General features: G+C 39.5%; 1 protein-coding gene across 1 annotated transcript; it reads left to right on the top strand.

Annotated features, from left to right (window-relative positions):
- The first annotated feature begins 45,361 nt into the window (after nt 1-45,361).
- Nucleotides 45,362-296,499, top strand: LOC136870482 (uncharacterized). The gene is made up of 15 exons (XM_068227133.1): nt 45,362-45,698; nt 45,789-46,010; nt 64,115-65,135; nt 107,530-107,663; nt 125,395-125,577; nt 143,471-143,610; nt 156,106-156,292; nt 172,429-172,515; nt 198,505-198,693; nt 202,485-202,659; nt 217,639-217,805; nt 225,626-225,848; nt 240,187-240,340; nt 270,342-271,114; nt 295,213-296,499. The coding sequence occupies exons 1-15, from the start codon at nt 45,615-45,617 to the stop codon at nt 295,941-295,943; spliced, it is 4,470 nt and encodes a 1,489-aa protein (XP_068083234.1). The 5' UTR covers nt 45,362-45,614; the 3' UTR covers nt 295,944-296,499.
- The last annotated feature ends 280,217 nt before the right edge of the window (nt 296,500-576,716 follow it).

The raw sequence follows: 576,716 nt of genomic DNA on the forward strand, positions 1-576,716 counted from the left end.
CTGGTAACCACAACCCGGACATGACGCATCCATAACCTGGAGATGATGTCGCAAAGAACGAGATGATTCCCATCCCAGTCCAGTAACGCGGGCAAAATAAGCTAAGTTCCATGAAATTAATTTGTAGATTATTCATATTTAACCTAATATGTAGTTAGTTGATATTTGTGATATTATGAAAGGTGGGTCGATATATGTATCTTCGAGATAATTTCAATGTGCAGTGTCTTCGTGAAAGAATTCATAATATTGTTTTAATGTTGGATTTAGGTAGTCCTCAACTACATAAGATAACAGTCATATATAGGGAAGGTGATATTCACTGGTAAAGAGCTTTGATAAAAATTCTTCGACTTATTTCCAAAGAAGTATACCATGATCAATGTGATCCAATATAGTTGAAACGCGAAATGGAAAATAGATTGACTTGCAGGATATTGAGACTAGATTCAACACCAACCTAACACCAAATGTAAGTAAATATAAGCCTGATATGTTCATTCTTTGACAAGGAAAGTATATCTTTTATATGAATAGTAATTAGAGACCAATAAAGCGTCATTATGTTAAGATATCGGATTTTTAATTATACGTTGACAAGAAAGGATTAATTGGTATTTATGTGTGTGGCAAAAAACAAATACGACGGAATTATGAGGTTAGAGTTGTGAGTATTATGATTGATATATATTCATTGATACATTTGTGTGGAATTATGGTATTTACGACAAAATATGATGATATTTATATATTTTAGGTTAATTGATGAAAAATTATTCTAGGTTATATATGTCGTGATAGCAATGTGAATTATGGAGTGACGTATAATGTGGGTTGATGTGATATACATATGGTGATATTTGTTTATTGAACTTACAGGGTAATAACGGTGTACGATTATCAAAAGATCATTTCCAAATAACTGATATTATAGTATAGTCAGTGGTTTAGTTGGACCGGAACGGGCAGGAACGCCGTTCCGGAAAATATTTTCCCGCTTTACAATGACGTAAAATTTTTACATTCAGTAAGAAAATATTATAATCTATACATAGCACTGAAACGTCATGGGTGTACTCTAGCGAACTAATATAGAAACTTACTGTTTTATGTTCATAAGATAGGTCGATTTTACACTCCTGGGTGGTTTTCTGGTTCTCTAATGGTCGCTACGCTGCTATTGGATTCGGAAAGCGGGCAGTGAACACAACAACCTTCTTCCACTTGTTATGTTTGTGTGAATCCAAGTGAATCCAAAATATTTACAATAAGATGGGTAGCATCGAGCCAGAGAACTGTAAAAGCTGTCTGGGAAAACTATAGTGCGCTAGTAAAACACTTTAGTGAGCCCAAAAATGACCACCGGAGAGACTCCAAAGAAAGGGCAAAATTCCAAGGCCTAGAAAATATGTTAACATGTGTAGAATTCTTAGAAAATATTGCAATTATGTATGATGCTTTTGTTGAGTTAGCTGATTTGACATTAGAGTTGCAGAAAAGAGAAACAAGTTTGACAGAGGCTCAAAATGCAATCAAGCACACTATAAAAGTGTTTCAATCTATGTGTAACTCAGCTCCTGGAGAATACTACAGAACAGTTCTTAAAGCAGCAGGAAACAAAATGTTTAGAAACATAGGATTACATGATTCTAAAAAAAAGTTGTAAAAATTGACAGAAAGCAGTTTTTCAGAAGTCTTATGAACAATTTAAATAACAGGCTTATGGAAAATGTGTCCACATCATCTCATCTTGGTTCCAGCTCTAGTCAGCAGAGACATTAGAGAATGACAAAAGTTATCAGTGATTCAAAGGTCCTATACAAAAATAACTGGCCCTCCATTTCTACTTTGGATATCTACTATGGCGATGAGAGTGTTGAGAATTTTTCCACGTGTAAGACAAGACGAGGTACATTAATGCTTTTAGAAAGTATGTCGAGACCAAGGAAATTCCAGTGGAGCTGATGCCTTTAATCAAGACTGTAGAGACCATTCCCATCTCTTCAACAGAAGCTGAAGGAGCTTTCAGTACCATGAATGAGATCCTCACCGAAAAGAGAAATAGGCTGCTGGATGCAAGATCAAGCGGACTTATTTTCATAAGCAGCGTTGGACCTCCTGTGCATATATTTAACCCACATCCATATGTCAAGTCATTGTTAAGAAAGGGGAGACGTTTAGCTGATGAAACAACTTGTCGGAAACATGAGGCCGCTGATTTTGACACCCAATACGAGTCCATTCGTAAATTGCTAAGGTGAGTTCCTGCAAATATTTCGTTCCAACTAAATCACTGAGTATAGTCACGGTATTTTCAAGGAGAATTTTGCATGTTGCGTAGTATTTTAACTGATTTAAGTCGAAACAATGGATCATTGATGAAAGTGTCTTCATAAATTTTATGTTACTGCCATTAACAAATTAAGAAATGTCATCTACCGTATCCCTTGAATTTTCGCGACCAGGTGATAGAATTTAAGTTAAGATTTGACCTTGGTAGATGTATAACCTGTTTATAAAAATGAAAAGGCTATTTTAGAGAACTCCTAAATATTTTTCAGGAAATATTTCGGATATTTATCCAGTTACAGATAATATATAATTTTTGTTTACTTGGTGATATATTATAAAATGTAGCTATTGGAAGCTATGCTGATGGAACTTACTTATTCTGCCTACGTCATAAATGAAGTTAGAAGTGGATAGCATGAGAGTAGTGATCTGAGGTTAAAAAAGTGAAGAGGCATTTTTGACATTCAGTATTTTGACATTCGTCCTTATTGACATAAGACATTCTTATAATTCATTATTTTTGACAATCGTATTGTATGACATTCACTATTTTGACATTTCTCTTTAATAATTTCAACATCTGTCTTTTATTATGTTAATAATTACACTTTAAACAAGAATTTTCTTTATTTTTCCGAATGAGATTGTGATGTATGCAAATGAATGTTTAAATAATATATTAATTCATCCTGAGTTACTAGATGGTTATAAATAAAGCTATTATTTAAGAATTTATATTATTATTATTATTATTATTATTATTATTATTATTATTATTATTATTATTATTATTATTACTAATTTTAGTATAGAAGGTTAATTTTAAGATGATTTCTTGGAAGATGATGGTTGGCTGAACTTGAAAGTTGATTACAATTGCATTTAAGGAACAGATGGGTATGTAGACGTACTAGAAAATAAGAGGCATGGTTTCCCAGTCGAGTCCACGTAAACATTTATTTTATATTTATATAATCTTAATCCCTGAGATGTATAGTGCAGTTAGCTAGAGACTTCGTTGAACGCTGACGTGTAATTATCAAAAATCAAATCAAAAGCTCTCTATTTGCAAATGAGGTGTCTACCTCGGTGGCAAATGGTACACTAAAATACAATATTGTCAAGCACTAAATATTAAATTAACAAGAGAAGAAAATTTCCCTATAATACAATATTATACAATTTACGCTAACAATTTTTTCTATTAAACAGCTCATCCTTAATAAATTTATATTGTTTACAAAATTCTACTTATAATATCTCCTATACTACTTACAAATATAGTCAACTGATATAAAGTATGTGGAATTACTTCAAATGGCACTGTACAACTGGTATAAGATTAAAATTTACATTGCATTTATTTACTTTCTTTTTCCTTTACCTCACACCAGGCAAATGCTGGGGCTGTACCTTAATTAAGGCCACGGCCGCTTCCTTCCAACTCCTTGTCCTTTCCTATCCCATCATCGCCATAAGACCTATCTGTGTCGGTGCGACGTAAAGCCCCTAGCAAAAAAAATTTCCTTTACCCATTCTGGAACCTAAGTAGCATAACGACCTGCTGCGTCTTAACCAGAGCCCCTTTTGCCACCACATTTCAGAGTTCCTGAAGGGCCTTCACAGCTACCGTAGCGGTCTCAGGGCCCTCGAAGTCCCCACTGTACTTTACCCCTACAGGCAGTCCCCTACTTTGGCTGTCCAAATTCCTTAGACCAGGGAATGGAATTAATTTATTCACACACATTTTTTATTTACATTAACCTGCACTGGTCGAATGCCCTCTAACATTTCATTTATTTTCTCTGTTGCTGTTTATTCTCTTCTTGAATATCTGTACAGATTTTGGAAAAGGATCAAACACTACCCCTGGTAAACTGTTCCACTCCTTCACACCCTTCCCAATGAATGAAAATTTACCCCAATCGCTTCTGCTAAAATTCCTTCTAATTTTATATTTGTGGTCAGTCCTGCCGATATAATTATTTTCCAACTGAAGCCTCTCACGGATATCTCCCCATGCTGCTTCTCCTGTATAGGCTCTATATAATACAATAAGTCTAGCTTTCTCCCTTCTCTTACTTAAAGTTTCCCACCCTAGTTCCTTTAACATTTCTGATACACTACTCTTTCTCCTGAAATCCCCTAGTACAAATCTTGCTGCTTTCCCCTGCACACTATCTATTTCTTTTATTAGGTATTCTTGGTGAGGATCCCAAACACTGTTTGCATATTCCAATAATGGACGAACCATACTTAGGTAACTTTTCTCTTTTAATTCTTTGTTGCATCCTTTAAGTAGCCTCATTATGACATGTAACGATCTGTATGCTTTCCCAACAATGTCATCCACATGACCCTTCCAGTGCAAATTACTTTCAAATCTTACACCTAAGTATTTGCACTTGCCACCTTTTGGGATAACTACCCCATCCAAAGTATATTCAAATTCAGTTTTAAAACTCCTGTTTGTAAATGTTGTAACAGTTGATTTGCCTCCATTAACCGTCATATTGTTCTCTTCAACCCATTGTTGGATACTCTCGAGGTCCCTTTGTAATTCTGAACAGTCCTCAATGGTATTTATTTCTCTATACACAATTATATCATCTGCATACAATCTTATTTTTGATGTTATATTATTCCCTAGATCATTTACGTACGGTACCGGTACGGTATATTAAGAAAAGTAACGGACCGATTATACTACCCTGTGCAATTCCCTTCAAACTTTCTCTTCCTGCGATATGTTATTTCCTACTTTGACTTTCTGAACCCTTGAATTTAGAAATGTTTTTACCCAACGTGTAACCCTTACGTCCAATCCCATTCCCTCCAATTTCTTTAATAATATTCCATGTTCCATTCTATCAAAGGCTTTGGAATGATCTATGGCTATGCAATCTAACTGGCCTCCTGAATCCAACTGATCTGATATGTCCTGCTGAAATCCCACCAGTTGTGCTTCACAAGAAAATTTATTTTCTAAATCCATACTGGCTCCTCATGAACCAATTTTTATCATGACATATCCCTCTGATGTACTTTTATATTAAAATCTCCATGATTTTACAAATTATACTGGTCAGGCTGATTGGTCTGTAGTTCACCGGTTTCCTTTTATCACCCTTTCCTTTATAAATTGGTATTATTATAGATTCCTTCCATTCCTTTGGTATTACACTATTATTTATGACATAGTCAAAGAGAAATTTTAAATAATACACTATGTACCACCCCATTGTCTTTAATACCTCCCCAGTAATTTGATCAATTCCTGTTGCTTTTCCTTGCTGAAGCAATTGGATTTCTCTGAAAATATCTTCATTTGTGAATGAGAAGTTTCTTGTTTCCCTCTGAATATTCTGATTCGGTTTCCAACTCCTGACAATCATCTACTGAATCTCTGAATTCCCTACTAAAGAGATTTGCTTTCTCAGTATCTGTTAAATAGTGTTCACCCCCTTCTCCCACCATTGTAGGAATTTGGATTATTTTCCTTTTTGATTCCTGATATATGAATAGAGCTTTTTCCATTTCCCTTTGTGGTCATTACGCTCTTGAAGTATGGCATTCATATAATTCTCTTTTGCTTCCTTTTTCACTCTATTCAGTTCCCTCATTAGCTGCTTTCTACTTTATCTACTCTCCCTACTTTCTTTGATTCTCCTGTTCACTATTCTACATTTTCTTTTTAATTTTCTTATTTCCCTTGTATAATAAACAGGATCTGAGGTCATTTTACCCCTCTTAACAGGTACAAATCTCTTCTCTCCTTCCCGAACGATTCCTTTGAAATTAGCCCAAAGTGTATCCACATTACTCCCTTCACTTATCCAACAACTGAATTGTGATTTAAGATGAGTCCCAAATTCATCACTTTAGTTTTTCTGTACAATTTCTTGTCTTGTGTGACCCTCTTATTAAGCCTTTTTGGTACCAGTCCTACATCCATTATAACAGCCTTATGGTCACCTATTCCTTCAATTACCTCAGTTTTATCAACACTGTCCCATGGTTTAACCAAAAATGCATCTGGTAAGTTATTGAGACGAGTTGGTTCTTGTACTGCTTGTGTAAATACTCCCTCCCAAATTAACTTATTTGCCAGTTTCTGTTCATGGGCTTCACTTGCAGCTCCATTCCATTCAACTTCGGGCAAGTTTAGATCTCCTCCAATTATTACCATATCATTATTTATATTTTTTGGGGTATAATCTATTATTTTCTCAAATATTCCCATGTCTCTTTCCTCTCTTCCAGGCCTGTATGTTCCTATAATTCCCACCTCCTTCGTATTATCACAAATTAATTTTATCCCTAATATTTCATCCCTTTCATCGCTAAACCATTCATGTGAACAATAAGTTTCCTTCACCAGAATAAATACCCCCCTTCCCTTTTTATCTCCTCGATCTCTACGATAAACTGTGTACCCTTCTGGAAATACTTCTCTATTACCCACCCCTTCTCTCAATCATGATTCCACTCCTATCACCACATCAGTCTCATAAAATTCCATCAATGTACCGAATTTTAATTGTTTATTTACTACACTCTGACAGTTTACCAAGAGCAATCTCAGACCCCCTTCCTCCCTAAAACTTGACTGTTGCAATTGGGTAACTTGAAATTCCTTACTTTCCTGAGTTTCATTTTCTAGTTGGCTGAGCCAGCTTGAAGTACAGCTGGCTCTTGCTACTAGTTTTCCTGGTCAGTATTATAACTCAAGGGAGTTGCCTTTTTTGCAGTACATAACTTAAGATTAATAAAATCTAAAACAATATTTGCTGTCTTTCGTTTACCTGAATTGTTTAGATGAAGGCCATGCTTTGTGTAACTGTCTCTCGAAACTGCTGGTATCGATTACCTGTGTATTACGAAAATAATTACTAATTTTAAACATATCTGCATTAACTTTGTCCACTTCAATGTTCACACACGAGTCTCTAATCAAATCATGCCTGTGGGGCACGTTCACTACAAAGATGTTAGTGTGAGTCAGCTTACGGTACCTAGTGAAAATTTAAGTGCAGAAATGACATTCTTAGCGTCATTGTGAGCTACGTCGTTCGTCCCGCCGATGATCACTACTGCATCACGACTTCCGAGATTTCTTGCCGCCTGCTCCGTGTTTTCCAATACCTTCTTCATTGGGGCCCCAGGATAGATGACAGCCGATGCTGCAATATCTTCACTGTTCATTTTCTCCGCAATTCCCCTCGCCTGGCTATCACCAAATATAAGAATGTTCGACTCTTTCGCCGATGGACTGTGTGGGATTTTAGGCCTAACTTTGCCGCTTCTCGAAACGGATTTTGCGCTATACGTTTGACTGCTTCCCTTACGGATACCTTGCGTATCGCTTACTTCCCTCAGGGCTGAAAATCTATTTTTGGTGTCAATTACAAAGTTGTCCTTATTTAACTGTACACTTTTCCTCCTAGAATCTGAGGCAACTTGACACCACGCGCTAGAATTCACGGAGCCACCTATGTTCTGAGTGTTTACTGGTACCGGTACTTTCGATTCCAGTAAACGTACCCTTCTCCTTTCAAATCTCATTCTCCGCTTTTAATGCTTGTAAATCCTGTTGCAATAAAGAGAGAATTACAAGTACATTATCATTACCTCCATCCTCCAAGGAATGAGACACCAGCGATTCGTTGACCGTTGTAGGCTTAGGTTTATTACCGCTATTCAAGTTGCTCTCGCCACAGCTAACACAGGTCCAAGTATCTTCATTTTTAGCAAAACGAGCACTACATATACACTCAAAATGGTACCAAATTAAACACTGTTCACAATGGATACCATTCTTCACTCGCTTCTTGTTTACACCACACTTATTCCCGATTACTTCGCAAGAGAACCGGGAGCTATCTTCACTTATATCCTTCGCTGACGCCATCTTGAAAAAAGAAGAGGAAAGAGTAGAAAACCATTCGCCATAAATAAATTAGTCTTTCACCCGAATGCTAGAGCGCTTGAAGAAAATTTATCACCAACTGTAGAGCAAGGAAAGAGAAAGATGCCGCGGGATTAAGCGGATCGGTTCATAAAAATTTGTCACCAACAGTGGGATTTGAAAAGGAGATCGACACCCCATTCAAAAGCATGTCGGCGCAAGAATAATTTTCGCTGGGTTAGACGAGAAAGATATTCCCTCAGGACTGCACATAAAAATTTGGTCGCCCATCGTGGCGCAAGAAAAAAATTCCCTCAACGAGAGGTACAGTATATACAAGTAAAAGTTGACTAAAATATATGCTTATTATGTAGCCTAATTGAAATAATGGTTTGTTGCACTGGCGCAAAAAAAAATATTATAAAAAATGAGACAGATATTAAAAAGGATAGCCTAAGTCTCTGAAAAATATACGTTTAGAAAATATTTTTAAGGTGTTTATTAGAACATAATATAATAAAAAATATCGCAACGTACTCATCATCATAATCATTTCTAAAACACTAATAATATCAATTTTAATACTGGCCCCTTAGCAAAATTCTGCGTACGTCACTGCTCTATACAGCGTAACATCATCTGTAAAAACCCTTATCTGTGATTCCATTTCTTTACACATATCATTTATACGTTTTAAGAAACATAAAGGTCCAATAATATTGCCGGCTTCCGGAATCTCCCTCTTAACCATTACAAGATTAATCAATGCTTCGCCTATTCTAATTCTGCGAGTTCTTTCTTTTCTAAAAATATAGCCACATATTTTATCACTCTTTTGTTTAGTTCAATAGCCCTCATTTTCAACAGCAGTCTCCTATGATTTACCCTATAAAAAGCCTTGAGTAGGTCAATAGCAACACAGTCCATTTGACCTCCTGTATATTAAATACGAGGGTTGGAATTTTAACAGAGGTAACTATTTAATTACGTGTTACCAAGTTTTACTGTCCTTCAAAGTAGTCACCAGCATTGTGCACAAATCCGTTGCCAGCGATGTGGAAGTCGTAGGATACTTTTAACAGTGCCTTTTGTGTTGATAGTTCGAATTGAGCGATCTACTGCATGACGAATTTCTGGAACAGTTCGGAAGCGAATGCCACGAAGTGGCTCCTTCATTTTAGTAATCAAGTCAAAGTCACTAGGGCTTAGGTCCGGCAAGTATGGTGGATGGTACCGCCCCATCGACACAACAAATCAGTCACTGTTGTAACTACCCCTACCACTACTATTACTATTCATTTCCTTCACACAATATACTATAAATGGGTTGAGCGCCAGTTGATATATTAAGCAACAAAATTTGGAGAGCATGCCTCTTATCTCAATGATTCTCAAGGCGTGAGGTGAAAAACTCTCACATCTGGCAATATACAGGAATATGAATTAGGTCAATCGTAGACTATCGTTGCATTTCCACAATTGAAGATTGTACTTGGAAATGGAATCACTTGTTATTATTAAAAGAAAACTGAATTTATGGCTGTACTTTACGTCACAATGAACTAGCATTGCCCTACTTTAATTTAATACTATAAAAAGAACCTTGTGAGATTTGTTGTTACATATATACAGAAAATTTGATCTAAATAAAGAAAGTTATTGGCATGAACTTGAATCGTACTATGAGATCACCGCTGATGAAACTTTCTTCATGTTATTTATGCATAACATGTCTGATAATGTAATTACCTGTTGTCTGCACATACCACTGTTGAACTTGAAATTCCTGAAAAAACCATTGGGTTGAAGTCGGAAGCCATCTGCTGTTATCTTATCTTCTTATGTGACCTATAGTTGACCTACATTCCCTGTCCGAGTGTAGTAAGCTCCAATGCGGTTACGTCCACTCAATATTTATGGTTAGAAATTGGAAAACGCTACAGAAAAACCTGTAATATCTAGGCATACTATCTAGTTTCACACGTCCTGATAGCTAATATAGAGACTGTTGAAATAAATACAACAGTTCTATGCGATGTTAGATTACCTACGTTAGATTCAGTTCTCGAACAAAGTTCACGAATTACATAGGAGAAGTCAATAAAGAATTCGAAGTACCATGACGACTGTTAACCGCATATATCGGTTAAATTCGATATATATTTCCTATACATCTGCAGACCACGGCACTAAATCTCTGGTGAATCTACTGAAATTAACTTACATTGCAAAGTTCTACCTCGCAATTCGATGCTGCTGCTTCACTATCAGCCCAGTACAAGTCTCTACTCAGATCAGACCACCGCTCTTAGACCCCTTCGACGATTCGTAGACCACCTATTAGCTCACTTAGACCACCTCTTAGACGGGGAAACTATCTTTACATCAACTTTTATAAACTCGTGATGACCACTTATCTCCCTAAAATCTAGTCATCCCTTCCACATCGACACACGGTAGCTGACGAATTCGGACACACTATCGAAACTACGTGGCCACGCACTTTACTAAATCAGTCATGTGTCTAAATATCTTCCCCATGCTCACGAACGATGACTACATAGATGTGTCAGCGGAAATGTTACTTGCCTAATAGAGCCTCGGATAAACATAGCCTCGATTGCAAAATATCATGCCAGCTCATCTGACCACAGTTACGCATTAAAGCATGACCATTTCAAATCAACAAATCTCACTTATTAATATACAGAATTACAAAGAAATTCCCTTATCCAGTGATTAAATGACATAATATGCGTGATACCTAATTATATTAGTGTCTAAATAATGAAAATTAGAATATAAAATTTAATGAATCGGGTCAGTTAATGATAATAATAATAATAAATGCTGATTGAAATCTGTAACCTTGTTGTAATGTTACACTGTATGCGTTCGAGAGGTGTCGTGTAAAATGATGGATGGGTTCTGCAGAAAGTTTCGCCGCTTCTTTCTCAAATCTGGTCGTAGGTTGTTTCAAAAATGACCAGTAATACTGCGCATTGTCGATCTGCAGTGGAGGAACGTAATGCGTTAGGATAACACCATCATGGTCGTCCACAAGAATAATCATAATTTTCACATTGCTGTGGTTCTGACGAAATTTCGATCTTCGTGTTGACCCGTAGTGACGCCATTCGTTCGATTGGCGTTTCAGTTGTTGCTCGTACGATTGGGCCTATGTTTCATCCAGCGTAACTATACGGCGTAAGAAAGCCTCTCCTGCGCGTTCACATCACTCCAGGTGGTTATTAGCAGCGACGTATCGTAACTATTTCTGCATATTCGTCAAATCACGCTGAACCCATTGCGATGCATTTTGTTTTCATGCCCAGGCGTTCCTTCAGAATATGAAGCACAGTCGTATGTAATCCGGTGTCTCGGGCCAGCTCGCAAATTATACGGCGTCGATCAATGTCCAGTAACGCGGCAAGAGCTTGCATTCCTTCTTCACTGACCCTAGGAAGACCTCGCCGACGCATGTCTGCCACATTCTGGCGTTCAACCGTTGAAGGCCTTTGCCCACCGTGCCACTGTTCTGTAAGGCAATGCAGATTACCCGAAAGCCTCTTGAAGGCCTTGATGACACTGTCGTGCTGTACAACTTGTGGCGCATGCAATCTTTATCCATTTCCGTTGTTCCTGTTTCGAAAACATCGTGACAAAACTACCTTGGATTACCAGCTAACACGAGGCTCTGTTCCTCCTGCCAGTTCACATGCGCGTGATATGGGAAGGGAGAGTTAATTTGCTCTGAGATAAGGTAGGTATGTATAATTATAATATTGAAAGATGCGTTCTGACAGTTCTTAGAAGGAGGTCGGTTTACTGCCTGCCCGGGTGAGGAGAAGAAAGTAAGGGGCATGGTTGCCGTAGAAACGTGGGCGGACCCACTACGGTTGCCAAGGAGCTGAGCCTGCTGGCCGGTTCGTACTCCTTGGAGTTGCTAAGCATCTCAATTCTGAGTTGTGTACAACAGAACACAGCGGTCTGAACGAACGAACAAATGATACGGAAGCGAGGGAAAGGAGAAAGGAATGCAGGAAAGTGGCAACACTGTGCAATGGCACGTGCAATGCCCCTCTCTCCAGCCCTATCTGTAAAAAAGCTTCTTTTAATATAACGGGCATAACTAACGTGTACTATCAGCGACATTATTAGATTCCGTTACATGGTGTCTCTACAGCAGTGTTGTCACTATTTAAGTTCCAGCCTTCGTGTGAGCAATGTCTTGCTGGAATCTTGCAAGTTGAGCCTCATTGGAATGACCTTCCCTAAACCCGATTTGTCTTCAATCGAATCAGTTGGTAACAATGACCTTATACTAGAACAAGTCAGGAAAATACTATGTTAAATTACAGTAATAAAAATTGCAGTCTGATGGTGCTGCCATCTAACGGATGTGGAGCAATGTAAATTTCTTCTTAAGGCTTTCTGTAATGGTAATTTACGGATATTGATTACCAAATGTTGCATTGTACATAGCCGGTATTATCAGATTTTTGCGAAATTTGCAATGATGTCTTGGCTATGCTGGATCCTAGTGGTCGGCTGTATACACAGTCAGACGAATATACACTGGAAGAAAAAATATCCAAACACCATGAAATAAGGAATGTAGCATACGGAAATTTTTGCGATATATTTATCGAGATAGCATATTTAACTGATTAAAGGTACAAGACTACAGGTTAATATCCACAAGAGTAAAGCCATCGCAAATGTGCCATGCTGGTCCATTAATAACAGGTCTAATCGCTTGACTGTTGAATGCAGGCATGCAAACATGCATGCATTGTGTCGTACAGGCACCGGATGTAAGCTTGTGAGATGGAGTTCCATGCCTGTTGCACTTGGTCGATCAATACAGGGACGATTAATGCCGAATGTGGATGACGCTGGAGTTGTTGTCCAATTATATCCCTTACGTGCTCGACTGGGGACAGATCGGGAGATCGTGCAGGCCAAGGCAACATGTCGACACTCGGTATAGCACGTTGGGTTACAACAGCGGCATAGGGGCGTGCATTATCCTGTTGGAACAAAACCGGGAATGCTGTTCATGAATGGCAGCAAAACAGGTCGAATCACTAGACGTCCGTACACATCTGCCGTCAGTGTGAGTGGAATAACTACGAGAGTGCTCCTGCTGTCACAGGAAATTGCTCCCCAGACCAGAACTCCCGGTGGTAGGTCCAGTGTGTCGGCGTCGCAGACAGGTGGAATGCAGGCGCTCACCTGGTCTCCTTCCAACCAACACACGGCCATCACTGGTACCAAGGCAGAACCGGCTTTCATCGGAAAACACAACGGACCTCCACTCCACCCTCTAATGAGCTATCACTTAACAGCACTGAAGTCGCAGACGGCGGTGGTTTGAGGTAAGGAGAATGCACGCCGCAGGGCGTCGGCTCGGAGTTGTCCTTCAAGTAACCTATTTCGAACAGATCGTTGCGTCACTGTGGCGCCAACGTGCCAACTGCCGCTCGAATTGCCGCTGCAGACGCAGTCCTCTGCGCCACAGCCATACGCGAATACGGCGGTCCTTCCTCTCGGTGGAGCCACATGGACGTTCGGAGACCGATCTTCTTGCGAGCGTACCTTCTCGTGACCACTGAGACCAACACGCATGCACAGTGGGGACATTCCTACCAAGTCGTTCGGCAATAGCGCGGAAGTTAAATCCACCTTCACGTAGCCCTATTATACGGCTTCGTTCAACCTCAATGAGCTGCTGATACTGGCCTCTTCGTCGTCGTAAAGGCAATCTTGACCCACTCACGGTCTCCGTCCAGTCTCACATGTAACTAACGCTCTCGCACAGTACAGCCCGTATGTAAAGCAAACCTGATGTGCAACGTCATGGGACCGCTACTAGCGCCAAATAATGCGATTTGCGGGAAATTAGTATCAACGTCATCTTTCAGATGTATAAACATGCCTACCAACGTTTGTTAATTTGGCACATTCCCTTCTTGGTGTTTGGATATCTTTTTCCGCCAGTGTAATTATTTTACCTCTCTGTTTCATTGCAAGGGATTCAGGGATACGACGGAAGCGGATCGATGTTATTGCAAATATATTTTATTCATTGTAATGTCAGATTATAATTATAAAATAACGGAATGGGAGTAAATATTCATTTCTAGAGTGCAATATCAACAGATTTCTTCCCTGTACCTGTGCTCATTGAATGGAAACATCTAAATCTGAGTGGTCAGCTTAGTGGACTTCGATTCAGAGGGTCCTGGATTCGATTCCCGAACGGGTTGGGATTTTCACTTTGATTGGATAAATCCTCTAGCTCGGGGTTAGGTGTCTGTGTTCGTCTTAACACACGCGTTTATTAACATACAACACATCATAGTCGAAATCACCGCAGGGACATGCAATAGAGAATGTGTATGCCTACCAGAAACATAAATGTACCCACTATGACATAAATGGGTCTTGTGTTTGGGGATCATCTAAAAATGTGCGTCATGAAATTGCTTCTTTTCAAACAATACATATCACATCTATGAATTTGCACATCCCATGGACTAAATCTGCCCCTTTTACATGTATGCTTCTAAGCTAAGGACTTTTTAAATAAAGATAAATTAATGTAAGGTACCGGTAAGATATTTTCTATAGGGAATAAACTCGTATTCGTTTACGGTATGTATTAAATACATTATCGGAATGGAAGAAAACCTACCTTAACACACATCAGTTTACCTTTTGTATAATAGCCATTGTCCTTGGTTTTCGCTTAGTGGGCAATTTCGAAATTTGAAAGTCTCTTAATTATATAAACAATCTACATTTAGCCATGTAAATGCCCTCCCGAATTATAATAGTATGGAGATGAGACCCAATAATGAATTTCTGTCCCAAGTCAGGTGGCACTTGTAGATTGTCCGCAATTAGAGATAGCGCTACAATGTGCATTGTGTGTATATCTCGTAGGCAACGATTGTGTACAATACCTTACTATTATTATCAACAGATGACGCAGAGAAGTAACTTCCGGCGTAGTGACGCGCATCCGATTATGCTCATCACAGCTTGTCCAAGACCGACTCCAATCCTCAGACCGTAATATAAAAAATATGGCGCCGAAATAGCCGGATTGCTGGTATTGGCTAACAAGAAAATATCACATACACATTAATCAAACGGCGGTAATTTAAACATGATAAATGTAACATCATAGGCGTAATCATTTTTACGTATGAAAACGCGTCATCAACAAGTACACACCACATATAATCAACTAGAATCACATATATTCTACTAGAAAAGAGAACAAAGGCTGATTATTTAGAAATTTCAATTAGTCAAATAACGTTTTCTCTAAGATTTCACTTCGCTGGGTGGATGAAAATACATGTTAAAACTGTTGCAAATTATATTTAGAACAACATTTTGAATGTTTCAAAATAATTTAAGGTGCTAAATTCCGCAATTTATTCGCTGTCATGAGAACTATGAAACATAATTTGTTGTCTTAGTTTTTGAAGTGGTGAGCAACTTCTTATATTCAGCATTCATTGAAAGATAAGGACGCCAGAAATGATAATGTTATTGGCTTTACATCCCACTAACTACATTTTCACGGTTTCCGGAGACGACAAAGTGCCGGAATTTAGTTCTTCACTAGTTCTTTTACGTGCTATTGAATCTACTGACTCGATGTTGATGTGTTAGAGCACCTTCAAAAACCACCGGACCAAGCCAGGATCGAATTAGCCAACTTGAGGTCAGAAGGCCAGCACCATAACTGTCTGAGCCACTCAGCCCAAGTACACCCGATATGATTATGCTAACCCAATGAACGGCCACGGTAATGCTAAAATAATGTTGACGTATGGCATAGCAACACTTCACACATTCATGATAACCTTATTAATGAAAAGTTCAGACATTAAAGATACCTATAATAGGATTTTACCAATTAAACATCGATATTTAACCACATGGACGAGCTTCAGTTCGGTGTAGTCTGCTTGATAACAGAAAATCACAGCATGAATGAGAAGGTGTTGGTAGTGTAAATCCCTGCTTTACAAACCCAGCTAATCCCTCCAAGCCACTATTTCCTTCTGTAACAGTATACAGATTGCTCAATTTGTCACACTTATAAGTTTTGTTATACTCCAAGATCCAGCCAAACATTTCCGCAGGCAAGCACCGATTATTGTAAAATACACTTGCATCTAAATCACTCGACACTTTGAAGTACTTAGACACTGACGGAATATCACAATATCAATAATATCAATTATATTATATCTAAATATTTTTCGAGGAACACGAATAGGTTCACAGTTTGGAATTCGAGAAACGTTTCCCTAACCTCAGACTTGTTCTCAAATATGATGTATGCACACTACAGTTTTGTCATCGACTTCAAAATAATCACTATGTATATTCCTAATCCGTTCCTCTCCTAATGTTTTATTCCATAGAAAACTTAAGAATAATTGTATGAGAGGCATTGCCATAGCTAGACTTAAACCTGGTTCACAACACGATCAAAACAGACACATTCTCACATTACTGCGTATAATTACAGATTCTAAATGTCCACTGACTCATATAAATACACTCGAAACCTTATATTCTACAAAGAAACTAACATTTATCTCAACTTTCATGAAATTACACCGACTACATACGATAACAGCAAATCAAAACAAACCCATATTTCCAACATGTCCAGCTACTCGATTCGCCATCTTTGAACAATCAAGAGCAGCATTAATGTCTGAGGACTGGATTCGGTCTTAGCTTGTCCAAGACCAACTACATTACATCAGACCGTAACCCAGGAAAACATGGCGGACATCGGTGGGCGACATGAGAGGCCAAGGAGAAGGTTAAAAGTGTTTATTTCGAGTCACCTAAAATATTCCAAGTCGAACGTCATGAAATGCAACTCAAAATATATGAATGATTATGCACCTGAAGCCACGTTATCAAGTAATTCTGTTGTAAATATAATTTTAAATTCAGTGGGAAAATAACGAAGGGAGAATTATTTTGTCGACCTCAAGTTCAAACATACACACACAGACACACACACTATAAAAATGTTCACGTAGGAAACTTCGAACAGCAAAGAATATAAATAGATATCAACGAATAACATCATTAACCTTGCATGAAATATCCTGCAACATCAGTGTTAACCACAGTCCATTATGTAAAACATGCAAACAAAAATTTCAACTCTCCAAAATCCACCTGATTTTGTTGAGTAGGTACAATGATATTTGAAATGATACTCTTGAACATCTAAAGCACCAATCACTTCGAAACTCACCGGAATTAATGGCATACCATCCTATCGTAATTTATAAAAGAAAGGAGGTAATCTCATTTGAACTCACGATGAACAGGGTTAGGTTTCGCTACGTACCTCCGTTGTAAAACACTGAAAATTATGCAATTTCATCATTCGTGTAACCGTTTAAAATGATCTTCATATCTTAGTCGTAACTCTGGGTCACGACTTTTCGGATTTTTCCGGGAATGATTTAATTTTGTAATTAGGTACGTTGGCTAATTTGGGAAAATTCTAGGATAGGCATAATTAGGAACTTTGGAAGTTTGCGTGGCACCTGAACTGGATGAACACCTTTTACAGGTTTAATATCTTCCTCAACAATAAATTTGATATCAAAATGATTAATCACACAACACTAGCATCACTTGATTGGATATTTTCTCTATGAATGCTCCTAACCAATTTACTTTAATATTAGGTCTTTTGGAAATCTGAACACTGAAGATTTTACTCTGACCCTGTAATTCGACTTTCATCCAGGCACGCAGAACATACCACCTATCTATTAAACTACTAACATACTGCGCAGGTAACTGAAAATATCAAGAAAACAGGTTATGAGAAGAACACGAGGACAATAACCTCATCATTATCATCACCGGAATTGTTCGAATAAATAAGCTTTTCAAGAACAAACTGATTTTTGCGGTACTGAAAGAGGCTATACAGCATTTTTAAGGTTATAAATAAGTATAATTTTTTATTAATAATCATTCAAATTTCCGTACATATTTGGTAACAACACGAATTCACTAATCAAAACAAAGACAAGTTTGTTTTTCAATTACCACCATTATGGGCAGCTTCGATAGGTTGGTTAAGGTCTGAGGTATTGTAGTTGGTCTTGGATCGTCCCTCCCCCTCCCATGCCATTCCCACCCCATCCAAACCCCTTCCTACTCACACCAAGATCAGCGACTCTGACGATTATAATGCAGTTCAAATATTTCCATTCCCAATACATTATCCATACATTTTATTTTCAATTAGACCCTACATATTATGTTGTTTATAATGATTTATACCCTGGTTCGTATGGCATACAATATTACTGAGAGCATAACCTCAACCTTGGAATGAATGACACATTAAAACAAAGCTGATATTATGAAAAATAATAAATCCCTTCAAAAGCAAGACAGCGGAGCACGGCATACGCAAGACAGTCGGTATCACATCAGTATCCACTTACAACATGAACATAAAAATAACAGAATTAATGTACCGAGACAGGAAATATATAGAAATGCATTAATAGAACCATTCGGCTTCCCGCTTCTCAGGTGTGCTTAGACAGGAAATACATGATTTCACGAGGACTGGCAAAGATATATTTGTAATTAACAAACACAATGAACAAATATTGACAGTCTTTACAATTTCAAATAGCCCAGGCACATAGGCACATGGAATTCAAACATCACAAATAGTAGCATGAGAACTATCCATCATGACTGTAATAACTTCATCCCAATCATTCAAAAGTTTAGACTTCTCTATTAGGAAACATTTTTGAGAAGATCCAATACCACAGCCTTTCGGACATATTCTCCCTAATAAATGACGAAGATATACATGATGAGGTAGAGTCATAAGGGTAGTTTTCGAATGGACTTGCAAAACAAAGGAAATTAGGCAGACCATCGGATGGTGTCTCCTGCTATCACAAGCCACGTTTCGGAAAAATTCAAAAGGTTTTCAATGATGAAAATATTATAATACGTTTGGATCTGATTACATTAGCAGGCCTATACCTGCCACCCGATACTCCCATAGATGACGTTATAGAAACTATCATGGAAATAACAACAAAAATTGTTTCATCAAGAAATATAAAAAAGCTGGTGATTTCAACTGCAGAATAGATATTCAGAATCAGAGACAAGAGATTCTTTTGCAGACAATGGAAGAAGAAGGTTTCAAGCTAATCAATAAGCCAGAAGATAAAACCTATTTCGCATTAAACGGATGTAGTACAATAGACCTTATATTTTACAGAGGTCAAGGGATGAAAAATCTTAGATTACAACTTAAGCACTCTCAAATCAATTATCCCGTTCAGAAAACATTGTCCAGTATCAATAAAAATGGAAATCTTATCTTCTGCGAAAGAAACTACCCGGCCACATCACTGTGGCATAAGAAAACTATATGAAATGAAGCTCGCTGCAGCCTTGGATCAAGTGAGTACTATCCAACATCACTTATGAAATAATGAACTAGACGCAGCGGCTAAGACCCTGAAAAATATCATTCTAGAAGCAGATATTCCATATAAAGAGAAGAAATCCCAAATATGGTTTGCTTCACAATGCTTTCAAGAAAGACAACGAACTTTACACTTCTTAAGGATCGCAAGACAAACTAATCGACAAGAAGATCTCTTAAAATACTCTTTAGTTAGAAGGAAATATAAAGACCTCATACAAAAGAAAAAGTTAAACCGTATAGAAACTAAAGCTAGAGAACTTGCAGAGGAAGCAAACGTTGATCCATTTAAAGCATTAAGGAAAAGAAAATCACAACATGTTAATAACATAGACATACAGACTTGGGGATCCCATTTCTCCAAAATTTTAAACATTTCTGGTGTGCATTTGACCTTTAATTTTGACTCTAATGATATTGGAAACATTAATTCACAAGTTTTACCAACGCTGAGGTGGAACAAGTTATTAAATCAGTAAAAAGCAAAAAATCTGCAGGTCCCGACCACATATTTAACAAAACAAACGGTAGATCTATTCTTGGACATTTGGACAAAATTATTAAGTAAATGCGTTGAACTTGGAAACATCCCCAGTAGTCGGAGGAAGTCGACAATCAAAGTATTATATAAAGACAAAGGTGATTCAGAAGTTCCGAATTCATACAGAGGTGTCGCACTGGAAAATAATATATTAAACATAATTAAAAAGTTACTAACAAATAAATTAACTGAAGAACTAAACAACAATTTGCCAGAGGAGCAACTTGTTTTCCCTATAGGCAGAAGCGCTCTCCACGCAATAAAAACCTGATTGATGATATAGAAGAATCTTTGAGACATCCAAAAGGGAAGCTCTACTGTGTGTTTCTTGATTATACAAAAGCTTCTGATCTACTAGACCAGGGGTTCCCAACATGGGGCGCGCCCCCTAGGGGGGAGTGGGGCTTTATCAGGGGGGCGTGAAGCAATTTCCGAATTAACTTTTTAAACTCGAATATTACAATTTTGTGTAATAAACATTTTTAGAATCTCTCCAAGTGATTGTCGCGCCAAGCCAATCGTTCAAAAGCACTGGTAATCACCAACTGTCGGCATAACCTGGGCGGAGCCGCGAGGTTGGAGGTGAAATAAGGAATTTGTTGTGTTGTGTGGAGCAAAATGAAGCCTGAGAGCAGGTGCGGGAACAAGACCATTCAACGCACGTTTAATTGCACACTTTGTGGACCTAATTTCGTGAAAGTAAACTATGACCATACACGACATGTTTCAACTCATCAACGATGTAGTAGTTGCTTTCATTTTCCGGTATTATTGTTACATACTGTACAATGTTTTCCTGATAAACAAAATATATTACATGAAGGAGGTACTGGTATAAATGTCCGTATTATATCAGATTGATCTAGTAGAGAGGACAACAGGAGATAAATTAATAATAGTAGGCTAAATTATGATACATTTATTTAATATAACATGTTAGGCCTTCATGGCTAGCGTGAAATTCTATGTAGGGCTTCTGGTATTTTGGGCTACAACTAAGTAATGTTTAACCACAGCAATTAATGAAACAGTGACATTTTCTCACCCAAGATCTTAACTGGCTATAGTCAGGAGTCGACATTAACTATGAAGAACAAAGAATATCGGAGTTTCAGAAGCAACAAATGAAGTGGAAGTTTCTTCCTTCCCTCTCACTCTGCTGCATATAGACTCGTTTTGTGGGTAGCTCGTCCCTGAATGCTCTGTTCACACCCCTACAGATTTATCCCTTGCAGTAAAATTGGCGAGAGCTATATTGTACAACTGTCCCACCAGAGATGGCGCAGTAATGGCAATGACAACACATCGCCGATAGACCATCAGTGGCCAGGCCCTTCGACTGTTGATTCTGTGCCTCGTAGACTTTCGTAGTGGACGTGTCTGTTAAGTTGTTTATTGTGAGTGTTGTGTATGCTTCGCTGTGACAGTGCGACTGTGTGTATTGTGTTATTTAATACTGTGACTTAAAAAAAAATTGATAACGATGTCCAAGAAGAGACTGTACAATGATGGCTACATTAAATACGGCTTCACAGTCGTTGAATGGAACGGAATACAACAGCCTGAATGCGTAATCTGCCACTATGTTTTTTAACTCAAAGACAAAATTAGAAATTCAGAAACCATTATTACCAAAGCAGACAAAGGGAGCGCTACTGTCGTAATGGACCAAGCAGACTATATCGAAAAGACAAAAACCTTTTTCACAGACAAATCCTTCACAGTTATAGACAAAGATCCTACCCAGTCCATTCAGAGACAATTAAAACAGATACCGGTACTTAAAAACACAATTTTTTTTACTAACGGACAGTGAAAAGAACAAATTGATTAATATGAACCCTGGCTTGCCAACTGTTAAAGCTCAACCTAAAATTCATAAAGATGGAATGCCTATACGCCCCATAGTAAATTTCAGACCGAGTTCACTTTACAAAAGAGCTCAATTTATTCAACAGTTTCTGAGCAGGCATTACACTTTACAGGCAAACAAATTAATTAAAAACACCCTTGAAATAATCCAACGCTTCAACAACTTTAAATTACAACCATACCATACCATGCATTCCATTGACATTACCAACATGTATTTAATATTAAACCGGAAAAGCTATACCAATTATTTAAAAAACCTACGATCTCATAGCCAGCTCAGCCAACTTGAAATAGCGGATTTCATGCCCATAATGAAACTAAATAACAATTATTATTTCATGTTCAACAAGGTAATATACAAACAGGACGGACTAGCCATAGGTTCGCCGGCATCCGGCATTCTAGCCAATATATATCTTGATTTCTTAGAGTACACTAAAATAGAAAAAGATAAGACTTTTAACAACATTGTCTTATGGTTTAGGTATGTAGATGATACGTTTGTCATCATGGATCAACGCGACACCGATGCATTTACCACCCTAGCACACCTCATGACATCGATACGACTATTAAGTTCACTATAGAATCCGAAATCAATAAAGCCCTCAACTTTCTAGTCTTAACTATTACCAGACTCCCATTTGCCTTCAAATATAAAATCTACAGGAAACCGACGCATACAGCTATAACTATCCAGTAAGACTCCTTACATTCCCCTTGCCATAAGCGTGACACCTATAACAGTTTAGTACACCGTGCCTACAATATTCCAATGTCAAAAGCAGATCTCAACAAAGAACTTAATACTATACGTAGTATTGCACTTCACAATGGTTTTAATCATGGTTTTATAGAACGTATAATACGTAAATTTAAACACCGACCCAAAACCAGTTTACAGAAAGAAAAAATCGAAATCAGTAACATATGCAACTTTTACATTTAACCCGGATATTTACCGAGTAACTAACATATTCAAAAAGAAGAACATTGAAATCGCCTTTAAAACCAACAACGCCGGGCTGAGTGGCTCAGACGGTTAAGGCGCTGGCCTTCTAACCCCAACTTGGCAGGTTCGATCCTGGCTCAGTCCGGTGGTATTTGAAGGTGCTCAAATACGACAGCCCCATGCCGGTAGATTTACTGGCACGTAAAAAGAACTCCTGCGGGACTAAATTCCGGCACCTCGGCGTCTCCGAAGACCGTAAAAGTAGAGAGCGGGACGTAAACCAATAACATTATTATTATTATTAAAACCAACAACAGAAATCTTGATACATTCCATAATTCTAGCCGTGTCAACCTTCTCAAGCCTTTCGATAAGTCAGGTGTGTACAGATTTCACTGTAATGACTGTTCCAGCGTTTATATTGGGCAAACAGGGAGATCCTTCAAAATCAGATACAACGAACACATTAATGCCATTAAATACAAAAGATTCTCAGCAATAGGACAGCATACGCATGATTATAAACACAGCTTTTACGGCATCAACAATAATTTAGATATCATCGAAATAATGTATAAAGGGCTTCTTTTAGACCTAACAGAGCAGTGCTTCATTCTTTTGGACCAGTGCTACAATCCTAATTTTAATCTTAATGAACTGTCCGAAAAACCTACTATCCTATTTGATTTACTCATTTAAGTTATTAGCAAGCTTAAAATTCCGAAAGATCAGCCAATATATTAAACAGTTTGCAACACACTGGCGTATTACCCCTACCGGAAACCACGCCCCCACCCCCGAACCTTACTCGCCTGTTCCTGCGACCTCCCCCCCTCCACCTACCGGGCACGCCAAGATTCCCCGCAGATGCGTGCGGCTTGTTGCCTGACACACCGCTGGGCAGTTTCGCTCGCCAGATCCTCTTTAACTTCTCGCCTGTAACGTTGTGCTTGAGGTGAGTTTCTTTTTTAAAATTGCCTAATTCCTTTCTCGATCCGTTTACGCCACACTTATACAGTTTTCAATTTCTTTTAGGTCCGTTTTGAATCAAGATCCTTATAGAATTACATTTGACCACCTGAAAACATCGTTTCTCATGAACTCGCACCCGTCAACCTATGGCCTCAGTCCATTCACATGTTTGAATATACTACTGAAATACAGGTTTAAAAACTATTTTATACCCTGCTAGTCAAGCTATTTAAGTAAGATTTAAGCAAGATACAAGCCATGAAAGCCTTTTACTTGATTCTAAAAAATCCGACCAATTTATGATGGCTTTCGGATTATAATCCATTGAGGAACTATCCTTTACAAACATCGGACAATAAATGCTCTTCTCTCTAATACTATATAGTAATACTCTGAAAAATTCAGCTAATAATGTATATATGCTGAAATCTCTCATGATAGAACGCTCAAAATGATTTTATATATTGCTCCAAGGTCAATAGTCTAATTTTAATCAGCTGTATAGATAGTCAAGACAGGAGATTTGACAAAAACTTGTTGGCTACTGTAACTCTATACATATTCGTAGCATTTAACATCACCAGGTGATAGAAATGCACAGAGCTGTACATAGATCAATTTTACCTTTTGTTTAGAACTTTATTATGATGTATATATGAGAGTTTTATGCAGTCAAACGTTTTATGTTGTGACGCAATTATAAGTTGCTAGACTTTTAGGAGGTTTATTTGTGTATATACATATGTAATTTACTCAATATCCTTGTTTGTTTAACCTTAGGTAACTAAAATTTATAATAATATGTGACATTTTAATTTATATCACATTTTAAGTTGTACTGACCAGGTGGAGAGTTGGCCGTGTGCGTAGAGGCGGCTGTGAGCTTGCATCCGGGAGATAGTAGGTTTGAATCCCACTATCGGCAGCCCTGAAAATGGTTTTCCGTGGTTTCACATTTTCACACCAGGCAAATGCTGGGGCTGTACCTTAATTAAGGCCACGGCCGCTTCCTTCCAACTCCTAAGCCTTTCCTATCCTATCGTCGCCATAAGACCTATCTGTGTCGGTGCGACGTAAAGCCCCTAGAAAAAAAAATCCTACCCTTTATCTTTGAATGTAAATCTTTTAGCAATGCGGAGCAGTTATGAAGTTTTTGTCGTTAAATAACTGTGTTCTGAGTAACGATGCGGTGAGGCCTGTGCGTTTGGAGAAATATTTAAACACGAATCATTCATACTTAAAAGACAAACCCACAGATTTTTTTGCAACTAAACTCAACTCACTAAAATGTATGAAATTAGATTCTTCGGCTACTTTTAACTAAGAAAATAAGAAAGCAGTGGAAGCATCATATGAAGTAGCTCTTCTGATTGCCAAAGACAAGAAAGCACACACAATTGGGGAAATATTAGTAAGGCCATGTATGTTATTAGCCGTAAATATAGTTCTGAAAGAAGGGAGTCGGCAGAAATTGTCTAAAATGTATCTTTCTGATAACACAGTGAAGTGCGGACTTCAAGAACTGTCAGAATACATTAAAATACAAATTTTGGAGACGGTGAAAGCATCTCCAGTGTTTTCAATTCAGTGTGATGAAACAACCCGTGTGGCCGCATTGTTGTCAACTGATTGTATATTTTCGATTTGTCGACAGCGGAATTTTAAGAGAAGGAATATTCTCCCAATATTTGAGAACAACTTCGAAAGCTTGTGATGTGTTTTCTGCCATTGATAATTTTTTCCAAGAACATGGACTTTCCTGCGAAAATGTAGTGGGTATATGTACGGATGGTACACCCGCTATGATTGGGTCACGTTCTGTGTTTATGAAATTGGCCAAAGATAAAAATACAAACATCATCGGAACCCACTATATAATTTACAGGCAGACTTTGGCGCCCAAACCCTTGCCCCAAGATTTTAATAACACTCCAAAAGTCGCTATAGGAATTGAGAACTCTGTGAAGACAAGTTCTTTACAGACAAGATTGTTTGAAGCCCTTTGTGTTGACCTTCAAGTCGATCACAAAAATCTCCTTATCCACACAGAGGTTAGCTGGCTATCAAAAGGGAACATGTTGGATCGGCTGTTTGAATTAAAGTCTAAAATTGAAATTTTTCTTCTCGGTGAAGGTAAGAACGATCTGTATGAAGTGTATACTGATGCCAATTTTATCGTCTCATTGGCATATCTTTGTGATTTTTTGAAGCTTTGAACAGTTTGAACTTAAAACTCAAAGGCAAAAAAATACTATGCTTGCGTATGATGCCATCAGAGCTTTCCTGGAAAAAATACAGTTATGGAAACGCCGGCTTCAGTTTAACAACTTCTCATCTTTTCACCGCCTTAATGAACTTTGCTAAAAATTAATGTGATCGTAATAAACTTAAGGTACAAATTCAGTCACATTTGGATTCCCTGGTACAAGAATTCTACTTTCCTGGTATCTCGTCAGATGAATGGTCCTGGATGTTAACAAGAAATGCGTTTGCCATTGACATTGAAGCAGTGCCAGCACAACTTCAAGAAGCCATAGGTTTGAAGTGTGATTCAAAGCTAAGGGTGATTAAAAAATATGAGGACTTGGCGACTCTTGGGTAAACTGTCTTGCAGTGTATCCTGAAATAGCCAAAGTAGCATTGCGTATCATTGTCCCATTTAAAACGACATATTTATGCAAGTCAGGATTTTCAACGTTGAATATCATAAAAACAAGGCAGCGCTGTCGGCTTGATGATGCAAGTGATCTCCGCTGTGCTCTGTCAAATATCAAACCAAACCGAATCTTACCGGGAGGAAACAGTGTCAACCCTCTCACCGACGTTTGTTGACTAATTTAAGGATTTATTGTAAAAGTGTGTTCTTTGTATTATGCTAAAATGAAGTTAGAATGTCATAGATATAAAGCGCGTACTTCATATTATTTTTTCATAAATAATTGAATAATGGAATAATTAATTATGTAATGTCATTAGGTTAGGTATATATATCCCCCACGTCAGTTTATCGTAGAGGTTATAGAAGCGACCGGGGGAGGGGGCGATGAACACACGTATCTGAAAAGGGGGGCGTCAGCTGGCAAAGGTTGGGAACCACTGTACTAGACAACTTCAAGAAGCCATAGGTTTGAAGTGTGATTCAAAGCTAAAGGATGATTTAAAAATATGAGGACTGGGCGACTCTTGGGTAAACTGTCTTGCAGTGTATCCTGAAATTGCCAATGTAGCATTGCGTGTCATTGTCCCATTTAACCCGAAAGAATTCTTGGGGAAGTACACCCACTAGTTAAATTATTAAGAAATATTCTAGTATTCAACTATATAATTATTAATGACTCCATATCAAGCTCGTCTGAGATTATTCAAACAAATGGAGTCTTACAGGGAGATCCCATCAGCCCACTAATGTTTAAGACTGCAACCTCTGACATTGTCAAATCAATTAAGGACGTATCATACTTATCAATGTATTGCACCCGTCCACCCTCTGAGTCCCAGACTAGCATTAATCTCAGGGGTGTCGGTTATTTTTTTAAGTCATCAAAATCTCAGCATAAATATAGAGGCACCAGTCAACACAGGGATGAACGGGGCATACAAAAATTAAACTGGGGGATGCTCAATGTAAACATGAATTTAAGGACTCCATGATAGGATTAGGAAGTGACACTCAGAATTTTCAAGAGCATCATAGCTACTACAAGAAAAAGATAATGAAAATTGTTTCCTTTGGAAATAAATGCCATGAGGAGCAGTTTATTGCGCCCTGAATTTAGATACAACTAATGAAAACATTGGTTTAACAACACATCAAATTATAAGATATCTTTCTTCAGCGCAAGTGGCGACAATACGCTTATAATGTCCATCCTGAAAAAGAAACACAAATTCGGGGTATGATTCACCACTCGGGAGCCCGAGAATAAATCAACTTTAGTGTCGGCTTCCCGATCCAATTTAGATAGAGTACCTCCGACAACTATATACATTTCCCGTTGTCGGCGTATCGGGTTGAGTAACGTTACGATGATTAGGGAAGGTGTATTCCACGGACGGACCCTATAATTGATCCAGCTGATGCCATGCCAACTTGAACTCATCACTGAAAATATTGACTCATGATCTAATTATTGCCAGGATCGACCGCCTAGGGAGTAGGTTAATGTCACACTAACATAACAGGAGGTGTATCGGGAAATACCGGACGATACCCTCCTCTCACCTCTCAAGCAAAATAAACAAACCGGGCCTTACAGTAACTTGACGCACGGCAAGTTGTCTTGTTACGGGTTGCAATATGATTATTATCTTTGCTCAAAGTCTCAAGCTGAGGGATATCGTCGTCAATAATTTAATTTATTATTATTAGAATTATTATTGATCCATGATATTACCATTTGCGTCAATTTAGCGTAATCATACGAATGACTTCCGCAAAACTTTACCTTGCCCTGGTCGCATATTATTATTATTATTATTATTATTATTATTATTATTATTATTATTATTATTGTTGTTGTTGTTGTTACCGTGTTTTAGTGGTAGGTAGAGGTGAAAGAAGGTGCGGGCGTGAACGGGTCTCAAACTACGAAAGTAAAATTAATTTAAAATTTAACAAGGTTATATTTTCTTTTCAAAAAATAAAGAAATAACAAGCATGGCAGGTACAAAGTAGCAAGTCAAAAGGGTAGTTACAATATTTACAGGATTTGGGCTTCGCGCCCTGACTTCACAATGCTTGGGCAATCAGCCCAACCTTACTTCAAAATAAGTATTACCAGAGGGGCAGAAAACCCCATTCATGTTCAGGAGCACTTGCTCCAAATTACACTGAAAAGCCTCCACGAGGCACACAACTCTCAATTTTCGAAAAAGAGCCACTCGCTCTCAACTTTAAGCCTCTCAAAGGCCACACCAAACTCCACCTTCGAGTTGTCCTCACTGGACATAGACACAGGGGTAAAATACCCAACCTACTGAGGTCTATTAAATGAAAAGGGGCAATTACATGACCTCTAAAATAACAATTTGAGAGGAGGCGATCTGCACTCCTAATACACTTGTTTTTAAAACCTAATCTGGCTCTAGGCCACTAATACAAGGGCTAATCCCATACTACAGAGGTGACTTTAGGAAAGAATAATTTGTTTTACGCTAACGAAGAATAGGTTGAGAAAAATAAGTTCACCTCAAAACAATATGATTGGGAGCTCGAGAGGGTTAAGCACTCTCTATCCCGATATGCAGTTTAAAAGATGTGATAGATACAAGTTCCTTTACATTTAACGGAAGGTTACATAATGGAAAAACTTCGGACCCGCCCCGAGAGTTAAACTGCTGAGCTAGCAAAGAAAGAAGTTATTAAGTGGCCATTACCTTGTTGTTGACCGCCGCCGAAGGAAGAGGCGCTTCCCGCCCCCTGCTATGTACTTTACACACAGAAAGATGGAACAGAAGTGGCCCGGAGACCCTAAAATCATCAGTTTATATCCTCTCGCGGAAGGTTCGAGGCGTTAGGGGAATGAAAACACCCTCCCACAAACTCTTTATCGGGTAGGATACAGAAACATATTCAAGTTGGGGAAGATAGATCCGATTGGTCAGAAATTAATAAAAGAAATACGGGATTGGCTAAATACCAAACAAGGGGAAAGAGAGGGGTATACAGCCAACTTAAACAATAACAGAAAGAAATTTAACAAGAAACAAACTTTTGAAATAAAAATTTCTCCAAAAAAACAGTTCTTTCACTCCGCACTAGGGTGCACTATTGTTGATCTTCAGTAGTGTCCTCTGGAAGAGAAAGTTCACACTTCTTACTACAAGCAAAACAAAAATACGTCGAAAATGACACAGTTCAAAAACTCCAAAATTTCCAGATAGTGACATCTCCTGAGAAACTTGAAATTTAATACCGTCAATAAAGTTCAGACTTCCTCCAGCAGAGGAGTTTTAACTGGCGCACATTTTAAATTAGCGGCGTGGAGGTGTACCGCCCGGTAGAGACCTCCCCCCCCCCCCAAAGTTCCTCCAGGGGTGACACATGAAATCTGTTTGAAACAAGGTCCAAGTTATGATGTTGATATGAAGATTGATTGCAGAAGCATTTATAAGATTTTCTTAATTTGGTTTGATTCAGTTTCAAAAAATCTTGTAGTAACAGCGGAAGTACTGTCTTAATGTTTGTAGAAGGTTGAATTGAGAAGGAAAACTTTAGTGTTAAAGTTGAGGAAAAATTTTCTAAGTCCACCAGATTTTGTTGTAGAATTCCCAAGAAAGGGTATTAAAGTTGAACTGGAATGTCCATATAGCTGGATATGTACTTCACACGTTGATGATTTTAACGGCCAGACCAGCCGCCACTGCTTGCGTTCAAAGGAGGCCGCCCGGGCCCCTCAAGTACCCTGAGATACAGCTCGCCCGCACTAAGAGGGGAGCAGTGGTGTTGAAGTACGCCGCGCCCGCGGTGAACATATACAGGCTGCGGGCAAGTAGCAGGTCGTGCGCCGCACATCAGCCTTGGCCGGGAGGAGAGCTCCGGCTCGCCGTGCACCTGTCGTCCTCGCTGGGGTCGAGGGGGCCCTTCCTCTAGCCCAGTCGCTGCACGGCGCCGCGCGGCTGCGGGGGCACTGAAACATTAAAGCTAGGCGGCAGAATTGTTGGACTATCATCATTTTTGAGGGCACAGGCTTGTGGAGAGGTTGAGGGGCCAGCGGCGTGCAAATATCCATGGAATAAGTTAAGCCACTGTGTAGAGTGGAGCAGGAGACGGGAGCGTGGTAATGGCCGTGGCAAGGATAGGATGGCAGTTTAACAAATCGGGGGAGGTTTACAAAAAAATGCTTAAATATAGAAAAATATTATAGAAGGGGCAGAATGCCTTAAAAGTGAAAAAAAAATATAACCTTCCTATTCCTTTCCAAATAATATGAAGCAAGTTAACACAGACATTACACCGGTTTCACCTGGGACAGGTGAACCCTAAATATCCTCTCGGTGGCTGGATTGCTTACTAACAACGTAACCGGCGTAAGAAAATCGAGAATGATACAAGGCCCATGAAATCTGGGGGCAAGCTTGCCCGCGGGAACAAAGTTCTTGACCATAACTTGGTCACCTACCTTCAAAGGGGTGGGTCTCCGTCCACGATCATACCTTTCCCTAACCTTTTCATGAGACACTTTAAGATTGGCTTTAGCCTTCTTCCAAAGATCTTTAATGTTGTCCGGATCTATTGTCTCGGGTAGAATGTCACTCAGAGACCAGAGGTTAGAGAGCGGCGTGTTGGGAACAAACTTGAACATCAACGAGGCTGGAGTAAATTTATGTGATTTATGAACCGCCGAATTCAAAGCAAAAGCTAACCAATGCAGGGACGTGTCCCACCTGGAATGATCTTCATGATGATAGGCAATAAGCGCGGACCTGAGATTACGGTTAACCCGTTCAGCCAGAGATGGTTGAGGGTAATAAGCAGAAGTAGTTACATGAGAGATGGACAAGTCAAAACAGAATTTACGAAAAAGATTTGATGTGAACGCCTTAGCATTATCAGATACAATATATTGGCACGGACCAAAAGAGGCAAAAATAGAATTTAAGCAAGTAATGGTAGACTGAGCGGTAGCCAGCTTAGTCGGAAATAACCAGGAAAATCTAGTAAAGCCATCTACGCACACAAAGATGAACTTGTTGGCATTTCCCTTTGACAGGGGGAAGGGTCCTACATAATCAATATACAGGCGTTCCATGGGGCGCGACGCTTGATGCGAAGACAAAAGGCCTACCTTGGTGGACATGGTGGGTTTACTGAGCAAACAAGATTTACAAGCTTTTACAAGTTCACGGATTTCACCGTCCATACCTTTCCAGATGAACATTTCACGAATCTTTTCACGAGTTTTAAAGATTCCAAGATGCCCCCCTCAATGGGGTCTCATGATAGTATTTGAAGATCATAGGCACCAGAACAGCTGGAACGACAACCTTCAACATCTTATCATGCCTCGAAGGGCAACATAGAACACCATTCCTCAGAACATAAGGGACGACATGTTCCCCAGAAGAAAGGGTTTCCATTATCGGAGCCAGCGTGGGATCTTCACGTTGGTATTTCTCGATATCCCTAAAGAGCATGGGAGCATCTGTTAAGATGGCATTAACATCAGATAGTATGGACTCGGAAGGTGATGAACTGTCGGCCGGTTCATGGTTCTCAACGTCATTGGAAAACATACGGCTGAGTCCATCAGCAACAACATTTTCGGTACCTCTGATATGCCTGACATCGAATTGGAAGGCAGAAATACGGATGGCCCAACGGGCTATACGACCAGTACGACGCGGCCTACCTAAGACCCAGCTTAAGGCTTGATTATCTGTCTCCAGGTCGAATTTGACGTGTTCCAGATAGAGACGGAACTTTTCTAAGGCGAATAAGACTGCCAAACCTTCGAGCTCATAGATAGAATACTTGGCTTCTTGAGCCGATAGAGTCCTAGATGCATAGGCGATGGGTCGCCTCCCTAGTTCAGTCTCTTGAAGGACTGCAGCTACTGCTGACGACGACGCGTCGGTTTGGACGATGAATTTCTTCGAGAAATCAGGCATAGCAAGTACAGGGGCATTACAGAGAGCTAATTTAAGATCTTCAAAAGCGGCTTGTTGAGAAGGTCCCCACTCGAATTTGATGCCTTTCCTACGAAGAAGGTTTAAGGGCGCCGCTCTATTAGCGAAGTTAGGAATAAACTTCCTGAAGAAATTCACCATACCAATGAACCTGGCGATACCTTTAATGTCCTTGGGAGGTTTAAAATCACGGATGGCCTGTGTTCTAGAATGATCGACTGGTACACCATCAGGTGACACAATATGCCCTAGGAATGACATAGAGGGCTTAGCAAAGGCAACCTTGGACAACTTGACAGTTAACCCAGCCTTACGAAGGCGATTGAGAACTTCTTGCAGATGATCTAGATGTTCTTCAAAAGTCTCTGAAAATACGACGACATCATCCAAGTAGTGATATAAGTACTCAAATTTGATGTCGGAGAAGACCCTATCTAGTAGCCTAGTGAGTACAGCTGCTCCCGTGGGGAGCCCGAAAGGCACGCGGTTGTATTCGTATAAATTCCAGTCCGTGGCAAACGCTGTAAGATGTTTAGACTCTTCGGCAAGGGGAATTTGATTATAGGCCTGATTCAAGTCCAAGATAGTAAAGAACTTGGTCTTACGAAACCATGAAAAACAAGAATGAAGGTCAGGAAGGGGCACAGATTGCAACACCACCTTCCGATTGAGAGCCCTATAATCAATGACAGGCCTGAAGCCTCCTTGGGGTTTCGGGACTAGAAAAATAGGCGAAGAATACGCCGACTTAGAGGGCCTAATAATACCATCCTTCAACATCTGATCGATGATTTCTTTCAGAGCCTTCATTTTAGGTGGAGATAGCCTATATGGTGGAAAACGGACAGGAATCGAATCCGTGACCTCAATTTTGTATTCAATAAGGTCAGTAACACCAAGAGTATCAGAGAACACCTCTGGAAATGACTGACATAATTTACGAATACTATCAGCCTGCTCCTCAGGTAGATGTCTAAGGTCTAACAACATCTCATCCTGGGTAGGCGAAATAGATGAACATGATACAGAATTACACTTTAACAAGTGAATTTTACAATTGGACGCAAATTTGAATGTGCACGACTTACTCTGAAGATCGACCACAAGACCAGTGTGAGAAATGAAGTCCGCTCCCAGTATGATGAGGCAAGACAAGTGCTTAGCCACGAACAGTTTGGTTTTCCATGTAAATTTAAAAATACGAATTTTGACCTGTACAGAACCTAGAATTTCTAATGGAGGTGAATTAGCCGAAACATATTGAACAGGAGATGAGACATAGTCAAGTAGTTTACAAATAGATTTCAATTTAGAATACCATTCAGCCGAAATAATCGAACAAACACTGCCTGAATCTAAGAGAGCTGTTATAGGCTCGTTATTTAACTCAATCTTAAGAAAAGGAACAGGTGCGGGGGTATCCGCCGCAATCCTAAGACATTCTTTAGGGCATTCAAAAGATGAATTTGAAGACTGATCGTTCTCTGAATTCACGACCTTTTTGCCAGGGGCTGAGCCTTCGGAAGCAGAATTAGTTGACTCAGCCGAAGCCGCTAGTCACATTTTATTATTGGCATTGGTGGAATTTGCACCAGAAGTTGAGCAGGAGGGGGTGCTATTTGAGTTTGGGCAATTCTTGGCGATATGTGAGAAAGCCCCACATTTAAAACAGCCTTGTGATGAACCAGCCCCATTCCTTGTCCCACTCGACTTGATCAGTGGACACTTATTGCGAAGATGGTCAGGCGACCCACAAGCATAACATTTACGGGGATTGACTGGTCGGCGAGGTGGAGGCCGAGGATTACTAAAAGAAGGCGGGGGTTCTTTCGCGACACGCAAGGAATCGGCGTATCTCACTCCTTCCGCTGAGACGGCCAATGCTTCAAGTTCAGAGAAAGTTTGCGGGCACGCCGCGAAACACAAATATGACCTATAGGGAGGTGAAATTCCCTCTACAATGGCTTGTACAATCTGATCCTCAGGGAAGTGAAGAGCAAACACCCTAGTATAAAACTTTATGTCTTGTATGAAATCAGCCAAGTTTTCATCCAAGCGCTGTACACGGTAATAGTACTTCTGAATCAGAGATGACCTCGCGCGAGCAGGAATAAAATTTGCAAGCAAGTGTGCGTGAAAATCTTCAATAGATGACTGTTCAGCTATGGCTCTTACTATTTTGTCAGAGAGAATACCAATTGCATAAGGATAGATGATTTGCAAAATTTGACATGGAGAAAGAGAAAACACAAGGGCATGATCCTGAAATTCAACAAGAAATCTTAAAAATGAAATTACTTCACTGGTGGTATTAACGGAAAACTTCGATATACCTCTGAGCAACATTGCCAATGGATGAGGCAAGCTGCTGAACCCGGGTGACATAGTAGGTAAAGGTTTCAATGGCAAGGAAGTTAATTCCGAACGGATGTTACTCAACGATGCACGGCGTTCAGATTCGTTGTCCAATGGGGCAGAGATAGTTTGAGCAGCAACGGTTATCCTATTGACTTCTCCCTTATGAGGCTCTTCCTCGCTACCTACATTCACTGTGGTGGGTAGATCGCTTTTGGGAGGAACCTCCCCAGTTAATAATTGAGTGACCTTGCTAGATAATTCAGAAATATTTTCAAGCAGCGTACTAGCTTCTTTCTTCTGATCGTCATTCAGCTTTAGAGACAACAGATCGTTAACTCTATTTGAGAAATGAAACAGCCTAGCTTGCACACGCTTAATTTGATTAGGAGAAGGGTCATTTTCATCAAAAAACTAATTAAAGAAGCTAGCCCAGTAATATTCTCGACGATCGTGGAAAGAGAGTCGTCAACTTCTTTCTCTCCCAAGGTGGGGATGGAAATGGGCAAATCAAGGGACTCTCTAAGCTTATTTGTGTCTACTGCAACCGTGCCTCCAGATTGCACATTTCTAATAGTTAATTCGTAGATTAACTCCTCTTTGCGCAAATAGTTAAGATGGAGAACATCGCGAGGGCCGGGCATGATGACAGAACAATTTTGAAAAACTCAAAAAAAAATTCTAGCAACTGAGAAATTTGTTAGAGTTCGGAACAAAACAATGTTTAGCCGTCAAAAGGGGCTAAATTGAGACCCATTCAACCACGCTCTGCTACCACTTGTTACCGTGTTTTAGTGGTAGGTAGAGGTGAAAGAAGGTGCGGGCGTGAACGGGTCTCAAACTACGAAAGTAAAATTAATTTAAAATTTAACAAGGTTATATTTTCTTTTCAAAAAATAAAGAAATAACAAGCATGGCAGGTACAAAGTAGCAAGTCAAAAGGGTAGTTACAATATTTACAGGATTTGGGCTTCGCGCCCTGACTTCACAATGCTTGGGCAATCAGCCCAACCTTACTTCAAAATAAGTATTACCAGAGGGGCAGAAAACCCCATTCATGTTCAGGAGCACTTGCTCCAAATTGCACTGAAAAGCCTCCACGAGGCACACAACTCTCAATTTTCGAAAAAGAGCCACTCGCTCTCAACTTTAAGCCTCTCAAAGGCCACACCAAACTCCACCTTCGAGTTGTCCTCACTGGACATAGACACAGGGGTAAAATACCCAACCTACTGAGGTCTATTAAATGAAAAGGGGCAATTACATGACCTCTAAAATAACAATTTGAGAGGAGGTGATCTGCACTCCTAATACACTTGTTTTTAAAACCTAATCTGGCTCTAGGCCACTAATACAAGGGCTAATCCCATACTACAGAGGTGACTTTAGGAAAGAATAATTTGTTTTACGCTAACGAAGAATAGGTTGAGAAAAATAAGTTCACCTCAAAACAATATGATTGGGAGCTCGAGAGGGTTAAGCACTCTCTATCCCGATATGCAGTTTAAAAGATGTGATAGATACAAGTTCCTTTACATTTAACGGAAGGTTACATAATGGAAAAACTTCGGACCCGCCCCGAGAGTTAAACTGCTGAGCTAGCAAAGAAAGAAGTTATTAAGTGGCCATTACCTTGTTGTTGACCGCCGCCGAAGGAAGAGGCGCTTCCCGCCCCCTGCTATGTACTTTACACACAGAAAGATGGAACAGAAGTGGCCCGGAGACCCTAAAATCATCAGTTTATATCCTCTCGCGGAAGGTTCGAGGCGTTAGGGGAATGAAAACACCCTCCCACATACTCTTTATTGGGTAGGATACAGAAACATATTCAAGTTGGGGGAAGATAGATCCGATTGGTCAGAAATTAATAAAAGAAATTCGGGATTGGCTAAATACCAAACAAGGGGAAAGAGAGGGGTATACAGCCAACTTAAACAATAACAGAAAGAAATTTAACAAGAAACAAACTTTTGAAATAAAAATTTCTCCAAAAAAACAGTTCTTTCACTCCGCACTAGGGTGCACTATTGTTGATCTTCAGTAGTGTCCTCTGGAAGAGAAAGTTCACACTTCTTACTACAAGCAAAACAAAAATACGTCGAAAATGACACAGTTCAAAAACTCCAAAATTTCCAGATAGTGACATCTCCTGAGAAACTTGAAATTTAATACCGTCAATAAAGTTCAGACTTCCTCCAGCAGAGGAGTTTTAACTGGCGCACATTTTAAATTAGCGGCGTGGAGGTGTACCGCCCGGTACAATTATTATTATTATTATTATTATTATTATTATTATTATTATTATTATCTACGATTGCTGACACTGCCACATTATGATTATGATCATTATTATTACTGGACGCAAGATACAAATGTTATTACTATTACCATTATTGTCATAATATTACACATATGAAATAATAATAATAATAATAATAATAATAATAATAATAATAATAATAATAATATTTACAATTGTTGAAACTACCATATTATGATTATTATCATTATTACTGGACGCACTATTTAAATTTTATCATTATTATGATCTTATTATCGTATAATTATTATCATTATGGCATTATTATTATCATTATTATTATTATTATTATTATGATTATGATTATTATTATTATTATTATTATTATTATTATTATTATTATTATTATTATTATTATTATTATTATTATTATTATTATTATTATTATTATTTGGGTTATGATCTGATCACGTCCACAGACGTCTGAACATCCCGGGCATTCAATGGTAAAAAATTCCTTATGATTATTATTAATTATTATTATTTTGGTCACTACTTTTTATCACCATCCTAACGTTATTATTATTATTATTATTATTATTATTATTATTATTATTATTATTACCGGTATTATTATTATTATTATTATTATTATTATTATTATTATTATTATTATTATTATCATGCTTATCATCACTCGTCATTCTTAATCATTACACATACGATCATTTAGGTAGAATCTGAACCTCTTTAGTCTTTGGGTCACCGAGGTCGACAGCTGCAGTCGCATAAGTGCGGCCAGTATCCAGTATTCGGGAGATAGTAGGTTCGAACCCCACTGTCGGCAGCCCTGAAAATGGTTTTCCGTGGTTTCCCATTTTCACACCAGGCAAATGCTGGGGCTGTACCTTAATTAAGGCCACGGCCGCTTCCTTCCCATTCCTAGGCCTTCCTTGTCCCATCGTCGCCATAAGACCTGTCTGTGTCGGTGCTACGTAAAGCAACTAGCAAAAAAAAGTCTTTGGGTCCGTAGTCTTTCAAATGACCTCGTGCGCAGTCCCTCTATTTCGTACGCACCACTACGGGTTCGAATCCTGCCCTCTACGTAATTCAGTTTTACTCTGTTACATTGCCCGTATTCGCACACTTTTTTCTCTGTGTTTATCATTAATTTCATACATTTCCTCGTATCACAACATATTTCAACACAGCTTCATCATACAGTAAGTGTCCCCATACGGACTTCCTCTCTCTTCATATCTCAACATAATTTTATTCAATTATTAATCACAGATTTTCAACTGACTCATTTTTCATCGACGCCATAGTACGATATATTTATATCCTGACTGCATGATCTTTACAACGTCTCTCTTCTCATGTGATTTACTTCTGAGGTCATTCTTCACAAATAATCGCAAAAGCCTGAATTTATATTCGCCTAAATTCGACAATCATGATTACGTAATTATTATACCTACGTGGTCCTGATAATACTTGCATATTAAATGTCTGACATTTATTTAAAAAATATTAGAGCCCTAATTTAAACCACACGTTTACTAGCATTTTGGGGATTGTTGGCACCGGTATTATTAATCCTAATTATTATTTCACAAATTTTTATTATCAACATATTTTAAGTCCAATTAGAAAACTATTCTGTCATTAACGATTTCCGGTTATCTTAACATATTATCCATTCAAATGTTAATGTTTATCACTGTTCATCTTTGAATACGATATTTCATGAATTATTATTATTATTATTATTATTATTATTATTATTATTATTATTATTATTATTATTATTATTATTATTATTATTATTATTATTAATTCGTTACACTCCCTACAAAATTTGTCAACGTAAATTTATAAAAAACAAACACAAGACATTTTTAACACAACGGAAAACAGTGGCAGTGCACGTGGCTGTATTTTCCATATAGATTATCACACAAATTGACGTCAAATGACTGACATAAAAAAGCAAACTCTGGGTCAGTTTGAACACTAAACACAAAATTTAACATCAAGAAAACCTCGACAAGATTAATATTATAATACATGCATGACTTAAATAACTACCCCACACCTACGATAAAATATGTACAACAAAGTAAATACATTATCTGACCCGACATTTACTTTACCACAATTTAATTCCGTCCGTTTATCCTAAATTTAGAATGGACCCAGGAAGCGATCCATTTGTTACACGAAGTAACCAAGTCCAAAATAATACTGTTTCCCCCCTAATCACGATAACAACCCCAAATAAATTTACATATTAATACTCATCTTTGGTTGATATCCTTGGTCGACATTGCGGACGAGAGGCCCAATCGGCCCTCATCCGTCTTATTCTTCCATAACGGTTGGTTTCATGTCACATTCACATTTGATTACATGGCGTTCCGCCATTACAAGACTGATTGAATATTTTAATATGTTAACACTGACACGTTGATATTTTAATTTTAATATATAATAACACTGAGGTACCTAAGACCTAATTTTATTTATATGCACTAATTAATCTTTGTCCTTTCCCGCACAAAGTACTGGACACAAAACGACGGAGTGTCGATTAAATCGCCCGGCGCGTTTCACGATCTCCGATGCAGCATGTCCGAATTATTATCAAGCCGCACTCTTGATGTGCTCATATTTCAGCTACCTACAGTACAGGCTCAATTATTCACCACGACTTCCATTTACTATCCGTCACACAGTTTAACATACCTGCTTCCACTGTTACTTTAAAACAAGATAGCTTATCACTCTCTGTTATTATGACATCGTCACTTGAATTTACAATATACAAATCGTAGGCTCAGACCGTAACATGACCTGGCTTGATCTAAACTTTACTCGACACGCGGGTGACTGGGACACAACAACCTGACACAGAATACAAGTCACTTCGCCCGAGCTCCGAATACAATTGAGAGTATGCTTCCTTCCTTTCACCCGTATTTATTGATGGAGGGTCTTACTGATGGACTGACTGACGTCAAGCCTCGGAGCGGGGAAGGGTTGGTTTTCTCAAATCGGCACTGGCAGTCCGAACTGGAAGTTATAATTAATACCAAATTAATCCCCTCATCTGGAACATAGACTTGGTTTCATACGATCTCCTAACGATCGCAGATTTCTGAGATATTAGCAGATATCGCTCCTTGATATTTCGCGGGTTCAGTAGCGTCTCTCACAACGTGGTCACCTTTCGACCAATAGCATTCGAGTTGCCCCAGTTCCAAGAATTTCAGTCTTCAATTTATTAAATTTGCAGCTTATTATTTCTTATTCTTCTATGCATGACATCTAAAAAGTTCCTTAATTTGATTGATATGGTTGCAATATTTGATTACTTATTACTTCAGGAGATAATTGATATTTTCCATCTCTTTCAAGATTGTATTCCTGGCTGGCCAAATGCATTTTGTGATTGCCTAGGGCAAGCGGTTTATTCGAATTTTCCTCCGTGACAACTTGACAGACATTTGCCCTGAAGCGCTGGCCTTTTCCATTCTCCAGTTCCGAGAATGCGTGACGTCAGGGAAACTCCTGACGGACCGAAATACATCTTCGCAGCGCCTATGCTATTGTTTCTGGTTCGCCTTTCTCTTATTGTACGAAGCATATTTGGGGGACATCCTTATCTTCTGGTCGGTAAATTAATAGGCCCCCTTCCGGGAAGCAACTCTGGCCATTGTGACAGACTAATCCTCAAGGCTCCAAACAGTCGTCTTGCCAGTTCGTGTTTCCACACTCCCTTGGTCCCGAATCTTGTCAACCAATCCTCCCCATTACAATATGCGTAATATATTATCCTTCGGATATCAAATCATGATTAAATTACGAACTCTATCATCCGGGTACAGTATATGTATGCAGATGACATGGTTCTGGCCTGAAACAACAAAGAAGATTTCCAGAAAGGATTGGACAGCATTGCTGCCTGTGCAGATGATTATAAATTCAAAATCAACGATAAGAAAACAGTAGAAATGATCTTCAGAAAAGGGAGAAATTTAGCAGCAAACGATAAATTTTTCATAAAAATAATCCATTAGAAATAGTGAACACATTTAAATACTTAGGCATTACTCTTCAAACAACAATCAAATCTTTTAGAATCCATATAAAAGATAGATCAACAACAGGAATAAATGGTATTCATGATATACAAAAACAACAGCTCTCACTAGAAACTGCCATGAAGGATTTCTTATGCCAAAATTGTACCAGCCTAACATATGGCATCGAAATCATATGGCCCAAATTATCCCTCAATGCTCTTGCTACAGTGGAAAAAGTTAAAGCTCGGTTTTTGAAAGCTGTTTTATGCCTATCAAAATATACCCTTTCAAGACTCTCATACGAACTTACTGAAGAAACATTCTTCATAGAAGATTCAAGGGTAAGTCACGGTTTGCCTTCTACCGTGAACTACGAAAATATAATTAAAGACAGACAACGAAAAAGATCTGAACTATGGAGTGAATTTTATTCCACTGATGCTATGACGACCAATGATTGGAAGAAAGCTAACTTCAACCTCAGACATATTATAACAAGGTTTGCTACTCATGGGTTCCATTACAATATATGTACGAACAAGCAATTTCATGAACCCGGACAAACATGTGTGTATGAAACAAATGAAAGATGTAACCTCCAATGCGACAGGTATCATGCTATGTACTGTGTACTTAGAACAGAATCTTTGACAAAATTCTGTCATTCCATGTAAATTTTTGCACATTGTGGACATTATCTAATAATAATAATAATAATAATAATAATAATAATAATAATAATAATAATAATAATAATAATAATAAAAAATCAATATGAGTGAGTCCAAACAAGACCGACTATAATATATCAGACCTTAATACTACTATCGATTGCGAGGAAATGGCGCTTCGGTGGGCGAACGTTTGAGACATGTGGTTGGTTCGCGGCTGTGTTTACATTGCGTTAAAAGTTTTATTTTGATCAAGTAATTGAAGTATATATTTGGTGAAATAGTAATCTATAACGGTTTATTAGTATGGCGCATTGTTAGGAGTGTATATAATGGTATTTTAGTATATAATTGTGTATATATTGCTGTACTGTAACATTTCACGAAATGGGTCGTTCCTGCTGTGTTCCTGGTTGTAGATCGAACTGTACCGTTGCGGATATTTCAACTTTTAAATTCCCTAAAGACAGAGCCTAACGGGAGAAATGGATAAGGAATATTCATCGGGAAAATTTGGAAGTCAAAGACCAAACGGTTGTATGTGTGAAATATTTCGAACCGAAATTTGTGGTTAGGGAAGTTCTCTTTCAAACCGACAATTGTGAGCCTATTCGTATCCCTCGTAAAATTCCTAAATTAACTCCTGACGCAGTTCCTATAATCTTCCCAAACCAACTTTCTTACCGTACAATTAGACTCCGCAAAGGGAGGAGAAATCCAGAAGAACGATTACAAACAGTGATCGACATGAAGGAGAAGAATTTTGCTAAGTGGTTTGAGCAGGATTTAATACCATCTTTCGAAGACTTCAGAAGAATTCGCGGCAGCAAACAGGTGGTTCCGTTCACAGTAATTATGAGTGAAAATAGTGTTCGTTTTATTTAGATAGATGATAGTGGTAAATTTAACGATGTACTATCAATGAATGTGTGTTTCAAAGTATCGAGTTCCTTAAATGTAAAAGTATTTTATAAGAATCTGTGTGTGCCCACTGAGAAGTTTAAGTGGATACTGCAGTGTGAAGGAAACAGTGACCTGAAGTGTAATAGGTGGAGTAAGCAGGACAATTTGGTGAGTCATCTTTCAAATTACAGTGATAAACATGTTTCCACATCTGATAGAACTTCTGTCCTAGTGAACTTTTTAAACGAGGCCTTGGTTCTTGACAGTGATCTTGATGTAGTAAGACATATAATAATTAAATTTGCTCTAGAATAGTTGGAATTGCTGTAGCAAGTCATGTACAGTATTCGTCAGAGCTTCTTATATGGGCTGCGACAAGTTCTTACTCATATCCAGGAGCGTATCAGTCCATTCGAAAACTAACCTTATGACTCTACCTCATCATGTATATCTTCGTCAATTATTAGGGAGAATATGTCCAAAAGGCTGTGGTATAGGATTTTCTCAAAAATGTTTCCTAATAGAGAAGTCTAAACTTTTGAATAATGAGGATGAAGTTGTTTCAGTCATGATGGATGAAATTTATGTTAATGCCAAGCTGACATAAAAAACAGGAAAGATAATAGGGATTGCTGAAAATGGGTCTGAGTCTGAGGCAGCCACCACTATGCAGGTTGTTAAGTGTCCATTCTTACATTCGAAGTACAAGGATATCATAGGTCTCTTCCCAGTAAAAAACATGAATGCTGAGACACTACTGAAACTAACAGTAGATGTTCTCAAATCATGAATGAACTTAACTTTGATGAAGTGTGCTTATAGGTGGGCCGGCGTAAGTTTGCACATGACAGCTGCCCACAATGTTGGTCACACTGCAATGGCGCACGAAGCGATGTTGCCGCCAGAACAACAGCTGATTGCACGATACGTGAGTTTTTAAAAACATGGGAGAAACATTTTTAATGTCATCGCGATGATACACAATACAAATGAAATCGGCCGACAAAAATAGAACTTTCAACGCAACGATTATTCATCACACAAAATGATACGGGATAAATATACTACCAAGTTCTCATTATCGCGATGTTAGAAAATACGGAAGAAATCGGCCGACAATAATCTCACTTTAAATACGCCAATAAATGTTAGAATAATATACACCGGTGCTAACACAAAAGGTTTCAAATAAAATCTATAAGATTTACGAAAATTCAGAAACCTTATTTTCATACCTGATACCCTCCAGATCACTACCGTCGCCTTCGTTGTCATTGTCATCATCGTCTAGGCATATCATCGACTCCTGACAGTCACTGATGATTTTATGTATTGCCATTGCCGAGTTAATGAATGCAGCGACATGGCTAACTCTCTTCCTCCAGCAAGCCGCATCCATTCGAGCAATGCTCTCCCGGAACAGTCCTTCCACTTCAGTAACTGTGAAGGGCTTGTTATTAGTGCGTACGTAATATTTTACTTCACCCCATATCGTACCAACTCAATGAGGTTGAAGTGACAGTAGTACGGCAACAACCTAACAACCTGAAGTACGACCTGTTGCAGTTTTGTCGTATCTCACCTTCACTCCCGTGGTTTTTCTGTACATTATTCAGATTTCAATGAATGTTATTATATACCGGTACATCATTGGTACAACGAAAGTAACATAAGTTGTATCCCATTTATCTAATCTCCTTCTCTCAACACAAAATATGTGCACTAATTAGAAAGAAGGTTTAAACTGTATAATTTCTACAGTCAATCGTTCCAAGCACGATTTTTATAAAATTTGATTACCATATTTACATAATTTAGACCAACTTTGTTGTGTAAAGCAAGGAAATGTGTGATCACACGTCTTGATCACAGTGTGTTTTATAAGTACACGGCCAGAAAACAGCTGTTCAAAGACACATCCCTTACCGCCATTACATAGTTGAACATAACTAAGTGAACCACAAGATGTCGTGTCAATCGCAGGCTGCGATTCGCAGCCATTCTGCCACACCACCACAAAACCACTTCGTTCACGTACTATGGAGCCGATGCTGTTCCTTTTTAAGAAAGTTGTGTGAAAACTAACGCACATGATGTGAAACTCTGTATTATTATTATTTTAAGTTGTTAACTTAGTCCTCCGACGCCAGATATGTTGTGGCGAAAGACATAATTATGATCATTAGCTTTTTGCAAAGGGAAAATATTACATGTATCTTCTGCTGCTTTGATCTCTGTGATTTACATTTTCTCTGTGCGTCAAGTCGATATTAATTCCATCGACTACTTCGAGTATAATCGATTTTTGTGTTAAGTTTCATGAAGAGAGCGAATTACGATATTTGAAAACACTACTGATTGTGTCTGCCAAACGGTTGAATAGGCAAAAGCATATTTTTGTAGTTGCATGTATTTCTTACGAATCATTCGTGCATATTAGTTAGTAGAACGTTGTACTCTCCATAAAGTGAGCCAGACTTGAACTTCAGTTAAACTGAACACCAAGAGAATTGGAATGGTTTGTGGTATTTACGTATGGTTGTTCATTCTTCAGTTAAAATGTACGAATGACATTTCCGACAATTAGTCCAGTATATTTTTAGATTTTAGATTTCTAGATTTAAAAAATGGAAGACGTTGAAATGAAGGATGATAATTTTGTGCTTTTGATAACTGAAAACGATTTACCACGACTTGTGCCACTTGTGAAGGTAAGCAAGTATGTTTTATTTTGGTTGAAATAATCGATGAGTCTAGCTTTAAATATAGATAATTATCATATATTGGTAATTTGTTTTCAGAAAAATTTTGAACATGGTGACAAAAGCAAATTAGCCTTCAAGCTCTTACTGAGGCTTCAGCAAGCTGTTTCTGATACAAATACAGCGAAGATCACAAAAAGGAACATTGAGAATGTTGAAATGCTTACAGAATTGTGCAGCAGGAACATAGATTGTGAGAAAGTGAATCGGAGTGATTTTATTTGTTGCCTTCATCATATTTGTAAATTCTTCATATCTCAGGTAAAATAACCACAATATTACTAAATATTTTTTACTGCTTCTATTTTGACATGTTCACTGCATGCACTTTAGTATGTTGCTGAGCGAGAAGTTACAGTTCAGTCACCTTGTGCTTTGATGATAACAGTGCATAAGTGTTCTGTTGAACCATGAGGGGAATGTTGTAATATAGATTATGTTCATGCAATCCCAATATATAATGTAATGGTAGCTATAGATGACATGATGAAGAGAAAAAAATGGCAAAATGAGAACTGAGATTACGCATAATACTATTTTACTGAACAAGAATCTAGTTTAAATTCCCTGGATTATCCCCTGTTTGAATATGGGTTTAGTTTTCAATTTTTTTCATTCAACTATTGATAATTAAATTTATATTCACGTTTAGCATTAGTCCCTACAGGTGACACCGCTCCAGTCAAGATTCCCAATAGATGACATGATTCTTGGCCCAATAGATGGCATATTTTAAAACACAAACTCATTTAGGCCTAATCTAAATCAATGTTACAAGGAAGTACATTTCTAATAATGCTAGTCAAGGAAAACAGTTGCTAGTATTAAAAGAATGTAAAAAGTCAGTCTCAAAAGTAAAAATAAATCAATTAAATCAGACTTCAAAGTTAAAAAAGGCAATGGAATCGGTCTTCAAATTAAAAAAGAGCCAAGAGATCAGTCTTTGGAGTAAAAGTGCAATGGAATCAGTCTTCAAAGTTTTAAAAATTCAAGCCACACAAACAAGGACATCAAATGACTTAGGCCTAAAACATCAGTGTCACCCTGGGAACTCCCTTGGCTGCTGCCATCATAGAACTCTCATTTCTCATTTATTCTGTGGCATCAGCCATGGTCTCATGTAAATAGTTTAAAATCTTTTTTTAATTTTGAATGTAGGGATAAAATGAAAGAAATTGTAAAACAAATTGAGCCAATGCCTGACACCTTGAACACCAATGACTGACACCCCCTGTTTACTAGGCCTACTGGTTCTGGTAATCAAATTATAATGCAGTTAACATGGTTTACCATGTATGTTAAAGAATGACTCTTTTAACATAGCCAATTCCCTTGTAGAACAAAATCCCAATGCCTGACACTCCTGTCAACCATTGGGCCAATGGGGTTCACTAAGACTGTTGGATGACACCCATAATAACATATGCAATTTAAGATTAACCTTTCCAGCTAAAGCAAATTCCTTAATTTTCCTTAATAGTCTAGAATCCTGCAGCCCATTATACAGTAGGAAACTTCACCTTTCTACATAAAATATGAACTTCCAACTTATCCCTTAAGAAATGTGTCTAGAAAAAGGGAAATATTGAGTCATACATTCAAATGTCTTTCAAAGATCTGTTTCACATGAAAACACACACATCACTGATCATATGCATCAGTTCAGGTTTAAAGTAAGGATCTCCAATGTTGCCAGTACTTGCACTACCCCCTGGAGATGTGGAAATTCCTTAGTGTTATGACATTTAGACTGTCACCTATTGGTATTGCCAGGCAAAGGTGTCATCTAGTGGTACATTTACCTTATTTCACAACAATCCACTTATCAATGGAATTGATACTGTTTGACAACCCTGTGGTTGAGAATTATAGTGGGGAATAAATCAGGCTTAACCTTGGCAAGTAAAGGAAATAATTTCATGCATTGATTGTAGTCATTTCGGCAAAACTATAGAGTCCGCCCCACAATGTTAGTAATACGAGGCACCACTATGTGGCGCACGCAAAGTAACTATCCTCTGTTTAATACTTAGGTTTCCACTATTTGCTGAGGTGAGTAGAATAGCACTGCTGCCAACTGTTGGTTGTTGGTTTGATATGGTTCTATTTTTTTTTTTCTTGCCGTGCGGACAATATGTGCCACGGCGATAGAAAAGAGCCTCTCAAACGGAGTGTGCCCCCTATGGGGCCACTGTTCTCATGAGAGATTGTCCGGGATGTGCAAAGATAGGTTACAACTACTAAATTACCTTTTTTCCTTGCCGCGCGGACAGTATGTGCTATAGCAATAGAAAAGAGCCTCTCGAAGGGACTGTGGCCCACACTGTTCTCATGACATATTGGCCTGGACGTGCAAAAATACGTTAAAAAAGCTAATAAATGACCTTTTTTCCTTGCTGTAAGTCCCAAGATTAAAGGAGGAATTGAGAAAGTGTAAGGTTACCATCCTACTGCATGACACTTTCAAACTTCACAGGCCTCTTTAGTTTTTTTCCTTTTGCAGTGATTGGTAACATTGGCCAGTGTTCATGATCCTTGGCAGAAGCAATGGATAATGGAACCTGGACCATTACTTCAGGTTATAAAAGTAAATATACTTCTAGGGGAGGGTAGTTTGGACCCTGGCAGGCGTTATGAACACATCTCTCCTCCACAATCATTTCTAGGTAAGAATAGCAGCATTGAAACTAACATAATCCTTGCAGGGTGGTCTCTGTATTTCTACCGTCATTTCTGGTAGCCAAATTAGAAATTATTTGGTTGTGTGAATAACTTAAACAGTGCACAAAGCAGTTGGCCTATATATGAGTGGACATTTGATTTTACTATGCAGTATGACATTTTGTTAGCCTGCGTTTATTGCTTTACTTTTTTTTTTTTTTCTCTCTGGCAATTATCGTACCTGGTTGTGGGGTGCGCTACATGGATCTTCTGTTTCCACTTCCTACTACCTCTGGTTGCCCTGGATGGATATTCATGCTCTTGATTTATTTGTTGTCTGTTGATTCATTATTGCTCAGTTTGTCCCTTTGATCTTCTGTCGACAACCTCTTAGGTTGTAGCCCATCTGGACAATTGTCTGCTCGTGCCTAAACCATCAGAGATGGCTCTCGCCATTTTCTTGTGATTTGATGCAACTCCAAGCAGTTTGTTGATGCTGTCATTGGAAACGCTGATTCCCATTGTCCACCTCAGCTTCTTCATCTCCTTTATGCTAAGCCAGTGTTCATCTCTTTCATAGTCGGCCAACATTCGCAGCCATAGAGTGTGACAGGGTGGATGACAGTAAGTAGATTTTAGATGATCTTTCATCCTGCGGTTGGAAGTGACTCAGTTTGTTGTCACTTCATCCAGGCTGCATTAATTCTCATGTTGACTTCTGTGACAAGTCTGCCGTTGTCAGCTATCGTGGATCCGAGGTATTTAAAAATTTTCACTGGCAGCAGGTTGTTGCAGTTTACTTTGATGTTTCCCCATTTCCTGTGTGCCTGATGTACTGTTTTCTTGTTGAGACAGGTGTTATTTCTCTGTCTGAGCTCCATTCTTGAGTTGGCATTGTAGATCCAGCTGCAGTCAACATGACACCAACAGCATTGGGAAGAGTCGTCCGTGATAATGGCCGGTGCAGTTCGGCTCTTATGGTGTCTATCACTATGTTGAACGGGGACGGAGGTGGACTCTTTGTGTCCACCGACTATGATGGGAAAGTCTTTGGATGGTCCTGAAGTAGTTTGGACGTAGCTCCTCGGTTTTGCATAAAGCAGATGCACCCTCCTCCTCCTGCAGTGTTCAGTCTAAAGGTTGGTTTGTAGTGGCTTTCCATGAGCTCCGTTCTGAATCTGATCTCTTCATTTCCAAGTAACTAATATCAAGCTCGATAGCTGCAGCCACTTAAGTGCGGCGGGAGATAGTGGGTTCGAACCCCACTGTCGGCAACCTTGAAGAGAGTTTTCCGTGGTTTTCCATTTGCACACCAGGCAAATGCTGAGGCTGTACCTTAAGGCCATTGCTGCTTCCTTCCCTACTAGCCCTTTCTGGTCCCGTCATCAACATAAGACCTATCTGTGTCAGTGCAACCTAAAGCAACTTGTTGGAAACAAAAGTAATTAAGTCAACCTTTGTCCTGAATTGGTTGATATACGATAGTTGTGGTCTGCCACTGCTATTTCTTCCTTTCACATTGCCCCCCAGTACCATGTGTCAAAGTCTTCCATGTAACAGATCGAGTGGGTGCAAACCTGTCTGAAAAGGTACAGTCTCCTCTAATTTCTTATGAGGTCATGGCACCTTCTACCTCTTCATTCAAGAATTCCAGAAGTTTCGTTATGACTCTGCGATCTTCTCTCTCATTGAATCGTTTTTTCTGAAACAGCACATGTCAATAAATCTTAGTTTGGAGATATCCATCTAAAACGTACAGGAACAGTAAACAGTATACACGTTGTAAAAATACTGTTTTATAGGTAGAGGACATTGAAATCTGTTTTTATTGAAAAATAGAGGAATTAATATGGCAGTAGTTTAGGTTTGTCGGAAATTATATCCCCTTGACATGTGCTGTTTTACCAAAAAACATGGGCGACAAAAATTAATTTGTTACAAAATATCTTTATTTTCGCTGTTTTACAAAAGTGTTTGGTCAGTATTCATTCTAGTCATCAACGGACACATTATCTTTGGTAACTGGCCAATTAATAATCCCATTGTAGAAATCAAGATTCTCTTCTGGAATATCCTGTATTTTCTTCTCCTGAATAGGCGGTCTTTCTCCTGGATATGCTAACTTTGCAGGGAACGTTATGACACTCATTGAATTCCTGATACCTAGATTGAACGTATGTACCACTAGACCGTCAATGAAATCTCGAGCTTGAACAGTATTCGGCATTTCACTTGTGTATGTGAAGTGACTGAAGAACGTTATCTGGAACGATTGTTTTTGGTCTCGTGGAAGTCTGCGATTCATTGATTCCACAGATAGGCAATTTTTTTAAAAAGAATGAAGGCCACCAATATTTGAAGTCAATAATATCTTTGGATTCAACCATTTTAACTGTAAACTTTCTTTGACTTGTGGACAGTACAATCATCTCTGTATAATCTTTGGGAACGTAAATTCTGTCATTTTTCCTTACCACTCTTTTTACTGCAGCAAAATGCCTGTCATTGGGTAATACGATTCTTGTCTCCATATCGTGAAACTAGGATCCGTTTTGTCTCCTCGTATGCATTGCCAGTTATTGGTATTCCATCAACCAAATCCTTAGGTTCGTCCTCTAGGTACCTGTGGAGGAAGACATGTTTGTCGTTACTAGAGATTGAGGGGTAGCTGTCTACTGATGACTGGAACTGCTCCCAGAAGCGGGACCACTTCTCTAAGTCTCCAGAAAATGGCTCTAATCTGATGACAGGGAGTTTCACGGTATGCGTAAAGGGTTGTGGTGATGGTACTACTGGAGTGAGGTTCAAACTGGTGACCGATAAGGAGAGTGCATTTTGCTTTAAAATTGCTCTCTCGGCTGTGTCAATATACTCTTTGCTCTCTTTGCACTTAGCGGCATCAGTTTCCTATTCATCGGATAAAATGGTAATAGGAGAGTCCAGGGTGATGAGATAATCCAGTGTATCTTGAAATCTTATGCTATCGTATTCGTAGTCAGTCACTGTGTCCACAGTAACCTTGTTAACTGTAGTGCTAAGTTTAGTTAGCAGTGTCCTCTGTCATCCTTTTCCTTTTCAAATTCCTGAGTTGTAAATCAGGCTTGTCTTCTTCCATGGTGTGCTGGTCAGCTGGAATATTTTAAGCAGTAAATAAAAGGGCCGGCTGGCTGTAATCCCTTTCACTATGTGCTCTCTAGAAGAAGAGGGTAGTTGTCCTGAGAGGGATGAAGCAACAGTGAAGGCTAGCAGCAGTAGTACGCTTAGTAACTGTTAGATGAAGACTGTTGACTGAGATTACAGTACAGTGAATAGGTGACAGCTGGCGCTAAATCTGCAACATTCATCTTTGGCGCTAGTGTCGCGATGTAAATCGGCATGCTTGTTAGTACATCTCACTTCTACTAGATATCGCTGGCATCATGCTTTCGTTAATATAAAATAAAAGTTTTGTCTTGTGATGTATTATCTTTAAGTATTACCGATTTCTCTATTATATTTGCAATCTTGCATTATTTCCAATTAATTTGTAAAGTATATGTCCCAAATGTAAGTCTATGTGACTTAGCTTTGTAATGTGTTCGTGGAGTCTGGAGTGGCTGGTTACAAATTCGTAGTTTCAACACTTCCCTCGCTGCGAGGTCATTCAAATTCCTGGAGGTTGTCGTCCGTCTTCTCACACAACCGTATCGCGTATTGTAACAGTCACTCTCGGGTTTTGGTACCAAAATATTAGGGGGATAAAACACTACACACCAAGTACACCTTCAATACACTTTCGTTATTCACTCAACTCTCGATACATACAATCACTACAGATATGTCTGTACGTGAATAGTTCTTAAACTCCCAGTAGATGGCGAGGCACTGTCTATTCACAATCCTCAACAGGGATCACTGTAAGTACCTGTAGTAGGTGCTAATAAGGAAAGATCTTCATTGGGGTAATCATATAAATAAAGGGTACAGATCTATGCACATGGTTATGAGGATGTTTAGGGGTTGTAGTAAGGATGTACAGGAGTGGGCATACAAGTCTCTGGTAAGACCCCAAATAGAGTATGGTTCCAGTGTATGGGGCCTTCACCAGGATTACTTGATTCAAGAACTGGAAAAAATCCAAAGAAAATCAGCTCAATTTGTTCTGGGTGATTTCCGACAACAGTAGCTTTACAAAAATGTTGCAAAGTTTGGGCTGGGAGGACTTGGGAGAAAGATGAGCTGCTTGACTAAGTGGTATGTTGATTCCCATAGGGAACCTGAAATATTTGTCCCGAATGAGTAAATTTATAATACCAATATAAATGGTCCGTTATTGGACATTATAAAATTTCCAGCTAACTCATTCCTGGTTGCCAGTGTTTTGCAACAGTGTGCTAAGTTTGGCTCATCATTTGGTAAATAGCACACCCACCAAGACTCATGGCTAGTGCACACCGTGGAGGCCACTGTGTAGGTTACTTGAAGCCACCGGCAGTGCCAATGCTCTATGAGAGACTTTCTCATTACCAACATCTATATCATCTGATGGTCAGGCAGGCATCAATTTTTGTTTCTTAGTGGTATGTTCCGAGATGGCGTGGAATGACATTAGTAGACGAATAAGTTTGAATGGCATCTTCAAAAGTAGGAAATATCACAATATGAAGATACAGTTGGAATTCAAGAGGACAAATTGGGGCAAATATTTGTTTATAGGAAGGGGAGTTGGGTATTGGAATAACTTACCAAGGGAGATGTTCAATAAATTTCAGTTTCTTTGAAATCATTCAAGGAAAGTCTAGGAAAACAACAGATAGGGAATCTGCCACTTGGGCGACTGCCCTAAATGCAGATCAGTAGCAATTGATTTTTTTTCTAGATGAGTCCATGTCTTGGCTCATTTCATCTAAACCAGGGCCAGGACGAATAGAAATGAATAGTGTGACGACTCCCTCTGAATCACATGTTAACAGACACGGTGTGCATGTTCTCCGCCACCTGCAGCGCTGCTGTCGATAAAAGGGCCAAGTACGCGCGCTTTTCGTCGGCTTACTGTGGAAGTGTGCAAACAGTTTGTGGTCTTTTTCAGTAGTTTTATGCATTCTCCAGTTGTATAAGTGCAAAATAGCTGGCATTAACTTTTCATGAACTGAAAAGTGAAAAAGATTATGCATTTGAGAAGTAGGACGTATACTTTGACATATGCTTCAATTTACTACCGCATGTGAATATGCCTACAACTTGCAATGTCCCGGGTTGTAATTCGGGTTACAATAAACATTCGAATGATAAGCGTCATTTTGTTTCACCCCCAAAAGATCCCACTCTGTTCTCAAAGTGGTCGAAGGCTACCCCACGTAAACATCTGCCTTAAAGTGATAGTACCCTTAACATAATTTTTCAGTCAGATTAGAGCCATAGCAAAAGCTGGTTGTCAAAGAGAATGCCAAAATCACAAGTACAGCTCAGGAAAAATATTACAGCACGCTTACCTTTGATCAGCCACAATTTTTTTTTCCTAGTCGCTTTACGTCGCACCGACACAGATAGGTATTATAGCAACGATAGGATAGGAAAGGCCTAGGAGTTGGAAGGAAGCGGCCATGGCCTTAATTAAGGTACAGCCCCAGAATTTGCCTGGTGTGAAAATGGGAAACCACGGAAAACCATCTTCAGGGCTGCCGACAGTGGAATTCGAACCCACTATCTCCCAGATGCAAGCTCATAGCCGCGTGCCCCTAACCGCACGGCCAACTAGCTCGGTCCACCATTATCAAGTTGGGAAGATGAACAAATAGCTCGTTTCACCAGTTCAAAAATTAATGTCATTCATCAGTTCTGTAGGTATATTGTTAAACATGCAAGCGAAGTAATAGGCTGTACAGCATGTATTGGTTCTATGCAAAAAAATACAGAGGGCCTAACAAGTCTAGAAGAATATTTTAACGCATCCAACTATCTTATTTATCCAACGAGTAAATTATTATTGATGTTTTCTCATGTAGAGGAAGTTGTGAGAAATATTAGTGTACAAGAAGCATATGGGGTGAAGTATATCACAAATGCCTGGATAGTTTACCTTCAGTTACTGTTTCTTATACACTTGGGTGCTGTAGTGAACATGCTCAGGACTTGGTACCAAAATTAATTTTTCATTACATACGATGCCGATTTTATTTCCGAACAAAAGTACGGAATGAAATGCAAGCTCGTACGACCGCAAAACATACCCGGAAAATATCCAAGGTGTCCAGTTAACTGATTGATGGGGTGGAGTGCTGAGCATGTTAATATATAATTTAACTTAAGTAGTTATGTAGGAATTACATATGTATGCCATACCGCTACGTTACATCATGTGGTTGCCTGCAGAGTTTTAATGTGTTTATATTACGCAGCATGTACACGAACAGTCGAACATGTGTTTTTTAAAGGTTATAGCTGATAATTGCAACTGAGTTTGATTTTGTAGTGAATTAATGAAATAGCTCTATACACACACATACCCGTTTGACATATTCGTTAAGACACTGACGAACCAATTTCAGAAGTAATGTCATTAAATCATTACTAAATGTAAAATATTTCCTGCGAATTTGTCACATAGTACTTTCAAAATAAGGAACACTATAATCTTAATTTGCACGAAACACAGATCACACATAAACACAGTCATCGGTCAGTAAAGAGATTGCACATTCCTGAAACATAACAATAATAAACAGACGGTTTTAAATAATTTATTTAAACCATAAATTCCGAATTAAGTCACATCAGATCTCATTTAAAATCACATGTTCAGGGACAGCTGATCCCTGTTTACCTACACCAGCGCCGCGTAGTGTAGGAACATATCAAACAGCAGAAGTCGTCACACTATGTACTTCTATTCATCCTGCCAGGGCCTCTCAAACGCCCAAAATCTCACGCGTGCAAATCGAGTAACAGAGACTGCGCACTGTGCATCGGTCCAACTCGGCTTGTGCAGTGTGCTGGTAGCGACAAGCGTTCGGTGGTAGCCTGCTTGTTTATCAGTGAAATAGATAAGCGCAAGGCAACGACATAATAATCAAGCAACCTGTTTTGAGGAAAGCAAAGACTTCCAAAAGTCCATTTCAATTGAACTGGGAACTTTCATATTTTTTTCCCAGTCGTGACGATAAAGCCAAATGCTTAATCCGTAGGACAATAATTATGTGATAAGTTAATCAAAAAGATCTATTTTCCAATACAAAGGCTTTGCTCAAATTCTATGAGAATTTGCCGAAGGAGGATTTTCCTAAGTTGCATCGAAGCAGCTAAGATTATTTCTATGTTTGGTTCCACATGCATGTGTGAAAGATATTTTTTTTCCTATTTTGAGTTGTACGAAAACTAGATTGCATGCGAGTAGGCCTATTTCTGATTGTAATTTAAAGAAGGCTCTCAGAATTGCTGTCAGCCAGTCCCTTGTTCCAGGCATAACTGGTATCATTGCAAAGATAAAAGAAAAGAGCTAGAGAAGATAAATTGTCTGCACAAACCAAATTGAAAGAAGAGTGTTTTGACACCGGTAGATTGTCCCATACAACAGTGTCACCGCTCACTGCACATAAACATTTCGCAGTGAGGGGAGAATCAGTGGGGAAGGTGAAGGCGAAGACAGGCCGAACGGGTGAGACGGGTGTAGGGGAAGTGGTGTGGTGGTTTTTGCACTCTGGTCAACCTAGTGAAGTCGTCTCGTGCACCTTGCACCGTTCAGTGCATGAGTGCATGCACTCTGAGAGGCCCTGTTCTAAACTTTGACCATCTCTGGTTTCCTCGTAGCAGGATCCATAGCAGCAGAATGGTATAAGGAGAAATTAGGATTACTATTTTGTTATCCTTTGGCTTGTATGACACCAATGCTTTATCTTTATCGAAGAGAGACAGGGATGATCCAGTTCTTTGACCTTGAAACTTAAGGTCTGTTGCTTCTTTTGGCAGTTCTCTCTCATTTCCTTTCATGTTAGCTACTACAGTCAGTTGCTTTTCCTATAGTAGGTTTTGAACCAAAGGAACACCGGTGAACTAGTTGTTCGTTACGGTGTTTCTATTGTTGCGCTTTATACAATCAGCAAGTTGATCAACGAAAATATCAGCAGCACTTACATTTGGTGGGGTAGTTCATTTTCCTAGATACAGACGAGCATCCATCATGTACTTGTTCCACTATTGCGCATCATAACGATTTTAACCCGTTCGCATCCTATTTAAATACTGTAGCAGTTCACTGAGAAAACACATTTAAATCCTGCACTACGGCAGGTGCACAGTAACTTTTTCAATAAGTTATCACTAACCCCCGCTGTATTCACTAAACGTATGTACAACAGGGATATTGTCACTTTTTGTCCAGTTTCAGTCATTTAAGTTAGTCTGCGCCGAGGTACGAATTCTTTTCGAACGACTTGTCCCACCGTCGTCATTTGTATCACTATCGTGTCATCAAGCACTATTACACGCATCACTCGAACTAAGACCTTCAGTGTCTATTTCGTTGTCACAAACATCAGTCTTCATAATCACTCTCTAAAACACTGTCTATTAGCTTTCATGTTCCATCTTCATCAACACCGACACATCTTCTTGACGCCATGATTGCAACTGATGTGAGTGAAATAAGATAAACAAAGATTCTTTTATCTCTTGTTCCAGAAGTGTGTGATAACCTGAGCGTGGAGCACGTAAAATAACTGAAGCCACATGTCTAAACGTCAGCTCAGAATTCATACAAGTGGCATCTGTGAGTTAGTAACTGAACTACATGTATTGATATACATCAGTGCATCGCCGCGAGCTGAGCTTATCATTGGATTAATATGCCACGAATAACTTTTGTGAGCTAGGGTCGTCAAATGATGCGATTGGGTTAATGCCATATTTGTTGGGTTTCAAAGGAATAAACATTCTAGAACGGCATTTCCCCTGGAAGCCTACTAGCTATTCATCTATCGTGAGGTACGTGCCTGGTTTGTAATGGCTTCTAAATTTCAGTATAAACATTTCCCAAATCTTAGAAATAGCTGCAAGTTTTTCCTTTTTTTCTGTGCGTCCTTATCAAATCTTAAACAATTAATCAAGAACCAGAATCTTCTGTCGGACATCCTTGTATCCTTTACTGGAAAATGTTGACAAATATGATTTTTCAGTCGAGATGGTTATTCTTTAAGGCTGCAGTTAGTATCAATAATCCGAGTAGAGCTTCAAGTTCTTTCATTGTGACATCTTGAAGACTGGCATCAGCCGATTTCTTATAATTAACCCACTGGAGCGCAATTTCTTCATTGGTATGAATCAGAACTTCTTCAAGCAAATCAAGTGTGAAGAATTTCTTGAAAGTGTCCACTGGTTCTCTTGACACCGCTTGCATTTGGTGTGGAATCTGCCTGACGTGAAAATTTTTTTTGCATAATATTTCCATCTACAGGTACGCTAGTTTTCCACTTAAAACCGTTCTTTCTGGCAATTTCTTCTTTATCTTCTCATTTAATTATGTAAGATGTTCCTGCGTTATCTCCAGTTGGGCACTCTTCTTCCACTCCAGTTTCAGTGGTTCTTTCAGCTGATAGCTTGCCACTAATTTCACGTATAGATCTTGTGTTATCTTCCCTACTTCTGCGGATAATTTGACTGTCAGTAAAAAATCCATTTTGACTGTTTTCTTGATCATTTATTTTCATCTTGCTTTCTCCCTCTCCTCTTTGAGACTTCATTCTCACTGCTGACCAATGTCTCCTTCCCCTCTTCATTGCTGTCCATTTCTGGACTTCCCATCATACTCTTCGGAAGCTTTCTTGGCCTTCCTCTTCGTTTCCGCTTACTTTCCAATTCGCAAAGACATACTAATGTACTCTCTTCCTCGCATTCTGAATGAGAATAATTAGGCCTGTATTCTGGGTCTTTATTGCTGTCATATCTATCACTGTGACCAAAATTCGCTTCGAGTACATCATTTTTCTCTCGTACATCGTGAGATAAAAGCAAATCCAAAATATCATCCTCTGCAAGTGTCTGGTGGTTCATTGTTTTACACTTAAAAGAGCTAAAGACCAAATCCGTGTAACGCTGATGTTCAGTGAACTAGAACCCAATGTCATTAAAATAGGATTCATGCAGAGAATGTGAAATATTAAAGAAAACTTCCGACTGCATATCACGACAGATTTCTATAAGAATTCCTTGACCTCATGCAACTAGTATTTGCAAATCTTATTCTGACAGTTTGAGCACAACTAGCACTCATTAAATTTACAACGTAGTGATTCATTATTAACTATTAAAGGGTAGAGAAGGGTCCATTATTCCATACCATTAGTTTGTATAGTGTCCTATATAGCTGGGACTAGTTTTGACCCCACATATATTGGATCATCTTCAGCCACGAACAAATTGGAAAACATATGCTCACATACAACCAGTAATGAAGTAAACAGTCTGGTATGTCTCAATTTACAATCCAAATTTATAACATTGTTGAAGTCCGACAACACATCCAGAATTGAAACCAAATGACGCATCAAAACTGCTGCGGTTGGTGTCAAACTATGTCATAACTTATGTACTGTTTCATTACCAAAATATATTGTGGCGGACTTACCCCAAGGAGTCAACTTCTTGTAACGGCTGCAGAACCACAACTGACAGAGGGCAGTATATGTGGAAGGAGAGGGAGCCTAGTGGCTCACAGGATGGAGGGGAGTATCTGTTCTTGACTCATGATTTAAGAGTGCTAGGGTTATAGGGTTAAAAGTGGTAAGGACACATTATATTATAACAGAGAAATTAAGGAACAGCTGTAGATTAGAAAGTAGTTAGGAATGATTGTGGGAGTAAGGAGGGACTGAAGGAGCTTACTGGGAAATTGAATTTAGCAAAAAAAATCAGCTAAGGATATGGTAACATGATTGCAAACATAATTGGCATCCACATGAATTTCAGAGAGCAATGGAAAAATATGTATGCACACTTCAAGGCAGGAACTGGTTCCAGGAAGGACATTCCAGGGATCATTAATTAACAAGGAGAGTGTATATGTGAAGACATACAGACAGCAGAAGTATTCGGTCACCAGTATGTAAAGGCAGTTGCGTAAAAGGATATTGTCCAGATAGAGGTTACTAAACCGGCAAATTACTGGAATTTACCTTTGATAATAAAGACATTTACAAAAAGATACAAAAGTTGAAAGCTAGAAAATTAGCTGGGATTGATAAGATTTCTGGGGATATATTAAAGGCAATGGGTTGGGATATAGTGCCATATCTGAAATACATACTTGATTACTGTTTGCGTGAAGAAGCGATACCTAATGGAGTGAGAGTTGCAATAGTAGTTAAAGTGTACAAGGGAAGGAGTGACAAACATAAAGCAGATAATTACAGGCCAGTCAGCTTGGCATGTTGTTTGTAAGCTCTGGGAAGACATTATCTCTTATTATATTAGACACATTTGCAAAATTACTAACTGGTTTGATAGAAGGTAGCTCAGGTTTAGGAAAGGTTATTCCAATGAAGCTCAACTTGTGGGTAGCTAAATTTCTAGAAAATAGAACTGGAGAATTAGAGGTGAAGTTTTATGTGATCCTGTAACAATTAAGAGGGGAGGTTCCACAGGGCGGTATTATTAGACCTTTGTGTTTTCTTATAGACAGTAAAACCTGTTTCTGCAAGGAACATGGAAAAAGAACATGTTAAGTGAGAAAGCGTACTACTGAACGTATGAATGAAATCTATCCAGAATTATGGAAATTTTTGGATAAGATTTTTTTCAACATGAGGGCATTTTATATCTTGTATCCATGGATACAGTGAAAATTATATCTAGTATATCTACAATTTCTAAAGATTGGAGGAAAGTATTAAAAGGTGTGAAAAAACACAAGAGAACAATATGAAAACCCTTTCTGCTGGGGCTTGTAAAATAGCAGTGCACTGAAAGGTGTGAAAAACACCAGACAACAAATGATACATTTGCGTGGGGGGCCCATAAAAATATCAAGTATTTTTTGCAGGTCATACTTTCTAAAACAAATATTAGTAGAAGCATTTTATTTTGGACCAGTGGGTTATTAAACATTATTTTTTGGTCACACTATTAAAGAACGAATTAGAGGTTTTACTCAACTGTGTGACGATGAGGAATGGCTTTTGTCGCCATCTTGAATCCAACGAAACTTTGACCAGGACTAATTTGAGTGGTCGAGTCGTAGCTCAAATCTGCGAGTTTCAACATTCACGCAAGATAGACTCCAATCCAGTGTCAGTTTTGATTCGTACCACCTCTGTGCGCATAAAGATGTGGATGCTAGTCCACTTTCTGACAGATTAGAATTTTGTCTTCATTAGTAACAAATTTCGTGACCTTTTCTGTATCCAACTAGGCTATTACAAGACAATATGCACCACGCTAGTCAACCTCACACGATTATGTTCCTAACCCAGATATAAGCTATCACGTGATAAATATTCTCTACCCTTCTCTGTACCATTAAAAATTAAATAATTGAAGTTCAACCAATTCAATACATAAAAGAAAGAAATGTAGTAATTACATTCTTATTTAAATGGGACCGGTTTCGACCCTAGTCCAGGTCATCGTCAGCCGTAAAAACAAGTAGGCGAAATCACACAATGTTTATGAATATTGGAGAAATGGGTCAGTTTCACACTCTGTCAGGCACAAAGTCACAACACTATCAAATAATATATGAAGATTATAAATAACTTGAAGTCGCAGACGAATAGATTTGTAGAAGCAAACCAGTTCCTGGTGCTTCTCTGTACCACTCAACATAAAAAAAATATCTAACTTCTGAATGGTATGCAAGCACATACAGGCTCACTGTGTTATTCACTACCCTCACTGCCAACTGGCAAGTAAAACTAAACATTCCTGAGGCTAACTACTAGCTCCCCGAAGGTGCAACTTACCCTGTTAAGTTCAGAAATTCAAGGCCTTTTCCCATAAATACACAACTGTGGTGATGATTCTTACCGGAGTTGGAAATCACGTTTCTTTCACAGGGGATGGCAAATAACATTCTCAGGACTAGGAAAAATGTGATCGTAATAAGCGGTAATTGCGAAAATTTGTGACGCGACAAGTGAGGTATTTTTTATATAGATTTAATACTATTAGAATCGGGACTTCTAATTTATAACGTGCTCAGTGGCAAAACGTGTAAATAAGGAACACGCTAACAAGGTTTCGGTGTACGTTTTGTAAATGAGTAAAGAACTGAATCACAGATACGGCTATTTGCAGATGACATTATACTGTATAGAGTACTAAATAAGTTGCAGGACTGTGAGCAACTGCGGGGGACCTAGACAGTGTTGAGACGAACAGCTGATAATGGTATGAGTGTAAATGAGATGGAAAGTCAAGTTGTTAAACCAAGAGGAAAATTCCTCTGTTTTAATTACTATGTTACTACCTTATGCGGAACACTGGAAGTATCTAGGTGTTAAATATATGGAATTATCTGCATTGGGGTAATCATATTAAGAAGGTTATTAAAGAAGGTTACAGATCTCTTCCCATGGTTATGAGACTATTTAGGGGTTTCAGTAAGAATGTAAAGGAGAGGGCATGTAAGTCTATGGTAAGACCAAATTAGAGTATGGGACCCACACTGGGACTACTTAATACAAGAACTGTAAAAGATTCAAAGGAAAGCAACACTATTTGTTCTAGGTGATTTCGGACTAAGGAGTAGTGTTATTAAAATGTTGTGAACTTTGGGCTGGGAAGACTTGGAAGTAAGGAGAAAAGATACTAGACTATGCGATATGTTTCAAGCTGTCAGCAGAGAGATGGTATGCAATGACAATAGTGGACAAATAAGTTTGAGCGGAGCTTTTAAAAAGGGATCATATGAAGATGGATTTCAAGAGGACAAATTGGGGCAGATATTGATTTATAGGACAAGAAGTAAGGGATTGAAATACATTATCAAGGTTAATATTCAATAAAGTTCCAAGTTCTTTGAAAACGTTCAAGAAAAAGCTAGGTAAACAATTGATAGGGAATCTGCCACTTTGGCGATAGCCCTAAATGCAGATTGTTGATGATAGATGACCTGATCAAGCAGCACTTTTCATGTCACTTGCAACAATAAATGAGCTACTGCATATCAAAATAATACAGTATCTATTTTTATCATACGCTAAACTATCTTAGGAAACTCTTACATAGTCCTACTGTTTTAATTTACAGTTTGAAGCCCACATGGGTTCCACTGGTTTCCACTGTGTTCCTTATGTTGACAGCTCGTGATATGCCGATTGTTCTTTTTACCAATTACAGTGTGAATTTACCCAGGAAGTGAATTGTTTGTAACAAACTAAATGCTAAGTTCTTTTTTGATGGATTTAAAAATGACAGTAAACTTTTCTTAGCCCTGTTCAGTCTAGAATAACTGTTGACCCATTCTAAACAAGGAATTTATTTTTATACACAAATATTCCTACTACTTTACTGCTTCTACATTGTCTAATTCACAACAGCATACGTCTTCATTAGTATCCATGATGGTACACCATTCGATTTACACCAAAAGCGCATGCTGGCTTGACCTGTAGTATTTAGTATATCCATGTGAAGATCACTATTCGGACATCAGCAAATGTCGTTCATTCTTGTTCAAACAGATACAGACAAAAGGTTGTTTACATCCATAATAAGTCAGAATCGTAGTAGTATCCTAAATGAGATTAAAGTCGATATATAACAGCCAAGAAACGGAACACACTGGCATATAGATCAAATTTAAAATTACTGTACACTGTGCAATAATACAAAAAACTAGCGTTGAAGACACTGTAATGAAGAAATGATTAAACAACAAAGCACAAGGAACTCATGCCAATGCCACGCATAGTCTCAAACTGGCAGAACCTATTACTGTGACACAGCTGCATGGTAAGACATCTCGGGCAATGTGATGTCACCAAACCAGAGTAGAAATATTTGTCTTGGCTCTTTCTAGGAAACGGCTTTGTGTAGAAATATGTGAATACTAGTATTGTAATCAGAAGAGTCCAAACTAACAAATATAAAAATACACATTTTTACTTCAGTTCTCCTTTAAAGCATTGTATTCAAAAATACAGTAGGTATAACTTGCATGGCAGGTGAACATTTTGAAATTCTGAAGAAAAAAAAAATCATTGACAAGAAGAGTATAGCATCCATTAATTTATAAAGCACTATTAGTTGAATCTTCGATCCTGCACATTGAAAATGTATGGAAGATGTTTGTAACTTATTGTAATGCTGCACTAAGTGAAAAATAATTGGTTGTGTTGAGTACTAAAAAAAATTAAGATAATCTTGAATTCACTCTTAGATCATTTTTGATAGATTTTAAGTTCATAAGGTCATCTTTTTAAGGCAGGTTACTAAAATCCAGGTCCTATTTATGGGATTTAACTTGGTTGGTACTAATTTACATCACAATTTGAGATTGAAAGGTTTATATCCAACCATCTGAGCTGTGTATGGGCTGTTATCTAGAAATTTGCCATTTTCAGGAAGTATAGTTTAATTTCCTGCATAGTATGAATTTACTCTTCCTCAGTTTGCTTTGTTAACACTTTGTAATATCTGCTGTTATTGTTCATGTGCACTTCAGAATATCTTTATCTTGCCCTCTTAGTTTCCCTTCTATTAGTATTTATCTTCCTGTTTTCTTTAAATTGCAGGGAGAAATTGAACCTACATTGCGGCTGAAGGAATTTTTTCTCTCTTCTGAACTGGTGGAAGAAAACATGTTCCTGAGAGTCTGTAATGCAACCTACTTTCTGCTCTACAATTTAATAAAAGAAAAGGCCAAACAGAAACCTGTACAAAAAGATTGGTTGGTGCTAATGGACAATTTGAAAGCATCATTCGAGTTTCTTGTACATTGTGGTGATAATTTTTTGAATACCATTTTTACTCATACTGCTTCAAGTTTGGGGATGGAGAATCTGCTTGAACCATCACAGCTGTTACAATATCAAGAAGACAGTTTGGATTTCCAAATAACCATTTTGGATATGACTCATAACTTTTACAGTAATACGATTATTGGCACAAATCCTGATAAAACATTTCAGATGTATGTTCGATTAGTATCATCTATGATTATGATGTGTGTCAAGAGAAAGAATTTTACAAAGATGTTGGAAGTTTTAGAGAAAGTTTGTTGTATCAAAACTACAGAGAAGGTACATGCCTTAACTGTGTCATTGTTCAAGGATATTCTTACAAGTTTACTGAATGGAGACTCAAGTTGTAAGCTTGATCAGTGTATTTCTTTGTTGGAATACCTAAGAGAGACAAATTCTTCTAAAGACCTTTATTTTGTATGCTCCCATATAACCATTATTTTAACGTTAATGAACTCTTACTTGCTAGAGAACGTTCACTCCTGGCAAGTTGAATTGATGATTCAATATTACGGACTAATGATTGCCATTTCAGAAATTGTCTCTTCTATAGATTTTGTTCCATGCACGTTGTCATCCGGTGCAAAGTGCCCTTGTGAAGGAAATTCAAGGATACCTCTCAGTATGCTCTTAGAAACATTGCAGTGGCCAATTAATTTCACTGCCACTCATCTGAAGTCTGTGCTTTGTATCTTTTCAAAAGTATCTGTGGTTCAACTTCAGTGCATCAAGGTGTTAAAAGAAATGAAAACTAGATCTTGCCTAGCATGGGAAGAGTGTTGGGATGTTCTTGGTAAGTTGTTTCTGCTTTTAATGTTATACTATTAGCTTGAAATTTAGCTCAGTAATTGGTATTATAACAACATTGACATCACCTACTGCCTAAACTCTTCCACCCAGGCCTCCTACACCATGGAATGCTGTCAGGGTGCTACCAACAAGTGGCAATACTCCCTGTGCGAGTCACGGATTGTCTGGGCAAGGAGTGGGGAGAGCACCAGCTCCATTCTTGCATTCACCTCTCTGCTTGCTCACGGCTTAACCAATGTTCGTGTCTGGTCCCTCGCTAGCCACAACACAGCATGTCTCATCGGCGTTCAGATTCTAGTTCTCGGATTATATCCCTACATTCTTATGTGTTTGCAACTTCATGAAGGAATATCAGCGTGATATCCCCTGCCATTTTGAATCCGGAGTTGCACTGACTCTTGATATATAGGAACTCAAAAAAAAAAAAATTAAAATATATATATGTTGACAGAGTTCCTCTCTTGGCATTGGTTTACAGTGATTTCCACAACTTTTCAACATTTTGGGGTGTGGATTATCAAGATTTTCATGTCACATGAATAGTCTGGTGAATGAATCCCACCCCACGGAAATGGCTGTACATATTCCACGTATCAGTCCATGCTTTTGTATAAGGAAATACAGAAAACATCAACAAAAATATAGAGATTATTAATAATAATAATAATAATAATAATAATAATAATAATAATAATGGCATGTTGTCTCCACAAAAGCCTGGTGCAGGTTACGATTTGACGCTATATAGGCGACCTGTGAGGATGGGGTCCTACCTAAGATTAAATCTAATGATGAAAACATCACAAACACCTAGCCCCTGAACCATAGGAATTAACCAATGAAAGTTAAAATCTCTCGCCTGACCGGGAATCAAACCCAAAACCCCTTGAACCAAGGGCCAGCCTGCTAACCATTTTGCCATGGAGCTGTATATACAGATTAATAGGGATTTTTTTTTTGTACTACATGAAGTACAGGCAATACATCTTCAAAAAACTCACAAAAACACCAGTGAAAATCACTTCGAAAACTTCCACACTCTACTACTCGGGCCAGTTAGGTAAAAACTGTTGGAAAACCAGTCATTGTAATTAACAAACAATGTTACAATATCTAGCCAATCAGGAGAGAGATTCAATGATTTTCTTCCCTGCTAATGCATGTCCCTGCCTGGGTTATTTTAGATATTTTGATACTGGCTGAAATAGGCCAACATTTATTTTATATTTATGGTGTTATTTACTAAGTTTTAGGGTAAACATGAAAACTAAAACATTTTCTCTTTGCATTTTCATCAAAATTTCACTACTGTGTGAAAAATTTCTATGGAGGGATGTACAACAAAGCGATGCACTACACTTAAGACATTTACTCTAGGCCTATATCTGGTTTCCTTCCTCTTGTGGTTTGTCCTTTCAGTCCTGGAACACACTACACATTCTCCAATAGGTCCTTTCTTGCTTGCTGTAGCTGAGATGGGAGATAGAAAGTGTCTTTCCACAAGTCTCATTGGTGGTGGACAGGATTGTGGCCGGCCTTCTTTGTTGACTGTTGCTCCTGCGTTTGGCTAATGAGGTTCAATCTAAACTCCTTCAGAGACGCATTTGATCGTAATAATATCTTCATTATTATGTAGGAATCCTTAACAACAATGTCCAGATTTAAAAAAACCATTTAACACTTTCTTCCAGACTGTATGCCGAGTTGCATGTCAGTAGAATCCACTGGTCCGATGTTATCATTATAGTCCATGGTTATCTGGTTCAAGTCTCATTGGTCAAAAAAGAAAATTCACCATCAGACTGTTGGCTGGCAGGGTAGGAGAGGTAGTGGTATAGCCTACAATTTCTAATCACTAGATTGCGTGCCAAAGGCCTGGATTCAATTCCAGATCTCTCTGCGTTGTTCATAAGGAGTGAGGGCATATGACACTGTTGATGGTAATAAATCTGTCAGATGGAGAGATTAAGTCTGGAGCAGACCCCTTGGTGCTATTCAAGAGGAGTAGATGTGCCGGCATCAGGTTTCATCCTCTCCCTTCTTGCTATCATATATATCGTTCATTTCATCTCATTAACTCCTCTGATGAGGATGGCATCGGAAAGTTATTCATCAGTCATAAAAATTTGCTTCAATATTCATCTTGCTTCATATCAGACTCCGTGAGAGAAACAGGATGAGGGCGAGACTTATGTGTGCTTATCACACTTTGCTACAGTCACCATTTCATTGTTGTGCATTGTTGAAGGTGTATACATCTCTCTCTTGTCATACCAGCAAGTAAATAATTTATCAGTATCATGAACTTACATCCCTCCTTTCTTGGGTTTCTTATCAACTGGTCCTGGTCTCTTGGAGTTTCTCACAAACAGAGATATATACCTGTTGCCAATAAAAAACTTATGCCCTTTGTCAAAATATGACCTTGTAAGTGTTAACACAAACCCTTCGTGACATTCCAGCCCGCCGTGCTGAGTGACACACAGTTGAGGCTCTAGCCTTTAAACCCCAACTAGGCAGGTTTGATCCAGGCTCAGTCTGGTGTTATTTGAAGGTGCTCAAATACATGAGCCTCGTGTTGGTAGATTAGCTGACACGTAAAAACTCCTGCACGACTAAATTCCGGCACCTCGGCATCTCTAAAACCGTTAAAAGTAGTAGTAGTTGTTGTTGTTATTATTATTATTACATTCCAGCCTCTCTCAGTTCCTCAAAGTCAGTTTCTGTATTTTTACTAGCGTACAGTGTATGATAAAATTCAGATTGTAACCAGTTTCACAGTCTGTTAACACTAAGAATTTCACACCCAACATAAACCTTTTTTGATGTGTACTGGAGAAATGACACACGATATGTTTGGTTCCATCAGAACTTTTACTGGCCTGATTTTTTGAAGTCTATTTCCAGGTACTGTTATCATTGAAATGTAACCTCAGAATCATCAGATGTCTGTTGCGACACATGACATTTCCAAATATTGTGTTTATGAGAGTATCTAGGCTCTACTACTGTGCAATATTGTGCTTCCTTGCTGGATCCATCACCATTGTTACAGAAAAACAATTATGCCTCATCTACATCATGATGTGTGTTCAGTTGCTGCTGTGAGGCATCTGGGGTTGCCTACACCTCCATCATGAATAGGGTAATGATTATTTCATAGGCTATTTGTTAGAATGTTCATTAAGTTTTTCATCCCTAATGCCAGACTGGATTGGGTCGAGAAATCATGTTTTTAGTAGTACAAAATTAGCGTAATTTACCTTGATTGTATGAGAAACTGTTTGGTGGCACTAACCTTCATTGTATTCTCACCGTGTGAGCAGGCTGCTTTTCTTCTCCCTCCTCCTCCCTTCCTCCAGATAAATTACTCATACTATCATTCTCCAGATAGTCATTCACAAAGATATCGTCTTTACTATCGTAATAGATTTATTACCTAAAGCAAGGTCAATCTAGTGTGGTCAAGACACTAATGTTACTTATGGAGCTGCCATGTTGAGTCTTAATGTGAGCCTAACCAAAGGCAAGTGTATTTGAATTTGGAGGATTTAGGTACCAGACATTGAAATAAAAACAGCTATTTTTCATGTATAATTTAATTGGGCATCTCTTGTTCATGTATATATAACTGTATAATATTTAAATGAATACATCCACAGCTATTTGAATGGGAGGATAACAGAACCTGAATTTCATTTATTGAGAAACAAGAATCAGCAGAAGTGCTTATGTATATTCTTTTACTTCCATACAGCTTGGTCTTATAGTGATTCTTTTTGCTGGCGAGATGTAGTGTTTACAGTGCACTATGTCTTCTGGTATGGGCTATATCAAATTTGTTACTTTCATTGACCTGTCACAGTCTCATCCTTGGCTTTGACAATATGAAAGTGACTGAGGTATGAGTGATGCTAGTAATACCATTCCTTATGCAGCCAGTCCCTGTTATGAATGGTGTGAAAATATCGCTCATAGGGTCAGTTGGTGCATACATTTCAGTGGGCTTGGCAGACTGATATGTAAGAGCAACTGCTGGCTCGGTGAGGAAAGCAACGGGAAACTACCTCACTCCTCGTTTCCCTAGTACGCCTCTTCAGTGACGCCTAGGCTATTTATGACAGCTGTTGGCGAAGCTGCAGAGGATCAAACCAGCCTTCGGGCTGATTACCCAACATACTGTCAAATTACGCAATCTCACTGACATAGATATCTGCACGGTCCCTCTGTTCAATAGTGAACTTAAAGTACATTACTTAGACAGTTCTAGTAAATTACCTTCAGGCTGATTCCAGAGAATAGTCCACCCAAGTAGGAAAAAGTAAAGTTTAAAATAAAACTCAACAATTTGTTTTTATGATAGATAAAACATATTATTTTATTAATTTCATGAAATGTATTAATTTGATTACTTTCAGTTTTTAAATGTGTGCTTAATTGAACCTTTATGTAGAAGCTAAATTCATTTGATATTTCTCAATAGTTTTAGGAATTCCTGTTCATTATGATGAAAAGTTATCACAATAATTATAGTAAATGTTAATTCTAATGCTCTTTCTCTTTACAGTAAAGTACTTACTTACGTTATTAACAGTTCATATAAGGTGTAATAAAGCGATTAATTTATTGCTGCAGGCCGTGTAAACACGCGACAAAAAAGTTTTAAAAGTTTCTGTAGATGAAAAGTGCGTGGCTCAATTTGAATAAAACTTAGTATGCAAAGCCAATACTGCACACCCTTTCAATCTGCTAGGGCCTATATCATTCGTTTAAAATTTCAAATGGATCCATACGAAGCTGATAGTAAAATGTGTCGTGTGTTTACGGCGCTCTTGCGAGCAGGTGACCGGGAAGTTCCCCACTGCCGCAACACGCTGCCCACAGGATTCAGTTTCTGCGTCACACTCACTTGTAAAGGATGTATTTTAGAATAGCAATCAGTGTTCATACTGAGGTGATATTTATTAATGCCGCTTACTCACAAGGAACGTTGTAAACGGTATCACGAGAAGAAAGATAACACCTGCCCAGTTAAGCGTACGCTGCCAACAGGTACGAGAATCGGTGAAGAAACGCAGAGCTCAGAAAAAAATTCAGTGCTTATCAACAGTTACTTCCTGTTCTACAAGTCCAACAACACAACCATCAACATTGATTGCAGAGCAGAGTATGCCAACGTCTGATTATATATGCAAACAAACATTGGGGAAAGCTGTAAAGCGTTCGGAGCAGACCAGAGAGTCCACGGAAGAAATGGGAACTTGTGTAAAATTTTGTTTTAAGTTCATCTATCTCCGGCAAATGCAGTAAGTCTTCACTTCCAAATCAAGACGTCCTTAAATTCTCAATCCGGATGATATCAGTTGGCCATCCCATCGAGCAAGAGATTCTATCTCAGTAAAGGACTGTTCTGGACAAAAATTTAAAAAAAAGAAACTGTTCATGCGCGTCACAATGCAAGACGCATACAAAGTTTTTAAACAAGAATACCCACATCTCGCAATCGGTCAGTCTTCTTTTTGTGGACTTCGACCAAAGTACATTTCTGTGCACTACCAGGAACACATGATATTCATTATGTGGAGCCATTCAAAAAATATTTAGTTCAGGCAAGAAAATATTATTTTGAAACTACTACCACGCACTCTCTACATCCAGACTACAAGATTAAAGCAGATGACAAAAATCCACCCAGTGTTACGGCTTTTGAAGTGTGTGACTTCGTACTTGGAAAATACAGCGGAAAGAAACAGAAAAAATATGTTTGTACCATAACTGAAAGTAATGGTGATATTTATTTTGTAACCAATTTTCGCAAGTGAAACGATGAAGCTGAACTGTTTTGTAAACCACCGACGAAAGACGAGTTTTTTTAAAAATGTAAGTGAAGTCGAAAGAAAATTATGGGCGACTCGTTTTATTCGTGAGAAATGGTATTTTGATGAGTCTATACAACAAGCAGAATGAACACAATTGTTTTTTCATTTTATTATATATTTTTTTGACCAAGCTTTCATTCAAACTGTAGGCTACTTTTAAGCGTTGAATGTTCAGTTATTGTTAAATATTTTAGTTCATTTTGCATTCACTGTTATTAGTATTAAATGTGTGACAGTTCATAAAAACACTTTATTAAATAGGCCACATGTCAGTGCCATTATCTGTAGTTATATATATACTGTATATATAATTTGCTGGGGCCATCAAGGACCACGTTAAGTCTTGTTGCATTTGACACTGAACTTGGCCTTCTTTAGAGCCCAAATTTCCCTCATTCTTTGTGAGTTGGCCTGCTTACGCTCCTCTGTCCAAGGGGCACCATGTCTTCTCTTCGGTTGCTCGTCTCGGTTTAGCCCGTTCGTCAATATTTTCTTGAAGAGATCTCTGTTAAGGGCGTCTTCAGCTGAGATATGTAGCATTTGCAGGTCTTCTTTGGTATTTCTAAACCAGGGAATTGTGGTTTTCGGGTTTGAATCAAAAAAGTGAAAGATTTCTTTAGTTAACTTTCTTCCGTCCATTCTTTTCAGATGACCGTAAAATCGTGCCCGTCTTTTTCGTCGGACAAACTGGCCGCAACTTCAATATCAGGTACTCTGAACATGTCAACGCCATTAAATACAACAGATTCTCTGCCATAGGACAGCACATACAAGACTACAAACATAGCTTCACCAGTATTGACAATGACATAAACATACTTAAAATCATTAACAAAGGCCCCCTCTTAAACATTACTGAAAATTGCTTTATCCACCTTGACCAGTACTTCAACCCTAATTTCAATTTAAACGACATTTCTAAAATACCCAATATCCTTTTTGACTTCCTAATTCTTCTTCTCAAAAATTCCAAATTCCAAAACCCCAATTCTATTTTCCATGTCTTACATAGTTCCCACCCACATTTTCTACCTCCAATAACCCACCCTCCAAACCCACCTTAAACTACCCCTCCTTCATTTCCCTATCTTATCTTTCCTCATTACCATCTAACTTCAATTTCTTTTATTCTTTCTCTTATTTCACTATCACTCTTCCTCGTTTAATTTATTCTCCTCTTTCAAAAATTTTTGTCTTGCGCCAACTTCGACTACTTCAATCATAACCTAAATTTTTTTTTTTTAAAATAGCGCACTGTGCATATAATTTTTCATTTGTTTTCCAATATTGCGCTTTTTACTACATTTTTTTCTTCTCTCTACAATTGTTTTTTCAAGTCAACTCTTTACCAAGATCTTAGCTGGAGTACGGGTGCTCATTCGGTTATACTAATTGGCATCGTATATTTTTTATATACGTACTTGGCTTCCCGCAGCCGTGACAGGTTCTGGACCTTCGAAACGTTCTCCACTCTACTTTGGTGTTTGGCCGCAGCACGTGACCTTGAGTGTGCCGCGCTGGTCACCGGGAGCTGGCGGCTTTCTTCTACAGATCTGTTCGTCTGCGAATTCAAGCCTTTTTGATCTTCGCATGTTGATTGGTAGTGTTGTGACTTTGTGCAGGATAGAATGTGGTGTCGTGTCTTTGTGCCTAACAGAGTGAAAAACTGACCTCCAACATTCATAAACATTTTACATGTTTTTTATGGCTGATGATGACCTAGACTAAGGTCGAAACCGGTCCCATTTAAATAGAAATGTGATTGCTACGTTTCTTTCTTTTGAGTATTGAATAGGTTGAACCTCCTTTCCAGTTATTTAATTTTTTCTGATTGTGTCGGTAATTTTCTCTATATTGCTGTAGACTTCCTTGTTGGATCTCTTTTGATGGATTCCATTTCTGTACTTTGATCCCAAGATTCCTCTCACAATTTTGCGTTTTTTTCTCCAGTTCTTCAAGGAGTCCTTTGTTGGCATTTAGAGACAGGGTTTCGGCAGCATATAGAACTACTGGCTTCAGAACTGTTTCATAGTGACGTATCTTGGTGTTTTGGGAAAGGCATTTTTTGTTGTAGATTGTGCGGGATGTTTGGTAGGCTATTTCCAGTTTGCATACTCGCTCCTGAAGTGCTTCTTTGTCCAGTCCATTTTTCATGATCTCACCCAGGTATTTGAATTTGTCTACTCGGGCGATGTCCCCGTATTTTGTATGGAGTTTTGGTGGAGCCTCTTTGATGTTAGTCATTACTTCTGTTTTCTCAAACGATATCTGCAAACCAGTTTGTTCGGCAATTTCCTTTAAAATTTCAACTTGAGCTCTAGCGGTTTCTATGTCGTTTGAGAGAACAGCAATATCATCGGCAAATGCTGTCTGTTGCGATCCCCTTGGATTTGGTTCCTATTCTCAACGGACTGTAGTTGGTTTCCTGTAATCTCACCCGCCAGGTTCTGATGATCTTTTCAAGAACACAGTTGAAGAGTATTGGGGATAGCCCATCCACCTTGTCGGACTCCTGTTTTGATGTCAAAGGAATGCGAGAGACATCCGTGGAACTTCACCTTGGATTTTGTATCGGTCAGGGTGGCTTTAATTAATGCCAGCAGTTTCAAATCTACTCCAAATTCATTTAAGATGTTTAGCAGGACTTCCCGGTCAGTGGAGTCGTACGCTTTCTTAAAGTCCACAAAGACAGACACATACTGCTTGGACCTTAGTGTACAATATCTGATGATCGTTTTGAGATTTTGGATCTGTTCAGCTGTTGAGCAACCTTTTCTGAACCCTCCTTGGTATTCACCTATTTGATGTTCGACTTGTGCTTCCAAACGCTCCAGGATGGCAAGTGATAGAATTTTGTAAGTCACGGGTAGCAAAGATATTCCTCTGTAGTTGTTGATGTTCTTCATGCTGCCTTTTTTGTGTAATGGATGGATCAAAGCTATTTTCCAATCTTCGGGTAGGGTCTCCTTGTTCCAAATTTCTTCTATTTGCTTTTGCAAGATATCAAGTGATTCCTCTGGGGCATATTTCCATAGTTCTGCTACTACTGAGTCTTCCCCTGGCGCTTTGTTATTTTTGAGACGGGCAATGTGGCGCTTTATTTCATCTGTCGGGTGGTCTGGAATCTGGGTACCTGAGTAAGGGTTCCTTGGTCTCAATGGCGCTTTGCGGTTTAGAGCAATTAAGTAAATTCTTGAAGTAATCTGCCAGAATGCTGCAGTTTTCTTCATTTGACGTCACCAGTGTGCCGTCCTTTCGCTTAAAGCATAGAGATGGTGGTTTATAGCCAGTGAGTTTGCGTTTGAAGGCTCTGTAGTACTCCCTGCTTTCATTCTTCCTAAAGTTTTGTTCTATCTTTTCAATGAGAGATTTTTCGAATTTACGTTTCTCAGTTCTGAACACCCTAGCTGCTTGGGCACGTTGGGTTTTGTAGGTTTCCCAATCATTTTCTGATTTCGTAGAGTAGTACTGTTTCCACGCATTGAGTCTTTCTTGGAGAACTGATTCGCAGGTACTATTCCACCAGGCATGCTTTTTACTTCTCTTGATTTCTGCAACGTCTTTGGCGGCCTCAACAAGGCGACTTTTGGCGTTGTTAAAGTCACAGTCATTTGCTTTAGCCTTCTCCTGGAACTCCTCGACCCTTTGCCGAAGTTTATCATTGTTGAAGCGTGTGATCTGTTTGGTTGTCTTCCTTGTGTTTCCGGGAATTGGTTTGAATTTGATAAGAGACATATAATGATCTGAGGCCACATTGATGCCTTTCTTTACCTTGACATTCATAATCTCAGGGCTGTTTCTCCTGGAGATTGCAACATGATCAATTTGGAACTCTCCGAGAGCTTGGACGGGAGAACGCCAAGTCATTTGCTTTCTGTGTAGATGGCGAAAGTGGATCGACATGACCTGCAGGTTGTGATTTTCGCAAATGGACACCAGTCTTTTGCCGTTGGGATTGGTTCTTTTGTGAGCAGGGTAATTTCCTATAACTTTCTTGTACTTCTGTTCACGACCTAGTTGGGCATTGAAGTTGCCCAAAAGAAGCTTGACATGGTGTTTGGGGATTTTGTTTAATTTTTCATCCAGTAGGTCCCAGAAATTATCAACTTCGTCTGGATCTGACTTGTTCTTATCGTTTGTAGGAGCATGTGCGTTAACTAGGGCGTAGGTTTTGTTCGCGCATTTAATTGTGAGTATAGACAATCTGTCATTCACAGGTTCGAAATTTGCAACCGATTTAAGGATCTTGGTTCTAACAGCAAACGCGGTTCCAAGCATCACAGCTCCATTGAGGATTCCTCTTTGCGCTTTGCTCTTGAAAAATCGGTAGCCTTCGGATTCAAAAATCTCTTCATCTGGATACCTTGTTTCCTGTAGGGCCATTATGGATATCTGATTTTCGTGAAGAGCTTTGGTGAGGGTTTTCAGCTTGCCAGTTTGTGTAAGTGAATTTATGTTGAAAGTTGCTAGAAAGGTTTTAGATTTTGGCCTGAGTTTTTGACTCTTCGGGGTACACCGAGACGCTCCAACTCGTCTCTTGCATGATGTCGAGTCTCCCCCAGAATCCGAACGAGACTCGTGCGCCGTGGCGTTCACGTCGAGGGATTTATCCGAAGATTTACCCCCTGGGGTATGTTTCTTGAAATGTTGTGCCATCATGCTTTTTGACTTGACTTTGCTTTGGACGGGTACCCATCCTTTTACAACTAGGGTTGTTAGCCCTAGAGGTTGCCTCAAGAGGTTTTCTGGCTTCTGGTCATTTACCAGTCTTCGCCGTAACCCTGGCAAGGGATCAGTTTTTTTTTTTTTTTTTTTTTTTTTCACGGTGGTATTTTATTTCCCTACTACCCTCTGACTCTGCTGGCGGCAGAGCCAGCGAGCTTCCCCAATTCCAATGGGACGCGCCCGATGGAGGTAACCGGTAAATCCCCACACGGGGTTGTATATTATTATTATTATTATTATTATTAGGAGGAGGAATGAAGCTTGTAGTTTTATGTGACCAATCTCAGTATCATAAGCCACGGGACCTCATTTTTTACGCGGAATCCGAACCACTGGACGTGACTTTCATCTCGAAAATCACACATGCATTAATTGGGAGCTCAACCGCTGCGTAGTCACACCCCTTCTTTATTTTTACTGCAATAATTAAATACCGGTATACATTTTATCATTCAGTGATCGTATTTGATGCAGAGTTTAAGATTTATTAGCCCCTCATGTCATGTCGCCATAGCACTGATTCGCGTGTGTAATCCTGCAACACTGTCAAGTAAACACGCGACGATTGCCTTTAACTATATTACGCAACTTACACCTTTTGGTTTTGTTTTTTTGCAAAACTTACCCTTGTCCTTCTTGTAAACAATATCTTTACATTACCAATGAAAGTCGTTACACCCCCCCCCCCCCTTTTTACAGATGAGAGCATATATGGTACGTATAAAACAAGTAATGATATAATAATCCAGTAATAACAAACCTGAAGGAACAATGTCAGCTGATGATACACCAAGAAAAACATCTTAAATTTCAACAACAAACACACGGCTACGCAGAGTTACCAACATGACAACTAGAGAAAGGATATATGGGAAGCAGGTCAGGAAACCCTACGGAGGACGAGATCTTACGTGACGTAGGGAAAGAAACGTGAGAGCATTAACCCTTCAGTCTGGTTTACTCAACATATAGAATTTTAACAAGGTATGAAACACCAATTAAAGGATAAGATTATCAATTAAGAAAAAGTTTAAATCGAACCACGAGGTTCCTGTCGGTTCTTCAGAAAATCAAATGTCCACACAATATTATAATTACATTTAAATAGGTAAGCATAACTTCGACGATGAAATTTACAAGGAAAATTTAACATGGAATATAAACATAATTAAAACCATCTTACAAGGCAAATAGAAAAGAGTTTACAAGGAAAGTAACGACGGAAATTTAAATTTAGCGCAGAGGCCTTTAGAGGTGCAGTCCTCTCCTAATACACATCAGCGAGGGATGCATAGCTCAACAGGTGTACACTAAATTGACGCATTTCTTGAGGCAACCCGAATGGAAAAATTAAAATTTACATTTACACAAAAGGTTGATAAAAGGAATTGCCTCCAAAACAAAGGATATGCCTAGCTGATGAACTAAGGCATTACAAAACCAAAACGGTGAAAACCAGGGTCTAAGGTAAACTCCGAACAAATGTATTTAGATATTAATTTAACATTTGAGAAGAGAAAACATGCTTACCCCGGGATGACTGGAGGCGTGGAGCGGACCACCTTACAAGGTGCATCCGATCGTTAAGACGTACGAAAACCGAAGACGCTGATAGAGCCTTGCTCCTGTTAAGGAGCCAAAGGCCGGAAATTGAGAAACAGCCAATCAGAGAAGCCACCTATGATTCGACCCAAAATTTTCACCAACCAAAATGGCTGTTATTCCAGCCAATGAAAATACCTTACCTAATATCATCATGTGGGAAACATATTTTAGAGGTTTCGATTGCGAAGCCTCCACGTGGCAACTACAGGGTGATACAAAAAATGGGTTACAACATGTACACTTCTGGAGATCTCAATACCTAACACTCCATTATTAAATAAATATAATTCTCTTTTCTGTGAGTCCTGAAAATTCTTTAAATCCACAAAATTTCACAACAAATAACACATCAAAGTTTACATAAATTTACAGAAAAAAAAAACTTTATTGAATTCTTCAAAAATGTTTTGAGTTCCTTAATTTCCATCCACGTTATCGATTTCTCACCACCGGCGAAGAAAGTTAATACGCAGAATTTAGAAAAAACGTAAAGGTATGTAAAGTTAAGTCTGTACCATGTAAACACCGATCGCTACATTTAAAATGTTACAAAATCACATACATCAGGTTTACTACAATGAAATTTGTGGGGGTTATTAAGTGTCATCTAGATATTATGCATAAATCTCAATTTGTTTGGATGGTAAGTTTCATATATATGTTAAAAAGAAATGTACAAATTTAAACACGCGACGCCTGGAATTGGCTTTCAGCATCTGCTGTATTAAGAAAGTAGTTTACCACCACTGCATTTCTGAAAGGTTGACAAACATTGTATGCCTCTTCAGTTGAGTGCATTAAATGTTGTTTGCCAACTGTTATCCATTCATGTGGTAATTTTTTTTGATTGAGAATGTGCCCCTTCGCTGCTATAATATCCTACGATGAATACATTATGCGGTTGTGTTAGACCAGCCCTGTGTTATTCTTCTCGCATGCCCACGGGAGGTTTTGGCACGATGAGCACGAAGGAGTAAATAACCAGAAATAAAATACATACTCGGGCAGAAAGATAATGAAAAACAAAAAAATAAAAATCAGTGGAAGCTCAAATCAATCAAAGGTAACGGGGCAATAAATAAATATACTTGCCTATCATGTTCGCGCGGTTCGGGTCAAAAATAACCAGAGACAGTCATGAACTGAACTTGAGCTTATTAAATCAAAAGGGTAAAATTTAGAAGGCTGAGTAAAAACATACAGTTGATTAAATATAGATCAAAATAATAAGTGGCCACACTAAAATCAGGAGGAAATAAAAAATGAAAGAAATTTGGCCCTGGAAACAACACATAAGCCTAATACACTGACTGACAGAGCAAATGCAACACCAAGAAGGAGTGGTTCGAAAGGGATGAAAGTTGGGGAAAAAACAGAGACGGCACGGACGAATAATTGATGTTTATTTCAAACCGATATGCAGGTTACACAATGCGCACGGCATCGACTCAGTGGGATGTAGGACCACCGCGAGCGGCGATGCACGCAGAAACACGTCGAGGTACAGAGTCAATAAGAGTGTGGATGGTGTCCTGAGGGATGGTTCTCCATTCTCTGTCAACCATTTGCCACAGTTGGTCGTCCGTACGAGGCTGGGGCAGAGTTTGCAAACGGCGTCCAATGAGATCCCACACGTGTTCGATTGGTGAGAGATCCGGAGAGTACGCTGGCCACGGAAGCATCTGTACACCTCGTAGAGCCTGTTGGGAGATGCGAGCAGTGTGTGGGCGGGCATTATCCTGCTGAAACAGAGCATTGGGCAGCCCCTGAAGGTACGGGAGTGCCACCGGCCGCAGCACATGCTGCACGTAGCGGTGGGCATTTAACGTGCCTTGAATACGCACTAGAGGTGACGTGGAATCATACGCAATAGCGCCCCAAACCATGATGCCGCGTTGTCTAGCGGTAGGGCGCTCCACAGTTACTTCCGGATTTGACCTTTCTCCACGCCGACGCCACAATCGTCTGCGGTGACTATCACTGACAGAACCGAAGCGTGACTCATCGGAGAACACGACGTTCCGCCATTCCCTCATCCAAGTCGCTCTAGCCCGGCACCATGCCAGGCGTGCACGTCTATGCTGTGGAGTCAATGGTAGTCTTCTGAGCGGACGCCGGGAGTGCAGGCCTCCTTCAACCAATCGACGGGAAATTGTTCTGGTCGATATTGGAACAGCCAGGGTGTCTTGCACATGCTGAAGAATGGCGGTTGACGTGGCGTGCAGGGCTGCTACCGCTTGGTGGCGGATGCGCCGATCCTCGCGTGCTGACGTCACTCGGGCTGCGCCTGGACCCCTCGCACGTGCCACATGTCCCTGCGCCAACCATCTTCGCCACAGGCGCTGCACCGTGGACACATCCCTATGGGTATCGGCTGCGATTTGACGAAGCGACCAACCTGCCCTTCTCAGCCCGATCACCATACTCCTCGTAAAGTCGTCTGTCTGCTGGAAATGCCTCCGTTGACGGCGGCCTGGCATTCTTAGATATACACGTGTCCTGTGACACACAACATGTTCTACAATGACTGTCGGCTGAGAAATCACGGTACAAAGTGGGCCATTCGCCAACGCCGTGTCCCATTTATCGTTCGCTACGTGCGCAGCACAGCGGCGCATTTCACATCATGAGCATACCTCAGTGACGTCAGTCTACCCTGCAATTGGCATAAAGTTCTGACCACTCCTTCTTGGTGTTGCATTTGCTCTGTCAGTCAGTGTATATTCATAATCATAGCATCGTGTCTACCCAATAATACGATCCGGCCAACAGGTTCAACCATTCATAAGAAAGGAATTGCTACCTTAATTCCATAACGCAAACCTCGGCCTAGAGCAATAAATCATTTGGTATCCATATCAACAGGATGAGTGTTTACAGATCGCAACACACAGCCATTAAATGAAAAACCGCACACAATTGTTTCCAACAAACTCAGAAAGACAGAAAGAGAAAATAGGGCCGAACCAAAGATCAGAGAAAGGGAGACATGAATGCATGGTGCCTGGGATCAGGGATAAACTAGGTGATACTAAGGGAACATAAAACATACACACACACAAAAAATGCAAGTGCCCAAGAAAATGCGAAGATAAGAACAAATTACACAATCTGATGTGCGTCCTACATATCTTGCATTCAAACACTCCCGCAGTGGGTTTAAAGGGTCCAAGGAACAGGGAACGTATAACAAATAACAGAGGTCAAAAGGACCGCAAAAATGTGGAAACACGGTTCATAAATAACTTCTCTCGTGGATATGTGAAGCCAAGCCCACAAGATTGGAGGCCCAATTTAAATTTTCAAATGCCAAAGCAGCATAAACCTATGCACTGGCCCTTCGATACACAACTGCATAGCGGGGACATTGGAGAGTAGAGTGGCCCGAAAAAAATTTGAATTATTTTTTCAAAGTTTTCCTGAGGTATTACAACTTGGAAATAATTCAAGTTGTTTCGGCCCAACTTATTGGAGAGCAAATTGGTACATGAGGAATGAGACCTCCCCAACATGAACCATAGAATAAAGTCGTCGTAACACACATCCAAGGTGCAACAGAGCTCATTCACGCAATTCAGACACTCGATAGTAAGGCACAAATCAATGTACCGAATTGTGCCAGAAAGAAAAACATAGCTGATATAGATAACGTTACGTAGGCAACAACAGAAATAACAAAGACGGCCACAAAATAAAAAATACCTGCAGAGATCAAAGAAATAGTGGCCAATCATAATGCCACATGGTGATAAAAACAAACACAAGATTATAGAAGTTACATTACCTTAATCAGGCCATTCATATATGTGCAAATAAGGCACGTTGGAAACCTCAGATCAATAGCATTCGGTCTTAAAACAATGAAATTGTGGTTGTAATAACAAGTGTCGAGAAACATTGTGTCGCTCGCCATAACCCTTCACCAAGATAAAGGCTTAGAAGAAGAGCTGGGGCTGATGAGCTTGATGTTAGGCCCCTTTAAACAACAAGCATCATCATCAGAAGAGCCATGGAGAACCCAATAGACAAGATCGGGATAAACTTCATAAAATCACAGGACAAAGGCGACATCGGTGATCTCCTTGGGCTACGTTTACGTGTAAATTGAAGTCGAAGTCGGCCATAATAACTATGTCAATGAGTACACATAAATAATAGGGCAAGCAGTTCATCCAGAAAACGAACCAGATAAAAATAGAGATGGTCAGGATATGGCACGAGGCAAAAATACTCTTCACATATACAAGAGGGATGTTCTTAGCTACTCGAATAACTGTATGGATAACCCATGCAGCTAAATAGTACAGAGTGGTTGTGGTGATGATTATTGTTTAAGAGGAAGTACAACTGGGCAACCATCCGTTATTAACGCTAATCAGAGGGGAAAAATGGAATGGATCTGACACATCCAAAAATGAAGGAATCGGCCAAAGAAAAAGCCCTTAAGTTCGTGTAAATGAGACTCCCTATGCCTTGAATACTCTAATACTCTCAGGGTTGGAAAAGAACAAGAGTTGACCAAGGTAGGTTGGATGTGATAGAAGAGGTGAGGATCCTGGCGCAAGCAAGTGAAAGCAATGCCAGGACTCAGCTAAGGGCCTCATAGCCGACCACTCACGCTCCCAAGTACCTGGGGCCCCTTTTAGTTGCCTCTTACAACAGGCAGGAGATACAGTGGATGAATTCTAATGCCCTCACGAAATGGTATAAAGCCAGCATCTATATTATGGTTTCCAACATCATTTGAAAACTGGTGATCATAATTTGTGGGGCTAGTCTTCAGTTGGCTTTTGGCAAGAACAAATGCAAGGTAATCATAATCATCAGAAGACGACGATGACTGAGCAAGTGCATGTGCGGTTTGGGTCACAAAGTTATCAACTTGCATTTGGGAAGTGGGTTCTAACCCCACTGTCGGCAGCCCTGAAAGATGGTTTTCCATGGTTCCCCTTTTTCATACTGATGCTGTTCCTTGAGGTTGTGATTGCATTCCTCCCACTCCTAGCCCTTTCCTATCCCATCATCTCCATAAGACCTGTGTGTGTGTAGGTGTGACGTAAAGCAGATTGTAAAAAAATTTAAAAAAAGGCATTATGTGAATATTGGGCTACACTAATCATTTGAATCACTTCTCACTTTTATAGGAGTGGTATAATGCTTGTGGTATATAACTGCGAACCAGTTTGTAATAGGCTTTACCCCCGTGTGGGTGGGGATGGTAGAATAACATCCACGGTATCCCCTGTCTGTTGAAAGAGCTGCTTAAAACGGGCCCCAGGGTCTCTTAACTTGGAAACGCGGGTTGGCGACCACGGGGCCCTTAGCTGACTACTGGCTTTTATTTCCACTTAATTGTGCTAGGCTCCTTATTTTAATTTTTCGTAAATGATCTCCCTTGGTTAATTAAAATAAAAAGAAAATACGGTTGATATTATTAGGCATTACCTTTGTTGCCTTTTTTTTTTAATTTGGGAAGTTTCCTAGAACATTTTAAAGACTTGGGTGGATTAGGAACCTTTTTTTGTGGTGGAATCCCACTTGTATATTTCTGTTCATCTACCCTCTTCTGTTCAAACTGCGATTCATCAACATTTTCATAAGAAAACTCATATTGGAACCCATAAATTAAATGATTCATATAAATATGATTCTTCAGGAATACTAACCTCGAGCAAGACTCGATTATAAAATGTAGGTTGCCATTTATCACGCCTGGAATTTTGTGTCTTATCCACTGAGCTCACCATTGCTTATCACTGGAAAGCAAAATACACTAATCCCACCAGTTGTTATTCTGACAATTTGGTGTAGTGCCGTATCCCATTTTCCTTAAAAATGCTAATAATATATTTCACATTATCACATCCAGCTCTCCACATAACGATTCTTAAGACTCAATATGGCAGTCACCGCAAAAGATTGTGGTACTGTGTCCAGACCTTCCTAGGCTGACCTTGACCTAAAGCATTGACAGGTGCTGCCATATCATGTTGATCAACAGAACTGGATCATCCAACTGAATGCAGGATTGGGAGAAAGTGCCATATTTGAAATGTTTGTACTTTCCACATCCTGATCTCTATGTATAAGAGTTGATGTAAAAATAATTGGGACAGCGGAAGAGACAAAAAAAAAGTGACGAGTGACAGACGAGCGTAATTCTAGGTGGTACTTTCGCAACGATTAAATAGTGTCTTGAGGTTTCACATAATCCATACAGTGAATGATATATATCTAAAAAGTGTTCCTTCTCAACAGATTATGTTGTCCACAGTGTATAGTAAGAAAGGAGTGAATTGTGAAGGAAAATTTAATCATTGCTTGCTCCGCTGGGAGATGTAATTTTCGTCAGGGAAATTTTTTACTAGCGAATAACAGCTCAATTGTCTTCCAATGAACACTTATCTCATTGGTTCCTACTGACGTATAGAAATGAAACAATACAAAAGAACAGCTTAACTAGAATATACTCATCGACTGATTCGTGTAGTTATTTAAAGTTTTGTTTTTTCACGTCATCTGTTCTAAGAATTTTATAGGAGCACAATTACTTACTCAATTATATTGAATTCTGTATTTATCTATACACTTACTTTCCCACAACCAAGGAAAATAACTGGATCGTCAAGCTATTCTCCATTTTACTTTGGCATTTGAAACCACAGTGCCTGATATTGAATGTGTTGCGCTGATCACCAGGAGCTGGCAAGTTGCTTCAATGAATCTGCTCGTCTTCAACTCCTACACGAATATGGACCTTCGTGTGTGTTCGATTGTGATGTGACTTTATGCCTGACAGTGTTTAAATAACTGGCTTTGAACAGTTCTCCGCTATTCGTAATCGTGGGACTTTGCCTAGCGCTGCGTGTGCCTTGCTGCCGCTAAGAGAATTGCGCACAGTTTTTCTTTTGAATGACTTATATTTTACTTCTAAGTTTTACAGTGTCTACCCCTATTCAATTTCCTTTTCATATTGCTTCTACTGATCCTATGCATTGCTTTCCATTTCTTAATTGGCTGATGATGACCTGGACTAGGGTCGAAACCGGTACCATTTCTAATTATTATTAAATGAGAATGGAATTCTCTACATTTTTTATTCTTTGGTATTGAATAGGTGGAATCTCCTTATCAATTATTTCAATTTTAATTGTGATTCGTGTAGGGTTGGGCATTTCAATTTCCGACAACCTAAGAAAAAAATAATTCATTCATCTTATCTTTAAATTCCAAGCGTCATGCCGGCCAATTCGGACAATGAACCAATTTCAACACACAAAAACGAATCAAATTGTTTGCATGCAATAAAATATTTGAATCTCAATGTAATGGTATTCAGTGTGAAGACCCTTGTAACAAATGGTATCACAAAGATTGTGCAAAACTCACAAACGGAGAATTTGAAATTATGGAAAGAGCAAAGTGTAAACTTACTTGGCTTCGTGACATCTGCAAACTTGAACTTTTGGATTTTAAAGGCAAATTTAATCTGCTCAATCAAATGAATGAAAAAATAGAGAACATATTGTCCTTTCTACAGACATGGCTAAAATAATTGAAAAGATTGTTGAAAACCTAAATCAAAAACAAAAATGAATGGTTATAAACAAAGGCCCTAAAAGGCCAGACCTACAATTCCCATCCAACAAATAACTAACATCGCACAAAATTATGTTCTTCAGAACTCTAAACAAGATATTACTACATCTGCTCATCAAGATTTAAACAGAAAAACGGAAGAAGAAACTATACAGAAGTAACTATACAGAAGTATTGAGAAGAAATGAGATCCTGCAATACCCCAAGGCAACAATAGGCACAATGCAATCAACTGAAGGAGAACTTCAGGCTGGAGCTAAACATTCTTGGCTCTATGTCGGCAAGGTACATCATGATCCCACTAAAGAGAAAATAGAACGACATTTGCACAAACAAGGAATTACCACTGTAATTGAATGTGAAGAATTACAAATAAAAGGTTACCATAAGGCATTCTGCATAGGAATATTATTTACTGACGTTGCAAAAGTGGAAAAGGCAGAATTCTGGCCCAGAGATGTCCTTGTAAGACGGTATCGATTTAGACACTCAACCGAGGCATGTTTTGATTTTTAAATCTACTTTTGTGGAATGTTGAAGGTCTAAAAACTCTCCTCAAATTGAGACCTGACGACTCATTAACAAGCCAAGATATAATAATTTTTACGGAAACCTTAACAGACGATATGGGACTTTTCTATGAAACTCGTGCACTTGCAAAACAAATAGAATTAGGCAGACAGTCGGGTGGTGTCTCCTGCTATTGCAAACCATGTTTCGGAAAAATTCAATGATGAAAATATTATTTTACGTTTGGATCTGATTACAATAGCAGGCCTATACCTACCACCCGATACTCCCATAGAAGACGTTATAGAAACTATAATGGAAATAACAACAAAAATTGATACATCAAGAAGGATAATAATAGCTGGTGATTTCAACTGCAGAATAGATACTCAGAATCAGAGACAAGATTCTTTTGCAGGCAATGGATGAAGGAGGTTTCAAGCTAATCAATAAGCCAGAGATAAAACCTATTTCGCATCAAACGGATGCAGTACAATAGACCTTATACTTTAGAAGTCAACGGATGAAAATCTTAAATAAGAACTTAAGCACTCTCAGATCATTTATCCCTTTCAGAAAACATTGTCCAGTATCAATAAAAGTTGGAAATCTCATCTTCTGCAAAAGAAACTACCCAGCCACATCACTCTGGCACGAGAAAACTAGATGAAACGAAGCTCGCTGCAGCCTTGGATCAAGTGAGTACTATCCAACATCACTTGAGAAATAATGAACTAGATGCAGCGGCTAAGACACTGGAAAATATCATTCTAGACGCAGTTATTCCATATAGAGAGGAGAAATCCCAAATGTGGTTTGATTCACAATGCTTTCAAGAAAGACAACGAAATTTACACTTCTTAAGGATCGCAAGACAAATTAATCGACAAGATGATCTCTTAAAATACTCTTTGGATAGAAGGAAATATAAAGACCTCATACAAAAGAAAATGTTAAACCATATAGAAACTAAAGCTAGAGAACTTACAGAGGAAGCAAAAAGAGATCCATTTATAGCATTAAGAAAAAGGAAATCACAACACGTTAGTAACATAGACATGCAGGCTCCAAAATTCTAAACATTTCTGGTGTCCAATTGGCCTTCAGTTTTGACTCTAATGGTAGTGAAAACATTAATTCACAAGTTTTTACCAATGCTGAAGTCGAACAAGTTATTCAATCTGTCAAAAGCAAAATAATCTGCAGGTCCTGACCACATATTTAAAGAACATATAAAACAAACGGTAGATCTATTCTTGGACATTTGGACAAAATTATTAAATGTGTTGAACTTGGAAACATCCCCAATAGTTGGAGGAAATCGACAAAGTATTATGTAAAAGCAATATTCAAATTCATACAGATGTGTCACACTGGAAAATAATATATTAAAAATACTTACCAAGTTACTAACAAATGTACTGAAGAACTAGACAATTTGCCAGAGGAGCAATTTGGTTTCTGTAAAGGCAATAAAAAACCTGATAGATGATGTAGAAGAATCTTTGAGACATCCAAAAGGGAAGCTCCACTGTGTATTTATTGATTAGGCCTATACAAAAGCTTTTGATCTACTAGACAGACAACTACTATTTCAAAAACTCGAAAAAATTATTGGGAAAGTACACCCACTAGTTAAATTAAGAAATATTCTAGCATTCAACTGTGCAATTATTAATGACTCCACAACAAGCTCGTCTGAGATTATTCAAACAAATGGAGTCATACAGGGAGATCCCATCAGCCCACTGATGTTTAACATTGCAACCTCTGGCATTGTCAAATCAATTAAGGACATATCAAACTTATCACTGTATATGTACGCAGATGACATGGTTCTGGCCTCAAACAACAAAGAAGATCTTTTAAAGAGGATTGGACAGCATAGCTGCCGGGGCAGATAATAAATTCAAAATCAACGATAAGAAAACGGTACAAATGATATTCAGAAAAAAAATAAAAAATTAAGCAGCAAACAATAAAATTTTTCATAAGAATAATCCATTAGAAATGGTGAACACATTCAAAATACTTAGGCATTACTCTTCAAACAATTAAATCCTCCAGAATCCAAATAAAAGATAGATCAACAACAGGAATAAAAGGTGTTCATGATATACAAAACTTACAACAGCTGTCACTCCATGAAGGTTTTTTATCCCAAAATTTTACCCAACCTAATATATGGCATCAAAATCATATGGCCCAAATTATCCCTCCATGATCTTGATACAGTGGAAAAAGTGACAGCTCGGTTTTTGAAAGCTGTTTTAGGGCTATCAAAATATACCCTTTCAGGACTGTCATATGAACTTACTTGAGAAACATTCTTCATAGAAGATTGAAGAATAAGTCACGGTTTACCTTCTACTGTAAACTATGAAGAATTAAAGACGGACAACGAAAAAAATCTGAAATATGGAGTGAATTTTATTCCATTGATGCTATGATGACGAATGATTGGAAGCAAGCGAACTTCAACCTCAGACGTATTATAACAAGGTTTGCTACTCGTGGGTTCCATTACAAACGTGTGTGTGAAAGATGTAACCACTATTGCAACAGGTATCATGCTATGTACTGTATACTGTACTTGGAACAGAATCTTTGACAAAATTCTGTTCTTGCATGTGAATTTTTGCACAATGTGCACATTTTCTAATAATAATAATAATAATAATAATAATGAAAACCTACAACCTGTTTTCCAGTCATTGACCGGGTTAGGGGTGTAATGAATGAAACATATATAGGCTGTTATTACAATGGGGTCGCCACTCCCAAGGTGATTTATTAATGAGTGATAAATGCTATGAAATGATAATGGAGAGTGTTGCTGGAATGAAAGATGACAGGGAAAACCGGAGTACCCGGAGAAAAACCTGTCCCGCCTTCGCTTTGTCCAGCACAAATCTCACATGGAGTCACCGGGACTTGAACCACGGTATCCAGCGGTGAGAGGCCGATGCGCTGCTGTCTGAGCCACGGAGGCTCCAATAATAATAATAATAATAAATAGTAACTTAATTCTAATTTTGACACTGAACAGTAAGCATTAAGGTTGCTGTGTGACCTAACTGATCTCTAACCTAACCTTTTCTCTAGCTGTGCTTACTGGTAAAACAGAACCTAACCTTCCCTGTCAGGAAATTTGACACTGAAATATTATTTATTAAGGTTGCTGTATGACCATGTCACTAACCGTGTTTACCGTTAAACCAGAATCTAAAATTTGGTAACAGTAGACATTGGGTGTCATCACTAGGGCCCCGGATTCATATGCACTAAAAACTCCATAAATATGCATGCACATATGCACTAAAAATGTTGAAAATATGCACTAAAAAGAAAACAAAATACACTTACAAACTCATTATTTATTTTTAACTCGGTGTTAAATTGATAAACACTGTAATTACTTGCAAAATGATGTATGCCAGTTGATTACCAATTGTTTTACTACGTTTTCAGGGTCAGTGACTTTCTGTTGTCGGAAATTATTAATTTATACGTTGAAAATGATGGTTCTACGTAGACGGATGTAACTGGGCAATACTTGTCCACTGGCACTGACTGCTCGGAAAATTATTCTGGCAAAGACTGTCCGATTCCACTTACGTAGTTGCTTAACTTCTTCAGTCCTGGGTTTGATTCCAACACCGCACTGAGTTTCCTTTTATTTTTTTCTCCAGTTTCACCAGGGACACAATTTAAAGAACTAATTGTGTTCTGAATTAGCTGAAGGGATTCGTGTAGGGGCGCACGGAGAGTTTCTAGGTCCTTAATCGCCATCTAAAGTGATGAATAATGCACATGGATGAAACTCGTATATTTATATGCAGTGTCAGATTCAAATACGCACTTTGCTTCACGAACACATGCAGCATGACTATCATCAATACCTTTCACTATATATATTTTACTTGATTAAAGTTCTCCTGGTAGAATGATACTGCGGATAACCAAGTTCCCCATCTTGTGAAAACAGGTTCCGGTGGAAATAGCTGTTGTGAAAAGGGTCATTATCCATCTACCTGCTTGTATTGCGAAACTGAAAGCACTTTCCTTGATGATCGGGAAATGCTTCTCGTGCTGCCAGTGGATGTACAACATAGAGTTCATTAAATTTTTCATTTCGTTCAGAAATCTTGGGTAATTGATCACAATGTAAGATAAAAATATATCTGTATATGCACTTACGTTCAGAATATGCACTAACCTTCAAAATATGCATTTACATATGCGCATGTGCACTTTTTTAATATCCGGACCCTAGTCATCACTAACAGTAATGCCAATCTGCAGCATGGTTAGTTCACTATGTATTCATTATATTGGCAGCGATGTAAAAAGTTCCAGAATATTTTGTTTCATTTGCAGAGCTGCTCTCACATTCGCCTCTCCCTGGACTTTGTCACTTGATATCCAGACTTGGCTAGCACGCACTGATAAAAGAAATAGACAAAACCTTCCCTTGTTCAACTTCTGCATGCATCTCGCCTTGCTTTCATGTTCAAGGACAGTTTAACAGCTGATCTGCTTTATGTATTAAATGTAGATCAGAATACCTGTACTCCTTAATTAAATTACGTTCCCTTCCTTGTAATTAGGACCAGTTTGGATGGGTACAATATGATGCTACATTTTTTATTATTATTTCAGTATCTTTATATAATGCGAATGTAGGCATCGTTGAACTGTATGCTAGAATTATTAACTGATGTAAAGGAAGGAACTGGCTAGGAAAGTGTCATACCCTTTATGCCAATACCTATCCCTAAACTTTTATAACTGATGTGCTATGATAAAACCACATACAAAAAAGTAGCTGTCTGCTTAATCTACTTTGTATGTTGGGTGTTCAGCCTGAAGGCTGGTTCGATTCTCTACAGCTTTGCCAACAGCTGTCGTAAATAACATAGGTGTCGCTGAAGAGGCATACTACGGAAATGAGGAGTGAGGTAGTTCCGTTGCTTTCCTCACCGGGCCAGAAGTTGCTATTACATATTGGTCTGCCAAGCCCACTGATATTGATGCACCAACTGACCCTATGAGCAATATTTTCAAGTCATTCATAACATGGACTGGCTGCATAATGAATGGTATTACTAGCATCAGTCATACCTTGATCAATTTCATATTGTCAAAGCCAAGGATGAGACTGAGACATGTCAATGAAAGTAACAAATTTATTCTAGCCCATACCAGAAAACATAGTACTCTGTAAACACTACATCTTGCCAGCAAAGGCATTTCATCTACTTTGGAGTTTCTGAATGCCAAATGGATATGACAGCTATTAAAGTAATTAAAACGTGCTGTGCAAGACATTAAAAAAGTTGCATGTGAAATTTCCTTATTTTGATTTTCTCACCACTTCAAAATGTATTTGGGGCTTAAAAATGGCCTCATTAGAAGCAGCTTTTTGGTGTTGTATGATAAAATAATATTTACCTGTATTTCAGTATTTAATATTTATGAATATCTGACAGCGAACCATGTGACCTTGACGCGGTGGGGAGGCTTGCGTGTCCCAATGAAGCAGATAGCCGAGCCACAGGTGCAACCATATCGGATGGGTATCTGTTCAAAGACCAGACTAAGGAATGGTTCATCAAAAGGGGGGGGGGGGGGGGGGGGTAGCAGCCTTTCGGTAGTTGCAAGGGCGACAGTCTAGATGATTGACTGGTACAGCCTTGTAATAATACTCAACATGGCTTAGCTATGTTGATACTGCTACGGCTGAAAGCAACGGTAAACTACAGCCGTAACTAACTCCCAAAGACATGCAGCTCTCTCTGTATGAATGATGTACTAATGATGGCTTCCTACCGGGTAAAATATTCCGGAGGTAAACTAGTCCCCCATTCGGATCTCCAGGTGGGGACTACACGAGAGGGGGCGATCATCCGGAAGATGGATACTGACATTCTGCGAGTCAGAGCGTGGAATGTTAGAAGCTTGAATCGTTGTGGTAGGTTAGAGAATCTGAAAAAAGAGATGGATAGACTAAAGTTAGATGTTGGTATAAATGAAGTACGTTGGCAGGAAGAACAGGATTTTTGGTCAGGCGGCTACCGAATTATCAACACAAAATCAAATGGGGGGGAAATGCAGGAGTTGGTATAATAATGAATAAGAAAATAGGGCAGCAGGTAAGCTGCTACGACCAGCATAGTGAAAGAATTGTCGTCAAGATAGACACCAAACCAATGCCCACCACAATAGTGCAGGTCTATATGCCTACTAGTTCAGCGGATGAGGAAATCGAAAGAATATATGAAGAGATAGAAGATTTAATACAATATGTAGAAGGTGACGAGAATCTAATTGTGATGGGAGACTGGAATGCAGTGGTAGGCCAAGGAAGAGAAGGTAATACAGTAGGAGAATTTGGATTGGGACAAAGGAACGATAGAGGAAGTCGGCTGGTTGAATTCTGCCCTAATCATAATTTAGTCCTTGCCATTACTTGGTTCAAACACCACAAACGACTGCTGTATACGTGGACGAGACCTGGAGACACTGGAAGGTATCAAATAGACTTCATTGTGATTAGGCAGAGATTCAGAAACCAGGTGTTGGATTGCAAAACTTTCCCAGGAGCAGACGTGGACTCTGACCACAACTTGTTGGTCATGAAATGCCATCTGAAGTTGAAGAAATTGAAGAAAGGAAAGAATGCAAAAAGATGGGATCTAGAGAAGTTGAAAGAAAAGAGTGTGGGGGATTGTTTCAAGGAACATGTTGCACAAGGGCTAAATGAAAAGGCTGAAGGAAATACAATAGAGGAAGAGTGGATAGTCATGAGAAATGAAGTCAGTAGGGCTGCTGAAGAAATGTTAGGAAGGAAGAACAGCTCAACAAAGAATCAGTGGATAACTCAGGAGATACTAGACCTGATTGTTGAACTACGAAAATACAAGAATTCTAGAAATGAAGAGGGCAGAAAAGAATAGAAGTGATTAAAGATTCAAGTGGATAAAGTGCAAGGCAGCTAAGGAAGAATGGGTGAAGGAGAATTGCAAGGATGTCGAAGGTTGTATGGTCCTGGGGAAGGTAGATGCTGCATACAGAAAAATCAAGGAAACCTTTGGAGAAAGGAAATCTAGGTGTATGAATATTAAGAGTTCAGATGGAAAGCCACTTCTAGGGAAAGAAGACAAAGCAGAAAGATGGCAGGAACATATCCAACAGTTGTATCAAGGTAAAGGTGTAGATAATTCGGTTCTAGAACATGAAGAATTTGTTGATGCTGATGAAATGGGAGACCCAATTTTGAGGTCTGAGTTTGACAGAGCTGTGAGTGACCTAAATAGGAATAAGGCACCTGGAATTGATGGCATTCCCTCTGAATTACCGACTGCCTTAGGAATAACCAGCATAGCAAGGTTATTCCATTTAGTGTGCAAGATGTACGAGACAGGAGAAGTCACATCCGATTTTCGGCAGAATATTGTTATACCTACTCCCAAGAAAGCCGGTGCTGACAAGTGTGGAAACTACCGCACCAGTAGTTTAGTTTCTCATGCCTGCAAAATTTTAACACGTGTTTATTTACAGAAGAATAGGAAAACAAGTTGAAGCTGAGTTGGGAGAAGATGAATTTGGCTTCAGAAGAAATGTAGGAACACGTGAAGCAATCCTGACTTTACGTCTGTTCTTAGAGGATCAAATCAAGGACAAGCCCACGTACACAACATTGGTAGATGTAGAAAAAGCATTCGATAATGTTGATTGGACCAAGCTGTTTAAGATTCTGAAGATGATTGGGATCAGGTACCGAGAACGAAGAATTATCTACAATCTGTATAAAAATCGGTCTGCAGTGATAAGAATCAAGGGCTTTGAAAAAGCAGCAGCAATCTAGAAAGGAGTGAGGCAAGGCTGCAGTTTGTCCTCCCACCCCCTTTATTTTCATTGTTTACATAGAAAAGGCAGTAAAGGAAATCAAAGAGGAATTTGGGAAAGGAATCACAATCTTAAGACAGGAAATTAAAACCTTGAGTTTTGCTGATATTATTTTATCTGAGACTGCAGAAGATCTCGAAGCTGCTGAATGGTATGGATGGGGTCTTGGGTAAGGAGTACAAGATGAAAATAAATAAGTCAAAAACAAAAGTCATCGTCGCCATAAGACCTATCTGTGTCGGTGCGACGTAAAGCCCCTAGCAAAAAAAAAAAAAAAAAAAATAATAATAATAATAATGGAGTGCAGTCGAATGAAGGCAGGTGATGCAGGAAATATTAGATTAGGAAATGAAGTCTTAAAGGAAGTAGATGAATATTGTTACACGATTGCAGAAGTAAGGACATAAAATGCAGACCAGCACAAGCAAGGAAGAGTTTTCTTAAGAAAAGAAATTTGCTCACATCAAACATTGATATAGGAATTAGAAAGATGTTTTTGAAGACTTTCATGTGGAGCGTGGCATTGTATGGAAGTGAAACATGGACGATAACTAGTTCAGAAAGAAAGAGAATAGAAGCTTTTGAAATGTGGTGTTTCAGATGAATGTTGAAGGTGAGATGGATAAATCGAGTCACAAATGAAGAGATACTGAATCGAATTGATGAGAGGAGATTGATTTGGCTAAATTTGACAAGAAGAGATAGAATGATAGGACACATCTTAAGACACCCAGGACTTCTTCAGTTGGTTTTTGAAGGAAGTGTAGATGGTAAGAACGGTAGTGGTAGACCAAGGTATGAATATGACGAGCAGATGTAGGGTGCAATAGTTACGTAGAAATGAAAAGGTTATCACAGGATAGGGTGGCATGGAGAACTGCATCAAACCAGTCTATGGACTGATGACTCAAACACATCTGACAGCAGTGCATAGAAAGACAAGGACAGTGCTAACAGTATGACAGTTGGAAAAACAAAATGGATTCCTGTTAAACTACAGTCTAAGGTAGAAATGTGCTGTAGTCCATCTGTTTGAAGACAGCTTTGTATGAGGTATCCTTGTTCTTGTTCTTTTGTTTTCATGTTTGCTTATATCCTCTTTCCATTGCTCCATCTTCCCACACTTTGTTTTTGTTCTGTTGTGAGTTCCTTTTCGCATTCTTACACATATGCTTTGCATATATACACAAGTTGACATAGTTACTGTACATACTTTAAGCTTGGTTAGTGTTTATCACTTTTTGGCAACTATGAACACTGTTAGTTTTGGAGGTTTGAGAGAGTCATTCCCCTGCTTTTTCGTTTATCTCAATCTACAGTTATGAAATGGAGTATTTGAGCACCTCTAATTGCCACTGGCCTGAATTGGGATCAGAAGCCCCAACTAGGATCAGGAAGACAGTGCTCCACCATGTGAGCCCCTCAGCCCAGCAGATTGGTGCAGTGCCTCCCTTTGTTTAATTAGAAGCTCCCTTACCCATATTTCATATTGATCAAACTACTCTACAAAGTCATTTTATCTCCGTTGTCTCTATATTTCACCATTTCCTTGTTTGAATTTCAAGTATGGACTTTAGTGATGAGCTGCAGCTGTGTATGACTGCATATTTAGCAACTCGGAACTCTGCAAGGAAATGGGTCAGAAGAAACATTCAGAACATGTGGTTTCTTCATAAGTATCATAATTAGCAATATACAGTGTCTTGGATAATTCGAAACTGAAGGGACCACAGTAAAAATCCAATTTACCCAAAATTCAAATTAGAAAAAGTAAAAACTGGGCCTAAAGTGGGTACAGCAAGAAAAGACAGTTTATTGAACTCAGATGGCAGTAATGAGATACTGTATACTGTGTAACAATACAGGGCTTTGAATACAATAATTGTGGCGCCTAGTTCCAAAAGTCGAAATCTGCATTTTTCAAGTTTTTGAAAAAAATGAAAAACTTAAAATTCATAGTAACAGACAAATTTAAGATTTTTTCTGATTTTTGGTACAAACTCTAATATAAAAATAAAAATAGGGCCAGAGGTAAATTCAGCTATTCGTTTAGGAGATATTTAGCATTTAAAATTGCAGATGTCTACTTCTGGAAGTATAATGGGAAGTCTTATTTTGGAAAAAAACTTCTTGCATATGTCATGTTTTAGAAAAAAAACACTGGATTTTGCTAAATAATGATTTTTTTACCACATAGTGTTATGCTCTTGTAATTTAATACACACAAAATTTACAGTGAATACAATTTCTAGCAAATTGCATTTAAAATAGTATGTATGTAACATAATAGTTTGCAGCAAATTGGATGTAAAGTAGTATGTGCTAACATAATAGTTTGCAGCATATTGGATGAAAAATAGTATACTTTAACATAATAAAACACAATGAACAGTTCGGCACATGGATTAGATTTTTAAGTCGTTATCCACTTCCCTGTTTCGCAAACGAGGTCGTCTGTCTCGTCGCCTTCCGTCACGTTTTCTTGATTCATGTACTTCTTGTAATGTTGAAATTCTGCATTGTTTTTCCACCCTTCCCCATAGTGAAGCATCAGCAGTTTGTTCATGTCATTCATCTTTTCTTCTTTGATGGCTACACCAAGAGGCAACTAAATTTTATCGAAAGTTACTATTTTTCCCTTTTTAGTAATCCCTTTGGAGTCAGTTAAGTCACTCCTCTAATTTTGCTCTCCATGAAGAAGAGTAGAGGATTTTCCTTTCATTAATACAAATCTCTTGCAAGATTGAATTTTAAAATGCCATGACCCTGGTGCTTTAAGGGATGATTGCACGCTGCCTTTCCAGTCATACACCGGACAATCAACACCTAACGTTTTCACCGTGCCAAACTGCATGAAGATATTAGTGTAGGTCTCTGGTTTTGTAATATTGTCTCTTACTCTATTCTCCTTTTCATTTCTCCCAAAGACTCTGTCTGGTGGTATGAAGGAATGGCCTACAATGGCAAATACCATTTCCACTTCTTTAACTTATGCGGGGGAATCATTAAAAAGCCAATTAGAAACCATTCCAATCATGATGCTAATTTTCTTTTGACCCCTGCAGCCATCAAACCAGATGATATCTGTAATGTCAAGATGATGAGTGTCATAAACTCTGAAAGCTATTTCGTTAGATCCTCTCGGATGAGACGTATATCCCGTCTTGTCAGCATCTGGCACTGAAATGCTCCCTTCTTGTGACTGCATACTGCTACTTTTGGGGGCTGTGAAGCAGCGTATCTGAAAAGGTAACATCGCTGCAGATTCTCCTCCCCGAACACATTTTATTATAACGATTATATACGAATTATTACTAAACAACCTTTCTTGTTTTAGTTTTAGTCCTGTTTTCGGGGTCATGAGAACGTTTCCTCCCACGACCAGGTACAGCAGGTGATTCTCTTAATGAATTTTCCATTGTCTTCGAGAGCAGCACTGAATAAATCAGAAGTCAACAGGCGACTGAACTACTGAGCCAACGAATACTGCGTAAAAGCAGTGCATTGTCACATTAGAAGAAGCTTGATGGGAACACTTAGAATTAAGTTAATTAGCGCAAACGTTAAGTACTACAATCATCAGAAGTGCGCGGGAATACACTATCTATAAATAATGCAACATAGTTGAGTTTAGGACACATTTTGGAAATTCCACGCATTTCTTCATATAAAATGTCTGCTTTCTGAACAAAGTGCAAATGTTGGATTATGGAAATAACTTAACGAGGCACATTTAGAGTTTTGGAAATAGTCAAATATTAATACTGACTTTTAACCACAAATTTAGAGTTCTGGAATGTCTTGCATCATTCGATTTGTTTCTCGAAGAGAAATAGGAAATCAGCAAAATCTGAATTTAAAAAAAAAAAACGAAAAATAGATGTCTACGTTTGGAACTAGGCACCTCAATTGTACACTACTGTACAATAAAATATGAAAATAGAGTACATACTATTCATATCTAGTGTTTCCATAGCTGTTTAAAAAAGTGAGAGATCTTAGAATTTTTTGAAATTTAATACACCGAACAGTAGTGAAGTCTTCAAGTGAATTCAGGGTCTTAAAAATGTCTTCACTTACATTCTGCTGCCCCTCAACAAACTGGCTTAATTCCTTAACATAGTTTGAAGCTCGAGTAGATGTTGTGACTGTCCTTTCAGGAAGTTCTGATTCCTCCACTTCATTGTCTTCAGTTGCACCTTCTTTCTTGGTTACATAAACAATGTCTGTATCAGTCAGGTCGCCATACACTTCCAAATCTTCATCCAGTCAGAAAGTCTTCATAATGAACATTTGCTTTGTCAATTTCTTCTCAGTTCTCAACTCTAGGTGTAATTTTTTCTTCAGAGTTTTCATTTTCCTCCTCAATATGACAGAAACCAGCTTTCTGAAAACAGTTTGAAATCCTTGACTGAAACACTTGGTCTCTCGCAACAATCAAGCAGCTTGAAGAAGGTTGATCTTGTCCTGTTTGTCAAAGTGCCAGAAAGAATATTCTGCACTAACGACCTTCTGTAAAGGTGTTTGAAATTTTTAATGATGCCCTGATCCATAGGTTGCCCTATAGAAGTCATCTTTGGAGGAAAAAAATGACCTTAATGTTTTCCATGAGGCAAATAGAGTTGTGTGCAGTGCGGTTGTCAAATAGATTATTGTTCTTTGTTGTTTTTTAAATTTGTCTAGTTTCGGGAGCCATTTTTCGGAAATCTCACCCGTCATCCAGGCTTTCTTATTCGATTCGTACTCCACAGGTTTAGTTTTCACAATTTTGAAACTGCATGGATTATGTGACTTGCCTATCATGAGTAACTGTAGTTTCTCTGAACCATCCATATTAGCACCTAACAAAGGTGTACCAGGCGAGTTGGCCGTGCGGTTAGGGGAGCGCAGCTGTTAGCTCGCACCCAGGAGATAGTGGGTTCTAATCCCACTGTCGGCAGCCCTGAAGATGGTTTTCCGTGGTTTCCCATTTTCACACCAGGCAAATGCCTGGGGCTGTATCTTAAGGCCACGGCCGCTTCTTCCCATTCCTAGGCCGTTCCTGTCCCCATCGTCGCTATAAGACCTATCTGTGTCAGTGCGACGTAAAGCAAATAGCCAAAAAAAAAAAATAGGTGTAACCCGCTCTTTGAGTTTTCTTCCACTGCAATTCTTGCCATTAAATGCCAGCGTCTTGTCTGGAGTGCATTTAAGAAACAAACCCATTTCATCAACGTTAAAAATGTCTTTTGGATCTCTGTCACTAGTCATCTGTACCAAATTGTTTTTCCATGAACCTACGGTGAACACATCAACAGATCCACTTTTACACACAAACATTTTTGAACGAATTGCCTTGAAACTTGTTTTCCTCAAGGCTGTAGCAAACTCTTCTGCTTTCGCATGAAATACGGGCCCACTGATAGATATGCTTTTGCCTCTTGCTTGAACCACTCGAACATACATTCATCAATGTCTGGACTTTCTGGTCCATGCTCTTTTGCTTGTACTAATTCCTGCACTGTTTAAAACTTTATCGTTATTCTTCAGAAATGTTGACAGCATATTCGTCTGTATCCCGAATTCTTTAGCGATGTCTGATTTCCTTTTTCCACTTCTTCAATAACTAACTTTTTCGGCTCGAGTCAACAATTTGTACTGAATACGTGAGGACTTGGAAAGAGCCATCATACCATTACAGTACTTAGTAGAACACACATTTCGCACAAAACACTACACGAGTACACTGAAAAGACTTAGGAAGACGCTCAAGCTTTCACATGTGCAAGAAGTGAGTGTGAGTGCAGTGTGATCAACAGTTGAAGTAACCTTGAGAAAATTGAGCACAGACACGTGGCGCCAGCCAGGGATTCAGTGGCTGGTGCCAACGCGGTGGTTGAAAATAAGAACCGGACTATTTAAGAAATAAAAACGTTTTTAGAATTTTTGAGTTTTTGACTTTGAATTAACCAATATAAATTTGAATTAGAGAATGGGTGGTGTGAATAAAAATGAGTCTGAGCGTCTCCCTGCCGATGAGCTTCCACTCTGCATTTGTGATGAATAAAAATACAGAGCGGAATCACAGAGTAAACTCGAATGTCTAGAGCAGCCACTCAGTGTCATTGATCAAGGTCGTGCACATGCCATGTAGATAACACTTCAATGACTTCCGGATAGTTCAGTGCTCAACATGGCTGAAGACAATGTGGAATTCCAATCTGCTTTTATCTCCATTTTAAACAAACATACAATTCTGTTTTCAAAGTAACAGTTAATCAGGGTTGCCAGATTCCTGAAAATAAAGGGACAGGTGTCTTGTCGAGGAAATCAGAGCGTGACATAATCAACTAGTGAACTTCTAATTTTACAGAAGTTATAATGCCATCAAAGGGCAGTTTATCTATATATATATAAAATAAGAATTTTGTCTGTACATTGCTCAGAATTTACAAAGGATGGTATTTCTGTATCGGTTGTATTCACAGTAACAAGGAAATGCACTTTTAAATTTTCTGTAAATTCTGAAGAGAATTTAATGAAAATCGGTATGCAAAGTCGGGGAATAAGTCGCCACATTCTAGACTATAAATAATTTTATTCTCGCTGAATGAAATGGTAGTGTAGGGGAAGGCCTAACATTTAATTCTCAAATATTTATTAGTGGTCATATCGACAAATGCTACATAACTAAAGTTATAGCCTGTAGCGTTAAATTTCTGATCATTTATGTCTTGTACATTTTTACCATACTGGCTATGATCAGAGATATTTATGAATTAGAATATTTGTTACTAAGTTCATATCATCGCCGAGTCAAAGGAAAATGGGTAAACAGAATTATATGAAAACCGGTATGAAAATTCGGAGAAAAAGGAACTGCAGTCTATGCTATAAATAATTTTGTAAGTCACCCTAATATCCTACAGTCAAAAGAAAACTAAATGTGAAGGCTCATAAAAGTGATTAACATTACATCGATCATTGTTTGTTGTGATGTGTTTTGTGTCTTCTGTTGCCACTCCTCTCCGGTAGATATCATTACTGTTACATACCAAGTATTTTTTAAATTTGCTTTACATCGCACCAACACAGATAGGTCTTATGGTGACGGTGGGTTAGGAGTGTGAAGGAAGCGGTCTGGCCTTAATTAAGGTACAGCCCCACCATTTGCCTGGTGTGAAAATGGGAAACCATGGAATACCATCTTTAGGGCTGCCAAGAGTGGGGTTCGAATCACTTATCTTCCGGATGCAAACTCATGGCTGCGTGCCCGTACCCACATGGCCAACTTGCCCAGTCGTACTGAGTGTAACTGCCTGCTTAAATATTGACCGCTCTGAGGCACTGATTGGAATGAGCAGTGTGCATACTTTATTTAACGGAATAATGACAGAAGTGTTCACGGATGTTTGCGGTCTGATCACTCCAGCTCTGGAACTTTGGACTGTTAGATCGGCACCGTAGTACTGTTTGTTAAGTGAGAAAATGTGCGGTTTGTCATTTGATTGAGTATTTTATATGATAACATTGCTTTAAATCGCTACATTCCTACTGATGTTTTGTACTGATCTATGTTGACTTCAGTCAGGAAAACCACAAAGACAGTCTTTCTGAGAATCCCGTAGCGAAGCACGGGTACATCAGCTAGTAATAAGTACCTCTATGAGTAATACATATACTGAAACGAAAATTTATTTCCTTGCCGATACGTCGTCGTTCTTACCAATTTCATGAAAGTCTTCGCATGAAACTGAAGATAAATTCACAGACTTAATCAAGTTAACAGAACATCTGTTTCTCACATCCAAACATTTTACATTCATATGTGAAAATAACCCTCTCTTCGAAAGAATTTGAGGCAGGTATGCTTTAAAAAAAAAAAAAAAAAAAAAAAAAAGAAACCATTTTGACAAAGTTTGTTACTTCATATACCCCTACACTTTGGGATATTTATAACCACTTTTCACTTACAGGCTAATTAGTATCTCCTTGTATCACTGATAAACAGGGTCTTATAAATGAATACCCATCATATATTTTATCTACATCTACATCATTGTACCGGGTGAGTTAGTTGTATGGTTAGAGGTGCACAGCTGTGAGCTTGCATCCGGTAGATAGTGGGTTCGAGCCCCACTGTTAGCAGCCCTGAAGATAGTTTTCCATGGTTTCCCAATTTCACACCCAGGAAATGCTGGGGCTGTACCTTAATTAAGGCATCGGCCACTTCCTTCCCAAACCTAGGCCTTTCCTGTCCCATCGTTGCCATAAGAACAATCTATGTCGGTGCAACATTAAACCAATTGTAAAAAAAATTACAAAAAAATATCATTCTGTATGTTTAACTTACAAATAAGGGCACTAATATCATAGAAGGATCTCTTTTGCTAGAGTTAAAAATCTTGCAAATGGAAGGAGCACAGCACATGCAGCATTGATGGCAGTTGTCCATTATTACCCATTATATCTACCTGGGTGGCCAACCCAAAACTCGCCAGAATTGTAAGCAGTGAACCAGTGTGTTTCTTCGGTCTTTATGAATGAATATACCAGAGTAAGTCCTCTTTGCAATAAAAACATCAGACAGAAAGAAAAGAGAACTTTTTGAAGGAAATACAGTAAAAACTGACGCATATCTCTCGAGTTAAAAAAACTCTCAAATACGGGACAACAAGCGTCCCGCATAACCGTTCAGCACACGGGACATTTAGTATGATATGGGACTGTCCCTTAAAATCTGGGTTGTCTGGGAACCCTGCAGTTACCTGATTAGGAAGCACAAGGAAACAAGAGCAATAAATGCTAAATTTAACGTAAATATTTGTGTCCAACAACTGTTGGTATCAATTTGCAAAACATGAACACAAGACTGGAATATAAAGTAGAATTAAAGTGTACTGGAAACAAACCCATATCACTAAAATATGGGATAAGCGGCTGATGAATTTGATGCAGGGGGGATAATGATCCTACCATCGGCCGCCTGAAAGGAAGGAAATCATAGCCTGAAAATGACGACATCAATAAATTGAGGACAGCGGTATAACGTAAATAACAAAACTAATTATGATGAAAATGGTGTATTGACAATTGAATGTATTTTTTAAGGAGCCAGATCTGCAGTAGTCATCCCTTCGACTTCCAACAGAGGCGTCATTACTCTGAAAACATCGGAATTCCTCCAAATTCGGGAGTCGTGGACAGAGCCAGGCCGTGGTTGAACTCTTCTTTTCCATTGCAAGTGGCCTGTATATTAATGCTATGGACGCCTTTTCTGTAAACGCTCCGGCAGCATAAGGAAAGTTAAAACTTTAGCCTGTGCTCCCTGCATCCAAGCAACATTTCTTGGAATTTTGTCTAATAATCTGCTTTCATTTCTATTTGTGTCAAAATGTACGAAAATGTTTTTGACACAGTGCTCTGAGATGTCTCCAACTCCACTCTGAATCCCACGTGATGGTTTCACATTAATTCAGGACAAAGCATGTCCACAATATGCGAGATACGTGCAGCAGTTCTTGAATGATTTAGCTTGCCTGATGCCCTGATTTGAATCCTATTGAGCATTTATGGGACCAGCTGGAGTGAAGGGTCCGTCAGCACAATCCAAACACCGTACAGGACCTACGGGAGGCCTTCCTGCAACAATAAGGGGGTGATGCCACAAGAGGACATTGCAGCATTAATCAGGAGCATGCCTAAAGGTTGGGTGCCATGATTGATGCAAGAGGAGGTAATACATGTTTCCAAGGATGAGAAAAAAAGTTTATGAAATGAAGTGTGAGGTGCAGAAAACCAATCAAAGATAAATTAACATGAGCTTCCTCAAAATTTGCTTAAAGTGTAAATCCAGCTCAATTTGATCAATGTTTTTAAAAAATAGTTCTTTCAATGTCAGATACTGAAGGGAATCTGTACTCATGAAATAATAGATTGCAGAAGAGGCAGCCCAGTGCTGTGGGAATAGTAAGAGTACACTATTCATCAGCAGTGTTTGTTTCCCATGTTAGGAGCGGCTGCAAGGGCCTGTTTCCCATGTAAAAGGTGGCCTGAATAATTACTGGCAGTAGCTCTAAAATGTCTTTGGAGTGGTGACCCCATCGTCACAATAGCCTAAAATGTATGGTAGTAATTATCAGCCTCGGAAAACATCAGGGTGTACCCTAATAAGTGACGCGCAGTTCTTGTGCTGGGGGAGCTGTGATCAGAACTGCTGCACGTATCTCACATATTGTGGACGTGCTTTGTCCTGAATTAATGTGAAACCATCACAAATAAATGGAGCGAAATGCTAAATATGCTTCAGAAGGATTTACTCCTCATACCGATGTCCTTGTAAGACTCCTATGCTCCATAAAGAGCAAATCTATGCATGCAGTTAAATTGATTCCTGTATACGTCATAAGAGAACCACTCGGAAAAGGCATCCTGGGTGGGAATGTGCTAGGGAAACACTTTTCTTCAAGACTTTTCCGGACCCTTTCTCAAACGTCAGATGATAAAAGGCCAGATTGCTACTCGTCAGTGAACAGCACATGCTCTCACTGTTGTAATGTCCAAACGCGATACTCCCTTGTGAAAGGCAGTTTAGACGTGCAATGCTGTTTGGTGAGTTCTGACCTTTAGTGGGTCTTCTAGATTGAAGATTGGCTTCTTCTAGTCTTCTTTGAACAGTTCTTACATTAATATTGACCTCTGGAACTTGGTGGAGTCAATTTCGTGTTTCAGTGATGGTTGCAGAGAATTTGAACCCATAAGAAGTGATCATTTCTAGCTGATATCTCTTCTTGGGCCTGATCGTTGAACCGCCTCCAGTTTCTCTGTGTCTTCTTACGGATCTGGAAATCATGGAAGGTGTAGTTTTCAACACATCTGCAATGTAATACATGCTGCAACCATCTTCTAGCAAAGCAACAGCTTTTGCAGCATATTCAGGACTTACCAGCATGTTTAGTCCAGAAAACTGATCACAATAATGACAGAAACGTCTTGCAAACACATGTGATTGAAAGAGGCACAATAATACACTACAGCAATAAGTACTTGAAGAGCACATCCAGGACGTGTTTTCCAGGTTGTGCAAGAAGAAATATTAAAAGCTAGTGCAACATACAATCCACATTTCATTTGCTCACAAAACAAAGTCAGAAAACTCCCATCTAAACTTATTGTATGAAGTGCTAAACATTATTAAATAGATAACTTAATTACACATAATTTCTTCTCCCTTCATTACACGTGGCGTTTTTTGTGCCAGTGAGTATACTACTTTATGTGCACATTAATTCAGTGAACTTCATTCCAACTCTTTCCTCAGTCTTATCATGTGGTAGTAGAAATTCAGCAACTCTGTAACTGTGTGCCAGATTCACATGATGGGGACACGCATTGTGGCAGATCTTTCATATTGATAGGTGAAGTGCAGGATAATAAGAAACCTAGATAAACATAGGAAAAAAGAGATGAAGATGAATACTGTTAACAAAAGACTAGGAACTCGGGACAAACGCAGAAGGATCCCAATGGGTTAATATAATGTCAAGTAACAAAGAAATGTTATGTAGAAAAAAAATGAAAACATAGACACAGTAGGACTACCAATGACAGGTAAGTACTGAAGTGGGAGCAATATAAAAAGGAGACAAGAACAAACATGAAGGACAAAAAGGCAATGACAGTTTCCACTGCCTTATATACTTCAAAGAGATGAGCTCTGTCATCATCAATCATTTGCATTATGATCATGGTCGTGGGTCCTCCTGTTTTACACTGAATCTAAACCACAACTTTTCATTTATGTGCATTAGTCAGGGCATTCAAACTGCAACCACAATGACGTAGCTGCCATGGCCATTGTATCCTGAACCGGCATCAAAACGATAAAAAGTTTTTGAAGCATAGTTTTATCTGCCCTCCAATTTAGCAGATTCATTCTGTTGCAGCCAAATTTCCTTAAAATAAGTGTTTCTGCCAACTATCTTTACTCCTCCACAATGAATTCAGTGTATCCTAGTATCGAAAAGAGTATGTACATGCTTTAGTTTACTGCTTTTTTTTTTTAGGGTTTTACATAACTCTGTGGTTATTGCAGAAGTCTGATTTTTAAACATGTATCTATAAACAGACACCTTTCTGTGGAGGTGAGCAGTCGAGGGCCAGCTTGACAACCTGCTACTGCAAACCCAGGTTCTTTTGATTATTTATGTATTAATTTGCACATCTAAAATGATGGTAGGAAAAGCAAGTTTCAGTTTTTACAAAATGTATTGTATCTGTTGTGAAGTATGTACTAAAACGTGTATCCTACCAGGAAAATTAGTGGATTACTGGCTGTATAGAAACAATAGCAGTCGATATGGTATAACTTTTAACTATTTTAGTATCACAAAGTATCTAGACTGCAAGTTTAAAATTTTGCTGAAGAAAGTAGATATGAAGTTCACTGCTTGTGAAAGGAGCAGGCGAACGAAGAAATGAAAAAAAGGCCTGTAAGAGCATCAATTAAGATAAACAGAAACATTTTATGTTTACATTTATCATCAGTTCGGTGATTTTTCTCCTGTGGTGGTCAGTTATTTGGACGTCTTTTCCTCCGATGCTGTCCGCAAATAGGTTTAGCACAATTCAGACAGTAAATGGTTGTCATCTGCCTCTTCTTGTTGTCAGATAAGTGACAATACATCTGTTCTGCTTGAATTAGCTTCTTTTCCATCTCGTAATCATCGCAACCCACAACTGTCCTTAGGTAGTATGATGAGCCTTTCCTAAACACTCTGTTTCTGCCAAGGCTGAACAAGTTGTTTGTGAGGTTAGGATGAAGTTCATTCGAGATATCGCTTTACTGCTTCGGTTTTCCTCTTGTGTACTGATGGCTGAAAATTATGTTAATCAATGTCGTATTCAATATGTTATTAAAGTGGCAAACCTATTGGGTTCCCTCCCATGGTTCATATTCTGGCACATTTCATCAAATCTTTCAAAACCGACTTTGGTCTGGTTATACGTAAGAACGATCTCCAATTTTGCTGGGTTCTCTCTTCCCAACTTTCGTGTGTTGTTGAGAGCAGAATTACAAGTCAGATCTAGGCTCGTAAGGAACTAGTGTGACTTGTTCCCTTTTCATCATATGAAAACATAGACGTCCCAGGATTATTAGTAGGGCCTGCCAACATGCCATTGTTGTGTGGTTAATTTTTCTACAAATGCCAACAACACGTAAAATTTACCTCTACGCAGGAAGCCGATGCCTTTGCTGGCGGGACCTAGTGTTTACAGTGCACTATGTCGTCTGGTATGGGCTAGAGCAATCTTATCATTGATCTGTCTCAGTTTTACCCTTGGCTTTGACAAAATGAAAGTGACTGAGGTATGAGTGATGCTAGTAATGCCATTCCTTCTGCAGCCAGTCCCTGCTATGAATGGTGTGAAAATATTGTTCATAGGGTCGGTTGGTGCATGCATTTCAGTGGGCTTGGCAGACTGATGTGTAATAGCAACTTCTGGCTCGGTGAGGAAAGCAACGGGGAAACTACCTCGCTCCTCATTTCCCTAGTACGCCTCTTCAGTGATGCCTAGGCCATCAGTGACAGCTGATGGCGGAGCTGTTGAGGATCCAACCAGCTTTCGGGCTGAGGACTAAACATACATACGCAGGAAGCCAACATCACTACTTGGATGGTGACACACATGTTAGAGAGGTTTGCTCTGCCCTTTGGGTTAAGAGCAGTTACGTTTATAGAATGCTTACATGTGATTCTTATGCCTTGTTGACATTCGAGGGTTAAGGGACAAAATCAAGTGTTCTGCCAGCTGGAGATCGAATGGCCATGGCGACGAGAGAAAGTCAGAAACTAAATCACTTGGCTATCATGGCGATGGTGGGAGGGAGGGGTTTGGAGGAGAATCGGTGTTAGTCTAGAAGTATAGGGTACGAAGGAAGAAATATAATAGCCTGGCTGATGTGAAAAAAGAGTGGCAGACATAGCTTGATTGGCTTTCACTGTATGTGCCTCTTGGGGTTAGAATGATTTTATCAATATAATAAAGGAAATTCTGTGACAGTTTAGATATAGTATTCTAGGCATGGAGAATTCAGTTTTCTTTCCTTCAAAGATATGCTTCTGGCATAAAAATGCATTTATTATTTTTAAACATTGTTCATTTCAGGAAGGAGGACCCATAATCTAGGATGTTTCTTACAACAGAGAGGACATTTTGACTTGGCTGAGAAGCTTCTATATAAATACTGTGAGGCATTTCTTCAACAGCAAATTCTTAATGATACATCAAATCTGCAAGCTGTGAGTAGACTTACTACTTAATGATTTTTCTTCAGCTATATATATTTAACATTACTAATGTCTTAAGAAGGGATGTGAAGATAGTATAAATAGTGATAACATAATTTGGCATTAGTAATTTTACTATGTATTTGTTACGTCTATGTACAGTATGTAAATCTATGTGTAAGCATACATTTCCACTCAGAGAAAGTGGGCCTGAGATTAATCTTTCCTCCCTGTCTCAAACTTACTCTGAATTGAAATGCAAAGTTTCATTAAAATTTACCTATCCATTTTCCCATGATAATGTAACAGGCACAAACATTAAACTGAACATAGATCATTGTAATGATCATCACTGAATGATGTTGTTCTTGTCAGAATGCAGTACTAACCCATTTATGCCCAAAACTTTTCTGTGTAATATTTTCATGAAACTGAAAGAACTCACTTATGGTGATGTCAGAATAATATTAAGGTGGAAATTCAGGGATCATATTTACTATTTTCCAAATAAGGGACATTGCAAAAACACAACATTGGGCACATGATATATATTCATTATATATATTCAGTATATATGTCAGTACAAAGGGTGGCCGAATTACTAGACCTAAAGTGGAAAAAGTGAATATGTACAGTTCCTCAATAAAATACTCTAATAAAGATTATGTTTAAGTATGTTCAATAAAAACATACTTAATGCTAATATTATTCAGTTCACAATATCTTGGGTATATTTAGAAGGAATTTTTCTGTAATTTGGTTTGTTGTGGTAGCACTGCTGTCAGCTGGGGCTTCATCTTGTGGATTACGAAAATCAGCCTCCTTAGCGTGAAGTATTTTATCGTAAATATTAAGTGAATGTGTGTTTCTGGAAGTTAAATGCTTCTATTAATTTAGAGGATTATTCTCTTCTGTGTTTTATATACAGGAAACATCAAGCAGACATTGTATTTTCAGATTTTAGTGTGAAGTTTTCATGAATCAAAAGTGAGGTTATGGGAAAGGCAAGCGATTTATCTCCTTGGAATATAGCAGTTGCGCGTGTTCTTAAGCAAGAAAAGACTTGCTCGCAGAGGGCTATAGCGCAAAAACTTAATATATCCCAAAAATCTGTTAGCAGAATAAAATAGTGTGGTGAAGAGCAAGAACACCAACGGAATTGTAGTGGGAAATGTGGACGTAAGCAAAAACTTAGTGACAGAGGCATGAGAAAATTTAAAAATCTTGTCCTACAAATCAGGAAATCAACCAATAAGGAACTCTCCCTCAAGATGCAAGAGTATGGAGTGGATGTGTCGCCAAGAACACTCCTTCAATGGCTGTGAAGCGCCTAAATGGGCTAGAGGCCTCAAACACTGGACCCCATTAGATTGGTAAAAGGTAAATCCTTTTATTTTCTTATTTCTACAATAAATAGACATGAAAAATTCATTTAGAAGGATTAATTACTTGAGGAGGCCCGCTAGAGTAAAATGTTACACATTGAGAATTTTTGGAAGTTCATTTTATTGTTATATATGGAACTGTTTCCCCCTCTTTGAGTGTCGGTTATAAGCTGAATGTTACAATGGGGTCTGTTTTCCTCCCAGGTGCAGAGGTGCCAACTATTACGGATTTCACTTTGTGATTACGGCATTACGGTCGAAGGGGAAACTATTACGGAATAGCAACATTGTCACGATAAAAATTAATTTATACGGGAAAAAAGGGAAAGAAGTAAAAAATGTTCAATCCCTTAGAGCATTACTGGTCAACCCTCCTCATTTCAATGTTTGTAAGTTGGCAACTAAACATATTTGGTCGTCGCTTCCTTTTGTTTCCCGCGAGCGTTGTGAAATCACCTCCAGCTACATAGATATACGCTGCTCTCTTAGCTAGAATGACGCATCAAATCGGCCGTGACGTAGGCTCTACTCTTTGCTCTGCTGCAATTCTCTTTGGTTCTCCGGTGCACGCATTCGGCTCTCTGTCTGTTGTGTGCGTAGAACGAGTGGTATATTTAGCGCATTTCAGTTCTAATTATGCTAGTCGTTGATTTGAAAAGAAGTGATTGGTTTTGTAAAATGAAGCAGAACACTTGTCAAATTGCATCTTCTTCTAAGAAGACAGCAGTGTTACAGAAATATGGAGATGTTTAGACAAAGGAATGGCCATGCCTACTTGCTTCTCGTGTTAGTGAAAACCACATGTTCTGCAGTGTGTGTTCGTGTGATTTCTCTGTGGCTCACAGTGGACATGATGATTGCAGACGACACATAGAATCCAAGAAACATCATACATACGGTGAATCAAAATTACGAAACTAGTCAGTTTCATTGCTCTTCGTAAAAGGTAATGAAACTGCAGTGACGAATGCCGAATTGCTGTTCACATCGTTTCACTTGGAGGTCAATGTTCCCCGACTCTAAAATATCTCAGAAATATGGTTGTGCAAGAATTAAAACCCCCTATTATTATTATTATTATTATTATTATTATTATTATTATTGATTTAGCATATGGCAACACATTGAAATATATAACAATATATAAATCATATACTAAAATAACTAGGGCCTTATTATTATTAGACATGAAACAGAGTATACAGTGACAATGTATGCACTTATATAGCGAGTCAATTTGTCTATCCAGTTAACAGCATCTGGAGTCAACGATAAAAAGTCCTTCAGATCTCCCGAGTATGACGTAATACTACACTGCTGCACAATGTGTTGGATGGTCTGGGGAGTGTGTCCACAAACACAAGATGGATCAAAAATTTTTCTCCATTTGTAGAGGAAGCGAAAGCTGGGTGGACTCAGGATATCTTATTCAAAAGTTAGAAGTAACAGACATGAAAGTAGCAAGAATGATTGCTGGTACAAACAGGTGGGAACAATGGCAGGAGGGTATTCGGAATGAGGAGATGAAGGCTAATTTAGGAATGAAGTCGATGGATGAAGCTGTACGCATAAACCGGCTTCAGTTGTGGGGTCATGTGAGGCGAATGGAGGAGGATAGGTTACCTAGGAGAATAATGGACTCTGCTATGGAGGGTAAGAGAAGTAGAGGTAGACCAAGGTGACGATGGTTAGACTCAGTTTCTAACGATTTAAAGATAAGAGGTATAGAACTAAATGAGGCCATAACACTAGTTGCAAATCGAGGATTGTGGCAACGTTTAGTAAATTCAGAGTCTTGTAGACTGAATGCTGAAAGGCATAACAGTCTATAATGATTATGTATGTACGTAGAGGAAGTCATTAATTACTCCATGGTTTGTACAAATCCTGTTGGCAGTTTTCCACGTACGTCGAGGCAGATCAAAACCAGGTGGTTTAGTTTGGGTATTTAAAACAGTTGTAATGTCTGGTGGTGCATGTTGGATCCATTTTTCTTCCCAATGATCATTTATATTGAAGCCCGTATTGAAAAATTCAACAGCAGATTTAATTGCTGGATGTCTGGATTTTAACCTGCCAGATATTGCACTTGGAATGTAGTCATGAATTGGAAGGTCCAGGTGATCCAATATTTTCTTACATTAACTTAACAAAGCATCCTGTCTTCTCAGTGCAGGTGGATGAATGTGACTTAAAGTTGGAAGCCAAAATGTTGGTGTAGTTTTTAGACATCTTGTGATTGTACGCGTTGTAGTATTGAGCTGGATGTAGAGTTTACTGGTATGGTTGTTGTTTAGCCAGACTGGAGCACAATATTCTGCTGTACTATAGACTAGTCCCAGTGCAGAGCAATGAAGTGTTGCAGCTGTGGATCCCCACGTGGTACCGCACAGCTTTTGAAGGATGTTGTTCCTGGAACGGATTTTGGCTGTTGTATTATTCAGGTGTTGATAAGTTAGGGATCTGTCAAGTGTGACACCCAAATACTTTGGAGTAGGATTATATTTAACTAGATTTTCATTGAAATACATTTTCAGTTGTCGGCTTGCCTGTTTGTTATGAAGATGAAAACATGAAGATTCTGTTTTTCTTCGGCTTGGTGTGAGTTGCCACTTGTGGTAATACTGCCATAGGACTGAAATATCGTCTGTCAATATCCTTTCAGTTTCCTCTATGCATTTTCTACTGATGCCAATGGCTAGATCATCGGCACAAGCAAATTTCCTGCTTACAGTATGAGGGATGTCTGCAGTATATAGATTGAAAAGGTTTGGTGCGAGTACAGAGCCCTGTGGAAGACAGTTTTTCAAAGTTCCTTGCTTACTGATTTCCTTGCCCATGATAACTTGGAAATATGTATCTCACAGCATGTTATTAATTGGGCTAGAGTTCTGCAGGGGATCACTCTTAAGAATTTTAAAAGGAGGCCCTCTCTCCATACTGTGTCATAGGCTGCTGTCAAATCAATAAACACTACAGACATCTTGAAAACCTGCCTCGATATAAGTTGTAAGACTAAGGACTTGATCTGTACAGCTTCTCCCTGCTCGGAAACCAGCTAGTTCATGTGGGATGTGATCCATAATTTTGCTGCTGATTCGGTTAAAAATTAATCTTTCTAGTAGTTTATAGCAAGCACTGAGGATAGCTATAGGGCGATAGTTTTCTGCCTTATTCGTTTCCTTTCCTGGTTTAGGAATTGCTGTTATTTTTGTTTCCTTTAGTTCTTTAGGAATGCGACCAGTCTTCAGGATATCACTAAAGAACCTTGCTAACCATAGTTTGGCATATGGACCAGTATTCAGTAGGAATTCATTATGTATACCATCAAACCCACAGGCTTTCCCATCTTTTATGCTTTTGAGTGCTGTACTAACCTCTTCTTGCGTAAATGGTTGTGAATATTCTGTATGAGTTTGGCAATTAGCTTTGACTTTTCTAAGTTCCTGTTTTACCATTCTTGTATGTATTTTATCTCTAGGAGATCTTGATAAAGAGATGATTTGATCAGCAACTTGGTTAGATGATACCAGGGTTTCCCTCCTGAACAGGTGGGCTAGCTCCAAGCTTTTCTACTGGAATGTTTGAAGTCAAGATTTTTTTTGTAGTTTTCATCCATTTCTCCCGATAAGCTACATCAAGTGTTCAGAGCAGTTCCTCTCCAATTTCATTGTCACCTCTTCTGAGGAATTCTTTATAAAGGTCCTGACTTTCTTTATTCCAACCAGGTATATACTTCTTCCGATAACCTCTTGGGATATGTTTTTTAGCTGTTGTAGCTGTTGTTTAGCTGTTTTAGCATTTGTCAAGATCTACGGAAAAATTCTGCCAATCAGCTTCCTGGAAGTTCCATCTTGGTCTAGGAAAAGATGAGATGACAGGGACCTGGATACCAACTTCAAGGAGAACAGGTCTGTGCTGGCTTTTGGAGAAACCTGTTGGAGTGAAGGGGTAGATTTGTAGTATCCTTGGAGACAAAAATGTCAGGATTGTAATCTTTGTTCCAAGCAGCTGATCGGAAGGTGGATGGATCTTTGGCATAAAAAAATAGGTGAAGGTTGTTTTCATCTGCCCAGTTTGACAAGTGTTCTCCATTTATATCATTTGATCTGTACTTCCAGTCAGTATGATGGCTATTGAAATCACCACAGTAAACTGATGGATGTTGATAAACTTCCAAGACATATGATGACCAACGGATTGGAGGTGGTTTGTATACATTTACAATTATTAATTCACCAACTTTGATTGTAATTGAATGGATGTCATCATCTGTTGATGTTGTTAATAGACAGGTATCTGCAATATTACTTACGAACATATGTTATATTACCATGATGATAGGTTATCCCTATCACATCATATCCAGGAATTCTTGCTCTTCTTCTGGCTTGATCATCATTCTCTATGCGAGATTCTTGTATGAGAAGTACATCTATTTTATATTTTTGTAAGAGCCTTGAGATATATTGACATCTAGTCGTACTGATGCCTTCTATGTTGATCTGACAAATACGGATGTTCTGTCCTAGTTTCAATGTCTGGTGGTCCTCAAAAGGACCGATATTAACTTCTGAAGTATTATCCATGTGCATTATGGTCAGGAGATCAACAACTGTTGATAGTTTGGCTGCCAGTAAGTTATTGTTGCTTGCTTAGCACCACCCAGGGGACACATGTAGGGTATTGAGGAGGTAATTCCTACGGACGTGAGCAACGATCATCCCCCACTAAAATCCCTGCTTTAGTTCAATACATGGCATCCGAGGCAAAAAAGTAAATAAGTGAACTTTTGCAAATAACGCCTTTTTCTTTGGCTGCTGATGGTAGTACAGATTCAAATGCAGTTAAACTTTATCCTATAGTTGTCTCTTTCTTTAATGCTCAGAGAGGCCAAACATCAACTCTTCTATTGTCATTGTTAGAGAGTACCGAAAATACACGTGAGGAGGGAATTTTCTCCGTTATTAATAGTGAATTGTCTTCTTTAGCCAATCCGTGGGAAAAATGCATTTCTTTTTCATCTGACAATGCATACACAGTGATAGGGGCAAATAAAGGTGTTGCCAAATTTGTGAAGGACAGGCATTCTTCTGTTTAGGTCCCAGGTTGTTCGTCATCTCATACGCAACTGTGAACAAAAAGCAGCAGCCCGATTACCAGTCAGTGTAGAGAACTTTTTGGTTCAGTTATATTACTATCTTGATAAGAGTTTTAAAAGGCCAAACATGTTGAAAGTTTACTAGGCTGTTTGTGGCATAGAGGGTCACAAAATTTTGAAATATATTGGTACCCATTGGCTCTTAGTTCTTTAGTCTATTGATAGAGTTCTTGAGCAGTGGGAAGCTTTGACACTCATGTTTTGTAGTGAGACCCATTATAAAAATAGACCACCCAACAGTTTGAAACTGTGAAATCTTTCATACAAGACCCACACACAAAACTGTTTTGCTACTTTCTTCAGAGTACACTTCCTGTTTTTAACTTGGTGAATATATTTCTGCAACAAGATGCTCCAGCCATACCTCTTCTTAGGAGGAAACTTACTGGTCTTTTAACTGACCTATGACATATTGGTCAGATTTGTTCAGCCATGTTCTATTCAGTCTGAATCTACCTCCCTTTTGAGTGTTGAATTCAAGAGGAGGAAATACCAGAAAGCCAATGAGGACTTCCTAATTGGAGCAAAAGCTAGGGCATACTTGAAAGATAATGACTGTGATGAGATGTTTTATAATTCTGTAAGAGTTTTATATGGCAGCTTGCAGTTACATTGTCAAGAAATTTCCCCTTGATGATGAATTTCTTCGTCATGCCAAAGTTGTAGACTCAGAATGAAGGTTTCCTGTTCATCTCTTGAATACTTCGTTCAAAGATTCCCAACTTGGGTCAAAGAAAGTGAACATGACAAACTTGAAGAGGAATTTGCAGTTTACCACTGTGATACTTTCCTGGAATATATTGTACATGGACCTAACATTGCTGTGGATCGGGGCAACATTGCAGAGTTTAAAAATGAAAGTGGACAAATTACGTATAAAACCTTAAGTAATGTTGTATTTGCAGTACTAAGTGTACCTCATAGTAACTCTCCCACAGAAAGAGTTTTCAGTGTTAGAAAAAATCAGACAGAATTCAGGCCTACATTAACCCGGCAGAGGTCGCGTGGTTGGTGGCACATAAACGGTTGCGCCTGAGGGTTTCCCTCACTCAGTAATTTTTGTTTTTGTGATAAGTAGTTTACTTAAATGCATCCGTTAATGATATGGAAGTGTTCACGGACATGCCTCATCACAAAATATAAGAACGAAAATAGTCCACCAATTATTTACAGTGTTAGTTTCCAGCATAATATTCTGGTCTGAGAACTGTGATGTTATTGTGATACAAAAGTGGTCGCTTCATGAGCATTTTGCTCATTTGTTCAGTTACGTTAGTGGTCGCGTGGTGAGCATTTCGCTCTCTGCAAAACCAATACTAAAATCAGTTTTGTTTATTTATTTTACTTTTTATCCTTTTGTTTTATAATTATCTTGAAGTGGACTTTTAATGTATTTATTTTACAAATGTAAATAATACAAAAATAGAATATAAAGCAATACAATTTTTTAATAAAATAATGCACTGTACAAGTGATGAACACAAATAACCGATGACAATTATACCTAAGTTCTGATACAAACATTACAGATTTTAGTTTCTTCTCTTTCTGACCGGAACCGTTCATCATAGTCGTTCTCTTTCCGAGTGGAACAGTTCATTCATCATCGTCGTCATCTCCAGCATGTTTGATGCCACAGTTGCTGCAAACTTGTAGGGTGTGTTCCTTACAAATTGGATGGTTACAAGTCGTACATTTTGTGACTGTGTATCGATTTTTCTTTCTTGGACATGAGTAACACTTTTGCCTTCCGATAGGGCCTTCTGCTCCATGAGTAGCTGCTTCCTCTACCGGCTCATTATTTGCGCCGTAGTGAAACTGGCAAGTAGTCCATTGTTGCTCTACTGACTATGTGGGGTTTACAGAGCTCAATGCTGAGTCTTCAGGTAAGGTGATATAGGTCCAAGAAGACCTAGGTTGAACCTCAGTTTCAAATAGCTGTTCAAGGCTCCAATGTCTAACAGGGTGAAAAAAGCCTGAGCGGCCATCTATTTGTTTTTCTTGCAGTTTTATATGGGCTTTTTATCCCATCTGCAACATCAACACTCCGTTTTGTTATGTTGTAGAAGATGATGACCTCTGGCTTAAACTTTTCGTCTGTAGTCTTGTCAATGAACTCACCACTGTGCATCGTCAAAAGCATAAGAACATTCCTAGGCGGTCGCTTCTTACAAACATAAGATTCCAGTAGCATGTCCTGTCCATGGCCAAACAAGGTATCTCTGCCTTATTTTTCCTGAGAGTTCCCACTAGTCAACCCTTTCTGTTTCATGTCTTCAGCAAGAGGCACTGATGTGAATTGTCAGTTGTGATGTTCTTCCAGTATGTTCAATTGGTAGGACCAAACATTTAACGATTGCAGCAGCAGAGTTCTCCTTTTGGTAAGGGCCAACCGGTTGTTGTCCAACATGTTGTAAGTGTAGAACATCCGAGCATTGGCTAAAGATAACATTTTCAGACCATATTCAGCCGGATTATTTGGCATGAATTGTCGAAACCAACACTTTCCCCGGAATGATTCTAGGATCTCTTCAACCATTAGGTATTCATGAGGTGTTCCTGGCATCGAGCTAGAAATTCACCAAACACTTTACGAATTGGGGCCAATTTGTCCTCTTTCACTCTTTCTTCTCTTGTACATATATTATCGAAACAAAGGGCATAAATAAGAAAACTAAAATGCCTCAGGGGCATAGTTTCGTGGGAAATTTCAGGTGCAGTGCCATCTGCTGCCCAGAAATCTTCTGCATTTGTATACGAGCCAGTCAAGTAAAGAAGACCAAAAGGAGCAAAGATTTCTTCCTTATCAGTGTCCTTGGCATCTCTTTCACGTTCGTGTTCGCTCCTTATATGTGCCACTGTAATGTTTGTCATCGAGACTATGTGATGTAACGTTCCAGAGGGAAAGAATAAATTCCAGAACTCAAGTGGTGATCTGACAAATTTGGCATTTCCTTTCATGCATGGTAACTTACGAATAAGATTGATGTGTCTTGTTTTTGACGTGCTGGGTGCACAGTGGATGTCCCACACCGTGCAGTTGTCCTTCCCAATATAACGAGGTACTGGTACACGCTGCTCCTCATCCAGCTCTTCTCCCGTTACCTTTGAATCGATATTATCATTGTTTTTCATGTGGTCACTCTCGCCCTCACTTCCACTGTCTTAAGGATTACCAAATTGTGCCAAATCCTCTTCACCAACCGTATTTCTTACTTGCTTTAGTTCCTGTTCCATTTCGTCCATCCATTGCAGGATTCACTGTTCTTGTGGGATTAGCCATTGAATAACCACACATTGTTCACAACTTGGTGCACGAGTTAAAAGTGGGATTACTGATAGCCCCCTTCAAAGGTTGGCACCTCTGCATGTGATCATTACAGATGAATCCATCTTCTCTATTTGAAATGAATCCTCCCAATACATCCAGGAGGAGTTCGAACGAGGAATTCAACATTGTGCTGAACAAAGTGTCAAACACCCAACCAGTATGATGGTTTGTGGAATGTTAGTGTGGGGCCCTGGAGATATTCATATTGTAGAGAGAACTATGAATAAGTATCAGTACCTTAGGGTATTGAAAGAAGTACTTCTGCTAAAAGCAAATGGCTTGTTTCCAAATGGGGAATTTGTCATAATGCAGAATGGAGCTCCCTGTCGCTCAGCAAAGTCAGTGTTGAACTTTTTGGCTGAGGAGGAGGTCAGGGAATGCACCAGATCTTAACCCTACTGAAAATCTCTGGGCTATAATTAAGATGAAACTGAAGGAGAGTAACATCACTACCAAGCAAGCCTTAATGGAGCGACTTACTGATCTGGCATCAGAAATAAGAACAAACGGTGAAAATTTGGTAAATAGTATGTCTCAAAGAATCCAGTCTGTTATCAAACACAAAGGAATGCGTACCAAGTACTGATCATTATGTAGGATTATGTAATTTTATGTAAATAAGGACTGGTGAGTTGCAAAATTGATGAGTCTAATAATTTGGCCACCCTCTGTATTGATGAATATATATGTCAACCCCAGGATCATCCGAATGGTTGCTAGGATAAATAAAAATGATTTCTTTTAAAATATAGTAATTAAGTTATTAATACAGTAAAACTTTGTTGTTTTGAAGTCGTTGGGACACAAAAATCGGACTTCGAATTACGTGATTTCAAATTAGCCGCCAACTCGTAATTCAGAAATGCCAACACCTGCCGTGTCACTAAATATTCCAAGACCCATTAATGCACGCAATCACGTTTGATTCACAGTTTCAACCTTTCAGATGGCATGGAAAAGACTATTTCCGAAACAAATCCAACAAGGTGCATTTACATTATTCATATAATGCATTTGGATAAATCACTGGCAAACATAACCTCACGCAACGAAAGAAACACACGATTCAAAGACGAGGACAAATTATGCTTTATTTTTTTATTTACTTGTACTTGCATGGTAAGTGCCAGACATCCTTAAAACATGGTGGCTTATCGAACTTTCTTATGACGAGGGGAGGAAGTGTGTCTCTTCCGTGTGCATTGCAACTGAGTACAATGACCCCCACTCTTGTATGATTTCCTGGCTGGCACTTCTCTCCTTTAAAACCGTAAGTCCGTTTGGGCTCGGCATAAAATAAATGCAGTTTCATCGGCATTGAAAATATTGTTCAGTGCATACGAATTATGCAAGCCACACTTTTTCGCCAACTGTCGGGATCACGAGTGTTCGCACATTCTGCTTTTCTGCACACTGCCAGCTACGTGATATTGTGGTGTTCCTTAAAACGCTGAATACAAAAAAATTTTGATTTTACTCGAACTTAGCAATTGTGAAGCACATTGTAGACTCACCAAAGTGAGTGAAAGTACCGAAAGCTACCCCAGCATGTTCCAGAAAACTCGTTCTATCATTACATGGATAAATTTTAAATTTAAATAACTCTGTAAAATACAAAAAATTACATGTAAACGCTGTTTTGCATTAAACGTCTGAATTTCGGTAATGGGACCGACATTGTTCTTTGAATTACGAATTATCTGTATTTCGAATTAAACAATTTTAATGTCATGCTTAAAACCATACCACACGTTTCCAGGAATGAGAGCTATTTTGAATTAACCGATTTTGAATTATCGAGGTTCTACTGTAATTCCATATCATTTGTTGTACGCTAATTTTTAACACTAAGATTACGATAGCAGGGAGGAATAGTAGACAGTCCATACATCTCTATCTGGCTCGTACTCCCAAACAGTATCTTCACTGCAGAGTACTTATAGATGGGTTATGCAAGTGTATACTTTTGATAATGTCGCCGAGCTGATGACCTACATGTTAGGCCCCTTTAACCCTTCAAGCTGGAATTAAAAGTTAGCAAAGTTTTACCCTACTGCGGTAATAAATTTTAGAAATATATCACAATTTTACATGCTGTCACAAACATTGCTATAACTTCTAAACGACTTGTCTATGTTCAAAACATGCGGATATGCAGTTCATATCATGCAGATATTGTATCTGCATACAAAGAAGTGGCATGCAAAGTTGAAAATATTGTTCATTGCATATGAATTATGCAAGCCACGCTTTTTCGCCTAATTACCTTCTTGTTGGAATAAAATTCGAATCAACAGGTGTCCGTGTTCATTCGGGTGAGCATTCACTTACATCAAAATCATTATGTAGGCCTACATAACACGTAAATTTCTGGTGTGCATAATAATCACTCAGATTATTCTCATTACTTTAACCTAGTATGCGTTAGAGAGCTGCATCAGATAAACAGACCATGCGAGGATGCCGCCATATTGTTCACAATTATTGACGTTGATGAAACAAATTCTTTTTACGCCAACACAATGGTACTTTACGGTAGAAGATACTCCCCTGCATAGAATGATACCCTGTGCTGCGAGCCACGGTAAACGTTCATGTTGACAACCAACAGATGGCACACAGGCGTACATCTAAAACATTGCTAGCCTAGTCCATACAGGTATTCGTCAAACCGCTCCTGGCTTGTTTTGTAGGTCCGCACATGTACACATCGAACTAGCTTAAGCGGTTAAACGACAAGCAAGATGTTATTCTTATCAAGCATCGTGTTTCATTGAATTTAGGAAACGCATGAACTCTTTGAATCGATAGCACCGGATTGCGTTTGACACAGCATAGTTAGGAGTGTCGGGGCTTTCCTGCCTAAACATTGGCATCTAAGAAGTGGTAATTATGCACTAACGATAAAGATTGCAAGGAAAGTTTTTAGTTTCTGTAGTGATAGTTGAAATTGCAGTTTGTTCTTTTGCATTGTATAGGCAATAGTCGAAATCAATCATTCACAACTGATCTGCATTTAGGGCAGTTGCCCAGGTGGCAGATTCCCTATATGTTGTTTTCCTAGCTATTTCTTTAATGATTGCAAAGAAATTGGAAATTTATTGAACATTTCCCTTAGTAAGTTATTCCAGTCCCTAACTCCCCTTCCTATAAACGAATATTTGCCCAAATTTGTCCTCATGAATTCCAGCTTAATCTTCATATTGTGATTTTTCCTACTTTTAAAGACACCACTCAAATTTATACGTCTACGATGTCATTCCACACTATCTTTCCACTGACAGCTCAGAACATACCACTAACTTTTTTTTAAATTACAGATTATTTATTTGGTGAACCACCTATCGAATAAATAATTAATAAATAACTTGTAATTTTTTAAGGACATTGAATTTTAATACGGATTCATAATGATAATGATTACTTGTAACATACCACTTGGTTGAGCAGATCTTCCCCTTTCTCCCAAGTCTTCCCACCCCACACTTTGCAACATTTTTCTAATGCTGCTCTTTTGTCGGATATCACCCAGAACAAATTGAGCTGCTTTTCTTTGGATTCTTTCCAATTCTGGAATTAAGTAATATTGGTTTAGATCCCATACATTGGAACCATACTCTGGGGTCTTACCAGAGACTTATATGCCCTCTCCTTTACATTCTTACTACAACCCCTAAATACCCTCATAACCATGTGCAGAGATCTGTACCCTTTATTTACAATCATATTTATGTGATTACCCCAATTACGATCTTTCATTATATTAACACCTAGGTACTTACAATGATCCCCAAAAGGAATTTTCACCCCATCAACATGGTAATTAAAACTTGTAACCGTTACTTCAGTGGTCACACAAGTACAGTTAAAGGGAGGAAAGTAAATGAAATTACAAGGTTCCTTAAACGCTGTATACACCATAATCATGTAACAAACTGCTGCAAAAACAGGGCGAGTAAATATCAGTGAGGGCAACTTGACGATAACGAACAAGGAACGTGGAACGGTACTGGGAACCTACCAAGGGCATGGAGATGTCTAGGTTGCGGTTTTTGGAAAAATCAACGGTGATCTCTGGTTTTCAAAATATTATTTACAAAATATGACATTACAAGTAAACATGGGACAAACCAGAACCAGATACAAATTTGGAAAATACAAATAGATGTTCTTTGAGAAATAAGTTGTATGTTCTTTGACAAGAACTTTGCCGTAGATCATGAGGTTAAACAAATGTATCTTAGCACAATTTAAGTTCTACAACATAATATTACAATTTTAGAATGAAGGAAAACTTACTTTTCACAACATCAGATCAATAGAGTGGCGATTAGGGCAATCTCGTGTGTGATACCTTAATGAAAATAATATGCAAATTAAAACGGGACTGAAAACAACAGTGCTTACCCTAAGCCCGCCCATCCTGAAAGCGAGGAGTTGCCGATCACGTCAAAACTTCGGCAGACGGCAGACCAAAGACAGACAGGCTTAAGACACTCAGGACAGACGAAATGCTGCCTTACTACCTTTTAAAGGGAAATCTGGCCTTGGAGTAGCCAATCAGAATGCAGGAGCTTGCCCAGATTCAGCAATCGCAATTCTTTGAGGTCATAATCTTTACACAACACCTCAATCCCGAACCTTCCGTATTCCAGAATATAATTTCTAGAATTCCTAACAAAGGCAAACACACCCTGTTCCAAAGGTTTGCGTCGCAACCTTTCTGGATTGTTCCAGTAAATATAGCACAATAATGTAGTAGATACAAATACAAAATGTTACAACAATATTATATACTGTGCAGGTTAGGTATCTAAATGGAATACGAATAACATATTCTAGCACAACACTCCCGATCATACAGTAAGCATTACTTAAAAGATTTACAAGTAAAATCTTCTACAAACACTTTCCACCTCCAAGAGATCCTACACATGTTTCAAAACTGAGAGGACTTTTCCTATTTGTGAAACTTAAACAAGGTTAAAAGTCAGGTTGTATCATCATACCATTGCCTACTGTCCATCTCACAACAGTATTGAGGTCATTTTGCAGTTTCTCACAATCTTTTCACTTATTACCCTGTACAGAATAACATCATCTGCAAAAGCATTATCTCTGATTCCACTTCTTTACTCATATCCTTGATAGATTAGATATATATATATATATATATATATATATATATATATATATATATTAATAAAACATAAAGGTCCAATAATACTGCCTTGAGAAATTCCCCTCTTAATTATTACAGGGTCAGAAAAAGCTTCGCCTACTCTAATTCTGAGTTCTATTTTCTAGAAATATAGCCACCCATGCGGTCACTCTTTCGTCCAGTCCAAATGCACTCATTTTAGCCAGTAGTCTCTCGTGATCTACCCTATCAAATGCCTTTATATAGGTCAATAGTGATACAGTCCATGCGACCTCCTGAATACAGGATATCTGCTATATCTTGCTGGAATCTACATGTTGAGCTTCAGTGGAATAACCTTTCTTAAACCTGAACTGCCTTCTATCAAACCAGTTGTTAATTTATCAAACATGTCTAATATAATCAGAAAGAATGCTTTCCCAAAGCTTACATGCAATGCATGTCAAACTGACTGGCCTGTAATTTTCAGCTTTATGTCTATCACCCTTTGCTTTATACACACAGGCTATTATAGCAACTATCCATTCATTTGGTATTGCTCCTTCAGGCAAACAATAATCAAATAAGTACTTCAGATATAGTAGTATATCCCAACCCATTGTCTTTAGTATATCCCCAGAAAACTTATAAAGTCCAGCTGCTTTTCTAGTTTCCAACTTTTGTATCTTACTGTAAATGTGATTATCATAGATAAATTTTAATACTTCTTTAGTATTAGTCACCTCCTCTATCTGGACACTATCTTTGTAACCAACAATCTTCACATACTGCTGACTGAATACTACCGCCTTTTGAAGATCCTCGCATACACACTCCCCTTGTTCATTAATGTTTCCCAGAATGTCTTTATTGGAACCTGTTTCTGCCTTAAAGCACATATACACACCCTTCTGTTTTTCACTAAAATTTCTATGACTGCCAATTATGCTTGCCATCATGTTATCTTTAGCTGACTTCTTTGCTAGATTCAATTTCCTAGTATGTTCCCTCAATTTTTCCTTACTTCCACAGCCATTTCTAACTCTTATTTCTTTCCAACCTGCACTTCCTGCTTAGTCTCTTTACTTCTCGGTTATAATATAGTTGGTCTTTACCATTTCTTACCACCTTTAAAGGTACAAGCCTGTTTTCACATTCCTTAACAATTACTTTAAACCCATCCCAGTGTCTTTACATTTTTATTTACAGTTTTCCACCGATCATAGTTACTTTTTTTTTTTTTTAACTCCCTCATGCCTGTTTTATCAACCATATGGTACTGCCTAATAGTCCTACGTTTAAGACCTTCCTTTCTATCACCTTTATTTTTAACTACGACAAAAACAGATCCTTGATCACTAATACCATCTATTACTTTGGTTTCTCTATAGAGCTCTTCTGGTTTTACCAGCACAACATCCAGAATATTCTTCCCTCTAGTGGTTCCATCACTTTCTGAATCAGCTGTCTTTCCCATATTAACTTGCCTGCCATTTCTTTGTCATGCTTCCTGTCATTTGCAAAATCTTCCCAATTGACATATGGTAAATTGAGATTTACTCATTTGAAACAAATATTTCAGGTTCTCTGGAGCCTCCGTGGCTCAGACGGCAGCGCGTCGGCCTCTCACCACTGGATACTGTGGTTCAAATCCCGGTCACTCCATGTGAGATTTGTGCTGGACAAAACGGAGGCGGGACAGGTTTTTCTCCGGGTACTCCGGTTTTCCCTGTCATCTTTCATTCCAGCAACACTCTCCATTCGCATTTCATTTCATCTATCATTCATTAATAAATCACTTTGGGAGTGGCGACCCCATCGTACTAATAGCCTATATGTGCTTCATTCATTACATCCCTGACCCGGTCAATGACTGGAAAACAGGTTGCAGATTTTTCATTTTTCATTTCAGGTTCTCTATGTGAATCGACATCTTTATCGTAAATTGAGATCCCCCGCTACAGTCACGTTCCTTTCCATATTTTTTCCCCACATAGCTGATTATCTTATCAGATAATTCTGAATCGGCGCCAGCGCTACAGTTTCCTGGTCTGTACACTCCAAAGACATCAAGTTGCCTATTATTATCTTTAGAGATGAGCCTTACACCTAGAATTTCATGTTTGTTATCTTTAACTTTTTCGTGGCTTACAAATTCTTCTTTTGGCAGAACGAATACTCCCCCTCCTACCATTCCTATCGTATCTCTACGATACACACTCCAGTTCCGTGAGAAAATTTCTGCATCCGTTATACCATTTCTCAGCCATGATTCAATTCCTATTACAATATCTGGTAAGTATATAATCTATTAAATTACTAAATTCTATTCCTTTCTTTGTTTATGATAGTTTCTGGGAAGGTGGGGCATTGCGAATCAGATCCACTGATTGTTTTAAATTCATATCCATCCATTTATTTTCATCATATTTTTTTATTCTGGTCAGTGGACGATTTTGAACTTTTAAATTGTAAGTACATTTCATCTCATTTGGTACCATTAGGGGCCAATGACCTAGATACTAAGCCCCTTTAAACAAGCACCATCATCATCGGTATGTTCTAGTTGTTGAAAAGACAGATATTTTGAACTTTTTTGTTCAGTAATGGTGGAAATATGCCTTGCATGATTTTGAATGATCTGTTGTACTGCGTGATTGTTCACACTTAAACGTTTATCATGAAAAGGAATTATATTATTAATGAAACTGTTTTGTTTTAATTAGGAGATGCTTCGGAGAAATCTGCTAAATCTGGCTCGTTCATACATTGAGGCAAAAAATTTTCAGAAGGCATTGATATGCACTGCCCTTTCAGCTGCCTTTTTTCCATTAGAACAGAAGGAAGCTATGAAATTATGGACGGCTGCAAAAAGGACTGCACTTGCAGGTGGAGATGCTCAATTGCAGGTAGTGTGGATTTATTTCATTATTTAATACAACTTAGCATTCTTTTTGCATTTATTGCTGTAAAAAAATGGCTCTATTAAGACACCAACAGTTTAAGCAGTAATTGCTCCACAACGTAAGCATTCATGAAACTTTTCAATCTCCGAAATTTTCTCACATTGCACTTTGTTTAGTAACAAAATGATTTTCAGGTTTATCTTCAAACACTTGCACTATTGTACTGTAATGTGACCAGATCCATGTCTGGTGAGGTAGAGTACTGTATATTCTGGTATGGGCTGGATCAAGTTTACTTTCATTTTTGTCTGTCTTATCCTTTGCTTTGACAGTATGCAAGTGGCTGACGTATGAGCAATGCTACTAATGCCATTACTTATGCAGCCAATTCCTGTTATATCATATAATCCTGAATACCACCCGCCACCGAATAAGACCCGTACCCTAAATTTAAGACAGGAGAATACGGAAAAAAATAAAATAACTTACATACCTATTTAATTTTTTTCAAATATACCACAAATATAATTTCAAACAGCTTACAGTTAATAAAATCATCACAAAAATCGTAAATAAAATCGGTCCAATACTCCGATCATTCACAATTCACTGTCGTCATCTGAAGTTTCACCATAGGAACTTTTGTTGCTGGCATGTTTCCACAAATAGTTGTCCTCGATACCATCCACTGAATTTAAAATGATACGTTTCTTGAAGCTTTTGGAAACTAGATCGTTAGATGTGCACGCCCATACAGTCTTGTTCCACCTGCATATTAGTCCCACTTCAGGCCTCTTCACTCATCCAGTTGGTGTTAACGCGCGATCGCCATCAGGCATCCATTCAGTGTACAACTGTTTCATTGCAGTTTTGAAAGCCGATTCACGCACACATCCAACGGCTGTAGAATAGAAGTGAGTCCTCCGGGTATTATTGCAAGATCCGTTTTTCCTTTCCTCATATCTTTTATGGCTTCAGTTGTATGTCCTCGGTAACTGTCCAACACAACCATGTTTGGTTTTTGTAACCAAGCTCCTGGGCAACGCTGCGAAATGCACTTCACCCAGTTCTCAACTAACACACTGGTCATCCAGCCAGACTCGTGTGTTCTAACAACATAGGACGGCAAGTTTCCTTCCGGAAGCGTTTTCCTTTTCAGAACTGCACATGGAGGGAGTTTGGTTCCATCCGCTAATATGCACAACATTACCGTGCATTGTTGCTTTTTGTTATCTCTTGTTCTGATGTTTACACTTTTAGAACACTTCATATTCACTGTATTCTCCAATGGCATCTCAAAATAGACAGGTGTCTGGTCAGCATTCTCAATTTGTGATGGCAAATAAGAATTTTGCTTCCTCATATGAATAATGTGACGCCGAAAGGCCGTTCATTTTTCTTCATATGCCCCAGGGAGGTGTGAAATAGATGTACGTCTCCGAATGCACAATCCCTTTCTCCGATAAGTTTCGGATCCATCTGCTGCTTGCAGTAAAACCGTTGTTTTGAGTTCTTTTGAGATCTCTGGTGCTTTCAATTGGCACATTTCACTAGATACACCATATTCTAACTCACGTTTTTCTGTCACAAATTTGTGGAGTCGTTCTTCAATTTCCGGAAACACTGCACTCCGCCCGCGGAACGCTCTGTGATCGCAGTTACTTTTTAGAAGCTTTTCCTTCTTCCGCCAATCATGAATACACGATTCATCAATATCATACTTCCTGCCAACGGCACGATTTCCGTATATTTCAGCTTCGCTTACAACTTTAAGTTTCGCACGCACGTTAAATGACCGCAGGCACGGTTTTGAATCCATGGCTTACTATCAAGACAGCACTTTCACGACACAGATACGGAACTTGAATGTGAGCGAGGTAGACTTCTGTAACCAACGGTGTCGACTCTTGCGAAGTACAATATCCGCGAGGTCAGCTATTCGCACACACAGCATGCCGGCAACACTTGTGAAACCACTGACGATTGAGCATCCGCAGCAGCGGATTTCATATTTACCGCATATTTATCCATATTCTTTGATTTACCGTATTTCATTACCTACATTTCGCGTTTACATGACACTAACCGTATTGAGAAAAAATCAATCTCGTGTTCTAGAACGCAACTAAAACACAAGACCTGAATGCCAGTTTACATGTGGTGTATTGAGTACGGTAACCGTATTCAGATCTATTTCAATATCCATGTAAACATAGTAAATATTAACGAGAATGAACAGCTTGAATATGACCTGCTCCCAAGATTTAGAACCAATATCTTGGGGAGAGAAGTGTGGCTGGTATTCAGGATTACAGTGGAACCTCGATTCTCCGTTTTTCGAGGGACCACGGAAAAAATCGTACAACACGGGAAAACGGAAAATCCGGGAACGAATGAACCATCAACAATTTGGCTAAACATCACAAAAAATGAAATGTGTATACTAGTAATCTTACAAACACCCCTAAACCAAACCAAACTGCAGCCTCAATGGGCCTTCCACCTATCAAGCGACCGCCCGAAGGCCTGTAGATACGAGGTGACGCATGGTCAGTGTGACAAATCCTCTCGGCCGTTATTCCTGGCTCTCTAGACCGGAGCTGTCATATTGCCATTAAATAGCTCCTCAATGAAAGGTAATCGTAGAATTAATGAACTTGACACCAGCCCTAACTCATATCCAGGTAAAAATGCCTGACCTGGCCAGTAATCGAATTCGGGCCCTCCGGGTGAGAGGCAGGCAAGTTAGACCGCGTGGCTGGCTTCAAACGTTAATCACCGGTACGCGACTTTAAAATCTCGAAACTTTACATTCAGTTTTACTGGGGAATCTTCGTCAGTTTCGTCTGAAAACTTTGTCATATTCCTTTGAAAACTTCTTTCAGTTCAGCAACTTTGATCAGCCAAACTCTTCGAAAAATCTATTAGTAATACCCGTAACGCGAAGCCAAACAACTATCGACCACAAGTAGTTTTTCATTCTCCAATCTAATAAAATAAAGCACATTAGATACAAAAGCGTCCAACATGATGGCAAAATCCTTTTCTTCTTTTTTTAATCTTCCATTGTAATTTGGTCACCGGTGTACTGTTCCTAGTCAGTTTATGGAAATCTTGTACCGCGTAAATTAGGCCTAGCCTACATCGACTTTTAAAGGTTATGTTGAACGCGAGAATATGGTTTCGAAAGTAACAATCCTCAAGTTCTCGAATGCATTATATTTAGTTCTGCCCATCACTACTCACAATCAAATTGGAAAGAGGAAAAATGTCATTAACACTTCCAAAATTACGATTATTCGCAACCTTGAACTCGGCTGGAAAGCGCTCTCGCTGTACAAGTCGGCACGAGTGCGAGATACAAAGTTTTTAAATATAAGGTGCGCAAATAAAACGACTGCGGCTTTTATAACATTTTAACACAAAAATGTGAAATTCCCAGTCTTATATTAGGACCAAAATAGTAATACGCAATCCCAAAACCTCCCATGGCTTTTTGTACATATGTAAGGTGCAACATCTGTCCAGGTCTCGATAACATAATCGTATACGATAATATTAAAATACTAAATTTGTGTTACTTAAGAAGGAGAGTTTCGATTCCTGCCTGAAAGCCCAGTGACTATACAGTACCCTGAGGGAAATGCCGGAAACCTGCTCGGCGACACACTTGAAAAAAAAAAAGTAAAAAAAGTTTACATCTAACCCTGGACATAATGTAGACGTTTTGCAAGTACGAACATTTTACGAAATTCGTTCCATCTTCAAATAGAGCTGCCGAAATACGTTCTGTCTCCTTCAAATTGTCGAGGGCACTCTCTGCTGTATGATTTCAGAGGATTCTTTAAACAATACTACCCAAATGCGATGCTAAGATGATCCCTTATGCAAGTTCACCGCCGATTGCTTTTCCAGTACAGTACCGGTACTTCTTCAAATTACCCCAATGACGGGATGTCAACATCAAGATCCGTGCCGTAGCCGTCCTTTCGTAAGATACAGTTTCTTGGAAAACGCGTGATCGAGGATTTAGCGTTGATGGGACTGAAATTTATGGACGGTTGATCCGGGAAATTGTTTCTTCGAGGAACAGATAATGCGGGATTTTTACAACGTGATTTAATTAGGATGCTCGCGGGACCACGTAATTTGAACGAATAATACGGGAAAACGTAGTTTCCGGGAACGTATAATTGAGGTTCTACTGTATACGGTAAATGGTGTGGAAGTGTTGTTCATGGGCACATTCTTCTTCTTTTCTTCATGGGGCCTCTAAATATTAGTTACTAATTAGCGTCGACCTCTAAGATATTTTGTTACCATGTTTTTCCTTCATTCCCACCTAGATATACCTGCTCCCTTCACAAAGCTGCAGGTTGTTCTTATTGGGTCGTCTTGGTTTTTTTCTCTCTCTTCACCTGATAGTCCTAGAGTGGACAGTCTGATTCTACCCACCTCCTCACATTCGAAAAGTATGCGTTAAGCTGATTCCTCTGCTTAGTTGCATTTCCTACATATGTTGTCTCTTATTACTCCAGTTATTCTCTGTAGGTGTTTTTTCAGATGAGTGTTCTGTCAACAGTTCTACTATCCATCTTATATTTTCTCTGCTGAGTTACAACAGTTCTTCATTATGCTTCTTGTTTGGTCCTTTTATCAGTTCCTGTAGTATTTTCCCAGTTTTCCCTTTCTTTCTTTCTTTCTTTCTTTCTTTCTTTCTTTCTTTCTTTCGTATCCATTTTCCTATGTAGTATCCGGCTTGTCCATAGGAAATCCCGCATACAGGTTCTGGGCCTACAAAATGTTTCTCTGCCCCGTATCTGCATGCCCTGGTACCCATATTATTTTGACAATGTTGTACTTTGAGAGCTTCAGGAGAAGTCAGTGGTAATACCAGACAATTCCAGATTATTATCCGGACTGCCTCTAGTGCCTTAATGGCCGCTTGGCTGTCCGTTAAGATGAAAATGTTCTTATTCCTATAGTTCATTTTGAGATGTTCTATAGGACTTAAATGTTTTTATTTGAATCAGTAATGGAAAGTGGGTGGGTGGCTGGGAACATTATCAAGGAGGAGAAGAATTTTGAATGGAATTTTTTGTTTCTCACAGTAGGCCTTCAATTCTGTACTCAGTTCATTAACAAAATAGTCACTAAAAATAGCAGAAGTCATTCAAACTTTTTTTAAAATTCCATTTCCAGTGGACTCTCAGCCTGTTCTTGTCAAAACCTTTTAATGCCCTAGGATTTTGAGTGGTAGATCATAAGGTGTATTGAGTTGCAGTCTCCTGCAGCATTTCCTCTGACAAGAAGGGTGCATCGTTCCTTGGCAGCCTTAAATCCTGGTGCTGCTTTTTCTTCAATAAAATTGAACGTGCAGCTAGTCATTCGTTTTGAAAATAAGCTAGTTTTATCAAGGTTGAAAACCTGCTTTGCATTATAGCCTTTCCCTGTCACAATTTTTTAGACCTGTTTTTATATCTATCTGCTCCAGCTTTATCTGCCACAGCTGCCTCTCCTGTCATTTTAATATTGTGAAAGCCAAAAGATGCTTGAAGCGGTCAAATCAACCTGAGCTCGCGGAGAAAGTTATTTGATCATCCTCTTCTTTCGTTAACTCTGCATACAAGCTCTTGGCTTTAGTTTGAATAGCAGCTCCAGACAGTGGTATATGTTGTTGGTTGTGATACTCAATCCAACGGCTTAGCAGTTTTTCCATCCTTTCCATCGCTTTTGAGTGAGATTTGGTCACTCTAGTCACACTTAAGTTAGTTGAAAATTGAATATTTTTTTAAAATAATTCCTCATTGTCGCAAATAGTTCTCAGTGGATTCTCAAAGCACGCTGAATGTCAACAATACGCTCACTTTCCTCATAGCAATCCAAAACTTCTGACTTTGTTTCTAATGAATACGACTTTTATATGCTCTTCTTTCCTTTAAGAGGCACACTTTCTTTCCTTTTACCCGGCATTTTAAATACGAAACCTGTCAAGTGCAACTTCACAGCTGTACTGACCGGAACTGACCATTCAAGTTTCGACAAACGCGACAGAAGCAGCACGTAGAGATGCAGAGGGGATGTATAAAAATACTAGGCTAACATAGGCGGAATATCGAATTTGTCGTACAAGGACGGGACAAAGCTCAATTTAAGCCCCTTGACGCAAAGAACAAAACTCAGTAAGCCCTATGGGCCCGATAAACCATGTTTTAAAGCCTTAAAATCAACTGTTACGGAGATATTGGGACCACACTACCCCTGCTCTAGGGATCGGATAAAGAAATGAACTGCCGTATCCATGGCAACGTCAGCTCCAGTATTCTTACAGCAGCAAGATTATCTACAACATATCAAAAAAACCTAACATGTTAGACATGAAAATTGGTATTTGGAATCTCCTTTAAAAATAAGAGCATAAATTTTTGTTTTCAGAAAATCCTCTTAAGGGTTGGGGATGAAAAGAAGTGAGGAAGAAGTTGAATTCTTTGTGAGGATACATATATCTCAAAAACTGAAGATATTATGGACGTTAAAACTGGTACTTGGAATCTCTTATAAAAATAAGTGAACACTTTTATTGAAAATCCACTTAAGGGGGTGAAATAATAAAAATGCGCTTTTAAAAGGATTATCTTCTTCTACCGCTTTTCCCACACCTGTGCGGTTGTGGGTGCGAACTGTGTCGCACATGTGGATTTGACCCTGTTTTACGGCTGGATGCCCTTCCTAATGCCAACCCCGTGTGTAGGGATGTAATTACTATTGCGTGTTCCTGTTGTGGTTGGTAATGTGGTGTGTTAAGTGAATATGAAGAGGAGAGTGTTGGGACAAACAGAAACAAACTGTCCCCGAGCCAGATGAATTAATCACACAGAATTAAAATCCCTGACCCAGCCTGGAATCGACCCCAGAACCCTGTGAACCGAAGGCCTCAACGCTGTCCACTCAGCCAAGGAGTGGGGCAGTTTTGAAAATGAGTATATCTACAGTACTTACACTACTTTTGATTAGTACCGCAACATGACAAATACCATGGTTCTTCTTTCTTAGTGGGAAGTACTGTACCAGGAGGTACACCCCAACGCTGCGCATTTAAATCTTGTGCCAAAAAAAAAAAAAAAAAAAACTCCTCTACAGGAGAAACAGTGAACTTGAAACTAGACCTACTTAAACCTTTACTCAGAAGATGTCACTACAGTAATTTGACATAATTTTGTTATTGTGAAGTTTCCAGTACTGTATGAATTTCTACTTGTTTTGTTTGCCCTTCATCCTGAAGTTTGGACTTTCTTCAACAGATGTCACTACAAAAACTATGATCATGCACCCTGGTGCGAAGTGGATGAACTTTGATTTAAAGAAGTTTTGTATTCAGAAGTTTTTTTTAAAACTAATTAATGTTCCTTATTTTTGGGTTGGCAATATTTACCTTTTCTTTCCGCCAGTTTTGAATTTAGCCAATCACGAATTTCTGTAATTAATTTTCTGCCAATCACAGGCTTCTTCCTCGATTTTGAGTGTAACCTTTAAATTCACCAATAAAGTGAGAGGGTATGGCTGGTTTATTCATGAAAGGTCTCGAACTTTCCCTGAGGGTTTATAAACTGCGGATTTTCACGGCTCTTGGCCAATTTATCGTCATCTGAACTAGTGTGTGTGTCAAGCAGGAGGCGGGAGGCGCCTCTTTCATCAGGTAGCAGTACACCGACAAGGTAATGGCCAATTAACATCTTTATTTCTTACTAGCTCTGCAGTTTAACCTGAGGGAGAGGTCCAAAACTTTCACTATGTAACCTCCTCTACTCTGAAAATGTAACTTTTGCTGGCTTATGGAATAACTTCATAAAATCTTTAACTGTGAATCGGGGATAGAGAGTGATGTACCTTCTCCAGCTCCCCTTCATATTGGTTTGAGGCGACTACGTTTTGTAACTGGTTTTCTTCCCTTCAGTAATGTTTTAATTTATACTTATACGAGTTGCCCCCATAGTTAGGGAATAGCCCCTGTGTAATCGGCCTAGTGCCCTTTAGGTTTTACGAATTCATTTCTAGGAGTGCAAGTACTCGCCTCCATTCAATTTGTGTTTTGGGCCATTAACTTAACCTGATTCTTTCCGCAAAGGCCCAATAGGTTGGGTACAAGATACCCCTGTTTCATTTTTGTAAGTTGTGCCTAGATGGCAAGTAATTGTAATTTTTCTGATATTGCCTTGAATAGGCGTGAGAACTGAGAGCACGTTAGCTCTTTTTCAAGTGTTGTAAAAGTGCCTCTAGGAGGCCTGATATTGTAATTTCTGGAGCAAGGGCTCCATGTATTAGGGGATTTCTGCCCTTAAGTAAAGTTGTGATCTTAGTAAATTTGAGCGTGTAGCTCAGGAAATGTAAAGCGAGGGGCTTGAAGCCCTGGGCTTGTAGAATTCACTACATTGTATTTTACTTGACTTATTTCTAACTTGCCTATGGGACCTGTTATATTGTTTTTTGTTGATTTTTGAGATTCTAAAGAAATATAACCTTTGTTAAAGTTTTAAATCGATTCGTGACATTGAAGTTAGACCCATTCACCCCGGCACCTTCTTTCACCTCTGCTGGTCCACGGGTAGCTCCGTAACAAGTACCATTATGAGGGGCCGATGACTTGGATTTTGGACCCCTTTAGACTATCATCTATTCAGTATTGTGCTATAGTCGCAGTCCCTTGGTCAGTAATACTATTATTTCACATCAGTTTCTGTGAATGCGAGACATTGCCTTCGGATCCACTGATTGTTTTAAATTCATATCCATCCATTCATTCTTCGTCCTCAGTTTTGAATTCTGGTCAGTGGTGGATTTTGGAGTTTTAATTTGTCATTCCATTTAGTCTCATTTCGTACCATTAGGGGCCGATGAACTGGATGTTAGTCCCCTTTAAACAAGCAGCAGCATCATCATCATCAAGATAAGCGGAAGCAAGCCTCTAGCATCAGCCTTCTCACTGTGCTGCCAGATAAGTGCTAGTAACTATAGTTCAGTTCTTATGAGTTTCAACTTAACATTTGAGTGCCGCCTTACAGCGGAGGCTAAGTGAATTATTAGGTATATAGATGTTTATTCCCATAGGGAATCTGAAATATTTGTCCTGAATGAGCAAAATTACAACACCAATATAAAAGGTCTGTTATTGCACATTATACATCTTCCAGCCAACTCATTCCTGGCTGCCAGTGTTTCGCCCTCGTTTGCTAGGTTGGGCTCGTCAGTTGGTACCTAGCACCACCTACCAAGATGCGTGGCTAGTGCATACCGGGGAGGCCACTGCGTAGGTTGCGTGCAATAATGGACCATTTATATTTGTGTTGTAAATTTGCTCATTCGGGACAAATATTCCAGATTCCGTATAGGAATCAACATCTATATCATCTGATGGCCAAGCAGGCATTAATTTTAGGTAGTAAGACAAGGTCTCTCGTAGTGCATTGGCAGTGCCGGTGGCTTCAAGTAGCCTACGCAGTGGCCTCCACGGTATGCACTAGCCATGCGTCTTGGTAGGTGTGCTAGGTACCAAGTGACAAGCCCAAGCTAGCACATGAGGGCAAGACGCTGGCAACCAGGAATGAGGCTGGAAGATTCTTATGTGCAATAACGGACCATTTATATTGGTGTTGTAATTAATCGGCAGTCGGTCACTCCGATGGTGCACGTTAGACTTCAGTTCTGGTTACCAGTGTTGTCAATCTGTTGTTTACTGTAACCACGTGCTATCAGCTGTGTGTACTATGATCAGTTCTTACGGCAGTGTTTGTGCTAGTTTCTGTTTTGTTTATATTGAATAGTGTAGTGTTCATAAATTTATTGTTTAGTATCTTTTAATGATATAGCGCATTATATGTGGTGAAGAGTGTGTTGCAAGGTACATTAGTGCTCTCCTTCGGTAATTACACAGTAGGCAAATTTTAGCCCATGTATGAATTTTATATTCTGTGATGTCAATGCCTACATCTAAGGATGAAGCTCTTTGGGATGAGGTACTTCACTATGGAGCCAAGCCTGGGAAATTATTTTCAATGTGACTGAATATTTTGAGAGGGAGAAAGATATCTGCACACCTCTCTTACCTGTTTCGAAATAATTTCCGAGAACAGCTTATGCGACCAAGTTTAACAGGAGCACAGCATTGGGAAGGAGAAGTACTTTGTCAAGGAACAAGCAGCGGGGCTGCCCAAACTTGAAACGCCAGGGAAGAATAAGCCTAAATCGGAAATGGAATTAAATCCTTTTAGGCATTTTTACGCCTAATACCATAGAAAAAACACCCTACTCTTGAGAAATTGCTTTGTTCTCTTAACAGTGACCATTTCAGTTGAAGCAAATCTTTCCATAGAAAAATAGTTACCGATCTGGGTTTTAGGCACAGAAAACTTAATGGGCAAAGAGTGCTGATGGAGAGAAGCGATATCGTGGTCTGGCAGTGCAGATTTCTGAGGGGTATTGTTAACGAGAATTTTGATTCTATTGTACAGCTGGACGAAACATGGGTTAATGTTTGTCATTCCTGGGGCAAAGGCAGGACAGATAGAAGGATCTGTGCCAGTACCTGTTGGGAAAGGCGGCAGATTCACTCCACAAGGTTATGTGCCAGACTGCCTGTATGCATTCCAGTTTAAGAAAACTGGAGATTACTATGAGGAAATGAATCGTGGCACATTCCAGAAATGGTTTGAGGAAAGACTGCTGAGTAACTTGCTTGAAAGGAGTGTAATGATCGTGGACAATGCCCCGTACCACTCAGTCATTCTTGACAAAGCACCAGCAATGGTGGCTAGAAAGAACGAACTGATATTGGTTGAAGAAGCATAAGATTTCGGTTCGCAATGATATGAGGAAAGGGATCTAGTGCATCTTATGAACCAAAACAAGTTCCAGTGTCCAGCTTACATGGTGGATGAAGTAGCCAGGAGATATGGGCATAAAGTAGTTTGCCTTCTACCATACCATTGCCATTTTAATGCCATTGAACCAATCTGGGCCCCAAGAGAAGGATTATGTAGCTGTGAATAAACGATTCTTCACAGTTTCGGAAGTTGAAAGATTTTATTTTTTAGAAGCCATAGGCTGTGTAAGTGCAGAAGACTGTAACTAGGTTGTATGATGCAAAATGTGTGATAAGTTAGGCTTGGGAGAAGGAAATTATTGCAGATTATGTGGAAGACTTTATCTCGTTACAATGAAAACTCAACAGACAATAACGCCGACATTGAGTCTGAAATAAATGGTGTATTCCCTTTGTAGCATTTTTTCCTTCCTTAGGAGAAAATCTGCAGTAGAAATTTAATTTCAGTTTCTTGCATTTTATCCAGTTGAGCATTGATCTGTGTTTATCTTATAGCCTTATCATAAATGTGTTGCATGTTATTGTTCATATTATGTGATTTATGCATGTTGCTATACAGAAGAATACTTACATTCGAGCATATACATTTCTGCTACAGTTGACTAATTTCATTTTATTCCGATATCTGTGTTGACAAAATATCCAAATGTCAAGTGAAAATGTCCAGCACTTTTTTTATATCATACATTTAATTATGTATTGTTTTATGGAATACATATCACTACTGCTATGAATCCTAAATTGCCTATTGCTAGAGCTCAACCAAAAATTCATTAAAAAAAGATTATCCATTAGGCCAATAATCAATTTCAGAAACAGCCCAACTTATAAAACATCTCAATTTATTTGTAATTTTCTGAGAAAATATTATCCCTTTTGCAGCAGTAATTCATTTAAGTTACATAGATTTCTGCAATGTCACTGAAAATATAAAACCACCTTCCAATACAATTCATTTTATATAACTAACAAGTATGCCAATCTACCAATTTAAGAAACAATATAAATCATCAAAGATAATCTATTACAACACGAAAACTTAGTAAACATGAAATAGACAAATTTTTAATTATATTAAACTTTTTTCTTGCTAGTAATTACTTCCAGTTTAACTATAACTTATGGGAGACCCTGCTTCAGATATACTAACAGAAATATATATGTTAGATCATTTAGAAAATAATAATAAACAAAATGAGATGAATCATAGTATGGATTAGATATGTCGATGACATATTTACTATTTCAGACCAACAAAATCAACATTAACGTTGCAATATTAGAACTGAATAGCATAGATTCACGCAATAAATTTACGTAAGAAACAGAAGTAAACTATACTTCAAAACTTTCTTCACCTCACTGTAAGTGGAAAATCAAAATCCACAGCCTGTTTCCAATAATTCAACCAGGTCAGTACTGTAATGAATGAAGCCCCCATTTGGCAGTCAGGATAAGAATTGTGCCGGCTGCTGAAGCCTCTCGCACTCCTGATAGACGAAATGTTATTAGGGAGTGTTACGGGGAAACCGGAGGAAAACCTGTCTCACCTCCACTTTGTCCAACACAAACCTCATTTGGAGTGACCGGGATTTGATCCATGGAACCCAGTGGTGAGAGGCACCTGAGCCAAGGAGGCTTGACTGTAACTAGAAACAATGGTTATTTATCATATAAAATCTTTAGAAAGCCCATGCAAACCATCAATGTAATCAAACAAAATTCTCTTTTTCCTGGCACCCACAAGGCTACTTGCCGGGCTGAGTGGCTCCGACACTTACGACGCTGGCTTTCTGAGCCCAAGTTAGCAGGTTCGATCCTGCCTCAGTCCGGTGGTTTTTGAAGGTGCTCAAATACGTCAACCCCATGTCGGTACATTTGCTGGCATGTAAAAAGGACTCGTGGGACAAAATTCTGGCACCTCGGCACTCTGAAAACCATAAAAGTAATTAGTGGGATGTAAAACTAACAACATTATTTTTATTACCTTGTTGCTGACAATTGATGAGTCCAGTTGATGGCCAATGTCCACTTTGTCAAATTATATTTGAGTCGACTCCATATGGTACCAGTCAGTGAGTTGTTTCATCCTGCCATATGAACCATTCTTGAACTAATTGGGGCTTGTAAATCTAAATAACATGGTCAGGATAAAACTCCCAAATGGAAGGGTGCTGATGTTTGCCCTTCACACTGCATCCACGGATACCTTGGCCTGTATTCTCCGCAACATTACTATCCCACATTAAATTGCAACTCCTAACATGCTACAAAAATACAACCAGAACATAAGGAATCTCTACATGTAAATGATTGGGTCCATATTCTCATTGACAAATGTAAGCAGATACAGTTTATGTATGATGTATGCATGCTGATGAGTGAAATGTGCTTTTCATCAAGAAACTTCAGACTGGCAGAACTTCTAGAAAACCATAGCAGGACTGTGTTCCTAAAAGGTTTCAGTGAGATTGAAGTAAACAGTTTGACCTTTGCTCGAGTTATCATTATCTGCCCCTCAAACCTTGAAGATGTTACTACTTGTTTCTTTAAAACCATTAACTGTTCTCTCTCTTCACTCTCTAAAATACTGTAATGACTAGTTTCAAATGCAGAGATCTTGTTCCTCAATTACTGTAACCAACTTAAGCCCTATAGGCTGCGTGCGTATAGCAATGTACTGCTGTGGGTGGAAGTTGCGAGAAGTACTTAGGGGCACTTTCATCAACATCTGACCATAAGAAGCTGGAATAAGATGTGTTTATATACAGATGTTCATCACTCATTTTACTGTGGCCCTGTATTGCTGAATTCCTTTTTATGTTTTTGTCGAAAGCCATTATTAGAATCTAAGACCACATTCCCTATGTGTTGATCTAGTCATGTTTGTGACGTAGATAGCTGCCGTGATGCATCACATTGGCGTGAAGAGTAGAACCTTGTGTCCCTGTACATTCTGTATCCCAAATAGTTTTGTTTTGTTTTTGACACAGTATATGATACCTACGTATGCTTTTTCAGCTTATTTCTTATCTTCTCCCCTTTACAATTAATATATCGTTCTTCATAGTTTTGGCTTTATTCGATAAAACTACTAGTGGCTGGATACTGTGTAACGCAAAAGTGGAACACAATAAATTGAGAAGAAGAATCATTTTACAATGCTGTCTTCAGATGATAATTTTTTTTAACACGTTGAGTGCCAAGCGACCCCATATGGGTACGTGAGAGTAGTCAAGTTTTTGAACTTCACGTCCCCATATGGGGTCGTACGTTCGTTCTAAATCGAGAACTGTGCGAACCCATTTGGGTGCGCAGTAAGTATGTGTTTCGAAGCTGTATAAGTTGTCGTCCTGCCATCTGCTGGTCGTCTATTTAAGTACGTTTGTAGTTCACCTTCCATTCCTCAATTCCTGTTTTGGACCGTCTTCAACGATATAGTCAGTGGTTTCCCATGTCGCACAATCATCGCTGCTAGGTTCTCTCACTCAAATTAAAATGTTATACAAATAAAATTATATACGTATTCAATATTCCGTAACTACTAATTCTTCTTATAATAATATTCTGTTACATCCTCATTAACCAAATTTACATGATTTTCACTTTATATAACATTTTACACGAATATTTCCTAACCTAAAATCGGAAGATCGCCAATTACAAACATTTCCTGGCCTAAAATCGGGGATCGTACATTTTTATGGCTCCAATATGAACAAGCTAACACATCTCTCATAATCAACAGCATATAACGCGTCCCTGCAAAGGAAAAGGTAAGTAAGACCGAGTGTCAGGACAGTAACTACTGTATAAGTGCGACCCCATATGGGGGCGCGTGTTCGTGTACAATTCGTAATGATCAATACGACCCCATATAGGGTCGCAATATTTAACCTAATATACATAATAAGTTGACCTAATATATCATAAATACGTCATTTCAGCGATCATTTGCTTGGTTAAGCCTGTGAACGTTTTGGCACCAGGGAGTAACACGATGTTATTAGCTCGCGGCACTAGACGGCAGTCCTATGAAATTCGGTCTGGCACTCAACGTGTTAATATCATGAAGCTTGGGCAGAACTATATGCTTGTTGTTGGCTGCATTAATAGATACTGTGATCAAAGGTTTTCTTCACGACCTCATGAAATGCATTTGAAAAGACGGTGGATCATAGGAGTAAATTGCAAGAAGTAATTCAGGATTTATAAATTTTAATCAATAGACAACTCTTTATAACGTATTTTAACCATTTTACAAATAGGTTAACAATTAGAAACAAATTATTATAGCAATCGAACCTGCCTAACGGACACCCTTATTCAGCGGACACCTCCCTATATGGACAATTTTGCTCAGAACCGATTTTATTTTACATAAGACAAGTGTTAAATTGGCCTCATTTAAGCGGACACCTCGAACTGCGGACAGCGGACATCACCATTTGTCCCGTCCACTTGACTTAAGTGGACACTTTGCACGATGCAGGACAATTTATTACACCAGACCACATGCCATCCCCTTTTTTTTTTTTTTTTTTAACCTTTCTTCAGACATAAGGAAATCCCTTTTGAATGTTAGTACTATTTCGAGTGCAAGGGGAGTGAAGGTACATCAGAATGCAGTTCTACCTAGTGGTGTATAGGGCTATTCTGAGAATTGTATTGCCCAGAAATGCTGCCAGAGACAGTTGACTCACAAGTTACCTGGGGATTTTCTGCCCTTCTTGCATCATTCTATTCATAACTTGGATTGTCGGTGATAAGGTTGAGCTCAGGTAGTCAATGTGAGAAGGAAAAGACAGTACAGGCGCTAATTAGTGGGACAGAAATACCGTAGCATTTCAGTTTTCTGTTAAATATGAGTAACAAGGGATTACTTCACAAAGTTGTAATGTTTGTAAATCATGTAAAATCACTTATAATAACTCTCTGTGAAATACTGACACAGAACTGACTTCAAAGAATAATAAAAATAAAGATATGTATGCTTATATTTAAGGTGGATGTTCTTTGCCGTTAAAATGTTTGATTCATTTTACAAACTGGTTTTAGCGGCACCTCTCGTAACGGACATTTTTCCTCGGAATCCACATTGTCCACAGAAGGGAGGTTCAGCTGTATTTGCAAAGCAAGCTGCAGTAGGCCATCATAAGATACACATTGTATTGTATTACCATAGTCTTAATTATGGCCAGTAGAATAATAATAATAATAATAATAATAATAATAATAATAATATACCATACTGTACTACAGACCAAAGTGTGAAAATTTATAGTATTCTGTTACAACCTAACAGAATGGATTTGGAAAGGCAGTAGACAAATATAATTACACCAACAGGCCTCCATTACGCAACATCAATAGCTCACAGAAATACCGTATTTTATGAACGTAAATTCATGTCATCGTCCTGAGGTGGTGCATTTGTTTTTAAGCACACCCATAATGGAAATGAGCTGCAAGCACAGTTTTAACCACATACCAACCCTCATGCCAATCTTAAGTTTCTGGGAGTGTCAGGGTTCAAGCCTGGGCCCCTGAGAAAGGCAGCTAGTAGCACCAACTGTTATATTACAGAGTTGGACTTAATCATTCGCTTTAAATAACAGGAATTTCAGTAGGTCCAACATCAAGCCTAAGCCTTTTTATCAGAAAAAGTTCCTGTACTCTCTTTCCCCTGTTTTCTTTTCCTACATTTGAGATGCGAGGTCGAGACCATTCACACTGTCGATCAGTACAAGAGGTGACATGTTGTAAGCACAGTGCATAAACAGCCGAAATATGCTTACATTTCATGGAAACGATTATTTGCCTCCATGAAATAATGATTATCAAGGCTTTCCTTAGAAAACATGGTTATGTTTAAAATTAATTAAAATTTAAAATTAATCCCCCCCCCCATAGCAGCATTAACTTACGCTAACATGATATTGTATTAGAAATAGAACAAGGATATTTTTCTGAAGACAGCATTGTCAAATGTGTATATGAACACTAATCTCGTTATCACTACTGTTAATACTATGTTTGCCTCTATCGTGAAATGGTAGGATATCTAGTGAACCTATGTTTCTTTCTGATCACATTTGCAGTTATTGCTCTGTTGCTATTTCCTGCAAACTGTTTTTCTTGTAAATTTATTACATGACCACTTTCTGCAAGTTTGGAATAATGTGGCCAATTGTTGTTGCATAAAGCGCTCTGAAATCCCACTGTTATTATTTAGTCGGCCATGGCAGCACGGTGAGACAACGGCGGATATGTCCGCAGTGAAACGCATTGACGTACAATGTTCGCCACCCGCAGCGCAGCGGTGCATTTCTCCCATCAGCGCACGGAGCCTATAGTGTTACAGTCCTAATGGATGTTAGCATATCAAGCCACTGCTGCTCAGCCCATAGACCTACAGGGTGACTTGTGGTCAGAGTGATGAATTCTCGGTTGTTTATCTTTGTTTTCTAGGCAAGGGCCACTCTCTCTCAGATGGCTCAGCTTCTCACGCTGAGTGGACCTCAAACCTGCCCTTACAATCGGTTAAAAATCCTCGACTTGGTCACAAATCGAACCTGGTGCCTCCAAAGAAGTGACAGGCTCACTACCCCTTGAACATAGGTCCTGTTACAAGCTCTGTAATGCCCTCCTTAACTGAATGTGGTGCTGTACGATTTTTTGTTAATAAAATGTCTACTGATGGTTGTCGATTATATACAATGTATACAGATACCTGGAAGTCATGTGAGCTAAGACAACGTGTTATTAATGTTTACTCTGCCAGCAGACTTATAAATAAATAATTTAATTTTAAAATCCAAAGGGATTCAAATACAGAGCATTTTCATTGAAAAGCACCTGGGACCAAGAGATTTTGTAAAGTGACATAATGCAATACATAGCTTCTTAATATCAAAATTTGATGGTGATCCTATCTTTTGAATAGAAGTTTAACCTTTTCTGTTGACTACAAACCTGAAATGTAATAAAATATGTTAATGAACTTTGTTGTCTGTGTAGAATGTTACAGTAGCAGACATCTTTGCCAAAGAAGGAGCCAGAGTCAAGGAATTATTTCCAGATTTTAGTGAAAATTCTGTGAAGAATTTAAAAATACAGGACTTACTACTGTGGGAAGTGCAAGCCTATCATTCTCAGAGGTAAGAAATTTTGAAGACTTAATTTAAATTTTATTTTTATATGACTTGTAGGTTCTGTCTTCAACTTGCTTTGTTCACCAAGTCCGAAGAAAAGGCTTCGATCCCCTGCAGCCTCCTCCTGTGCTAGCAAATGGACAAGATGTGCTATAAGAGACAACATTGAGAACCATCTTGAGCCAGATTTTTGTCAGGAAATATTTGTGACCTAAAATACAGGACAAGTGGCATTCACAGTAAATACTACAGGAAGATTTACAGTCAGGGAGTGCCTTTAAATGTTGAAGGGAGTTTGATGAGGACTTCTCTCTTTTGTGTTTGGTGAGGAAGAGTGTTTCAGTATGAACTTAACCTACACACAATACTCAAGGGTAGTAACCACCATGTTAAAAGTTTCAACAGTGGGAAGGCCACTGGCTGCACTAGCTGTGGGAAATGCATGAGACCAGTGGAAGTGGTGAATGGTGCATGAATGGCCAGGCTAGCAGATGCAACAAATTTCTTTCAGATATAACTAGAGAGAAATAAAACATTCTGGAAGTCTCTCTTGTCATGTTATCCTTCAGCATTGTTTCCTAAATTACTTTACTACTTGGATCATCATATTCATCTTGCAGTTTTCAGCTGCAAGCCAGGTGTGTTTGGAACATAGGCTCTCTATCTTCTCCTGTCTTCCCACCACCTCTCTCTCATCACCCTGGTCCAGATGTCTCCTCTGTCCTTTTCAGTCACCTATCCCTTGATCTTCCGCTTGGTCCTTGTATATCCATCTCAAGGGTCTTACTGAATTTACTCTATTCTCCTGCATTTCCTTCATGTCCATAGTAGCAGTCTTCTTGTTGTACTTCCTTTCTGGTATTTTCACTTCTCATTCTATTCAATCTTGTTACTCTTATACTGCTTCTCAGAAACTTTGTTTCCCATTATTTTTTATTATTAATTCTGCTGGCATCGCGGTGTAGGGATAGCATGCCTGCCTCATACCCAGAGGTCCTGGGTGAGATTCCCAGCCAAGTCAAGGATTCTTATCTGGATCTGAGGGCTGGTTCAAGGTCCACTCAGCCTATGCCATTACAATTAGAGGAGCTATCTGACGGTGAGATGGCAGCCCCAGTCTAGAAAGCCAAGAATAATGGCAGAGATGAATCGTTGTGCTGACCTCACGACACTTCATAATCTTCGGGCTGAGCAGCAGTCGTTTGGTAGTCCAATGCCCTTCGGGGCTGTTTTGCCATGGAGTTTGGTTTTAGTATTATTCTTTCTTCATTATGCCCCATTGACACTTTGAGCACCACCAAAGGATGATTTTTCATTCCTCCGCAAACTTGCCTAAAGTGCCAGGAATGATGCATCATCCCCCGTGCAAACTTGTTTAGAAACAGTTGTAGTTCCTTTTCTGGTAGATAGTAGCACATATCATATTCTTATCAAGGAAAGTGTATAGTTTCCGAATTTATCACTAAGATGCTAATTACTAGGATCACTAAGAGCCACCTAAAATTATTTATTTAAAAAAAGTGAAGGTCGTGTCCGCATATCTCGCGCTCATCTCTACAGCGATGGCGGTCTTACGCTATGACGTGTTTACAAACGATGATGTAGCTGATTATATAAATGGTTTTGGGAATAAAGATTACTTTACAAATGAAAATATTTATAAAATCCTCCTTATCAATACTAATCCAGTCATCTGTATTTGTATTGATAAGGAGGATTTTATAAATATTTTCATTTGTAAAGTGATAACCATCAATACAGAATGAGATTTATAACTTGCAATAAAGATTATGTAGAGACAGAAGGTGAACAGGAATTTGATAGTAGTGTTGAAGGTTTTTCTGGTGAGGTTTTAGTCAGTGAGAGTGGTTCAGAAAATGATTTCGTAAGTGGAACACTGCCAATTGCTGTGACTAGTGATAGTTCGGAAAGTGACAGAAATGTCCACGATAATATTGGTATTAACACTAATACCACCACATTGCCAGTATTCAGTGAGGTTACCCCTGCTAGTGATTTACCATACCAACCATCTTACCCTTGAGTTACCTGGATCGAAACATGCCCCTCCTCATGATACTGAACCTATAGCTTATTTTCCCCTATTTTTCATTCACACTGGAATCTCATGGTAAAAGAAAGGAACAGATATGCAAACCAGTTCTTTTCAAAATTACAACCATCACCACATTCCAGAGCACTACATTGGAGACCTGTGACAGTAAGTGAAATGAAGGCTTCTATAGCTGTCTTACTTGAAATTGACATTACCTGCAAACCTAGCAGTTTTTGTTATTGGACTAAAAACTCGAGGCAAATCTCCTGGTTCTCTACAATGTGCTCCAGAAATAGACTTCAAACGATTCTAACATTTTTCTACCTGGTTGATAATAGTACATCCCTCGTGGCCACTCACAATATGATTCATGTGCAATATTTGATTGTCCAACATGCAAATTTATTATTCTAACATTATTACATTCCACACCAGCACCTAAGCATTGATGAGTCTGTAGTTGGAACCAAATGTCATTCGTCACTGTTGCAATATTTACCAAACAAGAAGCATCACAAGTGGGTATAAAAATTTTGGATGATGTGCAATTCAGTTGTACATTACCGTCTAGGTTTTGTTTGCTCTCATGGGGCTCGAAATAATTCTGGAAAGGCTGAAATAATACGACACGGACTTGCTCATGTTGTGACAAAGTTATTAATGATAGGCAGTTATCTAAGGAAATGTTGCCATGTCATCACTGATAACTTCTTCACAAGTATTCCTCTGGCTAAGTATTTATGTGAACAAGGCACCTACTTTACTGGAACCCTACAAAGAAATAGGAAGGAAATCCTTTGCCACTGAGAGGGAAGATTGTGTGGGGGACATAAAATATTTTAGAGTATATATTTTAGAATATAATATTTGTAAGTGGTTACAGGGAGAAGAAAACACAGAAAAATCCAGTTCTACTTCTGTCAGCACACACAGCAGCACAAAATAAAACTACTGCCAAAAACACAGAAACCAGCCTCATGAAGTCACTAAGCCTATTATTGTTCACAATTACAACAAATACATGGGTGGGATAGATGCATCAGACATGATGTTCTATACTTACTTAGATGAAATGAAAACATTCAAATTCTGGAAGAAGGTAGTGTTCAGTATATTTGCAAGGATGGTACTAAATTCATATATAATTTACAAAGAAAATACTAGGGAAAAACCCATGATGAGATTGAAATTTACCTCTTGTATCACAGAAGCAATAGAAATAGAAAGTTTACATGAAAAAAATAGAACAATCAGTTCCAGTTCATCTCACACCATTGGAAGGGGATCTACTGAAGAAACTTCCTGGTCGTAACCTGAAACGTTTTGCAGTTTGCAGCAGAAAGGATAAGGGGCTTGTGAAAGAAATCTCTCACTGTTTGTGTAAAATGTGACGAGGGATGTGCATTGAATTCCGTAAGTGCCAAGAGTGAAATGTAAATTTAGTATTGAAGTGAGTGGTTAATTTAGGTTTTAAGATGTGTGCAGTAATTTTATATTTTGAAATTTGACATATTATTCTACAAGAAATACAAACTGATAAAGAGTTAAACTGGTTTTTAGAACTACATATTGTGCCTTAAAATGTGGATTTTCATTAATTGAATTTTTATTTTTTAACTTAATGATTTATTTTGATTTGAACTATAAATATTTTTAGATATATTGTGACATTAATTCAAAGGGTCATTCCTCTTATATAACAGAACTAAAAATGGATTAAATTGAGAGTAATGGACATTTTGCTAGAGAGTTGCAAATTGGACAAAAAGTGAGTGGCACTCTTGACTAGTACCTTAGAAATATGCACGGCACTGAGATGGTTGAAGAGAGTGTTTGTACTACTTAACTTGGTCTTCCATCTCCTCCTCCCAAAATCTCTTCACGAATTTGCTGTGGTGTTCTTTCCTGTTTTCCAAGTGGTCTTGTTAACATTTTCTGTGAATGGGTGATTTGCAACCAGAATTCCAAAGTGTTTATTATTATTATTATTATTATTATTATTATTATTATTATTATTATTATTATTCTGTTGTATCTGTGGAACGCAGAGAGGTGAAAGGAAGGTGTGGGCTTGATTGGGTCTAACTACAATATCTAAATTGAATTAGAAGTTTAACTAAAGGTTATATTTCTTTTAGAATTTCTAACTTAACAATTTTCTTCACTGAGTGAACAATAACAAATTTGTGGATTAAAATAGAGAATCCCAGAATAGGGCATTTAACAATTTTGGGCTTCAGGCCCTGAGTTACAAGCTTAAGTTTACAAAATCTACAAAATGAGGAATAATTTAGTCAGGGGCAGAAATCCCCTAATTTAAGAGCACCTGCTCCCAAAATTACAATATCTAGCCTTCCAGAGGCACCCTTCACTATTACAAAACTTTGAAAAGAGCTAACATGCTCTAGATTTCTTGCAGCCTACTCAAGGCAACATCACATCATACTCTTGCACACTGGCCTCATAAGGCCTGAATTCCAAATGAAAATAGTTTTACACACAGGTATCTGGTACCCAACCTACTGGGCCTTTGCGGGAAAAGAACAGGTTAAATAAATGGCCCGAACACAACCAGAATGGAGCCATACACTGCGCTCCCAGATAATGAAATATCGAAACCTACAGGGCTCTTGGCCGATGAAACGGGCTAGTCCCAAACTACTGAGGTGGCTCACATGGAAATTACTTTAATATATTACAGGAAAGAAAGGTTGCGAAATCGTAGTTACCTCAACCTAAGATGAAGGGGAGCTCGAGAGGGTAACTCACTCTCTATCCCCGATTTACAGTTAGACTTTATGAAATTTTACATGTAAAGGAAGAACTTTACATTAAAACGGTTACATAGTTAGAAATTCGGACCTTCCCCTCAGATAAGTGCGGAAACAGCAAGAAAGATAAATTTACGTGGCCATTACCTGGTAGATGTTCTGCCTTAACACACACACTCAGAAAGACGATGATCAATGGGCAAGGAAACTTGAAAAGCCGCTGCTTATATACCCTCAGGGAAGGTTCAAGAGGCTTCTGAACTAATCCGTACACACCCTCTTCTTTTTATTGGTTGAACCCAAAAGTTACACTCAAAACTGAACAAGAAGCCTGTGATAAGCTGATAATTAATTGCAGAAAATTTTCATTGGCCAGATTCAAAACTGGCGGAATGAGACAGAAGTGTTGCAAACCTAGAATTACATTTTTTAATGAAATTTGAGAAAACCTATAAACACGAAATTTCTTTCAATAACACTTCCTTTACCTTGCACCAGAGTGCATGACTATAGTTTTTTGGTGGTGACATCTGTGGAAAAACATCCAAACTTTTTGATGTAAACAACCACACAGCGAATAAAACCAATCAGTTTAGGCAACTTCGGAATAACACAGTAACTTAATACTTCAGTAGTGACATCTTCTGATTAAAGTCTCAACTTTATGTAGTAGCAATTTCACATTTTGGTCGGTAGAGGAGTTCATTAAGGCGCTTATTTTGAATGTGCGGATTTGAGGTGTACCTCCCGGTATTATTATTATTATTATTATTATTATTATTATTATTATTATTATTATTATTATTATTATTATTATTATTATTATTATTTGGGGACAGCTGTGATTTGGATACCAGATCTTGGAAAAAGTCCAGTTATAGATCAACGATGTGGAGATGGGTTCGTTAGGGTTAAGATTGGTGAGGTCATCTTTGTGAGCTGTTACTTTACCCCAAATGATACCATATTTGACTTCCAGATGAAATTCGATAGACTTGAGGATGCTTTTCATGAGATAGACAATAACTTAGTTGTTGGTGGTGATTTAAATTTTTTTTTTTTTTTTTGTATTTGCTTTACGTCGCACCGACACGGATGGGTCTTATGGTGACGATGGGTCAGGAAAGGCCTAGAAATGGGAAGGAAGCAGCCGTGGCCTTAATTAAGGTGCACACCAAACTCGATAGTTGCAGTCGCTTAAGTGCGGCCAGTATTCAGGAGATAAGTTCGAACCCCACTGTCGGCAGCCCTGAAAATGGATTTCCATGGTTTCCCATTTTCACACCAGGCAAATGCTGGGGCTGTACCTTAAGGCCATGGCCGCTTCCTTTCCACTCCTAGCCCTTTCCCGTCCCATCGTTGGCATACGACCTATCTGTGTCGGTGCGACATAATGCAACTAGCAGCAAAAAATAAAAATAATTAAGGTACAGCCCCAGCATTTGCCTGGTGTGAAAATGGGAAACCACGGCAAGCCATCTTCAGGGCTGCCGACAGTGAGGTTCGAACCCACTATCTCCTGGATGCAAGCTCACAGCTGCACTACCCTAACTGCACGGCCAACTTGCCCTGTGCTGGTGATTTCAATGCCCGGGCAGTGGAATAGGGCATGCCTCGAAAAGACACCGGAGTGTGGCGTGTAATGGAGATGGCTGCCAGATTGGGTTTTTAATGGTAATGAACATTGGGAATGTGCCAACCTTTCGACGACCAGGCTGCCATGGAACAATATCTGATGTGACTTTTGCGACAGATGACATTACACCCAGAATTACTGCATAGCATGTGGTTGAAAATTATAGTGGAAGTGACAATCAATATATTGTTTTTTATGTATGTCAAGAAACTCGGCTATCAAGGATCACTTCGTGCAACCCAGTCAGGTAGAGCACAGCCAGTATGGACAAAGATAAGTTCCTTGATGTTTTGCGGAATGGAACACAGAGCATTGCGAGTAAATGTCAATGGTCACAAAGGTAAAGTAGTGGCTAACAAATGTGTTGAACTCACTATGGGGCTAATTCAGCAGGCATGTGATGCATCCATGACTAGACATAAACAGCGACACAATAAGCGTCCATCATATTGGTGGACTAAAGAAATTGCTGAGCTGAGAAGACAATGTCTGTGACTTAGACAAAGGCTGAAAAGAGCATGAGACAGAAAAGATAACTCATTTTTGGAGGAATGCAAATCTATGAAGAAAGAACTTCGAAATGCAATTGAAAAGAAAATATATTATTATTATGATTATTATTATGATTATTATTATTATGATTATTATTATTATGATTATTATTATTATGATTATTATTATTATGATTATTATTATTATGATTATTATTATGATTATTATTATGATTATTATTATTATTATTATTATTATTATTATTATTATTATTATTATTATTATTATTATTATTATTATTATTATTATTATTGGGTTCGATTCCCTGTCAGGTCCAGGATTTTTACCTGGATCTGAGGGCTGGTTCGAGGTCCACTCAGCCTACGTGATTACAGTTGAGGAGCCATCTGATGGTAAGATGGCTGCCCCGGTCTACAAAGCAAAGAATAACAGCCGGGAGGATTCGTAGTGTTGACAACACGACACCTCATAATCTACAGCCCTTTGGGCTGAGCAGCGGTCACTTGATAGGCCAAGGCCCTTTGGGGCTGTTTCGCCATAGGGTTTGGATTATTATTATTATTATTATTATTATTATTATTCACTTGACAGTTATATCAGCACACAATTTTTTGCCAGAACCTGTTTTCCGACTCTTAAGGTCCAAGGGATTTTTATCAACATTGTTAAAGGAAATCATCCTGGTGGTGTTGCGAACAGCCAAGCTCATGGTGAGGAGGAAAATGATGTTGGTGAAATTATGCTTCAGGAAGTGGAAAGGATGGTAAATAAACTCCATTGTCATAAGGCAGCAGGAATAGATGAAATTAGACCTGAGATGGTGAAGTATAGTGGGAAGGCAGGGATGAGGTGGCTTCGTAGAGTAGTAAAATTAGCATGGAGTGTTGGTAAGGTACCTTCAGATTGGACAAAAGCAGCAATTGCACCTATCTATAAGCAAGGGAACAGGAAGGATTGCAATAACTATTGAGGTATATTATACCAGGCAAAGTATTCACTGGCATCTTGGAAGGGAGGGTGCGATCAGTGGTTGAGAGGAAGTTGGATGAAAACCAGTGTGGTTTCAGAACACAGAGAGGCTGTCAGGATCAGATTTTCAGTATGCGCCAGGCAATTGAAAAATGCTCCGAGAGGAATAGGCAGTTTTTTGTTTCGTAGATCTAGAGAATGCATATGACAAGGTACCGAGGGAAAAGATGTTCGCCATACTGGGGGACTATGGAATTAAAGGTAGATTATTAAAATCAATCAAAGGCATTTATGTTGACAATTGGGCTTCAGTGAGAATCGATGGTAGAATGAGTTCTTGGTTCAGGGTATTTACAGGGGTTAGACAAGGCTGTAATCTTTCACCTTTAAAGTTGAAAGTTTCATTGTTCCGTATTGAAGAATATCACAATTAAAATTGAAATACTTGATAAGGAGATTCCATCTATTCAATATTGTGCCAAAAGCCTGCAGTCTAATATCTTGGAACTTGAAAATAGGTGCAATGAGTATGGTATGAAAATTAGCCTCTCGAAGACTAAATTGATGTCAGTAGGTAAGAAATTCAACAGAATTGAATGTCAGATTGGTGATACAAAGCTAGAACATGTCAATAATTTCAAGTATTTAGGTTGTGTGTTCTTCCAGGATGGTAATATAGTTAGTGAGATTGAATCAAGGTAACACATGAGTAACAACACAGTAAAGGTTTCCACCTATTCAATACAAAATATATTCACAATATTTTTAAATTACATTGGAACTAGTTTCGACCCATCTAGGGTCATCATCAGCCATATCAAAGCAAAGATCACTCTTGATGAAATCCTCATTTTAAATTTTTTTTTTTTAAATTACTAATTATGGTGACCCCATTGCCAAACCACCTTGTTGATATATGACATTGTTGAAAGTGAAGAAGTTATTACTCAGGATTAGTTTTAATACTGTGATAGTCTTGTATCTCTAGTTTGCTTAAGTGGCTGTTTTTGTTTAAATTGTTTATAATTATCGGAATTAATTTTGATACTTGTATGCTTGGGTACATGTTTACAATATCGAAAGAGTGGATAGAGTGATCAGGTTGCAAATTGAACTTGTTAAGTTTTTGTACTAGCTCTGATGTGTTTTTAATAGATTTTTTGGATAAAAATTGATAATTTTTTCTTAAGAAACATTGGATGAATTGTGATATTTTGTATAAGGGGCTTGGTCTATAGTTGATAATTGGGCGGATGGGAACTCCGGCTTTGTGTATTTTGGGAAGAGCTTTGGCAGTGGGGAGTCCTGGGTTCATTTGTATTAGTTTGGATTTTTTCTGTTCGGTATATAAAAATGAAGTGTTTTTAAGAGTTTGTTTAAGTAGTTTTTGAATTTTTTGGGTGAGGCCTTTTTTGATTATGGAAAGTGAGCTGTCTGTGAAAAAGTTTTGTTTTATCAATATATATTTTTTTTTATCCATGATAACTGTTGCATTTCCTTTGTCAGCTTTGGTTACGATGAGTTTGTTGTCTTCAATTTTCTTCTTGAGGGCGTATATGCGCTTTTGTTCAGCTATTTTTTTCTCAATTATTGAGGTTATTTGCGGGGTTGGTTAAATTGTGGAGGATATCAGTCAGTTTCCTTTTAACAACGGTTCTAACCTCATTTTGCGTATCTTCCGGCATTTTGCTAATGGCTAGCTCTGATTCTGTGATCATAGTAGTGGCTATGTTGAGGCTGTTCAAGTTAGGCCAGTTGTGTTTCGGTCCTTTGGATAAAGTTAAGTGTTCACTTTCACTTAAGGGTGTGTTTGATAGATTTACGACAGCTGGATGAAACTGCGTACGATCGAACGTGTTACTATTGGAGTTTCTAGTTTGTTGGTTATGTAGTTGGCAGTTTTTTAGCCTGTTGAGTTTATTCTCTAAATTTGACTGTTTTCTGGCTAGTTCATAGAATAATTTGTTCTCTACTTGTTGATAGAAATGTGTCCATTGTGCGTTTGAAAGTAGTTCAGTCGCTGCGAGGTGAGTGTCGTATAATTTCTGATTCAGAAAAGATTTCTTCCTGTACAAGAATTTAATTTCATCTCTTAACTATATTTTGTTGGTTTTGTTTTGAGTTTTGATGGTTTGAGGTGAAATCCGATGTTTCTTATTATTGCTTCTTAGAAAATTAGGTGTCAAGTTAAGTGATATACACTGTTTTAGGAAATTGACGTCTTTGCGTAATTTGGCTATTTTTAATTTTAGGCCTGGATATTGAAAGGCCTTCTGTTTTGCCTGGTAAGCTACATCATTAAGGGTTATAAATTTCATGTTGTTGGTCCGTATTGAACTGAGAATAACATGAGTAACAACACAGTAAAGGTTTCCACCTATTCGTCAAGAGTGATCTTTGCTTTGATATGGCTGATGATGACCCTAGATGGGTCGAAACTAGTTCCAATGTAATTTAAAAATATTGTGAATATATTTTGTATTGAATAGGTGGAAACCTTTACTGTGTTGTTACTCATAGGTTATTCTCAGTTCAATACGGACCAACAACATGAAATTTATAACCCTTAATTATTGAATCAAGGTGTCGTAAAGCTAATGCAGTGAGCTCGCAGTTGCGATCAACAATATTCTGTAAGAAGGAAGTCAGCCCCCAGACGAAACTATCTTTACATCGGTCTGTTTTCAGACCAACTTTGCTTTACGGGAGCGAAAGCTGGGTGGACTCAGGATGTCTTGTTCATAAATTAGAAATAAGACATGAAAGTAGCAAGAATGATTGCTGGTACAAACAGGTGGAAGCAATGGCAGGAGGGCACTCAGAATGAGGAGATAAAGGCTAATTTAGGAATGAACTCGATGGATGAAGCTGTACGCATAAACCGGCTTCGGTGGGCCCAATTGTCAAGGCCAGTAAGGAGCTAGCTAGAGCAACGCATCAAGTCGGCCGTGGTGACGGGGATGCGTATCGTGCATGGCTTGAAAGGTTGCGCTAGTGTTCGGAAATCTGATATTTTTAAACAAGTTAATTAAGAAATCAAAAAGGGTATTAGGCATCTCAGATATTACATTTAAGTTGAAGTTAGGGTTAAGGTATTGATCAAAATGGATAAAACAATTTTCAATTATATTCATGAGAGGCCTTTTATTGGCCATTTGAAGGATCTCTAAATTGTGTTCGGGTCGGTAAACTTGTGGTTGGAGTCAGAGATGCGTTGACCTATTGCTGAAAAACTACTATATCTTATAACGCTGACACGCTCTGAATATCTAGTTGTGAAACTGCGCCCTGTTTGCCCAATGTATGAGGAATTGCATTCGTTGCATTTGAATCTGTAGATTCTGGACTTTGAAAAATTGGATATATTAACTGATGGGGAAATGAGCAGAATTTCAGAATTCCTGTTATTTGTTCTGAAGGAAATTTTTACGTTAGGTTTTCTGAAGAGATTGGTGATTTTGTAGACATCTTCGTTGAAAGTAAAGGTGGTAGAAGTAGCATCTCTAGATTTTTCTTTAGTAAGTGTGGTCTTAGGTCGGTGTCTGAATTTATTGATAATCTGTTCTATAAAAGACTTATTGTAACCATTAAATCTGGGGATTGCACGAATAGTATTAAGTTCATTGTTCAAGTCTTTCTTTGACATGGGTAGCATGAAGGCACGGTGGACTTAACTATTATATGTAGCACGTTTATGTGCTTGGGGATGTGCGGAGTCTTAACGAATGATAGTTGCGGTTTGTGTGGGTTTCCTGAAAATTTTGTAAGATAAAGAGGAAGGGTGTCTATGAATAGTCAAATCTAAAAAATCGATTACTTTGTTTGTTTCAGACTCAAGTGTAAATTTAATGTGGGGATCGATGCTGTTCAGATCATGAAGGGTGGAGGCCGCGTTATTAATTTTTTTGTTCATAATTACGAATGTGTCATCCACGTACCTGGCCCATAGAAGAATGTTAGGAAAGTTGTTGATTTTTTAGTGTTCCAGATAATCTAAATAAATCTCCGCTAAGATTCCAGAGGCGGGTGATCCCATTGCTAATCCGTCTCGTTGATAAATAGTTCTGTCAAAAGTGAAAAAGTTATTACTGACGACTAATTTCAGAATGTAGATAATAAAATCATGTATTTCAAGTTTGCTAAGAGGACTATATTTCTTTAAGTTACTTTCAATAAAAGCTTGATTGTAGGCTTTATGTTTGCAGAATCACTAAACGGGCACATATTGATCATTTGTAAATGTCAAAAAAACTTTCAATTTTTATATTTGTGTGCAAAGCCTTGTCACAATATGTCAAATAATAAAGTTACTGTAGAGCTTTGGAATCGCTCAAATCATTTGTAATAACCCTGTATTTGCTTCATGTGACTAAGCACTGTGCACCATCTCTGCATAGAGGATGGAATTCTTGGCCAGCTGTATGTGTTAATACATAAGGTTCACTGTATACATTTCTTACATGGTTGTAAACTAAATAATTATTTCTTATGTGTTCTTGTTGTTGCGTTTTCTGATCTTTTGTTTCTTGTAAAGTATCGGATGTTTTTCTGTATAGGAACTTAATGAAAGATGCTCTCTATGCTGCCGTGAAACTACTTATCGCTGAAGCTCCTGCAGTGTACATAACTCAAGGTCTGGAGATCCTGTTAAAATCCATTTGGTCTTGCGATGAATCTGAAATAGATAAGGACTTCGAGACTGTGTATAAAGTAGGCTTGTCCAAATTATGTGATATCAACCAGGTAAGTTTTTGACAGTCTAACTTTTCTTCATGTTTTATTTTAATATAGTTTTTACTGTCTTAGATATCTGCTGATGTTTAATTAGAATTTTGCCTATTGTGCACAAAGAAGAATGAAAATAAAATAAGTATAGCAGTTCTTTGGATTGCACTCAGGGATATGGTCAGTTACATACAGTGCTTTTATTTCCTATACATACCTGTTTTACCTGTGGGAAAGATTGAAAAAAAAAAAACACGTTAAGAAGTGATAAAAGAATGAAATTATAGAAGTTGAAGGAGAAAAGCATACAAAAAGAATTTCAAAGGGAAATAATACCCTTGGTACCCAGGATGGAGATGGGGAATGTTGAAGATGAATGGAAAAGATTTAAGGAATCACTGGTAGGATATGCAGAAAAGGTATGTTGTAGAACATCGGGAAATATGAAAGACAGAGGCACTGTTGGAATGATAGGGTAAAGAGTAAAGTGAAGGAAAAGAAAATGGCATGGAAAACATCTAAGACTGAAGAAAGTAGAAGAAAATATGGGGAGGCAAAGAATTTGGCCAAGAAAGTAGTGGAGGAAGAAAAGAGGAAAAGCTGGGCCTTATTTGCACAGAAATTGAGAGATATGCAGGGCAGCAAGAAATTATTCTGTGGCATCTTAAGAAACAAAGAGAGATCAAGTAAACACCAGATTTGTGAAGGATGAGGGTATCATAATATTAACAAAGCCAGAAGAGATAAGAAATAGATGGAGAGAGTATTTTCAGAAGTTGCTGAACATGAGAACTGGTGAGTCATTCAATGGATGACCAGGAAAGGCAATTAGTTGAAGAAATGGATAAAGAAATTACCATGAATGAAATTGAAATGGCAGTAAGAAAGATGAAGAATGGAAAAACTGCAGCAATAGATGAAATTTCAGTGGAGGTGATAAAGGCACCTGGAACTGTAGGCCTGCAGTGGACTTGAATTCTCAGGAGTGTCTGGGAGAATAAGGAGGTCCCTGAGGATTGGCAAAAAGGAATAATCATCCCAATTTTCAAGAAAGGTGCTAAGAAAGTAATGAGCTACAGGGGCATTACTCTGATATCCCATGTTGCTAAGCTAATGGCGAGGATTACTGGAAAGTAGGATAAGGTTGAGCGTTGAAAATCAGATAAAGGAAAATGTTTGGTTTCAGAAATGGAAGGTCAACAAAAGAGCCCATTTTCATTATGAGACAACTAATGAAAAAGCAATGGGAGTGTGGGAATGATATGGTGTTGACATTCATTGACATTAAAAAGGCATATGACAGTGTCCTCAGCACTAAAGTTTGGGACAGTCTGGTGCAAAAAGGAATTGGACAGGGATTAATAAAAATGATCATGGCAATGTACAAGGAATGTTGTTGTTGCATGCAAACACAAGTTGGCAGGACAAGTTGGTCCAAAATCACTTCTGGGCTGAGACAGGGAAGTGTTCTATCACCAGTCCTGTTTACAATAGTAATGGATGACATCATGAAAATGGCAAAAGCAGCATGTGGAGGAAGAGAAATGAACATGTTATTTGCAGATGATATTGTGATTTGGGGAGAAGACTAAATGAAGGCTGAAGAACAGTTGGATATGGTGAATGGGAAGATCAAAGAATGTAGATTGTAAATAAGTGTAGAAAAAAGTAAAACTCTTGTTATGACTAGAAGGGAGAACAAAGGGAAAGGTCAGCTTAGACTTGCAGACAAGCCCTGGAAGTAGTGGAGACGTTTAAATACCTGGGGAGTAAATTAATGGAGAATACTAGACTGGATACTGAAATTAGTAAGAGGATTCAAGCTGGAAGTGGTTTCTATCATAGTGTAAGAAATATGTTATGGAACAAAGATGTGCCAATGGAAGCAAAGGAAACTATGTACAAGATGTATTACATACCCATAACGACTTACGGAGCAAAAACTTGGACAATGACAAAGAAGGATGAGTCAAATGCAGGCAGCCGAAATTAAGTTCTTGAAGAGTATGATACAGAAGAGTAGAAGAGACAAAATAAGGAATGAGAAAATCCAGAAAGAAATTGGAGTGGGAAAAGGGAATGATAGGATAGAGAAGAGCCGATTAAGATGGTTTGGGCACATAAAGCGAATGAGTTACGAAAGAATGCCAAAAAGGTGATGGAAATGCAAATGCAAGGAGGGAGAGGCTGCAGACGACCAAGATAGACATGGAAGGACACAATCCAATGCAGAATTAGAGAAAGAAACCTGGACTGAGACACAGTGTTGGAGGAGTGGTAGAAAGACCGAAGAAAGTGGAGAGGAACCATGTTTGCCCCTACCTGATTACAGCTCGATAATGGGATATGATGATGACATGTTTTACACACACTCTGCAATTGTATGACTGGGCTAGTTGGCCGTGTGGTTAGGGTCGCACAGTTGTGAGCTTGCATCCGGGAGATAGTGGATTCTAACCCCACTGTCGGCAGCCCAGAAGATGGTTTTCCGTGGTTACCCATTTTCACACTGCGCAAATGCTGGGGCCATACCTTAATTAAGGCCACAGCCGCTTTCTTCCCACTCCTAGGCCTATGCCATCGTCGCCATCAGACTTATCTGTGTCAGTGCAACGTAAAGCAAAATAGCAATTGTATGAACTTTGTGAAACTGCGCAAGTGGATGGATAGTTTGTATTATGATTCTTATGAGTAGCGACATCAATTCAAGCTCTGCGAGATCGACCGGGTCTTTGGACTGTTTTGGTTGTGCATAGTTCAGTTCAGTAGTTATCGGAATACAAGAGTTAAGTTGTTGATACCATTATCAAATACACTATCTTTCATAAAGTTTTTTTTTCTTTTTTTTTTTTTTTTTTCTTTACATCAAATTAAGAGTCAGTAATGTGACAAAACTGTTCAAAGTCTGATATCTCAATCAACTGTCTGCTGTTTAGTCTGATTTTCCTTGTACTCTCCTTTTCATTATTGCCCTTATAAATGAACTATTTAATGGACATTCTTAATAACTCTTTCTTGAATTATTTCACTACTACAGTAATTTTTATTAAACCCCTTAAGCCAGCTACTTATTGTCTTACAGCTCTTGGCATTGTGGGCATTTAAATTTACTTGCTTAAAGAAACTTTATTAGAATTCAACTGAATTATGGTGCCTCATCTCAACACTTCAGTTACTATTCCGTACAATACTGTTGATGTCCATTTTGTTTTAGTTTATCCAGTAGGTGACAAAGCTATTTTTTAAATATATGCTTTCATTCTTTTACTATAAAGAGACTTTATTTACTCCCAGTGAAATATCTGTGAAAGAAATTGAATAGGTCAGTAGAAAAAGAAGTCCAAATCAATAATTACAAATTTTTCAGGGATAACTAACATAACCTGCATAATAAGTACTGTACTTCACTAGATTATATTTTCAATGGCAATAGAGGGCGGTATATTGAAACGGTCATCATTGATCTGCATTTAGGACTGTCGCCCAGGTGGCAGATGCTTTGTTAATTGGTTAACTAATTCTTTCTTCAATGATTTGAAAGAACAAACATTTCCTTTGGCATATTATTTCCGTCTGTAATTCCTCTTCCTATAAATGAGCATTTGTCCTAATTCCTCTTGAAATCAGACTTTATCTTCGTACTATAATATTTCTCACCTTCAGAAGCACCCCCTGTGGGTGGGGACACAGACGAATACACCCATGGTATACCCTGCCTGTCATAAGTGACGACTAAAAGGGGAGACGAGGGATGATTGAATTAGAACCATGAAACTACTTGTGATTAGTACAATCACGCAGGGGAAAGCCATGGGTCGTCTTTACTTGTGAGTAGTACCACTATTAGGTACAAAATAGGTTTGTGATTAGTAGCAGCAGAGAGCGGTTCACTGTGGGTTTCCAGTACCTGTGATTAGTACCACTATATGGGGAAAATCACGGGCTTACGTTGCCTGTGATTTGTACCATTATGCGAGAAACACCATGGGTCTGAGAGTTGCCTGTGATTAGTACCACTTTATGAGCGACACTTGGTCTGCTTTGCGTGTTGTTTGTACCCACTATGTGAGGAACACCACGGGATATGAGTGTCCTTGTGATTAGTACACCTATGTGAGGTGCACCATGGGTTTGTTACCTACGAGTGGCGCCATTATGTGAGAAACACCTGTATGACGTACTTGTGAGTAGCACCATAATGTTTGGAACGCCGTGAGTTTACGCTGCCTTTGATTAGTACCGCAGCATAAGAAATACCATGGTTCTACTTTACTAGTGATAAGTGCCATTATGAGGGACCGTTGACCTGGATATTGAACCCCTTTAGACAAGCATCATCGATTCAGGATTGTGCTTTGGAAGCAGTCCTGTGGTCAGTAATATTGTTTCTGGGAAGGTGAGGTATTGCAGGTCTGAGCCACTGATTGTTTTAAATTCATATTTATCCACTCATTCTTCATCACATTTTAAATTCTGGTCAGTGGATGAATTTTGTACTTTTAAATTGTCATTGCATTTAGTCTCATTTCTTACCATTAGGGGCTGATGATCTAGATGTTAGGCCCTTTTAAACAAACATCATTATCACCTTCAAAAATTCCACTTATGCTTGTCTACTAGAATGTCACTCAACAAAATCTCTCCGCTGACAGCCTGGAATGTCCTGTTTGGTTGAGTAGCTCATATGGTTATTCCCAAGCCTTCCCACCCCAAAGTTTGCAACACTTTAGTAACACTACCCTTTTGTTGGAAGTCACCTAGAAGAAATTGTTCTGCTTTCCTTTGAATCTCTTTCTGTTCTCGTATTAAGTAATCCTGGTGTTGGTCCTATGCACTGGAACCATCCTCTAATTGAGGCCTTACTGGAGACTTCTATGCCCCCTCTTTTATATCCTTACTACAACCCCAAAATACTTGCATTACCATATGAAGAGATCTGTAACCTTTAATTACAGCCTCGTTGAAATGATTTCGCCCGTCAAGATGTTTCCTCATATTAACCCCTAAGTATGCCCTACTTACTGTGAAATTTGTGAGGTTCATTCACCCCATCAACACAGTAATTAACCCAGTTGTATAATTTGACGAGCTGTTGTTGCACACGGTGGTTTGGTGCATGAATCAAATAAAAAGCTCAGCTCGCAATGATGTAGTGTCTTTTTAGTGGGTCTTATTTTCATATACACTCAGCACAAAAATGAAGGGGAACCGGTTATGAGTGCTGTGTAGAATCTTGACATATGGATTTGTGAAAGACACGTGTTAGTAAAGGAACTGCATACTTTATTTAATTAGCAACAAGAAAACCATCGGTATTTCATTTAACCATTCACCACAATTCAAAACACAACAGATGAACTACCACAATCACAATGTAAAGTTCTTGCTGAAAAATCTGCATACCTGAGCGATAGTTGTCTAATATTGTGTTGCACCTCCCCTAGCTTCAATTACAGCTGCACACCTGCATGGCATGCTGTGTATGTATGTAACGTTGGATGACTGCCTGTGGAATGGCGTCCCACTCCTCAACCAGTGCTTCACTGAGGTCGTGTAATGTTTGTGGAGCATTTTCGCGCTGCCGAATCCGTCTCTGCAGTACATCCCATTAGTGCTCATTGGATTTAGGTCGGGACCCCTTGCAAGCCGTCCCATCACATGCAGTATGGGCTGTCGCATTGTCATGCATCAGAAAGAAATCAGCAGCAGGAGCAATATGGTCGTCCACAATGTCCCTGATGTATACCGCAGCATTCAGACAACCAGGTACCACCACAAGATCCGTACGATTATCAATCATGATCCCTCCCCACACCATAACCGATCCACCACCATGTCTGACCACTTCCTGCACGAGACCTTCAACGAATCGCTGACCTCATCGTCTCTACACACGTTGATGGCCATCTGGTCCATTTAATGTAAATCTGGACTCATCTGTAAACATTACCTGATGCCAGTGTCTCTGTTGCCAGTGACGGTGTTCTATCGCAAATGCAATACGAGCTCTACGGTGTTCCCTAGTGAGGGAGGTTACACGAGCAGGTTTTCTAGTGTATGTTATCCTCTCTTAATTGATTGCGTACGGTCTGAACACACAGCTGAATGCCAGACGCTCTTGTAAGGTCACTTCGCAGTTTCGTGGCACTGCTGGAGGGCCAGCGTAGTGCTGATAACCGTAGGAATCTGTCTTGTTGAGCTGTACTTTTCCATTTGTGACCTTGTCCATGACGTCTAACATACCCTCCTGTCTCCGCATAACGATGCCAGAGCCTGTGTGCAATGGATGGAGGCACTCTGAGGTCGTTAGCCACATCCTGTATTGTTCTCCCTTCTTGACGTAGGGCAACAGCTCGGGACCCATCTGCTTCGCTTAGATGCCTCATGCTGTCTCGTACTCAAATAATGCGTATTAAGATCACCTGTAGTGTGGCGAGAGTAGTTCATGTACTGCGGACTACTTTGTATTGAGACCCGACAGAACTGTCAGCATGTTTATGTTCAATACACGTTTAAATTGTGACTGCATTGCTGTGGTGTGTAGCAATTAGTTTAAACCTGTACAGATTTCATGCTCCACGAAAAACTTTTACAGCATGTCAAACATTTGTTACCCTCATTTTTGTGCCCAGTATATTAGATTCTGTTTGGAATCTAAGTTCTCACAATACAAACTGTAAGGAAATATAGGCTTGTACTGTTGATAAACAATCCTATCTGTATTTCTGTGTGACACTGGGATTGTTGAACAACAGTTTATTTTCTTCGGTATTGAGTATTCATTATGCAGCAAAAAATCAACATCGCAAGTTTGAAAGAACTTGTAGAGAGTGTTTTTTGATGATTATGGCAATAATTACATTTTTGAAAATGAATTTGAGTTAGAGGTTAATGATAGCAACAGTGAAAGTTACTCAAGTACGAATAATATCGAAGAAAGTGAGAGTGAAATTGCAGCGCCAGATCCTTCCATACATGCACGATCAGTGACAAAAAAGAACCGTAGTGGTTGAAAATAGGAGAATAAAGACATCTGATATATATCGATTTCGTGGGCACAACAGTGTTTCAGAAATACCAATTACGAAAAATTTAGATCCTACCAACTGCCCGAACTTGCAATGTTTTCATCCGGATATGCTCCTTTTGAAATTATTTCAAATGAAGTATTTGTTCCACAGCCAGGAGTCATTCAGAGATTGAAGTATAGGTTAGTCATAATTTTCAGTGGCATGAATGTGAAATTTAAATGAATTGTCTTCATTAGTTAGTATTTTATGCATGTTTTTGTGTGACAGTTATGCTCAAACTACTGGCAGGAAAATTAAATCTGATTCCACAGTCAACAATGGGTTAGAACTGAGAGGACTTTCTTTTGTGATACTTACAACCTGACTTTTCATCCCGTTTACCATCATATCATTGTCTGCTGTCCACTTAGCAACATTATTGAGGTCTTTTTGTAGTCGCTCACAATCCTGTAACTTGTTTACTACTCTGTAGAGTATAACATTGTCTGCAAAAGTCCTGATATGTGATTCCAGTTCGGGGACATAGTCAGTGGGCGGTTGCTGGGTGTTAAACCCCTCCCCCATTTCCCATGGAATTTTTACAAAAGAAAATACAGTAAACAGAAACTGACAATAAACAAGCGAAAACAGACTGACTCTTTTGAATGTTTAGAGATGTGTAAAACCAACAGATTTCTTGAATCTATTTTCTTAGAAGCCTCGAAAGTTGGATTTTAGATTGTAATCTGAACATACCATTAGCTGTAAAACTGTTGACCTTGAGTGTATTGTTTTTGTCTGTATTTTAAATAAAAGATTTTGTAGCGTACCGGTACTGCAATCTGAATATCAACGTAAATCACTTGTGTCAGTGTCCTTATAATGACATTCATGTATGCGTGCACCTCACGCAGAAGCACCTTCATTATGTTCAATCATTTTGTAACTATAACCCCCCTACACAACTAAGTATTTTTTATTTTCCACCTTGTCGATACATATTATACAAGGTGGAAAATAAAAAATACTTCGTTGTGAATCTGTTAAAGTGCGATACGGACCATGAAGTTGATTTTATGTAATTATAACCCCCCTGTCGGTCGATCCTGGCCACACTATTATTCCAGTTCTTAACTCCTGTCATTTACATACATAACATAAAGGTCTAATAATACTGCCCAGTCGGACCCTGGTCTTAATTGATACAGAATCAGACAATGCCTCACGTACTCTTAATTCTCAGAGTTCTTCTTTCTAGAAACGTAACTACCCATTCGACTGTTTTGTCTAAGTCCAGTAGCCCTCATTTTCATCAAGTCTTCCATGATGTACCCTATCGAAAGCCTTGCTTATGTCATTGGCAATAGTCCATTTGATCTCCTGAATCTAAAATATCTCCTGTATCTTGCTGGAGTCCTACAAGTTGAGCCTCACTGGAATAATCTTTCCAGAATCTGAACTGCCTTCTATCAAACCAGTTAATAATTTTGCAAATGTGTCTAATGTATTCAGAAAAAATGCTCTGCACAGATTACACATATCTCTTTAAACTTGGACCCTTCCACCTTCCTTTGCTGGAATTTGTTGTTTCAGTATATCCTGTACATTTTTACCTTTTAGTTTCCATACTTCTATTTTCTTCTCTCTTTTTTCCTTTATTCTGTGAATGTTTCTCACTCTCATTATTGCCTTCACTATTGGATGGTTTCCACCAAATGCTTCTCCTGGTAGAGCCATCCATCAACTGTGACTTGCACTTTCCACCATGAAGTAATAAATTGCTGTATTCATCCTTCTGTTACTACATCGTGCATTGGATTTGCTGTTTTTCTTTCTGAACCACATATTTTGAATAATATTTAATATCTTTTCAAGTGTAAGACGTATGGATACTGCAATTAACATAGTGACATCCCCAATTTAAAATGAATTACTAAATAAATATAGGTAGGTAATATTTTTATTGTGTACTCGTATCATTGGGAGGGTAATATTTTTGCATAATTACCCTGCTAAATGTTTTGCAATATAAATACCTGTAAAAAATAAATAAAAGAAAGAATGTGAGTGGGGATACCTGTTGAAAGTGCCAAAAGGTCGAGTTGTGGGCATTTTTTCTAATTCATTATTGCTTATTATGAAAGTCCTTAAATATTTTAAGAAACGGTCATGAAAGTCCTCAAAGTCATGAAAAATTGTTTACTCATATCTATTTCAGATGTGACACAATGTCCCAACCCATTGCCTTTAGTATATCCTTAGAGAGTTTATCAATCTCAGCTGCTTTTCTAGCTTTTTTATCATAGGTAAATTTCTGTACTTATCCAGGTAGAGGAAGTTACAAATACTGGTTATTCTCCTTATATCCAACTATTTTCATGTACTGCTGACTGAATACTTCTTCTGTAAGTCCTCACATATACACTACCTTTTCTCATTAATGATCCCTGGAATATCCTCTCTTTTACAATTTGCTTTATTTTGCACTGACACAGGTAGGTCTTGTGGCGATGATCAGATAGGAAAAGGCTAGGAGTGGTAGAGAACTAGGCATGGCCTTAATTAAGGTACAGCGTAGTGTGAAAATGGAAAACATCGGAATACCATCTTCTGGGCTGCCAACGCTGGGGTTCAAACCCACTATCTCCCGAATGCACGTTCACAGCTGCACGACCCTAACTGCATGGCCAACTTGCTTGGTTGGAATGCCTTTTCTGGAATCTGCTTCTCATTGAAGTACCTTTACATACCCTTCAATATTTCCTTAAAATTCACATGTCTGCTAATTGTTTGCCATCATGTTATTCTTAACTAATGTTTTTGTTAAATTCAATTTTCTAGTAAGTTCCTTCAATCTCTCCTTACTTCCATGTCCATTCGTAACTCCTGTTTTCTAAGCAGCACCTCCTCGTTAATCTCTTTATTTCTGTAGTGGGTCTTTCCCATTCCTTACTACCTTTTAATGGTACATGTTTTCACTCTCCTCAACAGTTGCTTAAAACCCATCCCATAGGTTGTGTACATTTTAATTTGCCATTTGCCACAGATCATAATACTGTTTAAAAAAATCCATGCCTCTACTATCAACCATAATTATGATATTGCCTAATAGTCCTACTTTTACAACCTTCCTTTATATCGCACTTATTTTTAACTACCGTATGACAAACACAGTTTTGTGATTACTTATACCGTCTCTCATTCAGTTTCTCTATAGAGCATATCTGGTTTTGGTTTTGTCAGCACCACGTCTAGGATATTTTCCCCTCTTCTAGTTGGCTTCATCACTTTCTGATTCAGCTGCCCTTCAGAGATTAACTTACTTACCACTTGTTGATCATGCTTTTTCATTCCCAGTTAACATTTGGTAAATTGAAATCACCTGCTGCTGTAACATTCCTTTCTGTGTTGTTCCCCACATAGCTGATTATCTTATTAAATAATTCAGTTAAAGTAAGTCTGCAGCAATCAACAGTGGTGACGCAAATCAAAGGCAAGAGAACACCGAACAGAACAAAATACGTTAGTAGAACGTCCCATTTCCTGGATTTGGGACTTTGAGTCAACATCTACTGGTATTTTGATTGCATTGTTATATTTTCTGTGGTTTTGAGCAGCTTTTCAGGTACTAAATTATTACACAAAAACGTGGAGTTGGGACCTTTTTATACTGACCTATACAGTTGCATTTTTCTTATTGTGCATACCATCAAACAGTGCAAAGATTGGTATTGTGATTGCATCGTTGATCTTGCATTAATTGATGGTTTTGTTTTCTTATTTATTTCCTTCTGTTAATTATCCATTGTGTATTATTTTGATTTTACATAATGAGCTTATTTATTATCCTCAACAATTTAAGTGCTGAGGAAATTTTATTGAATTAATGAGCTCCAAAGGAAAAGGAGTGGGAACCCACTGCATTAAAAGGCTCAATGTACACACAGTGAACTACATAGGGCTAAAACTATGTTGGCATTAGCATCCCAACTGAAGAAAGCCAGTCTTAACATATTGAGGTCTTGCTCACTTTCATACATTTTAATCCTCCTAATACAATTGATAGATCCCTCACTATGGAAATGGACTGAAGTAGGTTTTTCATTTTGTTAAGAAGTTCAATGTATAATCTTAACTGACAAAATATGGTTGATACTGAGTTTTTGGTTTTTAGGCCGTTCAGAATTATTTGTATAAGAGATTATTAGACTCAATATCAATTTTGCAACTCACCAGTCATTTACATAAAATTATATAATTAATGCTACACAGTGAACCCCTTGTGGGTGGGGGCAGTAGAATAATACCCACGGTATCCCCTGCCTGTCCTAAGGGGCGACTGAAAGGGGCCCCAGGGGCTATGAACTATGGAGCGTCAGTTGGCGACCACGGGAACCTTAGCGGAGTCCTGGCATTGCTTCCACTTACTTGCGCCAGGCTCCTCACTTTCATCTATCCTATCATACCTCCCTTGGTTAACTCTTGTTCTTTTCCGACCCTGACACTATTAGGTTTCTGAGGGCTAGGGAGATTCATTTTCACGCCCTTCATGGCCCTCGTCTTCCTTTGGCCGATACCTTCATTTTTTTGAAGTGTTGGAACCCTTCCATTTTTTTTTTTCTCTCTTATTAGTGTTATATAGAGGATGGTTGCCTAGTTGTACTTCCTCTTAAAACAGTAATCACCAGCAGTACACAATGATCAGTACTTCATATGCATTCCTTTGTGTTTGATAACAGACTGGAGTCTTTGAGGCATACTGTTTACCAAATTTACAGTTTTTTCTTATTTCTGGGTCCTGATGCCAGATCTCGGTAAGTCGCTCCATTAAAGCTTGCTTGGTAGTGATGTTACTCTTCTTCAATTTCATCTTAATTATAGCCCAGAGATTTTCAATAGGGTTAAGATCTGGTGAGTTCCCTGTCCAGAGGAGAACACTGACCTCCTCCTCAGCCAAATAATTCAACACTGACTTTGCCGTGTGACAGGGAGCTCCGTCCTGCATCATGACAAATTCCCCATTTGGAAACAAGCAATTTGCTTTTGGCAGAAGTACTTCTTTCAATACCCTAAGGCAGGGCCTCTCAGGGTGCATGCGCCGTGCAGTGCACGGGCGCAAGGTGCAGGAGACGACTTCACTAGGTTGACCAGAGTACAAACTCCCACTCCACTTCCCCTACACCTGTCTTCGCCTTCTCCACCTACCCCGCTGATCCTCCCCTTACTGCGAAATGTTTGTGCTGTGAGCGGTGACACTGTTGTATGGGACAACGTTACTGGTGTTAAAACATGCTTCTTTCAATTTGGTTTGAACAGACCATTTATCTTCTTTAGCTCTTCTTTTCCTTTATCTTTGCAATGATACCAGTTATGACTGAAACAAGGGACCGGCTGACAGCAATTCTGAGAGCCTTCTTTACATTACAATCAGAAATAGGCCAACTCACACGCAATCTAGTTTTCGTACAAGTCAAAGCAGGAAAAAATACCTTTCACATATGCTTGTGGAACGAAATATAGAAATAAGCTGCTTCTCGATGCAGCTTAGGAAAATCTTCCTTCGACAAATTCTCGTAGAATTTGAGCTAATCCTTTGTATTGGAAAATCTTTTTGATTAACTTATCACATAATTATTGTCCCACGGATTAAGCATTTGGCCTTATCGTCACGTCTGACAAGGTAATACGAAAGTTCCCAGTTCGGTTGAAATGGACTTTCGGAAGTCTTTGCTTTCTTTGGAACAGGTTGCTCCATTATTGTGTTGTTGTCTTGCGCTTATCTATTTCACTGATAAACAAGCCGTCTATCACCGAACGCTTCGTTGCTCTCAGCGCACTACACCATCCGAGTCATGCCGAGTTGAACAGAGTTTGGAACGATGCACAGTGCACGGAGTCTCTGCGCCTCGATATGCACGCGTGAAATTTTGAGCGTTTGAGAGGCCCTGTCCTAAGGTACTGATACTGATTCATAGTTTCCTCTGCAGTATATCTCTAGTGCCCCACACTGACATTCCCCAAACCATCACACTGGTTGGATGTTTAACACTTTGTTGAACACAGTATTGCATTCCTCGTTTGATCTCCTCTTGATGTATTGGGAGAATTAATTACAAATAGAGAAGATGGATTCATCTGTAAAGATCACCTGGAAGGAAAACAGACTCCTTTGTAACATTCAGCTTAAAACTGACACTCAAAAAGAGGGGGGGAAACGGTTCCACACATAACAATAAAATTAACTTCCAAAAATTCTAAATATGTGACATTTTACTCCAGTGGGCCTCTTCAGGTAATTAATCCTTCTAAATGAACTTTTGATGTCTATTTATTATAGAAATAAGTAAATAAAAGGATTTACCTTTTCCCAATGTAATGAGGTCCCGTGTTCGAGGCTTCTAGCCCAATTAAGGCGCTTCAGTCATTGGAGGAGTGATCTTTGCTTTTTTCCGAGGCTGACAAGTTTGAAATCCTTCACTACCGAGTGTTCTTCGCACTGTTGTTAGCGACACATCCACTCCATGCTCGTGCATCTTGAAGGAGAGTTCCTTATTAGTTGATTTCCTGTTTTGTAAGACAAGATTTTTAAGTTTTCTCATGCCTCTGTCATTAAGTTTTTATCTACGTCCACATGTCCCACTACGATTCCATTGGTATTCTTGCCCTTTACCGCACTGTTTTTTGATTCTGCTAACAGATGTTTGGGGTATATTCAGTTTTTGTGCTATGGCCCTCTGCGAGTAAGTCTTTTCCAAAGAACACGCGCAACTGCTATTTTCTGAGGAGATAAATCACATGCCTTACCCATTACCTCACTTTTGATTCGTGACACAACTTCACTCTAAAATCTGAAAATACAATGTCTGTTTAGTGTTTCCTGTATATAAAACACAGAAGAGAATAATTCTCTAAATTAATCAAAGCATTTAACATCCAAAACCACACAAATTCATTTAATATTTATGATAAAATACTTCATGCTGAAGAGGCTGATTTTCGTAATCCACAAGATGAAGCACCAGCTGACTGCAGTGCTACCACAACAAACCAAATAACAGAAAAATTCCTTCTAAATATACCAAAGATATTAAGTGAATAATAATAATAGCATTAAGTTTGTTTAATGAAGAGTATTTTATTGATGAACTGTATAAATTTTTTTTCACCTTGAGTCTAATAATTAGGCCGCCCTCTGTACATACATGTGCGATCTCTGAGGTCTGTTCAGTTGGTATAAATCACTTGTTCAGTCTATGTTCACGCATGGCGGCCATTACGTGCACTCTGCTGTTGAATCGGCATAGCTGTGAAACGATTTGAAAGGAGGAATATGATGTGTAGAGCTGTAGCTTTCTGCCATCTGTGTGTTTTTTTTTCTTCTGAGAGCTGTATCAACCAAATCTTGTTCTGCAGTACCGATCAATGCACAAAGCAAGTTTGTTTCGTAGTAACAATGATGAAAACCAATAAATGACAGCCAGTATGGCATTCGGCCTTCAACCTCCATGTTTTAAAAGATTTAATTAGTCAACCCAACACTTACCTCTTAGCTTTTTGTGGACTGTCTTTTACTAGAAAAATCTATAGCTTTTGGTCACTAAGCTATTATCTTGCAGTAATACTGCTTTGGGATAAAGTTATCCATTTGTTTATTCCTGTAAGTGCTTCCTGGATATTAATTGGGACTTCCATTTATGAAAGGAAAAATACACTTTTCAAAGAAGAAATTGGTAAACTTTTTAATGTTGATACCTCCATGATACACGTACATATTGAAATGAAGTCACTCAATGAAAACAAACCTTCTTTGCAACTCTATGATTTGGAATGAAAAGTGTTTCTTGGACACTCGGTAAAAGTCATTGTGCTTATGTCATAAACAAAGAGGTCCCTGATCATACATCAATATGGCTAGGTGTTAATTGTCTTAATAAGGAGTATTGCAACCCCTCACATGAACAATAGCTTCAGTGTTTCTTGCTTCTGACAATGTATTAAACATTTAGTTGAAACAGATGTCCCCACTTTTCTAAACGGGCATCTTCAAGGGCTTTAAATGTTTGGAATTGTGGATTTCTTGCTTGAATGCATTACTCCAGTTGGTCACAGATATATCAGACAGATTAAGATCAGAACTTGTGAATGGCCACTCCATTTGTTGGATGTGGTGTTCTTACAGGAATCTTAAAACGATGTTGGTATCTTGCTCTCTAGCATTATTGTACAACTACTGTATTCTCTTAAAGTTGCCTCACATGAAGAACCGCATGTGCCACTGAGATCTTGTCGATGGACTGTTGAGCAGTTTAGAATCCATTGTGAATGACGTGGAGAAGGGTTTTCATATCAAAACCTGCCCATACCATAACGGATCTATCTCCATAAGCATTGGTAGATTGTACAGCTGTTGGATGAAATTGCCCTCCATGTCTTCTCTAGACTTGCAGACATCCATCTGAACAATGTAATGCAAAGCGGGATTCATTGGAGACCAGCACAAGACGCCAGTGACCTAGATAATTTGGCAGTTTCAGAGAGCTTGTAGATACCCAAAATTATCCTGCCCTGGGGTTTTCCTTTGGTGGCCCATGTCTCACTGCCTGGCAACACTTCCAGTCCCCAGGAAATGTTTTCACAGATACCAAATCATATTCTGAGCATTCTGCTATGTCCTTCTGCAGGTAGCCTTCTTGAAGCATTGTAAGTGCACGAGTGAAGTCATTTGATGACAACTGCTTCTCCCATTGCCTACCTCGGTACGCATAAGCCATAACTTGTAAATACTACACTCCATGTAGACCAACCTTTACACATACTTTGAACTAAAGCACTGATGCCTCTCAATTAATACAGACTCTTCCCAAACATCTGGATGACAGTGGAGCCCTTTGTTATGTAAATAGCATGTGTTACAGTATTGCCATAATAGTACAATCCCCATCCTACTGTGTATTTGTACAGTGTAGTTAGGAACATCTAAAGACATGACCAAATTATTTTTTTGAGCAGTATACATGCAATAAGCAAGGTTTTTAGTTTCACATTATAAAAGTATGATATTAAAAATTGAAAGTGTTATTTTCTCCTTATGACATTAAAATAATTTTGCAGTTATGCAGTATACTCTGTATGTTTCTTTGTTAGGATGATGGAGCTGCATTGGCTCTGCTTGGTAATATACACTACTATTCCTTCCTACGCAAGCTGAAGACAACTCGCTGTAAGATGAGGGTGAGTTTTTTCTTTCCAACTTCATTATTTACTGTGTGTAACTTAATGTTTTGAAATAAGTTTTTGTTCATTTTCGTGTTACAAGTCGTCCATTTCATGACTGTATCGATGAGTATAATCAAGAAGTTAACATAAAGAACCACCTAATCAATACTTTATTTTTTGCCTCAGACAAAATTGAATAATAAAGTAACACTTACAGAACATGTTTTGACCACTTAGTGGTCATCTTCAGCTGTATACAGAAGAAACTAAGATGAAAAAACATTAGGATAATAATCACAAGTGATACTCTTAGGTTATAATGGGAAGAAAAAAAAAAAATTTGCTGTGTTGACTGTTTAGTAACAGTTCTTTGGTGACTCCTTTGTTATAAAATGGCGGTCACCTGATCAGGACATCTTGCCTCTCGTTCTTATTTGGAAAAGATGTTTATTCTGCGCTGTCCAGATGGTGCCTGTCTTTGAGCGCGACCTAGTGTAGTAGCGATGTGACACAGTCTGACAGTTCGTGCAATACTCTGGAGAGAAGGGAAGTAGAGTTCTGTCGTCATCTAATACATCATGTGAGGGAGGAGGAAGATTAGGCTGTGCTTCTGTGATGTCGTGTTTGATTATATCTCTTGTCCGTCTTGTCTGTTTCCTGTCTACCCATTCAAAGTATTTACTGATATGCTCGTATAAGATGTTTTTTAGCTTGTTTTCGTTAAGATTCTGTTCACCATTTTCTAATTTATCAAGAACGATGTGGATGTTTTCCAGGTTGTTCATTAGACTTCCTTTATTGATCATACAGATGATTTGAAGGTCGTGTCTGATATTAGGAAATTTGTGGTTAGTTTCTTTCATACGAGTTCCCATGGCAGAGAATCTTCTGTATTTTTCTGCATTGACGTGTTCTTGATATCTAATTAAGAAGTTCCTTCCCGATTGTCCCACGTAAGTTTTTTTTACACCGAGTACATGTTGGCTTATAGATGCCAGATTCCTGGAGTTCATCATCCTTAAGTTTATTAGCTTTATTGTGATTAAAGAACCTATGTTTTGTGTTGTTGTTGGTAGAGAAAGCTAGTTTGGATTTATGAGATCACCAACTTATTCAAGAAACAGAACACCGAAGTAGCTTTCTCTACCAACAACACGAAACATAGGTTCTTTAATCACAATAAAGCTAATAAACTTAAGGATGATGAATTCCAGGAATCTGGCATCTATAAGCCAACATGTACTCGGTATTAAAAAAAATTGCGTGGGACAATCGGGAAGGAACTTCTTAATTAGATATCAAGAACACGTCAATGCAGAAAAATACAGAAGATTCTCTGCCATGGGAACTCGTATGAAAGAAACTAACCACAAATTCACTAATATCAGACACGACCTTCAAATCATCTGTATGATCAATAAAGGAAGTCTAATGAACAACCTGGAAAACATCCACATCGTTCTTGATAAATTAGAAAACGGTGAACAGACACGATACGTCAAGTACTTAATATGATATAGGGGTCACATAAACCCCGATATGCAATCCTCTTCACCGAAAAGATCCATTTTAGTTTTGGACATTTTCCATATTAGATTAGGACCAAAAAACTTTACTGTATTGACTTATGTTTGTATATATTGTATATAATGTATATGTTGTATATAGTGTATATATTAGTATGTTTATATTGGTTAAAAAGGTCCCAAACCTTGACCTAAAGGTTGTTTACAGGCTGAAGATGCCCAAAATAATGGGTGAAACATGTACCTGACCAAATAAGTCTACATAAAATCATGTAGATAATAACCACATTGTGGAAAGTATTGAATAGGTGGTTTTTTATTTAATTATCCTTGATATCTATGCCGAACAGAATCTTAACGCAAACGAACTAAAAAACATCTTATAGGAGCATATCAGTAAATACTTGGAATGGGTAGACAGGAAACAGACAAGACAGACAAGAGATATAATCAAACACGACATCGCAGAAGCACAGCCTAATCTTCCTCCTCCCTCACATGATGTATTAGATGACGACAGAACTCTACTTCCCTTGTCTCCAGAGTATTGCACGAACTGTCAGACTGTGTCACATCGCTACTACACTAGGTCGCGCTCAAAGACAGACACCATCTGGACAGCACAGAATAAACATCTTTTCCAAATAAGAACGAGAGGCAAGATGTCCTGATCAGGTGACCGCCGTTTTATAACAAAGGAGTCACCAAAGAACTGTTACCAAACAGTCCACACAGCAATTTTTTTTTTTTTTTCATTATAACCTAAGAGTATCACTTGTGCTTATTATCCTAATGTTTTTTCATCTTAGTTTTTTTTTTATACAGCTGAAGATGACCACTAAGTGGTCGAAACATGTTCTGTAAGTGTTAATTTATATTCAATTTTGCCTGAGGCAAAAAATAAAGTATCGATTAGGTGGTTCTTTATATTAACTTCTTGATTGTTCATTTTCTGCAATCAATAGATGTCATACTAGACTTATGTTAAACTTTGTAAATATATGTATGTAACTAGCTTGAATCATTCCTTCATGTTCTTCTACCCATTTTAGTAGTTTTTTTAATTATCTCCCTGCTCAATAGGGGCTAATGACCTTGCAATTTTTATGCTTGTAAAATCACGACCACCATTGCCAACAGGTTCGTTACCATGACTGAACAATATTTCCACGTCAGTGGTTCATTTGGTAATAAAAACCTAAATTTATGATTATCTCCATTAAATGTCTTCATTATCATACAGATGAACTGTGTAAGACATAAAAGATTGAAAAATAATGTTCTATATTATTGTTGCTATGTACTGATAGAACTATTCTTTGCTTAAGATATTTGAAAGTTCGTGAAAATATAATAAATGCAATCATTTCCATTATTACTCCTTGTATGGTAAAAGAGCATGAAACTTAAAAGATTAGAAATTATATTTTGCACCACTTGTATAATACAGTTTTCCTATGCAGAAGCATAGACGTTTTACAGTATTTCCATAATTTGAAATTTCCTTTTTCGGTCCCCTTAATATTGTTACACCATTGTATATTATCAAATAATACGGTATGTGGCAAAATGATACTGATATATCTCCCCTCCAGTCCATGTTTCCCTACGAAAGAAGTGCAGAACATTTTTGTATAAACCTGAACTACTTCATTGTGTCATGAGTCCATAATAGAACACATGTCCTTATTGAGAGATAATACACAATTGCAAGATTACATACATACCTACATAAGATAAAGTCGGGTGATCTTAGGTGGCACAAACTTTTTGAGATGATTTTGGTCAGCAAAGAAACTGGTTACAATACTTCTGCTGTGAGATTCCGCACAGCAAATGCTGGAAGGGCCCTCCACAGCATCCGTACACAACTGTACTCGTTTCACCGTATTCTGCGACGTTCTGCGAAGTGTATTCTCACCATTGTTGCTTATTTCGTGTCTAATGGCCTCACGGAGTTCAGCAGCTGTTTGAGGGATATTCTTGTCCACTCGTGATCAGAAGAATTCCAGGTGGAAAGGAAAACTCGTAACGTTTGGGCGTATATTGTGGCCAACCCTGAGGATGTAGGAGAAGCAAGCAAGGCAACATCACATGTGTTCGTCTTCCAGGAGGTGTGACTTATGACGTTACTTAAAGGTCCTCCCAAGTCCATTTTCTCGGGAACTGATGAAGATGTTTCTATGTTTAAACATTCTGCTAATACTGGCTTCTCCTAATCAAGGAAAACGACTGTTAACATTCATGCTTTTACGGCCTGTACATGATACGGGTTTTTGGGCTTGCACCATGTCAAGAAACAAGAAATATTTAATTTTATTAGTTTCTATTTATTTTTTCTACCACATTCGTCCCTGATTCGTCTGATGTCTTCTCTGTTACTTCTAACGTACATACGGTGTGACAGAACATCTTAATTGGAGCTTAATATTATCAGCTCCCACTTAGAGCGCTGTGCCAGCATACAGTGAGCCACCTAGTGATGAACTAGCGAACTACTACAGCTCCAATAGTAAAGCATTCTTAAATTCAAACCTTGTTCTTGAAGTCTTCCTCGTGAACAGTAGAGATTTTCTTCTGAAGATGTGGAGCAAAGTTCTCTGCAAAAACGTAAAAAGGTTCGCTTTGTTTTCTTGACACGCCATAAGCCCAAAAGCCCATATCATGTCTACAATCAACTGTAATTTCATTGTGAAGAAACGTGCATGATTAAATCCCGCCTCAATACATACGGCATTCGAGTGTTTGATCAGCGCTGACAATAACTCCATAGGAACGGTTTTACAAATGCCCTTGGGTCTCTGATGATCATAATTATTTTATGCCAGGTTATTTTTACTTTGGTTGTTGAGGATAAAATAATAATAATAATAATACACTCTTTGGGAAATAAACTTAGCAGTTATTTAAAATTCAATGGCTTTATAAAGGTGGAAAAAATTGTCATAATAAAAAGGAAAGTTTTTATGCCACATGGCAGTTCATGAAAAGAAAAGAAATATGTGAAAGATGGCAGCGACATTTTGATAGACTCCTGAATTTCAGAATGATAACAAGACACTCAACTGATGCGCAAGGAGAAAATGACCCTGACGAAAATATAGGTCCACCAACTTTAGAAGAGGTGAAAACTGCCATGAAGAAATTGAAGAATAACAAGGCAACAGGAACAGATTATATTCCAGCGGAACTGCTCAAGCAAGGTGGCAATGAATTGGAATGGACTTTCCTAAAAATAGCTACTTCAGTATTGGATAAGGAGAAAATGCCTCAACAATGGGAAGAATGAATTATACGTCCTATATATAAGAAAGGGGATCAGCTTGAGTGTGATAGTTATAGAGGAATTAGGCTACTTAACTTGGGATATAAAGTATTCTCCAACATTCTATTTGACCGTTCTCCCAGTTGTTCAGAGAGAGACTGGGATTTATCAGTGTGGATTTATCCCAGGAAAGTCCACTATAGATCCGATTTTCACCTTAAGGTAAATTTGAGAGAAGACAATCGTATTTGGGATTGGCACGCATCACCTCTTCATTGATTACAAAGGAGCGTATGACAGTATAAACTGAGAGCAATTGTACCATGCTATGATTGAACTGGGAATTCCTGGAAAATTGGTAAGGCTGGTGAGAATGACAATGAGTGGGACACGAAGTAGTATAAGAACGGGAGGAATGACGTCTGAGACATTAAATATTCAAAATGGGGTACGGCAGGGAGACGCGCTGCCATGTCTCCTTTTTAATGTTGCCTTGGAGAAGGTGATGAGAGATGCAAACCTGAATAGGGGAACAATTGTCTATAGATCAGTGCAGATACTTGCTTATGACGATATATAGTGGCAAGAACTCGAAAGGCAATGGAAGAGACATTCATCGCCCTTGAACAGTCCAGTAGGAAAATGGGACTGAACATCAACCAGCAGAAAACTAAATATATGGCTGCTGGGAAAGCACGTAAGAACATGACGCCCTCAATAACCGTGGACAATTACACCTTTGAGAGAGTTGAGCAGTTTAAATATCTGGGATCGACAGTCACCTACTCAAATGATACCTCTCATGAAATTAAACAGAGATTAATAGCAGCAAACAGAGCCTATTTTGCTCTAACAAGGCTTCTCTCCTCAAGGCTCTTAACCTGTACCACTAAATTAACCATCTATAAAACACTTATAAGACCTGTGCTTACATATGCCTCGGAAACTTGGCCATTAACAGCAAAAGATACTAGAATGCTGGATGCCTTCGAAAGAAAGATACTTCGAAGAATCATCGGCCCAGTCTGTGAAAGAGGAACATGGAGGAGGTACAATCATGAATTGTACAACATTTATAATGACCCACCTATTAGAACAGGGGTTCCCAACCTGGGGGGCGCGTCCCCCTAGGGGGGGGGGGCGTGGGGCTTTATCAGGGGGGGGTGTGTGAAGTGATTTTAACTCGAATATTACAATTTTGTGTAATAAACATTTTTCGAATCTCTCCAAGTGATTGTCGCGCCAAGTCAATCGTTCAAAAGCACTCGTAATTGCCATCTGTCGGCACAAACCTCTGCGGAGCCGCGAGGTTGGAGGTGAAATAAGGAATTTGCTGTGTTGTGAGAAGCAAAATGTAGCCTGAGAGCAGGTGCGGGAACAAGACCACTCAACGCATGTTTAATTGCACACTTTGTGGACCTACTTGCGTGAATGTAAACTATGACCATACGTGACATGTTTCAACGCATCAACGATGTAGTAGTTGCTTTCATTTTCCAATATTATTGTTACATACTGTACAAGGTTTTTCTCATAAACAAAATATATTACATGAAGGAGATAATCGTATAAATGTCGGTATTATACCAAATTGATCTAGTAACGAGAACAGGAGATAAGGCAATAATAGGAGGCTTAATTATAATACATTTATTTAATGACATGTCTGGCTTTCACGGTTAGCATGAAATTCTATGTAGGCCTACTGGTATTTTGGGCTACAACTAATTAATGTTTAACCACAGCAATTACTGAAACAGTGACATTTTCTCACCAAAGATCTTAAGTGGCAATTGATGTACTACAGTCAGGAGTCGATATTAACTCTGAAGAACAAAGAAAATCGGAGTTTCAGAAGCAACAAATGTAGTGGAAGTTCCTCCTTCCCTCTCACCCTGTGGCATATAGACTCGTTTTGTGGGTAGCTCGTCCTTGAATGCTCTGTTCCCACCCCTACACATTCTTATTCTTCCCTTGCAGTCAAATTAGCAAGAGCTACATAGTACAACTGTCCCATCAGAGATGGCGCAGTAATGGCCATGACAACACATCGCCGATAGACCATCAGTGGCCAGGCCCTTCGACTGTTGATTCTGTGCCTCGCATACTTTCGCAGTGGACGTGTCTGTCAAGTTGTTTATTGTGAGTGTTGCGTACGCTTCGCTGTAAAAGTGCGGCTGTGTGAATTGTGTTATTTAATACTGTGACTTTTTAAAATTGATAACGATGTCCAAGAAGAGACTGTACAATGATGACTACATTTAATATGGCTTCACAGTCGTTGAACGGAACGGAATACAACAGCCTCAATGCGTAATCTGCCACTGTGTTCTGAGTAACGATGCGATGAGGCCCGTGCGTTTGGAGAGACATTTAAACACGAATCATTCAGGCTTAAAAGACAAATCCACAGAATTTTTTGCAACTAAACTCAACTCACTGAAACGTATGAAATTAGATTCATCGGGTACTTTTAACCAAGAAAATGAGAAAGCAGTGGAAGCATCATATGAACTAGCTCTTCTAATTGCCAAGGACAAAAAAGCACACACAATTGGGGAAACATTAGTAAAGCCGTGTATTTTATTAGCTGCAAATATAGTTTTGGGTGAAGGGAGTCGGCAGAAATTGTCTAAAATTTCTCTTTCCGATAACACAGTGAAGTGCAGACTTCAAGAACTGTCAGAAGACATTAAAATGCAAATTTTGGAGAAGGTGAAAGCATCTCCAGTGTTTTCAATTCAGTGTGATGAAACAACCATGTGGCCTATTGTTGTCAACTGATTGTATATTGTCGATTTGTCGACAGTGGAATTTTAAGAGAAGAAATGTTATTCTCCCAATGTTTGAAAACAACTTCGGAAGCTTGTGATGTGTTTTCTGCCATCGATAGTTTTTTTCCAAGAACATGGACTTTCTGGGAAAATGTAGTGGGTATATGTACGGATGGTGCACCCGCTATGATCGGGTCACGTTCTGGGTTTCTCAAATTGGCCAAAGATAAAAATCCACACATCATGGGAACCCACTGTATGATTCACAGACAGGCTTTGGCGGCCAAAACCTTGCCCCAAGATTTTAATAACACTCTAAAAGTCGCTATAAGAATTGTGAACTCTGTGAAGACAAGTTCCTTACAGACAAGATAGTTTGAAGCCCTTTGTGTTGACCTTCAAGCCGATCACAAAACTCTCCTTTTCCACACAGAAGTTCGCTGGCTATCAAAAGGGAACATGTTGGCTCGGCTGTTCGAATTAAAGTCTGAAGTTGAAATATTTCTTCTCGGTGAAGGTAAGAACGATCTGTATGAAGTGTTTACTGATGCCAATTTTATCGTCTCATTGGCATATCTTTGCGATTTTTTTGAAGCTTTGAACAGTTTGAACTTAAAGCTCCAAGGCAAAAACTCTAATATTATGCTTGCTTATGATGCCATCAGAGCTTTCCTGGAAAAAAATACAGTTATGGAAACGCCGGCTTCAGTTGAACTACTTCTCATCCTTTCACCGCCTTAATGAAATTTTGCCGGAAAATGAAAGTCATCGTAATAAACTTAAGATGCAAATTCAGTCACATTTGGATTCCCTGGCACAAGAATTCAATTCCTACTTTCCTGATATCTCGTCAGATCCTGGATGTTAACAAGAAATCCATTTGCCATTGACATTGAAGCACTGCCAGCACAGCTTCCAAGAAGCCATAGATTTGAAGTGTGATTCAAAGCTAAAAGATGATTACAAAATATTAGGACTGGGCGACTTTTGGGTAAACTGTCTTGCAGTGTATCCTGAAATAGCTAAAGTAGCATTGCGTGTCATTGTCCCATTTTCAACGACATATTTATGCGAGTCAGGATTTTCAATGCTGAGTGTCATAAAAACAAAGCAGCGCTGTCGGCTTGATGTTGCAAGTGATCTCCGCTGTTCCCTGTCAAATATCAAACCAAACATACCGAATCTTACCAAGAGAAAACAGTGTCAACCCTCTCACTGACATTTGTTGACTAATTGAAGAATTTATTGTAAAAGAAGTGTGTTCTTTGTATTGTGCTAGAATGAAGTTAGTATGTCGTAGATATAAAGCGCGTACTTCATATTATTTTTCATAAAGAATTGAATAATGGAATTATTCATTTTCTAGTGTCATTAGGTTAGGTCACTATCCTCCACGTCAGTATATCTGAGGTTATAGAAGCGACCGGGGGGGGGGGGGGAGGGGGGGGGAGCGTGATGACCACCCGTATCTGAAAAGGGGGGCGTCAGCTGGCAAAGGTTGGGAACCACTGTATTAGAAGAATAGTGAAATCAGCCAGATTGAGGTGGGCCGGGCATGTAGCACGGATGAGTGATACGAAAGTACCTAAAAAGATATTAAATGTAAATCCAGGGGGACAGAGCGGACGAGGTCGATCGAGAACCAGATGGATGGATGGGAAAAGAGCTCTAGGAATTGGAAAGTTTTAGCATTGGATCGAGATTAATGGTGGAAGATTGTTGTAGAGGCCAAGGTTCACAATGAACTGTAGAGCCGAAGAAGAAGAAGAAGAAGAAGAAGAAGAAGAAGAAGAAGAAGAAGAAGAAGACCTACTTAGCAAGTTTTACCTTTTGAATAACTTCTGGACCTGTAATATATTTACAGCAATATAGAATAGCACACAGCATCTCGACCCATTCAAATAACGATGGTGATTGGTCTCAGATGAATACAATTATCTCACTAATTCAGTGTTTCCATACTGCTATAATATTGGAGTTGCATAGAGATGTTAAAATGCTTCTGTATTTGGCAACTGTTACAGGTTTTCATTGATTTTACTCTACCACCATACTAGAAGACACAAAGTGCTTTTAGATAAGAAGATACCAAGAAGAGGGCACAGAGGGCCTTTAAACCTGCAGAAAATTGGGGCAACCTAAGAAGACAAGTAGGGGGCAAGACAGCTATTTTGAAAGCCCGAAATGAAAAATCTTTCCTGTTAACGAAGTAATAAAGAACCATTCAGTTTCTGTTTTTCTCTGATTGGTTCCCTCCACTTTGTTTTTTACTTTTTTCACAATTTGCTTTACATCACACTGACACAGATAGGTCTCGTGGCAACCATGGGATAGGAAAGGCCCAGGAGTAGGAACGAAATGACCATGGCCTTAATTAAGGTAGAGCCCCTTAGAATTTGCCTGGTATGAAAATGGGAAACCACAGAAGACCATCTTCAGGGCTGCCAACAATGGGGTTCAAACCCACTATCTCCCAGATACAAGCTCACAGCTGCACGCCACTAACCATACAGCCAGCTCGCCCAGTCTGTCAATTATTTGAATGGCTATAAAGGTTTTTTTTTTTTTGTAGAAAACTAGTGCATTGTTTAAGATTATACTCTACTTTTCATTTTATACATATACAGCTTTGGCAAATCCATCTGTCCGTTCTACCGGACCGTTCGGATTCCTTTTTTCCTTCTCTCTCTGGAATTAGCTGCCAGCAAATCATGAGACAGTGATAGGTCTTTAAGTTCAGACAACTTTGAGCAATCATAAAATCAAATTAAATGATCACTCCAATAATTGCAGGCGAAGGCTTACCCTACCCGCAATATATTCTGTACTTAACTGGTTGCTAATAATAATAATAATAATTATTAACTGGTTGCTGAGCAATTAATACTTTCATTAATGTTCTGATGTATGTGATTTTCATCCTTAGAAATGTCATTGCATACAGCCATGTTTGATTACTACCTGTCAAGCCAAAAGAGCCACTTCCTCTGATTATGAAAGAATATTATTCCCTGCAAGATACTCTTTGATTTTCTAACCTTTCCCAGCTTCTAAAATATATTCAACAGATGGCAGAGCATTCCTAATAACTTGCATGCTGCAAAGAGAAAAAATTTACATACAAACAGTCCCCACATGATATACGCCTTAGCCCGTCAATTGGGAACACCTATCGAAGGATAACCTAGCTACACTAGAAAGAGTGAATGCCATGTATCTTATAAAAGTTCTCTGCGTGGCAAAACAAGCTTCTTTGTGACTAACCTATGAGCTCACAGGACAACAATTCTGTATAGAACTACAACACAGTGCCAAGGTTTACATCAAGAACTGCAGGATAAAAAAGCGAGTATATGGATAGATTTTCTTTACCAAACAGACTGCATGATGACGTTAGAATGGATAAATTCTAACGACGAACTGCGGCATAGCGGAACTTGCTTCTTATTAAATGTTCATAAAACCACTGAAAAGGGCAGGCAAAACCATATGACGCCAGGCATATCAAGAAGAGTTATGTGACCTATTTATAACTAATGCTGCAGAGCAGCGCAAGTCCTCTAGTTTTATTTATTTACTTTTTTCTTACAAAATGCACTTCTTTGTTTCTTTAGCATTAGAACCGCCGGAGCAATCAAAATGACCGCTACACATTTTCAAAGCCTTATTTTGACCACATTTTCTGTCATTGTAAAGAGCTTCAGTGACTTTTGCTGATTACCGGTCAGAATCATCCATATTAAATTTAATTAATTTTGCATCATTGGATAGGACGTAGGCAATTAGTATACTTAGAACCGCCGGAGCAGTCATTTTGACCGCTGTATTGTTTCTCGTAATAAAATGTGTTAGAACGTGTGCTTATTCCTCTGGTTGAGATAAAATTTGTTTATAATTACTCTTCCTGCAATAATGTAAGCACAACAATGAAACGGATAGTCTATGTACAGCCATTGCTCATTCTCTTCTTTATTCATTTATCGAAAGGCAGCTACGAGAACGAATGGGTCACTCTCCTCTGAGAGTAGCGAACATTCTTCTGCTGTCACAATCCCCTTCAAGGCCTCCCTCATCACTCCTCTCTCCGTGAGCCAATCACGACCTTGGGACAACTGTCCACTAATCCCTCTCGCGGCAGTCTGGTTCTACGGCTTCGTCAGCTTGTCACAGAACATGGCTCGTAGACCACCGTCTCTTACGGATGAAGAAATGCTCACTCTACTGCACGACATTCCAGATGATTTGTCGGAAGTTGAATGTGACTCAGACGTAGAGGGCCTACGAGAAGAAGCTGCGGACGAAGGTTACTACCAACCAAGTGTCCATTATGAAGGCAGCGATTCAGATGTTGCTGAAAACCAAATTGTTCAACCAGGTAAGTTATAATGATGATATACGTTATCTTGATGTCAACATTTCAATTTTGATACCGAAATTCAGTATTTAGACTGCAATTATGCCTGGTATAGGCCAAAAACTGAAAGTTGTCAATTATTCTATTACAGCAGCAGAAAATGTAATACGAAAAGCTGGAAATAAGAGGGGGACACATCAACACAAGCCTCCCAGGACCAAGTAATATGTTACTAGGTACAAATGGCATCACGGAGTGGACTCGTCAAACACTGTACGGAAACGGAAGCAAAATGTGTTATAGGTGATGAATTGTGGGGTGTAAGTTTAGAAAAACTGGAGGCATTCATTGCCTTAGTGTATGCTTGTGATGTTCTTGGAGCCAATAACACTGAACTTAATGAACTCTGGTCTAAAAAGTGGGGGCACCATTCTTCAGTGAAACAATGGAGAGGAACTGTTTTCGAGAAATCCAAAGATTTTTGCGTTTCGACATCATAACTACAAGATCAGAATGTTTGAAGACTGATAAATTTGCGTTAGTATCAAAAGTATAGAACAAATTCATTGAAAATTGTCAATTGACTTATATTCCAGGTGAAAACTGACTGCGGATGAGCAGCTTTTTCCAACCAAAACAAGGTATCCATTCTTACAGTACATGCCCAACAAACCAAATAAATTTGGAATTAAGTTTTGGCTTCTTGTGGACGTTGACTCGAAGTTTCTGTGCAATGGGTTTCCTTACCTAGGAAAAGACGACCTCAGACCACATGACGAGACTCTTCCCGAAAGTGTAGTAGATGGAGCTGTTTCAAAAGAAGGGGTGAAACGTGACTACAGACAACTTTTTTACAACAGTGAAACTTTGTAAGAAGTTGAAAAGTAATGGTAAGAGTATTGTTGGAACCATTAGACGATCAAGGAGAGAAATTCCTAAAGCTGTGAAGGCTATGAAAGCTAGTCTTTATGACTCAATTCTCCAGAAGCATTCCAATTACGCACTTCTAGTTTATCAAGGTAAATGAAACAAGAACATTCTTCTATACAGTACTTTGCACTCAGAAGTTGAACTTCAAGCCAATCCCAAAAGGATTCCCGAAACAATAATACATAATATGGTGTTGACGTTGTGGATCAAATGGGAAGAAAATATGCTGTTTGATCCGCTACACGAAAATGGCCTGTTCATGTATTTCACAATATTCTTGACCTGGCAGCTATCAATTCCTGGATCATTTTCAAAAAAGTGGCAAGGAAGATCAGTCGCCGAAATTACATCGTGAATCTAGCAGAGGAGCTTCGTATGGGGTACATGGGATCGAAACCTAAGTCTGCATACAGAACCCGAATTTAGGGAGGCTGTGGAAGAAAATGTACAGTTAGGGCAATGCCAAATGAAGAAATGCAGGAATAAGACAAGTTTTACCTGCAGAAAGTGCAAACTGCGAGTGTGTGGTTCTTGCTCAAATGACATAACTAATGTCGTGGTATGTAGTTCCTGCTTCTAAAGATGCAGAATTGAATCAGCATGTGCAAAATACACTGAAGGAAAAGAAAGACAGTGTTCCACAAATATGTTGTATGTGGATTTGGCAAACATGTTTCAGGTCATAAATTGCACTAAATAAAAAGTTACAGTAATTTTCTTTTCTGATAATTATTAACTATTTTGCTGTTTAGGCTAAAATAATTAGAAGTAAAAACAATGTTTATTAGATCTGTTTTATAAAATATTAATTTCCAATACAATTAAATAATTTGTTTCTTTTCCATGTTAGATCCCATAATGGTTATATAAACTGGGTAATACATATTTTAAAGGATGATAAGGAGTTGCTATACGTGTTGAGAATAAAAATAATAATTCCAATACAGCAGTCAAAATGACCGCATTGGTGGTTCTAGGTATACAATACCGTATGTCCCGACGGTTCTAGTCTTAAGACATTTTACTATGATATAAGAATATTTTATTTGTTCTTAATACAACTCCTACCATTATTTTCTTTTGCATTTTGAAGAATATTCTTCATTTACATGTCTTTTCAATTTGAACATTGTCTGTCTTTTATTTTCATATGACCGGGAAAGTTGGCCGTGCGGTTAGGAGCACGCAGCTGTGAGCTCTCATCCGGGAGATAGTGGGTTCAAACCCCACTGTCGGCAGCCCTGAAGATGGTTTTCCATGGTTTCCCATTTTCACACCAGGCAAATGCTGGGGCTGTACCTTAATTAAGGCCACGGCCGCTTCCTTCCCATTCCCAGGCCTTTCCTATCCTATCGTCGCCATAAGACCTGTCTCTGTCGGTGCGATGTAAAACAAATAGCAAAAAAAAAAAAAAAAAAAAAACCCATTTGTCATTATATCCCATTTAATTTCTCGGGCATTTTCCATAATTATATTAAGAAAAAGGATGGTATCATATTTTAGTAAATAGAGCATGTCTAAACGAAACATGAATTGCCTTACTAAGTTCTTAGTGAAGGTTACCTTCCTTCATCTTAATTTCTTGTGTCCAAATTTGATATCCATACCTATTTTAATGCATAATGTATCAGTTCTTCTTTTGAGAGTACTTGCAAAGTTAATGTAGACTAATTTAATAGGGCCTATGGTATTTGACAATAAGGTCGTGGTCAAGACCGCTAACATTTCAGCCATCCTTCACACAAAGGAATTACAAAGAAATAGGAGAATTTGACTCCAATGAATTGACATACGAGCCAGTGTGATTCCTTCATTCCCCTCTCTGTAGCATATTCCAGGTCGAGCCTTTGGGCTTGTGGGCAAGTGGGGAAGCAAGTACCTTCCCCTCTGTGCGTGTTAGAGTGAATGACGGGAGATCTAATATGAACCAATCTTCACTCGCTCATCAGGTGTGTCCATGTGTTACGCTTCAGCATGTATCTGTCCAATGAGAGAGAGAGAGAGAGAGAGAGAGAGAGAGAGAGAGAGAGAGAGAGAGATAGAGAATAAGCTGGTACAGGGGCAGTTCTGAGGGCTGTACTGATTTCTTGCCTGAAATGAATATTTCTGGTCACGAGACTTTAATGAACACTTAGTGTACACTCTGCTTTTAACACATTCACGCCCGTATCGAAGTTATTGCCTATAGCATGTGTCCATGCTCTGGACCATATCAGAGTTAGCCCGGATAAGCGCAACCTTGAATTGTAGCCATTCCTACGCAACTTTGGTTTATTTCTGCCACAAATATATGTTACAGAGATGAGGATAATAAGCTAGCTGCGTAGTTGGTTTGTGATTGCACAAGCATGTGTATAGTCATATTCTGAAGTGTAATCATGGCGTTTAGGGACAATATGAATCTTAAGACCATGGCCGCTTCCTTCCCATTACTAAGACTTTCCTATCCCATCGTCACCATAAGACCTATGTGTCGGTGTGACGGAAAGCAAATAGAAAGAAGAAAAAATTCTGAACTATGTTGGAAGTGACAGTGATGACGGTGAAGATGATTCTCCTGGACACGTGACAGAAAGCACAGTACCTGAACTGCTATCCCATTTATGGCTAAGCCAGGTTGAAATATTGAAACAGGAAACTCTTAACAAGATGTCATTTGTAAATCTATTTATCACAGCTGATTTTCTCAAATACCTCTGCGAGCAAGCAAACCTGTATGCCACTCAGGTAATCACGTCCCTTCTGTAAACACTCTCCTTCGCACACCTGAAGTCCGGTGATGGTTTCAGAAATGACAGTTCCTGGGTTTGATGCTCACTACCGGCATCATCAGTAAACCATTTCTCAGAATGTACTGGACAGAAGATCCAATTTTTTTCACTCGTATTTTCTCAAAAAACATGTCAGGAAATCGTTTCAAAAGTATCCTGTCATTTCTCCACTTTAATGACAGCAGCAAATACGAGCACAGCACTGACAGATTATATAAAATTAGACCCATCCTACAGAAACTTTTTGACAGATTTACAGAGCTTTATACTTCCAAACGGAAAATTGCTCTGGATGAAGGAATGCTAGCCTGGGGAGGTCGCCTAAGATTCTGCGTTTACAACCCCGGTAAAATAATAAAATATGGGATTTCAGTGAGAATGGCTTGTGAGTCTAATATGTGGTATATCTGTAAACTCGTGATATATGATGCAGGTGGTGCGAATTTTCAAAGCACAATTTTTCAGCTGCTTGAAAATTATCTTGGTCAGGGGTATACAGTGTATATAGATAATCACTACAACAGCGTTGGATTTGCGAAACAGTTACGGGAACAGAACACTGCCGTATGTGGAACAATACGGTCAAATAAGGGTGTAACCGAAAGATATAAAGGAACACCAGGCAATCCTCGAACGGGGCGAAATTACTTTCAGAAGGGACGAGGAAGTATTGCTTGTTTCATGGAGGGACAAAAAGGTTATTACTATGGTAACTACCATCCACTCAACGGAAATGGTTGAAACAAACAAATCTGGAAAAAATCAACTGAAACCAGTCTGTGACCGACTATAATCAACACATGCATGGTGTTGATACTGCAGACCAGTACTTGGTACTCTATCTTTTCATGAGGAAAACAGTTAAGTGGTCAAAAAAGATTTTCTTTCATTTACTGTACTGCTCAATTTCTAATGCATTTTGGCTCTTTCAGAACTCAAATCCTCAAAAAAAAAAAAAAAAAACAATAACATTCCTGAATTTCGTGCAGACAGTAGTTACGAATTTGCTCCAGGAAAAATGTGAACCCGACATACAAGTACAGTCACCTCTCTGACTTCTCAGCACCCTTCTCTACATCAGATCCAAGTCCACATCCTGCAATTTTGCTGCCAAAGAGGGCACCGGCCAAGGATCCACCATTTAGGTTAGATAGGAAGAGCTCCTAAAATCCCCAGACCCTGGTTACCTCACCTACCAGCGGCAACCTCGCTAGACTTTTACTTATGGGGTATCTTAACACATTCACGCCCACCATCTGAACGGGCTATTTAAATGGCTGGCCCAGCTATTCCAGCTGTTAGCGGCACAGCAAACAACGAATTATTTTCACAATAACTTCTAAACTAAACAAGATATAGAAAACACCGCACTTTCCACTAAAATAGCGTGTTTTACTAATTTTATATTTGAAACATACTTTGGACCTTCTTGAGGGGAACTGTACTTTATTTGAAGGTGGAAACTTCAAAAGAATAACCTGTCAGTTCGACATCATCCAGCTGCTGCACATATGTATTGAAGATGCCCGTATAAACTTCAGTGTCTACATTCTTATCAAAGAAAATAGGGCTAACAATCCTGGAAGCTGATACTCCGCACCACACTCCAACCTTTTCATCATGCAGTGGTTTCGTGGATGATATGGAAGTTTACAGCAGCCCAATATCTGCTGTTTTGTGTGTTGATGTAACCTGACAGATGAAACCAAGTTAAGGAGAGAAATGTCTGGACATTGAATAATAAACCCCTGAAACCATTGACAATAACTACATTCCTTTCTCATGATCTGCTTCTTTCAATGCTTGCATCATATGCATTCTGTATGGTCGCAACCCTGATTTTTTCGCAGCTCTCGGACGTGTGCCATATGAAATGCCTGTCTCCTGGTTCAATCGATGGAACGATTTCTTGGGAGAATTCTCGAAGCATCTTCGAACATTATCTATAGTCTTTGCACTCAGTGATGGTCACTGTCACTATTTAGTACACCAGTTGTCTCCAACTTCCTTACAATTGAGAAAATTGTTGCCGTTATTGGAACATCGTGCACATTGAATTCTCTTCAGGATGCCTGTTGTGTTAACAATAATTCTGTCTTCCAGTATGTTTTCACAATAAAAACATGCTCTCGGAAGTGTGTGCTGCATGTTTCCATTAGTTACCAGATAAAGACTGCGAACAAATTATTACTTTGCCAACCATGTTAGTTATTGTACTGGGCGAGTTGGCCGTGCGGTTAGAGGAAACGGCTGTGAGCTTGCATGCGGGAGATAGTGGATTCGAATCCCACTGTCGGCAGCCCTGAAGATGGTTTTCCGTGGTTTCCCATTTTCACACCAGGCAAATGCTGGGGCTGTACCTTAATTAAGACTACGGCCAATTCCTTCCTACTCCTAAGCCTTTCCTATCCCATCGTCGCCATAAGACGTATCTGTGTCGGTGCGACGTAAAGCTACTAGCAAGAAAGAAAAAAAGCTAGTTATTGTCACTACAATCAACAAAGTTGTCAACAATGGACCACAGTACTGATTCTCCCAGAGTCACTGAGATCATTAAAACAAATTTCCAGTTTCTGCAGGCTTTCAGAGGGAAATTATGACCATAAAAGTAGTTCAGGTTTATATGGATCGCTCTGTATTATTTGTTACATAATATGAGTTTGACATATTGTGAATTCAATGTTCTGTTGATTACTGCCATTATGGTTCTCACAACAGAGGTGATGGTTTGTTATAGTGGAAACCATTTTTTTTCAGTTTCGACTTGCTTAAATTATAACGGTTAGGTTCTTCAGTCTGTCAAAACTAATTTATGAATAAATAACGTTTAGAATTCTATTTTTAATTACGTTGTTTCTTTTTCATTTATAACCTGTTGTCATCTGATTATTTTTTTAAAGGTATATTCCTAAATTTTGTTTATTCATAAATTAGTTTTGACAGACTGAAGAACACATTACTTTTTACAAAAGGTGTTTGTTGAGGAACATCATTTCTGGCCATAAGGAGTGAGACATCAACATGGTCAGAGTTTGCCCCAAATTAAACAGCACAAGGAGCAATTTCATAAGGAGGCACCAAATAACAGAACAATTCTAGCTGTCATTGGCAAATTCTATCGGGAACAGTCTTATGTCAACAAAGGGGCAAAACAGAGCATCCAAGAACAGTCACCACAAAAGAGGACCATGGACAACTTCTCCAACAAGTGCTACAGTCTACAACATACATCGCTGAAACTCAGTTTGAGTGGTAGATCGGTTCGGCAGAGGTTTAAAGAACTAGGAGGATTTGCATACCGTATTAAAGTTGCTCAGCATCTAACAGAAAGGGATTGAGCTCAACTACAGTATTATGGCCAGGTGTTGTCCATGTCGTTTGAGGATCTATGTCTTCTGCAGCCTTGTTCATCCCGATGGCTACATCAACAGACTAGCAACTAGTTTTTAAAGTTTTGAATGGCCTAATGTCATAATACAGAAACCACTACACTACAGTTTGGTGTGCCGTGTCCAGTCATGGAATATTGTACCCTTATTTTGTCGAGGATGCTGTACAGAATCCAAAATCTTTGGACAAGGTAATCTACAAAGACCTTACTATTACCCCATTTGTGTGGGATTTGCACAGTTTTTGCCTTGCCAGAAACTTGCCCCTCATACAGCAATTAATGCAGCAAGATTAAGCTACAGCCCACACCGTAGGGGAGTTACTTAACTTTCTGCAACAAGAATTTGAAGATTGCTTAATTCCTCCTGGAACCCCGTTCCCTTACCCCTTCTGCTCCCCAGATCTCTTGGTCACGTATGCTTACATACAGGACATAATGAAAGAATTTTTCCAAAGAAAATGAACCACCTTCAAATATTCTCAAATTATTCAAGAAGATAATGTGTGTGTGTGTGTGTGTGTGTGTGTGTGTGTGTGTGTGTGTGTGTGTGTGTGTGTGTGTGTGTGTGTGTGTGTGTGTGTGTGTGTCTCCAGCAACCTTGCTTCATCATGTTCAGTACTCTTCATAAGCATTATGAACAATGTATAGCACAAGATGGTGCACATTTGGAACACATTCTGTATCAGTGCAATTAAATAACTTGTCAATTTAAGTGTAGGAAAGGAACAAACACATGTCAAGAGATGGATGTAGAAGAACTGGGATTGATGAGGAGAGCCTATCTATTTGAAGATGGCAGTGTATGAAGATTGTCCTTTTGTGTTTCCATCTTTGTCTTGGTCTCCTCTTTCTGTTGCTCCCTCTTTCCACACTGACTTGCCATTGTGTTCATTCTGTTATGTATGTTCCTTTCTTACTCCTCCTCTCTCTCTGACTTAAATAACATTTCAGTTTAATTTTTGCGAGTACGGTATAATAGTCTATGTACACCAGAGCTGTTCCTGAACTTCAGTACAGAATTTTGCAGCGGTATTGCCATCTAGCAGAGATGAGTGCCAGGCAAAGAGAGAGCACACATCTCAATTAACAACAGTCAGTGTGATGTTATTTTTGTCCATTTTTACGGGCTTAGGACATTGTAGGCATGTTTGGCATTGATGAACTTGGCAGTAAAAATGTATGAGAGATAAACGATTTGTAACTGCAGTATCTATAACTTTTGTCATATAAAGATTTTAGGTGAAACTAATATTTCTGGAGATACTTTGAAGTTTGTGAAAATGTAATAATAATGATGAATATCTCCTCTTTTTTTTTTTAAATCATCATTTCATCCTCTTGAAACCATGGTTAACACTTATCAGCCTGAGTGGATTTCTAGTACTCCTCCTTCTTGATGTAGAATGCAGTTCTTCGCACATCAAGCCTCTTTTCACCAGGTCTTCTCACTCCTTCCTAAAGATTCTGTAACCAGTGTACCCAGATCCTGAACTCCCTTATTTCTTGAGCCAGTGTCTCAGAGAGACCAGCAAGATCCTCCTTTACTGCAGTTGCCCATGGAGTGGTATATTTCAAAGTCACGGGAGGTTGAGAATTCTTAAAGATATTCTGGTGTTGGGCATTCAGGATAGACTACTAAAGTTTGGCAGTTTGACCTAAAGAAGTACAAAATATGCAAGCAAATATGCCCCAAAAAGTAGCAAAATAAGACCTAAAAATGGACTAATACAGTTTAGGGTTAGGTAGCAGGTATTAAACTGTCGTAAGTACCGGAAAGTGATTAGCGATAATACAATGCACACATTTAATCGTGCAAACTGATAGAGCTACAGTATTTTAAAACTTACAATCACTAATTTGTGAATTGAAGGAAGGTCCACCTGTTCAATACAAATTAATATAGGATGTAGTTTATATTTACAGTGAAACTCTGTTAAGAAGTTTCTCAAGGGACTGAAAATGGAAAAAAAAAAACTTAAGCAGGAAACTTCTTAAAAGGGTTAATGCCCAAAAACTTATTCTGTACTTTGAAATACATGTGAAACACACAGCCAACAGATTTCCTTGTTTGTGATCAATACCGAAATAGGCCGATATATAAGAGATGCTAACAGAAAGCCACAATTTAAAAATTTGCCACAAATTGTTTTGTAAACGATGCCGGCTCGATTTTTAAATCAGTCCAGCCACCCGTTCGACGCGGTAAAAGGTACCCTTAATTTGCATGCAATTTTTCGGCTTTCTCCTTCACATTACTTCCACTGAACAGTATTGTAACGTGTTGGCGGGGTAAATAAATGAATGAGTACAGAACCTGGTAGCGTCCTTTTTCTAAGATTTATTAAGTTAGCACTACAATTACAGATTTACACACACACACAGACAATAGCCGAGATTACAACTTACGCTAGTACACTTACTCTCACTCACACGGTTCGCGCTTTCTCTCTCTCTCTCTCTCTCTCTCTCTCTCTTAGTTTCTCATGTCCCATCTACAATATCACACACACACAGTAATCAATTATTTACAGTACACTCTCTCAGCCACTCAGTCACACTCGTTAGCGCTGTCACGGTCCACAGCCTACACGTCAGTCTCGCAGGTCAGGGTAGTATCCGCTGTTCGCCCAATCCGTCGAACCCTGTTCGCAGTCCGCACACGTCGGCACCCAGTGTTCCCTTCGCGCTGCTCCAGAACACTCCAGGTTCTCCTCCAGCAGCCAGCCTCAACGGACACACACACATCAGGAAAACAGGAACGAGACCTCGGCTCCAACAGGCAGATACTCGATCAGGCTGACTGACTGCGCTGTTTGCTCACTCACTCTCTAATTAACTCCCACTGACTGTCACTCCAAGTTACTCCTCTCCTTATATATCTGCTCTGGGCCTTCCAGAACAGTCCGGATACTAGATGTGTCCAGGAACCTCGCGAGATGGAACACTCCAGATTAATAGTCAAGTAATGTCCGTCGTTCCATGCGGCGCGACCGCGGATAGAAGAGAGAAGGGCCGGCCCAGCACTTAAATGTTGCTCGCGGATTGGCGCGCTCGAGCGTAAGGGGGGTGGGGCGATGGGTGACACCCCCGGCGCGTAGCGAGTTGGCATGGCGAACTCTATAACCATTACAGTATGTTTAAACTTCACTGCTGTTTAAACCACATTAGCAGAGCTTGTTCTATTTCATCGTACTTTTCAGATTTAACTTCCTTGCAATTTGCTGAAGTATTCCCTGCAGAAGCAAAGATCTCTTCTTTCTTCGCTATAATGCCGTTCAGAGTAGATGGTGGCATCTCCAGCTCCTTTGCCAAAGCAACATGGGAAAGTGTAGATGACTCCACTTTCCTTATAATCTCCACTTTCTCTGTTATTGTTAGTACCTTTCGCTTGATCTTTCCTCTGAGTTCCACTCATTTTCACTTAAAACGTTTGTACGTTGATATTACAAGTACAACTAACTTCACCGACTCCTATTCATACTAATTACGATGCTACGATGCTTGGCAATCCGTAGCTTAGGCTTACAAGACGCAAAGACAAGATGATTTGTTAGCATGTTTTTTCTATCTTCCTCACACCCCCGACACCTGCTTCAAGGATAACGGCAGCATATGGGAAATCTGGCAACTTATTCTTAGAGATTCTTAGAACCTAGGCCTAAATCGCCCCTGCATTCCTACTGGTTGTCACGACAACAGGCGTAGTTTCTGGCTGTTTCGCAAGTACCGCATGGCCAAGCCAGTATTGAGTTTATTTTCCTGCTTCAATCCTCTTCATGCTATAGGTAATTAAGAAAAGAAACACAGGTTCGAAGTTGCAGAAATGAGTGCGTGGAAAAGTATCTGGGGTATTATGTGGCAGTGATAAAGGCGCAGTAGCAATGCTAGCACATCTAAACGTAAACAGTTTCTTTCCCCGCAAGAATTTTATTTCATGTCTCCTCATCCTTGTGCTACGTTCTAATAATGCGATGTAATAATTGAGTGACACGATAATACAATGTTTAGCTCGTATAAAGGTAAAATTAAAAATAACTTTCAATTTTATGCCAACATGTGGTATTGCAATGCCTGTGTGTGCCTCCCACCAACACCCAGTTGGCTATCAACATTCGTTCAACTTCGTAGACGATCAGGATCTTTCGGCCGGGTCTTTGGCGGCATGTGTATCAGCTGGCTGTTGGCAAGTCAGCTGTTTCCTGCATAGAGTCGGGAAGTTGTTTTTGTTCACCTCACTAATAATGGACACGGAAAATCTTATCAGTTTAGTTCAAAAATGTAATTTCCTCTACGACAAGTCCCATAAGTATTATTGCAACAACAACGTAAGAGAGAATGCCTGGAATAATAAGCAAGGGAATGAAAAATCAAACATGTTAGAATATTCAATTTTGTGGTAGATTAACAGTAACGTGGACAAATACACTTTACGGTTTTTAATTAATGCTTAGGCCACCTTGATAAATTACTTCACCCTGTCGCGACCCACAAATTACTGCATTAAAGTTTTATTAAACCATCCATTTCGTGTTTTGTTTCCCACATAGAATCACATTCGATTCTATTCTGCTAGATGGAACGGTGGAGTGGAAATTTCGACTGATGGGTTCGATTCGATTCCACAAGATGAGAGTGAGCATCTGGTGTCCGTGTTGTCATAGCATGATGTCGTATGGCCTTGGCAAGCCCGCACAGGTTCCGTGACACCAGACACCGCGAGCGCGCGAACGGTCTAACATAGGGTGCAACTTGCGCGGAGACTGGAGGGTTCTAACTATGGCCTGCTTTGAGTGGACGTGCGCGCCGTGCCAAACGGCTATAAAAGCGAGGGGGTAAGCTGGCTCTGGAGCAGTCGTCAAGCGGGGACAGGAGGCAGAACCAACTAACTTCAGAAGCCGGTGTGAACCTTGGGCTAACCCCACACCACACCCTGCCGGATCATCGGAGGATGTCAGACGGCCGCCACTCCAAGCAGACGACATTATCCTACAAAGTTGTACGTCAAATAAGCAAAAGCAAGAGACAGCAACTCGGCACAAGTAGTGCAGCCTGTGACACACCTCTCACGGTAACTCGTATAGTCATCACTCGCACCATGTCAGCCGACCAAGCACAGCAGCCAAATAACCAGCCGCCAGCAGCACAACCACAGCAACAGCCACAGCTGCCACCTCCACAACAGGACCAGCCAGTGCCACAGAACCCACCAACGCTGCAAGACCTCACATTGATAGTCAACCAGTTGGCACAGAATACGCGTACCCTGACGGATCATTTTTTAGAACCAGAACTGGGATTGGACGATACGGGAGGAGACCAGGAGCCGGACGATCAAGCCTTCCCTTTTCGCAGCCTCCGGCCGCAAACCTACAGCAAGGGTCTCGAGACGCCGCCCGACCATCGAGTTTACCAGATTGCTTCGATGCTCGAGGGTATGCTCCACTCTCTACCAGCGGGACGCGACCATCACGACGTCGCAACCACTCTATGGCTGCTCTCAGCCTGGTATTCCCTGGACCAGGCTGAAAGAAAATACGCCTTCAACAGAGCGAATTTCTTATATATCGCCCTGTCCCGAGGCTGGAACTCGGCCATCCAGCTGGACCAAGCAACCGGGGACGAGATCGCGGAACTTCCGGCCGGGTTCCAGTTTCAACCTCAACCACAACGGACGGTCAGCCGCCCCTTACCAGCCAGGGGGAGAGGGCACGGCGGTCGCGGTGGAAGAGGACGCGGGGTGGCAGCAGCTCCAGCAGCAGCAGCAGCAGCAGCAGCCACTCAACAGTAGACCTGTCTACACTTCCGACTCCAGTGATTCTGCTCCCTCGGAATCTCCGGAGCCCACTCCCAGCACCAGCAGACGAGGACCGCCAGACCCCAGTCACACGGCTGCACAGGATGATATGCACGCCCGTACGACGCAGCCCACGGCGGAAGAAACCTCCAGACAAGTACCAATAGCCTCTTGTTGTATATTTGTCATTTTTCTTGCATGTTCTCTCATGTTTTCATTATTTGTAATCTTTGTATATAATGCTGGTAGGCAGTCTACTGTAAGATAATAATTTAATAAACAGCATGGGTGGGGTCACCGCCGTGCCCTCTCCCCCTGGCTGGTAAGGGGCGGCTGACCGTCCGTTGTGGTTGAGGTTGAAACTGGAACCCGGCCGGAAGTTCCGCGATCTCGTCCCCGGTTGCTTGGTCCAGCTGGATGGCAGAGTTCCAGCCTCGGGACAGGGCGATATATAAGAAATTCGCCCTGTTGAAGGCGTATTTTCTTTCAGGGGGACCTCACGGTTCTAGCTTCTTGTGCCGGCTGGGCTGCGCCAGTGCTGGTTTCCCCTACACGCGCTGTGCCAAATGGCTATAAAAGCGAGGGGGTAAGCTGGCTCTGGAGCAGTTGTCAAGCGGGGACAGGAGGCAGTTTTCTATCTCAAGGGGTTCTAAAATGTGAACTGTTTAACCGGGAAATATATTTACAACAGATAAACGGGAAAAATATACATATATCTCAATGCAACTGATCAAGGGACCGAGAATATCACACTTCTTAGGCGGGAAACTTCTTTATGCGGGAACATCTTAACAGAGTTTCACTGTATGTTCAATACATCACAGGACCGGTTTTGACCCTATATATATATACATTCCATTTTTAAGTATAACAGCTTTCTTTTTTCTCATAGGATGAAGTGCAGTCAGTTAATAATCTTCTACCTACAGAAGTTCAGAGAAAGGTAGAACAAGGAGAAGATCGAGAGGATTTCTGTATCTCTTGCCATACAGCTAAAATTGACAATGTGTGGAAAAGGGATGTAACTTGTATGCTTAAATGAACACTTTAAAAACTATGGTTATCCTATAAATTTACAGAATGATATTATTGTTCTGTTAGTTTAAGACAGAATAATCACATCATTCTGTAAATAGAATTTGTACATGGATATTTATACATTCATTTTTCAGTATAACAGCTTTCTTTTGTTCTCATAGGACGAAGTGCAGTCAGTTAATAATCTTCTACCTACAGAAGTTCAGAGAAAGGTAGAACAAGGAGAAGAAGATCGAGAGGATGTCTGTGATGTAGTCCCAGCATATTATAATCTAACTGTGACTAAAGAACAAAAACTTCTTCACTTGTTAAAACAAGCAATTGATGCCTGGACTAAATTTGTGGATCATGTGAGTAACCAACAGTTTTACTGCTCCTGAAAATCTTATTTTGAACTCATGTGGTTAAATGTAACAAAGCTGATTACAAGATAAGTTGTCTCTCTAAGGAATGGGCAGTTCTATTTTACATTTATGGGACAATTATTCTCCACTTCAGTTCATTTATTGCAATTTCTCCTTTAAAACAGTTCTGTTATTTAGAACAATTAGAACCTTGGGAATGTAGTGTATAATCATTACTCAAACTCTGAACATGTTTAAGAACACTGCCTTACCCTTCTGCACACTCATTTCAGTGTAAATTTACTCTTCCTCTTACGTTATTTTCATTTGGCCATATCGATTCTTCACTGGTACCTATTCTGAAGGTAGATCTCCCTCAAACAATATACAGGATATGATAGGTAGGTAAGAGGGGAAGTGAAGGAAGCAGAGAAGTTGTGGAAGACTGGTGGGCTAATGTTTAAAGAGGAAGAAAATTCCTGCAAGTGTTACAAAGGAAGGGGAAATGTACAGTAGAGGACAGGAAGAGGGAGGTGGAACTGGATAGAGGGGGGGGGGGGGAGAAAAGCGAGAAGAAAGTAGGTTCTGTAGCTGTGTGGGAAGGTACGGGAGACCGGGAAGGGAGAAGGTCTAATGAAGTGGATGGGGTTGAGGCTCTGATCATGGACTCTCTTGTTAGGCATGTTGGGAAAGTGTGTGGAGGAAAGGCAACCAGGATAGTGTTAGCCACAAATTCAGTTAAGACAGATCTTGAGGAAAGTAAGAGGGTACGGAGAATGTGGTAATTTTCACATACGAAGTACAAAGGAAACCAACAACGTAAGGCAAGCAGGAATAGGTACCAACATTGTGTGGGATATGTTTATGCCAGCACAGGAGAGTTTAAGGGACCAGAGATTGTGAGGGATACTGACTGGAGGGTGATCAGAGATGCTAAGTTGGAAACAAATCCACGTTGGTTGTTATTCATTTGAGGAGCATCGTAGCACAAACAATATTATGTCCACCCATGAGCAAAATACAGTTTGATGTGATTTAGTGTAATTTTTCTTATGCCGTTTCTTACTGCAAAATCATGTTTCAAACCATGTGTTCTAGTGTAAATGAAGCATGGAGAAAAACTTGTTTCAGATTGTATTTTGTCCACTAGAATGACAGGAGCAAACCATGTTTTGTCCACGGACATATTTTGCTACTTCGGATACAATGGAGGTTCGTTGCTTGCTTGTGTTGCACATCCTGCAAATTAGTCGTCATTCGCTTACGACAAGTGGACAGACTGAGCTCAGTTTCATTATCATGGTAGAGCAATATCTCAATTTAGGGGAGCACTTAACATGAAAATATATCGTTTTACACAGGTTTTTATCTGTAATATGCAAATTCTATTGTAAAAGCATTAGTTCCCTTCAGTTACAGTAAAGTTTCCAAATTTAAGTACTTTAATACAATTGTGAAAAATCCTGTTTTCATACAGGGTGATTCAAATCATATTATGTCTTATGTGTTTTCCGATTTTCATAAAATTCGATTCTGAAATAATTTTATGTTCAATAGTTCATAGGTCCTTGCAGAACGTACTACAGCTACATTTTTGTCTGCTTCTTGATTACTTGCCTGCTTTGGCTGTAATACATTTTTTGTTTATCTTGTAAAATTTTGTTCAATGAACATAATACACTATGCAGTGATACTCTTTGTCTAGGTCCTTTATTCATGATCTAAAGCAACTTTCCAAACTGCACTTCCAATACAACTGCATGCCAGGCAGTTCACCAGCACGCTCAAGTAGTACACGTCAGTCTAACTCTTTGTGTCTCTCTCTTGCTTACCTCACATTTGCTCAGCCCTTGTGATAGGGTGCAATATGTATGCTTAATGGTACTGTTTCAATTATGGTGACTGTTGTAAAGAAACAGGGAAGCTGGGGGTCTTGGATCTTCAAACAGGAATGGGAGATGACTTATTTGGTCCTTATTGTGCAAATACTAAATATCCTATGTATTCTTGACATTTTAAATTTAAAGTAACATTCCCTGGTAAGTCACTCAGAATTAGGAATTTTGGAGCTTGTAGAAGTATATAGTGCAGTACCAGGCTGAAGGATAGGTTCAGAAAATGCATCCAAAACTCCGTAATGTGGCGGTGAAAATGCTCTCGGTGATCAGTTCTACTTACATCTATGAAAGTCTTATTTTGGCTTTAACACTCTAACAGGCGACCATCTTCCACAGACAGCAACTTTTGCCAATGTGTGCTATTGCCGGTTTCATGGCTGACTGTTCCTAATGTAGAAAGAATTGTGAATAGAAATATCAGCCAGAAATAACTGTATGCGATACCTTATACAGTAGAAGTCCGCTATAGCGAGTACGGCATATAGCGAGAACGTTATAACGATGGCTTTTTTTCTGTCCCTTGAAAATCCCTATATTAAACTGTGTATTATCCTTCGGTAATAGCGAGAAACCTATCATTGATGCATTTTTTCCATTATCAATATTCATGCACTCTAGCGTTTATATTGAATGTGATCGATAATCTTTGTTATAGATTTTTCGCTATATGCACTAGAACTTCTCTAACGTCTGATTACACACATCACACATGCTGCCGGAGGTGCCATTTTGAACAGAGAACATCGTTTATTACCCTGGAAACACGGCGTCTGCCTCATTTTCATGTAAAATAAAACTTTTCAGACCGAATCCAGCCACGTTTTTTAGGTTAGAGAAGACATGCATTTTATTACGGAAAACTGAGTTTGAAGTTCCTTCATGTTCTAGAAGTTCTAGAAGTTGTTACGTCTTACGACTGGTTAAGCTATTTTAACGACAGACTTTTTTAACCAATGGTAAAGCGTTTTCTTAATATTTGCACATTTTACTTCAGGATTCAGTGGATGTTCTGCAAGAAAACTTTTATACAAATATTCTTACAAAATAAGGAAATATGCTCTTGGACTTTTAAGAAGTGAGATATTAGTTTTTGTCCTCGACTCAATTTAATCTGCTCACATCATTCAACGGTTTTTAGATTCAGAGGACTCTTGTCAAGAGGACGTATATACAAAGTTTTAAGACCCTTGGTGCTAGATTATTAGGTTTAGGTTATAAGTTAATGTTTACAGATCATGTTTTTTAATCAAGTCATGCCTAATTTGTAAAATTTGTGTACACTTTTATGCATTGTTTTTGTAACCTTGTCATTATGTTTTTTCTAATTTTATGGGTGATGATGATGCACACCCACATCGAAACCAGTCCTAATAATAATAATAATAATAATAATAATAATAATAATAATAATAAAATGTTATAAATTATTTTATAATATTGTATGGTATTTATAGGTGGACCTTTCTTGTTCCCATTAGACTGTTTTTACTCTCATGATACAACATTTTTATCTTGTTAATTAATGAATTTGTTGCCTTCTTTTTCAGTAGGCATTCCCATACATGTTTTCTCTTAACTGTATCATAAGCTTTCTTCAAATCCAAAAATATGAAGATGATTTCCTTGTTCTTTTCTAGATGTTTTTCCATTATCGTTTGCACTGTAAATATAAAGTCTATTGTTGATCTGTTTAGTCTAAAGCCATAATAATCTTGTTTATTATTTTTTTAAAATTGTATTTGTTAAATGAGCAGTAGTGTTTTTGTTCATTGAATAACTAATGTGAAACATGTGAAGTTTTATACGAAAGTAATCTGTTGAGGTATAGTATGTACTGTATGAAATGGTATAGTATGTACTTTTTGAAATGATATTGCTCTTATTCACATATACTTTCAGATTTCGTTGCCATGTTCTGAAGATTTTAAAGAAATAATTACTGATCTACTCCCAAATGTTGAAACTGCAGGTTATATGTATTGTTTGCACGGATGTGAATTGTACAGTTTACAAGCTTGGCTGTTACTGTATAAATGTGGTTCTGCTGTACTAGACAAACGAGCAACTCTTGTAGGTAAGTTTTTCTGATGAACTTTTAACACTTAAAACAGATTTCACAAGCTATGTGTTTGTATGCTGTCAAGGATGGTGATAACATTATCATCTACAGATCATATTGAACACATCAAAAAGTCTCATGTAATTTGCTGAGAGATTTGGTTTCTTGTTTTATTTCAGCTTATAGTACAAATCCAAGAATTAGCCTCTAAAAGAAAGCTTTATACAATCTAACCTACCCTAAAAGATAACCTTTATTTACCGGACACCTCCCTCTACGGACAATTTTCCACAAAACTGATTTTATCTTACGCAAGACACGTTTTAAATAAGCTTCATTTAAGCAGTCCCAACCACCACAGCGTGATGATACCCGAGTCCAGTTAGTGGGCAGGCAGTGGATAGTATGGTCATGACTTCCACGTTCTTTCAAGAATTTCTACGATCACTGTCAGAAGCAGAACTTCACATGCTCTGATGAAGAACAATGTAATTTAGCAGAAAGCTCGGCTGAAAAAAGCTTGTAAAAATAAAAATAACAGTTGTATAAGAAATAGCTCCAATCAGGAACTGATGATTCCCTAGGATCTATTATGAGTTCACCTGATTTACCCAAAACATGATTTACTGTTCATTGGTTTTAGTCCAGATAATTATATTTATTTCATTGATCAGTTTATCAGGAAAGGTGTTAACTGGCATTTTGGTAGAGAGGGGGCAGTCAGTGGTTGAGAGTAAGTTGGATGAAAACTAGTGTGGTTTCAGACAACAGAGTAGCTGTCAGGATCAGGTTTTCAGTATGCGCCAGGTAATTGAATAATACTATGTGAGAAATAGTTACGTTTGTTTCATGGACCTACGAAGGTGGTTTGAAAAGTCCATGCAAAGTCCGAGGGATGGCATGTTTAGTTAGTAGCATCTCTTGAATGAACGCACACCAAGTTTCAGCCATATTGGTCTATTTCTTTGTGTTTGGCATTCGTGTGAATCAAGGAAGTCGAGTGATCTTCAAGAAATGGACGAAAAAGAATTTTGTGTGGCGATTAAACATTACTTAATGAAAGGCAAAACGCCTCAGGAGACTAAAGAGAAGCTTGATAAACATTATGGTGACTCTACACGTGAGACTAGAACAGTTTATAAGTGGTTTCAAAATTTTTGGACTGACCATATGGGCACGACGCTGAACGTTCTGGACGGCCTGTGGAGGTTACGAATCCAGAAATCATTGACCCAATCCATGATATGGTGGTGGATGACAGAAGAGTTAAGGTGCGTGAGATTGCTAGTGCTGTGGGTAGAGTTGGTTCATTCATGAACTAACTAGTTCATTTGAACGACTCTTGTATTTGAACTGGTACGAGGTCGTTCAAATATTTTGAATGGGTCGTTCACGTGAGCACACAGCATGTTAGAGGACGAAGACCTAAGCAGGCACCATCTATTGTAAAATGTACGTACTAGCTCATGCCTCGTTCATTTGAACGATTTCATTCATTGAATGAAGTGCCGCAAGAGCTGTTTCCATGAAGACAGCACAAATGAACTACCTCGTTCATTTGAACGACAAAATAAGCTCGCACATAAATGGCCAATGACGTGCAGTGTTAATGATCATGTGACAGCTCATCTCCTCTTTCCTCTCACACTTCTCAACCGGCGGTGGCGCTCTGCATTGAGTACTTGTTTTCTGTTCGTGCTAAGGAGCTCCGAAAGACGGGAATCATATTAAAAGTTCGCAGAATGTCGTACTTGCCTGCTAGCTGTAACTGAGCTCATGTTTGTTCGAGTCCGGTCTTTTGCAAGATACAGTCCACAATACACACAATGGGGTGATAATGTTGCTGGTTTACCTCTTAAAACGTTACAAAAAAAGAACGTGTTTACAGTCTGGCACTTACGTACTGTAAGCGTTCTATAATACACGACAGTCGTGGGAATTATACACGGGCACTGGTAAATAAATACTTTATCTACACACAAAATAATCAATGTTAACAACATGAGGCACAATGAAATCACACGCACTTGGAGCGGAGTAGCAAAATAATGTTATCACATGGTAACAGACACAAGACTATGGTATTGCATTCAGTACGCATAAGTTATCTTAAGAAGAGTGTATCAACGGAGAAGAATAATCAACTAAAATAACATATGTCAAAATTGTTTATGCCACATAGAAAACGCTCATAAATGTCAAGGTGGCCAAATAAGACAACCTCTTGTCAGAAGATTTACTGGCACGTAAAAGAACTCCTGCGGGATAGAATTTCGGCACCTCGACGTCCGTGGAAACCGTAACAATAAATGGGGGCCGAAACAGTTCAGATATTACTGTTCAGAAATTTTAGTTGCTCAACCCTTTTTCGTGTGAGACGATTCCTATTATCGGTCACTATCTGTCCTGTCCCATGTGTAATGATGTCTAAAATGAGATGTATGTAGTAGTGGTTAAAATTAGGCGGTGATCGATAGAAATGTATGGAAGTTCATACCGGTAATTTCAGTCATTACTCCCCTTATTACAATGTAATATTAAGGGAATTAGATTTTACACACCAATAGAGCATATCACAAGTTAACGGGCTTCTGATAAATTCACCTGCATACATCCTACCGTCAATGGGTAGGGCGTGACACATCACACTCTGGGTGTAGTGTCAGGCATAAGGAAAAACACTGGTTTTATAGAGTAAACACTTGAAAAGACTTATATCTAACATTGTAATATTAGTTAGTTGTTTAGGAACATTCCTTATTAACAGGACGTTTCCACAGGATTCGTCTTCCCCAGCTCTTTAACAGCTAAAAAGGACAATTATCATCTTAGAGAAATGTTTTCCCATGGATAAAACCAGTAAATAGCTTCTTCTCTCTCAAACAGCTGATTCATACGCCCCTCGAACCGCCGGGCTTTAATTAGCGTAAGAGGTGGGGTGCAGTTGAAGACTATATGGTTTGTCGTTCATATTAAGGAAGGAAAAAGACCTAAGCAAGCACCATCTGTCGTAAAATATACGTACTAACTTGGACCGCTATGCTGTTGCTAAGGTGCTTATGATAAACTACCTACGGCACAAATGAACTACCTTGTTCATTTGAACGACAAATAAGCTTCCACATGAATGGCCAATGGTGTGCCGTGTTAATGGTCACGTGACAGCACATCTCGCACTTCTCAACTGGGGGAGAAGGAAATTAGAAAGTTGATCTGCCTCTCCGTCTCTCATAGATACCATTTCTTCACTTAAGCAGACTGGCGACAGCATTGTGTAGCTGTTTTCTGTTCGTGCTCCTAATAAACTACTTTGTTCATTTGAACGAAGTGCCGCGAGGGCTGTTTCTATGACATCACCTCATGAACTACCTTGTTCATTTTAACGACTCAAGGTTATGAACGGTATCTAATGAACTAGTTCAAGCAAATGAACTAACTGAACATGCCGCGATTGCTCATGCTTGACCAAAAACTGAATCGTGTAAAGTGTTGCAAGAATGGTTTGCTGCTGTTCCAGAAGAATCCGGAGGATTTTAAGCGTTGTTTCATCACTGTGGATGAAACATCGATACAATACTATACTCCTGAGACCAAACAACAATCTAAAAAATGGGTTACCAAGGGGGAATCTGCACCAAAAAAAAAAAAAAAAAAAAAAAAGGTGAAGACTGTTCCTTCGGCCGGGAAGGTTATGGCGACTCTCTTTTGGGATTTGCAAGGGATAATCCTTATCGACTATCTGGAAAAGGGTAAAACTATTACAGGTGCATATTATTCATTGTTATTGGACCGTTTGAAAACAGAGCTGCAAGAAAAACGCCCGCGATTGGCCCACAAGGAAGTCCTTTTCCATCACGACAACGCACCAGCACACACCTCAGCAGTTGTGGTCGCAAAATAAATGGAAATAGGATTCCAACTCATTTCACATCCCCCTTATTCGCCAGACTTGGCGCTCTCGGACTACTATTTGTTCCCCAATTTGAAGAAATGGCTGGCGGGACAAAGATTTTATTCAAACGAGGAGGTGATTGCAAACACTAATGGATATTTTGCAGACTTGGACAAATCCTGTTATTCGGAAGGGATCACCAAACTAGAACATCGTTGGACGAAGTATATGAGCCTAAAAGGAGACTATTTTATCCTGTACATATATATATGTTAGTTTAAGTGAAGATATGTTTTATACACTAATTTTAGGACCTCAACATAATATTTTAGACATACAGTTTCAATATTGTACATACTGACATATATGCCAATTCACGATAAGACATGCCCCATTTGTATGTGACTAATGCACATCATCATATGACATTCCTTTGACAATGCAATTTAATCAAAGCTTCATCATATAAATATGTATTCATGGATCAGCTGAAGATGACTTTGTATATGGGGTCGAAACCGGTCCTGTACCTTAATATAAGCAATAAAAAAACAAGTATTGATTGGTGGAAATTCTTTCCTATTTTTAATTGTAAAAGGAGACTGTCGAAAAATAAAAAAAGTTTACCCCAAACACGTAAGTAGTTTTTATTTTTGCACAGACTTTTCAAACTCCCCTTGTAGAGAAGGCATATGACATAGTACTCTGGGAAATAATGTAGCTGTATTGGGGGATTATGGGTAGATTATTAAAAGCAATCAAAGGCATTTATTTTGACAGTTCGGCTTTAGTAAGAATTGATGGTAGAATGAGTTCTTGGTTCAAGGTACCTACAGGTATAAGGCTGTAATCTTTAACTTTTGTTGTTCATCTACTGAAAGGTATAAAGGGTCGGGGAAGAATTCAGATAGGTGGAAATGTAAGCAGTTTGGCTTACGCCAACGACTTGGTCTTAATGGCAGATTATCCTGCAGTCTAATATCTTGGAATTTGAAAGTAGGTGCAATGAGTATGATATGAAAATTGGGCTTTACAAAACTAAAGTGATGTCAGTAGGTTTGAAAGCTAAGGGAATTGGATGCCATATTGGGAATACAAAGCAGGAACACGTAGACCACTTCAAGTATTTAGGATGTGTATTCTCCCAGGATGGTGGTATAGCGAGAGATTGTATCAAGGTGCAGTGAGCTCACAGTTGCAATTGGCAGTATTCTATAAAAAAAGAAGTCAGCAGCTGGAACAAAATATCTTTACACCAGTGGTTTTTCAGACCAACTTTGATTTACAGGAGTGAAAACTGGGTGGCCTCAAGATACGAAGGTCGATCAAATATACACAGGATTTTTGTTCCTGAACATCAACAGTTGGTAGGACTGGCCCCGCGCTTCTGCTATACTTAGGTGGGACCATTAGGAGTGGGGAGAGTGTGCTGTTAGATATTTCCTGCCGTTTCGTCAGTAACGCTCACAAAAGTCGGAGCAACAGGTGCACCCCTCCACTGCGCAACCCATAATTATAAAATTTCTTGCTCGTGAAGGAGTTACAGCGATGGAAATTTGTCAGAGATTGACTGCACAGTTCGGTGATCAAACATTGTCAAGGACGCATATGTTTGCCTGGCATAAAAAGTTCAAGAACATGTGGAAAATCAGCGACACAATCACCGTACTCGGACCAGCATTACAGACGAAAACATTCGAGCAGTTAGACATTATTGACGACGATCGATTGGCAACAGTATCAGAAATTGTAGAATAAGTCGGAATCAGTTTTGGGAGCTGCCAAGCAATCATCACAAACGACCTACAGTTCCGTAAAGTGTGTTCCAGGTGGGTCCCTCGCCTTTTGACCGAAAATCTGAAGTTCAGATGTTTGGAGGTCTGTCAGAGGTTTACAGCAAGGTTTCATAATCCTCCGTACAGCCCTGCAATTTCCATTTGTTCGGACCACTTATAGAAGCTCTAGGAGGGCAATGATTTGGAGATGATGAGAGAGTGGAAGACTTCGTGCGCAACTGGCTGGTGACACGACCTTGTTCTTATTACGATGAGGGCATCAAAACGCTGCCCATACGCTGGGACAGATGCATTTCCAAAGCGGGAAACTATGTGGAGAAAGAAATTGTAATTGCCTACTGTTTTTCAATAAATTAATTTAATTAAAAAATAAAATCCCATTTATATTTGATCCCCCCTCGTATCTTGTAAGAATGATCACTGGTACGAACAGGTGGAAACAATGGAAGTAGGGTACTGGGAATTAGGAGATAGTGGTTGTGTTAGGAATAAACTCAAACTCAAACTCGGTGATAGGGTTATGTGAAGCTAATGGAGGATAAGTTACCTAGGAGAATAATGGGCTCAGTCATGCAGGGTAGCAGTATAGGGAGACCAAGATGACAGTGGCTAGACTCGGTTTCTAATGATTTAAAGATATAGAACTGAACAAGGCCACAGGGCTTGTTACAAATAGAGAATTGTGGCAAAGTTTAGTAAATTCAGAGGCTTACAGACAATGCTGAAAGGTATAATGGTCTATAATGAAGATGTATGCATCGTTATTTTCCCCTATAAGGTTTGCATTGTGCACAAAATAAATGTTGCACATGCTGTCACTCATGTCAACTACTGCCATTGGTGCTACTATCTGTGCCTGGCAGAGATTTGGATCATTTTCTTTCAATCTTATCTGGCGAAGCTTTGTTTCACCTCGGTGGTTACATTAAGTCTCAGAACATTTGGATTTGGGACACTGAAAATCCCCACGTAATGAGCGAATTGCCTTTTCATGACACAAAAGATGGTATTTTGTGTGCAGTTAGTGGACAAGAAATAATTCAATGCATATTTTTTAATGAAACATTGACCTTCGAACAATACATAGACATTTTGCATCCCTTCTTTAACATGTTGACCGAGAAAGAGAGAGTACGCTTACTGTCAGAAAGATGGTGCTGCAGCCTACATTGCATGCAAGTCTGTGGCTGCAATTAGAAATATGTTTTGTGACTGGATCATTAGTAGGGTCAGCTTGTTCTCCAGATCTCGATATATGTAACATTTATTTTGGAAGAAATTTGAAACAAACAGTTTGGGAAATAGTTTTCAGCAGCTGATGTGGCTGTTTTGTAGTTTTTCTTTATTGAAGAGAACAGCAGCTGTCTCCAGGGGGAATAACTGGTAGGGTTCTGGGGGAAGAGGGAATAATGCTGAAGTGGATGATGGACACCCAGATAGGTGGGAGGGCAAGAGTTAGACCCAGGATAAGGTGGTTGAAAATGATACAGTAGTATAATTAGAAGAAACGTGGATTGGAACGCAGTTAAGGGGGAACAATGGTGGTTGGATAGAGGAAGATGGCATTTAATGGTAGTGTGTGCAGATTGCAGATTTCAAACATAATTTGTAGTTGGCTTGCATCATATGTAGTCTTTAGCAAGTTTGTGTTGAAGTTGCCATATATTGGTATTATTATAGTTTCATAGGATGGAATCGGGTCAAAGGAGGACTGTTTTCAAAACCAAAAATGTGTCCTAATTTGGAAGTTTTCTAAACGATAATCGAATAGCCAGTATCGGAATGGCAAAGAATTCATACGAGAGGCGAAGTCACATTTGAGATTCAAGTTATTAATGAGAAAATATATCGTGACCAATATATTTTTTTCCATGACGGGGGATTAAATGTGCCCGTTCGCATCTCGTAGACCATTTACAAAATGGTGGCGTAGGAAGGTATGGCCCATGCGATCTATTAGATGCAATGAACTTCTCATTAATGCGGTATATAGAAGACCATGCACGTCTCGGAACGGACCAATTTGGAAGACACTACAGGACAGTAGAGGGTCAATTGGATTGTTTTACGAAAAAATATAGCAGCGGAGTAATTGTTAAAAAAACTTCACTCTAAAAAAAGAATTTTCATCGGTAGAGGAAGGACGCAACTCCAAGCCAAGTTTCACATCTGAAAATTATTCAAGATTTCTGAAGAAGATATTGACTATTTATGATCGACGTTCAAAACAGACGAAATAATTCACCGGCGCACAGTATAAGAAGAGCCGAGATATTACAAAAATAAGTAAAATACGGTGATCTACATCTGACCAGGATCCCACGAACAACCTTTTTGCAATTGGCGAAGGACTCTCTGTATCAGAGGACCGATAACTTCATACGGGAAGAAGATTATCCCTGTTGAATCTAATAAAGAACAAAAGTACATTTCGAATTCTGGAGAAAAAGGCTGTTACATAAATTAATATGTATATACGGAGAACTTATTTCAAACTGAAGAAAATTTCATCCCTAAGAATAAGAATTAGAACAGTCAATTGGGATAGATCATCAAAGAAATGGAATATATCATGACTGATTTCTCCGCCGAAAGGATTTTCTTTGCTGTCTGCAGAATTGGAATGATGACTGCTTGCTAAATCTACAAGATGGACTGAACTGGGGAAAGGTACCTTCCCAACCAGACGACCAGCCGATGAGGAAGTAGGCAACGGCCAACTAGTCGACCAGCCGATGAGGAAGTAGGCAACGGCCAACCAGATGACCAGCCGATGACCGGGAAAGCGATGTCCAACCTGAGATCCAGATCCTAACCGAGGGTCTAACCCAGGGCCTCTCAGGGTGCATGCGCGTGGTGCATGCACTGTGCACGGTGCAAAAGACGACTTGGCTTGGTTGACCAGAGTGCAAACCCCCCACTCCTCGATTTGGAGCAATAGCGCTTACTCTCTCTTTCCTCACGCCTGTCTCGCTCGCTCCGCCTGTCTCCCTCTGCCCCACTTGTGCCGTAGCGCTCCAAATCCGGGCTGACTTGAGCCGAGTATAGGCGAGTAGAGCCGAGCTGAGCAGAGTAGCCCAGAGACGAAGCGTTGATCCGAGCCATGCCGAGCGGCAGCGATGCACAGTGTACGGAGCTCTTGCGCCTCTATCTGCACGCGAGAGATTTTGGGCGTTTGAGAGGCCCTGGTCTAACCACATCCAAGCAATGGAGCGACAACCAGACCAAATATAACATCTAACGAGCTAAGTCTTTACATTTTCTTTCAATCTACACCCGCACTCTAACTTCGGCATGTGCTGATTAATTGGTGATATTTATGAACTAATTAAGAACGTGTGTGAATTATAAAGTGAAGTGTGAGATATTTAAGGCTATAACATAAGATGGCAGTGTAGAATTAGAGTTCTATTATATCATATACATGCTACCGCACTTGCTCAGAAATAGTAGAAACTAGTATGAGTAAATGAAAGAAGTGCTTCTTTTGAAGATCTGATAGCAATGAGTCTACACAAGTCGTGAAACTTCGATTGATCTCGTATTAGTTGTACAATGATTACGTCACGATTTACCTGCGCGGCAGACATGAATATATTTAAGTTACGTACTCCTTACTTTATAGAAAGAGGGCATTGAACTTCGATTGCTGTTAAGATATAAGAGGTTATTGAAATGCGTTTTACAATAAGGCAATTCTAAGATGCTTGGCATAGAGCTTTAAGAGTAATCGGCGATATGTGTACGGTAATAAGTATGCCAGTGGAGTGATAAGGTATATTGAAATGGTGTTATAATATGGTTATTTCTCGGAGTATATTAAGGAATATTTGAAATGCAGATGCTTGTTTATGTGCTGCGGTATGAAAAAGAATTACTATTGGCTGAGGAAACGTTACGTTAGATTAACATGAGGTGTGTTCTGTGTCACATAGAAAGAGTACGTTAAAAGAGAGCACATCGCGCAGATGACCCATTTTAAGGTAAGATTGACGTGTACTATGGTAGAATTGTGAATCGTGACAGTTTTATCTGACATTGGTAAATGCTGTGTAGCATATATGAGAGTTCATTAACATATGGTTTAACTATGCTCATGGCTAAGTCTACTTATGATATTCTTTGGTGCGGTGACATATTTCAATATGAATGCGTATTAATTTCATTCTGTACTGACCATATGACTTGAGTAGTTCACATACATGAGAGAGATTGTGTAATAGGAGATAGCCAAAGCACATCGAGCCGATGGTAGAGGTGTGTGTGGATCGGAAACTACCTAAACAGTTAGATAGATGATTTATTTCTTTTAACGCAGAGATGATTTGAGTTGAAGTTCTTAAAGAATATAACGAGTAGGAAAATGGTAAGCTAGGAGCCGTATGTCGTAGGCTCTAGGGAGGTATTGTCTTAGCCCGTAAGTTGTTATTTAAGCATATTCAAGAAGAAGGACCAAATAATCAGAGTTCAGATTTATGAATGCAAACTTAAGAGAGCAGTTTCATGATTTCATACTCACGCTCAAGTTTATTTCGGAGACATATAACCAAAGATATGCTCAGATTTATATTCACAATCTGACTTTAATCCATTTAATTATTATTACGCTTCATTCTAGCAAACTAAACGTTTTTATCACACAGAATTGACCTAAATGTGGTGAGAATAATTAATGTAATTATCGTGACAGTATTCACATCAACAGACAGAAGTATTTAAATGGAGACTGTGATAGCTTAGTGATCTATTGAATATAATTCGAGTAATTTAAACTCATTTCGGAACATGATTACGAATACAGACATAAATAATGAATGTGAACTTGAACATTGAATGAGAATGAGCATGAATAGGAAGAGTATGAATGAGTGTAAATAGTTTCAAAATTCTCAATTATTTTACTTTTATTTGAGCCAGCGCTGACTCTGATCCCTTATGCATACAGGTTATCAAGCTTATACTACCCAGAATCCACATCAACTTTTCATTGAACGTTATTTTATTCCAATAAATCTTGTTATATTATTTTTCTAGAAGGTGTCTGTGTTATGAATTCTTTTTGGTAACACCTAGTTTATAAGTTAGGTGTTCAGTTACTTATGTCTACTTAACTTCAGGATTTGATGAATGAAAGAGATTTTTAGGTTTTCGGCCGTTGGTACTTACTCGAGCGAATAGATTCCCCAGTGATACGTGTCTCAGCAGACCGAGTCTCTTCCGAAACCACGTTAAAAACAACCAAATGAAAAATCTCAGATTTTATGAGTGATAGATAGAATACCCTGAGAAGAAATAGAGCTACCGGGAGAATAGTGTGCTGACCGCATGACCGCGGGCACAATATCGAGCTGTGTATTTGCTTGAGGAGCTTGCAGTGCTTTTACATTTAAGATTACTATGACAAGCAACACTACAGCCCTGCTTACCAAAGCTATCCTTGGTGAACAAGGTATACCGTGGGATGTAAACTAGTGAGTTAGAAAGGCTATCCTTTTACCAACTTACAGAAATGCACACTGCTTTGCATTTATTTTGACTGAGAATGGCACTGAACTCATTGAAATGACTGAGAAGAGACTGTATATTGACATGAAAAGACGGGAATGCGCGAGGGAAATAGAAGAAAACTTATTGTAGGAGGGTAGCTTTGTCTATTGGGGACAACACTGTGGCATTCAAGGCACTCTCTCCCTAATAATGCAGGGCCAGTGGCCAGCAGGAACTGCAGCCAACTGTTTTTTTTACATTATGATTAGTCATTATCCAATTTAACTCAGAACTTTCCACATGCAATATTTATATTCCCCTGAGGTCATCCTAGAATTGTAGCAGAAATACATTCACACACACACACACACATTTACACTGCACTCTTACATGCATTAAAATTACAACTAACTTTACATAACTTAGTATCCTGTCTCAAGTTCTGTAAATCTTTCGTTGTTTTCAGGTAATACTTAAGAGATGTTATGAGATGAGGAATAATGATCGACCTGTTGTAAGTCCAGTATATACCATTCTTGAACTTCTTCTTAGCACTGTGAAGTAAATTGAGTCTGGGGCTAGTAAGGGATTCATTGATTCCTATTTCTGTTCCCTTCGGTTGGTGCTTACTTTTAAAGGTTAGTTGGTGGTCATCGTACTGCAGGAAGTTGACTACTAAGGGCTTTGTACTCTCATTTAGAACAGTTACCATTGATCATTTTGGTCGTCCAATTCTGCAAGTTTTATCAAGATCATACATATTAATTTCAATCTTCAAATATTTGTTATCAATGACAGCTGTGTATAGTCACAGGAGTCTCAGGAATGCCTGTGTATCTAGACACCTTCGACAACTGCATTGCTTGGCTTGAGTTTGCTGCTCTTTGATCTTCTGGTATTCAAGCTGCAGTGTTTCAAATTGAGCAGTTAGAAATTTCAACTGCTCTATCACAGTTATCTCGGAACGCCCAGTAGTCATTTGCCAAGGAGTTTCTATCCTGCAGGTTGGTAGTAGTAGTCAATCAGGACTTGAAATTGTCAATCTTTTCATGTAACAGGGCAAGACTTCTACAAGACTCTTCGTAACAGGACCACACAGGCCATAAGGAATGCTAAAATAAGACACTCAAAGAACATTTTGCTAACCAGGAACACGACAACAATCTCAAACTATTTAAAAAATGGGCATAAACTACCAGTGGGTGATTTAAACTAATACTTCACCACAAGACCCGTTATTATTGACGAGACAACAAAAGAACAGACTATTAACAAAATCCATCACATTGACAGTACTAACAATGGAGGAGACCAGTTATATTTTTCACTCGTAATTCCCACAGAAGTGAGATAAATTGCATGATCAATGAAGACAACTGCGACAGGACGTGACACGATTGTTCCACAGTGACTGTTAAAAACTCTTAGATGTAATCCTACCAACTCTACCCCACATCATTAATACCTCACTGATAACTGGCATATTCCCTTCCATCTGGAAATGTGCAATTGTTCGCCCACTCCCAAAGACCAACAATCCCGTGGAACTCAAAGACCTTCGATCCATTTGCATTTTACCATTTCTGTCCAAATTTTGGAGAAAATAGTTCACGGACAAATAACAATATACTTTAAATAACAATATACTTCTTGACAAATATCAATCTGGTTTTAAAAGCAATTGTAGCACAACTACTGCACTACTTAAAGTTACAAACGACATCGGAGTAGCTATGGATAAAAGAGAAGTTACTGTTCTAACTCTTCCTGACTTTAGTAAGGCCTTAGACTGTGTTGACACGGACATACGGATGGCAAAATTATGTGCTTTTAACTCCTCACGAAGAACACTATCCTGGATGTATTCCTATCTCTCTGATCGCCGGCAGTGTGTATCAGCAGGTGAGAATTTCTCTTCATGGCAATCTATGGAGACTGGAATACAACAGGGGTCAGTGCTAGCGCCACTCCTATTTTCGATCTTCATTTCAGGACTAACACAAGTAATTAAACATTGTCAGTATCATGTGTACGCATGCGACTTACAAATATATACACATGCACATCCTCGTGAATTACCGATTGCAATAAATAATGTGAATGACTACCTAGAAAGAAAATGTAAGTGGATCGATGATCATGCACTAAAAATCAATGGCCAAAAATCGCAGTGTATTCTTTTAGCTACCCAACAAACCCACGTATGCCTCAGACATTTATACTTACTCAGTTACATTTCAAAGACACAGTTAAAAACTTAGGAATGGTAATGGACAAAAACCTTAGTTAGAATGATCATGTAATAGGTATGTCAGCAAATGTTTTATTCCTTACGTTCCCTTAAGAAACTCAGAGATTTAACCCCCCAAAATGTAAGAAAACTGCTTGTCCAAAGTATGGTAATGTCAACATTAGACTACTGTGACGTAGTATACAGTAACCTGAACGCCTCACTTTCCATCAAGCTCCAAAAGGCACATAACGCATGTGTTAGATTTATTTCAGATATACCAAGGTTTAACCAAATTTCTCCCACATTTGATAGACTTTCATGGCTCCCCTTAAGAGAGCGACGAAATTTACACACTGTTTCTCTGTTACATCGTATACTGAACCTTAACACTTCTGAATACCTTGCCACACAATTCCATTACTTAGCATCACCTAGTATTCCTACCAGATCATCCACCTAATTCGCGTTCACCGCTCAACTGGCTACAGTACATCATTTGTAGTCTCTGCCGGTTGAATTTGCAATTCCCTACCTGCTGAAATTAGGAACATGTCACACCACCTCCGCTTTAAGAAACTGTCAAACCTGGTTATTAAATAATAATTATTCATAACATATGTAGGATTAGATCATAGCTAAGTTATTAGGTTAATTAAAACGTTCAGTTGGTACCTTAAGATATTAAATTCTGGATAATCTATTTAGTGTATATTTAACTCTTCATGTAGGTGTATGTATGGTTGGACAGAATAGCAGGCTTCATAGCCTGAGTCCCGTCATATAAAACAAGACAATAAATATTATTGTTGTAATGTAATTTCGGCTTGAGAAACTTGCTGACAGAAGGTTATTCACGTGGCTAACTTCAGGGTAGCAGAGAGTGGGTGGGTTTCAAGAACACATGCCTTTAAATAATTATTTCTTCATTACTTATTGGGTTGTTATTTTACTGGACTTTAAGAGTTGCAGATAACTAATGCTCCACTATTAAATGAGCCTTAAGCAATGAATCTTGGAACTTGGTGAGTGATCATTGTCCACTTTCGCATTGAAGCTTCTTCAGTAGGCTGCATGTGAAGCAATAGTGTGTGCAGATAAATTAACCTTAAAATCATCTGTTTTCAGTATTCATTGCATTGGCTTAGGTATAAGAAAAGAAAATAACTTTTATTGAGAACAAAGAGACACACAGAGGGCATAAGCTTGGGGAAAGTTTTTTTCTTCTGAGCTCTATAGCTGCAGATGCTTAAGTGCGGTTAGTATCCAGTATTCAGGAGATAGTGGGTTCGAACCCCACTGTCGGCAGCCCTGAAGATGGTTTTCCGTGGTTTCCCATTTTCACACCAGGCAAATTATGGAGCTGTACCTTAATGAAGGCCATGGCCACTTCCTTCCCATTCGTAGCCCTTCCCTGTCCCATCATCGCCATAAGACCTATCTGTGTCGATGCAATGTAAAGCAACTTGTTTTTAAAAAATTCTCTTTCATCGCACAACAGGATTTTGGGCTGAGCACCAGGTGGGCAGGAATTAGACTGAAGTATGTTTGTTATTGAAATTATGAAGTTAATTTTGATTGTTTTTCAGGATTAAGTCATTTGTTGGAATACTGTGATGATCTGGATAATGACTATTGGAAGAAGGCTGAAAAACTATCTTCTGAGATTCAGATGAAAGAAATGAGTACAAGTGAGTCTGCAGCAGTGCAGACGTACTGGCTCTGCAGGAGTCACTGCTGTTGGAAGAACAGAAAGGTAAGCTCTTTCAAGGTAGCTCGTGGTAAAAAGTATATTTTTCATGTGCACATAATTTTGTTAAACAAGAAATGTGTAAATTACATCTGATTGCACTGAAACTTTGGTAGGAAACAAACAATATTAACAATATTAAAGGTTGATTGTGTCTTTGATTTTTGGCCAATAACCCTGCTACAGTAATGAGTAGACCAAATCCCCAACATCTCAATGCTGAGTGTCAGATAGCAGTAAATAACCTGATCCTGTAAGTTGACCAATGGCTTTGGACAGATGAGTGGGGTCTCAGTCTAGTTGTGCTAGAACTCGTCAAGTAGAGTCTGACCCCAGGTTAGAGGTGCCTGCAAAAGGCATCTATAATCCATGTTTGGAACAACCTTATCTACTCACAGTAGCTCTAAAATGCCTTTGGGAGTGGGTACCCTACATGTGAAAAGGATGGAAGAGTGAAGGATGCTGAAGCAGATGATGGAGACAAAGATTGAAAGAGAGAGACCCAGACTAAGACAGTTGAAAACTATCAAGAATAGTTGAATTGACCTATGTAAGGCATTTGATAGGGTAGGTCATGGGAGACTACTGGCAAAAATGAGTGCAATTGGACTTGACATAAGAGTGACTGAATGGGTGGCTATGTTTCTAGAAAATAGAACTCAGAGAATTAGAGTAGGCGAAACTTCATCTGTCCCTGTAATAATTAAGAGGGGAATTCCTCAAGGCAGTATTATTGGACCTTTATGTTTTCTTACATATATCAATGATATGTGTAAAGAAGTGAAATCATAGATAAGGCTTTTTGCAGATGATGTTATTCTGTAGAGTAATAAATAAGTTAAAAGATTGTGAGCAACTGCAAAATGACCTCTATAATGTTGTGAGATGGACAATAGGCAATGGTATGATGATAAACGGGGTTAAAAGTCAGGTTGTGAGTTTCACAAATGGGAAAAGTCCTCTGTTTTAATTACTGCGTTGATGGGGTGGAAGTTCCCTTTGGGGATCATTGTAAATACCTAGGTGTTAATTTAAGGAAAGATCTTCATTGAGGTAATCACATAAATGTGATTGTAAATAAAGGATACAGATCTCTGCACATGGTTATGAGGGTGTTTAAGGGTTGTATTAAGGATGTAAAGGAGAGGGCATATAAGTGTCTGGTAACACCCCAACTAGAGTATGGTTCCAGTGTATGGGACCCTCACCAGGATTACTTGATTCAAGAACTGGAAAAAATCCAAAGAAAAGCAGCTCGATTTCTTCAGGGTGATTTTCGACAAGAGTAGTGTTACAAAAATGTTACAAAGTTTGGGCTGGGAAGGCTTGGGAGAAAGGAGACGAGCTGCCATGGCATGTATTGAATAGGTGGTACAATAGAATAAATTATTTTGTGATAATTTGCTTATAGTCGGCTTCAATACGGACCAACCATGAGAATTGTCTCTTGCAATAAGTTGGTATGTCCTGAGCTGTCAGTGCAGAGATGGTGTGGAATGACATCAGTAGACGAATAAGTTTGAGTGGTTTCTTTAAAAGTGAAGAAGATCCCGTGATATGAAGATAAAGTTGGAATTCAAGAGGACAAATTGGGGCAAATATTCGTTTATAGGAAGGAGAGTTAGGGATTGGAATAACTTAAGGAATCTGCCACGTGGGCGACTGCTCTAAATGCAGATCAGTAGTGATTGATTGATTGGATGGATTGATTGATTGATTGATTGATTGATTGATTGATTGATTGAAAATGAAAATGGCACTTTTAAATGAGCCTTGGGAAATTCTAAGGCATTCCCCAGAAGCAATGTGCAGTTCTTATGGTTGGAGAACTATGAGAAGTGGGCAACCAGTAGAGAATATAATGGAGGTAGCAATAATTAACCTCTTTTCACTGACGGGGAAAGTCTGAAGAAGTGATTGATTTTATAAATAAGGAGAATGTAACCATGATATGATTGAATGTGGAAAAAGAGTAAGAATTGAGGATGTAGGGAAGTGGGAAATCTTTGACAGAGTGGTAAGGGATGAACTAAGGTGGTTTGGACATGTGAAAAAGGTGGAAGAGTGAAGGATGCTGAAGCAGATGATGGAGACCAAGATTGAAAGAGGGAGATCCAGACTAAGACAGTTGAAAACTATCAAGAGTAGTTGAATTGGAAGAAACCTGGATTGGAACACTATTAAGGAGAGACGATGGTGGCTGCATAGAGGAAGATGGAAAGGTGCGGGAGCTAGATCGGGAAAATAGGATGTAGTCTCTTCAGTGGCAAAGGACCATTGTGTGGCTGTCCATTTCATTTCATGTGTTACTAGTTTGACGACATTGCAATAGATCTGTATTCTCAAATGGTCTTTCATCTGACAATTGCTGGCGACGCCTGTTATGTGCAATTTCATTCAGGCTGAATTAATTCCCACATTCACCTCCTAGAGATATTCAAAATATTTTAACTTTGCTTGTTTTTGGCAACTACCAGGATGTCATCGCTGTAGAGGAGTCCAGGGTATCATTTGGTGCAGATCTGCCATAAGTGTCCATTCCAAAAACTATCAGAAATAGTGATAGGGCCAGGTGTTGGAGAACGCTAAATCATATCAAAGTTAGGGGATGTTCATGCAGTGGCTTGGACGTAAACCTAAAGCAGCTACACCCATCTGATAATTTACTCTAAGATGCTATATTGTTAATCCATTGATGCCAACCTCCATATCTCATATAGACCTGTTCTTCACATGCTGCCAACCTCCATGTGTGGTATAGACCCCTGTAGGCCTAACTTCATTTTGCTCTACCTTGTAAATTTTTAAAGGCGTCAAGATGGAAATGGTGTATCTTTGAAGGGGAAGATGTCTGCCTTCCTTGTATGTATGAATCAACCCACATCAGTGGTTCTTTTTACCTTTCTAAAGTGTTCAAAATATTCTGACCTCTTACCACTTGCAAGCATTTAGATTTAAATTTCTGCTGCATTCTAACAGATGTATATTTCATTACGAGATGTTTCCTTTTGTAGACTGATAGTATAAATCGTAGGATTTCGTATTTGTTCTCTTGTCTTTTCCACGCCTTTTAATACTCTCATCTTTGGAAACTGTAGATAGCTTCACTGTACTCTTACACACACGATACAAAATACACGCATGATGGAGACCAAGATTGAAAGAGGGAGATCCAGACTAAGACAGTTGAAAACTATCAAGAGTAGTTGAATTGGAAGAAACCTGGATTGGAACACTGTTAAGGAGAGACGATGGTGGCTGTGTATTCAATAGTGCGTTCTATTTCTTAACATTTTCTTTTTGCTAGTCCCATGCAGAAACATTCTAACGAGGTTTTATTGATTCAACTAACCTCCAAAATCTGTCATCCACTCTGCACCATATTTTGAGGTTTATCACATTCATACTTGTTTTCAGTGCATTAGCATTAAAATTAAGTGATCTTCTACTTCAGCCTTTATTTCTAACACGTGAACTACTATCTGCCACATTATTTATGCATTTATTACGGAAACTTGTTCTTTCATTTTAAATTGTGTTTATAAAACACCAGTCAACAAGTATTACAAATCTACTCCGACATGGCCTTCAAGTATTATTACAATATTATAAGTCCACCTGTTCAATACAATACAATATGATCCACTATTTCATATGGTCAAATATTTTTTATACGTAATACATAAAAGTCAAAGGTACATGTTTCACCCTCCTTACGGGCATCATCAGCCTATATCAATCTTAAAAATAATACATATACTTATAAATTATAGGTTAAAATGTTCAAAAATGATTTCGTAAAACATTATACAATAACATCTAAAACAACGATAATGCACCAAAGTATGTTAAAAGAGAATGAATTAACAGTTTTAAAGATTAAAACATGATTAAACATGAAACTTTCAGAGTTTAAAACTAAAATGGATCCATATTTTTATAATATCATTAAGACTGTGATGGCCTTGAGTATAAACACAATCATCAAAGGGGGATTTTTCTTCAATTCCCAAGTTGAATCCAAGGTGGTAAAATCACTGTCCGTTATTTAAAACGGAAGTGTGAATGTAATAAACAAGTTAAAATGTATAAGTTTGGGATATCTGAAAGTCGAGAAGAAAATGGAACTTCGTAGAGGCGTTGCTTATGATAAAACGTATGTCAAAGCCAGCGGAGTTCGGAAATTATGTGGTAGTCGAATGGATCTAAAAGATAGTCAAGTTGATGTTATAATTCCGTTGAAACATTTGTTGGAAGAAATGTTCAGGATTTTCTGAAACAAAATGTAGAAGAAAGATGGTGAATAATACCGTACTGTACAAGAGACTTCCCGTACGTCAAAGATGGCTAATGCGGTACTTACTCGTACGGAGCGTATTAAGTACGTCAGGTTGTTACAGCAACGCTAGCTTGACTGGGTTTTCGACTTCTAGTATTATAACGGTGTGGCTGAGGCAGTGAAGGACATGGAGGGGGGGGTAATGGTGAGTGGATCCTTGCGCGCATGTGTTGTTATTGGCGGGCTGTTAGGAGCAAGATGGGCGAGCCTATCATTTGACGAGGTGGTGGAAGCTTTAGAACAAGAAGTTCTAAAAGTTGGCGGGATTGTATTATGTTTTGAATTCACCATGCCTAATAACTTTGGAGTTAGCTCATATAAAGGATTTTTTGCTTCCGTGATATCGTTAAGATTATGGTCTTTGTTATAGGCTTGGTCTAAAAAGATGTAAAGATTTTCTAATTCATTCATAAGTTTTCCTTTGCCTATGCATTTTAGAATAGTGAGATCTTTATCAATTGATGTAAACTGATGTCCTGTTTCACTCATGTGTGAGCTCATCGCTTAATATTTGTTGTGCTTTAAGGCATTATAATGCTCCATATATCTCGTATGAAAGCTGTGCCCAGTCTGTCCAACATAACTAAATCCACACTGAGCACAAGTGAGTCTGTAAATACCAGATCTTGAAAAACGGCTGTTTTTATAATTGACTTTATTATGATTAAAAAATATACTTTGATTTGTATTTACTGTTCTGAAAGCAATATTAGTGTCGTATTTCTTCAGTGTGTTGGCGATCTGGTGGATGGCTGGGTTATTGTATGTAAACGTAGTGAAACTAGTTTTTTTAGGTTTATCCGGAATGAGATTCGTGGATAGTTTATATTTAACTTTATTGATTAACTGGTTAATCATTTCAACCTTGAACGCATTAAGCTTGGCCTTCAAGTTCGAATGTCGACAAGAGAGCTCGCTAGTGGATATAGCGAGAAAACTATGATGATTGCATCCAGTACAATCACCGGAATGCATTGATAACGGAAAAAATAATGCGTGCTTAAATGCTCACAATAACAGGTGCATCAGTGATAGGGTTCTCGCTGTAACCAAAGGATAATGCTCAGTTTAATATAAGAATTTTCTAGGGACAGAAAATAGCTGCCATTATAGCGGAATTCTTGCTATAGCGGCCTTCTACCCTACATGATCTTTGTGATTTTTTAATGTTTATTTCAGCTTAAGATTTGCTGATGATACTACCCTTTTCACAGTAGATGAGGAAGAATTAGCCATTCTGCTCAAGAGTTCAGGATGAAGTTAAAATTTGGGTCTGGAGATCATCCACCAGAAAGCAAAATTAATGGAAGTGAACAGATAGATCTAACTTTCTGGAAGATGTATCAGAATGGCGAAGAGGGCAGTGTCTTAACTTAACCCTGTTTCAAAAGATTGTTCGCTTTTGAAGTTGGTGAAAGTAAGACTAGTTTGCACACTCAATTGGTCTATCCTTCACGGTTCGGAGACTTAGACTGTTAGCTCATTAGATAGGAAAAAATAGGTGGTTTTTAGGTGGGTTGGAGAAGAATGTTCTGTATTTGTATGACTTAACTTTAAACAAGTTGAGAAGTTGTCCATTTTCTGTCTTCTTCGAAGACTGCAGTTCTTTGGCGACATTGCACATAGAAAAGGAGATTCCCTGGAGAAGGTGTTGGTGTTCAGCCAGATACCTGGTAGGAGACCCTATGGGAGAGCCCCGCTACAGTGGTCTCATAAGATTGAGAGTCGTGTTGGTTCTACAGTTGTTAGTGCATACAGGAAAGGTCAGGAGAGAACAACATGGAGAACCATCACAAAAAATACTAAGGATGATCACTATCCTCAATATTCAGGGAACGATCTAGTGAAGAAGATTAGAATTTTTTTATGTAACCATTTTGGAAAAGGAAGATGTTGTGTGTAATAGTGCATTAAGTTTTTCCAATTTTCGCTCATGTGATGGGTGCCTGTGCTGGGACAATTCATTTGTGAAATAAATTGCACCATTTTCTTCTATCAAGTCCTCTCCAGCATTGTTTTCTTCCATTACCCCATTTCCATTGTGAGAAGTTACTTCAAATTCAACACCACCATTTACTCCTTTTTTTACTTTTGGAAATACATCTTTGTTTTTTAATCACCATTTCACTTCCCAATACCTTGAATATTAGACTTCCATCTGAAAATAGCAACAGAATATATGGTCCTTCCAGATCCTTCATAGTTAGGTATTTCATCTTATGAAATAACAAGACTTTGGATTATCTTCATCCTCTCCTCTGAGTCACTCTTCCGTATCTGTTAGTCAAAATAGTAACCATAGATATCATGTAAATAATAATTTCTCTTGAAACCCTGTTGTCCTGCCAGTTTTTGTCAAATCCTTTAGCTGAAGATGTTCCATAATCAGAACGAAACATGTTCTGTTTTGTATACACCTAGAGATTAAGCTGGATTATGTCACGTAAACAATAAACTAGCTATAGAAAATTTACAGGTATTGGAAGGTGGGAATCTCCTTATAACTTAACCTTAGTTGTCAGGAATATCATCAAATCTCTTTCCTTTCAAAGTGCATTTGAGTCGTGGGTATAGGAAGAAGTCTGGAGGATTGAGATCTGGTGAGTATGGGGGGTGTTCAAGTTGCACACCCCCTCTCCCCCTTTTTTTTTTGCCATGAACTGTTTGACGATATTTCCTCTTCTCTAACTTCTGGGTAACAATTTGTCGCACGGATTCACGGTTAATTTGCAGTTCATCCCCTATCATGCGCACAGTTAATCGCCGATCATTCGTGATTAATGTCCTCACCTTCGCAATGTTTTCATCACTGACGGCGGTCGCCGGTCTTCCGCTTCAAGGGTTGTCAGAAACACTTTCCTGGCCTCCTCGAAAGAGGGCCAACCACTCGTACACACTCTTAAAGGACAGTGCTTGATATTCATAAACACGTACCAGCATCGCATGCGTTTCGTTCGGCGTCTTGCCAAGCTTAAAACAAAACTGTACATTGATCTTTTGGTCGTTCATGTTTTTGTTTGCAGTTCAGAACCAACGCACTAAACACGCACTGTGTCAAAGTTTTACACGGCGCACACACACACAATGCTCAACTGAATGACGTTGGGAGCAGGTAGTCAAAACCTGCTGCTACGCAGGTGCAACATTGTTTGTCGCCTGTGTTGCTGGATCGACCGTTCTGACTTCAATCACCAAACTTTTTTGTCACAGGTTGTATTTTGTCTGACTGAAGATGAGATTTTTGAGGCAACCTTTCATTTTATAAAAAATGCGCCTACTGTCAAAATATTTGCTTTCCTGTTCTGGTACTTGATCTGCACAGGTAGTGTAGCCCTTGCCTGGCACATTACCACAATAAGAATGAGATTTGTATACAACTGCTTTATAGCTCTTTCAGGTACAGTATATGCTTTCCTCACTCTCTCCTCCATCTTGCCAAAGCTAATTTGGAGTTTATAACAGAAGTATTTAATTTTCTTTGTTTCAGTATGAAGAGGGCCTGGACCTTGTTTTGAAATTCAAGAACATTCGACGTACTGGATGCACAGTTTTTGAGCTTCTATTCATTCGTAGTCATTTGATTCTAAGTAAATACCTCTGCCCTCCGTCTGCTGAATTCATTCCTGATCATCTGAGGGAGGCAGGCTATTTGCCTGCAATTATGTTTGCATTTTCTGGTATCCAGAAACTCTTCAAGGAAGTTACTACAGGTGAGTTCTTTGTAGATAATGTGATAATAGTTACTAGTTCATTACTTATTAAAGAAGTAGTTTGAAATTCAGTACTTGTTCAGAAAACTGTTGCATACATCATTCTCAATGAAATAGAACTGGGAAAATATTGGAACTAATTGGGGTCTGTTTGGATTTGAAAATGTTACGATTTTCCGACAAAGCATATAATGCCCTTGATGCTATGTATACAGTACCATAGAACTGCATGTTGCTACGTCAACTGACTTGATGTTTTTGTAACACTGGCAGAGTGTAGTACCACAGGGTTGCCAACTATTACGGATTTCACCTCACGATTATGTAATTATGGTCAAAGGGCAAATTATTACGGAAAAGCCGACATTATCTCGAAAAAAAAAATTTACAGAAAGAAGGAAATAAAAGGAATGTTCAGTCCTAACGAGCGTCTCTCCTAAACCGTCCTAGTTTCAATACTTGTGAGAGAGCAACGATACTTATTCGATCATGACTTCTTTTTGCTACCCAGAAGTGTTGTGAAATTCATTGTGCATGAAGGAGCTGAGGCGCTGCTCTTCTCCACTATAAATCCTTCAGTAATGCAGTAATGTTGTATTTGCTATGTTAAGTGTACCTGACACTTGAGAGAATGAATTGAGGCCTACATTACGCACATCTGCACTGGAATCGTGTATGGTTCAGAAGACGAAAATGCATCACAGTGGAAAGGATGCTTCAAGAAAAACTGCACTGAAAAACAGCTGTTGCATAAGAAACAAGCTACAAGGAATGTTTTATCTCAGACATAACAGGTTGTGTGCAAATGTTATTGTGTAATATGATATACTTTCGAATAGGTTGCTATTTACCTGCTACCAGCGTGTCGGCATTCTAAGTATGACGTTAGAACGTGGGGACAGTACTCTTCCCTCCTCCGTCCATTCACCGCGCCTCCCACTGCAACTCCGCAATCAGTCGCCGAACAACCTCAGCTGCTTTTATATATCCTTAATAGTTACATGACAGCCTCACGTACTTCTTGTATCAGTATACTGCTAAGTTTTAATAATTTTACGCGTTGTATTCTAATTTTGTTCATGTTGTAGTCTTCCGATTATAGTTTCTATTTTACTTTTCCCTCTTACAGATCATTTTAAGTTCATATCACCTGGCTGCATAACACAACCATTAACGGATGGTTTCGGCATGACAAGTTTTTGCACTATTTTATTTTATTCTTAACTCCAATTGTATTTTACAACAAATCATCGGATCATCACGTACACAGTGATCTAACGCCACAACAAGAATGTACCGGGCGGTACACCTCCACGCCGCTAATTTAAAATGTGCGCCAGTTGAAACTCCTCTGCTGGAGGAAGTCTGAACTTTATTGACGGTATTAATTTTCTACTTTCTCAGATGATGTCACTACCTGTAAATTTTGGAGTTTTAGAACTGTGTCATTTTTGATGTGTTTTTGTTTTGCTTGAAGTAAGAAGTGTGAACTTTCTCTTCTAGAGGACACTACTGAAGAACTACAATAGTGCACCCTAGTGCAAAGAAAAAGAACTGTTCTTTGGAGAAAATTTTATTTCAAAAGTTTGTTCTTTGTTAAATTTATTTCAGTCATTGGTTAAGTTGGCAATATTACCCCTTTCTTTCCCCTTGTTTTAAATCTAGCCCATCCCTAATTTCTGAAATTAATTTTCCACCAATAATGTGTTTCTTCTTCATTTTGTGTAGGGGGTTCTCTGTATTCTCCAATAAAGTGATTGTGGGCGGGTGTTCTCATTCCCCTAACGCCTAGAACCTTCCGCGAGAGTATATAAACTGCTGATTTTTGGGTCTCTGAGCCACTTTTGTTCCATCTTTCGGTGTGTAAAGTACATAGCAGGGGGCGGGAAGCGCCTCTGTCTTCTCCAGCCGCTCAACAACCAGGTAATGGCCTCTTAATAACTTCTTTTCTTGCTAGGTCGGCAGTTTGACTCTCGGGGCGGGTTCGAAGCGTTTCCTCCATGTAACCTTTTCCTAAAATGTAACTACTCTTTTCATCTATTCTCCTTTAAAGCTACATATTGGGATAGAGAGTGCTAACCCTCTCGAGCTCCCACTCATATTGTTGTGAGGTGAACTTAGTTTTCACAACCTATTCTTCCTTGACGTAATATAAATTGTTTCTTTTGAGTCACCTCTTTAGTATGGGATTAGCCCTTGTATTAACGGCCTAGTGCCAAGTAGGTTTTAAACAAAGTGTATTAGGAGTGCAAGTTCGCCTCCTCTCAAATTGTTAGTTTAGAGGTCATGTAATCAACCTTTTTTTTATTTTTTATTTTTTATTTAAAAGACCTCAGTAGGTTGGGTATTTTACCCCTGTGTATATGTCCTTAGAGGACAGCTTGAAGGTGGAGTTTGGTGTGGCCTGTGATTGGCTTAAACTTTGAGAGCAGATTGTTCTTTTGGAATTTGACTTTTGTATGCCTCGGGGAGGCTTTTCTGTGTAAAGAGGAGCTAGTGCTCCTGAACATGAATGGGGTTTTCTGCCCCTCTGGTAAAACTTATTTTGAAGTAAGGTTGGGCTGATTGCCCAAACATTGTAAAGTCAGGGCGCGAAGCCCAAATCCTGTAAATATTGTAACTACCCTTTGACTTGCTACTTTGTACCTGCCATGCTTGTTATTTCTTTATTTTTGAAAAGAAAATATAACCTTGTTAAATTTTAAATCAATTTTACTTTCGTAGTTTGAGACCCGTTCACGCCCGCACCTTCTTTCACCTCTACCTACCACTAAAACACGGTAACAAAGAACATAGTGCTCAATATTTTAATTCATACTGACTTTATTCTATTGTTTTATCATATTCGACTAGATGGAATTCAATTCCATGCATCCACTCTTTTTTTAAATGTTAAATTGTATTGGCAATAGTTTTGGATTTCTTAATCCGCCGCCCCCCCCCCCCCCCTTTTTATTAGGTCTTTTTGTGTACAGGAATTTTAATTTTAATTTGACTAGCTGATGGAAGGGAATGTATATAGATTCTCGAAACATGTACTAGACTTGTGTAAATAAATATAAATAATTAATATTTAGTAATGACTAGGCAGACCATCCACCTACATAGTTGTTGTGATCAAGTCAATACGGATCAAATACTGGTCACTATGGTCAAGATTATTAATAGGCATTCTAAGTGACGTCATCTTCACTGCTATCTCTTGCCAGTCGTGTCAGCCATGCTTCATTCTCTTTGAGACATGCACTGCAATCAAGAGCATACGAGGTCCCGTCTTTTTTAACCTTTTAAGAATAATTTCGTTCCAGACTATAGATTCTTGTTTTTAAGTACATTTCATGCTTGTTCTCTACATTTATCGCATCAGGATTTGTGTAAACAGCTGTCCATGAGATAAGACAGACCACATTGTTTAGGTTAGGTATATTATCGCCCTGATAGTGCCAAAAGTTCGACGGTAAAAATAAATAACAGGAAAATATACCGCATTTATGGATATCTACAGGTGTAGTGGTAATGCGTTCTATTATCATAATGTTTAATTTCGTACGTTCGTTGTCTCTTTTTTTATTAAAGCATACCTTATTATGTTTTATATGGAGTCTCCGAAAATCGTTTAAAATACGTGGGGACATAAAATAATTATTATTATTATTATTATTATTATTATTATTATTATTATTATTATTATTATTATTATTATTATTATTTGTTAGGTACGTTGGCAAGTAAAACAGTCATTTTAATTGGATTGCTTTTGTCACGTTTTAAATTTGCTTCTCTCCAAATATATACTTATATTGGCCCGAGTTACTAGCTATTAAATGATCTTGCCTGCTGTATAAATAGCAACAACCGCGAATATTTCTCAACTGAAGTAAACCCGTTTCCTCATCCTGAGGTGGTACAACTCTTTTTAGACACACCCCCAGTGGAAAGGAGTTAAATGTACCACTCTTACCGCATATCAACCTTCCTGCCATTAGTGAATCTCTGCCAGTATGGTACCGCGAATCAGTCAGACCCACGAAAACAGCAACTAATTGTGCTAACCGTTACGCTCTCACTTAGTTTACAAAAGGAGTACATTTATTGTTCAACCTATTCAATACACGTTCGTAAAAATTGATAATTGATAAGAATGTCACCAATAGCAGCGAAGTATTAGAAAGCTTAAATAATATTAACCCTAACGTAAATTTCACTAAAGAAGATGAAGACAAAGGCTCCTTAAATTTCCTAAACATAAAGGTCACCCGCCTTTCAGTTTCAGATTTATAGAAAGCCTACACACTCGTCTGTAACCATAAATAATTCCTCACTACACCCCAGTTCTCAGAAACAGGCATCTTTTTATAGTTTGATATATAGAGCTTTAAGAATCCCATTATCCCCTACAAACTTAAAAACAGAATTAAAATACATACGGAATCTTGCCAAAATTAACGGTTATAAGATCGAAATGGTAAACCACTTGCTTCATAAAATTAAAAACAAGTTATCCACAAACCTTATACCAGACAAACCTAAAAGAACTGAATACGCCACTTTTACATATAGTAACCCAGCTGTCTGCCAAATTGCTAACACTTTCAACAAATATAATATGAACATAGCCTTCAGAACAACCAACACAACAAAAAATATATTTTTCAATTATAATAAAATCAATAATAATAACAGTAAATATTTAGGCTCAGGCGTGTACAGGTTAACATGTTCCCAGTGAGGAATTTCATATGTTGGACAGACTGGACAAAGCTTCTTTATAAGATACATGGAACACTTCAATGCAGATAACCACAATAAATATTCGGCAATGAGCACGCACATTAAGGAAACAGGTCACTGTTTTACTTCAATAGAAAAGGATCTCTCAATAATCACGAATACTAATAAGGGTAAACATCTAAATGAATTAGAGAATATATATATATATATATTTTTCTGGACAAAACACTTAATAAAGATCACAACCTTAATGATGAGTAAAACACAAATACAAATTGAAAAGGTGGACACAATCATTTTAATCTTAAAAGTGTTTTACTTATTGTATCTTCAATACGGACCAATATGAGATTAGTTACTTGTAACCTTAATGATGATACGGAAGTCAAGAGTTCCTTATGTATGTTAACGCCTAAGCTATTAAAAACAGTCAATCCAAAGTAAAACAAAGTCCCACGAATATTTAAATTCATCAAATCAAAAACTCCCCTTATCCCACCAAATACTAAGCCTGCACTTGCCCCTCCAAACAATCCCCCTCCCACATTAACACTGACATGTAATGCTCCGCCCACTTCCTCTTCCTCTCAGCATGCCCCCCTCCCTCTGTCGCATTGTTACAACACGCGAAGTAGGAACTCCGGACAGACCAATGCTGCTAATACAGTAAGATAGATATACATATGTTTTAAACACACACTATTCATCGATGTTCTACATCTTCTAGGAGGACTACATTTTCACGTGAAAACCAAACATAACCTTCAAATACTCAATATAAACTCTTCTCATACCAGCTTCAACAAGCACACTAACGTCTGTTTGCAACGGTTATATCAGATAATATTTTAGACCAATCAACTTACTGAGGATAACAACATAACATTCGCCTTTTCTCTTAACCAATCTTTTAATGTTGGAACGCAAAATATAAACAACATTCACCCTCAAGTTTACGTTGGCAACTGCCGCAGCGAATATATGCTGACTTTTATAACGAAGATGATCCACTTCAGTACCAGACATGTGCCGTTTTTAGAACTTTATGTCGATACAAATTCTCTTTTAGACAAGATTTTAAATTAGTTTACAATAATTTTAGCAGGTGTTGTATGTCCCAATATAATACTTTATAACCACTATTTTATAAAGTTAATATAACAAATCACAGTTCAATTTTTTCAAATTATAAATGTTATTGTCCTTTTAACAATGTTTGTTTCAAGATTAAATTAATATGGCTGATGATGCCCAATAAGAAGGGCGAAACATGTCCCCATAATATTCAGATTTTCTATGTCTAATTAACCACATAACGTGGTACTGATTGTATTGAATAGGTTGAACAATAATGTACTCATTTTGTAAACTAAGTGAGATCGCTGTTTTCAATACGGACCAAAAGTGAGAGTGATGACTTGTAAACCATTACGCTGGCAGACATTATTAACTACAAAACACAGACATATAGCATGACTGATGCATGCTTGCAATGCGCGGGTTGGACACGAAGCTAGGCCTATTCATCTATTTGTGCAACGTCATCAGAGTTGCAGTAGACCTACGCTACAGAGGCGGACATTTCTTAACTACGAAACACAGATGTACCGCATGGATTCGACGTGTTTTCATTGCGTAGGTCGTACGGATGAAACTATTCACAAATTTGTGTGATGTCATCTGAACTGCAATAAGACTTGTACCCGCTTCGAAGCGGAGTCGTCGTCGTTCTCTGACGAATTACGTTGAGGGGTCTTATAGTTGAAATTTATTTTTTTCAGTATTATCCTCTACAAAAACTTTTCTCAAATCTGCAGAATGGCATCGAAACATGCGATCCTTCGAATTCTTAGAAAGGCCATGGCTACTCGGTAGCAGAATTATAACGCGTCTACTGTACCTGAGGCTTAGTAAAATTAAGTTTTATAGACAGCAGGAATATTTTCCTGATGGATTGTCGTATTGTAAAGATACGTGGAGCAGGTATTGCCTGCAAATTTTCTATGGGTTCGCGTCGATGGTATGATGCCAATTTTAAGTTGATGGTTAATAAACACTCAGAAATGTATAATAATTGTGCAGCTGCAAGAAAAAACCGGCATAGGCCTAACTAAGGCCAATATTCAGTGTTACCGTGAAGACAAAGATAGCTTACAAATGCCTACTGTACAAAAAATGTATTCAGTGGCCCGCAACAAGAACACTTTAAAGAAATTGAAATTGTGAGGTATGTGCACAAAAATGCAAGGGCAGAATTGCCATACCACAGCACAACAAACTTGTTTGTTGACTTTCAAAGTTCGCAATTAGGCCTGTACATCGCTAGCCGCTGAAGTTGGCCGAATCTGGCAAGCGAGATGTACATGTAGCGGCAGCCAGTTATATCTGACGATGAGTGAAAGTAATGGTTTTATAGTAAGCAAGAATATTTTGCTGATGGATAGTCGCATTGTAGAGACGCCTGGAATATGTATTTCTGGCAAATTTTCAACGAGTTTTCTGCGATATTATGATGCCAATTTTAAGTTAATGGTTATTAAACCTGCTGAAATAAAGCATAATTGTACAGCCGTAGAAAAACACGGCATAACAGAAACCAATGTTCGGCGTCTACAAATAGTCTAAAAATGCATACCGTATAAGCACTTTTTAAGTCTGATTAAAATTTTTTGAAGGAGAAAGTGGGAGTAGTCTTGGATTCAGAGAAATACGGTAATATGTACTTTTTTCAGAATAAATTTAAACATACACTTTCACGTTGTATCGGATTTTGAAAAATAACAAACAGGTAAGTCGTAGTGTGGACATTATCCGCGAAAACGCAAGTTTTGAACAAACAGATTACCGTTTCATACTGATTTTAATGTGTATGGGGGTTTTCCCGACTTTTACAAAAAAAATTAATATAACGACAATCGGTGATAGCGAGTAAATTGTTCGCCGTTATGAATTGTCGCTATAACGGACTTCTACTGTATTCTCAAGAATGTGAATTATTGAAGTTTTCTCAGAAATTACTTCAACAATATCAGTGAAATTATCAATGATTAATATGAGATGATAATGTAAATGCTGTAAATATAATTTATAAGAATTTTCAAGATGTTAACCTGGCAACGTCGTGCGGTACCATATAGTACCAGTGCACCTTACTTCAGATTTTCTCATACTGATAATTACTTGCAACACAAATCTGGCAACTCCGCTTTACAATGCCTGAAATCAACAGAGGATTTTTTTTTTCTTTTTTAGTGTTTGTGTGCAGCAACAACCGCTTGGAATTTGAGATCGTGTTGAGAGGTATAAAAATGACTGCCTGTCTACGTTAAGTTGCTTTATTTTGTTTATAAATTTATTTATTTATTTATTTATTTTTTTTTTTTTCTAGTTTTACGTCGCACCGACACAGATAGGTCTTACGGCGACGATTTATAAATTTTGAAAATACAATTTTGTATCGCATGGTTTATAATCTTGAAATACCAATCCATGATTTGAAATAACAAGCAATTGGTCAGCATTTCTGTGTTAGCTGTTATGATACTAATAATTCTGTTGGTACCGTATGGTACCGCACGGTGCTTACCGGACCTCCTCATTCCTTTTCTCCTCCTTGCTTCTATGGACGATTATAAAGAAACAATTCATACTGTAGTTGCAAATAATTATATATGTGTCACTCAATTGTGTAATTGTAGTTTTACTTTTAAAAAAATCCACGTCATAACACAAGTGGAAAGCGCGATGTCTCCCATCCAATCATACGTGAACTTCATTTGAGTGGCTTGACGCTTGAGGAGGTTCTACATGTTACAGGAGAAGAGGATACTGATGCTGACATCATATACATTGAACCACCGAAATGTTATGTATTACGGTATCTGATGAAGATCCGGCTGAAGAAAATGAGGGGGTCTCGCAGATAACCTTACAGGAGGTAAACTCCGAGTAGCAGCTGAAGTAGTGCTGAAACAGCAAAATCTGCACAGAAACAGAGAATCCATGATCGATAATGGTACATGGCCAGCGAAAAGAGAAATTACCTCATCCACCAGCTATCTGGACAGCGAATAACCTAGTTCTCACAACAATCCACTTCCCTAGTGTGAAATTTTCCACTTCTCGAAATATGTTGACCGAAATATTTTTGAGTTTTATTTTGACGATGAAAGTAACCCCGAAGAAACAAATGTTCGTAATAATTTTACTTCTAAGTGGCTATGTGCAAATGCCACCATCAGAATTAGGAAGGTGCAAAATATTTAACACTATACACATACTTTACAAAACAAAATATTTATGAAATCCTCCTATCAATACAAGTCAAGTCATCTGTTAGATGAAGCAATGTCTATACATGTTTCAGCCTAATCTCAAGGCCATCTTCAGTAGTAAAACAATGATTACATAATATACAAACAAATTAAAAATCGTAATGGTGTGAAGTGACAATGATCATGATCATGATTTGTAAAGTGATAACCGTCAATACGGAATGAGATTCATAACTTGCAACTATGCACATATCTGGGAGGTATTTTGAAGAGAAATAAATACAGTTGTTCACTCTTTTGTTTTTAGAGTATCTGACACTTCGACATTCAAGGCCCTATATCACTACATCGCTCCAACAAACTAACGTCGGCGCTGCGCGGTCGCTGGATGCGAATCCCACAGCCGCATAGTCCAATTTCCTAAAGATATGTCACTTCTGATCTATATTTTTCGAAATTCCCAAAGGGATGTCACAAATGAACCTATAAACACAGTTTGTTCTTTTGTTTATTGCTAAGTAATTTGTAAGCGATATTCTGCAACTATGTTAGGTATTAAATTTCATGGTATCCTAATGAGGTAACAATTTTTATGTTTCACCCAAGAGGTATGCCAAGTGCCGTGTGGTACCGTACGGTACCAGGCCTTCATTTAGAAACCAATAATAATTAAAAATTTAAAAAATCAAACCTTTAAAACTCCGGCGTTCCCGGGTTAATCACATCTAACAAAATTTAATTAGGATGAAATTTCCATTTTTTTAAAAAATTTGTCAACCTGCTACAGCAATAGGCAATTTCTGTTAATTTCATTGCTCAAGTAAGTTAAGACGAGGTTCACCCTCTACATTTTGATTTTGCTCAAGCCATATGAAGGCTAGATTTATATTTCAGTGTAATTCAGGCTTCAGTATGGAAGAACCAGAATGTCACAATTTTGTAAAATAATCTTATGAGAAGAAATAAGAAACTACAGCAAGAATTTTATTTTGTCGAATATTGTGTTTAAAATGAGCTATTGGTAAGAAATGTCAAGCCATTGTTCTAGATTTTTTTTTTCAGTCCTTGTCCTATTAGCTGCCTCTAAAATAAGCGACTCCAGTTAACGAACGGTCCACCTCTGGATCTCTCTTGTACCGGCTGAGCCTGTCCGGAGAAAGGGGCCAATATGAAAGCATGACATTGAGACAAGCCTGGAACGAAACATCTGGCAATGAGGAACATAAGAATTTGGAAAACACTGCAACAAAATAACAATAGTGAAGGAACAGGGAAGGAAACTATCTATGTAAAACCTTAATGGCTGGTAACCACGTACAGTATTACTTAATAGCCAGTGTCCCTGTTGAAATTGTTAACACTATTGTATGTTCTCATTGCCAGATGTTTCATTCCAGGCTTGTGTCACTCACACTTTCATATATATGTACACTTGTTACATGACCCTCTCAGACTGATTCTGATGGTTCCGTCAGCTTCCGCTTCGAACGCTAGCGCTGTGACGCGTCCAGGGAGCCATCTGGTGACGAACGAACATACCTCTTCCATTTCTATTATGTCAAAATTCAAACCTCATTGTTTGAGAAGCCTTTCTTGTGGACAGTTGAGATTTTCTTCTGAAGATGCAGAGCAAAGTTCTCTGCAAAACGTAAAGAATTTCGCCTTATTTTCTTGACACAGCATTAGCCCAAAAGCCTATATCATGTCTATAGTAATATTGTTATGCCACAAAAATGTTTGTAATTTTAATTACAGTGCAGAATCCAGTACAAAATTGCTTGCAGTATTTGTTATTCTATTACACAAAGTGTTTGGGAGATAGGTAAAATTATCTTTTCTGTTGGTTTTTGGTAGGTTTCTGAATACTTACGACATCAAAATAATGTCCTGTTTCAAAAATGAAGGTCGTAGCTGACGTAGTATTTAATGCTGGAATGACTTAGAGCTTTGCTGACATACATTACAATGTTTTGCAGTGCAAAAATGTTAACTTCTTGTATGTAGGATGTTTTCATAGAATTTACACATGCATACTACCTGAATCTGCAGTGCAGTGATGTACTTTTTTTGCTTTACGTCGCACCAACACTGATAGGTCTTATGGCGACGATAGTGATGTACTTAGAATTGTTTCTTGCGCATTATGCATGCATACATCCTGAAACCACAGCAAAATGTTATGTAGATACTTGGAATTGCTTCTTACTCGTTACGCATGCTTAAGCATGGTAGGCAAACAAAGCTACTGCCTACCTCACAAACATCGCACTCAGCTTCAAGCTTCTCCCTCGGATAAACCATTTGTTAAATTTAAGAATCATATTTACGTACTGCAGACATTCATTCCTACCTTCCATAAGGTTATTTGTACTTATATCCCAAACAGGACAAATATTTTAGGTTCCCTATGGGAATCAACATCTGCATCATTATATCCCAAACATCCTGTATAGTTTGAATTCTATTAGATCTATAGCATACAAGAATTTAACTGGGCTCTATATGGATTCTGTTCCACTAAATGCAAGCTCAGTAATATAGAACTATCTAAATCCTTTCGTTACATTTGCAAGAAGGATTTAATTTTTCTCTCTCTGTCACAGGTTCTGTTCGTATTATATAAAATTTTTGGATTTGCAGTGTTTGGATTACCAGGGCTCTACTATATTTCTGTTTTGTATTTCGTTGTAATATACCGTATTTACGCGAATAATCTCCGCCACCGAATAATCCCGCACCCTAATTTTAGGAAGGATCAATTTGAAAAATGAAATGAACTAAAATTCCTTCCATTGAAAGAGTAACGTAGGCATAACCAAACATTTCATATCACTCCTCCACATGGTCTTTACGCAAATATAAACATGACTGATACAGCTACTTTTCCTGAACATATTAGAGATGATAAAAATGCATCATCACTGCTATAAAATATATCTGCCATGAAAATTAGCAAGTAGGCCTTCTTACGTAACAAGTATTTCATTAATTTGAACTTGCAGTAGGGTCGATTTACTGTAGATTGGAAGATTTTTTTCTTGCATCACTAGAATCCTCTCCTAAATTACTTAAAAATTCGTCACACTCCATCTTGCGCATTATGCCTGCATACATCCTGAAACCACAGCAAAATGTTTCGTACAGCTGCAGTGCAGTGATGTAGATACTTTGAATTGCTTCTTACTCGTTACGCATGCATAAGCATGGTAGGCAAACAAAGCTACATGACCCAGGAGCGTGTTTACAACCTTGACGCAAGTAAAACCCGCACCCCATTTTCGTGACTCTTTTTTTTTTTAAATACACGGGGATTACTCGCGTAAATACGGTAATATAAATTTCTGGAGCTGGAGAGGGAAATTGAGCAGCAGAAGGATGAAGATCGTCATCATGATCATCATAATTTCTTCACTCGAGCAAGCCGGGTGCGGTTGTGTACGAGCCTCCTCCAGTTTGTTCTATCCATCCACAGATGTTGCTCATATATGCGACACCAGTTCGCATCTCTAAGGTCCTTCATTATCTGTTTTTCCCAAACATCACGAGGTCTTCCTCTTGGTCTCTTCCCAGGAACATTGTGGTCAAAGTATATTCGAGGAGTCCTGTGAGGACACATTCTTTTCATGTGACCATACCATTGCAATCTCTTCACTTCTAGAGTCTCCAGGAAGCTTCTTTCCAATCCAAGCTGTTGCCAGATATCCATATTCATTATTTTATCTATTTTTGTTTTTTGTAGACAAGAACGGAAAAACTTCATTTCTGTTGCCTGAAGACAACTCTTCATTGGTCCAGTAAGTGTTGCTGCTTCCAGGCCATACGTCAGTATAGGTACTAGATATATTTTGTACAAGCTGATCTTGGAAACTAACGTAAATGTTTCATCCCAAAGTATTTGACGTACAGCGTGATAGAATTCGGAAGCTTTCTGTATTCTGTTACTAATCTCTTGATGTATAGTATTGTCTGATGACAGAACACTACCTAAATACTGGAAGTTGTCTACAATATCCATCTCCTCATCTCCAATTCTTAGATGAACAGTTGGAGAGTTTCTACTCATCACCAAGCCAACTGTCTTTGTTTTGCTGATTTTGAGACCAAAGGTTGTAAAAGCTTCATGCCAGAGATCTAGTCTAGTTTGTACTTCCGCTTCTGTCTCACCCCATACCATTACATCATCAGCAAAAACCAGGGCATTAGTTGTTGGATCCTTTCTCTTAACTGCTTTTAAAACTTCATGCATTATAATTATGAAGAGAAGTGGTGAAAGACAACTTCCTTGCTGGACTCCACTCTTTGTTTCAAACCAACCTGATCTTCCATCCTGGACCTGGACACAAAACTTGGTTTCATCATATAATCGTCGTACTCGTGCTATGATGTAATCGGGCACTTTCTTATGTCTCAAACATTTCCATATATGCCTACGTGGTACATGGTCATATGCTTTCTCGATGTCCAGAAAAACGGTTATAAGTGTTTTACCTTTCTCCCAATACCTTTCATAGAGCATTCTGGTGGCAAAAATGAGGTCTATAGTTGATGTACGGGGTCTAAATCCATGTTGTTCCTCCTCAAGTGTGGGTTCAACATATTTTCTAATCCTGCTCTCAAGGATGGTTTCATAGATTTTGAGGCCATGTGACAGCAGAGTTATACCTCTGTAGTTGGTACATTTCTTTCTATCACCTTTCTTCAACAATGGGATGATGACTCCTTGCTTCCAGTCATTGGGTATTACATTCTCTTTCCAGATTCTATATAGTACCCTGTACATCAACTGTTGTCCTACCTCTCCTAGTGCTTTGATCATCTCAACGCTTAATTCATCTGATCCAGTTGATGTGTTGTTTTTCAGCTTAGATATTGCTGTCTCTACTTCCAACCATGTCAGATTAGTGGTATTTGTGCTGCCAAAATCATAAGGTTCGTCGTCTAATGGGGTGACTTTTTCATAACAGTTCAGCAAAAGTGCCTTTGGAACTCCTGTAATATTTTGGTTTTATCCCTAGTCACCTCACCATTAGGATGTTCTACAGATTGGATAGATTCATTTTGAGTGTTCTTAACAATACTGTATAACAGTTTTTTATTTCCATCCTGCGTTATTTTGGTAGCGAGATCTTCCTTGTATTTCTGCTTTTCAGCTATAACCAACTGTTTGACTTGTAATTTTTTCTTTCTGTAAAGTTTCAGCTTCTTTCTATTTCTAGAAAATCTTAGTTCCTCTCAGAACATTTAAGAACATGCTGAAAATTAAAATGGAAATCCTATGACAGATGGTATGCTTAGTGATTTGCTCATTAAATACCTTTTTCTTGTATTTCTAGATTCTCCACTTGAGAACAGCCTACTGCATTATACAGCAATGGAGGTTTCAGAATGGATTGGTGAACTTTATTTAAGGTTGAAATTACCTCGAGATCTACGGTGCTACTTAAAATCACAAGTAGTATGTGCTCAAATGATGTTCTTACCAACTAGGTATGTATTCAGGTAGTCCATTTGTTACAAATCTTGTTTTACCATATTTACTCTCATAATTCTTGTCATATAGTTCATGCACTTGCATTTTTTTTTTAGCATGAAGATTTAAACAAATGATATCCTCAAATACTTCACAAATACTGTGTTTGATGATGCAAGTGATTACTTTCTGTTTTTCGTATACAGTAGAACCTCGATTATACATCCCCAGAAACTACGTTTTCCCGTATTATTCGTTTAAATTACGTGGTCCCGCGAGCATCCTAATTAAATCATGTTCTAAAAATCCTCCATTACCCGTTCCTCGAAGAAACGATTTCCCGGATCAGCCGCCCAGAAATTTCAGTCCCATCAATGCTACATTCTCGATCACATGTTTTTTAAGAAACTACAGTATATCTCACGAAAGGACGGCTACGGCATACTTACAGATCTTAGTGTTAACGTCCTGCATTGCGTTAGAGGAAGAACTGTATTAGGAAAACGATCGGCGGTGAACTTGCATAAGGGACCATCTTAGCATCGCATTTGGGTGGTATTGTTTAGAGAATCCTCAGAAATCATAAAGCAGAGAGTGGCCACAACAATTGGAAGGAGACAGAGCGCATTTTGACAGCTCTACTTGAAGACGGAATGAGTTTCGTCAAATGTTCATACTTGCAAAACGTCTACATTATGTCCAGGGTTAGATATTTTTTTTATTTTTTTTTTTACTTTTTTTAGGTATAATAATAATTTTGTGTGGCTATTTCTAGCCGAGTGCAGCCCCTGTAAGGCAGACCCTCCGATGAGGGTGGGCGGCATCTGCCATTTGTAGGTAACTGCGTGTTATTGTGGTGGAGGATAGTGTTATGTGTGGTGTGTGAGTTGCAGGGATGTTGGGGACAGCACAAACACCCAGCCCCCGGGCCATTGGAATTAACCAATTAAGGTTAAAATCTCCAACCTGGCCTGGAATCGAACCCGGGACCCTCTGAACCGAAGGCCAGTACGCTGACCATTCAGCCAACGAGTCAGACACTTTTTTAGATTGTATTGCCGAAGAGGTTTTTGGCATTTCCCTCAGGGCATTTTACAGTCACTGGCCTTTCAGGCAGGTATCCAAACTGCTCCTTAACATAAATTTAGTATTTTAATATCATTGTACACGATTATATTATAGAGACCAGAATGAATGTTGCACCTTACATACATACAGTAAAACCTTGTTAATTCGAAGTCATTGGGACTCAAAAATCGGACTTCGAATTACGTGATTTCGAATTAACCGCCAATTCGCAATTCAGAAGTACCAACCCTCGCTGCGTTACAAAATATTCTAAGGCCCGTTACTGCATGCAGTTAACTTTGATTCACAGTTTATACCTTTCAAATGCCACGAAAAAAGAACTTTCCAAAATGTATGCAAGAGGGTGCATTTACAGTAATCAAATAATGCCCTTGGATATCTCACTGGCAAACATAACCTCACGCAACGAAAGAAAGAAAGAAAGAAAGAAAAAAAAAGCACGATTCAAAGACAAGAAATCTATACTGGCTCACATGTGCAAGTACTTTATTCATTAAATTACTACTCTGTAAGCATTTTAGATGCCTTGTATTTACACAGAAAGTGCCCGATGTGCTTAAAATCAAACTTTCCTATGACTATCCTTGTACGATTTCCCGCCATGGCACTTATCTTTTACTTCAGAAATGTAAACACTTGCTGCGTCACAAAGTATCCTAAGACTCATTAATGCATGCAATCACCTCGATTCACGGTTTAAACCTTTCAAATGCCATGGGGAAAAACTATTTCCAGCATGTATCCAACAAGGTGCATTTACAATGTTCAAATAATGCACTTGGGTAAATAACTTACAAACATAACCTCACGCAACGAAAGAAAAATATCACACAATTCAAAGACAAGGATAAATTATGCTGGTTCCCCTGTGCAAATGCATTTATTATTTTGGATTTCTGTACTGTTTGCATTTTTAGATGCTTTGTACTGGCATGGAAAGTGCCTGACGCCCATAACATTGTGGCTTATCGATCTTTCCTATGACGTGGGGTTAAAGTTTCTCGCTTCCATGTGCACTGCAACGCACTACGATGACCCCCATCCATCCCTCACACTTGTACAATTCTCCGGCTGGCACTTTCTCCTTTAAAACCATATGATCGTTTGGGCTCGCATTAAAATAAAGTTTCATCGGCAATGACAATATTGTTCGGTGTCTACGAATGTATTATATGAGCCACGTTTTGTGGGGTTTTTTTGTTTTGTTTTTTTTCTTTTCTTTTTCGTCAACTGTCGGCATCGCCATTGTTCGCGGATTCTGTTTTCCCGCACACTGCCCGTTGCGTGATATTGCGGCATTCCTTAAAAGTTTGAATACAAAAGAATTCAGATTTCATTCAACTTAGCAATCATGAAGCGCACTGTAGACCCACCAAAGTGAGTAAGTGCGGAAAGCTACCACTTCACGTTCCGGAACACGCGTTCTATTATGACGCGAATAAATTTAGAGTTGAAATTACTCTGTAACATACTACTGTTTTAAAATGTAAAGGCAGTTTCGAATTAAGTCTAAATTTCGGTAATGGGGCCGACATTGTACTTCGAATTACGAATTATCCGTATTTCGAATTAAACAATTCAAATAACATGCAAAACTGTATCTCATGTTTCCGGGAACGAGACCTTCTTCGAATTAGGCGGGATTTTGAATTAACCGATTTCGAATTATCGAGGTTCTACTGTAGTCGTGGGAAGTTTTGGGATTGCCTATTACTGTTTTGGTCCTAATATAAGACTGGGAATTTCATGTTTTTGTGTTAAAATGTTATAAAAACCACAGTCGTTTTATTTGTGCATGTTACATTTAAAAAGTTTGCAGAATTTCGCACTTGTACCGACTTGTACAGCGAACACGGTTTCCAGCTGAGTTCAAGGTCACAAATAACCGTAATTTCTGAAGTTTTGATGGTACTTTTGCTCTTACCAATTTGATTGTGATTAGTGACTGGCAGAATTGAATATAATGCATTTGAGAACTTTCGAGAATCGATACATTCAAAACCATATTCTAGAGTTCAACATTACCTTTAAAAGTCGATGTAGGCCTAATTTACGCGGTAAGAGATTTCCATCAACTGACTACGAACTGTATACCAGTGACCAAATTAAAATGGAAGATTTAAAAGAAAGTGATTTCGCCATCATGTTGAGCGCTTTGGTATGCAATGTGCTTTTTTATATTAGATTAGAGAATCAAAAACTACTCAAACCGGTATTATATTTTTAGAAGAGTTTGGCTGATCAAAGTTACTGAACTGAAAGAAGTTTTCACGGGAAACTAAGTTAGTATCCCCGGTAAAACTGAATGTAAAGTTTCAAGATTTTTAAATCACGTAGCCTACCTGTAATTAATGTTTGAAGCCGGCCTCCGGTCTAACTTGCCTGCCTCTCACCTGGAGGGCCAGGATTCGCTTCCCGACCAGGTCACTCATTTTTACCTGCATATGAGGGCTGGTTCAAAGTTCACTCATTCTACGCTTACCTTTAAATGAGGAACTATCGAATGGTGAGATGGCGACCTTGGTCTAGAGAGCCAGGAATAATGGAAGAGAGGAATCGTCCTACTGACCATGTGTCGCCTTGTAATCTGAAGGTTTTCGGGATGAGCAGCGGTCGCTTGGTAGGCGGAAGGTCCATCGGGACTGTAGTTTGGTTTGGTATAGGGGTGTTCGTAAGATTATAATAATACAACGTACATGGTATTTCATTTTTGTGACATTTAGCCAAATTGTTGATGGTTCATTCATTCCCAGATTTTCAATTTTCCCGTGTTGTACGTTTTTTTATTCGTGGTCCCTCCAAAAACGGAGAATCGAGGTTCCACTATATCCATATTCTTTGTGGAGAGAGAGTGTGTGTGTGTGTTTTTTTTTTCCCCCTCAGTGGATAAAGGCAAATTTTCCGTACAGCAAGTTTCAAAGAGCATGGATTTGTGTCAGAAAAACTCGTATATATTCTTTCTTATACAGTAGAAGTCCGTCATAGCGAGAATTCATAACAGCGAAAAATGTACTCGCTATAACAGATTGTCGTTATATCCGATTTTTGTATAAAAGTCGGAAAACCCTTCATGCACTTCAAAATCGGTACGAAACGGTAATCAGTTTGTTCAAAACTTGCGTTTCCGCAGATGATATCCACACTACGGCTTACTTGTTTGCTTTTTTCGTAATCTGGTACTACGTGAAAGTGTGTTATTTCATTCTGAAAAAAATATAGTACTGTTTTCCTCCGAATCCAAGATGAACCCCACTTTTCCCTTCAAAAAATTTTAATCAGGCTTAAAAAGAAGTTTGTAAAATCATATGAATGCCTTGTTCTACAGTAGGCCTACGCATTTTTAGACACCGAACATTGACTTTCGTCACGCCATATTTCTTTCTTTTTCTTTTTCGGCTGCACAATTATTCTTTATTTCCGCGGGTTTAAGGACCATTAACTTAACATTGGCATCATAATACCGAAGAGAACTCGTTGAAAATTTTCCGGCAATACCTATTCCATGCGTCTCTACAATACGATCCATCAGGAAATTATTCTTGCTGTCTATAAAACTGTTACTTTTACGCAGCGTCAGATAAAACCGGCTACCACTGCACGCACGTCTCGCTTGACGGATTCAGCTAAATTCAGTGGCTAGCGATGTATAGGCCTAATCGCGAACGTAGAAAGTCAACGAAGGAGTTTATTGCGCCACGGTATGGCCATTCCGCCCTTGCGTTGTTCGTGCACATACCTCACAATTTCATCTTAGACCTCTTTAAAGCGTCCTTGTTGCGGACCACTGAATGCATTGTTTTAGCTCTTTGTCTTCACGCTAACGCCAAATATTGGCTTTAGTTAGGTCTATGCGTATTTTCTTGCAGCTTCACAATTATTCTACATTTCCGAGTGTTTAATAAACATTAACTTAAAATTGGAATAATATCGACTAGAACCCGTTGAAAATTTGCCGGCAGTACCTTTTCCACTATCTTAACACGACTATCCATCACGAAAATATTCCTGCTGTCTATAAACCTTAATTTTACTAAGCGTCAAGTACAATAGACGCGTTATGACTCTGCCACTGAGTAGCTATGGCTTTTCTAAGAATTCGAAGGGTCGCATGTTTTGATGCCATTCTGCAGATTTGAGAAACACACAGGCACTGTACAACCGGTTGTCGCGGCTAGCGATGTGTAGTAAAGAGGCGGTCGTTTGTCAACGAGTTCTGGGCGAGTGTGAACAGAAGCAACGTGGTTACCGCGGTAGTTTCCAGTGGTATCCATTAACTTACTGTTAGGCCGCGAATGCAACAACCCTTGAGTTTTCGCATGAGATTCTGAGAAAAAGGTCTTGGATTTGGGGAAATACAGTATCACTCTAGAGATTTCTGTGGCAAACACCTCAGCTTTCTTCAAACAGTCACCTAACCTAACCGTATATGTAGCCTATCATGAAAACATATTTGAAACGCATATAGAAAAATAACCTCCTCGCGGAAAATTTACATGTAAATAGCCGTAACTAGGCGCGAGAAGATATGAAACATCCTCTGAAATCAGTAATGTGAGGTGTATCACATTCTTACTTAGTTTCCGTATATAACATTAAAATTAAGATATCGTTTACTTCAGTCTTTATTTTTAACGAGTTAACTGCTATCGGCCACGTTATTTATGCATTTATTACAAAAACGTGTTATCCTCTTTTATTTCGAATTTTCTTTAGAGAACAGCAGTCGATGGGTATTACTAATCAACTCCAGCATCGCCTTTGAATGTCAACGAGAGAGCTTGCTAATGCACAAAGTGAGAAAACTATACCGTACCGAAGGTGATCGATCGCATTTTGTTGCAAACGTTTGTTTTCTTATTCAAACAGCGTCAGGTATCCTAACTTAACCGTACTATACGTATGATGAAAACACACTCCAGGCGCCAGTAGAGAAACTATACCTTTCTCGTTATAAATTTTCATAATAGCCTTTCCGTAATTTAACCAAATGCGACAAAATATAAACTAACCTCTGAAATCAATTAAGCATTCTGCAATATCTCGAGGTGTATCCCATTCTTACTTAATTGCAGTATTTAGCCTGAAAATTAATCGGTCGTTTAAGTCGGCCTTAATTTTTAACGAGTTAACAACCCTTATCGGACATGTTATTTACGCATTTATTATGAAAATATTTTCTTTCATTTCAAGTTTCCTTTACGGAACAGCTGTCGACAGATATTACTAATTGACTTCGACATCGCCTTCGAATGTTGACGAGAGAAATCACTAGTGCACATAGCGAGGAAACGATGCCGAAGGTAATCGATCGCATGCAATATCATCGCTGGGGTGCATAAATATCAATAACGGAAAAAATTGCGCGCGCTTAATCGCTCGTAATAACGGATGCGCCAGTGATAGGGTTCTCGCTGTAACCGAAGGACGATACACAATTTAATATAGGAATTTTGAAGGGACAGAAAAATGTCGTCGCTATAACGGAGTTCTCGTCATGTGCCATACTCGCTATAGCGGACTTATACTGTATATTTAAAGGTATGTGGTAATGATATTGTGATAATGAAAGTGAAGTGCGGGGTGGCCAGAGGAACGCAATGCTGGCGCAGCAGGAATAATATGGACAGGACGAGCAGCAAACAAATCAATAGTGCCAGAGAATTGTTAAGGCTTGCGGTAAAGCTCTTATAAGAAACTGGAAGCTCATTAACAATGGATGGCGTGTCCAGATTGATCTGAAAGTGGGAATTATTGGAATCTTTTATGTACAACTGGCATACACCAGTCAGACTGGAATCAGTCTCTCGAGTCTGTTGTAAGTATTTCAGTCATTGCCACCCTTGCAGTTTCCGAAAGGCTGCTACCCCCTTTTCGATGAACCATCCATTAGTCTGGTCTCTCTACAGATACTAATCCGATATGGTTACACCTATGGCTCACTTATCTCCTTCACTTGGATGCACAAGCCTCCTCACTGCAGCAAGGTCACGTGGTTCAGGGGAGGCACTCATAAATATAACATACAAAATCCTTTCAAAAATCATCCTTAATAGAATCAAGCTAAAACTCGAGAAGGAACTAGGAGAATACCAGTGAAGTTGTCCTGATTACAGTCCATCGCAGCATAATTGAGAGATGGGATAAACACACTGAAGGGAGAAAGAACATTGGAAGGAGCGAGAGGAAAGGTTGGCTACATCTAATGGTCATACCCTACAAACGAGAAATTGCACTTCCTTAGTACTTATTATTGAACAGAAATAATAAACATATTATTCTCGATATTATTAATAGAAATCGTGCTGGGTTTACTTAAACTTGTGTTAATGAAAATCCTCTTATGATATCAGAAAAAGTAAGCAGTGCAGTCTCGCAGCGGGAAGAGCACCTGGGCTAATACAACTTGTGCTACATAACATAAGGCAGTGAGCGAGACAATCCATGTTGAGATATTCTTAGTATTGTGCGTTATTTGTGTTCCCTTGCAGTTATTAAAGCTTGTGTTAAAAAATGTATATGTATAGGGGTTTTTCTTCATAGTAGTTTAGTGTAGTGCAGTGTAGTGTGAACTTGTTTCATTTACAGTATACATATTTAGCATAATTATAAATCTGATAATTCTTATGCAGTGCTGAGCCCAGGCCTTCTATAATTAAGCACCAGAAAGGAAAACCACTGACCAGTGGTAAAAAGAAATGCACTTGAAATATATTTACTAAGTTTTGCGAAGACTACCCAGAACATACTCTTGATGAAGTAACAGTTTTAGCTGCAAGTGCATTCAGGTATTACTAAGGCCAGCATCTATCGTGCAAGGAGTGAGGTAAAAACTAGTGGGAAGGTAGTGGCACTGCAAAGAAAAAACTCAGAAAGTGAAACAACTGCCTGAAAAGTACGACATTTTCAGAAAGGATGGCATTCGTAAAATAATTCACAAATTCTTTTTTTGGGAAAGAAGTTTCCACATTGAACAAAATTTTTTCTTAATTGAATAGGGACGATGATTTGCCTAATTTATTTCGCTCAATTTTGCATAGGCTTCTAAAAATAATGAATTTTAAGTTCATTGCATGAAATCTCCAGTGGGCATTAACTGAGAAGGGCGAAAGTGTTGTGGAGGCGCAAGTAGATGCGGCAAATAAAGAAGTTTTGTGATGATTCTAGGCCTATTTACTATCTTGTCGAGACGTCTGTAAATGTGGGTCACACTGCGTCAAAAGTGTGGAAGGACCTTAGTATAAAGTCTGGTAAGCAGGAGTTTATCACAATATTACAACAATATTAATTAAACCACCTGTTCAATACATTCCATGTATTATCATGAGGAGATGGACGGTAATGTGTTTGAAAAGTGGTTTAAAGATGTTCTCCCTAAACTTGAAAATAATGCCGTGATTGTTGGATAATGCCCCTTATCACTCCGTTAAGATTGAGGGATTATCCAATAAATCTTGGACTAAGACACATACAAAAATGGCTAGAAATGAAAGGCATTCACTATGAAGTAAATGGCGTAAAATTAGAGCTCTTGTCTTTAATTCCTCCACACATTCGTGCTGCTTGTAATGAGTACTGCTTAAAGCTGCTATAGAATCTGGAAGGTAAGTTCTGAGATTGCTACCCTATCATTGCTCTTTAAATTGTATAGAACTTGCGTGGAGCCAGGTTTAGGACACGTGGCACAGAATAACAAAGTTTGTTTGGTGAAGCGAGAGTGCTGGTGATGGAAGGGCTGTAAAATGTCACACCAGATCGGTAGAAGTCGTGTGTCCAATATGTCATGTATGTTGAGGAAGCCAACATATGGAAACTTGATGACCTTGCAGAGGATGTCATGGAACACTTTGCCGTCAGCCTGGGTCACAACACTATGCAAGGGATTGAAGCCATTGTAGACAGTGAGTAAACAATGAGCCAGTTTATGTTCATTTTGATTTTCTTTCCTTATCGTTATTTTATTTCTTATTAACAAAGTTTATTTATTTATTTATTTATTTTAGTATTAATAATTTGGATTTTGTATTTTTACTTGTTTGCATATGTGTTTATTTCACATAACAGAGCTTGCCTCAGCAACCAGCGTATGTTTTCACAGATGTTAATAGCGTTCCCCGCATGTATTTGCATCAGTAGAGCGAGGGAGTTGCTCCTGTTTACTTCCTCTCACAAGTATAGATCATGAATCTCAAGCTAATAATGGATTACAATAGAAGAAACAGATACAGTGGTAACATTTCTGGACTTCAAAACACCATACGATTGCATCATAGGGAAATCTCTACTAAAATTTCTAAGACACCTCACACTATACCCCAAACAAATTAACCCTCACAAACACTAAGACAAAGGTGAAGTCCAGGGGCGAATTATCGGAGCCATTCGAGATCAAAACTTGCGACTACACCAGGGTGATGGACTATCACCACTACTGTCCAGCTGTGCTCTAAGAATGGTAATGAGGAATAAGAAATGCCCCCCCAATATAAATATGGTATAGGCAGAAAAATCAAAACAAACTGCCGATGACTTGGCATTACTAGGAACTGGCTTAGGTGAAGCTAAAACACAGATATCAGAACTTCAAAACTTTGCATCTAAAATTGGCCTCAAAGAGAGAAATTATACCCCATAAACCAACGTCATTAAAAGAAATAAGTGTAAACGGTATTAGTAAAAATTGTCACCCAGTTCAATTACCTCGGGATGTAATAACAAACAACCTAAACAAAAAACCTTAATACATCTACTTTTTTTAAACACACAGATGTCGAAGGCATACGCCATATGGGCTATGTCATTTATTGTGGAGAACGAAGCCCACAAGGCATACATTCTCTGGTTTTGTGCTCTTAGGAAAAATATAGATGGCTGCGAAGTACAGTTTTACAAATCATGTTCTTCCTTTCAAATCGTGTCGCATATGAAAAGGTATTGGGAGGACTGCAAGGCCCGAATAGTATCTTCGAAGAGACTTGGAAAATGGACTGACCGAAGTGATCTTGCGCAGTAATGAAAGTGAAAGAAGACGAAGAAAAAGTGATGGTGGTAGTAGTTTGACTTATCATGAATTGAGAATTGACTTGATTTCTTCAATTATGGATCTCACGAGAGAGGATTTGTTTATCATAAAACATTATTTCCGGTCAAACGGATTGGGGCATCAGAAAGTGCTGAGTTTGCTTCACGTTATAGAACAGTACGAGGAGTGATTTAATAAGAAGGCACCAAACAGCAAAACAATGTTAGCTATTGTTCAACAGTTCCATCAAACGGGATCAGTCTTATATCAACGAAAGGGGACAACAGGTTGCCCAAGAATCGTCACCACAAACGAGAATAGTGAACAACTTCTCCAACACCTGTTACACCCTCCCGAAGCGTAGTCTACAATGAACATCAGTTTGAGCAATAGGTCTGTTCGGCGGATGTTTAGAGCTGGATGAATAGGCATACCACATTCAACTTGCTCAGCATCTAACAGAAAGGGATGAGTGAACTTAATTACAGTATTGCAGTAGAGCACAGTGGAAATGTTACAAGTTGGTGTGTCATGTCTGGTCATGGAATGTTGGCTCTTGTTTCATTAAGGATGCTGCACAGAATATATACTAAAAAAAAAAAAAAAAAAAAAAAAGTGGACCAGGTAGTCTACAGAGACCTCATTAGTACCCTGTTGTTGCAGGATTTGCTCCATTCTTTGTCAGCTTACTCCGTCAACAATGGTAACAAGAAGATAGAACTACTGCTCATACTGCAGGGAAGTCACGTACCCTTCTGCAACGACTTTTGTTGGAGGTGGCTTAATTTCTGGTGGAACTCCATTCCTGTACCCTTCCTGCTCCCTGGATCTCGTGGTCCTAGATTCCTGCACATGGGCCTTGTTAAAAGAATTGGTTTTCGAGACAGGTGATTCTCATAAAAATATTCCTGAATTATCCAAGAGGATAACTTCATTTTTTGTGTCCCTACAGCAACCATTCTTACCAACATGTTCAATAATCTTCAGAAATGTTATGAACAGTGTGTGGCACGTGATGCTACACATTTTGAATACATACTGTACCAACGCAATTACCGTATTTACTCGCATATTAGACCCCTTTTTCCCCCACTTTTACAGCCATAAAAAAAGTAAACCTCAAATTTTGTGTAGCGAACACATATGACTTCTAGGCTATAAAGGGCTATAAATTGTACATGTAAACATTCTACACTGTTCTTTAACAAACTTATGAATGTATTTGAGTTATACTGACTATTTTCATTGGAAGGCAGCATTTCTAAATGTAAAAAGTCAATAAATGGTGAACACTACATTTACTGTAGACCTGCATATAAAGTAAATATAATCCGTTTTAGTTACTCATATGACATCATTCGTTTCATCTCATTAATTCATCTGATGAGGTAGACGTCAGGAAGGGCATACGGTCATAAAAACTCACAGCGAAGATTCATTTCACTTTATACTCTGCCCTGTAGAGAAAAGGTATAAGGGTATTATCATATTATGCAATACCTATTTATACAAAATAACTCAATGGTGAATCATTTGTCTGTCAGTTGAGCAGTAGGCCTACCACACAGTAAACCTGATCACTGCTTTAATTTTAATTGTCTTGCACCGCTAACTTCCCCGCCAAAGAGAATGTTCCCTGCTATTGACATGTCATCATTCCAGGTGACGTCATCTTCACTGCAATCTCGTCAGCCATGCATGGCAATCAAGACCAAGATATTTGAGGTCCCGTCTTTCTGAAACTTCAAAAATAATTTCGTTCCCGACTATAGAGTCCAAACTGTGGTGAAGCTATTCCCAAATGGTTTATGGAGATGGTCTCTGATATTCCCAACTGGTGTATGTGTATCAGAAGCCACTCCTTCTGAACAAAGTTATGATGTTGAAAGCATGCCAGACGACCAGCTGATAACTATTGTATGTTACAAGTTCTATTTCCAGATGTAATACATAGTGACTGGAAGCATTTTTTTGATAACTGTGGCTGTTGAAATTAAGACCCTTATTAAGTATATTTCATGCTTGTCTACATTTATCGCATCAGGATTTACCTAAACAGCTGTAAATGAGATAAGAGAGAGTGCATTGTTTAGGTTAGGTATGCTATCATCCGTATAGTGCCAGAAGTTCCACGACAGGAAGATTAACAATAAATTACAGGAAGTTTGCCACATTTATGGATATCTACTGGTGTAGCGGTAATGCGTTTATTATTATAATTAATTTAATATGTTTGTTGTCTCCCATTTTTAACGCATACCGTAATATGTTCTGTTTGCCATCTCCAAAAATTGTTAAAAGCAAGTAGGGACATTAAAAAAATCAATATTTTTATTATTTGTTAGGTACATTGATGAGAAAAACAATTGTGATTGGATTGTTTTTATCACATTTTGAACCTACTTCTCTCCCAAAAAACCCTCCTGTATCGAGAACATTGTAGCAGAGTCTCTCAAACCATGCTTCCTACTGGCTTGACTGCTCGCTACAGACGGACAACTGCACAGCGAAGCGCCCCATACGAGGAAACTTACATAGCTGAAACGCTTCCAGTACTGTCGCTAGGTACCACCACAGGATAGAACAGTCATACTTTGCAAGAATACCCAATATCCTGGCAAATTCACTGAGAATGGAGAAACATTTTAAATGTTCATGGAAAATAACCATGTTGACAGTTCAGGAATAGAAGTTTTGTAAATTTCAGGGCACATATACCAAATAAATATATCTTGCTGGGCGATAACTCCACATGGTTCAAGAAACCAACAGGTATGCCATACAATTTAAACAAAATCATAATCAGAAAAACAAGTCCAGAAGTTTGAAATGGAAGGACACTAATATAGAAGAAATAAAAAGGTTTCGAGGAATAATGTGTACAGGTTTTGTTCCTCACCCCACTATCAGCTCATACTGATCCAAGAATGACTTACGCCATATGACATAAATTTTAATTGATGTGCTGTACTACATGATCTTCATCAGTGTTCTCCGTAGATTCGTGGGTGCACCGCCCTGCCATTTATACTGACTGCCCAGCTAACATAACCTAGATATATGCTAGTTACAGGTACATATTTGAGTCATTGGGAACTCCAAATTAAAGTATAAATACTGTAAAACCTGTCATTTAAATGATAAATCTTCATTATTGTCAGCATAATTGCATCCATTACATCAGTGTACAAATGTTTAGCTTGACAATCACATAGTGTCATACACAAGCGGTGTCTGGTTTGGCGTGGAATCGCATGCGAGTACTCAATTCCACGGGACGTCTCACAAACCTGTATGGCACTACACAGCAACCGAATGGTGAGCCCCAGTGTTACACGATTATGAACGAGCACTAGAATACTAGAAGTTCAAAATACTCTGTTATGTCGTGTTTATGATAACACTAAAATAGTTCAGTTTTGCTGTTAATGTTTCCCTATCTGATATTGTTAATGCTATGAGAGGAATAAATTGAAATTTTATCATTTTTATGTAGTATTCCCTGTCCAGCTAATGATCCCTGGCACCCAGCTGACAAAAATTTCTGGGGAGAACACACTGTATTATAGTCCATTATAATTTTCACTTGGTGTGGCAGGTATGGATTTACCACCAGTGATTTTTAATTCTTTTTAAGTAAATTTTAATTCATTTTTATGTTAATTTGACATTAAATTATTGGTTTTTTGGCTTTGTGCAATTTTGCTTCACCAATTTGAATATGACTGAATTTTGCCCTATTTTAATTTTCTTAAACACAAAGGTTGTAGTAACTTACATCACTTCATTGGATGTTATGGGATCCCAGGTTAACTAATTGCAATTCAGATTTCATAAAAATGATATGAACTATATTGCAGAAAGGGCTTAAGTCCACTTTTTTTATGAAAATGAGTTAAGAACATTTTCAGAACCCCTGTAGATAGACGCATAAATGAGCACAGAAAGGAACCAGATTCCGGCACGTCTAATGTATTAAATGCTAGGCTCATTTTCCTGTTGAGTGCAGAAAGGTCTGCAGTCCAGGACTGGAGTACTTTTCTGCAATCAGTTGTTGACATCAATGTAAATTATTTACTATCTTATAATAATACACTGTTTCATTTTTGGTATTTCTTACTTTGTAATTTCATTGTTAGTTTTAATTCTGTTGCAATAGTTGATCGGTATACAACAGTGCTAACATGGAATGTAGTAGTGACAGTAACGGAGAAGTGGTAGTGAAAAATCGTAAGAGGCATTTCTAATCCATCAGAATATAAAAGTCTCTAAAATAAAGGGGATAAAACATACAAACTATCCCGGTAAAACGGTGCCTGTAAAGACTGTTGGCGAGTCGTGTAATTGTCAATTGAACCGTTTCTTGAAAATAAAGGATGCTGACCAGGAACACGTATTATGCAAGTTACATGAAATTCCAAGCAAAGATGAACACTGTATTTTCCTTCAAGTGTCCTGTTTTCACACTTCGAAAATTGGTAACGCAAAGTCTAACTCGGAACCCTCACAGTTCCTTTCAGGCTTATAGTTAAACATATCCTAAATTGTTACGCCGTGTTTTAAGAAGGAATGTCTCATTTTAATCTAGTATTGTTCTGGCTCACTCTTGCATAAACTATAAGTATATAATAAACAATTTGAGACTGAAATTCGAACTTGCACTCAAGTTCCTTACGATTTCAAAAGAAAACTTTTATAATATTACTTGGTGATTCAAGACTTCGTGTTAAGTTTTTAAGAAAATTTTAACTTAGTCTTGTATAAGGTGATACTCATTTTAACTCTCAGTCCATTTAACCACTTACTACAGCCATGTTGGTCCCATGCTTTGTTTTATATGTTCTGTCTGGTGAAGACATGTACTTGATCTTTGAACAGTGACAGTAATTCTTTTCGTACATTGAATTTTGGCAACACAAAGTTGAACCCAGAACGTAAGTTCCTATCAGGCTTATAGATTAAATTTCTAATTGTCACATCTTGTTATAAGAATTTTTTTTATACTTTCCACAAGTTACAAGCATATAATCAACATTTCCAGACTAAGTAATGAGTTTGGAAAGTTCCTTATGATCTTAAAAAAAATGTTAATGCAGTAATTCAAGATATGGGGTTATACTTTTAATTAATCTGTAACTTAGTTTTGTATGAAGTGATCTTTCATCACATTAATTCATTTACAATTTAGTCATATGTCTAATTGTATTGTGCAATGATTCGTATGTTTATTTTATATGTCATAGTCTGTTTTTCTTTTTTGGCTGAAGATAATGCATAAAAAGTGTTAAAACTAGTTCCATTAATTAATATGTTGTAATTTAAATATTATAGCATTGTTTTGTGTTGATCGAGTGTACTGCTGTGCATAGACATTGTCTTAGAAAAGTAGGTGCAACAAAGAAAACCACACTTTCGCTTACCATTGCCTTGTGGGGAACATTAGAATGAAGTATTTCGTAAAACCTTTTTCTCGCTTTATGGGATTACTGAGAAGAGGGTAAGGAGGCTGAGGGCACTGTTGCTTCAACATAAAACCCCAGAAGATAAAAGGGGTAAGAGCAGAAGTGGCAACGCTATTTCTGCCGATGAAGTAACTGAGATACATAAGCATATTAGCTCCTTTCCTGTGAAAGAACCCTATTATTAAGATAGGGAGTGTAAGTATATAACTGTAGACCTTACTGTCAGAAGTATGTACAACATGTTTAAGATACTGCATCCTAACAAAAGTATAAAATATGAGTATTACAATAAAGTTTTCAAAGAAAATTTTGATCTCAAATTTGGAAGACCGCAGGCCGATATCTGCTGTGCATGTGAAAAAGCTGACTATTAAATTAAAAAATAAAGATCTTAATGATGCAGTAAAGTGTGTTGCAGCACCAGGAATAATAGTATGAGTACATAAGAGGAGGGCTAAGAAATTCTATAATGCCTTACAGTTTTCACAGGATCTTAGCCAGAAATACGAAAACATGTTATCCCTTAGTATTGACTATATGCAAAACTTGGAATTGCCTAAAATAAAAGTTCAAGACTAGTTTTTTCTCAGGCAGTTAAGTGTTTCAGTATTGTGCATCCACAACATGACAATACATCTGTTTTCTATGTGTACCATGAAGGATCAGCTAACAAAGGACCCAATGAAGTTTGCACTTTCCTTTGGCATTATATACATCGTCTCCCAAAATAAGTTAATAAGCTGCATATATTGAGCGATAACTGCCCCGGTCAGAATAAAAATCACACTGTGCTGGGGTTTCTTCTCACATTAACTGATTCTGGAAAGTTTTAAGAAGTTAAGATGTTCTTTCTCATACGAGGACATTCATATCTCCCTTGTGACTGCGGCTTCGGGGTCATTAAGAGAAAACTAAGAACTGACAGGCTTTATACCCTTTGTAGTTACATAGAAATGATAGTTCATGCCAGTTTTAAAGGAAAATTTCTAGTAACAGAGATTGAAGAGAGACATCATAGATCTCAAGTCCTGGCGGTCAAGATTGTGTAAGACCGAGCTCGATAGCTGCAGTCGCTGAAGTGCGGGCAGTATCCAGTAATCGGGAGATAGTGGGTTCGAGCCCCACTGTCGGCAGCCCTGAAGATGGTTTTCCATGGTTTTCCATTTTCACACCAGGCAAATGCCGGGGCTGTACCTTAAGGCCACGGCCGCTTCCTTCCACTTCCTAGGCCTTTCCTATCCCATCGTCGCGTGGCATCTCAGTACATCAGCAGAGATGCCAACTATTACGATTCAATCGTAATAATTACGAATTACCCATCATAATTACGCCTTTACGAATCACACACCACAAATTACGATTTTTTGTTGATTTTTAAATCTAAGTTTATGAAGTATTCTAGAGGATACACAAGGAATGCCATTAGAGCTTGAATTCTCAGAATATTATTTTCGGATTTCTCAGTAGTCATTTATACCTCTTTCCTGTCCCTCGTTTAAGAATATTTTGAGTTTTCACGCGCCGAACGCAGTGTGTGCTTCCAGTACCGGAAATATAGGCACCTGTCAAGTGGTATATCTTGCGGAGTTGTTGTCTTTGTTCGTCACATGATCAGACTGCCTTGCAAGTATGCGAGTTCTATTGTCTTTGTTTTGGCGGCAAAGTGGTGACAAACTCCGTTTAATTGTGAATACTATACTGCTAATAAGAAGAGATGGCGTCTGACAGGTAAGGTTGGAGGGAGGAGCACTGCACGTGGCATTTCACGATGTTGCCACATTCCAGCATTCCTTTCTGTACATGCTCTTACCCCTCGCTACCGGCTCACTTGTTCTCTCCGTCATTCTGACCACTGTGATCTGTTGTAGACTGCCTGGTGGTGGTGGTGGTGATTATTGTTTTAAGAGGAAGTACAACTAGGCAACCATCCTCTATATAACACTAATCAGACGGAAAAATGGAAGGGATCCGACACTTCGAAAAATGAAGATATCGGCCAAAGCAAGACAAGGGCCACGAAGGGCGTGAAAATGAAAGACTCCCTAGCCCTCGCAAACCTAATAGCGTCGGGGTCGGAAAAGAATAAGAGTTGACCAAGGGAGGTCGGATAGGATAGATGAAAGTGAGGAGCCTGACACAAGTAAGTGGAAGCAATGCCAGGACTCAGCTGAGGGCCCCGTGGTTGCCAACCCACGCTCCACAGTTCAGAGCCCCTGGGGCCTCTTTTAGTCGCCTCTTACGACAGGCAGAGGATACCGTGGGTGTTATTCTACCGCCCCCACCCACAGAGGGAAATAGACTGCCTGGCCAGGCGGTGTCATCCCATTTGCGATCACTCTTATACAATCAGGTTCTTATCAGTGACATACAAACAGTCAGGTTGCTGTGAGGGAAATCCTTACTGAAGGATTAGTACAGGAAGACATCCCTCAAGTAACTGGCGAAACTGGGAATCTTACGAATCGTATGTTGAAAGTCATTAAATTACTTATATTTACCGTTTGAGACTGATGCGTTTATATCGGGATTGACAGAGAATAAACAGGACTCAAATAAACCTTTTATTTACCGAGCTGGATAGCTGCATTCGCTTAAGTGCGGCCAGTATTCAGTATTCGGGAGATAGTGGGTTCGAACCCCACTGTCGGCAGCCCTGAAGATGGTTTTCCGTGGTTTCCTAATTAATTTACACAGCATGTTTCTACTGCCGGATGCCCTTCCTGGCACCAACCTCAGTTGAGGAGCTAATGAAGACGAAATGTGTTATGGTGAATAAAATTGGGTAAGGGGTGCCTATGGATAGGAACTGTACCGGCATTTGCCTGGAAGTGAAGATATTAAGCCACAGAAAACTATTCTGAGAAGAGCCGACGGTGGGATTCGAACCCACGCGTTTCCCGAATGCAGAGCTTGGCTCCATAACCACAGAGCGTTAAAACGCGCGGCCACTCGGTCTACTTTCATCTATATAAATAAAATTATAATTTTTGTCTGTACGCTTCGATTAGATGTACAAGATTCCAGAACTTAATGTTAAGAAAATGTTTAGATTACAATAAGTTGAAAAAATGACGATTCTATAATGATAGCGCGAAGAGAATATATTGCGTTCGGAAAATAGTGGGTTCGAATCCCATTGTCGGTAGCCCTGTAGATGGTTTTCCGTGGTTTCCTATTTTCACAACAAACACAACAAGCCAGGGTCGTTTCCTTCCCACTCCAAGGCCTTTCCTATCCCATTGTCGCCGTAAGACCTATCTGTGTCGCTGCGACGTAAATCCAGCGGTAAAACAAACCCTTGTCACCAAACATCCTCACTTTTCTGTAAATTTCTGTAAGAGTATCCATTATATAAAGCTACGCCTTAATTAGCAGTCCCCTTGCTGCGTTAAAGTTGGGAAACCCTGACAGGCTACTGAAAATTGTACAGTGATCGCAAATGAGACAAGAACTGGTCTTTCTTCACATTCTTGTTTTCCACTGTAATGGAACTGGTCGCAAATAGAACAAATTTTGCTCTGGAATGGAATTAAGGGAACATTCCTTTCCGATAAACTCGTAGCCTCGTCTTCAAAGAATTCTCTTGCAGCACATATCATTTCTCTTCCTTGGTGATGAATTGTCACACCATGGCCGGCGGTATTTTTTTCACGAGGTGGACGAGTCCTGGGCCTCCCTCTCCCTCGAGGAGTATTCATCGTACTCAAAATATAAATACAATGATTGCACGTGCGTACGTACGTAAATAGTATTTAAAATACAATTAGAAACTTACTAACGGCCACTCACACTGAACTGCTTGCAACAAGATCTAGCTCACAAGTGAAGTGAGAGGTTTGGCAACTCCCAGCAAGACGAGCCCCCCAGAAGTTTTATCTCCATGGCAACCGCAGTCGCCCCACCCTCGTTTCCATGGCAACCACACAGCCACTCCCTTTATCCCGCCTCGGCAGGCAGTAAACGGACCTCCCTCTACGAAATGTCACAAGCCATCTCTTATTATTAGCAGTATATGTGCGTGACTGTTGAAGAATTATTTATTGCGATTTTGGTTGCCAAATTTACATACATTGCTCGTCTAGGATATATGCTAATCGTGTGTTACGAAATGCGAAAGGTTTGAAATAATGAAGCGATTTCTTGCGCAGGAAAATACGTGTGAATATGTTACCGTGACTAGTGACGCTAGTAATAAACCAAAAGTAGTTCAAAAGTAGGGAGGAATGCTCGAAAGAATGACCCTGTTGACTGCATTCCTCGAAATCTCATTCACACATGTTTAGTACGGTAGTGTGCGTGTAGCCATGACATTTCAGATGCGCATGATGAGGGAGAACAACACTGAATTCCGTGCTAATATGAACTCGGAACTGTTAAGTGCTCTGTTAGTGCAGAGGATGCACATGATATCAAAAGAAAAATCATGTCACCAGTGTACGTTACCAACTACAAGCTTTCAACGGAGTATGTAAGTTAGTAAGATCTCGGAAAAAAATATTCTACGACAGCCGCTGCGCCTCTTCCCCCCCCTTAACGGCTGCATTACGAATTGCCTTTCTTGAAAGTTGGTATCTCTGCATCAGAGGATTATATTGTTGCTACGATTATCAGAGCAACCCAGCAAACTGCCAGCAAACTACTTACACACTTTGCCTATCCTGAAAACTATGTACCCATTAATAGTAAAAAGATGTCAGATATAAAGAAGTAAGTCCGGTATGTTCCAGAAGAAGAACCCCCAAGAATTTGGGCGCTCTATTCTTTGGTGGCCAACAGTGGAATAAACAATATGCGGGTGAATCATGCTTGGCTGCTGTAGATTTGTTCTTTTTGTGTACAAGTGTTTTATATTCTTCAAATTTTGTAGGAGATATTCAGCATTGGACATTCCTGTGTCAAAGTGTTCGTGTCCAAGATAATACTTGGTACTAGCATTGTATTTTGTGTCCATTTTGATTTAAAGTTTGTATCAATATCGAAAAATAAATCTTTTATTCTGTGTATTGTGGACAAAGGTGACTATTAACGTTAGAGAACAATGTGTTGATTTTGCTACATTATTTAAAAAAGGATTTATTATGGTTAAATAAATTTTCAATGGATATTTTGACACTTTTCTTATACAATTAACTGAGCAGTTTAAACTGTTGACAGCTGTTGATTTCAGAAAGGACTTAAGTCCAGCATTTAAAAAAGTTAATAGCAGATACATTACACATGAAATTACTATTATTTTTGTGTTCATTCAGTGAGTATATATGTATATTTTTAAACTAATAACTACAAAGTTACTTTAATGTGACCCCAAAATTGCTAAACAATTATATTTAGTTTTCTCAAAAGTAGGTTTTCTGGACTTAAGTCCTTTCTGCAATCAGCGATTCATCTGAATTATTCTAATTATTAGTGACATTTTGTTAATTTAAATGGTGATTTTCTTGCTAGTTTTCTTGATAGCTTATATTTTATGTAGGTCACATGTGATTATTTATTTAAACATAACGGGCAATTAGCACCCATACATGTTTACACAGCCCCATTCCATGCACAGACAAGTAACAACCAAAAGGAAAGAAACACGAGACTTCATGGGCGTGCCATGGGGCCCGTCAGATACTCCGGAAACGTGACACTCCCAAGGGAGTCATCCTCAGTTGCCCATGCAACGTCCATCGTCTCCATTTAATAATAAGAAACAAAATAAATAATAAATAAATAAAATACAATAATATCCAAAATTAAGCTAACTACCTACTACTTCTGTCCGGCCGCACCATCGCCCCTGGTGAGAAAAAGGCCACCCTCCCTGTGATAGCACGATCGGCACTATCTGTTGGGCCCGAAAGAGGGCCCTCTCTACCTCTACCAGATGGCAGAGCAGTTCTCTCACCATTCCATTTACGGCCGGCCACTTGTGGCTGAAACCGCTCTTGTCCTGTTCCTCTCCTCTCTCACTCCTCATCCCACATTTATCTTCATTTTTTTTGGGGGGGTGTGCCCGTCCCACCCCATCCTCTTACGAGCATGCCTTCCTCTCCCTTACCTATCTACTATACATAAATAGTGAGAAAACCGCAAGTCTTCATAGCTACAACTAAGTGTCCTGCTACCATACTACAGTTAATAATTAACTACCATACAAATAAAATAATTGAATACCTACAATTCCATTCCTAAATAAATCCAGTCTGGACCCTGTAGGTGACATGTTATTTGTTTACATATGCATCTTCTCCATCCATTTCCTTTTCCAGATTCTCTCTGGTTAAGGTAGGGTACCAAGGCCCTCCACCTTACTAGATCTTTCCACCATTCCTCTTCTAGTACTTCAGTGCTGTCGACTCCTGTATTTGCAATACAGTCCACAACAGAGCTCCTCCATCTCATTCTAGGCTGTCCCCTAAGCCTCTTTACAATCCCTGTATCCATGAATGTTCTCTTTGGTATTCTCTTTTCTGGCATACTCATGTGTCCAAACCATTTTAGCTTTGCTATATCAATCTCTTCTTGAAGTTTACACACTCCCACGGTTCTCCTTATTTCCTCATTTCAGCTGCTTGTATCTTACTTTGGTTCCGCTCAGTCAACGTCCAGGCCTCTGAAGCATAGGTCAGTATAGGTTTATAATAGGATGAGTATAAAAACTTTTTGCACTTCATTGGCACATCTTTGTTCCATAGAATGTGCCTTTCACACTGGTAGAAACTTGCAGGCTGCTGTATTCTTTAATCAGTTTCTCCATCCAAATTTCCATTTTGTGACATCTCGCTGTCCAAATATTAAAAAATTTTCACTACTTTGAGAGGTTCATTTCTTATTTCTATCACTCCCCTGGATTTTCTGTTACCTCTCATCATGATCGAAGTCTTGCTTTTCGCAGTACTAATCTTCAGTTCAAAATTTCTTATCTCCTCATTCCATAAATCAACTTGTCTCTATACTTCCTCTTCATTATCTCCCCAAACTACAATGTCATCAAAGTGCATAGACTTTACTTGCTCGCCCATCATCTTGTCCTTGATATTATGTAGAATTCTATCCAAGATGATGATGATGATGATGATAATGAAGAGTGAGGGAGACAATATACTTCCCTGTCTTAAGTCTGTCACAACTCTGAACCTTTCGGCTTGACCCACTTTGGTTCTAATACAGCTTTTGCAATTTTGATACAATGCTATTACCATCTGCATTGTTTCCTTTCCCATCTGTGCTTCTGTCAATGTTTTCCATACCAAGTTTTATTTATATTTTTATTTAATTAAATTTTATCCCTTTTTCAAGTAAATTTTCTATTTTATTTATGTAGACTGATAGTTTCATTCTCATGGAAATATGTTCCTTGTCCTCCCCTCTTTCATTGTGGCTACTTGCCTTTGCATTCTTGCATGAGCGATGTGGAGTATTGGTTTTTAAGGTAAATTTGATTTATTGTATTATTTTTCACTGACTTGTTTAATTTCTTGTGTTCGCTTCTCCTTTCAATTGTCCCTGCACCCTTGCCGCACCAGCATCCAAGGAATTCCATAGGCCTGATCCTGATACATTATTATGTATGGGCGGTGTTGTAACCATCATTTCCAGTAGATTGTCGTTGATTATGTATCAATGGGCTATCCCTCTTCTAGCTATACCTGAACTTTTGTTTCCCTGGAAAAAACAGTGAAGTCGAAATCATTCCTGTTATATCACCCCAACTGCAGTCTGATTTTCCTGATCGTGTCTTAGTTTGTTCAATTTCACTGTTAATATCATTAACCTCTGCTTTGGTTCTAAGATGCTGAGGATGATGATGAACTTTGTAATAAATAATTAGGATCCTCAGTATCGCCTATCTTCATAATCTAAAAGATCCTCAGTATCTTGTGGGGTCATTGTGAAGAGTCTGAACTGGAACTCTCTCCGGTTAGGTAACACAGTTCACTAATGTACAGTTCATATGAAGCAATTCACTCATTTATGCGCGTATACTTGCTAATAAGATGACAAAATCCATATGTACTATTTATTTATTTATTTATTTATTTATTTATTTATTTATTTATTTATTTATTTATTTATTTATTTATTTATTTATTGAAATATGTTCTTACCGAGATGCTTGTAAATACTGTTATTGTTGGCAAAGATAATCCTGTAATCACAACATATTTCCACCAACCTGTAATGTCTGCTACAGCACAATAATACTTGATCAACAATATGTATAGTGTTATTAATTAGACTTTCACAGCTAGTGTAACTATTCATGATGTAAAATTTTTATGATTATGCCATGTAATAAACTACACTCATGCTCATAAATTAAGGATAATTGCATATTGTGGTGCCACACAACGTGGCACTACACAAAACTGGCGCTAATAGCACAGGCACATAGAGAACACAAACGAAACATATCTGTAAGTCCACGGTATTGGTGATAAGTTAAGAAAACCGTCCCAAAACACATGCTACAAAATGCCACAGTTTCCTGCGCATGTATCCCGACATCAATATGGAATATGATCACTGTGCACACGTACACAGGCCGCACAACGGGTTCGCATACTCTGGATCAGGTGGTCGGGCGCTGCTGGGGTATAACCTCCCATTCTTGCACCAGTGTCTGTCGGAGCTCCTGAAGTGTCCTAGGGATTTGAAAACATGCAGCGATACGTCGACCGAGAACATCCCAGACATTCTTGATGGGGTTTAGGTCTGGAGAACAGGCAGGCCACTCCATTTGCCGGATATCTTCTGTTTTACGGTACTCTTCCACAATGGCAGCTCGGTGGGGCCGTGCGTTATCATCCATCAGGAGGAAGGTGGGACTCATTGCTCCCCTGAAAAGACGGACATACTGGTGCAAAATGACATCCCGATACACCTGACCTGTTACAGTACAGTACAGTACAGTTATGTTACAGTGAACATAACCTGGGACCACTGTTCCAATGACCATGTACTGTGTTCTTGACACCAGGCTTTACGGGCTCTCCTGTGGTCACTGGAATGCACCTTGCAGGTCTCCAGGCGAATAAACCATGTCTGTTCAGTCGTCTGTAGACTGTGTCTGGAGACAAGTGTTACAGTGGCTGTGGCAAGGTCCCAAGCAAGGCTACCTGCAGTACTCCATGGCCATCTGCGGGCACTGATGGTGAGATATTGGTGTTCTTGTGGTGTTGTACACTGCGGACGTCCCGTACTGTAGTGCCTGGACACGTTTCCTGTCTGCTGAAATCGTTGCCATAATCTTAGGATCACACTTCGTGGAACACGGAGGGCCCGTCGTACGACCTGCTGTGTTTGATCAGCCTCCACTCGTCCTATTATTCTACCTCTCATAACGTCATCAATATGTGTTCATTGAGCCATTTTCACCACACAGTGACCATTAGCATGTCTGAAAACATCTGCACACTTACTCGCTGCACCATACTCTGACATGCACCAACACACCTCTGCATATTTGGACTGCTGCCAGCGCCACCTTGCGACGAACGCAGGTCAAATGCACCACATGGTCATACCCAGAGGTGATTTAAAACTGCAAACCACCCGCCATAGCGTTCTTTCACCATGTATCAGCATTATCCTTAATTTCTGAGCACGAGTGTATATAAACACACCCAAGGTGTGTTTCGAAAGGTTGAGTGTTTTTATATAGTTCATTACACGGTATAATTCCAAAAATATTGCATCATCAGTAATATGTATAGTGTCTCTTGTCTGCCGTAGTTGAGCGGGACATGCAGTAAAAATGCTAGGCACCAGTGATTTGTGTAGCTAATACACTAGAAGTCCGATACAGCGAGTACGGCATATAACGAGAACTCAGTTATAGCGACGACTTTTTTCTGTCCCTTCAAAATTCCTATATTAACCCGCCAATGCACGGGTTGGGTCTGTGAGACCCATGCGCTAGTATTTCCAACATTTTCTGATAGACGGTGATAGCTGCATACTTCCGGCTTCTGCTACCTTCCTTTTATCACCGGTGTAGTATTCCTGCAGACGAACATGGAAGTAATTGCTTTAGTACATGAGCAGTGGTAAGTTAAAGTGCTCTGTGGGCCTGTGAGACCCAACCCGTGCAGTCGTGTAAGTTTTTTTTATCATAAGCATTTTAGTCTTTCCATATTAACTGTGTACATAAAGAAGATTATAGGGTGATTGTTACTTAGCGTCTTGTCCAATTCCGTGGTTTAGCTTACCTGGCTGTCTTTCACCTTAGTTCCTTGGGTTTTAAGTACAGAGGTGACACTGAAAATGGGTTGACCCAGGCTAATGAGTTCGTTTCTTCGTATGTCTAAGAAAAAGGAGTGTTATGATGTCAGCAATCCACGTGATATGGAGCGAGTTGCCGCATTATTGGAGGAACTATTATCAGATATGAAATTTACTATGGTTTTCCTCTCGTCGATGCAAAGCGACGATAAAACTGAGGAAAGTATAGAAGGAAAGAGAAAGCCTGTAATAGTCACATTCTATAATTCAGGTAAGAGTGGTGTAGCCTGTGTACACGAAGGGACGGCTCGAAACACCATAAGTTGGACAATGGTCGTCTTCTATGCGTTGCTGAATATTGCAGGCTTTAACGCATATTTAATATTCAGAGCCAACAACCCTAACTCTCCAGACGCAAGGAACAGAATATATATATATAAGAAACTCTTGTTTCTTCTAACTGAAGAACAAATAAGAGAAAGAGGTGTCTCAAGATATCTTCCTAAGAGCATTCGCGATACTGCAAGAAGGATATCTGGCTTGACGGCAGAAGCAGGGCGTGAAAATACAGAAAATAAGAGGACGTCGTGCATACTGTAGAGTCAGAAAAGACCCGCTACTCGTGCTGTTTGTGCAGAAAGTAAATGTATCTTGAACCCTCCGTATTTGTGTGCATTGAATGTAAAGCTGAAATTTGAATGTTCCAGTGAACATTCTGGATCGTGAATATTAGGTTATGACGATTTCATAAATTTTGACTTGATAAGTTCTGAATTTTTTGATCAAATAAAATATTGTGTGTAAATTTGCAGTGGTTAGAGAATTGCTTTGTAAAATGCTAAGTAAGTGTTAATCATCAAAGGTTTTGTGACAGCAATGTGTTTATGATATCGGAATAGGAGGGAATGAATACTGGAAATAAAAATATATTAGCATACTATAAAAAAGAAATATGATGATGGGTCTGTGAGACCCAACCAGTTTACTCATGTAACTTTTTATGACCCGTGCACTGGCGGGTTGAACTGTGTATCGTCCTTCGGTTACAGCGAGAACCCTATCACTGAAGCATCCGTTATTACGAGCGATTAAGCGGGCGTGATTCTTTTCCCGTTACCGATATTTATGCACCCCAGCGGTGATATTGCATGCGATCGATTACCTTCGGAATCTTTTCCTCGCTATGTGCACTAGTGAGTTCTCTCGTCGACATTCGAAGGCGATGTCGGAGTCAATTAGTAATACCCGTCGACAGCTGTTCCGTAAAGAAAATTCGAAATGAAAGAGAACATATTTTCGTAATAAATGCGTAAATGTGTCCGATAACGGTTGTTAATTCGTTAAAATTGAAGGCTGATTAATCGACCGCCTAATTTTGAGGCTAAATACTGCAATTAAGTAAGAATGGGATACACCTCGAGATATGGCAGAGTGCTTAATTGATTTCAGAGGTTACCGGTAGTTTATATTTTGTCGCGTCTGGTTAAATTATGGAAAGACTGTTATGAAAATTTATAGCGAGAAGGTTATCATTTCTCTACTGGCGCTTGAAGTATGTTTTCATCATACGTATAGTACGCTTAAGTTAGGATAGGTGACGCTGTTTGAATAAGAAAACTGAAAAGTTTGCGAGAAAATGCGATCGATCATCTTCGGTACGGTATAGTTTTCTCATTTTGTGCATTTGCGAGCTCTCTCGTTGACAGCCAGAGGCGATGTTGGAGTTGATTAATACTACCCGTCGACTGCTGTTCTCTAAAGAAAATTCGAAATGAAAGAGGATAACATGTTTTCGTAATAAATGCGTAAATAACGTGGCCGATAGCAGTTGTTAACTCGTTAAAAATAAAGACTGAAGTAAACGATATCTTAATTTTAATGTTATGTACGGAAATTAAGAAAGAATGTGATACACCTCAAGATATGGCAGAATACATCACTGATTTCAGAAGGTATTTCATATCTTCTCGCGTCTAGTTCAATTTCGGAAAGGCTATTTACGTATTTACATGTAAATTTTTAGCGAGGAGGTTACCATTTTCATGATACATATACGGTTAGGTTAGGTGACGCTGTTTGAAGAAGAAAACTGAGGTGTTTGCCACAAAGACCTCTGGAGTGATACCGTATTTCTCCGAATCCAAGACTTTATATTTCTCAGAATCTCATTCGAAAACGTAAGGGTTGATGGATTCGTGGCCTAACAGTAACTTAATGGATACCACTGGCAACTACCGCGGTAACCACGCTGCTTCTTGACAATAAACTACCGCCTCTTTACTATACTGTACATCCCTAGCCGCGACAACCGATTGTACAGTGCCTGTGTGTAACGTCACTGGATCTCAGGAAATAGTGAAGAGAGAATGGCGTTCTATTAGCCTCTACAAAAACGTTTCTCAAATCTGCAGAATGGCATCAAAACATGAGACCGTTCGACTTCTTAGAAAAGCCATGGCTTCTCAGTGGCGGAGTTATAACGCGTCTATTAATACATGACGCTTAGTAAAATTAAGTTTTAGAGACAGAAATATTTTCTTGATGGATAGTCGTATTGTACAGATACGTGGAAAAGGTATTGGCGGAAAATTTTCAACGGCTTCTAGTCGATATTATGATGCTAATTTTAAGTTAATGGTTATTAAACACTCGGAAATGTAGAATAATTGTGCAGCCGCAAGAAAATGACATAGACCTAACTAAAGCCAATATTTGGCATTAGAGTGGAGACAAAGAGCTAAAAAAATGCGTAGTGCACAAAAAATGCTTTCAGCGGTCCGCAACAAGGACGCTTTAAAGAAGTCAAAGATGAATGAAATTGTGAGGTATGTGCACGAAAAACTCAAGGGCGCAATGGGCATACCGTGGCGCAATGAACTCATTCGTTGACTTTCAACGTCCGCGATTAGGCCTATACATCGCTAGCCGCTGAATTTGGCCGAACCTGGCAAGCGAGACGTGCGTGTAGCGGTAGCCGGTTATATCTGACGCTGAGTAAAAGTAACAGTTTTATAGACAGCAAGAATAATTTCCCGATGGATCGTCGTATTGTAGAGACGCATGGAATAGGTATTGCCGGCACATTTTCAACGGGTTCTCTTCGGTATTATGATGCCAATTTAAAGTTAATGGTCTTTAAACCCGCGGAAATAAATAATCGTGCAGCCGCAAAAAAAAAAAAAAAAAAAAAAAGAAATACGCCATGACGAAAGTCAATGTTCGGCGTCTAAAAATGCGTAGGCCTACTGTACAACAAGGCATTCATATGGATTTACAAAGTACTTTTTGAGCCCGATTTAAATTTTTTGAAGAAAAAAGTGGGGTTCATCTTGGATTCGGAGAAATACGGCACTATATTTTTTTCGTAATGAAATTAAAGATACACTTTCACGTAGTATCGGATTTCGAAAAATAACAAACAAGTAAGCCGTAGTGGGATATAATCTGCGGAAATGCAAGTTTTGAACAAACTGATTGCAGTTTCATACCGATTTTTATGTGCATGGGGGGGTTTTCCGATAATCCGCTATAGCGAGTAAATTTTTCGCCGTTGTGAATTCTCGCTATAACGGACTTTTACTGTATTAAAAGCTGTATCACTTCCATGTGTTCAGTCACTAGTGCCTCATGGTATAAGGTAGCATATACCTATGTCATAGAACATCATAGATACCTTCTGTGACTTGCTTATGCAAAGTTGTCAACATAGGAATGTAGATAATAAAAATGCAATTTTTTCGTCTAGCACCACATTGTAGAGCCGTACAAGTTACGGGTGACTTGCAGGTAGTGAACATGCTGAACAAAACCAACTTAGTGTTAACACAGCCCTATTTGGGGAAAGGAAATAGAGCTGTAAGAGAAAACAACTTAGCAAGGGACATAGGTTTTCTTCTGAATTACAATGTACTGTACTATAATACTAGAATTGTTACTTTAAGTTAATCTTCCTCTTAAGTTTCCTTTTTAAAACATAGATATTTACTCTCTCAACCTCAAGGCCTCTAATAACATCAGTATTGAGATGCTAGTAAAAGCTAATCATAAGCATCAGCATCAACATATTGACTGAATAAATTATCTAGTTACTGTATTAGAAAATGGGTTACCTTTCCTTCTGAACAAGTGACTATAATGGTTGATTTAGCAGTCAGCCTATTATTATGACTACCTGTGCACACAATCTGTCTCAAATTTTTAATTCTTTATCCTCTGTTTTTTTTTCTTTTCTTTTTTCAGGACTGCCCAGCTGCTGTCCAAATTAGCTCAGATAGATGCCATTTGCTACAAAATTGATGACTGTGAAGTCAAAGTCAATGGCATGATCAGCATATTTCAACCTGATGAATGTTCATCTGCTTCTGTAGTGAAGAAAGAAACAGAAAATATAGAAAATACGCTTGCCTCAAATGATGTGATGAAAGAATTATTGGGGGATTTATTAAGAGATGAAAGTAAATATCACCATCCTCCTCAAAGATACGAGAGTACAACATTGGATCAAATGTCATCTCCTATTGCCTTGCGGAAAGAATTGTTCAAACTTCCATGTATTGCCAGTCATAATAAAGACTGCATGTGTTTCTCTTGCAACAGCATAACCATACCAACTCTTTTACTAGAGTTAAACTTAATCAGAGCCCAGAATTGTAATGCAGATGAATGTCATAATGCTCTGTCATATTTTAATGGTGCCATCAAACTTGCAGAAATTCTCCAAACCTCACATACACGAATGCTGAACAATTTTGCTTGCAAGGCTTTTCCTGACTTAAAATTATCTTTGGCACCTCTTCAAATACCCTTTTTACTTGCTGTTGCCAAAATTTTCTATTTTTACACAAAGTTCTTGTGTCAGTATAGGAATTACAGCAAGGCATTGAAATTAAATCAAGTGGCTTCCCATATCTTGAAAGAAATTTCTGAGGTTCATACTCATCTAGTATATGAGGCTTTTGCTCAACGATGCAACATACTTCAGGAAATTGCTGAAAAACAAGACAAGGAGAATGGTAAATATTCAATAGTAATAGCTTTCCTTCAGGGATATATAGTTTTAGCTCTGTAATACCTTTAACATTTTGAGCGCCACAGAAAATACCAGTGCCTATTTTGAATTTTTCTGCCACCAGTCAACGTGGGTTTCTGCTGGATCAAAACTTATTACATACACACTTGTCTGCTTGTATAAAGGATCTGGCATTATAGAGTAATAATCTTGCCGGGTGAGTTGGCCGTGCGGTTGGGGCCGCAGCTGTGAGCTTGCATCTGGGAGGTAGTGGGTTTAAACGCCACTGTTGGCAGCCCTGAAGATGGTTTTCCATAGTTTCCCATTTTCACACCAGGCAAGGCGGCCACTTCCTTCCTACTCCTAGCACTTTCCTACCCCATCGTCGCCATAAGACCCATCTGTGTCACTGCGACGTAAAGCAGATTTTAAGAAATTTTAAAATAGAGTAATCTTACCGTTCGGCTTCGATGTTATTCATATTGTACTGTTATTAGAGAGCGGATTTTTATGTAACTACATTATTACTTTTTTGCACATGTCTTAACACAATTTACCAATTGTATATTCCCAAGCATAAGAACATAATAAAATTAAACTGCCACTGGGGACTGGGAAGATGTTCCTCGAACAATTGGTAGTGGGATTGTCACTCCTAGGAGTAAATTTAGTTTGAGTCTTTGTCCCAATGCTCTTCCTACCCATTATACCTTAAGATTCGTCATGCCTCTCAGCCGCATATTTATATACAGTCCTTCAGAATAATTTTCATTCCAATGCTAATGTGTAAAAGAAAATGAGCGTTACATACATTATACTGTAGAAGTGCATAAATTCAGCATGCAAAAAACATCCCTACAATATTGAATGGTAAGGTCCATTTTCCTTTACACGTTAGCATAGGAAAATGAACACTACAAAAATAATTCTGATAGACTGCATATAAATATGTGACTGGGAGATGTGACCAGTCTTAAGGAATATAATAGGTAGGAAGAACATTGGGACATGCGAGGTTTTAAAAGAATGCCATCGAAATATTTCCTTCAGTGTCTGCTGCTATTAGTTTTTATTGAAATGTGTGTAACCTGCTAAACGATGCTGAAAGTAAAGTCGAGTACAACTTCAGCAATATGTAGAGGAATTTTAAAACATTTTTAACTATCGATGGAAAAATATTATTTTGCCAACTGTGCGGTAAAGCAGTAAGTGCAGATTAAACGTTCTCAAGTAACCCAGCATTTGTCTGGAAATAAATACGTTGTGGGTGCTTCGTGTGTCGTTCACAACAATTACTAATATTTGAACCAACTACTTTAAATTTAGAACCATCCAAATACTCCCACTACTATTTAGATTTATGGAGAGTATTTGTTTGCACTAACATTCCTCTGGGCAAAATACAGTAGAAGTCCGCTATGGGGAGTACGGCATATAACGAGAACTCCGTTATAACGACAATTTGTGTCTGTCCCTTCAAAATTCCTATATTAATTATTATCCTTCGGTTATAGCGAGAGTCCTATCACTGGCGCATCCGTTATTATGAGCGATTAAGCGTGCAGAATTTTTTCCGTTACATGTGACTAATCTATGTTTAGACCCGTATTGAAATTTCCTATAATATGCTTTAGGTGGAATAAAATATCAAGATATTGTAAGTATATTATATTTTTTCCCGTTACCGATATTTATGCACCCGAGCGATTATGTTGCATGTGATCGATCACATTCGATATCGTTTCCTCGCTATGTCCACTAGCGAGTTCTCTCGACATTCAAAGGCGATGTCGGAGTCGTTTAGTAATACCCGTAGACTGCTCTTCCGTAAAGAAAATTTGAAATGAAAGATAACTTTTTTCGTAATAAATGCGTAAATGTGTCCAATAACAGTTAACTTATTGAAAATAAAGGCTGAATAAACGATCACTTAATTTTAATGCTAAATACTGCAATTAAGTAAGAGTGGGATACACCTCAAGATATGGCAGAGTGCATAATTGATTTCAGAGGTTAGTTTGTTTTCTCGCGTCTGTTAAAATATGAAAAGGCTATTATCACATAAATTTATAGCGAGAAGGTTATAATTTCTCTACTGGCGCTTGAAGTATGGTTTCATCATATGTATAGTACAGTTAAGTTAGGATAGGTGACGCTGTTTGAATAAGAAAACTGAAAAGCCTTTGCCACAAAATGCGATCGATCATGTTCAGTACGATATATTTTTCTCACTATGTGCATTTGCGAGCTCGCTCGTCGATATTCGAAGGGAATGTTAGAGTAGATTAGTAATACCCATTGACTGCTGTTCTCTAAAGATAATTCAAAATGAAAGGGGATAACACATTTTCGTAATAAATGCATAAATAACATGGCTGAGAGCAGTTAACTCATTAAAAATAAAGGCTGAATAAACGATCTGTTAATTTTAATTTTATATACTGAAATTAAGTAAGAATATGATACACCTCAAGATATCACTGATTTCGAAGGATAGTTTATATTTTCTTGCATTTAGCAAAATTTCGGAAAGGCTATTCCCACGTAAATATTTAGCGAGGATGTTATCATTTCTCTACATGCGTTTGAAATATGTTTTCATGATGCATATACGGTTAGGTTAGGTGACACCGTTTGAAGAAAACTGAAATATTTGCCACAGAAGCCTCTGGAGCGATACTGTATTTCTCAGAGTCCAAGACATATTTTTTTCTCAGTGTATCATATGAAAAATAAAGGGTTGTCATGCATTCGCGGCCGAACAGTATTGCACACCATTGGCAACTACCACAGTAACCACACTGCTTATCTTCACCCCCGCGTTCTCTCTCTCTCTCTCTCTCTCTCTCACACACACACACACACACACACACACACACACACACACACACACACACACAACTCTTTGACAATAAACGACCGTCTCTTTAGATATACATCGCTAGCCACGGCAACAGGTTGCACAGTGCCTCTGTGTAACGTCACTGGATCTCGGGGGAAATAGTGAAGATAGAATGATGTTCTATTAGCCTGTACAAAAACGTTTCTCAATCTGCAGAATGCCATGAATACATGCGAATCTTTGAATTCTTAGAAAGGCCACGGCTACTCAGTAGCGGAGTTATAACACGTCTACTGTACCTGACGCTTGGTAAAATTAAGTTTTATAGACAGCAGAAATATTTTCGTTATGGCTCGTCGTATTGTAAAGATATGTGCAACAGGTATTGCCAGCAAATTTTCAACGGGTTCTCGTCGATAGGTTAATGGTTATTAAACCCGCGGAAATAAAAATTGTGCGTACCCGTAAAAAAGAAAATACGGTATAACTAAGGCCAATATTCGGCGTCTAAAAATAGTATTAAAATGAGTACTGTACAAGAAAGGTGTTCATATGAGTTTACAAAGCGCTTTTTAAGCCTGATTAAAATTTTTTAAGGAGAAAATGGGGGTCGTCTTGGACTCGGAGAAATACGGTACTATAATTTTTTCAGAATGAAATTAAACATGCACTTTCACGTATCGGATTTCGAAAAATAAACGAGTAATCCGTAGTGTGGATATTATTCACGAAAACACAAGTTTTGAACAAACTGATTGCCATTCAATCTGATTTTAATGTGTACGGGGATTTTTCCCTACTTTTACAAAAAATTGGATATAACGACAATCCACCATAGCGAGTATATTTTTCGCTGTTGTGAATTCTTGCTATAACGGACTTCTACTGTAAATAAACTGGGACATAACAAAACACATTAATTTTGAGCCTCCAGATGAATACTTCACATTTACAATTTACAAATTTACAAGGATTTGGGCAGTATGTCATAGCGAAAACTATGGGCGAGCATTGATGAGACTACTGATTCCAGTGGCAGAAAAGTAGGAAATTTTGTACGTGGAGTAATGAAGAATGACAAAAAACTGCTTGTGAACAATCTTATTTGCTAGCGTGTAAAGAAATGCCTGCTACTACAAACCCTGTCTCTGTAGCTACGTTGTTTAATGAAGCCATGCACTTACTTTGGCCAAATAGGTATAGAATACAGTAGTGTATTGCTTCTGCTTACTGATAGTGCAGCTTACATGAACAAAGTAGTCTAAGACCTTTCTCTAAGCTTTCCAAAAATGATGCATGTTACTTCCGTAGTTCATGATCTACACAGATTATGTGAAACTGTACGGTCTTGTATTCACCGACAATTAACATCCCACCTATTCAATACAATAATAACGTAATAAAAACTTACATATTTATTAAGTTGTTGATATGGTACATGTTTTGCTCCTTTTTCGTGAGCATCATCAGCCAATTATCATTTACTTAAGGTTTTATAAGATCATGAATCTATTCTATTGGATTAAATTATGCTTGTAAACCTGATTGACAAATCTTACAAGTCATAAAACAATAAAATTATGTCTTTAAGTTAAAACATATTTGTCTAAAATCTATCTAACATTTTATTGATGAAACTCATCTGGTGAACATCCTTTAAAATTATTTTGAAAAACCTTTTGAGATCTGGCTAATTGTATTGATTCAATGTTGCTTGACTTGTATGATTGTCGTTGAAACTTCGTTAACTATATTAACAATTTTCTTTCTGCTGCGTAATTGTCTAGTGTTACTCCTAGCCTCTTGAGAACTACTTGTTGTTCTGTTTGCACTCCTTGTATACAAGAAAAATAAACCAACAAGCCCAATTTGGAACATACGAGAACCATTCAAATTCTACCTGGCATTAGAAAGTGTTTATTCACCAACAAGTTTGTTCATAAACACTATTCTCGTATTGACAACATAAAATTAATGCCAATACATTTTGTACAAATGTTACTCCAGCAACATCGAGAACAAGTTAAATGTTCATAAAATAGGCAGTCGTCAACTGTAGAAAATTGTTAATATAGTTAATGAAGTTTCAGCGACAATCATACAAGTCAAGCAACATTGAATCAATACAGTTAGCCAGATCTCAAAAGGATTTTTTTTTTTAATTTTAAAGGATGTTCACCAGATGAGTTTTGTCAATAAAATGTTAGACTTAGATAGATTTTAGACAAATATGTTTTAACTTAGACATAATTTTATTGTTATGACTTGTAAAATATTATACGATTTGTCAATCAGGTTTACAAGCATGATTTAATCCAATAGAATAGTTTCATAATCTTATAAAACCTTAAGTAAATGGTAATTGGCTGATGATGCTCACGAAAAAGAAGCAAAACATGTACCATATCAACAACTTAATAAATATGTAAGTTTTTATTATGTTATTATTGTATTGAATAAGTGGTATTTAACAAAATTATAAGAATTTGTATCACAAGTAGATCTTCAATACATGCAAAAAAATGAAATTTATAACCTGCAACCGACAAAAAATTGTCAAAATGAAGCACAAACCATAACTACAGTACAGTGTGTAGGGTAGACATCTCCTTGTTTTATTGCTGTCACTGTGTAAATAAGATATGATGGTACAATTTATGTTAATACAGGCAGGTAGCAGGTAGGGACACTTTTCGGAGGCAGCCCTACCCAGGGAGTGGCGCCCCTGCCTGTGTGAGTCCCAGAGCACACTGACCCAGTGTGTAACGTCTGGTAAGGGTCCCAGCGCAGGGTTACGAGTGAAGACCTCAACGACTTCTACAGCGGAGAAGGTGGACTTCGGTATGGTGGAGATGGCGGAAGAGGCAGCCTTGTATTCAGGGATTAATATGAGTACAGCCTGCTGCCTTGTAGGTTGAGGTGACTGGACACCAAAGGCTAAGGGAGAAAACCCTGAAAGAAAATGTCCGTCTGTGTTAGGCTCAGCAGATCAACAGAGGGATTACTGAAGAAGTTGCTTTCAAGAATAATACGAGCCTCGGATGTAGGAATTCACGATGACATCAGTTTGGTGCGAATGACGGTTTACAGCCCAGTGTTACACCAGCTACCCAAACCAAATGAAGACAAAGTATCAGAGTGGGAACATTAAATATCCTGACATTGACAAACAAAACTGAAGAACTGGTCGACCTCATGCAAAGGAGGAAACTTCTCATCATGGGCCTGAGTGAAACAAAGTGGAAGAAAACTGGGAAAATGAATATCAGATTGGACTATAGTCTCTACTGGTCTGGAAATTAAGTAGTCTAAGAATGGAGTAGGAATTTTAATACATAAAGATATAGATGCTTGTAGTGGAGTTTGTTATTGAAAGGATAAATAAATTATCTCTGAACTTAGGAGGGAAAAAGTACAATGTGATCCAAGTCTATGCTCCACAGGTAGGATCCTCAAAAGAGGAAAGGGCCAACTTCCTTAATAACTTGGAAGAACACACTGAGTATGACAATCTAATTGTAATGGGTGATTTTAATTCACAAGTTGGCTCACAACGAACAGGATATGAATCCATACTGGGCCCTCATGGAATGGGAAGCAGAAATGAAAAGGGTGAATATATGCTAGATCTATGCATGAGAATCAACCTGATAGTAACACTTGGTTCAAGAAAAGAGACTCCCATAAAATCACAAGATATAGCTGGGATGATAAAATAGGTACAGTAATAGATTATATTCTGATAGATCAAAATGTATGGAAAAATGTCAATGATGTTACGGTCATTCCAAGTGAAGGCCTTGGTGGAGGCCATAGACTGTTGGTTGCAGTTATTGCAGAGAAAAGACCTCCCAAAGTCTGCAACAAGAGAGTCCCAAAAATAAAAACTTGGCGACTAACAGAGCCAAGTGTAAAGGAAGAATTCAGGGAAGGTGTCCGCAGGTTGTTGCCAAGAGAAGAACTGAAATTGGTAGATGAAGAATGGGATACTCTAAAGAAGGTTGTGGTTGGTACAGCAGAAAAAGTATATGGACGACAGAGTCAAATAAGAAAAACCTAAAGAAACTGCCTGGTGGAATGATATTAAAAAGGCTATCAATGACAAACTGTGCAAGAAGATCCTTATATCGAGCATGAACGCAGGGAGATCAACATGAAATAGAGGAGAAGCTGTCACTTTACAGAAAGAAAAAATTACACGTCAAACAGTTGGTTGTAGCTGAAAAGCAGAAATGCAAGGAAGATCTGGCTACCAAAATAACGCAGGATGGAAATAAAAAACTGTTATACAGTATTGTTAAGAATAGAACAACTCAAAATGAATCTATCCAATCTGTAGAACTTCTTAATGGTGAGGTGACTAGGGAAGACCAAAATATTACAGGAGTTCCAAAGGCACTTTGAAACTTTGCTGAACTGTTATGAAAATGTCACCCCATTAGACAACGAACCTTATGATTTTTATTTAATTTAATTTCGCACAATGTGCATAATTAGAGGACATACTCTTAAGCATTTTCACAGAATTTTGTCAGAGATATTTCTCTGCGCTTACATGTCATTACGTGATATGTCACATGGGTTATCACAAAGTTTGCACACGCATAGTTCATCCGGTTGGTGGTAGATGTCTCTCGTGCAGATAAGGTGGTGAAAACCATGAACAGCAAAACGCGTCATGAAGTGTCTCAATGCGTAATTGGCTTTTATCCATTCTCTGTAGACCATAGCATCTGTAGCGTAAAATTCAGGAAATATTTCTTCTCTTTTTCCTTGCAGTTCACAGAGTAGACTCTGGTATGGTTCTGTTGATGGAAGGCATAGGTTGTATCTCAAATCCTCAATTTAGAAGGATTCTCTGGCGAGAACATATGCCAGACGTGAGGGTGTATACTTTGAAATAAACAAGACCTTTTTCAGGAATCTTGCTTTTAATTTTTCGATTTCCTTCAGATTCTTCTTTCTTAATTTGTCCCAAATTAAAGTCAAACCATATGTCACTATTGGAGTGATTTTTAACTTGAAAATTTTTAACGCGGTACTTACTGATAACTTCCGTAAATTCGGTATACTGTTCATAGTTGATAAAGCAGCGATAACTCTCTCCCGAATATGGATACTGTATACGTTTCCGTGAGTCTGTAATGTGATTCCCAAATATTTGTAATGTGTTACGATCGATAGTGTGTCTCTTTTATAAATTATAACATCGTTAGCTGCCGATTTGCCTCCTTTCCTGAAAGTCAGACACAGTTTTATTTTTATTTAATTGAAGTTCGTCCTCGGTTGCCCATACTGAAAGTTTTTTGAAAGCCTCCTGGAGATTCGCTAACTCAGTGGATACAAGCACCACGTCATCCGCGTATGCGTATAATTTGACCTTTTCTGTTCTAATGCTCTGAGTTATTTCCGCAGTTACTATGTTAAATAGGAGCAGACTAGCGGATCAGCTTGCAAAAGCCCGTTTGTTTGTTCTATCAGATCTGATATATCAACATTTTCATCTATTTGTATGAAATTTTTGTTCAGAATGTTCCTTAAAATCCTCGTGATGTAATTTTTCCCAATGAGTTTTTCCAGTTTTATCGATTGCTATATTTCTATTCAAGAGGTCGAAGGCCTTAGTGTAGTCTATAAAGACAGCGTGTAGTTTACCTCTGTGGAATCGTAATGCATCTTCTATATCCCCTTGTAAACATTTTACCGCTTGGAGTGTTGATTATAATATATAATTTCGTGTGACTATTTCTAGCCGAGTGCAGCCCTTGTAAGGCAGACCCTCCGATGAGGGTGGGCGGCATCTGCCATGTGTAGGTAACTGCGTGTTATTGTGGTGGAGGATAGTGTTATGTGTGGTGTGTGAGTTGCAGGGATGTTGGGGACAGCACAAACACCCAGCCCCTGAGCCATTGGAATTAACCAATTAAGGTTAAAATCCTCAACCTGACCGGGAATCGAACCCGGGACCCTCTGGACCGAAGGCCAGTATGCTGACCATTCAGCCAACGAGTCGGACTGGAGTGTTGATTTACCCTTCATGAATCCAAATTGCTCTTCCGGTATTGATCCTTCTACCAAGCTGTATAGAAGTTTTGTTATAAGGCTTGTCAGTATTTTTAGGGCAGTACATTCGAGAGCTATTCCACGATATGCGTTTGGATCCCTAATGTTTCATTTCCCTTTGTATAAAATTTTAAGAGTAGAAAGTCTCCAGTTGTGAGGTATTTTTCCTTGCTTTATGCATCCATTGTATAGGTCTGTCCATATTTTCTTGAGATGGGTTGCTGTATCTTTAAGATTTTCGTTGTAAATTCCGTCTTTACCACAAGCCTTTTTTGTCTTTCGTTATGTTTATTACATGTTCTACTTCTTCTACCGTAAAGGGATTGAAATTAATCTCTGGATACTCATCTTTATTTAGCTCTTCTGGTCGAGTTTCTTTTGCTTGCAAGACTTTGCCGAAATGTTCTTTCCATATTTTAATCGGGATGTTGCTCAGAAAATGTGGTTGTTTGGGCAGTTCTGCTTTGTACCATTGTTGTTCTGCCTCTTCTATTTGTTTTTGCTCTTTGTCTTGAAACATTTCTTTTGCTTTCCTGATTGTTTTATAATTCTTTCTTGCATCATATTTTTGTAGGCATGTTTCTGTTGGCGTTATTCTCGCGCATCTCAGTGCCTTCAGTATGTCTTTCCTTCCTTTATAGCAGTTGTGATTAAACCAGGGTTTCGCTCTTCGATTTTGTTGATTATTATATATGACAGTATCTTTGATACATCTTTCTAAATTGGCAATGGCATTATCTATATTGCCTTCACGAATGTTTTCAGTTATTGCATCTGTATCCATTTCAGCTAATCTAATTAAGTCAACTCTTCTCCCCCTCTTGGGTTTTTCTTTTTCATTCTCGGTCTTTTGCAACTCTTCCAGTTTTATGATAGTGTCCACTGGTAGGTGCTTCCTTGCAACTATATTTGATAGTACCTTCTGTTGCGTTGACCTTACATTGCTGAAGACTAGATCAATTGCGCTGCAACCATTTACACATATATATGCTTTAGAGTCTCTTTTATTTACCATTATCAAGCCTTCGCTTTCTAAATACTAGACTTCGTTTTCCGATTTCTTTTGACTAATGTCGACTCTGCAGTTTAAATCTCCCATTAATATAGTTCTCTCGTTCCAATGTATCATATTTATTGCTGTGGCCAGTTCATCGATGATATTCTTTATATTCAGGCTGAAAGTAGATAGCGATTATTATGCATAGCTTTGTTTTTGCCATTAGAATGGTATCGGTTTCCATCATGACACTGAATGGGGACAGTCTAGCTTTTAATAGCAAGGCGATACCGCCTTTAGGTCTGCCACGTGGACCTTGTGTTGCGTGAGAATGTATGGAGTAAAAGTTTTTGGTGTTCCATTCTACGGTGAGGAATGTTTCAGTTAAGATTACTGCATCATATGGTTGGAATAGGTTTTCTGGTATCAAATCCAGGGCGTTTTTCAATCCTTCAATGTTCCAAAGTAGTGTCTTTAATGAATCTGGGGTGCAATTTTTATTAATTTTTACGGTATCAATTTTTGCATTTTTATGGATGTTCTTATTTTTGTTTGCATTGGTTTTATCTTCACATGTAAGCTTCCAGGTTGGTTCCCTGAATTGGCCTCTTTCTGTGTCGACGTTGGAAACGAAAAGGCCTCACAATCACTGCTTTAGGTCAAAATCTTGACTCTTCTGTTGCCTTTAATAGCCTATATGGGAATCCTATTTTGAACGATTTATAAGTACCCGGTGAACTTAATTCCTCACATACTATATTTTCTTCTATTCCTTTCTGTTGAAGGAAGTTTTTGACGCTTTCTGTTGTGGTGCTTTTGGATAGTTTACCCAAGTATAGCCATGCATTCCTTTCTGCTGCTTGAATCGTGTTGTCCATAGAGGTTCTTATGATGAACTGTTGGTAGCGCTTACTTCTTCTGTTATTTATTTCTTTGTAACTGTTATGTTCATCTTGTTCACCACTTTTATTGCAATGGTGTTTGAAGTTTTGTCCTACATATTCTATATTCGAGTCGTGGATGGTAGCTTTTGTTTCGCTGATGATAGGTTGCTCCACTGATTTTGGAGTTTCCTCTGTCATTTTGGCAGCACAAATACCACTAGTCTGACAAGGTTAGAAGCTGAAAAACAACACATCAACTGGATCAGATGAATTAAGTGTTGAGATGATCAAAGCACTAGGAGAGGTAGGACAGCAGTGAATGTACAGGGTACTAAATAGAATCTGGAAAGAGAATGTAATACCCAATGACTGGAAGCAAGGAGTCATCATCCCATTGTTGAAGAAAGGTGATAGAAAGAAATGTACCAACTACAGAGGTATAACTCTGCTGTCACATGGCCTCAAAATCTATGAATCCATCCTTGAGAGCAGGATTAGAAAATATGTTGAACCTACACTTGAGGAGGAACAACATGGATTTATACCTCGTAGATCAACTATAGACCTCATTTTTTCCACCAGAATGCTCTATGAAAAGTATTGGGAGAAAGGTAAAACACTTATAACCGTTTTTCTGTACATCGAGAAAGCATATGACCATGTACCACGTAGGCATATATGGGAATGTTTGAGACATAAGAAAGTGCCCGATGACATCATAGCACGAGTACAACGATTATATGATGAAACCAAGTGTTGTGTCCAGGTCCAGGATTTAAGGTCAGGTTGGTTTGAAACGAAGAGTGGAGTCCAGCAAGGAAGTTGTCTTTCACCACTTCTCTTCATAATCATAATGCATGAAGTTTTAAAAGCAGTTAAGAGAAAGGATCCAACAACTAATGCCCTGGTTTTTGCTGATGATGTAATGGTATGGGGTGAGACAGAAGCGGAAGTACAAACTAGACTAGAAGAAGCGGAAGTACAAACTAGACTAGATCTCTGGCATGAAGCTTTTACAACCTTTGGTCTCAAAATCAGCAAAAGAAAGACAGTTGGCTTGGTGATGAGTAGAAACTCTCCAACGGTTCATCTAAGAATTGGAGATGAGGAGATGGATATTGTAGACAACTTCCAGTATTTAGGTAGTGTTCTGTCATCAGACAATACCATACATCAAGAGATTAGTAACAGAATACAGAAAGCTTCCAAATTCTATCACGCTGTACGTCAAATACTTTGGGATGAAACATTTATGTTAGTTTCCAAGATCAGCTTGTACTAAATATATCTAGTACCTATATTGACGTATGGCCTGGAAGCAGCAACACTTACCGGACCAACAAAGAGTCGTCTTCAGGCAACATAAATGAAGTTTCTCAGTTCTTGTCTACAACAAACAAAAGCGAATAAAATAAGGAATGTGGATATCCGACAACAGCTTGGATTGGAAAAAAGCTTGCTGGAGACTCTAGAAGTGAAGAGATTGCAATGATATGGTCAGATGAAAAGAATGAACCCTCACAGGACTCCTCGAACATAATTTGACCACAATGTTCCTGGGAAGAGACCATGAGGAAGACCTCGTGATGTTTGGGAAAAACAGATAATGAAGGACCTTGAAATTAGAGATGCGAACTGGTGTTGCATATATGAGCAGCATCTGTGGATGGATAGAACAAACTGGAGGAGGCTCGTTCACAACCGCACCCGGCTTGCTGGAGAGAAGAAATTATGATGATGATGATGACAGGCAAAGATCTCTTTGGAAAAGGTGTGCTTTTTACTGAAAGATTTAAGGTAAACCCCCATTTAAGGATTAAAAAATCAGATCCGTGTAAGAACGTTAGAGGTTCTACTGTAGTGTCAAATGGTAAAAGAAGTCCATAAAAGCACCGTCAAGAACAGATCTGTTTAAAGACAAAAACCAGTCTTGCACTTCCTCCTCTGCTTATTGTCAACGCGGTGGGGGACCTGGCTTAGCGCTATAGTATACTATGCAGACAATTTTGAAAGCTTTGCGTCCATTGTGAATGCGCTAAATAAAGACAGGTCGTCAGTCGAGATTCTTCGAGAGTTGCTGAAAGACAGCTCTTTGAAAAATTATTTGGTGTTCATACCTACCAATCTAAGCTTCTAAAACCATAGACATAATTGAAAAATCCACTGACCTGTTGTCCAAACCAGTGAAGGGAGCGTGTGCTGTTGAAAATAAATTAAATTTACTTTCGGCTTTGCAGGTACAGGGACCGTCAAAGGTCAAATATAAAAATTTGTTCTGCAAAAACAGAGGGTTTAAAAAATGTGCGAAGGTACTCAAGTATTGGAGGGTTCTGATGTTTGTGAAATTGATTGGCGTTAGTTTTGGTGATATTCCTCTCTTTAATTATGCACATCTGGCATCCTGTGATGTGGAGCGATCATTTTCACAGTATAAGGCGTTCCTTAGAAATAATCGGCATGCATTTTTGATGGACAATTTGGAGGTGACCTTTGTTGTTCACTGCAATTTTGAGACAACTTCTACCAGTTAATATTCCAATGTGTGATTGGTGAATACAAACTGCTACAATTTTTTCAATGATAGGTTGTTTTTCAAATATTTAAGCAAAACCTTACCTTTTTTGCATATACTACAATATTTACTCAGCCACATTAAAAATTAATATACCATACCATACTTTTCCATACACAGACATCCATTTGCCAGGAGCATGTTTGGTAGCACCCTATTTTAATACAAAATTTTTATACTTATGCACCTCTTGAATGCGAGTGTTTCTGATTTTAAAGCAGAATATTTTTAACCTTTTATTAAATATTTTTAAGTTTCATCACATAAAAAGTAAATATTTTAAAACTTTTCAGGACATAAAAATTCGCTCCATAACTCACTGATATGAGAAAATTTGTTGTTTAGTTTGCCGCTTGCTTCTCATTCGCTCTTACATGTAAATGCAAAGAGAATATTTATACAAATTTAAAAGTAAACAATGTAATTAGGAAATGTACGCATATAGAAAATTGTCTCGAACTGTTAATGGCCCAAAGTGAAATACAAGTGATGGCTCCAATATTACTGTTCAGTTAAAAATAACTTGCCTAACTGCAGTGGTTGGGTGTCAACATGCATACTGGAGAAAGAGAACTTCAATTTTTTTGTGCCGCTTTTATGAACTAGTAACATCGAATTGTCATTCAAAACATGTAATCCAAATTTTTACATGATCTCGCGCATCTCTGTTCCCTTCTTCCCTCATTTCCTCATTCTGCAGGGGTCATGGACTGGGAATTGGACAATATTTGGTGCGCGTGCAATTAGTATCTGCTTGTCTGACCTCTATGACCCCAGCGGACACAAGTTTTCTGACTGCAGTGTTAATCAGTGTCTGCCTTACTTTATTGTTGTTTTTGATAATATTTTTACTTTTCAGCAAAATGCATCGTAGAATATTGCTACTGAAAAGCCAGAGATTTTTTTAATGTTATTTTTTTTTCCTTTTCAACTAAATGCGTGGTAGAATATTACTACTGAAATGCCAGAGATTTTTTTAATGTCTTGGACCATATGGGAAAATCTAAAATTATTTGCTTGGGGCTTGGCGTCTTAAGTTTCTTTCAAAAATAAGATAGAAATATTGACTTGATTTTACACTTGTTTGTTCCTTTCCAATACGTAAGTTAAATTTTGAGGTAGTTAAACACTACGAAGTCTGTGCTATGCTACATACATTGCACAAATATTCCTTCTACTCATTATTTTGAAATAGTTTTCTAATCAAAATAATACAATATTATAGCGATATATATTTCAGTGGATTGAACACATAATAAGGGAACAAAGGAAATTACTCAATGTATCTTTTTCTTTATCTGAGCTTGAGATGATAGTCATTAGCCACTGATTCTCTTTCCCCAAGGTAGGGGGTTCGACCCAATTGAGCTCAGTGGTGTTTGAGGGTTTTTAAATGTAACAACTTTTCCTTGTTTTCTTATAAGTTCAAGAGCTTCTGAAGACAAAATTCTGACACTCCATTGTCATTAATACTGTAAACAATTACAACAGACATTATTGTGCTTACATAAAAATATTGAAGCCATAACAGATATCACATATATAAATGAAAGAATGATCAAAGCCAGAGTGAAAATTTGCAGTAACAGTCTCACAATAATCCAAGTATATGCTCCGCAGACAGGATATAATGATGACGAAAAGCAAGAGTTCCTCGAGATTTTGGAGGACCATGTACAAGAGTATAATATTATGACAATAGGGGATCTAAATGCCCAAGTTGGAGTAGATAGAACAGGGTATGAAGAGATAATGGGGTCCTTTCAATATGTGGGAAGAAATACTGAAGGTGAGAATGTCCTAGATTTCAGTGCCAGATTTCAGTGCCAGAAATAACATGATAATAAGACACCTTCTTCAAGAAACAAGACAGCCATAAAATAACCAGATACAGCTGGGATGAACTAAAACAGTCATTGATTATGTAATAACAGATAGAAAAAGTGGAGAAGGCATGAGAAATGTAAAAGTTATTCCCAGTGAATGTTTAGACAGCAATCACAGGCTACTAATAGCTGACTTGAACTATGGGGTTATGAGAACACCAAGTACACAGAAAATACCAAGAATAAAAGATTGGAAATTGAAAGATGTGGCAAATAAAAAAGCTTTTCAAGAGTTAGTAATGGAAAAGGTACTGAAGAATGAAACACAAAGTGCACAGGAGGAATGGAACCGTTTAAAACAACATTAGTGAGTTGTGCAGCAGAAGTCTGTGGCAAAACAAGAGGAAGAAAGAAGAGAGACCAGTTGGTGAAGTGAAAAAGTAACAGAAGCTATTACAGACCGAAATATGGCAAAGAAACATGATGTTGAGAAGCAAAAACAAATGCAAGGTGTCTTACCACAAGATAACAAAAAAATAGCAGACCACGAACAAATATATAAAGAAATTATTAGTGAAGAGAATTGTGAAGGAAGAGAAGGATAACAATTGGGAGATGTCCACACAAAAAGTAGAGGACTCAAAAGGGAATCAAAAGATGTTGTATGGAATATTGAAGAGTAGGAGATCAGACAAAGAGGATATTAAAGCAATTGGAACACAGGATGGAGTCCTAATCTGGAATATAGAAAACATCACAGAAGAAATGGGAAACTATTTCGTCAAGTTGCTAAATGGCAATGAAGAAGAAAAGCACGAAAACAATGAACCTATCAAACATGGAGAAGAAGAAAGACCAATTACGTGGTCAGAAACAGAAAATGCCCTAAAACTTATGAAAGGAGGAAAATCACAAGGAGTAGATGGATTATCTGCAGATATATTCAAAGCGGCAGGCATACAAGGTCTTCAATGGCTACATCGAACACTAGGAGTAATCTGGAGAGAAAATAAGATACCAGATGAACGGAAAAAAGGATTGATCATATCAGTATTCAAGAAAGGAAGCATAAGAAAGTGTACAAACTACAGAGGAATTACCCTGCTACCACAATGCCTCAAGATATTGGAAAAGATCATAGCAAAGAGATTAAGAACAAGGATAGAATATCAGTTCGAAGAAGAACAACATGGCTTCAGAGGCAACAGAGGAGCAATAGACCTCATTTTGGATGTTAGACAACTAATGGAAAAGTACTGGGGGAAAAAGGGAAAGATCTAATAGTAGTGTTCCTAGATATAGAAAAAGCATATGACAGTGTACCAAGGAGCAAAATATGGGAATGTCTGCATAAGCTAGGGGCTCGAAGTACTCTAATTCATAAGATCCAATTGCTATACAAAAACTGTGAAAGTAATGTACAAATAGGGAATGGTAGATCTGAATGGTTCCATACAAAGAGGTGTACAACAGGGCAGTGCACTATTTCCACTACTTTTCCTTACACCCATGGATGTAATCATTAAAGAAATTAAAGCTGCAGAACCTGGAGATTTGAATGCATTAGTGTTTGCAGATGATGTTGCCATTTGGGAAGTAACAGAGCAAGAAGTCCAAAGGAAATTAGATTGCTGGGTCAACAAATTTAAGGAATATAAGTTAACTGTGAGTAAGAAGAAAACAGTAGCAATCAAATTGAGTAGAACACCCAGCGAATGTGACCTCAAATTTCATGGAGAGAGAATTGAATGTGTAGAAAGCTTCAGCTATCTTGGAAGTATTGTATCGAACCAGGGGAGTACTAAATTGGAAATCCAGAACAGAGTGACAAAAGATTGCACGTTCTTCTATCAGGTACGAAATCTAGTGTGGGACAAAGCTGTTCCCGTAATAGCCAAACAAATAATGTACAAATTTTACCTCCGGCCAATTGTGACATATGGGGTGGAGACCTGTGTGTTATTGAAAAGACATCAGCAAACTGCAAGCATGGGAAATGCAATTTTTACAATCTGCTATGCAAAAAAAACAAGAGACAGAATTAGAAATTACACTCAAGCGACCTGTACAATGGAAGAAATCCTACGCATTGCACCGTTGAAATGGTTTGGGCATGTGCAAAGAATGGAAGAGACTAGAAACCCCAGACAATACTTCGAAATGGCAGTACCTGGAAGGAGACCTGTTGGACGTCCCAGAAGAAGGTGGCTGGACCAACACTGCAGGAATTTAGGTTATGCTTACCTCCATAACTCGCACTTCCCTCATTATTCACAGCGTTGTATTCAAAATCACCTCCGACATTGCAATCCCTCATATCTAGGGGGGAACTTTACTAATATGTAGACAATCTTACGTATTCGCGCAAATATGAAATACGCGGGAACATGTGGTAGGCTGTAAAACTAACTCCAGTCATAATGAAATGTAAGAATTTGTTTCGAATTCATACGTCAATAATATGTTCATTTGCGCATTAACTTATAATTAACATACCTTCATTATCGTCTTCATTCTGAGTATCTTTGCTAACATCACCCTCCAAGCCACTATCGCCACATAAAATATCGAAAATATCACTTTCGTCAAGCACATACAGTAGAGTCCCGTTAATCCGAACCCCGTTAGTCCGAAAGTCCGTTTAATCCAAACTGAAATATCCAATTTAAAAAAAAATCTCCTTATTGAAATGAAAGAACATATTATAGAATGAAGATTTACTTGCATTTTGTTATTGATATTTTACTAGAGTAACTTAATGTAAACAAAATTACAAATCATAAACCATCAATCACTGGTCGTTTATCTTTACAAAGTCTGTAAGTTTATTTTGCTGTAGTGACTGGAACCTACTCGAAGATGCAGTGTTAAACCAGCGTCTCATAAACATCACATCAGTGGACGTAGCAGCGGAGTGTTTCTCGACGTAGCGTATGGCAATTTCTAAGGCGGCCGCGGCATCTGAACGTGACACTATTGTTCATTGTGGTCTTCTTCGTCGTCGTCACTCTGTTACTTATCAACTCCAGATTCTTTCTCCACCATAGCTACAATTTCTTGGTAATTGATAAGTTAGCTTCCATACACTCGCTAATGTCATTTCCATTGTCGTTTTCTCCTCTACGGATTCTTAACTACCCTACTGTAATTTTATACAGTATCTTATTAATGTAATAGCTAAAGAATGGACATTTCAAATTACAGTATGTACTGTATTGTAGAAACCATCTTCCTCAGACGGTTGAGACACTGGCCTTCTGACCCCAACTTGGCAGGTTCGATCCTGGCTCAGTCCGGTGGTATTTGAAGGTGCTCAAATACGTCAGCCTTGTGTAAGTAGACTTACTGGCACGTAAAAGAACTCCTGCAGTAGAAAATCCCGGCACCTAGGCGTCTCAGGAAACGGTAAAAGTAGTCGGCGGGACGTAAAAACAATAATATTATTATTAGAAAATATTTTCCGGTTAATCCGAAAATTTCATAATCCAAACAGACTCCGGTCCCAATTAGTTCGGATTAACGAGACTCTACTGTATTTGACGCAAGAAGCTATGTCTTAGAGCTCACTGAGTGACATCATCTATTGATGCATGCTGGTCGAAAATATTGTAAATTCTCTGACTTACATATATAATACTGCCATCTGCTTAAATACTCTCATAACTAATAACACGATGTATCCACCAGAATACGTCCATAGGTCATTCTCGATTTTTAGTGAATTGTCAAACCTTACTACGGGCTATGCCCGCAGCACGGCCTGAGCGTAATTTCGGCCGCTGCGAGCTGGGCTCGCAGTTAGACTAGAAAGAGTTAATAGCCCAGGCAAGCTCTACCAGGTTTACATCGCACATATAGGGTAGCAACCAAACAGCAGTGCAACCTGAGGCTGTACATTTGCATCATTTCCAAAACTTTTTCATTAGGTTTGACAACTCTATTACTTTCTAAGGTGCTGGTTTCCTTGTGGATTCCTCTCATTGAACTCTTTCCTTTCTCAGCAAAGTTACATAGTTTATTTGCACTAGGAGAAGGTACCATATTTTTCTGTACTGAGTGGTAAGGGGCATTGTCCAACACTGTAATGAATGAGAAAGGGAGATTAGGTTCAATTTCTTTTTGGACATGCTTCCCAAAATTCAGTTTGTATACCTCTGATAATCACTACTAGTACTTCCAGCTTTGTTTCTTAAAAATTGTTCACACTGCCAGCACTTGCTATCATTAGGCTGTTGCGAGGGTTTGCACTTGTTTGCACTCCCATTTCATCTTCACCAATACTTTCCGAAAGTCATGTTATCTATCCATGGCTCATCAAGGTAATGAATATTTCAACCACTTTGCCTAAGCTCTTCAATTTTTATCAAATGATTATGCCAACACAATCAAATATTAGGATTGTAGCCCGCCTGGCGGCCATGATCGTGAAGGTGCTGAAGTCTAAACGGTCTGACACCGAGGTTAGCCGGTTCGAGTCCCGTTGGTTGAAAACATTTTCACTATCAGAATGTTGGCCGGCAGGGTAGGGGAGGTGGTGGTATAAAATTTCTAATCACTAGATTGCATGCCAAAAGCCTGGATTAAATTCCAAACCTCTCCACAGTGCTCATATGGAGTGAGGGCATATGTCGCTGTTGATAGTGATTTGTCCGTCGGATGGGGATGTTAAGCCTTGAGCAGACCCCTTAGTGCTATTTGACAGGAGTAGACTATGTGCTGGCACCGGGTTTCACCCTCTCCCTACTATCATATATTACGTCATTCATTTCATCTCAGTAACTCCTACGATGAGGTTGATGTCAGGAAGGGCACTCGGTCATAAAAACCTGCCACAATGGATTCATCTCGCCTCATACCCGACCCTGTAGGGAAACGGGGCGAGGGTTGGACAAACAATCAAATATTAGGATTTTCAATGAGCCCTTTCCTTAAGACTTTGTCCATCTGAACCCTTAAATGTAAACTTTCTCCCCACAGAAAATCAATTTCATCTTTCACAGTGGACAATAATTTAGGAATAGTTGGTACTCATTTCTCTTCTGCGCAAAATGAGTGTATTGCCTCACTTAAGCAACTATCTTTTGTCTCTAATTTTCACCAAATTTCTCCCATACTACAGCATAATACTAGGCTCTTTTCATGGCCTGACACAACAGATATGCTGAACTTCCTTAATTATTAAGCCCCATCTTCGTCACACTTCCGTATAATATTACTTATAAATTTACATCCTTTAGAATTCACAACTATCTTGCAGGTTCTTACCAACTTGTTGGTATAGAACACTTCATTATGGTTAAAAGTACAGCTGAAATCTATCTGTTCTTGGCTGCGACTGGGTACAGTCTGCATTTTATATATTTGTGTAAGAAGAGAGGGGAGTCTTGCCAAGATGATGATATTATTGAAAAGAGGTCGGTAACATAAAACAAAGATTGTACATTAACCCTCAAATGGTCTATGTAAACGACTGGTTACGGTCACACGATTTTCAGGATTTTTGTATACTTTCATTAAAAATTATTAAAAATAGGTTTTAAAAGGAAATCACGCAGTGTAATACATTTTATTAAATCAAAATATCATAGGATATTGAAATAAATATATTTTTGTTTTGTACCTTTCATTATATCTTTACAGCCACCCTGAGTTTCCAAAAAAATGTTCCAAAATGATATTATCAAAATGTTTGCGCCCATACCAGACACTAAAATACTCGACTTACCCGAGAAAGTCAAATCACAATGTTGTTTACAATTTTATGCACTTCAAAAAAATATAAATACTTCTGATGTTATATTCACAAATAAAGACATATATACACAAGCACTAGAACACCTCCGCAAAGTCACTCAGAGGAGCTACCAGAATTAGACTGCTCTCTCCTTTTTCTTTCTCTCCTTTCAGGCCTCCTAAAGTGCTGTAAATTGTGGTAACACCCCCTGTGAACTACCTAGTTACAACCAGGGCACAAATACCGGGTCCTTCCCCTTTTTTTGTTGGTCCACAGATTACGCATAAACGTTCCAGCTTTCCAAGAAGTCTGTCATTATCACTCATATCACTCGCGCCACTCATTATTTCATCCAACATTTTCCGAATGGGACTTGAACTTAAATTACTTGGGACTTGAAACTAAATTACTCGCCATTTCCGCAAATAACTGATAAAAACAGCGCGTACAACACGACACCGTGACGCGGCAAGGCGCCATATTGTACTTCGCAGTTAGGTAGCGAGCCTAACAGCTAAATTTTAAGAACGCAGTTCATTTAAACGGCAGTCTACAGCCTAGCAACTAGAGTAAAAAGAGAGACTGGAATCTGCTGTTTAAAATGATACTACATAGAGCACATTTGTGTGTTACTACGCATAACGAGAGAGTGTCTAATGAACGGCTGCAAAACAGTCGATGTATCGTCGTTGACCACAACAACGTGTACAAAAAGGGCGATGCAACGTCGTTTAACCATTTGAGGGTTAATAGCACGGGGATCCCAAGATACAGATGTTGCTCGGAATCCAGTTATATATTCCATCTTCTTCTACAGACATACAAAGTGAGTTTCGCTCATCAGTTGGCCGTCAAGTGCGCCCAGCTTATCTGCGTCCCATTGACTCATCACTCCCCACTCCGCGGTATAGCAACAAGGATAGCACTTTACTCACTTTATCCATGCATGATGTGAGATAACGATTAGAGTTAATAAAATTTAAAAATAAGCTTGTACCTTTTGACAGGAGATGTTGTGAATGTTCTCCTCCTGCATCCGCACATTTCTGGCATAGTCTTGTGAAACTGATTCACATGCATAAGTTCGTCTTCTGTAATTGAGGCTATTTCTCCCTGGATATGTTCTTTCTGTTTCTCCAGCGTGTGAGGGTTTCTTGCGTATACTTTATTTTTTAAGCTCTACCATAAATAAGTCACAAGCAGTTAAATCTGGGAAGCATGACAGCCAGAAGTCCTTTTTTTTTTTTTTGCGTCGCACCGACACAGATATGTCTTATGGCGACGATGGGATAGGAAAGGCCTAGGAATGGGAAGGAAGCGGCCGTGGCCTTAAGGTACAGCCCCAGCATTTGCCTGGTGTGAAAATGGGAAACCACGGAAAACCATCCTCAGGGCTGCCGACAGTGGGGCTTGAACCCACGATCTTCCGATTACTGGATACTGGCCGCACTTAAGCGACTACAGCTATCGAGCTCAGTGTCTGTACTAAAAACACTGTCTTCAAAATTTCTTCAATTAAGTTTAATGTATGCGCAGTGGTAGTGTCTTGCTGAAAATATCTATTTTGACAGTCCGTGTCAGTCAGTTCATCAAAAGATAGTTTGAGTATATTATCGCTGTACCTTTGTGCATTAATTGTGCCATGAAAAGAGATAGGTCCTGTAATTCTGTATTCATTTACTGCTCACCATGCTCTGATCCATTCATTATGTAGAGGAATTTTGTATATGCGATGGAGATTTTCTGTACTGCAGTATCTGTTATACTGCATTGAAACATACCTATGTAAATGGAATAATGCTTTGTCAGAGAAAAATATTAAGCGTGGATCAGTTATTTCATCATGAACGTGAGGAGGGTGTGACAGCTAAAAATGATCAAAAACAACCAATATTGGTGAAAAATCCATGGTTTTCAGGGTCACCGAGATGAATTGTAACACTATGGATGCCATTTAAGTCCAAGTTCAGCATCTGTCAACTTGGGGGTTGAGAAGAGGTGAAAAAGGAAATGTCTAAAATGGCAGAGATTAGAGCTGAATCCATAGTTTTCAGGGTCACTAGTCTGATTGGTGTCAGTCCTGTCTGTTGGAACAGTGTAAATCACATCTATAGCATGAGATGTAAATACATAATTATGACTTACTTTTATTATTTATTTCAAAGGATCAACTACTTCCCAGACAAGTTGCCACAAAGGCAAAGTTTAATACAAAACGAAATAATCTCAAACTAAAACTTGACATTGAACACTCAACAATAACACTAAATCTGGGAAATATTTTGTAAAATATCGGTATTACAATAAAGAAACCTACAAAATTTCACTTCAAGCAGGTAATACAAAATCCTAAAAGTAAATATTAAAAAAATACCTGATCAGAGCCAGGTATTGCAAGGTATTGCAGCTAGTAAATGTATAAAACACTGTAGATCAACACACAAACTGAACAGAAAGAGGTCAATATGTTTGTGCCACTTTTATAAACTTGTAATACAGAATTGTCACCACATGCTTACATTGTGCATCTCTCTTCCCCTCTTCCCTCACTTCATCATCCTACAGGGGGTCACGATATGAGAATCTAACAGTATTATGTTTGTGATCTGTGTGATACCTAAAGCAGGATTTTTCTGTAGCATATAATTCACTGCTGTTGGATTAAAAATTAGGTTTCCAGTAGGGAACTGTAATTCGTTTCAGATAGGTTAATCAAAATTGATAGTCTCAAGACTTTCCGGTCTTCAAAATTCAAGCATTTCACCCAAATGTGCTAACAGGCTTGTAGGTTGAATTTCTGTATCTTTCCAAGATGCTGGCTAGTACACTCTTTAGACACCTGTGCAAGCCTCATTTGTGACACATGGATTGGCAGTGCACTAGGGGAAATAAGATTGTCCACTTACTAGAAATGCCTGCCTAACCCGCTCCCAGCATCTTGGAAAATTGTAACATCCAACTGTTGAGCTCGTTTTCACACTAGGGTGAAACGTAGTTTTTTGAAATTTTTTTTAACTCTATTAGTTTGGTGTTGAAATTTCCATTGGTGGCTAATGATTTCCAAGATGTAAATGTGCCTAAGTTTTATCCTAAATTGATTTACATGCCGGTAAATTTCTTTGTTTAATATTTATAATAGAATGTGTTCATCTCTGAAAATTATATACTCTTGTGTTTCTTTCAGAAAGAGAAGGAGCTGAAGAAATTCAACTGCCCGTTACTACTTTGCATGTGGAATCCAGTACCCCTACTACTGCAGGTCATAAAATGCCACCGAAGGCTCTGCTTACTGACAGAAAGCAGCCTAATGAGGATGAAAGTCCTCCTCCTAGAAGATTTCCATTATCCGTTGTGGCCAACTTATTTCCTGAAAGCAGCTCAGACTCGGATAAGAAGACACGGAAAGTTAAGAATCATCGGGAGCAAACTAAATTGAAAGTTACAAAATCATCTGCAGTAACCCATAGAAGTGATAGCTCTAGTTCTGCAGATCTTCCTGATATAGTGTCAAAATCTCCTACTGTGTTAGGGAACCAGGAAGTTACTAGCACAATACATAATGAAGTATTTTCCTCCAGTGAGAATGAAAATAAAGATGAAAGTCCTGTATTTTTAGTTGCAGACAAAATGACCAAGATATTAACTGTATCACAGACTTCTAACACCAGACAGATGTCAACAAAAATGTCAAAGCCTGCACCTAAAAGCAAATCTCAGACTACTAAGAAATTGCCTGCAAAGTCTGTTTTATCTTCTGAGAAAGCAGAGAAAGATTTGCCCAGAACTACCAGTCAAAAGAAGATAGCTGTAAAAATTCATGTAGATAAAGAAGATAAGGTACCTGTAACAAAAAGGAAGAAGAATGATCCAGCAAGTGTCTCTGCTCTTCCTCTTAGGAGGAGATTAGCAAAATAATGATAATTTGTTTAGCTGCTTATTATTTAATGTTAGAGTAGAAACTGACAGAATTTAGTGGATTAGTAGCCATTCTGCTAGAGTTCTGTTTTCTGAAATGTACCTCTTTGATAACCATTAAAAATTGTCTCCCGCTGTTTCTGACGTCATGAAAATAAAAATCAGAATGCGTAATAATTGATATAGTCCCTCTTCTTAACTTGTATTTGTTTGTTTAATTAAGGTTTCATAAAAGTGCATTATTTGTTAGTTTTCCTTGTACAGAAAAATTCTCATTGAATGTCTTACTAAGGAGTTTGGTTTGTTTTGTTTTACGCATTACTGGACACATTCTCTTAATGATGGTAAAACACATTCAAGATACACCAAACAAGAATTTAGTGTTATGTGGTATTGTGGATGGTATCAACATTAAAGAATATCAGTACTCATGAATTGACAGAGTTATAAAGAGAGTTGAAGTAAAACAGTGGATTATTACCAGTTGTCCCTTGCATGAAACACTTTGTTGGCTAAAACATGAGCAATATGGTATTAAACTTTCATTTTGTGTGTTTCCATTGCCGTTTGATTTACTGCCTGAGAGATAAAAGTATAACATTCAGCTCATAACATAGTATTTGTATGTGCTGGGTTATTGCAACATTTCCTCTTTCCTTTCCATTTTACATGTAGTTGATATTAATGCATAGTTAAACTGTAGTATTTTTAATGTTGAACTTGGTTATTTCTCCACTTTTGGTGGGGGGATTTGGGCACATTCAGTTTCTTAGGGTTGAAGGAATGGTATGGTTTTTTTTTTTTTTCATGTAGTGTGCCTACCATTGTTATTTTTAACTACTGTTTATGAGCTTTTTACCTTTCATTCTTGTAGGAATTATTTATAGAATCCATTCTAGAATTCATGTTAGTGTTCAACTGTAGAAGTATTATAAAGAAAGGAATAGAATTAAGTAATTTAATAGATATAAACTTACCATATATTATTATTATTATTATTAAGCATATGGAATTTACAACATGGACAAATATATACAATATTATACAAAAGAAAACCCTGCAAAGAATACATGGTAAGTAGGGAACAATTGTACATGAATATCTAAATTGTTTATCCACTGCACTAGGGATACTGAGACATCAGCAAAGTCTTTTTGGTCTCCACCATAAGCACGCAGAGGGCATTCGTCCATTATATGATGCATGGTCTGGACTAGAGCACCACAATCACATGCTGGAGAGTCCCTGAAGCCCCACTGGTGAAGGGAGAATGCAGATCTTCCACAATTAGTGCGAAACCTGTTTAGTGATACCCACGTTCTTTTTGGCAAACTGAAACCAGCTGGAGCGTGATTTGGAATAAATAGGCTTGGTCACTCCGGAGCTGTACGAAACCATTGCTCTTTCCATTCCTCTTTTAAATTGAAACCAGCATCCATATATTGTAATAGGAGTTGAATCATGGCTGAAAAATGATATAATGGATGCAGAAATATTCTCACAGAACAAGAGTCTCTCTCACTTAGTTTACAAAAGGAGTATATTTATTACCCCACCTATTCAATACAATTAATACCACATTATGTGGTTAAATAAACATAGAAATTCTAAATTTTAAGGGTACATGTTTTGCCCTTCTTTTATTGGGCATCATCAGCCTTATTTAATCTTAAAAGAAGCATTGTTTAGAGGACGTTGACATTTTCAATTTATAAAAATTGACCTCTGATTTCTTAAGGTAATAATACTAAGGAATAGTACTTATAAAATATGATGTTGAGACATCATATGCATCACATGTAAAAATCATTGTAAACAAATTTAAAATCTTTGTCCAAAAGAAAATTTGTGACGTATAAAATTCTAAAAACAGCACGTCTGACACTGAAGTGGATCCTCTTCATAAGAAAATTCAAGCATATTCTTGCTTGGGGCGGTTGTCAACACATCTTCAATAGACTAGAATGGTTGAAACATTGAGATTGAATTTTGTTTATTTTTTGCAAACATGTGCTAAATAATACTGGCCAAGACAAAAGGTAAATGTTTCAAATTATCTTATTAAGTTGATTGATCCAAAAATTATCATAATATAACCAATGCAAAAGGACAATATGCTGGTGGAAGCTGCTTTTGAGAAGAGTATATCAGAGTACTTGACAGGTATGTTTGACTGTCTCGTGAAAGTGTAGTCCCTCTAGAAGATGTAGAACACCGAGGAAAAGAATGTAGTTATATTATTCGATGTAACTATGTCTATCTTAATGTATTAACAACGTTGGTCTATCTGGAGTTCCTACTCCTCGTGTTGTAACGATGTCTTAGTGTTATTACCTTAAGAAATCACAGTTCAATTTTTATAAATTATAAATATCAGTGTCCTCTAAACAATGCTTGTTTTAAGATTAAATTAGGCTGATGATACCCAATAAAAGAAGGGCGAAACATGTCCCCCTTAAAATTTAGAATTTCTATGTTTATTTAACCACATAACGTGGTATTAATTGTATTGAATAGGTGGGGTAATAAATATAGACTACTCCTTTTGCAAACTAAGTGAGATTGCCGTTTTCAATACGGAACAAAAATAATAGTGATAGTTTGTAACAAGAGTGTGTATCGTAGAGATAGGATAGGAATGGCAGGATGGGGAGTATTCAATCTCGTGAAAGAAGAATTTGTAAGGTACAAAAAGTTAAAGATGACAGAACATGGAATTCTAGGTGTAAGGCTTATCTCTAAAGATAATGGGAAACTTGATGTGTGTGAAGGGTACAGACCGGGAAAGTAGTGATGGGCAACGCTCGCGAGAATCCCGAGACCGATCCTCCTGTAACGCAAGCTATGCGACGTACCAGTAACTACGACTGTAAACTTGATAGTATATCATTGCCAGTTATTGCGTGAAATAACGTTCTCTTATGAAAACGTGTGAGCAATACATTTTGTCAAAAGCCTGGAAAAGTACTGCATGTTCAACTACGAACCCCTTAATACCATTAACTAAAGTGGAAACAGAATGTCAGTATCTTAAACTGTTGACGAGTTATTTGGAGTGGACATCTGAGGTGAATAACAATGCATAATTTGTGAATAACTGTAGATAGGATGTACACCTACTTGGATACTAGAGGCGTGCATTATTCGAACCTGAGACGGGGAAGATGTGCTTCGCTACATAAGCAATCCCCATTACACATGAGTGGAACGTGTAACAGGGGTGATGGGCAACGCTCTCGAGACCGATTCTCGTGTGCTGCGAACTGTGCGACGTCCCAGTAACTAGGAGTGTAAGCTTGATAGTTATCATCAGTAGTGATGGGCAACGCTCTCGCTCGAGAATTTCGAGACCGATCCTCCTGTAGTGCAAGGTGCGACTACGACTGTAAACTTATCGTTCTCATATGAAGACGTGTGAGCCAATACACTTTGTCAAAAGCCTGGAAAAGTACTGCATGTTTAACTATGCACCCCTTAATACCATTAACGAAAGTGATAACGGAATGTCGGTATTTTAAACTGTTCGCGACTTATTTGGGGTCGACATCTTAGCTGGATACTAGAGGCGTGCATTATTCGAACTTGAGACAGGGAAGATGTGCTTTGCTACATATGCATCCCCCATTACACATGAGTGGAACGTGTAATCTAAAATGCCCGACTTTGCTCCAATTCTTTCAGCAGGGATGATGGGCAACGCTCTCGAGACCGATTCTCGTGTGCTGCGAGCTTTGCGACGCGACGTCCCAATAACTACGAGTGTAAGCTTGATAGTTATCAGCAGTTCTCATATGGAAACGTGTGTGACGATAAATTTTGTCAAAAGCCTAGGAAAGCTCTGCATGTTGAACTATGAGCTCCTTAATAGCATTAACGCCGGACTGAGTGGCTCAGACGGCTAAGGCGCTGGCCTTCTAACCCCAACTTGGCAGGTTCGATCCTGGCTCAGTCCGGTGGTATTTGAAGGTGCTTAAATACGATAGCCCCGTGTCGGTAGATTTACTGGCACGTAAAAGAACTGCAGGACTATATTCCGGCACCTTGGCGTCTCTGAAGACCTTAAAAAGTAGTTAGTGGGACGTAAAACAACATTATTTATTATTAGCATTAACGAAAGTGAAGACAATGCCAACTGTTATTAGGATGTAAACCTGCCTGGATGCCTCACAATCGTTGGCAGGGAAGCTTCTTGTGATTCAGACCGGGCCGGAGGTGTTCTGTGACTATTCCTCTTCATTTATATTATGTATTTCTAAGTGTCGGATCATCCCAGAAGTATTTCTGTCGATGTACCGGTATTTTACTTCTTTTGAATAAACAACACTTCGGGCTGTTCTATGTGGCATCTCTTCAAAATAACCTACATCCACGACTTACGTTGCGTTTCGGACATCGTCTTCAAGTTGTCGCGTACAACTATAGACAATTTCACATGGCACCGTCATATATCGAAGTACCTAATTATGACGCGAATACTCTATAACTTTGTAAGGAATTATTTTCTTCGTCACCAAAATATCGGTAAACACAAGCAGTGGTCATATGTTATTGAATGTGGTGTCTGATATCGATGTACACCTATCTGTCAAGAGAATTGGAACAAACTAAAGCACTTTAGATTGCACATTCCACTCATGCGTATTGGTGGTTGCATATGGAGCAAGGCGCATCTTGCCTCGTCTCGAGTTCGAATAATGCACGCTTCTAGTATCCAGGTAGGTGTACCTACAGTAGCCGTCAGTTTCTGTATTTGGCTTATTCATTCGTGTACTTACCACTGCGTACAATACCAGAATACGTATCCTTTATAATTATGTTACACTGCGTCAAAATAGAACTCGGTAGAAATGAACGCCATAGTCTCTTGTTGACACGTATTTACGAAATGGAGAAGGCATACTCGGCACAAACAACATTCAGCTCCGACTACCTGTACAGTAGGCCTACGACACTCTGCTCGCCGCACAATGCGGCGACAACGCTCTCGAGATATCTCGAAATTTCTCGCGAGAAATAGTGCCTGCGCTAGTCTCGAGAAATCTCGAGACCTAATCTCAGACTGCCCATCACTAATCATCAGCAGTTCTCACATGGAAACGTGTGTGACGATAATTTGGTCAAAATCCTATGAAAGCACTGCATGTTGAACTGAGCTCCTTACCATTAACGAAAGTGAATAAAGAATGCCAGTGTCTTAAACTGTTCACGAGTTATGTCAGGTGGACTTCTTAGCTGAATAACCCGTATAATTTGTTAATAATTGTTATTAGGATGTAATCCTACCCGGATGCCTCAAAATCGTCGGCAGGGTACCTAGTTTCTTGCGATTCAGACCGGGCCGGAGTTGTTCTGTGACGATTCCTCTTCATTGATATGCGTTTGTAAGTGCCGGATCATCCACGAAGTATTTCTGCCGATGTATTTTACTTTTGAATAAGCAACACAGTGGGCTGTGCTATGTGACATCTCTCAAAAATGAGACATCCACGACTTACGTTGCGTTTCGGACATCGTCTTCAAGTTGTCGCGTACAATTAGACACAGTTCACATTGCACCGTCATATATCGAAGTACCGGTACCTACCTAATTATGACGCGAATATTTTATAGCAATTTTTAGATTGCTCATTCCAATCATGCGTAATGGGGGTTGCATATGCAGCAAGGCGCATCTTACCTCGTCTCGAGTTCGAATAATGCACTCCTCTAGTATCCAGTTACGTGTACCTACAGTAGCCGTCAGGTTCTGTACTTACCACTCATTCGTGTACCTACCAGTGCATACAATGCCCGAATGCGTATCCTTTATAATTGTTATACTTCGTCAAAATAGACCTCGGTGTAAATGAACGCCCTAGTCGCTTGTTAACACGTATTTACGAAAATGAGAAGGCCCGTGGTTGGCTATTCGCATATTCGGAGCAAACAATATTCAGCTCCGACTACCTGCAGGCCTACGACACGCTGCTCGGCGCACGTTGTGAGGACAACGCTCTCGAGATTTCTCGAGAAATCTTGAGACCTCGTCTCAGGCTCCCTTCACTACGGGAAAGAGTAGCACTAACGCTGATTTAGAATCATTTGATAAGATAATCAGCTATGTGGAAAACCATATGGAAAGGAGCGTAATTTTAGCGGATGATATCAATTTACCAAATGTCATTTGAGAAGGTAATGTGAACGACAGGAAGCATGGCCAACAAATGGCAAATAAGTTAATATGGGAAGGGGAGCTGATACAGAAAGTGATGGAACCAACTAGAGGGAAGAATATTCTGGATGTGCTGGTAAAACCATATTAGTTCTGTAGGGAACCCGAAGTAATAAATGGCATTAGTGATCAGAAGCTGTTTCTGTGGTAGTTAAAAATTAATGTGAAAGTAAGGAAGGTATTAAAATTAGAACTATTAGGCAGTACCATATGGCTGATGAAACAGGCATGAGGGAGTTTTTAATAGTGATGGGCAGTCTGAGACGAGGTCTCGAGATTTCTCGCGACTAGCGCAGGTACTATTTCTCGCGAGAGATCTCGAGAGCGTTGTCCCCGCATTGTGCGGCGAGCAACGTGTCGTAGGCCTACAGGTTGTCGGAGCTGAATGTTGTTTGTGCCGAGTATGCGAATAGCCAACCACGGGCCTTCTCAATTTCGTAAATACGTGTCAACAAACGACTAGGGCGTTTATTTCTACCGAGGTCTATTTTGACGCAGTATAAATGATAAAGGATACGCATTCTGGCATTGCATGCACTGGTAGGTACACGAATGAGTGGTTTAAGTATAGAACCTGACGGCTACTGTACGTACACGTACCTGGATACTAAAGGCATGCATTGTTCGAACTCGAGACGAGGCAAGATGCGCCTTGCTTCGTATGCAACCGTCATTACGCATGTGTGGAATGGTTAATCTAAAAATGCTTCAATTTGCTCCAATTCTTTCGACAGGTAGGTGTACATCGTTATCAGACTCCACATTCAATAACATATAACCACTGCTTGTGTTTACCGATATTTTGGTGACGAAGGAAATAATTCCTTACAATGTAGAGAATTCGCGTCATAATTATGTACTTCGATATATGACTGTGCAATATGTAATTGCGTCTAATTGTACGCGACAACTTTAAGACGATGTCCGAAACGCAACGTAAGTCATGGATGACGGTTATTTTGAAGAGATGTCATAGCACAACCCGCTGTGTTGCTTGTTCAAAATAAGTAAAATACGTCGGCAGAAATACTTCTGGGATGATCTAGCACTTAAAAACGCATAATAGTAATGATGAGGAATCGTCACAAAACACCTCCGGTCCGGTCTGCATCACAAGAAGCTACCTTGTCAACAACGATTGCGAGGTACCCAGGTAGATGTACATCCTATCTACAGTTATTAACAAATTATATGGGTTATTCAGCTAAGAAGTCCACCTGAAATAACTCGGAAACAGTTCAAGATACTGACATTCTGTTTTCACGTTCGTTAATAATATTAAGGAACTCACAATTCAACATGCAGTGCTTTCCTAGGCTTTTGACAAAATTTGATGATGATGATGATGATTGTTGTTTAAAGGGGCCTAACATCGAGGTCATCGGCCCCTAATGGTGGGAAATGAAATGACAAAGTGGAAATTCATCCACTGACCAAAATAAAAAATGACGAAGTATGAATGGATGGACATGAACACAAAATAAAACAGTGGATCCGACTCAAAAAAGATCATAAATAATAGTATTACTGATCAAGGGACCTCTTATAAAACACAACCCTGAATCGAGGATGCTTGATGTCTAAAGGGGTCCAAAATCCAGGTCAGAGGCCCCTCAGAATGGTACTTATCGCTAGTAAAGTAGAACCATAATATTTGTTATGTTGGGGTACTAATCAAAAGTAGAGAAGACTCGAGGTGTTCCACACATGGTACTACTCACAAGTACTGTACTTCGTACAGGTAACGCAGACCTGTGGTGTTTCTCACAATGGCGCCACTCATAGCCAACGCAAACCGATAAGGTTCCTCACCTAGGTGTGCTAGTCACGGGTGCCGGTATTGCCGTGATGTTCCTCACGTAGTGGGTACTAATCACAGGCGACGCAGACCCACAGTGTCGCTCATATAGTGGTACAACTCACAGGCAACGCCCAGACCTGCGGTGTTGCTCACATGGGTACGACTCACGGGTACTGGAGACCCACAGGAGAACCAACTCTTTGCTGCTACTAATCACAAACCTATCTCGTACCTAATATAGTGGTACTATTCGCAAGTACAGGCAACCCATGGTGTTCCCCGCGTGATGGTACGAATCAAAAGTAGTTTCATGGTTCTAATTCAATCATCTTTTGGTCGCCACTTTTAGTCGCCTCCCACGACAGGCAGGGGACACCGTGGGTGTATTATTCGTCTGCGTCCCTCACCCACAGGGGGTAAAGAGAGAGAAAAATGAAGAAGAAGGGATCCGTCACTGCGAAAGATGAAGTAACGGACGAATTGACAAAATTTATCGTCATACATGTTTCCATATGAGAACTGCTGATGATATACTATGAAGCTTACGCTCGTAGTTTCTGGGACGTCGCACAGCTCGCAGAACGAGAGCCCATCACCCGTGTCGAAAGAATTCGAGCAAACTCGGGCATTTTAGATTACACGTTACACTCATGTAGCAAAGCACATCTTTCCCCGTCTAAAGTTCGAATAATGCACGCCCCTAGTAGCGAAGTAGGTGTGCATCCTATCTACAGTCATTCACAAATTATGCAGGGTTATTCAGCTAAGATGTCCACCCCAAATAAGTCGCGAATAGTTTGATACTGACATTCTGTTTTCACTTTCTTTAATGGTATTAAGGGGTTCATAGTTAAACATGTAGTACTTTGCCGGGCTTTTGACGAAATTTATTGGCTCGCGCGTTTCCATATGAGAACATTATTTGACGCAATAACTGCTGATATGCTATCAAGTTTACACTCGTAGTTACTGGTACGTCGCATAGCTCTCACTACAGGAGAATCGGTCTCTAGATTCTCGCGAAAGTCTCGAGATCTGCGACGTCAGTTTCGAGAGTCTCGAGCGAGAGCGTTGCCCATCACTAGTTTCTAAAAAAATAACTGTGATCGGTGGAAAACGGTAAATAAAAATATATAGACTTTGTGAAGGGTTTAAAGCAATTGTTGAGGAATGTAAAAATAGGTTTGTACCTTTAAAGGTGGTAAGGAATGCTAAAGATCCACTATATTATAACAGAGAAGTAGGGAGACTGAGAAGGAGGTGAAGGTTGAAAAGAAATAGTTGGAAATGGCTGTGGAAGTAAGGAGAGATTTAAGGAACTTGCTAAGAAAATGAATCTGGCAAAGAAGTCAGCTAAGGGTAACATGACCGAGCTCGATAGCTGCAGTCGCTTAAGTGCGGCCAGTATCCAATATTCGGGAGATAGTAGGTTCGAACCCCACTGTCGGCAGTCCTGAAAATGGTTTTCCGTGGTTTCCCATTTTCACACCAGGCAAACGCTGGGGCTGTACCTTAATTAAGGCCATGGCTGCTTCCTTCCAACTCCTAAGCCTTTCCTATCCCATCGTCGCCATAAGACCTATCTGTGTCGGTGCGACGTAAAGCAACTAGCTGAACTGAACTGAAGGATAACATGATGGCAAGCATAATGGGCGGTCATACAAATTTTACTGAAAAATGGAAGAATATGTTTAGGGAGGTACTTTAAAGCAGAAACAGGCTCCAAGGAGGACATTCCAGGAATCGTTAATGAACATGGGGAGCGTGTATGCGAGGATCTTCAAAGGCAGAAATATTCAGTCAGCAGTATGTTAAGATTGTTGGTTACAGGGATAATGTCCAGATGGAGGAGGTGACTGACACTAAAGAAGTATTAAAATTTACCTATGATAACAATGTCATTTACAGTAAGATACAAAAGTTGAAAACTATAAAAGCAGCTGGAATTGATAGGATTTCTGGGGTATACTAAAGACAATGGGTTGGGATATAGTACCATATGTGAAGCACTTATTTGATTATTGTTTGCATGAAGGAACTTTACCAAAAGAATGGAGAGTTGCTATAGTAGCCCCTGTATATAAAGGAAAGGGTGATAGACATAAAGCTGAAAATGACAGGCCAGTCAGTTTGACATGGATTGCATGCAAGCTTTGGGAAAGCATTCTTTCTGACTATATTAGAAATGTTTGCGAAATTATTAACTGGTTTGATGGGAGGTTTTTTCGGTTTAGGAAAGGTTATTCCACGGAAGCTCAACTTGTAGGCTTCCAGCAAGATATAGGAGATATTCTGGATTCAGGAGGTCAAATGGACTGTATCGCGATTGACCTATCTAAGGCATTCGATAGGGTAGATCACGGGAGAATATTGGCAAAAATTAGTGCAATCGTACTAGAGAAAAGACTGAATGGGTGGCTATATTTCTAGAAAATAGAACTCAGAGCATTAAGATTAGGCAAAGCTTTATCTGTCCCTGTAATAATTAAGAGGGAAATTCCTCAAGGCAGTATTATTGGGTATTTGTTTTCTTATATATATATCAATGGTACGTGTAAAGAAGTGGAATCACCGGTAAGGCTTTTTGCTTTGTGCAGAGTAATAAATAGGTTACAAGATTTTGAGCAATTGCAAAATGACCTCATTGTTGTGAGATGGATAGTAGGCAATGGTATGTAGATAAATGGGGTTAAAAGTCAGGTTATGAGTTTCACAAATAGGAAAAGTCCTCTGTTCTATTTACTGCGTTGATGGGGTGAAAGTTCCTTTCGGGGATCATTGTAAGTACGTAGGTGTTAATATAAGGAAATATCTTCATTGGGGTAATCACATAAATATGATTGTAAATAAAGGGTACAGATCTCTGCACGTGGTTATGAAGGTATTTAGGGGTTGTAGTTAGGATGTATAGGAGAGGGCATATAAGTCTATGGTAAGACCCCAACTAGAGTATGGTTCCAGCGTATGGGACCCTCACTAGGATTACTTGATTCAAGAACTGGAAAAAATCCAAAGAAAAGCAGCTTGATTTGTTCTGGGTAATTTCCGACAAAAGAGTACCGTTACAAAAATGTTGCAAAGTTTGGGCTGGGAAGACTTGGGAGAAAGGAGACAAGCTGCTCGACTAAGTGGTATGTAATACCAATACCGTTGGTCCGCCATTGGACATTATAAATTTAAGTTCCGAGCTGTCAGTGGAGAGATGGTGTAGAATGACATTAGTAGACGAATAAGTTTGAGTGATGTCTTTATAAGTAGGAAAGATGACAATGTGAACATAAAGCTGGAATGCAAGAGAACAAATTGAGGCAAATATTTCTTTATAGCAAGGGGAGTTAGAGGTTGAAATAACTTACCTAGGGATATGTTCAACAAATTTCCAATTTCTTTGCAATCATCTAAGAAAAGGCTAGGAAAACAATAGATAAGGAATTTACCACCTGGGCGACTGCCCTGAATGCAAATCAGTAGTGATTGAGTGATTATTTTTAATGTGTGTTCTCTATGTAATAGAAAAATACATATCAACTGGGGAATTCTGATGCTGTTTTATTTGCTTTCCGTGGTCTCATTTGACTGCTGACCTTTGGAGAGAGCAGACACCGTGAAAATGTTCAACACAATCTCTGGTGAAATGTAAATCCCGCAGACCACATACCTTCCCAAAATACTTGTGTGGTACCGGGCGAGTTGGCCGTGCGCATAGAGGCGCGCGGCTGTGAGCTTGCATCCGGGAGATAGTAGGTTCGAATCCCACTATCGGCAGCCCTGAAAATGGTTTTCCGTGGTTTCCCATTTTCACACCAGGCAAATGCTGGGGCTGTACCTTAATTAAGGCCACGGCCGCTTCCTTCCAACTCCTAGGCCTTTCCTATCCCATCGTCGCCATAAGACCTATCTGTGTCGGTGCGACGTAAAGCCCCTAGCAAAAAAAAAATACTTGTGCATGGACAATTTATGTTCTTCAGGGTGTCAACAGGTCATGAAAGCCATGAAAAAGTCATGCATTTTGTTTTCAGGTCATGCAAATAGCAAATGAAGGACTTAACATATGTGAAATTCACTAGTGTCTACAGTGAACAAACCATCAGTGCCATGGTGCTTTTCATAAACACATTTGTTTTTATCATCATCATCATGGTCATTTCTCCTTAACCAGCTGAGTTCGAGCATTTATGGTACTTCTCCAACTTCCTCTCAACTTCCACTATTTTTTCTGTTCTTTTTCCGTTAGGTATTAGCCCCATTTGAATTTTGTCATTGTCTACTGCTTTCCCCATTTTAATACTTTTAACTCATGGTTCCACCGTTAACATTGTTATATCATTTTCTGTCTTCATACTGTACCACTGTTCTCTCTCGCACACTATTTCTCACATTCGCGAATTTGTCAAAATAGTCTTCACACATTTTCTTTCTCTCTTTTGGTTGTATTAGTAACTCTTATCTTTCCTCAGCTTAGTGCATACTCTTCTCTTCCTTCTTACACGCCCATATGGCATTGTTTTGCTCCCCTTTCATATTCTTCCATTTTTTGTGAATTTCTCCCGGCTCTCCTCTTTTCTCCAGTTCCTAAATCTTTTACATACAAACATCTTCATTATAGACCGTTATGCCTTTCACTGCTCAGTCTGCAAGCCTCTGTGGATTTAGTAACGGCGCCACAATCATATTTGTAACTAGTTCTGTGGCTTCGTTGAGTTCTGTATCTTTTATCTTTGAACCTTTGGAAACTGAGTTTAACCATCGTTGTCTTGGTCTCCCTCTGCTTCTCTTACCTTCCATAAGAGTCCATTATTCTCCTAGGTAACCTCCATTCACCTCACATGACCCCACCACTGAAGCTGGTTTATGCGTACAGCTTAATCCATATAGAGTTCATTCCTAACTTAGTCTTTATTTCCTCATTCTGGGAACACTTCTGCCATTGTTCCCACCTGTTTGTATCGGGAATATTTAATGTATGTTACTTCTAACATATGAATATATCCTGAGTCCATCCAGTTTTCACTCCCATAAATCAGTGCTGTCCTAACCCTCTTTCTTTTCCGTGACACCGGTGTGTCAGAATGTGAAAGCTCCATACCTAAAAAGGACGTGAAATTGCTTGTAAATATTCAATTCGGAAGATGATAAATATATCAAAAACTACTCCAGTAACCTCTATAGGCAATGTAGAAAGCAGATATCAGAAGGGTTACTCCTTAAACAACAATCTACCATCTGCGGGAAGCAACACTCTAGGCTTCATTCAACAGTCGGGAGTCAGGGTGACCCGAAGCGATATGAATGGAAGATGAAAAAACTTCCTTCGGGTCACCGGTGGGCCGATCAAAACTAGCAGTATGCCTCGATCCTTTACTTCAATTGGAACACTAGGTTGCCATTAGTTAACGGAAATTCGTAACTAGGACGTAGTTACTTACTTCGCAATTCTGGGAAGTTCGCGCCGACGGAGAAGAGTAACATGTTTCGGGGCACATGTGACCCGAACCACACGGAACGTGTTAACACAGGAGGCTACTCCGATGGCTATAAGCTGCAGCTCAAAACCCTTAGGGCTTGACGTTCACTAAACCAACTATCGAAACTGGGTAACCTAAGTATAGTGATAGCCCATATCTTGATTGCAGCATACGCCACTGGCCAGACTGCTTCCATTTCCACCTAACTGAATCCCTCCTGCCAGTATATACCTTTAAGCAAATGATCCATGTAAACTATGAACAACAAAGGTGAAAGTTCAATACTATTACTCGTAGCACATCCAGATGCATCCTGTTTGCTGACTCAGCCAGTTCTACTTTCTTTCATATGCCCCATTAATACTGATAGCTCCCCGTCGAATTCCATCTCATTCGACAAGTTGTTTCAAGGAGTCCTCACCTGTCAAATGAAAGTGGGACTCTGTTACTCCCATAGGTGTGAGTCTTGCTTAAAATGTGAGCGTGTTTGGTGAAAATTCTGTGTAGCAGGATGCTATCCTTAATTACATATAGTCCAAGTGAGGGACCACCAGTGGATTGTATAGTCCTAGCCATCTGAGCACCAGGAGGGCCATGACTCAGCTCGAGGTATTCAACGTTTGCCAACATGGCTTGTAGAACCGCAGTACCAGTAATTGCAACTGTCCGCCTCTGAGTTGTAGTGGTTAGTGTGATTAGCTGCCACTCCTAGAGGCCCGGGTTCGATTCACGACTCTTCCACAAAATTTGAAACGTGGTACAAGGACTGGAACAGGATCCACTCAACCTCTGGAGGTCAACTGAGTAGAGGGGGGGGGGTTCGATTCCCACCTCAGCCATCCTCGAAGTGGTTTTCCATGGTTTCCCACTTCTCCAGGCAAATGCCGGCATGGTACCTAACTTAAGGCCACGGCCGCTTCCTTCCCTCTTCCTTACCTATCTCTTTCAATCTTCCCATACCCCCCCACATGGCCCCCGTTGAGCATAGGTGAGGTCGCCTGGGCGATGTACTGGTCCTCCTACCCGGTTGTATCCTGACCCAAAGTCTCGCGTTCCAGGACACTGCCCTTGAGGCGGTAGAGGTGTGATCCCTGACTGAGTCCGGAGGAAAACCAACCCTGGAAGGTAAACGGATTAAGAGGAACGTTTTACAAGATGGCTGTGCGGATGGTGTGCTCTGACATTGCGCTGTAAGTGCCAGGTCGGTTTTTAAGGCGCCGTTGGTAATTGTGCGTTTTAATAGTAAACGAATGTTATCCGACGGAATCTTGGCTCTTTTTTTAGTTGTTATACTTGGTTATAATTGATTTGGTACCAGCGATAGTAGCCATTTTAATCGATCTTGTTTTGTCTATCATAGATTGCATGGTACCAAGCAAACCATCTATTGAAAATAGCACACTCATTATAGTATGTTTAACATATTTAACTACCTATAGAGGCTGCTGTAAGAGTGCAGTCTGACCTCTCTGTTAGTTGGTAATACTTTTGCCGCAATCGCTAGGCGCTAGATTTTAGTTAAGCTGTTATCGGATCGCTGTGGTACTCTGCCATGAATTGTCATATCATTAAACTTTGGTACACCTCCTAACCACCGTCTTCATTCAGAATCGAGACCGGTTTAGAGACAAGAAATGAACGCCTTCACTGTGATAAAACCTTTTCTCAGAAAGGCTTACTTGCCCGTATGAAGAAGAAGCATAATGATAGGTTAAGCCAGGAAGAGAACAAATACAATGCCCCGACGGATCAACCTACTACGTCCTCGGTAATATTGTCTTCGTTAGAGAGAAATTTTAGACCACAATATAAATATTCGAACTCTGAGACAGAAAGTGAATATGTACTGGATGAACAAAACGAGCAGATTGCAAACAGTCTGGAAGATAATTCCGACACATGAAGACCCCAATGCTCTCGCTGTGGTGGATATTTTTAAGGAGCAAGAGGTGTAAACATTCACATTAGTTGCTCTTGTCCACAAATATATCGAACTACCTTGTTAACCAACTTCAACACGTATCTCAGTCAGAAGATGGTATTATTCCCACTGAGCATCAATATCTTGTTCAAAAGATTACTTTCCAGTCAGAATTAAAGGAATGGAAGAACAAATTCACTCTGTTTTCACGTGAAAACTATTCTGATTTCGACACACTCGTGTGGGAGTTGCCGGAATATCAGAGTAACTATCCATCTCTTACCTGGTCCAAAACACCCTGCTACAAAATATTACGAAGTGAGGAGAAAACAACGTCTCTGACATGAAGGTAAAACATACAGCAAGTGTTAGAATCCACAACATTCGACCAAGAGAGAACGGCAAGAAAGAAAATGTAAATATGACTATCAGCTCATTCAGTTTCAGTTCTGCAAACAGCGAAGGAAAGCCATGCGTGGGGTACTGAATCCAAAATCTGAATCTTGCAACGTCTATATTTGCTACTTACTCCGATTGAAAGTTCCAATATAAGGCATGATTACTGCTCCAAAATCAGTGGCATAGGGGTAGATGAAACATACAGTCCAACGATCACAAAGGAAGAAATTTCCGTACCAACACGTCGAATTGCAGTAGATACCGCTCTTGGTCCCGACCGTGTCCTAGTACGAGTCATCAAGGAAGACACGGTATGCGAAATCATAGCAATCATTGCTACTCGAATGCTTTCAACAGGTAAAATACCACAGTGTCTGAAGCGAGTTAGAACCGTGTGGATACTTTTAAAAAGGCGATCTTGAATGTCTGTCAAACTGGAGACCAGTAACAATCTGTTCGCAAATAAACGTGTTATCGAAAGGGTATTACATCAGCATTTACGTTCCTTTGTAACTTTAAGTGAGCACCAAAGAGGCTTTAACGACCAGCCAGGATGACTTATAAATACTTCCATTCTGAGAAGACTCCGCAAGACAGCAAAAACAGGTAAGCAAGATGTTACCGCGATTTTTTTAGACATATCAAAAGCCTTCGACAACATCGGACATAAGCACCAAAATATAACACCAGTTGTTTAGCCACTTCCATCTATAAACTGAAAAAACTAGTAACCAGTCTACAGACTGACAATACAACACAGATCGAAACTATTAAGGGTAAAACGAAGTCAATTCACTTGTTAAGAGGCCTTATGTAGGGATCACCATTATTGCCAGCATTACATAATCTGGCTACAGATTTCATTTTTGATGAGAACAGAAGAAAACCTACTACAAGAATATGGCAAATCAGTTTCTTCTTCTTCTTCTTCTTCTTCTTCTTCTTCTTCTTATTATTATTATTATTATGGGTTTCACCGATGACAGTTATTGTTGGAAAAAATAAGGAAGCAGCACTTGAGTTGACACGCCTTGCTATCACGTTGTTCCAGGAAATCGGTTTACAGATAAATGCCAACAAATGTATAGGCATACATATTGAGAAGGGGAGCTCCTAGATGGCGTTCTCGATATTCACGAAAATTTTAAGATCAGTACTATTAAAGAAAGAGAAGAAATTCGATATCTTGGTGTCACTTTTAACGAAACATTCACCATCTTGTACAAGAAGTTAATGCGCTTACAGCCTCACCTTTGTTAAAGGCAGATCAAAAGTTCATTGTTTTGAACGAAGCAGTCTCTTGCGTATGCTTTTCAGACGCCTGAAATAAGACAAGTACCTGTTACCTTCCTCGAAACCTATAACAAAATGTTAAAGACCTCCCTAAGGAAATTTTGCAGTTACCCACGGATACAACAGATTCTGATTTAAGATGCAAAGGCTTTGGACGTTTTAAAGCAACTGGAAAGTGCGTCTGCAACAAATAAGGGCATGCAACGCTCTTCGCCGAGCCAGCAATAGCTACGTTTTAAAGATGCGCGATCTGTCATCCGAGACGACGCATTGTTTACAGGCTCTCAACATCACAGATGTTATCACATTCTCCAGTAAATGCAGCGACATTCTAAATCCAAGAAAAATCTGCCAAGAACTAAGAAGTCTTGAAATGGTAATTTGGTGCTCTTTGCCTCAGAAGGAGATTGGTATATAGCTGTATAAAGAGTACACTCCGGCCAACAATTAGATTAGGCATCACCAAGGACTTTCTTATAGCGAATGGCGAGAGACTATCAAGATGACAACAAATGTTTCTGCAGTACGAACTCTTCCGGACAGAACTCAAGACGGAAACCTCTGTCGCAGATGCATCAAAGAGAAAGAAACACCGGCTCACGCTCTGGGTTATTGCCTCTGCGGCGAAGTACTGAGAAACTCACGTCACCACAAGATAAGATCACTTATTGCAGAAGAACTCCGCAGTGTACATGAAGTCCACGGTTTTTCTATGACAGGGAGTACAAGACGATTTGTCATTATTGTCTTTAAAGATAACGACAAAAAAAGGCTTCTTAATCGATCCTACCATCCGATTCGAGCACTTTGTCGGCCAGCCTACTGAAGTCCACCTTGAAAAGCAAAACAGTTACGCGCCCACCATACCGTTCAACAAAAATAAATACCAGCTGAATGAAGTAGAGATTATCGGCCTAATGATGGGTGCTCGTGGCACAATACCTGCCTTGTTTATAGAATTCTGGAAGAAATTCGACCTGCCTATGAACAGCATTGAAAGAATAGTTACCACCATCAGACGTGGATCTGTACACATCCTATCTCATTTATTTGGACCACCATAATTTTAAAAAATCCATATAACCGCTATATTTCTATATGATAAATCATTCTATATCCTGGTACGCTTTACTTTGTCAATCGCGTGAAGTCATTGATTCGTTCAATAAATATATATACCGGGAACTACTTTCTTAAGAAAGGAAATGCTGAACTCTTAAGTTCAATATTTCATGTAATCATAATATAACGGAGGAACCGTACATATTTCTATGTTTCCGTCAATGAGATTACGTATTTCGACAGAAAACATTGATAAGAAACACAAGACGAAGCTGTCTGGAAGAAAACGTGCATACATAAGCACTTCTGCTGGTTTTTGTTTCTCTAAAAATATACTACCAGATTCAAATAGCTGTGAATATACTTGTCATTTATGTGTTATACAATTATATATACATGAACAATAGATGCCCAATTAAATTCTGCATTATGTTTGGTACTTAAATCCTATAAATTCTAATGCACTCGCATTTATTTACGCTCACTTGAATACTCAATATGGCGGCTCCATAAGTAACATTCGTGTCTTGACCTCCGTAGACTGACCTTGCTATATGATTGTCCCTTAACGACGGGTACTACAACTAACTACGGCAAGGGAAATTGTGAAGATACCTATCGAAATGAGAAAAAGTCATGAAGGAACGTAATGGAAGGGGTACTCACTTTACATTGGATGCCCTAATGTTACAATCAAAAGGAAACTTGATTTGAAGGCCAACAATATAGGAACCCAATATTTGGCTTTCTGTTATACCGGAAGAAAGAAATCAAATCAAGATCGGCAACAATACAAAACAACAGACAGGGAATCTGTCACCTGAGCGACTGCCCTAAATGCAGATCAGTATTGATTGATTGAACAATATTAAACCCCAAAGGGCCACATAGAGGAAGGAAGAGAGTACGTCACGACAAGCCGCTGACAGGGAAAGGCACGCCTACTTATGCAGCTCAGAATCTTGGTAAAAATATGAGAGTTAGACAAAAAAATAATCATGCACATTATCCCGTCAACAACGGGTACTTCAGCTTGTACCATAATAAAATTAATTAGAAAGAAAGAACGCGAGTGAGGACAATTGTTGAAAGTCCCAAAAGGTAGAGTTATGGGCATTCTCTCTTTCCGATTCATTAACGCTTGTTCCGTTTGACTCATGAAATATTTCAGGAAATGGTCATGAAAGTCATGTAAAATAGTTTGCTCAAATCTGTAGATACCCTGTTCTTATTCTGTTACCTTAAGACAACTTGTAGCACAGTATGACAACTAAATTGGGAAGAGACCAAGATTGAAAATAATAATGAAAACATTTTTGGGCCTAGGAAATGTTTGCAGTGGCATGGTTTCAGAACACTGAATATAAATAATATACCGGGCTTTTCGTATATTTATTGCATGGCTTTTAGTGCCGGGAGTGTCAGAGGACATGTACGGCTCGCCTGGTGGACGTCTTTCTACTTGACTCCCATGGGCGACCTGTGCGTCTGGATGTTTAATAGTTATGATAATGAGGTAGGGAGAAGGTGAAACCCCTTGTCGGCACATAGCCTTCTCCTGTCCAATAACACCAAGGGATCTGCTCAAAGCTTTACGTCCCCATCCTATGGACGAATCACCAATGTAGTATACCCTCACTCTATATGAAGACTGCGGATAAGTTCAAAATCACATTCAGGCTTTAGGCACGCAATCTAGTGATTAGAAATTGTATACCACCACCTCTCTTGCCCTGCCAGCTAACATTCTGCTTGTTTTTTCTGCCAACGGGACTTGAACCAGCCTACCTCGGTGTCAGACAATATTAACGTGACGCGTTGACGATCATGATACCAGGCGGGATTTTCATAAGTAAAGAATAATATTTATTAAAAATGTTTTATTGCTTGGACACATTGAATTTATTGAATTTAATATTTTGAGAAAAATATTTTACAAATAACAAACACAATTTTTGGCCATTATTTTATAGGATGTAACAACATCGAAAAAATGATAACATGCACTTAATTTTGTTCTGAAAGGTGCTTACTTTCTTCAGTTGCATGCAAAAGTATATTTGTTTCATGCAGGTGGTTTGGTAGCCATGGGAACAGTTTATCTCGTCATAACATAGACTACACTAAGTACTGCAACAAATGAATTTCAAGTTATTCAATAAGGCATTCAAAATGCTCCCTATTTACAATCTGGCAGTAACTATAATTATACTATTCTTGATAGTTTTCAGCCAACTTAGTCTGGGTTTCCAATATCCGCTTTCGCATCGTTCCCTTTTCCTTCCTCTTAACATGTCCAAACCATTTATATTTATCCCTCTCCATTCTGTCATAAAGCTTTTCCACTCCAATTTTGGGGGACACGAGAGAAACCTCCCAGTAGCGTGTATTTGCATGTGATATTGTTATACATCGGGGTGTCTCCTGGGCAACGGACTAGGACTCTTCCTAGACGGCTGATTCTCTCACACCAGAAGCAGAACTAATCAATCTTAAAATGCATTTTAAGAAACGGCTCTTTTCAGAGCCATCCATGACAATAATATCCATAAATATTGAAGGCTTGTCAGCTGCCAAAGAAGAACTCTTACAAAAACTATGCCAAGATCAGAAATGTGACGTCTTTTGCATTCAGGAAACGCATAGGGATGAACATCAGAAACGTCCAAAGATTTCAAGGATGATTTTAGTTGCAGAAAGGCCACATGCGAAATATGGCAGTGTTGTATTTGTAAATCCAGACCTCCAGATCAGCAGTACTCATCATACTCAAGATAACAACATCGAAATAATCACTGTGGAGATAAGCAACATTACCATTACATCGGTGTACAAGCCTCCAAATTAAAAGTTCTCTTTCTCACCACCTGCAAATTTTGGTAATCAAACAAAGTCAATAGTAATCGGTGACATTAACAGCCGCAGTCACGTCTGGGGATATGCTCAAGAAGATGAGAATGGAGAGATCGTTATTTCATTTCATACCGAGGGTACAACCCAGGTATAATCCAGATCTTCTCTTTGTGAGCAACTGCTTTGTGCAGCAATGTTCTAAAGAAATAGATTCACCAATCCCAAGAACACAACACCGGCCACTAATATGCCACCTCTCTTCATCCATAAGACCACACGAAGTTCGGTTCAGACGGAGATATAACTTTCAAAAGGCTGACTGGAAACGGTTTTCCAGTATGTTGGATGAGAGGATAAAAACTGTCTCTCCTATACCCCAAGATTATGACAAATTCATTGATATCGTGAAATTCTGTTCACGGGCATCAATTCCCAGAGGCTGCAGGACACGCTACTTTCAAGGTATAACTCGTGAAACAACTGCTCTGCTGCACGATTACTACAGGCTTCACGAAGAAGACCCATTTAGTGAGCAAACGATTCAAGCAGCACAAAGTGTTCTTTCCTATCTCTCCCAGGCAAGGAAGGAGACATGGATGAAGTTGATGTCTGAAGTCGATATGGGTAGGAGCAGTCAAGAAGCTTGGAGACTTTTAAAACGCTTGAGCAATGATCCTACGCAAGCTAGCACACATGCCAATGTGAGTGCAGATCAAATAGCACACCAACTTTTGCTTAATGGAAAACCAGCACTCTCCATGAAAGTAGGGAAGAATCCTAGTCAGACAACCAGACGAGAGCAATGAGTTATCTAAGCATTTCACACTAACTGAACTGGAATTAGCTCTCAGTAAGTGTAAGATTGGGAAGTCAGCAGGAATCGATGGCCTTCGAATGGAACAGATTAAGAACTTTGGTCCTACTGTGAAGTGCTGGTTGGTAGAACTCATGAACAACTGCATTTAGTCTTCCATGATACCTAAAATATGGAGGAAGGCTAGGGTCATAGCCATTCTAAAACCAGGTAAAGATAAAAATGACCCTAGGAGCTACAGACCAATCTCCTTATTGTGTCATCTTTTTAAGATTCTGGAGAGACTAATCCTCAATAGGTTGACTGATAAAATCGAGCCACTTCTGATTCCACAGCAAGCTGGTTTCAGGAGAGGAAAAACCTGTTGATCGCAGGTGTTGAAATTAAGTCAACACACAGAAGATGGTTTTGAAAGCCGGAAAATCACAGGAGCTGCAGTTATAGATCTCTCGACAGCATATGATACTGTTAATCACCGAATTCTTCTAGGAAAGGTATATAACATGACAAAGGACTTTCATCTGACTGGTGGCATTAGAAACCTACAACGAAATCGAAGTTTCTTCGTTGAGTTCCAGGGAAAAAGAAGCAGGTGGAGGATACAGAAAAACGGACTACCTCAGGGAAGCGTGTTGGCACCAATGCTTTTCAATATTTACACAAATTATCAGCCTCTTCCTGCCGGGACGAATAGTTTCATCTATGCTGATGATTGTGTCATCACTTCTCAGGGGGATAACTTCGAGGTGATTGAACAAACATTGTCCAAAGCTCTAGACACTCTTGCTGACTATTACAAGAAGAATCAACTAACACCAAACCCAACTAAGGCACAAACCTGTGTTTTCCATCTAAACAACAGAGAAGCTTCCCGAACTCTGAAGGTACCTCGGAGTCACTCTGGGTCGTGCCTTAACCTAATTGTTTGAACATCAAGCAGAAAGTGGCTGCTAGAAACAATATTGTGCGGAAGCTAACTGGAACATCTTGGGGAGCACATCCAGACACAGTGAGGACATCTGCCCTTTCGCTCTGCTATTCCGCAGCTGAATACGCATGCCCGGTGTGGTACAAATTTTGCCATACCAAAGCAGTTGATGTAGCACTCAACGAAACCTGCCGCATTATTACTGGATGATTGAGACCTACACCTTTGGAAAAAGTGTATTGCCTTGCAGGGATAGCACCTCCCGATATTTGCCGTGAAGTGGCAGCCAAGAAAGAAAAGAGAAAGGTGTTGACATCGGAAGCCCACCCTTTGTTTGGATATGAGCCACCACGCCAGCGGCTTAAGTCTAGGAAAAGCTTCTTGAGAGTAACCGAAACACTTTCAGGAACAGCGCAGCAAGCAAGAATTCAAGAATGGCGCGTCAAGAATCAACATACGAGGACCAGTCAATGGATGACCCCAAAAGAGGAACTCCCTCCTGGCCATGTCACAGATTGGGTGAATTGGAGAGCACTGAATAGACTGCGCTCTGGTGTTACGCGGTGCAGGGAAAACCAGAAGAAATGGGGTTTCGAAGTGGACAGTACCTTGTGTGTATATGGAGAAGAGCAGACCACAGCCCATTTGCTACAATGTAGTTCATGCCCATTCAGCTGCACAACAGAGGACCTGGTTAAAGCGAATTGATGTATTTATATTATGTTTTTCCTTATATTTAATTTTAAACTTATGTATGCTTCTGACACGATATAAATAACTCCAATTTTCGTCCTGACGTCTCATTTCTTACGCTCTTCTTTCTTGTTTTTCCTACCATACCTGTTAAAATTTCACATCACTGGCCTGAATATTCTGTCGTTTTTGTCACTGTCCAGGTCTCCGCTGGATATGTTAGTATTGGGTGACAGTAGTACATCTTATACATAACCTCTTTACACTTGATTTTCGTTCCATAATTTTCACTTATCTCACTTAACATGTCGAGTTGCCCTTGTACTTCCTCTCTGTTTGCATCATTTTCCATACATTTGCTGTCGGTGTACTATCGAATGCCTTTTCTAAATCAAGGAATGTCATCACCATATTTCTTTCTTATTCCTAATATTTTTCCATTAATTGCCTCATGCTGAAGGTGGGGTGAGGGGGGTTGTTCAAGTGTTATATGCACCTATTCACAATAGAGTGCAGCATCACCCAGGCAGCACATGCTGCTAGCAGTATGGCAACTGGGGAGAGAGTGAGAGACTTCCAGTTAGGCTAAAAAGACATGGCGAGACATGCGTGGAGAGGAGACATGTGGACGGACATCTATATGGATTCAAACATTTTGTACATAACATTTCTATTCCATCATCATCATCATCATCATTATCATCAATGTCCCACTCCAGTCGCCCGGGTGTGGTTATAAAGTTTCTATTAAGTGTTGTAATTAATGTACAATGTGTGTATAGAGGTCCCAATGTGAATGCTTTTGAAGGGCACATTGTCAGTCATAAAGTATTAGAATCTTACGGAAGTGACGAAATCCACAGCTAATGGCGGAGTGGATAGCTAAAATTTCTGCAGTAATGATAGACCTCTCTTCAGGTAAGGAGTATTTTCTTGACACCTGAGATGCAACACAGAAGAATCCATAACCCACGCCTGTTGAGGTCGTGGAGTCATCAGTATAGATACGAACAAAATTGGGCCATGCGGTACTGAGAAAAGCTGATAAAATTTCATTGATGGAAACACTGTTAGTAATGAAGCATGGTAAGAAGACTATGGGTGGTGTAAATATAAGAAGTTCGAACTTTTTTGAAATACTGGAGTCTTTCAGACTGAAGTATGAGAGGAATCGTGTGTTGGAAATTCTTGAAGATTTAATATAATAATGTGGTCCGGTGTTTTTGGCCGATGTTATTTCTATCGATTTCAATTTGTAGTAGTATTAATTTGTTTATCAGTTTATTGGTAACGGGTGTTGATCGGCGAATGAAGAAGGTATTCGGCAGATATTGTCTTCTTATCGTGAGAGGCATCTCCTTGTTTTCCACTAGTAGTACGTTCGTAGGAGTAGAATTCATTGCCCTAGACATATGCGGATAGCACGATAATGTACTAAATACGTTCTCCTAAAAATTGATAATATATGATAAATTTCAATTTTCCGGAGAACGTATTGAGGTGGATGTCCATACAAAAATACTGCCGTAGTCTAATATGGGAAGTAAATTCTTTACGTTTCGTAGAAAACTGAGCTCCACTTCTTCAGAAGGAAATCTCAACTGTTTGCGAGGAAGAATTTTCCAATAATGAAGGTTTGAATTTCATAATGCTTTACCGTTGGTCTGTAGGTCTCTGCGAAACGTAAAGAATTTCACCTTGTTTTCTTGACTCGGCAAAAGCCCAAAATAAAAACTATCGGAGAAAATGGAGCAATTGGGCAAGAAGACATTCAATTATAGAGAAAGTCTATGTATGCCGTTCGAAGAAACCATTTTCTTACCCTACCACGTGATATTAACGAATCTTTCAATCAACTATATACTGACCAGAGTAATACTGTATACAGAGGTGAGCAGATTTTTGATAATGTTCGAAAAAGAACTCTGCTTACATGCAAGGGTAACTTGAGGTAACTTTGTTTCTTCTTTACTTAGCTGTACACAATAAACGTTTAAAAAACAATTTAATGTATTGCCGTCTGGAATAAAAATCTACCCAGTGCTACCTAATATGTAGTGCGAAATTAATACTGGTCCAAACAAGTTGTCTTTCGTGGTCGAAAGTGGCAGTAAATAGTGATCATTGGTCCAAATGCGAAACGTTCTTCTAGCAAATATCCTCGGCTTAGTAATTACATAAGAATTCGGAACTTAGTTATGAGACATTCAAAGCAGTCAAGCAATTGCTAGTGTCCTTTCTGTTTTGTTATCTGAGTTTGTCAGATATTTGCTTGTATAGAAGGATACTCAAAATATCCTGAAGTGCTTAGGAAAACTCGAGCTCAACAGAAGCTGGCAAATACCGGTATCATCAACACCAGGGAAACATCAAGGCCATTTACTGAGAGGTAGAAAATTTAGGCTACTGCAGATGATATAGATGGCTAGGCAGAAGGGAAGCGAGGGTCTGATAGGTCATACCGTAGGCCAGTAACCATAGCACTCTTCTTCTTGAGGCGCCTCCTCTTAGCGGAGGTTGGAGGTCCACATAGCCAGCTCCGAACGCGATGTTGCAGCATGGAAAGCATCTTCTGAAGTGCAGTTGTGCCATCTTCGGATGTCCTTCAATTCGAACTTTGTTGTTGTACACTGAAAAACGTAAATCGGTTACGTTCTCCACGGCGAACGCCATCGCATGGGAAACGGGGCATTTGAAGAAGTACTGATAAATTGAATGGACGAATGTGGTCGTATTAAATATCTAGGTTAAGACAATCAATCTCCTTCCAAGCAATTAAAGCCCTTGGTGGAATTGAAGGTATATGCTTCCACTTTAATAACCTCGACACTAACTGAAATGGCAACCTTTGCTTTGAGGAATGAACCTGGTACTCATTTTTTTGTGCACTGAAATAGCGAGTCTGGTTTCTAAATTTTTTGACTTCCTTATTTCACCCCCTCGATTAGGTAATGTGCAGTAGATCACTGTTGCACTGGTGGAAAATAAATTCCAACGCCAAGAAGGAGTTGTGCTAGGTAAATGAAATTCGGGAGGCGTGTTTGAACATCTGAAAGATGACTCCTATTAAAATTTATGCGCCTTAAACGAAGAGTGATGCTAGCAGCGGCACTATGACCTTGCAAAGCAAGTTTGCTTTAAAAATGCGCTGTACACTTGTTGAGCGTTAGTCATCGTCCAGTTTTGATGTTGTGGGATAGGTTTGATGAAACATGCCTTAGAGACGAAAAAGGCAGTATTAGCAGCTTACTGTGTTTCTGCGATATTGCAAAAAGACTAGCAAGCGATATATGCGCAGTGCATCGGTCTTGGCAACAATGGTCACTTGAAGGCACTGCCTCAAGAAGATCGGGGTCCAGCCGCACACGGGCCACTACTATGGTCGTCTGTCGAGAAGTCGCGTGCATGCGGGGTAAAGGGTGCAGAGGGTAAGCATGGCTGCTGTGCATGCACCTATTTCAAGTCTCAAGGCCCGACAGGAAACATCGGTTCCGTCCGTGGTGATTCTTGTGAACTAAAGTGCTGCTGTGAAGTTTCAAATTGGCAGTGCATTGCGCTTTATTTACACATTTTCTGTACGTACTGCGTAATGAACACTCATCTCTTTCAGAGAGCTCGCACTGTTTATCACAACTAATGTTGGCAGCTTAGTGTAGTATCTGTTTCTCGTGCCGTACCTACAAGCTGCCGCGACTTCTCGTGAGATGCAGATAGTACGGAGGGGGAAGACTGCCGTATTCGCCACATGGCTGTGCTGGATCGTACTGCATCTGCACAGCCATTAGAGCTTCAGGTGGCACCAGAGTGATACAGCGAACTGTAACAAATCAATTAGTTGAGATAGTGATGGACAGTCGGAGACGAGGTCTCGAGATTTCTCGAGACTGGCACAGGTACTTTTCCTTGCAAGAAATTTTTAGATATGTCGAAAGCGTTGTCCCCGCATTGTGTGGCGAGCAGCGTGTCGTAGGCCTACAGGTATTCGGAGCTGAATGCTGTTTGTGCCGAGTATGCAAGTAGCAAACCACGCGCCTTCCCCATTCCGTAAATGAGTGTCAACAAGCGACTAGGGCGTTCATTTCTACTGAGGTCTCTTTTGACCCAGTATAACATAATTATATAGGATACGCATTCTGGCATTGTATGCACTGGTATACACGAGTGAATAGGATAAGTAGAGTAACTGACGGCTACTGTAGGTACTCGTACCTGGATACTAGAAGCGTGCATTATTCGAACTCGAGACGAGGCAAGATGCGCCTTGCTGCATATGCAACTACCATTACGTATGAGTAGAATATGTGATCTAAAAATGCTTGAGTTTGCTCCAATTCTTTCGACAATAGATAGAATGTACATCTACCTGGATACCTCGCAATCGTTGTCGACTGGGTAGCTTCTTGTGATGCAGACCAGGCCGGAGGTGTTCTGTGACGATTCCTCTTCATTGATAGTAGGCGTTTTTAACTGCCGGATCATCCCAGAAATATTTTTGCTGACAGCGGGCTATGCTATGTAGCATCTCTTCAAAATAGCCGACATCCACGACTTACTTTGCATTTTGGACATCGTCTTCAAGTTGTCGCGTACAACTAGACACAATTACACATTGCACCGGCATATACCGAAATATCTAATTATGACTCGAATACTCTATAGCATTGTAAGGAATTATTTCATTCGTCACCAAAATATCGGTAAGCACAAGCAATGGTCGTGTGATATTGAATGTGGGGTTTGATAATGACGTACACCTGCCTGTCGAAAGAATTGAAGCAAGCTGAGGTATTTTAGATTACACTTTCCACTCATGCGTAATGGTGGTTGCATATACAGTAAGGCGCATCTCGTCCCGTCTCGAGTTCAAAAAATGCACGCCTCTAGTATCCAGGTAGGTGCACCTAAAGAAGTCGTCAGTTTCTATACTTACTCTATTCATTTGTGTACTTACCGCTGTATAGAATAGCAAATACGCATCCTTCATAATTATGTTATACTGAGTCAAAATAGATCTCTGTAGAAATAAAAGAAATGAACGCTCTAGTCGCTTGTTGACGCGTAGTAACGAAATGGAGCAGACCCGTGGTTGGCTATTCGTATGTGTACTCGGCACAAGCAACATTCAGCTCCATCTACCTGTAGGCGTATGAACGCTGCTCGCTACACAATGCGGAGACAACGCTCTCGAGATCTCTTGACATTTCTCACAGGAAACAGTGCCTGCGCTAGTGTCGAGAAACCTCGAGACCCCGTCTCAGACTGCCCATCACTAATAATAGCATCTTTTACCTCTATGAGGAAACTACATCACTACTCGTTTTCCTTGCACACCTCTTCTGTGACGCCTCGGCTACCTATGACAGCTGTTGAGGATCAAACTAGTCTTCGGGCTCAGTACTCAGCATAGACATTCATACATACTGTGCAATTCCACTGTTCCAGGAATAAAACTTAATCGAGTTGGGATGAACTTGTAACCGATAACGAAGTTAAAGACAATGCATACATCCAATAAAATGTCAAGGAAGTTCAGTATAACGCGAAGTCGAAATGTTCCAGATCATAATGACAGTGGTAAGGACAAAATAAGAATTCGAATTGTTAAAAACAACACTATTAAAACACGCAAATGAAGAAGCATTCATGGGAAGCAGACGCGTTACTATCGACGAGCTAATTAAATCTCTTAAAGCTATTAAGTGAAAGCAAATTCAAGAAAGAATATTTATAGCGTTCAGATAACGAGATAACGCATAAATATAAGAAGATTAATTCAATACATGCGTTATATAATTTAAATACAGCAAGAATTGATTAGCCGCAGTATTGAAGACGGTAAAAACAAGGCCTTGACCAGAGAGGAAATAATTCGATATAACGCAGCGTCAACACATAATATTCATAAAACAATTATATACGACGTACAACTGAAGTAATAGCAGACATATTGGAGATCTGATAGCAATTAAGTCTACACAACGCAATCTGCAACTGAATCTCATTGTAAAATTATGTTAGAAGGATTATGAAAACGTCAAAATGTTACCACTGATTTCATCAATGTGTTTTATCTTTTCATTTGAGCAATTCAAGATCTCCGATGGCTCTTAAGAAGACTTGAGGCAGACTTTCCGGATGATACCGAGCTGACACCAGATGACAGCTCGATGATTAGCGGAATAGAATGGCCACCACCCAGAGCTGCGGAGGATGAACGAGAGGTGATATCATTCCGCAAGCGAAGGAAAAAGATAAGTTTCATAAAATAAATGTATATAATTGCTAGGTAGAGAGGAGTATAGCTCATTTGTAGTTATACTTTAGGTCTTATATCTTTATTGTCTTCAGAATGACATAACTTGTGTTAGATTCTTGGGAGTGATTTATTTATTGTGTCGATGTGAGGGAATAGGTAGTCTTCCTAAGAAACAAGATTAACTCAAGTTAGGGAATGCGATATAATATTGTGATAATGTTATTTCAATGAAATCAAAGAATCCCAAAGTGTTATGCCATGTCGTATGTGAAGTGATTGTGAGTGGAATATTTTAGGATCTTTGATAAAATACCGAATGATGTGTTAATATATGTAGGTTATACGTTATCATAAGGAGTTAGAATAATGTAAGATATGGATATGACGGTAGACAGGAAATATGTTAGTGCTAGTGTACCGGAGGTACACCTTCCCCTTACATTTAAATTAAGCGCCTTGGGGAATGTCATCTGATATATGAAGTTTGCAACAAATAATACAAGAAGTTTGGACATTTCTCCACAGATCTCACTACTATAAACTGATGTTATGCCATCTGGTGTGAATATTGACTATTGTAGAGTAATTTTGCGTGTTAAGGTTTACTAGACTGAATTGTTTATTCTTTGTTTTTGGTGAGTTAATGTTTACAACACTTCTATCTCTTCCCGCCAACTTAAAATGTTGGCCAATAGAAAATTTTGTATATTTATTTCTTCATCCAATCAGAATTTTCTGGTATTTATTTAATTATCCAATCAGAATTGGGGGTGTGTCGGTCCTTAGCCCAGAGTTTTCTGGAAACTTCCCCTAGGCTATAAAAGCTGGCAAACTTTCGGGCCAGGTTGTCTTTGTGATCGCTCCAGTCTAGTGTGTATGTGTTCGTTAAGGGAGGCGGGGGAGCCTCGTCCATCTTCAGGAGGTACACCAGCTCAAGGTAATGGCAGATACGTCTATATTCTGATAGTCTTTTAGGGTTAGCTCGAGGGGAAGGTTTCAAACCTTTAGTAATGTAACTTCATATTTCTAAAATGTAAATTTCAAACAAGTCGAAAAAACGTAGCCGAAATCAGGGAATATAGAGACAGTTAATACTGTTTTGTTAAATTTAGGTTGTGCCTAGAGAGGCCTGGAAAGTGTGAATTTTTAAAAATAGATTCCTAATTGTAAATTGATAGAGCAAAGACGCTCCTCCTATTAATGTAAAGGTTGAATGGTGCCTTTGGGAGGCTGGAATGGTATAATGTTTGTGGACTAGTCTCCTAGATAATTTTGTGGAGCAAATGTGCTCTTGGTAGATTGTATATTTTGGATACTCTGTCTCCTAGTGGTGTGAAAGGAATTGAGAGATCTTTCTCCGTCACTGTGGGTTAGAAGAGAGCAGTTGTGCTCAAGTAAAGTTGCAATTGGGAGCTTGAAGCTCAGCCTGTAAAATTGTTATTTTAGATCTCTCTAAAGGTGCTGTTTCAAGCCTACGGGTTAATCCCATAAGTAACTGTTAATCACTTGGCAAACTATTAAGATTGTGTTATTTGCTTAGCGAATTGTTTTGTTAAAATTTTAAATTTGAAAATAAAAAAAGGAAGCTTAAGGGAAAAAATAAAACTGCCAATTTTAAAGTTTTAAATCAATCTTTCCATGGTACTGCATCCACACCTTCTTTCACCTCTGTCCACCACGGAATCTTCAGAAAAAGGTTTTGATCCATTGAATGGTCGAGAATAAAATGATTTATGCGTCAAAATAAGTTATATACGCGGAATATTTGAAAGAATGGGCAGAGATATCAATCAATCAATCAATCAATCAATCAATCAATCAATCAATCAATCAATCAATCAATCAATCAATCAATCAATCAATCAATCAATCAATCAATCAATCAATCAATCAATCAATCAATCAATCAATCAATCAATCAATCAATCAATCAATCAATCAATCAATCAATCAATCAATCAATCAATCAATCAATCAATCAATCAATCAATCAATCAATCAATCAATCAATCAATCAATCAATCAATCAATCAATCAATCAATCAATCAATCAATCAATCAATCAATCAATCAATCAATCAATCAATCAATCAATCAATCAATCCTGATCTGCATGTAGGGCAGTCGCCCAGGTGGAAGATTCCCTACCTGTAGTTTCCCTAGCCTTTTCTTAAATGATTTCAAAGAAACTGGAAATTTATTGAACATCTCCCTTGGTAAGTTGTTCCTATCCCTACCTCTCCTTCCTATAAATTAATATTTGCCCCAATTTGTCCTCTTGAATTCCAACTTTATCTCCATATTGTGATCTTTCCTACTTTTAAAGACGCCACTCAAACTTATTCGTCTACTAATGTCATTCCATGCCATCTCTCCGCTGACAGCTCGGAACGTACCACTTAGTCGAGCTGGTATGATATGATGGGAAATGAAGATGATGTTATGATGTTATACGAATGTAATGAGGAATGAATTAAAGGAATATATATTGCTACGATGATGTAATAGATGTAATGGAATATTTGAAGAGAAAGATGGCATTATTGACGCAAACTAGGATCGTATATATTTATGATGCAATGACATTGATTTGTTGGTCGAGAATCCATATTCTATGATAGTGATGACGTAATGCAATATTTATAAAATATTATGGCAGGATAAGATCATCATAAGGAATCCTTATGTAATAAGTTGTTCATTAACTTTATCATTTTGACTTGGTATTTCTACTGTAAAATCGCATTTTCTTAAAAACTGATTATGGCATACGTAGGTTAACATGGATAGTTATTACCACTTCCTATAGAGAATACGAATGAATTGATATCACATAATATATTTGAGAATATTTAATTAATTCGCATGAGGTCACATACTGGTTTTTAGACACAATTGAGAATCTAGATGGTAGGTTATGTTTAATGACTGATTTATGTTGGAGAAAGTTAATATATGACATGATGTTGGTCAGTATTATAATTTCAAATCAATAGTAGCACATGTTTGTTATTGAATAAGAAACTTATCGTTTTCCAGAAGCTTAACTTGTGATATTCCGAAAGAAGATATATAGATCTTGTCCTAAGGAAAACTAAAAGAATATTGACATTGACAGAAACTAACAAACATAAACAATTGAGGCGCACAGTTCTAAAATCCACTTATCCATTTTGGAAAATTTTTAGGGAGACGAAAGAAACATGTCCTGCTCATCTTCAGTAGAATAGAACTTTTTATTCATGTTTATTATATCAACGTTCTTACATGTATTGATATAATTGAAGAGCTACATACAATTCGTGACTTATAAGGAAGATATTTACAAATTAAGATTGCACAAGGCGTGTTTTGGAACTCAGCATTGGATAAGGAGTGTTTTGGATTTGTCATCGTGATACGGGTGGTGTTTGCAAACGTAAATAAAACTTTATAATGATAATTTTCATCATTAATTGATTTTATAATAGATATTCTTTTATTATTTATGCTCTCCAAAATCACAAAAATATTTTAATCGTATTATATAAAAATATAGAAGGATATGAATGCCAGTGATTAAACTCAATACCAATCAGTGTGATAAACTGGCGCGAAATTATCGGGAATAGTATTGTCAACAGTTTCAAAGTATACACCGCGAACCTGGAACTTCATAAACATCACACTAATGCTTAGTTCATAGAGTATTATTTTAGATACGTTCCAATTACGGTGCCCCATGTTTGGATAAGGCGGATTTTGAAAACAACATCTTAGGATAAGGCGGGTTTTGGAAACGTCACCTGAATTTGTGTTACATTTTCATGGGGACAAAGCGGGTTTAGGAACAGTTTTCTTGTTGAAAAAGATGCTAAATCATATGAGTTATAGAGATAAGCTACGAAATCAATTTTCATAAAACGTGGACAAGGCGGATTTCTGAACCGTGCCCCTCAATTGTAATAACTTAACCATTCATTTCCCATGCAGATATGAATTTATTTTATCAGTTTCTTTTATGAATATTATATGAAAATAAGATAATACTTCATTTCAATTGTGATATATTATTTTTAAATATGCCACGGATAAAACAGTGATCATTAACGATAATTTAAACCTCCATATCAAATGTTAATTAATCTCGATTTCTGAATTTTAACTTCATAATTTAATTTTCCTTTATCCACATTTTTATATTGTGTGAATAAATTATAGTTAGATGTATATGAGATGTTATTTATAATTTCGATGGTAGTGTAAGGTAAATTAGGATCGAGGCGCAGGATTATCAATCTTCTTGCACCCCAACGATACGTCGAATAGAGACGTCCATCATGATTAATGCTAGATAAAATGTTAGCGTATCGGCGTTATCTTGATTCCGCGTAAAATAATATATTATGAACCCTGAGAGACTGGTCGGGATTTCTTTTACGTGACCCAACCCGGACGCAGGAAGGGCATAATACATACATACATACATACATACATACATACATACATACATACATACATACATACATACATACATACATACATACATACATACATACATACATACATACATACATACATACATACATACATACATACATACATACATACATACATACATACATACATACATACATACATACATACATACACACATACACACATACATACATACATACATACATACATACATACATACATACATACATACATACATACATAGTGGCTGAAAGTTGTCATTAGTTGAGATAGACTCGATCAATTTTTGGCTTCCAAGTTACTGATTTACGCAGGTACCACTCTATGTTCTAGAGACAAAATAGGAATAATTTGGTGCATATGGCACCGTGCAATAGAGGGTTGAGATTGATCCGCTGCAATTTCCGTAAAGTGTAAAGATTGGAATTGAATATCCATTGCTTCTCACAGATGTTCTGCTTGTCTGTTTCACCACATAAACGGTTGATGGTTGATGAGTTACATTCTTGGTTTCACGATTCTGAAAGTTTCTTCTACTCTCAATTTGTAGATCCCATGTGTTGTGGAAACTGGACAGTGGACACTTGTCGACCATGGTAAATCTTCAGCCCCAGTCGAAGGCCGTCATAACTTAAATCGCTTGTGAGTGTTCCCAAACTGTCGTACAACCTCAGAGATCTAAGATAGCTTTGCTTCCCATTTGTTACGTGGCAATAACTAAAAACAGGAGATCATCGGCGTATTAGAACCAATTAGTTCACGTGAAGGAAATAATGGCAGTACAGAAACCGAAAATCTGGTTGTTATCCCACAAATACCGTAACGTCACCTTACTTCAAATCATGAATCATCTATTCCAGATATGAACAGAAGAAGATTATAAGAATGAAATATCATATTTAAAAGAACTTCACAGGGCAAGTTGGTGAGAATAAAAAGGAGGGCTGGAATTATTCTCCACTTTAATGTTATACCGTAGTACTTAAACACGCAGAAGTTTTCTCTTACCTGTTTAATTTAGGATGCTAAATAAGTTTTCTTGGAAATGTCCTAAATATTGAGGATGTGTGAGTAGGAGGGTGTTTAGTAGTTTTCAGGATGAAAAGCAGAATTGTGAACGAATTTATTTTTCAACAGCGCTTCACACTTCACGAGGGGCCGATGACCTTCGATGTTAGGCCCCTTAAAACAACAATCATCATCATCATCATCATCATACCTCACGTTCTGTTCTTAGTAGTAGTTAGTCTCGTGAAGGTAAAATAAGGGTAGTCAAAATCATGCGTATGGAATTACATTTATAATCTGTATATTATTGGTTGCTAGCTGCATTACCAGTCGCTGACAGATTATTTATTTATTTATTTATTTAATTTTTATTTATTTATTTATTTATTTATTGTGAGCATAACAGTCCATGACTCCCAATTAAAATGTTTACGACCATTGTTACATAATATATACAACATTAACATGAATATTATTTAAATTACTTTTCAGTGGCACCCAAACAAGATTCAAAGCAACATAAATGAAGCATAATGTAACTGATATCACAATACAACACTACATTTTCACACCATCATTGCATTGTTAAATATAAAAGGCTAAGATATAATACTAAAATAATATTAAAACAGGATTTTAATTTAGGATATAATAAATCAATATGTTTTACAAGGTTTGCACTGCTTACTACAAATTTATTTATACCTATATAATAAGTTATATTGAGAAGCACAGAGTAAAATGTACTTTGCTTTTTTTTAAAAAAAATTGGCTTTAAGTCGCACCGACACAGAAAGGTCTTATGGCGACGATATAGGAAAGGGCTAGGAGCTAGAAGGAAGCGACCGTTGTCTTAATTAAGGTACATCCCCAGCATTTTCCTGGTGTGAAAATGGGAAACCATGAAAACTATCTTCAGGGCTACAGAATTCAAGCTCACAGCTGCGTGCCCCTAACCGCACGGCCAACTCACTCGGTAACTGAAGAAGTACGATGTAGCATCTGTCATACAGTATCAACGTATGGATGTACAGTCTGATTGCTTGATGCTTTCACGGACCGTACTTGTAGACATGATAATAAGGGCTTCTGGGCTCATGCCGTGTCAAAAAAGAAGTTACATACTTAACGTTACGTTTTGAAAGTTCTATGCGAAATGTAAAGAGTTTCACCTTGTTTTCTTGACACGCCACAAGCCCATTGTCTACAATTGATTTGCTGGTTAGTCCTTTTTTCTCCCACAATTTCTTAATTTTTTCGATGTTGGCCGTATTTCAAAGTAGGCCAAATCGAAGAAAGAGGAAGAAGAAAAATTTATAGCAATATTCACGTCCAACGTGGCTGTCCTTACGTATACTACAGAAATTTTAAATTTGTTACCTTCAAGGAAAGCATCACAAAGCTTCCAGTGAGAATATGCTGTTGCATACTACCGATACTTTATGTTGCTTGATAATGCTAATTAATGCTGGTTTTGTTTGACATACAGCTAAAGTATGTACAAGTAGTAGCTGTTTGCACTATTAAACACAATTTTTCACCTTTTCAGTTTCGATAGTGTTTGTGGGGACAGTCAAACTATGCAGAGTCATTATCCAGTGATACCTCAAGTCCCTATTCGTATGATTCGACAATGACAACTGTTTCTTGTTTATTGCAACGGTGACATCCCGAATACAGATCTTGGTATGTTACCTTTAATTCTGTACTCTGATGACTTCTATATGTGAATCGGCCATCGAATTTTGTGTCAACAATTGAGATGCTGACAATTCCATTAATTAAAGTATTGAATTCACGTGTCTCGTTCTGCATTTCAATGTATTAACGAGGATATTCAATTAGAGGACCAATCCATGCTTGCGGGTGGAGAATTGGAGAGATCACTGTTTTTGTTCCGCACCACAGGACGACATTCATCATGAAGGATTGCATTGCTAGCTTCAAGTGATAAGGCATTGAAATTGGGAAGCAACACCAAAATGAAAACGATATTTATCATATGCCATATTAATTTCTTCAATCGTAGATTGTCCACGTGTACTTAAACTCTCATAACGTTTTTAAAGAACAGTACAGAATATTAAAAGCAGAGTGAAAATCACAGAGCATTCTCGTCGATTTTTGTCGTCATTCATCGAACCCGCGTCATTCCACGTGATCCGAGCACATCCTAACCGTCTCAGCTAGGAAATCCCTTGTCAAATTAGTTACCATGATGACATTTTTTGACATGTAGTGCCAAAATGGACGTTTTCCACCCTTCAGCATTTCTGCCTCTGTGTGGGTTTGAACCCACGATCGTGGGATGTGGTAGAATAATGCCCACGGTAACCCCTGCCTGTCGTAAGAGGTCCCAGTGGCTCTTAACTCTGGAGCGTGTGTTTGTGGCCACGGGGTCCTTAGTCTGACATTCCTTTCACTTACTTGTGCCAGGCTCCTCACTTTCATCTATCCTATTCCACCTGCCTTGGTCAACTCTTGTTCTCTTCCGTCCCCAACGGTATTAGAGTATTCGAGGTCTAGGGAGTCTTTCATTTTCACGCCCTTTGTGGCCCTTGTCATTCTGTGACCAATACTTTCATTTTTTCGAAGTGTCGGATCCCTTCCATTTTTTCTCTCTGATTAGTGTTATATAGAAGATGATTGCCTAGTTGTACTTCCTCTTAACACAATTATAACCACAATTTGTCCATTACCATAGATCCATAAAGACAGAGTTAATGCGACTATTCAGGATTAGAACTGGGACAAGAAGACTGAATCTTAAAGCAGTGTTTCTTTAGTTTGAGTCGTTGAATATTCGTGTAAGAATGTCCTGAAGACAGCGGTCGAAAATACTACTTTGTTCCCTCTTCCTACGCATTATGAAGCATGTTTCAGTGTTCTAGAGTTTTACATTTTCTCTCAAGCAATAAAGGTGCTCTTTTTCAGAGTTTTGTTATGATTCAAAGAGGAGATGAGCAGAATGTCGCTACCAGTTCGAGTGTAGGGTAATTCAATTTTTGAGATGATCAAGAATTATTTTTACCATTTTAAAAATTAATTTGTATTCAGTAAGAAAGTACGAACCACACATTATTCGCTGACATCATAGAATGCATCTTGAGAAATTCTGTAGAACATTCTATCGAAATTGTTAACTAAATATGTCGATGAGTGTATTCTAATTCAAGACTACGAAATTCCAATAAAATAGAATATATTTCGAAAGATTGGGCAGAATTTTGTGCAGAAACATGGGAACATCAGTCAAAAAATTACGTATATTAAATATAATGCAGTTTCGGAGAGAAATACACAATTCTTGTATGTATTTTACCAAATTATTCTTCATCATAATAAGTTATATTTATCCAGATAACTTATGCCAACGCTCCAAACAACTATGTTTATGAAAGATAAACTCTTTAAAAAATTAACTCTCTTTTGTTTGATGATTATGATGATTGGGATGACAATTAAAAATTGGATTCGAATCCCACTGTCGGCAGCCCTGCATATGGTTTTCCGTGGTTTCCCACTTTCACACCAAGCAAATTCTGGGGCTGTACCTTAATTAAGGCCACGGCCGCTTCCTTCCCACTCCTAGGCCTTGCCTCTCCCATCGTCGCCATAAGACCTATCTGTGTCGGTGCAACGTAAAGAAAATAGCAAAAAGGAAAAAAAAGGATTATCTATTTCGAGAACCGCGTTACACCTCGCGGAACCTAAGTGTCCTCTACCTTGTAGGGTTGCCGAATGTACCGATCTTACCCGCAACAGCACAATTTTTCTGACTGAAGTTGAAGTCTGAAACTTATCTTAATGAAGTCCATCAGGCAATTCATTTTCAATTTCACAGATGTTTGGACAGAAATAAACATAGATATTTCCTAATATGAGCGTGACTTGATAGTATCTGATGACGTCATTTTAAGAACGAAATATGTCATTCTTTGTTTGATAGTGTGTATTTTTATTCCTTGTTCAATACTGTGTTTTTTTACTGGTATCTTATATTGTAATATAAACTTGTGTGTTCGATAGACTGAAGACCTTTTAAGTTACATTTAACCCAGTCGACACTGGAAGGTGTAGTTTCCTTCCCAACAAAATACGAGGGACAACAAGAAACTTCCAATTATTTCCGGAAATATGAGTTAAATCTAAAAATTGTGCATAATAAAAATGATAGAAAGTCCCGTTTTCAACCTTTTATGATACGCCTTTAATAATACATTTTCTATAATAATGGAGATACACAAGAATTGAAATGTATCCTGCCAAGTCCATCAGTAGCGAGTCCAGCTGACGTGGAAATAATACTACCCAGTCGTCATGATAACTAACTAACCAACAGGATGATGGAGGTGGTTGTTAACGTGAATGTCTTCATAAGCTGCAAAAGCGCGTGGTCATTAGCCCGTATTGATCAGGATGATAATAAGGATGCTTATCAAAATGAGAACAGAAACGTGAAGGAAAGATCGCTAAGAATGAGGGGGGAAAGGCAACTGGGGTGTGGGGTTGGGGGGCGTTCTGAAAGCCTAGGTTTCGGATCCTCTAAATCAGTGGTATTCAAACTTTTTGGTTGGCGTGCCCCCAAATTCCAATTGTTTTACTTTCGTACTCCCAAAGTACGAGTAGCCTATATTACGATTATACAAGAAAGAACAAATGGTTGTTGCTGGATGCGAAATAATATTAAATGTAATCATCATCATCATCATCATCATCCGCAGCGTATCCCGCTTGCTCAGGGTCCCCTGCACGCACTGAGATATGAAAGAGTTGAGGCTGGAGATGTCGTCGCATGCCCTCCCTGACACCAGGGGATTTTCAACAGGAATTAAACTACGGTCGCCTGGATAACAGCAAGCAGGTAAACCGCTACACCACCCTGTTCCCCAATATTAACAATGAAATGAAATTGCGTATGGCTTTTAGTGCCGGGAGTGTCCGAGGACATGTTCGGCTCGCCAGGTGCAGGTCTTTTGACTTGACTCCCTTAGGCGACCTGCGCGTCGTGATGAGGATGAAATGATGATGAAGACGACACATACACCCAGCCCCCGTGCCAGAGAAATTAACCAATTATGGTTAAAATTCCTGACCCTGCCGGGAATCGAACCCAGGACCCCTGTGGCCAAAGGCCAGCACGCTTAGCATTTAGCCATGGAGCCGGACAATATTAACAATAATGTACTATATATATCGTCGCTGGGCAAAACTAAGCGGAAATTGTTCTTGGCATTTCCATTGCTTAATGGTAGTCCAATTATTCGTAAGAAATTTTGCATGCCTAGTCATGGGGAGGTACAAACTGACACACATTTTGGGATGAATAGTTCGGAAAAGGGGCTCTGTGTAATGATAGACAAAAACACTAAATAAAAACAAGATTTTATTGGAAATGGGCAGACTCACCTCATTTCTGAACTGCTCACTGAAAACAGTTAGAAGCTACGAAGGTACCCCCTCAGACGACTCCGCGTACCCCTAGTGGTACGCGTACCACACTTTGAACACGACTGCTCTAAATTACCTTGCCAGAAGAAAACAAAATGTGGAAGCCTAGGATATCCTAATCCCCTAAACCTGGTTCTACAATAAAACAATTGTGACTGACTGTCGTTAGCTGAGCTGTGCTCTGTATGTTCTGTTGCCACTCATCTCCGCTAGATGACATTACTGTTGCAATTAGAAAACTAACGGGTACAGAACAGCTAGTACCTTTATGCACCCAATTACTCACCAACAGAAGAAAAGGAAATGCCGTCGGAAGTGTAACATACTACTGGCCTTGGTACAGATGGTCGCGTTCCTAAGTAACCAATACAAGGTGAACCGGTTTTCGTAATTGCCATCGATACACTGGATTCCTCAACTACTGTGGGATATTTTAAAAATCTAATATTATAATATGTCCCTTAGCGCAACAAATGAAGTTTTAGATTTCGTAGCAGTTTAATTATTAGTGAAAACTTGTGATATGGATATCTCGACTGTAAGAAAAATAGGCTATTCATTTTGAACGATAAGTAGCATTGTATTTGAGGGGGAACGCACAGGAACACAGTTTCAGTAAAAAAAATAAAAATAAAAAATAAAAAAGCAGTAGTGTAGTCAGGATTGGCCGATGGGGGATGCGGGGTTGTAGTTACAAAATGTTGATCAAACATAACGAAGGTGCTTGTGCATGTGTGATGTGCGCATGCATGACTGTCATTATAAAGACACTGATACGAGTGAATTATGTTGATATTCAGATTTCAGTACAGGACAAAATCTTACATTAAAATACAGAACAAGAACAATATGGTCAAGGTCAACAGTTTTACAGCGAATGGTATGTTCACTTTACAGTCTAAAATCCAACTTTCGAGGCTTCTTTAGAAAATAGATTGAATAGATCTGTTTTTTTTTTTGTTTTTGTTATTTGCTTTACGTCGCACCGACACGGATAGGTCTTATGCTGACGATGAGGGAGGAAGGGGCTAGGAGTGGGAAGGAAGCGGCCGTGGCCTTAATTAAGGTACAGCCCCAGGCATTTGCTGGTGTGAAAATGGGAAACCATGGAAAACAATTTTACAGTTATGTCTCTTTGAATGTTTATTTAGGTTATTGCTTATTCTCAGTTTCTGTTTATTTTAGTTGTGTATAAATTCAATTTACTCGGAGGCCCCGGGTTCGATTCCCGGCCAGGTCAGGGATTTTTACCTGGACCTGAGGGCTGGTTCGAGGTCCACTCAGCCTACGTGATTAGAATTGAGGAGCTATCTGACGGTGAGATGGCGGCCCCGGTCTAGAAAGCCAAGAATAACGGCCGAGAGGAATCGTCGTGCTGACCACACGACACCTCGTAATCTGCAGGCCTTTGGGCTGAGCAGCGGTCGCTTGGTTGGCCAAGACACTTCAAGGGCCGCAGTACCATAGGGTTTGGTTTGGTTTTATAAATTCAATGGAGGGGGGGTTCTAAACCCCCGTCCCCAGTAACCCCCCACTGGCTACATCCTTGGTAAAAATTATGTTCAATATTACCGTACCAGTAAAGAAATGTGTTAATTATCTGATTAAACTCTTAAAAGAGGTAGACAGTAGTTTAAAATTCCAGCATTAATTTTAATATCACCAGAGATCATCTGTAAAGGGAAAACAGTTCTGTGCTACTTGACCAGAGAACATCACAACCGCGAATACATATGCTATTTTGCTGGATTGTTAGTTCTGATGAATTGTTGTCAATTTTCGTTTTATTGCCATTTTTATGGTTTTTCTGTACTTTTTAAAATAATCCATTCCTTCATGCGAAGTAGGTATAAAGTGAAAATGAGTTTTCTTAAATGGTTATCAACAAAGAAGACGGAGGATACCTCTAATAATGCAGACATTGAAGTAAAACGACCGTAATTACTGTCTGTGATTAAAATATTGAGGTTAAGAAGATTGTAGAATGTGAAAATAATGCTGCCACACGTGGTGATTGTGAGTCCAATGATAAATTTTGTGGAGTTAGGCTACTGACGACTTAGACCAAGAACAATGTGATTCGAAAGCTTCTGTCAGTAAGAAGTAATATCCCTAGTGTTGGTCATAATATCAATATACACCGGGCGAGTTGGCCGTGCGGTTAGGAGCGCGCAGCTGTGTGCTTGTATCCGGGAGATAGTGGGTTCGAATCCTAGTGTCGGCAGTCCTGAAGATGGTTTTCCGTGGTTTCCCATTTTCATACCAGGAAAATGCTGGGGCTGTGCCTTAATTAAGGCCACGGCCGCTTCCTTCCCACTCCTACCCCTTTCCTATGCCATTGTCGCCATAAGACCTATCTGTGTCGGTGCGACGTAAAGCCATTAGCAAACAAATCAATATAATTATATTTTGAAAGAAAATAGCTGGTTAGTTGTTAAAAATGGAAAATTAGGCTGCTCATTATGCATTAAATATGCTGAATAGGGTATGAGCCCGCAGTTAGATACGGAAGTCAAATCAACAAAGGAATTGTTAAAGTGTCAGGTGACCTATCATGGAGCTACAAGAGAAACTCAACAAACAAGCTTCAGAAAGAAACTTTTAATTCATAAATATTATCTTCACCATGGAAAGGCCGGAAATATTAGAAAATAAGCTTGCAATAAAGATTTTGAATTATGAATTGACAAAATGACACATCACCTTGATACTACCTACTGTTAGAGAATTCCGTCCTGCTTATAAGTAATAATAATAATTTCGTTTGGCTATTTCTAGCCGGGTACAGCCCTTGTAAGGCAGACGCTCCGATGAGGGTGGGCGGCACCTGCCATGTGTAGGTAACTATGTGTTATTGTGGTGGAGGATAGTACTATGTGTGGTGTGTGAGTTGCAGGGATGTTGGGGACAGCACAAACACTCAGCCCCGAGCCAAGGGAATTAACCATTTAAGGTTAAAATCTCCGACCCAGCCGGAAATCGAACCCTGGGCCCTCTAAACCGAAGAGCACTGCCCTGACCATTCAGCCAAGGATACGGACTGCTTATAAGTAGGGAGATTATATAGATCTTTCACTGATCTATCTGATATTCAGGTACAAGACCTTTATGGCTTTGACATGGGAAGGAATTTGCATTCAAGATTAAGTTGTACAAACATTCTAAACCATATTTCCAAAGGGAAGAGAAAGGAGATAGCAGAACACATTACTAAAAACAACATAATAAATAAGGATGTTGGTAGACGAATATACAACTGTTAGCAAAAATAATAAAGTATTGGCTATATGTCTAAGGTATGCAATCTCACTTTTCACCGGTAGATACATTTTTCTGGGATCTTGTTGAGATACAAAATGTGTCAAGCTCTTAAATTAAGGAAACCATTCTCTCCAAGTTGTCTTCCTATTGATGGGATTAGTTATAAAAGAATTTATTGGGATTTGCTTGTGATGGGACTTCCGTTATTCTTGGTACAAACAATAGTGTAGCACAATACAGTTACAGGATACATTTCCTGATCTAATAATAGGGCACTGTGCCAATCACAGGCTTCAACTTGCATTTCACGATACCAGGGAAGAGGTTACAGGCGTTGCCAATTTTCGTAGTACCGAGCGATTTGGTCGTGCGGTTAGGGTCACGCAGCTGTGAGCTATCATTGGGGAGATAATGGGTTCGAACCCCATTGCTGGCAGCCCTGAAGATGGTTTTCCGAGGTTTCCCATTTTTACACCTGGCAAATGCTGGGGCTGTACCTTAATTAAGGCCACGATCGCTTCCTTCCCAGTGCTAGCCCTTTCCTACCCCATCGTCGCCATAAGACCTATCTGTGTCGGTGCGACGTAAAACAAATAGTAAAAAAATAGTACTTTTGATACATTATATTCATTATACAGTATGTCTCCCGAAAGTCAAACTGAACTTCACCAGTATGATGGTTTGTAAAATGAGAGACTATATTAAATAGATATAAAACAGGTAACATTTTTACCATTAGGTGGTTAGATTCAAGTCCAAGAACTGTAAAAACTGTATGGGATTACAATACATCACTTGTGAATAACTTTTTAGGAGCTTCAATAGATGCCAATAGAGAGGATAGAGAGGATATCTAACCAATTAGGACTTAGTTCCACAATGATGTCAATTAATTTTGTTTAGAATGTAGGAGTAATCATGGATGTTCTTACTGAGTTATCTGATTTGTCATTAACACCCCAGAGTAGAAAAATGAACCTTAGATATTCCGATGAGTGCGGCAGACTTTGCATTAGAATTCTGGAGTCGGTGATATGTTCTCCTGGCCCATATCAAGACAAAACTCCGAAGCTGAAGGTTTTTAAGGGCACTGATTTGCACGAAAATTGAAGAATATTTAAAATTAACAGTCAACAGTTTTAGGAGCTTGGCTGAAAACTTAAGACACAGGCTTGTTGAAAACATCAGCAGAACATCTTATATTTTTTCTACTAATGCCAGTAATTCTGTACAGCAGAACAAAATATCAGGATGAGTCTGTACCAAAAGACTTGATTGTCATTCAGAACAACACATAGCCGAAGGAGGCAGAAGTTACTTCTGTTGATAAAAGGTTAAGCAGATTTTTTTAACTTGATTTGCTTGCCAGGCAAACGCAAATTGAAAAATACCTTTACAGAATTTGTGGAAACTAGCTCACAACCAGATGACCTGAATATTTTAATAAGTACTATGGAGACACTACCAATCTCTACAGCAGAATGTAAATGATCCTTCAGTGCCATGAATGAGATCGTGTCAACGAAGAGAAATGTGCTGCTTGTGGAACATGTTAGTGGGCTAATATTTATCCACTGTGTTGGGCCACTTATTGCACAAATTAGTCCAGTCCCTTATGTGCAGTCTTGGTTACGGTCAGGAAAGCGTAGTTCAGACGAAACAAGATGTAACAAGAAGCTACCAATAAAGGACATGGCCTACGAAGCCACATGGAAACTTCTCTAATAACCTGTTCTTATTGGGTGCGTTCTACTAGAAAAACGTTTTCAAATACTTCACTGAGGTTAACAAATAAATCTTGTAATTCAGTGTTAAGATTCCAGCTAACGCATCATATAATTTCGGTATTTTACAAACCTCAAATATTCTCTATATCCAGTTACAGTATTTACTATTTCCTTATTCATTCAATATAGATGCCAGATATTACTTTATCCTTCAGCCACATGCTTTCATATATTTATATATAAAGTCTGATAATTATTTTGTTAATGTTGAGTCTGTGGCAGTGTGTAGAACTGAACTAATCAATCAATCAGTCACCACTGATGTGCATTTAGGGCTGTCAGTCAAGTGGCAGGCTCCCTATGAATTGTTTCCTTAGTCTTTTCCTAAATTATTTCAAAGAAGTTGGAAATTTATAAAACAACTCACTTGGTAAATTATTCCACTCCCTAATTCCTCTTTCTATAAACGAATATTTACCTCAGTTTGTCTTCTTGAATTCCAAATTTATCTTCATATTACGATCTCTTCTTCTTTCTTTATCTGTTTATCCTCCAGGGTTGGCTTTTCCCTCGGACTCAGCGAGGGATCTCACCTCTACCGCCTCAAGGGGAGTATCCTGGAGCTTCAGACTCTGGGTCTGGGTTACAACTGTGGAGGATGACCAGTGCCTCGCCCAGGTGGCCTCACCTGCTATGCTGAATAGGGGCCTTGCGGGGATGGGACGATTCGAAGGGATAGACAAGGAGGAGGGAAGGAATCGGCCGTGGCCTTGCGTTAGGTACCATCCCGGCATTTGCCTGGAGAAGAAGTGGGAAACCACGGAAAACCACTTCCAGGATGGCTGAGCTTGGAATCGAATCCAACCCTACTCAGTTGACCTCCCGAGGCTGAGTGGACCCCATTCCAGCCCTCGTACCACTTTTCAAATTTCGTGGCAGAGCCGGGAATCGAATTCGGGCCTCCGGGGGTGGCAGCTAATCACACTAACCACTGCACCACAGAGGCGGAATATTGGGATCTCTCCTTCCAGAATTGAAGCTTTTTTTCCAGATAGTGACCAGCGATTCCGTCCTATATTCTCCTATGGTAAGTGGCTAAAAACCTGTGCATCAACAATTACGGTGAAGCTTATTATTATTATTATTATTATTATTATTATTATTATTATTATTATTATTATTATTATTATTATTATTATTATTATTATTATTATTTACATAAAAAGGTGACCGCAGTGATGTCAACAACTACCGAGAGATATCTCTGCTGTCAGTAGCATACAAAGTGCTATCAAGGATTTTACTGGACAATGTGGAAAGCCAATGTGATCGAACGATTGGTGAATATCAAGGAGGATTTCAGCGGGGACGGTCCTGTACCGAGCAGATCTTCAACCTAAGAACCATTCTCCAACTAAAACAAGTAAGGAGTATGAACATCGCTCTGGTTTTCGTCGACTTTAAAAAAGCTTATGATTCCATCGACCGCCAGACACTCTTCTCCGTACTGCAAGAACGAGGTGTCGATTACAACACATGCACCCTCATCCAACAGACTCTTACGGATAAAACATCTAAGGTGAAGTTCAGGAGAGAACTATCGTGAGGTTTCAAGATAAAAACTGGAGTACGACAGGGAGATGGCCTCTCACCCGTTCTGTTTAATCTAGTGCTAGATAAAGTCATCAAAAACTGGGAATGTACACTGAGAAATTTAGAAATCAAACCAGTTGCCATTGGAGCCGGGACCCGAAAGATTGAGATCAGGTGCCTAGCATTCGCAGATGACATTGCAATCCTAACCAACAACTCTAAGAATGCTGACATTGCTATCGAAGCCCTGCACGAGATAGCGGTGAAGGCAGGATTACACATATCGTACGACAAAGCTAAGTACTTTGAGACTCGGCATCCCGGAAACCCCCCCCCCCCCTTTGACGACCATACATGGAACGATTGGGGGAGTCAATCGCTTCCGCTATCTTGGTGAATGGGTCCACCCCGATGTAACAAAGATGTAACAAACTCAATGCAGCGTACCAACTATCCCACAACCATTATAATAAGAGGTGCATTTTGAAAAATGCTAAGATCTGTCATTACAAAACTGTTGTCAGACCACAGTTTTTGTACTCCTCAGAGACCCTCCTGATAAACAAAAAAGGCACCATGGATGATCTAGAGAAAGCCGAAAGACGTATCCTCAGGAAAATTCATAGACCGAGATTGCTCCTAGACGAAACCTACAGTCTTAAATCAAACTGTGACCTGTATCGACAGTTAGAATCAGCCAATACCGACATGCGACGTAGGAGGCTTAAGTTCTACGGACACCTACAACGAATGGACAGCAACAGGCTTACCAAGAAGATCTTCTCTTTGGTTAAAAGCTACAAGACTGGAAGCTTGTAGCTTAATGAAGTACAGAACGGCTGGGATTTCGGACATTGATATAGATCGTTCCAAATTTTGTGCTATGGTACAATCTTGGACCCCACCACCTAGAGTCCCTAGAAGTCAGAAGCCCCTTTCACAGGAGAGAAAGGAGAAATTATCAGCAGGGCTCGAGAGATATTGGGAACGAAGAAGAGCATCGAGGAAGAACAAGTCATCTGCGCTCCTTAATGGGCTTAAATCAATAATAATAATAATAATAATAATAATAATAATAATAATAATAATAATAATAATAATAATAATGTGAGCTTGCATCCGGGAGATAGTAGGTTCGGTTTCCACTATCGGCAGCCCTGAAAATGGTTTTCCGTGGTTTCCCATTTTCACACCAGGCAAATGCTGGGGCTGTACCTTAATTAAGGCCACGGCCGCTTCCTTCCAACTCCTAGGCCTATCCCATCGTCGCCATATGACCTATCTGTATCGGTGCGACGTAAAGCCCCTAGCAAAATAATAATAATAATAATAATAATAATAATAATAATAATAATAATAATAATAATGCTTTGAGAGTTCGCTGGTGAAAGTATTAATCAATATGGAGATAACATGTGGCGTAAAAGACTTTAATTCGGGCAGTAAATTTGATTTTTAACATAAATTGTTGATTTCACGTCTTTGGACTCTATAATAACCATTAAAAAATGTTTAGAAGCGATAGAGGCACGTGTATAGGATGGTCACGATATGTTGAGAGCCCAGAGTGGTTTGAGCCCATTTTTGATGTTGGAATTCGTGCGGGACAAAAATCCGGCATGAGTGAAAATTGAGCCGTATTGATTTTGATGAAAGATAAATCTCGATGCCTAAGACGATATAATATGCCGATTCCGGTGTTATGAGTGGCATAATCCACGCACCGAGGATTAATTAGTGAATGTTTGAAGAGTTCCAGTGGAATAAATGGACTTCAAATGAAAAGGAAGGAATAATTTAGCAATTGCAGGTATTGGGTGTATTTTCCCAGATGCGAGTTGCGATGGGATTTGAGATTTGTATTGGGAGGACATGGTGTTCCCATAAAATTAACGGCAGTACGAAAATGAAGGTTGCGGTTCCGAATACCGTGGTGTCCCGACCGATGTAAGTCGGATCTTGGTGGTTCATAATGGGATTTAACATATGTGACTGAATTTAAAGACTGAAATTAAAATAAACTTTCAATTTAATAATAATAATAATCCAAGTAAATGTTGTATTAATTGATTGCTTAGTGCCAAACTAGACCGAAATTGTAAAAGCTTATGCATTAACCATAAATATAGTTAATGGCAGGGTAGAATGTGAAATTAACTTATCATATTAATAATAATTTGAAGAGGAATAATTTGAAGAATTTATTAGATTATTTTGAGAATAATAATAATGGTGAAATAAATTTAAAATATTAACTCCATGATGAATAAGTGATACGATAATGATACCCTCCACTGATGAAATTAATAATAATAATAATAATAATAATAATAATAATAATAATAATAATAATAATAATAATAATAATAATAATAATAATAATCAAATTTGAAGAAGCAGAAGAAGAACTTGTAATATTATTTCTGAGAATAATAATAATAATAATTTATTATGAAACTGATAATTAATGTATGCGGATTAATTACGAGGAAACACGACCATTCGTTTGAAACGTCGGCAGAGTTTAGCATCTGATCATCCCGGATGATAAATGATAATAATCAAATATAGGACGATAATTGAAATAATTGATAATAATAAAATAATTAATGGTAATCACAATATATGATAATGATCAGATAAATAATGATAATGATAATTATTTAATAATCACAGGAAGATGCGATAGGGACAGTCGTCATGTGTCGAATTGGTCGGAACCAAATGTTGGTTCTCCACGTGGGAGGTAATTGGTAGTATGAGCGAAATAACCCACGGACGGCACATATCTTAATTGTGCGAGTATAATAAGGAACCTTTCCGTCCGTCGTTGTCGTATTGACAAATGTAAATATTGAGATAAGCTTTCAGTTGACGTGATACCTCTTGTATGTTTATAAATCTGGTTATATTAGGCTAGAGTTTGTCCGTACAATTAGTTCCCGTTTTAGATACGATAACATTTCCACAGTGCGAAGGTAGGAAGTATACGTAGCCGTAGGGGAGATCGTAACAGAGATGACGGTAAATAGTTTACTCTCATGACCACGTCTCCGAAAGAAGATTTCCAGCGGTGAAACGTCCACTCATACGGACGTGGATTCGATCCCCAGTGACCAATGGGGTGAATTCACCCAATATTTCACACTACCAGAGTAGTGAGGTGAATCCAAATTTATGCATTCTTTTTCAGGATGGAAATTTCTAAGTGTAATAATTGTCATCACTTGCAGTTTGCGAATTAAGTAAATTGCTCCTTATTGCAAATTCAATAGGAAACAGTTTTCATATCTTTTTATTGTAGTTAGTCCAGTATGCCCATGGAATTTAAGTTGTCACTTCCCAGTCCTATGGACACTTATCCTGCTTTTCTAGCAACTCTCTTATTTACGGACGAAGCACGATTCCACAACAGTGAAACGGTTAGTCGCCATAATATGCATTACTAGAGTGTGGATAATCCCCATTGGGTGCGACAGACAGCTTTTCAAGTACAGTGGGGCGTGAATGTACGGTGTGGAATCATGGGTGATTACCATATCGGTTCCCATTTCTTTGACGGCCATCTGACCAGCCAACGCTATCTGCGGTTTCTCCAACATGAACTACCTCCGTTTTTGGAACATGTGCCACTCCTTGACCGCTGCAGGTTGTAGTTTTAACATGACGGTGCTCCACCGCACGTGCCGTCGGTCAAGTGTCGCAGTAGCTCACATGGCTAGCGTGGGATAGGATGTGTGATAGTTGACAGTGCTCGAGGGTTTGAAGGTTCAAGTCCTATGCAAGTATTTGTTTAAGCCAGTTGCCTAGGATGAGGCAAGATTGTATACTTAATACTGGTATTTTTTCACATACTGATTTGTTTATTTGGCCCTGAAAATGGCCATTGGTATGGAGCTGGGTTGATAGAGGCTAGGAAACATGTGACAGTATTTCAGTTATCCACGTCGTTTAACGTTGTATCTGCTCGAACTGATGACCTCCGTGGTCGATACAGAGCTGCGCGCGATGCTGTAAGGACCGTCTGGCCCGTTGCAACATCTCTAGCGAAACGGATCGGCATGCCTCGGTGATGAGCTGTCTAAGGTGACAAGGACTGGCCGGCTCCTGTGCATACACCAGTTGTTTTACTTGACCCCACAGAAAAAACCAGGGGCGTAAGATCGGGCGACCTGGTGGGCCAACGGACAGGTCCTCCCCTTCCTATCCATTTATCAGGACATGTCGCATGGATATAGTCCCGGACGACCACCGCCGCGCAATCCCAGATGATATGACGGCAAGAACAATATTACCACCAGGCCTCACTTTGGTGATCAACAAATTAATCAAACATTATTTGCCAGTGTCTCCATGGGCATCTTAGATATTAGGGTGTCATAAGGTTGTTGTTAATTTTTGCCCTGACCGGCGTTCAGACGTGTTCTTGAGTAGCGGTTTGAAGGCTGAAAACAATCATATGACATCTCCCTGTACTCATAACCGGTATTGTTCGGCTGTAATTTATTCAAATATTCGTTTACCGTATAGGACAACGGGTAAGGGATTGGAATAAATTATCAAGGGAAATGTTCGATAAATTTCCAAGTTCTTTGAAAATGTTTAAGGAAAGCTAGGTAAAAAAATACCACCTGGGCGACAGCCCTAAATGCAGATAATTGCCACAGCATTTACCAGGTGTGAAAATGAGAAACGACGGAAACCATCTTCAGGGCTTTAGACAGTGGGGTTCGAACCCTCTGTCTCCAGGTTCAAGTTCACAGCTGCGCGCCCCTAACAGCAGGTGATTGATTGTTTGATTGATTGATTGATTAATTGATTGACTGATTGATTTTGATTGATTGATTGATTGATTGATTGATTGATTGATTGATTGATTGATTGATTGATTATCCTAATTCTTCTCTCCGTTTTAGGTTCGTTGTATCTTCTGACATGCTTATCCAGATGATTATTAAAAGACCCAATAGATCAGGAACTTGGAAAAAGACGATAAGGGTGAAAACAAATAGAATATCGAAGTAGTCTTCTGAACTACTTAGCGCAGCCTCTGACCAATAAGAACCATCTTCCAGCAATCCCCTGACTGGGCATGCTTCCTGAAATGTGTCAAGTTATTCCTTCTGCAGTTCTGAAATATTTAAAAGAAGTAGAACTGTTAACCACAGGAAGTAACATGTTTAGATGAAAACATTAACTGTTGTAGGGATGGACTACATACATTCGGCCAAGCGCATCGCTACTTTTAATGTCATTATAACCCTCAACCAACACCCCTGTTTCCTCCGTTGAAATTTCATGTTAGTTGGATTCCAAGCATAATACACTGTAACTTTGTCAAAAGTGGTGGTGAGTGGTGGTGATTATTGTTTCCAGAGGAAGTACAAATAGGCAACAATCCTCTGTTAACACTAATCGGAGTGAAGAAAGTGGAAAGGGTCCGACACTTCGAAAAATTAAGGTATCGGCCAAAGAAAGACAAGGGGCTGAAGGGTATGGAAATGAAAGACTCCCTAGTCCTCACACTAAATTTTCTACAGTAAAATCAATTTTCGCTATGGCGCTGTTTGTTTAAACTTGGAGCCAGATAATTAAAAAAAAACAGATTTAGTGCAAAAAGCACCAAATGAAGCTAGTCGTTTCCATTTCTGTAATTGCTGTTAAAACCCGAGTTTACCTTCTTTTTCAAAAAGCTTTCTTAGCGGGTTCTTAGTACTCAAGGGCAATTTTCGTGCAAGATTTCGATTTCCTATTTCAAGGAATTCCTGATATCTATTTTAGACTGTTATATCAGACTGGAGATTGTGCGAAAAATTCAAAAAACCACATCAAAATCCATCCAGTGGATCTGGAGTTTATCACAAACAAACAAACAAATGAACGAACGAACGAACGAACGAACGAACGAACGAACGAACGAACGAACGAACGAACGAACGAACGAACGAACGAACGAACGAACGGTTCGCGTAATAGCTTACAATGAGATTATGTCTATTTTTTCCCCTCTTAACTATCCCTAAATTACTGGACTAATTGAGCTAAAATTTAAGGTGTAAACTGGCCCTGTGCCAGGATTCTCGGGTCCCTGTGAAACTGAGGGGTCCGGACCCCTGAATCCCGCTTCCCCCTCACCCTTCCTTTATTTAGACAAGAACTGTAAACTTTCAGGTTATTTTATAACCAGAAATTACCTGATTATCAGTCCCTGGCGGTGGAGTTTGCACCAAAAATTGGTGTAATAATTGTGTAAAATTGGTGAAAATTTTTTATGGGTGCAAACGTGGTGTGTTTGTGCTGCTAATTTGGTGCAAAAGTGACAATGGATGCACCGATTTAACACCAATGAAAACTGCAACATAATTTACACCATTTTTACCCCAGCAAATTTAGTACAAGAGAAGTGACATTTTACACCATTGTTACACCAAGAATGAAGTACATTAATCAGACAATTTCTGCGCCAATTTTGCGGCAAAAATTTACCAACGTTTTTCTATCAACCTTCTTTATTGTTAGCACCACTGTTGAACCAAATTTGCTTCAAAAATGCTCCAAAGTTACACCAAGGTTTTGGGATCATTTGTGGAATCACCTTGGTGACACTTTAGTGAAAAATTTGTCCAGTTTCCTTCGTATTTACTGCACATACATAGTAGTTCAAAATTGATTTACTCTTGGTGTAAAGTTGGTGTATTTTTTGTGCATCTTTCGAAGCAAGCGTTGCGGTATATTTGTGGAGTAACCTTTGTGCCACTTGTTGCAAAATGAGTGCATATTCTTTCGCATTTACCCTAAAAATACAGTACAAGTTTGGTATAAAACTGGTAACAACAACGTCATACTTCTCTGCTGTACCTTGGCACAAGGCTTCTGGGCATTTGTCCCCTCTTCCCCCGTTGTCGCCGGCCCTGTGTGTATGTATATATATAAAGTTTTCAGCTGAAATATAAGGCTAAGTTTATTGTGATTTTTCAGTAATTAACATTTTTGAAATGGTGGCCATTAATGCATAGGTATTTATTGAACTTCCGCATGTTTTATCCTGTATAAACTAAAATAAAGAGCAAGTAATTATTCGTATCAGTATTTTATTTATAACTTTAATGATTCTTCTGGAAATTATGCCTTTACGTACTAAATCTTGCGTTCCAGAGCCGCTAAAACTGTCCTACAATGACACTACGTTGAATGACTGTTGTTAGATGAAGTCTATTCTGCTGCCATTCATATCCGCAAGATGTTGGTACTGCTGCAACTGTAAAAAGAAAGATAAATAATAATATAAATACATAAAATCGGGAGTGCCTCTGGAATTTTGTCCTGAAGAGGAATTCCTTTACGTGCGAGTAAATTTTTCACATGGATTTTTCGCATCTCAGTACGGTGTCTGGATTCTATTTGTTTCCATAAGCACCAGCATACCATAAGCACTTTTAAACCAACCGTGCTTCTTAGGTGGTCAGTACCGTTTATGTTCGTGACAATAAATTGCATTGCGTGAGGGATTACTGAACTCCTCGTATATCAATCCGGCAGCATAATCCATGAGGTCGATTCAATATTGGCTGGCTGTGGTGAGCTCTCTAGATTGATTTATAGAGAACATTTCTTGCTGCCTTTATTTTACTTACTCCCTGGCCAGTGTTGTGTTTGGGGAATACGTAGCTCATGCTAATTAACACGAAAAATATTATCGTCTCGTGTTCCGTCCTAGGAGGGCCATAAGAGATAATAGGATGAGCAGTGGGCAAGACGGAGGTTAATCTCGCAGTGTAGCTCACAGTCGCTGGTTGCGAGTTGTCCTGTGATGATCAAACATTTAATTTAAATCTATAATTACCCGCTGGCCGTTGCGGCACCCTGGCGGGAACCTGGATAAAATGCCCTTGCACTGATAAAGGCCATTTCCCAGCCATCATTAACATATTACTTTGTACTACCAATTATTCGTGTGCAGATTATCTGGTTTGTGAGCTATTCGTACAAACTTGAGAAAAAAAATGCTGGTTAAGTAGACTAGGCTTTCGGCAGTTTGTCCATTTTTCGAAATAAACTCTTTCGTGCTGTATTTAGAAGTCCGCTTTAACTTGAATTCATAAGACTATAAGTTTACTCGCTAGGGCCTATAGCGTATTGTCGTTATATTCGATTTTACGTAAGAGTGGGGAAAGGTACAAAAAATAAAAAATAAAATATAAACCTATATGAAAAAGCAATGTTTAATGAATATTGGTTTTCGTGGCTGATTGTCATTTATTAAATAAATAAAATAAATATATTGAACCCATGACCTTTGTGTCCCAAGAATCTTGAGTCTTAAAGTTACCACATGAGGCCCCATGTCAATCATAATGAGAAGCTTGAATATATATTTATATCGCAGAGGCGACACGAGGCAGGAAGATGGTAGCTTTCTTTCCCACGCTATGAGATGTGACGTCATCCGCACGTGTCGGAGGTGGATGAATACAGAAGAAAGTTTTGGTTAAATAAGTATATTTAAATAAAGGAATTAGCAATGAACGTAGTATAATGATTGTCTTGTAATTATTTGTAAGACAATTGGTCTTTAGTAAGACAGATTTGAGATTGGTAAGCCATTTCTGTGGATATTTCACGTAGGACGCGCGTGTCTATTTTAGCCACGCTGAGTCGTCAGAATATAGTGCCTATCAAATGGGTCAATTAACCAGTTAATTTGGTACGAGATGATTTTAAATGATCATGAACAGTGTCACTAGCAAGTTAGCAAGTACTTGGTTACCGCAAAACTGTTTTAAATACACTTCCACGAAGTCGGAAAAGTACACAATTTTCTTGGCGGCAAGAAAAAATGCCTGAAAGGGGAGACCGAATCTTTAAATATGAGGGGACGCCATCTTGAAATCCCCTACACTGTATCATTGAAGCTCGCGAGAGAGGGTTATACTGTTGAGTAAATCGATCGTCGAGAAATAGACTAAGTCCAGCAAATACAAATTTTTGGCCGATGTGGCCGGGGTCGAGACTCCAAGTGGAGGTAGTTTTTTATCACAGAATTAATCTGATGTAAAGACTTTCAAGATAACGAAGCAATATTGGTGAAAATATAATTATTGTGTTGTCAAGAAAAGTATTTCGTGTGCAGGCAACAAATTCAGTCATTCGAGTTCGATCTGCCAAGACACCGAGTGAAGGGCATTTGTTTTTTATGCTTTTTCCAGAAAAGAAACATGAATAAAACCAAATGTGAAGCCAGAAATATTAAAATGGCTAAATAAAATGCCAGAGGATTGCTGGTGAGCCAAAATGGAAGCTGACGTGCAGTTACAGTAGGTAGAATGCCATCTTAGCGCCTATTATATCTTGTTTTATGATATCAAACTTATATATATATATATATATATATATATATATATATTTGTAATGGGTATTTATGACGCAGTTTGGTCACCGATTTGTTTCGTGAATGTCAGAAATATGGCGAAAGGTCATTTGTTTCTTCTCTGCTAGGATGAAATTTTATAAATTATTGCGAGTGCCGTGTAACGAGGTTGTAAATAGTTATTAATGAGGGTTACGAAGTGATATCACGTCCATAGTAGATCGTCATTTCCGGAAAGTTATTGCCTTTATTTTTGGTGTCAGGTTAAGATGTTATTATCTGACGTAAAATTTTTCTGTTTGAAAAATTGATGGAGGTGATACAAGATATCCGTGGTTACCCAGTTTCAATCAGGTGTAAGCGCTGTCGTGTTGAGTAATGCAGATCAGTGAATATTTGTTACGAAGGGTAATGCTATTCTATGTCCGTTTAAACTGTGTCTGATTGACAATAAATAACAGTAAAGTTTGTCAGTCATTTTTTGTGAAAATCCAGTAAAAAATTACGAGATCATGTTATGCGAAGTTGTTCATTATTAAAGTATTTGTGCGTAACTATGCGTCGTGGATCTTAAGGATTAATATCCATTCTTTTGTCAGTAAGATATATCGAGTTTGAGACAAGAGGTTAGATTTGTTGTATGAACTGAGGTAGGATTTGTGAATCAGATGAATAGAAGCCTGTAAATGACGCCGGGACTTCTACGTGAGCCCGAGGAAGATATTTGTATAATGTTTGGGATGAAAAAGTGTGAGAGAATCCACGTGTTACTTTGTGACGTGTATAATTATTGAATGGCATCTTAAAAGTAAATCTATGTGCATATCTGTTTGGGTCAAGAATGTTGTATTTATAAGTCTATTTGCGAATTCGAAGATTTCATTCTTGTGAGACCAGTTAAGCGTGAACATAGGGCAGGTGTTTTGTTTCAAAGAGCTGACAAGGAAGGTTGCTTGTCTCTGATCCGCCAGCTGATCGAGGTTTGTAGCTCGGAGATAGCGGTATTTGTGCTGTCTGTTACGTGTTGAAAATGAGATTATATTCTTTAGAACGGAGATCATTAAATGTACGAGAACTAGTTGAAATATTCATCCGGGAGTAACGTGTAGGTTATTAGATAATAGTAATTTGTTTAATCGAGATCTGAATATATATTTGAAACCACGAAGTTAGACTATAATGAGCGAAGTTAGCCAATTCCAAGGTGTCCAAAAATATAGTGATGGTAGTAGTGATTGATTTATTTTTGAGGGGTGCACAAAGCTTCATGGAAATGTCATGGTGGGATATGACATAGTAATTGGCTTACATTTTACGGCGAGCAACTTATGCAGATTTTTGTTTTGTACTTAATTATTAAGGTTATCCATGTATTAATAATTGCTAGTATTAGATTAAATTTAAAGTGTGATGTCGTGGAACAAGATATAATCCTGGAAATAAATGATGTAAGTTTTCTTTCAGCTGCACGATAACAAAAGGCGATCAACATGATCAAAGAAATTAAAATTAATTACTTCAGAATTAGAGTAGGGACTTGTGAAAGAAACCATTCGTCCGCGGAGATAGAATTTCTTGTTAATTAAGATTTTTAAGAAATTATTTAAATTTATTAAATTATTAAACTCAGTGAAAATCGTATTGGTGAAATAACTTAAAACCAAGTGAATAACTTGAAGATGCATTCTGGAAATCCTAGTTTATTTTTCTGGGAAAGTTCAAATATTAACGTAACGCTTAAGGGGACATGTCCGAATGTAATGGATTTTACTGCCTCCAAATATTGTTGTTGTTGTTGTTGTTGTTGTTGTTGTTGTTGTTGTATTATTTGACTTTGATTGCTTGAGCATTAAATGTTCTGGGATTAGTAAAGTGGAAACTTTGGTCATCAACCGATGTAACTTAATTGTGTTTAGCCTTCAGCTTAGAAACTTGAATGGTCATGGGGTCATCAAGCTCAGTGACCTAGATTAGGGCCATATGCCACTGTGGCATCATTTTCCTTGCGGTCATCATCCATAATGACTTTAAAGTAACTTAGAAGTTTAGATGTCGGTCCATGACATAGTCGCAGGTCACATCGATTCAATTAAGGGTCCATGACGTACAACCACTGTGTGGCACACACCGATTGGACTGCCTTAATTATACCCAGAGTCCAGAGTTCGTGTTACGAGGGCTGGACCATCACGAATCATTATGATGGTACATGCAGTCTCACACGGAAGCCGAATTTAAGGATTTCCAGACTTTCTTTTCTTCATTCATAAGTTGTGACAATGGTTTCTAGTAAGGATGCCCATCAGGCAGTTAAGTCAAAGGCTCAAACCAGTATTCTGCTCCTCAGTGTTGTAATTCTTGTGGTGTTGATCGGACAAGATGAGTCCAAATGATATATTGATTTCAAAAATTGTCCTTGTTATCCTTTTTTAATAAACTCAAATATTTCTTAAATAGACCTTTCATTCGGGTAGCTATATTAAATAATGAAACCCCACCTTACCTCCGCAAGTGACGAAGAGCTCGTAACGACTCAAGAGACAGATCTCATGCTAATTACTGGACCACCAAAAGAGTTCAGTATATTATTTTTGGATTAAAGCCACTTTCTATTAACGAGGCTTTCACAAGAAGCACTTTCCCTTGATTGATTGATTGAATGATTGATTGATTGATTGATTGATTGATTGATTGATTGATTGATTGATTGATTGATTGATTGATTGATTGATTGATTGATTGATTGATTGATTGATTCCGTACGATCTCCTGAGATGCCCGGTGCAGGTCCTTCTAGTTGATTCCCTTGGGTGACCTGCGGATCAGGGTGTAGGATGATAATTAGGAAGGAAGAGGGTAAAATACGGTGTGGACACATAGCCTTTTCCTGTCGAATAGTACCAAGGGTTCTGCTCAACGTCTCTATCCATCGGGAGAATCACGATCAACAACTGTATATGCCCTCAATCCATATGAACACTGCGGAGAGGTCTGGGATTGAGCCCAGGCTTTTAGCATGCAATCTAGTGATCAGAAAATGTGTACCAGCACCTTCCTTACTCTATCGGCTAACATTCTGATAGTGATTTTTCTTTCCACCAACGGGACTCGAACAGGTTAACAGCGGCGTCAGATCATAGGCACTTTACATCTTAACTTGCGACGTCAGAGGCAAACTATCGTGGCATTTCACTTACAGGACAGCATAAATAAGCTGCTAAGGTGGATATTTTGCTGCCTTTAACCCTTTATAGGTTGCTGGTAAATATATATATGGAGTATAAGGTGAAAATGTTCAGAAGGTAATAACCTACCTGAGAGGGCTTAATTGCCTGCTTCCTAGTCTAGTAACACTCTTTGGTATAATTAAGTACAACTTAAAACAACGCGCCTCACAGCCACTTGAATCGTTGCAATCGCACTTCCCAATGTGGCACATATGTTTACCGAAGAGCCACTTGAACTTCACTCGTGTTACACACTGTGGAAAGTTACCAGTGCACACTCCAGTCTAAAAATATCCTAAATGCTCTATGGTAAAAATATTTACCAACCCATATCTCATTAAAAAAAACCCAATGCATTGACTCAGATTTTGGTGAAAATCAAAAGAATAATAGCTCCCAGTGATATTATATTTAACCAAATAAGTAAGTTTGTTTTGTTCTCCAGAGGTTTACCTTAATAACGGTAGGCAGGTCGAATCGACAGTTCCGACCATGGTATACTATCGTAAGAGCTAATACAATGAGTGCGACGGACGGTATAAGACTGAACTACTCACATACAGTTGTTTATCGCTGGTTTCGTCTTGCACATATAAGAGTATCATATGGCTTGGCTTATCTTCACTCCTGCGAATCATACACATACAAGAGTGTACCCATAAGAAGGCATGACCAAGTCACATATGATAAAAACTTAAAAATCGTCGTTTTTGCAATTACGATAGTTTATCTCCGACGTCCAGATTACTATCATAGTCATTGGGTGGGATAATAATAATAATAATAATAATAATAATAATAATAATAATAATAATAATAATAATAATAATAATAATAATAATAATAATAATAATAATAATAATAATTATATATTCCTGTATTATTATTATTATTATTATTATTATTATTATTATTATTATTATTATTATTATTATTTAACATCCTTTAGATTGCTACAGATTTTGTGAGACGCCGAAACTTTCCTCAGTTTGAGCTAACCACGTGGAGCTGTCACATTCGACCATCCTCAAATGCCACTGATGTCAGCCAGGATTGAACCCACTATTATGCAAACAGAAGAAAAACGACTAACGAACGGGCTGTGCCATTGACGCTGACAAAAGTACTTTTAAAATTCCAGGTGTTATCGCAGATAAATTGGTCCTAGCATGGTTAAACTGTAGAGAATCAATAATGGACAGTTACAAGATTCTGTTGCTTTATAGGCTACATGTAAAAATAATGGTAATAATGAATAATCATTTATTAAACAGGCTATCCGATGTGCTGGTTTTTTTTCAGAGGAGTTGGCCTGCTTATTAGGGATTCAAGAATGGTAAAAATCCCTGCCCGTAATTCGCACCCTATTCATGAGTGAATGCTTTGCACTAACTGGAAGCAGGAATATCTTTGCCTTTTCTTTTCATCCTCAGCAGTGAAATTTTATCTGCATGGTAGGAGTACAAGATAGACCTACACTGTTAGTAGAAAAAATGTGAGTCAAGCCGACTATTGCTTTGCATACCTCCCTAAATACCTGTTGCATGTCTACTTAGCATTTATAAATAGGCTTATCTTCCTTCTAGAGGAAATTTGGTATTCAAATAAGTTCTCTTTACGTTTCGTTGCTTCCTCTCGCTCCCTTTTGGTACAAAACCGAACAATAATTTCGCTTTCTTGATGATCAAGATTGACATTACTAATACTTTACACAGAAGTATATAGGTCACTATTCGACTAGTAAAAGTTCAAATATGTCTGATATTGTACCTGTCTTGATGTATGATTGTTCTGAGTCGGATTATTACACCCTACAATCATAAGCTCACTGGACAAAAAATGAGTCACCTCTGGAGAAATCATTACAATCATCATTTAATACCATGTAACTCCGCCTCTGGACTTGGTAACCATCTGGATCGGTTAGGAAGTGAGTCCACAGGGTTGTGCAGATACGTCACATCCTGGTTAAGCCACTTGCTGAGGATTTCATCGCGCAGTTCCGCCAAATTGCGGGGATGCTGATGTCGGAGTGTTATCCGCTGTTCTAACATGCCCCACAGATTTTCAGTGGGGTTCAAGTCAGGTGATTTTGTAGGCCAATCGAGATGTAATAGGGTGGGGGAGTGTTCATAAAACCAGTCACATATGCATCCAGCCCGATGAACCTTGCTGTTGTTATTTTGAAAAATCGGGGTACCGGTATCAGTAGTATACTCATCATGCAGATGTTGACTGAAAGGCAACACCTGATCATCCAGATGTTTACATAAATGTGATGGTTCATGTTAGTGGTCACCTCAGTGAGCGGGCCCATCACAGGCCCACCTCCGGCTTGAACCTGACCTTGCACACATCCAGGATGAAATGCTTCATTTGGTCTTCGGTGAACTCGACGACGTGCGTCATTGGAATACAGGCAAAAATGTGATTCATCAGACCATATTACGTTCCGCCAATCAGCTACTGTCCACTTTCGATAATTTCTAGCCCATTGAAGACGCTCAGCTTTATGTGCGAGTAATGGCCTCTTGCGATGTGACCGACTCCAAATGTTAATGGCATGCAGTTCCCGTCGTAATGTTCTCTCGCTAACAGGTTGGACTGAACCTTCATTCACTGAGTGCAACAATTCCTGTCGGGTTTAGAAGTGATTTTGATTCACAAGCCGTGAAACACTTCTGCAGTCCCTCTCACTCAGGATCTTTTTCAGACCACAATTCTGACGTCGTGTTTCGTGGTCACGTGTACTACATCACTGACTGTAAACACGTTGAACAGTCCGCTACGAAACACCAACAAATCCAGCAACTTCACGCACCGTATGGCCTTGGGCACGGCCAAACACGATTACCTCTTTTTGTCGCTCTGTCGCATCCTTACATCTACCCAAGTTGATGTACACTGTCCGCTTGAAACATCAATATCTCACTGATCGCTACTGCCTTATGCTCACATAGTGGTAGTGCGCGTGCGGTTGAGCACGGGACTCGTTCACTGCGCCATCTGTGTGTGCGCACTACAGTGACTAACATTTTTTCCGGTGAGCTTACTTAGATGTTAGATTCTGAAGAGTTCAGTTCAAATGGAAAATATAGGCTAAAGGACTCGATACTAGTAATGAATTAATAATGTTTGATATATTTAATATTAAATACTGAACTTCGTTGTAAGTAAAATGTTTTATATTATACGTTATACAATTTACATTTCATTTTGAAAATATCGCGTAATGAAAATAAACCATAACAAGAAATATATAGTACATTTTTGTTAATCTGCAACAAATTACAAGCGATCACAAGGATACAGATTCCTCCGTGGATCAGTGGTAGAGTGTTAACCTCCGGATTCGAAGATTGCGGGTTCGGACGGAGCTGAAGTAGTCGGAATGAAGATTGACACTAAGAAGTTGAAAGATATGTGCTTGGTGAATAGCACCACCGCACCATTTCAATTGCAGGTTGATGGACAGTGTGTTGATAGTTTCTGCTGTCTGAGAAACAACAGCTAACGTAGATGTAGTTGAGGAAGTAGCCAGACGGATAAATAAAGCTAAGGATGCCCTCATGATGCTTCGTCTCATATAGAGGTCGAAAGTACTCCATATTAGAACCATCCTCCGGATCTTTAATAGCAATGCAAAGTCTGTCTTGCTATTTGCCTGTTAAACTTGGAAGGTAACGAAGTAACTGACGAGAAAGATCCAGATAGTCGTCAACAGATATCTTGTACTTTGTATTAGCTGGAAGTAGTAATATCTTTGCGTTTTCTTTTCATCCTCAGTGGTAAAACTCCGTACATCGCAGCTAGTGTTTATCCACATAATAGGCTAATATAGGTCTACACTCTTACACTACTATTAGAAAATATGTGAAATAACTTTCTGTACTGGCTAGACAGATAGTGTCCAGTGAGGAATTTTGAGAAAGATTATATCAATTACCGATCGAGCAACAGACCAAGAGAAGGAAATGACAGTGTGTTGGACATACATTGCGAAGATCTGTCGACATCACCAAACAAGCTCTATAGTGGAATCCACAGGGACAGAGAAGAATAGAAGGCCTAAGGGGACGTGAAGGAGACCGATGGAAGAGGAAATACAACAGCTGGGTTATGGTTGGAGAGAGTTAAACCGGATAGCTCAGCGTAGAACTAGATGGTGAAACGCGGTTTCGGCCCTATGGTCCTCGTAGGGAGTTTAAGGAAATAAGCCAAGACTAAGATCCAGAATAAAATATTTATAGCCTACAGCAGTTATGAAAAAATAAAATATTTGTACCAAAACAGAACAAAAAACGAAAAGTAATCTACGGCAGATTGAGTTCGCTAACCTTGGAATGAATGTAAATGATGTCTCAATATCCTGTCAAATCCCTTCGGTGCTGTGAGAGCAGCAGCATGAATGGCATCTTTGCTGATTTTGAGACTAGTGCATAAGTCAACAAAGAAAGATAGCAGAGGTATTAGGTGGGTAGTATACAGTATTACACACATTAAAACAATCTATATATATATCTGTCGTTTCAAAAGTTACTGCAATTACTAGTAAAACTTGTTCATTGTATTATTTCAGAATCAATACAAAGATAACTAAATCTAGCTTATTTCGTTCTCTGTCCATGTAACACATTTACAGAAATATAATATTAACTAAGAAAATTAACTTAAATAAAAAATAAATGATGTCATGTTCATGAGGAGTACGAAAAACTGCTAGCCTATATGTGCTTCAGGCAGTTAGGTTGTTGCTTGTTTGAAGTAAAAAGGAAAGTTACTTATCGATTTTCATGGTAGCCTACATAGAAATATAGGTTACTATGTTTCATAAGATCTATAGGTCTATGGTATCTGAACTTAATAAATTATTATTATTTTACATTATTTTTGTCCTTCTATGGACCATTCTTAGTTTATGCTTCTGCTCCTCGGCGTCCTGTCTCCTCTGCTCCCAAAACCCCTTCATATTTTGACTTCTAGCTTCCCTCTGTCGGTCTGTCAAAGTTCGTTGTTGCCTCTCTGGTTCCTGAAATTCTCTGTGTCTGTCGAGTATTTTCCGGAATTTGTTTCTGTCCAACATGTTTTCGGTGTTTAAACCTAGTTAAGTTAGATCTTTGATAACTTCTTTCATCCAGGTTGTGGTGCTCTTGTGTTTCCTGGTGTACTCCCATATTCTCTTAGCCAATCTGTCGTTACTCATACGCTGAATGTGTCCAGCAAATCTCAATATAGTCTCTTTCTCATTTCATGAGTCAGTTCAATTATCTGTTTGTGCAGTTCTTAATTCCTTCTTTTCTTCGAGATGACACCTGTCTTCCTAGGACCTGATTTCTTACGTAAAATTTTCCTTTCTATGTTCATCTCCTCACCTTCTGTTTATCTGTTGTGGGTTAGACATTCCGATGCATACAGTGCTTCTGGCCTTGTACCTGTGTTGTAGTGCCTTAATTTTATTCTTATCGACAATGAGTTTTTGTTGTATACGTTTTGTATGAGTTTGCAAGGTAATTCCATTTTCCTGATCCTACTTTCATTCGCTTCATTATCAAGACCATTGAACTGTATCCACTCACCGAGATACCTGAATTTGGATACTTTCTTTATCATCCCTTGTTCCATTTCTCAGTCGGTCAGCGTGTTCATTGTCATATGATATTTTCAATCCGAGATTGTGTAACATCTTCTTACCTTGATCTTCTGTTTCACTTAAGATTACTATATCATCGGCAAAAGCCGAACAATGCACGTTGAGGTTGTCTTTCTTTTAGTCTAGCTGTACACCATCCTTGCCTTCATTTTGACATTCTGTTCTCCATACTCGAATTCTTTTCTCTAAGACCAGGTTAAACAATATCGGTGAAAGGCCATCACCCTTCCTTAATCCGGTCTTGACCTCAAATGGTTCTGATACTTCTCCTTGGAACCTTACTTTAGATGTAGTGTTGGTGAGTGTTTCTTTGATCGGAGATCTGGTCTTGTGATCAACACCGAGTTCTTCTAATATGTTGAACAATGGTTGTCTGTCGATTGAATCGTACGCCTTCTGAAAAAAAACTACAAATGCCATGATTACTGGTTTACTTCGGAGTTTTCTAATCTTCATAATGAGTTTGAGGATGTAAATTTGTTCAACACATGACCTTCCCTTTCTAAACCCTGCTTGGTATTCACCCACTTTGTCTACTGTCTGTTCTGCCTCTCTGTTCAACAAAACTAAATTTTTGATAGGATTATTATTATTATTATTATTATTATTATTATTATTATTATTATTATTATTATTATCTGATTCATAAGGAAAAATATTTCCTGGCATTTCTGCTACACTTTTAAAATGTGTGAAAATATGGAACTTTAATGTAAAATCTGCAATAACCTCAGATAGTATTTTTAACTTCAAAACACCTATTGTTACACTGAAGTCGAGCCTCTTTAGTTCTATCTTGCGCAGGCAACTCCTTCTGAGTAATACTATAGTGAGAGATTGGTGACAAAACAGAAAGAAATGATAATAAAATTATTCGGTTTGGGCCATGTAGCTGTTAGCTTGCATTCGGGCAATGGTGGGTTTGAAGCCCTTTATCAGCAATCCTGATTATTATATTCCGTGGTTTATCGTTTTCACACCAAACAAGCACTAGAACTGTACCACGACCGCCTTTTTCAAATCATATCCCATTCCTGTTCCATCGTCCCCAAAACCGAATATGTGTGGTGTCATGCCACTACCGATAAATAAATAAATAAATAAATAAATAAATAAATAAATAAATAAATAAATAAATAAATAAATAAATAAATAAATTAAATAAATTAATTAACTTAAGTGTGAAGATTTCAGAGGAGAGAAGGTACACCGCTGAAGTTAAATGCTTTATTGCTTATTTGTTAGACCTAAATAGCTTTTATACAAAAGAGAATATTACTGTGTACCAATGAATTTACTGTAATCTTTCCTTCCGACTGAGATGCATTTGCTTTGACAGTTGCATTGTATGACACTGGAATGTGGATACGAAGTAAAAATTACTCGTAAAAGAACGGTTTTGAAGCCTTCGATATGTGGTGCTATCATATGCCAATAAGTGTGGCATGGAGAGATGAGATGTCAAATGCAAAGGTTCTAGACACTGTCAACCAACGTAGATCAACCCAGAACCGATGTTTCGCATGGTGAGGGTCACATAATGCATCACTCCAATTTAATGTGAACTGTGGTAGAAGGCTTCATTGAAGGAAAACATCCAAGGGGGAAGACCTAGAAATTCCTTTGTTAACCAAGTTATAAATGCCATCCAGGCACAGAATTATATTACATCATTGAAGGAAGCCGCAATAACAGGATGATCTGGACTGCAAATCGATGATGATGATGATGATGATGATGATATCGTAATGCATGTCTACCCCTTACTCGGGTTGGAGATTTTTTTTAGAATTTGTTTTACGTCGCACCGACACAGATAGGCCTTATGGCGACGATAAGATAGGAAAGGCCTAGGAGTGGGAAGGAAGTGGCCGTGGTGTTAATTAAGGTATAGCCCCAGCATTTTCCTGGTGTGAAAACGGCAAACCACGGAAAACCATCTTCAGGGCTGCCGACAGTGGGGTTCAAACCTACTATCTTCCGGATGCAAGCTCACAGCTGCACGCCCCTAACCACATGGCCAACTCGCTCGGTCCTGGCGTTTGAGGCTGGATGTGTTTTCTGACGCGTCAGATGAAAATCTCTAACCTGGATGGACCGGGATTCGAACCTCAGCCTTCCAGGTGGGAAGCTAGCAGTTAAGCCACTGAGCTGATCACGGCCCCGAGGATGCTATAATAATGAACAAAGACATTTTATTTAGCTTATGCCAGTTATTTCTGGAATCAATGGAGCCACCCTGACTCGTTTACAGTTATGGTCAGATGCCGTTCTTGACTTCTGTAGTCACGCGGAAAATTTTCCACAAAATTTGGACCTGTTTGAATGAATCATTAACCAGATGAAGGCACGTGCTCTGTTGAAAGTTCCTTCACCTTCTGACGGCTACGTATTCGCTCTGCTGTGTCCGTAAACACACTACGATAACATTTAACAGGTAAAGTTAAAAACGGATGTACAGTATATGACAGCTCACAGCTGACGACCGAAGCACATTTGAAGAAATTCGTCTTCTCGAGCAGTATTTGTCGGATTTTGGAAATAAACATATTCCTGAATTATTAGCAATGCCTATGTCTCTACAACTATGTGCAGAAAGTGATGTGTGATCCCTTGTGGGTAGGGGTGGTAGAATACATCTATGGTATCCCTTGCCTCTCGTAAGAGGCGATTAAAAGGGACACCAGGGGGCTGTCAATTTTGGAGCGTGGGTTGGCGACCACAGTCCCCCTGGCTGAGTCTGGCATTGCTTACGCTTATTTTTGATAGTCTCATCACTTCCAGCTTTCCTACCCGACCTTCTTTAATCAGCTCTTGTTCTCTTTCGTTCCAGACGATATTAGGTTTGTGAGGCCCAGGGAGACTTTCATCTCCACGTCCTTCGAGGCCCTTCTCTATCTTTTACCGATACCTTCATTCTTAGAATTGTCGGGCCTCTTCTATTTTTCCGTCTGATTAGTTTTAAGAAAGGATGGCTACACAGTTGTGCTTCCTCTTAAAACAATAATCACCACCACCACCACCACCACCACCACCACCACCACCACCACCACCACCACCACCACCACGGATACTTCCTTCCTAGTCCTATCCCTGGCTTATCCCACTGTCACCAGAAGTCCTGCCTGAGTAAGAGAGACGTAAAATCGATAGCAAAACGAAAAGAAAAACAGCAGTGATGTTCCATTAGAAACAGATATTGAAAGATAGTTTATGAGCCCATAACTGAAGGTGAAAACAGATGTTCGATGTCTTTAACGTTACACGAATTATATGAGGTTTAAAATATTCGTGTCCTCGTCCCGAGGTGGTGAAGCTCTTTTCAGGCACACTCCAAATGAATGTGAGCTGCATGTGCCATTTTAACTACGTAACAGTCCTTCTACCATTCTTAAATACCTGGCAGTATCGGGAATCGACCCCGGGCCTCTGAGGACGGCAGCTTATAGTATTAACCGTTACGATACGGAGATGGACTGTTTGAGGTGAATTATTTAGTTGGAACGAGGTTGGGAAGGAAGCAACCATGGCGTATTTTTCAGGTAGACTCATGTTTTCATCGTATTCCTCCAGGTGCTGCGGGTCTTTCTGGCTAAACCCCCCAGTGGAGGTGAGGTACATTTACTACCCTCCTGCCGACCTTAAATTTCTGGTAGTACCGGCAGTCGAACTCAGGTCCCTGAGTGCGATAGCAAATAGCACTAACCGTTACTCTACGGAGTTGGACATAAGTATTTCGTTTAGTATTCGATTAGTATTTAGTATTTCACAGTGAACCACGTGTAGGATGGCTGAGAGTGATATTTTAGCCTCCCCCTCCTTTCATTGATTGTACTGAGCTGGAATCCCTCAAACACACAAACTCATGGCCTACCACGTCTAGGAATAAAGCCCTTCAGTATGCTGGAAATCGAAACTAGGGCCTCCGGGTAAGAGGCAGTCCTTCTACACCGTTTGGTTGACCGCAATCCCTCTGCTTTAAACAGACAGAAAGGCCGAAAATGGAAACATGGTCAATTGAGGTGGGGTTCTTTGATATTGCGTTATGCATCGATTGCTGAATGTACTATTTAGAAAGGAAGTTGCTGGAATTCTGAGCTGATACTGCCCACACTATTGCCACTCCTTCACTCCTCTCCAGATCGTAGTTAACGGTACTCTTCAGTTACTGACTGAACGTCCTTGCCTCAGTGCGGCCTTGTGACCAACTTGACAGCTGACTCTTACTTACTGTTCACATTACCTTCATTACCGTGTGTGCGATGAGAGTACTAAGAATCTGAAGTCGAACGGTTCTATCTGGTTCTTGACCATCTTCGTGTTTGAGGCTGGATGTGTCAGATGAAAATCTCTACCCTGGATGGACCGGGATTCGAACCTCAGCCTTCCAGGTGGGAAGCTGATCACGGCTGCAAGGAGTTTTCACAAGAAGAAAAATCTTGTTGTTTCTTGTAATCGTAGCCTCGTGACCTCTAGTTTTACGTGAAATTCTTACTACGAGGACATGATTTTTCATTTCAAAAATCCCACTTGCATTGGCCGGAATTCGAACTAAGGTTCACTCAGTGAGAAGCCAGTGAACTTCGCCACTCGGCTATTGCGGGCGCTGTTTTCATAAGAGTTTTACACTCTAATTCCAGGAACGTACAAGGGTAGTACATTATACCAATTCTTTGGGACACCTGCCCCAATCACCACTTTCTATAAGGCATGTAACAGGTGAGATATACTGGGTGGTCGGAAAGAACGTGAACAGGGTATATGAGCGTTTAGAGGGTTGGTTATACTGATAAATAATTTGAAAAAAATAATTTAATATTACGTACCGTTCTCATTTTATCAGCTGCTAAATTTCACCAATCAGATCGTTTTGTGGGAGAATTCAAACGGGCTTTGCGAGCGGTGTTGTTAAATCTGGACGAAGCTTGAGAGCACCAAGCGAAGAAAAATATCGCCAGGGGAGGGCTTTGAACACGGCCCTCCGAGCTGACAGGATCGCCCCGTAACAAGTTCGCTACAGTGACATCGACTGAACTCCACAGTGTGTTTGTGTTCGAATCTGATTTCTCTGCATGGTTCTCAAGCCGGAGATGTATCAGCAGCGGACTTATTCAGTGCTATTCGAAATCTTCTAAAACCGCATTTCTTTGTTGTGAACACGGGCGATATTTACAGCCTACCTGTGCATTGTCACTCACTGCGATGAAACGAACCCCACCACTAGCCTTCACTTCGTGTCCAGCGGCTGCGACGTTTTGCGACCACTGGTCTAGACGTTTCGATTTCTATATATTTATAAAAAATGCTATTTGTTCCGGGCGTCGACCCTTGTGGATCGTTTGCCCCTACTGGCAACATATTGTAATAACCTGCGTGTTATTGGAATGGAGGAAGTGTGAAGTGTTGTCTGTGAGGAAAGGAACATTAAGGACGACAGAAACACCCAGTCTCCAGGCCAGGGATATTCATCATTACAATTAAAAACCCTGACCCGGCCGGGAATCGAACCCGGGGCCGTCGGGTGACAGGTGGACGCGTTGTCTCCTACACCGCGGGGCCGGACGGTTTCTATATTAATCCACCCATCTGCCTGTCCTCCATCTACTCTGTTATTCATCCACTCGATCCCTCACTCCCCGTTATTAATCAATGTAAATGCTACATTTAATTACTCATAATTACATACTACATACTATTACTAGAAATGTTATCAAGAGGTTTTAATAAACGAAAGCGTTGAGATTAAGAATAAGATGGTCCTATTAACAGAAATCAGTGGGTTTCAAAGGGAAATACTTATTTTAGCTTGCTATAACCCACATTATAAATTCAGTTAAGTCCTTTCTAAATGAACTTGAAGAAATATGAAACAAGAATTGTAGGCACTCTTGCGTTATAATTGGAGATTTTAATATTGGTAAAATATCACAAAATCAGCAATCTATTGAGTTGAGTAAACCAGGAGAATGTTATGGCCAACTGACATGCAATAATATAAACCCCACTAGGGTGACAGAAAAGAGTTCTACACTTTTGGATCATATTTATATTAATGCACCCCCCCCCAAAAAAAAAATGTGTATAATGTTTACAGTGACTTCAGTGATAACAATGTACTGATCTGTGATCTTGACGTTCCAGTAAGAAACAGTAGTAGTATTTTTAAATATTCCACAACATACACCCTAAAAATAGACATTAAAAGCCCCAGGAAACTTTTATCTAAAAATCCGTTGATGCTAATGACAAATGTGAAACTACGGTTCATAAGTTAACTAATTTCTTATCAGAATCCAGCATATCCAGTTTTAAGACAATAACTGAATCAAGATATAAAATCTCAGGATGTCCATGGATGACTCCTGAACTCCTCAACCTCATAAAAAATAAAAGTAAAAAATGGAAAAATTAAGAGACAGCAGTAGGCCCTATAGGTTGGGAAGGGGATGACAGTAGTCTCAGAATATCTAAAACATGAATGTAAAATACTCTGTAATAAGGTCACTAAACTTAAAAGAGAAGCTGAAAGTTATTATTACAGTAACAGGTTAGTTTCTAGTAAAAATCACTGAAAATGAGTTAACGAGATACTTCAAACAACAGATAGCAAAAATAGAGATATTCAACTAAAAATTAATAATAGTATAATCACCAACCCCTGTGATATATCAACAACATTAAATGAATATTTTACTAGTATTGGTCATGATCTAGCTGTTAATTTGCCTACAGCCAATACCAGCAATCCACATAGTTGTCACACAGCGCCAAGAAATTGTTTATTCCTGTATCCAACTGACAACGAAGAAGTAGCATGTGTGATAAAAGAACTAAAAATATCCAGTAGTTGCCATTTTTATGGTTTAAGCAACACAATTCTCAAACAATTATCAACCGAGTTAGTTCCATACATCACTGCATTTATTAACAAATCGTTACCTGAAGGTACAGTTCCTCTATTGTTAAAAATTGCCAAAGTTATATCCATCCATAAGGGCTTAGATAAATTAGACATTTAAAACTACAGATCGACCCCTATCATTCCCATTTTAGCCAAATTATTAGAAAAATTGTTAAAATAAGATATTTAATGTTCCTTCTTAAGAATAATTACTTTTATAAGTATCAATGTGGCTTTATTCCAAATTCCAGCACATACAGTCCTGTTGAGGATATTATCATTAGACTGCAGGAAGCTGTTGATTCACGAAAATTAGATTCTGGGTTATTTATAGACTAAAGACAAGCCTTTGACACAGTTGATCACGAGATCATGATCAGAAAAATGCAAGAAGCAGGAGTAAGAGGTGTAGCAATAACCTGCTTTAAGGATTATCTCAGTGATCGATCACAGTTCGTTTCATATACGAAATTCAAAAAGTTTATCTCTTCCTAAATCAATTGGAATTCCTCAGGATTCAGTACTGGGTCCAATTTTCTTTCTAATATTTGTGAATGATATAGGCTCCCTAAAATTACAAGGACAAATACCTCTTTATGCAGATGATACAAATATTTTTTATGTTGATACTTCTGCTAAAGAACTTGAAGTAAAAATGCAGTATGACGTTAGCTTTTTACAAACTTGGCTTTCAAACAATAGACTATCCATCAATCTTAGCAAGACCAACTGCGTGATTTTTCACAAGCCCTCATGTGCAATCCTCTTGATCTTACATAAACATTTTTGATCATCCTTTACAAAGAGTACAATTTACTAAATCTCTAGGTTTAAAAATAGATGAAATGCTTGACTGGAACGAAGAAGTTAAAACCATATGCAAAAAATAACTCTAGCAATTGGAGTGCTTCACAGACTAAGATATTAATTCAACCATAAGAAATATATTTATCATGCTCTCATTGAAAGTCACCTGACTTATATAATTCATGTTTGGGGATGTTGCAATAAGGAGCTCTTTGAGAAAGTTGCCATTTTAAAAATAAGAGCATTAAAATACTTTATAATTTACCGCCCCTAACACCTACGGATTATTTGTATATGAAATGCAGACTTCTACCACCCCACGTGTTAATTGATAGATCTTCAGCTATGATGGTATATAAAATCAAGTATAATTTGGTTCATACAAACACTATCTGTATCATAAATTCTGACATACTCTCATACAACATTCAAAGAGCGGAGAGAGTCCATACCGAATTTGTAAAAACTAGTAAGTATGGTTGTAACTCCTTATGACAATACTCTGTGAAGGTGTATAGTGCTCACCCCAAAACAAATACTGTACAATAGGCAACAGCAATTACAAAATTTAAACAAAAAATTAATAATCAATGGACAAAAGAAAATGAGCAGTAAATCCTATAAACCAAGTAATATGCAGTGGTCTTATACAGTATATTTTTAAGGGTTTCCCCTTCCCTAAGACTGCAACGTATTTATAAATAAGGTATTATTGTATTGTAAATATTTTGTAAATTCTGCCAATATTTAATCCTTGTATTGCACCATTAAGAGCCTCGGTTCAGGCGCCCTTTCTTGAGTAAATAATTTAAAAAAATAATAAAACAAGGGAAAACTGACATCTGGAAGATGATAATCTTGTTAATTTATTGACTCTAAAAACATCTGAAAATATTTTCTTAGAGACAATGGGTTGCTTTCGTTATCAAAGTCTTCTCTGTTCGTGCGTCACACATCTATATATATGTGCTGACTGACTGACTGACTGACTGACTGACTGACTGACTGACTGACTGACTGATTCATCATCGCTGAGTCAAAACTACTGGACGTAAAGAAATGAAATTTTAGGGATATATTTATATTAGAGTGTAGGTGCTCGCTAAGGGAGTATTTTTGGATACTAGCGAATGTACCCGTGCTTCGCTACGGTATTCTACATTGTATTCGAATATCGAAGTAAATAGTGTACATGCAGTAAATAAGATAGTTTTAAAATTGCATGTCTCTTAGCGTTATCCGAGAAAGAGCATGGGGAGGTCCCCGTACGTTTCCAATGTAAAGTGTTTGTTACGGATTTGTGATATAACGGCAGGCTCACTTGCCTACTGGCATTCACAATCAGGTTGGGAAGTTTACATTATAATTGCAGGCCCCATTGCCTACTATGCGGACAGAATCGATTTGGGGAGTTTTCGTTAAAATGGCAGCCCCCTTTCCTACCTCCAGACAGATTACAGTTTTTATTATAATGGCAGGCAATTACCCTACTATCACTCGAAATTGAGTTGTGCAGTTATCATTATAATGACAGGCCCCTTTTCCTACTGCCAGCCAGCGTACTGCCAGTCACACCAAGTTGGTGAGTTTCCATCAAAATAGCAGGCCACTATGCCTAATGCCAGTCACATTTTAGATGAGTACATTTCTTTATAATGGCGGGCACCCTTGCCTACTGCCAAACACAATCGGGTAGGGGAGTTTTAAACAAAACTGCATGCTCACTTACCTTCTGCAAGTCAAATCGAGAAGGGAACTATTCATTACAATTGTAGGCCTTCCTTACTAATGACAGTTACACAGGAGTTGGAGAAGGAACCCTTTCCTACTGCCAGTCAAAGTCGGTGTGGGGAGTACTGATTACAATAGCAGACCGACCCTTTCTCGATCGCTAAATCGACATCAGTGAATATATATAGATCGACATACGAAAGTATATGCGTGTTTACAATATTGAAGACCTTCATTTACAGATTAACTGCTACTAAACGTACGTCATATCGACAAAGGATTATACCATAAGACACGCCGGATTTAGTGGCCTAAATGGCTGGTCCAATGATATGTCATCTATTCTTGGGTCATATTTAGAAACGTGGAACAGGGTAAAGGTTTTGTAAGATCATCTCACATTACATTACTTTTCGGATAATAATGTGACAGCTACATACGTAGCATTTGGCTCACAAATGGCTACTGAGTGGGCCAATTTTCGTGAAGAGTTTGATGATTCTGTATTTCATGTAAGTAATTGAAAGTATGAATAATGCATGTGAAAATTCCAAATTGACTTAACATCGATTAATAGAGAAAAATCAAACGTAAAAGGGATACAGATACGGCATAAAGTCATAAGACCAAGGTTGTAGATCATTCCAAATTGAACGGAGATTGTGCAATCCGTTACGTGATAGGAATTTCCGAAGGTCTGCACCATCATTAAAATTGCCTGCATATTTCGATATTCTTCGGGGATAAAAAATGAAAAATTTAATGATATAGGATTTTTCATTCGTTACAGGCTAAAACGTATAATTTTGTCAAATTTCAATTATCTTCTTATTCTTCTGGCAGATTATGCCACAATGTGGATTTTGGGCGAGGCGGGTAAAAATTAGGACTTTCAGGAAATCAAAAATTATGGAGATTGTTATTATTACCCCTTAAACGGAAAGCTGTACGAAAATTTCGCCAAAATAGTCAGTGTAGAGGTACACAGTCGTTACGATTTGATTTATATAGATAAGGAATCTGCTCCATGTAAAACACCTTTTGGGCTATGTCCGCTGGACTTAACCTGCAAAAGTGACCATTCATGATATCTCCCTTATTAATCCTCCTGACGAAAAAATGCACATGAAAAAAAAGGTTTAGAGGTGGAATTCCATCAGGTTTGGTCGATTTCCAGTCAGGTTGGTCTTGTTCTGTATATATTGTGGAAGAGTAAAATCACCATTTCGGTTCCTTATAAACCGCCAGTCCATTCCGGAACATGAAATGTTATTTACGTTTAAAACCTACCTTTGGACAGGTGGATGCTAAATATAAATTTTGTTTCGAATGTCTTCAGTAGTTTTCAAGTTGTAAGGAATACGCTTTACACGCACCCGCTCGTGAGTTAAGTCCGATGGGACTTGTACAGAAAAACGGTCCTTTAATGATATCTCCCTTATTGATCCTCGTATCGAAATGATGCACATGAGAAAAAAAGGTTTAGACATTAATTTCTACCAAGGTAGGTAGACTTCCATAAACTTTTGTTGTGTATATTTTTTGGAAGTGCAAAATCACTGTTTCGGTTTCGTATAAACCCCCAGTTAGTTCAGGGATTTAGAAACAATATTTGCCCTGAAACCTATCAAGGACAGGTGTATTCTAAATACGAATCTTGGTGGAAATGCATCCAGTAGTTTCTAGCATTCACGTACATACGGCGTAATTAAGGAAGAAAATAATACAGTTAAGAATGTTGAAACTAATAGAAAATGGATTATAAATGAGGACAGTCGGATAACGACAAATAAATAAATGCCGTGAGTTATGGATATAATAAAGCGCTAACAGAGGAGAAATTTAGGTTCAGTGATTCTTAGGTAAACAAATATGAAGATGACTAATGGTGTTATTACTTAATCTATTCGAGGGCGGTTATAACCTCCAACGATATTCCGCCAATATCCCGCAGATGAGCCGATTGATGCCTCTCTTGCCATCTACCCAAGGAACAACCACGAATTTAAAAGCATGATGAGGAAAATGGCAATACGTTACTTCCCTACTGGCATGCAGTCAGAGACGTTGCCATGGTAACCTGTAGGTTCGTTGTCGGTCTGTCGGTCACTAAATGCAGAGCATGATACCAGCAGAAAATTGTAAATTTCTCCGTCATGTGAAGAGTAAGGTAAATTATGAACATAACGAAAGTTGTTTATAATGAAGAGACGTTTCACGTACGGTAAACGAAGTTTACAGAAAATCAATAGTATAAGAGAAAATAGAGGAAAACCACTGTGGTTTTCCTATAAACACCCCGTCTATTCAAAGATTTTAAAATTATATGCATATCGGAACCTTTCCTGGGATGAGTATACTCTAAATATGAAGTTTGGCTGAGATCTATCCAGCCGTTTCGACGTGATGGTGGGAAAACCACTCTGGTTTTCCTATAAACCCCCCGTCTATTCAAGGATTTTAAAATGATATGCATATCTAAACCTTCCCCGGGATTAGTATACACTAAATACAATGTTTGGTTGAGATCCATCCAGCCGTTTCGACGTGATGGTGGAAAAACCATTCTGATTTTCCTATAAACCCCCCATATATTCAAATATTTTAAAATGATATGCATATGGAAAACTTCCCCGCGATGAGTATCCTCTAAATATGAAGTTTGGTTGAGATCTATCCAGCCGTTTCGACGTGATGGTGGGAAAACCACTCTGGTTTTCCTATAAACCCCCCGTCTATTCAAGGATTTTAAAATGATATGCATATCTAAACCTTCCCCGGGATTAGTATACTCTAAATACAATGTTTGGTTGAGATCCATCCAGCCGTTTCGACGTGATGGTGGAAAAACCATTCTGATTTTCCTATAAACCCCCCATATATTCAAATATTTTAAAATGATATGCATATGGAAAACTTCCCCGCGATGAGTATCCTCTAAATATGAAGTTTGGTTGAGATCTATCCAGCCGTTTCGACGTGATGGTGGAAAAACCATTCTGGTTTTCCTATAAACCCCCTGTCTATTCAAGGATTTTAAAATGATATGCATATCAAAACCTTCTCCGGGATGAGTATACCCTAAATATGAAGTTTGGTTGAGATCTATCCAGCCGTTTCGACGTGATGGTGGAACAGACAAACAGACAGACAAACAGAAACAATTTTATTTATATAGATTTTTACACTCGTTCTTCACCCCCTTTCCATCCCCGCCCAAAGGAGTCCTATGAGTGCCTTACACAACAGTATATTTTTTTCCCAGATATTAAGTCTTATTTGTACCTATTTTGGTTGACAGCTATGCCCAAACGTACATGCATAATCTCACTGCTCTAGAATCCTGGAGCTGACGTTGCCATGGTTACGGCAGTTCATTTCTTTATCCGATTCCTAGAGCAGGGGTAGTGTGGTGCCAATATCTCCGTAACGGTTGGTTTTAGGGCCTTAAAACATGGTTTTCGGGCCCGTAGGGCTTACCGAGTTTTGTTCTTTGCGTCAAGAGGATTAAATTGAGCTTTGTCTCGTCCTTATACGACAAATTCGATATTTTGCCTATAATAGTATAAGAGAAAATGAAGGAAATCAGTTTTTCCTATAAAACCCCCGTCTTTTCAAAGATTTTAAAATGATATGCATATCGAAACCTTCCCCGGGGTCAGTATACTCTAAATATGAAGTTTGGTTGAGATCTATCCAGCCGTTTCGACGTGATGGTGGAACAGACAAACAGACAGACAAACAGACAAACAGAAACAATTTTATTTATATAGATTCCATCACTAAGGGGATGAAAAGGAGGCCGAATTGTTTAAATGAGTATATCTATATCCCACAAACTTAAAAGTTTACAGACATAAAAATGTGTGTGTGGAATCTACATTAAAAATAAATACGAATATTTTGTTTTCGGAAAATCTCATTAAGAGGGGTAAAAAGGTGAAAAAGTGGGGTTGAATAACTATAATGAGGATACTTAAATCTCAGAAACTGAAGATGTTACAGGCATGAAAGTTGGTATTTGGAATCTCCTTTAAAAATTAACAAACACGTATTTTTTGGAAAATCCAATTAACTGGGGGTGAACGGGAGTGACAAGGGGGGTGGGGCGAACTTTTAAAAAGACTATACCTACAGTATATCTAAAAAAACGTAACATTTTTTTGTATTTGGAATCTTCTCTAAAAGTAAACAAACATAGAAAATTGGTTTTCGTTAAATACACTTAAGGGGAACAGTGAATGGGTGGTGAATTTTTTAAAATGAGCATATCTACAGAACATCTCAAAAACGTAACATGTTATAGATGTGAAAATTGGTATTTTTACTATCTTTTGAAAATAAAGAAACACGCATTTTTGTTTTTGGAAAAAACACTTAACGGGGGTAAAAAAGATTGAAAATGGGGTTGAATTCTTTTTATTAGGATAGTGATCTTAAAAATGAAGATGTTACAGACGTGACAATTGGTATTTGGAGTCACCTGTAAAAGTAAACAAATGCGTATTTCTGGTGGAAAATCAATTTGGGGGCGGGGGGTGGGGTTGCATTATTTTTATGAGGTTTCAATCATATTATCTAAAAAAACTGAAGATGTTACAGTCATGGTAACTTTATAAATAAAGAAATACGTATTTTTTTTGTTTTCAGAATACAATAAAGGGTGAGTGAAGGAATGAAACAATTCAATTATTTGTATGAGGAAACTTATATCTAAAAAGTAAAGATGTTACAGACGTGAAAATTGATATTTTGATTCTTCTTTAAAAATAAAGAAACACGCATTTTTGGTGGAAAATCAACTTGGGGCGGGGGATGAGTTGATACTTTTTATGAGGTTTCATATAACTTACTCAAAAACTAAAGATGTTACAGTCGTGGTAATTGGTATTTGGAAGCTCCTTTATAAATAAACACATACTTTTGTTTTCGGAAAATTCACTTAATGGGGAGGGTGAAAGGAAGTGAAGAAATTGAATTCCTTTTATGGGGATACTTATACCTCAAAAACGGAAGGTTACAGACGTGAAAATTGGTATTTTGAATCCCCCTTTAAAAAGAAAGAAACACGCAAGGGGGACTGAATCAACTTTGTGGGAGGGGGGAAATGAAAAAGGAGTTAGGTTCTTTTTATGAGGATAACAGACGTGAAAATTGGTATTTGGAATCTCCTTTAAAAGTAAAAAACACGTATTCTTTTGTTTTCGGAAAATTACTAAGGGGCGTTGAAGGAATTGAAAAATATTAGTTGAATTATTTGTATGGGGATTCTTATATCTAAAATTACTAATTATGTTATTGGGGTGAAAACTGGTGTTTGGAATCTCCTTTAAAAATAGAGAAACACGTATTTTTTGTCTTCGAAAAACCGACCTAAGGGAAGAGGACTGAAAATAAGTAAACAACCGAGCTCGATAGTTGCAGTCGCTGAAGTGCGGCCAGTATCCAGTATTCGGGAGATAGTAGGTTCGAACCCCACTGTCGGCAGCCCTGAAGATGGTTTTCCGTGGTTTCCCATTTTCACACCAGGCAAATGCTGGGGCTGTACTTTAATTAAGGCCACGGCCGCTTCCTTCCCACTCCTAGCCCTTCCCTGTCCCATCGTCGCCATAAGACATATCCGTGTCGGTGCGACGTAAAGCAACTAGCAAAAAAAAAAAAAAAAAAGTAAACATGTAGTTGAATTCTCTTTATGAGGATACTTTTTTCTCAGAAACTGGGGATGTTACAGACGTCAAAGTTGGTATTTTGCATCTCCTTTAAATATAATGAAACACGGATTTATGGTTTTCGGAAAGCCCACTTAAGGAGGGAGAGTGGTGGAAAGACGTGAAGAAGTTGAATTCTTTTTATGAGGATACATATAATTTATAATTATCTCAAACACTGAAGATGTTTTTCAGACGTGAAATCTGGTATTTGGAATCTCCTTTAAAAAGAAACATGTATTTTTTCGTTTTCGGAAAATCCACTTAAGGGGCTGAAAAGAATCGAAAAAGCGGGCGAATGTTTAAAAAGAGTATAGGTATATCTACAGTTTATGTCAAATACTTAACATGTTACAGACGTGAAACTTGGTATTTGTAAAGTCCTTTAAAATACAGGAACATGTACTTTTAGTTTTCAAAAAAGGCACTTAACGGGGGCTGAAAAGAAGTGAGGAAAGAGTTGAATTATGTTTTATGAGGATACTCATATCTCAAAAACTGAAGATATTATACAGACGGGAAAATTGGTATTTGGAATCTCCTTTAAAAATAAAGGAACATGCATGTTTTTGTTTTCGGAAAACAATGCAATGCCAAAAAGCAATACCAGGACACAGCTAAGGGCCCCGTGGTCGCCAACCCACGCTCCAAAATTCAGAGCCCCTGGGGCCCTTTTAGTCGCCTCTTACGACAAGCAGGGGATACTGTGGGTGTTATTCTACCACCCCCACCCACAGGGGGAGGGAAGGACTGATAAAGGGGTTAAATTCCTTGTATGGGGAAACTTATGTCTCAAGAACTGAAAATGTCACAGACGTGGAAATAGGTATTTTAAATCTCCTTTAATAAACAGTAACATTTTTCCGACTTGAGTGAAGACTGGTTCTCACATGTACAGTATTATGTCGCATGGTCATCTTAGCCCCAAAAGGCAATACTGCAAGCGTGGTTTACAAAGAGTTTCTAGGGTAAATGAAACTCAATTTTTCGGTGAGATTTTATACTTTAGGGATGTTCAGATAATGCCATAGTATTGAACAATTACTTTAAACAAATTATGAAATTCACGCGAGCGAAGCCGCGGGTAATTGCTAGTCCTGTAATATAAATATGACGTTTGCTAGTGGTGAAAGGGTATGGAACATGAAAACCATGTACTGCATGATCTAAGATCAAAGATGCCCTCTGTAATTAATATGTTTATTACCTAATTTTCCCCATAATTTTATCATAATATCCAGAGATTTTTTAATTTTATTTTCAATCTACTTTACGTCGCAGCGATACAGGTAGCCTAGGTCTTATGGCGACGATGGGATAGGAGCTAGGAGTGGGAAGGAAGTGACCGTAACTGGTGTGAAATGAATGAAAATCCACGGCCTGTTTCCAGTCATTCGACCGGGTGAGGAATGGAATGTATGAAGCCCTCATCTAACGGCGAGGATAGGAATTGTGCCGGTTGCCAAAGCCTGTCGCACTCCTCTGGGGCAATGTTTAATGACTAACAGATGAAATGAAGTGATATTTGAGAGTGTTGTTGGAATGAGTGATGACAGGGAAAACCAGAGTTACCGGAGAAAAACCTGTCCAGTCTCAGCTTTGTCCAGCACAAACCTAACATGGAGTGACCGGGATTTGAACCACGAAATCCAGCGGTGAGAGGCCGGCGCGCTGCCGCCTGAGCCACGTAGGCATCTTTGGTGTGAAAATGGCAAACAATTGTCCATTGTGATAGGTACAGGGTGGTGTCGCCCGGCATGTTAAGGCTCGCCCTGCTGCCAGTTGGGGTGTGTATTCCCAGCGATTCGAACATTGCTAGTTCTGTAATATAAATATGACGTTTGCTAGTGATGAAAAGGTATAGAACATGAAAACCATGCACTGCATGCTCTAAGATGCCCTCTATTATTAATAAGTTTATTACCTAATTTTCCCCTTAATTTTATTGTAATATCCAGAGTATTTACGTCGCAGCGATACAGGTAGACGTGAACTGGCGTATGGCTTTTAGTGCCGGGAGTGTCCGAGGACAAGTTCGGTTCGCCAGATGTAGGTCGATTTGACTCCCGTAGACGACCTGCGTGTCGTGACGAGGATGAAATGATAATGAAGACGAAATATACACCCAGTCCCCATGCCAGCGAAATTAACCAATTATGGTTAAAATTCCTGACCCTGCCGGAAATCGAACCCGGGACACCTGTGACCAAAGGCCAGCACGCTAACCATTTAGTCATGCAGCCGGACGATGCAGGTAGGTCTTATGGTGACGATAGGATAGGCTGAATGGTCAGCGTTTTGGTCTTCAGTTCTCACGGTCCCGGGTTCCATTCCCAAATAGGTCGAGGAATTTCATCTCAAGCGGTCGATTCTCTCTTGGCTCGGCGACTGGATTATTTTGCCGTGCCCAGTATTCCTGGAGGTAAAACACTACACACAATGCTATAATACTCCACAGTGACATGCAAATTTCCCATACATGGCAGATGCCGCCTACCCTCGTAAGAGGAACTGCACGAGGCTAGTAATAGCAACCAAAATAACTACAAAAACAACAATAAATATAAGAATACAATAATAATAATAATAATAATAATAATAATAATAATAATAATAATAATAATAATAATAATAATAATAATAATAATAATAATAATAATAATAATAATAATAATGCTGTCGTTGTAGGGCCTACCTAAGGCCACGGCCTCTTCCTTCCCACTCCTCGGTCCTTCCTATCCCACCGTCGCCGTAAGACCTATCTGCGACTTAAAGAAAATTGTAAATAATAATAATAATAATAATAATAATAATAATAATAATAATAATAATAATAATAATTTTATAAGAAATAAATGCTACAGACGATAGCATAAAAATCGCTAAGTCTTTGGAATTCTGGTTGCAAATCACAGAAAAAGTCAAAAAGACTACTGGGAAACAGAGGACAGAAGAACAAAAAAAAAAAAAAAAAAAAAAAACACCACAGTGAATTCATGAAGAGATTTTGTAAAAAGAGGAAGAAGAAGAAGCCGTCAGACCATCTAAGTTCAAACGCGCTCTTTAAATTGGGCTTTAAGTGCGGCCAGTATCCAGTAATCGGGAGATAGTGGGTTCGAGTCCCACTGTCGGCAGCCCTGAAGATGGTTTTCCGTGGTTTCCCATTTTCACAGCAGGCAAATGCCGGGGCTGTACCTTAATTAAGGCCACGGCTGCTTCCTTCCCACTCCTAGCCCTTTCCTGTCCCATCGTCGCCATAAGACATATCTGTGTCGGTGCGACGTAAAGCAAATAGCAAAAAAAAAAAAAAAAAAATGGGCTTAGCTAAGGAAGAAAGAAAGAAAGAAAGAAAGGATAGTAATAATAATAATAATAATAATAATAATAATAATAATAATAATAATAATAATAATAATAATAATAATAACAATAATAATATGTCTCTTGAGTGCTCACCCGGAGGGTGGTTTGATCCTCAACAGCTCTGCCATCAGTTGTCATTGGTGCCCTAGTTCTCACTGAAGAGGCATACTAGGGAAACGAGAAGTGGTGTAGTTTCCCGTTGCTTTTCTCACGGAGCCAGAAGTTGTTATTACATCTGTTTGCACCAAAATGAACACACCAACCGACCCTATGGGCAATATTTTCACACCATTCATAACAGGGACTGGCTGCATAACAACTGGCATTACTAGCATCACTCATACCTCGATCACTTTCATGTTTCAAAGCCAAGGAGACTGGGACAGTTCAGTGAAAGTAAGAAATTTGTTTTCGCCCACACCAGAAGACATTTTGCACTGTAAACACTAGCTCTTGCCAGCAAAGGCTAATAATAATAATAATAATAATAATAATAATAATAATAATAATAATAATAATAATAATAATAATAATAATAATAATAATAATAATAATAATAATAATAATAATAATAATAATAATGGTTTTTAATGATAGAAGTCTCGCAATTATAGTTACAATCCCTTTCAGAAGAACACTATTCTGCCACATGCCTGTGTCATTGTTTTTTGGAAATTCATGTTCATGCATATTAAATTCATACTCATAAATTGCATCAGTTTTCCTCTTGCTTAGTATTTCCAGGTGCCCTCATGTATACAGTTTTCTACAGTTAGATCATCCAGTCTAGGTCCTTTGCGCACTGTAAATATTTAGAAGTATTAAATGGTGGAGGTCCTGGTGATTCTTGTTTAAGACGGGGAAAATAACCAGAACTTTTAGCTACACAACAAAGAGAGTATTTTCACTCCACGCACCTGAGATGAGGTGCTGGTATTCCTTCAGTTCCCCATAGGCTTAATAAGGAACCACTTTCCATATACCGGTACAGGACGGAATATTAAACTTTTTATCTTTTAACTTACCTCATCTTCGAGGTACATTAGTATTCTGTGGTCTGTCGTATTTTGTAATTATTATTGTAGTTTTAATGGTCCTAACGTTTATGGCTGAAATGAAATGAAATTGCGTATGGCTTTTAGTGCCGGGAGTGTCCGAGGACAAGTCGGCTCGCCAGATGCAGGTCTTTTGATTTGACGCCCGTAGGCTACGTGCGCGTCATGAAGAGGATGAAATGATGATGAAGATGACACATACACCCAGCCCCCGTGCCGGCTAAATTAACCAATTAAGGTAAAAATTCCCGACCCTGCCGGGAATCAAACCCGGGACCCCTGTGACCAAAGGCCAGCATCCCGGTCCGGCTCCATGGATACATGGTTAGCGTGCTGGCCTTTGGTCAAAGGGATCCCGGGTTCAATTACCGTTGGGTCGGGGATTTTAACTTTTATCAGTTAATTCCTATGGCTCGGGGGCTGGGTGTTTGTGTCGTCTTCAGCATTATATTTCATCTTAGGTAGGGCCCCATCCTCAGAGACACGCAGGTCGCCTATACCGCGTCAACTCGAAAGACCTGCACCACGCCTCTGGAGGCCACACACCAAAAACAAAACAAAGAAAATACAACATTCATGTCATCAGCCGTGCCATTTTTTACCCAGCAGTTAATTTTATAGGATTTCCAGAACATAAATTTTGACATCATACAGAAATGTGCAACAATTTATTTGTTTTTAGGGCCAAGAAGGTGATTATTATTATAAACAAATACACAGCAATAGGAAAATATCTCGGTGGCAATGGTCTCTTACAGTAGTGTGATAATAAAGTAAAGTTAAAGTATAATTACCCAACAACAACAACAACAACAACAACAACAACAACAATTTTACAAAAAGCAATTCCAAGGAAAGAAACTATTACAAGAAAAATACTATTACTGTAGTTTAACATTCTGAATCCAGTATCATCATATGCAAATTCACACACAACTTAAGTATTTCCAATGCTTAAAACTACAGCTTACAATACCGGTACTATAGGTACGAGCTTAACATTACAAGTGATAATGAAGCTAAAACCTAACCACCCAATAACACTAACTACAGGAGAAACTAACAACTGACGTCTGTTTCAACTATGTTTAAATACTTCAACTTCTTTTGAATTCCTCACTTAGATGCCGAAAAGATGATCTTGCTTCCTTTGGAATGACCTCTGTGATCTCATTAGTAAGTATGCCGCGCTTCCTCTGAAGGTGCGTTGTCCGGCAAGAACAATACATCTCAATCAATGCGTACCATTGTTCTACTTTCATTCAAACTTCAAACCGCAGAACTGACATAGAGAGTTCAAGGGCCACACATTCACTGAATGGAGAAGTGGCGCAAGTGATGACCCAGTACCAGAAGGAGAGCTTAATTATCATTCTCTTTTCGTATGAACAAACTTACTTTCTCTTGGGTCAGAAAAGTGGTTATGATAATAAATACTTACCGCCGTTTTAAGGGATCAAGGATCAAATTATACGTTAATTATTCCATGGTGATAATAATGGTTTTACACCGAGGAGCGGAAGTTTGTATCGCAGGAGTTATTTTACGTGCCAATAAATCTAACGACATGGAGTTGACGTATTTGAGCTTTGAGAACCTGCTAATACCACTGGACTGCCTCAGGATCGAAACCACCAAACTTCTCAGAAAGCCAGCGCCTTATCTGTCTGAGCCACTGAGCCTGTTGAGAGGTGGGGCATATATCCACAATATAACCTGCGTACTAAAAGGTGACTGATTGGGATGATCCCTCCGGGACTCTCAAATTTGGTGTGTTGAATGACAATAATGGGGCCTCTTGCTGTTTAGTGCCACGCTTCTCGCTTTCATCTTTTTAATGTTTGTAATTCACGTATTTCCTTCCCTTTCCTTTGACGATATATTCATTGTTCCCCAAGGATCGGACCTTCTCTTCTTTCTCCTATGATTAGAGTTAACCTTTAGTCTAGTGGTGGATGTGACACGTTCTTATTTACCGATAAAATTGGCTAAAATACTCCATAATCTTTAAATACTCAAATTAATCAATCAATCAATCAATCAATCAATCAATCAATCAATCAATCAATCAATCAATCAATCAATGGAAAGTATTTTTTGTGAAAGGCTCGTTAATAGAAAGTAGCTTTAATCCAGAAATAATATATATAATGTTATTTACTTATTTAATAGATAACAATCAGCCACGAAAACCAATGTCCATTAAACTGATTGCTTTTTCATAGGCCTATAGTTTTTTTTTATTATTTTTTTTTTTAAATATTTTTTTGGTACCTTTTCCCACTTTTACTTTTCTAGTTCTCGTATCAAGTAGTCCTGATGAGGGTCCCAAACACTGGAGCCATACCCTAACTGCGGTCTTACCAGAACCTTGTCCGGCTCCATAGCTAAATGGCAAGCGTGGTGGCCTTTGGTCCAGAGGGTCCCGGGTTCGATTCCCGGCTGGGTTGGAGATTTTAACCTTAAATGGTTAATTCCCTAGGCTTGGGGACTGGTTGTTTGTGCTGTTCCCAACACCCCTGCAACACACACACACACACACACACCACACAACACTATCCTCCACCACAATAACACGCAGTTACCTACACATGGCAAATGCCGTCCACCCTCATCGGAGGGTCTGCCTTACAAGGACTGCACTCGGCTAGAAATTATTTACAAGAGACTTATACGCCCTCTCCTTCACATCCTTGCTACAACTCGTAAATACTCTCGTAACCATGTGAAGAGATCTGTAACCTTTCTTAACTACCTCGTTAATATGATGACCCCAATGAAGATCATTCCCACCGAGCTCGATAGCTGCAGTCGCTTAAGTGCGGCCGGTATCCAGTATTCGGGAGATAGTGGGTTCGAACCCCACTGTCGGCATTTTCACACCAGGCAAATGCTGGGGTCGCTTCCTTCCCACTCCTAGCCCTTTCCTGTCCCATCGTCGTCATAAGACCTGTCTCTGTCGGTGCGACGTAAAGCCAATAGCAAGATAATTCCTTATACTAACACCTAGGTACTTACATTGTTCCCCATGAGATACTATCATCCCATCTACACAGTATTTAAAACTGAGAGGACTTTTCCTCTTGGTGAAACTTACAACTTGACTTTTCATCCCATTTACATTCATACCATTGTCTGCTGTCAATCTCACTACATTTTTTAGGTCCCCCTGCAGCCGCTCAGAATCCTACAACTCTTTTACTACTCTATACAGAATCATCCGAGAATAGCCTTATCTGTGATTCCAGATTTTTACTCATAAATCATTCATATATATAAGAAAACAGAAGGGTCCAATAATACTGCCTTGCGTTACCCCCTCTTAATAATTGCAGGATCAGATAACGCTATACTTACTCTAATTCTCTGAGTTCTATTTTCGAGAAATGTAGCCACCCATTCAAATGCTACTTTGTCTATTCCAATTGCCCTCATTTTTGTCACTAACCTCCCATGATCTGCTCTATCAAAAGTCTTGGATATGTCAATTTCCCGAGAGGAAGTCGAAAAATTTAAGATACAAAATTTACATTTTCGGAAGAACACATAGCCCTGAGATTTTCACTCAACCTACATAAAAATTAGTACCAGGTTCATTCCTCGGAGGAAGGACTGGAGGAAGGATATTTGACATCCTGAATCTAAAATATCTGCATTATCTTGCTGGAATCCTACAAGTTAAGCTTCAGTGGAACAATCTCTCCTAAATCCGAACTGCCTTCTATTAAATCAGTTCGAAATTTCGCAAACGTGTCTAATATAATCAGAAAGAATGCTTTCCCAGAGCTTACAAACTACACATGTCAACGTGACTGGCCTGTAATTTTCCTTTCCCTTGTACACTGTCGTTACTATTACATCTTTCCATTCATTTGGTATAGCTCCTTTATGCAAACAGTAATCAAATAAGTATTTCAGACACGGCACTATATCCCAACCCATAGCCTTTAATATATCCCCAGAAATGTTATGAACCGACCACGCTTTTACCGCCTCGGCCAGGCAGCCCCTTAAAATACAGCTGCTGAAGCTTATTAGGAATTCTATTGGTATTATATTATACAACTTCAAACTTCTAAAGAATGAAATTGTCCAGTTACTCTGAAGAGTTACTGAACGAGTTGACCGCGCGAATTGGGTCGCGTAGCTGTGAGCTGGCATTAGGGAGATGGTAAGTCCGAATCCCAACGTCGGAAGCCCTGAAAATTACTTTCCGTAGTATCCCACTTTCACATCAGGTAAATTCTAGGGCTGTTCCTTAATTAAGGCCACAGCCGCTACCTTCCCAATCCTTTTGTCGCCGAAAACCTTCGGTGCATTAGTGCGACGTTGAACTACTGGGGGGGGGGGGGGAGGGGTGAGAAAAGCTAACCCACTGCAGAACTCATGTCCGTTACGTTGGAAAAGTTATAAAATTCTCGCTGTTATTGATGCCAACTGATAAGCTTTCGTTAACTACTTTTTATTGCAAGAAGGTGTATTGAAGGATAAAATGCAGTGTGACAATATTCTATCCCTGTACAACTAATTACATGCTAACTACTGGCACATCCAGATGTACCCTATTTGTTGACTCAGTCTTTTAATTTCTTTCTCTCGTGAGCCCTATTAACATTGATACCTCCCCATCGAATTCCATTTCTTTCGCCAAATTGTTTCCAAGGAGTCCCTCGTCTGCGAAATGAAAATTAGCCTTTCCAGCACTAAAATAAAAATTATGTTAACAGGAAGATACACATAGTCCCAGTGAGAATCTCTCCTCTAATGGGTTAGGGACCACCGGTCAATTTGACTCTCAGGACCACTTACGGACCGCTCAGCCTTTGCCCATGGTTCACGAACTAGGGCGTGGCTACAGTAACCCACACTACGAACCACAATAATGTTAGTGAAATTACGCTTCAGGAAGAGGAAAGGAAACTCCATTGTCATAAAGCAACAGGAATAGATTAGAGCTGAAATTGTGAAATATAGTGGAAAGGCAGGGATGAGATGGCTTCAAACATGGAATGTTAGGAAGGTACCTTCTGACTAGACGAAAGTCGTATCTTGTACCTATCTACAAGCAAGGAAACAGGAACGACTGCAACAACTACAGAGGTATTTCATAGGTCAGTACACCAGACAAGGTGTTGACTGGCATTTTGGGAGGGAGGGTGCGATCAGTGGTTGAGAGTAAGTTGAAAAAAACAGTGTGGTTTAAGACCATAGAGGGGGTATCAGGATCAGATTTTCAGTATGCGCCATATAACAGAAAAATTCTACGAGAGGAATTGTCAGTTATGTTTTATGTTTCGTAGTCTAGAGCAAGCATACGACAGAATACCGAGGGGGGAGATGTTAGCCGTTCTGGGAGATTATGGGCTTAAGGGTAGATTATTAAAAGCGATCAAAGGTCTTTATGTTGACAGGTGGGCTGCAGTGAAAATCGCCACACATTTCTGTCTTCATGCATAGCCATAGACAAGACCGTAATCTTTCATCATTGTTATTTCAAGTTTGCATGGATCATCTACTGCAAGGTAGGTCTATGCCCTATAAAGTGACAGGGAGGGATTCGGTTAGGTGGAAATATAGTAAGCAGTTAAGTCTGTGCTGACTATTTGGTCTGAATGGCAGACTAAGCTGAAATCCTTAAGTGTAATATTGTGAAACTTGAAACTACGTGCCAAAGTGAGTATGATATGAAAATTAGCCTTTCCAACACTAACGTCAAAATTATGTTTACAGGAAGATACCTATGAGAAATGAATTCGAGAGGTAGTGGTTTCAAACCCCACTGTTGGCAGCCCTGAAGATGGTTTTCCGTGATTTCCCATTTTCACGTTAAGAAAACACTGGGACGGTATCTTAATTAAGACCACGAACGCTTTCTTCCCACTCTTAGCCCTTTCTTATCCCATCGTCACCGTAAGAACTATTTGTGTCGATGCGACGTAAAGCAAATAAAAAAACGATAATGGGATTACAAAACCGGAACAGGTACCGTACCGTATATAGTATGTGTACTTTCTCAGGAGAGAGATTGACTCAAGGTGCAGCAAAGCTAATGCAGTGAGTTTCCAGTTGCGATGAACAGTATTCAGCTCCCGCACTAATTTGTCTTTACATCGGTCTCTTTTCAAACAAATTTTGCTTTACGGGAGTGAAAGCTGGGTGGACTCAGGATCTTATTCAAAGTTAGAAGTGACAGACATGAAAGTAGCGAGAATTATCGTGTGCACACACAGGTGGGAACAATGGCAGTAGGGTACTCGAAATGAGGAGGTAAAGGATAAGTTAGGAATGAATTCGATGGATGAAGATTTACGCATATTCGGCTTCGGTTGTGGGTTCACGTGAGGAGAATGGAGGAGTATAGGTTACTTAGGTGAATAATGAATTCGGTCATGCTAAGAACATTTAGATGGATATATAAAGGCGATGGTTGTTAGACTCAGTTTCTAATGATTTAAAGATAAGATGTATGGAGCTAAACGAGGTCTAAGAACTAGTTACAAATAAAGGATTGTGGAGGTTTTCAGTAAATTCACATAAGCTTGCAGACTGAACGCTGAAAGGAATACCAGTCTATAATGAAGACGAATGTATAATGAATAATAATAATAATAATAATAATAATAATAATAATAATAATAATAATAATAATAATAATAATAATAATAATAATAGTAATAATAATAATAGCCGGGCTGAGTGGCTCAGACGGTTGAAGTGCTGGTCTTCTGACCCCAACTTGGCAGGTTCTATCCTGGCTCAGTCCGGTGGTATTTGAAGGTGCTCAAATGCGGCAGCGTCGTGTTGGTAGATTTACTAGCACGTAAAATAAATCCTGCAGGAGTAAATTCCGGCACCTCGGCGTCTCCGAAAACCGTAAAAGTAGTTAGTGGGACTTGAAGCCAATAATAACAAAAACAATAATAATAATAATAATAATATTTCTTATAATGACCAGTTTAGAGTCCGACTCGTTGGCTGAATGGTCAGCGTACTGGCCTTCGGTTCAGAGGGTCCCGGGTTCGATTCCCGGCCGGGTCGGGGATTTTAATCGCTTCTGATTAATTCTTCTGGCTCGGGGACTGGGTGTATATGTCCGTCCCAACACTCTCCTCATCATATTCAGACAACACACTACACTACTAACCACTACAGAAACACGCAATAGTGCTTACATCCCTCCATAGAGGGTTGGCGTCAGGAAGGGCATCCGGCCGTAAAAACAGGGCCAAATCCACATGTGCGATGCAGTTCGCACCCGCGACCCCACAGGTGTGGGGAAAAAGCGGCAGGAAAAGAAGAAGAAGAATGACCAGTTTAGAAATCTAAAATGCAGAAAGGGGTTTTACAATAATTCTTACGTGTGTCACAATGAGAAGTAAGTGTAATTTTTACCTATATGCGATTGAAGTAAATTATGTTGTTTTAAAATGCGACGCGCAAGTAAGTTTTAAACTTGCTGTTTCTGATACGTCACTAACGCTGCTGACTTCGACTGAGAGGGTTAGGAACGAACAAAACTGCGTCACCGTCCGTTACAAGTAGGGGAGAAGCTTTGTTGAGACGAGGTGAGTGGTGTAACGTGAATGGATGAGTCGTTTTGTCCGACTTTCTGTGAAGTGGTCTGCAGACGACAGTGATGGATCAGAGCAGCTCCTTCCGAGTTAACAGAGGAAAACAGCTATCTTCGGCACTTGTGGGAAGTGACCAGCTTACGAAAAATATACACAGCAGAATCTCAAATACATATCCAAGAAAAATCGCCGCACATTTCTGTCACAATCCTACCTCCGTAGCAACGCGTGCACTCTATCTGGCAGAAACAACACACACATACATACAAGCAAATACATATACGAACAACTCAACCCGTGGCACTACAGTCCACTAATTCTTTACAGTGCAAAGATGTTTAAAGAAAGTCTAGACCACACTTTTCGTTTACTAATAACAACGCTATTTCAAGAAAATCGTATTTTCTTGTTTACATAACCTTGGTTGAAGAATAGTCTTCCTTAAATCGCCTCTACTAAAATAATTCAAGGAAAAGTTTAAATATAAATGTATGTTAGTTGTTGTACGGCCGCGCGGTATAGGGGGCAACTCGTCCGCCTGTCACTCGGCGGCCCCGGGTTCGATTTCCGACTAGGTCAGGTTTTCTTAGTTGTAAATGATTAATATCCCTTGCGTGGGGGCTGGGTGTTTGTGTCGTCCTTAACGTTCCTTTCCTCACATTCAACACTCTACACTTCCTCCATTCCAATTACACGCAGGTTCATATCACATGGTGCAAGTAGGAGCAAAAGATTTCTATAGGTCGACGCCCCGAACAAATAGCATTCTATATAAATATATTAGTTGTTATTTACTATAGAGCGAAGGAGGACACATTAGGGCAAATATTCATTTATAGGACGAGGAGTAAGGGATTGGAATAAATTATCAAGGGAAATGTTCGATAAATTTGCAATTTTTGAAAATGTGTAAGAAAAAGCTAAGTAAACAAATGATAGGGAATCTGTCACCCGGACGACAGCCCTAAATGCAGATTATTGATGCCTGAATGATGATTGAAAATTAAAATATATATATACCAAGTTATTACTGACCAAACCGAACACATTTTCTGAAATCTTCCAGAAATTAACCACAAAATATCAAACAAAATATCCAAAGAGATGAAATGTATTCCAGATTAACAAACCAAATAAGATTCAATGAATGGAAAATCATTCTCACAGTTGCCAAAATCAATGTCATTGAATCCTATACGCCTGCGTTTTTGTTGTTTATTTAACATTCGTTTGAGTGATCATGGTGTTTGTAAATGACGAAGAATTAACATAGACTACAAGGGCAGTAAATGATATTACCAAGTCGGGATGAGTTGCTTAAGCGGTTCAGGCGCTGGCCTTCTGACCCCAGCTTGGCAGGTTCGATCCTGGCTCAGTCCTGTGGTATTCGAAGGTGCTTAAATACGTCATCCTCGTGTCGGTAGATTTACTGGCACGCAGTCCGACTCGTTGGCTGAATAGTCACCTTCATTGGTTAATTCCAATGGCTCGGGGACTGGGTACTTGAGCTGTCCCCTACATCCCTGCAACTCACATACCACACATAACATTATCCTCCACCACAATAACACGCAGTTACCTACACATGGCAGATGCCGCCCACCCTCATCGGAGACGTCGAGGTGCTCCGAAAACCGTAAAAGTAGTTAGTGGAACGTAAAGCCAATAACATTATTATTATTATTATTATTATTATTATTATTATTATTATTATTATTACTATAATATTACTAATGGCCTATGAAGTGTTAAGGGCCTTGGCCTGCCAAGATGACTCCTGCCCAGCCAGATGGCCAACAGATTTTGGAATGTTACGTAGTCTGTGTAATGACATCGTAAGCCGTATTGATTTTGGCTTTCGTAACCGAGCCGTTGCACATCATATCAGGCGGCTCTTCAGTTGGTCTCAGAAGGCTGAGTGAACTCCATTCCAGCCCTCAACCAAGAATTAAAATCCCTAAACTGGACTGACCTGGAATCGAGCCGGGGGCTTCCGAGTAAAAGTCAGGCACGTTACCCCTACATTATGGGGGCTGCCTCAATTTGACACAGAGGAACTAGGAAAACAAAATGAAATTCCTCAACCTCACTCAGCAACGGCTAGCAAGGACTGTCCAGAGCGTTTTCCGGAGGATTATCTTCGCTCTTCTAAGAAATAACTTATGTTCATCAACCGTCTACATAACCTGATATTTCCCAGGTGTCAAATCGAGTACCAAGGTACATGACAGTCGTACGTATTCAGACCCTTAATAATTAATTTTTTTTTTTGCTAGGGGCTTTACGTCGCACCGACACAGATAGGTCTTATGGCGACGATGGGATAGGAAAGGCCTAGGAGTTGGAAGGAAGCGGCCGTGGCCTTAATTAAGGTACAGCCCCAGCATTTGCCTGGTGTGAAAATGGGAAACCACGGAAAACCATCTTCAGGGCTGCCGAAATAATTAATTAGTATGGAGTGTTTCTGGGATGTGATTTAGCTGCTAGCTTTATATCGGATGGGCGAAGTTAAAATCCCGGTCGACCTCAGGTTGGAATTTTCGCCTGAATAATCACATGGTGTCAGAAAGGGAATTCGACCTTAAATACCCCCAGTAAAAACACAAAACGAGCTAGGGAGACTTCGGTGACCGTAGACATAACTGGGATAAATTGAAGAAAGTGTAATCATTGAGTGTTCTTGGAATTACATCGACAGGAGAAACTGGAGGTGCCAGAGAAAACCTATTCAGCAAAAGTATCACATGGAGTCACCGAGAATTGGACCGGAATTGCAACGATCGACATCTAAACGCAACCATCTGGCAAACCCGAATCGCCTGCTAAGCAACCCCCAAAGCGACCAGACAGCACGTAGTTCGGGATAAATCGGCAGAGGAGGCACAAAACGGTTACTGATTCTTATACAAATTCTCATAATGGTTTATATGTACTTTGGACTTCTTCTACCGCTTTTCCCACACATGTACTGTCGCGGATACGAGCTGCTTTACACAAATGTTGATTTGGCCCTGTTTCACGACCGGATACCCTTCCTGACGCCAATCCGATATGGAAGGATGTAATCACTATTGTTTCTCTGAAGGTTGGTAGTGTGGTGTCTTGTCTGAATATGAAGAGGAAAGTGTTGAGAAAATCACAAACACCCAGTCCCCGATCCAGAACAATTAATCAGACGCGATGAAAACTCCCGACCCGACCTGGAATCGAACCCCGGACCCTCTGAACCAAAGGCCTCAACACTGACCATTTAGCCAATGGGTCGGACATATGTACTTTGAACTACAGTAAACAAATAATACATTAAAAGCTTTTTGTTTTACTTTTAATTACTTTCCTTTTACATTTGTAATTATTTCAGTAATAACGCGATACGAAAGGACCGTACATTAATGAAGTCGTTAGGGCACGTCTGATTTTACACAGAGGTGATTGAAAAAGGTTCACTGATTCGCCCACCTCATACAGTGATTAAAGATAACTTAAAATACCTGTTCATGAAAGCCAAGAAATATGGCTGAGTAAGCGACCACGTTGACTACGTGGCACTCTAATATCTCGAGGCCGTCAGGATGAGCAATAGTCGTCGTGGCAGACAAAAACCCTTAAGGAGTTGTATGTACCATGGTTTTATGTTCGTAACATTAATTATAATTTGTTGAAATACTTGGTGAGACTTGCTGGTGAGACCTAGTGTTTAGAGCGCATGGTGTGTTCTGGTATGGGCTAGAACAAATATGTTACTTCCATTAACCTGTCTCAGGCTCATCCTTCGCTTTAACATATGAAAGTGACTGAGGTATGAACGATGTTAGTAACACTATTCCTTATGAAGGCATTCCCTGTTATGAATGGCGTGAAAATGTCGTTCATTGTAGGTTGACGCGTGCATTTCGATGGGCTTGGTAAACTGATATGTACACTAGAGTCCAAAAATTAAGCGTAAGTTACGAGTAAGCAGGGCAACAGGAAATAGACCGCAAATCACACAATTAAGAGCATATTTTTTGTGGAAGACATTGCCAAGTTTTGTTAGTTGTTGTCGAAGTTGTACCTTAGCTATCAGAATCTTTCTGATACTGATTTTTGGACAAGTTGTGTGACCTATGGTGTGTGAGTCAGCTTCCGTTTGTTCAGCAATCCGTCTGACATTCCTATCAGGCGGTATGGCCTCGTTTAGTGATTATGCTTAACTTTTGGACACTAGTGTAATAGCAACTTCTGGTTCGGTGAGGAAACAACGGGAAACGATTTCACTTCTCATTTTCCTAGTATGCCTGTTCAGTGACGCCTAGACCATCTGATGGGGGAGCTGTTGGGGATCAAACTAGCTCTCGGTCTACATACCCAACAACCGGGCGAGTTGGTCGTGCGCGTAGAGGCGCTCGGCTGTGAGCTTGCATCCGGGAGATAGTAGGTTCGAATCCTACTGTCGGCAACCCTGAAGATGGTTTTCCGTGGTTTCCCATTTTCACACCAGGCAAATACTGGGGTTGTACCTTAATTAAGGCCACGGCCGCTTCCTTCCAACTCCTAGGCCTTTTCTATCCCATCGTCGCCATAAGACCTATCTGTGTCAGTGCGACGTAAAGCAACTAGCAAAAAAAAAAAAAAAAAAAAAAGAAATCATACCCAACAAACATACTTGGTTTAAAACTAACTTAGGGTGCTCTCCAGCAGGCATTAAAGAAGTCACAATCCTTAAATTATATTATAAGAATGTCCGACTCGTTGGCTGAATGGTCAGCGTACTGGCCTTCGGTTCACAGGGTCCCGGGTTCGATTCCCGGCCGGGTCGGGTTTTTAACCTTAATTGGTTAATTCCAATGGCCCGGGGGCTGGGTGTTTGTGCTGTATGCAACATCCCTGCAACTCACACATAACACTACCCTCCACCACAATAACACGCAGTTACCTACACATGGCAGATGCCGCCCACCCTCATCGGAGGGCCTGCCTTACAAAGGCTGCACTCGGCTAGAAATAGCCACACGAAATTATATTATATTATAAAATGTCTCTAAAGTGACCTCGAATGGCAATAGTGACAATAATGAATAATGACAATCAAACAAATTCACTCTGAGCGTGACATGGGAGAGGTCAGATCAGAAAGCATGCATAACACTGTTAATGTTTCGTGGCCTAAAATGTAAGCATAGAAGCTTCCCGTGCAGCTGGCTGTGTGTGATACCTGGCTCTTTTGGAATTTAAGAGCGGGGTACATTCAGTCGTTTAAAATGCTGCTCTTAGCCACTCTGGTAGTGCACGTTATGTGGGTACCTATTCCAATTCCATGTGAATTAATTCTCCTAAAACTAAATGAATTATTATTTTCTTTTTGAACACACACACACAGCTTAAGAAATTAGTAACATAATTATGATAAAACTATGTTAACTGAACTGCACAGAAGTTTCATTTTACTCTTAGAAAATAACATTTGGGAAATTTGGGTGTTTTGGGTGTTATATTTCGTTTCATGACCAACCCTGCTGTGTAGGGGATAACGAAGGTCAGCTGGACAGGAAGCTGCTATGCTTACCTTACACATAAATTAGCAGTATGATGCCTACTTATCTGACCGCTCTCCTATCCCATTCCTCGATTTTAATTCTGTAGACGCACTCAGCCTTGTGAAAACAATTGAGGAGCTATTTGGCATGAGGGGCAGCAAACCCGATCACAAAAGCCAAGAAATACTACTGGCATGTAGTTTATCTTTTTTTCTGCTAGTGGTTTAACGTTACACTTACACATTTGTAAGTTTTCCGCGAAACTGGAATGGGAAAGGGCTAGTTAGGATTGGGAAGGCGCTAGTCATGGCCTTAGGGCCTTAGTTAAATTGCAGGCAGAGAATTTGCCTGGTGTGAAAATGGGAAACTACGGAAAACTATCTTCAGCTCTGCTGTTCGTGGAGTTTCGTGAACTGGTGTGGTGTGTAATATGCATTTAGAACTGGAAATAGAATTACGTCTAAAATTGCATTAGTTAATCTACAGTAAGTTGTTCATATTTACCACTAAATACGTCCTCTAATTACGGCATTTCGGTGTATAGGTAAACAAGGTTAGAACATTCGATCGGGAACATCCGGTCTATTTAAGCATTGATAATTAATTTTAAAATACGCTAGTGTCCAAAAGTTAAGCATAAGTTACGAGTAAGCAGGGCACTAGGAAATAGAGAGCAAATCGCACGACATATGCACCTACCAACCTTACGTGTTCGCTCTGTATAGGTAAGGAGTGTTCCCTGCATTGACTAGCGGCGTAACCGCAAGGTAAACACAGCCAGTGCCTGCGCCCCATATTTCGTCAGTCGTGTTTGCCCTGTTATAGGGTGCGGGGTGTATCCTCGTGGTGAACGTTACAACATAATGGTACAACGACGCCATTTGGACCCCGATTTGCAGTATAGAATACTTGGCCGCCTGGAAGCAGGCCAGACACAGACCGAAGTCGCCGTATCCTTGAATGTGCCACAAAGTGTCATTTCCAGGCTTTGGAGACGATTTCGAGACACAGGAGATGTTAGTCGTAGGCCAGTACCGGGTCGACCAAGGGTAACCACCCCACAGCACGACCGATATCTGGCCTTAACGGCCCGACGAAATCGGAGTGCACCTGCAAACAATTGTCGGTGGAGCTTGCAGCCGTCTCAGGGGTTGCCGTTTCCCGGCAAACTGTGTACCAGAGGCTCAGAACAGCAGGGTTGTTTGCCCGACGTCCAGCGGTGTGCGTCCTGCTCACTCCAGCACAGAGACGGGCCCGTTTACTGTGAAGCCATTAGCAACGAAACTGGACCATGAATGAATGGAGGCATGTGCTCTTTCAGATGAATCCCGCTTCAGTTTGCACAACGATTCCCGTCGCACAATCGGGAGAGAACCGGGTAGCCGATACAACCACAGGAACATCGCGGAACGGGACCAGTATGGTAGTGGCGACATCATGGTGTGGACCAGCATCATGTTGAATGGCCGTACGGACCTGCACATCTTAATGGGTGGTCCGGGGAACACTGTTAACACTCGGAGATACATGATTGAAGTACTGAGACCACATGTTCGACTCTTCAGAGGTGCGGTTGGTCCAGACTTCCCCTTAATGGACGATAATGCCCGACCGCACCGCGCTGCTCTGGTGGATGAATTTCTGGCTGGGGAAGACATTCATCGCATGGACTGCTCAGCGAGGTCTGCGGATCTGAATCATATAGAACATGCCTGGGATGCATTGGGGAGGCGAATTGCATTCCGTCAGCTTCCACCAAGGACCCTCCAAGATCTTCGCATTGCCCTTTCGGAGGAATGGGATCGACTGCCACAAGAGCTCTTGGACCATTTGATAGAGAGCATGCCACGTCGCTGCGAAGCATGTGTGGCCGTTAGGGGTAACCATACACCCTATTAACAGCATGTTTTGTTGTGGAAGACATTGCCAAGTTTTATTAGTTTTTGTCAAAGGTGTACCTTAGTTATCAGAACTTTTCTGACACTGTTTTTTGGACAAGTTGTGTGACAGGTGGTGTGTGAGTCAACTTCCATTTGTTCAGCAATACGTCTGACATTCCTATCAGGTGGTATGGCCTCGTTTAGTGATTATGCTTAACTTTTGGACACTAGTGTACAGTTAAATTATGGCGGATTTTACTGGGCATATCGCATCACCAGAGATTATTATTGAGAATAAGGCGTGATTTTCCCTGTTGACTTGTCAACGGTGTGCATCTTCCAGCCAACAGAACACACTTTATATCAAAAAACAAAATATTAAAGCTTAAGAGCTGGGAAACATGGCGCTATTAACTACAGAATATGTTTTTTAAATGCTTCATTATATGAGATATGCCTACTGTATATGAGGACGGCAGAATCGGTGGTGGTCCGGTGGTATTTGAAGGTGCTCAAATACGTCAGCTTTGTGTCGGTAGATTTACCGGCACCTAAAAGAACACCTGCGGGAAAAATTCCGGCACCCCGGCGTCTCCGAAAACTGTAATAGTAATTAGAAGGACGTAGAGACCAGTATTATTATTATATGAGGGACAAAGGATGAAGAGCTAAAACTCAGGAGGAGGATAATCATTGCATGATTCAGAGTAAATTAATTTACAAACAAACAAACAAACAAACAAACAAACAAACAAACAAACAAACAAACAAACAAACAAACAAACAAACAAACAAACAAACACGTAATACAAAGGCTCATTAAGGGCATAGGCCTGCGAATATGACTGCTGCCCAGTCAGGTGGTTTGTAGGTATTGGAGCGTTACGTGGTCAGTGCGACGAACTCTACCGTATTTCTTGGCTTTTTCGACCATGTCCTACCGGCATCTCTGGAAGACGATTGAATCTCATTTCAGCCCTCAGTTCAGAATTAAAATCGCTTTGCTGGCCAGGAATCGAACCAGAAATCTCCGGGTAAGAGGCAAGCATGCTTCTCTTATACCACGGGGTAGTGTAATGTGAAATTGAAAGAACATTTTAAAACATGTGCGAGATCTTATCCACTTTATGGACAGTAGGCACGAAAAAAAGCTGAGAGGAGGAAAGCAATATTAGGAGCATAAGTCCAAAGAGGAAGACGGGCAGAGTTAAGCCGAATAACATGAGAAATTGACTTCATGTTGATCCCTCGTATTGCACCAATGTTCAGTCCAAGAGATTCCTGTATTGGGTTCCTGTCAAAACCCAGTAATGTCTCTAATCTAACTCTATTCCGCAAGTTTCAGTTAGAAAATAGCCTGCGGGGCATGTCTCATTGATAATACTTTCGCCAGTGTGGCAGCATTGATTTAGTATATATCCATGGAAATGGAAAATATAAAAAGAGCATTTATTTTGAATATTAGTTTGGATGGCATGTGCATTTCCTCCTTCCTCCCGTTAAGCTTGATATCTGCCCCCGTCTGGATTCAACTTTTTTACTGTTTGTTTTACTTCGTACCGACACTGACAGGTCTTATGGCGATGATGGGATAGAAAAGTGCTAGGACCGGGAAAGAAGCGACCGTGGCCTTGGTTAAGGAACAGTCCCAGCTTTGCCTAGTGTGAAAATGGGACACCACGTCTGCCGACAGTCGGGTTCGAACCAGCTGCAGTATCTTCCAAATGTAAACTCACAGTTACGTGACCCAAACTGTGTAACCAACTCGCTCGGTAGGATTCAACACTGTAGTGAAAGGGTTTCGTGTCTGCCTCTTACCCAGCGCTCCAAGTTTCGATTCCCGGCCTCTCCAAGGATTTTAATTATGGTCTGCCATCTGGAAGTGGGTTCACTCAGCCTCGTGGGACCAACTGTGGGGCTGTAGCGGACCCTGTCAGGAAAGCCTTGCAATATGGCTGAGGATGTCGTCAATCTCACCAAGTCGTCTTGGCCTTATTTATTTATTTATTTATTTATTTATTTATTTATTTATTTATTTATTTATTTATTTATTTATTTATTTATTTATTTATTTATTTGAAAATGCTGTGGCTGTACCGTAATTAAGACCACGCCCGTATCATTCCAATTCCTAAACGTTTCCTATCCCGTCGTCGTGCAACGTATAGCAAAGAAAAGAAATATTTATTGTTCAACTGGCGTTTCTGCCCACTTACAGAACATTTCCTTTTCTTAGTGCTATTGTTATAAATACTATATGTCACGGGTTTGATTTTTGTTTGAAGGGACGACAACATCTAGGCTGAGATGGCAGCCCGTTTAGCGCGCCTACCCAGATCAAAATGGAAATCTGAAATTTAAAATAAAATAAAAAGGATGGATACGGCAGATCAAGGACAAGATGAAAGGAGGCTCTTGGACGAAGTCTGGAGGCCGTGAAAGTCCAGACAAAGAGGTGGATGGACCTTATAAAGAACAGAAATTATTGGAGGAGGACAATAAAGAAACCCGACCCAATGAAATGAGAGATAAGGAAGTCGCAATAATAATAATAATAATAATAATAATAATAATAATAATAATAATAATAATAATAATGACGGGAGTGGCTTAGACGGTTGAGGCACTGTTCTTCTGATCCCGTCTTGGCAGGTACGATCCTGGTTCAGTTCGGTGGTATTTGGTATTTGAAGGTGCTCAACCTCGTGTCAGTAGATTTACTGGCACGTAAAAGAACTTCCGCGGGACAACATTCCGGCACCTAGACGTCTCCGAAAACCGTCAAAAGTAGTTCGTGGAACGTACAAAACAAAATCATATTAGTTCAATAATGATAATTGCGTGTGGTTATTACTAGCCTGGTTTAGTCCTTGTAATGCAAACCCTCCGACAAGGTTGGGCGGCGTCTGCCGTGTGTGGAAAACTGCGTGTTTTGGTGGTGGATGATAGTATTGCGTGCAGTATATGAGTTCCGAGGATGTTTGGGACAGCAAAAAGACAAGTCCCAGAGCCAAGATTAAAATACTTGACCTGGCCGGAAATTGAACCCGGGGCTCTGTGAACCGAAGGTCACTACGCTGACCGTCAAAAAAAGAGGCGGACTTGTTGATGATGATGAAGATTATGTCATAATGATTTCAGGAAACTGGTGATTCCCATTTGATTGGAAGAAAAATGTCATTCTATATGTAATAATGTCTTAATAGTTTGCTTGCAATTATTTCTGTTTGATCGACGGGAAATTTTCAGTTCTCACATAGACGATGATGTCCGGAGCGACTGATTTTTCGGTAACATTTTATTCACAAGGCTATATTGGAGCAGATAAAGGGATCATGAGGGGAATATATGCCGTCAACGTATATTGAATGTGATGTACTAGTGCAATCAGTAATTAAAGAGCATTCGATATCAAATCATGCAGAATACGCGTGTCGTTACGAATTGAACCGTTAAATTCTGTGATGTAATTTTTCATTCCCGATTCACTGAGTGATATCGTTCAATTAATTTCAACCTTTTTTAAACGGACATGTCCCGCTGATAATATTTCCGCCCTAATCATTCAGCTGACAATTCAACTGTGAGTGCTAACTGTAATTATTAACTGAGATAGGAAACGAATTATCTGATATGTCACAGTAATCTTATCCATGGTACTGCAGTGACAGATAAATAAGAAAGAATTTAAGAGAGATAGGAGTGACAAAGACCTTAGCTCAATACTTATTACTGAGATATTGAAGGAAGAAATGAAATATATTAGTAAAGTTGACAAGGAATGTGGTTGGTTACCTTCTTGTATTATGGATTCTTAATTTTTCACACACAAAAAGTGCCTGTTTATTATTGTTTGTTCTAAAAACTTCCTGTAGCATTTGCAGGTTGCTGTGTTGACAAAGAGTGCGTAGAGATATACAGTTAATTACTATGTAACATTACATAGGTGGTATTATGGAATTACGTTTTATTAAAATCTGGGTGAAATCAATGACATGTCACGGTCCATATGCTTGGTTCCTAAATATACAAATGGAACCTTTAAGCAGTGTTACGGCAAGTGTGTTTATGAAGGCTGTAGTGAGTTTCAGTCGTTTAGAAAGTTGGGCAGAAAAAATTGAGGATTGTCCTTCTGGCTTTTATCTTTAAACTAATCACAATCGATGGTACTGTTCTCAAAATAAATAGGTGGTTGGCCCATAAATGCGCTCTTTGACGTCATCGAATTCCTCGGGCTGGCTTCATGGGTATCGAACTAGATAGTTGGATCAATGATGTATCCACAGAGAGAATTTGCTATTTATTAATTTATTTATTTATTTCGGGAACATTACCTTGATATTGGTATGAAAAGTCAATATACTGTAGGCCTACATAGAGCGACTCCTTGGTTAAATGGTCAGCGCTGAGGCCTTCGGTTCAGAGCGTTCCAGGTTCGATTTCCGGCAGGGTCGGGGATTTTAATCGCGTCTGATTCATTCTTCCGGCTCAGAGAATGGGTGTTTTTTCCAAAACTTTCCTATTCATATTCAGACAACACATTTCACTACCAACCACTACAAAAACACACGCGATAGTGATTAGGCCCTACATCCCTCCATATAGGGTTGCGTCAGGAAGGGCATCCGGCCGTAAAACAGAGTCAAACCCCACATGTGCGACACAGTTCACACCCGCGATCCCACAGGTGTGGGAAAAGCGGTAATAGAAGTCGAAGAGTAGAAGAGCGGAAAAGTTATTGTCATTACAACAAAGAGACCCTTGGCACACACAGACAATTAAAGGGCCTTGTCCTACCAAGGTGACCGTTGCCCAACCAGATAGCCTGCAGACACTTGACTGTAACGAAATCAGCTTGGCTACATTTCCAGCCATACTGCCGGGCTTTTACGGCCGGGTCTTCTCCCTTTCATATCATGCATTTCCTCAGTTGGTCTCCCGTGCTGCAAGAGCCCAGTTCCAGCCCTCAGTCAATTTTATCTTGGAGGAGCCGGGATTCGAACCTTGGTCACTCCTATACCACGAACCTGGCTGGATATTGTCATTAAATTTATTTTTCTTCTTTCTTGCCTATTTCTCAGTTCATTAGGGTCGGCACTTGATATGGAGTTTTCTCAGTTTTACGCTCGGAAATCCTTCCTGATTCCATGGCTAAATGGTTAGCGTGCTGTTCTTTGGTCTCAGGGGTTCCGGTTCGATTCCCGGCACGGGGACTGGGTATATGTGTCGTCTTCATAATCATTTCATCGCCGTCACGACGCGAAGGTCGCCTACGGACATGAAATCATACTACCTGCACCTGGCAAGCGAAGTATATTAAGACGAACACCACCACTCAGCCTCAGAGTCAGAGGAATTCATAGTACGCAGTTAAAATCCCCGGTCCGGCTGGGAATCGAACGAGAATCGAACCCGAAGACAAGTAGGCTGACCATTCAGCCAAGGAGCCGGACTGGATATTGCCATTAAGCATTTTTATTATATATGGGGCTGAAGATTTTTATATTAACCATTTTTAACTTAGTGAAGCGAACTAGAAAATGTAAATAATTATTTATTTCAAGAGGTAAGTTTTCAACGGAGAACCAGATTTTTTTTTTTTTGCTATTGGCTTTACGTCGCACCGACACAGATAGGTCTTATGGCGACGATGGGACAGGAAAGGACTAGGAGTGGGAAGGAAGCTGCTGTGGCCTTAATTAAGGTACAGTCCCAGCATTTGCCTAGTGTGAAAATGGAAAACCATCTTCAGGGCTGCCGACAGTGGGGTTCGAACCCACAATCTCCCGAATACTGGATACTGGCCGCAGTTAAGCGATTGCAGCTATCGAGCTCGGTGAACCATACTTTACTTTTACCCATTAAGAATATCAGATCTACAAAAATTGAAAGTATTCGTACACCTACCATAAACTTTCTTAAATATACGGGGCATTTACTATAAGGAAATTGAAACCAATAGTACAACTGAAACAAGGGAGTTAACAAAAGAAAGAAAGAAAGAAAGAAAGAAAGAAAGAAAGAAAGAAAGAAAGAAAGAACCCCATTGATTTTAATCTTTTCCATCCTATGCCTGAGTTAACTGGGATGTCAACATGTCTCCTGCTGTCCTAAACACGAGTTAACTCGAATTTCAAGCAATGCGCTCTTCTCCACTACAGAGTTCAGTCGGACACTGAAGTTTTGCTGTTCATTACATGCTCTGTTCATACGACGGACGATTCATAAATCACCTTACCGTATTTTGACGATAATTATGCGCCTTGTGTTTTTCTTTTACAGCTGTCTTCTCAGATGGGTGCGCAGAAGTGTAAAGAAAGCTTGGAGGAAGATTATATTTTAGAAATTTGAGGGAATGGTGATGATCCTGAATTTTATGAATATAGAAGAAATAATTTGCAGTGAAATGAGCTGTAGATATTTATCACGACACCGTCAAGTTCTGGTGAAAGAGCAAAGAGGACTGTTGCTGATGTTGTCATTCCTTGGCTGTTAAGTAACTGTGTAAGTACTAGATATCTTTAGCCTGTTTCAGCCATTGTCGAAACATCCAGAAAAATCTGGTATGGGACATGCCAAACGCTGAGAAGAACTTTGGAATGAAAAGGTCAAACAGTGTTAGTGTTTACTGGTATAAATTTATTTACACTTCTTCTAATATTCTACTGGAACAAGAATGACGTCATTTTTAAGGACGTTGCAGCAGCTGTTGAGACCAATTTTTGCTTCTTGGTAGTCTGGTGTTCATACAGGTATATCAGAACTGCCTCTATGAGGGATGGGACATTTTGCATAGCAAACTAGACAAAAAATGTCATGCTTTCAAAGAAAAAATATTCCTTTAATTTAGAAGTAATTGTGCACTTGCGTTTACACATGCTTTTGATGGGTTAGGATAACATACAAAGCGAACTATCGCCATGACTGTCAGAAAGAGGCTTGTCGCTTGTTTAATATAACCTTTAAGTTTTTCATTTTGTCGAAACACGGGATTTAACACTTTTACATACCTGCAAAAGCTGCACTTATTGAATGAATGACATGTTTCGTTCAACAAGAACATCCTCAGATTCTATCAAATTTCTTTTATCCATGTGTGTAGACGTACAATACTGTTTACGTTGCATAAACTTGTCAGTAATTGTGAATTAGTGATATTATGAGCCAAAGAAACCAACTTTTTTTGAATGTAGGAATTCTTATTGATACTTCGATACATTTTAGAGGGGTTTCTGTACTTATCATACCATCAACTTCACGTCCGTTACCTCTAGCGACAACAGCTGAACTGAATCCACGTCACTGTGGTTTGCTAGCAGAAACTTTACTTTAGGGGCGGTTAGAAAGCGAAGAGGAAATAACTCTAAATGCCCTAAACGCTCGTTTAAGATCGAGTATCGATTGCTGTGTTCTATTGATTGTGAGCGCCACGACAATGCTAACCATTTTACTATATATTTTCATTACATTACACATTTGCAAATATATTTCCAAAGCAAAACAACAATTTCAATGGCAGGGGACAGTACGAAATGCAGTTTTAAAATATACAGAACTTTTGCGCGTCCTGACAAAAGATAAGGAGACATCGAACACTTGAGACAAAAAAGGGGACGATGCCATTGTTTATGGTAGTATTCAAGCTATTCGGTCGTGAAATAACCAGCGTTATGTTGGTCCCGCGTAATGCTGGTTATTTAACCAGATTTTATGGTGACAAACTAGCTAATGAGCCCACTCTACAATCACCAGCTGATGAGGCTGATGCCACTGACTTGGATCAACACTGTGTTGGGTGTTTGTTCGACAATTAACCTAACAAGGTTAACGTGAGTGCACGGTGCATTTCATTGTTTGCTTGGCTGTAAACCTGCAGTTACTAAACAGTCAGTGGTTAGCATATTAGCTTCTTAACCCATTGTCCTAAGTTCCATTTATGGTACTACTGTGCACAGTATGGAGTTTCGAACAGGGAGCCGATGCTTCGCGGAGATATCTGAGAAGAGAAGTAGGTTCAAAACGTACTTTTAGTTTTCTTTGTTTTCCACTTCAACGTACAATATTTGTACAAAATCCTAGCCCCAATACAACACACCGACACCAGCGTGTACACAACTTCTAACAACAAAATTCACGCAGGAACTTTCTAAACGCGGATAGGTGACCAATACTAACGAAGAATTGAAATTTACCTATTACGACGAAGATATTTACAATAAGATACAAAATTTGAAAACTAGAAAATCAGCTGGAATTGGTAAGATTTCTGGAGATATACTAAACACAATGGGTTGCGATATAGTACCATATCTGAAGTGCTCATTTGATTACTGTTTGCAGGAAGGAGTTATACCAAATGAATGGAGAGTTGATATCGTAGTCCGTGTGTATAAAGGAAAATGTGATAAACATAAAGCCGAAAAATGCAGGCCAGTCAGTTTTACGTGAGTTGCATAAGCTTTGGGAAAGTATGATTTGTGATTATATTAGACATATTTGTGAAATTACTAACTGGTTCGATAGAAGGCAGTTTGAGTCTAGGATAGGTTATTCCACTGAAGCTCAACTTGTAGGATTCCAGTAAGATATAGCAGATATCTTAGATGCAGGTCAGATAGACTGTATCGCGATTGACCTGTTTAAGGCATTTGATAGCGTAGATCATGGGAGGGCCAATGACCTAGATGGTAGGTCCCTTTACTCCAAAAACATCATCATCATCATCATCATCATCATCATCAGATCATGGGATACTACTGGCAAAAATGAGTGCAATTGGACTAGACAAAAGAGTGACAATGGGTGGCTATACTTATAAAAAATAGAACTCAGAGAATTAGGGTAGGTGAAGCGTTATATGATCCCGTAGGAAAGTATTATTGTATCTTTATATTTTTTGATATATGTAAATGATATGAGTAAAGAATTGGGATCGGAGATAAGGTGTTTTGTGGATGATGTTATAGTGTATAGAGTAATGAATAAGTTACACGATTGTGAGCAACTGTAAAAAGTCCACTACAATGTCGTGGGATTGATATCAGGCAATGGACTGCACATGGAAATTAAGAAGTATGATGGTATTTGTAAAATGCTCTTTCTAGATGTGCGGGGTGTGTGTGTGTGTGTGTGTGTGTGTGTGTGTGTGTGTGTGTGTGTGTGTGTGTGTGTTGTCTGCCAAAATGTCGAGAACATTTGAAATTAATTTTGTTTACCCTTTGTTGGAAAGTACAAATACGATTAGAAGTGAATTAACTGACAGTTTTCTGCCAATGATTTAATGTAGTGAAGGTATCTGTAACAATGGAATGAAATTACTGACAGGTATTTCAAAGTCTTTATTGAGGCACATGTAAACGTCGGGTTATGATGGTATTTGGGGGTTGTAGTAAGGATGTAAAGGAGATGGCATATACGTCTCTGATGAGACCCCAATTACAGTATGATGATAAACGGGGTTAAAAGGCAGATTGTGACTTTCGCTGATAGGAGAAGTCTACAATGTTTGAATTACTGCGTTGATGGTGTGAAAGTTCCTTATGGGGGATCACTGTTAGTACGTAGGTGTTAGTATGGTTCCAGTGTATGAGACCCTTACCAGGATTACTTGATTCGAGAACTGGAAACAATCCAAAGAAAAACAGCTTGATTTGTTCTGGGTGATTTCCGACAGAAGAGTAGCGTTACAAATCAGAGTTGGGTAAAAGCTATTGTGATCTGAGTAACACCAGGATTATGATTTCCGTTATTCGTTAACAAGGAGGATTATTTTTTTCATTAATTACAGCAAAAAGAGGTAACATTGTAACCCCAGATGCAACCAAATTTCGCGGTGCCTTGAGAGGTTTTATGGTAAATCTTGCTGTCTGCATCTGATGACAGTAATTGAGGCGTCTAGTATCAAAACCGGCCAAGTCACAAAATTTACGAAAATGAGTTAAGGTTATAAATTTGAAGTAGAGGTATAGCATTATCAGGTGAAACAAGAATATGCTTTAAAATCGTCCATGTCTTCATGTTATAGAGCACTGAAATCTCGGTCGTGCAACAGAATCGGCCAAGTCATGCAGCCAGTGAATTCAAAACCGGCCAAGTCAAGGAATGAGCGACAATCTTTATGATGCAGCATTATTGTCTGGAATCTTGTGTTGTTACATTAAGCAACAATGTGATAATATCAGTAGGCAAAATCGTTCCTTGTAATGTATATTCTTTGAAGTCATAACATTTTGTTTTTTGTTCGTTTGCAACACTGATTTACGTATTGGCGGGTTTCTTACCGTCATTGGGGCCAAAGCAATCCCATTTCCGGTGTGCTCGTATTTTGTCATTATTGTGTGCTGTAACGTGGATATTGTTCCGAGTGGTGAACCGAAAGATTTACTTTCATACCTTGTGAAATTGTGCAAAATTGCAAAAAAAAAAAACAAAAAAAAAACGGCCAAGTCAAAATTTAAATTAAAAAGATGGGTTAATTATGAGTTAGATTTCTCAAAACAGCGGAACTTAAATATTAAACCATTAAGGATATAACTGTGAAAAAAAATCTTTTCTGACCATCATTGCTTTGTCTCTACAGGTTTTTCGTCCGTATTGAAAAATATGCCTTGAGTGACTTGGCCGGTTTTGATACTAGACGCCTCAATTGAAGAACTGATTAGCACTATGATGTAGTACAAGAAAATACATACCATAATGCCATGGGCTGGACATGTAGCAAGATTTTTATGTTGAGTTTAGGGATGTATTGTTATGTTGATTATAATATGAGAAATGTGCACATGGAAATGAAGAAGTATAGTGGTATTTGTAAAATACTGTTTCCAGATGTGCGTGGGGGGGAAGATGTCTGCCAAAAAGTACATTTGAAATTAATTGTGTTTACCTTTTATTGGAAAGTAAAAATAGGATTAGAAGTGAATTAACTGATAGTTTTCTGTCAATGAATTAATGTAGTGAAGGTATCTGTAACAATGGAATGAAATTATTAAGTGACAGGTATTTCAAAGTCTTTATTGAGGCACATGTGAACGGCGGGCCTGCTAGAGGGTGATATCCTCTCTCAGGCCAGGAGATGTTTTGAGCTGATTTTAGGTGCGGGGAATATGAGAGGGGAGCAGCCGTGGCCTACCGAAGAAATGTCCCGGTATTCGCCTTAGTGCGGGGAAGGAAAACCATCTCAGGTCAGCCGATGGTAGGACCAGCCCATCGCCTCCTGAATGCAGAGCGGTAAAGCCATGGTAAAGCCGTGGCCACCGTTAGCCTAAATTACTCCGGTGGGTAACAGAACCAGTGATCTACCAGCAAAAAAATCATGCTACTAAAAACATCAAACCGGATAAGATATTATATATGTGACTTGTTTCTGCAAATTTTTGCATCATTACATGCTGATTGAATATTATAATTTAATTATATACTGTATTTGTTTTATTCTTATTACTGCTTCCTTCAGATCAGCATCCACCTTCCTTTCCTTTACAATAACACGGCTTAAAATTCGTGAAATGAAATAGCGTATGGCTGCTAGTACCGGGAGTGTCTGAGGACAGGTTCGGCTCGCCAGGTGGAGGTCTTTTGATTTGACCCCCGGAGGCGACCTGCGCGTCGTAATGAGGATGAAATGATGATGAAGACGACACATACACCCAGTCGCCGTGCCGGCGAAATTAACCAATGATGGTTCAAATTTCCGACCCTGCCGGGCATCGAACCCGGGACCCCTGTGAACAAAGGCTAGCGCACAAACCATTTAGCCATGGAGCCAGGCTAAAATCTGTATTCCAAGAACTGTGTTGCTCATTATGGTAGTGATCATCTCGAGCCACTAGATGGCAGCATTATGTGCTGTCACCGCTACACTACGTGGTAGTTAGGGTTGTTTCCACTATTATCGTGTGTCAGGTTAACTGCTGGTGGCAAAGCTGGTCGGGAATAAAGCTAACCCCTCTTTCCCAAGAAATGTCAAGGTTACGGGTAGTGGAGGACTTTACCTTCTACCGCTCCAAGGTCCTTCATGGCTTCTATGGAGATGACTTTACTTTGCTTATTATTATTATTATTATTATTATTATTATTATTATTATTATTATTATTATTATTATTAATCCACTGTTGAGAACTCTGTCCCATGCCCTTGGCAAGAAACAATAGCAGCAACTGTTAGCCTATTCTTTCTAGCAGCTGAAATTGCATCTGAACTGTCTGTTTCTGAGTACAGACACCAGCTCACTAGTGCAAGCTGGGCTTTAAATAATAATACGAGTCGTGCAACTGTAAGCTTGCCTTCCGGAGAGAGTGCGTTCGAACTCCATTGGTGTTGATTCCGAAGATAGTAATCTGTGGTTTACCATTTTTGCACCAGACAAATTGTGGGGCTGTACTTGCCTCTCTCATCGTCACCGGAAACATTTCCGTGTGAGTGCAACGTTAAACAGATAGCTGAAGTTAGTCTTAAATGCCATCTGTCTACGCCAACACTGGATCTCGAAACCTTGAACGCAAGAAGCCAGTACCTTAACATGGCAGCCACTGTGTAATCCGTTTCTATCAGTTTTATGGTGTTCTTCTTAACGCTAAATGTTATTAAGGCCTTTCATTTGTTCTTATTCGTGATAACGCAATTTCTTCCCGTTTTCATTAACGTATTTATACTCCCTCGTATTCCTTCAGTCAAATCATTGAACTCTGAGGGTAGCATTGTCAATATGAATAAAGTGAATAACTTAATCGAAACAGACTTTCAACGTATTAGGTCGTGTTACGTACATGTAGTGCGTGTTGAAGAGATGTTAAGTACAGAACAAAAATGGCCAGCCGGACACCAGTGGGATCCGAACCCACAACCTCCCGATTTCGCGTCGGTAGCTCTACCAATTGAGCTATGGTGGCCTAGGCCACCTTTGTTCTGTTTGAAAGGATCTGAGCTACAGGTCTGGCACTGCTGCTAGCACACTGTAGAGTGCGTTGAAAGTCTGTTTCGATTACAATGCGGTCGTGAAAATTCAATATTCATTGAATAACTTAATTTAAAAAATTGACACGTAAGGAAAACGTCGAACTTTATAGCATATTTTTCCTTCTCACTTGTTATTTCAATGGTACGGTATTGAAAAATCTTGAGTTTTTCGGCAGTGTTTTAAGCCCTTGATTTGTTAACTTTTATTTACGTAGTACGTGAACCTGTGGAATATTTTAAGGTTTTGTTTGTTTGCTTCCGGACGCCCTGAACCTTGGAAGGAAACAAGGCTTGACCTTCTGACTCAAGGTGGTTCACTATGTGTAGAGTTACTTCTGTCGCACCACAGATGGGACGGGCAGACGGAAAACAGAATTACTCTATAAGGGTCTTATCTTTTATCACACCGGGCGGCTTGGCCGTGCGGTTAGAGGCGCGCGGCTGTGAGCTTACATCCGGGAGATAGTCGGCAGCCCTGAAGATGTTTTCCGTGGTTTCCCATTTTCACACCAGGCAAATGCTGGGTATATACCGCTTCCTTCCCACTTCTAGCCATTTCCTGTCCCTATCGGAGTCGGTGCGACGTAAAGTCAATTGTGTGGTGTCTTTTCTCACTATCAGGATAAAGAGAACAGCATTTCAGTTATAATTTACTTTAAGACCTATTGTGTGCTGGTATCTACAGCATGTTAGCACTTTTTTCTAAATACTAAAATTATTTTTAAAATAGTGTTTCGTACATTTTAATACATTCGTTGAACCGATGCATCCGGGATTCAATGCGACGCGTCGCGACGATGCATGAACATCAGTGCTAACGTAGGGAATTATGAAAATTTCATGTAACAAAGAGTTTCGTGTGGTATAGGGGTCCACTGGTTCGTGCTGTTCCTGTGTGTTTCACATGGTTAATATAGAGGTCTTACCAAAGTTTAAGGCCACCTCCATATTTCATGAACATGGTTTCTGTCCTTAAATTTTGGTCTCAGACATACGATATTTTACAGGGAACTAGCAAATGTTTAGAGGAACAGTTGTTGAAATTGTCATTAAAACATCGCACTTTGTTTTGAAGTTATTATATTTTTTTATTTATAATAGCTGGAAAGAAAATAGCTATTTTTTAATACTTGAGGAGGTCTGGAGAGTACAATATGGGGGATTGCATTAATAATCTGTGTTATCGAGAAACACAGATATCTGTAGAATATTTATAGTCGTAAAAGAGGAACAGAGTATCTTTCCATTTAAAAATATCCCCCGTTTTATAGCCAGCAATAGAACCACAGAAAGTGGTAAAAAAGCAAACATTTCTTGACATCGGCTGGACACGAGACCCCTGAAGCTACGGAGAACTTTTGTGTGTTACGTTGTCGTGTACTATGTAAAGTTGTATAAACGAGTTCTTTTTTTTTTTTTTTTGCTAGTTGCTTTACGTCGCACCGACACAGATAGGACTTATGGCGACGATGGGACAGGAAAGGTCTAGGAGTGAGAAGGAAGCGGCCGTGGCCGTAATTAAGGTACCTGCCTGGTGTGAAAATGGGAAACCACGGAAAACCATCTTCAGGGCTACCGACAGTGGGGTTCGAACCTACTATCTCCCGAATACTGGATACTGGCCGCACTTAAGGGACTGCAGCTATCGAGCTCGGTATAAATAAGTTCTAAAATAGAAATCATGCGTATTAGGAGCCTAAGTTCATATAATTTTTTTCTACGTGTGAGGATTTTTTACAATTTCCTTTTACGACGTACCGACACACAGATAGGTCTTATGGTGACGATGGGATAGGGAAAGGCTAGGAGTGGGAAGGAAATGGCTGTGGCCTTAACTTAATTAAGATACAGCTTCAACATTTGACTGATGTGAAAATGAGAAACCACGGAAAACCATCTTCAGGACTGCCGACAGTGGGTTCCCAAACTCACTATCTCCCGAATGCAGGCTCACAGATGCGCGCCCCTAACCGTACGGCCAACTCGCTCGGCTGTGAGGAATGTGTTCTGAAAATTTGGCCGAACCTTAATGTTGCACCCTGCATAAAATGAAATGGCGTGTGGCTTTTAGTGCCGGGAGTGTCCGAGGACATGTTCGGCTCGCCAGGTGCAGGTCTTTTGATTTGACACCCGTAGGAGACCTGCTCGTCGTGTTGAGGATGAAATAATGTTGAAGACGACACATATACTCAGCCCCCGTACCAATGATGGTTAAAATTCCCGACCCTGCCGGGAATCGAAACCGGGATCCCTGTGACCAAAGGCCAGCACGCTAACCATTTCGCTATGGAGCCGGACTACACCCTGCATAAATATGTATCGTATTAACCTGGTGTTAAAAATCTCTCCACCTTCTGTGGCACTAGTATAGCGTTGAAACACATTGCAGCCCTAGTGTTTAACCATTCGTTTGGATTTGTTTCCTTCCTGCCTACCTAACTCTTGAAAGGGAACAAGGCTTAACCTTCTGGCTCAAGGTGGTTCACTGTGTCTAGAGATCAGGAATTTAATTAGGTCACTTTGCTACCTGCATCTCAATGAAGTGCCAAGGATACAGACGTGCACACAATCCTTGCAAAGTTAAATTGGCGTTGACCCTCAATATTGATCGCAAGTAATCAGTCGCTGACGTGGGACTGCAATGTTCAGTCTTATGTCCAGAGAAGTGTCTTCCTGTCATGAATGACGAGCGATAAAAAGAAGCCCATTATTATTTGTTTGTATTTAATACATATTAAACTATAAATTCACTCATTGCTACTAATTCATTCATTCATGAATGTAATTTTGTCTTTTTTTTTAATATATAGACTGTAAACCCAACGCAGTACCTTCTTAACACACCAACAAAGTATACAGTATATAATATATACAGTAAGTACAAAATAGTCCGGCCCCGCGGTGTAGGGGACAACGCGTCCGCCTGTCACCCGGCGGCCCCGAGATTTTTAATTGTAATGATTAATATCCCTTGCCTGGGAAGTGGGTGCTTGTGACGTCCTTAATCTTCCTTTCTTCACACACAACATTCCACATACAATATGCTGCCAGTAGGGGCAAAAGATCCACATGAGCCGACGCCCAGAACAAATAGCATTTTAAAAAGTACAAAATACAGAATAAAAACGAAGAAGGAGGCTCGAGTAGAAATACAAAGACAATAATTACTGAAAGTACGTACAGGATGTTTCTGTACTGTGAATATGCGTGAATTAAAACAAAGACAGAAGTCAATAATATCAATATTAAATTCGTTTACGGACAACAGGTAATAATAAAACAATATCTGAGCTTTATGAATTCGAAACATTATTTATTAGTTTAATTGTGTGAGCATGAAAATAAATCTATTTCATTTGCAAATGTGTTGTAACTATATAGCATTTTAATAAATGATGAATTCAAGAGATCAAATCAAATCAAAATACTTTATTTGCAAATGAGGCCTCTACCTCGGTGGCAAATGATACACAAAAATACGTTGTTCTCAACAACTAAATTTTAAATTGAAAAGAAAAGAAGACCTTTTTCCTAAAATACAGTATTACAGGTATACAATTTACATAAACAATTTTTCTATTAAACACACAGTTCATCCGTAATAAATTTATATTATTTACAAGATTCTACTCATAATATATTTTGTACTTACACACATAATAAACTCATATACAGTATGTGGAATCACTTCAAAAATATTATACAATTGATATAAGATTTAAAAAATGTACATTGCTTTAAAAACATTTTGGTACCTAACGTATATATATATATATTTATGTTTATTTATGGTGCAAATCTTAGTGGTGCTTCGGTATGTCATCTTGTTTCGAAGATAGCTGGTTCGAGCCGGGATGAAGTTTGCGGCACTTAAGGGTGCGACTTCTGATTCGTTAAAGAACTCCTGCGGGCCAAAATTCCCACATCCTATCGTCTCTTAAAATGAGCTGATATAGAAAAAACTTAAAAAATTATTCATTATCATTATTATTATTATTATTATTATTATTATTATTATTATTATTATTATTATTATTATCTATATATTTCAGACACTTGGATGATTTTTGTAACCGCGAGTTTGGGAGAACGGCTGAACCGATGGACATCGTAAAGCATTCGGACGAAAGCTCTTGGCCTGTATATTTACAGAGCGTCTTTAAAAGCAGAGACATGTCTTGCCGTATATTTTTAAATTGTTAAAGAAAAATGTATCATTCTGATTCGCTGAAGCGCTCGCCAGTACTTGAAGAATGGCCTTGAAGGCCACCTGAACCGCAAGAACGCTGAGCAGGAGGCACGATAGGGGTGGTGGAAAGGGGTATTCACGCATGCGCAGTCAGAAGTCTTTCTTCAACAGTGCATATTTCATTCAAAATTCCTCGAAATTTAAATGAGTGTTCGGTGTCTAGATTAAAGTTAATTCCAAAGCAACTGACGTTATTCAATTAGCTCGGCTCAATATGGGAAAAAGCCACAATGGCAAATAGTCATTCTAGTGTGAATCGTCTTCTAAAATATATCATAGGTAATGACATTCCATTGCTTCTGGTGGGAAAATTATTGTTATTGGCGTAAAGGTTTAATCTATTTTGCCGCATGCTTATCTCCAAATTTAGAATTGTATTAAATACTCTCCTCTTTGACCCTTCTTCAAAACAAGTCGCTTACAAAAAAAAATTGCTGTGAAAACCACAAAATAAACGGAATTCGCTGATTTGTTGCAAGAAATCGGTAATAGGGACTACCCCTCTGTAGATGGTGACGGCTCAAATATTATTGAACTACGAGCCAGAAGTTCTTTTTTTGGCATTGGCTTTACGTCGCACCGACACAGATAGGTCTTATGGCGACGAAGGGATAGGAAAGGCCTAGGAGTTGGGAGGAAGTGGCCGTGGCCTTAATTAAGGTACAACCGAGCTCGATAGCTGCAGTCGCTTAAGTGCGGTCAGTATCCAGTATTCGGGAGATAGTAGGTTCGAACCCCACTGTCGGCAGCCCTGAAAATGGTTTTCCGTGGTTTCCCATTTTCACACCAGGCAAATGCTGGGGCTGTACCTTAATTAAGGCCACGGCCGCTTCCTTTCCACTCATAGCCTTTCCCTGCGCCATCGTCGCCATAAGACCTATCTGTGTCGGTGCGACGTAAAGCAACTAGCAAAAAAAAAGAAGAAGAAAATTAAGGTACAGCCCCAACATTGGCCTAGTGTGAAAATGGGAAACCAGGGAAAACCATCTCCAGAGCTGCCGACGGTGGGATTCGAACCCACTATCTTCGACAGAGGCGGCAAGACAAGGAAAACCTCGAATAATATTGTGTGCAGGTATTTCTCTAGTTTGAGTCTGCGGCTGGTTGTGGCATTTATTTTTACCTAAGTACAAATCATTTGTTAGAGGAGTGTCATTTGAAGCGGTTGTAGTTGTCTCATCTCGATTCTCACGGCTGGCTGGCTTCGTCAGGGTTCAGTATGATTTCTTCTAACAAATCGGTATCTGAATCAGATGCTCTCACCAGTGTACTGATTATAAAAATTGGGATCTTGGTCAGAATCCTCCATCTCCATCTCCTAAGAGTCACATAATTCCACCTCATCGTTTTTTTATTCCAAACATTCTTCCAATCACGCGCGAAAATCGTTGCCGTTGCAGTACGGCGAGATATATTTTTTCATATCTGCGGAATGTACTAAACACCAATTACCTAAGAGAAATAAGTCTCACATTGAACTAACAGCTATGTTGTAATTGATAAAATACTACGTTATACGACATACCGGTCTGTGAGACGGACAAGCTTGGCACAGGAGGAGAACACACTTGGAAAATAACGCCAAGAACAATGCACTCAATAGTTTCGGAACCACAAACACCCTATATCTTACTAAACGAAAGATCGAAGAAGATAGCTCGAAGGAAAAAGTATACCGTCCGTCACTGTTGCCATTATAGGAGAAGGAAAATAACATAGCGGCCTGACAGACCGATCTGTCGGGTTGATGGCTAATTTTGTTATAACGAGCGATTAAGGGAAATTCATCTGTATTGAAAAAGGCTAAAAGTAAAGAAAAATACGGGTTTTAAACTTTTATGTAGAAAATAAAACAGAAAAATACTGTAATAAAGTTTGTGTCTACATTGTAATGATATCTTGTACAGTAAATTATATCTCAGTGTTTTCTTGAACAAATGTTATGTCGTGTTGACGTGACCTGTCCCTTACAACCTGACAATCCTGTATGTGACCGTGGGGTGGAATGGGATGATATAGAACGGGCTGGTGTTCTTACCATACTTTTTGTCATAAAAGTAGGAAGGAAAGAAAAGAAAAGAAAGGAAACCTCCTCTGAAACTAAATCAAAATAGTAGCCTCAGCTTCTTCTTGACTTTCTGAAAGAGTACAACTTCTTTCCTCTAGGTTATCGCACCGTCCAATAATTAAAACAGTGACATACCCGAAAACCACAAAATTGTAGTTAATAATTAACTTTTAAAGAATTAAACCAGTAAACCAGTGTTATCCTGTTGTGTTCCGCTATCCCATTCCTCCCCAAGTTCCCCTACATACATACATACATACATACATACATACATACATACAGCTGGGCTGAGTAGCTCGGTCGGTGTAACGCTGGCTTTCTGAGCTAAAGTTGCTGGGTTCGGTCCCGGCTCAGTCCCATGGTATTCGTGACACCTCATAATCTGTAGGCCGTCAAGCTGAGTAGCGATCACTTAGCAGGTCAAGATCCATCAGGGCTGTTGCGTCATGGGGTTTGTTTGGTTTTATACTAGAACCGATTAAAATGGTCCAACGGAGAGTGAAGTTACTGTAGCATGCCCACCCCAAAATCACGGCGGCGACAAATATTCGTGATTACAACTATTGTTGGAAATACCTTTTAACTTTCTAAGGTGAACATTTAAACCCCAGGTTATATCTATAATATTATATGTTTCCTCTCCGTTTTCTATAGAGCAGCTTCAACGGACAAAGTCATAAAAATTCAAGCGTTACTTCTCATCCACATCCATTCCTACCAACTAGATCCAATCTACACACTGTAGCTCAAACAGTGTTTCAACATTGCTGTGCAATACTCCTTATCGAATAATATCTCTTTCATAACAACACAAAGCATTTGCAATGAATGCAAACCTCACACCCGGCTATGTATGCTATTCTTTCTGTTACATAATGATACGCTTTGAAGAGAAGAGTCACACTTTTAATTACGACTACCACTGCAGCAGGGCCCAGGTGGTAATTAATTGAGCTGTGGGAATCTACATTGTAATTTATCATTATAGAACAGGAGCATTCAGAATGAACTGTACACTTCGTGACATAAAAAATATCCCTGTCTTCGACTACAACCATGATTGTAATACTGTATAATGAAAGCTCCAGAATATATCTAGAGATAATCCGGAGCACGAATTGTGTTTATTTAGTGAATAACGATAATATTTAATAAGTGATTAGGAAATAATCTGGAGCTCGAATTTTATTTATTTTGCGAATAACGATAATATTAAATAAGTGATGAGGAGAGAATCTGGATCTCTAATTGCATTTATTTAGCGAATAACGAATACATTAAATAAGTGATGAAGAGAGAATCTAGAGCTCAAATTGTATTTATTTAGCGAATAACGATTTAGCGAATAACGAATACATTAAATAAGTGATGAAGAGAGAATCTGGAGCTCTAATTGCATTTATTTATCGAATAACGAATACATTAAATAAGTGATGAAGAGAGAATCTGGAGTTGGAATTGTATTTATTTAGCGAATAATAACATTAAACAAGTGATGAAGAGAAAATCTGGAGTTCGAATTGTATTTATTTAGCGAATAACGATGACTTTAAATAAGTGATGAAGAGATAATCTGGAGTTCGAATTGTATTTACTTAGTGAATAATAACATTAAATAAGTGATTAAGAGAGAATCTGGAGTTCGAATTGTATTTATTTAGCGAATAACAATAACATTAAACAAGTGATGAAGAGATAATCCGGAGTTGGAATTGTATTTATTTAGCGAATAACGATAGCATTAAATAAGTGATGAAGGGATAATCTGGAGTTCGAATTGTATTTACTTAGTGAATAATGATAACATTAAATAAGTGATGAAGAGATAATTTGGAGTTCGAATTGTATTTACTTAGTGAATAACGATAACACTAAATTAGTGATTAAGAGAGAATCTGGAGTTCGAATTGTATTTGTTTGGCGAATAACGATGATAATAAAAGTGAATAAGTACCGAGTTGAATGGCCACACGTGTTAACGCTCTACGGTTATGGAGCCAAGCTCTGCATTCGTGAGACGAGTAGGTTTGAACACCATCGTCAACTGTCCTGAGAGTGGTTTTCCGTGGTCTTCCATTTTTATTTCCAGGCAAATGGTGGAAAAATTCCTATTCATTACCCACAGCCGAATCTTTAAATCTTCTCACCTAATTTCTTTCACCATCATTCATATCATCTTCATTACCTCCTCAACTGAGATTGGTGTCAGGAAGGGCATCCGGCTGTAAAATTATGCATTATAATTTCATCTTACCTCAACCCCGAATCCGTATCAAGAAACGGTACCTACTAAATGGTGAATAATTATAATGTTATTTGCTTTACGTCCCACTAACAACTACCACTAACTTACTTTTACGGTTTTCGGAGTTGCCGAGGTGCTGGAATGTTGTCCCTCGGAAGTTCTCTTACGTGTCAATAAATCTACTGTGGATAAATCTTTGAGGATGACGTATTTGAGCACCTTCAAATACTTCCGGGCTGAGCTGGGGTCGAACCCGCCAACCTGAACTCAGAAGGCAAGCGCTCTACCACCTGAACTACTCATCCCGGCAAAAATAAAAAAATAAATACGAAACAAGCTAAACACATTGGTACTTGATTGCGTTAGGTCACGGTCTGGCTGTACCCTATTCAGTGAACGAAACGTTCAGCACAGAAAGTATATTCTTTTACTTTTCCATTATGATTTGCTTTCATTTTGCAGCCTGCTTTGGGCAAAATTCAAACGAATATAGCTGGTCTCCTATTCGCAATATACTAATGGAATTTTCACCACATACATGTAGAATGGTCTTAAATGTTATCATACATTTAAACAGTTGTAATGCGATTAGTTCACCTGCAATGGATTTTTTGATAATGCATAAAATTTGAGTACTCAGATATTCAGGTGCAACTTCTCAGCAACTCTTTGAGATAGAATTATGATTTTTTTCTATGTAAAGTCTTGAAACGACCCCCAAGATGGAGAGAAAAATTTTATGTTATTTAAATTGAAAATATTTCGATTATTGAAATTAATATTGCACAATTTTATGCGAAATAAATGTGGTAAACAGAAAAAATTGATAGATAATAGGTCACTTTAAAAACTGTTTTCGTTTAGTAAATCAAATATATGATATCCGATCCAAACGTTTAGTAAATATAGATTTGTAATTTCCTGGAAAAAATATACCTAAGGAGAAGCGTGCGTGAAATGCAGGCGAACTAATTGCATTAGGATGTTTAAAATGTATAATAAAAGTTAAGGCCATTATTACTGTAATGCATGAGGTAAAAATTCAGGGCTCCCTGCCAGAAAGTCAAACTCATTTCCCTGATATTCCACTGACTTTCCCTGACCAAAATATTGTATTTCCATGACAAAAATTTGGCATTTGCACAATTTTTAACAGCCTCCTCCACTGCAATTACCTGTCCAACACACACCTGTACACAATCTTTATTACTCAAATAGGAAATACAGCATTTAATAATAATCTGCCAGATAATAATGCATGTTAATACATTTTATTTATACATGAATAATTGAAGTATTACTATTAAAATTACTAATGACCGGGCGAGTTGGCCGTGCGGTCAAGGGCACGCGGCTGTGAGCTTGCATCCGGGAGATAGTGGGTTTGAATCCCACTGTCGGCAGCCCTGAAGATGGTTTTCCGCGGTTTCCCATTTTCACACCAGGCAAATGCTGGGGCTGTACCTTAATTAAGGCCACGGCCGCTTCCTTCCAACTCCTAGGCCTTTCCTATCCCGTCCTCGCCATAAGACTTATCTGTGTCGGTGCGACGTAAAGCCACTAGCAAAAAAACATACTAATGAACACACAATGTTTGTAGTAATGTAACAAAATGCAGCTCAACAACAAAATTACACACAATTTTTTCTGGTTTCAAGAAAGTATTTTATCTTCAATTCTGCCTTCAAATTCTTGTGAGTGCGTTCTTTTAACTTTTCTTCGTCTTCTATCTTATTTCATCACTTATTCTTTGTTTCTCATATTTTTGTCAGTAGCACGACCCAAGAAAACACTGTTCCAATATCTAGAAACCACTTCATGAGTGTTGATATAAAAAATCTGACAATGAAATCATTTGTCATTGTTGTGTTACCTTATTGAGTGAATCATCAAAAGAAACTACATAGTCCTCAAAGTTTTCAAATTATTTCTTACGAGCACATCTCACCGATGACAACATTCTGTGATTAATTGGTATGCATCTGAAATCTCCATAGTACAAAATGGAATCATACACTTGTTCTTTGTGCAATAATTGACTCCTCATGCATGTTTTCTATCAACATTGATTTATTTATAGAAAAGCCACTCTCTACTGCTGCATTTCCATGAGACAGTATAAGACAAAGCTTTATTACTTGCAAAAGTTCACAATACGGTTTGTTATCTTCTAAAATGTCAGCAAAGGAAATTTCTAAACCCACACTATCATCAGATATTGAGATATATTCTTTGAATTAAGTTTCCAAAGCTTCCGTTGATTCACAACACAGAGAAATATATTGTGCTTTAGCCCTCTCGTCCACATTTTAAGTTATTCTGTTAGCTTCATGCAGCACTTCCAAGATATATTCCGAGACTTGGCTGCTGCTATATTATATGTGTATTCAAACTCGTAAAACCTTTCACTAATCTGTACTTTAAAGAACTCTTATCCAACAGTTTTGTCACAACTGCCACTCATATTTTCTGACATTCGTGCTTAAAACCAAGAATTTCTCTCTCTGACAATTTTAGTTCTTTAAGTGCCCTTTTCGTACTAAATCCTACATCAAATTTACCTGCCTCAATTAAGTTTGTTGGGTCCTGTAGATCAAGCAAAAAAATCCTCCTATTATCAATGGCATTTGCCATTTTACTACGTTTGACGAAGCGATTCATCAACTTAATAGTTCATTCAGATGGGAGTACAAAACTGGAGAAAGCGGTTTGTTACTTTGAAATCGCCTAAGAAAAGGTTCACATTCCAAAGATTTTTTTTTGAGAAATGCTAGTTTGCATTTTATTAAAGGATCTTGGATTTGTTCTTTAATATTTTTGCAAGACTCATTTTCTGGCAACTTACCAATAATAATGAAATGAAATGGCGTATGGCTTTTAGTGCCGGGGGTGTCCGAGGACAAGTTCGGCTCGCCAGATGCAGGCCTTTTGATTTGACTCCCATAGGCAACCTGCGCGTAGTGATGAGCATGGAATGATGAAGACGAAACATACACCCAGCCCCCGTGCCAGCGAAATTAACCAATTATGGTTAAAATTCCCGACCCTGTCGGGTATCGAACCTGGGGCCCCTGTAACCAAAGGCCAGCACGCTAACCATTTAGCCATGGAGCTGGACCCCATTAATAATAATAATAATAATAATAATAATAATAATAATAATAATAATAATAATAATAATAATAATAATAACAATAATAATAATAATAATAATAATAATGGCATTTGCGTTACGTCCCGCTAACTACTTTTACGGGTTTTGGAGACGCCGAGGTCCCGGAATTTAACCCCGCATGAGTTCTTTTACGTGCCAGTAAATCCACCCACACAAGGCTGACGTATTTGAGCACCTTCAAATACTACCGAACTGAGCCAGGATCGAACCTGCCATGATGGAGTCAGGAGGCCAGCGCCTCAACCGTCTGAGCCACTCCAACTTATCATTTGCAACATATGCCTTGATTTGGGGAAATACTTCTAAGGCTCGTTCCAGACAATGAACGTTTTCAAGCTATCGTATTGTACAATACTTACCAGCCACTGCAGTGAACTGGGCCCGGCGAGCTGGTGAGTCTTTGAATAAATAATACATGTTACGCAGGAATGAGTTAAGCTTTCAATTTACGGTCATTAAACCTGTTTTAACAGCTCCATTGATGACATGCAGACCACACACTTCCAGGTCCAATAACTTTTTCCCATCAGGACTTTCTGTCTCCATTTCCACTTCAAGCTTCCTGAGAAAGCTCAAGTTCACATTAGGCTCATCCACTGAAACTTGCAACAAGTTTTTTCTTTGAATAGGTTGCAATCCATGATTAAATTGCTGCAGCAGACCTTGGGCAGTAGCACGACCCAGGAAAACACTGTTCCAATATCTAGAAACCACTTCATGAGTGTTGATATCAAAAATCTGACAATGAAATACATTTGTCATTGTTGTGTTACCTTATTGAGTGACTCATCAACAGAAACTACATAGTCCTCAAAGTTTTCAAATTGTTTGTTAATAACTCACTGAATGTGGTGCAGTACCATGATTAATCACGTACGAACACTTACTTTCACCAAAGGTGAATTTCGATGAAATTGCACTATCTGAGAAGATAAGTTTAAATGTATCACGTATATCTACACATGAACTCCTCTTGTACGAGAGGGTACCCAAAAATAACCGGAATAACATTGCCGTGGGCGAAGCTTGTGTAGTACGCATTTCTGCCGCTAGCAGTTCAGTGTCGCCTGTGTCGTCGACCAGGCTTGTTCTGTTCGTCTGTAATAATTGTTTTTGCTAGCGCTGTTTTGTTATTATTTCGTTTCTTATAATGACAAGTTTAAGTGAACAACGTGCAAACCTTGTATTGGGAGATTTTAAGATTGTGCAACAGTGTTCGTCAAAACAGACCCGATTTGTGGCAGACAGGAGACTGTTTCGTCCACCACGACAACGCACCTGAACACACAGCCATCTCTGTTAGTTTTTGGCTAAAAACGGCATGGCTCCGCTGTCCCACGTCTGACCTGGCTCAGTGCAACTTTTTCTTATTTCCACGCATGAAAAGGGGCATGAAAAGGCACGCACCGATTTGACAACATTGAAGTGTCAAAAGAAAAACGAGGGAGGAGCTGTCAAAAGATGACTACAAAAAAATGTTTCGAACAGTGGAAGCACCGGTGGGACAAATGTATTAGTTGTAATGGAGAGTATTTTGAAGGGCAAAACATTGTTTTGTAAAAAATTGAAAATATGTAGCTTTTTAAAAATAACTCAGTTTTTTGGGGTACCCCCTCATTTTCACTAGCAACATCTTTTAACGCCCATAATATTTATGCTTTGGCTACTTCATCTTTATTAAAATAAGAGGTAGCACAGTGTACCGGCTTTCTATTTTCTATCCCTGCCTCAGTCTTTACTGTTTCTGTTATCTAAGACACCGTTTGTCATCAAGAGATCCATGTCCAATGTCTACACTTCTTGTTTCTATTGAACTAGTAGCTACACTACTGAATTCTGTTGAACTAGCGCTAGGTTTGACAAAAAATAATGACAGTGATGGCTGTCTTGATTTAATATTCTGAGGCTGAGTGTGTTGTGGTCCATTTCTATGTGAATTAATTGCATGGCGCCCCATATTCCTGAGTTTAAACTCCTTTGTGCACACATTACAGTAGGCTTCAAATTTATTGTGCGGAACATCACTGAGCCAATCTACAAACTGTGGATTAAGGGTTGAATCCAGCCAGTGATTGTTGAAAGTTGTTTTTCTTGCCATCTTATCTAAGGCATAGGCCGAATCTGAAACAAAAGAAAAGCATGTTAATTATATCCAAAAACTATATCACACCACAAATACATTTATCTCAGCAATGTAAAGATACCTTGTTGGGATAAAAATATACTTTTACAGATTGGTAGGGCCAGAGCCGCCACACACTATTCAGCATTTCAACAAACTCATCTTGTTTTAATGCTGCCATAGCCCGAAACGTGTACGATGTTAATTGTTTAAATAAAATTCAACTTTCCTCCCTTCAAAAGATTCACAGGTTGCAGTTTGTCATCAGTATGAATTACCTGACACATAACAAATTTGAGTCAACTTCCCTGACTTTCCCTGACACGCAAATTTTTAAAAGACTTCCCTAACTTTCCTTGACACTTTTGTAATTCCCTGACAATCCCTGACTTACCTTGACTTTCTAGGTCGCTGGGAACCCTAAAATTTCAATAGCCTATTCTGAATAGAAGCCCACCTGTATTAGTTTGAATTTCGCCCAAAGCAGGCTGCAAAATGATAGCAATTACCTGCTTTCCGTCCTTCTCTTTGGGCTGCAGCCTGCCATTGTCGACTGTTGGCTTGATCAGAATAACAAAAGTTACGACCTGTTGATTGTGGACTATGTGGTGCAATGTATTATTGACGACAACTGATGGTTAGGTCAAATAATCTATAAAGTTCTTTCAGTTCGCTGTTCTGATGAATTTGCATAAAAACAAGTGCACGTAGGTGCGATAATATGCAATTTATCAAAGAAGAAGAAAAACATTGTACTAATACGCAGCTGTGATTGGTTGAAGTTACAGATATTTTGACACCGGATTGGTCACTGATTCATGAGCCAAATAGTCATAGAGATCGCTTGGCTAGTTACTGAAACTCCCCTTGTGGGTGGAGGCGGTAGAATAACACACAAGGTAAACCCTGTTTGTCGTAAGGGGTGACTAAAAGGGGCTCTAGGGGCTCTAAATTTGAGAGCGTGGTTTGGCAACCACGGGGCCCTTAGGTGAGTCCCGACATTGCTTTCACTTACTTGTGCCAGGCTTCTCACTTCCATCCATCCTATCCGACTTTCCTTGGTCAAATCTTAATTTCCAACCTCGACGGTATTACAGCATTCGAGGCTGGGGGAGTGTTTCATTCATTTTCAAGCCCTTCTTGGCCCTTGTATTTCTTCCGCCGATAACTTGATTCTTCGAAATATCGGATCCCTTTCACTTTTTCCTCTAATTAGTGTTAATAGGGATGGTTTCCAAGTTGTACTTCCTATTAAAACAATAATCACCACTACAACAACCACCAGTTAATGAACCGAGATTTATCTACATCTAGGCTGAGTTGGCTCCTTGGCTGGAAGGTCAGCGTACTGGCCTTCAGTTCAGAGGACTTGGGATTCGATTCCCGGCTTGTTAATTAATATATTTCGGAAGCTTTGTGTTCGTCTTAATACAGTTCTCCGCAACTACATACAGCACACAACTACTGTATACAAACCTCCGCACAAGGACATGCCATAGTAAATACATCCCTCCATAATCATATCCTTTACCGAGCAAATTGGCCGGACGGTTAGGGGTACGCAGCCGCGAGCTTGAATTCGGGAGATAGTGGGTTCGAACCCTCCACTGTCGGCAGCCTTGAAGGTGGTTTTCCGTGGTTTCCCATTTTCACACCTGCCGAATGCTGGGGCTGAACATTAGTTAAGGCCACAGTCACTTCCTTCCCATTCCCTGACTTTTCATATCCCATCGTTGCCGTAAGACCTATCTATGTCGGTGCGACGTAAATACAATTGTAAAAATAAAAAAAACGAAAATCATATCCGACGATAAAACCAGGTTAAATGCACTTTAAGTCTCGAACCTCATTAATTAGGATAAAGGCCAAGAATAAAACTAAATAATAATAATAATAATAATAATAATAATAATAATAATAATAATAATAATAATAATAATATCTAGGCTGAGTGGCTCAGTCAATAGAGCACTGGCTTCCAGAGCCCAAGTTGGAAGTATCGCAGGACAGGTTTCCATGTTATACAATAGGGGACAATGAAGGTATTGCACTCCTCTCTTCTGTTTACCGTGATATTCTACAGATTCTAAACATTAGTCTTTGCATTGTTGACAGAACCACAGGCAATGCTAATCAGTTTGTTAAAAAGCTACAGCGAATTGATAGTGTATCATACACTGCATAACAGTTCGTTACCATGAAGCTGAAGAAAACCGCGTGAGTTGGCCGTGCGGTTAGGGTCGCGCATCTGTGAGCTTGTATTCGGGAAATGGTTTGTTCGAATCTTATCATTGGTAGCCCTGAATATGGTTTTCCATGGTTTCCCATTTTTACACGAGGAATATGCTTAATTAAGTCCTTGATTTTCGGGAAAGTGGAAACTAACTTTCTCAGGTATTCTCTAGGAAGCCGTAGATGTTTAGGAAATGTAATATTGGCATGGAATGTAACACACACCATAGTATTTCGAGCCACTATATGCATTATTCTCTGGGTTAATAGCTCGCGTAAGTCCATCAGCCCCTAATTGGCATGGCACCTGGAGCTCATTACGGGTAACACCGACACAGCTGACCAGGATACTGTATATAATGATATGGCGTATAAAACACACAACCAAATTGCGTTCATGTATTGTAAATTATATACACATACCTTGTATATAGGGTTAATCAGCTAAAACATTCTCTTCAGATGATTTCTAAACCGTAGAAAATATGGATAATCCGTGTTATATCATCATAACGTGACGTGACGTAGACTGATGAAGCTTGTTGTTTAAAGGGGCCTAACATTTAGGTCATCGGCCCATGAAGTAGATTTCTTGAATGTCAATAACTATTGAGATAACGGTACTAACATTACTTTGAAATATAATTTTGTTTTAAGCCTTTATTGTTCGTACTGCAACCCAGCAAACAGACAAATATTCTTCAAGAGAATTGAATGTACTCAGATATTCCCTATTTTCCATTTGTGGGCTGTTCTCTTAAAGCGAATCACCACGGGTTGTCTGGCCTAGGCGGGAAAGGCGCGCTTAGTTCACCCGAAAGGACGTGGGTTTGATTCCTCTTCAGGAAGTCCAAACAATTCAGAAACGACGTTTTCACTCCCGAATGTGCACATCCCTGAGGTTCACTCAGCCTACACCAAAAATGAGTATCCGGTTAATTCCTGGGGGCAAGGGCAGCCGGGTGTAGAGCTAACCACTCCAACCCACCTAGTGCCGAGATTGCGGATGGTGGAAACCTGTACATTCCACCCCTCCAAAAGTCTTCATGACCTATACAGAGACGCCTTTGCTATTGCCGTGGTCCTCATGTGTTTGAGTAGATTTCGTTCCAGATCTACAAAACCGTATACAATCTGTAGCAAATCCGGGTATTAAACCCGGAGGCCATTGGATTCCAGCTCGCTGGAATGTCTCTTCGATCTATGTCTGAACCGTGTGTTTGGTCTCCTCCCGCCTTAAAGGACTTGGTTCCTGTGCTGTGCTCCTAGCGAGCTCATTGAAAATTTACTACCATCATTGTGCGTATTTCTGAATGTCCTAGGCATTGATTGTGTAATAAATGTGTCTCTCCCTGTTCCTCACTTATGGCTCCATGGACAAGGAATTCTTTCCGTCCTGGGGCGTCCCTCCGTATTTGCATTTCTTTCGTATGTCGATCGTCTGCCATGCTCCCTCGCGTGTACTTACCCCCTCCCGGCTTCTCCGAGAGAGGGGCGTGATGACGTTGGTATCGGGACCTACCCCTCCCGGCGAGCCAGTGTGCCTCGCCGGGCGGTGGTCCGTCTCACTTACCTGCTGCTCTTTGTGGAGAGCACTACTCTTGGGTCGAACCAAGCACCGTGAGAGGGGCATGGGAGGTAAGATCTACTGGCTTGCTATGTGTTGGTAGGATGATGGGAGGAACTAGGAACTTGTACAGATATGTAACGCCATGTATCTGGTTGTAATTGATAAGGAACGGCTTGGTGCCGAGATATTTGTGAAAGTAACGTAAAGTAACTTAAGGTGTTGTACCTTTCTTGTAACATGAAAGAAAGATTCCAGAATGTTCTGGACGTGTAGTTGGGAAGTATGCGTGTCATTGTGAGTTCACTGATAGAAGAGTTTTCCTTACCTTGTAACTGGCGAGCTGTATATACGTTGTAGCGCTGTAGTGATGAGTAAGACATTTATTTGGTACCAAGGTGCGCAGCTTACGTTATGTTAAACCTTTTATTAGAGGAGTGGATTTCCTCTTATATTGTACAAGGATGAGAAATGGAAACGGGTTAAAACCCTTCTTTAGTTATGTTATGTTGAGTTTCGTGCGCTTCCGAATTGGTTTGTTTTACATTGTCTATGAATAAAGTTGTTGTCAAGCTGTTTGAATTGGGACTTGACATTATCCTCTGGGTTGGACCTTACTTTTATATCCAGATCCCTGGCCTGCTCTCCTTTGGGTCATCCTGCCGGGGGTACGGCACAGTGGTGGTAGCAGAGCGTGGTTCGATCTGGATTTTCTTTTTTTTCATTTACTTGCGAAATTTGAGCTCCCAGAGCTCTCTCGTCTCGGTGCTTGTAATTTTGCCTTGTGTGTTGTATCATTTACACGTACACGATGTCTGCTCGCGACATTATTTATCCGGGAGCTTTGCGGAAGGAGGAATTGCTGTATGAGTTAGCAATACGTAATTTGGAATCGAAAGGGACAGTTAAGGCCGATGAACTCTTGTTGAGGAACAATTTACATCGGAATGTCTCAGCGCCCTGTTATACCGAAAGCGAGGTCACGAGTTCGGTATCCCTTATTGAGACTAACCTCTCTGATATCGCCTCAGTGATGGATTTTCTGGAGAGCGACGTCGCTTCGCCCCATCAACTTAAGAGAGTGCAGGGTCGTTTGATGCATTATGTTCATCGTGTAGGTGATTTGCTGTCATTAGACTTAAAGGAGGAGGTGTTAAATCAGGTTCAGGATTTACAGGTCAAATCTTCTACGCTTTTAGAGAAAGTTGAGACTTGGCTAGCTGACCCGTCCATCAAGACTAAGCCAGTGTTACCTTCCACTGCGGCGGTGGTAGGCGAGTTAAACCAACCCACTCCTGACCTTGGGCCTGACGGGCAGCGACCTTCCCTCGAGCCGCATTTCTCATCTTTAGAGCGTTCTTCAAAACAGACTACGAGGCAACAGCCACCTTTGTCGCCGCAGGTTTCACCATTTTCGAGTATTCCTCACCCATTGAATAACATGCTGAAGGACAGCCCGCGCTACTCAGTGAATTCGGCGAGTGATGTGGTTGCATTTCTTCGTTTTCTTGTCGAATTCTTGGATCACGCTCAAGTATTTGGGTTGACGCATGCACAAATTTTACAGGTGATCTATCCGCATACTGTCGGAGTTCTTTCTGATAAGATTGTTAATGCTATATCGGAACAATTATCGTTGCATCAGTTTCATGCCCATATACTAACTCACTTTATCCCCGCTAGGGCTCTTAATTCTTTGGTGCAACAATTCTACTTTCGTGTGCAACGTTTAAATGAGACCTTATCAGAATTTATTTCTGACATTAAATTTTATGCCAGGGTATTCGCACTTGATTATACGGAGGAGCAGGTGGTTTCGACTATCGTGGAAGGGATTACTCCGTCGTATCGTTCTTGCTTGTGTTTTGTGTCTCAGCCTCGTAACTTTGCCGAGTTGGAAGCTATGGTCGTCTCAACGGAGGGCATTCGACATGCCGACTCGCTTCGCGATCCTGGTCTTTCTTCTGGCCGGGGTGTATCTGAGCGTGCTGTTACTCGTAAACCCGCCCCGTTAAAAATATGTTTTGGCTGCGGCGCGTCTGATCATCTCCGTAATAAGTGCCCTTCTCGATCTCTTCAGGCACAAGGGCCTAGCCGTGGTTCGAGTACCGAGGGGCCGCCTAGGGTTTCGAAGGTTGTATGTTTTCGCTGTGGGACCCCGGGTCATGTAGCGAGGGATTGCACGAAAGGGCCGAAAGGTATCTGACTAGACCGGAAAAAGGCCAGGGACAGGCTCATTAATTCGCCGTCGCCTAGTCAAAATCATCGTACGACTCCAGGTGAACGTTTGTCATCCTGTCCTGCCGAATGTTTGCAGATAACGACCGAGAATAAGGGGGTAGCTCCATTTGTCAAGGCCGAGATTAATAATGAGCCAGTGACGGCACTCTTAGATACTGGAAGTGTTGTTTCCTTTGTAAGCGAGAAGTGGTTTGGTCTGCATAAATCTGTGTGTAAATTTCCCGTCGTCCACCCGGTTTCCTTTTCCTGTGTGGCTGCTAATTATTCTAGAGTTGAAGTCTTGGGAGTTGTGAAGTGTAAGATTCGTGTTGCTAATTTTTCGTGGAAATTTCCGTTGTATGTGGCCAAAGATTTACCGTGTCCTGTAATCTTTGGATCTGATTTTTTCGCTTACTCAGGCTTGGTTTTGGATATACAGGAAGGGTCCTGCTGGTTCAAATTTTGTCGTGATGTTCGGATTCCTGTATTGCGGTCTAACTCGAGTTCTTCTTTTGCCGTGGTGCCCTCTGAGGACGAAAAGGGCTCCGATCTTAGCCATTTGCCCGAGGATCAGGCCAAGAGCATTAGGGAGTTGTGTGATGCCTTTCCCGAGGTTCTGACGGAAAAATTGGGGATGACTAACTTGTTGGAGTACAAGATAGAGGTCTCAGATTCTATTCCTGTTAGGAGTCCGCCCTATCGTCTTTCTCCCCCAAAAATGCGAGCATTGAAGGAGATCATCGATAACATGTTGCAGGAGGGAATAATTCGACCTTCCACGTCAGCTTACTCCTCACCCATATTTCTCGTGCCTAAGCCTCAGGGAGGTTACCGTCCAGTTTTGGATTATAGGTCATTGAATAAGAAGGTGATATTGCAATCTGTTCCGCTCCCAGACTTGCATTCCTGTTTTTCGTGGTTCAGAAAGGCTAGGTATTTTACCGTCCTGGATTTAAACCAGGCATATTATCAAATCCCTTTGGCAGAGGAGTCCCGTCATTTGACAGCCTTCGCAACCGACTGGAACCTCTACGAATTTTGTCGATTGCCCTTTGGCATTTCCACTGGCGCTGCGGTGCTTAGTAGGTTTCTAGATCAGTTGTTTTCGGATATTAAATTCAGTTATCTTTATCATTACCTCGACGATGTCGTCATCTATTCGGAAACCTTTGAAGAGCACCTTGACCACCTGCGCGAAGTGTTGTCTAGACTGCGTAACGCTGGCCTGACGGTTAAATTGTCGAAGGTTTCCTTTGCAAAGCCGCAGATGTCCTTTTTAGGCCATATAGTGTCATCTAATGGAGTTTCAGTCGACCAGTCTCGCACCCGGGCCATTGATGAGTTCAGACCCCCACAGGACGTTAAAGGCGTCGCCCGCTTCATCGGGATGGTAAACTTCTTCCGTAAGTTTATCCCTAACCTTGCTAAGCGTGCTGGGCCTCTTAACGCCCTCCGGCGTAAAGGGGTGAAGTTTGAATGGGGTACTTCACAACAAGCAGCCTTCGAGGATCTGAAGTTGGCTATAACTAATGCTCCCATACTTGCGATGCCCGATTTTTCCAAAACCTTCATTGTTCAGACCGATGCTTCAGCCTCGGCGGTTGCAGCTGTCTTAATGCAGGAATCCGACCTGGGCCGGCGACCTGTTGCTTACGCTTCCAGGACCTTGACTCCTCTTGAAAGTAAATATTCAGTCTATGAGTTAGAGGGTTTGGCTGTGTTGTTTGCCCTAGAGAGGTTTCGAATGTATTTAGAACATGTAAAATTCGAGCTTGAAACCGATAACCAAGCGTTGAGCTGGGTCCTGGGTAAACCTAGGAAAACGGGCCGTCTAGCTCGGTGGGCCATAAGAATATCGGCGTTTCAGTTCGATGTACGGCACATTCGAGGCTCGGACAATGTTGTGGCCGATTCGCTTAGCCGCATGTTCACTGGTCAGCCTATTCAGGATGATGACTCTTCTGACCCTGAGGTCCTAACTTCTTTACCCCTGGCTGGAGCGATCTTGACTGATGCCCCGTTGTTATACCATGATCTTGCTAAATTCCAAGCGGAAGATCCTATCTTAGGGCCTATTGTCCAGCAGTTGAAAGAAGGCAAGATTGTTAACCCATATGTGTTAAGAAATGGTGTTCTTTGCTGTCCCTCCCGCTCTGATCACAAGATGAAAGTTGTTGTTCCATCGGTATTAGTACCTATGATATTTAAATATTTCCATGAAACTCCTTTGGCTGGTCATCTGGGAGTGTTTAAGACCAGGGAGAAAATTCGCGAAACCTTTATTTGGAAGGGGCTGGATGCTGAAGTCCGTGAGATGGTCAAAGCGTGTAAGATTTGTAGGATGAGCAAGCCTGCCCTTAATACTCGGGTCGGCCTGTTGTCTTCTACCCAGGCTACGCGACCCATGCAACGTCTATTTATAGATTATGTGGGACCCCTCCCCAAGTCAAGGACGGATGGCAATAGATTTATATTTGTTTGTGTCGACGGCTTCACTCGTTTTTCTTGGTTTTTTCCGACGAGGTTAGCCACGGCAGAGTCCACCATAAGGTGTTTAAAAACCATATTTTCTTCTTTTGGTCCGAGCCAGTACTTGGTGTCCGATAATGCGAGGGCGTTCACGTCGAATTTGTTCAGAAAGTTTTGCTTTAGCCTGTCCATTACGCATGTGACAACGTCCCCGTACCACCCCCAACCCTCTTATGCAGAGAGAGTCAACCGCAATTTGCGGGCCGCTCTCATCGCCTTCCATCATGACGATGTTTTGAGATGGGACACTTCGTTGCCATGGCTGGCTTTCGCATTTAATTCTGCTGTACATGAAGCGCATCAGTTTTCTCCTGTGTCTCTTATGTTCTCCTTCGTTCCCAACTCTCCACTCAGTAATCTCTGGAACATTGATGAACTGTTACCAGAGAGGATTGACCCCCTTAACATCAGGGCAATTTGGAAAAAGGCTAAGGAAAATCTCAAGGTGTCCTATGAGAAGAAGAGAGAACGTTACAATGAGGGGCGCCGACCGACCGATCTCGCTGTAGGAGATAATGTTTTTGTTAAGAATTTCGTGCCTTCCGGGAAGCTCGCTCCTAGATTCCGAGGACCGTATGAAATTATTGATTTCTTAACGCCGGTCACCTTGTTGGTAAAGGATCCGGAGACGGAGAGAGTCTTCCGAGTTCATCTTTCGCAAGTAAAGCCTGCTTAGCGTTTCAGCTACGGGTACCTTGGTTTCATGTGGTATGAAGCTTTAACTTGGTTATCCGGAGAGTTTTGCCTCATTTCCATTCTTGTCGGAGATATGCTCTTCCCTTAGTTAGTTTAAGTTTGTTCTTCCCTTTTTAAGAAAAACAAATCTGGATGTATTATTTATTTATTATGAATGATTTAATGTGAGTCCTCCCGGAGTCCTATCGCACCCGTACTGCTCCCATGCCCCCCGGTCCGGTCCCCTACACTGCATTGGCCCCCTGTACCCTGTACCGGTGGATGGATATCTTTCGACATCCTTGCTGGCCTTCTGCTTTATTTTACAGTGGACTGGAGTATCCACCTACGCCCACTGCTCCATGAGAAGGGCCCCTCGTGGCTGCGATTCCTGGCGATCATTGACTCCAGCCGCCGTGTCTTACGGCTACCGAGTTCAGAAGGATTGGGATTTCCAGCGTCTGAGTTGCCTAAGGAGGCTCCGAGACGGTCCGCTACTGTGGCCGTTGTCCTGCATGCATGCCGCTCAAGGTTTGGTTGGGTTGTATCCCAGCTATGATGGTTGCCGGCCCTGATGGCCCACCTTTCCCCTGGCGATTGCTGGGGACATCTTCATTGAACTGAATGTTGCCATATCCCGGGATATACTTGTCAAAGACTCGCTACTTCATTGTGGTGTACAGTAAGAAACTAAATTTTGATACAGCAAGAATGTAAAGTCAGGGATAGGCTTGGCAAAGTCTCGCTACTTCCTTATGGTGTATAGTAAGAAAGTAATTTCAGTGCTAATCTTGGCAAGAACTCGCTATTTCATTTAATGTACAGCAAGAATGTAAATTCAGAGATAATCTTGGACTCACTACGTCATTTTGGTGACCAGCAAGAGTATTAATTTATATATATTATCTGGGCAAAGACTTGTTTCTTCATTTTTATGTGCAGCAAGATGTTACTTTTGTATATAGTTATTTATTGTAAAGCAAGAACACTATTGAATATCCAGCAAGTATTCAAGATAATGAACTTTATGCGGCTGATCCTTATGGAAGGAAAACACTTTGGTCAACCCTGGGTTGGTGTTTTGGGGGGGAGGTCTGAACCGTGTGTTTGGTCTCCTCCCGCCTTAAAGGACTTGGTTCCTGTGCTGTGCTCCTAGCGAGCTCATTGAAAATTTACTACCATCATTGTGCGTATTTCTGAATGTCCTAGGCATTGATTGTGTAATAAATGTGTCTCTCCCTGTTCCTCACTTATGGCTCCATGGACAAGGAATTCTTTCCGTCCTGGGGCGTCCCTCCGTATTTGCATTTCTTTCGTATGTCGATCGTCTGCCATGCTCCCTCGCGTGTACTTACCCCCTCCCGGCTTCTCCGAGAGAGGGGCGTGATGACGTTGGTATCGGGACCTACCCCTCCCGGCGAGCCAGTGTGCCTCGCCGGGCGGTGGTCCGTCTCACTTACCTGCTGCTCTTTGTGGAGAGCACTACTCTTGGGTCGAACCAAGCACCGTGAGAGGGGCATGGGAGGTAAGATCTACTGGCTTGCTATGTGTTGGTAGGATGATGGGAGGAACTAGGAACTTGTACAGATATGTAACGCCATGTATCTGGTTGTAATTGATAAGGAACGGCTTGGTGCCGAGATATTTGTGAAAGTAACGTAAAGTAACTTAAGGTGTTGTACCTTTCTTGTAACATGAAAGAAAGATTCCAGAATGTTCTGGACGTGTAGTTGGGAAGTATGCGTGTCATTGTGAGTTCACTGATAGAAGAGTTTTCCTTACCTTGTAACTGGCGAGCTGTATATACGTTGTAGCGCTGTAGTGATGAGTAAGACATTTATTTGGTACCAAGGTGCGCAGCTTACGTTATGTTAAACCTTTTATTAGAGGAGTGGATTTCCTCTTATATTGTACAAGGATGAGAAATGGAAACGGGTTAAAACCCTTCTTTAGTTATGTTATGTTGAGTTTCGTGCGCTTCCGAATTGGTTTGTTTTACATTGTCTATGAATAAAGTTGTTGTCAAGCTGTTTGAATTGGGACTTGACATTATCCTCTGGGTTGGACCTTACTTTTATATCCAGATCCCTGGCCTGCTCTCCTTTGGGTCATCCTGCCGGGGGTACGGCACAATAACGTTTAATACAAACTCCATGGATCGTTAATAAAACATTATTTGATATTATTAGCCACGTAGCTCTCGTAATACCGTAGGCGACTGGTATGACAAACTTTCTATTAGATGAACTCCTTTTTTTCTGAACGTTATTACTACATTCTTCTCCATCATGACGCTTTATCTCCCTTTTTATTTTGCAGTTGTGACACATTATTACCCATTTCGAGGCGAGCGTTCTTTGAATCGTAAATAAAGAGCAATAAACAATTTGAATTGAATGTGAAAAGATCAGACTGCCATTTCACGTGAATTATCACGACAAAAAAAAAATTGCAAGTACACCGACATTTCTTTATGGCTTGTGATTTCTCTTGGAAAGAGTGCTAATACATTCATAACATGAAATGAAAAAGCAATTCAAGGAATAGGAGGAGGCTGAAGTCAAGAAATCAAATGACAAACTATGCTTATCTGTGTTCTTTTTATTATTTTATGGTAGTAATATGTTATTATCTATTAAAAGCAAAGTCATCTCCGTACAGGCCATGAAGGCCCCTGGAGGGGTGGAAGGTAAGGGCTTCCACCATCCGTATCCTCGGCACTTGTTGGGGGTAGAGTTGTTAGCTCTACGCCAGGCCGCTTTTGCCCCCAGGAATTAACCTGGTACTCATTTTTGGTGTAGGCTGAGTGAACCTCAGGGCAATTGTTATTATCTATTGCAAGGGATTAATGTATAGTAGTGTACGAAGTAGTGCCATTCAACCTGTTAACGTGGCACATCACTGGAGCGAGTCCAACGCTTTAAGTATCCAAGCAGCGTATTTGATCACAGCTGGAACTATGCTGTTGAAATTAGTTCCAGCATTGAACAGGCAAGGACTGCGTTCAAGAGAATGAGCAAACTTCTCTGTATCAGTGACTTTAAGATCAATCTCCGTCTCCGTTTACTTCGGTGTTATGTATTTTCTGTCTTATTTTATGGTGCCGAGACTGGGACCCTAACAGAGAACAATGCCTGAACGAAGAGCTAGAAGTCGTGCACAACATCAAAAAGAAGAAACTTGAGTAATTTGGCCATATCACATTACAAGGTGAAATTTAAGGAAGAAGAAGGAGAATATCTAGGCTACGGAATCTACGAGAATGGTTTGGGCTCAGTACCCCCACTCTTTTCCGAGTTGCTGAGAACAAGAATCAGATCTCCTTGATGACAGACATCTAATGAGGATATGGTACAAGAAGAAGGAAAAGAAGGAGAAGAAGTAGGCTCAATATGTACCAGTGCTACTACGTATTTGATTGATTGATTGATTGATTGATTGATTGATTGATTGATTGATTGATTGATTGATTGATTGATTGATTGATTGATTGACCGTAGGGAGTCATTCCAATCTGTATGGCCTAACCTCAGGTGGTGATTCATATTAGGTTAAGGAAAATATATTCGTTAAGAACACCATCAGATGTACAGTACAGTGCATAATCTACAGTATATATAAATAAAATAGTAACGACCGTGTATCTCTACATTGACTATTTTGGCGAAATTTCCCTACAGTTATCCGTTTCAGGTGTAATAATGACCATCTGCATAATTTCAGCTTTGGTGTCTGTTTGTCGGTTTGTCTGAATTCTTATAACTTGAAAACTACTGAATATATTTCTACCAAACTTGATATTTAGAATCCACCTGTCCTTGGGTAAGTTTTAGGGCCAATATTATTTCTGAATACCTAAATTTACTGGGGGTTTATTCGAAATCGAAACCATGATTTTGCACTCCCGCAAAATTGATACCAGTTCGTACCGGCAATACTGGTACAAGTAAACAAAGTTAAAAAAAACTAAACAAGGACAAAATTAAACAGGAAGCGTGGGATACTCACCCAAATCAGGAACAGGACCATAAACCTAGCGGTTTTTGCGGTGGCAATGTTTGAAGTATGAAGGAAAGAAAAACACTGCTTAATTTCTTTCAAAACAATTAAATCATTTAATTAATAATTCCTTTGCAAAAGTTTATCCTTTTTAAAAAAAAAACATACCTTTTTCTTCTTCTTTAAAACCTACGGTGCACCGTTTATGACAAGATAAAATTAAAAGGTAGAAATTAATTAAATATAATTAAAGATTAAGTCCAAATATTTTCCTCTGAGAAGAGAGACGCCCTCTAAGTTAAAAGCTAAAATTAACATTAAAGAATTAAATAATTAATTCGAAAAATTATCTTCTGACAAAGCATCTAAAGTAAACAGTTTTTTCCAGAACATTAATTACATAAAATTACAAGATTTCTTGCCCTTATCATTTACATGATCCAAAAAATTAAGATTTACAATGAAGTTATTTGTCCCAGAAAGATGCAGAGAGATATGCAAGGTTCGATAGAAATCTTCCTGCGGTACGGAGTTTGAAATGGTGCAGTCAGTAAGCCGAGAACTTTCCACAATACTAAATTTCCAAGTTCTCTCCGAAGGAGATAAAACAGAATGTAATTCGTAGGGCGGAGTAACATCCACCAAATTTAACCAAGTTTCAAGGCGAGGCAATCCAGGATGAGGAGAAAGAAGATTAGAATAATCTTGAAAAACATAACTTACATTTGGTCGTTGCACATTAGATAACGCATGGCGTCAGCCCGGGATCTTATACTCACAACTTTCGAAATGGAAGAAAATATTACATATGTTGCGGACGTCCACTCCCAGAAGAATCAGATCAACTTTGAGGGCATAATCCCCTCATATCTTATGAATTACCCAGGCATTTTGTGGTATTTCAATGCTCTAGCCATGAGCCAACGCAAAACACGTCCAAGCTCCATGATGGACGACAATCAACTACGCACCCACTAATAAGCTAGGCCAAGCCGAACTCGGCCGGACAGCGGACGAGCCACGAGCGATAGACTCGCTTCAGACCCGGTGCAAGACCGGACCATGAAATAACAAAGACAAGAGCAGAATACAACGTAAATGTACGATGGAGCACAACCCCGCGGGCAGAGAAGATACCAAAACATAGCGACGTAAGTCGCACAGGAAATAAAACTAAACAGAGTAGGGATAAAATTCCCAGGTGATACACTTTCCAACGGCATTTTGCCCAGGCCAAAAACGTAGTAGGGAAAGGCTAAAATCGTGTGCCAACCGGCACAAAATATGCACATCTGAAATTAATGGAAATCTACCATCCTTAATGGAAATCACTAACGCATTTTTTTATCATGTGCATCATTTCGTTAGGAGGATTAATAAGGGAGATATCATGATCGGTCAGTTTTTCAGGCTGAGTCCAGCGGACAAAGCCCAAATGTGTTGTACGTGGAGCAGATTCCTTATCTATCTATATAAATAAAATCGTTACGACCGTGTGTCTGTACATTGACTATTTTGGCGAAATTTTCGTACAGCTATCCGTTTAAAGGGTAATAATGACCATCTGCATATTTTTTGGCTTTAGTTTCCTGAAAGTCCTAATTTTTACCGCCTGCCCCAAAATCAAGAATGCGGCACAATCTGCCAGACTAACTAGAAAATTTAAATTTGGCAAGATTATACGTTTTAGCCTGTGACCGACGGAAAACCAAGATCCTTAAATTTTTAACTTTTTATCCCCGAAGAATATCGAAGGCAATTCTAATGACGGTGCAGAGCTTCATTTCGAGGTATTTCCTGGCTAAACAGTAAGTCCTATCACAAAACGGATGGCACAATCTGCATTCAATTTGGAGTGATCTTCATCTTTGGTCCTATGACATTTTGTCGTACATATCTCTCTCCGTTATACGTTAGATTTGGCTGTATTTCTCGACTGTAAGTAAATTTTGCAATTTTTACACCCATAATTCATACTTTGAATCACTTATAGGAAAGATAGAATCATCAAATTCTACAAGATCATTGAGCCACACAGTAGCCATATGTGAACCGAATGCTATGTTTGTAGCTGTCACATAATTATCCCAAAAGTAATGCACTGTGAGACAATCTTACTCAAATTTCACTCTGTTCACCGTTTCTAACTCAATCTGACCCATGAATAGATGAGATAGGGAAAACATCATAGGATCAGCCACTTAGACCACTAAATACGGCGTCTTATGGTACAATCCGTTTGTCAATATGACGTACCGTTTAGCAGCAGTTAATCTGTAAATGAAGGTCTGCAATATTTTAAACATGCATATACTTTTGTATCTCTATATACATATTGATGTCGACTTGTAGCGATCAAGGAAGGGTGTATCCGCTATTGTAATCAGTACTTACCACATAGACTTTAACTGGCAGTAGGCATGTTGTCCTTTTCCAACTCCTGTGTAAGTGGCATTATTAGGAAGGGCCCATCATCTTAAATAATAATCCCCTTCTCGATTTCACTTGCAGAAGGCAAGGGAGCGTACAATTTTGTTCAAAACTCCCCTACCGGATTTGTGTTTGGCTGTGGGCAATGGCCCGCCATTATGAACAAATGCACCCATCTAAAATGTGGCATAGTGGTATAGTGGCCTGCTATTTTAATGGAAACTCAGCAACTCGGTGTGACTGGCAGTAAGCTGGCTGGCATTAGGAAAAGGGGCATGTCATTATAATGATAACAGCAAAATTCAATTTTGACTGGCAGTAGGCAAGTTGCCCGCGATTATAATAAAAACTCCTCAACTGTAATCTGTCTGGAAGTAGGAAAGGGGGCCTGCGATTGTAACGAAAACTTTCCAAATCGATTATGACCCCGCATTAGGCAATGGGGCCTGCCATTATAACGTAAACTTCCCAACTCCATTGTGAATGGCAGTAGGCAAGTGAGTCTGCCGTTATCATCACAACTCCGCAATTCACACTTTACGTTGGAAACAACGTATAGGGACCTCCCCATGCTGTTTCTCGGATAACGCTAAGAGACATGCAATTAAAAAATAATCTTATTTACTGCATGTACAGTGATTTACTTCGATATCCGTATACAATGTAGAATACCGTAGCGAAGCACGGGTACATTTGCTAGTGTATATATATCTCAAATGAACTCAAAATCTACTGGAGCGATCTGGCTGAAAATTTCACAATTTGTTCTTATTACTCCTGGGAGAGTGTAGGAAGTGGTTTGAACGAAATCTGATGGGTAGTTGGGCATAGGGGGTGAGAAGAGTGCAGAAAACAAATAGGAGAAGGTAAGTAAACCGGATGACAAGGCTGATGAGTGGGTTGCCAACCAACAGTATGTGAAGATTATGATGTGTTTTTTTAAACTTTTCTTCTTCTTCTTCTTCTTCTTCTTTTTCTTCTTCTTCTTCGATAAACGGTACATAAAAATGAAATGTCCATGTTCAGTCCCCATTGCATGGGGGGGGGGGGGGGTGAAAAGGAGTGAAGAAAGAAAATATCGATAATGACAGAGATTACAGGTGAATGTGTTTGTATGTTTCAGCATAGCTCTCAACTAAACTAGATATACATATAAATTACTATATGCATAAATTACCGCTAAAGAAAGGGGTGAAATGTAAAAATCCGAAAAATGACCGATATTAGTGGCGACTTCGTAGCCTTTAAGGTAGCGGAGGTGAACCGTGACATTCTGGATGACGTTTGAGCCAAAGTTCATTCCCAGTCGGGATGGGGGTTAGAAGGGGGTGAAAGGAATGTCCAAAATGACCGAGATCACGGATGTACGTGTGCATATTCCAGCATATCTCTCAACCAAACAGGATACTGTTTGGGAAAGAAAACTGTAGGGTAAGACACCCCTACGGGTGGGGGTGGAAAGGAGATGAAATATTAAAATAATAGAAAACGATCAGTATTACATTTGAAAGCTGTGTATGTTAATAAATATAGTTTTTCTCTTGCATTTAATTAAACGGTCTAGAAACATCTAACGCGGTTGAATTAATAAACGCGGGTGAAGCCGCAGGCACATGCTAGTATTGTATAAGTTTCTCGCAGGTGCGCTTTTCTCAGAAACTATTGAATAGGGTTTGTACTTGGGAGGTGAATTGTAATTTGATAATATATCTGATAAAATATTTAATTCGAGAAACATATAACACCATCCGCTCATTCTTCTTCTGACCATGGATATATTTCAAGATAGACGGTAGCACCGTTGACGAAACCACAAGACCTTATAAAGAACTGTAGCAAGAAAGGTAAATCTCCACAGGTGTTATGTCTCTACAGAGCTGGTCTGTGTACGTATCTTATGTAACTGTTGTCCAATAGCTGAAAAGTACCGTTATCCGACAGATAGATCAATCAAGGAGACTTCCTTAGGCCAACCCATCGTCGGATTTAAAGCAGCCACATGTTTTACCTAAATATGAAAAAAATATTTATGTGTGTTTTGTAGAATAAAGTGTCATCCTTAATACTGCTCGGACCAGGAAGGAACATCCGAAAGAATGATGTTCCTGAAAGGTAGAAGCAATAATCCAGAAATTAATTTGCGGACATATATTTGGTGTGTGATACTCTACAGTGGACAGGGTAAGCTACGAGACTGTAATGCCATAGTTCGTTGGCATTTTTAATTTAGAAGACTATATTTCGATATTTCATTAGGTTGCCTTCAGTAGGCTACTTCAATTCTCATCAATAACCAACATTCAGACATTCAGTAAAATACTACTACTAATACTACGAATAATAATAATAATAATAATAATAATAATAATAATAAAAATAATAATAATAATAATAATACCGGGCGAGTTGGCCGTGCGGTTAGAGGCGCGCGGCTGTGGGCTTGCATTCGGGAGGTAGTGTGTTTGAGCCCTGCTGTCGGCGGGCCTGAAGATGGTTTTCCGTGGTTTCCCATTTTCATACCAGGCAAATGCTGGTGAGCGCTGTTCCTTAATTAAGGCCACGGCCGGTTCCTTCCTACTCCTAGGCCTTTCCCATCCCACCGTCGCCATAACACCTACAGTATCTGTGTCGGTGTGACGTAAGGCAAATTGTAAGCAAAAATAATAACAATAAGAATAATGTTATCTATCTATATCGACTCCAGTGTACCGAAATTTCTTCCTGAAGAGATTCTTTTTAAATGTTTTAGTAAGCCTATTTGTACACACAGTTCCTTCCATCGAACCAATTCCAACTTATCTTTTATATTTTAACTGCAAGAGCCCTCTTGCCATTGATCCCATCTACATGAACTAATTTCATATATTTTACCTCTAGCTTGTGGGTAAGATACGTTGAGTCTACACAGTTCTTACATTCGTACGGTCAAGTCGATCTCAAAACCGTGTGATGTGTGGATTGTCTTCTGTGAACTCACTGTCTACTTATAAACTATTATTATTATTATTATTATTATTATTATTATTATTATTATCGGATGAACCAGCTACGCACTATGAGAATTAATTAAATGGCTTGCAGTGTAAGATATATCTTTCATTCTCTGGCGTTATTTAGCTTCTTAAGATATCTTTCGTCTCATCGTTTCTTGAACTCAATGTTTGGCTAAGCTTTTCTGCCATTTATTAATGTTTTATGTAGGTACAAAGTTTCAACGTCTTATTTGAATTGTTTGTAACAAAGCGATGTTGTTTTCTTACGCGAGCTGGCTCTGTATATTATTATTATTATTATTATTATTATTATTATTATTATTATTATTATTATTATTATTATTATTATTATTATTATTATAAAAAGCAATCAAGCGTGTACATATACGTGACTGTTGATATCGTGATCATAGACAATGTGGAATATGAACCACAGAATGTGAGTTCTAATTTTGAAAGTAACACCACATGCATTTATTGGAGTACGAACCACGGCCGCCTTGATTAGAAGCCATTGACTGTTCTGTTTGGTTAACACTCCTCCTTTCCTTCTTCTTCTTCTCCTTATTATTACTATCATAAGATACCCGAGGTTCGATTCCTGGATCATTCAAAGTTTTAAATGCTGCTGTAAGGGCTGGAAGGGGATTCACTGTGCCTGGAGAGGAGCTACCTGATGTGAGAGGTAGCGGACCCGTTTAAGAATGCTAAACAATACAGCTGAGGCAGTCGTCACGCAGACTAGGCCATAGGCCATCTGACTGGGCAGCAGTCGTCTTAGCATGCTGAGGTTCTTAATCAGATAAATATGCCACATCATTTTTATATGCAGTAATGGTTCCGAGAGACCGTTACTGAAGACTCTTCTCTATTGATCTGGCTGTACCAGTGATGCGGGTATGTAGAGATTAGGAGGGAAAGTCTTTCAGTCTTGGAAATTACTCGTCTGATCCAATATAAGGCTATGCCACACCGCGGTACTTCCACTTATCATGCTATTACTGTTTCTCCTTGCAAACTGGAGCTGGCTTCCGCAATTCTGTCAGATTTACGAGTAGTATATCGATTATACGTCTGGTCCCCAACCCCTCTGCAGAAGCCTCGCTGTGGAATGCAGGCCACGGTGATCTGTGTTTACTTCCTAACAAGGGAAGGAGTCCATCTTATTGCTTCCGTGTACAAACATCGCATTTAGAAGATGACATGTCCGCTCGCGAGATTAAAAGGAAAGACGAACTTTCAGACTGGGCAGTTTAGTAAACAATTTTATTTAGATTTGATGTTTAAAAATTAAGACAATTAGATACGTCGATTTCCCCGTATAGACGTACATGTTAATCTGATTTATCCTTGGACCAAGGCTTTAGACATTAGCTTTCCGTGTTCTTGGGCTGACTTCGATTACCGACTGCGCCATAATTTTATGGTTTGATTGAGGTGTAAATTATGTCTAATAAAAATATTATTAGTTTTACGCCCCACTAACACTTTTAAGGTTTACAGAGACACCGAGGTGCCGAAATATTGTCCCACATGAGTTCTTTAACGTGGCGTTAAATCTGCCGACAAGAGGCTGGCGTATTTGAACACCTTCAAATACCACCGGCTGAGCTACAATCGAACACGCCAGCTTAAGGTCAGAAGGCCAGCGCTTCTACTGCCTTAGCCACCCAGAGCGAGCGTAAATTGTACTGTTTGTTTAACGTTCATTCTAAGTGCAAATTGTCTTAAGACACCGGTGTACCGGAAATTTGTCCCGTAGGTGTTCTTTTATGGGTCGGAAAATTTCGAGATGGAGATGACGCGTTAAAACATCCAACTTCAATCGGGATGTGATTCGAAAACACAAGTGATCTGAGAAATGGGTGAAAATTTCATTCTCAGCAATTCTAGGTGTTTCAGCTTCAGCTTCAGAACTTAATAGAGCCAAGCTGTCCACTTTCATTTTTTATATCCGACCACCCTTGGTCAGCTATTGTTCCCTTCCGTTCCCGACGGTAATAGGTTTGTGAGACCGAGGGAGACTTTAGTTTTCACGTCCTCCGTGGCACTTCTTTTGCCGATAGCTTCATTAGTCGAAGGGTTAGACCGCTTCTATTATTCTATGATTAAGTTTAAGAAAGGATGGTTGCTCGGTTGTAGTTCCTCATAAGAGTGTAATCACCACCACTGCTTGATTTCACCATTTGAACCGCAGGTCGGAATGCGACAATAACACAGAAATCATAGCCACTTCTGTTCCGATCTTGGCCCCACTGAGCTTTGCACACACACACACACACACACACACACACACACACACACACACACACACACACACACACACACACACTTCTTTTTTTCTCTCTATCTCTCTTCGATACAGACTGTACTCGCTCTGAGTAAACGGGCCCTTTGATCAGATTGTCCCAAGCTCTCAATTAGAATATATACGAGTACCATATTGTAACAGATACATCAGCAATGCTTGGTTTTTGTTTTTGTTGATGATGATGCTTGTTGTTTAAAGGGGCCTAACATCGAAGTTCTTCGGCCCGTTTTTAAAAAAAATTAGGGCCTGTTGTGCATCGTCCTTCCACGGCCAAGTTAATTACACTTGTCAAACAATTAAATATTAAATTAAATTAAAACAAATATATTATTCATCTCGAAGGTATTTAATAGCTCAGCACAATGTTACTAGGAATACCCTGCGCATGGAAAAATGGTTTCTGAGCTGTTTCTAATCGAAATAGTTATTTACCCTGAATCATATCAGTTATATGTTACGCAGAGATTTCTTATTTAGGATCAAACGTTAACGTGGTCACCAGCACCGTGAACTGGTCGTGTACTTTGTTGGTGTTCATTGGCCTGTAATTCTCATGTGAATACGGTCGAAACCGTGTAATGCGTCATCGCTTTTAACGTCGCATTGGATATAAAGGCGAAACCTTACGGTCCCGTCTAAATCCTGTATAATAATGTTATTGGCTTTACGTCCCACTAAATACTTTTACTGTTTTCGGAGACGCCGAGGTGCCGGAATTTAGTCCCGCAGGAGTTCTTTTTACGTGCTAGTAAATCTACCAACATGAGGCTGACGTATTTGAGCACCTTCAAATACCACCGGACTGAGCCAGAATCGAAACTGCCAAGTTGGGGTCAGAAGGCCAGTGCCTCAACCGTCTGAGCCATTCAGCCCGGCTGTAGATTTCAAATCAGTCTGTTAAATACTCAAGATAAGCATCGCTGTGGAGATGTCGCAAAATAAAAAGAAAGCTTTTAATATTTGAGGAAAGTCACACACAATATGGCGATTAGAAAATGGGGAAACACATGTCAGTATCGCGAAGGAACTGTGTGTATCACATTGAAGGATTTCTACAATCTGCAAGGACAGTGGGAGAATGCAGTCTGTTTTTGAAGAAAATTCGTTCAAAATCAAGCGTATTTATTGAAGAATATTTAGATGGTTTAATCAGAAAGAAATCAAGGTCAGCAGTTACGAGAGTTGCCCAGGAGGCAGATTTCCTACCTGTTGTTTACTTAGTCTTTTCTTCATTAAGTAATGTGCTATCAATGGACCTATTCTTAAAGCGGATGGCAATGACATTTCTTGGCAGTCTCATTCCACAAATAATACATTGTAAATATGATACTTATTTCAGTAACGTTTTTTGAAGTTATAAGTTACTTCTGTTAATTAACTATATAAGTTTGCAGTCTAAAACTTACCGATATGAGATTTTCAGCAACAAAAGAAAAAAACCGGTTCGTGCGACTATCCGCTACAAAGTCCGTCCCTTCGAAGTCATTACAACACATGTGGACTACATATTGCAATTTCAACTAGAAATTAAAATGGCGTTCCACAACTTAAAAAAGCCCTGAAAATAGTTTTCCGATATTTTCCATGTTCACATCAGGCAAATGCCGGGGCTGTACCTTTATTAAGGCCACGGTCACTTCCATCCCGCTCCAAGCCCTTTCCTATCCCTCATTGCCATAAGGCATATCTGTGCTGGGGCGACGTAAAGAAAATTATTTTTAACGAGAGACAAAGAAGGTACCATTCTCTGGAAGTGAGCGCGAAAAAAAATCAGGAATACCAAACTCAAGCTGGGCTGAGTGGCTCAGACTGTTGAAGCGCTGCCCTCTGTCCCCGACTTGGTAGGTTCGGTCCTGGCTCAGTCCGGTGATATTTGAAGGTGTTCAAATACCTCAGCCTCGTGTCAAGAGATTTACTGACACGTAAAAGAACTCCTGCGAAACAATATTTCGGCACCTCGGCTTCTCGGAAAACCGCCGAAAAGTAGTTAGAGGGACGTAAAAACAAAGTCGTTATTATTACCAAACTCAGGTTAAATACCAGAATCAGCTGCAGTTGGAGAGTAAGTGGATTTTGTTGTTCAAGTCCCTTTTCTTTCTTTTCTTTTCCTGCCACATCTCCTACACCCTGGTGGGGTCGCGGGTGCAATGTGTGTCGGACAAGTGGAGTCGGCCTAGTTTTGCGGTCAGATGTCCTTCCTGTCGCAAACCTAAGTGAAGCAATGTATTTACTATTACATGTTTCTATGACGGCACTGTATTGCGTTGTGTGTAACTGATAAAACGAACATAAATTCTCAGTCCCCGAGTCAGAAAAATTAAGTAGACGCAGTGATCCAGCCGGGAACATCACCCATGGTTCTCTAGACCGAAGGCCTGAATCCTGACCATTCAGCTAAGGAACCGGACGAATTCAAACCTGCGCATGGTACATTTTGAACTCTCTAAACAATGGAGATCTGTTACATCGCAAATGAGTGCGTGAAGAATTAGAGTACCGGCTTTAATAGGAAAGTTTTTATTGTTTGTGAAAAAAATTATAATGAATATAAATGTTATTTCTGTTATTTCTTACACGTATATTGGAACCCTGAGGTCAGTATTTAATAGTAACAATAATAATAATAATAATAATAATAATAATAATAATAATAATAATAATAATAATAAGAAGAAGAAGAAGAAGAAGAAGACAGAGGGAGTTGGCCGTGGGGTTAGGATCGCGCAGCTCTGAGTTTGTATTCGGTAGATAGTGGGTTCGAACCCCAATGTCGGTAGCCCTGAAGATGGTATTCCATGGTTTCCCATTTTGACACCAGGCAAATGCCGGGGCTGTAGGCCTACCTTAATTAAGGCCACGGCCGCTTCCTTCCTACTCCTAGGCCTTCCCTATACCATCGTCGCCATAAGACCTATCTGTGTCGGTACGATGTAAAAAGAAAGATATATTTTTTTAAAGAAGACAAAATGTTCGACGAACATCAGTATTGGACCTGAATGGATGATCACTAATTATGGGGAGATCCGAGGAGTCCAGGATTTCATACATCTCGGTGAAGTGATCCAGCAGAATAGATAGAACAGGGAGCACTTATGGTCAGGATGAGGAAGTTAAGACCTGTCATACCAACTGACAGAGAACATCTACGACAAAAAGTCATGGGTAGACAAGAGCAAATCGACCAGCGGGAAAAAGAAAAATAGAGCGTAGGACATTAAGGATGTTTCTAAGTAACACATGGGTCCCTGGGCAAGTAAGGTTGAGATCAAGTGAAGACTTGTAAAGTAAGATAGAACCAATCACAGCATCTATTTACGGACACATCTTTACGATGACCGATTAACGAAACGAATATGGAGTTTCATTTAACCCAGAAAAGGCGTAGTGGTTCCAAGAGTGCTAAAAAGCTATGAGGCAAATCGGTATCCCGGACAGAGATATCAATGACCGGAATACATTTAAACGATTGGTGAATAGTTAACAAGGTTTTAATATGGCTTCAAATTCCAAAAGATATAAGGGACAACTGCCGGAAGGAAAAGGAAGGAACCGGGAAAGTGGCCATGTGGTTAGGGTCGCGCAGCTGTGAGCTTGCATTCGGGAGATATTGGGTTCGAACCCCACTGTCGGCAGCTCTGGAGTTGGTTTTCCATAATTTCCCATTTTCACACCAGGAGCTGTACCTTAATTAAGGTCACGTCCGCTTCCTTCCCACTCCTAGCCCTTTCCTATCCCATTATCTCCATAAGACCTATGTGAGTCGGTGCGACGTGAAGAAAATTGTTACAAAAAGAAATTCTTGTTCATGGACTCAGAAAACATTGAAAATAAGTAAAAAAGCTGAAATAATAAGACACAGAAACTGAAGTGAGATTGGTTACATTTTACTGTGCCGGATGACAGAGAAACCTGAACTGTTTTGGGTGACCACTTGATGATTTTTAATTGTTTTTTCTCAGATTAACACTTAATTTTTCATCGGAAATCTTTTTCATGTCAACATTGTATGATACGGAGCGCGGAATGGACATTTTTTGCCTGCTAAGAGTCCGTCTACGCCTGCCGGATCCGGAATTGCGATCTTGGGATCCAGAGGCCAACGTTCTACCACTGATCCACGGAGGGAGCTAACAGTTCATGTAGTTCATGCATATAAAATCTGTCGTATGTACCTACCAGTGTTGCCAACTTATATTTTCAAGTTCCGCTAAATACTACTGAAAATCCGCTAAAATTCCGCCAAAAAATCCGATGTCAAATAGTGAGCAATAAAATAATAATAATAATAATAATAATAATAATAATAATAATAATAATAATAATAATAATAATAATTGTTACGGAGTTATCCGTGGAAGTCAGAGGTGAAAGAAGGTGCGGGCTGGAATGGGTCTAACTACAAGTTCGAATGATGAATTAAAATTTCAACAAAGGTTATCTTTTCAAAACTTAACAATGGTGACAGAATTTAGAGCGTACAACAAATAACAACCAGTTAAATCAGGTACAAGGCAACTTTACAAATTCTGGGCTACGAGCCCCAAAGTCTGAGCTCACAGCTCACACCCACAAATTACCAAAGGGCAGAAAACCCCTTCGTTACATGGAGCTCTTGCTCCCGCTTAGTAATACCAAGCCTCCTAGAGGCACCTTCCAAAATACCAGAAAGAGCTGGCCTGCTCTCAATTTTACAAGCCTATCAAAGGCCACAACAAACTTTACTTCTAACTGCCCTCAAGGCACACAAAGAAACAGGGGTATTTAATGCCCAACCTACAGGGCCTTCGCATGAAGAAAACAAAACATCAGGTTAAGTTACTGGCCCAAAGTACAGAAAGGACTGGAGGCGTGAGCTTGCACTCCTAAATACACATTTTAAAACCTAAGTGGCTCTAGGCCGATACACAGGGGCTAATCCCAAGCTAGGGAGGTGACTCGTATGAGAAAACTTTAATACATTAAGGAAGAGAAGAAACGGTTACGAAAATGTAGTCACCTCAATTTCAAATGAAGGGGAGCTCGAGAGGGTAAAGCACTCTCTATCCCCGAATTAAATTTCAAGAAAACTGAAGTTTACCAGAAAAAGGGTTTACATGTTTAATAGTTTACATATGAAAAGTTTCGAACCCTCCCCGAGAGTTAAACTGCTGAGCTAGCACGAAATAAAGATGTTAAAAGGCCATTACCTTGTTGGAGATCTGTTGCTCGAAGAAAGAGGCGCTTCCCGCCCCCTGCTACATATCCACACACTAAGCTAGATGTTACTGAAGTGGCCCGGAGACAAGAAAATCAGCAGTTTTTATACCCTCGTGGAATGTTCGAGACCTTTCATGAATGATAACAACCCGCCCTCAAACGTTTATTGGCTACAGTACACAGTTACATACAAAATTGGAGAAGAAAGCCCCGATTGGCCGAAAATTAATTACAGAAATTCCTGATTGGCTACATTCAAAACAGGCGGAAAGAAAGGATTAATATTGCCAACCCACAAATGACAGAACAAAATTTAGTAAAGAGAAAACTTATGAATACAAAATTTCTCCAAGAAGGTTCATTCCTTCACACCAGAGCGCATTATCATAGTTTTTGGTCAAGACATCTGTTAGGGAATGTCCACACTTCTTGATCAATGAAAAACGAAAGCAAATCAAAAACACACAGTGACATCTTCTGATAACCACTAGAGTTAGTTCAGTTTTTAAAGTCCAGAACTTCTCCTGTAGGGGAGTTTCAATTGGCGCAAGATTTCAACTTGCGTCGTAGAGGTGTAGCGCCCGGTACAATAATAATAATAATAATAATAATAATAATAATAATAATAATAATAAATTAAATGTCTGCACTCACCTAATCTGTGAGTTTCACTGGGATTAACCCGGCGAGCCGGCGAGGTAAAACGTGTAGGCGTTTTAGTGCCGGGTGCAAACTAGGTGAATCCCTTACCTCAAGAACAGGCCAGTTCATTAAACGGTCTTCCTTCATAGCATAATATAAATGCTACTCTCTCAAAGTTCCATTACCTGTCGTCATTCGTCAACTAAGATATAAGTAACCTTTCCCCATGCATTACAGATTTATGAAACTATGATCTCATAACATCAAATCCAAATAACATGTTTTCCTCATGTGAATGCTAGCTCCTGACAAGAAATACGGAATAGCTGGGAGACAGACTGGATACACATTTTTAAAAAAATCCGCTAAGTTGGCAACACTGGTAGCTACCTCAGACAGAAAGCTGTTTGGATGCCCAGCAAATCTGCCGTCAGCTGTCTCAGGTAGCATAGGTGTCACCGAAGAGTCGTAATCGGAAAATGAGGAGTGAGTTTCACGTTGTTTTCCTCATCGAGCCAGAAGTTGCACTTACATATCAGCTGGCCAATCCTACCGAAATACATAGAATAACCGATCATATGAGCGACACTTTCGCACCACTCTCCACAAAATTGTTTATATAAGGAATGGCATCCCTCATACCTCAGTCACTTTCATACTTTTTAAGCCAAGCACAACACTGAAAGAGATAATTCATCTAATTCATCTTCTTTTTAATCCGATTACCTTCCAGGGTTGTTTTTTTCCTCAGACTCAGCGATGGATCCTACCTCTACCACCTCAAGGGCAGTGTCCTGGAGCAGGAGACTTTGGGTATGAGGATACAACTGGAGAGGAGGACCAGTGCCTCGCCCAGGCGGCCTCCCCTGCTGTGCTGAACAAGGTCTTGTGTGGAGATGGGAAGATCGGAAGGGATAGACAAGGAAGAGGCAAAGAAGTGGCCATGTCCTTAAGTATTTGCCTGAAGCAGAAGTGGGAAAGCACGGAAAACCACTTAGAAGATGGCTGAGGTGGGAATCGAACTCACCTATACTCAGTTGACCTCCTGAGGCTGAGTGGACCCCGTCCCAACCCTCGTACCACTTTTCAAATTTCGTGGCAGAGCCGGGAATCGAACCTGGGCCTCCGGGGTTGGCAGCTAATCACACTAACCACTACACCACAGGGGCGGACTATTATTATTATTATTATTATTATTATTATTATTATTATTACAGAGTCTCCGTGGTTCAGGCAGCAGCGCGTCGCTCTCTCGCAGCTGGATTCCGTGGTTCAATCCCTCCATGTGAGATTTGTGCTGAACAAAGTGGAGGCGGGACAGGTGTTTCTCCGGGTACTCCGGATTTCCCTGACATCTTTCATTCCAGCAGCACTCTCTAATATCTTTTAATTGTATCTGTCAGTCATGTGAGGCGAGTGGAGGAGGATGGGTTACCTAGGAGTATAATGGACACTATTATGAAAGGTAAGGGAAGTAGAGAAAGACCAAGACGACAATGGTTAGACTCTTTTTCTGATGATTTAAAGATACGGTAACAGGTATAGAACTAAATGAGGCCACCACACTAGTTGCAAATAGAGGGTTGTGGTGACGTTTAGTAAACTCACAGAGGCTTGCAGACTGAACGCTGAAAGGCATAACAGTCTATAATGATGATATATGTATGCATGTATGTGGGTATGTATGTCAGTCATTAATCATTACCCGAAGGGAGTGCGTCAGGCTCAACTTTTATCATCGTCGCTAGATGGGGGCTTCATTCATTTCATTCCTGACCCGGTCAAATGACTGGAAACAGGCTGAGGATTTTCATTATAGTTTTACATAGATTTGATCACATGTATGCAGTTTTCTCATTTCACTCTCTTTTGAGATAGTGGAGTAATATTCACACTCTCTCTTTGACTGTCGTACCACGTAACGTTTTTAATCATCTCGGTGTACCTTGCTTGTCAGTTCCATTACCTGTCACATTCTCTTAACTTTTCATAGAGCTAAGTTCACCCTAAGGTGAACAGGAAGCTGCCTCAGGTTTGGCTGCGCTTTGTCTGGTAAAATGCCAACTGGGCTGTACTAGCGCAATGCAATCAAATACAGAGGAGAGTCGGGCTGGTTAAGTGACCAGAGAACATTGAGCCATTGTTCATTTCCCAGTGCAGGGTGTGTGTTGTGTCCACAAGGTAGACGTACAGAAGTAAAGTGTAAATAGGTAAGATAATACATTCCGAGTTATCGTTGAGTGAATGGTCAGCGTACTGGCCTTCGGTCCAGAGGGTGCCGGGTTCGATTCCCGGCCGGGTCGGGGATTTTAATCGCTTCTAGTTAATTCTTCTAGCTCGAAGACTGAGTGTTTTTGTACCAACACTGTCCTCTTCATATTAACACAGCACACTACACTACCAACCACCACAGAAACACTCAATAGTGATTACATCCCTGCATATAAGGTTGGCGTCAGGAAGGGTATCCGATCGTAAAACAGGGCCAAATTCACATGTGCTACACAGTTCGCACCTGTGACCCACATGAGTGGGAAAAGCGGTAGGAAAAGAAGAAGAATACATTCCGAGTTATGCGTTATCAGTTATTATTATTGATTATCCAAGTACAAACTTTATTTTACGGATAGTATATTAGGGCTATAGATAACAAATCTAGATTAATACATAAAGTAGAAATTAAAACATAAAACTGGGATGACTTGTAAATAAAATGGAGAAATTTAGCAAACGCATTCTAAGCAACTTTTTGATATAAACATTAAGTGAATTACTAATTCACATCTACTTCTTAAAAAAATTGGACAGGCAAATAAAAGATGATAAACCGTTTGTGGCAATTCACAGGTACAAGTGTAGGGCCTCTGGATATTTGATTCCAAATGTCTCAAAATATGATCCAAATTTTCCACGTCCTGGCATAAACTGTGTTTAAATATGGTCCTATGTTAATCTACTTTTCAGTCTATCCTTAATCGTCGGAAAGAACAAATTCCTTCATGAGTTGTATTTTTGGGCTTATGCCGTGTAAATAATTATAAACACACTCAACGTTTCAAAAGGAACCTTGCCTTTCTTCATCAGGAGACAAAAGAGAAGAGAAACGACGTATTGATGGTTGCTAGGAGAAAGCAACAAGGAAGCTTCAAATGGTGCCCAAAGATGTAAGGGGACGCCATTTTGGCCCAATGCTAGAGACAATGAATAGCAACAGCAAAGCATTACTCTCTAATGGTTCTGAGTATAGGTAGCCATGATTCACTGAGGTTGTAACCTGTATCGCGGTTGAAATTATCTGGATGTTTACGTATTTCAACCGCCTCCCTAATAATTCTTGAGCGATATAATTTCAACCGCGATACAGGTTACAACCTCAGTGAATCATGGCTACCTATACTCAGAACCATTAGAGAGTAATGCTTTGCTGTTACTATTCATTGTCTCTAGCATTGGGCCAAAATGGCGTCCCCTTACATCTTTGGGCACCATTTGAAGCTTCCTTGTTGCTTTCTCCTAGCAACCATCAATACGTCGTTTCTCTTCTCTTTTGTCTCCTGATGAAGAAAGGCAAGGTTCCTTTTGAAACGTTGAGTGTGTTTATAATTATTTACACGGCATAAGCCCAAAAATACAACTCATGAATAGTTACACGGGCCGTGAAAGTCTAAATGATAATATTAACAAATTCCTTGTAAGCTGACCTCTTGAGCACCGTATACGTTTCCAGTTCCTTTTTGGCAAATTACAGTACATAGGGCACTTGTCATATATTAAAAGAGAGTCGGGGACGGTTGCAGCTTCCTTGGTAAATTCATCGACTCTCTTGTTCCCTTTTGTGCCGTTATGACCTCGTACCCATTTCATGCAGATATGCTTGCTGTAGTCTAATACATGTGATCTTATATTAACAGCAATCGGATGTAAATTGTATTTATCTTGAATTACATTCGAAGCAGCATCAGAATCACTCAATATACAGTAGATAAAATTATTTATAAGAGGGTCAAGTCATAAGTCATGGCAACTATTGTTTTTAATCGCAAACAGGAGACAACACGGAAAATCTAAGATATGCATTTGGAAATATGTACTTATGCATAGTGCTTGAAGACAAATTCTGACTTCAGGAGATTCTCTTAGGAAAGTGACAGAACACAGGCCATTGGTAAACATTGTTTTATTATGGTACAGACAGCAAATACACAATACTACGTACAAAGGACAGGTCCCCACTGGTTACAGACCTTCGAAATAATCACCCAAGGTTTCCACTGTGCGTTGTCAGCGGTGGGGCAGGCGCTGAATACCATTCGCAGCATGTGTATCGCTAACGTGTGACACCTCTCCCCGAAATGCTGTTACGATGTCCTCTATGTTAGCAAACCGTTGCCCACGTAATGGCTTCTTGACTTTGGGGATTAGATCATAGTCACACACCTAATGCTTCCTGCAGCTCTGCATGGCACTGGCGTGCATTTCTGCCGCAGAGAACTGCTATTTTAATATGCGATCGTTGCTCCTCCTTGTTGACTTCCATTTTGAGATGCTCTCACTCACACACTGAAATTGGGGGCATGCTTAGACCCACACTGTTGTTTACATACACTATCTGGTGGCATCATACGCAAGTACATACCGTACGTTTCTAAATGCATATCTTAGATTTTCCGTGTTTTCTCCTGTTCGCGAGAAAAAAAAATAGTTGCCATGACTTATGACTCGACCTCCGTACATGTATGGTTTCAAACGGTACACAAACGGGAATTATCGGTAAGCGATTTATACTAACACTAGAGATGCACTACTGCTTGACTGTGACATACATTGGGTGTACGCACTATGTTCCCTGGTGTGTGACAGTATTGTTTAACGGCACACACAAAACTTTTTCATACAATTAGATTGTAGTCATGTATGGTGCGTAATCGTCGCCGACTGGCGGCTGAAAATGAAATATCCATCATGTATCTGGTTAAAGAGTGAGTATTAGTGCCTGTACAGGAATGGGACGTCGATCGTGTGAGTTGAAGACCGTTGTGAAGGATAAATATAATTTTCTTATGGCAAGAGGGATTTCGTTACCGAAACATAGCTAAAAAAAACTGAACCTCTCACATGCTGCTGTCCATTATGTTGCGAACAAATACAAACGGACAAGATCTACGGCGAATGTGCGAAGGTCTGGACGTCGTAGAATTCTAACGGACCGAGAATCGCGATATGTAACACAACAAACGCGCATAAACCTAGGTGTGAGCGGCCGATTGCTTGCTGAAGACGTCGCAACAACAACAAACAAGGAAGTAACACCTCGTACCATAAGGAAATACATTCACGAAGCTGGCTTAAAAGGCAGAGTGGCAAGAAAAGAACCATTTATTAACCAGCGCAATAGGGTGAAAAGACTGGAGTTTTCTCGCTCATATTTTAACAAACTTATGGAATACTGGAAGAAGGTTACACGTATTCTCGGATGAGAGCACGTTCAACCTTTTTGGATCTGACGGGCGAAGGTATGTGTGGCGTAAAGCAAATCAAGAATTTGACCCTATTAACATTGTACCAACTGTCAAGCATAGTGGAGGTCATGTCATGGTGTGAGGATGCATGAACTATAGGCTGAGGTGGAAGAACTGGTTTTTGTTGAGGATAATATGACTGCCAGAGCGTATGTGAACACACTCCATGATCATTTGGTGGCTAGTGTTGCGAAATGAAATCTTGAGGACACGTTTGTTTTTCAACAAGACAACGATCTAAGCATACTAATTGTATAACAACAAATGGCTGCTGTACAATGTTGGCGAGCAACTTCCAGTGCATCCACAGTCCCCAGACCTCAACCCCATAGAAAATCTGTGGGCATTGTTGGAACGGGGAGTAAAGAAACGGACATGTTCGTCATACATGACGTGGTGGTAGGTAGTTGTGTGGCGGTGAAGCACCCTCAAATTGTGTAATTTCAGTGTGTTATACCTTGTGTATGCAACCAGAAAGGTATGCACTTCTAACAATTAGCATTTTACTATCAGACTGATAAATACGTGGGCATCGAAATTTCGAAAGAACAGCAACACTCCAAATAAAGTGAGTACGAATTGTGTAGGTTATATGTAAACAAATAGTAGTGAATACACTGTTACCAACAGACACTTACAAAATAAGGGAGTACTATCGCCGTTGAACAATCGATTCAACGTTTCGCAAACTATCCGCCATGAATTCATGTGTAAAATGTGGTAAAACTGCAGAGTATTTTAGGGTTGGTACCATTAGTAAATGTGCTGATTTAACAGAACAGGACGTGGACATAATAGAATCGGAGGGACCGCTGTGGAAATGTAAGACATTCAGGTGGTAGCCAGTGGTGCACCATCTGTTAGTGATATCTACCAACTTCTGAGTTTTGAATGACGTAGCGAAAGTTAAAACAGAGATGAAAAGTGTAAAGACTGAACTAGAGAACGTGAAAATAAAGAGCATGGAAACTGAACGGGAAATGGATGAACTACTGGACCGATTGACTTGAAATGCGGTAAGAATATAGCTTGAAATCCCGAGCCACGGAAGGAATACTTTATAAATTTATTTGTGTACACAACTGACGAGATATTAATCCTTCAAATTTTTCTTTACGAGCAAAAGGTGTAATTATTTTCCACGGAGGGGGTTCAAAACCCCCAGCATTGAGGACAGAAGGAGCACCTCGCCTGCCGCACTACACAGCTGTCTTAGCTGCCCAAAGCATCACAACGTAAGAATAATATTACCGTATTCATAATGTTGCGTCAAGTTTACGGTTGTTACAATATATAAGTTACTGTCTTGGGAAGAAATACGTAGGTCGATCAAATATAAACGGAATTTTTGTTCCTGAATATCAACAGTTGGTAGGACTGGCCCCGCGCTTCTGCTATGTTTAGGCGGGAACGTTAGGAGTGGGGTGAGCGTGCTGTTAGATATTTCAAGCCGTTTCGTCATTAACGCTCACGATGTCGGAGCAACAGGTGCACATCTCCACTTCGCAACGCATAATTATAACATTTCTGGCTCGTGAAGGAGTTACAGCGGCGGGAATTTGTCAGAGATTGACTGCACAGTTCGGTGACCAAACATTGTCAAGGATGCGTGTGTTTCCCTGGCATCAAAAGTTCAAGGAAGGACAAGAACGTGTGGAAAATCAGCAACACGATCGCCGTCCTCGGACCAGCATTACGGACGAAAACTTTTGTGCGTTTTTTTCAGTCAGCGAGGCATTTTTCTGATTGATGTTTTGCATGAGCGATGCACAATCAATGCTGCTTACTACTGAGAGCTGTTGAACAAGGCGAGGATTGGATATCGCCACAAAAGGCGAGATCAACCGTTTCGACAGTTTATCCTCCTCCACGACAATGCGCGGCCCCATACTGCAGCTCTGTCTGTCTCCAAGCTACAGGAAATGAAATGGACTACACTTGATCATCCTCCTTACAGCCCGGTCTTATCACCCTGCGATTTCCATTTGTTTAGACCACTTAAAGAAGCTCTAGGAGGGCAACGATTCGAAGATGACGAGAATGTGGAAGACTTCGTGTGCAATTTGCTCATGACACGACCCTGTTCTTTTTACGACGAGGGCATCAAAAAGCTGCCCATACGCTGGGGCAAATGCATTTCCAATGCAGCAAACTATTTGGAAAGAATTTGTAATTGCCTTGTGTTTTTCAATAAATGAAAAATAAAATCCTGTTTAGATTTGATCCCTCCTTGTACTTCCGTTAATACGTGAGGAATATTACGGTTACATGCTTTGTGTTTTTCGTAGAATATTATCATAATCTAAACCTTTTAATTATATGGATAGTCTATATTCGCTACAACAGCTGAATGTAGTGGACAACACGCACCTTCGTTATCAATATCATACACGCCCCTGCATGAGTGGTGCTTCACTTCATATGCTGTTTGCTTATCTGCACGTTCACGCTGTAGCCCGAGTCAGACTCCGCCTTCGGTCACGTGACTGCTCGAGCTTGCTTCGGACAGACTCGAACCTCGGTGCGTATCAGATCGGCTCGTTCCCGCTCGAACACGGGTATCGTTCGCCCATCACTAGCTACGTTAACCTGATCTGTATGAGCTGATTCTCTTACGCAGGAGGTGCGTACTCGGCTGCAGCGAAACAGAGTGAGTACTACTGGTTGTTCTCCTCATGTTTCCCCAGTATGCTTTTGCAGGAGGTTTTCTTCCCTGCCATTACCCATAATTTTTGTGCTGAGGCAATGTGTATTGAATGATAATCAGAGGGTATCATTATGAACAATTTTCACAGAGGAACCTTTGTCTAGAGACGCTTCATTTGATAGATAAAAGTCTTATTATATTTCATGATGAACTTTAAATTTACCTACGCATAATGCCTTGAATCATTATTACTATTTCCAAATACCAGCAATAGTTACAGAAAATGTTCGAAATATCTTCCACCAGCCTCCATGGAGACATGGTAACGGTGCGATGGACTTCTTTTTTTTTTTTTTTTTTTTTTTGCTAGGGGCTTTACGTCGCACCGACACAGATCGATGGACTTCTGCATGTGTTTGAAGATGCTCGAAATGCTCCTGAGAAAGTCAAAAGAAATGATTATTATTATTACCGTCCAAGAGCCTCCGTGGCTCAGGCGGCAGCGCGCTGGCCTCTCCCCGCCGGGTTCCGTAGTTCAAATCCCGGTCACTCCATGTGAGATTTGTGCTCTACAAAGTGGAGGCGGGACAGGTTTTTCTTCGGGTACTCCGGTTTTCCCTGTCATATTTCATTCCAGCAACATTCTCCAATATCATTTCATTTCATCTGTCATTCATTAATCATTGCCTCAGAGGAGTGCGACAGGCTTCGGCAGCCCATCCTCGCCTCTAGGTGGGGTCTTCATTCATTCCATTCCTGACCCGGTAGAATGACTGGAAACAGGCTTTGGATTGTCATTATTATTACCGTCCGACTCCTTGACTGAAGGTCAGTTCAGAGGGTCTCGGGCCGGATACCAGGTCGGATCGGGGATTTTAATCGTGCCTGATTAATTATTCTGGCTCGGGGACTGGGTGTTTGTGTTTGTCCCAACACTTTCCTCTTGATATTCGAACAACACACCACACTACCAATCACCACAGAAACACGCAATAGTGATTACATCCCTCCATATAGGAAGGGCATCGCGCCGTACAACCGAGCCAAATCCACATTTCGCACCCGCAACCCCACAGGTGTGGGGAAAGCGGTAGAAGAACTATGTCCTCCGATTCAGACACTGTAAAATCTTGATGAATTTGATACTAGTCGAGATAATGAGTTGTACTGTGTCGGGTTCTGGAGAACTGAAACTTAGGTTCATCTCTTCGAACTGTAATTTCAGATAAAGCTAATAGGTGAATGATGTGTAAAATAGGCTCAGACATATAAAATAACTTCTTTACCATTAATATTTACCATCTGATTATTAAATTGTATAATATTGACCGTATTGACCGTATTTTAGTTACAAGTTGGGTACATTTGTACTAGTGATTTCATATACTGGAAATGATTACAGGTAGACTGCAATTTGAGATTTAACACTGTTAGTTAAATTTAATAGTTATTCAGTTAACTCATCAGCATCATCAGACCTTCTATTAATAATGAAGTTACGATTCTCTTAGTCATAAAAATCGTTGCCACCAGTGGGGAGTTCGCAGAGCGGATAAGAAGTGGGTTTTTTTCTTTTTTGTAATATTGGTCGTGGGGAAACAGCAGTATTCACGTGTACATACAGCTGGCTGCCACAGCGCCAGCATATCGTTGAATATAAATTTCACGAATGCTGTATTTTACTAGAGCTGATTTGTTTTAGGGCTTGAAGTATCTTATCAGGTCTGTGCACTCTCGTCAGTGTGAAGAGCCTGTCTGATATTCTGTGTCACTGATTTTTACAAGCTTATTAGCTCATTGATATTGTTGGTATCTTTTTCGAAAAGGACCTGTTGTATGAAACCTCATGTTGATTCTCATGAACATTTTGTAATTGAAAATCACATCCCAATGGTTCGGATTACATTTAAAACTTTATAGTCCTGTGGGATATGATCACAGGGTTTACATCATATTTCAGGATTTCGACCGTAGTATCAACAGTATTCTAAAACGCACAACTTGTTTTCATCGTATGTTAAGTCATAAGGTTGGCATAACAATTTTCGTTTCCAGTTGATTGCTAATTAATAAAATTCGTCACACATGCTCAGTTAGGAAGAGTAGAACTTTACAAGTACCATACGTTCAGCGTTATGCATCTCTGGTATTTTTTTACGATCTGCTCTAAGTCGCAACGACACAGATAAGCCTTATGGCGACGATGGGATAGGAAAGGGCTAGGAGTGGGGAGGAAGCGACCGTGGTCTTAACTAAATTACAACCCCAGCATTTGCCTTGAGTGAAAATGGGAAACCATCTGCAGGGCTGCCGACAGTAGGCTTCGAACTCACCACCTCCCGAATACAAGCTCATAGCCACCTGACACAAACCGCACAGCCACTTGCTCGGTAACTGAACAAAAAAAGGTCTCAAATGGATTTTCGTTCCCAGTGAATGGCTGAATAATCAAATTTGTGCACAGTTGCGAAAATTAGAAGTTTAGATATTAACTTCTCTCCGTTACTTTCATTTTGGATAATAACTTCTTCCCCTCGCCTTACATTATTCGTTTGTTATCCTGTAAACACGATTGACAGGTGCTTTGTAAGTTCTATAAGTTCAGTGTTGCCTATCTCCAGTAATTAAACAAGGACACCGTATTTTTACACCTTAACTTGTTATCGTCTGTTAATAAATAGGCCTACCGTCAAGCAAGGATATTATCAAGTTCTTTACCTATACCGCTACCAGATACAGAGTTGTTAGTTAGTTCGTAGAAAATTCCCGCAAATTAGTTTGGAAAAATTTTCATTGGAGGACCAGACATGCTAACCGCGGAAAGTTTCTGTGACAGAGTATGAAACTATCTACACTTCCGAGAAAAAACAACAACATGTAACATCCTCAAGGACTGTGTTCAGTGTCCGGCCCCATGGATAAATGGTTAGCGTGCAGGCCTTTGATCACAGGGGTCACGGGTTCGATTCCAGGCAGGATCGGGAATTTTAACCATAATTGGTTAATTTTTGTGGTACGTGGCTTGCTTGGTATATGTGTCGTCTTCATCATCATTTCATTCCCATCACGACGCGCAGGTCGCCTACGGGAGTCGAATCAAAAGACCTGCATCTGGCGAGCCGAACTTGTCCTCGGTCACTAAAAGCCATAAGCCATTCCATTACTGTGTTCAGTGGCACCAGGGTATAATACGTGCAATGTGCATACTGAGGGGGGGGGGGGGGGTTGTGTTAGTGATTCATTGGTCACGGATATCGGCGATCAGATAGCGCTCAGGAGGCCTGTCCGTGCACACTCTGTTTTGACTCTGCAGCCAGTAACTGTGCTGAGGTTAGAGGTGTTTGCAACATTCATTCTAGGGTACAACCATGCCCCACCGACGTGTATGTGCTCCTGTTGAAAAACTGCAGCTATTTGAATCGGGTCGCATCGTGGGCCTGCGGAAAGCCGGATTTTGTGTATCGACGGATTACTGCACATGTTAGGCACATTGTGTTGGTGGTGTGCCATTGTTTTCAGCAGTGGTCTGTGTAACATTCCCACACCCGTAGACTAGGTTCCGGACGGCTGCGTAGTACAGACGTAGGCCAATATCGACGTATTGTACGAGCAGCGGTGGCAGACCGATCATCATCCAAGAACGAAATCTGGTCACATGTTGCACCTGCTGTTATCACCAAGGACCACAGGGAACCGCCTGCATGTAGCAGGATTACGATCACGTGTGCCTCTGGTCAGGCTACCACTGACACTTAGAGGTGGGGACGGAGCGAGTAATACCGATGAGTAATCCGGTTGTAGCGGTCGAGCGCAACACCGATCCCCTCCGCTTACAACTGCGAGTACTCGCGGAGGACCTGAGCACAGTGTAGCGCACAACACACGTACGAAAGTACCTGTATTCAATCTGTGTGTTTCGAATGTACGTATATATTTCCTACGCTTCTTATGTTTTGTAGATAATGTAAAGTCTGTTAGATTATATTTGTGGTGTTAGTGTGATATCTAAACATATTCGTAGATAGTAGTTATATTTTTAGAACATTTAAAGAAATTTTTACAGAACGTTGTTCCACAAATGCCACGAAAACCGTCGGATGCCTGGCAGTTTTTTGACATCACTGATAATAGGAAACACGCATGTGGCCGCACATACGCGACGGGTGGTGGTACACCAAATATAATATAATATAATATAATATAATATAATATAATATAATATAATATAATATAATATAATATAATATAATATAATATAATATATAATGATATAATAACTGTATTTATAGAAGCATTCTACTGAGAGCTGTTTGGCATTGGGACGTGTAGTAGTATGTTGTCAGATATGTTTTGTAATCACATTTGCAAAGAAGGACATTCCAGTCAACGTTCATTTACGTAATTACTTTTGTCATCCTGTAGATGAAATTATGTCAGTGTTTTTCATTATATTCTGATAAGATTCTTTATATTCAGGTTATTCTTCTCATTAACAGTGTACCGTATCACATGAACTTACGAAATAATTGTTAATACATTACTTTTCTGTTAACTTCCAATCCCCTTGTATACAAACCCTTTCGGGTACTTTGTTTCACTATTCGAATGAGTTAACTATACGAGTTACTAACATTTATTCCACATACTACCTCCTACTCCCTAGCAGTTACGTATATAACAATTATAGTGAATATATATGCAGTTATTTACAGTTGTTACGTTGTGAGAGAAGGGTATTAATATGAGGATGCAATACCATCGCAGTGCCGTACCTATAACGTGTTTAAACGTCCCGCGTCAGGACATTCACTCGGTAGTTCACTCGGTACTACCGGGTGATGACGTCACAACAACTGCTCCGCTCCGCTCCGCTCCGTCCCCAGCACTACTGACACTACCACACCACCAAGCACGGCTATTCTGGTGTCGTGAAAGAATCGACCTTAGAGGGGAATGACGCTCTGTTGTCCTCAGTGACGAGAGTAGGTTCTATCTGTATGCAAATGATGGACGTACACGCGTGTACATAAATGGGGTCCCGACATAAACAATCAACACTGCCCCAATCCAGTATTGAAAAGGAGGGTGGGGGGTGAGTAAAGGAGTAGTGTTGAAGGCCACTCTAGTACAAAACAGGGGTGAAGGGAGTCCAGGGGTAGTGCCGAAGCCACAGTGACCCACTTTCTCGCTTAACGCATTGCTGCATGTAGACATCCCGCTACTAGACTTTGTTGTGATTTAAATGGGCACAGTGGTGGATGTATTAAAACGCAGTATTAGGTAACCTACTCTGATAATTACAGTATCAAGAGATCAAGAAGGTTTTTAACCCACAAGTATTTGATAGTAGTTAGGAATATTTTGTAGCTGCGTTATATCGGGTCCTAATTTGAAAACATCATTTACTGGTTCGTACCTTAGTTCTGGACTTCACTGAAGTTATATCATCATAAATTACCACCTCGGATATAGAATTACGATAAATTCTATAAATAGAAAATTAATATGCTAAAATAAGATGTTGATGTATAAAGTATTATAGCTGTGTAAGCATTTCTTTATAAAAATAACTGAAGATACATTTTGCGTCTTGAGCAATAAGAAAATACTTCTGAAAATAATTTATGATCATCGAAATTCAATTTCCATAAAATACAAAGTCGTGTCTTAAAATATACAACACAAATACTGTTATTGCAACATCTCAACATAAATAATTATTATAAAATCAACAAATTTGTACAGAAATATCTTATCAAAAATATGAACGTATGGCATCTTGCTAGAAAATATATATAAATAAAATAAACGTACGGTAAAATAATAAACATAATGCACTTTCCATAGTTACACAATTTCAAGAAAAGAAAAATGGAAATTAACACAAACGAACTGTGAAATGTGTACTAAATAACTAAAGAGTTGTGTCACATACCGACTTTACAACAAGTGTAAGCGACGAGTTCCTCCTCCCTTCCAGAACATTAATAATCAGTCCATGCCACGTTCCTGTTTATCACTTGTTCTAGCTGCTTGGGAATGGAATCTATTAGATGTTGGAAAAAGTCTGGTTTATTTTTCAGACTCGCCCAAACTCGATGGCAGTGCATTAACAGAGTCGCTCTTGTCCTCTCTTGACCTGGAACTCACGTGTTTACCATTCTTGCCCAAGCATGTTCTATTATGTTGGAAGGCCAGTCAAGCACGTGAACGTCAGTATGCTGTTTGAAGAAAGCTTCGGTTGCAAGAGCAGTGTGAATAGAGCAGATGTCCTGCACAAACTTGATACCGGGAACTTCTTCTATGGGGTAAATAGCTCGAACACTAGGAAGAACAGCACCTTCTAAAATGTCCACATATTCACAAGCAGTCATATGTGGAGTGACCTCTGTCAACTCTTCAGGATCGGCACCACTTATCCACCCCAATAAGCCACATATGACGCGACCCGACTGATTAGTTACCTGGACAAAGGACTCTTCATAACGCTTTCCAAATGGACGCCAGCACTTTAGCTGTTTGCCTGGATCGGAGCAAAATTGTATTCCTGTCGTGGAGTAACATTTTCTTGTAGTGCAAAGCCTACGCGAAGTTCTCTGTGGATAGGAAGAAGTCGTCCCTTTTTTGCAGCTCGACGATTGTGAATACCTACAGCGTGGAGTCGGCGACTCACGGTAGTCCGGCTTACTGGCAATTCGAATGCGGCAATCGCATTACCGATTGTAGCAAACAGAGAATTGTCCACAGTTTGAAGGATTCCAGCATCCTGTTCCGGAGTAGTTCTTCTAGGAGCCTTGTTATGCGTCCTATGATCTACAAATCCTTCTTCCCCTCGTTCTTGCCATATTTCTACCCATCTCCAAACTGCCTTAAGACTGCGTGGTATTGCTTGATCTATTGCTTGGGGGACCATATGAGTCTCCCACATGCCAATAATACGGCCTCCATTCACTTGTGATAAGATAGGAGAAATCTTACAATGTTACAGTATAACCACAACCGGAACTGTAACCGGATAACCACGATATCAGACCATAGAGATTTGACTTTCTAACGATCATGGCCACCAGGTGGGCTATCATTACTGGTATACTGTAACGTGTGCAGAGAGAAACCAAATCATTCCATGAATTTTCATTGAAGTGGTTTATCCGTTTTTTTTATTTTTCGTGCATATTCTCATTTTCATTGCTTCGAATAACCTTTATTCTAAGTTACTGTATATTTTGTTGTGACCGAGCTCGATAGCTGTAGTCGATTAAGTGCAGCCAGTATCTACCATTCTGAAGATTACCACAGTGTCGGCGCCCTGAAGATGGTTTTTCGTGCTTTCCCATTTTCACACCAGGCTAATGCTGGGGCTGTACCTTAATTAAGGCCACGGTTGCTTCCTTCCCACTCCTAGCCCTTTCCTGTCCCACCGTCGCCATGAAACCTATCTGTGTCGCTGCGACGTAAAGCAACTTGTTGCGTCTTGGCGTGATGTCCTTGGTCTACTTATCATCGTGTGAAATATTTATCCGTATTCTCGTCCGCGTACACGTTTACGATTTCTGCTAATATCCACATTGTTTTTTTTTTTTGGAAGTATGACCTTTTGATTTGTGTTTTCATCTCGTATCGTCAACAAGTTATATTTTTATATCGTTTATTGAATTACACCGTTTGTTATTCGCCTACAATTGCTTGAAACCGAAAATATCGATTTACATTGCTTACATCGATGTATGGATCCTTTGAGTTAGCTTGGAGATAGCTGCGATAGTTCTCCTTTCTTCCTGTTTTTCAATCAATCAATCAATCAATCAATCAATCAATCAATCAATCAATCAATCAATCAATCAATCAATCAATCAATCAATCAATCAATCAATCAATCAATCAATCAATCAATCAATCAATCAATCAATCAATCAATCAATCACTACTGATCTTCATTTAGGGCAGTCGCCCAGGAGGCAGATTCCCTACCTCTTGTTTTCCTAGCCTTTTCTTAAATGATTACAAAGAAAAATTTATTGAACATCTCCCTTGGTAAGTTATTCCAATCCCTAACTCCCCTTCCTATAAACGAATATTTGCCCTAATTTGTCCTCTTGAATTCCAACTTCATATTGTGATCTTTCCTACTTTTAAAGACAGCACCCAAACTTATTCGTCTACTGATGTCCTCCCACCCAATCTCTCCACTGACAGCTCGGAACATACCACTTAGTCGAGCAGCTCGTCTCCTTTCTCCCAAGTCTTCCCAGCCCAAACTTTGCAACATTTTTGTAACGCTACTCTTTTGTCGGAAATCGCCCAGAACAAATCGAGCTGCTTTTCTTTGGATATTTTCCAGTTCCTGAATCAAGTAATCCTGGTAAGGGTCCCATACACTGGAACCATACTCAAGTTGAGGTCTCATCAGAGACAAATATGTTCTCTCCTTTACATCCTTACTTCAACCCCTAAGTACTCTCATAACCATGTGCAGAGATCTGTACCCTTTATTTACAATCATATTTATGTGATTTATGTGTTTTGCACTTGTTCGTGCGATATACGTTGACGCTCGAGCGAACTAGTGTATTCATCCAGCTGAATTTTCATTAAATTACACATTCCACACCCAATAAGTCATTTTATTATACCAGACTTAACTAAAGTTGGCGTCTGACAGGTAAGGTTGGAGGGAGGAGCACTGCACGTGCCATTTCACGATGTTGCCACATTCCAGCATTCCTTCTACATGCTCTTACCCTTCGCTTCCGGCTCACTTGTTCCCTCCTTCATTCTGACCGCTGTGATCTGTTGTAGACTACCTGGCCAGGCGGTGTCGTCCCATTTGCGATCACTCTTATACAAACAATCAGGTTCTTATCAGTGACAGTGACAGGTTTGGCAACTTCCAGCAAGACGAGCTGCCCTGAAGTTTTATCTCCATGGCAACCGCAGTCGCCCCACCCTCGTTTCCATGGCAACCACACAGCCACTCCCTTTATCCCTCCACGGCAGGCAGTAAACGGACTTCCCTCTAAGAAATGTCAGACACCAACTCTTATTATTAGCAGTATAGGTAATTTAACAACAGTTTCTTGATTTTCAAACTGCACGGCACAGGAACATTGTTTTATTGTATAAGTTAACATTTGTTATAGCTGAACAATGCGTTTTGATCATGCTTTGTTTCGTTTTTGTCTAAGATGATTTATCATCATGCCGAAGAGGAAATGTCCATTGACGGATAAACTCCAAGAAAATTACCCAAGCTTTCGTGGGGAAGAGTACAATAGGAATTCAGAATGCAGGACTTGCTGCCGAGGGGCCTACAGTATGTTTCAATCCCAAATCATGGCGCCAGCGACATGTTTCGTCTTTCGGAATTCAACAGTTCTAAGAGCGTGTTAGTCAATCCCGTTGAGAGTGTTCTCATTTTGGGGTTTCAGAATATGGTAACCCTAGCCTAATGGCACTTTTAAGTCTGGTTTTCCGACATTATCGTCGGGCTTGTACTAGTGCGTTTGACAGTGGAAATGAGCTCATTCGAGGTATCTAATTGTCGCACATTTGCTGTTAGACATTTCTCTCTTTCTTCTCAACAGAGAATTTGGTCATTTTTATCCTTTTGAGCAACATCCTGGAGATACATTTTACTTTCCACCATTTACACTCAGTATATCTTCAGAAATTAACTCCCGAAGAAAAACAAAGACCATCTCTTGATTAACTATCTTTTACCAACTCTTTTTCTCAACTTTCTTGGAGATGTGCCAACACCTTAAGTGCACTGTCACCATTGGAGCTGACTCCATCTAACTGAAGTTCAAAGAAGAATTATACCTTAACGGAAGAGTTACATTTCTTCTGACTGTATATTTTACACGGTTTGTGCACTTTGTGACACTGTGTTTGCAGAGACATTATACAACAGCATTATGAAGACGCTAACAATGTACCTTACACTCAAAGAAAGTAGTTCTTTCAATATTTTCATGCGATTACCACAAATGTCTATTTATCTCAAGTAACAGGAATGTTTCAATTTTGACATTATTTTTTCAATTATTCAAATTAGTACTAATTTGTAAAGGTAATAATGATTTTAAATGAGTCTTTTTATTGACTGTTTGTTTATTTGCATATGTATTTGTTTAGTTTTAATTTATTATGTATTCATTTATTGATTTGTTTGTTTGCTTGGTTGGTTAGTTGCTTCGCTTATTGGTTACTCATGTCGAAGACTGGTTGGATCCTTAACAGATCGATCGTCAGTTATCATACATAGTCTTAGAGTCAATGAAGAAGCACACTAGAGAAATACGGAGTGAAGCAGTTTCCCTTTGGTTTCCTCACCGAGCCAAATGTTCCTATGATATATTTGTTTACCAAATACATTGAAATACATAGTAACGGGCGAGTTGGCCGCGCGGTTAGGGGCGCGCATCGGTGAGCTTGCATCCGATAGATAGTCGGTTCGAACTCCACTGTCGGCAGCCCTGAAGGTGGTTTTCCGTGGTTTCCCATTTTCACACCAGGCAAATACTGGGACTGTACCTTAGTGAAGGCCACGGCCGCGTCCTTCCCATTCCTAGGTCTTTCATATCCCATCGTCGCCATAAGACCTATCTGTGTCGGTGCGACGTAAAGCAAATAGTAACACTTACGCACCATTCATAAAAGGACTCTCTCCGTAAGGAATGGTGTTACCAGCATTGCTAATATCTCAGCCATTTCTATTATTATCAAGCCAAAGGCGAGACTGCGACGACAGGTCAATGAAGGTAACAAACTTTATCTAGCCCATAGCAGAAGATAAGTGCACTTTACACGCTGTATCTCACTAGGAGTGGTTTTGGGGAGATTATTATTATTATTATTATTATTATTATTATTATTATTATTATTATTATTATTATTATTATTATTATTATTATTATTGTTATTATTATTATTATTATTATTATTATTATTATTATTATTATTATTATAACTAAACCATGCTATAACTGCATGAAGATATTTCAGAATATATCCGATCATTTCCTTGGCCTAACGATAATAAATCAATATGCTTAACAATCGTTTATCTACAGAATGACCCAAATTCCGTTAACATTTGACGAGGCAATACTTCACGGAATATCGGAGGTAGAGAGGTAATAATTGATAGACACGATTGGCATGAAAGAACACAAAATGACCAACAGATGGCGCTGGACAGCAACACGTCAGATACAAATGGCCACACATGCTTGACGTGACATGGGATTTTATTGACACCGACAACGAGTGCACAAACAGGCCAACAGACGGCACTGGATAGTAACTCGTAAGTGATGCCATATTAGACCCATGTGTGGTATAAAAAGAGCCGTCACGAGAGAGGGCGCCAGATGCGCCTGAAATCGCGGCATGTCATACTTGGCATCCCCGGCCCCCCAACCTCAATCCGTGTGATTATTGGTTTGTGGGGTTACCTGAAGTTGCAAGTCTACCGCGATCGACCGACCTCATTAGGGATATTAAAAGACAACATCCGATGGCAATTTCTCAGCATGCCTATGTACATGCTGTACAGTGCTGTTCACAACATTGTCCGTCGACTACATGTATTGTTGATGAATGACGGCCGACATGTTGGGCATGTGTTATAAAGAATATCGTCTTTACTAAACCTCAATTGTTATGCTAATTATTGCTTGTGTATCATATGAAGCGTCATCTGTTGGTCGTTCTGTGTACTTTATTTCGGTGTAAATAACACCCCATGTCATGCCAATCATGTGTGTCAATTCTTACCTCTCTACCTCCAATGCCGGGATGAGTGGCTCAGACGGTTAAGGCGCTGGCCTTCTAACCCCAACTTGGCAGGTTCGATCCTGGCTCAGTCCGGTGGTATTTGAAGGTGCTCAAATACGACAGCCTCGTGTCGGTAGATTTACTGGCACGTAAAAGAACTCCTGCGGGACTAAATTCCGGCACCTCGGCGTCTCCGAAGACCTTAAAAAGTAGTTAGTGGGACGTAAAGCAAATAACATTATATCTACCTCCAATATTCCGTAAAGTACTGCCTCGTCAAAAGTTAACGGACTTTTGGATCAACCTGTATATCTGTCGTAAGACGAGCTAGTGGGCCGGAATTGTCTTACCTGACAGGGATTCCATATCGTACAAATACGTATTACTATGAGTATCTGAATATTCGTGTCATCTTATGGCTGTGCCCTGTTACAATTACACAGATAAGTCTTATGGCGACGATGGGATAGGAAAGGACTAGGAGTTGGAAGGAAGCGGGCGTGGTTTTAATTAAGATGCAGCCTCAGCAGTTGCGTGGTGTGAAAATGGGAAACCAAGGAAAACCATCTTCAGGGCCGCCAACAGAGGGGGGGGGGGGGGGTGTTCGAACTCACTATCTCCCAAATGCAAGCTCACAGCTAACCGCCCTATTAATTGCAACATGTCAGTATACTGATTCGTATTAATGTGTATATAGGCCTATACTGATACAGGTTCCTCGCATTTGACATTTTTAAATGCAAAGTGATAGTGCTAGTATTCCATACAACCGAGCTCGATAACTGCAGTCGCTTAAGTGCGGCCAGTATCCACTATTCGGGAGATAGTAGGTTCGAACCCCACTGTCGGCAGCCCTGAAGATGGTTTTCCTTGGTTTCCCATTTTCACACCAGGCAAGTGCTGGGGATGTACCTTAATTAAAGCCACGGCCACTTTCTTCCTACTCCTAGCCTTTTCCTGTCCCATTGTCGCCATAAGACCTATCTGTGTCGGTGCGATGTAAAGGAACTTGCCAAAAAAAAAAAAAAAAATCAATCCATAGCGCAACCTAAAGGACGCTATTTCCCATCGCTACGTAATTGCATCTTTCGGTTGGTGCAGTATCCTGTTGTTCAGGAGGGACGTTATAGCTTAGTGAAATTCTCAGTGGCCGTGGTTCGAATCCTGTTAAATGTAAGATAAATTTTCGAAATGGAAATTCACATCCTACATCGCGGATTCCACATCATTTCGTTGATCGATTGCCACATACAGATTCAAACTAACTTGCTTCATGATATTGGCTTTTACGTCGCGCAGACACAGAAATGTCTTGCGGTGACGAAGGAATAGGACAGGGCCAGGACAGCGATGAAACTACCGTGGCCTTAATTAAGGTACAGCCCCAGCATCTGCCTGGTGAAAAAATGAGAAACCACGGAAAGCTGTCTTCAGGGCTGCCAATAGTGAGGTTCAAACCCAAAGCTAGTAAAGAACACGTTGCCTCGTTCCCGTAAGCCCTGTGGAAAGAGCAGTGCAATGATCTGCGGCGTCACTGCCAGCCCATCGTTCGGCGGCAGAGTAAGAACCTGTATGCATTGGAAACAAGCGCGATATCCGTATGTATTGAAGTCTCGTGATGAATGTCGGTATAAATGCATGGCAATGTATAAAATTACAAAATGCAGCCGGTTACAATCTTTGACCTCAGAATTGTACTAATTATTAAATGCAACAGCAGAAATTCGGCAAGTTTACTGTTGATTGCCAGAGTGCGTTAATAATTTACTTTTTCGAACAGAGGAGAAACGCAAAATGAATATTTTAAAATGATTTACTGCATGAATATAGAACAGGAACCGGCTTCGAAAGTAACACATGATAGATGCCTCGAGAACAACAAGAGTACAGTACAATAGTACAGTTTGCTTTCCTTAGATTTTAACTTGCCTATTTCTGTAAGGAAAAGTTTAAGAAATTATTTGCTCCAATTAACATGTTCATTGTTTGATAGTGTATGCCTCTGTACAATCTATTAAAAGAATTTTACGTAAGATTTCTTGGAACAAAAATCACACAGTACTCACTTATGGAACTACGAGAGACTGCGCTTTAGGTTACCGTTATCGAGGCGCAGTGTCCGGCTCCGTGGCTAAATGGTTAGCGTGCTGGTCTTTAGTCATAAGGGCCCTGGGTTCGATTCCAGGCACGGTCGGGAATTTTAACCATCATTGGTTAATTTCGCTGACACGGGGACTGGGTGTATGTGTCGTCTTCATCATCATTTCATCCTCATCACGAAGCGCAGGTCGCCTACGGGAGTCAAATCAAAAGACCTGCATCAGACGAGCCGAACTTGTCCTCGGACACTCCCGGCACTAAATGCCATACGCCATTTCATTTTATTTCATTTCATTTCATCGAGGTGCAGTGTTCAATACGGAACCAGACGAACCGAGTGGGTGGGAATGCTTAATTTACAGAACATTACTTCCGTTCTCCTGGATTTTCCACTGCATCAAAAAGCTATAGAGACAGGGAGACTCAGCTGATATTTCACTTCACCATAAAGACAAAATACGATGTCATCTACGATCAGTTCTCATTTTCTCACACCCTGTCACTTCCAACTCGAGCTTCTGATTGAGATTCGCAAGAATATACCTCAGTCGGCTGTACGCTATACTCTTTGGCTCACACTTAAAGTCGTTTGCGACTGTATCTCTCCTTTTATGTCATCTGCAGCTGACGAGCTGCCCATTTTGGAATCCTCTTTCACTGGGTAATAAAATAGCGATACATGTAACAGTTGAGCAAGGCATCCGCCAGCTTAGTCTTCGTGATATCGTATTTTTCTGATCAAATTTTCTCGATACATGAAAGGTCATAAACTTTCTATTTAAACGAACATGTCTATCCGTCTGTCTCTTACTCATGAATGAACATAGACTATTGTAATCTATACTCATGGTGATGGTGATTATTGTTTTAAGGGTAACTTCAACCGGGCAATCATCCCTTTTAACAATAATCAGAAGAGAATAAATGGACGCAGCCTGATCCTCCGGTATCGGTAAAAGAATGGTAAGGGCCATGAAAATTGAAAATTTCCCTACCTTCAGTGCCGCGAAAGAGTAAGAGTTGATAAAAGGAGGTCAAGGGAGGAAAATGGAAATGAGGGTCCTTGTATACGTAAGTGGAGGGAATATCAGACTCAGTGATGGACTATAGTCGTCAGTCCACGCTCATAAGTAAAGAGCTCCTGAGGGACTACCCTCTTACTGATACGTCAAGCAGGGGATAGTGTGCGTACATTCTACATCCTCCACCCCAAGGTAAATTTAAAATAGATTTGTTCAAGCTCGATTATTAGTTCTACCATAAATTTCAATGACTATAAGGAGTTACTGTCAGCTTCAGGTAAGATATTTGAGAAGAAATTGGTATAAGATTGCACTCTTTTTAACCCTAGAAATAATTTTCCGTGCCTATATGGCTCCAAACAGATATTCCATTATTTACAAACATGCCTACTACTACAGTACAGACACCATGTTCACGCAGTTCATCAGATAGACTTGACACTTATTAAACACGGGAAACTATTGTCCACAATGTACCCAGCGTCCGGCTCCGTGACTAAATGATTATCATGCTGGCCCTTTCTCACAGGTGTCCCGGGTTCGATTCCCGGCAGGGTCGGGAATTTTAACCATAATTGGTTAATTTCGCAGACACGGGGACTGGATGTATGTGCCGTCTTCATCATCATTTCATCCTCATCACGAAGCTCAAGTCGCCTACGGGAGTCAAATCCAAAGACCTGCACCAGGCCTCTCCGGAGGCCATACGCCATTTCAATGTACCAAGCCTCTTACATGCAGCAGCAGCAGCAGCAGCAGCAGCAGCAGCAGCAGAAAGGTCAGCTTGCCTTTGCCGCCGGGAATGAACCTGCTAATCAGCTCTGTTGTAGACTGAATGAATCTCAGAGTCGTGTTCTTCTCCAAATGTAGGTCTCGGTTCTGAATGTCTCGATTTTCTAGCAGGTAATGGAATTTACAACCTTCCGATAGAAACAATTGATGTCTTTACCCCTTCGGCTAGCCCCTTTTTCCATTACGGTAACCAATAAGTTTTGCCTTATTTTGAACCCACGAAAAGAAATGCCCTAATATGAAGTAAAATGTACGTTTCAGATCAAGGATAGTCCTCATAAGCCTCAATAACATTTCTCAAACGATTTGGAAGATCGTGGATCCAAATGTGGTAGAAATCCGTAAAGCATGAACCAAGGAAATTATCTATTGTCACCATCACTTCGTCGAGATTTCGGAACTGTTGTTTGAGACGGTTGGCCATCGATTGAAACAGATCGTAATCGTAACGGGAAATGTCAGGGAAATGTGTAGGATACAGTAGTGCTTCACAGCAAAGGAGGACCTTAGCCACCTTCACATTATCGTACGACAGAACGACACCTTTGCGTTTCGCAAGTTCGAGTTCAACTGTTTCCAGTAGACCCTACTTCTCGAACACTTTCCAGTTATATTGATTGTCTTACTAGGTCAGTAGTCCGAGTAGTTCACCAAACACAGCACATAATCTTCTATTGATGCAGTTGTGGTTTTGTTTGTTTTTGAACGGGCTCATGTCTTGGTAAACAATGATGACGCCGTGGAGTACAGGATAGAATTTACTTTTCTTTGAATATCGGTAGTCTCTCCAAAAAAGGAGTATTCTCTTGGTAAGAGAGTAAAGAAACACAGCTATTTGTTTGTAGAAAAATACGGAAAATGTTAAACAGCAACGAAACTGTCATGCCTGTCTCACATCTGTATATACAGTATGAGAAGGTGGTACAGCTTAGTACTGTGAAAACATACAGATCTTTATTTGTTACCTTATAATGCATACTGTATATATTTAGATTCATTGCATATACTGTATATTAATACTTAATTTAATGTGCGACTTCCAAACAACCTGGTGTAACTCACGAGAGATTATTTATGTGTTGGGACATAGGCTGACTAGATCCGTGGATAATATCACGGAAGGTTATTGGTTATAGGCAAACCGTGAAGGCCGACGACGGGCCTATAATGTGGATAATTAGACAATATGAGCAGAGAGGTAGTTTTCAGTTGTTTTCCTCCCTGAGACAGAAAGTGCTATGACAGTATGTCTTTTCGTATGAGCAACGCCTTTCACAGCATCCAGATCCAATAGTTGTGGTCTGAATATCATTACTCAGCAACATTTATACCTCAGCAGCTTTCTTACTGTGATAGCCATAAATGAGACTGAAAAGCTACTGGGAGCTACAATTTGCTCTGGCCTTTTCCAAGCAGCAGATACAGTAATACTTCATCCATCGAGGAATAATAATAATAGCTATACAAGAGAATTAGAAGTGATAAAGGAAAGTATTTTCTGTACCCTGACTGGGCCTTGAAGTTTTGGTAAATGTATTCGTTCTCTGACAGCTAGATAATTTTATTTTATTAGTAGGAAATATATATATGTAGAAGGTGGCCCTCTAGCCCCGTACTTCCTACGTATAAGTGTCCCGTATACACTAATGATGAATGGGATGCCTAATCGCTGGTTTAAAAAGAAGCGGTACAACGTGCTGTATTTCGTATGTGAAACAAATAGCAGTCATTTTAACACACACGTTTTGTAACAGGGTACATTTTTAAATACGCCAAACGCAGTAAGTAAAGTTTAATAACTCATTGAATTTATACACAAAAAGACATTTCACTGTACCAAAATGTTTCTTGTATGTGGTATGTGCCTTGAACGATCCATTAGCTCTTAATTGCAAGTCTGTCAAAATGCGTGTATAGAAGGCAGACGGCTATTTGGAAAATCCTGTGCATACCATCTGCGAGCTTCGGCTGCATTCCGACCAGATTCTCCACACATTAGCATTATGTCTGTGTATTCGTCGTTGCTGAACACGCCACCCCTTGTCTATATTGACAGCAACAATAGTACTGCTGTGCCAAATACCAGCCTACTACTATGCGTTCGAAAACGAAGTTTATTAACGCTAGGGGGACGAATTCGACGGGTAGCGCTAAGGAACATGCGGCGAGTGGCCGTCCGGTTGTTATCTCTTCGTATTCAGACGTAACCTGTCTGAGGCAGTAATATCCCGGTGAAAGTCAGTTTTTAGACATCCCATTCACCATTAGTGTAAGCGGGACACTTATAAGTAGAAAGTACGGCGCTGGCGGTAACCTGATATACAACAGTACCATTCGTATTTAAAATTAATTATGAAGTGGTACAAGAAGCAGTATGTATTGTAAACTCATAAGGATCAAGTTCCTTTTGTATGAGTTGTCTCCTCATATTTTTACAGTTTTCGGAGACGCCGAGGTGCCGAAATTTAGCCCCGCGGGAGTTCTTTTACGTGCCAGTAAATCTACCGACACGAGTGACGTATTTGAGCACCTTCAAATACCACCGGATTGAGCCAGGATCGAACCTGCGAAGTTGGGATCATAAGGCCAGCGCCTCCCCCACGTGAGCCCTTCAGTCCGGCACACTTCACTGCAGATGATCTAGTTAAGCTGTGAGCAAAAATGTTGTTGTTTGAGTCATCAGTCCATAGACTGGTTTGATGCTGCTCTCCATGCCACCCTATCCTGTGCTAACCTTTTCAATTCTACGTAACTACTACCTCCTACATCCTATATCTGCTCTAATCTGCTTGTCATATCCATACCTTGGTATACCCCTACCATTCTTACCTCCTACGCTTCCCTCAAAGCAACTGAACAAGTCGTGGGTGTCTTAAGATGTTCCCTGTCACTCTACCTCTTCTCGTCAAATTTAGCCAAATAGATCTCCTCTCACCAGTTCGACTTAGTATCTCCTCGTTCGTGATTCAATCTAACCATCTCACCTTCTTCTGTAACACCACATTTCAGAAGCTTCTATTCTATTTTTTTCTGAGCTAGTAATCGTCCACCGGGAGAGTTGGCTGTGCGGTTAGGGGCGCATGGCTGTGAGCTTGCATCCGGGATATAGTGGGTTCGACTCCCACTGTCGACAGCCCTGAAGATGGTTTTCCGTGGTTTCCCATTTTTACACCAGGCAAATGCTGGGACTGTACTTTCATTAAGGCCACGGCCGCTTCTTTCCAACTTCTAGCATTTCCTATCCCTTCGTCGCCATAAGACCTATGTGTGTCGGTGCGACGTAAAGCCACTAGCAAAAAAAATAAAAATAAGCGTCCACGTTTCATTTCGATACAACGCCACGCTCTAGATGAAAGTCTTCAAAGACATCTTTCTAATTCCTACATCAATGTTCGAAGTGAGAAAATTTCTTTTCTTAAGTAAGGCTTTCCTTGCTTGTGTTAGTCCACATTTTGTGTCCTCCTTACTCGTTAGTTATTTTACTACCCAAGTACTTTACTTCCTTTATAATAATGTTATTTGATTTACGTCCAACTAACTACTTCTTACGGTTTTCGGAGACGCGGAAGAGCCGGGATTTAGTACTGAAGGAGTTTCTTTACTTGCCAGTAAGTCTACTGACACGAGGCTTACGCATTTAAGCACCTTCAAATGACACCGGACTGAGCCAGGATCGAACCTGCCAAGTTGGGGCCAGAAGGCCAGCGCCTCATCCATCTGAACCACTCAGCCAGGCTCATCTACTTCCTTTAAGACTTCATTTCCTAATCTAATATTCCCTGCATCACGTGACTTCGTTTGACTACACTCCATTACTTTTATTCTGGACTTATTTATTTTTAACTTGTACTCTTTCCCTAAGACTCTGTCCTCACCATTCAGCAACTTCTCCAGACCTTCTGCAGACTGAGATAAAATAGCAATATAATCGGCAAATCTCAGAGTATTGATTTCCTCTACTGTGATTGTGATTCCCATTCCTAATTCCACTTATCAAAATATATTCCTGTTTTAGTTCCCAGTTAATTTTATGATATCACTTAGGAATACATTCATGTTTCGAGACGCGTTACTGAACTATTTTTTCGAATAGGTTGAGTTTTAAATAAAATGTTATATGCTATCTTGTCAGTAAGTTTCCAGAATCTTAGCTCGCAATCCCCCTGTATATAATGAAATGCTCTGTCCAATCCAAGGACTGGAGTGAGGGGGGGGGGTTACTCTAGCTCACAACTAAAAGCTTCCTCTTGCCGTCTGATTCATGGAGTTCTAATAACGTTGTACAGAAGGCTGCCCTGCGTTGGAGATATTAAACCTGACGTTCGTTCTTTGAGGTTGGCTCCTCTGCCGTGGGGGAGATGGACGCAGTACAATATGAACCTGGCGTTCCTTACGTCATCCTGCAATTTGTATTTTAATGTGATATAAAACTTTATTCTCTGTGAATATTAAAGAATATGAATACTCTATTAGAAATATATTTCACTATTTGCAATCTTCACAGTCATACAGTACTGATATTAGACAGGATTAGTGGCTTAGGGATAGGGTATTGGCTTCGGAATCCAAGTGGACAGGTTCCATCCCAGCTCAGTACGATGATATCTGAAGGTGCTCAAATACGCCAGCCTCCTGTCAGTAGATTTACTGGCATATGACTAACATGTGGACTGGTCATCTGCCCATGTTAGAGGCAGCTCAGTGGATTTAGTTTAGGGGTGGTGCCTTGCACGGTGTCTGGTATCTCGCCCGTGTGGGGGGCCACCAAGTTAGTTGTAAGATTAGAAGGTTGTAGGGTTGGCCTTTACATGTGGACTGTGCATCCGCCCACGTAAGGGGCCGCTTAGTAATTTAATTGGTGTGTTTTTAGTTCTGTCTATAATTGTTCAGTTTCATTGGGATTAATGGTTCTTTCCGTTTTATATAATGGCAGTGTGAACATGTATCTGAGCTAATGCCTATAAAGTTCAATAAACTACTTACTTACTTACTTACTTAGTGCCATATGAAAGAAATCCTATGGGGCAAAATTCCTGCCCTTCGGCGTTTCTGGAGACCGTAAAAGTAATTGGTGGGATTTAAAACATTACTATTACAAATTGCTTTACGTCGCACCGGCACAGATAGGTTTTACGGCGACGATGGGATAGAAAAGGGCTAGAAGTGACAAGGAAGCGGACATGGCCTCAATTAAGGTACAGGTCCAACATTTGCCTGGTGCGAAAATGGGAAACCACGGAAAACCATCTTCAGGGTTGCCGACAATGGGGTTCGAATTATTATTATTATTATTATTATTATTATTATTATTATTATTATTATTATTATTATTATTATTATTATTATTATTATTATTTAAAACACTTGGCTGATTTTTGTTACCTCGAATTTGAGAGAACGGCTGAACCGATTGGCATCGTAAACATTATGACGAAAGCTCTTGTCCTATAGATTTGCAGTGTGTCCTTAAAAGCATAAACATTTCTTGCCGTATATTTTTCAATTATTAAAGGGAAGTGTAATATTCTGATTGGCTAAAGGGCTCGCCAGTACTTCAAGGCCACCTGGTCTGTGGGAACGCTAAGGCATCCGATGCCAGAGGTGAGGTGGAAGCAGGCAAGCGCGCATGAGTAGTAGGACATATTCCTGATCAGTTGTTTCAGTCTCTGCTGTGTTGCAGATAGTCGCTTAGTCGAGAAGAAGCTATTCAGCTCAATGTTACTACTGTAACATTGTAGCTCTCCCAATATCTTCTTCTACATCTTTTAGGCTGATGTTTGTTACCGCGAGTTTGAGAGAATGGCTGACAATTCGCTTGGCATTTTATATCACAATCAATAAAGCTTAACGGCAAATACTGGAACGTGCAGGCTTCAATTTACCTCAGCCAGTTTTTCGCCATGGCATATGTTGCACTGTCAAGAGCGCGAACTTTTGACGTCCTTAAAGATGCAGTTCAACCAAAAAGTAATTGTACAAAGAATGTCTTATACATGGAAATCCTTCACTAAATATTGACCGTCATGTTTTGACAGGTTTCGGCTAATTATTATTATTATTATTATTATTATTATTATTATTATTATTATTATTATTATTATTATTGTAGTGAGGGGTGTGATAGCTGAGTGGCATAATCACTTGCTTCCTTACAAGAAAAGGTGACCGTGGTTCGTACTCCGTCCAATGCACGTGAGATCTTGAAATATTACGTCCCTATAATTCGGTTTCCACGTAAGACTGGAGGTCACGTAGCTGTAATCACGATGTCGACAGTCATGTAAAATATTAAAGTTTGCTTGCATCGCTGGCTTCTCACTACAGTGGCCGCGGTTCGAATTTCGACCAGTGATTTACTACGGCTCGGATTCCGCGTAAAACTAGGGTCCCGTGGTTGTTATCACGGTATCAAGTCGCATGAATGTACGAGCAGGATTGCTTGCTTACTTAGAACACAAAATGTGTCAGGGTGATTCCAAGGACCGAAGAAAAAGTCTAGGGTAGCTGAAGCTCTTTCTTCGAGCGATTCAAGGCCACAAGACGAGTGGAGGAGGTAAAAGGAGCTTGTGAAACGATTTCCAAGTTATGTAGCACCTGCACCTAGTTTAGCTGTAAAATGTGATCGTCCTAAACTTCGAAATAGTTTAAGACTCGAGAAGATCAATATTTCCTTTACTCACTGTCTCACAAGGGAGAAATGTACGGTTTATAAGACGTTTATCGCCACATTCAAGTGGTTAGAAGCTTCCAGTCCAGTGCATACGGATTTGTTCCCCAACTCAGTCACGAATTTAAGACAGGCTTGATGGACGGAGTGTATTTAGTAGACATGATGATGATGACGATGATGATGATGCTTGTTGTTTAAAGGGAAGTAACATCTAGATCATCGGTCCAGTTTAGTAGACAACTGGATTAAAAGACTCACCCTCAGTCATCCTAGAAGAGACTATCAGTGGTTTGCTACTTTTCTCAGACGAATGCCGGATTAGTGTCTAAAATATATACACCAGCTGTTTCCTTCCAAATAAATAAATAAATAAATAAATAAATAAATAAATAAATAAATAAATAAATAAATAAATAAATAAATAAATAAATAAATAAATAAATAAATAAATAAATAAATAAATAAATAAATAAATAAATAAATAAATAAATAAATAAATAAATAAATAAATAAATAAATAAATAAATAAATAAATAAATAAATAAATAAATAAATAAATAAATAAATAAATAAATAAATAAATAAATAAATAAATAAATAAATAAATAAATAAATAAATAAATAAATAAATAAATAAATAAATAAATAAATAAATAAATAAATAAATAAATAAATAAATAAATAAATAAATAAATAAATAAATAAATAAATAAATAAATAAATAAATAAATAAATAAATAAATAAATAAATAAATAAATAAATAAATAAATAAATAAATAAATAAATAAATAAATAAATAAATAAATAAATAAATAAATAAATAAATAAATAAATAAATAAATAAATAAATAAATAAATAAATAAATAAATAAATAAATAAATAAATAAATAAATAAATAAATAAATAAATAAATAAATAAATAAATAAATAAATAAATAAATAAATAAATAAATAAATAAATAAATAAATAAATAAATAAATAAATAAATAAATAAATAAATAAATAAATAAATAAATAAATAAATAAATAAATAAATAAATAAATAAATAAATAAATAAATAAATAAATAAATAAATAAATAAATAAATAAATAAATAAATAAATAAATAAATAAATAAATAAATAAATAAATAAATAAATAAATAAATAAATAAATAAATAAATAAATAAATAAATAAATAAATAAATAAATAAATAAATAAATAAATAAATAAATAAATAAATAAATAAATAAATAAATAAATAAATACACCTTTGAAAAATTAAATGATCACAAAATTTCTATAAATTAAACTCAAATTGGTAACGATTAATTTATTTGCATCTAACGGATAGTTTTCGAAAGACATCATCTGTATGGAATTTGGAGTCGACAAGTGTAGGACTCGGTGCATCGAAAGGGGGAAACTGACTCTGGGCGTTTAAAACTGCCACGAATGAAATAATCATTTTTGTAGACTATGATGAGATGAAGACTGTTAGACATGGTCATCCATTATAATAATTACAATTTCGTGTGGCTATTTCTAGTCGAGTGCAGCCCTTGTAAGGCAGACCCTCCGATGAGGGAGGGCGGCATCTGCCATGTGTAGGTAACTACGTGTTATTGTGGTGGAGGATAGTGTCATGTGTGGTGTGTGAGTTGTAGGGATGTCGGGGACAGCACAAACACCTAGCCCCCGGGCCATTGGAATTAACCAATGAAGGTTAAAATCCCCGACCCGGCCGGGAATCGAACCCGGGACTCTCTGAACTGAAGGACAGTACGCTGACCATTCAGCCAACGAGTCGGACATTGCCATCCATTAATACTTCACATCACTCTTGCTAGGACACATCGCGTCACACATTTTTTATAACTAATTTATTGACGCAAATTTTGAGAGTGGTGGTGGTGGTGGTGGCGATTTTTGTTTTAAGAGGAATTACAACTAGGAAACCCTCCTCTATATAAATTTTGAGATGACCCCCTGCCATAAGATATATTCGTGTCAACATTCTTGCTCCACTTCCGTACAAATATATCGCTACCGACATCACACAGGCGCACATTCTCAGGGAGAATTTCAGACGCACTAACTATTGTACCCGCTCTAAGCCTGAGTCCCAACCAGCATTTATCTCAGGGAGTGTTACGGTCCGAATCCATCGCAACTAATAAACAATAAAAAAATATATATTGAGATATAAGATCTCAAACTAAATGTAAGGGCGCCATCCAATCAGTACTACAGGGTTGAACGGGACACACTAATCTTTAACTTTAAGGCTCATCATAAAACACACAAATTATATATATTCAGATCAAAGGAAATTTATGAAGGCTCCGTCCTAGGAATGGGGACGGATATTTAAACGGTCACCAAGGGTTTACTATTCTACAAGAACAAGAACCTGGAACTGTTTCCTTGCAAATGCTAAAGAGCATTTTATTTAAGTAAACAAAATAATTTTTACACACAATCAAAATCTGTTGACCCTTGATTTGCCGGTAATTTGACAAATTATTCCTGAAAAATGATTACATAATATTCATCACTTTTGACCATCCTTCCATTTGGGTGGAAGAACCGTTGATATCTGAAGGTATCAGATTTACCTTCGTTAACACCATGACCATATTTGGTCAAGGACCAATTACCTGTTGGCTAAGTAGGTGCGATCACATGGACCATGTTATCGCCTCCACTTTGATTGAGATGAGACCAACCCGGGAAACTACAAACTCTCGTTAGTTGAAGGAAACGACAAAGAGACTCTAACCTAATGGTCCAGATGTAGGGATTTGCCTTCATTTTACAACTATTAACTTAACTTATTACTCACAACAACTTGACATTATTACGTTAATTCGCCAGCTGACTTCCCTAGTATCATTCATCATCAGCATCCGAAATAATAAAATAATAAAAAATAATAAAAAATATTATTATTATTATTATTATTATTATTATCAACATTATTATTAATAGTGGAGATCGTGATTATCGTAACCCGTAATCATCCTCGCTATAATACTTCAACTTCTCGCTCTTTTTATTCTCAACTGAAATAAAAAAGTAGCTTCTCTTTTATTCTTCTTCTCCTACTTCAAATATTCTCATTATTATTATTATTAGTTAAAAATCTCAAATTTTTCATTTCAACTCCCAACATCATTATTATGTCCAAAATATAAAAAGTAAATTCTTCTTCTTCTCCTTCAAATATTTTTTATTATTATTTTTATTATTAATTTTAAAAATTAATTTCGCTTGTTACACGGTAGTCCACTCTATAAATGTTTATCGCATAACCTCTTTTACAATTCCGATTTATATCAATCGAACACTATCAATCCAGACATGATTTACTTGGATTATTATTATTATTATTATTATTATTATTATTATTATTATTATTATTATTATTATTATTATTATTAATATTAATATTATTATTCTTTCGAGAATCTTTATTTTTATTTCCCATCTTTATAATTTAGTCACATACGTTCTCTCCCAAACAGAAATCACCAAGATCCGAATTCACTTCGGTCGGGACATAATAGTGTTCGAACCTGCAACCTTATTTTCGTACTGTCGTTAATTCATGGAGACCATATGCTCCTAAGACAATTCTCAAATCCCATAACACCTCGCAGTTGGGCAAATACCTCCAATCTCTGCAAGTGTTAAATTATTCCTTCCTTTTCCATTTTTGAAGTCCATTTATCCATCGGAACTCTTCAAAACATTTTCATTAATTAACCCTCGGTGTGTGGACTCTCTTCTGCCACTCATATCACCGGTATAGAAATACAACCTCTATGTAGGCCTTAAGTTCCATCTATTTCTTCGTCAACATCAGTACAATTCACTTTCATTTCGGGCCGGATTTCTGTCCCACAAAACTCCAAATCTCAACTTTTGGCTCAAATCACTCTGGGCCTTAAACATAGCGTGACCATATTATCAAAATGCCTATCTCGTTTCTACCAAAATTATTTATGATTATTATGGAGTCCAAAAGCGTTAAATCAACAATTAGTGTTAAAATCGGATTCACTGCCCAAATTAAATATTCATGCCACAAAATATCTCCACATTTAAATTACTTTAATTTGCAATCATTCTATCCAAGTAGGCCCGTGCCTTTATTCTCAAAGATTATTATTAAACACGCCTTTACACATTACCCAATATTAATGTAATACTTCGACACTTGTACAGATTATTATTTTGTCCACTGGCGAACTTCGCGATATTTACAAACAAATCAATGGACTTCATTCCGTCCCACAACAGTTTAAATCACTTGGCAACCCTACCTGTGGATTATCTTAACAACATGCCTTAATAACTATAAAATTTCCGATAACGGAAAAACACTTTGGAAGCACTTCTAAATGAATATTAACATTATCTTTACGTGAAACGTGCTCCATATCATATCAAACAACTCAAGCACTTGAATGAACAAATAAACCCTACTCTACTCTATTTAATAATCAAAATTATGATGAGTGCTTGATCTAATTATGTACATATTAATTTGTCCCTTTGTCTATCTATCGTTGAATTTATACGAGCCGGAAACGGCTCGTTTCACAATTAAGTTACCATGATAAAATAATATGATTTCCTCCCTCTAACGATAGCAATCTACAAATATTTTAAAAGGTTACTCATCTCTGCCCTTATAGTCTGCTAAGCCGGACGAGAAGCACAGGCCCCGTCCAGTCTTAGCCCTGCATCCTACTGGTTTTCATGCCAGCTTGAAGAAGTAATCCAATGCACTTTTCAGATTTACACATATTCATTTTCAAGATTTAAAATTTTAACATTTTAACAAATTTACACACACTAATATTGAACTGAAACTTTACACTTCTGGCCTTTATCTGACCCGCCTAATTCATACACATATTCTTCCTTCCTTCTCCGGCACTAAGGAACTGGTGACACCTCGATATCACATTCAAACGGCCCAGCGCGCACTCGATTTTCCCGTCTCTGAATTGTGTAGCTGATCAGGTATCAGTTTATAATCGACGATTACTGGGTGAAATACACCGAACACTCGTGACCGTTCTCACGTAACGTACTTCCTAATCTGTTGGTAGAATCTCACACTCCGTAAGTTATGCTTTACTGAGACCTGTCTATTTGAAACACTTCATACTAGTATACTGCTCAAGACTGTAATATGAGCTACATCACGTTATGAATCACTGTACTACGTAACAATATAACACTTCGAACCCTACTCCACGAGTAAGTACACACATCTGCAGTCCCTTAAGTGCGGCCAGTATCCAGTATTCGGGAGATAGTAGGTACGAACCCCACTATCGGCAGCCCTGAAGATGGTTTTCCGTGGTTTCTCATTTTCACACCAGGCGAATGCTGGGGCTGTACCTTAATTAAGGGCACGGCCGCTTCCTTCCCACTCCTAGCCCTTTCCTCTCCCATCGTCGCCATAAGACCTATCTGTGTCGGTGCGACGTAAAGCAACCAGCAAAAAAAAGTACACACATGCACCCCTGGCGTAATTACGGCTCGAACAAATTATCAGAAGTTGTCACGCACCCCAGGCGTGGTATCAGCTCGAACGCTTTGTCAAAAGTGGTTCTCAGTCCTTGTCCACGACCTCATATTTATACTTGTAACCCCTTTCTTCCGAGTTCACAGGAGGTCATCTTAGGACGCGCAGCCCCGATATCCTCATATGACTATTTGCGCCTTTGCCAGTGGCTTAAATATGGGATTCAATGATGTAATTATGTTCTCAAAGGCTCTATACCAATTCTCAACTATTATCGTTCGCTGGTAATGGATATATTTGCGAATTTAGCTGCCGTATCCCGGCTCGGGATTTCGCGCTCTATTGTGGCGTCCCTGGCCGATAGCCAATCAACGAATAGCGTCCATGAATTCTCAGAATTACACCATGCAATCTCCCGCAATTATTAACTTTTTATAAGTTTTATAATATAGTAAGGCTCCTAAATTCCACCTTATTCTGAATTGATAACTCACTTCCTTCTCTAAATTTAATTCGTGGAGTTCAGGTTTCTCGTGCTTCTTACAATACGAAGTTGGCGTACCTGCGACTGGTCGATGAAATTTTCTATTGGTCCACATAAACCACGGGACCGGGAAGGCTCATATTTTTTTCTTCCAGTGCCAACCCCGCGTTCAACTCCCGCTAGTACATGGAGATACCCTGCCTCATTTCTTAGAAATCTGCACCCGGCACTTTGCGCTGTTGCCACTACCTATTCTGTCCGGGGCTATGAAAACTTTCCGCAAACTTGTCAACAACTCGTGCCTTTCTCTTTCCCCCTTCGTCACAATTTCTGAGAATTCTAATTCTGCCGTTCATTGCGTTTGTTAATCTCAGTGGAGACAATAGTCTGGTGTAGGTTTCACTACATCCTCTCGACCTGGTCTGTATTTATAATATACAAAGTACGATCTTCTCGCTTCTGAAAATGAAATATATATTCCTCCATAAATAATTACAATTGCATGACGCTTATCACACCCCTACCAGGGCGCACTATGCAGGAGTGATCCTCAAAATTTCGAAATCTCACCTTAAAATAAGAAACCCCATTAAAAATCAATGACCTCTCTTGTGTACGACACGTCAATAATACTAATAATAGTAATGGTTTTACGTCACACTAACTGCTTTTGCTGGTTTTGGAGACGCCGAGATGCTGGAATTTTGTCCCACAGGAGTTATTTGACATGCTAGTCAATCTACCGACACGAGGCTGAGGTCAGGGATGGCGAACCTATGACACGCGTGCCACTAGGTGACACGCGAATACGACTTATGTGGCACGCCGCAGAACATAATGTTTACAAATTTTATTAGGTTAAAGCAAAAAATACAACTTATTCTTAAAATGTATTTGGTTTAAAAAGTAAATACAAATATTTATTCTTTCTCAAATGACTGAGGTTGCCAAACCGACAAAGAATATCATACACTATAAATTTAGTACCTAATCTAATTACAATACAGAATAAACAACAATAGTTCTGTTGATAATGGAGAGAAAATATTTAGTGTCCGCCTCTGTGATGTAGTGGTTAGTGTGATTAGCTGCCACCCCCGGGGGCCCGGTCTCGATTCCCGGCTCTGTCACAAAAATTTGAGAATTGGTACGAGGGCTGGAACGGGGTCCACTCAGTCTCGAAAGGTCAACTGAATAGAGGTGGGTTCGATTCCCACCTCAGCCATCCTCGAAGTGGTTTACCGTGGTTTACCACTTCTCTTCCAAACAAATGCCGGGATGGTACCTAACTTAAGGCCACGGCCGCTTCCTTCCCTCTGTCTTGTCTATTCCTTCCAATCTTCCCATCCCCCACCAAGGCCCCTGTTCAGCATAGCAGGTGAGGCCGCCTGGGCGAGGTACTGGTCATTCTCCCCAGTTGTATCCCCGACCCAATGTCTCACACTCCAGGACACTGCCCTTGAGGCGGTAGAGGTGGGATCCCTCGCTGAGTCCGAGGGAAAATCCAACCCTGGTAAGAAATAAAAGAAATAATATTTGGTCACAAAGAAGCAATAGATAAAATACATTAATAGATTGATTTAATTAAGTGGGTGGAGCGTAGTGGTGATACCGAGCTCGATAGCTGCAGTCGCTTAAGTGCGGCCAGTATCGAGTATTCGGAAGATAGTAGGTTCGAACCCCACTGTCGGCAGCGCTGAAGATGGTTTTTCGTGGATTGCCATTTTCACACCAGGCTGTACCTTAATTAAGGCCACGGCCGCTTCCTTCCCAGTCCTAGCCCTTTCCTGTCCCATCGTCGCCATAAGACCTCTCTGTGTCGGTGCGACGTAAAGCTAATAGCATTCATCGTAGTGGTGATGCCTCAAGACCGCTATCGAGGCTTTAAATGTATGTATGCCCCAACTCGCAATAGTCTCATTCGGCACACCAAATCGTCGTAAAGAAGGTGACCAGTAGTTCAGGAACGGTGCCCCTTGCACCCAGCATGAGCACTATGACCTCGATGTCCTCAAGGTTGTACTTATTGAGGTGATATGGAATAGTTGGTGAGTATATCCTCTTTTTTCTTCGACTTCAACGGGCTGTTGTACATTTGCTTCAAGTCTGACTGTCGGGTCGAGAATGAAACCTTTCTTGCTCCCGCGTTTGAAGGCGATCATGTTGATTCGTCTTGTTCCACCGTCAACTGTGAGGCCATGGACCTCCTTATGTACTAGATACCCTTTTCCACGGCCAAGGAAGACCGGATGTGATGGTGTCTGGTGTTCCGTAGGCATTCGCCGAACGGGCAAGATCCTATGACGTGTGCCAAAGTTACAGTTATGTTTGCAAAATACTGTAATATCATCAGACATTCATTTATATATAATGCAATCTAATACCGAAATTGAAGTAGAATGAGGGGTGTCTCATGGTGATTTGAAAGGAGAGTAACCGGTGGCACACTAGATAGGAAAAATGAAATGCCGGGAGTGTCCGAGGACATGTTCGGCTCGCCACGTGCAGGTCTTTCTATTTGACACCCGTAGGTAACTTGCGCGTCGTGATGAGGATGAAATGACGATGAAGACAACACATACACCCAGTCCCCGTGCTAGCAAAATTAACCAATGATGATTAAAATTCCCGAACCTGCCGGGATTCGAACTCGGGACCCCTGTGACCAAGGGCCAGCGCGCTAACCATTTAGCCATGAAGCCGGACACTAGATAGGAAAAAGCAATAAACAAGACCTTAATTGACACCGTAGTCGGAAGAGGTTTGCCATCCCCGAGTTAGGTAAACTTATTACTTTTGGTATTGTTCTGTACAATACTTTTATTCCTTACTATGACGAATTTACTTATTTTAAATTAAATATTTTACTACAAATAATTTTGGCAAGCCAGTACCGAAGCCAGGCAAGTTTGACATGTCGCACCCAAATATGTATGATCGAGGTAGCCATGACCAGCACAATCGATACAAAATTACGTCAACAGATGACGTACATGCACCGTCCAAGTGATACACATGGAGGAAAGTTTACAAAATCAATACTCAGAGGTAATTTGAACCAATCAGGGAAGCTGTTGGTAAGCTAATCGAAGTTCAACCAGCTAGAGCCACTTTTAAAATAAAAGTGTACGGAAAGTTGCTACTGAAGCTTAAAGTGTCATTTTCCGTATATTTTTCAGTGTGGAAAGAACTAAAATTTGTCATGGTATGGAATAAATTTAATCTAATTTTCCTCACTTCCAATTTTCCAACTAACTTCCTATCCTCTCAAACTTCCCGCAATACTCGTTCATTCGTTTTTTCTTTCTATCCACAGGTTTTTGTCATTTTCCTCCATCCCCATATTTCTACCGCTTCGAGACGATTCAGCTTTGTTTTTCCTAGAGTCCAAGTTTCATTTCTATGCGGAAGAATGTCCCATATGAATGTTTTCCTAGGTTCTTCCACTCTTGATTTAATAATATTACTGTATATACAGTGGGCGCCGTTTGTTGTAATCACGGATAATGTTATCAACCGTATTATATAATCACTTTTATGAAGTACCGTACGGACAAATACTGAAACATTGAAAATCTTCCGTTTATGTTATCACATTTGCTTTCAAGGATTTCGTTCTCAAGTATGCTAGTAGAGTGCATACAAGAGAGATACCAGAAGGAGAGGAGAATGTTGAGCTTTGTCCAACAGGCTTAACGGAAGATGAATTTCAGAAAAGCCGGGCTGAGTGGCTCAGACGTTTAAGGCGCTGGCCTTCTAACCCCAACTTGGCAGGTTCGATCCTGGCTCAGTCCGGTAGTATTTGAAGGTGCTCAAATACGACAGCCCCGTGTGGTAGATTTACTGGCACGTAAAAGAACTCCTGTGGGACTAAATTCCGGCACCTCGGCGTCTCCGAAGACCTTAAAAAGTAGTTAGTGGGACGTAAAGCAAATAACATTATTATTATTTTCAGAAATGGATGAACATTGATGAGGGCATCATTACTGATGCGAAACTGACAGAAGACGACATATGTGAGGCAGTTACTTCCGCAGTATTAGACATGAGAGGTAAAGAGCACGGAGCAGAAGATGGCGATGCTGATGATGACGATGTTGTCGAAACTTCCCGAACACCAACGAATGCTAAAATGCTACAGGCGCTAGATATCTTGCGACGAGGTGTTCAGCGTAGGTCAGTGGACTTCCAAAAACATTATGAATATGAAAGACTCATTAATGGACTTTTGAGAGACAATCAGAAGCAAACGACAATTAGAGACTATTTTCCTTAGCTGAAAACAATTAACTGTATTGCAGTGCTGTGTACTGGTATCTGTTTCATTGTAGTGCATGTACGTTATGAATAAATACAGTAGGCTACCTATCAATTTTTATTTTTCGGCTACCTTTATCAATCGGTTAATGTTATGAAATCATCTTAGTCCCAGAGTGATTATAATAAGCGACGTCCACTGTAATATGACCTGTAATTGCCTTTCTTCCCGTCTGTTATTTGTCTTCATTTCTTTATCATTACACCTTCTCTCTCCATAGAAGTCTTCAGGAGGTGGAAATATTCCATTCCTTTTTCACACAATAAACACTTGCTTGCTTACGTTTCGGTAATTTGGTTTGGGAATAAAAGAACGAGTGTGAGAAAAATCGTCGTTAAAGTAGTCATTAAATACACCAAGTCACCCATTAATAACGTGGCTGCAGGAATACGTTCCTGGAAACTTCTTTTTAATTGTCATGGAAAAGCTGTTCAGGCTAAAAGAAAGTTACTTTCAAACTTTTTGTTTGCCAAACTTTCAGAAAGTGTTTTATTGCTAGTGGTTTAACGTCTCACTAACATATGGATGAAAGGATAGGAAAGGGGCAGTGGTGGGAAGGAAGCGACCGTGGACTTAATTAAGGTACAGCCCCTACATGTGCCTTGTGTGAAAATGGGGAAACAACGCAAGACCATCTACAGGGCTGCCGACTGTGGGATTCGAACCCACCATCCACCGAATTCACCCTAACTGCATGGACAGCTCGCTCGGTTATAAAGTGTATTTATGTTAGTTCATACACGATGTTAAATAAAGATTTCAAGTGCGGTACGTGGGAATTATCGTTGAGTAACAGAGTAGATAGATAAAGGGAAATACAATGCAAATAATTTTTATTAAATTTGTAATGCATGTATTCAAATTACAATATAAAATATAGATTCATTTAATATCCTGGAAGGTAAGGTAAGGGGTTGTTCTGCCCGAAGGCAGGTCCGAACCTCCGCAGAGGTATTCCTGAGCCGGAGTTTACTTGCGGTAGGGTGGCCAGTTCCTTTCCGCTCCTCCATTCAATATCCTAGAACATGTATATGATTATGTACTGTATATGGCAAAACAAACGATACTGAAATTGTACTCCATCTGTTGTCTACGTTTCCCTAGCAACGCAATATTTATTTACTGTATATTATAGTAGAGGTGATAGCTGTTTTAAGAGGAAGTACAACGAGGCAACCATCCTCTATATAACACTAATCAGAGGGAAAAATGGAAGGGATCGGACACATCATAATATGAAGATATCGGCCAAAAGGAAGACAATGAAAGACTCCCTAGGCTTCGCAATCTAATACCGTCGGGGTCGGAAAATAACAAGGGTTGACCAAACGAGGTCGGATAAGATGTAGAGAAAAGTGAGAAGTCTGGCACAACTAAGTGGAAGCTTGGTTAGGAGTCAGCTGACGGCCCCGTGGTCGCCACCCCACGCTCCCAAGTTTAGAGCCTCTGGGGCCCCTTTTAGATGCCTCTTACGACAAACAGGGGATGCCGTGGGTGTTATTTTACCGCCCCATCCACAGGGGGTTGTACATTATAATTGTTTGGAATTCAGTTTTGTGTTGATTTCTGTTATTATGGTTCCCACAGTAGAGGAGAAAGATACAAAATATTGGGAAGTTTTGAAGCATGGTTGTTGAGAAGAATGGATAAAAGTTAAGTGGACAGATAAAGTGAGAGCTGATGAATTGCTAAGGTGAGTAGGAGAGAAGAGACACTTGATGAAAACAATAAGGAAGAGGAAAATATCCCGGTTGGGTCACATACTATGCAGAAATTGTCTTCAACAGAGGGTGATGGAGGGGGAAAAAAGATAGAAAGAGAGGAAAATAAGAGGAAGATTTAGAATGTTAACTGATGTCAAGCAAGGTAGAAGATGTGAACAACTAAAAAAATGATCAAGACAGAAAATCGTGGAAGATGTCCAGCTGATACCTGTCTCAAGACAAATTCACTGAAGAAGAAGAAAGAAGAGGGGAAGGCGTTTATCGGGGAACATTGAATTTACGGTCGCACGGAGTTGGGCGTCAGAATGGGCCGAGTTTGCTTCACTTGAGGGGCACAGCCACAACAGAACATTGTTAGCTGCCTTTAACATCAACCGACAAACAACTCGTTATTTAGGGTTTGAAAGGCCTGGTGTCTTTATGCAGAAACCACTACACAGTGCGCGGGTTACGGTTTGGGTACAACGTGTTCGGTCATGGAATATTGAGCTCTTATTTCATCGAGGATGCTGTAAAGAACCCCAAAACAGTGGACAAAGTAGTCTACAGAGATGTTATTATACGTATTATTACTCCATTCATGCGGGTTTTTGCACCGTTTTTGTAGCGCCAGAATCTTTTACGTCGCACCGACAAGAATAGATGTTATGGTGATGATGTGTCAGGAAAGGTCTAGGGATGGGAAGGAGGCAGCCGTGGCGTTAATTAGGGTGCTTGGTGTTTAAATGGAAAACCATGGAAAATTATCATCAGGGCTACCGACAGTGGTGTTCGAACCCATTATCTCCTGAATGCAAGCTAACAGCAACGCGCCCCTATGTTCAGGGCCAACTCTCGTGGTGTAGCGTCAGAAACTTACCCCTCCAACGATAACGGATGCAGCAAGATGGAGCTATAGCACATATAGCAGAAGAGCCCCTACTCTTCCACAACACCACAATGGAGATCGCTTAATTTCCCTTGGAACTCCAATCCCGCAATATTCTATATTAATCATGGGAAACCCACAGGAACAGAACAGAAAAAGTAGCGATTATTAGAAACTTATTAAAGCATAAACTCGTCTGTTGGAGGTTAAAAAAACAAGAGAAGAAGGAAATAAAACAATGTAATGCTGGTCATGCTGATCACATAAAGCGGATGTTATATCGATTACTTATTACTCACTGATAAAAAAGAGCAAAATAAATATTTAAACCAGCCTGAAACTCCACAAAAACTATATTTCTTTACTCGTCGTTTCACAATCGCATGAAAAGTCGATAACACAGGATTCACGAAAAGAAATCAATAAGCGTACACATTAATACATGCATAACCCGCCATTGCATTGGATCCCGGATTCCCTGATCAATGCTAACGGAGGGCATTTTGAGCATATCATGTCAGAAATAGTTTCATGGGGTACGTTCTGTTCCTGTGTGTTTTCCATTATTAATGCGCTATCTACAGTTGTAGAAGATGAGTTGTAACATTGAAATACAGCGTTTTCGAACCCTTGTCCATATAACATTTCTTTTTCTTTTTTCTTTTTTGCTAGTTGTTTTACGTCGCACCGACACAGATAGGTCTTACGGCGACGATGGGACAGGAAAGGGCTAGGAATGGGAAGGAAGCGGCCGTGGCCTTAATTAAGGTACAGCCCCAGCATTTGCCTGGTGTGAAAATGGGAAACCACGGAAAACCATTTTCAGGGCTGCCGACAGTGGGGTTCGAACCTACTATCTCCCGAATACTGGATACTGGCCGCACTTAAGTGACTGCAGCTATCGAGCTCGGTTCTTTTTCTTTTACATGTGAAGAATGTGTTCTGAAAGTTTGTCCATACATTATTGCTACACCCTGTATATTGCACTACCTCATTGAACTCTCAACGTCAATGTTATCATGTTGATCGTACGTAATGGATGCTGTCACTTCTTGATCTGTATCCTGAGGGCGGTGAGTTTTGCATCATTAATGCAGCGGTGTAGCGTACACATCAATTAGCAGTGCTTAAAGACTATATGCAGGCCCTTGCCACAAGCCCATTACGTAGAGTGGACCTGTGGTTTCCAGACGAGATGAGATAGTCGTTGTAATTATTCGGCCTAACACTAGGCTGATGCATGTTTGGAAGAGATTAAGCACCTACATATTAGAGGGACACCATTATACAAAGTGGAAGAACATTCCTTGAAGTGGCAGAAATTTATTAAAGCATAAACTCCCCTGTTTGGAGGTTAAAAGATAAAAAAGAAGAAGGAAATATAGCAATCTAATGCTGGTGATGCTGATCACATAAAGCGGATGTTGTATCAATTACATATTACTCACTCAAGAGCAAAATAAATATCTAAACAAAATGCTCTTCGTATATCACATCCCGTTGGAAAGTCACGCACGTATGTTTTGTTATTCATACTAGCCTGAAACTCCAGAAAAACGATATTTCTTTTAGTCGCCGTTTCATAATCGCATGAGGAGTCGATAACACATGGTTCGCGAAAAGAAAACCAATAAGCATATTTTTAAGATAAAATACCGGAGATATGGATAGAAGGGAATGAGTGAATCCGAAAAGTTGTATATAATAATAATTTTAAAGTAAAACTTGCGAGTTGCGAGATTCTGGTATCTCAAAGCAGTGTAAGATATATCTGAAAAGTACTGTAACTGCACTACTGCCGAATGAACCAATGCTTCTGTAAGAGAATGAAAGTAAGATTTTTACGAAATTTTGATCTTTTGGGCAAATTTTTTAATGATAATGTTGTTGGATAACAAACTACTTTTAGGCCTCCGGTTTTTGGAGACTCCGATGTGCCACAATTTTGTCCCGCAAGAGTTCGTCTACGTGCCAGGAAGTTTATCGACAGAGGGCAGACGTATTTGGGCACCTTCAAATACTATCGGACTGGGCCAGCCAGGATAGAAGCTTCCAGCTTGGCTTCAGAAAGCTAGCGCCTTAACCATTTGAGCCTGAGTGAATTTCTTGAACGATGTACCTGCAAAATTTCGTGATGCAGCAGGTGTCTGAGAACTGTTTATTAATGCTGTTTTATACAGGGTGTCTTGGAGATGAGTAGAATTGTTTTTGGTGATTATTGGTAGGACACTGAATACATATCTTCTTATTATTCTTCCTAGCGTTTCCCCGCTGGTGCAGGATACACTGTCTTGGTCATCGAACGCCATTTTGTTCGGTCTCGTGCAGGTTGTAGGCTGACGATTTTAACTCACCATTTATTGTGTCTTGCCAACGCTGTCCGGTCGTCCTCTGGCGCGTAGACCATCAACATCAAAATGGAAGACAGAGATGACAACAGTGCCAGACGCGGAACGCAGAGTATGGCCATACCATCGGAGCCGATTTTGTCTCATTTTATACACAATTGGAGCGACACCCATTTGCTCTCAAATTGTGTCGTTTCAAAAATGAAACAAATCAAGTTGAAAATTTGGTGTCCGTTGCGCGGGTAGTATTTAATGATGAATAAGGTAGGGCTTCGATAACATACATTACAATATTTATAGCGTGAAGATGTTCGTTTCTTGTACGTAGGACGTTTTCATACAACTTGCGTATGCATACCACCTGAACCTGTAGTGCAGTGGTGTATTTTGAATATTATTTCTTCCACATTACGCATGCGTACGTCTAGAAGCTGCAACGAACTGTTGTGTACAGCTGCAGTGCAGTGATGTACTTAGAACCGGTTGCATAAACCGTTTGATCTTAGATCAGTGACGAAATTAATCTCAGTTCAAGCTAAACGTGGACGTTTTGTTGTATAAAACGTTAATCTGAGATCAGTTCGTACTAGGATTAACTTTGACTGGAGAAATGTCTGCGATTAAACTCTTTGATCTCAGTTCAAGGAGTTGTTTTCTATTCGAGGTTCAAAAACAGCTGATTATAAGCATAATATTACCTGTGTTGTTACGACAAATCATAAAATACACAAAAGACTAACCTAATACATAGTTAGCTATAGTTTTTGTCCGTATATAAGCTATATTACGCTTCGTATAACGCAGTGAAATATAATTCCACAACATAACCTCTATGAATTGTTTACGTTCATGTTTTACAGGTGTCATTACTGGGATATAGAGGGTTATTCAGCTAAGTTGTCCATCTCAAAAAACATATGGACCGTTCAAATAGAATCCTCTGAGATAATGCTATTAATTTTGTTTTCAAACTGGAACTACACTGTTTTCTACACCTAGCCTTAAATATACAAACATTACAAGTTCAGCACTGTGATTATTCCGAAAATCGATCGAAGTACTTCTCGAGAAGAGCTCTGTTTGATTCGCAATACGTATGAAACATGTGCTAGCGATTGACATGCAGAGTTGCTTAACCTTTTCCTGACAGCTACGTATTCGCTCTGCTGTGCTCATAAAAGAAATATGACGAAATGTATGATTTAAAACCTCTTTAATATCGCTGTAGGTAACAGGTACCGTAAAGGAAAAACGGACATGCGACGGGCTCTATGTGACAACATTTTTATCCTGACGTGATATTAAACCACACAAGACCGAATGAGCCTAGTGCAAGTGGGCAATTACCCCTTCTTAACACTAATCGATTCTTCAAAAAATGAATAAAAGAAAGAATGGCCGCGAAGGTCGCGGAAATGAATGACTCACTGGGCTTCGCAAACCCAATACCGTGGGGATAAGAAAAAAAAATAGGGATTGACTGAGGGAAGTCGGATATCCGTTTTTCCTTCATCTATGTTCACTGCAAGAATAGCATATGAAGAAATTCCAGTACACGCTGCAGACTACGTTCCTTTGACGACAGTAAAGACCAGCTCATTTCAACCTGCGTTATCCAAGGGGCAAAGCAATTTCGTATTTCATTTGTTTTGCGGTGTTGCAACGTCCTCTTTTCTGAACTCCGATTATATTTGAACTACAGGTGTGTAAACTGAGTTCAGTTATGTACAACGCGACGAAGTCGTAATATCAGTTCATTTTTAGAACTAAGTTCTAAATTGATCTCCGATCAGATGTCTTTATGCAACCGGGCCTTAGAATCGCTTCTTACATATTACGCATGTATACTGTCTGAAGAAAGTTACGGTGGGTTGTATAAGTCAAGGGGTAACGAAACTACTACCTACCATACAAACATCACACACTATTCTAATCTCCTCCCTCAGACAAAACATTCACTAAATCAAAAATAATCATATTTTACGAACTACGGACGTTTATCCTTACCTTCCGCAAGGTTATTTGTACTTGTTTCCCAAACATTCTGTATACCGCCTACAGGATATTGCGTGGGACGGCATCTGATCATTCTTCCACAGGGAACCCATGTCGGGAAAAGCATGGTTAGGCGCTGTGGGGCGTCAATATTTGGCAATGCTTCAGAGATTAAGGCACTCTGCACCGCTGATGTAGGGTATGTAATCAAGTGGGAGGTCGACAGTCCGAACCCCGTCTGTAATACATCGCTCTTGTTTGGTGGTGGAGGTTTCTTGAAAGCAAACCATTCCCCACATCCAAAATGCTGCCAAATTTTGACGCCCAACGGCGGCGAAACCATGAATTTGAGGAGATGAGTTCCACTTGAAAAATGATCAACTTTGCCGTCTCGCACAATATACTAAGCGTTGTCACTGTCTGGAAACCCTCTGTATACAGGGTGTTAGGTGTATACGTGCAGATATTAAGCTAGTCGGCTAAGAAAAATACATCTCTTAATATATGCTATGTACTTTTTACCTTGTCCTATTAGTTTGCCCATAACTGAGCCAAATATTTCAGGACCTAATGTGTTTTGAACGGCCGTAGCATGATACGCCGGTGATGTCATTCTGTCCACGCGTAGCGGAAGTACAGTAGCCGAGTATAGGGCTTGTTGAACCTGTTTCTTATCGCAGGCCAACACATGTTGTTGTGCACTTCCCCTAAAGGCTTGGCAAGTAGAAGAGGATGACTCACGTGCCAGGTCACTTGCTGTACTCGAAAACCGGTGTAGGGTACTCTGTGTGAAAAGTACACAGAATCCTTACAGTGACGTCGAAGATCCGTACAAGCACATACGTGCGAATCAAGTGTTGTGTATTTGTGTGCGATTTTTAAGACGTCAATGGCATTACTCAGTGATCCAAGCTGACAAAATGAAAGGAAATGGTTAATAAGTAAATGAAATATGGGCGCAACATTTCTGTGCTGTTATTGCGACAGTCTACGATGAATTTCTGACAATAGACAATGCGGGTTGTCTATGCTTATTCATAAAGATTTTAGGTCATTGAAAGGACGGTGGACACTGAAAGAAAAGGCTATAAGTATTCAGTGAAATTGTTATCAATGAGACAAATTTCAAAAACCGTAGTTGCATCCATCGTGAACATTGCTCGAAGGAAGAAGACCTACTGTGGAATTGCCGCCGGGCATTTCTAATAGAAGGCTTATTCTTCTTTTTCCTAATCTGTTTACCCTCCAGGGTTGGTTTTTCATGGGATTCAGCAAGGGATCCCACCTCTACCGCCTCAAGGGTAGTGTCCTGGAGCGTGAGACATTGGATCGGGGATACAACTGGGGAGAATGACCAGTACCTTACCCAGGCGGCCTCACCTGCTATGCTGAACAGGGGCCTTGCGGGGGTATGGGAAGATTGGAAAGGATAGACAAGGAAGAGGGAAGGAAGCGGCCGTGGCCTTAAGTTAGGTACCATCCCGGCATTTGCCTGGAGAAGGGGGAACTACGGGAAACAACTTTCAGGACGGCTGAGGTGGGAATCGGACCACCTCTACTCATTTGACCTCCCGAGGCTAAATGGACCCCGTTCCAGCCCTCGTACCACTTTTCAAATTTCTTGTCAGAGCTGGAAATCGAACCCGAGCTTCGGGGGTGGCAGCTAATCACACTAACCACTGCACCACAGAGGCGGACGGAAGGCTTATTACTGAACAGTAAGTGCCGATAGGCAAAATGATGACTGTAATGGACCCGTTTGATTAGAACTTCCGTAAAAATAATAATATTACTACTACTACTACTACTACTACTACTACTACTACTACTACTAATAATAATAATAATAATAATAATAATAATATCTTTACGTTCCACTAACTAATTTTCACGGTTTTCGGAGACGCTGAAATGCCAGAATTTTTTTATCGCAGTATTTTTTAATGCAAATAAATCTACAGACACGAGACTGACGTATTTGAGCACCTTCAAATACCACCGGACTGAGCCAAGACCAAGCCTCCCAAGTTGGGTTCAGAAGTCCAGAACTTAACGCAGTGCTGCACCAATCATCTTGCCGGGCTGAGTGGCTCAGACGGTTGAGGCACTGGCCTTCTGAGTCCAGTCTTGACAAGGTGCTCAAATACGTCAGCCTTGTGTCAGTAGATTTACTGGTACGTGAAGAACTCCTATGGTACTAAATTCCTGCAAATCCGCGTCTCCGAAAACCGTGAAAAGTAGTTAGTGGGACGTAAAGCCAATGACATTATTATCATCATCTTACCTGCACAGTTCATAGGGGTATCTTACCTGGAGTTCCTCATAGGTACGTTATTAGAGCTTTCAGAGGACGCTCCGTTTCGACTACGCCGAAACATGTGGTTTTTACACGATGGTCCACCACCTGATATAAGCCGCTTACTGCGTGATCATTTGGATCAGTCCTTTGGTCTATGGCGAATAGGACGACATGGACCCATCAATTGGCCCGCCAGATCTCCAATGGATATTACGGAAGACTGGATTCAGAGAAGTGATTTTCTTTTGTTAGTTGCTTTACGTCGCACCAACACAGAGAGGTCTTATGGCGACAATAGGACAAGAAAGGCCTAGGAATGGTAAGAAAGTGGTCGTGGCCTTAATTAAGGTTCAACCCCCGCAATGCCTGGTGTGAACTTGGGAAACCACGGAAAACCATCTTCAGGGCTGCCGACATTGGGGTTCGAAGCCCCAATCTCCCGGATGCGAGCTCACAGCTGTGCGCTCCTAACCGCATGGCCAACTCGCCGGGTACGGAGAAGTGAAGCCTGCAGAGTAGTCCAGGGAGGTCACTTGAACAATTGCTACGTGTTTCACATTGGTATGTCAGATGTTACACCATTTCTGCAGCGTATTGAGTTGGGAGTTCAGTTTTCAATCGATGTAGTATTTTGAGTCTCGATAGTTCGATATTCTCATAAATCCGAGCAGAAAAATTGAAGTACCGGTAACAAAAATTATAAATCTAGAGTTTCAGTTCGCGATTGCTTTGTACGTGGCGCAAGCTGAACACAACACACGGAAGACGTGCTTGTTAAAACGCTAGATATTGACCTTGAACACAGCATGGCAGTTCTTCATTCTACACTGTACTGGTTTGGGCACATTGCGTGTGTGTGTCTGTTGAAGTGCATGTTTGATGTTTATACACAAAACCTGTTTGTCACACTTTGTCCTCTAGCGCTAACCACAATACGAAGATACACCCGCCTCATCGCAAAGAGACCTGGTTCTGGTCTTACGCATACTATCCTGTAGTAAACTACTGCGAGCGATGTAGGCACGGGTGAAGTACATTTCATCTTGTTTCCTCCTACGCCACGCATATTTTACTATTTTCTTCCCTGCCTTTCAGCTCCTAATGACTTGTTAATAATAATACCGGTAATGTTATTTGCTTTACGTCCCACTAACTACTCTTACTGTTTCTGGAGGCGCTGAGGTGCTGTAATTTAGTCCCGCAGAAGTTCTTTTTACGCGCCAGTAACTCTACCGACACGAGGCTGACTTATTTGAGCATCTTCGAATACCATCGGACTGAGCCAAGATCGAGCCTGCCAAGTTGGGGTCAGAAGGCCAGCGCCTCAACCGTCTGAGCCACTCTGCCCGGCAGCAAAAAATATTATTATTATTATTATTATTATTATTATTATTATTATTATTATTATTACCGGGCGAGTTGGCCGTGCGGTTAGAGACGCATGGCTGAGAGCTTGCATCCCGGAGATAATGGGTTCGAATCCCACTGTCGGCAGCCCAGAAGATGGTTTTCCGTGGTTTCCCATTTTCACACCAGGCAAATGCTAGGGCTGTACCTTAATTAAGGCCACGGCCGCCTCCTTCCAACTCCTAGGCCTTTGGTATCCCATCGTCCTATAAGACCTATCTGTATGGCGACAGATATAACTAAGGACTAGGATCGGGAAGGAAGCAACCGTGGTCTTAATTAAGGTACAGCCCTAGCATTTGCCTGGTGTGAACATGAAAAACCACGGAAAATCATCTTTAAAGCTGCCGACAGAGGGATTCGAAGCCAGTACATCCCGAATATTGGATACTGTTCGAACTTTAGCGACTGCTACTATCAAGCTCGGTGATGATTTAAGAGTGGATTTCTGCCGCTGGTTAATTGATCAAGCACTCAATCCAGAATTTCTGTCAAGTGTATTAGTGACACATGAGGCAATTTTTATAGAAGGAGTGTTTAATATTTAGTATACCAAGGCAACCTCTAGCACCGGCTCTCAATTAATATCTGGATGGATGCAGTGGGAAGTCTGTCTCTTTGACCAATCGTCTTTTTATTAGCGTTATTTTGCTTTACGTCCCACATACTATTTATACCGTTTTCTGAGACGCTGAGGTGACGAAATTTCATATCGCAGGAGTTCATTTACGTGCCAGTATTTCTACGACACGAGACTGACGTATGTGTGCCCCATCAAATATCATCAGACTGAGCCAAGATTGAACCTGCCAAGTTGGAGGTCGGAAGATAAGGACCTCAACGGTCTCAGACACTCAGACCGGTACCAATCACCTTACTTGCATAAATTTGATCGGTGTAGCTTTCCTTATGGTGACGATGGGACGGGAAAGGGCTAGTATCGGAAAGGAAGCGATCGTGGCATTCATGACGTTACAGCCCCAGCATTTGCCTGGTGTGAACATGGAAAACCACGGTAAACCACCTTTAGGGCTGCCGACAGAGGGGTTGGAACCCACTATATCCCACTCATGAGCTGTGGAATATCCCCATTCAATAGGACAAGGCAGTTTCCAGCACCGGTTCTAATTAATATCAGGATGGGTGTAGTTGGAGGTCGGTTACATATTTTTATTAATGTTATCTTGCTCCTGTACAGTAGATACAGTACGTTACTGGAGCTTTCAGAGGACGTGTCGCTTCGACTACGCCGAACCACGTGGATTTTACACGATGGTGCAGACATTTCCTCAACGGTAGACAGGACGATGTGGAACTATCAATTGGCCAGCCCTTATTCCAGTGGATTGTTATGCCTGGGGGGACATGAGAAACAAAGTATGCCGAACTGAGGTAACCACTTCGGATGACCTCCGTGAACGTATGTTTAAGCACCGGAGGATATTCTGAACCACAGTGGTGTCTTGGCTTGAATGACAAGTTGCTTTACGTCGCACCGACACAGATAGGTATTATAGTGATGACGGGGCAGGTAAGGGTTAGGAGTGGAAAGGAAGCAACCATGGCCTTAATTAAGGTACAGCCCCAGCATTTGCCTCGTGTGAAAATGGGAAACCACGGAAAACCATCTTCAGGGCTACCGATAGTGGGGTACGAACCCAGTATCTCCCGAATACTGGATACTGGTAGCACTTAAGTGACTGCAGCCATCGAGCTCGGTGTACCAGTAAATATACCGACACGAGGCTGACGTATTTGAGCACCTTCAAATACCACTGCACGGGGCCAGGTTCGAACATGTGAAGTTGGAGTCAAAAGGCTGGCACCTCAACCGTTTTAGCCACTCAACCAGGCAGGAAGCACGAAATGTAGGTACGTTTAATTTACTTCGTTGTATAATATGTCCATTTTTCGTTTGAAACAAAACGTTCAATGTGCTTCGATAATTCAATTCTGATTCTACTCATATGGATATCCTATGCCATGCATTTGTTCGTTGGCGCAAGGAACTGTCTTCCTTCTTCTACCTTTACGCAGTGCACAACGGGGATCGTACCGCATTTCACGTTCCGGCGTGCGTATCCCAACCAATAATTATATCACACGCTCGTACAGGTCGCGCACCGACACAGGTTTTCAGGTCATTTCCATACTCACTAGACCACTGGGCTGACGACCACAGATATCCCTATCCCCTAAAGGACGTAACAGCAAATGAACCAGTATTAACGCTGAGAATTCAATACATCTCCAGGGTCCGAAACCGATAACAAGTGTTGTCTGAAACCCCTAAGACGGAAACTAAATACTAACAACAACAACAAACCAGTCTGGCGATAATGTAACGTAACATGTTGTAGACTGGTAGCCTTCAGCTGTTATCGTAGGTCAGTTGCTCGTAAACATAAAACCAGTTTGGCAAGTATATTACGTAACATCTCGTGGCATTGAATAGGGGGCGCTCAGCTGTCACAGTAGCACATTTGCTCTTAAACATAAACAGAACAGAAACCAGTTTGGCAGGGATGGCGCGTGACTTGCCTGTTATCAAAGGAAAGCTATTCATTCACAAGAACAAGACATACTACCTATTCTAAAAACATCGTACCCCTTTGCTCTCGAAAAAAACTTCCGAGGATTACTAAAAGTTTGATATATAGTGGTTCGTCACATCGTTCTCTATTGCTACAATAAATATCTGCACGTATACACCTAACACCCTGTATATCTACAAAATCAAAAGTAAGTTTCTTTGTTCGTTATAAAAGTCTACACGCCTCCACTGATCAGTACTAAAATTTACACCAGGCGCATGAGACACTCGGGCGGGTTGTAGAGGTAGATATGTTGTCATATTCAAACAAAACAAATAATCGACAAAATAGACAAAATATCGAAGTTGTCGTAGAAGGACCGTGCAAAGCTCGTTTACGTCCTGCACTGCGAGAAACAATATTCGTTCAGTCCTAGAGGGACTCCGAAAACAACGCAAGTCCCTAAAATTAACAATTTCCGAGATATTACCAAAAACTCCCCCTTCTTGGAAATTGCTCAAGGAGTGGGCTGCCTTAATCATGGGAGCACCAGCTCAAGATATCCCATTCGACTTACCATGTAGTTCTGTATGAGGCAGTGACCAAAAAATGGTGGGGATAACTTTAACAAATGCTTATTTTGTGATGCCATCTCTCGACGTCCTCAAACACTGCTTCTTTAAGTCTTCCCCAAGTCCTGCTGTGATAGCTTACTTTACAGGTGGATTTTTCTCTATGATACAAAATAGCAATTGATTCTGTGGAGAATTGACCCGAAATGCATGAATGAGTAAGGCCGGTGTTATACTATCAAAGAATTTGGATAACAAATAATTTGATTAATGTTTGACTCCATGTTGTAATCAAAGATATGCTATTACACTACATCAAATATCTTGGACAAACTCTGCAGTCTTCTTCCCAAGAAGGCTGTGTAAACAAAAATGGATTCTCAGCAGGCTCCCGATTTATTTGCAAGTGCATATGCAGTAGACTAATGTTAAGACAAGTCTGAAATTTTGGGTGAGGTCATGGATTGCGAGGAGAAGCTCAATGGGAATTGTGAGTATAATAATTAATGAAATTGAAAAGTTAAGACCCGCAATCATCCCGGAGATACGTAAGAAGGGAAAAAGACACATTTCAGAAGTTAGTTGAGAATGTTACTCCATTAGTGGTGAAGCAAATACCCATTTAAGAAATGGTATAAGTATTGAAGAGCGGCTGGAAGTAACTCTTCGTTTTCTTCCTACTGGAGCATTTCCAAATATACAACCTGTGACAATAACGTTCGGTGAATGAAGTCAGAACGGTCGATCCCGCAACACTGGTGACACACAACGCTGCATCTCCGTAGTAGCAGGTTTTGACCACCTGCTCCCAACGTTGTTCAGTTGAGCATCATGTGCGTGCCGTGTAAGACCTTTTTGACACAGTGCGTGTTTAGTACGTTGGTTCTGAACAGCGAAGAGGAACATAAACGACCAAAAGATCAATGTACAGTTTTGTTTTACGCTTGGAAAGACACTGAAACGCATGTGATGCTGGTACGTGTTTATGAAGATCAATCACTGTCCTTGAAGTGCGTGTACGAGTGGTTCGCCCGTTTTCAAGGAGGCCGGGAAAGTGTTTCTGACAACCCCCGTAGCGGAAGACCGAACACCGCCGTCAGTGACGAAAACATTGAGAAGGTGAGGACGCAGGGTACTACCCCAGTACGCACAAGGTTCATGGTTTTTTTTGTCCATAACAACACGCCCACACAAAGCCAATATCGTCAAAGAGTTCATTTCAAAAAAGGTGGTGGTGAAACTTGAACATCCCCCATACTCGCCAGATCTCAATCCTTCAGACTTCTTCATATTCCCACGACTCAAACTCGCTTTGAAAGGAAAGAGATATGACGATATTCCTAACATCCAACGAAACGTGACGAGGTTTTTGAACACCATCCCAGAGGAAGCCTTCTTTCAAAGTTTCCACGATTCACTAGGAATGGATAATACAACTGTAATACTATCAGGCATTACTTTGATATTTTCAGCCAAGTTTTAGGTCCTAAGATCGTTTATTTTTTTCGCATCTTCAACCGTAATGACCCTTCAGTTCATTTCCCGTATCGCTGTAGGCTTAATTCTTTAATCGCAGTTCTCTGGTTTATAATGTGTGGACTTCCTATTATACAGCAGACCTTTCTCCTCATACAGTGACAATCGGTTTTACTGCAGCGGCGCTCCAATTGAATTAGTGGTCATTTATATCAGGTTATCTTTCACCTTTATCACGAAATCTTTGATCAAATATAACAACATGGAGAAACTCGCCAAAGATTGATTCAAGACGCTTTTCATCCAAGTTATTTGATCGATGATTATAAAATTTCTTTGATCTAAGTTACTTGAATCCAAGTTATTTGATAGTGTAATGCCGGCCGAAGTAATAGATGCTTTCAGGTGCGGATTGCTTGTTTTATTCGTATGTACCATAGTTTTGCATTTCTTTTCGTTTTTTAATTCTCAAACAATGCCTCTATTGCGTATTTTCTTCACTTTGTATATTACAACATGTAGGGACTTTGTTTTAGTCATAGATTCCAGCAATTGGAAAGTCTGCTTTCAATATTTCACCTCAACTTCATAATAGTGGAAAATCATAACTACAGTACATGCTCCCCTAGTGGGTGGGGGACGTAGATGAAGTATACACCCACGGTATGTATCCTCTGCCTGCCGTAGAGGCGACTAAAAGCGGTCTCAACTTGGGAGTGTGGGTTGGCGACCACGGGGCCCTTAGTTGAGTCCTGGTATTGCTTCCACTTACTTGTGACAGGTTCCTCACTTGCCTCTATCCTGTCCGACCTCCCTTGGTCAACTCTTGTTCTTTTCTGTCCCCGACGGTGATAGAGCACTCGAGGCCTAGGGAAAATGAAATGAAACGGTGTATGGCTTTTAGTGCCGGGAGTGACCGAGGACATGATCGGCTCGCTAAGTGAAGGTCTTTTGATTTGACACCCGTAGGCGACCTGCGCGTTGTGATGAGGATGAAATGATGATGAAAACGACACATACACTCAGCCCCCGAGCCAGCGAAATTAACCAATGAAGGTTAAAATTCCCGACCCTGCCAGGAATCGAACCCGGGACCCCTGTTACCAAAGGCCAGCACGCTAACCGTTTAGCTATGGAGCCGGACGAGGCCTAGGGAGTCTTTCATTTTCACACCCTTCCAGGCCCTTGTCTTTCTTTGGTACTTCATTTCTCGAAGAGTCGCATCCCTTCTTTTTCAATTCTTCCCTCTCTCTTTCTCTCTACCCCTGTGGGTGGGGGACGCAGACGTAGACTACACCCACGGTATCTCCTGCCTGTCGTAAGAGACGACTAAAAGGGGCGACCAAGGAATAATGACATTATAACCATGAGATTACTTGTGATTAGTACCATTACATGCGGAACACCATGGGTCGACGTTACTGGCGACTAGTACCACCTTGCGAGGGTATACGTTATATAGTAGCAGTACCATTCTGCGCGTAACATTATGGGTCTGAGTGTTGCTTGTGAAAGAGGTCGTCATGTGTATTCCACTGGTCCGTTCCACTGTGTTCAGTATGGTCTGCGTTACCTATGAGTAGTACCACTTCATGTGCAACACCATGGTCTACGTTGCCTGCGGTTAGTACTACTATGTGAGAAACACCACAGGTTTGGCTGATGCCCGTGATTAGTACCACCATTTGAGGAAAACCATTGGTGTGCCTTGCCAGAGAGTAATATTATTATGCGAGGAACACCATGGGATTGTGTTGCCTGTGGGCGCTACCATAATGCGTGATTCACCGTGGGTCTGTCTGGCTCTTTGTCTAAATGGTTAGTATGCTGGCCTTTGGTCACAAGGGTCCCAGTTTCGATTCCCGGCAGTGACGGGAATTTTAACCATCATTGGTTAATTCCGCTGGTACTTGGGCTGGGTGTAATGTTGTCTTCATCATCATTTCATCCTCATCACGACGCGTGTCAAATCAAAAGACCTGCATCTGGCGAGCCATTTCATTATAATACATGCTTAGTAACTTAGTAGAAAATGATGCTGGTTTATGAAATTATACTGCATCAACGTAACGAAGCTTTCGCAATGATTGTAAACAATACTCAAGGCCAGTCGCTGAAAGGAGCAGGGATTAATTTGGAACTTCGTTTTTCCTCTCATGGTCAATTTTATTTATCTCCCTCCACGGTTGGAACTCAGAGGAATTTATATATTGACGTTCCTCATATCGTGACACGTAATATTGTTTATCCTACGAAACTCGATTAATGATTTCGCAGTTAGAAAAGATGTACGAAGTTAACGAATTGAAATCAATAACTCGCAATAAGTTCAAAAATATTTGTCCGCCTGTGTGGTGTAGTGGTTAGCGTGATTATCTGCCACCCCCGGAGGCCCGGGTTCGATTCCCGGCTCTGCCACGAAATTTGAAAAGTGGTATGAGGGCTGGAACGGGGTCCACTCAGCCTCGGGAGCTCAACTGAGTAGAGGTGGGTTCGATTCCCACCTCAGCCATCCTGGAAGTGGTTTTTCGTGGTTTCCCACTTCTCCTCCAGGCGAATGCCGGGATGGTACCTAACATAAGGCCACGGCCGCTTCCTTCCCTCTTCCTTGCCTATCCCTTCCAATCTTCCCCTCCCTCCACAAGGCCCCTGTTCAGCATAGCAGGTGAGGCCGCCTGGGCGAGGTACTGGTCATTCTCCCCAGTTGTATTCCCGACCAAGAGTCTGAAGCTCCAGGACACTGCCCTGTGTCCGAGGGAAAAGTCGACCCTGGAGGGTAAACAGATGATGATGATGAAGTTCAAAAATATACAAACTGCAGAAAAATGGATTGAATTTCTATTTGCAATCTATTTTCAAGTGTTTGTTGATATAATACTAGTCTACATGCATTATTTCATTCCTTCAAAACTTTGCAAGTACACTCAAATGTACAAGAATGGGTGGCAAATAATTATTGTTAGTTTTATTCATTCTCGAAGCGTGAGGATATTCGTAAACTGTGGATAGCCTGTGACCGAAGAGATGACACTTAGAATTCTTTTTTGTTGCTATTTTGCTTTACGTCTCACCGACACAGATAGGTCTTATGGCGACGATGGGACAGGAAAGGCCTAGGAATAGGAAGGAAGCGTCCGTGGCCTTAATTAAGCTACAGCCCCAGCATTTGTCTGGTGTGGAAATGAGAAACCACGGAAAACAATCTTCAGGGCTGCGGACAGTGGGATTCGAACGCACTATCTCCCGGATGCAAGCTCACAGCCGCGCGCCCCTAACCACACGGTCAACTCGCAAGGTACTTAGAATCTAACACCTGCACAATATGTCCATCCTATTTCCAAAAAGAGGAGTTTTGAAAGTCATTTTGTGCGACGGCAATTTTTGTGTGGTTGAGTGTGCATACGTGCAGAGATTAATGAACAACATGATGCACTGCGGGTCCGAGGGAAACTCCTAGTAAGCCTATATAATCGTTCTCTGTTCTTCTTTTCTGGCCAGAATATATACAATAATTTAAGCATTTTGATTGGGGGACAGGAATTACCGGCGCGTCCATGGGTCCTCCCTTTTGAGAACAATTTGTGACCATAAAATTATTTTTAATATTCTATATTAATCACTTTAATTTAATAATTAAACCTCTATAAAATAAAGAACATTCGCACAGAAAAAAGGTACACCGAATTCATATGTATTTGTTATACGGCTATGGCTAGTTAGACACATTTATGCTATATTCGTTACACATTAAAAGTGATTGATTAGAAGTTTTTCAATATTGACTTGTTAACTGTATAATATTTTAACTTCTCATTTTTTGAAATTATAAATTGTGTTTGACTTTCTGGAGACTTTTCACATTTCCACTGCATTAAAGGGTTTTATTAAGAGAAGAGCTCATGGATAAGTTTGACCACCCTGACAGGAGAAGAGAATCTCATATTAAAGGACACACTAGCAAATAACTGCGAGTACTTAGGGACCGTGGACACTATCACTGATCTAACCCAGACGGCAGGGGTCTTGAAGGGAACCCATTAAGCCCTCTGTTCAGCATTCCAACACATGACGTGGTGCTGGAAAAAAGACAAAGGACCTAAAAAATACCCGTATATTTTTATGCCAGCAATATGACTCTACATTGATATTGAGGAACGATTATCAGACAGTGTTTGATTGTCTAGCACAATGATTCCCAAACTTTTCCAAATGGCGCCCCACTCCTAACAACCTTTGAAACCTCAGTAATTCCCATGTCTACCCAGCAACCCCATACCGTTAACAATTGCTTTTGAGAATAATGTAGAATGAATGAGAGAATTTCGAAATTAGAAACACTACAGGAACTAATTTTGACAAAGCTGAACGGTGTTTTGGTCAAAATTACTTTTGAGATTAATTTAGAATAAATGAGAAAATTTCGAAATTTGGAACAGTACAGGGACTAATTTTGACTAAAACTAGGCGGTATGGCTTAAACAAAGTTGTAAACTGAATTACAAAAAAATTATCATTCTCAACATGAGTGTAAATGTCAAACTGTGCTTCATATCCGAAGTGTTGGGTTGAAGAGAAGTTAAATAACCTCTAACTAAATTAATTTTAATTAACTTTACTATATATATAGCAAAATTTTTAAAATAACAACTATCAAGTGGTGTGTTCGATAGGCTCCTCAGTTCGGTGGTATTTGAAGGTGCTTCAATAAGTCAGCCTCATGTCGTTAAATTCAATGGCACGTAAAAGGACTCCTGTGGGACAAAATTCTGGCACCTAGGCAACTGTAAAAGCCGTAAAAAGTAATTAGTGGGACGCAAAACCAACGATATTGCAATAATAATAATAATATTAATAATAATAATAATAATAATAATAATAATAATAATAATAATAATAATTTAATAATAATTTATTATTATAATTATTATATATTATTATATAATTATTATTATAATTTAATAATAATTTATTATTATTATTATGTATTGGTTTTACGTCGCACAATCCACTTTATGGCTTTCGGAGCCGCCGAGGTGCCGGAATGTTGTAACTGTACCACCTCTTCAAAACACATGGGGTGGTGAAAGTTATTATCTTGGGACACATGAATATTAAATAAACTATTTGTGGCTTGCCCGCAAATTGCCACGCAAATTGAAACAATTAACATTCCATGGTTCCCCATTTCTCTATGTAATGTTTGGGCGCCATGGTTACAGTTTTAAATAAAACTGTAAACCAAAATTTATATTTACTAGCATAGAGACTTATACTTAAATCACAGGGGTAGGATTTTAAATAATTAACCATTAAGTATCGCTTAAGAAAGAAAATTAACGCAATATAAGATACAAATGAATTTATTGTACAAAAAAAATGAGATGAATCGGAAAAGTTTCCTTAAAGCGTGGAGGAATTTATAATTTACTAAATTTACCATTGCTTGCTTTATCTAATTGAAGCTCACCAATTGCAGCTTCCGATGAAGTCATCTGGTTTCCGTGGTTACTCGTTCTCTTCTTCTCGATGTAGACTTTGCTCCATGGACATCCTTCCTTCCTTATTTGATATGGTACGTGCTATCTGGACTAGCACTCCCTGCTTGCCTAGTCTTTAAATTAGACATTGGCCCTATACTTGTGAAAACTGATCAGCGTTGATCGTATGAGGAGAAAATTCAGAGATATGAATTTTTCCATATTAGTAGAAATCTCAATCCAACTGAGCTATACTATTTATACGGTACAGACTTGTACCAAAATTCCGTAGACTTGAACTAAACATAGTTCTTCGTCCATAATATTTACTGAATATCACACAAGCCATAAGCTTGTTTCGTTTCTCGTAGATCCGATAACCTAACCGAAAGTAAGTACTGTATCGAAGTGATAACACATTGTACAAAAATAACTATGTCGCGGAGCGACCACACACTGTTTCAAAAATCACATCACGTCGTTCAAAGTAGATGTTCACAGTAGAAGTACTAGTGATGGAGTTCCTCGTTAGGATGTTAGCTTCACAGCAGAAGTTGTACTTAGTTAGGTGCCGTTCTCGTGTTGAGAATCAGTATATATCCGGGCTCACCCCCACTCTAGGTAACAGTTCAATCTCAAAACTCATATACAACGAAGTATCTGATTCGATAGATCGAAGCATCAACTCCCCTTCCCTTCTTCGACAAGTCCAGAAGGCGTGGCGAAGATATAGCTGACCAGCTTTGCAAGCCTCGCGCACGGGTCGCTGTTTACTAGCCTTGGTCATAAAATAAACCCATGACTAACACAAAATCCCAAGCTTTAAGAATAACCCTCCGTATACACAAACATGAGATGAAATGAAAACAACTATGTCTCAACATATTGACCGTATTTACAACATAATGAATTCTTATCCTACATAATATAATAATTTAAATACTAAAACGATGTTATCATATATACAATATGCTTCCAAAAAGCCTTGATTACAAATGATTGACGTTGAATAAATATGTTATTACAAATAATTGCCGATGGCGGATAAACTTGATATCAAATGATATCGCGTAAAATGATATTATATTAAATTAGTAGGGCTGGAGAAGCCTGGACGGTTACAATGTTGTCCCGCAGGATTTTTTTAACGTGCCATTAAATCTACCGACACGCGGCTGACATACTTGAGCAGTTTGAAATACAACGAGATTGAGCCAGGATCGAACCTGCCAACTAGAGCTCAGAAGGCCAGCGCTCCACCGCCTGTTCTACGCAGCCCGGTGGGAGAATAGACACGAGGCTACAGAAACAAACCCTACTATATATGCCCACTGGGAAAAGATCTACTGGACGTTGGATGAATGAGTTGTCTGCATTTCCCTTGTAAGGGGGCGTACTCTCCCCTCTCCCAGTTTAGAAACTACTGGACTGGAAGAATGAGCTCAAGACAATAATGCGAGTTCAGTGTCTTTCCGCTGTGCCACCTCGTTCGATACACATAATAAATATATGATAAATTTATTGTAATACGCTTTGGCCTATATTAATGAATATATGCGTATTTAATCTGTATCTCTGCGCATGTGCATGTGTAATCACAAATCTATTATAAATGTTGCAGGTGTAGAATGCAAGAAACAATGGGACAATCCTTGTTACCGAAGAGCACTGAACAAACGATTGCAAACAAAATTAAGAAATGGAAATAGGATGATGAAATGTCATTGCTACTCCCATTTATGAAGGATGGAGAAAGCATAACATCAGTTTACATTCCAATAAGCGAATAATCTGGTGGCAATAATTATGTGGAGGAAAAGGCAATAAATACTGGGTCTCCTTTTCGTCGTATACGTAGTGTCGTACAAAACACGCTCTGTGCTCGGTTCTTATTTGGCGAGTATGGCTATGACCGAACCTCGCTTCTCACAGGCGAGACGAGCTCTGTTCGTTCGAAGTTCCCCCTTCATACTCGCTCGTTCACGCGCTGTCTCAGGCACAGGTGGAAGTGCTCGCTACCCCTCGTTCTTGTTTAGCCGTACTCTGTTGTTTGTCTCGCGCACCTTTATCTATCGAAACTTCCGCTTTTGCCTAAATGGTGGACTTGTGAATGAGCATGTAACTATCCATAATTAAACTCGTACTTTTAGACTGTCTTTCTACAATATATTGAACTCGAGCGCCTCGTGTATATATATATATATATATATAGGTAAGCAATACTGGAAAATAATGTAATTATCGCTCCAGTCGGAGAAATGGTTAATGAATTTCACGTGCTACCACGTGTATTCCTCCTGCTTAAAACAGACTGTAACATCGTATAGAGACTATTCCATATCGTCATTACTTCTTGCTGTACCGTTGTTTGAAGCTGGGCAGCAAGACCCCTTTTATCAGGTACCTTACAACTGCCTTTGTGGCGTTTATTGTGTTTGCAGTTACTGGAGCATCTTTCATAAGAAATCTCGTGTCATCGAATACGTGCGCAAGTGCTGTATTTATGCAGTGAGCAGCACAAGGCACACGTCTATGTTCTTCGAAAGCAGTCTTTATGTTTGAACCCTGATCTGTTACAAAAAAACATGTCTTCATAATCACACTGAGGAATGTTTAACTCGGACATTATTTCGTGAACTTCCTCAATTATACATGTACTTGGAAATTTTGTAGTAAAAACCATATTACTGATCAGCTTCCACTCTCTGTCTATATATTGCGTAGTCAGCGTCAGATAATGGGTTTGGTTGTATTGGTCAGTCCACATATCAACAGTAGCCGAGCAACATTTGTCGTGCATAGCGGAAATAGTCAGCGGCATTATTTCGCTTTGTATTTCATCTTCCTTTGCTTGGACGTTTCTCCTGATGGTGGAAGGATGCGGTAACACATCAACAATATCTACTTTTCCAAAATTAGCACCGATATTAATCAGTTTTTGCCTTAATTCTTTAATGCATTCTCCGGCAACAGTGTTAAACGGTCGGAAATCTTTGGCACACATGAAATCACACCCGCTACTTATGGTTTGCTTTGTAATGCCGGGCAATACTTGGAGAGAAAAGCCAGCATTAAATTTGCAAACGTGTTTTTAAATGAGTTGTACCTTGTTTACATGTTAACAGTGCATTGCACATTTCACAGGAAACATACCATGTCTGCTGACTATCTGCAGTGACTACAAGCAGGAACTTCTTCCAAACATCAGAACTGGGCCCATTTCTCTTGATTAGTTTATATTCACTGCTTTGAATTTTAGTCATAACGCAGTCCGTCGATTCACGTGCCATGGTGAACTTCAGCTCAAAACAAAAGGGTAAGTCAACCATTCCTTCGCCCTTTTGTAGCTCCGATTTCCCGGGCTTTGCTGTATGTAAACAAGGGATTCCCTATATCCGGAGAAAACTACATTCCTTGCAACGTCAGTAAGGCAAGCAAGGCCATCCTCCCTAGTCAGCAAGCTTCGCTCCGAACATGACCTGTCGAACGAATTGGAGCAAACGCGGGCATTTTAGCGTACACGCTCCACTCATGCGTGATACTGGTTGCATATGCAGCTAGGCACATGATGTTCTGTCTTGGTTACCCGTCTCATGTTCGAACAATGTACGACACTATCATATAGAAGGAAGAGGATGTGGGCTGCTTACCAGGAAAACAATTTACCTTCGAGCAAATGCTGGGCTATCAGAGGAAATTTCCGTAAGGAAACAAACTAAGAAAGGACCATAGACTGCGTCAGCAGCATTAATAAATTATATTGCAAACAACCACTACTCCGGAACGTGCTGTGAAATGCTCAAGTGATAAAGATTTATTCTTCAATAGCATCTCATCATCTAAAACACTATCTCCATAAAAACAACAGTAACTCATCAACTAAAAAAACCTGTCCCTAGAAAAATAAGAAGTAGCAAAGGCAAATATATTTTCTGTTGTTTCAGGGTTATAAATTAGCGAAATACCTCAAAAATCCATCCCCCCTCCCATTCAGCATCCACTCCAGGTATTTACCCCATCTCCACCCACACGCCATCAACCACTCAGCATGCAATCACTACCTGCACCTACGCATGTACCTAGTGTATCAGGGAAGAGTAACTATTCTGCTTCAAATATTTATAGAAATGCTGCCACTCATTGCGGTGAACAATAACTGTATTGTAATTTTTCTGGTGTTCTTCCTTACTTCAAGGGTATTTCAATTTAATGTTTTCATTTTAATGTTTAACATGAACACGAATTTTCAACGTGATACCTTCAATATATGGCCAATTTTTCTTTTGCACCTATAACTTACCTGTATCCTGTATCCAACTTTTAAAGGAAATTCTCTATTTTGCTCAATAATATGTTGAAATCCGATTGTGGCATTCTGAAGTACCGGAAATACATATTCGTCATCCACCAACTTTCTAAAGCGTGTGCAATATTCTCCTTGAATATCCCTTCTCTTTTAAATTTTATGAACACTATAACGACGATAACGTTTTGGTTTCTCGTCGTCTTGATCTAACAGAAATACTATAAAACCCAAATCTTCAAAATATAAATGAGAGAGCACTGTAAATAGCAGCAAAACACAAAGCTACTAAAATTTTATTGTCTAGGTTGAGAGGACCCGTGCCTGAACGGATAGTGTGAATATACAAGTATGCATGTCGGAAGACAACTTTGTAGGAACAGTCTCGAGTCGTCTTCAATCAATCAATCAATCAATCAATCAATCAATCAATCAATCAATCAATCAATCAATCAATCAATCAATCAATCAATCAATCAATCAATCAATCAATCAATCAATCAATCAATCAATCAATCAATCAATCAATCAATCAATCAATCAATCAATCAATCAATCAATCAATCAATCAATCAATCAATCAATCAATCAATCAATCAATCAATCAATCAATCAATCAATCAATCAATCAATCAATTAATCAATCAATCAATCAATCAATCACTACTGAGCTGCATTTAGGACAGTCGCCCACGTGGCAGATTCCCTACCTCTTGTTTACCTAGTCTTTTCTTAAATAAGTACAAAGAAACCCGAAATTTATTGAACATCTCCTTTGGTAAATTATTCCAATCCCTAACTTCCTTTCCTACAAATGAATATTTGCCCCAATTTGGCTTCTTGAATTCCAACTTTATCTTCATATTGCGATATTCCCTACTTTTAAAAACACCACCCAAATATATTCGTCTACTAATGTCATTCTACGGCATCGGATCATACCACTTAATCGAGCAGTTCGTCTCCTTTCACCCGCGTCTTCCCAGCCCAATCTTTGCAACATTTTTGTACCGCTACTCTTTTGTCGGAAATCACCCAGAACAAATCGAGCTACTTTTCTTTGGATTTATTCCAGTACTCGAATTGCGTAATCCTGGCGAGGGTCCCATATACTGGAACCATACTTAGTTGGGGTATTACCAGAGACTTATATGCCCTCTCCTTTACAAACTTACTACTGCCCCTAAATACCCTCGTGTCTCAACAGATAGTAGGAATCTGCCTTGAAAAGAAGAATAACTGTTATAGAGCTCTCATATATTACTACAGATAAAACGCGAACTTATTGCATATTTTAAATATTGTACTATTATGAATACAAAATGGTTCATCGTAGTTTCTACAACCAAATTGATTATTTCAGTGTGTGAATTAAATGTAATTTAATTTTAGTCTATTTACAAAAGAGAAAAATAAATATTTAAGAAAATATAAGAATAAAATACAATAAATATTCTTATGTTTATAAATTTATCTTTCGTTGACTGGTTAATTGTTTCACGTGTCCCTGGAATAATGCTAAAAGAGTAGACTGAGTAATTTGCGTACTGTATTGTAGACATAAATAGCTTAACTTTCTCCTCTTGCTGGAAACTTCAGTGTAAACATAAGGCGACCTTGAAAATTTATACAATTTCTCAGGTGAAAATTTCGATGATGGTTACTACATATTTTACAGGGCCGAACATCATTGTCATCGAACCGTAATTGTTAAGTAATAAACGGTGTAACTTTTAATGTCATTTTACTGCAGTTCCTTAATTCCTTTTTCATGGATGCCGGTCTTGTCTTACAAACAATATAAACCATAGACCTGTTCTTGTTTCTTTCTTTCTTTCTTTCTTTCTTTCTTTCTTTAGAACTGCAATTATTGTAACGACCGAATTAAGTCAAAAAACAAAAATGATCTCCGTACAGGCCGTGAAGACCCCAGGAAGTGTGGAAGTTAAAGGCTTCCACTGTTCGTAACCTCGGCACTTGGTGGGATAGAGTGATAAGCTCTGCGTCCGGCCGCCTTTGTCACCAGGAATTAACCTGGTACCGGTACTCATTTTTGGAATAGGCTAAGTGAACCTCAGAGTCATGAGCATCTCCGGAAGTGGAAGTCAACTACTACTGAATCAATAGTAGATAAACAAGCACAGAACCGTCCTTCATTCACTGTTTAATAAACTATAATCTAATATTGTATGTAATGCAGTAATGCAAAGACAGCATGTTATGATCTTTTATACATATCTATTATGCAATGAGTCCACTGGATTAAGACTTGGCTCATAGTATCTCAGACCACAGCGGTATCCTCTCCCTGTCGTAAAGAGATGACTAAAAGGGGCTCCAGGGGCTCTTAACTTGGGAATGTGGGTTGGCGAAAACGGGGCCTTAGCTGAGTCCTGGCATTGCCTCCACCTACTTATGGCAGGCTCCTCACTTTCATATATCTTATCCGACCTCCCTTGGTCAACTTTTGTTCTTTTACAACCCCGAATTTCGGCCTAGGGAATCTTTCATTTTCACGCCCTTCGTGGTTCTTGTATTTCTTTGGCCGCTACCTTCATTTTTCGAAGTGTTGGACCCCTTCTATTTCTTCCTCTGATTAGTGCTAGTAGAGAAAGGTTGCCTAACCACCACCACCTGTCAGACCACACTTTTAGTTTTCCACAGTATACTGAAATATGAGATACAGTGGGCTTACCTCGGTGGAGTGTTTAGTCTCATTAGGCAAATTAATGCAAATCCTTTTCCTATATACTTTACATTAAAAAGGCTGCCGTACTCACTGCCATTCTTCATGCGTACATCCTTCTTCCATTTACTGATAGCAATCTGTGCAAAAATATTGGCAGAAATGTTATTCCAGACCAAGTAGGGAAAGCGCGTTGGTGGTTCTCACTGCGTGGGTTCCATAGACCGGTTGTTGAACTGAGCGATAGAAGCAGCCTCTTAAATGAGAAACGACAGTGTTAGTGGGCAAACTGAAGCTGGATATTTCTCAAAGCCATTCCAAGCCAATAGAGCTGTACTTAACCAATCCTGTGTATCAGCTGTGCTAGTACTTAACCCAACGTAAATGCTTAAGCCGTTGGAGATTAAAACTTGCTATCCCTCAGTTTGGCGTGTTTCAGAACGCACTGGCACAGTTTTATTGAGTGTGGTCTGTAGCTCTGTCTCTATATCAGTGGTAGAGGTTTGGCTTCTGAATTCGAAGACCCCGGGTTTGAACCCGGCAGAGGGTTTTTGAAGGATAGAAAGAAGTGCATTGGATACATCACGTCATACGAAGATGGCATATAAAAGATCTCTGGAAACACATTTAGTGTTTATCCAACAAAATTCATTAAGTCAGCCATAGACGCCCAAGTGAGATCCGGTTTACTCTGACATAAACTATAGGAGGCCAAGTGTAAACCGGAACGTCGAAATTGACGAGTAGGCAGCCTATATGGCTGCACACGCTGAGGTCATATTATTATTATTATTATTATTATTATTATTATTATTATTATTATTATTATTATTATTATTATTATTATTATTATTATTATTATTGAAGTTACAAACAAAGGAAACGACAAAATTATAAACAGTAAATTAATGTTGTTTCCTTGTGCATAACTACAGTATAGAACTATTTTATGATATAGATCACAATATTAATCTTCGCCGCTCAGTACCGTTATTAAATTACGTAAAATAAATGATCCTTTATTAATCTTGCTACAGGTGGTCACCTGCCGTAAGGGAGTTGCTTTCTCCGCTAGACAACAACGAGTAAAAGTGGGGAACGAATTTCTACTAAATGCCACGTAATTAACGTAATTACGTGGATGTCCTTAGCGCTTATTCTAATGATAGACATTGTAATTCAGCAGAGCATTCCTAAGATTTTATCAGTTCAGAAAGTGAAATTAGATTCTGTAGTTTTATGCTCTCATCCGCATCTGTGGTGTAGTGATTAGTGTGTTTAGCTGCCACCCCCGGAGGCCCGGGTTCGATTCCCGGCTCTGACACGAAATTTGAAAAGTGGTAAGAGGGCTGGAACGGGGCCCACTCAGCCTCGGGACAACAACTGAGTAGAGGTGGGTTCGATTCCCACCTCAGCCATCCTGGAAGTGGTTTTCCGTGGTTTTCCACTTCTCCTCCAGGCAAATGCCGGGATGGTACCTAACATAAGGCTACGGCCGCTTCCTTCCCTCTTCCTTGTCTATCCCTTCCAATCTTCCCATCCCCACCAAGGGCCCTGTTCAGCATAGCAGATGAGGCCGCATGGGCGAGGTACTGGTCATTCTCCCCAGTTGTACCCCGGACCCAATGTCTCACGCTCCTGGACACTGCTCTTGAGGCGGTAGAGGTGGGATCCCTCGCTGATTCCGGAAGAAAAACCAACCCGGAGGGTAAACAGCTTAAGAAAGAAAGAAGTTTTATGCTCTCATTGGCCCAGAGTCGAGCCCTAAACTAATATCAGTTCTACGTAATCTGGTGCTTTAGGCTACCAAAATAATGTTGCGAATAACATGACTTTTAACTGGAAAATTAACTCACTTGTATCTAACATTATTTTCTCTCGGCTAGGGATTATTATTGCAAGCAGGGGTGACGAAATAACTATCTCGAATTTTCTCTAATAGTATAGCGAGATCACCAGAACTTATCCAGAGAGAATATGGAACTCGAGTTGTATTTATTTTTACTGTTATCAATTAACTACAAAAATAAATATTAATGTGCTGTGGCTATTTCTAGTCTTGTGCAGCCCTTGTAAGGCAGACCCTCCGATGAGGGTGGGAGGCATCTGCAGTATGTAGGAAACAGTGTGTATTGTGGTAGAGGGTAATGTTGCGTGAGGTATATGAGTTGCATGGATGTTGGTAACATAACAGACACCCAGATCCCGAGCCAAGATTAACATCTCAGTACCGGCCGGAAATCGAACCCGGGAACTGAAGTTCACTGTGCTGATCATTCAGTCAAGGAGCCGAACCAAACATCGAGTTCTCATCACGAGGAGATGCAGCACTTTTCAGGCACGATCCCAATGGAGATGAGCCATACTTACTATTTTAACCACATTCCTTCCAATATTAAATATCTAGCAGTATCGGGAGTCGAACCTGGGCATCCGAGGATGGCAGCTTATAGTGTTGACCATTGCACTACGGTAAAGGACATGACAACAGAAGTTCGTACATATTAAACAAATATCATAACTTATACAGAGAATAAAACTTTCACACCGAGCGAGTTGGTCGTGTGGTTAGGGGCGCGCACCTGTGAGCATGCATTCGGAAGATAGAGAGTTCAAAACTCACTGTCGGTAGCCCTGAAGATGGTTTTCCGTGGTTTCCCATTTTCACACCATGCGAATGCTGGGACTGTACCTTAATTAAGGCCATTACCGACCTCGATAGCTGCAGTCGCTTAAGTACGACCAGTATCCAGTGTTCGGGAGATAGTGGGTTCGAACCCCACTGTCGGCAGCCCTGAAGATGGTTTTCCTTGGTGTCCCATTTTCACACCAGGCAAATGCTGGGGCTGTACCTTAATTAAGGCAACGGCCGCTTCCTTCCCACTCCTAGCTATTTCCTAACCCATCGCCGCCATAAGACCTATCTGTATCGGTGCAACGTAAAACTACTTATAAAAATATCGGCACAAGTATTCTGTTTTATTCTTGCATTTATTCTCTTTGGATCGCAGTCTCCCAGTAGGCCTATATCGGTTGTCGTCTTCACCATAATAACACAGTTTCATCTTGTTGATTGCGTGGTCTATGGTCAAGAGCATTATTGAAGATGTTTCAGGCGCTATTCTGATCAATTTATTTAAAAACAAGTACGCGTAGATGCGATAAAATGAAAGTGTTAACACGAAAACGATAATATTGTGGCGATGAAAAGCTGTTGATTGGTTGAAGTTCCGATATTCCTGTACCAGACTGGTCATTGGTGCCATGAGCTAAATAGTCAGGATCATGGCACTAGACCTACTACTATTACTACAATACTACTACTACTATTCGTATGACCGAGCGAGTTGGCCGTGAGGTTAGGGGCGCGCAGCTGTGAGCTTACATTAGGGAGATAGTGGGTTCGAACCGCACTGTCAGCAGCCCTGAAGACGGTTTTCCGTGGTTTCCTATTTTAACACCAGGCAAGTGCTGCGGCTGTACCATGATTAAGGCCACGGCCCCTTCCTTCCCACTCCTAGCTCTTTCCTGTCCCATCGTCGCCATAAGACCTATCTGTGTCGGTGCGACGTAAACCAACTTAAAAAAAAACCCTATTCGTATGACCTCAGCTACTGTGTACAGGAATTTAAAAAGTCTCCAAAAAGCTGCCTGCGCGTCAATTTCGATGTTCCGGCTAACTGTACCAGACGGGAGCGAATTGGGTCACACTGTTGGGTGATCTTTGTCTGAGTTTTAATTATTTTTTCGGGTAAACACGAGATGTATCACCAAAGATATTTTACAAGCCGATATTTTACAATCTCCAGTGCCAAATGGACGAGCGTTAGGTTCTCTGTTCGATGATATGCACATAATAGGTCAGAATCTACTTATACTGTATAGATCGATATGAAGCAAATTGAAATTCACACTGTTCGATCCTCATAAAACTTTGTCCTTAAGTTTTTCAGGGAAACCGTTGTGGTACCATCAGTCTGGGCTTATGAAGATCTTTCTAAAAGTTCTACAAACGGGATCGGAGTTGATGTTTAGACATTGAAATCGTCAATTTTAAAAAATATCACTTAAAATTTTGGTTTCGTCCTTTGTCGTGTTATTATTTCAGAATTCAGACCACTATGTTATGCGAATCTTCTTCTGCGATTTTCCCCACATCTGTGGGGTCGTAGGTGCGAACTGTATTGCACATGTGGATTTGGCCCTGTTTTATGGCCGGATGCCCTTCCTGACGCCAACCTTATATGGAGGGATGTAATCACTATTCCGTGCTTCTGTGGTGTTTGGTAGTGTAGTATGCTGTCTGAATATGAAGGCGAAAGTGTTGAGACAAACACAAACACCCAGTCCCCGAGCCAGTATATTTAATCAGACGTCATTTAAATCCCTGACCTGGCCGGTAATCGATCCCGGGACCCTGAACTGAAGGCCTCGACGCTGACCACTCAGCCAAGGAGTCGCACACCATTATATTATGCAAATATAAGGCGTCAAGTTCTCTATTTTTGTACGTTTTAACCACTTTTGTTTGTCATTTAGTTTCGGACTTACTAATCACAAAACAAATAGTATGCCTCTAGCTCATCACTTTTTATAAGGCCTCCTCGCCTCACGTACTTAGGGTAACTCAGAATAACCGAGTATCCCATTTTCTCTCACGTCCCACATTTACAATCAAATAGTACCTCCACAGGGATCGGATCCTTAGTTCCGGAGCTATAAAACCGCATGTGAGCGCATTGTTTCGTTACACTAAGGATCGAACTGACGATATTACGAATAAAATAATGTTCGACACGCCGAGCCAGTACCCATGAATTGTCTTCAACGCTTAGCGTTTCCAAAGGTACCGTTGCTAACACCACCTACTTGACATAGCGTACAAAAGTGGACGACTACAGTAGATCCATATAAACCGACAGCCGACCATGCGGTGTAGGGGTAGCTTGCCTGCTTCTTACCCTGAGGCGCTGGGTTCGATTCCCGGTCAGGTCAGGGATTTTAACCTGGATCTGTGGGCTGGTTCAAGGTCCAGTCAGCCTACGTGATTACTTAAATGCTCTGACGGTGAGATGGCGGCCCCGCTCTAGAAAGCCAAGAAAAACGGCCGAGAGGATTCGTCGTGCTGACCACACGACACCTCATAACCTGCAGACCTTTGGGCTGAGCAGCCATCACTTGGTAGGTCAAGGCACTTAGGGGTTGTTGCGCCAGGTTTTTAAAATATAAACTGACAGTACCTGAGAATCAGCAACGAGTAAATATCAGCAAACATTTTCAAAAATCCCAATATAATGGGTTCCGGGAGAGCATAATGAGATCCGATGAAAAAATGATACTTCTCGTATTATTTTGACAGGTGGAGCGGTAGGTTCTTCGAGATAAAGTACTTCCATAATTACGATGATGCTTGTTGTTTTAAGGGGCCTAACATCGAAGGTCATCGGTCCCGAACTTCCATAATTAGTTCGTCAAGGTCGTTTTGGGTGGTCACTTAGAATTAATCCCAAATGTACGAGCTTAGTTCTATTGGGAACAACTGCGCCGGGGTTTCCAAGTTTCAAAAACCGCGCTCTACAGTAAAAACAAAATACTCTAGCACATGCAACAAGATTAACCCCGGAGAAAACAGTGGCATAATTTCTTTGAAGGAATAAGTTTGCTACAATCTTTAAGACCCCAGAAACGCCCGTACAGAGTATTATTCTCGAGGGTTGAGTATCGTTTTTACTAGCTTTTCACAGAGGAGCCCACGTTTTAAATTTCAGCCAATGAATGCGAGATTTTGTAATGAAGAGTCACATCCCTGTGGTTTGGGTATGGTGTAAAACTCGAGATGCTATTACTATGATAACAATATTAACCGTCGCGTAAAAGTAAAGCTTATTTTGTTTTTAATCCGGAAATTTAAATTCTACATACAGAATAAAATATGTCAGACAAACTACTCTTCTGGATGCTTATAAAATGAAGCGTTCTGACAGCTAGCGCAGGAGGGAAGGGCTGTTGTAGTGCCGTTGCTGAGAAATGAAAAGTCTGGCAACTCCAAGCAACTGCAGATGGACAGCAGGCTCGTCTCCATGGTAGCCACAGTGGATCCGTCCACGTTTCCATGGCAACCATAACCTTACTCCCTTCTGTCCAGCCCCTCCCACCGCCAGCCGTCAAAACACTTCTCTTAACCCGTAGTGAGGCGCGCTTAATTCTGTAACGCTAGTGGTCGCATGTCGGTCGTTTCACAGCTCTTGGGTCTTGTGTCGAAATTGCTAGCTGCATCGTATACACTGTTAACAGAGCCTTGTACGTCATAAAGAGGATTTTAAAAAGGAACTACAAACTGTTTCAAAAATGTCACTTTTCTTTCTCTTAGGTTGGTTATCGCCCCCTCCTCCTATGTGCGTAGTAAACTAGAACATGTTGATGATTACACAATTGTGTGGTAAATTTGTCCATATTGTCGTATTTTCCTTTCCGAAACCGAAAGTCTCATCGATATCTGATAAATAATTCCCAACGATAGCTTCCTCATCAGAAAATTCATTCTTGCTGTCCGTGTTGTGATCATATTCTTGCAATATATTATCTTCTTCCACCGGCTCATATCTACTAATTTCGTCTTTATCAAGGATCTCCCGTTAAAGGTTCATAAAATTGAGGAAGTCAACTATAAAGAAAATATACAATATATAACTTGTAACTGCAGAATAAAAACACTCCATCTCTATTTTGCAGATGATGTTATTCTGTCCAGAGTAATAAATAAATTACAAGATTGTGAGCAACTGCAAAATTACCTCGATAATGTTGTGAGATGGACAGTAGGCAACGGTATGATGATAAACGGGGTTAAAAGTCAGGTTGTGAGTTTATAAATAGGAAAAGTCCTCTCAGTTTTAATTACTGTGTTGATGGGGTGAAAGTTCCTTTTGGGAATCATTGTCTTTTGGTATTTGCTTTACGTCGCAGAGACACAGGTATGTCTTATGGCGACGATGGGATATGAAAGGCCAAAGAATGGGAAGGAAGCGGCCGTGGCCTTAATTAAGGTACAGTCCCAGCATTTGCCTGGTGTGAAAATGGGAAACCACGGAAAACCATCTTCAGGGCTGCCGACAGTGGGGTTCGAACCCACTATATCCCGATTATTGGATACTGGCCGCACTTAAGCTACTGCAGCTATCGAGATCGGTGGGGATCATTGTAAGTACCTAGGTGTTAATATAAGGAAAGATCTTCATTGGGGTAATCACATAAATATGATTATAAATGAAGGGTACAGATCTCTGCACATGCTTATGGGGTAATTAGGGGTTGTATTAAGGGTGTAAAGGAGAGGGCATATAAGTCTCTCGAAAGACCCCAACTTGCGTATGGTTCCAGGATATGGGACCCTCACCAGGATTACTTGATTCAAGAACTGGAAAAATCCAGAGAAAAGCAGCTCGATTTGTTCTGTGTGTTTTCCGGCAAAAGAGTAGCGATACAAAAAAGTTGCAAAGTTTGGGTTGGGAGGACTTGGGAGAAAGGAGACGAGCTGCTCAACTAAGCGGTATGTTCCGAGCTGTCAGTCGAGAGATGGCGTGGAATGACATCAGTAGACAAATAAGTTTGAGTGGTGTCTTTAAAAGTAGGAAATATCACAATATGAAGATAAAGCTGGACTTTAAGAAGACAAATTGGGACAAATATTCGTTTATAGGAAGGGGAGTTAAGGATTGGAATAACTTACCATGGGAGATGTTCATTAAATTTTCAATTTCTTTGCAATCATTTAAGAAAAGGCTAGGAAAACAACAGATACTGAATCTGCCACCTGGGCGACTGCCCTGAATGCAGATCAGTAGTGATTGATTGACTGATAAGAATCTCACCTTCCTCACAAAGCACGCCATGGTCTAAACAACCTACCCTGTATTTATCAACACATCACTCAAAAAGAAAGGAACAAAATATATAAATAATATCGACCATATTTATAGTTTGACAAGGGAACAGAAGCTACAATGGAAAACAACACTGTAGGAGACTTTAACCAGTGTTATCCATGGATAAATGGGTGACGTGCTGGACTTTGGTCACAGGGGTCCCTGGTTCGATTCCAGGCAGGTTCGGGAATTTTAACCATCATTGGTTCATTCCGCTGACATGGGGGCTGATTGCATGTTTCGTCTTCATCATCATTTCATCCTCATCATGGCACGCAGGTCGCCTACGGACGTCTAATCAAAAGATCTGCATCTGGTGAGCCGAACATGTCCTCGGACACTCCCGGCACTAAAAGCCATACTCCATTTCATTTCACGGGGTGAAGGGACCGACGTGCAATCAACTGAGGGTTAATATTAGGACCATTGACTCAGAGTATACGCACTGCATTTGCCACTATTCTTCGATACATATTCATCGCCTGGCAAGTTGGCTTCGTGTTTCGATTTACTAAGCTGTAAGCTTGTACTCGGGAGATGATGGGCTTGTGTAACAATCGTCAAAGGACATCACTTGCTCAAGGCCTGAGGGAACGTGGATGGGAGGTGCGCGACGAAGTTCACTGTGTCTCTACCAAGGACTCAACGAGAAGAATGGACATCATAGCCATCAATCAGAAAGAGAAGAAAGCGATGGTGTTAGATCCTACTATTCGCTTCAAGAGGAACTTGCAACAGGCAACAAGCTATTTATACGCCATGTTTACCCTATCTATCAGCCAAATACAATATTCCTCTTGGTCAATGGGTTGTCACAGGCCTCCTGTTTGGATCCAGAGGTACTCTGCCGAAGATCACAGCCACTATCCTTCAAAGTTTAAAAATTCATTTTTACGATATAGAGAAATTCTTATATAACAGATCACAAGAGATTCGCTGCAAATTATACGGTTGCATTTATACAGTGAATCGTAATCTCCTTTTTTTAAATCACATCTCCCCAACCCGACCGCATCTCTTGGTCAGAGAGAGGGCGTTACCCTTTAGGTGGCCCGCCCCACCCCTTCAGGCTGGAGAATTAAAACATTTATAGATAGATAGATAGATAGATAGATAGATAGATAGATCTCCTTACAATGAATTTTGCAGAAAACATATTATTTCATTATTATAATTACATACTGTAAGTTATTTATTCCGGACCATTATGGCTACCCTCACTGGAGGACGGATGATTTGTTTTTTAATAAATATTACAACTCCCATTTTCTCGTCAGCTAAACGCCGGGACTGTACCTTAACTAAGGCCATGGCTGCTTTCTTCCCAGTCCTAGCCCTTTCCATCGTTGCGTATCCGAAAAATGTCGATGTGTTAGAGCGACGTTAAACCACTAGAAAAAAAATCCAACATAAAAACATTTTCATCGGTTGAACTAACGTCTCCTCAGAGAATTATCCATGCCACTCGCTGCTTAAACCATCGATGAGTGATTTGACGGGCAGCTGAACAGGTTTCTTTGTGGATTGTGTAAAGCTTATCTGAGATCATTCAACTGCATTTAGAAGCGTGTTTCACATGTTTGAACAGGTTGATGAGGCTTCAGATTTCATGCTGTAAGCATTGCTAATCTCTTCTCATCCCCCGTGACATTCACTTTCACGAATTTTTGTTCAGACTGTTTCTGCCCAAGACGTGACAGTATGTTTATTTCTCGTGAGGTGGTCATTCGCCCACATCATGCTGGGCTCCTTGTTTGGCTAGAATGGACAGCCTAGTTGCCTTAGGCTGATTGCTTTCTTTTCAGCGAGGATAGCAGCCCAGTGTGATCAGATTCATGATCTTGTGAAACGTGGGCATGCAACTCATCTTCAGCCTTCCTGGTAATCGAATACTACGTAATGTAGTATAATACTATTTCACAGCTTGACCTGTATTGGAACGATTATTTTCTCAAACATTTTGATTCTTCCACTCTTGACATCAAGCTCAAATAACTTTTTTTTAATTTGCTTTACGTCGCATCAACACAGATAGGTCTTATGGCGACGATGGGACAGGAACGGCCTAGGAGTGGGAAGGAAGCTGCCGTAGCATTAATTAAGGTACAGCCCCAGCATTTGCCTGGTGTGAAAATTGGAAACCACGGAAAACCTTCTGAACAGGTTTCTTTGTGGATTGTGTAAAGCTTATCTGAGATCATTCAACTACATTTAGAAGCGTGTTTCACATGTTTGAACTGGTTGATGAGTAAAAGGTCCTTTGTCTTGTGGAATCATTTGAAAGATATATTTCAAAAGGGGAATGCATAAAATAGCATTTTAAATTTTTTTTTACGATTTGCTTTACGTCGCATCGACACAGATAGGTCTTATGGCGACGATGGCACAGGAAAGGGCTAGGAGTGGGAAGGAATGGACCGTGGCTTTCATTAAGGTATAGCCCAGGCATTTTCCTGGCGTGAAAATGGGAAACCATGGAGAACCATCTTCAGCGCTGCCGACAGTGGGGTTAGAACCTACTATCTACCGAATATAAGCTGACAGTTACGTGACCCAAACCACGCAGCCACTCGCTCGTTAAGCATAATATCCAAAATAGGAATGTTTCAAGGCGTATTTATCAAAGAAATATCTAAAATTTTAGGAGCAATTCATCTTTATGTCGGGAGAAGTTTAAAAGCCATGATTCTAACGAAGTCATATCCTACTATCGTACGTCCTTTATATTCGATAATTTTATTTTCTTTCTTTTTGTTGGTTTTCTTGCTTTTCTTCTTACTTTCGAACGTGTACCGGATTAATGGTACGTTTATTTGAAACATTTTGACGAGTACCAAGTTACTGTTATATTTATTTTACATTTAGCGGCAGTTTTAACAATACCCGTTCATAGGAAGGAGTTCTAAGCCTCTATAAAATGAGAAGGAACATGCTGCCGCGCGGAAACTGACCACAAATGCGACAGATGTACACACATGCACAGAAATAGTGTTCAATATAAACAAAGCATGGCGTCTCAATCCCCACCTCCTCACTGCAGGTAGACAGCCCTCTACAAGACTGTAGTGATTTAAATGGGCACAGTTGCGGATGCATAGCAATACAAACACTGTACCTTCAGCACAACCCGTTCACTCCTTTCCTCTCCTTTTCGGTACTGGAGTGGCCTTCACTTCCTCCCCTCCGTTTAAGTACTGGATTGGGAGCAGTGTTGATTGTTTATGTAGGGACGTCATTTCTGTGCATGCGTGTACACCTAATCTGGCTTAATCTGACCACTGAACGTAACCGATGCGTTCCGATCAGGCATAATTTTACCTTGAGCGTTGCTGATGAATTCCTACGAATCCTTACTGGGAACTTAATTTCTGATTAAGAAGTTGAAAACGTTGAAATAGCACTGTACCCTAGTAAAATGAAATGTACATTAAGCTATGGTAATGGCTTATCCATATCTGAACATTGGTGGTTTAGACAGTGTCCCAGTTAGACTAAGGGAGATTCTCAAAACTGAGATGATAGTAAGGCTAGTTGCTCTGTGCTCTGATAACATGAAAAAGACTTCAGTTCTCATTCACATTAGAACCAATCTGTGGAATTAATAGTTGTTTACTTAATGCTGTAGGTCTACATAGACCGTAAGGCTTTTTTATAACATACTGATGAATAGTGGAAAAACTGAGAAGTGTTTGAAGGCTCAGACAACCTGTTACATAGTTGTAGATGCACTTGCTATTTGCTTTACTGATAGTTTAAGTGTTTTACTACTACATAGCTTACAGCAGTGTATGATTTTAAAATCTAACTTGCAATTGATCTAAACGTACGCTAGTTCAAATCGACTGTGCTGAAGTACCCGATATTTACCCAACAAAGCAAATATGTGTGTACAGGCATTGAAGGTCCAAGGATGTAGTGGAAGGGTGGGGGTGGGTGGTTGAAAGGTGAAGACTATCTATAACCTCGGCACTAAGTTACATAAAGTTGTTACCTTTGTGTCCGGCCACCTTTGACCCCAGGAATCAACCTAGTACTCATTTCTGGAGTAGGTTTATATGGGGCTGTGTAGCTCTCCAGAAGGGAAAGTCTCGTTTCCAAATTTTTCGTCTTTCTGACAGGGATTGACCACCCTCCTTCTGAGTGAACAAAGCACACCTTTACCGCCCTCTGCTATCCAGCCCCTTCGGTATTTACTCACACTTTTAAAATATAAGGAATACAATATACATATATAAAAGGAATACAATACTGTGTAATCATGCACAATACTTTTCACTATCTCTATTTTCATCATTTTAGGAGAGAGCGATATTATGCGGTAGTAGATTTGTTCCTTAACTGTTCAGCACACTTTACTTTTACGTGGAAAAGTTATCATTCGTATGGAAGGGAAGTGGACGGGCTGGTGGTGGAAATAGAATTAAACGGCTGTAATGGAGCTAATGCAGACACTAAATGAGGTTATCGTCGCTGACATATTCAGGGAACATTCCACAACTTAATTACTGTATGATGTTATGAAGGGTTCTCGGTAAAACCCTTTGTTAGCCTGTGTAATCTCGTGCTGCTATGAGTGCCATTAGGGAGGTTGAGGTTCATGTTACATGGGTACAATCGACAGCTCTAAGGCTCCTGATATTATCTTAATCTGGCTTTGGCTAGCAACAAGAGCTTAGCATCTCTGGTTAGTACAAAATCCAGGTTTACAACACATTAGACTGGAATTGTAACACTTGTTAATTCAAGATATATCACACGTGATATTTCCTTCTGTTTCAAACTTCATTCGAAATGAGTGTGATACGATATCATCGTGATGATGTCTCTCCACAGACTTAATTGTGTCTAAATATACAGCCATATTTACGGACGAGAGCTCGAATATGGAACTAAATATTTAAGTATTCGGTTAGTTGACCTTCAGGAAACAAACGTAACGTTGTTCCTGAGGATTCTTTTTGGGAATTTAGAATACCTTTGTCTATCAACTTCGTGTATTTCTGCCTGTAGGAATTTTCAGATTGCAAGAAGATTTTATTTTTATTTTTATTTTTAGAATTTGCTTTACGTCGCACAGACACAGATAGGTCTTATGACGACGATGGGATAGGAAAGGCCTATGAGTGGGAAGGAAGTGGCCATAGCCTTAATTAAGGTACAGCCCCAGCATTTGCCTGGTGTGAAAATGGGATACCACGGAAAAGCATCTTCAGTGCTGCCGACAGTGGGATTCGAACCCACTACTCATATACTTGCTATCTGACCGGGAGGGTTGGCCGTGTGGTTAGGCGCGCGCAGGTGTGAGCTTGCATTCGGGAGAGAATTAACTATTTGGGCATATGTTTGCGAAAGATACTCCGGAACCTGAGGAAAATGAGTGAAGTAGCTTACGACAGTTGTGTGAATTGGGCGGTGTAGATGCACATATTTAGTGTAATATGTGAATTAAGCCTGTTATGCCTATAAAACCAGAAAATACAAAATACAGAACGGGGAAATGCACGAAGATCTTGTAGTGAGAAGGCGTTTGTTGGACACATTAGACTTACTTACTTAGTCGTTCCTCTTGTACCTTGCGGTGTCGAGGTTTGGCAGAGAGACCGCCCAGCTTTCTTGTCTTGTGTCGCCTGTTGAGCTTCCCACCACAGGACACCTCTGGTTTCTGGTCTTCTCCCTCTAGGTCCTTCACTCCGGGCTTCCCACAATCTACGTGGCAGTTGGGTTTCCGACATCATCATCACATGTCCAAACCAACCTAATTGAGCTCCTTTTATGGTGACTTTCAATGGTGTTACTCCCAATGTCTTCCTAATAGCGCTGTTCCTAATACGGTCTCTCCTTGTCTTGTATTCTATTCTCCTCAGATATCTCATTTCAACTGCCTGCAGCCTGCTTAGGTGTTTTGTGCCGAGTGCCCATGATTCACAGCTGTATGTGAGTAGTGGTAAGTATACTCTCTTGTATATTCTAAGTTTGGTCCTCTTCCTCACATATTTCTTATTGACAAGGCTGAGAAAAAGAGAGAGAGAGAAATATATGTGTCCAGCAGAGGCAATTCGATTGTTAAGTTCATCATCAATCCTTCCATCTTCACTACGATGGCCCCCTGGTACTTGAACATTCTTACCATTTCCAATTCTGTGTCATCGACCTTGATTTTTATATCTCTTTTCATTCTTGTGACAGCCATCATTTTGTCTTGCCTGGGGTTATAACCATGCCCCTCTTCTTCATTTCTCGATAACAAATATGTAGATTGTATTGAAGATCCCTGGGGGATTTTGCTAAAACATCAATATCATCTCCGAATGCCAGCTGTGTTACGTAAACAGGTTTCAATTTGTAGTGTCCCACTTTAAATTTCTAACCTGTTCTTTACAGCTTTTCATGGTATCATCTAGGGGGATTATGAACATGTAAGGTGACAAAACGTCTCCCTGTCGCACTCCAGCTGTTGTGATGTCCTCTTCAGATGTACAGTTGGATGCCCGTACCTAGCTTCTGCATTTTCGATTGTTTGCAGCGGGAAGGATCCACTTTTCATTTCCTAAAAATTTTCCATATTACTTTCCATGGTACCTTATCGAATGCTTTGACCAAATCTAGGATGCAGACATAAGTGTCACCGTTGTGCTCCAAGTTCAAATCCTGGGTGCTTCTTCCTCCTCTGAACCAACGTTGCTCTTCCTCCAAGTGTTCTTCCACTTGACTTCTCAGTCTGCTTTCCCGAATACTCGAACATATTTTTCCTGCGATACTAAGAATTCTTTTTGATTATATTAGACATGTTTGCTATATTAATAACTGGTTCGATAGAAGACACTTCGGTTTTAGGAAAGGTTATTCCACAGAAGCTCAACTTGTAGGATTCAGCAAGATATAGCAGATATCTTTAATTCAGGAGGTCAAATGGACTGTATGGCGATTGACCTGTCTAAAGCATTTGATAGGGTGGATCATGGGCGACTACTATCAAAAATGAGTGAAATTGGACTCGACAAAAGAGAGACTAAATGGGTTGCTATATTTCTAGAAAATACATCTCAGAGAATTAAGAGTAGGCGAAGCTTTATTATTGGACCTATATGTTTTCTTATATATATATTGTACCCATACTGGGTAATTTAGGACAACTATTACATAATTTGGTTTCAAAAACAGATGTATAGATGGAATAGTTGGATGAGAACCTCCAGAAGTCACTTACCAGGTTTGAAGTCTCGTCCTCCCTACTTTCATTTCGTCACCGGCTGAACTCATAAAGCATACGGGCAATGGAATGTTCGAAAAAGAAAAATAGGCGCTACATAAAATATAACGAAAATAGGATTCTGTAATGTGAGAGGAATACACTAATATTATTAAATGAGAAGAATCTTCGTTAAAATATTATTTGCTAAACATTTTATTATACTGATAAAATCACACGAGATGGTGCCATACTGCAACACATGAACAAGAAGCAATCAAGAATAATGCAAAAATTGTATATATAGTATGCTTTCGTGTCCTTGTAGTTTATTCATAGTTGTAGTTGGTCCTCGGCATACCTCAAATGATTTGGTTAATTATCATGGTTGTCGAAAGTATACATTCCCATAAGTACATTTCCCTTAACAGGTAGCAGGTAGGGACCCTCTTCGGAGGCAGCCCTACCCAGGGAGTGGCGCCCCTGCCTATGTGAGTCCCAGAGCACACTGACCCGGTGTGTATCATCTGGTAAGGGTCCCAGCTCAGGGTTACGGGTGAAGACCTCAACGGCAGTGAAGGCGGAGATGAAGATCATTGGTACGGCGGAACTGGCGGAAGAGGCATCCTTGCTTTTTGGGATAGTAATAAAAAGCATTCACGAAGATAGTCAACAGCTTCAGCAGCGAATGAGGAATTTGGATCCCAACGGTGAAGAAGGTGGAAGAAATGTAAATCCACACATGTCTGATCCCGCAGCGGGCGGTGTTGTGGTCAGCGTCTGTATCCAGGTCAGGGTCGGCTGTTTAAGCATGCTCCAGGTTTTACCAATCTGGTTCTAATTGTTGTGGGACCTACGGGTTCCACCCTCATGTGAAATGATTCACACAATCTACCATGATGGTACAACGCACATCGGAAACTACCCCAGCCGGTAAAATCCGGGGCCAGTTAGAGTCTGGTCTAAACAGGGCATTGGATTCTGGGGGCCCTGCACCATCATGTTGGGATCAGTCGGAGGATCCCTCACCCCGCAAGATCAGGACCAAGAAAAAATACTTCTTTGGTACAGTGAATGTCAATACCCTCCTAAGAGTCGGTAAACAGATGGAACTTATCAAAGAACTGGAGAGATATCAGATCAAGCTACTCGCTGTACAGGAAACAAGATTCCCATCTAATGAAGTATCTATGATGGGCAAGTACAAGATAATAAAGGGTCAACCAGCGATCAGGGAATATAAAATGGGTAATAATAGAAAATCACCTTCAATTCTAGGAACAGCATTTTTTGTTCACAATTCAATTATAGATGCAATCATTGATTTTCAATCACCTTCCCCTAGGCTTTCCATCTTAACCTTGAAGAGTGGAAACAAATCATATGCTATCTTCAATGTGCATGCACCTATTAATGAGGACAACAAGAAAAATCCAGACAAAGTTGAAGAATTCTGGTCTCTCCTGGAAAAAGAGTTGTTGGAAACTCCAGAACATATGATTAAAATATTAATGGGTGATTTTAATGCTCAAGTTGGCAAGGAAAGAAAATACAGAAAAATAGTTGGCAGTTATCCTGGGCATATAAGAACCAATAGAAATGGGGAAAGGCTTATTGAAGTGTGTGAAGCATTCAACCTCAAGTTAATGTCCACCCAATTCAAGAAAGAAAGGAAGAAATTAATGACATGGCGTTCACCAAATCCCATGTTAGGGGAGTTCCAAATAGACCATGTAGCCACATCGAACCCTGCAGAGATTTTGAACGTTAAAGTGCAAAAAGGTGCAAACATAGATTCTGACCACTACCTTGTTAGAGTCAAGATAAGATTTATTCCAAAGTCCTTCAAGAGACCTTCACCCAAAATCAAGAAATATCGAACTGATGAACTCAAGATAAACCAAGAGATTGTTGAGAACTATAAACGAGAGCTTGAGGTCTTGGAATCTTCGAATTGGGACGAAATGGCAAGGAGGATACAAGAAGCAGCTGAAAAGACTATAATGATCGCCAAAAAGAAGAAACATCCATGGTGGAATGACGATTGTGAAGTAGCCTTACGGGAAAGGTCTAAAGCGTGGAATAAATGGTGTACTAATCACAAGAATTTCGAAGACTTCAAGGAACAACGGAAACACACAGCAAACATTCTTCGGAATACGAAAAGAAAGTACGAGAAAGAACAGCTGCACAACATAGAAGAAGATTTCAAGAGAAACAACACAAGAGATTTCTATAGAAGGTTTAAAAACAAAATCAAAAAATTCTCCCCTGGTAATCTATGTTTTAAAAGTGAACAAGGGAAACTCATTATTGGTGACAAGAAGAACTGCGAGTATCTGGCCAACTATTTCCAGAATCTTCTGAACTGTGAACCTCCCGAAGATGGATTGCTATTTGGAGAGCCTCAATTCAAGTTGAAGGATTCATTACCACCAAATAAGGAAGAAATTAGGGACATCATTAAGCAACTAAAAAACAACAAAGCTCCTGGGAAAGATTCAATTACTGCAGAGTTATTCAAATTTGCAGGTGAAAATATAGTGGAAAAACTAGAGGAATTATTCGCTTTTATTTGGGAAAAAGAAGAAATACCAAGTGATTGGAAAAATGCACTCATTCATCCTTTACACAAAAAAGGGGACCAAACTAACGTCAACAACTACAGAGGTATCTCTCTTCTTCCTATAGCATACAAAATTCTATCCAAAGCATTGCAGCGGAGGCTTGAAACACATCTAGATAAACAAATTGGTGAATACCAGGCAGGGTTCAGGAAAGGGCGTTCATGTGCTGAGCAGATTTATATTCTAAAATCACTTATAAAAATAAGATCTATGAGAAATCAGAAGAGGACAATCATAACCTTCGTTGATTTCAAAAAGGCATATGATTCCATAGATCGTGGAGTGCTCATGAACGTTCTACAGGAGTTTGGAGTGGATGAGAAATCTCTGGCCATAATTCGGCAATCTCTTACAAACACTTTTTCTCAAGTCAAATTTATGGGCGAACTCTCAAATCCATTTGAGATAAAAACGGGTTTGAGGCAAGGAGACAGCCTTTCTCCACTACTCTTTAATTGCATTTTAGAAAAAGTTATTAGGGAATGGAGGCTGAGAATGACTGAAAATGGAATGAAGAATGGGGTAAAGATAGGTTGTGGAAAAAATGCGATGATGTTGGATTGCCTTGCCTTCGCAGACGATGTCGTTCTTATTACAGACAACCGTCAAACAGCCAAGAAACAAGTCGAAGAACTACAAAATGTTGCAGTCAAAACAGGGTTAAGAATCTCTTTCGAGAAAACAGCATTCATGGATTCTATAAAAAAAGGCGACACGGACAGACTTGTTACATTGTATGGGGATATCCAGCGTGTGCAAAAATTTAAATACCTGGGAGAAATACTCACCCCCAATGGAGATGAAAAGGAGGGATTAAAGGAAAGGGTGAGAAGGATGGAGCTGGCATTCAGACTGTGTCATGACACCTATAAGTCCAAGTCTCTCTCAATTCAGGCCAAGTTAAAACATTACTGCACAGTGGTTAGAACAGAGTGCCTTTATGGAGCAGAAACCTTGACGAGGATGGCTGACCCAGTCCTTGAAAAAAGAGAAAGAAGATTCTTGCGAAAAATCTTAGGCCCTAGAAAGTCGACGAGTGACCCAAACACATTCCGGTTAAGATCGAATTTGGAGCTCTACAAAACAGTAGAAAGAATCACGACTGTGATGAGAAAAAGGAGACTGACGTTTTATGGACATATCAAAAGAATGAACCCTGAGAGATTGACCAACAGGATACTTCTTCTGCAGGAAAGGTGGAAAAAACAACCGGGATGGCTTACACACGTGCACAATGACTTGGCAGAAATAGGTATCAAGGAGGAGGATATAAAAGAAAGGACATCATTTAGGAAGAAGGTTGCGGGATTGAGGGATGCGTCTGAAGAGCAACATGCGAAGCCACGGAACATCTCGGTGGAAGAACGAGCAAGAAGAAGTCAAAGACTCAAGAATCTTTGGCGAGAGTGTAAAGAGAAGGGTATCAGTCTGCGTGACAGAAGGAAGATTGTGTAAACGTGGCCCACAGGTGGCCGTATCGATTAATAATAATAATAACATTTCCCTTAAAACACGAGATTGCATCGCCGTATATCAAACACATGGTCCATTTGACCATGACAATTATATGTTTACACTGAAACTTACGTGTATCCTGAGTTTACCTAACAAATTATATTTAAAGAAAAATCAACCATCGCTGGAATCGGACCCATCACCACAGAACACTTTGGAAAATAATAAAACACATAAACACATTACATAAAAAATATCAAACATATATCACACAATACATCTCGAAGATTATGGCTTAACCAAGCCATAGTATCTGGTTAAATTCTTCGCTCCAACATGGGTCGAACTCAAGTATTCCAGCTTCCAAGGTAAAAAATTAAAACTCCAATCACGAGCTAATTATATAAACATTGGAAGGGATCTATCCTTCACAAAATCAGAAAATTATCCGCATTACTCATAACGTATCATTAGAATGGAATTGAGACTGCTCTGGCGAATGAAAAGGATCTCGCAAGTAAACCTTAAGCTTTACTGCAAACTACGGAATCTTCCTCGACCCAAGTCGCACGTAGTAAAACTGTCAATCATGATAACAGCTGTGTATCCAACTCCGTGGCTACAAAGCACATTGAACTCATCGTTTCTTTCTTTCTTTCTTCCTTCCTTTCTTTCTTTCTTTCTTTCTTTTATATATCATCTAGGCTTGTTCTCAAGTACGCATTCATCTGAGAGCCATTACTTCTTATTATTCATTATTTGGCTATATATTCAGCCCAGTTCAATATATCACAACAGCCATAATTATTATTATCCTTTATCATTCCAACAACATAACATGTTACAGCTTCACCCTTCCATATCATACCACCGCATCTCAAACCGTTCTATTAATTTACAGAGAAGACTCCATTCTTACAGGTTATTTAATTCTTCTCGCATATCTATATAATCCACATAATACCTCGGTTTGGGACATCTTCAATGATCATCTATTATCATTCGGGATTTATAAATACCTGAATCACCTTGAAGCAAACATATAGTTTATATTCAAACTACTACGAAAATCTTTACCAGATAGTAATATTACGAAGAAATTATAAGTTTAGCTAAATCGCTATTCTCCCCAAATTATGTGCTTCGTATAAACTAATAATTTGTGGGATCTATACAATAATTCATGCAAATAAACCTACTAAATATCAATGATTATTCTTAAATCACTTGAAAATCCTTACTAAAATAATAAATCTTTTCCCAGTCACACGCGTATAGTGTTCCCTACATTTAATATTGTTAATCATACATTTTTAATATTTACAAAATAAATATTGCTACTGGAATGCAAATCTCGTGGTTTAATATATTCAAATGGATTGTACTTATCAAATACTGGGTATGGTTTGACGTCATCTCGAGGTACATCTTAAATTTTTACTCCGTCATGATGAGCGGTCTTCTCTTTGATAGTCCTTGGTTCCACATCGTACTACCACGATCCATGTCTCGAACTGTGGTCTTCTTAGTTAAGTCTCTGGGCGTTTCCTGTAGAAATAACTGCAGGCACTTAGGCGCGATACTTGTAGGCTCCAGATCTCGGGGTTCGACGACCACTCACGAACATACAGCCACAATGGGAAATCAGTTATTAAACACTGTTTATGTACTTTCAAAGGGATCTACTACTAACACGATACACGGATAACTTTAAATAGATCAATGCAAATAGTGGCGAGTTCGTAGAAATCACTGTTCATTTCCCCATTAATCACACAGTCTATCACCGCGAGTGTCCATGGAGTATGCAAAAGCTAATTTTGTCAGGAACAAATCTTTAATTTTACTGAACGTCACTCACTCCTAAAATGCTTTGGATCGGTTATTACTAATTACTGAACGTAATCAGCTGTCTCACTACCTCTAAACAACCTGACGCGTTTCCCCTTTCGCTGATGATTGCACCATGAGTCCCAACTGACTGTTGTTGTTAATTAAAATGTTAAATATTGAGATAAGACATCTATTCATCAATAATGTACATTATCCTGTACCACACGGCTTATTCCGCGATATTTTACACCGCACTGATGTGTTTTTCTTCTATGACACAACACTTCATAAACGGATATCCAAGTTCACTCCTAACGTGTTAGTACTGCAGCTACACAAATGACAATGGGATACTGTATCTAGGTCCTGGCTCTACTTATAGCCTCCAGACAAAATGATCAGGGGGGAGCCCCTGCTGAATTTGAAGGTCCGGTAATCGGAATCTTTTAGCGACGTGAAAACACTCAAATTATAGCTTGTGACCTCTACTTTCTACTGATCACGTATAAAACTAAAGCGATCAGTGGTTCATTCACAATCTCAAAAGCGTCCTTTTAGAAATTCACGCGTCATGGTTCATCACGCAAGACCTCCCACTTTTTTCCACACGTTGTCAGATTTCAGCAGTCATCTTTAATCTGCGTACCACTGTATGACAGGCGTCATTACCGATCCACTATTCAAGTATTGCATTTATATGCATCAACAATTAGCATTAAATACATCGGTTCGAAGGAGACCTGACTCATAAATTTCCAAAAATTATTTCAGATGAAGGTGTTCTTCTTCTTCCTCTTTTTAGTAAATTATGGTGAAGTGGCACCAATGAATGCGGTGTTGAATTAGTAGAGGACATTTATTTCTCAAGGGTTAACCCACCTTAACTCAGCCCATTCTCCGACAACCTACAATTCCACGCCTAGCGTCATCCTTCCATCTCGCTCACACGAAAAGAGAGCGCGATTTCAAGGTTCAGCAATACTACGCTATCCCTTTCTCGTTACAGCGCACAGAACTGCTCCCTTCGGGCTAGGATATCGCAAATCACATCCCGGTTCGGCATGTAGACTGCTAATTACTACATTATATGTCATAGAATGTTGCGGAAAACGGCATATATGATTGACTAAACCTCCTAATATGCCTATGGCATGGTGATGAACGTTACTATATATATATTGATTGATTTATATATATAAATGATATGAGTGTCCGACTCGTTGGCTGAATGGTCAGCATGCTGGCCTTCGGTCCAGAGGGTGCCGGGTTCGATTCCAGGCCGGCTCGGGGATTTTAACCTTCATTGGATAATTCCAATGGCCCGGGGACTGGGTGTTTGTGCTGTCCCCAACATCCCTGCAACTCTTACACCACACCTAACACTATCCTCCACCACAATAACAAGCAGTTACCTACACACGGCAGACGCCGCCCACCCTCATCGGAAGGTCTGCCTTACAAGGGCTGCACTCGGCTAGAAATAGCCACACGAAATTATAATTATTATAATGATATGAGTAAAGAAGTGTAATCAGAGGTAAGAATTTTGGAGGATGATGTTTTTCTGTATAGAGTAATAAATAAGTTACAAGATTGTGAGCAACTGCAACATGACTTCGATAATGTTGTGAGATGGACAGTGCGCATGGTATGATGATAAACAAGGTTAAAAGTCAGGTTGCGAGTTTCACAAATACCAAAAGTAAGAAAAGCCCTCTCAGTTTAAATTACTGCGTTGATGGGGTGAAAGTTCCTTTTGGGGATCATTGTAAGTATCTAGGTGTTAATATAAAGAAAGATCTTCATTGGCGTAATCACGTAAATGGGATTGTAAATAAAGGGTACAGATCTCTGCACATGGTTATGGTTATGAGGGTGTTTAGGGGTTGTAGTAAGGGTGCATAGGAGAGGGCATATAAGTCTCTGGTAAGACCCCAACTAGAGTTTGGTTCCAGTGTATGGGACCCTCACCAGGCATACTTGATTCAAGAACTGGAAAAAATCCAAAGAAAAGCAGCCCGATTTGCTCGGTGTGATTTTCGACAAAAGAGTAGCGTTACAAAAATGTTGCAATGTTTGGGTTGGGAAGAATTGAGAGAAAGAAGAAGAGCTGCTCGACTAAGTGGTATGTTCCGAGCTGTTAGCGGAGAGATGGCGTGGAATGACATTAGTAGACGAATAAGTTTGAGTGGCGTCTTTAAAAGTAGGAAAGATCACAATATGATGATAAAGTTGAAATTCAAGAGGACAAATTGGGGCAAATATTCATTTATAGGAAGGGGAGTTAGGGATTGGAATAACTTACCAAGGGAGATGTTCCATAAATTTCCTATTCCTTTGAAATCATTTAAGAAAAAGCTAGGAAAACAACAGATAGGGAATCTGCCTCCTGGTCGACTGCCTTAAATGCAGATTAGTACTGATTGATTGATTGATTGATTGATTGATTGATTGATTGCTTGCTTGCTTGCTTGATTGATTGATTGATTGATTGATTGATTGATTGATTGATTGATTGATTGATTGATTGATTGATTGATTGATTGATTGATTGATTGATTGATTGATTGATTGATTGATTGATTGATTGATTGATTGATTGATTGATTGATTGATTGATTGATTGATTGATTGATTGATTGATTGATTGATTGATTGATTGATTGATTGATTGATTGATTGATTGATTGATTGATTGATTGATTGATTGATTGATTGATTGATTGATTGATTGATTGATTGATTGATTGATTGATTGATTGATTGATTGATTGATTGATTGATTGATTGATTGATTGATTGATTGATTGATTGATTGATTGATTGATTGATTGATTGATTGATTGATTGATTGATAACCGAAGTTGATTGGAGTAATGTGGATCTGACCGCCTATTGGAAGCAAGGAAAATTTCGGCCTACAACTTCTGTTTTGGATTTCTAGTGGCCTGAGATATAAGCAACTGAAGATGGCCGTTCCCGAAGGGTTGAAAGCACTCCACTGAGGTCCTTGATGTTCCGTTAAAATACCGGAGAAGTTAGTATAATTCATCGGAACTTTTATCATCACTACATAAAGAGCATTATTATTGAACTTATTTATTGTTGAATTTTAAGAGGCTACGGGAACCATAGTCATCAGCTGCCTCTACTTACGTGAATGCAAGTTTTGTGTTTTCGTCTTTGATGTGTATGATTATATTTATTTGGGGTTAGGGTATAGACTGTTGCTCTGCTTTTCTATTAAGTACTGTTGACTTACATTTTCTTCTACTTACATCTTACCAGTGCTTCTTCTTTTACCGTGAGAAAGGCTAAGCGTCACTAGGAGTTGAGACATCTCGGCACGTGTAAAGGATGCTGACCAAGAGAAATATTCAGCCAATGATGTTAATAATAATAATTAATCATCGTCATCCAGTCATTCTCATACTTCCGCGGTGTTCAGTTACATTAGGTGAGATTAATTTATAACCGTAGCGAGATAATCTACATCCTCAGATTTTCTCCCGTTCAAATCAATCACTATTCAGAACTTTCCCCAAGATACTGCAGGTTTCAAAAACCACTATCTTCTGTAATGCAAAGTAGATGTTCTATCTGAAGTTGACACGATGAAATGCATAATGCGGCTGGTGGGGAACTTGTCCTAGTGGATTCTAAATATGAAGATTTGTTGAAATATATACAGTTGCTTTCAGTTTTTAAAACTCGGACAAACAGATAAACTGACAAAAAACAGACATCAAAGATAAAAGTTTGTAGATGATCATTAGGCCTATTAAAACTGAAATTGACAACTACAAGAAAATTTCGACAAGGTATTCAATGTACAGACTATTTTATATAGATATTTCTCTACGTGCAACCGCTTTTAGGCTATGTCTACTAGGACCGTAAAATATTCCGTTAATGATAGCTCCCTTATTAATACTCCTATCGAAAAACGATACATGATAAAAAAGTTTGAGAAATTGATTTCCATTAAGGTTGGTAGATTTTCATTCAAGTTGGTCATGTATATTTTGTGGGAGAGTGAAATCACTGTTTCGGTCTTCATATAAACTCCCAGTCAGTTCAGGGGTTTTTAAATGGTATGGAACCTAATATCTACCTTTGGGTAGATGGGTACTAAATATGAAGAATGGTTAAAATATTTCCAGTAGTTTTCCAATTATATGGAATATTCTGTACGCGCACCCACTTTTGGGGAAAGTCCGCTGGGACAACCTGTAAAATATTCCGTTAATTATATGTCCCTTATTAATCCTCCTATCAAAAAGGTGTACGTGAGAAAAAGGTTTTAGAATTTGATTTCCATCAAGGCTGGTAGATTTTCAATAAGTTTGGTCATGAATAATTTTTGGATGAGTTAAATCTCTTTTTCGAACTTCCTATAAACCCCGAGTCCAGTCATGGATTTAGAAATAATATTCATCCTAAAGCCTACCCAAGGACAGATGGATTCTAAGTATGAAGCTTATTTGAAATTTATCCAGCAGGTTTTAATTTACAAGAACTCAGACAAACCGACAAACAGACACAAAAGCTAAAAAGTATGAAGATGGTCATTAATTATTATATCTAAAACGGATAATTGTGAGAACATTTCGCCAAGATTTCATTTATATAAAAGACTAGCCTTTTCAAACATCGCACAAAGACGCTATACCTATCATAAACAAAACACACGGAAGTATTCGATGTCAGCACATTACCAATGAGCAAATGCTGCAGGAGGAAATTATTCACCCATGAGGAAAATTCAACGCTGAGTTTTCTGGGATCCTCTCATGTACTTGTTTGTGTTATCGGAATACCCTGGCAACAGAAAGATTGGAAGGACTCATTGTGGCACACAGAGAGGTACCAACCTAATTTGTATGGATCAACCTGAATTTCACTTGTAAAACTGAGAGATATATATATCTTCCAATCGGGTTTCTCAGACCCCGCTGTGGTTAAGTTCTGAACGACTGTACTATGGGAACATTTCATGTAGCTATTAGAGAGTATTTTGATTATATGGGAGAAATGTACGTTGTGAATGCCACGAAGGCAAGACTCTGAAAAGTTGGAACTGTTTCTACGGAAACGTAGGGACCTGTTATCGCCAGTGAGTATATTATTTTGTGGGGAAACTTAACTTGTAATACTTGCGACATATTGTAACCATGGTTCATTGAGCATGATGTTTTAGCGACTCAGCTTGCAGTAAGACATTCTTAAATAATCTCCCCCTGTGGGTGGGGGCAGTAGAATATCACCCATGGTATCCCCTGCCTGTCGTAGGAGGCGACAAAAAGGGGCCCCAGGGGCTCTGAACTTTGGAGCGTGGGTTGGCGACCATGGGGCCCTTAGCTGAGTCCTGGCATTGCTTCCACTTACTTGTGCCAGGGTCCTCACTTTCATTTATCCTATCTGACCTCTCTTGGTCAACTCTTGTTCTTTTCCGACCCCGACGGTATTACGTATGGAGACCTAGGGAGTCTTTCATTTTTCACGCCCTTCGTGGTCCTTGTCTTCCTTTGGCCGATACCTTCATTTTTCGAAGTGTCGGACCCCTTCCATTTTTTCTCTCTGATTAGTGTTATATAGAGGATGGTTGCCCAGTTGTACTTCCTCTTAAAACAATAATCACCACCACCACCACCATCTTAAATAATGCACATATCAGGGATGGAAGGAGAGAACTTGACTGACCAAATCGAGAATCCCCTGATAGAAAACAGTATAAAAGAGAGAAGTTCAGTCGTTGGTTCTTACGATTTAATCCTCAGAGTAGCCTAATATTAAGGTCTGGTTGGAAATAATAGCATTGGGAAAAACCTACACGCTAATGTTACAATACATTCGGTGTTCCATTGTTAACATTAGACAAAATAGATTCTTATTAGTGTTGAATATTTCGTTTACAGTGCAGTCCGCACAGAGTTAATATAAGATCCACTGTGGTTGCGAGCATTAGAATGAATACATGATATCCCGTCTCACGTAAAAGGCGACTAAACGGGGAACCAGAGACAGAAAAAATGGAAATTTGGGCCAGGTGTAACAAGCTAACTATAAATAAGGCATGAAATTCAGGAAAGGCGGACGTCAAGCCAACGCAGACTCCTTAACATGCGATCATAAAACCTAGAAACAGTAAATCATTTCAAATACCTAAGGGTTACCTTCCAGGTGACAGGCAAAACATTTCATCGCCACATTGAATATAAAGCGATAATAGCAGGAAAAGCCACGTGGGCTATAGAAACTCTTCGAATTATCATTAGAAGCAGTCTGTGCACTTTCTAAATCCACGAAAGTCCACATTTCTTCAAATGTAATCTAGCCAATATGGTCTAATGACAATACTTAACAGAGTCAAGACCGCCTATCTTCGAAGAGCATGCAGAGTTTCGAAATTCGCTCCATCACGTTTAGTCAACGACTTAATGGAACAGACTAATTCATTGAAGAGGTTATGTCGTCGCACGACTCCCACCTTACTAGGAGCAAGTCGGACACTCGTACAATGAGTTTACGAGCGTAAAGAAAAAGTGAAATACCGCCAGCCTTCTACTCAACTCCAGCCATGACTAACGGAAGGACATCAATTTCGAACTTCGCTATCTGTACACAAGAACGGCTATCCTCGGATTAAACTACAAGATTTTTCTGTGACATGAAAGTCGCAATGTGAATCCTCACCAGCTTTGTTCAGAATCCGGGCAGAACTGTTCCCTGCATCACCTGTTAGACTGCACCAAAAGAACGTGCCCAAGAGTTTTTATGGAAACGACAAAAATGTTGTGTGAATTGTTTAATTTTATTTTCTCGTACTTAGTGTGTTTAAAAAGCCTATTCATTCAAAAGAGGCCCAGGGTCCCTCACCTTTAGATCGTGGGTTGGCGACGACATATCCCCCAGCTGAGTCTGGCATTGCTTCCACTTGTGTCAGGATCCTCACTTTCAGCATTCCTATTGTCCACATTTGGTCTAAACTTGTAGTCCTACGACCCGGAAGGTATTAGGTTCCCGAGGCAGCAGGAAGCCCTCGCTGTACTTGGTAATATCCTCGGGCTGACAGCCGAACTTGGTACAAAGTCAAGGAATGTTCTTCAGGAGAGGATTTTTCGGGCTCCCTCTCTTTCGAGGTTCAATCTGCGACCGAGTCTCTGGAACGACTGAATCTTTGGAAATGTCAGCATATACACGAGGTAAGATGCAAGGTGCGCGTCCGAAAGGATTCCGGGGGTGGCAAACCGCACCAACTCTTTGGATGGTTGCCATGGGTGACGGCGGGGAGGGGCAGTCAATTCTACGAAAGCTTGCTGCGTTAGTTATTAAGCTTAAGACAGCAGGAAGCCCTCGTTGTAAGGCCTGCTTGGAAATATCCTCGGGATGACAGCCGAACAGGGACAACGTCAAGGAATGTTCTTCAGGAGAGGGTTTCCCGGGTTCCCTCTCTTTCTAGGTTCAATCCGCGATCGAGTCTCGGGAACGATTGAATCTTTGGAGATGTTAGCGTATGCACGAGGTAAGATGCAAGATGCACGTCCAAAGGGATTCCGGGGTGGCACAGCGCACCATTTCTTTGGATGGCTGCCACGGGTGACGACGGGGAGTAGCCGTCCCTTCTGCGAAAGCTTCCTCCGTTAGTTAATAAGGTTAATGCAGCTAGAGGCCCTCGCTCTACTTTGTAATATCCTCGGGGAAATAGCCGAACTCGGTATGTCAAGGACTGTTCTTCAGAACACGTTTTTCCGGGTTCCCTCTCTTTCCAAGTTAAATCTGCGACCGAATCCCGGGAACGACTGAATCTTCGGAGATATTAGCATATACACGAGGTGTGGTGCAAGGTTCGTATCCGGAAGGATTCCGGGGGTGGCAAACCGCACTAACTCTTTGGATGGTCGCCACGGGTGACGGCGGGGAGGGGCTGTCACTTCTACGAAAGCTTCCTGCGTTAGTTACTAATATTAAGGCAGCAGGAAGCCCTCGCTGAACTTGGTAATATCCTCGGGGTAACAGCCGAACTCGGGACAACGTTAAGGACTATTCTACAGGAGAGGGTATTCCGGGTTTCCCCTCTTTCGAGATCCAATATGCGACCGAGTTTCGGGAACGACTAAATCTTCGGAGATTTTAGCATATATACGGGTTAAGGTGCAGGGTGCGCGTCCGAAAGGATTCCGGGGGTGGCTAAGCGCATCGACTCTTTGGATGGTCGCCACGGTTGACGGTGGGGATGAGCCGTCACCTCTACATAATCTTGGTGGTGACGGTAGAATTCATCCACGGTATCCCCTATCTGCTATAAGGGGTACCAGGGGCTTTCAACCTGAGGGCATATATTGGCTGTCATAGTGGTGATGATGATTATTGTTTTAAGTGGAAGTACAACGGGGCAATTTTTCTCTATTACACTAATTAGAGGTGAAAATATATGTTTTCGTACACTTCGAAAAATCAGGATATAGGCCGTAGAAAAATAACGACTACGCAGGGCGTGTTAATGAACGACTTCCTGTACGTCGCGAACCTAATGCCTTCGGAGTCGGAAAAGTACTAGAGGGCTGACCAAGGCAGTTCGGTTAGGATAGATGAAATTGAGGAGCCCGGCACATGTAAGTGGAAGAAACGTCAAGACTCTGCTAAGTGCTCCGTGGTCTTGAACCCACGCTCTTAAAGCCCCTGGAGTCATTTTAGTCGCCTCTTTCGACAGACATGTTGTACCGTACATATTATTCTACAACCACTGTCGTTATTCTCTTAACTTTTACCCTTCCTCTACGACCTCCCTTGTTCGACATTTGTTCTCTTCCGACATCGACAATATCAAGTTTGTGAGGCCTAGGGAATTTTTCATCTTCACGCCTGTCAGGGTCCTTCACCTCCTTTTGCTGAGAGCTTCATTCGTTGTAATACGTTATCTACTATATCTTCTTTCTGAATGAGAGGATGAAAAACTACCCCTTTACCACAAAAAAACAAAAAACAAAAAACAATCACCACCACTTATAACTCCGCCCTAGCTTCGAAAGTTGCGTCCGAAATGATTGAGGGGGCGTAATAATGCATCAGTACTCTGGATTACTTTGACGTGTGACGGTGGCCAGGGACACTAAAGACAGGTATCAGGGTACCTTTCGTTTCAGACGTGTTGAAAAAAAATGCTTTCTACTTACTTTTCTCTGCTCTGATTTGATGCTGCTGCCACCACCATCACATCTTCCTAATTTCTCATACCCTATCCCCCTGTGGATGGGGACGGTAGAATAACACCCACGCTAACCCCTGCCTGTCGTAAGAGGCGACTAGAAGGACCCCTGAGGCTCTGAACTTTGGAGCGTGAGCCCTGGCATTGATTCCAATTACGTGTGCCAGGCTCCTCACTTTCATCTATTCTATCCGACCTCTCTTGGTTAACTCTTTTTATTTTCCGACCCCGAAGCTATTAGGTTTTTGAGGGCTAGGGAGTCTTTCATTTTCATGGCCTTCGTGGCCCTTGTCTTCCTTTGGCCGATACCTCCATTTTTCCAAGTGTTGGATCCCTTCCACTTTTCCCTCTGATTGGTGTAATATAGACGATGGTTGCCAAGTTTTACTTCCTCCTAAAACAATAATCACCATCACCATCTCAGACCCTACAGATGTGTTAGACTAACCGAGGAGTATTTTCATTCATTACAATGGTCGTCTGACGGAAAGTCGCGTGGTTGTGAGGTAAGAGGTGCGAGGCGCACGAATGGCTGCTCAGAATGAGTATACGTGCCTCTGTTTCGTCCTGGGCGATTCTTGCGAATTTAGGCGCTGTCGTGAAGTTTCAAAGTGGCAGTGCAACTGTGCCTTAGTTACACATTTACTATATGTACTGCATAATGAACAGTTTAGTAACGAATATGCAATGATTCAGAGAGTCGCATTGTCTATCAGGACTGATGTTTGTAGCTAATATTGTAGTATCTGTTATTCGAGCCGTACCTACAAGCTGCCGCGACTTCTCGTCAGACGCAGATAGTACCTCAGAAGAAATGTGTGGTGAATCGACAGAATGGCATCTGTTCAGTTGCTGTGAAAGAGTGGCTCAGACGGTTGAGGAGCTGGCCTACTGACCCCAACTTGGCAGGTTCGATCCTGGCTCAGCCCGGTGGTATTTGAAGGTGCTCAAATACGTCAGCCCCGTGTCGGTAGATTTACTGGCACGTAAAAGAACTCCTGCGAGACTAAATTCCGGCACCTCGGCGTCTCCGAAAACCGTAAGAGTAGTTAGAGGGACGTAAAGCAAATAACATTATTATTATTTTTTTTTTGATAGGGGCTTTACGTCGCACCGACACAGATAGGTCTTATGGCGACGATGGGATAGGAAAGGCCTAGGAGTTGGAAGGAAGCGGCCGTGGCCTTAATTAAGGTACAGCCCCAGCATTTGCCTGGTGTGAAAATGGGAAACCACGGAAAACCATCTTCAGGGCTGCCGATAGTGGGATTCGAACCTACTATCTCCCGGATGCAAGCTCACAGCCGCGCGCCTCTACGCGCACGGCCAACTCGCCCGGTAAAACATTATTATTATTATTATTATTATTATTATTATTATTATTATTATTATTATTATTATTATTATTATTATTATTATTATTATTAGTTGCTGTGAAAAGCTTCAACTATAAATTTTGGGATCAATGTATTACGCCATTCCCGCGTCTAGGATAGCTGACGTAAAGATTTCCCCTCTAGATCTCAGGGTTCGTTATTGTTACTGTCGTAAATATTTTTATCGTGGGATTCAAACAACGTTGATACGCCAAGTAAATCTATCATCGGAATTGATGGACGTCTCCATCTGACGTATTAGGAAATTGCAAGAAAATAGATAATTCTACAGCTTAAATCTAAGTTGATCGTTGTCACTGTGGAAAACATCAATCACTATCACTATCACTATCAGCCATATTCAATCGTTTTTACGATGTGGCCTCTTTAAGTCCGAAGCAAGGTAGGTTTTCATGAGATCTCTCCATCTGGGACGGTCTTGAGAGATGTTCTGCCAATTGATCCCAGTAATCTTACGGATGTCTTATCCCATCTATCCGGTTGTCTTCCCCTAGGTCTCAGATGATCTTTCGGACTCCACTCAAGTACAAGCTGTCTCCACCTACCATCAGTTCTCCGAGCAACATGGCATGCCCACTGCCATTTTAGGGTAAACACCCTTTCTAAAATGTCACTGACCTTTGTGACTGACCTGATGTAATCTGCTCTCTTCCTGTCTTTCTTGATGAAACCTAGCATGAACCGTTCCATAGCTCTTTGGGTTGTTTTGAGTTTTTGCTTAACAAACTCGCTCAATGTCCAGGTTTCACAACCGTAAATCAGTACAGGGAGGACACTCTGGTCAAAGACTATCTTCTTCAGATAGGTTGGCATGTAACACATCATATTAACCTCAAATAATGTCATTTATTCAAGAAAGTAAGATTTAATTAGATGCGTAAATTAAAATGTGGGAATTAAATTTGAAAGTTGATTAATATTCATTCTTCTCATTTGTAATAATCATCTGTGCTAATGTCCGACTCGTTGGCCGAATGGTCAGCGTACTGGCCTTCGGTTCAGAGGGTCCCGGGTTCGATTCCTGGCCGGGTCGGGGATTTTAACCTTCATTGGTTAATTCCAATAGTCCGGGGCAGGGTGTTTGTGCTGTCCCCAACATCCCTGCAACTCACACACCACACATAACACTATCCTCCACCACAATAACACGCAGGTACCTACACATGGCAGATACCGCCCACCCTCATCGGAGGGTCTGCCTTACAAGGGCTGCACTCGGCTAGAAATAGCCACACGAAATTATTATTATCTGTGCTAATATAATCGGCATAATATATTCTATGTGGTTTCTTGAATCTCCTATCTTTGATTATTTTACAATATATATCAGAACTGAAATAGATTATTAATTATAATGAATAAAATATCCATTGAAAAATATATAAATTGCATACTGACATGGGAAATTGTAGGTTTTAATGATCTGAAGGATCATTCTGTGCATTAGTTTTCCTGAACTTTGCGTAGGACAAGTTTTGTTAATATAAGATTTTTATTTCGTAGCGTTTCAATATATGCCTCTGGGAAAGATAAGTTTTTCACTCGACACCATAAAGCTGCTTCTATGCAAGTGAAAATTACCATGTTAACCATCATCACACTTTACACCAAGTCATTTTAATATAAATAATCTTTGGATGTGTCTAACATGTTGATAAGATTCTCAAATATGACAAAATGTATTAATGAATGACCTAATGAGCGAGTTATTCTAACTATATTCCCTAGGGAAAATAATTTTTAAGACACTATATATTATCCACTCTCAATTATACCTATCTCACAATACGATAGTAATTATCCATGCTAATCTCCGTTATGTCATCATTATTTGAGCAATATTGGGTTTTAGAATAATAATATTAAATTAAATGTTCAAGTATATAGCCAATTATTCTTATAAGAGTTCCTTTTTTGATGATTTTGACCTACAATCATGCCATTCCATAAGTATATATATATCTAGGATATGGATTCACAGACCTTTACTTTATAATTAACCTATATGATCCTGCTGTGCGTCACTATTCCTTGCCGTACTCTTCAAATAAATCATTTACATCTCATACCTCGTCGTAGCATACATATTCATTCAACATTTTCCTTATATCATTGGCATAAGTCTTCAGAATGAGTTATCACCCATGATCATGCAACTAATCTATTAAACAATCCAATTTCACCTATTAAATTTAAAGAAGGGGTGCGGCTATGCATATTATATCCTCGAGAGTGATTATTTATGCCCTGCAGGCCTTAACGTTATGCCACTGCCTATAAGCAACAAGCGCTGCATAGTGCCTACTCTAGTAAATATTCTCAGCAGTTAGTGACAAGCGAGAAGCGCGGAACATATTATCACAGTATTGCACATGTTTTGTTCATTGCGGCCACTACGATTGTGCGGCAATACAGCAAGGGAATGGATTACACATGTTTTGTTTTGCCACTTACTGGGGATAAAAATAATCCGGGTGCAACTGATGTGTTTACAATGAAATGGCCCAAGCGCTGTAGATGTGTTAATTTCTAGGGGTTCTGAGCGCAATCGATTATTTTTTAATCCTTTCGAGCACAACTGATATACACCGGGAATTCATAATTTAATTTTATTTTACCGGCTGAGAACTTAAATCAACAAAAGTTGAAAATATGCAAACTTGTCAATCGTGAAACAACCAGAGTTTCTCGCGAGTGCGGCAGCGAGTTCATCATCTGGAGTGCCACACTTCTCCAAAATGCTAGATAATGACTGGTAAGCCCACTTTCACGCTTAAGCGAAACGCTGGTTATTTAACGATTTAAAAGCCTGATTTATTTTGATAGTATATTCTCAATCGGCGAAATTAAATTATGATTCCTTACTGAAAAATGTTCGGCTGTGAAATTCAAAGCCGACATATATGGCTGTGTAGATTCCCACATCTGCACTGCTACCACATTGTGTTTCAAAAGAGGGTTGCAATGGAGTCGCAACATTGTATTGTATTGTAGGAGGGGTGTGCCTTTCCAACTGACGAGCCCACTGCCACACTACGGCGAACCACTGGATATTTTACAACTGGGAAGCCTAAATCGAATAACATTTATGTGAATAGATGTACAGTCGAACCTCCATTGCTCAAATTTCCAATACCTTGAAATAATTTCAATTTCCCTACCGCCTGTTCCATTCTTCACGTGTATATATTTCTTTATCTCTCCAAATTCGATTACACGAATTTCTTCGTTGCTCGAAGTAAACGTTTCCTGTACAGACACTGAAAATATTCTGTAACTCAAATTTTGTACAACATTAGGTAAGCAATACGGCATTTAATGTTCGTGTGGTACTGTTCTTTAACGTACTACAGTAGGCCTATATCTTATCTGCCCACCCCTCGTGCGTTGACGAATGGCAGTTGGAGGGGTATGAATCCCCTCCTGGATCGTCACTAGACCAGGAGTTAAGTCCACTGACCATTCTTCGATCCTATATACATAGTCAGTCGAACGTAAATGAAAATCCTTTTAAAGCAACAACTGTTGTTGAAAACTATGTGGGAAAAGAAGCTTGAGAGTAAAAAAATGTTCCTCCACTGTATGTATTCTGTCTTCAACGAATGGCTATAATATGTGTTGCAATTAAAATGAAAAAAAATACTTCCGAGTTTGTTTCTATATGTTTAAATAACACTTATAACAGTATCAAGCCGTAGTTACGCGTGATTCGATTACGTGCAGTCCTCAAAGACGGGAATTCCCTACATCTCGAAATTTCGATAACTCGAAGTAAAATTCAGCTCGCGAGGTGATTCGAGATATCGAGATTCGACTGTATATGAAGAGTAAAACCAATTATGTTAACATCATATGAACATTCTTATAATAACATTTTGACAATTATTACAAGAGTGTACAGATGATTTTCTTTCAAGAACTAAAATGTGTCACTATATTTTCAATTAAATACCTTTTTTCAGGTATACTCTGTTGTAAAATGTTTTCTTTACCAGGTATTTTTAAATTTTATTTTAACCTGAATCAGTTTGGACCAACTGCAGAACCTAATAGTTATAAATGAAATGGCGTATGGCTTTTAATGCCGGGAGTGTCCAAGGACAAGTTAGGCTCGCCAGATGCAGGTCTTTTGATTTGACTCCCGTAGGTGACCTGCGCGTCGTGATGAGGATGAAATGATGATGAAGACGACACATACACCCAGCCCCCGTGCCAGCGAAATTAACCAATTATGGTTAACATTTCCGACCCTTCCGGGAATCGAACCCGGGACCCCTGTGACCAAAGGCCAGCACGCTAACCATTTAGCCATGGAGCCGGACCCTAATAGTTATAGATTATACATCTGAAACATAATAAATAATTTATCAATTTAAATGAGTCTCCATTATTGCTACTTGTTTTAAGGTACTGTTTGTTTTGGTGATGTTTGATGATTGTCATAAGTCTCTATTCAAGTTGGCAGCAATGATCTGACGCAGTGAGGTTTATCACATTGTTCTTAAGGAACCAATTTTACATAATATTAACTATAAGTATATTGCCAGCAATTTTTACAATAATAGTGAAAGAGGAGAGCCAGATACTCATCATAAACAAGTCAACAGGTAATTGGTTGAGCGCCATCAATAGCATTTGGATTCATTCAAGGAATACATTCGAATTAACTGGCACAGATGACAGCACTGAATCGTTTGTTTGGAGTTAATAATGATCAAGGTTCAAAAAGAGAAAATGGTAGAGAATTAAAATGGTGTTATGCAGAGTAGGACAAAATATAACAGTTCATTAGGAAGATCATAGGCCACAATATTAGGCATATGATAAAAGTTTGAAAAATCAATTAAGATATCAGTTTTACAAATTAATAATAATAATAATAATAATAATAATAATAATAATAATAATGTTATTTTCTTTACGTCCCACTAACCACTTTTACGGTTTATAGAGACACCGAAGTGCCGGAATTTTGTCCCTTAGGAGATATTTTACGTGCCAGTAAATTTACCGACACAAGGCTGACGTATTTGAGCACCTTCATATATAACCGAACTGAGCCAGGATCGAACCTGCCAGACTGAGTGGCTCAGACGGTTGAGGCGCTCGTCATCTGACCCCATAACAGTTTTACTATATTCAATCGTTATTTATTTGCTATGTAAGAGTTGTTATGGTTATTTCCCAAGGAATCACAACTGGTGACCCTCGACGCTGAACGGTTTCAGAACATTTCACATACGGTACGCTACTATTTACTATTTACTCCTTACATTTTGGTTCCTTCATTCGTAAAAGGAATATGACTCTACTCTTATTTTCCTATTCGACGCACCGGTACAGACGGCCCTTATTGCAACGATTGGATAGAAAAGGGCTAGAACAGGGAAGGAAGCGACCGTGGCCTTAATTAAGGTATAGACCCAGCATTTGCCCCATGTGAAAATGGGAAACCACAGAAAACCATCTCCAGGACTGTCGAAAGGGGAGTTTGAACTCACCACCTCCCAAATGCAAGCTCATAGATATGTGACCAAAACCGCGTGGCCAGTTTGCTCGGTATACTGAATATTATTTTCACTAGAGCCTTAAAGCGATCTTTAGAAGAGAGTAAGACATCCTGGGTTAAAGTGAAACTTCCGTCCCGCATAATGAATTTGGTTGGAGGGAAGTCGGAGAGAAGTATGCTCGGGTGGGCCAAATGAGGAGAGAGACGTGAAGAAATGTGGCATGCATTAGTCAAATGGTGACTGCAATTAGCACAACTACTTGCTCCACTTTCTCTGTCCGATGGACGGATGCTCCATACTTGCCAGCTTACCTCTTAAGAATACATACCAACAACTTGAGAGATTCCTTATTGGGTGCTTGTCATGTAAAGTGAAGCAGGAAATGGTGTTGAACATGGTAATCCTTAGGTCAACGAACACATTTCGTTCTTCAAGATCTCGAGGTCTACTTCTCTTGCCAGTTAGGTTACCTCTATGGACCTCTCATTTTTGTGTAAAGCAAAGTCATCTCCGTACAGGCCGTGAAGGGCCTTGGAGGGGTGGAAGGTAAAGGCACTTGGTGGGGTAGAGTGGTTAGCTCTACGCCCGGCCGCCTTTGCCCCCAGGAATTAACCTAATAGGATGAGTGAACCTCAGGGCCATCTGCACCTCAGGAAGTGGAAATCTCTTTTCTTGAATTTTACGACTTCCTGAAGGGGATTCGAACCCACATCCTTCCGGGCAAACCGAGCACGCCTTTACCACCTCGGCCAGACAGCCCCTCTCATTTTTATGTGCGATTCAGAATTTTAGAACCAGACTGAATGGCTCAGTTGGTAGAAGCAGACCTGAACTTGGCAGGTTCGAACATGCCTCAGTCCGGTGTTATTTTGGGTTCAAACACCCAGCCTTTGTTTTTGTTTTGTTTACAATCTGCTTTACGTGGCACCGACACAGATAGGACTTAAGGCGACGATGGGATAGGAAAGGAAGCGACCACCGCCTTAATTAAGGTACAGCCTCAGCATTTGCCTCGTATGAAAGTGGAAAACCACGGAAATACATTTTCAGGGCTGCCGACGGTGGGGTTCGAACTCACTGTCCCCAAATACAAGCGTAACGCAAACTGCGCAGCCACTTGCTCGGTGTCAGTATATCTATGACATGTCTTGGCCTACCAAGCAACCGCTGCTCTGCCCGAAGGTCTGCTAATTACGAGGTGAGACGTGGACGGTCGTTATTCTTGGCTTTGTAGACTGGGGCTGCCATTATTACCGTCAAATAGTTCGGCAATTGTTCTCACGTAGGCTGAGTAAAGCTCAGACCAGCCCTCAGGTGAGGGTGATTATTGTTTAAAGAAGAAGTACAAACATCCTCTATATAACACTGACCGGGCGAGTTGGCCGCGCGGTTAGGGGCGCACAGTTGTGAGCTCGCATCCGGGAGATAGTGGGTTCGAATCCTAGAGTCAGCAGCCCTGAAGATGGTTTTCCGTGGTTTCCCAATTTCACACCAGGCGAATGCTGGGGCTGTACCTTAATTAAGGCCACGGCCACTTCCTTCCCACTCCCAGCCCTTTTGTATCCCATCGTCGCCCTAAGACCTATCTGTGTCGGTGCGACGTGAAGCCATTTGTAAAAAAAAAAAAAAAAAAAAAAAAAAAAAAAAAAAAAAAAAAAAAAAAAAAAAGATGCCTTGGAGAAATCATAGCACCATCGGGACTAGACAGAAGGGCCAACATACAAAGAGCCACTAAACCAAATACAGTAGAGACAATACGCGACACTTACGGATTTAGCCTTGTTAAAATGGGAGACAATTCGACGGTGGCGCTCCTAGTGACTTGACCTGAAAAGTCGTGCTAAATTCAAATATCAATGGAAATGCATATACGAAAATGGATAAATAAATTACGTCTAGAAAGAAAGTATTATTGAGATATTAACTTCGAAGTTCCTAAAGCAATTCTGGATAAATGAATGAAGAATTACTTAAAAGTTTATTGTTTAAAGACTGAAATTAGACGGATAAACAAGATGTGAAATGGACTGCTGTGTAATGGCTTGATCTTTCATTTATGCATTACTTTTTTTGCTTTAGCATTCCTCCCTGAACTTTTACGGTTAGATTTGTCTTCTTTTCTCATTTAAAGAAGCTTTGTATCATCACATTAAGACACTTGTCATTAAAAATATCGGCACATTCCTTACACACATGATGCAATGAATTAACACTTAAAAGCTGGACAATTTTCCTCTTAACATGAAGCCTACTAACAGAAAGGAAATCTATAAAATCCCGGCTTTAATCTGAGAAGAGGGATAAAAGAAAGAAAAGTGTGAAAATGTTGTCGATAGTGATGCTTTGAGGAATATTTACGTACAATTAGAGTAAAAATGTAACATACCCTTGGCTTTATAGTCGAGGATTTCTAAACCGGCCTGGAAATAATCTGAACAGATCTTAAAATTCTTATATAAGCGTAACGCCCCTTCTTTCTTGTACACCTTATCCAAATCACTTCTGTGACATTTCAAAACCCACAGATCACACCTACAACACCGCACCGGTATTGAAGGTTAACTGCTGCACTATACAATAAAATATGCGTATTATATTTTAAAAAGAACCAAACCCCATGGCACTACAGCCCTTGCAGGGCCTTGGCCTACCAAGTGACCGCTGCTCAGCCCAAAGGCCTGCAGTTTACGAGGTGTCGTGTGGTCAGCACGACGAATCCTCTCGGCCGTTATGTCACTGGAATAATACGTAAGCAAACACAATATTACTTACATTTTCTTGTCACGAGAGAGGCGAAAGAAAGACCGCGCATTCTTCTCTACTTCATAGTTATTGCAGCCAAACACAGCACATACCTTTCGCCTCATGTTGAGAGGAGATATCAAGGAATGACACACGCTATTTAATTATGTCAACTCACTGAAAACGCATAAATAGCTCCAAAAACTTCGCACACAAATACACGTGCTCTTATGACAGAATCAGTAGTTCTCAGGTCTACCCGCTAGAGAGAGCTCTAATAGCTGTCCCTCGATATCTCGCTGAGTGTCGCGTCTTGTCTCTACTGTATTTGACTAAACTCCATAAGGCGTACAGACTAACGTGTAATTACTACAACAAGAGAGTCATATTGCGAAATGCAAAATTAGGACATTACAAGACAGTTGTATTGCCGGAAGCTTTATACGCCTTAGAAATCATATCACTTGGAGGTCACTCTAAAATTATAGACATCGAAGAGCAAGAGAGGAAAATTTTCCGGAAAATGTATGGTCCCATGAGAGAAAATAAAATGTGGATTAAGAGGAGAACGTTGACCTCTACTGACAGGTTTACTGATGCCGTACCCAAGAGACGTCTGAAATTCTATAGCCATATCTATAGAATGGACAGCAGCAGACTCACCAACAGATGATTTAAAGTAATCAACTCAAAGAAGGTTAAAGTAAACTGGCTGGAAGAATCTAAGGTGGACCTCTAAGAAATGAATATCACGGGCGACATCATAGTACAATTGTAGCCTAGCACAAATACGTGGAGAAACCTAAGAAGAAAACTGGTAGGAAGTGGTCCACGGAAACGCAAGGTGAAACACAGTGCATTCATGAAGAGATTTTTCGAGGATAAGAAAGTGAAAACCATCAGGCCAACGAACAAGTTCAAACGCGCTCTTTGAATGGGCATAACGAAGAAATAAGAAGAAACAGAAGAATTTCGATAAAAATCTCAAAATATGGTTCATCGAAGTTTAAAAGGACATGGCTGAGCCAGGTACCACAAGAAACGAGATATCAAATAGGGCCATTTCAGAAAAGTTTTAAAGTGTTTGTGGGGAGGGGGTTCAGGAGGAAAAGAAGAAGCAAAGGAAATATGTCTCAACGGAGGAAAGAATAAAGAAATACTGGAAAGAGAGGAAGAATATCACGAAATTACTTCACGTGGTCCACAGCTGGCCAAGAAGAAAGAAATAAGGAAAGAAAGAATAATAATAATAATCACCATTTCGATAAGAGTCCAAAATCCAAATTCGATGATTCACCGAAGTTAAACAGGATATGACTGAGCTGAATTTTAGAAGAAACGAGATACTAGACAGAGCCATTTTCAGATTTTTAAAAAGAGTTTGCGGGGTTCCAGGAAAAAGAGAAGAAACAAGGGAAATCTGTCTGGTCGGAGGAAAGAAGGAGGGAATATAGTAAAAGAATAGAGAAATACTGGAAAGATAGGAAGGCAAGGACAGGAAGAAAATCATAAAGTTACTTCATGTGGTCCACAGGTGGCCAAGAAAGAAAGAAAGAAAAAGAAAGAAGGAAAGAAAAATATTAATAATAATCGTATTGTCTCAGCTACCCCGTGCATGTAGTGCATTTTTATAGGACTTCTTCTGGGTTGCCTGTGTGTCAATTTTGACTTTCCATTTTACTCGACCTCATGGTTGAGCAATGTGCTTCTGTTGAGCGATCTATCGCTGAGGTTTAATTAAATTTGTCTGGTGAACACCAAATGTATCTCAAGTGACCTTTTATATTCTGACATTGAATGGCATGGAGTTCCGCATGGGCTTCTTTTCTGCCCTTCACCATTTTGATTTTCTCTGTCAGGTTTCAACTCACGATCTTTGGTTACAGAGTCCGACACTCTACCACAGAGGGAGCTGGTAAAATCCATTACCATGAATCAAATAGTAAAATGTTCGACTACCACATCGTTTGTACAAACGAGATTTTTCAGCTTCAAAGACGTGCATAGACATTCCTTTCATGTGAATACTGAGAGACTGTATCGATCCCAGGATGTGGTGACGTTGCTAGTTAATTGAATTTCTACCTTCACACCACGATTTTATTTTAATGCAACTCATTCATTCCATTTTCCTATCATTTTTGAAATGAAATGTCGTATCCCTGTGGTTGGAATTCCATGTAAAACTGGAGGACCCGTAACTATGCTCGCAATATCAAGGGTCACAAAATGCTTCCTTTACTTGCATTTTCTTTATCCTGCCACAGTTCTGCCCATCCTAGGGATATGAGCTATGATTTTTAGGTAAATAAAGTATAATCAAGTATGATAATAAAATATTTATTCGTAAAAATACAATCCCTTTTGAATCATCGTTACCTGGTCGATTAGATTAGCAGTTTGCCTTTTTCTACCACTACGAGCTCTAATATGAGTCAATGGAGAGTTTCATTTAAGCTCTTATAACTACATTCGGTGTGGACATTTTCCAGAAAATCGAAAAACGCCTGAGGGTTTTTAACCAAGTAACACATTACCGAAGGAATTATGCAAATAAGTTAATTTGGCTAGGATTTGAATCAAATAGAAAAAAGTGAAGAAAGAAGCCATTTTAGGCTGTTACCCTGGAACTGCATTTAGGCCGGAAGTGATTTTCGATGTTTTTTAAATTTGATATAGGTATCTAAGACTCACAATTTGGAACCTTTCCAGGCCCTTTAGCCCTTCAAATTTTGGCAACATTGAGGAAATAGCTTAATTTTACGTTTTTATTAGTAGGCTATAGGGCACGTACATTGCTGAGAAATGCTTTCAACATTAAAATACTGCGGACCCAAGCATCGGACAGGCAGTTTCGACGAGAACTTGGGCAGATGAGTGTTACAAAAACGTGCATTTTTTTAAAAATAGAAATAATTTCTAGACAACGCGTATGAAGACAGTGTTCTGTATCTCATTGTCTACTCCACGTGGAGTGAGCGTTGCAGTATGTTAAGGTCATCGAGGAGCTAATAGTGGTGTTCACAACAATTGCTGCTTGCAGTCCATTGTGTCCATACCGATTTCTGGTTAACAGATGAATGAGCATCCCGCCATCTTGAGGTACAAAAATCGCCGTGCTTCGCGGCTAATAATCACTGTAGCTGTGGATTCCGGTATGGTACTGCAGTACGTCATATGAGGTGTCGTGTTTGAGTCGTTTCGGGGAATTCTACAAGTATACGATAAAAAACAAGTAGAGAACATTTGAGGAAATTTGTGGTCCGAAGAAGAGCGAAAATTAGATTTCTTTCGCAAAATGTCACGAAATATGGACGTGAAATTCTTTTCAAAATTTGAAAACGAATGTAGTCTGCTGCTTTTGATTAGCAAATGAGACCTATCACTGCCGAAATAAATCTTTCGTTCATATGAAGTTCCATTAAAAATTAACTTTTTTAACAAAATAATAGAAGTATAGGCTCACTTCAAAGAAACGGACTTTCCTCAGCCCAGAGGTATGCTCGCCGAGGCAGGCTGGAGAGGGAGAAAAGGGATAGAAAGTTAATGTAAACGATGCGAAATATCTATAGATATTATGGAGGGGTGAGAAACTTTGATATTAAGACTATGGGCTCTGCCTTTCCCAACTTTAGCCCTTTCCCAGCGTCGCCAAAGACGTGGCCTCTGTCAGATAACCAGTGAGACTTTCTCTGCATTACAGGGCACAGTCCTCGTTAACGACCGGCAGGCCTTTGATAACATCAAGTCAAATAATGTAATACCGCAGTGTGCAAATATTAAACTTTTAGGAATAGTTGTTTCTAGAGATTTGAAATGGAACCTGCAGAGGCAAGGTGAAAAGCGATGAAAATAATGGGATTTCTTAGCTTGCTTTTTTTGCTATTGGCTTTACGTCGCACCGACACAGATAGGTCTTATGGCGATGATGGGAGAGGAAAGGGCTATGACTGGGAAGGAAGCGGCCGTGGCCTTAATTAAGGTACAGCCCCAGCATTTGCCTGGTATGAAAATGGGAAACCACGGAAAACCATCTTCAGGACTGCCGACAGTGGGGTTCGAACCCACTATCTCCCGAATACTGGATACTGGCCGCACTTAAGCTACTGCAGCTATCGAGCTCGGTGGATTTCTTAGCAGAAACCTAAAAGGGTTCAAATCCGGGGCCCTACGAGCAACCTATCTTAGTGTGGTAAAACCCATATTAACCTATGGTTTTCCTGACTGGAGTCCCACTACAGTCGTAAATGTAAATAAACTTCAGAAAATACGGAGTCGGGCGGAGAGGCTAATAACTTACCGCTCCCATCTTAATTCGGCTAACTTCCCCTCAATAGAAACCGTTGTCAAAAGAACCGACTTGGTCTTCCTTCGGAAATCCCTCGCTGGCTCCATTAACTCTGATCTGTTTCGCAGCCTTTCCCTATCCTTTCGCCCCGTCCGTAGAGGTGTTAATCTTGTCTCTCCATTTACCCGCACCACCTCCTACCAATCCGGTTACTACGGCTGCCCCACACGACTCCGGAATGAGCTACCGCCTAAAATAAAAGCCTTGCTTCTAACGCAGTTTACAAAACATGTAAACATCTCTGCCTGTACATGAAAGGGAATGAAAGGGAGTGTGTTGTCGAGTGAATGAATTACTGCACGAGTGTAAATATTTGAGTAATGTAATTATTGTAAATATTAGCTTAGTGGGTCTGTGAAGCAGCTAATGTACATAGGGCTTGCCCTTTTTCAGTAGGCCATCCATAAAATCTATATGATTTCTGGTAAATAAATAAATAAATAAATAAATAAATAAATAAATAAATAAATAAATAAATAAATAAATAAATAAATAATGTTAGCGGAATAGTGGAACCTGTTTCTCTTCACCGCACCTTCCAGCTGCGTTCATTCCGTCTCGGCTTATAATGGTGTTCACAACAACTGCTGATTGCAGTCCATCGTGTCCCTTTAGACTTCTGGTTAACAACTGCATGACCATACCAGTGTCTAAGGAAATGTGATAACGTATTCTTCGGAACTCGGTCAGTGACGCAGACCTGGATCTCTTGATGCGCCTCGGAATAGTGTTCGTCTTGTATTAGCTGTCAGGTTTCCGTTTCTTCTGTCATTCTATGTAAGAAGATTCCTTGGTAATAGGAATGAAATCTTCACATGGTCCATTGATTGCCCTTATGCCTTGTTGCGTTTGAATCTCTTCTGACATAACTGCGGATCGAACTTGGATTGACTGGTCAGGAAACTAGCATATTACTCCCCAGACTATAGGCAATGGAACATCGTATGAGATGATTTAAATGCAACAGTCTCCAAGTGTTCCTATTGGAGGGCGGGATAAGCTCAATGGCTTAGCTGTTGGCTTCCTAACCGGAAGACTGAGGTCCGGGTCGATCCTGGGTTGAGATTTTCATGAAAATTACGTGGGACCAAGAAGGACATCCGTCCTTAAATACCCAGAGTCGAAACCAAAATAAGCCTGGATGTCTCCAGCAACCCTAAGAATAACTGGGATAAATTGAAGATTTTTTTTTTTGCTAGGGGCTTTACGTCGCACCGACACAGATAGGTCTTATGGCGACGATGGGATAGGAAAGGCCTAGGAATTGGAAGGAAGCGGCCGTGGCCTTAATTAAGGTACAGCCTCAGCATTTGCCTGGCGTGAAAATGGGAAACCACGGAAAGCCATTTTCAGGGCTGCCGATAGTGGGATTCGAACCTACTATCTCCCGGATGCAAGCTCACAGCCGCACGCCTCTACGCGCACGGCCAACTCGCCCGGTAAACTGAAGAATGATAGGCCTAATAATCTTCAAGTGTTCCTATCAATAGAGGTGATAAATATTAGAAAGCAAGCTTTCGTTTCAAGTGATTGTTTATATCGTAGCCATAGTTTTTCGTAGAATTCGAACCACAAGGTTGTGAATTTTCCTTTATTAAATTCCACATATGTTGGCCGGGATATAAAAATTCGGGATGGTGAAAATTCAATTAAAATGCCACTCGGATATCATGTCACGTGATAAGTATTATGACGAGTCAGAAGTTGACTTTGAAGTAGGTTTTCACGCCTGGGCGACCTCAGCGGCGCAGTCTGTTAGTGGATTGTTCTTCTTTCCTGTGGGTGAGATCATAGTCGAGGTTGGTGGACTCTAAGGGTGTTTTAATGTGATAGCCAGCCCCGCGGTGTATAGGTAGCGTGCCTGCCCCTTACCCAAGGGCCCAGGGTTCGATTCCCGGCCAGGTCAGTGATTTTAACATGGATCTGAGGGCTGGTTCGAGATACACTGAGCCTACGTAGATTACAATATTAAGGAGCTTTCTGGCGGTGAGATAGCGGTCCCGGTCTAGAAAGCCAAGAATAACGGCCGAGAGGATTCGTCGTGCTGACCACATGACACTTCGTAATCTGCAGGCCTGTTCGGCCCCGCGGTGTAGGGGGCAACGCGTCCGCCTGTCACCCAGCGGCCCAGGGTTGATTCCCGGCCGGCTCAGGGTTTTTAATTGTAATGATTAATATCCCTGACCTGGGGACTGGATGTGTGTGACGTCCTTAATCTTCCTTTCCTCACACACAACATTCTACACTACCGCCATTCCAATAACATGCAGTTTTATACAATATGGTGCCAGTAGGGGCAAAAGATCATCATGGGTCGACGCCCCAAACAAATAGCATTTTTATTCAAAAAAATCTTTAGGCCTTCGGACGGAGCAGCGGTCGCTTGGTAGGCCATGGCCCTTCGGGCTGTTGCGCCATGGGGTTGGGTTTGGTTTGATTTTAATGCGACAACATTCATGTCCTTGGCTTCTGGCACGTTACCTATCGCCTGCAGAACAATATTCCGACACATCATAGTCAAAATAAGTAGCATGATAAGCGGTGCTAAACAAATAGTACTATTCAACGACTCCTGAGTCCACTTGGACGCATCTGACCACTATATGTAGTAACCTCTTTGTGGCAACAAATCAAGGCCAATCAACAGTGAGATGGAATGTGTCAGGCTTTTAATACGTGTATCAATGCGTGATCGAATTCACCGTGTAGTCACGTCTAACAGTTCCGTATCCAAGGACAGCAAGAGAGAGTTTCCGCTTGCCTTAGCCTCTTACTTACCTTCTATAAGTCGTCACCTGCTGTTGACCGTCTCTCAGAACTAGACGCCGGATTTATATGTTGTATAAATATAAGCAAGCAACTATGCTGCAAAAAGTGGCAAAATAAACATTTAAGTATGCACTTATCTTTATGCTATTAAGCACATGTATGAAGTGCAAACTAGTCACACGCGATTCACCCACATCAATACTTAAAATCATGATCATGAATAAATTAATAACTGAGAAACAAAAATCACACTACTTGAAGCTGCGGCTGTTCCACTAGTACAAACATTCCGTGCATAGTTTGTGAGACTGTTAAAACAATATGCACACGTCTCCCAGATAAGACACAGTGTGTTAATTAATACATATGATTAATCAGCTAGTTTGTAAAGAAAAAGCCGTGCTAAACAAAACCACACACGTGAAGAAGCACACTTAAATACACATTCTTCTTTCATTTTACACTGTACACCCTACTTGTCTTGTCCATACTTTTCTTTTGTAATATACGCTACTACAAGAATCTTCTCCAAGTTTTCTGGTATAAATCCGTGGTGTTTACCTGTTAAAACTAGCTTCAATGCAGAGAATGTTCTCTCTACATCTACGGATGTGACAGGACAGTACTTGAATACGGGAGTGAGTGTAGGTGTTAAACTTTCAGGCAGATCCACATTATCATAACCAGCCAAATATTTGTTTATAGCTACCATGATGTCGTAGCCTGGATTTCGTTTAAGGATATCACGATATTTTGTTTACAGAGTCCAGTGTTTTCTGCGATACCTTCCAGTTCACGCTTTACGTTCTCCATGATGTCCAGCGAATCACGAAGACGCCAACCCGCGTGTTTCTAGCTTCCTGTTTGATTCTGGTATAATCTGGAAGTGTGTCTTGATAAGTGACAGTTCCCTTTCAACCTTTCCACTGTCCATAGAGTTTTAAACATTAATTATTTTACATTTTGTCGAAGACTGTTTGTAAAAAAGGTTAAAATATGCATAATAAAAGTCGAAAACATGCACAATAAGAACGAAATGTATACATTAATTTCAAATAAATATACGTATATGTATGTATGATTGTTGGTTTTGAAGGCCTGCATATCGGCAAACAAAATATGCATTTACATACAAATCCGATGCCTACGCATAACATTGGAGGATAAGCTAAAATCACACAAACTCAATGTCTGTTTGCTAGCTTTTATATTTATCTGAGTTCGTGAGATGCTCCCACGATTCCGGTTCATATTAGATCTATTAAGAAATGTAACTTTTTTGACAAAATAATAGAAGTATGGGCTCACTTCAGAGAAATGTCACTTTCCTCAGCCCACAGGTACGCTCGCCGAGGCAGGCTGGAGAGGGAGTTTGTTTGTTTGTTTGTTTGTTTGTTTGTTTGTTTGTTGTTTAAAGGGGCCTAACATCGAGGTCATCAGCCGCGAAGAGAGGGAGAAAAGGGATATAAATTTCATGTAAACGACTAGAAATATCTATAGATATTATGGAGAGGTAATTAATATTGATATTAAAACCATGAGCTCTGCCTTTCCCGTCTTCAACACTTTCCCGGCGTCGCCAAAGACATGGCCTCTTTTAGATAACCAGTGAGACTATCTCTGTATTACAGGCGCGCAGTCCTCGTTAACGCCAGCAGGCCTTTGATAACAGAAAGTGAAAGAATGTTATACCACAGTGTGAAAATATTTAACTTTTGGGAATAGTTATTTCTAGGGATTTAAAATGGAAAATGCAGAGGCAAGGTGAAAAGCGATGAAAATCATGGGATTTCTCAGCAGAAACAAACGTCTTTTCTCAAGAATTGCTGATTTATTACAAGTATTCCAATGAATTTCTCATCGCAATCTGCGCTGAACACAAGGACGGAGGGATTATTGCAGTACAATATTTTCTCTGAAAGTGGCATATAAACTGAACCTACTCAATGCTTGTTTTCTATGTCTGTTAACTGAAAATGCTAAAAATATTGTAAGCTATTACAGTCACATTTGAGTAAAGGGAGATGTACTGAACTATCTGAATAGAGTCGTCAATGTTCTCGATTTCATGAAACAGAGCTAACAGTAACTAAGAATTTTGTGCATTAATCATAGAAGAGATCCTCTAGCAACGAAGAACCAACCTGATTCTCTTCATACATTTTTCCAGATTTTGGACTAAATTCATAGTAAAGATCACTCTTCGCATCGCTGTACATCGCAACTGTTCCTCTCGAACCTCCTGCACTTTCGTCATCACATCTTTCAGCTGATTCACGCTGGAAGGCGTGATAACAGTTAGTCAACTTTCATTCTGATTCGATCAGAGCGCTTTCTTGGTTGTTGAACTAATCAAATCCACGTAACGCCATCACCCGATGTCTACCATTCTAAATATCCGCACCTTTTGGCAGGGCTTCTTTTCACAGAAGAAAACAATTACTGTAAATTCCTTTCATCAAGAAAAAAAATATATATTCTATTATATTCAGACAGACCGTTCGAATTGGCTGCGCGGTTTGGGTCACGTAGCTGTGAGCTTGCATTCGTGAGATAGTGGGTTCAAACCCCACTGTCGGCAGCCCTGAAGATGATTATCCGCGGTTTCCAATTTTCACACAAGGCTGTACTTAAATTAAGGCTACGGCTTCTTCCTTCCCACTCTTGTATGTTCAGTCCGTCAGCGATGCCGCTGGTGGGATCCTCAACAGCTCTGCCATCAGCTGTCATAGATGGCCTAGGCATCACTAAAGAGGCGTACTAGGGAAATGAGGAGTGAGGTAGTTTCCCGTTGCTTTCCTCACGTCCCACTCTTAGCCTTTGCTTATCCCATCGTTGCTATCTGTGTCGGTGAAACGTAAAACAACTTGTAAAAAATGTAAATCACCAAATGGTCACCAGAGATCTTTTACATGCCAACATCGTATGACGTGGAGTGGTCAATAAACTTGTACCGGGTTTGAACCCACAATCTTGGGATCCAGAAGCCGACATGAAGAGAGCTCATTCTTCCTCTGATTAGTGTTAGGAGGGGAAGGTTGCCTACGTTTACTTCTCGTAAAACTATAAAAACCACCACCACCACCACTATCACCAATATCGACATCAGGAGTTTACATTCATCGTCCTTCAGCTATGTGCAACATGCGGAAGAATAAAAATAATAAACCCATGGTTCATAGCAGTCTTAGGCCTACCACGCTGAATATCGCCCAGGCAGACACAAAACTCGATCAGTCCGAAATATTGATAAAATATAAAAGTTGTACTGAAATTAAAAAAATGCATCTCTGAAATTTCTGAACGAAAATGATTTGTATGTATGTATGTATGTATGTATGTACGTACGTACGTACGTAAAGTTCTCAGCCCGAAGGCTGGTTGGATCCTCAACTGCTCCACCATTAGATGTCATAGATGACGTAGGCATCACTGAAGAGGCGTACTAGTGAAGTGAGGAGTGAGGTATTACATATCAGTTTGCAAAGCCCACTGAAATTTATGCACCAACCGAACATATGGGCAACAGTTTCACACCAAACAAGGCAGGGACTTGCTGCATAAGGAATGGTATTACTATTATCACTCATACCTCAGTTACTTTCAAATTGTCAAAGCCAAGGATAAGACTGAGACAGATCAATGAAAGTAACAAAATTGCTCTAGACCATACAAGAAGACACAACGCACTGCAAACACTAGGTCTCGCCAGTAAAGGCAGGAACATTATTTATATTTTTATGATTCATGTATGAAATCAATATAACATAATATTGCACTTTGCATTTTATTTTCAGGCAGGAATGGAAGTAAAATAACGTAACAATGTTAATCGGGTTTCACAGTGTTTGGGTGCACAGAAATGAATACAACACAACGTTCCGCAAATATTTCTCTTTACACAGTCAGGTATTTCTGTTTGGTTATTACACTGTGATCTTCGTCGCAGTGGTGTAATGCTCGGTTTTGGAAGAAAATGTTGATAATCCGAAAATTTGTCATTCCGTACAGGCCCTGGTCCCAGTAGTTCGGATTAGCGGGACTCTTCTGTATATCCTAGCCTGGTGCAGCCCATGTTAGGCAGACCCTCGTCAGAGTGGGTGGCGTGTGCCGTTTATGAAAAATTGCATGTTAGTGTAGTGTTGTGTACGGAATGTGAGTTACAGGAATATTGAGGGCAGTATAAACACTCAGTCTCCAAGCCAAGCGAATTGAATGTTTACGATGAAATCCTTCGACTCGCCCGGGTATTGAACTCCGGGCACCGAGTACCGAAGGCCACGACACAGTCGGACGCCCTGTCCGGAGACGGATGGATATTGGAGTATCACATGATAACTTGAATGGAGGAGTAGGAGTGATTACCTCAACAACTTGAAGCTAGCGGTGAAATTGGGTTGGAATGTGTCTGTTGCACAGTGTGACTGCATTAGTCACGTTCTCTCTATAATTTGCGCAAGTACTACAAGAATTGCTTCTCTGACTGCAGTTAACAAAATGTCATCTGATTAAGTTACATCTCGTCATACTGCGTTCTGAATGTCGTATTGTTCCTAATCGTATCATTACAGTTGTTATTTATATACACAAATGGGCTGGATCGTAAGCTTATATAAATATTTCGACTCATAATCATAAGTAATGAAATATTCTTGCAATTGTTGAGTAGAAATGTAAGAAATTTATGGCGATGACATTTATGTAATTCGAGACAGTCTTTTCCTCATGTTTTGATCAATACTCGAGGATTTAAATTTACAGTTCTATATGTTATGTCGTACTAACAAAATATTATGTATTACTGTTGAGAACTTTCCTGCCAAACAAAGCTTATAAACTGCGATAAAATATAGACTTAAAAACCTAGATACATAATATTTAAGTAGAATCATTGATAGAAAATTTTCGATTCATCAAATGATCCTTTTTTTAATGTTTTAATGCAACATAAATTAAATTGTGTATTTTCATTATATTATTCAAACTGAATTATTAGCAGTAAGTAAAGTAATCTCGTGTCCTCATCCCGAGGTGGTGCAGCTATTTTCAGGCACACCCTCATTGGAGGTGCGCTGCATGTACCATTTCAAACACATACCAGGACGGCAGCTAATAGTGCTAACCGTTACGCTACGAAGTCGGACAATTATTAGCATAAAAGATTATTACACAGTTTTGTGTTGGTAGTTAGTTATCTTACACGTAGCAACGTTGTAATAATAATAATAATAATAATAATAATAATAATAATAATAATAATAATAATAATAATAATAATAATAATAATAATAATAATAATAATAATAATAATCGTCATCATCATCATCATCATCATCTCGATTTAAAGGACTGTTAGGGGCTAAGGGTTGTCCGTAAAATTGTAAGTCCTTTAAATCGCGAATTTTGGGAATTATATTGACAATACAGTCTGCCTCTGTGGTGTAGTGGTTAGTGTAATTTGCTGCCACCCCCGCAGGCCCGGGTTCGATTCCCGGCTCTGCCACGAAATTTGAAAAGTGGTACGAGGGCTGGAACGGGGTCCACTCAGCCTCGGGAGGTCAACTGAGCAGAGGTGGGTTCGATTTCCACCTCAGCCATCCTGGAAGTGGTTTTCCGTGGTTTCCCACTTCTCCTCCAGGCAAATGCCGGGATGGTACCTAACTTAAGAACACGGCCGCTTCCTTTCCTCTTCCTTGTCTCTCCCTTCGAAACTTCCTATCCCCCACCAAGGCCCCTGTTCAGTATAGCAGGTGAGGCCGCCTGGGCGAGGTACTGGTCATCTTCCCCAGTTGTATCCCCCGACCTAGAGTCTGAAGCTCCAGGACACTGCCTTTGAGGCGGTAGAGGTGGAATCCCTCGCTGAGTCCGAGGGAAAAACCGACCCTGGAGGGTAAACAGATTAAGAAGAAGAAGATATTGACAATACAAGATTTTCAGTGGTATTAATATAACTTAATTTAATGGGAACAATTTTATACACATACCATTTTACAGTGGATTCAACTAGTTAAATGTTCAAATTTCAATTGCTTTCCACTTGTATACTGTTTCTTGATAATCATTGGCCAAAATTGCTGAAAATGTCCATAATAAGTAGTGACTTCAAAATCTGGCGAGGCACTTGAGAACGAGATAATGTTGCCTATGTGTTTTCTAACCACCGATAATTTCGGACCAGCTGAAACTGCTTCTAATGATCTTCGTCATTGTAAGCTTTCTGATCGCCCCATAGAATGTCCTCAGTAATCTCCTCCCAGCTCAGAATTTGATATCCTGGGTATACCTCAGAGCCATTTTTCTCTGTCATTCTCACTGCAGTTATCACCAGCCTACTTCAAAGTTTCACAAAATTTTGAGGTTTCTAAACCTCTGAAGCCATTCATTTCCGTTCAACAGTAATAAATGTCTTAATTGCTTTCATTATATGTATTTATTTGGCAAATTATGTCCTTTAAATCCTAAGGTCGTTGAATTGAGGGTCTACTGTAATAATAATAATAATAATAAGAAGAAGAATAGGCCTCTTATATAAGGGTAGGAAATAAGTTCCAAAATAAGATCGGGTTGTTAGTCTGAAATGATTGGATTTTCGTGGTTTACTAACTAAAATCATCTACAACAAGAAATGCATCCAAATGAATGCCAAAAGGCATAACAACACTTTAGTAAAAAAGTGCCTGTATGCCAGCGAATGCCTCTCGATGAATTACAAGTTGGAGAAGCTGGGGATCCCAGAAAGAAGAATGCTACGGAAAATATTGGGTCCAATCCAAACTGAAATCGTCTGAAAACTTCGGAACAACAATGAAGTCTACAAAAATGTGCAGAAATTTTCATAGACCATGAAAAAGGTTATCATTTCTCGGGCATTTGTACAGAATGGACAAAGCCAGACTAACCTAAATGTTATTCGATTAATGTGGAAGAAGAAGACAACGACAGCATAGATTAAGGAAGTTTGTAAAGATAAGTTCAACATCCAGGAAGTTCAGATGTTAGAGTGGAAAACATTTCGGACCATGATTCAAAATTTGAAGGGTTTCAAGTCGAAAGAACTGAAAAAGACGGGAAGAGCTTGAACGGGTGAACAGAAGAAACATCATAGCGCCCATACGAAGGAGTACTGGAGGAAGAAGAGACATAAAACAAAGATAAAAGTAATTTTAGCGTGATCCAAAATAAAAGATGGCCTGTTAGTGACTTTATGTCCTTCTATCCTTCTAACTACTTTTAGAATTTTCGGAGACGCTGAATTGCCGGAATTCTGACCATCAGTAGTCGTCTTACCTGCCTGTAAACCTGCCGACAAGAGACTGACGTATTCTAGCACCTACAAATACTACCAGACCGAGCCTGGATCGAACCCACCAACCTGTGCTCGGAAATTCAGCCACTCAGCCACTCAGCCCTGGTGTTTTAAAAAATCAAGGATGAATTGTACCGGGCTGAGTAGCTCAGACGTTTGAGGTGCTGTCCTTCTGACCCCAACTTGGCAGGTTCGATCCTGGCTCAGTCCGGTGGTATTTGAAGGTGCTCAAATACGTCAGCCTCGTGTCGATAGATTTACTGGCACTTTAAAGAAATCCTGCGGGACTGAATTCCGGAACCGCAGAATCTCCGAAAACCGTAAACGTAGTTATTAAGAATGCTATTTTCTTTTACGTCGCACCGACACAGATATGTCTTATGGCCACGATGGGATAGGAAAGGCCTTCATTAAGGTACAGCCTCAGTATTTGCACTTTCGGGTTGCATGATCAGTTATAGAAGTCGAAATAATAGCCATTTGGGTCTGTCAGACTTGGCGCCAGTATTCGTGTTACACATCTAAGTGCAGGTACATTACGTCTACGCGCACTGGGGTTTTAAAAATAATGTTTTAAATGTTGATTACTTACTTCTTGGTGGGTTTTAGTGTGAACTTTTATATTAATAAAAGTTTATTTAGTGAACTATGGCCAGTGAACAAGAAGGTGAATATATAAGAGTGTTACTGGAAGCGATTTAGAATCAAACCCTGACGAATCAGACAAGGAAGGGAAAAATAATGTGACTCATGTGCAGAATAGAGAGTAAGACTATTGCAAATTTTCTAAAACTTTTTATGTCTTAAGTCATGCTGATTTTTCATGCCAGGGGTGTCCAGTTTCCAAATAGTTTACGAATAGCAAATTCAGTCATAGAATTTCAACCTCAGAATGATTATTTTTGAAGAAAATGTTTTGCATTTGATGTTTTACTATTTCATAATATTAGTTTATTCATTCATTCATTCATTCGTTCATTCATTCATTCATCATCTGTTTACCCTCCAGGGTCGGTTTTTCCCTCGGACTCAGCGAGGGATCCCACCTTTACCGCCTCAAGGGCAGTGTCCTGGAGCTTCAGACTCTTGGGCGGGGATACAAGTGGGGAGAATGGCCAGTACCTCGCCCAGCCGGCCTCATCTGCTATGCTGAACAGGGGCCTTGTAGGGGGATGGGAAGATTGGAAGGGATAGACAAGGAAGAGGGGAGGAAGCGGCCGTGGCCTTAAGTTAGGTACCATCCCGGCATTTACCTGGAGGAGAAGTGGGGAAACCACGGAAAACAACTTCCAGGATGGCTAAGGTGGGAATCGAATCCACCTCTACTCAGTTGACCTCCCGAGGATGAGTGGACCCCGTTCCAGCCCTCGTACCACTTTTCAAATTTCGTGGCAGAGCCGGGAATCGAACCCAGACCTCCGGGGGTGGCAGCTAATCACGCTAACCACTACACCACAGAGGCGGACCATAATATAGTTTATATCAAATAATTTCAAATGCTAGACACATGGATGGTTTCTTGTTGTGTAATATAACTTATATTACCACTGCACATTTTATACAGTAACTTTTAGAATATTAAGTGCGTCTGTAAAATGTAGCTCACCGGGCGAGTTGGCCGTGCACGTAGAGGCGCGCGGCTGTGAGCTTGTATCCGGGAGATAGTAGGTTCGAATCCCACTATCGGCAGCCCTGAAAATGGTTTTCCGTGGTTTCCCATTTTCATACCAGGCAAATGCTGGGGCTGTACCTTAATTAAGGCCACGGCCGCTTCCTTCCAACTCCTAGTCCTTTCCTATCCCATCGTCGCCATAAGACCTACAGTATCTGTGTCGGTGCGACGTAAAGCCCCTAGCAAAAAAAAAAAAAATGTAGCTCAAGTGTTTGATTTATAAATTTACCTATTATGTATAAACCCCTTAAACTCTTTGTTGCTTATAATTTAGAACCACATTTTTTTTTAAATATACATGGGTCTGTGAGGCTAGGCGCCAGCACTCGAGTCACAACGCAGAGCGCCAGTGCTGCAGGGTTAACTTCCGGTAGATATCATCAAACTGTTGTTCTTCTCGCTGACTCCTGTATGTAATAATAACGTGAAATATTATGTTTTGACTTTACTTTCCACATTATATATAAGATTTACGATGGCTCAACTCCATTTTAGTGCTACTGCAATAAAGAAAACTCACTAGATATTAATAGCCGTTACAGACGCGGCAGTTTATAGCTTGTCGTTTTCTGAAACAGAAACAACCTCGTTTGGTCGCCCGTCTATGATCGATACTTCTCATTTTGTTCTAAAATGGAAAAAGGAGGGTTAAAAGAAACATTGTCATTATTTCCAATAAAGCCATTTGCAAAAGACCATGAAAGCTCGTATCTCGTATCTTCGACACTAAGAGGCGGGTAGAGGGTAAAGAGCAGGTCACTTATCCACCGTCTAAATGTTGATTACCTTCGATGACTTCTAACTAACTCCTAGTGGCAGTAAAAATCTCAGTAACCTGAAGGGTAGCCTAAACTATCGGGCACTTCGAGAGTCAGTTAAAACTTTACCTGCCAGGATCTCTAGAGGTCTGAAACTTGTTCGGCGTTCTGTGATGATCATGGACTTGGTCAAATAACAATCAGGGACCGCAGATGTTGTAGAACTGTGGAAGTTGCATGGTTCGAGGATGTTTCATCATCATCATCATCATCATCATCATCATCATATTAGTATTAGTATTTTCAGTATTGTAAAAACACAAGCTGTAAAAATACTACGACAATAAAATTGGAAATGAACAAAATGGTAAAATATTCAAGCTCTTTAGACTTTTTCTTTATTTCTTATTTTAACAATTTATTTTACGTCGCACCGACAGAGACAAGTCTTATGGCGACGACGGGATAGGAAAAGCCTAGGAGTGGGAAGGAAGCGGCCTTAATTAAAGTACAGCCCAAGCATTTGCCTGATCGGGAAAATGGGAGACCATGGAAAACCATCTTAAGGGCTGCCGACTGATGGGCTCGACCCACTATCTCCCGGATGCAAGCACACAGCTGCGCGCCCTTAACCGCACGGCTAACTCGCCCGGTTTTCTTCTTTCTTAATCCGTTTGCCGTCCGGGGTTGTTTTTTTCCCCCTCGGATTCAATGAAGTATTCCAACTCTACCGCCTCAAGGGCAGTGACCTGGAGCGTGAGACTTTGGGTCGGGGGAATACAACTGGGGAGGCGGTCTCACCTGCTATGCCTTGTGGGAGGATAGGAAGATAGGAAGAGATAGACAGGGAAGGAAGCGGCCGTGGTCTTAAGTTACGTATCACCCCGGCATTTACCTGGAGCAGAAGAAGGGAATCCACGGAAAATACTTCGAGGATGGCTTATGTGGGAATCGAACCCCCCCTCTAATCACTTTACATCCCGAAGCTGAGTGTATCCCATTTCAGCCCTCGTACCACTTTTCAAATTTCGTGGCAGAGCAGGGAATCGAACCAGCTTCTCCGTGGGTGGCAGCTAATCATACTAACCACTACACGACAGAGGCGAACTAGGCTTTTTCAATCGTGAAGTTATCAGCGTTTCGCGTGGCAGTAGACTCGTCAGATTGTCACAATCTTTCCAGGACGCTGGCGGCTAGTGAGCAGTTCACACACCACTGCAAGCCTCCTTTGTAGAACAATACAGTAACAGAGCACTAGGGAGATATGTACTCCCATTATTTGGATCCCATATTAAACAAGAACAAAATGGTTTCCGTAAAGCTGATGGCTATATTACGATGAAAATCCGTATGGAATATCTAAGAAAGTTTAATCTGGAAACCCATATTGCATTATAATTGTTACGGAGATTTCCGTGGTAGGTAGAGGTGAAAGAAGGTGCGGGTGTGAATAGGTCTCCAACTACTGAATTAAAGTTAAATGTAAAATTTAACAAGGTTATATTTTCTTTTCAAAAACAAAGAAATAACAAGCATGGCAGGTACAAAGTAGCAAGTCCAAAGGGTAGTTACAATATTTACAGGATTTGGGCTTCGCGCCCTGACTTTACAATGTTTGGGCAATCAGCCCCACCTTACTTCAAATAAGTTTTACCAGAGGGGCAGAAAACCCCATTCATGTTCAGGAGCCCTAGCTCCTCTTTACACGGAAAAGCCTCCTCGAGGCATACAAAAGTCAAATTCCAAAAGAACAATCTGCTCTCAAAGTTTAAGCCAATCACAGGCCACACCAAACTCCACCTTCAAGCTGTCCTCTAAGGACATATACACAGGGGTAAAATACCCAACCTACTGAGGTCTTTTAAATGAAAAAAAAAAGAAAAAAAAAGGTTGATTACATGA

Source organism: Anabrus simplex, chromosome 1 (assembly GCF_040414725.1).
Source record: "Anabrus simplex isolate iqAnaSimp1 chromosome 1, ASM4041472v1, whole genome shotgun sequence".
Classification (NCBI taxonomy): domain Eukaryota; kingdom Metazoa; phylum Arthropoda; class Insecta; order Orthoptera; family Tettigoniidae; genus Anabrus; species Anabrus simplex.

Coding starts and splice junctions, on each gene's coding strand:
- LOC136870482 (XM_068227133.1), top strand. CDS start 45,615: ATGGAAGACGTTGAAATGAAGGATGATAATTTTGTGCTTTTGATAACT. Junction 125,578..143,470: donor GTGGAGATGCTCAATTGCAG/GTAGTGTGGATT, acceptor TTGTCTGTGTAG/AATGTTACAGTAGCAGACAT. Junction 198,694..202,484: donor GGACTAAATTTGTGGATCAT/GTGAGTAACCAA, acceptor ATATACTTTCAG/ATTTCGTTGCCATGTTCTGA.